The 548,990-nt window shown below is 38.4% G+C and overlaps 14 protein-coding genes and 1 long non-coding RNA gene across 57 annotated transcripts; 7 read left to right on the top strand and 8 right to left on the bottom strand.

The window, feature by feature from the left end:
• Positions 1-2,792: 2,792 nt before the first annotated feature.
• NDUFB3 (NADH:ubiquinone oxidoreductase subunit B3) lies at positions 2,793-11,474 on the bottom strand. Of its 2 annotated transcripts, none has more exons than XM_039354028.1 (3): positions 11,324-11,474; positions 6,486-6,605; positions 2,793-4,324 (listed from the first exon to the last, which is right to left on the bottom strand). In XM_039354028.1, exons 2-3 carry the CDS (start codon positions 6,599-6,601, stop codon positions 4,168-4,170), a joined length of 273 nt encoding a protein of 90 aa, XP_039209962.1. In that variant the 5' UTR covers positions 6,602-6,605; positions 11,324-11,474; the 3' UTR covers positions 2,793-4,167. The 2 variants fall into 2 exon arrangements, with proteins under 2 accessions (XP_039209962.1, XP_039209955.1); XM_039354021.1 differs by lacking the exon at positions 11,324-11,474 and adding an exon at positions 10,500-10,537.
• Positions 11,475-11,626: 152 nt separating this feature from the next.
• FAM126B (family with sequence similarity 126 member B) lies at positions 11,627-63,300 on the top strand. Of its 11 annotated transcripts, none has more exons than XM_039353967.1 (15): positions 11,632-11,796; positions 12,054-12,405; positions 16,608-16,667; positions 34,545-34,644; positions 37,319-37,397; positions 37,753-37,854; positions 42,168-42,347; positions 43,072-43,152; positions 43,357-43,472; positions 45,765-45,860; positions 51,235-51,351; positions 52,794-52,881; positions 56,260-56,419; positions 57,634-57,801; positions 62,527-63,300. In XM_039353967.1, exons 5-15 carry the CDS (start codon positions 37,341-37,343, stop codon positions 63,123-63,125), a joined length of 1,764 nt encoding a protein of 587 aa, XP_039209901.1. In that variant the 5' UTR covers positions 11,632-11,796; positions 12,054-12,405; positions 16,608-16,667; positions 34,545-34,644; positions 37,319-37,340; the 3' UTR covers positions 63,126-63,300. The 11 variants fall into 11 exon arrangements, 10 of the variants coding, with proteins under 10 accessions (XP_039209934.1, XP_039209901.1, XP_039209882.1 ...); XM_039353948.1 differs by lacking the exon at positions 16,608-16,667 and adding an exon at positions 13,346-13,443; XM_039353957.1 differs by lacking the exon at positions 16,608-16,667 and adding an exon at positions 13,330-13,443.
• An 11,502-nt stretch (positions 63,301-74,802) lies between these two features.
• On the top strand, positions 74,803-99,133 carry ORC2 (origin recognition complex subunit 2). Of its 10 annotated transcripts, none has more exons than XM_039353831.1 (19): positions 74,868-74,937; positions 75,423-75,499; positions 76,755-76,812; positions 78,036-78,136; positions 78,696-78,833; positions 79,075-79,161; positions 80,298-80,390; positions 81,637-81,665; positions 82,338-82,395; positions 83,318-83,490; positions 84,181-84,279; positions 86,039-86,148; positions 87,914-88,046; positions 89,163-89,259; positions 89,896-90,042; positions 94,176-94,347; positions 95,407-95,468; positions 97,241-97,359; positions 97,870-99,133. In XM_039353831.1, exons 4-19 carry the CDS (start codon positions 78,046-78,048, stop codon positions 97,951-97,953), a joined length of 1,692 nt encoding a protein of 563 aa, XP_039209765.1. In that variant the 5' UTR covers positions 74,868-74,937; positions 75,423-75,499; positions 76,755-76,812; positions 78,036-78,045; the 3' UTR covers positions 97,954-99,133. The 10 variants fall into 10 exon arrangements, with proteins under 10 accessions (XP_039209720.1, XP_039209710.1, XP_039209756.1 ...); XM_039353794.1 differs by having other exon boundaries at positions 74,869-74,937; positions 76,755-76,816; XM_039353786.1 differs by lacking the exon at positions 75,423-75,499 and having other exon boundaries at positions 74,803-74,937.
• On the bottom strand, positions 97,744-110,595 carry NIF3L1 (NGG1 interacting factor 3 like 1). 4 transcript variants are annotated; one of them, XM_039353911.1, is made up of 9 exons: positions 110,429-110,595; positions 109,076-109,140; positions 105,304-105,746; positions 104,230-104,395; positions 102,514-102,640; positions 100,725-100,863; positions 99,918-100,001; positions 99,232-99,440; positions 97,744-97,803 (listed from the first exon to the last, which is right to left on the bottom strand). In XM_039353911.1, exons 3-8 carry the CDS (start codon positions 105,737-105,739, stop codon positions 99,256-99,258), a joined length of 1,137 nt encoding a protein of 378 aa, XP_039209845.1. In that variant the 5' UTR covers positions 105,740-105,746; positions 109,076-109,140; positions 110,429-110,595; the 3' UTR covers positions 97,744-97,803; positions 99,232-99,255. The 4 variants fall into 4 exon arrangements, with proteins under 4 accessions (XP_039209845.1, XP_039209833.1, XP_039209816.1 ...); XM_039353899.1 differs by lacking the exon at positions 109,076-109,140 and adding an exon at positions 106,502-106,614; XM_039353882.1 differs by lacking the exon at positions 109,076-109,140 and having other exon boundaries at positions 110,429-110,594.
• Positions 110,596-110,747: 152 nt separating this feature from the next.
• PPIL3 (peptidylprolyl isomerase like 3) lies at positions 110,748-115,399 on the top strand. The gene is made up of 6 exons (XM_039353925.1): positions 110,748-111,001; positions 111,729-111,803; positions 112,502-112,595; positions 113,416-113,483; positions 114,132-114,250; positions 114,907-115,399. Exons 1-6 carry the CDS (start codon positions 110,999-111,001, stop codon positions 115,031-115,033), a joined length of 486 nt encoding a protein of 161 aa, XP_039209859.1. The 5' UTR covers positions 110,748-110,998; the 3' UTR covers positions 115,034-115,399.
• Positions 115,400-118,442: 3,043 nt separating this feature from the next.
• Positions 118,443-127,464, top strand: CLK1 (CDC like kinase 1). Of its 2 annotated transcripts, XM_039353866.1 has the most exons (13): positions 118,443-118,600; positions 120,732-120,877; positions 121,130-121,352; positions 122,365-122,455; positions 122,776-122,842; positions 123,517-123,633; positions 123,830-123,996; positions 124,424-124,518; positions 124,604-124,733; positions 125,395-125,477; positions 125,935-126,014; positions 126,884-126,974; positions 127,181-127,464. In XM_039353866.1, exons 2-13 carry the CDS (start codon positions 120,732-120,734, stop codon positions 127,334-127,336), a joined length of 1,446 nt encoding a protein of 481 aa, XP_039209800.1. In that variant the 5' UTR covers positions 118,443-118,600; the 3' UTR covers positions 127,337-127,464. The 2 variants fall into 2 exon arrangements, with proteins under 2 accessions (XP_039209800.1, XP_039209807.1); XM_039353873.1 differs by lacking the exons at positions 118,443-118,600; positions 120,732-120,877; positions 122,365-122,455 and having other exon boundaries at positions 121,300-121,352.
• Positions 127,465-132,473: 5,009 nt separating this feature from the next.
• BZW1 (basic leucine zipper and W2 domains 1) lies at positions 132,474-147,633 on the bottom strand. Of its 4 annotated transcripts, none has more exons than XM_039353729.1 (12): positions 147,495-147,633; positions 144,208-144,281; positions 142,700-142,876; positions 141,623-141,717; positions 141,187-141,252; positions 140,706-140,841; positions 139,566-139,675; positions 138,922-139,092; positions 137,037-137,183; positions 136,539-136,677; positions 133,007-133,129; positions 132,474-132,912 (listed from the first exon to the last, which is right to left on the bottom strand). In XM_039353729.1, the coding sequence occupies exons 2-12, from the start codon at positions 144,269-144,271 to the stop codon at positions 132,881-132,883; spliced, it is 1,260 nt and encodes a 419-aa protein (XP_039209663.1). In that variant the 5' UTR covers positions 144,272-144,281; positions 147,495-147,633; the 3' UTR covers positions 132,474-132,880. The 4 variants fall into 4 exon arrangements, with proteins under 4 accessions (XP_039209663.1, XP_039209689.1, XP_039209671.1 ...); XM_039353737.1 differs by having other exon boundaries at positions 132,881-132,912; positions 147,478-147,613; XM_039353746.1 differs by having other exon boundaries at positions 132,881-132,912; positions 147,499-147,590.
• Positions 147,634-147,666: 33 nt separating this feature from the next.
• Positions 147,667-151,895, top strand: LOC120312685. Its single transcript, XR_005557937.1, has 2 exons — positions 147,667-147,774; positions 151,624-151,895. It is a non-coding gene; the product is annotated as an uncharacterized LOC120312685 (long non-coding RNA).
• Positions 151,242-223,239, bottom strand: AOX1 (aldehyde oxidase 1). The gene is made up of 35 exons (XM_039353624.1): positions 223,105-223,239; positions 218,941-218,998; positions 217,373-217,469; positions 216,471-216,579; positions 214,499-214,625; positions 213,876-213,937; positions 213,544-213,645; positions 208,086-208,166; positions 206,347-206,491; positions 205,439-205,531; positions 204,074-204,225; positions 202,356-202,449; positions 201,417-201,526; positions 200,745-200,929; positions 198,430-198,592; positions 197,027-197,119; positions 196,207-196,376; positions 194,891-195,005; positions 192,830-192,949; positions 185,556-185,652; positions 185,029-185,153; positions 183,375-183,508; positions 182,517-182,604; positions 181,685-181,771; positions 178,558-178,749; positions 175,761-175,988; positions 174,669-174,764; positions 171,409-171,537; positions 168,708-168,782; positions 167,892-167,944; positions 164,425-164,539; positions 160,073-160,138; positions 157,811-157,999; positions 155,193-155,360; positions 151,242-152,434 (listed from the first exon to the last, which is right to left on the bottom strand). The coding sequence occupies exons 1-35, from the start codon at positions 223,156-223,158 to the stop codon at positions 152,381-152,383; spliced, it is 4,026 nt and encodes a 1,341-aa protein (XP_039209558.1). The 5' UTR covers positions 223,159-223,239; the 3' UTR covers positions 151,242-152,380.
• Positions 222,209-265,093, top strand: KCTD18 (potassium channel tetramerization domain containing 18). 8 transcript variants are annotated; one of them, XM_039353682.1, is made up of 8 exons: positions 222,209-222,348; positions 254,479-255,494; positions 258,672-258,873; positions 259,362-259,573; positions 260,235-260,428; positions 262,308-262,402; positions 263,513-263,615; positions 264,460-265,093. In XM_039353682.1, the coding sequence occupies exons 3-8, from the start codon at positions 258,717-258,719 to the stop codon at positions 264,962-264,964; spliced, it is 1,266 nt and encodes a 421-aa protein (XP_039209616.1). In that variant the 5' UTR covers positions 222,209-222,348; positions 254,479-255,494; positions 258,672-258,716; the 3' UTR covers positions 264,965-265,093. The 8 variants fall into 8 exon arrangements, with proteins under 8 accessions (XP_039209616.1, XP_039209623.1, XP_039209653.1 ...); XM_039353689.1 differs by lacking the exon at positions 222,209-222,348 and having other exon boundaries at positions 254,480-254,587; positions 255,363-255,494; XM_039353719.1 differs by lacking the exons at positions 222,209-222,348; positions 254,479-255,494 and adding an exon at positions 255,537-256,322 and having other exon boundaries at positions 264,432-264,566.
• Positions 239,516-256,029, bottom strand: SGO2 (shugoshin 2). Its single transcript, XM_039353637.1, has 9 exons — positions 255,901-256,029; positions 252,506-252,672; positions 250,362-250,537; positions 248,607-248,681; positions 246,578-246,660; positions 245,817-246,043; positions 243,044-244,585; positions 241,932-242,070; positions 239,516-239,650 (listed from the first exon to the last, which is right to left on the bottom strand). The coding sequence occupies exons 2-9, from the start codon at positions 252,633-252,635 to the stop codon at positions 239,545-239,547; spliced, it is 2,478 nt and encodes an 825-aa protein (XP_039209571.1). The 5' UTR covers positions 252,636-252,672; positions 255,901-256,029; the 3' UTR covers positions 239,516-239,544.
• A 1,712-nt stretch (positions 265,094-266,805) lies between the features above and the next one.
• SPATS2L (spermatogenesis associated serine rich 2 like) lies at positions 266,806-320,331 on the bottom strand. Of its 8 annotated transcripts, none has more exons than XM_039353553.1 (12): positions 319,745-320,331; positions 293,878-293,953; positions 290,205-290,313; positions 289,556-289,605; positions 287,104-287,347; positions 285,221-285,421; positions 283,240-283,375; positions 271,114-271,172; positions 269,989-270,098; positions 269,329-269,431; positions 268,941-269,164; positions 267,444-267,848 (listed from the first exon to the last, which is right to left on the bottom strand). In XM_039353553.1, exons 2-12 carry the CDS (start codon positions 293,914-293,916, stop codon positions 267,444-267,446), a joined length of 1,680 nt encoding a protein of 559 aa, XP_039209487.1. In that variant the 5' UTR covers positions 293,917-293,953; positions 319,745-320,331. The 8 variants fall into 8 exon arrangements, with proteins under 8 accessions (XP_039209508.1, XP_039209487.1, XP_039209476.1 ...); XM_039353542.1 differs by having other exon boundaries at positions 319,806-320,331; XM_039353564.1 differs by lacking the exon at positions 319,745-320,331 and adding an exon at positions 319,143-319,331.
• A 75,121-nt stretch (positions 320,332-395,452) lies between these two features.
• Positions 395,453-411,030, bottom strand: MAIP1 (matrix AAA peptidase interacting protein 1). Its single transcript, XM_039353514.1, has 5 exons — positions 410,545-411,030; positions 409,994-410,065; positions 408,201-408,327; positions 406,580-406,730; positions 395,453-403,922 (listed from the first exon to the last, which is right to left on the bottom strand). The coding sequence occupies exons 1-5, from the start codon at positions 410,872-410,874 to the stop codon at positions 403,844-403,846; spliced, it is 759 nt and encodes a 252-aa protein (XP_039209448.1). The 5' UTR covers positions 410,875-411,030; the 3' UTR covers positions 395,453-403,843.
• A 67-nt stretch (positions 411,031-411,097) lies between these two features.
• TYW5 (tRNA-yW synthesizing protein 5) lies at positions 411,098-427,923 on the top strand. The gene is made up of 8 exons (XM_039353501.1): positions 411,098-411,301; positions 412,836-412,990; positions 414,304-414,373; positions 414,535-414,579; positions 415,566-415,703; positions 421,913-422,000; positions 423,791-423,907; positions 427,079-427,923. The coding sequence occupies exons 1-8, from the start codon at positions 411,230-411,232 to the stop codon at positions 427,333-427,335; spliced, it is 942 nt and encodes a 313-aa protein (XP_039209435.1). The 5' UTR covers positions 411,098-411,229; the 3' UTR covers positions 427,336-427,923.
• Positions 427,439-437,138, bottom strand: CUNH2orf69 (chromosome unknown C2orf69 homolog). 2 transcript variants are annotated; one of them, XM_039353478.1, is made up of 2 exons: positions 433,716-437,138; positions 427,439-431,485 (listed from the first exon to the last, which is right to left on the bottom strand). In XM_039353478.1, the coding sequence occupies exons 1-2, from the start codon at positions 434,349-434,351 to the stop codon at positions 430,661-430,663; spliced, it is 1,461 nt and encodes a 486-aa protein (XP_039209412.1). In that variant the 5' UTR covers positions 434,352-437,138; the 3' UTR covers positions 427,439-430,660. The 2 variants fall into 2 exon arrangements, with proteins under 2 accessions (XP_039209412.1, XP_039209422.1); XM_039353488.1 differs by lacking the exon at positions 433,716-437,138 and adding an exon at positions 433,300-433,620.
• Between the last annotated feature and the right edge of the window lie 111,852 nt (positions 437,139-548,990).

Here is a 548,990-nt window from a genome sequence, read left to right as displayed (position 1 = left end):
AGCAGACTTGATCTCAGATGACAGCACATACTTCTGCTAATTAATACAATCCTGCAATACTATCAACCAGTCTGGTAGTGATGATGCCAAATGCCAAGTCTTAAAACTTGGAAGGAATTTGAAAAGAACTGAACAAAGATGATCCCTGTTTTTTAGAAAGAGATGTTAGAACAAGGATTTTTTTTCTTATTATCCAATTGTTGTATGTTTCATAATACTTTTACTATTTTACCCAGAACAATTAATAAAGCTGACTGGCCTATATCCTGTGTCCTCTTAAAGCTCTTTTTTAAAGTGAAATAGTTTTGGTTATTTTCCAATTTTGAGGCATAGATGTTAACCTTAAGAAAATCAGTGTTTTCATTAAGTTTGGTATATTTCACCTGATTTGTTCTCCCTTTTCCTGTTTGCCTTCAGCAGCTCCATTTTGCCAATGCCCCAATACAGGTAATCCCATCAGGGTGAGCAACTCTGTCACTAAGCATCACAGTCATAAAATGAAGTCACATGACTGTGCCTAACTTATGGTGTCATTTCTTCAGTTTCTGCTGTGGTTATTAAGCAAATCACTACAGGCCATTAAGTGCGATAGGTAGTAATAACTTCCTGTTGAGGACTGGGACATAAGTTTCCTTTTCAGTGTTTTCAGTAAGTGAGGACTATCTGTATTGTGGTCAAGGCTGGGAGGCCAAAGCTAAAGACCGAAGAATGAGTTTTTCAATAAAGTTGCTCCAACATTATTTCACCTTAAGAGTGTGAATTTTAGCAAGATAATGACACTTCTAAGGGAAGGATATTTGCATTAAATGGTAATTCCTTCTGACAAATAACCAAATATTTGTAGCAATCTCCTTCATTCTTACTTGGAGGAAAAGCCATTAATCTTAGCCATGAACAGTATTATGGATATTCCCACATCCAACTTTATTCTTTTCTTTGTCATACTTCAAATGACTCAAAATGCTTTACGGAATAACAGGAACAAAACTATCAAATAATTACAGAAGCACCAAAGGCCCTTGGGAACAATTTGTTCAAATGGTTTTGCAAAAGGCAAGCAAGTTGCAGAGTGCAACTATTTATGCTTTTTTTTTATTTTTGTTTTTGTATTTAATTTCATAATAAAAATTCCCCCCTTAACTACGCATTTTCTTTACTCTTCCCATATTTCCTATTTGTCCTGTCTCTGCCCTCCTCATCCTTGATCCTTCTATATTAGTAAAATATTCAAGCATTGGAAATTGATCATGATCAAATATTAATCAATCATAGTATAGCTAGAGTAAAAAACAAGGGATGCTTTTCAGTGGAAAATATTCTGGGCAGCAGCTTGACTTTCTAGGTTGCAATTACCCCGTTGTAATCCTAGTTAGCCATAGTGTATAAATGAATGATAATAGGATAGGACAACTTGGACCTAAACTAAAGGGTTTAACTGCACGATGCCCATGACTCAGCAACCAAGGTAACTATCAGGAAGTTTTCACATATGTTGGGTAAAAGAAGTCTAGGGTTGAAAGGAAAGCTAAATGTCGGTTTGGCAAAAGCACTGGGAATTCTTTTTCATGTTTAAAACTAGAGCAACGAACTCCCACCAGAAATGTGGACTTCTGTCAGCATTTTCCCCATCCCCCACCATGATCCCATTTTCTAATTAATACTCTTAAATCAGCAGACATGGCTTGAAGGCAAATAGTCCTCAAGTAAGATCAATGCTGGTTTGAATCTTTTAAGCCGAAAGGAAAGGATAGTTTAACACAGTAGTTCTCAACCTTTTTAATGCCGTGACCCCCAACCAGTCGTAAGTCGAGGACTACTCAACCGGTCGTAAGTCGAGGACTACTCAACTGGTGCAGCACCGTTTGCAGAATGGGACTTTTGGCGGGCTCAGCAGGGCAGAGACAGCCTGGACAATTCCTATTGGCTTTTGAAAGCCAATAGAATTAGACTCTATTTAAGAGAGTCTATTCTATTGGCTTTCAAAAGCCAATAGAATAAAAAGGAGTAGCACAGCTAAGGAAAAGGGGGGAAAAATGGCGGACTGTGTTGTTTGGCGACCCCCGTGAAATGGTCATTCGACCCCAAATGGGGTCCCGACCCACAGGTTGAGAACCACTGGTTTAACATAAAAAATACACTCAGACAATTTCTCTAATGATAAATGTAAAACAAAGCAATTAAACTTAAGACTTTGGTACAAACTGGAATTACCAGTTCACGTTTGTCCTGTTACTGTTGATAAACCCAGTCAAATGTTGGAATAATCTAATGTTTGCGTGCTATCTTGCAAACTCTATCTCTTGTTGCTGCTTATGTGATGCAAATGTAATGGATAGACACTGCGGTATCACAACACATTTCATTATATTTGTGTCACTGTTGGGCTGTTGGAATACCTGTGTTAGTAACAATCATGCTAAAAAATCTCACCTTTTTGCCCCCTCCTCATCCTAAGAAGACAAAATAAAAAGCATGTTTTCCCTGTCCAAATTCTGAAATGAGCATTTGGTTTTGGTTTTTTTACAGCAATTTATGTATCACCTTAATAGTGAGATTGGTAGCATATAAATTCAATAAATAAATACTTTCCTAAGTCCCTTACTCACACAAATTATAAAAATGGTCGTGTACTACTCAGTTAAGTCACAAGAGAAGAAAATCAATTCCTGCTCAGTTGGGTAAATGCTGTGTCTCTTCCCATTTTCCCATTCCCAATAGAAGCTAAGCCATCTTTTATCATACCAACCCAACACTTCTTTCTCCCACTCAATTTCTCTCTCCCCAATTAAAAATCTGAGCCACATTATTTTATTTTTCAAAAATAAGCTGAATCTTACAAGTTGTTTAAGTGCTCCATCCAACATATCTGAGAATATGCACGTTACATTTCTTCTTAATTGCAATTCCTCTGTAGTAGTAAGACCGAACGCTTGTCCTTTGCTATGGCAGATTTGAATTTGATTTTTTTAGTTCTCTTTTTCTGCTCTTTCCATAGTTATATCATTCAATCCATTGCTTCCCCTGTACTTTGAACTGTTTTATCTCTGCCACTGGGAACATTACATGTAACTACTGAATATCAAGGCAGTGTTTGATTACCTTGAATTCCATAACTGTTGCCTATTATTTAAAAGAGGTATTAGTATATTATTTTGGACTTACCAAAAACCTAAGCCTATTTGATAACCTATGGCATTGATGGTGTTGACAGAATTGTTTCTGAAGGTGACCATGGTTCTTAACAGGCAATTATCTCACATCATTGGTTGGTAAATTTGTCCATGTCCAACTAAATTGTTGAATATGAAGACAGCAGTTGGCTCTGTTGCTCCTAAACATTCTCTTTACTCCTTCAATGCCAAATCAGGCTGTTGGTTTCCAAGAGACAGAGAGTGATGATGGATGTCAACTGGAACACATGTAGGTTTGGAAGGATGTTATGATACGGCAATGCCCACTTGAACTTTGATGCAAAGCAGGGATTCATCCTTTGCAGTCAAGATGCTGGAGGGAGGGAGCTAAAACCTAACCCTGAGAGGCTCACTGTGAGAATTTTCATTCTTTTCAAACCAATCAATTGGATCCATCCTGACTGTATTCCAGCTACCTGGCCCATATCTATAGAGGTTGCTTAGCTACAAGTAGATTTTTATTGTGCTGGATTTGTGAATTAGCATGTCGGCATTTAAATCATACTTCTGGTTTGGATTAAAAGGCCCTCTCTCAATCTAACTTACTTTATAGTGGTATTTATGGGATAAAACTGAAAGAAGATGGATTTAGCCACATCCATATATTTCACTCTAAATATGCGGAGAAAAAAAAGATATGACACAAATGCAAATCTTAATAATAGTTACCATGTCCATTTGGAAAAAGGGATGAGAGGCATAGTGCTTGGAAATCATGTTTAACTTAGGCTTATAGGTGTTCTCCTAGCTGTCCTAACAGAACAGAAAGATATTTGGACAAAAATAAGCAAATGGCAGCCCTTCCATTTTGTTTAGTAATAATGGACTGTTTTGATATATATCTACATTTTTTTTCATAATTGTAGTGGAAAGAGAGACTGCACATACATTCTTCTTTGAGGAGCTTTAATGTGCTCCATTCCATGAGAAGTCAGACTATACAACGGACTCCAAGTTAGAAGACACAAACAAATCTTCAGTGATGTCCCTTATTCTTTTCTGGAGGGAAAAAGGTATATTCAACTGCAAGTGCCACGACAAAGGCGGCAAACCCCCATTTGAATCCTTTGGTCATTGCATCCAGGAAAGTGGCTGGTTTTGCAAAGCCACCTGAGAATCTCCATGCTTCATTGCTAGAGAAAAAAAAACAGACATAAGATGAAAAATTACACAATTTTGCAACTTTACCTTTTAGCCCACAGTTTAACGTACAATGCAGAATTTTCAATACAGAATTAAGTATCCCTAAAAATTAAAGAAGTTATTGGAATTTGATATACCCTTCTTGTATCTAGACTGACCATCACTTAGTGAAAAGGCCTCTCCAGATGTTTATTGTTTCCTGGGAAAACATGGGATGGAGTATATGCTGATATACGAGAGAGGAAGAATGGCCCCAAATAGACTTCCACCTTAGAATAAAATATATTCAAAGAATAACTATATTCCTATTTTTCCTCTAAGAACAATTATCTGTTATTTATTTAATTTATATTCCATTTTTATTATTTTTTATAAATAACTCATAGCACAAGCATACTCCCTCCTTCTATTTTCCTCCCAATAACAACCCTGTGAGGTGAGTTGGGCTGAAAGAGTGTGACTGGCCCAGTCATCTAGCCAATTTTTCATGTCTAAGGCAGGACTAGAATTCACCACCTCCCAGTTTCTAGCCTGACGTCTTCATCACTTAACCACATGTTCTCTAACACCTGGTGCTATTATTTAGAGCTTGGGGCCTCTAATCAGTATCCTCAAAGCTGTATTCACAAGCCTTCATATAATTTTCCATTACATCATGCTGTAATCACCAATCCACTTAATAGAGCTGTTTAATGAGGCAGCTGGGGGGGAGTGGAAGAACATGTTTTGAAGCTGCAGTGATTATCTTGCAATTTACTCCTTTACTAGAGATTTACTCCAAATGTTTTCAGTTGGAAATTAATTTTCACAGAACAGAGTTGCGTAAGAAATGGGATTTATGAAACCACCACTTATATAATTAGGCAATAACTAAAATTGTTATATTCAAACTACTATTACCTTCTTTCAAATGAGTACAGTTCTTCATTAGTTATGAAAATGATACAGGCAGTACATGACTTATAACCATTTGTTTAGTCATTGTTCCAAGTTACAATGGCACTGAAAAAAATGACGTATAACTGGTTCTCACGCTTACAACCGCTGCAGCAACTCTATGGTCATGTGATCAAAATTTGGGTGCGGGCAACTGGCATCTATTTATGATGGTTACACCATCGAGGTGATGTGATTGTCCTATATGACCTTCCCAGCCAGCTTCTGACAAGCAGAGACAATGCAGGAAGCCAGATTCATCGAACAACCGCACGATTCACTTAATACCTGCAGTGATTTGTTTAACCATAATGGCAAATAAGATCATAAATATTGGGCATGACTCACTTAACAACCCTCTTGCTTAGCGATGGAAATTCTGGTCCCCACTGTGGTTGTAAGTTAAGGACTATCTGTCCTGTCCTGAAAGATCATATGTGTAGGTAAAAGTATCTACACTCAAAAACAAATGCTTTTGAAGAGCACCTGGTGTCATCTGCACCTGTGTTGCATTGCATAAAGATACCAATGAAGAAAAACTATCTGAAAGCTAAAGTTCCAATTGACAAAATCTAATATTAGTATTAACAAGTACAAAAGATTGCAAAATAATGTGCAGCCAGAAAACCATTTAAAGGATAAATATCTTCTAGCAGAGCCTTAGCAACAACAAAATTTATGTTTAATTCAAATTGGATGTTATTCCAAGTATGCGCTACAATTTTAAAGAAACACTTTTTAAATTTAAGGATGCAAATTTTCTGAAGAACTGAATTGGCTTCATATAGGGCAGGCACGTCAAACTCACGACATCACGTGACATCGTGTGACATCACATGACTTTTCCCCCATTGTCGGCAATGGGGTGGACACGGTTTTGGTGTCATACATCTGGCTCACGGGCCAGGAGTTTGACATGCCTGATACAGGGAAATCAAGTTCTCTTGTGCAAGAATAGCCTCAAAAATCTTAATTATCAGCTTTTACATTTCTATTTTAAAATTTCAGAGTCAATCGACTTGGTATTTCCTAATATAGGACAAAAATGATTGGAAAACAAAGTGCTTAATGACCTATCTAGAACGGGAACTTTATTTTTTGTTTTGTCTCATAAAATGTGTTTATGAAACAAAACAAAAATAAAGTTCCCATTCTAGATAGGTGTTCCGTGGCTGACTTGAACAAATGAAGGATTACATATATGCCAACTCTTACCGAAGCCATGGATCCTTGAGACCAAGTTTAGCCAACCTTTCCTGGACATTTTGCAAGGGGGTGCCTTCTATTTTCCATTGCCTGTAATCAGGAAGCTCACCATTACCATGGCCCATAATCCTGAGAAAAGATTTGTAAAAGTAAAACTTACAAAATATATAGTGCTTGTTCATCTGGAATATTGCAAAATCAACATTGTGGAGTCCCTGATGCTCTTTCAGCTGTTTCCTTTTTCTAATTTTCTAGATGTCTTATTTTAACAGTGTTCTTACATAGTTTCTTTTGTGAGAGCTTGGGTTGTTACTTTGGTAATGGAGTACTTGTTTAGTGTGGGTTGCTTCTAATTTGCTATTTTTTTTCCTTTATTGATGGGGATAGTGTGTTGTTTCCTTCTTCCCTGTGAATACAGTTCCTGTGAAGATGATTGTTTTATGTGACTTCTCTAGTTGTTCCTTTTCATTATGATAAAGATGTCATCTACATATTAGATTCATATTTTTGGTTGAATGTGTAGAAATGCCATAATTTCTAGATGATGCATTACAGTCTCTGCTATGATTATGATGATCCCATGGATGTTCTTCTGGTTTGTTGGTATATCTGTCCATCAAAGTAGTTAGTGTGGCAGAGGCTGATGAGGTGCATGATTCTGGGAATTTTGTTCTTAAGTTTACCTGGCATATTAACACACATTCAAAAGATGTGTGTAAATGTTGTAAGCCACCCAGAGATGGGTGATAAATAAATTTAATAGATAAATGAAAATGGCAATAAAAAAGGAAAAAACAAAAAGACCACAATATATGCTCTCCACCAGCCAACACCCAGATAAGCAGGGATTAACACCAGACAAACTATCAAGCAGAAAATAATACTCTTATCAAGGAACTCCAAGGACAAAACTATACCTCCACCAACACTGGCAGAGCAAGCTACTATATATAAACAAGGAACAACCCCCACAGTCACTAGTACTGATAATAAAATGTATGCAAGCAAACAACCAAGCTCAGAGAGCACCAAGTTCAAACCTAAACTAAATATATACTCTTCTATTGAAAATCAAAATTTTCTATCATGTCCCTGCCTAACTTCCTATGACCCAGAAAAACTGCTGTGCCACATTAAAAAAATCATAATTATCTGTTGTAGTTATAACAATAAGGAATTATATCTAGCAGCATTTCAGAAAGATTGACAATTGATATATTATTTTATTTTACCCTAAGGAATAAAAGTAATGTTCTATTTGCATGCAATAATTTAATTCACTTAATAGCCTCCGAGAAGTGGCAGGCAAGGTAATGTTTCTGTTTCTATCGTTTTTGAGGCATAAGTGTTTTTATTCACATCATCTGATTAATTTGTCTGAGGTCCAACTGTCTTTTTCACTGAAAAAAAAAAGCATCAATTATATAGTTTGTTGTTTTTGGAAAATACTTTCCTCCAAAGCAATCAATCAAAATCTTGTTACAGTTACTGATCAGAATTTTATACAATTTTATGATAAGAATCACCAGACTTAAGGAGAAGTGAAATAAAAATTATTAAACAAATTCTATATTAAGATAAAACTAGCAAAATAAAAAATTTGGCACCACTACTGTAAGATTAAATATAAGAAGAATCTAAAATGGCTACTGAAACATTCACATTATAAAGGTGACTTTAAATAATTCATTGTTATATTATAAGCAATAAAGTTCAATTTTTTAGCTGAACAGAATCTTCTTCATGTGCCATTATGTAAGGAATCTTACTGTCTCAGTTTTATAGATGAAAAACCAGCATGTAGAATTAACATAGATTTTAAAAGAGCAATTTTATATGCTTGCAATGTCTTATCCTCAAAATGTGGCCTATGTCAAAACTGAGTACCATATTTTCCAGCATATAAGACGACTGGGAGTATAAGATGACCCCCAACTTTTGAGAAGATTTTCATGGTTTAGAAAGTCGTCTTATACGCCGGAAAATACGGTAGTTCAAGCAACCAGAATTTATCTCAGGAACTCTAGAAAGATTTTAAAAAATGCTTTTCATTATTTCCTCTCTTCTCTCTCTTCATAATTCCAAGATTCTGAAGGAACCGATAGATAGATATGATCTTAGGATTGCTAACTTTCAAAGATCCTGGAGCACCAAGGAACTACTACATCATTGGAAAAGGGCTGATGTAGTTCCCATCCTCAAAAAAGGGGAAAAAATGGATCTAGAAAACTACAGACCTATCAGCCTGACGTGAATACCTGGAAAGATTCTGGAAAAGATAATCAATGAATCTGTAAACACCTAGAGGCAAACAAAGTCATAACCAAAAGCCAAATGGGTTTGTCAAAAACAGATCATGCTAGACAAATCTTATTGCATTCGTTGACAATGTAACAAAATTAATAAGCCAGAGAAATACTGTGAATATAATTTACTTGGACTTCAGTAAAGTAGACCACAACCTACTATTTTATTAAAAAAAATGGATTAGACAGCATCACTACCAGATAGATTTGTAACTGGCTGACCAATCACATTCAGCATGTAGTCCCTAATGGAACTGCATCTACATGAAGGGAAGTATGAAGTGGGGAAGTATGCTCTTAGGCCCAATACTCTTCAATATCTACATCAGCGGTTCTCAACGTTTGTGTGACGGCGACCCCCGTCACACAAACGTTATGTGCATGCGCGGCGCGGCGCGCATGGGGGTGCCCCCCCGCGCGTGGCGCGCATGCCCCCCGCGTGGCGCGCATGCACGGCACGCATGCACGGCGCCGCCCCCACGCGTGGCACGCACGCGCGGCGCCCCCCCGGAGGCACGACGTCGCCCCCCATGCGTGGCGCGCATGCACGGCACCCCCCGGAGGAGTGCCAGCTCCCCACGTGCGGCGCGCATGCGCGGCAGCGCCCCCTGGAGGCGCGCTGCCGCCCCCATGCGCGGCGCGCATGCGTGGCGGCGCCCCCGGAGGGGACAAAATGGCGGATCGCCGCCTTTGGCGACCCCCGAAAAGAGGTCGATCGACCCCAAATGGGGTCGTGACCCATAGGTTGAGAACCGCTGATCTACATCAATGATTTAGACAAGGAACTCATCAAATTTGAAGACGACACCAAGCTGACAGGAATAGCCAGCACTCCAGAACATAGGCTTAAGATACAGAAAGATTTTGACAGACTTGAGCACTGGGCTCTATCTAACAAAATGAAATTCAATGGTGACAAAAGTTCTACATTTAGGCAAGAAAAAACACATGAACAGGTATAGAATAGGTGGTACCTGGCACAATAGTAGTAACTGTGAGAGGGATCTTGGAGTCCTAGTGGACAATCACTTATATATGATCCAGCAGTATGCTGCAGCTGACAAAAAAGGCAATACAGTCCTAGGCTGCATTAACAGAGGGATAGAATCAAGATCACACAGTGTTAATACCGCCTTATAATGCCTTGGTAAGACCACATTTGAAATATTGCATCCAATTTTGGTCACCATGATATGAAAAAGATGTTGAGACTCTAGAAGAAGTGCAGAGAAGAGCAACAAAGATGATTAGAGGATTGGAGGCTAAAACATATGAACAGCTGCAGAAATTGGGTATGTCTAGTTTAATGAAAAGAAGGACTAGGGTGACATGACAGCAGTATTCCAATATCCAAGGGGCTGCCACAAAGAAGATGTGGCACTTGAAAGCAGCAGCAATGGATGGAAGATAAATCTAAAACTAAAGAGAAATTTCCTGACAGAACAATTAATCAGTGGAATGACTTGCCTCAAGAAGATTTAGATGATTCAACACTGAAGGTTTTAAAGAAGAGATTGGATAACCATTTGTCTGAAATGTTATAGTTTCTCCTGTTTGAGCAAGGGGTTGGACTAGAAGACCTCCAAGTCCCTTCCAACTGTTATTCTGTTATTCTGTCTGTCACAATCTTCTTTGACACACGAGTTGTTTTTAAAGTGGCTACTGTGGAAGGAGATAGAAAACTAAACATTCCTCCCATGCCCTTTCACTAAATCACCTTTGGATCCATCTTTTCTCCATTTTTCCTCTTTTCTTATATGATAACAAATGTCATGCCACCCATTCCTCCACCATGGATGTTGAGAGCACTTGCACAGTGTTTTGTCTGGTCTCAGACTCCTGACTTGTCATCTTCAGCTATTGTTGCATCAAAATGGTTGAACCAATGTCATTGATATGCAAAGCTTATGAAGTATCACAGCAGTGCAATTTCTTCTCATCACCCAATTTTGTGATTTAAAAAAAAGCATTCCTGTAGCTTTGAATTCATTAATGGATGTTCCTGTAAGCATACTTGTTTCCAATGTCAATTAAAGTGTATATTTTCATTGCCATTTAAGAGATATTAAGTAAACAAATCCTGCATTAAAAACAGCATTTAAAACAATTCAGTAATCACTGCTACATTTGTCAATGTAAATTTATCTTAGATGCATACTTGTATACGATTTCTAAATCTTTAAAAGGCAGGCTAAATGTCAATATGTCCCGGTATAACTTTATGCCCCAGTACACGAATTACAGAGCACTATTATTTTGCCTTTCTTGCAAGGGTTAATCGTGGAGTCTTATCAATCTGTCTGATCATTCTGGAAAATAGGTTTATTAAAAGCGCAACAGGCCTATAGTAATCTATTTGCCTTCAACGATACAGTCAGTAGCTATTCAAGAAGAGAGGAAATTACTTCAAAGACATTATACCCACGACTCTCGCCTCTTAGATGAAACTTTTTTTCTAACAGAAGCAGATATTTATGGAAAGAAAAGATGGAAATTTGGGATTGAAAACAGAAAGGGACCTGCATCCAAAATAGCCCATACCTCGTATTCAGCGAGCCTTCTTCGCAATGTCAAGAAATCAAAGCGGAAACGGAAACTGGTACGGTTCGACGCCGCTAATCTACCCGGAAAAACGAATCCACTTAAGGGGGTTCCGTAGGAAAGTTCTTTCCGCCTTTTACTGACTCCGCCCCCTTCGCGGGGACTCCGACCGGCGACGCGATTCCCAGCCGGCCATAAGAGCTCTTTCCGTCCTTCCCCCTCCCCCACGTGTTTTCCCACGGGCGCGCGCAGTCGGTGGGGGGGGGGAAGGAAGCCAATGAAGGCTGTCATTGTTAGGGGCGGGCTGCTGTCCAATGGGCGGGCTCCTTCTTTCGTTGCTGTGCTTGCTGACGGGCCGGAGGCGGCTAGAGGGGGAGGGATTGAGGGTAGCGCCGGTACCAATGGTGGCGAGTGCTGCGGTGAAGAGACGCTCCTGAGTTAGCAGCGCCCGGCTTTCTGCGGTCGTGACGTTGGTAGGTAGTCGTCTCCCGCTCTCCCCGCGCTCTCGGTAGAAGGGACGGGGCAGCAGTTCCCAGGCACCTGGAACTCCGCCGCTTCTTCGCCGGACGCACTGCGAGCTGCAGTGACATCTGCCCTTTGCACCCTGGAAGCCCCCGATGGGCACTTGTCGCTTTTCCCTGGCCGGTTCGGGTTCCCCTCCTCGCCCTTCCTGCTTCCCTGATCCTCCTGAGCGGTCATTGAGCTGCCCTCCTTTTTCCTTCCACGCCAGAGCCAGCAGATTGCCACTCTCCTCTCCATCTCCTTCACGCACTCCTTGGATGTGACGAAGCTTTTCGCCCTCTTTCTTCTCCTCCTCCTCCTCCTCCTCCTCGGTCTTCTGCCAATGTTGGTTGCCTTCCTCTTTTCCGTATACGCCGGTAACAAAGTCCCGGTCCAGCTCCCGCCGATCCTGCCGCTTTTCCTCGGAGATTTCGTTTCCGGATAAATTACGACCGTCTCATAACCGTTTTCTGTTTTTAAAGTGACATTATATTTTCCTGAGAAGATGAGGCCTCTTTGCTTGTTTACAATTACAGCTTTTGCGAAGAAGTAGCAATGCACTTTTTTTCTTACTTCTCAAGGTAAAACGTAAGCCACCTTTCCAGCTACAGTTTGTTTTGATCTGGTCTGAACTCGTCCCTGAATTATTTAGTAGTCCCCGTTTCTAACCTTAAATGAGTCCCTTTAACTAACATTTCTTTCTACACTAATTGCTTCCCGGGATTTGTTGTCTTATAATTGTTATAATAAGATGAAGAATATAGTAGAATAGATATATGAATAAATGTGACAAAGAGATGTTATGTAACAGCTACAGTGCTTATACAAATATTCCTTTAGTACATTGACTCTTAAGTAAGCAAATAAACACCTACATGTAAAAACACCCTTCCCACAATATTTATTACTTCTGCTTCAATTTCAGAGATTATATAGATAAAGGAGAAAAACTATATATCCACATTACTGTATTTAGTTTCCATTAAATCTTTGGTTTGATTGGTAGACTTTAAAAATGTCAATTTCTTTTTCATGAGGAGCAGAAACTTCCATTCTATAAATCAGCAAGGGAAGTTAAGTGAATATCAGTGTTTAAGAAAGGGCATTAATTTATTATGTTTTTATGTCCTCAAGTTATTACATACAGCATTCAGAGTGTCTGCTAAGGAACATAGGATTTACAAGTCAAATTTGTAATGGCATTAAGCTGTCATGGTTATTGATGTATCTACAATATTTTGTGGATATATTATCTATAACCTTTTTGGTGGAAGCTACAAACATTTGAGTATATATATTTGCTTCCTGGTTCAGTTGAAACTAGAAAACATTGTTTATGTTATATTTGATTAATTTATATAACTCCCTGTATCCCTGTATCACATATGTGATTCTGGGTAACTTATAGAGCTAAACACACACACATATAGAGAGAGATAATCAAAATCATAACAAAAGACTGTTAAAATGATTTTAAAAAGAATAGTGTGGGGGATGTTTTGCAGTCCTGATGTTTTGCAGATTCTACATCACCATTACCAGATCCTCCTGCCAAATAGCAAATCATGTCTTCAGGTCCTTTCAGAAGGCCAGTAAATTTGGGATCAGTCTGACTTAAGGTGACTAATCCATATGTTTATGCATCTTGTTGAAAATTAGATTAATAATTAGTTATACGAGAAAAAATTTTCTCCCATCATTTTTGTGTTAAAATGTACAGAAGAATTTCAATTATGTCATTTTAATAAATTCTTAGAAATGGGAGGTTTATGATAATTAGAGATTAAAGAAAGAATAGTAAAACAGCAAGATTAAATAATACCATTTAGTTTTATTTTATTTTTTTCATATTTGATTGCTTGTTTAAAATAAGATTTGACAGATGGTTTACCTTTTCATTTCCTGGGATACGGCAACAAGATGAGAGTAAAATTGTTTTTACTCTCCAGATTTCCTTTCACATAAGATGAAAAGCCAATCAGTAGTATTTTCATGGACAAAAGGGGAGTTTCAGATATAAAATATTTCATTGAGCTTATTTATCTGTCGTATATATGGTGTTAGAGATACAGTTTAATGTTATGTTACATGTACGTACTATTTGCCCCCATTTCAGAAAAACCTTAGTTCTGCTTGGTAATAACTGATTTTAAGAGTTCTATTATTTAGTGTTTATTTTGATTTTAGTACTTCATCAATGGAAGATAGAACTATTATACAAGTTGGACTTGGGGAATGCAAATTATTTTTATTTCTTGAAATTGGACTGTTATGGTAATTAAGATATTGTACATCAGTTTGATTTGTCTCTGGACTCTAGTAAGATTGAGCAAAAGTATAGTTTTCTTAGCATGATAATCCTAAAGGACACATTATTTTTTTTACAAAGAAGATTTTACTATAAATCCCACTTGAATTTGTTTAAGTATACAGGTTTTAAGTGGAAAAGAAGCTACAATTCACTGACATTTTGACTTATTTTTTTACATGTAAAGTCATATCATAGGCGTTTTAGCTCCTTGCCTCTTTCCTGAGAACAATGCTTCAGACAAATGGACCTTGCATCTTCTAAAAACATTGTAAATAATGGACAGTATTAGATAAAAAAAGTAATGATAAATATAGAAAGCTGGCTGTGTGAGTCAGTCACTCTCTCTTAGCCCAGTCCACCTCACAGGGTGGTTGTTCTGGGAAAAATAGGCAGGAATATTACTGTAGGTATGTTTCCTGCCAAAAATATATTTTAAAGGAGGGATTAAAATATAACAACAACAACATCAACAATACTGGCAGAGTTTAAGTGCCTTGAAATGCTGTTTCTCTTCTAATATTTTCCTTTGTTTTTGTATTCCAAATTATTTTTGCTAATAATGCTATCAAAATTAAGTGTTATAAAGAAGTATCTACTGTGATAGATGAGCAGCTTGCTGGGTAGGTGACTGTGCCTTATAAGCTAGTGCATAACCTCTGCTAGACCTGTCTTTTGCCTGTCCATATTTCGGTAGCAGATGGGGGTTAGCATGTAAAAATTAGCATGGCGTATGCATTGAGAAGCTTGGATATAGGGGAAAATACATAAAACATAGTTGTACATGTTTAGTTGCATGTATCCTTTTGGATTATGAACTTTAGTCTAAAAACAATGAACTCTGTGTGCCCAAAGAGGCTTTAAACTTACTTGTCCTCAGATACTGCATATCACAAGATAATTTGTGAAATTCCTTCCAAGCCTGCAAATTAGATTGACTCTGTTCCATATGCATAGTTGAAGCAGAATGTTTCGTAACATGCTTTCTGCTCTTACGCCATGTGCTCACCATTTTAGTGTTCATATTTGTATATAAGGCCTTCTTGAAGAACAGAATTCATATTTAAACATTTTAATGATGAAAAGTCTGAATATCTTTGAAGATTAACTGTTATAGTTTCCAAAGACCTGCTAATAAGGGAACATTTTAGAGGAGAACAGTTTTATTTGTGTTATTATAACAGAATTGGAAGGGACTTTGAAGATCCTCTAGTCCAATCCCATGCTCAAGCAAGAGACTTTATACCAGGGGTCGCCAACCCCCCCGTCTGCGGACCAGTCCCAGGCTGCGGCATGCCAGCAACCAAACAAAGCCCCATCGTGAGATGCAGACAGCACACAAAGCCATACTCCCTCTGGTCCACATAAAAAAAACCTCTCCACGGAACCGGTCCCTAGGGCCGAAAAGGTTGGGGACTTTTGCTCTATACCATTTCAGACAGGTGGCTGGCCAGTCTCTTCTTAAAAGTCTCCAGTGATGGAGCACCCACAACTTTTGACAGCAAGCTATTCCACTGGTTGATTGTTCTCACTGTCAAGGAAATTTCTCCTTAGTTCTAGTTTGGATCTCTCTTTGACTAATTTCCATTCATTGTTTCTTTTCTTGCCTTTTGGTGCTTTGGAAAATAGGTTGACCCCCTCTTCTTTGTAGCAGCCCTTCAGATATTAGAACACTGCTATCATGTCACCTGGTCCTATTTTTCAATAAACTAGCCATACCCAATTCCTGCAACCGTTCTTCATATATTTTAGTCTTCAGGCCCCTAATAATCTTTGTTGCTCTTCTCTGCACTTTTTCCAAAGTCTCAACATCTTTTTTATAATGTGGTGACCAAAACTGGATGCAATTTGATTCTGCATAAAACCAACATAGAAAGGTTATAAATCTTCCTATGTTAGTTTTCAGTACTCCGCCTGATATCTAGTTCAACATATTGGCAGGTAATAGGCTAGATAAAAGTCCTCAAAATATCTGATAGAATTTATTTTGTTAAATCATATGCCTTTCTGAAAACGTACCTTTTACAGTATTGTTCTGCAAATGTATTAGTAAAACAGTTTTTGTTAGAAAGAAACACTGCAGTGTATGGATAAGAAAGTAACTATCTTATGCACATGGAGTAATTGAGGATACTCTTAAACTGCCATCTAGTTATAAATACAATGAGAGCGTATGTCCCGATAGAGCCCAATGTTGTATAATAGTCGTCTGGGAGGTGGCTCAATGTCCAAAAGACAAACAAACTCAATTGGAATTCTAAGAACAAAGTTTTATTTGAACAAAGCTTTTGCAAAAGCTGGTGGACTTAACTCAAACAGGAGAAAAAGCCACACCCACAATTTTAAAAAGCATATATTTATACCCTCTCACAAGCTTGTTCCCCCCATCACTATCGCATTCAACAGCCCACCTGCTCATCCCGATCAACTAATCTGAAGCACCTAAACAGAATATATTTCTTTTTCCCCTCCCAGGAAAAAGCCCTTTGCGTCTGTACCTGTTGTGTTAACCATGACCTACTTTTCAGAGAAAAGGTGAAATATAAATGCAGTAAAATTACGTATTGTTAAAGTTGCTGTTGTTTCTGTTTTTTATTTAATTGGATTTTATAGTTTAAAGCAGACTTTTCGTATACGGTGAAAACTGGATGCAATAAATGAAATCTCCATTGCATTTCATTTTATATCTTTTTATGTCATTTGCATAATGACATAACCATGGGTACCCTCTGATTTAAAGGACAGTATGGAACGTATGATACTTCTTCTGCCTCATTAGTTCGTTAAAATATGTTATTATGCAAAGTATTATATTTTGTTCTCAGACTTAATAGATCTTCACAAGCAAAGTTTTGTTTTCTCCATACATCTGATATTTAATTTGCTATATACTTGAAGATTCATAGAGACTCAATAATTTTGTGGTCCATTTGTTCCAACTGAGAAAAAGAATATTTCGGATCCTGAGAAAAAGATCTAAAGGAATTTATATCTATCTAGAAATATCTAGGAACTATGAAACAATGAAGTAATTTGCTTTCCTAGTATAGTTTTGGGATCAGTCTCTTAAATCAATAAACTTAAGTTTAAGCTATATTTTTTGCAAGAGATAGCTCAGATATTTGCATTTTGCATTGTTCTGTGCTTTTCTGCACACTGAGTTCCAGAATAAATAAATGACTCTTACTTTGTGCAAATAACAAAAATACATTTTGCCTAACTTCCAAATAGTGGTACAGTTACAAATATCCAGTAATTATAATTAGTTAATTCTAAAGTTGCAGTTTTATGCATACTCGTTATAGAAAATATTGTTATGATTTCCTGGGAGAGAAAAGTGGATATAATTGGACATGGTGATTGGAGAAAACAGACTTACAAATACGCAATTGGTAGGTACTCTTCAGATATTTTAGTCTACAGATTTCACAACCCTTTCCCGTACCTTATTTACATGTGCGCATTGTCACAGCGCAGAAGAATGGAGATTGTGTTGTAATTTAATGGTGCATGCTTTTTTCATTTAGGCATCATTGTGGTTAGAAATAAAGTGAACTATACCAGACACCGGTAGCTATATACAGGTAGTCGTTGACAATTGAGCCCAAAGTTTATGTTGCTAAGTGAGAAATTTGTGAGCTTTGCCTCATTTTACGACTTTTCTTGCCACATTTGTTAAGTGAATCACAGCCGTTGTTAAATGAACCTGGCTTCCCCATTGTCTTTGCTTGTCAGAAGGTTGCAAAAGGTGATCACATGCAACTGTCATAAATATGAACCAGTTGTCAGGCATCCAAATATAAATCACGTGACCATGGGGATGCTGCAGTGACCGTAAGTGTGAAAAATGGTCATAAGTCCCTTTTTTCAATGCTGTTGTAACTTCGAACGGTCACTAAATGAACTGTTATAAGACGAGGAGTACCTGTACATACAGACATAGCCATATGGGTGGAAGGAGAAATTGATAGGATGTATGAATCCATTGTTTGCTGGTTGGAGTTGGTGGGGTTTCTTAAAAGTAAAATAGATGTATTAAGCCTATTAAAGGCTTAACATACTGTATATTTTACTTCTTGTTTCTTTTTAAAAAGAATCTCATTTGCATTATAAATTCGGTCACTTTTGCAAAATGTTGTTGATGCAATTTGGGACCCCAGAAAAAGTACTGGAGGGCCACAACTGTCTTGCAGTGATGGTTTGGAGACAGTCTTCTTTACTAGTCTAAAACCCTGTCCCTGCTCTGGCACAGTTGGCAGTGGAACCTGGATTTCAAACTGAATTCAGTCCCCTATGCTGAATCCCCTATGCTGAATCCCTATGGAATTCTGCCATATCTGGAGGTCCTTCACAGCTTTCTATATTCTTTAATTGCCGGGGGGGGGGAATTATTTAATTTTTGGCAATAGAAGTAGTAGCAATTGTTTTCTATGCAGATGCTACACAAATCCTTACTGTGGCAGAATCTCCTTGAATTTATTTCTGGAGGTGGAATGTTCCTGCAATCAACTGCCAATGTTTGTCAGTCAGTAATATCTGCACCACTCATAATATGCAGGAATCGTTGATGTGAGGTTCAACTCCTCTCCCTAAATTAGGAAGCAGCTCATGAGAGAAAGAAGCAAGAATGACAAGTAGAGCAAAATTTCTGAGTTCCAGTCACTTGAACAAGAATCTTCAAAGATGAACGTCTTAATAAATAAATAACATTTTCATTAGTTGGCTCTTAATCTCATTATTTGTTACTGTTGCTGGAAGTTAGATAAGGACTGCTCTTCCTATAGTAGATGTTACTTCAGCCTTAGTTAATTCCACTCATCATTTGGATATATTTCTTGATTTGGGCTTAGTGGCAAAAACTGCTTCAGCCCCAGTTAGCTTTCTTATTCTTTTACTCCAGTGGTTCTCAACCTGTGGGTCGGGACCCCATTTGGGGTCGAATGACCATTTCACGGGGGTCGCCAAACAACGCAGTCCGCTATTTTTTCCCCCTTTTCCTTAGCTGTGCTACTCCCTTTTATTCTATTGGCTTTTGAAAGCCAATAGAATAGACTCTCTTGAATAGAGTCTAATTCTATTGGCTTTCAAAAGCCAATAGGAATTGTCCAGGCTGTCTCTGCCCTGCTGAGCCCACCAAAAGTCCCATTCTGCAAACGGTGCTGCACCAGTTGAGTAGTCCTCGACTTACGACCGGTTGAGTAGTCCTCGACTTACGACCGGTTGGGGGGTCGCGGCATTAAAAACAGTTGAGAACCACTGTTTTACTCTGATACAGTATTGTCAACAGTATTATTGAAATTGTTATGTTCTTTAAAATTACCACAGCTGGTAGGTGTAATTATCAGACACTGTATTACCAAACGCACGTATACCTTCCTCAAAAAAGATGCTTTGTTGCTTCTATTTTAATTGGACTCTGGTTCTTTGACAGAGTGGTTGCTAGGAATTAAGATATAACAAGTCAAGAGATACCGTTTTAAATGTACTGTTTAGGTTCTGTTTGAATAAATATTATGATAAAACCGAAGTAGTTTTCTCTGCTCAATCTAAGTGTAACTGCAGAATTAAGTTACATGACACACTTTGTTTTTGCATCCTTTGCTATGCCTTCCTGAGTTTATCATTTTTCCTCTTTACAGGTAGTCCTCACTTTATGATTGGTTGCTTAGTGACTGGTCAGAGTTATGATAGACCCACCAGGAGGTTTTATGACTCAATTCTGGAGCTCCGATAGCAACAGTAACCCCCCTCAGTCACATGTCTGCATTTTGGGTGCTTAGCAACTGATTCACTTTCATAGCCTGTTGCAGCAATCTGTGATCATGAGGCTTCAATTTACAATGTTTTTATATCACCCATAGGAATGAATAGATTTGCTTTAATACCACCACATTTCCTTTAAAACTGTTGTGTTGGCTTTATGACTGCTTCCCCAAAAAATTGCCATGAAATTGGGTCTGTCACCTGTGTGACTTGATTTACTATTGTCTTGACATATGACAGCAATTCCAAGCTCCATTATTGTTATAAGTCAGGAACAACCTGTACTCTTTTGCTGTCCTCTACCATCCTGTTTATATTTTATAGGGAAACTCTACCCTTGTATTTGCTTTTGTCTTTTATAGTAATTTATTTCAGTGTCTTTGTTGCTAGATGTGGGAATATATTCAATCTTGATTGAATTTAATGTGATGCAATCTTTATCTTATATATATTGGTGGATAGAAAATTTGGCAGGGATGTATCATAGTCAATCAAATTAATTTTTCAGATATGCTTTCAGCTAAACTAATGTTATGGCTGTACCTAGGCATCGCTCTAACTTATAATTTTTACTAATTGTAAGTAAAGTGCTTTTACATAAGATTCTTGGAACTATAATTTATTACTTGCCAAAATGTGACTCAACAGTATGATGTGGCTTTAAGAAAGGGCTGTATGTATTAGATTATATCAATAAAAACATATTTTCTAGGGCATAGGAAGTATTCATTGTAATAGTGCTCTGATTAATCCTACTTTGAGTATTCTGCCCAAATATGGAAATCATACTTTTAGGAGGATTTAGACAAACTGGAACAGGTTCAGAGACCTTGTTTAGACTAGAGGACTTAAAACTGACCTGTAAAGGGGATTGAGGAAACTGAATGGGCTTCATATTACGATGGGGATATGATAGCACTTATCAGATGCATGCACCAACTGCTCATTCATTAAGACTTGGTCACCACAGTAGATACATTGAAACAGTGACTGATTCTTAAACTGAATGAGAGTTGAATTCAGTGGCCTGTATTTTTAGGTCCTATATTACATTTTTGTGTTTCTATTCTAAAACTGACAGGAACTCCACTGCTAGTTTATAACCCCTGTTGAAATTCAGTAAGAGCTCTGAAAATGATAAAAAAAAAAGGGGGGGGGGAAGAGAGTTATAAAATGTCTATCTATCTTTTGTCATAGAAGAATCTGTTTCCTACTACTTTTACAAGCAGTGGACCTACAAATTTTAGCAGCCTTTTTGATTAGAGTAAATATCTGACTGCAAATGTTTAATCAGTCCTAGTATTTAAACCTTAGGATGTTAGCTATACCTATCCTGTAAGACTGAATTTGCGTGAAGCTGACATTCTTAGATTGGGATACTGTTTTTTAACATACATTTGCCTGGATTTATGTAATGGTTGTATCTACTGGTAGACAGTGAGGTGTCAGAGAGCTTCACATAATTTTTAACAACTTAAGTTGGCAGACAACACATTTGTGCTGTTATTTAATTAAGAATAAAAATAAGTTACAAGGTTTGGAAATCTAAAGTTATTCGTCAGCTTGCCATAGTGATTGTGCAACAATATTGAAAGTGATTGGTAAAGAGGGTTCACCATATCCAGCTGTAACATCTAGCTGATACATATTAGAGGGCAACAAAGAGGTTGAACATTATGGCTCTTTATTGCCATTCAGTGGGATTATCTGGGTTTTTGCAGCTCATGTAGGACAAAGTTAACTTTAACTAAGTGACATGACTGATGTTGTAAGGATGAAATTTATGCAATACCTACTGCTGCACCATGACCTTTTTGAGTTCAGATCTTTATTCTTTTCCCATACAAATATTTTAAGTTCCCTTTTCTCTAAAAAGAATAAAGCAGGATAGTATGCACAGAAATCAGTTAGTTGACACAGGGGGCAGGTGTATTTATTCCTCCCCGTTCCATTGGTGATTTCATTGTAGTGATGCATCATTGCTCCTACCCATTTGCTGCTTCCCGTCTCCTTGCTTCTTGTCTGTTCCACTTACTTGCAGTGGTTGTGTTTGAACAAAAGATTGATTACTTGCAAGGTGCAATAGTACAGAGATCCCCAACGTTTTGGGCACCAGGGACCCCTTTTGTGGAGAGAGGTTTTTCCACGGACCAGAGGGTGTGTGGTTTTGTGTGCTGCCTGCATCTCATGGATGGGGCTTTGCTTGTTTGTGGAGACTGGCTGCTGGCATGCTGCGGCCCCGTACCCCTGCAATAGTATACCCTATTCAATTTTTCTTCTGCATTTGTCCTTTGGAAGGAATTGTACCAAACCAATTGCTTTGGGATATTTTGAAGCTAGAGGTAAAGTCTACTGAGGTGACTGGATTTTCAAATGATAGTGTAATTGTTTTTATAAGTACATTTTTTAAAAAAAATTCAAAGTATGTGATTGAAAAAAAAATCAAGTCAAAATTCTTAGAAAATTGTAACATATTTTTCCTTTCTGGAGCAGTAACTAAAATATTTTGCAGTCTGTGGAGAATAGCATTAAAGAACAATGAGCTCTGTATGAATATATCAGATAATTTAATATTAAATCTATAATTTTAATTACAAGAGAAATGCCTGTTTACTGCTTGTGCTAGAGGGCTGATACGAGTACTGGAGTACCACACCAGCTTATTTATGTATGATATGTTTACATAAGTGCAAAGGTGGTGTTGATTTTTTATTTCCCTTTTTATTTTGTGCTTTGAGTCAGTCTTGACTGCTGAACAAGTCCCTGTAGTTTTCTTGGCAAGATTTCAGAAGTGATTTGCCAATGCCTGCTTCCTAGGGTTGAGACAGAGTGACTGATCCAAGATCACCCAGCTGGCTTTGTGTCTAAGGCAGAACTAGAACTCAGGGTCTGCTGGGTAGCAACCAGGAGCCTTAACATTAATGTTAAAAATAAAAAAAATGTATTTTTTTCAAATTAGCTAATAGAAGAAAAATTATTGTGAAGCAGGTCAGAAATTCTACTCTATAAAGGACTTTTTTGAAATAAGCAGCTTCGTTAAGGGTTGGTCATACTTCTTTTGTGGAGACTCTGGCTAATTTCTAAAGGACCAAGATAGGAGCACCAAAAGCAGTTGTTGTTGTTGATGATAAATAAATAAATAAATAAATAAATAATATAGACTGGCTACAAGCAGCAGCATGACAAAGTAGCAACAATGGTGCATTGGAAGATCTACAAGAAATATCATTTGCCTGTAAACAAGAACTAGTGGGATCATAAAATAGAGAAAGTCATAGAAAATGATAAAATTAAACTACTCTGGGACTTCAGAATTCAGACAAGCAACATAACACCCCGGACTTAACAATTGTTGATAAGAAAGACAAAAAAGTCTGGATAGTGGATGTGGCAGTGCCTGGAAATAGCAGAATAGACGAGAAAGAACTGGAGAAGATAACAAAATACAAAGATCTACAAATAGAAATAGAAAGACTGTGGCAAAGGCAAGCAAGGGTAGTACCAATAGTGATAGGCGCCTTGGGTGCAATCCCAAAACAACTGGAGCACCACTTGAACGCCATTGGCATTGACAAATTCGCCATTAGTCAATTGCAAAAGGCAGCCTTACTAGGAATTGCTTCCATCCTGCGACAATATCTATAATACCATCAAACATCCACATCTGCCTATCCCAGGTCCTGGGTAAGGACTCGATAGGTAAACAAAATGCCAAATCCAGTCTGAACATCTGGCTGACTGTACAATGATCCATAATAATAATAATAGAAACTATTCTCTTTGATTAATTTCCATCCATTGCTTCTTGTCCTGCCTTCAGGTTCTTTGGAGGATAGCTTGACTCCCTCTTCTTTGTGGCAACAGTTTTGCTAAACATTTTTCTTTTCACTCTTTCAACTGGGATGGGAAGGGATCACCAACTCTTCCTAGTTGAATTATCACCTACATCTTTATTCACGAGAGAGAAAGATGTCCTAGCATACCAGGTTTTGGGAGGCCCTGTGTATAAGCTAAGGCATTTGATCTTAGTGATGGGTATTTTTCAGGCTTCAGGATTTCTGGGCTGCAGAAATCCAAAGAAGCATTAGGTGGCAGCAAAAAAGGTACAGAAAATTCTAACTCATTTTTGCTACATATTGGTTGTCCAAAGCCCTAATCTTTTCCATGCAATTGTTCCAAGTTCAGTCCTTGGCAGCTTTAATTAATGAAAATTTGGATAGCATAAGTGGCAAATAAGGCCCTGAGCAAATGTTACTAGTCAAGTAACAATACTTAAGGTGATAGATAACAGAATGGCTTGAAGGACATGAGGTTGGGGAAATTGATGAAATGTATAAGGGAACTTTATACATTTCATCAATTTCCCCAACCTCATGTCCTTCATGTGATGATTTACAACTGCCATCGCTTGAAATAACAAGTTAGTAAGGCTATGACAAGCATTCTTACTTCCTTTATGTGCTGTGTAAGATAAAATTTTCTTTGAGGTAGCTAGGTTCTTACAGCAGCAGAAGGAAAGAGGCTTAAAATGCATTACGAACTAATTATTTTATGGTGACATAAGTGTTTGTGGGTTACAATCAAATGCTACTCCAAAAATGAGACTCTTGTGTGACGGGAAAAAAGTACTCTAGAGCAGAGCTCCCCGACCTTTCCAGATTGGTGGCCCGGAAGGAAAGGGAGGAGCAGGGAAATATCCACATGCACATGATGGCAGTGCATGCACACGTGGCAGTGCACTGGTGCATATTTGCATGCACGAACAGGCCTCTGGTGCCCACGTAAATGGACTACTGGCACCCGCACACATGAGAACATGGGCCACTAGTGCCCATGTGATGCTGGTGGCGATGCTAGCGCCCCTGTGCATACACAAATAGGGCTGCTAGTGCCCGTGTGGTAGCGCTACCATGAGTGGGAGAGCTCGCCAGCTGTTCCCGTGGCCTGGTGGCCAATAGGCCACAGCCCAGTACTGGGCCGCTGAGTATAGATTGGGGACCTCTGCTGTAGAATTTCACTTGGAATAAATAAGAGCCTTTCACTGTTCCTCTTGCTTGTGGCAGGAGTGTGACTTTTTTTTATTTGTAAAGTGAATCCTAAATCATCATTTTCATATGACCTACTTTACAACTGAGACCTAGATGAAATCTGTATTATAAATTGGTTAAGAGAGTGTTCAAACATTTCTACGAAGAAAAAATGGAATGTAGATTGTGCTTCTCTTTTGAACATGCAGTCAATGCTGTCTTTTTGAAAATATCTAAAGCCTGCTGTTGTGAATTCAAATGCCACTGTGAAAAGTTAGATATGTCCATAAATTCTTTAAAGAACTGCATGGGTTCTGTATAAAGAACTGAAGAATAAAAGGACATATATGTAGAACTTTTTTTTGAGAACCAGGATTTGCCGTGGCCAATGCGAATAGATTTTTAGGGCCTGTAACTAATGCAAATTGAAGAATGATAAATCTGTGGTCTGAAATACAGTGGAAAACTTTTATGGCTTTTGGTGCAAGCCAGGGAGAGGCTACAGAAGGGAGAGGCTACAGAAGGATAGTGAGGATTCAATAGGAAGAATAGCATGGCCTCTCTTTTCCCCATCCACAGCTATATGTGGCTTTAGGAGACCAACAAAGTACAGTATATGCTTTTAAGATATGAAACTGAGTGGCTGTAATTGGTTGTTTATATCAATATACATGTCTGAAAAAGAAACTGATGGGAAAATTGGAGAAAATTCATTTTTTAGGTCCTGTTTTAAAGGATTATCTCAACAGGCTTGATGTAACTGAGTAAATGAACTTGGGTGGATAAAAATCCTTCTATCTGCAAATAAGAATAAATCTTGGAAAATTATATGTATGAGAATTATAAAGCCTGCTGAGGCAATATTCAGTTTAATGTAACTAGAGCTGATTCTGTTCTAGGAGCTGACGAAAGATGGATTGGTAATTGGTCTTATTTTGCGTTGGTTGAGTTATCGCTTAGTAGATGAGAGTGCTTCAGGTTTAGTGTAGGGTGACTACATAATGTTGTTTCTAGGGAAACTGGTGGTGAGAACATCTAAAAAGGTAAAGAAATCTGTTCTGAAGAAAAACACTTAAAATGATTCTTGGATTGCATTGAGTTGATCTGTGAGTTGTTTCTTTTTTCTTTTTGTATATTGTTACACCATTGTACCTTATTTATTTTGTTCTGCTTCCCAGCATGACTATGCTTGTCAACATTGCTTATATTAAACCTGGATATTCAGTTTATATTAATTTATCTGTACCATAAGGATGGAAATAGTGCTTCATTTGAACGTTTCTATTTAACTTAATGTAGCTATATGAGGTCACTTTGCGTAGTGTTGGGGATAAGTAAATGGATTCATAACATAGAATTATAAAAGTATTTACATATCACCAGTGAATTCCATTTGTGAAAGAAGAGTACCTCAAAATGAAGTAGTGGCTTGTTATTTTGATACCATTATAGTATTATTAATCATGGGTTCATCAGAGATACAGTCCCATTTTATACAGTATATATAAAGCATGAGATATTTAGATGTTGTTGTATTTAATGTGCAATATGTTATTGCAAGGCAATAAATAGGATTTCCCTCCCTCCCATGCACTTTTTGTTTTTGTTTTTGGTATAGAACAGGTTTCTCCAACTTGGAGCCTTCCAAATGTTTTAGGTTGCAACTCCCATCATCCCTAGCAATAGGGTGGAGTTCAAGTTAGGAAAAACTGAAATAGATAATAATCAAACTGAAGCTCCTGTAATATTTATTATCTTATATGAACAAGGCATGATAGAATAGATATGCTAATTATGGATCTCTGTAGCTGTTTTAATTTCAATTACATTGTGGCATTTCCCTTCTGTCCAATAGCTGTTCAGATAGTTTTGATTTCTTAAAACAAAAATTTCTTGTTTTTATAAATGTTTTTCAATATAAAATTCTGTAGCTATCGGGATGCTGCTTACAATTACCATTATGTTTTATCATGCATTTTTTATAAGATAATATTCTATGTCTTGGCTGCATTTTGAATATACTTGCTAAAATAATAGTGACTGATGACACGACAGGCCCTATCATCTTCAGACATCTTTTCCTCTACATATTTTGTGACAATATTTAAATGACAAGGTAAGAAGGTCAATAATGACTATTTTAGCTGGACTTACTCACAGAGCTATATATATATATACATTGTTCCATATAGCTCCTGGCATAAATGAGAATGATGCTTTATCATATAGCTGTTCCTAAAATAGGATGTATTAGTACAACCTTCTCCAATTTAGTATCTTCCAGATGTTTTAAAACTTTCATAATCTCCTGATGAACATGTTGCCTGCTGTGTTGTATGAAGATGATAAAAGTTGGAGTCCAACACATCTGATTAGTTCTGATTGAGGAAATCAGCATTTTTTTCAATCTGTAGGACAAGGGTCCCCAGCCATCGGTCCGTGGATCAATACCGGGCCACAGCATGCCAACCGGGCCGCACAAACAAGCAAAGCCCCATCCACAAGATGCAGGCAGCACATAAAACCACACACCTGCCGGTCCACGGAAAAACCTCTCTCCACGGAGCCGGTCCCTGGTACCCAAAAGGTTGGGGACCTCTGCTGTAGGATACCAATAAAAATCAATAGATAACGAGAAGAAAAAGTCAACAGACCAGTTTTTTTTTTAAAGCTTAGCCTTAACCTCTGCATTCACATCTTGAATTATTGGTGGGAACCTGGTATAAGAAAGAAAAATTGGCATTCATGTACAACATGTATCCACATTGCTTTGGGCAGAATCCAGTAAATGAATGACTCTTATTATCTAGTTAGAGTATATTATTAACTAAATGTTTTGTGCACATTTTTTATATAGGCGGCAAATGAATGGGAACAATTTCAAACAGGTTCGGGCTTCCAAATTCATTGGCATTGTTCTCCATGCCACTGGCTCACGGAAGCCCCAATTTTAATCACTGGAAAAAGAAGGTCAAAAAAAGAGTATGTATTGCGCAGAATTAGACAAGATAACAAAAAACCTAAAAAAACAGGCAGAAACAGAATTTTATCGAATCTGGAATAAATTCTATAAATGGAGGGAAAAAAGAATGGGGTCAATAGAAGAGATGTATGTAGAGGTAGATACTAGGAATGTACAGCTGTATATAGATATATCATATATATTTAAATGTATAATATGGACGGACAAGACGGAGATGTATGTCAAAGACGATTTACCATGTTCAAATGTTTTTATTGTTTTCTTTTTCTTTTGTATTCAATAAAAACTTTAATTAAAAAAAAGAGTAGCCCCCATCCTAAGTTTTTTTAAAGATATAAGGTAATCATATCTGGTAAAGTAAAAGTATTTGAGGCTAGAATAATAGTACAGCTGTCTTATGGCTTCTAAATATGTGCATATAAGAATTTAGAATCATGAGAACCTGGAGAAGTCAAGCTTCTCAAGGAACTTGTTTTGGTTCCTTATTCTGTCTCTAATTAAAGTTAGAATGGTTCCAATTAAAATTAATGCTTAGATAGCCTATGTTGTTTACTGGCTCAAACTAATGCAAACTGTCTTGCGTTTTTTGACTCTTTAAAGTAAATGCCAGACGTTTTGATGGAAATTACTTGGTGACCATAAACCATTCTGGCTTTCAATGACATTTGATCAGACCTAAGTATCTTCAAGCAACGTACCTCACAAAATGATCTCAGCGAGGTGTGATTGTAGCTTATCCCAGTGAAGTCGGGAAAAAGTATTGTACCTGCTCATTATTTATATAATAGGTAATATATGCCCCTAAAAACACTAGGAAAGCTTTTACATTTGCCCATTGTAATGCCCTCTGTTATATCTTTTGGAAGAAAGATTCTGTAAGGTATCTAAAGAACTATTATGTCTTTGTGATGAGGCAGAAATTGAAACTTGTGTTTCTGCACTCCCTTTTTTATAGGGACCTACAAGACACTTATATTTCCCCATTGATAACATAATATCCAAACAGGTTTACCGTAGTGTCATCATGATGGCATTTTCTTTTGTAATTGTTAATATATCAACAGTAGAAACAGCTTCATTAATGTTATTTTCAGTTTAAATAACTATTATTCTTTAAGTGGGTAACCTGGGAATAGGGACATATTAGATTAAAGAGATCTTCATTTTTTCTCCAATAAAGAATATGTTGGACATTTTAAAAACTAAACTATTTCAAGTAAATAAAATGTATTGAGCTTTTAAGACAGTGATTATCAATGCTCCACACTTCTTTTAAGCTATGATATGTCCTGAGATATATTGTTCTACCTTGAATATTTCCTGAAAAAGCCTGTATAAAGCCCATAGGTGCAAATAATGCCCATTGAACACAGTAGAATTTATAATGAACATAAATTAAGCTTACGTTTGCTTTACGTCAGTTTACCTAATGTATCCTGGCATCATACTAAAACAAGGGTCCCCAACCTATGGCTGGCTGGTGCGTGCATGTGTGGGTGTGCATTTCCCCCACTTGTGCTAGCATCCCTGTTTGCACATGTGCCGCTAGCCCAGGTGGCTTGCACAACCTGTTCGCGCCTCCATGAACAAGCTTCTAGCTGCCACGGGGGTTGCATGGCTGTTTGCGCGTGCACACGGTGCCAGCGCATGTTGCATGTGTGAACGGGGCTGCTAATGCTGCACCAGTGTGCGTGGTCCCGTGCACACGTGTGTGCACCAATTTTGAAGCTGTTTGTTGTGATTCCGTGCCAGCCTGTGCTCCCAACAGCTGAGTCTGAGGAATCTGAGGAGGAGGTGGAGGAGGCATTTGAAGGGCCATCAGGGGCAGAGGGAGGCTCTGATGAATTACAGGACTCACGGTTTGATGCAGAGCCTGGGCCCTCCAGTTGTGTTCCTGATGAAGCTCAGCTGTGTGAGGAGAATGGGTCAGACTCAGAGGACTCACACCTGATGGACATGCTAATTGATGCTCGCACACGTCGTCAATTAGCGAGAGTAAATCAGCAGCAGTCAATACGGCAACTCCAGGGTAAAAGGAGAAGGCACTGAGAGGCAACGCCTTGGGACTGCTATATAAAAAGAGGAGGTGTGGGCGGTGCTGGTTGCTGAAGGCGACCGTTTGCAAAGTACTTTTTGGAATCCTGGTCTGTTCATCTTGCTTGGGACTACTCTTCTCTTTGCATCGTGTTTCCTGTGGACTATTTCCTTCATTTGGATTGAGTTTTGCTGTTTGTGTTTTGGACTATTTGGCAGGTTTGTCACCTATATTAAAAGGGGTTTGTTTTGTTTTAAAGTCTCCAGCCTATTTTATCAACAGGGGTTTGGTCCTTGTGCCTTTAACAAGGACGGCTATAGGCTGGGATAGAACACCATTCTCCTTCCCTCCGGTCCGTGAGACCGGAAAGGTTGGAGACCTCTGTACTAAAAGATCACTTGTTTGTATGCAGTTGTATTATATTCCATTGACAATCAGAAAGTATTTGTGATTGTGGCAGTGTCCTGGGATCGTGTGATCACCATGTGTGACTTTCCCAGCAGCTTCCAACAAGCAAAGTCGATGGGGGGGGGAGGCCAGATTCACTTAACAACTCTAGTAAATTTGCTTAATAACCATGGTAAAATTGGTCTTGACTCATTTAACCATCTTGTTAACCACAGAAATTCTAGTCCCAATTATGATCATAAGTTGAGAACTATCTGCCCATGCCAACTGGTATCTGCTTGTACTTTTATACAAACAGAGAAAAATATAAATGACAATTTGACTCATGTTAGAGTAGGAAGTCTAAAGGTTCAAATGCTCATATCTGGAATAAATTGCAAGTATATTGTCATGGAGCATTATTTATAGTGGCTAAGACACCAGGTTAGAAACCAGGAGACTATGAGTTCTAGTCCCACCTTAGGCATGAAAGCCAGCTGGGTGACCTTGGGCCAGTCACTGTCTCTCAGCCCAACCTACCTCACAGGGTTGTTGTGGGGAAAAATAGGAGGAAGAAAGAGCATTAGGTATGTTCACCAATTAGGTATAATCATGCCAAATGTTAATTTGTATAAAAGTTGTTTGATTGTCGAACGTTGCATAAGCTCCTTACAATTGATTGTAAAATGTCTTTTTTCCTCTGTGTTTGCAACAGGAAATTAAAATTTATTTCTTAGCTTTATGACAAATCAATATTCTCTGTAATCTTAGAAGTTCAGTAATACATGCTATACCAGGGTAGGGAGAACAACTGCCTTGGGCCTCTTGGCCCCCCTTGGATCAATGTCTCTTTCCCCTCACAGAACCTAAATTTGTAGATGAGGCCTTAACAGAGGCTGTAGAAAAGGAGTGGTGCAGAAAGAGGGAGCATGGGAGAAATAGGAATTCCTGTCCTATTACATACTTTGTCCTCCACTCCAAAGTCAGATGTTATTGCAACTAGGGACACTACCACCACTGTTTCTGCCAGCTACCTCTTCCTCTTCAAATTGGTCCAATGACCTGGAAGGTGGGCAGAGAGTGGGTGAAACACACCAGGCAGATAGATAGATAGATAGATAGCCTTTATTGTCATTTTTTTTAACTATGGGCACAATGGCACACATTAAAAATGAAATTTAGTTGCGTGCTCTCAAAGTTACACATACATAACACATATTTAAACGTACTATATACAACATATGCATATATCTACACCCTTACATATAAGTAACGTATAAATATTAATCACTGTCCATCTTGAATACATAACAGAAGGAGGAAGCTTTAAAGTTCACAAGGTTTATACTGTATGGAACAAAACTCTGACTGAATCTGGATGTTCTGCTTCGGATACCACGGAGCCTCCTCCCAGAAGGTAACAAGGAAAACAGGTTGTGAAGTGGATGGGTAGTGTCCCAGACAGTCTTCCGGAGCCTGCTCAAGCAACGCTTATGTGCTATGTCCTGGATTGAAGGGAGGGAACTGCCAATGATCTTTTGAGCCATCCTCATCACTCTCTGCACCGCCTTCCTGTCTGAAGCAGTGATGCTTCTAAACCACAGGTCGGCAATCTGCGGCTCCGGAGCCGCATGTGGCTCTTTGAGCCTTCTCCTGCGGCTTCCAGCCTCTTCTGCCATTTGCAGAGAGAGACAGAGAGAGGCACTTGCACGTCCCTTCTCTCTCTCTCTCTCTCTCTCTCTCTCTCTCTGTGTGTGTGTGTGTGTGTGTGTGTGTGTGTGTGTGTAAAAAGAGTGGCCTCACCCTGTTCACAAGCTGACAAGCTTATTGGGCAGGGGTCCTTCCTTTGCTGGGTCTCTACAGGAAGCTGGAAGGAGAGGAGAGAGCCAGCCTGTTCAGAACAGTTTGAAGCCAGCTTGCCAGGTGAGCAGAAAATCGGAGCGAGAGAGAGAAAGCAAAGAGAAAAAGAGGGAGAGGGAGAGAGAGAAAGAGAAAGAGAGGGAGGGACAGAGGGAGGGAGAGGGGGGAAGCACAAGTGCCTCTACACACACACACACACACACACACACACACACACACACACACACACAGTGGGGGAAGAGGACTGGCAGACCAAGGGCAGAAAGAGGGAGAGGGAGGGAAAGAGACACACACAGAGAGAGAAACCCTTTTGACATCTAAAATGACGATAACACTGCATATATCCTTTTTTACCTTTATGAGATACACACACACACACACACACACACACACACAGAGAGAGTTTTTTTCCGGTCAGACCGGTTTTTGGGTTGATGCACCTTGGTATTTTGACTGCTATACTGCAGTTCTACTGTTATAATCACTTTTGCCTTGCAGCCTAGTATGCAGGCTGCCCAGGTTCGAATCCCATAAAGGGTATGGCTAGTTGATGAGAGCAAAAGGAGCTCAAAATGGCCATCCTAGTCTCCCATTTAACTCTTTAATTCTTTGTCAACAAAAAAAAGAAAGAAAAAAAAAGAAATTCGAATACACACACACCCCTATAATAAAGGTAAAAAAGGATATATGCAGTATTATCTTCATTTTAGATATCAAAAGGGTTTTGCGGCTCCCAGTGTTTTGTTTTCGGTGGGAAATGGGTCCAATGCTCTTTGAGTATTTTGGGTTGCCTACCCCTGTTCTAAACCATACTGTGATGCTATGTGACAGGACACTCTTGATCATCTCTCTGTAGAAAGTGGTAAGGATAGGGGAAGGAAGATGTGCTTTTCTCATGTAATGCAGAAAATGCAGGTGCTGCTGTGCCTGCTTCACCAGTGTCTTGCTGTTGAGCGACCAAGCCAGCCTACTTGTTAGCTGCACACCTAGGAATTTGATGCTGGTAACCATCTCCACAGGAGAATCATTAATGCACAGAAAAGTGTGGCTGTGCCTGCCTTTTCTGAAATCGACAACGATCTCTTTGGTTTTTCCAGTATTTAAAACTAGGCTGTTTTCCTAGGTCTCTTCTCCAGTGCTTGCTATTGACCTTCTTTTTCTCTTTGTTGGACCAGCAGCAGGGAACAAGTAGATATGTGGCCCTCTTCTTTTTCTCTCCCTAATGCACTATTGGGAGATGCCATATGAGTGATTTGCCTTTGGGCTAGAGCAGCTATGTTCAACCTGCAGCCCATGGGCTGCATGTGGTACTGGATAGCTAGTAATGTGACTCCAGAGCATCATAAACTTTCAACATTATTATATAATTTATATACATTAATCATATGTTTTGTATTGAAGGGATTTTATTGTGCTTATGATTTTAGTATGTTTAAGTTTGACATTAGCATTTATTTTATGTATAGTAACCATTTTATATTGATACTTATAGTGTTATCATGTAATCATTGTTTTGTTATTTTGTAATCATTATTTTGTAGTTAATTGCTTGATCAGATGCTTTATATATATATTGGAAAAGTAAGGGCTTCATGCTTTAGGTATTGGTGATTGCTTATATGAAAAGAGCACAGTAAGGGGAGGGGGAAAGGAGTTACGGATGGAGCCTGGGTTGCTGTGTATGAGTCATCATCTAGGAATTGTTTTTTTGTGCCATCTTATGCCTAGTACCAAGACCTGATCTCTTTATTCTGAAAAGGTATAAAAGGTGGAAAACATCTTTTCTGGTTGTTGCCTTCATCTCTCTACCAGCCACGAAGAGAAATGGGGTCACCCAACTCTGTTTTGATCAAAATAAAAGTTGTTTGCTTGCTGAAACCTCGGCTCAGGAGTTTCTTTGGCTCTTTTAAATTCCCTGAGTAATGCTGGGGCAATTGTGAGGTTAAGTGGAAAACCTTACAGTATGTAGTGCAAGATAATTCCTTTTCACTCAGTGCAGCCAAGGCAAGCCAAATAGATGGACACCTATGGGCAAGAGCAGTGTTTCTCAAACTGTGGTCTGGGGAGCCCTGGGGCTCCGCAATGTCACAGGGGGTCCATGAAGACTTGAAGAAATAATATGATTTAAATCTTGAGTTAAGTCTTGATGGTCCACGGCCACAAAAGGTATTTAAAGGGAGTCCATGATGAAGAAAAGGTTGAGAACCACTACACTAGAGAGTTCTATTTTTATCCCTGTCTTTTTTTTTTTTTAATGTTATGGTATTTTATATGCTTGAACTTCAAGTCTATAGAATTTGAAAACCAAAAATAGCATAGTTTTCTTTATCTTTTGCTCATGTTTTTGTTTTTGACAGTTTCCATGATTTGATGAAGCACTATCAAATGTATTCCAGACTGGGAAATGGCAGCATTCATCCACCAGTTCAATTAGAAAACTAATTTATCCAAATAGAGGTAGACTGCAACATTTTTTTATTGTTAAAATGTATTTTAAAGAGGAGCTAAACAATGACAACTTAGTACCAATAGAAGAGAATATATATAGCCCAAGGTTGAATTGTGAACTCCTTGGTGCTCTCTGAGCTTGGGATTTTTTTTCCTGCAGACATTTCATTTCCCAACTAGGCAACATCTTCAGTACTAGAAGGAAGAAAAGTTTGTTCTCTGTTAATGTATGGTAGATTGCCCTTTCAATGTTAATGGGAATATTGTTTTCTTCTTGGTAGTTCCTTGATTAGGCTATTGTTCGTTGATTGATTGATTGTCTAATTTGGTAGGTCCTTGATTAAGGAATTGTTAATCCTGAGTATTAATACCAGACAAATAATCAGTCACTAAACAATATCCTAAATAACCAAGCTCAAGGAACGTTAAGGACTCCACAATCTCTTTATGATAAGGCAAATACGCTACAGCTTTCTTTTCTTAAAAATTATTCAAAACTAGGTGATCAAATGTTATCTGATTCCTCTTTCCTGGATTTAACTAGCCAACGACATTAGATGATTTCATTGATAGTATTTATGTTTTGCGTGTAATTTACGTTGTTGCCAAATGATGAGAGGTATGCATAAACATTTAATGGATTTAGGAAATTTGGGGGTAAGTTGGATTAGGGAAGTTTAGGAGAAAGGGAAATTTTTCAATAACATACACTGCCATCAGCATATAACAGATCTTCCTGTTACTCCCTACAGCCAACAATGTAGTCCAAACAACAAGGAAATGCCATGCACTCTCCCAGTTATTACCAACTGAGAAGCTTATTAACATTGAGAGAAGTTTACCCTATTTTGCTAAAACTTTATCTACTTGTGCAGCCTATTCCCTTAAAACTACCGTTGTTTGATACTCTAGCAAGCAGAATAAGTATGAAAAACACTGTTATTTTAAAAAGAAGAAGATTTGAGATAAAGATTAAATAGAATGTAAATACAGTAGTTTATCAGGACAAAGTTGAGCAGCCTTTTCCAGTCACATTTATAGATTCATGAACAGAATACCCAGCTGGGACAGCAGTCTTTGAGAATTGGTTCACATATCTGGAATTTGGCTGGATTGCAAACAGTATGTTCAGATTAACATGTTTTTCCTTCCACATATCAAGAAGCTGAAGAAATGGAATGATTCAGTACTAAATTTTGAACAAACCAGTAACTTGTAAAGTTGAAGAATTTACAGAAATTTTCTCTTTTAAATATATGTATTATACTGTAATTTTACATGAATGTACATATATGTTAAAGGCTAAGCCTTCTCTTGAAGTATTTATGGTTGCGGGCTAACATAATGTAATGGATCTTAACCCAAGGTTGTTTAAATCAGAATAATGTGCCATGAAAATCAGTTTTACAAATCCTGTTTTATCTTAGCTAATTCTATATTCTTGGTATATTGTTTCCTTTTGGTAAATTATTTTTTACTAAATTAGCAGATGTATGAGAATAGTATAAACAAATATAAACACAATATTATATCTCCTTCAACTGTAGTTGAAAAATAAATCAGGCTCTTGTAAATGTCATTTATATAAAACATTTATATCAAGAAAACAATAGCTTTAGCAATAATCTTGCTAAATTGAAGGTTTGTAAATTATTGAAGCTTTTTCTGAATTATTGATATGTGGATTTCCAATTAATTAACCTCTGTTTCTACTTTTAGTGCATATATATTATAGTCATTTCCCCAGTAATAACATACGGCATCTTTAAGAGTCATCCAACCACTATTTTGCCAAAATAATAGTGTTGAGAACAGACATGATCCCATTTAGTGATGGCTGGATATGAAGATGCTATAAGCCATTAGTGAGAAAATGCCCAAAAAGTGTTCTCTGATGTTAGTGCATTAATATTAGTCTTTAGCACTGCAGTCATTCTATTTTAACTTCTAGCAATTATTTCCCATTTACCTTAATGCTGAATTAATTTAGAGCCTCAGTTTTCCACAATTGTTCCACTTGTAATCTTTTAGACTCTAAGTGTAAGCTTACCTAACACTTACTTCTGCAAAAAGTCAGAGCACTTACATAGCATAATTGCAAAACTTTATAATTTGCTTCAATTTAAATATTGGATTGACTGTTGGTTAAGTATAAAAATAAAATAAACAATGGATTTGGGAAGTCAATATTATGACAGAACATTCTTTTATTTAGTTTCCTTTTTAGTCTTTCTACATGTATATTTTTCATGCTCGTAATTTATTTAATAGATGTTTTATAACTGCTCACCTGCAAATAAAGGTTCTTGAATTCAAATTTAAACTATATTTATGAAACCTTTGTACCATCTTTTGTATGAATCCGTTATACCATACCCAGATTTATTATTAGAAGATTTATTATTAGAAGATACCACATTTTTTTCCATGATACAATTCAGTTTTGTCTAACCAACTTTTCTTGGTACTGTATTTGGAAAGAGACTAACTATGGACTGCATTGTGAATACCTGTCGATACAGACACTCTTTTGCTCTTCCCCCTTTTTGCCCTAGCCCATTTAAAAGTGTGATGCCAGCTGAAATGTTGGGCAATGGGATGATGAATATATGGACTTTCAGAGATAAAATTACATAATTGAGACATTAAAGTTGATCCCTTTTATTATACCTCCTCTTCAAAGGTAATAAAAGAATAGAAGTCTTATGAAAATGCTTGGATCAGAACGTGGTGTGGTAGAGGAATGGCTATCAGAATTCAAGGTGAGAATTTTAAAAGGTGAATATGCTTTAATAACTTTTATGTTTGGCTGCTAGATCTGAAGAAATTTTGTGTGATATCACTGCCTCAATGACTCTCCCCCCATTTCTTCCTTTGCAATAGCTTGCTGAGGATTTATAGACAGGTTTTCTTTCCTAGCTTGCAGTGGTGGTCCAGAGTACATATAACACTAAGCCAAAATATGGATTGTTTGTTTTTGCTTTTTGCTTAGTGTGATGTATGAATCTCATCAACGTTAATTTAGGCCACTATAGCTTGTTCAATGAACCATGATAAGAAAATTCAAACCAATCTTGATATGAAACATGTTCTTCTTGCTTCTTTTTTTCCCCTTAGGCATTACCTGAAATGCAGATTTCCAATTATGCAGCAACACTTCATCGGAAGAAAATATTAGTGCCAGCTCTTTATAAAGTTATTCAAGATCCAAATAATGAGGTATGAAACAATCAAATCACTGTTTAAAAAGGCAACAATATGTACATTAATACAGTTCATATAGGAACTCTTTGTTTCTTTTTAACAAATTAGTGTAAATAACAGTTTGCTTCCATCTATTCTCTGTTGTTCTATTTCATTTGTCTTCACTAGGAGAATGTCTTCAAGTTAAACACTGTATATTTGAAATATTTAATTGCACTCAAATTTGCTGCTTGAATAAGATGGAGTAAAATATTAAACTTTGCATTGTAGAAAGTTTGTTGCAGATGGGACTATTGTGCTGGAGGTGATTATTAAATATTCTGGATCTTTGAGAGCAGAGCTGAGCAACAAATGCTTGACAGCTAACCGCATGACAATTGCAGTGGAGCCATCAGAGTTAGTAGTTGTTAAACATTTACCAGTTTGCTGCTGTCAGGAACAAAGACTTTACTTGTATGTCCAGGATAAATAAGAATGATTATCTTTGGTTTCTTAGTTGGTTATTTGAAAGAGAGCCTACGGGGTAAAGAGTTTAGGGTTGTGAAGTAGGATCAGAAAGTTCCAGATTTCTAATCCATGCTAAGCAATGGAAACTCACTGCATGTTTAGCTAGTTGCGCTCTCTCAACCCAAGCTATTCCAGAAGTGAGCTATGCCATCTTGAGCTCCTGGGGGAAAGGTAAGATAAAATAAGAAACTTGATAGGTAGATTATTAAAAGGAATATACTTTTGTGTTTGTAAGTGTTAAATAGAATATGAACCAAGAGTTTAAATATTCTTTCCAAGGGATGTTTGGAAATAAGAAAGAAAAATGATATGATTGGATGGAAATTTGTCATTAGATTATGGAACCTGCAAGAATATTATTTCAGAATAGCAGTGGAAAATATGCTCATGGTCTTTGGGCTGTTTTTAAAGGCAAAATGCAACTTCCCCTTCCTAATCATGTTTTTCTGATGCTTGGAAAAATAAAGTGTAATTCTCTTGGTCAAGGATTCTCAAAGAGTCAAGGATGACCTCTTGGGTGTTGTGGTACAACTTGGGAAGCAGGAGGTCTCATTCCTGTGCTGCCTGGATGCATGTAGTCCCGATTGAGCTTCTGGTCCCGGACCAGGCCATGTGCAGGATTCAGGTCCTGGGGCTCTGCTTTTGCTCCTAGCAGACTTAACCATCTATATGAAGTGTCCAAGGCAATCTGCCAATGATTGTCTAGCCTCTTCTTGCTGTTCTATTTCCAAGGCTGTTTCTTTCTGGATTTTTTCCCGGTGGGCATCACTGGGTCATTAGCATCCCAGATATCCTATTGGCGCATTGGCCTGTCTCCTTTCATAAAGCATTATCTTCCTGTGAGAAATAGAAGAGATGGAGTACCCAAGCTGCCTGGAGTAGGAATATAAATTATAAAATTACATGAGCCAAGTTCTTAAGAGTTCATGTGTTGCTCATAGGAATCCTTTACTCTAAGAAGTTAAACTTTTCTACAGCAGTCTTATGCCAATCTGCTCTTTGCTCCATTGCTTTTTGGTTGCATGGTTGACCCGACTTCTATGTTAAAACACTTTTGAACATGCGACTTTGAAAGCAGACTTTTAAAATCCCGTTTAGTTTTTAAAATGAACTTAGTGTTGTATTGTTCTGTTTTATTGTATTTCTTAAGAAATTAAATGTGTGTGTTGTAATCTGCTAGAATCTCTATAAGGTTGGAAGAAAGAAACACAATGTAAGTACAGTCAGAAATAAAAATAGATGTATTAGAAAAAATGGTTTTCAGTCTATTTCCTTTTTTATCAGGCTTTTTAAAGTGATTTTATAAAATAACCTGGTAAAAACAATTTAATGAACAATTTATTTGATAAAATACAAAATGTTAAGAAGTAATAAAGGGTCAAAATCTTTTCTGACAAAACTGTAGGCCAGGGATGACGAACCTATGACAAGGGTGCCAGAGGTGGCACTCGGAGTCCACTCTGTGGGCACACATGCCGTTGCCCCAGCCTCGCCTTCCCCCGTGACCCCCTCACCAGCAGCCCCCCTGAAGGAGAGTCGCCCCCAAGCGTGGCCCACGTGGAGCAGTGCAGCCAAGGACATGGCAGCCAGGCAGTGTAGACAAGACTCTGCCCTCATGCCCCATCACACATAGTTGATGCCTGGTGCTGGCAGAGGGCGTGGCTGCCATAGCAGTGCTGGGCTGCCTGGGCGATCTGTGGCGGGTCCTGGAGGCGGTGAGTGGCCCTTCAGGCAGGCGGGGGTGGGGGCGGAGCAGGGGTGGAGCAGGAGCGGGGCCAGTTTTGGGGCACTCGGTCTCTAAAAGGTTTGCCATCACTGCTGTAGGCTATGTGTTCTACTAGGCAATTGTGAAGAGTAGGACGAAGGGATACAATTGCATCTTGAGGCTGGTAACTAAATGATCAGGAAATACAATACTGTATCTGTTTTGAATGAGTCGGATAAATTGCATCTCAGAGTATAAAAGAAACTTGGTAGTGTTCCAGCTAAGTATCGTATATCGTCTTTGAGAAATTCTGGCAGATCAATAAAGTGCCAGACAACTGGAAGAGAACTTTTCCCTCCCTATTTTCTATTTTTTTGTCTATTTCAGGATTCCAGTTCTTACAAATTAGTTAATCAGACATTAACTAGTTGTCTAGTTAAGATGTTATAGTACATCTTTATGATGTACTATAGGAATATTCTATAGTACATCATAAAGCAATATATCTCTAAATACTTTGAAAACAATGCAGTTTTAATTGGAAGTCAGCAGATATTTTTTTTCAAAAAGTTCTATTAAATTAACACTTCATTTTTATTGGATAACTTCTTTACTAAATGGTGGGAATATATGGATATCTTAATTCCAGTTAATAATAATATATTAAAGTATCCCTTAACATTCAGATCAATAATCTAATTAAATTTAGGTTAAACATGGCATTAACAGTAAGCTAGCTCAAAAACATACATAACTAGTTCAAAAAGTGTATCCAAAAAAGGTTGATCAACACTTCTTCAGCAAACTAGGTGGGAAATATTAAATGAGATTCCTCAAAGTTTGCTGGGTTTGACACTCTTATTTTTTAACTTGACTAAAGAGGTGGAGAGAATGCTTATTGGGTTGGTTGATGACACAAAATTGGATGAGTTAGCTGAAAACAAGAACTTTTGTTTAGTTTTTTTTATTATATAATCATTGACAGTGTACAAGAAACAAAATTCAGACTACTTGTGATGATTCAGACAAGTAAGCTGAAGAGACTGAAATTTAACACAGACAGATGCAGAGTTCTTTAATCAATGGGGATACCTGGGTTGATAATGATAAACTATACTGGCAGAAGCAAACTATATAAAAGGTATAATCAGAGTCTGTCAGGTCCAAAGCCAAAAATGACACAGTGAAATCCAATCGAGTCAGTCCTTTATTACGTATATCTAATGGACAGAGTCTTGCCAAACTAAAGCTATAACCTGCTAAACCTACTAGATATATCCTGAGAGATTCTAAGGTATGGTTATCCTGAAAGTCTCCCCTCCTTCCCCATCCAATTGGGAATATGCAGTCTCTAATCTGGTCCTCTCTTTAATGATATTTACTCCCTTTTTCCTGGGAAAGCTCTATGTTGCCAAAACTCCTATTCACTGATCCTCCGTGTGCACATTGCATCACAGAGTCAGAGACTACAGTGTAGCATAGCTGTAAAAGAAAGGAAAATACAATTTTAGACCGCTTCAATAGAAGTATAGTTTCAAAAGCACTGAAAACAATGGTTCCATTGGCCAGATCTTGCTTTGATACTATGATCAGTCCTATCTACACTTTTAGGCATACTGGAAGAGGTCAGAAAAAGGGATGATGATGATAATGGACCAGAAATTAAGTCTTGTAAGTGAGATTGAGGGAAATGCTATGTTTAGCTTTGAGAAGACAAGACATGAGGTTATAGGATATATTAGAATAGTTCAGATACCTGAAAGAATGTATTGCAGTAGTTGTCAGAATCTGTCACTTCATAGTTGAAGACATCAAATGAAAGACTTCATAAAAGTTCGTTTGAGGTGAAAGTTTGGCAAAAACAAGCTCAGTATAAGAGCAGTTCAACAGTGGAATCACTTACTAAGATGGTTGGTAGACCATCTTTCATTAGATATGCTCAGGAGAAAACTACATGGCTCTCTATGTTGGGATGCTTTAATTTAGATTTCTGATGGTTCAATTTGATGTCCTAAATGATCATTTCCATCTCTATGATTCTTTTGGCAACGTGCCATTATTAACATTGATCAACATCAGTGAATAAACCACAACAATCATGATTTGTCTCCTCCAGTTTCTGGAACCTGTCTGCCACCAACTCTTTGAACTTTATCGTAGTTCTGAGGTTCGTCTCAAAAGGTTCACCTTACAGTTCTTGCCAGAACTCATCTGGGTTTATTTGCGTCTTACTGTCAGCAAAGATAGGCAGAGCAATGGTTGCATCGAAGCCCTACTTCTAGGAATTTACAACTTGGTAAGTAGGACTACAATGAAAATGCACTGACCTTCTGAACTGATGCAGCTCAAAATGTGGACAAGCCGTAGGCTAGTCAGCATAACTAAAATCACATACTCACTATTTGACAGCAGCCTACAAAATACAGAGTATAAATTCTTGTTGATTTTCAGCATTAAGCAAAACAGGAAGATGATTAGGCTAGGCTTCAGACTTTTCAGGAGTAAAATAAAACTGAACCTTCCTTCGAGCATTACCCCATGAAAATCCCAGGCCTTTCTTTGCATGATGTCTTCTTCAGAAAGGCCTATTTGTCTCTCTGTGATCATTTTTGATATCTCACGGACAGTTTTCTTTTCTGACTTGCCAGACTGGTTGTTCTGATGAGGTTCCAAAGAAACTGTTTGTTAACTTACCAATTTTTGCATGTGATTTGCATGTTAATTTTCCTGTAAGTTACCTTATTTATTTTTTTAAATATAAAGACAGAATAAAGTTCTTGAATAAATGAAATAACACAGAGTTTGCAAGGGTTTTGAGCAAAGGCAAAAAGGGTCTTGCCAATGAAGATGTGGAAAGCCCACTGCTCTACAAATTGTAGCCTGGTCTGTCGCTGAAACAAAATCTTCATCTTCCATTAAAAGATTATTCTCTTACTTTGTGAATGTTTATTTTGCTGGCTTTAAGATGACATAATTATATATATTAACTTACCTTTCCAAATGTTTTTATATTACTATAGGAAATTGCTGACAAAGATGGGAATAATAAAATTTTATCTTTTACTATCCCTTCCTTATCAAAACCTTCAATTTACCATGAGGTAAGAATACAATCATATTCTTAGACTTCTGATAAGAAAGTAGGTTGAGTGTAACAGTTGTTTCTAAGAGAAAGCTGTCAGCTGATATTAAATTGGACTTTCTAAACTGTGTACAATAATTAGACCTTCCTTCTTGTTAGACTTTATTTGTGGTGTCTTGAAATTATGCCTAAATAATATTGTCACTATTTTATAATCCCTAAGCCCTCTACAATTGGATCCATGGCTTTGACTGAGGGAGCCCTGTGTCAGCATGACCTCATCAGAGTCGTTTATAGTGACCTTCATCCTCAAAGAGAAACATTCACTGCACAAAACAGGTAAGCGACCGATAACAGTCCAAATATCTTAAAAGAAAAATGTTTCTTGACTTCGAAGTATGAGATAGTTGAATAGAGCAGGAAATATTTGCTTTGTCTATTGGGTAGAGTCTAACAGGTGCCTTCCAAACTCTTTAATAACCTGAATTTATAGGCACTTTTGAAATACAGATAGTCCTCGACTTACGAGGGCAGTTGAGCCCAACATTTCTGTTGTTCAGCAAGATATTTGTTAAATGAGTTTGCCCCATTTTACAACCTTCCTTGCCACAGTTATTAAGTGAATTACTGCAGTTGTTAAGTTAGTAGCAAGATTAATAAGTTAATCTGGCTTCTTCATTGACTTTGCTTGTCAGGCGGTCACAAAAGGTGATCACATGACCCTGGGACACTGACCATCATAGATATGAACCAGTTGCCAAGTGCCTGAATTTTGATCACATGATCACAGTGATGTTGCAAAGGTTGTAAGTGTGAAAAATGGTATCTGAATATTCAAATATTGTACAGGGTTTCGACTTGTTCTCAGTTGTTTTGGAAGATAAGACTACAATTAATGGCATGGAACTTTAACGATGTAGATTCAGATTAGACATCGTGAGAGTGAGAAGCTGTAAGTCAGTGGAATAGGTTAAAAAATGGAATGGTTTCTTCTCCTTCACTGGAGGTTTCAAACGGAGGTGGATGATATAGGGATGATACAGTGAATCCTGCAATGTACAGGGATTGACTTGATGCCATCTTAGGTCCCTTTCAATTCTATGGTTCTGTGTTAATAAAATAATTAGCTGGGAAACCCTGTGAGGTTATGCTTTCTCTGGTCTACCTCAGTGCTTTACTTCCAAGCTGAGAGAAAGTCATCCAAGATATTTTTATTTTGTCTTAGAGTAAGTGATGGTAAGTCTTTCCTCTCCACCAGATACCACCTGGGCCATGCACTTATCACTTGAGTTGTAGAGAGAATAGCTATTTCATCAGCATAGGCAAACTGAGATTAAATTATGCCCATTTTGGGCATAAGAAATTCAGTGAAATATACAGCTGTGCTTCCTTCTGTTTTGACAAAAAGAGACAATCAAAGTGCATCTGATTTGCATTAATGTTTTCATGTAATTTCATGAACAGAAGCAGTAATCTTTGATCAGTGAAGAACTCTGTCAGGTTCACCCAAAGTCTATGCCCAGAGATTGAATCAAATGAAGAAAGACGGTGTATAGAGCCCCTCTTGGCTGAGTCATTATTTTGTCATTAAGTGCTGCATCAGTATACAGTGATTGAATGTGGATTGTCCTAAACTATGTCCTGATTGTTTATCAGCCAAAGCCTACTTCTGGAACAACCAGTCCAGCAACTTCAAGTCCAGGTTGTGGACTTGAAGTCCACTTGTGTCTAGTGTCAAGCAAGAACATCTGATGTAAACAATGCCTCAAAGTTCTTTGAAGAGTTTCTTCCTTCGGAACCATGACATCCAGTTTGCTAACTATACCTAAGAGACTAAATGACTGACAGTTACTAGTTATAATCCTGATTTGGGGGGTTTGACAAGCATGATTGATATGACTGAATAAGGCAGTGTCAAGATTTATCTTTAATAGGCACCTATTCTAGACCAAGCAAACCAATAGAGATTAAGTTGCAGTAGTTTACTTCATGAAATTGGAAATTTAGCAGCATGGCAGTCCGCATATGTGGGGCACACTTACCTTCAAAGTCCACAAGCACACAGAAGCTTGCCTGCAATCATTCCAATTCCCAGATAGTGAGCAAATCACACTCTGCTATGTTCATAGGGAAGGTCTGAGGTCAAAATATTAGCATTTCAGAATGCAAGACTTTTGAGGCATAAGCACAAGGAGCCCAGGTTGGATTTGTTGCTCCCAATAGAGGTTTGCTAACTAGCAATCACTCTTATGTAACTTGGAATCCTCATTTTCTAATCATTACACAGCTGTTCCTGATGAGTGCCAGCAGAGCCTCAGATGTTTGTTTGCCAGTTCCCAGTGATAACATTTATTTGGCACATCTGGAGCAGACACCTTGCCAGTCTTCCAAGGCTGAGTCTACTGTGACTCTCAGTAGAGCTCCAATTCCATCCTGCTGCCTTCCTCGGTTGAAAATATTTTTGTGGTTGGATATTTAATTGTTCTGTTGTATCTTCCAAGACTACTGTATCAAATCCAAATGAAGTGAACTCAAAAGAGAACTACTTTGTTACTTTATTAAACCCGTCAGTAAGAATGGTTTTGCAATAGAATATTAACTATTTCAATCTGTTTCATTTTGTCTCTCTAGGTTTGAAGTGCTGAGCTTTCTTATGCTGTGCTATAATTCTGCTATTGTCTATATGCCTGCCTCTTCCTATCAGTCGCTTTGCAAGATGGGTTCTAGGTAAGAATGATGCACTTGGTGTGGTTGAGGGGAATGTTTTTCATTGGGTTTTTTTAAATGTTATGAAAAGAAAAAAGGTTTTATACACCCGTGAGACAATATTTGAATATTGATTATTTGCCATAATTTGTCCCTGCTTTTTTTATTTGCATATGTAAATGTAGTGATTTGCTTTATTACAGATGTAGAAACTTAGATTCTTCACATTGTCTCCATTAAATTAGATAAAGAAAAATTAAATTTTCCTAATTTACTGTAGGAAGAAAAAGGATCATGGCTTCTCCTGTGTGTGGAATGGAGCTGGGTTTTATGGAATGGAGCTGGGTTTTATGGATGTCATTGAGATGTAGTAGTGGAGGGTAACTTATAAAACATACTTTTCAAAACATGATGCCAAATAACAAAACATGGATCATGATCATGATGCAAGCTGTGTCCTTTTGTATTAGTGCCACAACAGTGCAGATACATATGTATAAGATAGTGTTTGTACTGCAACATCAAGATGCAGGTTTCATCAGTTAACCTTCCATTAGGGAAGGATTGAACCAACTTCCCTTATGGGGATTGAACCATATATGTTGTTCCATATCCCTTTTATTGTTGCTGTTTTCTGTGTGATGCTAAGATGAATTAAGATAAACGAGAAAAGTCCATGTCCCATTTGGAAAACTCAGTTTTAATGAAGATTATCCAAAACAGCATCCTTTTTTTTAAAAACCTGGTTAGCAATAGAAATAGCTAATATTTACTTTCTAAGCCAACCTCTAATGCAGGGGTTCCCAACCCTCAAGCTGTGGACCGTTACTGGTCTATGACCTGTTGGGAACCGGGCTGCTCAAGCAGTGGGCGAACATGCAGAGCTTTATTTGCACATGTGTTAGATTTTGTTGCGTGCACAAAACCATCTCCTCCCCCGCCGCTGGTCCGTGTAGCCAAAAAGGTTGGGGACCATTGCTTTAAAGGATCTAGATAAATTTATGACAAAAACAGAAGCAATATGAAAAGAGCCTATACACTCTTGATTGTCATTAGTTTATTTCCTGTTTCATTTCACTTTTTATATGTCTTTTCCCACAAAGATGAATCAACAACTATTTTCTAGTTCTGCAATATTTGTGCCAAGCATATACTGGATCCATGCCTTTAATGAATCCATTCTAAAAATCCAATGATAAGCTTGGGTTACAGGTGGAATATCCTTAGAGGAAAAAGACACTTTAGCGCCATGGTGCTGAAAATCCTTTTCAGAGGAAAATTGGTATTTAAAGACTCCAAGGCAAATCGGACAGGTCTGTGTGTAAGACAGATGACTTACGCTTGGACCTTTGTATCCTTAATGGTTCCACATGGGAAGACTACCCAGCAGACTATACGTATCGGGGAGCAGGAAGAACATCCACAGTTGATTATTGGATAATATCATACGACCTCCTGAAGTTCCTGCAGAAGATGGAGGTAGATTCGCGACTGGAAAGCGATCACAATCCACTAATCCTTACTTTTACATTACACAGAAACTGCTAAGGGCTGGCTCAACCTATCTACCCAGGTTAGAGAACCAAAATACCCAGATTAAAATTAAATGGACAGAGAAAAATGCAAAGGAAGTTACTAAATGGAGGTTAGCCCCTGAAACCATAGAACTACATACATCTCTATTAAGGAATAAGTTTGAAGGATCATACTTAGAGGGGTTTGAAAGTTTAATTTTAAATTTGAAATCGGTTCTCACTAACACAATACTAGCTCACCCCAAAAAGCCGGTTTTAAAGAATAAAAAATGGTTTGACAGGGATTGCGTGCAACTAAAAAAAAAACATATAACAAGGAATACAGAAAAAGTAAAAATGCCCCTTCTGAGGATTACACTCACTGCTTAAAGCAGTTGAAGGCACAATATAAGACTCTTCTAAAAGAAAAGAAAAGGGCGGCTCTGAAGGAGTCTTGGAATAGACTAACTGCATCAGTCAGGACAAAAAATACATCCCTTTTTTGGCACATCACCAGAGGGTTGGGGAAATCCCCCCTACCTCCAACTAAACAGGTACCAATCCATGCCTGGGAAGAATATTTTAGAGAGCTATATGCAGACCCCGACTATGTAACTAATGAGAGCCAAATTAATTTGGACCAAACCCGTTATTGGCCCCTTGTTACACCAGGCGAGATATCCTGATTGATTGGAGCCCTCAAGGCTAATAAGGCACCTGATGCTGACAATGTCCTGCCAGAAATAATAAAAAATAATCCCAATTGGTGGGCTCCACTTTTAACATCTCTGTTTACATTTATAGATAGAAAGGGCCATATGCCAAGAGACTGGGGATTAGCCATTATCATACCAATCTATAAAAAAGGTAGAAATGACCCAGGCAATTATAGACCCATTCGTCTTCTGAGTGTTATTAGTAAAATGTATACCAAACACCTAAACTATAAACTTCAGGATTGGCTAATTTTTTTTGGGGGGGGGGAATAATTAAAGATGAACAAGCCGGTTTTAGAGAAGGAAGATCAACGGTGGATGATATCTTGGTACCTCACCATCTAGTACAAAAATACACATATTAAAAAAATCCTCTCTTTTTGTGATTTTATCCTCTTCCTTGATTTTAAGCAGGCCTTCGACTCAATATCTAGGAACACCCTATGGGAGAAATTAAAAGGCACTACTATCAATAAATGCCTCCTTTTCCTCATACAAAAATTATACGCCAATTCCACCTTGAAAGTGAGGTATAATCCTCAAAGGACTTTAACCGGCTCAGTAAGGGTATAAAAAGGGGTACGGCAGGGTTGCATCCTGTCCCCCTCCCTTTTATATCAACCCCCTGATCGATCTCTTACAGAACCCTGATCTGCATCCGCCCAACCTAGCACATTGCAAAATCCCGATGCTTCTATATGCCGACGATGCGGTCATTATTTCACAAACTCCTGTAGGATTGAAGAGAGCAATTAGGACAACACTTGGCTACTGCAGACAGAACAAGTTGGTCCTTAACTTTGATAAATCAAAAAATTTAGTTTTTGTTAAAAGATCCAGTCAATACTCCTGGAAAATAGAAGGACATAGTTTGGAACAGGTTAGAACATTTAGATACCTTGGGGTGGTTTTCCACTTGCAAGGGACATGGAAGGCACACCTGGCTCATACATTGCAAGCAACAATAGGTCCTTAAATGCAATTAAACATTATTTTTACACAGGCGGAGGTCAATTAGTACCTGCTGCCTTAAATCTTTTTGAGGCCAAAACATTGGCGCAAATTCTATATGGGGCACAAACAGGAATCCTTGCAAAGAAAAACTTGCTTGAAACCATACAAACCAAATTAGCTGCACCCAAAGGAACCCCAAATGCCCAATTAAGAATTGAGACAGCCATGCTCCAAATTCAGGTAAGAGCCTGGAAGATGATGATCATTCACTGGCTTAAAATGCATTTTTTTTCAGAGGGACTATGTCTGTTAGTGCTGACTGACAACTTCCCTTCCCCCTGGAAGCAGGCGATTGATCATAAACTGGGCTCTTATGGGCTCTCTTCGGTATTCTTAATGTCCCTAGGCTTTGACCAAGCAAAGTAAGTAGTATCCAATAGAATAAAGGACATGGAGTTCCAAGAAGAACTAAATAGGTGTTGCCTCGCCACAGTAGGGATAGAATCAAACAGGGTGTGTGGGAATCAGCAAGATATCTGAATGATCTGACCTTCCCAAAACAAAGAATAGCTTTCCTCAGAGCGAGATTTAACATTCTTCCCTCAGCACTCCTCCAGGGCAGGTATAAGAGAACAATAGTAGAACGGGTATGTATATATGTTAAAGGAGAAGTCAAAGACATCTCACATGTTTTATTCTACTGTGAGTTATACCAAGTTTATAGGACAGCATATATTCTCCCCTTATTAGAGAGATTGCCAGGGAGGGCAGACAATTTTTATGTAGGCTTTCTCCTCCAAGACTCAAACCCTTATATCACACATGCAGTGGCAAAATACTGTGTTGCGACAATGTCCACAAGAAAAAAATTGGTTACAGATTTATAGCCATCAACTTGTGCCAATTTTTGGAGATATCTCTAATAATTTTTGGAACATTATATTTACTCACACACTTAACGGCTTTCCACTCACGTAAACTAGGGAATGACCCTAACATTTTGAGAACATGTATTTTCTTAATAGGGATGTTATTATTTACTATTAATGTCAGTAGTATTTTTTAATATATTGTAAAAAGTGACGTCTATTGCTGGTCTATGACCGTAATAAAGTTATTATTATTTCAGAGGAAAATTGGTATTTGAGTCTAAAGTGTGCGCTCTTACAGCTTTTCTCCCTTTAGAATCCTTTTGGTGGCCAAATTTTAATTTGTTTATTGTTAAAAGGATATTTGTGACTTAGGCTTTGGCTAGATTTCAGTTTTTTTCTTGCTGCAGGTAAATGTTAGGTGGACATTGAAGATTGTTAATTGGATACTTTTCATAATTGTGATTAGATGTAATTTGATTGCGATTGATACTGAACTGCAGAAATAATTGCTGAGAGATTTCAGTGGGAATAGATTGGCAGCTTCTAGAAAAATCAAGTTTGTGATGGTAGGATGTTTTCAGGCAAAATTTCGTAAAGTAGGAAATATTGTGAATGATAATAGTCACTTTCTACTATGTCATCCCCTGATATTGTAACCATCTTTCATTGTGGTTTTATATAGAGATAGGATTATTTTAGTGGCATGTCTTAATTAAGTGTTTATGTAGATATTACAAAATTAAATATATTAACAACTGTAATTGTGACCAGAATTTCTGTTGTTAAACAAGGTGGTTGTTATTGAATTGTGCTCAATTTTATGAACTTTTTGCCACAGTTGTTAAGCAAATTACTGCAGTTATTAAGTGAATCATGCAATCATTAAGTGAATTCGGCTTTTCGCATTGACTTTGCTTATCAGAAGCTGGCTGGAAAGATTGCAAAAAGCAATTATGTGACCCTGTAGCCATCATAAATACCTGCCACTTGCCAAACACCCAAATTTTGATCACCTGACTGTGGGAAGGCTGCATTGGTTGTCAGTGTGAGGACTGTTGTAAGTCACCATCCAACAATGAATGGTTGCTAAACAAGGACTACCCATATTTTGTTACATCTATCTTCAAATACTTTGATTTCTAATTTAAGTGAGTAATTTTCTCACAATAATATATACCATCCAGGACTATAAAAACACATACATAAACTAAAAATGAATATTATAATTGAAATATCTTGGTTTGTAGCTTAGAATTTTGTATACAACATTTAAAATACGAAAATGTACTTACTCAAAAGATAAAGATTTAATTTTTAGAACTGCTTTTATGTTTTTCAGGCTCTGTGTGAGTGGATTTCCACGACAAAATGAAAAATGCTGGAAGGAAGATGGCTGCAGAGTGGTACTGGATCCTGACTTCATGGTTCAGTTACTCACTGGAATCTATTATGCTGTGTATGTATCTAAACTTTGGATAAGGAACAGTTCTTTGTTTTGGAGCAAATTATTCATATTTTTACAGGAATAAAATGTAACATAATTTTTTATTAAAGTAATAACAGTGGACAGCAGAGTTCTATCAGGCAATTTTTCTGCCTTATTAGTTAGCTGTCTTTTGAAAATATTTCATTGGTCTAAATGCAAGTGAGTGTGCATACATTTGTCTAGTTTAAAAAACAGCAGTGAATGGAAAGGAACCACCTGAGTAACCCTCTAGCAGAGTACTTAACACCTTTTTTTCATTTTTTTTCTTTCTTATTATAATGGCAAAAGATAGCTCAGGACTGTATAGGTTGGAAACATGCAGATAAGGCCTTCGTCCTGCAATGGATAGACAGTGGCTAAAATGATGATAATAATTATAATATTTGTGCTATGTTTTGCTGTGAAAAATGGTAACTTACATTTGTTATGAAGTTGTTTAACTCTGGAAAACTTCTACTTGATTATTATAAGTTGCACCTTTCCTAGATTGAGGGGTCTTACTCATGGTCACTCCCGCCTTGGTCACCTCACTGTTGAACTACTGTAATGCGCTGTACATAAGATTGCCCTTGAAGAATATCCAGAAACTTCGGCTGGTGCAAAATGCAGCGAACACACATTATATCTCTGCTTCACAAGCTACATTAGTTACAAGTTTATTTCTAGGCCCAATTCAAGATGCTCATGTTAATCTTTAAAGCTTTCATGGTATGGGTATTTGTGGGATTGCAATAGCACTTAGACTTACATACCGCTTCACAATGCTTTACAGCCCTCTCTAAGCGGTTTACAGAGTCAGCATGTCGACCCCAACAATCTGGGTCCCATTTTACCGACCTCGGAAAGATGGAAGGCCAAGTCAACCTTGAGCCAGTGAGACTTGAACTGCTGAACTTCTGGCAGTCGGCAGTCAGCAGAATTCACCTACAGTACTGCATTCTAACTGCTGTGCTACCATGGCATGTTATGGGTTTCGTCATCTAGGGAGCTGCATTTGGTAGGCCCTAGGCATTGGGCCTTTTTTGTTGTGTGCTTATGTTGTGGAATATTCTCCCCCTGAGGTGACGTTGGCCACATCATTTCTGAACTTTTGAAGTCCTTTAAGACCTGGTTATGCCTACCGAACTGGGGATCCCAGGGGATGGGTGAACTTGTGAAGTGGCTCAGTTATTATTAACATCCCTTTGTTTCCTATGTCAAAAATGTTAGTAATGAAATTATTCTGACTGAAATGTACAGATAGAGCAAGGAAGAATTGTACCCAGGAGTCAGCTTTTTACATAAGATCTTACAGCTAGCACTAGCAAAATCAAAGCAGCAGAAAAGGGTCTATTTGGAAGTTAACTGATAGGGGGAAAGCTCATAATCATAAAAATAATGCACTGTGTTATTTCCTTTGCATCCATATATAGCTACAATGGACAATGGGAACTTGGTCAGGAAACGCTGGATGATATAATATATCGAGCTCAGCTTGAACTCTACTCTCAGCCACTGCTGGTAAGGGGATAGGCTGTAATCTGTTCATGAGGTTTAAATTGTGCATATAATTGTAATATTAATAGTGAACTCTGAATGACTTATGTAATATTCTGAAATCTTCCAAAGGAACCTTCAGCAGAATACTTTGTGCACCATTGTAACAAAATGTCATGATAAATTGTAAACTTTGATTTCATCCATTTGGCTATAATCCAGAGTTCCTCACTCTCTTATAAGGCAAAGGTTAGCAGAATATTGGTTAAAAAAGAGGAATAATTAGAGCTACATTACTTGCAACCATTGTTTGACTGCTACTTGCAGTGTGCTTTTTGAAAGTCCTCTTTTGTGAACCATGCAGATGTGCACTTATGTATTGTTCATGTATACAGTAATCCTGAACTTACAACGATTCGTTTAGGATGGTTTGAAGTCAGTGGCACTGAAAAAAGTGACTTATGACTGTTTTTCACACTTACAGTCATTGCAGCATCCTCATGGTCACGTGATCAAAATTCGGATTCTTAGCAACTGGGTCATGTTTATGATGGTTGCAGTGTCCCAGGGTCACGTGATCTCCTTTTGCGACCTTCTGACAAGCAAAGTCAGTGAGGAAGCCAATTCGCTTAACAACTGTGTTGCTAACTTAACAGCTGCAGTGATTCACTTAACAACTGTCTCAGTTGTTAAATGGGGCAGAACTCACTTAACAACTGTCTCGCTTAGCAGCAGAAATCATGGGCTGAACTGTGGTTGTAAGTTGAGGACTACCTGAATGCTTGTTTATCTGCATTTTGCATATCTGTTGGGAAGACTTACAGAATTACTTGACAAGCATACGTTTAGATGCTAACAGTCTAGTAATTATGGTACAACTTGAATTGGACCTCTCTCTGAACTTGAACAGCATGATAATTATTTCAAGAAGTGGCATAATCTTCCTTTTCCCCTCCAGCTTTTATGAACGTAGGTCGATTGCACTGGCCTTTTGCTAAATACATAAACAAGATCTTGGAAAAAGAAAATGTCCATTTTCCTATGTCATTTGTTTTTCTTTACTTACAATCATGCCCAGATTGGTTTCTGCCTGTTTAAAGAGACACTGAAAGGGCTAAAGTCTTCTCCTGGGAAGCCACATTGCCCCAGTAACCATCCTCTCTATGAACCCTCAATATACTGTAGCTTTCTCTTCTAGAATGGTGGTGGGTAGAGTAATTGGTCTTGAAATTACTAAGAACTGATCTTTGTAAGATAAAAAACAGAAGCTAAGTTCTGAACATACTTTACAAAAAGAAAACATAGGGATATGGACTTTTATACAATTTGGAAGAAAATGTGTGTGTGCTTTGCCCAGATTTAATTAAATGTTAACTTTTTTGCAAGGGAATTACCTTACCAAATGAGATTGGATTTTTTTAAATCTTTCCTTTAGATTAAGTTAAATGCTTGCTTGATGAATTGCTGGCTAGATTATAATATACTTCCGAAGACAACAATTTGAATGCTTATTTTGTTATTAAATGTTCCTTTAGTAAATAAATAAATGCACTACAAAATCGATTTTTAATAAAAAAATAAATTCTGCTGATAAGCTTCCTGTAATATATTTAAAAAGCCTAAAGGTAGATTGAATTTATTTGAATTCAGCTTTCATTTTTGACCAAAATTGAAAAAGCTGAGGCAAACACTAAACTGATGGAAAGTCTTTTTTGATTTGCTCATATTGTAATAATATACTAAGTATATTAATATTATTAATAATAAAAAATCCATCTTTTTACAAAATGTACTTCTCTCCATTCTATTCTGAATTTTTACTTTAAATGTTTCGCTTTCTTGGTCTCCTTTTTATTAAAAAAGAAAAGTAAGGTGCTTGCCTCCTTATAATTCAGTCTATATCCTAGCCTTAGTCGTAAAACAGGATGTCTGTCAGTGACCTTCAGCTTTCTGGATTATTATTTTTTTTAGTAAACCAAATTTCATATATTTTAAACCGCATATATGACTGAAAAGAATTCTACATGGTTTTAAGGTTGTATGCATGCTCTGGAGCTGAGAAGTTCCCACTTCCCCCATATGGCTCCCAGAAAATCAAAAGCATTCCCTTTCATTTTTATTGAACCCTACATAGTTTATTATGATGGACAAAGGGTGGTTGGTTTGCTTAGACAGATTCTATAAAGAAGCCTTTCCCATTTAATGTCCCTGGAAACAGCATTGCAGCTCAGAGAATTACCACCTAGCATGGCTATGAGATGTGCTTTTAATCAATCAAAAGAAAAAAAAAATTGTGAGCATTTGTGCTAGAACTGGTACAAAAATTGTTTTTTGAGTTAGCATCTCTAGACAAAGCATACTTCAGATTTTTCTACTCATTTGATTTGACCAATGGGCATGGGAGAGTAAAGAAAATAATATCCTGTTGCGAGGTTAACAAATCATGATTGACAGCAAGAAGGGTGCATGTAGAGGAAGTCTGGGGAAGTCTCCATGTCTAATTCTTGAGTTGTGGCACAGTAAGATTTTTCCCAAATAGTGAGAAAACTATACTGTTGATTTTCGGCAGTTATAACACTGAAAGTACAATCCAAGGAGACTTTGATAGTGGCTTCATATCTTCATCTAGAGTTTCACAGTAGCACAAAGATTAGTTAAATATGTTATAGCAAAATTAAAATGGTACATAATTTGTCAACTCCATAGGTAAAATTTGACAGAAGATAGAAGGGAGTACATATCCTGATATGGAACTGCAAAACTTAAAAAATGCAAAGATTTATGTTGAAATAATTACAAAGATAGTAGTTGTTTAACATAAATCCTAAAATTTGGTTATCACTGTTTTTTTCTCTAGTCCTTCTTTAATTTCTTTCTGATTGCCAACCTATTGTAGCAAAAAGAGTAGCAAAACCTGGGGATGGAGTTCAAAAAAGGTTCAGCCTAGAATCTGTACAGGGAGCTAAGTCCAACCCCTTTGAATTCTGTTGACCTTTTCTATTTATTTATTTATTTATGAGACTTATATACCGCTTTAAGTGCAAGCACTCTCTAAGCGGTAAACACCAGTAAGCAATGTATATATATATTTACATTACCCCCAACAATCTGGGTCCTCATTTTACCTACCCCGGAAGGATGGAAGGCCGAGTCAACCTTGAGCCGGTGAGATTTGAACCGCTGACCTGCTAAACACAGTCAGCTAAAGTGGCCTGCAGTACTGCACTCTAACTGCTGCGCCACTTCGGCTCTGTAGGTCTAACTCCTAGTAGGTGCTAACCATTAGCTGAAAATATTCCTGTGCATAGGCAGGAGCAGCAATAAATCAGTTTAATTGGACCTTCACGTATGGACCTGATCTTATGTTCCTGACACTTACACAGCATTTTACTGTTGTAATAGGTTGCAAATGCAATGAAGAATTCATTACCTTTTGATGCTCCTGATGCATCACAAGGAGGACAGAAGGTTTTGAAAGTAGAGGTTACTCCAACAGTGCCAAGAATTTCTCGGACAGCTATTACAACAGCTTCAATCCGCCGACATCGCTGGAGAAGAGAAGGTAATTTATAATGCAAAGTGAAGATGGTAATATGGTATCATTCCTCTCCACTGGCAAATATTAGCTTCTAAGCCTGAGTTTGATCATTAATTTCAGGTAAATAGACATTCAGAAAATAATTACCTATGTATATGTACAAATATGGAATCATGACTGCACACTATAATGAAGTAAGAATTCTTCCTATTTTATGTTTTGGGAAATCTAGAAAAGCTTAAGTGATTGAAGTGGTATATGATGGTATGGAAATTGAATGGTACTTTAAAATTTTTGTAATTACTTTCTACTTTCAGGGGGTTGGATCTTTCTGCTTTTTAAAAAATTGTTGAGAAGGTCATTATTTTGATGGTGTGTCGGTATTTACAATTCCTGAGCAAATCCAGCTAGATAGTATCTCTAAAAATTTAGAATTTTTGTTCTTTTTCAAACTATTTCACAGTGTACAATCTATATCTGGCCTGGGGATGTGTGTTGCTGTTTTTTTAAAAAATAATGGTATAGAGGTATGTGTAAAATTCCAAACTAGCAACAGAAGCTAGACAATATTGAAAATGTTATCTTTGTTTTTTCATTGATAAAATGGTAACTGGTATTATAATATTAATTCTTACTAATGTTTTCAGGAACTGTGCTCTGCAAACCTAATGATAAATCTCAAATATTTTGTGTGAGGGATAATTTAAGAACCTTTTAGTTTCCATAGGCAACAACTTCAAATCTTTTAAAGTCACTCTTGCCAGCAAAAAGAAAAACAAATGTTAAATTGGAAACATACCAATTTCTGTTAGAAGAGTTTGTCCTTTGTATGGTTTGATTATTTTTTATCAATTATATTGGTAAATATATAGTAGACTGCAAAAACATAAAATTTGAACTTTTATTAAACGTTAAATTCCTTGTTAGATATTTATTTATGTACACTACTTGCTGATTCTGCTTTTTGTTTTCATTCTGAATTCTTGATAATAAAAACAGTTAATCCCATTTTTACAAATCCTTCATCATGTACAGCCTTACTGCAGAAGTGTTGCATTTAATGTCTTCTTGCACGTGGTACATCATATCCATTTATTTTTATGATGCTGTTCAACTTTCTTTGAGAGAAGTGCAGGTGTGGTTTTGTGGGCTCAAGGTACACCTTCATTTCCCTTCCTGGGTTGTAATGATTAGGGAAAGAGTAGAAAGACACTAAAATATTATATGTTGAATCCCAGATGGCTTTGACTTCTCAAATGATGCTGACATGAGCATTCCTGGATCTCCGATCCTGCACGGCTCCACAGACCTAGGGATCAAACGCAAGCAAGAGTGGGACGTACTGATGCTCAGGACCCCTGAGCATGGCTCACCGGAGCCCAACTTGACACCAGCCACAAAAGAGGGTAGGACAGAGATAAGGTGGCATAAGTCAGTAAAGCCATTTCTTGGGGAAGATCCTGGCTCTTTCTTCCCAAGCAGAATTCACTTTTGCTTTAGAGTATGTTCCATTGACCACAGGTATACTTCCTTCTATTTCTTTCTTTCTGCACATATCCCTTTATGCCTAGTTTTAGGGCTAGAATTATTTATTCTAACATTTTGGACTTTGACTATCTGTATAATATCTAGCTTAGCATGGTAAATAATGTGATAACTTTGGGATCACTTTTATTGGAACATGTGGATGATCTTGTGGGATGAGGGAAAGATACTGCTTAGAGAACAATCACACAAGAGAGGGAGGAGACCACAGTCGTTTAATGCTCAAGAGGAAAAAAAAAAAACGTAGGAAAGACCCTAAGGCAGGAATTTTGTACCTTCAGATTTCAAGATGGATGTCAGTCCTTCTGGGTAAACCAGACAGGAAATCTGACTAGATGAGCAAAATCTACTTTATTTTAAGACTATCTTAACAGAATCTTGTAAGTCTGAATGTACAGACTTTCCGCTGCTACTTTTAACCATCTGATCAATTAGGGCAGGTCTTCCTAAGTTTCTTCCTCAGACAGTTAAACTCCTCTTGTCTGATAGTTCCATAGGCAATCTCTTTCTCTCATCCTCCAAGGTCATCTACTCATTCTATTACATCCTGGAACACCCTTTTAGTGAGCATGTTAAGTATGCTAAATGTATGTATGTATGTACATATATATATGCTGGAAAATTTGCATAAAAATACAACTCCTGGGCATGTCTATGGTATAAATAAAATACGAACACCAGGAGAGTATAAAGCTTGGCAGCTTTTAGTAAAGTATATTTTTATATTTATACTCTCCTGGTGTTCGTATTTTATTTGTACCATATATATATATATATACATATATATATACACACACACATACACACACACACAATAAAAAAAGTGTCAAATAAAACTATTGATGCCCTGGAATGCTTTACAGCATATACAATGATTTAACTATAATTTAGTATTAGAAGGGAAGGGGCAACATTTCTCTTAACTATTTTATACACCAAACTTCCAGTTCATTGAAATGTTTAATCACCTGCTCAGTGGACTGAAGTGGAATTAAATTGCCATTGTGCTATTTATAAGATTGGGTCTCAAGGTAGCATAGTATAAACTTGAAGAGAGAGAGAAAAAAATCTTAATAGCCCTGTATAGTGGTATTCTTCATATTAACTCTTTACTAAGAGATTCTCATTTTATTCGGTGCTTAATCTACTGTCCCCTTGGTCCTGGTGCAGACGTATTCAGATAGCAATGCATTCTAAGTTATAATTATAAATTTATACTTTGCTAATCTGCATATCTCCCTGATTTATTTCTGTAGTGCTTCTCTTCTGTCTTTAGTGTAGTCTTTTTGGCACTGCTGATATTTTAAGCCTTTATTAACATTTGCAAATTATGTGCTGTACATGCTTCACAGTTACTCCAAGGAAAGCTATATAGGAGATGACCAAGCTGAGCCCGAGGGAGGGGTCAAGCACGTCATCATCAATCTCGAGTCCCTTCGCAGCCACAAGAGATCTAAGTCCAGCCCACCTTGAATTCCGTTGACTCTTATCTACTGCCAATTTGCTTGGACTATTAGTAGTTCAGAGTCTTGTAGAAAACATGCATTAAACCTGTATTCATTTGAACCGCCTTGGCTCCTGATTTCCTGCGCCTGACAAGCTGACAGCAAAACAACAAGCAAACAAACCCTTTAGAATTAGCATTAGAATTAGGATTCTTTGTTTATTGCATCTGAATCCATCATGTGCAATCAGAAAGTTCACAGTGTCCAAAGAAGAGAGGCATTATTGGAAAACAATGGAAGCATGAAATACAGAATTTACTTCTAGAACTGAGTGAATCTGAGCATGGTCAGTAAATGAGCCCTAACCACAACTTTTCTCCCACTGGTTTTATTTTGTTGTACTAACTACACGTTGCATGTGCATGACCAGAAGAAGGTGCAGAAATTCCCAGACAAATTCTCAAATCTTCTTTTGAAAAAGAATTGCTTCGATGCCACAGTACTTCTTTCTTTAATATGTTAGATATATTTAGATTATGTATTGTTGCTTAAATGTTTTCTTGATAAATAAAGTGAACATAACATACATAAAAAAGTATTTTAAAAATCATATTTTTTGTGAACAATTTTTTTTTGTTTTTTTGTGATCTGAGATAGGAAAAGATTAGGGTTAGGGTTAGGGTTAGGGCATTGTCTTAATCATAAAAGGAAATCACAGTTTGTTAAATTACTCTTTTTTGGTGATCTTGCTGATTTTGCATGAAATTCATAAATATTCCTTCTTTTTAAAATTGTGTAAACAAAATGACACAACCTTATCTTTCTTATTATGCTGCTCTACGATCATAATAGAATTATTTTCATTTGAACTTTCTTATTTATTTATCCTTGATTTTGAATATTCCAGTCTTTATAGCAAAATGCTTGTAAATATTCTCTGTAAGTTAATAAAAAGTAGAATCATAATGCTGACAGGATTAGTGTGTGTATACTCCTCTTATACTGATTATGTAAGAGAAGCTTTGAATATGAATAATAACGTTGGGAGCATTGATTCAACTCTGTTGAAATATCTTTTTGAGTTTATGTTTCTCTGACAAGCTTTATTGTCTACAAAGACTTTGGTTCAGAGTATACTTGAACTTTTTTTTGTGTGAGAAAAATAAGCTTTTCCCCAAATGACTTTGTTCCCATTGAAGTCAAGGAGTATATTTATAGTCATTAGTAAATCTGTATATTGCCCAAATCGAAGTTCTGAATACGTGATGATGGCTTGTGAGATCCTCCCTTGCATGTTGTTTTCTTCATTTTTCACTTTCCAAGCACTGCTGAGCTGCCTTGGCCTCTGCATGGTGGTGGCATTTGGAAAATTTACGCCGAGCCTCTCTGACTCTTTTCTCTGAACGGAAGGGATAATTTTGCTAAATTATACTAAATAATAATGTTGCAAACATCATTGACAAACCACAATAGTGATAAATATTTCTTCCACTTTATGCTATTTTATCCTTGCAAAATGATTGTAAGGCTTAAATTGTATCCATGGAAATTGACTCGGAAACACCTCTGGTGATTGTGTTCTCTCCGTTAAAGTAAGGAGGGGCTAAGAGAGGCGGTGCTGGGAAGACGGCCACTGCTGCTGCTGCTGCTCAATCAAAGTCACCTTCACTTAGCTTTGCATGGTGGTCCAATAAAAGAGTCTAAAAGGCACATTTGCTTTCAGGACTTTCTTTTATTTCAGATGGCTTTTTAACTTTTTGTGTGAAGAATACCATATGCAAAGTGGCTTGTTTTTTTAAACATAATATTTTACAAGGCACAGTTTCTTTTTCTTTTAATCTAAGGGGCCTTCTTATTTTACAGGGCACTGTTAATGTTTGAAGTGTTAAACTGATGAAGTAAATGAGTCAGTATTGCTGAGAAAATAGAAAAAAAAATCCTTTCAGTCTGTAAAATGGGCATTCTCTCAGCTGTCAGATTTAATTCCATTTGTCAATATAACTACTTTGCAGAGGAGATTTTTGACATGGAGGAGAAGTGATGTATGTCAGGATAATTGTAAGCTGAGGATTACTGTACAAAATAGAACAGTATTGCTTAATTATGTATTAATTTAGAACAATGGTGTCCAAAGCATTAATTAGAAGATAGAATGATCTGAGAGCACTTGGTTAGCTAAAAATAAATAAAATTTTACAGACACAACATCAGCTATGGAGACTTGCTTTTGCTTTGTAAATAATCTGTTCTCTTGTTTATAATACATATTGTGCTAATTCCATGATAATGGGTCAGTATTTGTAACTGTCCAGAAATAAAAAAAATAAAAATATGTATATTTAATTAAATTTATATGCCACTCATCTTACCATCCAGTGCAACTCTGATAGGCAAAAACATTCTTACAAAACCCCACAGTGACACATGCACACACTATTAAATACAGACATATATAAACTAATACTCAGATGCTGACATTCAGGAATACTTGCATGCATCAAAATCTCCATTTCATAGAACCCCTACAAATACTGAAGTAGAACTGCCCCTTTGGTATTTAGGATAGGCAGAGGTACAATTTGAGTTAGAGTGGAAAAAATGAAATCAAATAAACTAAAAAGTGGCCAAAGAACTGATTATTCTCTATTTAAATGAATTCTGACTTAATTTTATGTACCAACACAGACATTCTAGGTTGAGCTTTAGCACTGAGAATGGCAGGAAGATAAGCATTCCTCAGAGGTAAACGTTCTCTCTATAGTATTTAATACACTTATTAATAAGTGCAGCTAGGATTATAGGCATATACAAATTTATTATTATAATTTACGTATTAATAGATGTATAGTAAAACATGAATGGTTTATGACTTTTTGAGAAAGGTTATTCTTATGGACACAGTCCTAGACACATTTTTTTTTTAAGAAAGCTAATCCATTTAAGCATTGTGTAACAAATTCATTCTGTTCCAGACTGCAGTATAAAAACAATTACAACAAAAACACTGGAACTTGAAGTTTTAAGTTTCTCCAAAATGTTTGCAACATGATTTTGCTTAAAAAAAAAAGTGCAATCCTACCCGTTTTTGAAATTGAATCATAGTATTGTAATTTTTTAATCTGGGGTCTTTGATATTTTCAGATACTGACGGAGTCAGTGGAAGAGAAGAGTCTGTGAACTTCAATGATGCTGACGAAGGGTTTTCCTCTGGGGCATCACTTAGCAGCCAGCCACCCGGGACCAAACCTTCATCCGCATCTCAGAGGGCCAGTTTAAGAAAAGGAGTTGCTGGGCTTTTGGCCAAGGATAAGGAGATCATCTTGCCTACCAAACCCACAGACAGCCCTCGAGAATCTGCCCATAAGCAGTACCTGTACCAGTCAATTGACCTCAGTACAGATGCAATTGAAATTACTCCCACAAAGAAACATTTGAATTTGCCTGCTGGGCAGGTGGTACCAAAAGCCAGCAGTGTAAGCCTGATACGAACTGCAAGTGCTTCTTCCAGTAAATCGTTTGACTATGTGAATGGTAGTCAGATGGGTTCCAATGTTGGTATTGGCGGTGATGGTGTTACTAACTTAGCAGCTGGCAACTCCAATCGTTTTTCAACCATTAGTCTACAAGAGGACCGGTTAAATCAAGCTGGAAATGGTAAAGATGCCCACTCACCAGGAGCTCCTCTGACTAAGCAGTCCCGATCCCCAAGTTTCAATATGCAACTAATATCTCAAGTTTAACTTGTTTATACCTTCCTATATTTTTTCCATCTGTCCAATTCTTTTTTGAGCAACATCCACAATCTTCATCCTATCATCTGAAAAATCCTGGCTTCTATGATCTTGTTCGATTCATTTATATACTATACTATATTTTGTACTGAAACAGCAATAAAACCTCATGTTTTCGCCCCCTCTCCCATAAATGTCATTGTGAAACAGTATAAAATATACTTTATGCCTTTTCCAAGCCTTTGGTTCTCCTTGGGTGATGTGCAATCCATTATAGGCAGATCAGTTCCCATTTCAACACTGTGAGTCTTGAGAAGATTAGAGGAAATGGAGAATATGATCCCTATCAAAATGAAGCTTTGGCTTTCCTGAGAAATAATAAACGGGTTAGTTTTCTCAGTCTAAAGTTCTGCAAAGACTAATGAATTGTGATGATTTTTTTTTTTTTTTTTTGTCTCTTGGAACCAAGAGTGCCTCAGAGATTCTAGTAGGACTTTGGACCTCTGAGTTAGTGCAATCAATTCTGGGCAGAGAAAAATTGTCACTGCTTCTGATGGTGGTTGAAATGCACTTTGTCATGAACTTTAGAGTAGTCTTCCTCTTCCATCGATCCACTCTTGCCCTCCCAAGCTTAATGTTCAACTGCTGAGACATGTATATATGACCAGGAAGTTGCTCCTTCAGAATGAATGGGCTGTAAGTAGACAGCATAGGTTGCAATGCAGTTGTAAGGCCCATGGAGCCATGTTTACATGTCTTCCCCACCCAGGAAACAGGGTTGTTTCTCTACATGTTAAAAATTTGAAAGATGAAGTACATTTAAAACAAGATTGAGAAAATGGGACATGGGCTTTTCCAAGTACGACTACTCAACAATGCTCCTTTTAAAGTTACTTTTGTAAGTTGATAATCTTTGGAACCTACAAGAACAATTGAAGTTTAGACGAGGGAGTTTTTCAGGGTGCTTGCTGTGTGGAATGACTAAATTTTGTCACTGAACAGACTCAGAAGCTTCAAAAAAGGACAAGTGTTCTCCAGCGGGAAATGCCAGGGACAGAGGCAATGGCTGCTGGAAATACTGAGGCATCAGTTTTCCTTAAAATCATTTCTCAAGCAGTGGGAGTTTTTTGGCAGCTTTCTCTTTCCAAAGGAAACAATTCACTGCCTATATTTTGATCAATTCATTGCAGTTATATTTGATATAGTTAATGTAATGCGGGTGTGTGGGGGGGAGCTAAAGATGTTATCTCCTCCACTTTAATCTGGGAATGCATCCTGTCGAATTTAACCTTGAATGCATGTGGTGTGTCAGCAATACGTGATATCTGTGCTGTAGATCACTGCTTTAAATTGCATTTCTTATTCTAAAGAAAGTGTTCATCATGTTTTGAAGAATAATGTATACATGAAAAGCAAAAGGGGGCTGTTTTGCCTTCTTATTTTTTTGCTGTACTTTGACCTGGAATTTTGTTGACAAGTTAATGAAAGGAACAGATATAAGTTATATTCTTCCCTCCCCAAAGTAACCTTTTGAATTAATTACAGGTTGAAGAGATTCAAACATTATACATTATTTTCAGAAGGGTCAAAGGTTAAAACGTTCAGATTACCAAGTGCCATTATTCTGCTAAAGAAAAATTTAAGTTTAGTTGATAGCTTCCAATTCTTCTACTCTTTTTTTTCCCTGACTTTTAGTTTGAATCTGGAGTTTGTTAGAGAATTGTAGCTAAAGTAATCCTCATTTTAAAGTATTACTATTACACTAAGTAATAGTTACTTTGTATAGGCACTCTTTAAAGCAAAGCTAATGTCAAATTTAATTCCAATATTATTGAAACTCAGGAATGTTTCCCAGTGATTCACTGTAATTATTGAATATTCAGAATAATTTTGAATAATATGTATAATGTAGGTTAGATTTCTTGAGCTCTAAAGCCATCCATTACAGACAACTTCAGAAAGTTTCTTTGTTCTGTAGAAAAAGTGAGAGGGGACCTAGCTGTATGTCTTTATTTTTCTAGAGAACTAATATGATTCCCATATAATTCAGCAGTCTTTTTTAATAATAGAAACTATGACCATTATACAAGCTGCATGAATAGTTTTTTAACTAGGAACTTTAGGCTTTCAAGTGTTAAGTAGCAGTTCATTGTGCAACATATTAAACTATGTTTGCATCCTTCTGATTTAATGGTGTGAAGATTACAGAAATGATTATGACCAAGGTGACAAGATTTTTTTTTTTAAAAAAAAAACCCTATTGGGATGACCAAGCCTGTGGTTTACACCTAAGTAGCTTTTTAAGATCCAGATCCATGTATTCTACATAGCAAAAGCCAAAAGTCTTAGTTAAAAAATAAATATTGTTGTACTTCAGACCAATTAATATATTTGTTCTTTTTGAAAGAAATTTAAGTCGCGTTAAGCTTGTTTTTTTTTTAAAAAAAAAATCTATGTGTAGTTTATGCACATAATATGCAGGAAGTCTAATTTACATACTGATGATTGGTAGCTTGCTATCAAACTGGAATGTGTTTAACTGTGCAAATCTTCATCTTAAAGAAGTTATAGTTTATTTTTTTAAATATTGAATAAAAATATATTGTATCTTTTCAACATTAAAATTACAATGTACATATGTTGGGGTGATATTTACATATAATTAGTAAAGTGTTTTCTTCTGTACAGTACCATTTTGTGTATTTAGTTCTTTTGCTTTTAGTATCATTTGACACATTATAACGTATGTTTTCAATTTTGGTTTATGTTTATTTTTCTTAAAAAGAGTAGGTACATTGTTCAGATTCTATTTCTATTTTAATATGCAATTTTCTCATACTATGGATTCAAGTACGAAGCTTACCTTGTTTTTATGTGTTTATGATGGAGGAAATACTGCTGAATATTTTTTCTTAAATGTCTGTGTCTTACTTGAGAATATTAATTAGTCCTCTTAATAGGTCATGCTCGTACTGCTTCAACATTTGTTGATGTATCTGCTGCTAAGCTGTCCCAAAGTTTCTGCTAAAAGCACTGTATTGATGTTTTGCATTTGAAGGTTCAGACTCAGTGGAGATGTAACTTCTCTCTTCATTTCTTTTTCATGGTTAAGATTGTTCCTTTCCTCTTAGCATTTTTGAGTTTGCTGAGTCATGCCCCCCTTCAGTTATATCTGGATTGAATTGCACACTAGCTTTTATAATGTTGACCATGAAATATCCAAAAGTCTGTAAACTTACCATGTATGCTTACCAAATATATATAGAGAGACTCAGTCACTACCTTTCATGTGTTACTCAGAAAATACACCGTGGTTCACAGTTCTTGTAATCTAGAGAGAGAGAGTTACAGTACTTAATTTGAAAAGGAAGAAGGGAAAGAATTAAAAAATGGTGGAGCCTGGGTGAAGATACAACTAACTAATCAATGCTCGGAATAGTTTGTAAAATTCATTGACATGGGCATGAAATAGAATTAGATTGGCACAGAAGTCAGAACTTTCAATTGAACCTTGTAATTTGCTATAACAAACTTTTTACTGGATTATAGGCAACAGTAATGCTCAGAAGAATATGACAGATATTTGCATTTAAATATTGTTATACGTATCTTGTTAAATAATAGCTTTTGTTAAGTAGAGACGGCAGTTCTTACAACAGTTTGTTCCAGCTGCACAATGGAAAAGAACAAAGCATCTTCATGCCTTATGGGTATATAGACCGAAAATCCCTGTATTTAAAAAAAAAATGAAAGTATGCTTACAAGAAAGATCTATGAACAAAACTGGGTAGGGCAATAGTCTGAAATAATATTTTTTACTTGCCTTCCTTACTAGAGGAATACCATATCTAAACATTTACCATATTGTAAAGAATATTCTGCCATTACTTTTGCTCTAGATTTACAGGTAAGAAGAGGAAAGGTAAGCACATAGTTACATGGTTATTACCAAATGTTTCATTATTTTAGATATGCCATTTGACCTGGCTTGCAGCTTTTTCATAATACAGACGATAATATGAGAATAAGATTAATCATCTCACTGATTACAAAACTATTTCAAACATTGCTAATGTGCAATTTACGGGCAGCTCTTTCAATGAATTCTTAATACGTCTTTCATGTAAAACTATGCATCATTCTATACCAGAATGGTATAGAATGATGAATTTGTATCACAGTGAGACATTGTTTAAATATAGTGTTTTTTCAAACATATACGGTAGTAGTATCTGATTCATAAACTGGGTGTCTTGTGTCTTGATGCTCTTTGTAGATTTAAAGTAGGCAAGTTCATATATTTTACAACTGAAATTAGGAAATCATAATAATTTCAGACTTTTCATTTGCACTATTTTGTGAAAAGTAGTTTTTTTTCCTGCTGGGGAATGGATATGTGCATATATATATGTATATATGTTTGTGTGTGTGTGTATGTATACCCCCTTCCCCCACACATATATATTATATATATAAATACATATACATATATACATGCACAAATGTGTATTATTTGTCAGTGGCTGACAATCAATTGCTCTGTTTGTAAGATGTAATTATAATCATAATGTAATATTCTTAAACATATATGTATATATGTATGTATATTTCCAAATATTTGTTTAATATTTTTTCATTATCAGTATTGATCTTCAGGGAATAGATTTTCATTATCTTGTTACAAATACATTTTGGAGGAGTAATTTGAGTGTCGATAGTACCACCCAAAAGCCACCGATTATTTTTAATTAGTACAAAAATTTCAACTTTTAACAAATAATGAGATGAAATTGACCATTTTTTTTAGATTTTAAAGAACATATGGGGAAAAAGACAAACAAATCTAAATACTATTTGCATAAATTATTTCAAATAATTTGTTTTATAAATTATTTCTGGATAATCACATACCATGCATTATAGTTTTATTACTTAAAATTAAACTTCATATTCAACCAATTTAAATTAATAATTGCCAAAGACTAGTAATATGATTCATTGCTTAATACTAAAAGCAATGCATGAATTCAATATTGGGACATTAGTACAATGGGGTATACATGCAAAACCACTTAAATGAATCAAAAATTGATTCATTCCAGCTGTTTAACACTAATTAACACAAACAATTAAACATGTCCATAAGAAAGAAGTGATTAACAACGGTTTTTACTCATGGTTCATTAGGAATTGAATTCATTTCCAATTACTAGTGTTTCTGCATTATACCACATTATAATTATTCACATTTGTTTATACTGTTAATCTTTTTAATATTGCACTTATTGGTTATGATCCAAAGATTCACTGAATCATTTGAATAAAACCTTTAATTTCTCTCTTTTTTAAATAAATATTTTTATTGAGTTTTATAAAGGTAATAAGGGGATAGGGTCAAAAAGGGTAAGACAATGGGAAACATACAAAAAGGTTAGACCAGGGAAAAGGGATAACACAAAAGTGGGATTAATCCCACAAAATAACATCGCTTCAGCAAGTCTACCAGTCCGGGTTTACATATTAAACCTTAATAATTACTCTGTTATTAAAAACCTTCCATATAATCACGTAAATAACAAATTAGTCAATAAATCCATATTATTTAAGGTCAGAAATATACAAAGAGGAAGAAGAAGAAGAAATAAGAACAAGTTCATACAAATAATCATTGAATATAAATACAAATTATCAATTATCTCTTTAAATTTCATAAGCTTTTCTCACTCTAGCGTGTTTCTAACCAATAATAAAAATTTCCCCATGTTTTAAAGTAAATTGTGTCTTCTTTCTCTTTCATTTCTAAAGTCAGTCTATCCATTTCTGCACATTCGAGTATTTTTGTTATCATAGCCTGGTCAGATGGTAAATTTTCATTTTTCCAAAATTGGGCAAATATTATTCTTGTGGCTGTCAGCACATGCAATATTAAATACTCATTCTCTTTTCCATAATTCAAACCTAATATTCCTAACAAACTGTATTTTAATCATCTCTTCTAGCCACATATGGATCTTAAACCAAATTTTTTTAACATTAGGACATATCCACCAGAGATAGTAATAAGTGCCTGGTTGTTATTTACATTTCCAACACATATTTGATACATTTTTAAACATTTTCTCTAATCTAACTGGTGTCATGTGCCATCTATAAAACATTTTATATAAGTTTTCCTTATATGCAATTGCTTTAGTAAATTTAATATTTCGGTCCCATAGTTTTTGCCAATCTTCTAAATCTATAGAATAACCAAAATTCTTTGCCCACACTATCATTGTTTCTTTCACTTGTTCTTCTTCCACCTTCCAGTTTAGCAGGAATTTATAAAGTTTCTTAATCAAATTTTCATCTATTTTCAAAAGTATTTTAGCTAGTGATGTCTGTTCTTTGTAAAATCCCATTACTTTTACATCTTTTTCATATCTTGTTTGAATTTGCAAGTATGACCACGTTAAATCAATGCCAGTTTGTTGAAGTTCTTGCCTACCTTTAAGTTTTCCTTTATCTAAAACAGTGGTTCTCAACCTGTGGGTCGGGACCCCATTTGGGGTCTAACGACCATTTCACGGGGGTCACCAAACAACGCAGTCTGGCTTTCCCCCCCCCTTTTCCTTAGCTGTGCTACTCCCTTTTATTCTATTGGCTTTTGAAAGCCAATAAAATAGACTCTCTTGAATAGAATCTAATTCTATTGGCTTTCAAAAGCCAATAGGAATTGTCCAGGCTGTCTCTGCCCTGCTGAGCCCGCCAAAAGTCCCATTCTGCAAACGGTGCTGCACCAGTTGAGTAGTCCTCGACTTACAACCGGTTGAATAGTCCTCGACTTACGACCGGTTGGGGGTCGTGGCATTAAAAAGGTTGAGAACCACTGATCTAAAATGTCTTTATAGGCCACAAGTTTGTCATAGTTAATTAAATTCGGATACACAAATGCTTCCATTGTGGAAAGCCACTCAGGTATTTTCATATAAATTTTGTTTTTAACTATCTCCCACTCTGAAAGTAATACATTCCTTATGGCATGAGTTTGGAAGTATTTATGTACTTTGTTTTTCTCGTATCAAAGGAAAGCATGCCAACCCAGTTGCAAATCATGTCCCTCTAAGTAAAGTAGTTGTTTATTTTTCAGTGTGATCCATTCTTTAAGCCACAACAAAATAGTGGCTTGGTAATAAAGTCTCCAGTCTGGGAGCCCAAAGCCCCCTCTGTCTTTTGATTCTTGTAGCAGTTTAATTTTAATTCTTGCTTTTTTCCCTTGCCATATAAATCTCATTATTGTTGCATTTAAGTCATCAAAAAATTTCTGGCTTAGTTTAACAGGAACTGTCTGAAATAAAAATAACAATTTGGGTAGAATATTCATCTTAATAGTCGCTATCCTTCCAAGTAATAATAATTGAAAGTTTTTCCACTTCTCCAAATCCATTTTTTTTGATTCAATAATCTTCCATAGTTATCTTCTTTTATTGTTATACATTTTGATGTTAAATAAATACCTAAGTATTTAACTTTTTTAACTATCTGGAGATTTGTTTTTTCTACATATTGAGCTTTCTGTTTTTCTGTTAAATTTCTTGTAAGTACTTTAGTCTTTTCCCTATTTATTTTCAACCCAGCCACTTCTCCAAATTCCTCTATTTTCTGCAATAATTTAGTGGCTGTTTCCAAAGGTTCCTCCAAAATAAAAAACCAAATCATCTGCAAAAGCTTGTAATTTATATTTCTGATCTTTTATCTCCAGTCCTTTGATCTCCCCATCTTGTCTAATGTTCCTGGCCAACACTTCCAGTGTAAGAATAAATAACAAGGGAGACAGTGGACATCCCTGTCTTGTACCCTTCCTAATCTCAAAATTATCTGTATAGTCTCCATTTATAAGTATCTTTGCTGATTGTTCCTTGTAAATTGCTTGAATTGCATTTACCGTATTTTCTGGCGTATAGGACGACTTTCTAAACCATGCAAATCTCCGAAGTCGGGGGTCGTCTTATATGCCAAGTCGTCTTATACGCCGGAAAATACCATATTTTCCGGCGTATAAAATTTTCACCGAAGTCCATCACTCGCAATTGATGAAACATAAATTGCCAGTTAAGATTATCAAAAGCTTTTTGTGCATCCAAAAATATCAATGCCATTTGTTTCCCTGGATGTTTTTCATAGTATTCTGACACATTTAAAATAATTCTTAAGTTATTCTTTATCTGTCTTTTAGGCAAAAAGCCATTAATTTCTCTTTAAAGGTTTGATTCTCTTTTCTTTAATTCTCTTTAAATAAATTATCTTTAATATTTCAAATATGCTTTAATAAAAAAATACTTGATACCACTATTACCCTGAGTGTCCATCTAACTTAGTTTTCTGCTGATTAGTACATCAAATAATATTTTGAATAAAAAATTAAAACCCTCACTTTATGTGCAGTAAGATTTTCAAAATATTTTGTACTTAAAACATACTTAAATTTTGTGGAAAATAATATATTCAAACTCAAATTCTCTCAAAAAGCAAGTGAGAATTTAAAAATTGGTTATTTGTATGTATTCAAATCCCTTTTTCCATTATATGCAAAATTTAAATATAATGAAATATACAAAAGGTACAAGTTACAACATCCTTTCTTAAATTACTGTCAGAATTGTCAATGCTGCAGTATAGAATTCCATAAACTACCATATGATTGGAGCATAACTTTTTTTAAAGCCCTTAAATTGTTTTTGTTAAATATATTCAAGCCTACAGTAAATATTGTAAATTTGAAAACTTATTCAAAACTAGCTTACTGCTCTTCCCAGAAATACGATTCCAAATGTATAGTCATTCCATGATTTGTAATAAGAAGCATCAGTTTTATGTTGAGACAATTTGCAAAGTAGACAAATATTAGTAAGTACAAAAGCATTTCTGTATAATTTTGCATTCTGCTCCTAATTTTAAAAGTTGATTACACTATTAGACAATTAAAATTGCAGCATCTGTTGGCACTAGAAAACAGAAACAGAATACTTTTGGTGTTTCACTTCAAATGGTACCAAGATTACTCCTATTCCAGCATTAATAATATAATATCAATTCATGCAGTTAATAATTTATCATGTTTAACCCAACCCAGTGTCTTTATTTTACATATAAAATACTTGAAATTAGTAGATAATGGGGAAAAGCCTATTTAATTTACACTGGCTTATCAATTTTGATTTTGTTTTCACTTGAATTTTTATTTATGATCAACATATATGGTTACTAATTTGAAATTTTTCTTTTTAAACAATTATCTGCAATTAGGTATTCTGAGGGATATATAAATGAATTAGTGTTTGAAATTTTACACAAGTTAGCTAGCCTTCATTTTGAAATTGCTTTTTACAGTATTCTCATTAGTATTTAGTATTTCTGAATGTGTTGCTTATGATTGGAAAGTAGATTGTAGAAACTTGAAATTAATCTCTTTATTGCAAGGTCATCTCAAAGACAAGATGATTCACTTAACTTGGTCACATTAAAACTTTACTCTTGGATTTGAATGATTTCTAACAAGCTACTGGTTGTGAAGGGAGGTATAAATTTTTTAACGTTTGTAAACAGATAACCTGACTTATAATGTTTGATTCTAGCTAGTTTGACAAGAGTTACATAAGCTCATCTTTCAAAATCATTTTCTTTTCTCTTCACACCTTCCATCTGACCAATTATTACCTGTTATACAAAGGTTTATTACTAAACCAAGATCTCTGAAGGATTTTTACTATTCTTGGCATTATGTAACCTATTTTACCTTATTTACAAAAAACATAGCTAACAAATATCCCACTTATTTTATAGAACATCTGTTTGACAAAAGAACTTGATTTATGATAATATTCCACCAGCAGGTTGGTATGATATTTGAAACAAATCAAAATTTGGTGCTGGTGAAATGTTAAACATGATGCGGTCTTTGTGGCATTGGGGCCCTAATTTAGGACCTGTGAAAAACTATTAACAGAGCTCAGATGACATGTTTTTGAAGATCATTATACTGGTGCATGTAAGCCATTATCGTAACTGTCTTACTGAATCTGGTTAATGTTGAACTGTGTTAGGTGTTGAATTTGTAAATAACTGCCAGAGATAGATAATATTTTGAATCATTGTAAATACAGGTGTATAAAATTAAAACTAATCTGCAATGCAGAATATATATGTATATATAAAAGTGTTTAAATAAATATTGTGCTGTTTCTGGAAAAATTGTCACATTGTCATATTTTCCCTAGTACACTTTTACATGAACAGCATATATTCCTCTCATAAAACATGCTTCTTTTGGGTAGGTATTTTATGTAACAATCCAGAATACTTGTTTTGCACTAAAAAATAATTGAATAATGGGCCTGATCTTTATTATCACCTGGCACAAAACATTAATAGGTTTACATGTTATAGGCTGCAGTATTTTAATCTGTGAAGCATTGGCAGGTTGTGTATTGGTTCTCTTCCAAATACTCCCATGTCTTGGGAATTTAATAGGCAAGAGGATTGTCAGTGCACACTACTGATGTAATTGTTAAAACAAGCATGTTGGCTTCTATTCCATTCCACTCCATTCCAATATGCAAACTCTTCAAAGGGTATTTAATATAAATATTTAAAGGGTTAAATAGTGGTTGAAATATTTACAGATTTAGAATCATCTAAAATGTCACAATACAGAAAGCCTTATTTCAAAAAGTGTAGGGTGAGCATTGAAGATGCTCTATAGATGCCCTATGATAACTTCTAATCTGCCAGTGACAGTGGCCAAATATTAACTCCATCCTAAACCATTTAGGAGTAAGAAAAATAACCTTTCAGATGTGGACCTACATCTATTTTCTCCTGAACAATAGCCATGCTGGATCTGAGGTCCAACATAGATGAAATAGTTCAAGTTCTTCATTCTTGATTTTAGTCTATTGTACTTTAAAAAGATTTATCTTTTTACTCTCATATTCTTCAGATACATTTCTTAGAATATTAGAAGGATTTATTACTGTACTAAATATTTACCAGGTTTTCAAGTTTTAATAAATTGGTTTTATAGGCCAGACTGAAGACAACCTAACCTCATCTATTTGGTTTTGCTGAAGCAATGGAGGTAAATGAAGTCAGCAATAATTTAATGAAAGACAGTGTCACTTTTGAAGAAATTCTTATACTAAATTGTCCAACTCTGTATTTTCATGCTGCTCTACAAGACATTTTCTATCTGTTCTTTATCAAGTTAAGATATTGTATACTTTATTCAAATTAATATTCTTCAGTGACTATAGCTAGTCGGGGCCTCCTACATCTTCATTTGTACAGGCGATTCAGTGTTTGTTTGTTTCTGGGTTTATAACAGCCCTTATATCCTATTTCTCTTTCAGGATGGATCTGGGATAATGCTAAAATAAAGAAGGAAATCCAGACTTGAGAAAGGTGAATAAGATTGCTACATAAGCTGCCCCCAGCTACTTTTATTTGTTGAATTTAGGTGGTTCAAACGCCAGGAATCTTCTTTCGCCCGCCTGCCCGCCCGCATCGAAGGCTTCCACATGCCTGCGCTCTCTATCTTCCCGCTGATACTGTAGAGCAGAGTTTGGGCTACGTCACCGCCGGCTAACTCGTCGCATTCCGGGGAGGAATCGTTCACCATTGGCTGTAGAGAGGACCAATCACGAATCCGCGGAAGGAAGCCAAAGTGCAACAGAAGACTAGCTAGTTCCGCCTCCTGGAGTGGTCCATGATATCCTGAGAAAGAGGGTGGGTCACAGTCCGGCAGCTGGCGGGAAACTCGCGTTTATTCCGGTACTGTGATCTGGTGAGCAGCGGGGGACTGGGTGGAGCGCGCAAGCAAGCCAGGGTCGAGGGGGGGCGACAATTCGGAGCTCGGCCGAGGGGAAAAGACGATTCAGTATTAAGGACGCGTGGTTGAGACTTCCGCGCACGAAGTGGCGGGGGGGGGGGGGAAAGCGCGAGCGAGAGCGCAACTGTCGGCCCCAAATTAACGTCCCGAAGGCATTGAGTGCCCACTCAATTGTTGCTCAGTAAAGAGGCGAGGTGAGATCGGTGAGATGTGCGCTTTGGGTACAAGGAGGCGGGGGTGCCAGGCTAAGGAAGGGCGCTTTTCTCCTGGTTTGTCAAGTGCCTGAGAGAATACTAAGCGGCCAAGTACCGGAGGAATTAAAAGGAGCCTCGTCCTGTTCTCTGTGGTTTGGTGGCAACGGACAAAACACGGGCTCTGCTAACCAACAAAAACTAAGAGTAGCCCAATCAAGGGAACTCTTTCTTCTTCCGACTCTGCAGCTGTACGTGAAGGTGTTTACGGTTAAGTCCACAAGCGGTGTAGCTTCAAGATCTTCCAGAAGCAACAACTCGCAACGGTGCGATCCGACACGACCCATAGTGGGGCATGTTGGGAATTGTAGTTCGAATACGCGGGTAGTTGCAGGCTGCTCGTGTGAATTCCACAGGAGATTGCTCTGAGATTGCCTTTCTTTTAAAGCCATTGGTATAATATCTTTATTCAGATTAAATTATTTTTATTTCTACTGGGGTTCATTTTTATGATGTCCTGTGATTGTGGGCTTCCTTAGTTGAACATGACTGCTGAAAAGTGGGATAACCACAATCCTGCTTTCTCTTATTGGAAGTAAGTCCCATGTAACACAGCAGGGCTTAATTTTGAACAGGTATATAAAGGAATGTATTATAGACAGTCCTCGACTTACAACCATTCGTTTAGTGACTGTTCAAAGTTACTGAAAAAAGTGGCTTAAGACCTGTTTTTACACTTGCAGCATCCCTATAGTCACGTGATCAAAATTCAGATATTTGCCAACTGGTATTTATGATGGGGGTTATGTGATCACCTTTTGCACCGTTCTGACAAGTGAAGCTGGATTCACTTAACAACTGCACGGATTCACATAACAACTGTGGCAAGAAAGGTTGTAAAATAGAGCAAAATTCACTTAACAGCTGTCTTGCTTAGCAGCAGAAATTTTGGACTTAGTTGTGATCCTAAGTGAGGACTACCTGTGCTATATTCTTATGATGGCTTTAGCATCATATTCTGTTTCTTTATTGAGAAATATAACTGCCTACCCTTGTTCCTTTCCAAGTAAATGTGCTTCAGTTGATGACATTAGTTTGCATTCTTTTTACATTGATGGTGAAAGCCAGTCAGAATTTTTGTATAACTTTTGAACAATTTATTAAGTATTGTAATACCAAAATCATTGCCATTTCATCTCCAAAGTAGCATATGGCAATTACATACCTTTCTCTTTAGTGGTAGGCTATAATGTCAGATTGTTTTAAGAATAGAATATGTTTACATATTCTGCATTTATCCTTAGCTGCCTCCATTTTGTAAGCATTTATTGTATACTGTTTGTGCAAAAACTTTAATTAGGTGGCAAAGAAGAATCATAAAAAAGCGTATATATAATTCATATTCTTTATTGATATCAAATTATTGGAATATACAGATAAAATATAACATAATTTTACAAGCTTTGCATACCTTAGTCAGATAAGGAAACTCAATCCCTACTTTCAGTGCTGTGACAAATCAACCTTTCTGATTATTTGATGATATCTATTAATTGTATTTTTTCCCCTTGTTTCTTCTAGATTACACAGGATGCCAAGTTGGGCCCTACCACCACAGGCTTACTTGGTCTTCCCATATGTTAGTGAGTCAAATAATTATTCATTCTACTACACAAATTGTTTTATTGTATTTTTGACTGCTCAAAGTTAACTAGTTTTGAGTTTTATATATTTTAATGTGCCAAATCTGAGTTTTGCCTTACTCCATTGGTATGTTATGAGGATATTATCTAGAATTCTACATGTGCCTTCTTGATTAATAGTTTAATAGTAGTAAAGTTGGAAGGGACCTTGGAGGTCATCTAGTCCAACCCCCTGCTCGGGCAGGAAACCCTACACCATTTCGGACAAATGGCTGTCCAGTCTCTTCTTAAAAACTTCCAGTGTTGGAGCATTTACTGCTTCTGGAGGCAAGCTGTTCCACTGATTAATTGTTCTCACTGTCAGGAAGTTTCTCCTTAGTTCTAGGTTGCTTCTCTCCTTGATTAGTTTCCACCCGTTGCTTCTTGTCCTGCCTTCAGGTGCTCTGGAAAATAGCTTAATTCCCTCTTCTTTATGGCAGCCCCTGAGGTATTGGAATACTGCTATCATGTCCCCCCTTGTCCTTCTCTTCGTTAAACTAGACATACCCAATTCTAGCAACCGTTCCTTATATGTTTTAGCCTCCAGTCCTCTAATCATCTTTGTTGCTCTTCTCTGTACTCTTTCTAGAGTCTCAACATCTTTTTTACATCGTGGTGACCAAAACTGGATTCAGTATTCCAAGTGTGGCCTTACCAAGGCATTGAAGAGTGGTATTAATACTTCACGTGATCTTGATTCTATCCCTATGTTAATGCAGCCTAGCACTGTGTTGGCCTTTTTGGCAGCTGCAGCACACTGCTGGCTCATATTTAAGTGATTGTCTACTAGGACTCCGAGGTCCCTCTCACAGTTACTGCTATTGAGCATGGTGCCACCTATGCTGTACTTGTGCATTTGGTTTTTCTTGCCTAGCAACATCCAGCAAGGAAATTATCCGATGTCTTATTTAAACATATACTTGTAAGCGTTTATAAAATTCAGTTTAATTTATTATTATGAATAGCACCTAAACTTCAATGCATATTAAGTCAGGAAAAATTATATATTATTATTATTACTAGTAGTAATTACTACTAGAGGTAGTAATAATAATAATATATAATTTTTCCTGACCTAATATGCATTGTAGGTTTAGATGCTATTCATAATAATAAATTAAACTTATATGAGACTTGTGCCTTGATAGGAATATATCAATTTACTTTCTTTTTGGCTTAGATACCTCGATATGAGTAATCGAAAGATAAAGGGGATTAATGCCCTAAATGTCAGATTTGTGGCTGATGAAGATGTTCTGAAACATATTTCTGAGGATGCAGGTATCTTTAGTTGCTTTACTTTATTATTATTAGAATAAGGTAATATTAATTCTGGAATTTCCAAAAATATGAATAATTTTTGTTGTGCTTAAATATTTAATTACATTATTTTAAAAGCAGTGGTTTTTTTCTGTACTTGGAGAAATTAATTACCACTTGATCCTCTAAAAATATACTGTAATGTGAGAGCAAGACAATGCTGCAGAACTATTTAGCAATCTTAACATAGTAAGTTAACTTTGGCATTAATGTCATCAATATGGGCAACTTTATAACAAAAATACAACTTCCCAACAGCACATTATCTTTAACTTAGATATATAAAGTTTTGTCTTCAGGAAGTTTTGCCAACTGACTCTTCTTGTAATGTCAACATTATAATGTTACTTCTTAAAGCAATTATTTTGTATTCTTTACATTCTATCAAAAATTTATCATCTAGCTTTATTTTTCTAGAATGTATAGCTTCCCTGAAAATGATCAGTTTTAACAGACCTATGAAAATTATTTATTGTAATCATTCATGTATTTTTCCTTAAGCATCTTATTGTATTTTCAGGTCTTAAAGTTCGTAAGTTAAGTGTTCCACATACACTTGATATTAAAAAATGGATGAAAAATCTGGAGACCAGCTCAGATGAGGAAACCCAGGATATTTTTAAAGAACAGGATTACGTGACTGCCCTAGATGTCCAAGGTACTTCAGGAAATAACAGCCAACATTATGTGGATTTTTACTTCATATTATGCATGAAAATATTCAATATTTTGTACATAATGCCACCAAGAAATAAGACATTCATATTCACTCTTAAAAAATAAATGCTTATATTGCTAATAAGATATAATCTGTTGTTGGGCACAGAACTGCTATAAAGCTTTTACCACTTCCCTCTAAAGTTTGCTTCTAAAGATTAATTGATAACGTATATTTTTAGAGTCAATGAGGAATGGTTCCAGCGCAAGTGGTGGTGATGTCTTTCCATTCCAAACTCCAAAACACTCTAATAAGATGGCAGAGAAAGGCATGTATTGTGTTTCATGTTCTGTTCCTTTTACATACAGTATATGGGTACTAGTACACATTTGTATGGCTTGCTTTCTCATGGATTCCTTTAAAAAAACAAAACCTAAATCTGCTCTGAACCCACAATCCATAGGTCTGTCAGTCCTGTGAGTAACAGATTCCATGGATATGTATAAAATACATGTAATTAGTTATTTTTGTTGGACTGATGAGACTTTACAGCTCTACTTCACAACACTAGTCTTTTGTTAGTTTATACTGAAGAGCAACCATTCCAGTCTGGAAGAGGGATCAATCAAGGAATTAGCACAGACTCTTTACATAAACACAAGAATGCCTTTCAATCTTACCTAGTCTTTCCCAGGCGAATCTACATGTCTGCGAAGAGTTCTGTAAAATTGGCATACAACAATAAAGCACCTAGTTTGAGCTCTACACATGCAGGTCTGGTCGTTTATTCCTGACAGTTTGACAGCTTGCTTCTAAAAGTTTGGAAAGTTCTAAATGCAGCACGTATCACAGCATAGTTAATATTGAAATGTTTTAAAATTAAAAGCTAAACCTAGTGCATGCTGGCTCTTTTTTTTTTAAACTGCCCAATAGCTAAAATGCTCTGGGTGATTTACAGTTTAAAAATGGGAAATTCAATCCAAGTTAAAACTTGTATGATAAAATCAAATAAAATACAAGATAACAGCATCATATAAACTAGGCAGCCACACAAGTTAAAGCCAATTAATAGTTTGTGAAAACGTCTCCATTTGATGTCAGAGTGATTTTAATGTGAACACTAATTCAGAGAAAAATCCATAAATGGGTGACACCCCAGAAGAAGTATTTGTAAAAGAGATATTTTGTTACTACTCCTAAAAAGTAAAGGACTGCTTAGGGAACCAAAGACTTTGAAAATCAAGATCAGTAAAATATATACAAATAAATACATAGGTAGGTAAATAGGTAGCTATATCCTTGTTGCCCTGCGTATTTCTTGTGTTAGAATCATATTATTTACTATTGCTAGTAACTTTAGATATTGAATACATTTGTACATGATACAGTGTCCATGCTCTCCTTTGAGTATTTATGTAATATTTGCATGCTGTTTTAATTAGATATTTCTTTTTTACTTTAAAGTTTCTGAGCTAATTCAGAACTCTGCAAAGAATGCAAAGCAAAACAATTTGAAGAAGTGTGAGGAGAAAACAAACACTCCAGAAATGAGCAGTAGTAAGTTCTGTTAGTAGTTTTTAAAATATTAGATACTTGATTAAACTAGGGAATTATAGAATTTGCTTTTTAAAAAAAGTCATTCTAATGAAATAAGGTAGACAAGAATATGTATTTTATATTGCATGTATTTGTTGCTTAGCTGTAAACGTACATTTTGGAAAATGCAGAATTTGTCTTACAATTGTTCTAAAATGGAAAATAAATTGAATGCTGAGTATAAAAGTACCGTCCCTTAATAAATGAATGCCAAAATAAGGGTGCCATTTCCATCTGATCATTTCTCATATAATCATTATCATTTATTAAACTTATATGCTGCCTGATTCTCAGCAGCTCTGGGTGTTGAGTAAAATACCCAGGCATTTCTAATTATTCATATAAATTCAGTTTTTGTTATCAAACCAGTATGATTTTGTGTTTATGAACATGGTCAAATTTTGCTACACTATCTAAAGCCAGAAACCCTTTTATTGCATTAATGATTTAATCATCAATTGTTTTATTTTGTTCCATCTGCTTTAGATGGTTGGATATAGTGGTCAATGACCATAATAAAGATATGTATGTATTTATGTGGGTGCCCCACTTCATTGTGAATATTTAACAAAAAATAGGAAAATTGTTCACAATAACTGCTTGAAAGGGCATTTGGGAATTCTGAATATATGATTATATACTTCCTACTATACTAATTATTATATATTACTGTATGATTATTTATATACAGATTCCAAGGACTTCAGTTTTTAGTCTTATTTCTATTACATAGTTTCCAGTTGCAGAGTGATAATAGATTGCAGTGTCCATAATTAGGTAACTATGGAACCAATGTTGAAGAAATGGCATAGGTTAATAGCTGCATCTCAAAAGAAGCTAATATCAGGTTCTACAGATTTGCTGATTCTTGTGCTCCCAAATTCCTTGTCTGAACCAGCAGCATATAAACCTAAATGTATTGAAATATTATTTATAAGGCTGGGTTATCTCTATAATTCAGATAAACTGTAAGTAGCATAGAATTTATATAGGGAGGACCTTGGCAATAGAGTTATCAAGGCAAAAAATTCCTGATAACAATTGTTACTTGGATAGAAAAATGTGTAGGAGCGTATATTAAATTAGGCTGAATCTCTGGTTTTAGCCAAAATGTACATTTAAACAATCCTGTGATACACTTGAAAATGTGCAAAAACCCATGATATTTATAGGTAATCTTGATCTGTGACTCAATTTTTAATTTCAGAATGTTCTTCAAGCAAAGACCAAGAAGATGTGAGTGAAATTTTTTGGCTGTTAAAAATATCAGTTGTGACTGATGTAAACTTGGAATTATTTTCTACTCTGCAGATATAAGTATATTTTCAAATATTTTAAGTATGTATTCAGTCTTAAGGTATCTTTCTGAAAATTATATACAATAGTTGAATTTGGATTTCCCATTTCCTCCTATTTAACTACATCTGCCAGGTTTGCATTGGAGAGCCCCCATCTCTCCAAAATACAGGTGAAGGTCTACTAAGGCAGGGGTCCCCAACTCCCTGTATCAAGATGCGGCCTGTTGGGAACCTAGCTGCTCAAGCGGTGGGTGAGCGCATGAAGCTCCATTTGCACAAGTGTTGGGTGCTTGTATGAAACCATCCGCTCTCCCCTCTGCCATTGCTTCCGTCTCCACTGCCGGTCTGCAGAGATGGAAAGGTTGAGGACCACAGTACCAAGGAAATCAGATACATGTGTGATTTCCATTTTGATTAACAGGTAGTGTTGTATATAAACACCATCCATATATTTGAAAATATTTGGTCTGTCTTTTAACTGAGATAGGAGACCTTACAATTAGAAATAAAATTTATTTTTTGCATTTAGATGGTTATTTTGTCAGGAAATAGAATAGTTAGACATGTTTTTTTTTAGAATGGGATCTAATATACTTGCTATTCCTAACAGACTAAAAGGAATGATTTATTATCAAAATTATCTTACCGGACTCGGAAAAGAATGACAGGTAAGAAATAGTAGTTCTAGCTAACACAATTTGGTGACATTATGAGATATTTTTCCTATAATTTGCTTTCCAGTTCCAGGTTGAGATTTTTAGTGAAGGAGCTTTCCACAGTCCTGGCTTAATGTTTTAATGTTAAATCTAAAATATGATTACCGTTGGTCTCATGAGGAAAATTAGTTTTGTATCCTACAATATCATACTTCAAGCCAATGCTGACTGTAACATGTTGACTGCCTATGACACTTACAGCTAAATGTAATTTACAACTGCATTGAGTTCCATGAAAACTAAGTCAAAAATAAATAAACTACAGCCACAAAATTCACATCTGAGGAGCAGAAGGAGAAACTCCTGAGAACATAAGAGCCCTGTTGACTCAAATTAAAAATCTATCTGGTCCAGCATTCTGTTCCTCATCCCCTTCCGCAAATTGATGGGAAATCAATAGCCTTATTGAACTCTTGTTTCTTAGCAAGTGCTACAGGTAGCCCATGGGTTACAACTACTTGTTAAGTGACTGTTCAAAGTTGCAGTAGTACTGAATGAGGAGAATGTATAACTGGCCCTCAAAGTTGTGGCCACTGTAATGTCCCCACAATAATGTGGTTATGAATTGGGTGCTTGGCAACTACCTTACTATTATGACAATTGCAGTGTCCTGTGATCATGTGATCAGCATTTGCAACCAGCCCACCAATAATTCTTGCCTATCAGCCTGGGACTGCTGCCTCTTCCCATGTCATAGTCATATAAAGTCCTCATTTAATGAGCCACGCAGTCTTGGGGTTATGATGGTAAGCTAAGCAATGTGGGTACATTATATCACACTTTACGACTGCATCACTTAGCCATGGAAATTCTGGTCCCAGTTCCATCCTAATCCAAGAACTACTTGTATCCTAAACTATTTTTTCCCTTTTAGCCTTAAACATGTGCTCTGATAGTGAAAGTGATTATTCTGCTTCAACCTCTGAAGAAGGGGATGATGCTTGCTCAGTATCTGCTGTTCTTCCAAAAATCCCTATCAGATCCCAAACCTCTTCTGTTCCATCTAACAAGGAAACATCTGCTAAGAAGCTGAAGAGATATATTTCTGTAAGTATGCTCAGAGATCAGTTTGTTTCCAAGGTACAATGAGTACAATATAATGTCTTTTAGAAGCAGTTTTCACTGTGTTCAAAAATAAGTCAAATACATTTTTCCTCTGAGTAGTTTTGGAAAAGTGTCCTGTTGCAGTTTAATTTATCTAGCTTTAATTCTCCTGACTAAATTCTGGAGACAAATTTACTAAATGCCCTCCACAAAGTTTCACTTAGTATGTAAGTTCTTAGTTTACTTTCCTAATTATATCTCTAAGTAAAATAAGTTGTATCCTTATAGCAAAGTATTTTCTACTATCTTTTCTATAGTATATATAAAATGTTTAACAAAAGCTAAAATTAAACACATGGGAAAACAATAAAGATGGAATGGAAAGGTTTTTTTTAATATTTCTGTAAGTGAAAATATAACATGCCAAATATTTATTTTTAATTACTGTATAAACTTGCAAATAAGCCAAGAATTTTAGGTTTCAAAATACATCCAAAAATTGGGTTTAGCTTACCTGCAGATGAACTTAGAGGAAATTTAGATTCATTTCAATATCCTGTTTTCTATAGTACAGTTTTGCACTTCATTAATCAGTTCTCTAGAATCTGGATTATGAAATCAAGCCGTCAATTTGTTCCTCAATTAATGTTGCCAGAAGATAATATTTATTCTTCTGTCTATATTTGTTATCAGAGCAATTTGGTAGAAGAGTATTTTGAAGCACACAGCAGTTCTAAAGTTTTAACTTCTGATCGAACACTGCAGAAGTTGGAGAAAAAAAAACTGGATCAGGTATAGTATGTATTGAGAAAGAGTTTTATCAGAATTGATACAATATCCCAAACCACTAGTTATAGTTTACATACTGCAGAATTTTGTATCTTCTGTGTAGTTAGCTGTCACTTTGTTTGAACTTGAAAAGCTAAACAGAATGGACTTGGTTAGTACTTGGATGGAAAAATTATGAGGAAATCCCAGAGCTGTAAACTAGATTTGAAATTAAAAAAAAGCATTCTAAAGAACTGGATGGGCAAATAACTTGCACGGAATTTGCCAGAGAAATACATATATTGTACTTACCTATGATGTCTATGGGAACTGAAAAAATTCCTTTTTTTAAAATCTATTACAAATTCTGGCTCATGAAATTTTTGAAAATATCTGTGTTGTAATCAAGCAGCCTTTTCTTGTTTTCTTTTCTCCCTCTGAGTTGATTTTGATGTGACAACTGACTGGATGAGTCCCTGCAGTTTTCTTGGCAATATTTTAAAAAGTGATTCACCATTACCTTCTTCTTAGGCTGAAAGAAAGTGACTAGCCATGAAAAGCCAGCTGGGTGACCTTGGGGTCAGTCACTCTGTCTCAGTCCAACTCACCTCACAGGGTTGCTCTGAGGAAAATAGGAGGAGGGAGGAATGTTGGCTATGTTTGCTACCTTAAGTTATTTGTAAAAATAATAAAAGGCAGGATACAAATAAATATCTCAAAGGCAAGACTAGAATTCACAGTCTCCCATTTTCTAATCTGATGCTTTAAACACTACCCCAAACTGGTTCTCAATCAAGCAGCTTACAGGCTCCTGATACAGTAAAACTTTTAAAAAAAAATCATAGTATTCCTTCAATTTTTTGTACCAACTTTCGCAGTCTTACTGCTCTCTCTATACTTGAATAGGATGTGCAGAATTCATCGATTGAATCCAGTCCCTTTATCATACCATTCCAGAATTCTCTGAGCCATGCTGTTCTAGAGCAGTTCAACAGACTCCAGAAGAAAATACTCTAGGTTATAGAGTATCTCAGACATTCTGTTCCCAAATCTATGAGTTTAGTCCAATACTACATGTAAACCAACTACTGGAATTCCTCGTTTGGCAATGGGATTGCTGAGGATTCAGAAAGTTGTGTTCATCCATCATAGATGGAGCTAGAATCACAGGAGTAATGTATGAGTCCAGGATGCAGCTTCTCTCTGCACACATGCCTGCATCTCATGTGAAACACCTTTATGCCTTTAAAAGGCTGTATCACATTTATATTCCGCTGCAGTGCTCCCAGCAAAAACAATAACAATGAAAAGTACAAGAACCAGTAGTCAAAAATAGACAAACACACATTTCAGAGAGCATCTGGCATCAATTCCCAAATGTGCTCCATTTTCAGAAATTTCCGGAAAGCAACTTGAGAAGGGCCCATTCAAGAGGAATGGTTTGATAACAAAAAAAATACTCTGAACCTTGGCCTCCCAAAATATGGAGCAATCATGCTTTTCCCAGCATGCTCAAAGTGGTTGAGCCAATTCTGGTGGAGGAATACAGTCCTAAAGGAAACTCGGCCTCAAATCATAGTTTCATAGTTAAAGCACTTTCAGTTGCATTCTATTAGTCCTTAGCTCTTTCTGAGCAGGGAGATGGAGAAGGAATGGGAAATGTCTGATAATGAAGATCATTCTGTTCAAAGCCTTTCCATTAATTAAGAACTTTTTCATTATATCATTAATTGGAAATGTACTGATGGGCCCTTTATTTCTGCAATGAATCTAAATGCTCTAGGAATCCCTACAAAATCTCTTGAATGACGTACCTGTTGCTTTTGCTGCTGAACGTGACAAGTTAATGACACAACATGAATCCCTCTTCTACAAATGGATGTTGCAACTGCAGTAAGTATCCCTTATATTTTAGTAGGAGTTTGTCTACAGAATAAATTGAAATAAATCACCCCAGCTATGCTTTGAAATCATCTTGTTGAATAAAACTGGATCATTGGATATAGTTAATATTTCATCATTGTGTATGATTAACATTTCCTAGAACTGCCTGCACAATTTCATGGATATTTGAAAAAGTATAAATACTTCTTTCAGCCATGACTTATGATAATGGTATTTATTTTTCTATTTGTGCACACCACTTTCAACTGGACTCTCAGTGGCTTACAACAAATATATATATATAGTAACAATACACTAAAATATCCATGGTAAAAATTAAAATTCATCAAATCAGATGAAAGCAGATATAAGCAAAATCCTCCAAAATCATCAGTCATTGTCATTAATTTAGTAGCGTCATCCTGAGCCTTCATAAACTTCCAGAGCAATTTTATTTTTAATAACTTTCATGGAGTCCTTGGTGCTCTCTGAGGTTGGTTGTTTGCTTGCAGGTTTCATCATCCTACAAGGTAGCCACACCAGTGTCAATGAGTTTAGGGTTTGCTTTCTATTTATAGGCATTAATGGAGGTTTGCCTACATGCAAATTTCTCCCATTTGTGTGCTTGCTGAAGAGTTTGATCTGTAATCTGATCTGATATTTCAACCCTGAGCTACGTATATTCTCTTCTATTGGAACCTCATAGGGCAACAAATGCTTTAGAAAGCTCACATATGGGAGAAATGTGCATGTAGGCAAACCTCTACCAAGGAATGACTATTCTTTCTGTACGAATGCTCATAAACAGGGAGCAAAATCTACACTTGCTCACACTGATGATGTTATCTAGTTAGGTGGCGAAACTTCTAATAGCAAACCAAACTCAGAGAGCATCAAGGACTTCACAGTTCAACCCTGAAGCTTATACAAAATAACTACAGGTAGTCCTCAACTCAAAACTAAATTCATTTAGTGACCGTTCAAAGTTACAACAGCATTCCCATGGTTACGTGACAAAAATTCAGACACTTGGCAACTGGCATATTATTTATGACAGTTGCAGGGTCCCAGCGTCATGTGATCGTCACCTTTTGTGAACTTCTGACAAGCAAAGTCAATGGGCAAGCCGGATTCACTTAACAATCATGTTATCAATTGCAGTAATTCACTTAACAACTGTGGCAAGAAAGGTCGTAAAATGGGGCAAAATTCACTTAAACAACTGTCTTGGTTAGCAGTGGAAATTTTGGGCTCAATTGTGGTGGTAAGTAGACGATGACCTGTAATGCTAAGAAGTTTAATATTCACTGAGAGACTTTTTCCAAAGTCAAAACAGTAAACAGAATGAAATAGATTCAATGCTGAGCAAACTCACCTCAACTTACTTGATTAAATGTAGAAAACATTAGATATTCAGAATACTGATCTTTTTTCCCTCCTATTTAAGGCAAGCTTTTGCTATTAAGAAAATGCGTAAGATAGAAAATCAGGATAGACAATTAGCAGAAAACTTGCTCATAGGTAAAGAATTGACAGTTTGTCTGATTAGAAAAAACTGGTATACTACTGATAAATTGAAATCCTGGACCTTTTTTTTAAAAAAATAAATCTTCAGTTGAGTAGTGCTCAGAAATAAAACAACAAATTTTGCACACACACACCCCATTTTTAGAACAAGACGTTCTTGTGATCAGCCTAAGCATTTTCAGTACATCATATTGCATTGCACTTTGTTTTGTCATATTCAAGGACTTTTTTTCTTTATTTCTTACAGCTTGGGGTTCAATATTGTGCTATATGGACTAGGTTCAAAAAGAGATCTGTTGGAAAAATTTCGTATTTCTCTTCTTCAGGATTCAGTACATCTTGTGATAAATGGATTCTTCCCGAACATCACCATAAAATCAGTAAGCAAAAACATATACGGCTAGCTTTGATCAGTTAACAAAAGCTTTACTACAAAATGCAGTAGTATAGATGGAACGATATTACAGGTAGTCAGCTGTACAGCCAGTTCTCATATTTATGACTTTCTCGGGTCTGTAAAGAAAAGGAAAGCTGAAATAAGATCGTAAGCATTGTTGCAGTTTCATTCAGCAACTGTTTCACTTAACGACTGAGTTGCTGCAGCCAATACTGATCGCTGAATGAAGACTAACTACATTTCTCAAATTGCTTATCTTTTCTGCACTTAATCCTAGAATATGATGGCTGGGTTCTGACAATACAAGTGCTAAATTACATTTTGCTGTTTGTAATTTAGAGTGCTTTGTCATCCAGTCAGTTGTGGTTTGTTTAGTAAACCACAGTTAAACCATGGTTTAGCATATTGTGTGATATAGCTAGCCAAAATCTGTTGTAGACTTATTTTGAATGCAACTTTTTATTTATAGATTCCACTTACAGGAAAAGTGAGCTCTTAGGAGCAAATTGGATTAATTTGAAACACAGGAATTACTTGTCTGTGGAGATTCTCAATCATCCAGGTCACAGTTGTCCCATAAGTGCTTTTCCAAAAAACAAGATTTTGTTGGTTTTTTTCCTTGGAAATGTTCCTTCAGAATCGAAGGAGCTTCTTGGATGAGAAGCAAAGCATTTTCAAGGAAAAAGCCGAGAAAGTCCAATTGCCTTTTGGAAAAGTACCTTTGGGATAGGAACTACTTGTTCTTATTGTCCATAGCGTCAGCCCTGACTCTTGATGATTTACAAGTCCCTGCACTTTTCTTGACAACATTTTTGGGCGTAGTTTTGCTAGAACCTTCTTCCCAGAACTCCAAATGGGCTGTCATAAAAGCTGCAGCTTATGAAGTCTTTTGCTTATTATTAAATGTTTATGTGAAAAGTATTTCTACATTTTGTGAGAGTTTCTACAATAATTTCACTTTCAGTACAGGAATGTTATAATTTATTCAAGTAGATATAATGGCCAAAGGTTTGTTTTCAGTTCGTATTTAATTCTTCTAAGAATCTTTTAAAAACAAAGTATTAAAAGAAGATGACGGCCTACCATTGTTCTGTGCCAGATTTTGAATTCTATAACAGAAGAGGTATTGAATCACATGGGTACCTTTCGTAGCCCCCAGGACCAGGTGGACTTCATCCTAAAAAGTTTTAAAGAAGGTAAACTATCTGGTCAGTCATTCTACAAGTTTATGTATTGTTGCCTTAAACATTCTTGATATATTGTGACTAATGATCCGAGGTGATTTAAATTGCATTTAATAGAGAAAAGTTAGAATTTGAGAGACTTGATCCAGTAGGTTTTGCAATAACGCTGAGCTTCCTGCTTTGGAAGGACAGATTGGCAATAGGTTTGGAATCCCCAAGCCCCTTGTCCCCCTCCTCCCCTACAATGGCAGAAATCAAGCAGCAAAGATCTTTACAGGATTTCTAGTATCGTTGGGTTTCTGTCTTGGTTCATCCCTGCTTTTCATCCCAATCAGTGGCCTTCCCCTTTTCAACTTGCCATCATGAAGCTCAATTGTTCAAGTACATTAAATGCATAGTATTGTTTAACTAAAGAAGGCTATTCATTTAAACAAGATTTAGTATGGATTATGTATTGTAAATTAAATTTCATTGTAATTTTAAAATGTCCGTAAGCTGTTCTGAAAAACTTTTATTTCAAAAAGGGGCATTTTTTTTTCACCTAAGCATCAAACATTCCAGACACCAATCCTGTAACCATTATTTATATATTCTATTTTTGATCTTTGACTATTGGTATTGCTTTCTTTTTTTTTTCTTGTTTGCCAGATGTTTCCTCAGAACTGTATCTTCTCATCCACAACCTGGACAGTAAGATGTTAAGAGGAGATAAAAGTCAGCAAATCCTAGGACAATTGTCTTCGCTTTCCAATGTCTACCTCATAGCATCCATTGATCATATTAATGCACCACTCAGTAGGTTACTGGGTTTTTCAAACTGTGTATGTTGTGTGTAAATTCATCATAAATACCAGATAGTAGTAATAGGTCTCATTGTACAAACGTAATTCATTCTAGGACTGTTTTTTATTCTGCATATTACCAATGATGGAATTATGATTATTTATATTTAGATTTCTTAAGAGACTATGATTTATTTTGTACAGGTAAAGCAGAATCTAAGAACAGTTCAACGGCAGTTTCAGATCAGTTTATTTTAGCAAGGGTGTTTTTATAAAGTCTTTTTACAAATAAGTGTTAAAGACATTACTTCCCTACAAGATGACAGTACTAAACTTATAAGTCTGCTGTAAGTTTGCAGAAATATTTGAACTTATTTAAGTAGTTTTAATCTATCCCTACCTAGTTGGTGTGCGGAGCATCCATAGAATGGGCTAATTCAGCCTGCCACCTCAACAGGGCAACAGTGAATGGATGGCCAGTTCAGTCTCATAAACTCTGTCAGCCAGCCAGTTCATTGTAGGCCTTCATCTAGGATAGTGGGGAGCTTCAGCAAATGATGGCTGCCTGGCAGGATGGCAAATACATTGTCAAGAGTTTGCAGTTCAGGATTTCCTGTCAGAAATGGATGGTATGACATTAATTTGCTAAAGCTTAGGGCAGCGCAAGTGGCTTTATAAAAACATTTTTCCACCAAATGAAACATGCTTATTTAACATCTTCAGACATGAATTATCAGACATCAAAATCCAATCCTTTCATAAGCAGGTGAGAAATCTTATTCACAACATACACAAAGAGCATAGAAGCAGATCCTGCTAACAGTGTCTTGCTATTTTCAGTCCTGCTTCCAAGATAGGTTAGGTTACTATCAGGGAGAGCCAAGGCAGTGAATATAGGGAGCTGTCCCATCGCCAAGCTTGCAATACACTTTATCCTGTATTTATTTCTCTGAGCCTGTTGGATGCTATGGAAAATTATGATGCAAAAGGCAATAGTAATTCCAGTGACTTTCTATTTACTTTGAAGACATTGATTTTCAAGGTTCTTCAGCTACTGAATAGAGATCCCCAATCATTTCAATCATTCCAGATGTACTCACACAGAGACATTTTCATCATAACATAGAAGGCAGACTGGTTCCCATTAGTTCTGTTGAAACCTATCAGAAAGCCAGAATGCTCTCATTTTGATCTCTGTAGATTTTGGAGAAGCACTATTACCTAGCCTTTTGATTGTTCATCTTTTCTCTCCTTAGAACCTTTCTCTGTAAGCACCAGACTGACTCTGAAAGTATAGACTTTCAAAACTCTTGATAGTAAATTTATTGTAGAAAATCTAATGGAGCCATTACAAGAGAATTTCAGCAACAGATGTATATCAAATGCAAGCCTTCTTTATAGTAAATATTGAAATGCTAGCTCCTTTCTAATTTGCATCATGTAATGGATGCGAAGCTATTCCCATATTTATTCAGATGGCATCTACGTTAGTTCTTTTTCAGTCATGCTCCTTTAATTAAGATTCATAAGACAGTGGTTTGGTCTTCCATTTTTCCATCAGTTAAATCTTCTGCATGTCTATGGAGATTCTCAGTCATCCAGGTCATGGCTGTCACAAAGGTGCTTTTTCAAAATGCAACTGGACTAGGTTTTTTTTCCTTGAGGAAGACGTTTCGCTTCTCATCCAAAAAGCTTCAGAATTGAGTCAGAACTGACGAAGCTTCTTGGATAAGGAACGTCTTCCTCAAGGAAAAAAAAAACATAGTCCAGTTGTCTTTTGAAAAAGCACCTTTGAGATTCTTCTGTATGGTTATCCTTGGATATTTTTCCTCCAATTTTGTGCTTTGTGCTTTTTCTATGGCTGTGTCATGGGAGAAATTGAGTGGACTAATACAGTGAGGGAAAAAAGTGTTTGATCTCCTGCTGATTGTGTATGTTTGCCCACTGACAAAGAAATGATCAGTCTATAATTTTAATGGTAGGTTTATTTTAATAGTGAGAGACAGAATAACAAAAAAATCCAGAAAAACACATTTCAAAAAAGTTTTAAATTGATTTGCATTTTAATGAGTGAAATAAGTATTTGATCCCTTGTCAATCAGCAAGATTTCTGGCTCCCAGGTTTCTTTTATACAGATAACGAGCTGAGGTTAGGAGCAGTCTCTTAAAAGGAGTGCTCCTAATCTCAGCTTGTTACCTGTATAAAAGACACCTGTCCACAGAAGCAATCAGTCAATGAGATTCCAAACTCTCCACCATGGCCAAGACTAAAGAGCTGTTCAAGGATGTCAGGGACAAGATTGTAGACCTACACAAGACTGGAATGGATACAAGATTATTGCCAAGCAGCTTGGTGAGAAGGTGACAACAGCTGGTGTGATTATTCTCAAATGGAAGAAATACAAAATAACTGTCAATCTCCTTCGGTCTGGGGCTCCATGCAAAATCTCACCTCATGGAGTTTCAATGATCATGAGAACAGTGAGGAATCAGCCCAGAACTACACGGGAGGATCTTGTCAATGATCTCAAAGCAGCTGGGACCTTAGTCACAAAGAAAACAATTGGTAACACACTATGCTGTGAAGAATTGAAATCTTGCAGTACCTGCAAGGTCCCCCTGCTTAAGAAAGCACATGTACAGGCTCGTCTGAAGTTTGTCAGTGAACATCTTAATGATTCAGAGGAGAACTGGGTGAAAGTGTTGTGGTCAGATGAAACCAAAATCAAGCTATTTGGCATCAACTCAACTCATCCTGTTTGTAGGAGGAGGAATGCTACCTATGATCCCCAAGAACATCTCCACCGGCAAACATCGAGGTGGAAACATTATGCTTGGGGGTGTTTTTCTGCTAAGGGGACAGGACAACTTCACCACATCAAAGGGATGATGGACAGGCCATGTACCATCAAATCTTGGGTGAGAACCTCCTTCCCTCAGCCAGGGCATTGAAAATGGGTTGTGGGTGGGTATTCCAGCATGACAGTGACTCAAAACACACAGCCAAGGCAACAAAGGAGTGGCTCAAGAAGAAGCACATTAAGGTTCTGGAGTGGCCTAACCAGTCCCCAGACTAATCCCATAGAAAATCTGTGGAGGGAGCTGAAGGTTTGAGCTGCCAAATGTTAGCCTCGAAACCTTAATGATTTGGAGAGGATCTGCAAAGAGGAGTGGGACAAAATCCCTCCTGAGATGTGTGCAAACCTGGTGGCCAACTACAAGAAGTGCCTGACCTCTGTGATTGCCAACAAGGGTTTTGCCACCAAGTACTAAGTCATGTTTTGCGAAGGGGTCAAATATTTATTTCACTCGTTAAAATGCAAATCAATTTATAACTTTTTTGAAATGCATTTTTCTGGGTTTTTTTGTTGTTATTCTGTCTCTCACTGTTAAAAATAAACCTACCATTAAAATTATAGACTGATCATTTCTTTGTCAGTGGGCAAACGTACAAAATCAGCAGGGGATCAAATGATTTTTTTTCCCTCACTATAGGTGGAGCCTACAAGACTTGGTCTAGTCAGAGTTCTTGTCCTAGACGTAGGATAGGTTAACACTCTCTTCATGCCTCTAACAGACATTTAGAAGGACCCTTCATAAAGAAAATCTAGGATCATTTCTTTAATAAAAAATAAGGGCTGGAAATAACTATTCAGCTGATGCTATAATTGATATTTATCAGAGATGTATGACTTGAGACTAGGCTTTCATGAATTCTATGAAAGCTTTGGTCACAGTTCCAGAAGGCTTTGAAACTGTGATAGAATAATGTGATGGAATAAGATTGTGTTAAATAATTTAATTATATTCATATTAAATTACATTTTGTTCTTTTTCTTCTTGTTTGGAATGCATCCCCCTGTTTGCCATCCAAAAGCCAAATGAGTCCCTTAAATACACCTCTTTATTAAAAATAAGGTCTAATTAGTATCAGGCCTTATTCAAACAGTAATCTGTCATAAAAAGAGTTTAGTTCAGGTAACAGTTTGGAATTACTTTCTCTGTCTGCATTTCTATGTTGGCATGTCACAAAAGCTGTTACGGAAAGCCATTTCCACAGTTAGAGTTCCCCAAGTTTTATGGAACATGTACTCTTAGGGCATTAATATTTTCTTTCTTTTTGATATTTGTCTTCTGCACTCATAGTGTGGGATCAAGCAAAACAAAGTATGTATAATTGGTTGTGGTATGAAACGACCACCTTTAGCCCTTATGCAGAAGAAACAGCCTATGAGAACTCACTCTTGGTACAGCATTCGGGGTCTTTGGCATTGAGCTCCCTCACACATGTTCTCTGCAGTCTTACTTCTAATGCAAGGTAAGAAAGTTTGCACGAAACGAGAGAGGAAAAAAACCCAGAAAAAAACCTCTAGCATATAAGACTAATACTAAAAATATAATTCTTTTATGCATTGCAATTGGGCATGGGAAAAAACCTGGTGTTTTCCCTGTGCAGGATAGGGTACTTGGAGCCTTTCAAATGTGCTGAATAACTGTCCCCCTCAGCAAGTTGAAGGATGTGAGATGCCCTGAGTTCCTGTGAAGCAATGTGTTCTAATTATGAAAAAAATATTCTAGTATTTTGCTTCACAGGAACTCAGGGCATCACACATCCTTCAAATTGCTGAGTGTGGGTCAGTTAGTAGCCGGCTATCTCATAGCTGAGATAGAACTCAAATCTTTGATTTTGCTTTATTGCATTTTTCTGCTTCCTTTAACCAATGAGGTATTTAAAAGTAGACAGCATTTCTATCTTATGTGCACATGCGCACAAATAAATGGTTAAATTTTGATAAATATAAAATAAATATATATTAAGTTTATATAAATATATAAATATAAAAAGGGTTTTTTCTTTGGGGAGAGTAAAACCAACTGATAAAAAAATGGCAGCTACGCTAATGCATGGAATAGCAAGAGTTACTCCAACGTTTAGTGGAACCAGTAAAGAAAATATAAAAGTAAGAATATATAAATTGTATGAGGAATATGGAGTTTTCTTAGAACAGTTTTCCTCAGTGATGATAAATACACTCATTCCTAGTTTACTGACCGAATTCTGTTCCACTGGCCAGGTTGTTAAGTGAAATCGTCACTATGTGAACATACAACTTTGACATTGTGAAGATCACTGGTTGCTGTCTCATTCAGATAAAAGTTTTCTTATATAGTTTTGCCATTGTTACTTTCACTTTGTTCTCTGTCAGGTGTACGCAATTTTGTCGTAAAAGCTCACATTAGTTGGAAAATGAATTTTTTATTACTGTCATATTTGCAAATGGATTCTAATTGACGTTAGTCACTAAACAAGGAGTGGATGTGGATAAATTGTTCTTGCTGTATTTAACTATATTAACCTGGTTGTCTCTCTTTTCAGGGGTATCTTTAGGCTCTTGGTAGAGTACCAATTGGAGAATAAGGACAATCCCTCCTATTTAGGTAACATGCATTTGTAATTTGTTTCTGGTGTTCAAATAGAGTATTGTTGTCAAAAAAAGAGTTTGGTAGAGAATTTTGACATTGAACATTACCTGTTAATAAACAGGTTGAGACTTTTAATGTTTTTTTTTTTTCTGGCTGGAATATGTATAGCTTTAAATTAAAGAGATCTGCAGGCTAGAGCAAGGGTTGGGAGCCATGGGGCTAGGGAATATAGTGGAAAATATTTAAGGGCAGTCTGAGGCTTTGTAGTCAAAACCAATTCTGGGCTTGGGCTAATGCAGAGGGCCCCAACCTTTTGGGCCCCAGGGACCGGTTCCGTGAAAAGAGGTTTTTCCACAGACTGGAGGGTGTGTGGTTTTGTGTGCTGCCTGCATCTTGCAGATGGGACTTTGTTTGTGCGGACTGGTTGCTGACATGTCGTGACCCAGTATTGGTCCACGGACCGGGGGTTGGGGACCCCTGGGCTAATGGATCTCATTATTTGTAGGTTGTAAGGTTTTTCTGAGCACATCCTCACAAGGAACACAATTTAAATGGTGAAGATGGCTATCTCTATCCAAAGTTCCCATTTAAATTTTGCTCTCATTAGCCCACTTAAATCGCTGTTTGGGAAGTGGTTGGAATATAGTTTTCTTCCTTTCATTATGTTCCACTTCCTCAATTCATCAAATAGCCAAATCACGCTCTCTTGGTTTTTATGGTCATCTAAGTCTTTGATCATATATTAGTATATAAATGTGGGAAAATTCAATGCTTTTTCTCATTGATAGGTTCTGGTGCACACTGTTTTTCTGTGTAAAAATAGTAAATTACTTTATTATAACCTTTTTGTCAAGTATCTACACATCTATGAAAATGAAGATCAAATAATGGCTGAGCTCATGCAAAATCCAAACTTTGTTGAACATTCATAAGGTTCAAATTTATAGATAATTCTAAAGCATGAATATGTTCCTATGTTGAGTTAAGCCAAGAACAAACTACAATATAGCTTAGAATAATTTGGGCAGCCAGCCACTGGATTAATGCAGGCTTAATCTTAAATTATGATGTAGCTTACAGTATTTTTCATACTTCTGACTGAGCAATAATTTCCATTATATCCAAATCAGAATATACAGAAAATGGGCTTTGCAATTCTTGTTTGTAAATTACTGACTACAAACCTTTGTTTGATGTGAGGGTAAAATCACAATATAAAAAAGCATGAGCATGTGCAAATTGACACTGTATATGCAGACAGATCAGAACAGAACGGGACAACTCACCACAGCCAACCCGCCATGGGACAACTCACGAAGGACAATTCAACAAATACAAAACTTAAATTTCAACAGAACCGTGGCCAATAACAGTAAAATAAAGTCAGTCCAGAAATATAGGAGTTACATACTTTCAACGAAAACGTGGTCACCAATAATAAAAGTAACTGAATGAAACTATTAATACAATGTTGTCTCGTGGTGAGTTGTCCTAGACCCGATCAGAACTGTATGTTGATATATATACTAAGTATACTCTGAGCTTGAACACTCTTGGCTTGCTTTCTTTTCTGCATTTTTTTACTGTAGTCTTAAACTAATTTCATGTTAATATGTGCATTTCTCATTGAAAGTTTTAGAAAACAATACCCTCAACAGTAGGAAGCGGATTCTACAGATGATTAGATTAGATTATGTTTTTTGGTGTTGAAATGAGAGTTGTCCATTTGAACAAGAGTTTATTTTTTATGCTTGGTATTAAGCCTCTTTTCCTTCTCTTTTAACTAGGTCTTTCGTTCCAAGATTTGTATCAACGCTGTCGGGAGGCTTTCTTGGTCAATAGTGACCTAACTCTTAGAGCTCAGCTCATAGAATTCAGGGATCACAAGCTAATTCGGACCAAGAGGGTAAGTGAGGAGAATCTTTGTGTTAGTTGTGAACTTACATCTTATTTAACCATGTCTGAGAAAGAATCCAGGTTGAATTATGATGGCTACATTGATAAAAGCCAGGAGAATATCACATTGGATATTCCTAATGAAGATAAAATGCCATATTTTTTGCAATTAGGCTATTGAAAGAAGTCAAATATTGCTCTCACTCAATTATAAAAATAAAACACAAGGATAAGTTTATTTTACTCCTGACAAAATATTGAACTATGTACTAAAGCAGAGGTCCCCAACGTTTTGGGCACCAGGAACCAGTTCTGTGGAGAGAGGTTTTTCCATGGACTGGAGAGTGCGTGGTTTTGTGTGCTGTCTGCGTCTCGCAGATGGGGCTTTGCTTGTTCGTGCTGGCATGCTGCAGACCGGTACTGGTCCATGGACCGGGGGTTGGAGACCCCTGCACTAGAGGGAATAAGTAAAAATATTACCATTTTTATATTTCTAAACTAATTCTCAATTTATTTTCAGGGTGCTGATGGAGTGGAATATTTATTAATTCCTGTGGATGCTGGAATATTGGCTGACTTTTTGCAAAAAGATAATGATGTTTGAAGGCTCATAAATTCAAGGGCAATTCTGTTAAGAACTGTTGGGATTTTATCCTACAGTTTAGCCATTTTGCAGATCTCAGGAGTCTAATCTACCTGTAATAATGGAATGTGATACTGTATAAACCAAGCCAATTTTTAGCTGCTCAGGTTTCTCCTTTGCCAGTCTATATCATTATAGACCAAGAAAATGTCATCCACTGATACTACTGTGCCTTCTGTTCACAAATCTTCTGGAAATAAGGATTGAACTGGAGAACTTGTGCTTGATAATACATGTGATTGGCATTAGCTTTTCGGCTATTAATTGGTGTATATTTAATACATTATAGGCAGACCATTATTGATCTTCAAATGTGTGTCATGTGAGATGGAAGGATTGGGTTAGGAAACTGGTTGGACTTGAGCAAAATAAACTATTGATACCAGAGATGTGGATATCATCGTTTATTCAATTTTTAGCCTTAATTGGGAACGAAAGATTCCCCCATATAAGCCATTTGAAAAGTATGACAACAGCTGTTATTTGTTTTTATCAATAAAAACTACTGCAAACATGCTCAGTTAACCTGTTTTTCTTACCTAATGATTGTTTAAAAGCTGTCTGAATAAAAACAAACATGAAATTGTATCTTTTTATATGGCTCTGTTATGCCATGTAACTATTACTGTCTTAGAGAAGAACTATTTTTGAAATACTGAGAGCTTTAACTGAAAATAAACTGTTTCTAGACTCTTCCAAAACATCTCTTTTCCCATATCACTCCTGAAGGTAACTTTGGCTTCAGAGGTTTATGTGTTATATTGATTTGGATGATATAGGAAAATATTGATTGCTGTTAGTGGATGACAAATGAATCCAAATCTGGTATAAAAAATGAATATACAGAAAGTACAGTTAGAAACTAGGGTAACAAATATTGATTTGCCTCAGAAGGGACCAGCAAAATTGATCTCGGAGAAGGAAAAGAGGACAAGGATACTGTATTGGGGAAAGTAAAATGACTCTGAGGCAGATTAAAAATGTATAGACAGAAAGAATATTCAGTGAGAGAATGCTGCTAATTAGAAACTGTACATAAGCTATCCTCCAATTTGATACTCTCAAAATGTAAAATAAAAATCTTGAGCATTCAAATGTAATTTTCTCAGCTACAATAAAGTCATTTTGCCTTTTTCAACCATTTACTCATTTCCAGACATGATATTGTTAAAACATTAGGAATCAAAGTATATTTTTGCCAATATTTTTTGTTAAAGTCTCTGAAGGATATACACTTACATTACTTCTCAACATTTGCTTCTTTTATGCAACTTGAAGAGGGTCTCTATCTCTTTCAGAAATGATGATATTGATCTTATTCATAAAATGCACAGCTAGCATTTGTTGCAGCTTTAACAGAAAGCCTCGTTCAGTGTTACTGTGCTCACACAAAATCACGGAAATCCCTCTGGAAACAGCATTTAGTACCTCGTGGTGGGACATCTCTCCTACAATGCAATAAGAAAGGTCTTTTGGGATGGGGGTTTATTTGTTTACAAGTCTTCCTTAAAACTATTCCGAGAACCTGCCTATCTGATGAAGTAGGTAAAACACTTCAAATGAATGACTTACATAGTTAAATATGCAAAAATATCTGAAAAACAGGAATATGCAGCAAAATACCTGAAAGGCTTTCAGAAAATTAAAGATTTTTCCAGATCCAGATCTCTGTGTGCACAGTGAGTACTGCAGCTAAGTTTATAAATTTGGATTACTTCCAGCAAACCAGGTTTTTTTTATATTTCATATAAATAGTCGATAAAAGGTATTGCAGAAAGGGGGATATTACTATTTTATTTAGACAAACTTAGCTAGTGAATAGTTCTCCAATGTTAACACGGAAAATATATCAACCACATGAGTTTGGTATTTCTGATCTATAAGAAAATAGCTGTTTCAAAATCCTGTTTTTAAAAGGTTCTTACCGGTAACATAGAGATCACTTTCTGTGTCTTGTAAAATACTTGCTCCTGAACCAGCACAAAGAGCAACTGCCTTCACTGAGGACTCTACAAAAAGAATCAATAGTGTAGTTTAGTGCTGCAGGTTTTGTGGTTACTTTTGGGTTTGTTGTTTTCCCTGAGATGATGCAGAGTGGGTGGGTAATGGATTAAAGATTGCAGGTTGGTACACAAGCCTGTGTGTTCCTTACAGACTCAAACAAGCAGGTTCATTCATCTTCAGTTAAAAAGAGAACTGATGGTCAGAGCAGTTAATTCTAATTGAGACAGGGCAGTGCTCTCTGAGTTATTGTTAGGCAAAAGTAGGCAGCATAAGCTAGCATCTTAGAGTACAATTGCAATACAATGTGATCAAATGAGACCTTGAAGTATAATGATGGATGTGGATTGCTTTCCCCCCCACACTATGAAAAGGAGCTCTTACTGTTTTTAGTCTAACTAAAGATGTCTTTTCCAAACATTTTAAATATGCTAAACTTTCAAATAATCTCCGCCTCCCCACAAATTATTTAAATGACTGGTCTGGCTGAACCAGACTAATTTTATTTAATTCCATAGCACAGCAATATTTTACCCTAAATCAGTCAGTGGGAAATACTGTGTTTTTATAAGTGGCTCCTCTGAGTGTATCAGTCAAACAAATCACTTAGAAATAGATGCATCTTGTTCTTGCCCTAATAAGCATCATCTCACAAAATAAAGAATAATGAATGTTTTAGGTAGCAAGTAGCAAAAGTCCACTGCCAACACAAAAAGAAAGTAAATATATACCCAAAGATTTCCCTGCTCCAAGAGCTAGACGAATATGAGACAGTTTTAAGTGACTTTTCAATCGTTCAATCAAGAGAGAAACAGAGGCCGGTTCATGCAATGTACATAAACGTCCCATTCCGGTATCGGCAAGCAGAGGCTGAAAAGAAGACAAAAATGAAATGATTACAATGAAGGTTCTCTGGCAGTTTCTTGCTGTAATAACAAAGACATATTTAAATAAACCTGTTTTCATAAATACAAGAAGATATACTAAAGCAGAGGTCCCCAACCTTTTGGGCACCAGGGACCGGCTATGTGGAGAGAGGTTTTTCCGCAGACCAGAGGGGGCGTGGTTTTGTGTGCTGCCTGCATCCTGTAGATGGGGCTTTGTACGGACCGGTTGCTGGCATGCCACGGCCTGATACCAGTCCACGGACCGGGGGTTGGGGACCTCTGTAGTAAAGCACCACAACTTATGTTCAATTTATCCTTAACATGTACCTATCAGTTGCACTAAAAACTATTGCATAAAGCTGTCAATCTTTTGCAAATTTAGTTGGGATCAAGCCCCTTTTGAAGGAAACTCAACATGTCTAGGATGGATTGTAACATGTACATGATACTAAATTTGAGAACATCAAGGTGAACTTGTGATTCACAACTATCCCATATGCACCACAAATTACTCAAATGATTATGCTTGTCCTATTTCCAGATCTGAGATACGACATACAAGTAGTCCTTGATTTATAACCATTTGTTTGGTGACTATTCAGAGTTACAATGGGACTGAAAAAAGTAACTTATGACTGGTTTTTTTCACACTTACAACTGTTGCATCATCCCCATAATCTCAGGATATAAATTTGGGCACTTGGCAAAGTCAATGGGGGAAGCCAGATTTGCTTAATGACCACATGGTTCACCTAACAACTGTAGTGATTCACTTAACTGTGGCAAAAAGGTTGTAAAATGAAGCAAAACTCATTTAACAACTGCCTTGCTTAGCAATCGAAATTTTGGGCTCAATTATGGTCATAAGTCAAAGACTATTTGTACTTTAATACCCAAAGTCTCAGAAAAGAGTGGGCAAGCTTATCAGCACTCCAGATGCTGCTTAAACAAATGGTAAAATAAAGAGGGGAGAATGGAATATTATATTTTTGAGCCATGTAACTTGTTTGGTTATACGCTTAAAGAAAAGATGGGAAGAGGATGCAAAAATTGAAGACGGCTCTATTAGATGTTGAGATCATTTGAGGTTATACCTTATATTCTATCATGAATGGCTAGGATGGAGAAATAAGGAGTGGCTGATCCCTGTTTTTCAAAATACAATATACAATTGATACAGCCGTAGACCTTTAGCAGTCTTTTCTTATTGGTACTTTCTTCAAAGACTTAGATACCACTTCACAGTGCTTCACAGCCCCCTTTAAGCGGTTTACAGAGTCAACATGTTGCCCCCAACAATCTGGGTCCTCATTTTACTGACCTCAGAAGGATGGAAGGCTGAGTCAACCTTGAGCCAGTGAGACTCGAACTGCTGAACTGCTGGCAGTCAGCAGAAGCAGCCTGCAGTATTGCATTCTAACTACTGAGCCACCAGAGCTCTTGCTAGGAAACTGCAGCTGTTATCTTTTATTTCTGCTAGAAACAGAACATCTCCTTGCGAAGTAATTTCTTTCGCTTCCTTGCTAAGACATAATCAACCTTCCTCTGTCACATTGCTACATCTTCGTTTATTCTTTTTGCAGCTTTGGACGCTCTATGAAAATAAACTTTGATTTGTTTATCTATGGTTTACCTTCTGTAGTGATACGATTTCAGTTGTTTGATACAGCAGGCTCTTCTGGGAAAGCAAGGCCACCACTTGCAACAAAGCTAGCTGAGAACAGTTCAAGCTGACACGTGTTTGTTCTTCTCCTTCAATTCTTGGAAATTTGGAACAGAAATATTAATTAAAAAAACCCTTACAATATGCTGTTGGTGAATAATATGTGTTACCTCCAGCTCTCTCACACGGATCACAAAATGTACTGCCTTTAATCATGTAATCATGCACAAACCATTCCCATCCCACCACCCTTAGTCATTCAAAACCTTTGGCAGGTAACTTTAAGCAGGACTTAATGCCGCCTGTCAAGTCATCTGGCAGCTATATGAAAATGCTGGTTAATGCCATTCATAGATTTGAACAAGGATAGAACACTAAGGCAGATAAACGCTGCTCTCATTTCCATCTATTTGTGGCTTCAGCTTACGTGGAGGGGGAAGAGTGGGTCACTTTTGCCAGGTAAAGGCCACGTTTTTGAAGATGAATGTGTGAGGAGTATGAGAGTGGGCCTAATTCACAAGCATGGTCCTTAGAGACTATGGAGCGCCTTCCTGGGTTCTGAGGTGTTTGGTGCATGTAGCCTTTGCTTATGTGTCCTGTTCCATTTTAGCAACAAGATCACAGATAGGGAACTGGACATTTTATCAGTGAGAGCCAGTTTGGTACACTGTTTAAAGAAGCAGGCTACAACTTAGGAGATTCCACGTTCTAGTGGTACTTTGGGCCACTCATTCTCTCTCACCCCTACCCACTTCATAGGGCTGTTGTTGTGGGGAAAATAGGAGGAGGAAGGAACATTATGTATGTTTTCCGCCTTGACTTATTTATAAAAAGAATAAAGACAGTATATAATTAATTAAAACTGTGACCCACCACCCAGAAACGTAGGACCAAAGCATATTATTGTGCTTTCAATAACTGTGGTTGCAAATTTAATGCTTGGTATTTTTGGCTAATTGTAAAGAGCCACTCCTACCAGATTACACCAGGGGTAGGCAACCTCGGCTCTTTTATGACGCATGGACTTCAACTCCCAGAATTCCTGAGTCAGCTATGCTGACTCAGGAATTCTGGGAATTGAAGTCCATGCGTCATAAAAGAGCTGAGGTTGCCTACCCCTGGATTAGACAATATTTGGCTAGAGAAATAAACAGTCTGGCATGGGAAGAGGTTGCTTCTTTGTTTATGGCATGCAGCAATAAGCTTATGCTTATAATTTATTATGCACCCTATTAGTCACAGTGGTCTTAAAAATGCTGGGAAATCCTAGCTCTCAATGAATTTATTTGACTTGAAATGTAATACAAAGTAGCACGTCTCATCAAATGTACATCTAATACTTGGAAAAACATGGTTTCTTTGAGTATGTTCTTAAAGTAAAAATCTGCTATTACATGGAAATCAAAACTTATTAGTTTGATAATATTTCTGAAATAGGCTAAAGTCACTGGATTAAGTTAGAATATTTTTGCAAGCTGTTTAAGCCATTATCACATATATTTTTTGTACAATCCAAAGTGGGAGGATTCAAAGTACAGTGCCTTTTAGCACAGTTAAATAATATGTATTATTTTCTTCCTATACATTTTCAAAAATATTATCTGGTCACAGATAAAGAACCTGCTCTTTTATCACATTGAAACTCATCAGTGAAAGAAAATAACCTAGGGTGGTCTCTAGCAATACCTGGCAGGTTGAGTTGCAATGAGTGACACCTCTGGCATCCGATGGACTTGGGATAAAACCATTTCCAGACTTTCAGCAGAGGATACACTGAATTCAACCCGGAAAGGCCCACCTACAGGGTAAGTGGAAGCTGTAGCCGGTTTCAGAGGAACAGAAGTACAAGCGCCTGAAAAAAAAAGCAAAGTAAATTAAATGATTTGCACAATACTCTTGTCCAGGTTTTACCTTGCCAACCATCAAATTACGTGCCTTCCATAACATTGTTCCCGGTATATTGTTGTTAACTTACTGAAAGTTGAGGTTTATTGCAATGTACCAATATTATCGTACTACATGAATATTTTAATTCTTCATAAGATTATAATGGGGGCTGAATATAAATACAGCAATTAGCTATTACGCTGAAACTATTGCAGAGCTGAAAAATTACTAAACTACAATTGTTTTTAAATCACGCTTGCAAGGAAATGGCAGAGGAGTGACAGGTATCTATAATTCCCGTAGCAACCTGCTACATTTTTGCTTAGAATTCCTGATCATCCATGTTTATGATTCACATAGACTCACATAATAGGTTCTGGACTTTTGGCCATTTATATATGCATACTATTTGTGCACAGAATATTGAGATGTAAGTACTCTCTTTGGATTGCCCTATTTAATGAATCTGAAGTAGTAGAATTAAAAGAGCTGTTTCACACCAGTCCTTTGAAAAGGTGTCAATTTTTTAGTGGGGCTGATAGCATGGTATTTCAAGATGGGGAGAGAGGAGCTCCCTACAAATAATAGTTGGATGTGAATATATACTTCAGTCTTGTATTTTTTCATTGTTTAAAATAATATCCATTCTGTGTTTACTTGCCTTTTTCCCTCCTAAACAGCAACAAAGATTTTATTTATCTAACATAGTCCTTCTGCTGACACATTTCAATAGAAACTATATAATGTAAAATGCTAGCAAGAGTACAAACATAACATTTTAAAACATATAACGTTATTATCTGCTTTGTGTTTGGCTTGTGCTCATAGATTCTTATTTTACGTCTAGTGTAATTACTGACAAAAATGCCTCACCCAGTCCTGTAGCAAGCCAGTCATTGACTCCATTAGGTATAGCATCATATGCTGTGTGAGGAGAATAAATGCCAACTCTGTTTTCCAAGGCTCGAATTACCAGACGCTCCTTCCATGTTTTCCACGTTATACGTTTCAGTGGGTGGAAAATGGGAGGGTGATAAGAAAGAATGAGATTTGCTTTCTTCTCTAGGGCTTCCTGCATCACATCTTCAGTTAAATCATTGGTGAGAAAAAGGGTATTGACAATATGAGGAGGACTTGGTTCAACCAAGAGCCCCACATTATCCCAACTTTCAGCCAGGGAAAGTGAAGCAAAATCATTTAAAGAAGTAACAAGGTCTTTCAGATCCATGATGAAGCGCAAAGGCTGAACAATCAAGGGTGGTGCTTGCAAAAAAGGTCGTGCAATCAGCTTCAAACAGGACAGAGGCATTCAGATGCTAGAAAACCCAAAAGCAAAAATATTACCAAAAGGAACAGAAAGTGCAATCTAATAAAAGAGAATATCAGTAGCTCAGGACTGAACTGTGGAGTTCTTTTGCTCTCTGAACTTGTTTGAGAGCAAAGACTCATTCAGTAACATTATCAGTGCAGAGTGAACATATTAATAAGAGCACAAATTTTTTTGGGGGAGGGGTAGTTTTCTCCTTAAGGGTTCCTTAGAGTATTGTTTTGCCTGTTGTCTAGTGTTGATCCCTGCTTACCTGAATGTAGGCTGCTGGAGCGGATGTATTCTTTTTCCTTCTTAGGTTTTTTATTATCACTTTTGAATGCTATGTAAATGTGGTTCATCTCTTTATTAATCTGAATGCCAAGCTTCCAGAAAATCCCTAGCAGGTTTGGATTTGGCTTGGTCTATCATGCTGTGAAATTAAGGAGCTTTTGACAAACAACACATGGACGGACTCAATCCCAGTTTCAGCTGTGAAACTATTAGCATCTTGAACCTTTGAAGGACACAAGAGTAGAACACGTCTTCTACAGCAGCCCACACACAGGTAAGCAGGGATCAACACCAGACAAGAAGAAACTATACCCCCCAAAAAACTGACAGTATCAGCTACAGCATATACATATACATTCTAGACAATTTTCAAGCACAGTTTATTCTTGGAAAATCTTACTTCTACAATAGGGAGAATGCATAATGTCTTTGATTTCTGGTGTTAAAAAAGAATGAAAAAATCCCACTCACATTTCTATTTTCCTCACATGACTAAGAGTGGCTCAATCTCGTGCACTGACTTCTTCTGCCTTCAGTGGTACTGTAAACTATTCAATCTTTTTTTTTTTAAATTTTCTTGAGTTCTTAAAAAATATATATATATAAACCATAGATAAGTCTAAATACATTACTTAAACTACTAATAGAATAATTAACAATAATATATATATATATATATAAAAAAGAGATAAATATTAAAGAAAAAAAGAAAAAGATACTTAAAAAAAAAGAAGAATAAAGAGAAAGAAAGAAGAAAAGAAATATAAGAAAGTAAAATAATAATAAAACATATAAAGAAAAAGAAAAAATAATACAATCTATTCAATCTTATCAGGCAGCAGAAACAGGAGTGAGCTCCCTAGGAAGGTGGGCCAAAAGTAGCTGCCAAGAAAATAATCAATGACACCAATTTACAAGTAGGCAAGCAAGGAGATTGTTCTCTTGAATCTCACGATGTTTCTTTACCATTCCCATCTCACCTTTTCCTTACTTTTTCTGTGCAGGTGAGCATCTTTCCCCAAAAAGTACCAGGAGGCAACCACTTACTTATTACCTAGCAATTACCCACAGAGGGCCTAGAGACATTTACTAAATAGAAATGTTGAGAATTTGCTTTTACAAAATGGTTGGTTTCCCAGTTAGTTTTCCTTTAAAATGTTTAAAATGGGGAGATAACAGTAGTTCCATGTAACTACCAGTAGGTTGCAGCATGTGCTCTGCAATTTCCTAAAATCTATCTATATCAGTGGTTCTCAACCTTCCTAATGCCACGACCCTTTAATACAGTTCCTCATGTTGTGGTGACCCCCAACCATACAAGTATTGTCGTTGCTACTTCATAACTGTAATTTTGCTACTGTTATGAATCGTAATGTAAATATCTGATATGCAGGATCAGACTGTAGACTCCAGAAGATAGAAGCATCCAACAAAAGGAATTCCACAACTACAGGTAGTCCTCAATTTACGACCACGACTGAGCCCAACATTTCCATTGCTAAGCAAGGCAGTTGTTAAGTGAGTTGCACCCATTTTACAACCTTTCTTGCTGCAGTTGTTAAATGAATCACTGCAGTTGTTAAATGAATCTGGCTTCCTCATTGACTTTGCTTATCAAAAGATTGCTAAAAATAATCACATGACCCTGGGACACTGCAACCGTCATAAATACAGGCCAGTTGCCAAGCATCCACATTTTGATCACATGACCAATTGAAGGAAAAGCAGCAAGAGAACGGAAGAAAGGAAAAGGGTTATAAATAAAAAATCAGAACCCCTTGTGGATGAAGCGAAGGGTTACATGACTACTTTTTCATGGAAGTTTCCCAAAACAGAAGAATACAACTTTACAGCTGTCCCAGATTCCAGCTATTGCATTCCTTCCTTCCAACATTTTCACCTTCCACTGAGCATACTTGATTCTCACCTAAATGTTTTCTGACGTCCCTCTCTCAATGCATTTCCTTTTTCCCAAAAATTTTTGGCAGTGGAGTATACACTTCCCCAATCGGAGCCTCGCCTTTGGATCCCGACCAAGCGGGAGGCAGAATAAAAGGAAGCCGTTTAAAGGCGGGAGGAGGGAAAATCCCGAGGTTGGCTTGCTCCCGATTCACGACGAAAAAGGCGAAGGGAAGCTTGCAATTTGGGCTGGCAGGCAGGCAGGCTGGCTTGCTAGCTTTCTCGCCCGCGCCAACTCCCTTCTCTTCACTTGCAGCCGGGCGATTCCGAGTTTAAGTGCAGCTCCTAGCAACCCTGAGGAAAATCCCACGGATGGGGGTGGGGAGACACAATTAAGGTGCTTGCAACCCCCCCCCACGCAAGGGCAGAGACCAACCCCAGATTTGTTTTCCCCCAGATCATAAAATATCCATTCCTCCCTCCAAAAGGGAGGGAATCAAAATACAAAAGGAACCCACCCCGTGGCAAAGCCCTCTGGCGTGCTGATTCCACAGCTAACAACCCTTCCTTCCCTCCCTCCCTCCTCCTGCTTCACCCCCCCTCAACTCCCTGCCAGCCCGTCTCCCCCCTTCCACAGAGGCACGAGCGACTGCACCCAAGCGCGATCTGGAGCAGCTCCGCCGGCTTCACAGATTCCCCGGGAAGATACGTTACGGACGCCAATGTCCGGGCCGTGGCTTCTGATTGGTGAAAAGGCTGGAAGAAGGCGGGCTGAGTCGTTGGCTTTTGCTAGCTCTACCTGAGAGGCGGGGAGTTGCTCCTTTGATGCTTTAAGCCTTACCATTCTCTGTGTTGTTTTTATCCACCTGGAGATGGATAGAGGAGTGGTGTCTCAGTTCCTAAGACCATCGGAAATATGTGTTTTCCGGTCTTAGGTGACCCCTGTGAAAGGGTCATTCGATCCCCAAAGGGGTCACGACCCACAGGTTGAGAACCGCTGATCTATATAAATAAAAATGTAAATGTTCGTTTGTTCAAAATCTTAAATCTCCGAAAGTTCTTCACCAACTGCTTTGAAATTTTGACACAACGTTGCATTTGAATACACGCGTGTTTTTATATACCTATATTATATAGATATCATACCTGTGACAGGTAAAAACATGCTTTTTTTGAAAAACAGTGCCATCTGTTGGACGTAATCTCTATATCTGCACACACAATGGAACAACAAAAAATATTGTATACCCACAAGCATTGTGAAATTAAACATATTACAAATGTGCGCTTTCTCTTTTCTTTCTTGAGCCACAGCAACGCGTGGCTGGGTACAGCTAGTGATAAATGAATTTGCATAACTTTCTCACAAGTCATGATTTCACTGGTTGGACAAGAAATATTTTATTAGTAGAATTAGTGGTTTATATCCCACCTTTACTTCATATAACTCGAGATGGGCATATATAATCCTTCTACCTCTTTTCCTACTTTTGATAATTAAATGTTCATATGCTTATCACCAGACTTTTAAAGTTTGATGAGCTTGTGTAGTTGAAGCAGGGACCAATTACTGGAGTGAGTTTTGACAACTCTGGAGAACTGCTGGATAAAGCCATAATGCAATTTGTTTGGCTTTGAGTTAATTTATCATGTGAACCTTGGTGTTTGCAAATCCTAACTGATGGCGTAGTGTTGTGAATGAATCCAGATGTGTCATCTTCAACAAAATAAACACAAAATTTCATTTTTGCTTTGCCCAAGAAAAAAACAGGGCTTTTAATCATATTACTGCAGTATTATCATACATTCAGAAAGAAAAATCCTACATACCCCAATGGAGCAGTATTGATTTCCGAAGAGCAAACTTTTTTAAACGATGACTAATAAAACAGGCTTTGAAAGGGAGAGTCCAGACTTATTTGGATCTTTCTAAACAATAATTATTGTTCATTTAAGATATAAATATCGGATCAGGAAAGCTGCAGTCAAATCCACCAGAATGATAGAAATATGAACATGCAGTTATTCGAGACAAGATCTGCTTTAAAGATGGTTATCTTGCCCAACAGAGAATCAACTCAAATGCAAACTTTTGCAAAATAAATATAACCATTATTCCTTCTGCCTTGCTTTCCCTCCCTTTTCAATATTCATCTATTATTGCCGATATACGTTGGTTTGTGTGGACGAATTCCTGAGATAAAACACAAGAAACGTCATAAAATACAAAGTAATTGTCCTCTTGCCCGGGCAACCAACCACGGGGAGAAAAGCAGAGAGGGGGGGGGGGGAAAAAACATTCTCAATTCCTTACTATATTAAACCCTGCCGTATGTTTTATTTCCTGGGAGAATTGCACGACTCCAACCATGGGGCATTCCTCCCAGGTAAGCTTTCCTAGTTTTAAGAGGTTTTTTTATTTCCAAATAAGGCACAATAAATTTACGATCGCCGCCTCGCGGCCCTCCACCCCAGCTGCATTTGCGGCTGCCTTCTTACCCAAACAGCCAAACTTTCCTCAGATTCGTGAAATGAATCGCTTCATTCTCCCCTTCCTGGAAAAACACCACTACGTGTGAACCACGTCCTCCAACTCCCGTGTTGCACGCGCGCATTTAGGCAAGCAGGCGGGCAGACAGAGTTACACGAGAACATCCTTCCCGTCAGCCGCCTGGCGGAGGCGGAACCCAGTGCTTCGCGAGAAAGGCCGAGCGCGGCAGATCCGTGGGCGGGGCTTGAATGCAGAAGATACTATTGGAAGGCACATGTGGGCTTGCGCGCCTTCCTCGCGGGCCTTGGAGACCTGTTGTGCAGAGGGGAGAGGCGGGCGGGGATTTCCTTGCTTTTGCCCCATCGCGGTGTCTCGCGAAAAGATCGCCTCTTCTTCTGCAGCCGCCTTACTGGAGCAGCGAGGAAATTCCCAAAGCCTTCAGCCTGAGAAACCGCTCCGCTCTCTCTGCCTGGGTTTTTTTTTTTTTTTTTTTGGGCATGTGCTGCTTTTCCGCTGGTTTCAACAGTGCTGCTTTTCGAGACACGGGTGCGTTGTTTTCCGCCCGCTAACCGGCGAAGATGGTGAGGCTTTGCGGCTTCAGGACTCTTCCATATCGCGTATAAGGTGTACCCGGACCTCTAGATCTCGCGGAACAGCTTCCCATTTAGCAATACCGTTGCTTCGCATCCATATACAATTTCACTATAGAGTCGACTTGGCATTCTTGGACGTGCGGGAATTGGCAATTTTGAAAGACACGGATCCCTTGGCCAGGTCTTGGGGGGAAAAGTTTTCCAGAGGCGTTTTTGACTAGACCTCATCAGCAATCCGGTATCCATGTTCTTTGGGCTGTTAACACCGAAACCTATCAATACCTGTGTAGAAAGATGAAACACCTACCTGTTAGAAGATCAGTATAAAACTTGATGGGTGTTCGATCTCCATTAGCCTTGCTGAGACGAGGATGATGAAAAATTATAATTGTAGTACTTGCTTGGATGATTTTAGTGATGCTACTCTAAACGTGACTTACAGCTGGGTCCAGCCTACATTCTGAGCCCAACATTTAAAATACAGAACACTGATGGCAGTATATTTATCTAAAAACTATGAACTGGTATTTAATTTAGCTTTCTCCAACAAGGTACTCATAAGAATTTGTTGGACTGGAACTCTGTTATCCCTTAGATCTTAATGAGAGGCACATATACACCGTATTTCCTTTTATAGTCGATTATTTTAATTGGATTGCTGTCTGACTGCTTTTGTCTGCTGCAAAAAAATAATACAGTTCAATTCCTCCTCCAGGCTGTCACATTGCACACTGATGTTGGTGATATTAAAATTGAGTTATTCTGTGAACGAACACCAAAAGCTTGTGAAGTAAGTCATGAAAATAAAAGATACCATTGAATTGAGGAACAATTCAGATTTTATAAACAAAATTCTCAGCATAAGAGAATGCATAAGACAACAAACTATGGAAGATATGCTTTGTTATCTTTGTTTATCTTCCGTAAGCCCATCCCAATCCTACATTTCTTTAATCTGATGCGTTTAAAATTAGAATTCTTAGGCCCAATTTATTGGCCATACTGCTTGGAAATTTTAGGAACTATAATTTCCAAAGATTTAGAAAGTACTAACCATTTTCAGGTCTTAATAGGCATTCTGCTATAATTTATAAAATTAATACTTTTACCTCTATACATTCAGTTTTGACAAAATAGATAAATACCAGATACACTATTTCTGACTTTTTACGGTTCTGCAGTGAACATTTTGATCCATTTTAGTTCATACCTTTTACTTGCATTCTGTTGTTAACTATTTTTTATTTAAATGACATAGCTTTCAAAATATATGTTTTAGAATGGAATTGTTTGACTTCTCACTAACACAATCAGTGATGGCTTAGCAGAAGAGAGAAGGAAACATGAAAGGCTTATTCAGATTTCACTGAGCCCTAATTAAGCATGGAGTTGGTCATGGCTGTTATGTCTACAGAAGTCTTTGGAATGAGTATAAAATGTTTTGTATCCTGGTTTGTTTCTTAACTGTCTTTCTGATTCTTTCCTCAGAATTTTCTGGCTCTCTGTGCTAGTAACTACTACAATGGCTGTACTTTTCATCGAAATATCAAAGGCTTTATGGTTCAGACGGGAGACCCAACTGGTAATTTTATTAAAGTTATATATATGATGCCATTCTCCTGAAGCAAGACTACTGTTAAGAAAATCATGTTATTGCAAAGATGAGAATAATTGTACTTTTATGAATTTGCTGTGTAAATTTTGCAAACTGATTTGCCAAACAGTAGTTTTTAACACCCAGATGAGCATAGATTAACATCAATATTAACATCAGACCACAATCAATAAGTAGGCAATACCCCAATCAAGGAAGTGCTAAACCAGCTAACAATAAACAGCCCAACCAAAGAACCAACACTAACAGAGGGAGACATTAGAATGTAAATTGAGAACAATCCCCACTTCCAGAGCAAACCCCACTGATGATATTGCCTAGTTTGGGTAATGAAACATTTGCAAGAAAACACTCAGGTTCAGAGAGCACCAAGGACCACTCTGTAGTTTTTTTAAACTTGAATTTAAAAAAGGTAAATAAAAGCCATCTATTGTATATTCAACAGATCTAAAAAAAAATAAAAATAAACCCACACAGACACATTAACATCACAAACCTCTGGGATTTAAGAGGTCATTTGAAGCTTGCCTGAGGTTTGAGCAGCTAGAGAACAGTAACCATTTATTATATTTTTTGGGAACCCCAGCTGAGAGAAAACCTCTCCATCTTATTTATTACTTTTTGGGGGGGTGGGATTGGGGGAGATAGAACTTTTGGGTTAGAGAGGAGGGTACCTAGATTTATGGACATATTTGTGTTGACTTTGTGCCTTGATTTTGGAGCCCACTTGATCCATGTGTCTGTTTCTTCCCCTTCTCCCTGATCCCATCTCTTTTGATTACATCAGGTTCTGGGAAAGGAGGAATCAGTATTTGGGGCAGAAAATTTGAAGACGAATACAGTGAATTCTTAAAGGTGATTTTTTTTTCTTTTTCTCATTGCAGTTCCTTGTTTAAGTTGTACATTTTGTAAAAAATTACCTGAGCATAAGGTAACTATGAACTTAACTATGGAAGAAGATCACGTTGGTCATTTGATTCCCATTCCCTTATATTATATTTGGAGATGATGAGTAAGTTTGGGGCATGAGTACAGCTAGGAGATAGGACTGGTAATGCTTTAGGTAGACCCAATAGAGTCTTTTCCCTAGTTGAGTCATAATGCAAAATCTAGGTTTGTTTTATGTAATCATAGCTTGCTTCAGGGTTTCCATCCATCCATCAACAGGATCCATACCTTCTACTTACCTGGGATGGCCAGAACAAAAGGAAACATTGTCAAAGTTATTGCAGAGACAGAGATTGTTCTTTTATATAGCTCCATGGATTTTTGGAATATGTGCGCTAACAAATTACTAGAGCATGTTGTAGTAGAAAACAGTAAAGAGCCTTATAGTCCCAAGTTTGGAAAAGGCGGAATTTAGCAAATCAGCCCAGAGATATGTCAAGCCTTTGTCTGTTTAGAGTTTTAGTCTGCAAGTTACCATGAGATAAAACAGGAAAGTTAGAAATAAAAAATATTTTACCAGAATACATATGTTCTAATTTCCTGATTCACTTTTAGCACAGTGTCCGTGGAGTTGTTTCCATGGCAAACAATGGTCCGAATACAAATGGATCTCAGTTCTTTATCACTTATGGCAAACAGCCACATCTCGACATGAAATATACTGTCTTTGGGAAGTAAGTAATCCAATGTTACTGAATAAAATACAAGGTTATATGCCACAGAGGTCTAATAGGATAGAGACTGCATGGTTTAGGGGGGGAAAATCATTTACCTCAGATATCTCATCTGCTACTTGTTAAGCAACCTGTCCCACCTTACCTTAGCTTTTTTTTAAATGTATTTTTAAAAATGGAAAGCTGGCATGCTGCAAATGCCCAAACCAAAAAACAACTTTCCCAAACTAGGGTATTTTCCAGATATACGTGCAACTCCCAGAAATCACAGCAATGGCCATGTTGACTGGGGGATTCTAGAAACTGAAGTCCACTATATAACAATTATTTACAATAATGCCTGCGTGTCACATAGACTTTCTAGAAAAATTAAAATCATGGGTGACTATATTCCAATGTTTTCCTTGAAAGTCTGTTTACTAAAAAGGTAACAGCTGAGTTAATAGAGAATTTCTTAGATAGTAGGAGAGCATGACAGAAAGTCATCTCACCATTCTGCCTTCTCTTCCATAGACTTTTTGTCACTAGCCACAGGCATCATGGCAGCCTATTTGTAAATAAGCATGTATCCCCATAACAGCTTTTAATAAAGATGAGAGAAGGCTCCTGCCTTTCTATGCAAGGAAATTCTCATTGTTTTTTATTTCTCTGTGCAGAGTAATCGATGGCTTGGATACACTTGATGAGCTGGAGAAGCTGCCCATAAATGAAAAGACATTCCGCCCCTTGAATGATGTTCATATTAAAGATGTGACAATTCATGCTAACCCTTTTGCTCAATAGTTACCATGGACCAACTTTTTTTAATTTGAACATTTCACAGGAGACAAATTCCAAACCTGTTTAAAATCAAACATTTTTCTGTTTGTCCTATGAGACAATGTACCTGGATTGACTACACTCTTCCCTTTTTGAACTTCACCTTTGTCAAGAGAACCACAGATTAATTGAAGGTTTCTTTTGGAAAAGCCGTAGAGAGGCTATTTAGATGCCAGGCATCATATTTTTTTATAATTCATCAAGAATCTGCAATATCAATAAACTGCAGAGTTGCTTGACAAAGAATGCTAGAAGAGAAATCTAGATTAACAAATATTCATTCAGGGAAATTGGATGAATAAAATAAAGATGTATGAATATTTATATAAATTCTGTGTTTTAATGTTAGTATTCCTGAAATTGTCATTTTTATTTATTGGATTTATATATTGCTGAAGCATATTGATTCATAGTGGCATACAACAAAGTCCAAAATTACAATAAATTTAGACAATATATATAGCAAAAAGCACACGCACACACAATTTTACTCCCACTCTTTCAAAAAATGTTCAGGATCTCTCTTTATTTTTGCAACTATCCTATATAGTAAATCAATGAATTTCATGATTTTCATCAGGACTCTAGGTATGCACAAAACCATTTGTGTACATGGTGCTTTGTGTGCACATAAGAATTGTTCAAATATTTCTGGGTCAAAATATTTTGAGTGCTCCCTTTTAATTTTAATTGTTCCTGGGAATTTTCTATCATAACTTTTTAAAGATATTTTTGAAATCTCTAGAGCAGGGGTAGGCAACCTCGGCTCTTTTATGACTCATGGACTTCAACTCCCAGAATTTCCGAGTCAGCTATGCTGACTCAGGAATTCTGGGAGTTGAAGTCCATGAGTCATAAAAGAGCCGAGGTTGCCTACCCCTGCTCTAGAGAGAGAGAGGGGTGTGATGGTGGTTACGGTGGTTAGAGAAACGGATTCCCCCATCAAATTTGTTTCTTAAATCAGCCGCTTTTGAGTTTAAAATGTTTCCTCCCTCCAAAGAAAACCTTTCCACTAAATAAGGTTTGCTTGCTTGTTTGGGGGCAGGGGATGAATTCTTCCAACTGTATGCGCATTTTATTGACAGCATTTCTGTTTGCTAAATACATGTGCACTCCCATTAAAAAGCCCCCCCCCTTTTTTTTTTTTTTTTTTTGCTTAAATTGGCTAGTTTCTCCTTCCTCTCCTGCTGACATAAAGAAGTCTTGCACCTTCAGAAAAAGCCAGGGAGGAAGAGCTAAGCCAGGTAAAGTGAGAATCTGAGATGCAGTGCCAAGGTTAATGAGTTAAGGGGGGGTGGAGAGAGTGAAGGCTGTTAGGAGATTTTAGTCCCACTGCTGCTCCTAAAACAGTAGTGGAGACATCAACTGGGCCCGGAGGAGAAACTCTTTGTGTGGCACAAGGGAGGCAGTGGTATGGATGCTCCTTAGCAACACAGGAACTCAGGGAGATCAGCAGGAGAAGGAGGAAGAACTGTCCCATTCTGAATCAAGAGTGACCCAGATGTATTTATTAAATTTAAACACCACCTGACTCCCAAAAACTCCGACTCACAAGTAAAAATATTGTTTTAAAATACAAGAACAAAAGTAAAAAATAGAATTTAGAAAATGACAAAAACCAAACAAGAATGAAATAAAAACCCTGCATAATCCCAAGGGGTTCCATGCACGTCACTAAAGGCCTGGGAGAAGAACTAGAGCGGGGAACATCCAGGTTTCAGGGGAACCTCATTCCAGAGTTGATTTATTGTATGACTTCTTGCTACTAAAGGATGGATGCTGTGGGCCTTACTGATGCTTGAAGATCAGTAATACGCTCTGCAACTATTGCAAGGTCCAGATTAGGTACAGGAAATGCACTGGGCAGTTATCTAGGCTTTGTCCTTGATTTATGACCAGTCGCTTAGCAATCAAAATTATATGTCCTGCATATAACAACCTGATTTTGAAGTTATGATGACTGCAACCCCCCTCCCCCTTTTACAAGATTGCATTTTAAGTGCTTGGCAACCAGCTCACCTTTACAGCAGTTTGCAGTGTCCTGCAGTCATGTGACTATGATTTGGCAAAAAACAATTCAATATGGATTTGCTTCACCACCACCACAAAAAATGCCAAAATATGGGTCTGATCACATGATGCCTCAACTTACTATTACAAAGACTTATAACCATAATTCTGGGCTCAATTATAGCTGCAATTCAAAGACTACCTGCATTTAGGCATCATCCAGATATCTTTCAATGTCTCTAAGCACTGATTCTGTTATCTAGCAGAGCAATATAGGGAAAACGAGGTGGTTCCAATGTATCCAATACGATACAACCTGTCACACAAAATTATGGCCTGAATATTCAGCCAGCCTCAGATATTTGGTCCAACTGAGGTACCGGTAGATGCATGTTTCTTTCTCTGGTGCACATAGAGTGACAATGTAGTGCTATGCTATAGTTTCAGCACTTCCAATTAAGTGGGGCAGGGGTACAAGATTGATGGCAAATGAGGTCCAGGCAGATTACCATGGCTTCAAAATCTAAGGGACTGGTTTGGACAAAACTCAGCAGCACTTTTCGTGCAGCTGCTGATAAAAACAGGATCAACATGACCGCCAACCTCCGATAACAGATATGGCACAAGAAGTACAAATGGATGCTGCTTCACGCTAATTAAAGTAGTGCGTACAGCAGATAATAGGGCCATCGCTACAACATGCAGCGTAAATCTCAACATGCCTTCAGTGATAATGGAGAAAGAACCCAACCTGCACCCTGTCAGGCAGTTTGTTGGCAACTGCTGCATGGCTCTAAACTGTATGATTGTGTGGGATGCTCAGTAATTAAAGGTACTTCCATGAAAGGCGGGTGTTTTTTTTGTGTGTGTGTTCTAGACCAGCATCAGATTGAGTTTTACCTACTCCCAAACCCTTAATCCCCAGGTTGTCTCCACCTGACAGAACTCGTTACCTATTGTTCAAGAGGTTCCTTGAACAGTAGTGAGGGCGCTGGAATGCACCCGCCCACGTGTGTTGAGAATGATTTAAGATCAAAAGCAGTTTTGCATTTGAGCGTTTCTTGATGAGAAACTTAATTAAGCGCGGATTCGTACTAGGAAGGTTCTACCCGTAATTCTTTTAGCAGTCCCCGGATGAGCTGCAAGATAAATTGTATAATGCAAACAGGAATAGCAGAACCATCAGCTCGAAGATCATAATCTATACTTTCGACAGCGAAACATTCCAGTACCCTCTGCTCCAACTGCAAGATCCCACGCCCCCAAACTACTCGCGCAGTATTGACTTGCGCACGCGCTGTGTTTTTTTTTTTTTAAAGCCTCTCGTTGATTGTTGGCTCGTGACGCAGAGGGCGGGTTTATGTTTGCGCATACGCGTTCTTTACAATCCCCTTTTTATCTAGAACATTCTTGCCTGGCGCCATTTTGTTACGGCGAGGATCTTGTAATGGCGGATAGGTATTGAAGCGCTGTAACGTGTTTATAGACGCCTGTGACCGGAGAGCGGTTCCGAAAGGAAAAGTAAGTTTGGGTGATACCAAAACACCAAAGTTAGGGGTATTCGGCATGAGATAATTTGTTCTCGTAATATTGGGATGGGCGGGGTCGTTTGTTGAACGGGCAGGAGTCGCGGGGACCTTGTTCGTTTTTTTCTTCGTGAGGATCTCATTAGTCTCTTGTGTGTGGAAGCCGAGCCGATTCACAGTGTCGGAAGCTTCTGCCTCTTCGTAAAGACTAAGTAAAGGACCCCGAGCTGTCGCAGTCCGACTGCGGCCTTGAAGGCCTGAGAGAAAAACAGTCCCGGTTGCAGTTACGTTTCGCCTTTAACGAAGGGGCAGACTTTTTATTTATTTTATATAGAGAGAGTGAGAGAGCGCTGTCACTGTAAAATGGATTTGGCTTTTTATTGCGTGCTGGCTACGCATTATACAATTACATAGTCTTTAAAAGGTTTTCTGATCCGAACCTACGCGGAAAACTGCATAATAATATTCTGTGTATGTGATGTAAGATTATTGTAATGTAAGCTGTAAGCGATATTGAGTATGAGGTAATGGACGAGTAGGAAATATTAACATGATTTAAAAGTAATCAGGAGAATATCTCGATGATGCCGTCCTTCTTGAAGATTCCGTGGCTGATAGTTTATGATGGAGGTGAGTTAAAGATACGAAATCAGGAAATACGGAAGAAGAAAGCTTTGAGTTTGGGTTTTTAAAATTTTTTATATACAAGATAATACAAGGTGACATGGAAATAGACACTAAAATTGTTACCGAAGCACGGGAACTAAGAATAGCAACAACAAAAGTAAAATGCAGTTGAAATTACAGGGGGAAAAAATGGCTGCTAGTAAAAGATTTTCAGTCTGAAAGAGGAAGAGATGGAGCCTGTTAAATCATTCCAGGGAGAATGATGCAGAGCTTTTACTGCCATGGCCAAATAAGTTCTGTTTTTAAATTTATTACCAATATTTCTTGCCATTCTGAGAGATTGATTTTAAGGGGCGGACTGTCTTATGCCAGTTGTTCGGTAACAACAATGTAACAACAATGTAGCTGGGTGATTTTGGAGTCATGATCTCTTTGAGAATAGTAACTACTATTGAGTGTTGTCTCTTAAGGAAAATTTTTTTGCTGATATCAGTGAAATGTTATCTCTGAGGAATTAAGAGTCCACATATCAGGCTTTTTTTTTTTTAACTGACTCTTCACATGAAATGTTTGAACTGTTCATTTTCTGGATTTTACCAGATATTAAATCATTAATGAAGGTAAGACTGAGTCCACATGTCAGTGTCAAAAAACTAACCAAAGTTCACACTGATGTAGCTAATTTAGCATGATGGTTTTATTTTATTGTTGCCCACATTGAAGATAGTGTTTTTACATTTATATTATTTCTTGTATAGAACAAAATAATGAGAGATACTTGGGACAAATGTATTCACGACTTTGCTTTTTATGTTGAGCTTGATACAGAAATTTTCAGTCCATGTGTTTTAAATATTTTAGAATCTGCTGCAAAATTGCTTCTTTCAAATTTGGTATTTCATTTCTTTTGTTGATTACATTATGGCCCTAACTTCTTCAACCAGGTTTATTAGAACTATTGGACTAGAAGTCCTATTGTTACATATATGATTATGATAATTATAGTCCTTTGTACCAAGAAGTCACCAAAATTCTGAAGTCTGATTTTGGTAACAGTAATGACACCCATATAACTTTCAATATTATGTAATACTGAATTAGATCTTAAATAATATATTACAGTGCATTATCAAATATATCAAAAGCAGATAAAATGGGTAATGTTAATTGGAGCTGGTATTAATTTTTCTCAAAGACTTGCATGTTATATTTATTTCATTTGCTATTTGGACCTTTTGAAAGAGCTCTTCTATCTGGTTTTTTTTTTATACATTCTGATTTATGAATGCTAAGAATCAGACTGATATGGAAATAAAGGTTTTCTTCATTGTGCATTTTGCTGAGTTCAATATTTTGTCAACTGAAAAGGAAGATCACATGAGCTTTTTTTATTTCTAAGAAAAATAGGGATGGGTTAATTAGAAAGTATTCCAAAACTTTTTTCTAAACCATATTGATATATGCGATAATATATGTGATATGTACTTAATCTATTTCAGATGAGGTATTCTAGACGAAGTCAATATGCTAACTGGGATGAAAAACAATGTTGGGATCCCCAAAACCAGCATAAAAGAAAAAGAGAATCTCATAGCACATATGAATACAAACGCTGCAAATATGATCAGACTCTAACGTGTGATAGGTAAGTTACTTTCTCAGTTCTCATTCAATGAAAATGTAGGTAATGTTAAATTTTATCAGGTGATTAATGATAATTTATAGGAGTTAAAATTCAAAATACAAGAACAATTCTTGATTTTCTGTATATGAAATCCTGGTTTTTAGTATTAAAATGACCTCATGTTTAATTATCAATTTGTGTTCTTAAAATTGGACATATCTGCAATGTACAGTTTTGCATTACAAGGAGTTTTATGAATTTTTTCCACTCTAGCACTTATAAAGATACCAACTCCTTCCATGAAAGAGGTGATCAGGAACGGTGCTACGTTGAAGAATACAGAAGCAACTGCAGTCACTTGTCTGAAACCAGGGACCATTGCAGGGTCCATGAGAATGATTATCACAACCATAGTAGCAAGTCATCTGGTCAGAGTGGCAGAAGCAGTTACAAAAGAAAATGCAAGGCTCATAATAAATCATATCATACAGACACGGTATGTATAATTTAAAACACCTGGAACATGGTTATAGGTATTCTTTTAAATAATCACAAATGAATGAGGATACATTCTAGCAAAATTGGTTTTTTTCTATTAGATGTGTTCCAAAATGGGAATACATTGTAGCAACTTGAAGACCTATTTTTTAAGGATGATTTGTTATCTTGTATAACATTTTACTGATCACCTTTTAAAATATCTGATTAATTTATATACTGAACTGGTGTTACATTGTGTTTTCCTGTAAGGATAATTGGTGAAGAGAAAACAATTCTTTACTATTCTAGGCCCTCTTAGGTTTCATTGGTGATGTTAAAATAGGTGCCTTTAGGCAGATCCGCCCCATTAGGCAAATTGATATTCAAAGATAAAATTTGCCTCTTTATTAATGGAACGATTGAGAGACTTGGTCTACATTGGTTTTTTTCCACTGCTTATCTGACATGCATCTGTCAAAGTAGATGTTGAACCTCTTGAATAATAATTACTGGATGGATAGAAATTAGGGTTCCTTAGAGCTCTTTAATTAGAAATAGTAGAGTTTTTTGTGATGAAATTTAATTGCCCTAATTAAGTGTAATATGCAAAATGTATTTTAACTTCTTGAGATTATTTACCCAAAAGGTTACTTTATAGGTCAGTACATGCCAACACTTGATGTATGACAACGTTAAACTGAAGAATATTTATTTGCAATTTTAAAATACTTAATTCTTCTAGTGAACCATATTTTAAAAGCATATATATATTATTTGTTGTTACCTTGCCACTTGAAGTACCTTATCTGAAAATCTGTTCCTTGCCATGTTTTTTTCCTGTAACCTAAACTATGTGCCCTGTGAAATTCTGGGGAATTTGAAATTGTTCCTGCCAACCGTTTGTGGCCTGGCGCGTATCTGAATGCCTGAATATCTCCCTGCTGAATGAATTTCGTATTCTGCCCTGAATTCACTCGGGTATATTGATTGGCTGGATGATGTTGGTGCCGCACACTTGCCGTTACCAGAGGAGTCACCGAAGGAAAAGATCGAGGAGTGTAGAGGATGATGAGGAGGGTCACCTGATCTGTCAGAGTGGAGACGTACTAAATGCAAGATGTATAGAATATTTTTCACAACTTACTTTCAAGATAGAATAATTTCTTTTAGATAAGTCAGGAATTTTTTTGCGTTTCTTTTGTTACGTGTTTTGTTTTTGTTTTTCTTTCGGGGGGTTCTTTTCATATAGAGTTAAACTTAATTGAAACTTCCTGTATAGTAAACAGCTGAACAAGATAAACATAACTGTCTTGAAGACTTGACCAATTAAATATTTAAAGTTGTCTAGTTATACTTTTTACATAGCGGCATAGCATGGTGTATTGAATAATGAAAATATGTCATTATTTATATAACTGATTGCCTCCCATCTGTTTTAGATGAAATTATCACTACTCTGGGTGAAGGTGCTTTTGGAAAAGTAGTAAAGTGTATTGACCACAAAATGTAAGTTTTTTAATGATGCTACTCAGAGTTTTCTAAATCTCAGATTATACATAATGTCATTTCTGCTTTCCCTTTTCTTGTGATTAGACGTTTTTCATGTGACAGCTGAAAAAAAATACTATTGATATTGAAAGCCTAAAATATATAAAGTCTAAATGTCTGAGGTACCAGCTTTTCTGTTAAGATTGTTAAGAAATGCCTTTTGAAAATGCCTCCTCCCCCTTATTAGAGGCCTTGTAATTCATAGTAGTGTGCATGTATGTGGGGGTTCTTCCATGAAAATACTTAGCATATCTGTAGTCAGTGGCTTTCCAGGAATCTGCAAACATTATGTAAACAGCAATGTAATAAAAATGGGTGAATTGCAGTTACTTTGAAGTACATAGATTTTTAAAAAAAAATAGTTTGTTTTTAACAATTCTGCCTGAAATGCACAATTTGTCATTTTACTTTGTTTTAAGAATCTCATTGACGTTCAGGAAATGTGCATATTTTAATATATATATATATATATATATATATATATAATGTTCTAAAATAATTAAAATCACTCTCTGGAGATATTTTTAAAACGTAATTTTTGCACAACTGTATTGTAAAACAATTGTCATTCATTGTGAGAAGACCTCATTTCTGTGATTATATTAGTGACACTTTAAAACTTTCTCTTTTAGGGGAGGTAAACATGTAGCTGTCAAAATTGTAAAAAACGTTGACAGATACTCAGAAGCAGCTCGGTCAGAAATACAAGTGTTGAAACACTTAAATGTGTCAGATCCTAATAACACATTGTAAGTATTTGATGCAGTTAAAATTGAACATGTGCATGTCTCCCTCCTCCCTTTCTCCGAAAGTGATTATATTCCCTTGTCTACTAGTTCCTCTGTAATCATTTACATTTTACTTTCAATTGAACATATAAATTTCTCAGCTGATTTTATGCTTTTATTTAATGATGCCTTCTGAGTAACCTTATTGCATTTACAGTCACTGTGTCCAGATGTTGGAGTGGTTTGATCATCATGGCCATATTTGCATTGTATTTGAACTGCTAGGACTCAGTACCTATGACTTCCTTAAAGAAAATCGTTTTCTGCCTTTCTGTCTGGACCATATCAGAAAAATATCTTATCAGATTTGCAAATCTGTAAATTGTAAGTATGTAAGCCAGGGGTCCCCAACCTGTGGGCTACAGCCCACTACCGGCCTGCGCATTCACCCCACTTGCACTAGTACCACGGCTGCATAGCAAAAACAGCTGCGCAGCCTAAACAGCGTCGCACGGTGAAAATGGGGCAGGGCTGGCGGGGGTCATGAGTGCTAGCATCACCCCGTTTGCATCACACGCGTTTTGCAACCCTGTTTGTGTGCGCCCGTGTAAAATGCTTCCCTCTCTCTTTCTCCTCCAGTCCGCCAACCAAGAAAGGTTGGGAATCTCTGTATTAATCTGTCTTTTTAGCAATCTCAAGGCAAATAAATGCAATATATTCTTTAATTAAAATATTTTTAGGCTGTAAACATTGATATTTAAAGATGTTTTAAGCTAAAATAGAACTACTTTCAAATTTGGATTCTTTACAGTTTTGCATTCAAACAAGCTGACCCATACAGATTTGAAGCCTGAAAACATATTATTTGTGAATTCTGAATATACAGAAGAATATAACCCTCAACTGGTAAATTTTATCTCTTAATATTTAATAATTGCTTTCATAACTGATTCTTATTGCTTGTGCCTAATAATCTTATGCTACATTTCAGAAACATGGTGAACGCACATTGAAACATCCAGACATCAAAGTTGTAGATTTTGGAAGTGCAACATATGATTATGAACATCATAGTACTCTTGTATCTACAAGGCATTACAGAGCTCCTGAAGTCATATTGGGTGAGATAACGTGCATATCCTAGTACAAAAATTTTCAATATTTATATTTTCATACGTCGGGTAGGTTGCAAACTTCGAAATTAATTTAGGATATACTCTAGACTTGCTAAAATCTCTCAGGTTGTTTGAGAGGGAGGAATCCGTGTCCAAACACACTATGGTCAGTGCAAGGAGTGAAACACCAGTCAAAACCCCTGTTTTGATCCAGCAGAAGTTCAGGGTTGAACATGTGAAAGATATCATCAAGGATGCTGGTAGAGTGCCAGTCAGTTGAGTACACTGTGTTGGGAGGGCAGCGGGAGATTTGAAAAGGGAGGCTTGGAGAATGCAGGTCTATGAGATTTGCTGTTCTCAGATAGCAGTAGCTGGAAAGAGGGAAAGACTGCGATGGTTGGGGGCAGGAGGGCAATATTGCCTTCTGGGCTAGGAGCTCTTGAGGTGAGAGGGGAATGACAAAAACATCTGTCACCTATGATTATTTTTTTTTTCAATCTAAAATCAAGAATAGCTGAAGCAGTTGCTGCCTCAAGTTTTGTCAGAAACTTCCCCATTTCAAGAAAACCCGTAATTCATTATCAGAAGTATTTATAATTTGAAAGTCTTTATAGTATTTGTAGTCTGCACAATTCATTTTATATATACGTATATATTTTTGCTGCAGCTTTGGGATGGTCACAACCATGTGATGTCTGGAGTATTGGCTGTATTCTTATTGAATATTACCTTGGATTTACAATATTTCCGGTACGTGACTACAGAGGCATATGTTGTAGAGGTAGTGATAATTATTAGGAAGTTTTTTTAAAGATTTACACTTCTAATTTAAAGTATTATGTGATTAGTAATTCAAAGTAGAATAAGAATTGAAATCAACGGAAGTGTGTAATTTCAATATAGATAAAGGCAATAGGGCTGTAATAGCACTATTTATGGGAGCCCAAGATGACACATCTAAAACTGGAGAACTTGTCTAGAAGACAAAATGTCGATTCCATCCTGGGGCTTCAGATGCCACACTTCTTTGAAATTCATTGCCTATAAAACACTTCAATAGGAGTATTTAAAAAATAATTTTAGGTTTTGTTGTTGTTGTTGTTTTTGGAAAAAAAAAACTTTGTCTCCCTTCCACACATATTTTGCAGTTTTGTATTCACTGTATGTTGTTCTGAAAATTTCAAGAATTGTTTTTTTTTTCCTTTAGACACATGACAGCAAAGAACATCTGGCTATGATGGAGAAGATACTAGGACCATTACCAACTCATATGGTTCAAAAGACCAGGTAAATGTTTAGGGTTTTTTTCCCTCAATATTTTTTCTTCCTCTTCTGAGTACTATCAGTATTTGTGTGTTTCTTCTTAATTGTTAGCTTACATTTTTTTTAAAAAAATAGTAATCTGAAGCAATAAAGGTATTTTAAATCTGGCACAGGTTCTCTTTAGTAGAAACCTTGAAGTAGTATGGCTCTGTGAGTATACATTGTAAAATCTAGAATTGTTTAAAATTAGCAGTTACAATGCTCTTTATGTTAATTACGGTACTATTTGCATTTTATCATATAATTACATGGCAGAATGTCTCATTGTGGCCCTAATTATAATAATTGTATACATCAGCTATTTGTCGTTTGATCATGTCTTAGAGCTTAGTGTTGGTGCTGATTTCATCTGCAAGATACTGTTCTGCCTTTAATTTTTTATAATGAAATAAAAACATTTTTATTGTGATAACTAATGGGAGAATATACTGGGATGGTGTACTACTGTTAATTTCAGAGGAAAATTAAACTTGTTTGTTTTATGTGGCTAGTGATATTGTGCAAAGCATTCAAGGTTTGTGTTGTACATTGTATTGGGAGTTGCTGGGGGAAACTGTCCATGCAAAGTAACAAGAGACAGCCTTTGAAACAACCATTGAAGCCTCCCAAAAGATGCTTTCAGCGTAGATGCTTCACTCGCACTAACATGTTTTTAAATGGTGCACACCATCTGATATGAATGTGTGGAATGTGTAAATAACCTTTAAAAAAATAAAAATATTTGATTTGTGATCAGAGTTATGTCAAAGCAGTTACAAGGAAGGCTTTATACTAGATTTGCCATTGCTAAAGCTGCCTTTAAGTAATTTCAGTCTTAATTTCATTTATAACAGAAAACGCAAATACTTCCGGCATGATAATTTGGATTGGGATGAATTCAGTTCTGCTGGCAGATATGTTTCAAGGCGTTGCAAGCCACTGAAGGTAAAATAATCTACTTGACTAAGCTTCCTCTGCTCCAGGCATGTCAAACTCGTGATGTTGCGTGACATCTTGACTTTTTCCCATTGTCGGCAATGGGGTGAGCGGGGTTTTGGTGTGACACATCTGGCCTGTGGGCCGGCAGTTTGACATGCCTGCTCTACTCCATTTTCTCTGAAATGCTAATTAGTTCTCTTTTCCACCCACAGGAATTTATGCAGTGTCACAATTCTGACCATGAGAATCTATTTGATCTTATTCAGAAAATGTTAGAATATGATCCTGCCAGACGAATCACACTTACTGACGCTTTGGAGCATCCTTTCTTTTTTCCATTAAGAAAGAAGATGAGAGGAGATTTTTAAAGATTCTGCCATTGAAAAGAAAAAAACATCTTTGAAATATTTATTTTGTAATTCTGTAAATTTATTTTTTGATATTGTCTTGCTTTTAGTCTATTAAGATAGCTCTTAAAATAAAACATTTGGCAACACTTGGTGTTCAAGTCATTTTCTTAATATTGCATGTAATCTGTGGTGACATGGGTGGTTAAAATTTCAATTTTCTTTTGGATCTAGGAAAGAAATATAAACTATAGGGACCTCCCCATCTCTCACAATTCAAAAATGTCTTCTGTATTTCCTGTCTCATAAAAGCAGCAAATCTGTGTATGATTTGTTAGTCTAATTAGATTTCAATAAGCTTGTTCCTGAAGATACTTCATATGCAGGGATTACATGAATTGGCTTGTTTACTTCTTTTTGAAAACCTTAGCTGCACTGACTCATGTATCATACTCTCTATACCAGTGATGGCAAATCTTTTAGAGACCTAGTGCCCAAACTGCAACCCCAAACCACTTATGTATCACCGGGTGGGTGTGCCCCACTCGGGTGCTACAGTGGGCTTGGCAGACTGGGTGGGCATGCCTGGGGTGGGTGTGGCCACCTTCATGTTGCTTATGGGGAGGGACACCTGTGGGAGCCAGGCAGGGGGAGATCCAGGGGATCTGTTAGGTGGGATGGTGGGCTCCCTAATGGCTCCAGACTGGCTGGCCTTAGGCCAGTGATGGAGACCACGTGTGCTGGAGTGATGGTGTGTGCCCACAGCGCTCTGCGTGCTGTCTCTGGCACGCGTGCCATAGGTTTGCCATCACTGCTGTATGCTGATTTTTTAAAAAAAATGAAAACTAAAAATGCAGAACAGGTGAACTACGTGCTACAAAGTGTTCTCTCATTTATGTTTCCAGCAAGGATGTGTTACATATCCTTAACTCAGAATGATCTGAGTATGAAATGTCCATTTTTGATATTCTGAATGTTGTCCCAGATAGGCTCAGTATGTTGTTTCCATTGTTTCCTGTAACAATTTTAAATATTTCCTCCATTTTTGTTGGAACATCAATCTTTAAGCACATTTAAGAACTCAGTGTGCTTTTTACAGACCAATGGTAACCTGTTCCAACCTAGACATTGTGATGTATTGGCAATTACAATTCTCAATAATAATCATGATGGGGAGTTGAAAGAAATAAATGAATAGGATTTTTATTATGAGAGCAGTGTTCTGCATAGTTAAAGAATTTTAAAAATGCATTTATCAATAGCATTTTTTGGCTGTTCCAAATTTAATGGAATGAATGACATTTCAGTTTTGTGCACAGCTCTATGTTCTATTTTGTACAGAGCCATAAAGAACTCCACTCTTAAAAATGGTGACTAGTTGCAATGAAGTCAAGGTTATTTTATGCTAGTAAAATGGAATATATATGAAATGAGAGAAGTATATATATTAGGGGACTGGAGGCTAAAACATATAAGGAACGGTTGTTAGAATTGGGTATGTCTAGTTTAACAAAGAGAAGGACAAGGGGGGACATGATAGCAGTATTCCAATATCTCAGGGGCTGCCATAAAGAAGAGGGAATCAAGCTATTTTCCAAAGCACCTGAAGGCAGGACAAGAAGCAACGGGTGGAAACTAATCAAGGAGAGAAGCAACCTAGAACTAAGGAGAAACTTCCTGACAGTGAGAACAATTAATCAGTGGAACAGCTTGCCTCCAGAAGCAGTAAATGCTCCAACACTGGAAGTTTTTAAGAAGAGACTGGACAGCCATTTGTCCGAAATGGTGTAGGGTTTCCTGCCCGAGCAGGGGGTTGGACTAGATGACCTCCAAGGTCCCTTCCAACTTTACTACTATTATTATTATTATAAAAGCAGGAATCTGCTTTAGGAACTATAATTTTGTCTTCAAAACAAAATATATTTTTATCTTGCAAAACATTAATTGATCTGATTTAGTACATTTCTTATGGAAACTATGTCAACATTCCCATGATTTTTATTAACCATCTTCCACTCTAAATATATAGAAACTCCGTTTCAGATTTTAAACCTTACCCAAATATCATGCATTCATATATTTGTAGTCTAGCAGGGATATCAAGAGGGTTAACAATGGCAAAAACGACTAGTAACTGAAGCTCCTGCCCCCTTTTGCATATCTGGGTTTGATTGCCTAAGCAAGGTAAGAGACAACTTCAATCTAAAGGGAAACCAGTTTTGATCACACCATTTTCCCATTGTTGAGATGATATATAGATATATATATATATATATATATATATATATATATATTATATATATATATATATATATATATATATATATATATATATATATATATATATATATATCTCACAAATATTTCCATGATCTATATATATCACAAATATTTCCATGATCTGAGTCACCTAGAGCTTGGTAATTTAATGTCAAAACTTTTTATTGCCACCTAATTCTGTGAAGGAATCCTTGATTAATGACCACTCATTCAGCAACCAGTTTCAACAGCGGTTAACAGGTTTCAGTCAACCCAGCAACTTGTTTGGTTAGATGACTGATCTGCACCCTTGGCATCCGGCTTGCATTCACAATGACTGTAGCAGTCACGATTGTAATTTGCAGCATTCCTTGATAGTTTGCCACAGGCAAAGTCAATGGGGAAGCCAGCAGGGAAGACCAAGTTGTTTGGGTAAGTGCTCTCCACCTGTATAACCCGTCTCTCTGACCTTGTGCCACATCTCTGGCTACTCATCCACCTGTAGCAAGGATATATGTTCCACAACAAAAAAGTTAACTAGAGGGCAATATATCAGTTTGTTAATTTGGGAGATATAACCCCCCAAAAATTCTAAATGTTAGATAAATAAAAATTAAAATAAGCAAGAAAATGGTAAGAGAACACCTGTCTGACCTTGATGAATATAAATCATAGGGACCTGACGGATTACATCCCAGAGTTCTGAAGGAGCTGGCAGATGTTACCTTGGAACCATTGCACCACATCTTTCATAAATCTTGGAGCACGGAAACTACCAGAAGGTTGGAAAAGAGCTAATGTAGTTTCCATCTTCAAAAAAGAAAAAAAGAAAACCCAGACCCAGGAAACTACAGATCAGTCAGCCTAACATCAATACCTGGGAAGATACTGGAAAAAATAATCAAAAAACAGATCTGTGAGCATCTAGAAACAAAGTCATAACTAGTAGCCACACGGGTTTGTTAAAAACAGTATCATGCCAAAACAATCTTATTTCATTCTTTGACAAAGTGACTGAATTAGTAGACCAGTGAAATGCTGTGGACATGGTATATTTAGACTTCAGCAAGGCATTCAACAAAGACCACAACCTACTTCTAGGCAAGGTAGAAAAATGTGGGATAGACAGCATCACCACCAGGTGGATTTGTAACGGGCTGACAAATTACTCAAAGAGTAGTCCTTACACCTACATGGAGGGAGATAAGTATTCTTCAATATCTTTCTTAATGACTTAGATGAGGGAATAGAAGGGGAACTCATCAAATTTGCAGATGACACTAAGTTGGAAGGAATAGTCAACACCCCAGAAGACAAGCTCCGGATCCAAAAAGATCTTGACAGACTTGAACAATGGACCCTATCCAACATGAAATTTAATGTGGAGAAAGAGGTTTTTCATCTGGGCAGGAAAAAACGAAAGATTAAATGAAACCTGGCTCAAAAACAGTAACTGTGAGAGGGACTTTGGAGTCCTAGTGGACGATCTCTTAAACATGAGCCAGCAGTGTGTGGCAGCAGCCAAAAAAGCTAATACAATCCTTGGTTGTATAAACAGAGGCACAGAATCAAAATCACGTGAAGTATTAGTACTTTATAAAGCCATAGTAAGACCATACCTGGAATACTGCATCCAGTTTTGGTCACATTATAAAAAAGATGTTGAGACTTTGGGGAAAAAGTGCAAAGAAGAGCAACTAAAATGAATAAAGGCCTGGAGACTAAAACATACAAAGAACGGTTGCAGGATTTGAGTTTGGCTAGAAAAGGACTAGGAGGGACATGATAGCAGTATTCCATATTTGAGAGGTTGCCACAAAAAGGAGGGGGTCAATTTATTTACCAGAGCACCAGAGGGTAGGACAAGAAACAATGGATGGAAACTAATCAAGGAGAGAAGCAACTTGGAATTAAGGAGAAACTTCCAAGCAGTTTGAGGACAATTAACCAGTGGAACAACTTGCTTTCAGATGTTGTGGGTGCTTCATCACTGGAGGTTTTTAAGAAGAGACTGGACAGTCACTTGTCTGAAATGGTATAGGACAGTGGTTCTCAACCTGTGGGTCGGGACCCCATTTGGAGTCAAACGACCATTTCACGGGGGTCGCCAAACAATGCAGTCCACCATTTCCCCCCCCCTTTTCCTTAGCTGTGCTACTTCCTTTTATTCTACTGGCTTTTGAAAGCCAATAGAATAGACTCTCTTGAATAGAGTCTAATTCTATTGGCTTTCAAAAGCCAATAGGAATTGTCCAGACTGTCTCTGCCCTGCTGACCCCGCCAAAAGTCCCATTCTGCAAACGGTGTTGCACCAGTTGAGTAGTCCTCGACTTACGACCCGTTGGGGGTCGCGGCATTAAAAAGGTTGAGAATGACTGGTATAGGACCTCCTGCTTAAGCAGAAGGCTGGACTAGAAGACCTCCAAGGGTCCTTCCACCTGTATTCTGATTCTGAGATTCTGAGTTTAAAATCCAAACTAGCTAGTAAATTTAGCAGCAAGCAAAATGCTCTGAACCAGTTTCAACTTTAAAATAACCTGTTTTGAATTTTTAAAGATTCCATTTAAACCACTGTACAATTTGCATATTATGAGCTGTATTATGAATTAAATCAATTTAATTTTTTAGCTAGAAAGGTCAAAATACTTTTTTTTCTCCTTGCCATAGCATTCTTAGTTGGTCACTGCAAATCATTTCTGAATAGTACTCAATTGCAAGATTTAATCTCAAATTATTTGTGTTTTCATTAACTCTTAATCGGTGAAGAGACATTTTAAGGGCTGTCTAAAAAGTGCAAGAGTATCAAAACCAAGAAGCTGAGAGGAAAGAAGGCAGTGGTGTAGGAGAACCCATTCTTAGTCTAGTTCTCTTTCAAACAAAATCAAACAAATATGGTTTCTAGATTTTGGATACGTGTACAGTTTAATCTGCAAACAGAATTTTATAACAAATTTCATTTTCCATGTCTACTGTAAACCTTTATAGAAAACCCAGGGATAAAATGAATTTAAGTTGTGGAAGGCCTTAAATTATGTTACAGTAGAAAATACAGGAGGTAGAATGTAACTGAAAGGATTAATGCAATGTTAGAATCAAATCTAGAGCTCCTGTAAGCTACTAACACATGGCTTTAAAAACCTAATTTCAGTGTTTTCTAAGGACCCTAGAAAACGCAAACATAAATTTGCTATGAGAGCCCTTATATCATGCTTGATAAAGGGAGGTAGGATGTAAGAATCAGAAGGACACAAAACATGACACTTTATCTACAGCTCCTGTTTGCTTTACTGTTGACATTTTGACAACTTAGTCACCTTCTTCAGTTTCAGACTCCGATTCTGAAAGACAAACAAAGTATTTCAGCTTGAGTATGTTTTATGATATTCAGGGTTATCTAGCAATTAATAGTTTCATAACAGTAGGATTACTTGCCTTCCTCTGCATTTTTGAGCCATTCTACAAACTTTTTCATTTGATCCAGAAAGACACTCTTTCCTTTGGCAAGGTGTGCATCTTTATACCATTTCAGGATGGGTTCTTCACTGAGTACCTCAGCTGTGGAAAACAAAACAACAGGGCTGTCAGGCAACACATCCCACAAACAATGAAGGGAGGACTAGTGTCTTTGCCTGCTTTCTGGATCAGGCAAGACTTTTTCTACAGCAATCCAGCATGTGACTCCTTGAGAGGGGAAAAAAACAGGTCATTTTCTTCCAAGACCCTCTCCCCCCAAAGATACCCATTGCAAATTCTGCATTAAAATGAAGTTCAGGAGATTCTTTCATAAGAGTTGCTAAAACAAACCCCATGCAGTTAAAACAAAGCAAATTAAGTGATGTACTCTTAAAAATATAATGGCTTTATGAATCATCTGCAAAATATTCTTATAATTTCAACAGTAGCTTATGGTATCTGATGGAAAAGAATCTTAATCTAAATCAGGAGGGATTTCTTTTATTTTCTGCTGGGTCTACAAGAAGCTCCACTGGAATGAATTATAGTGAGTGTAGGCCTTTCTCCCCCACATTTAAACAGTGTTCTTCAAATCCAATTACTTTATTTTCTCCAGTCCTCATAAAGTAGCTTTAGTTGCCTCACAGTTTTCTCCTTCAAAATACCTCTGAGTGTCATTTTGCACACTGCAAATCATTCCAAACATTCAGAAAGGTACCATTAGTCCAAAGTCATTCAATCATTGCATAGCAGAGTGCAAAACCTGACATCCTGGGCATGGAATAGTTAAGTATCTTTAAAATGTTTTAGTTTTCTCACCAAATGTTGCATTCTGGATTTCTAAAGCTGTTTCATTTCTGGAAATAAAATGGTTTTGTCTTGCTCCATGCACAGTCCAAGCAGCCCATTTCTGAGCCATTAATTTGAATTCTGATCTCCCATCAATTCCACCTACTCTTTGTGTTAACTATCCCCAATTAACTTCTCTAATGAAGCAAATTGAATACTTAATATAATGATTCTGATTTTTGTACTCTATTATGGTGATTCTATGACCAATTTAAATTTCTCCTAAGCTTTTATCACCAGCAAATTGTTTTTACTGGATGTTTATAATTATATTAAGGATACGTATGTTACATTTCTGTTATTTCATTTTAATTTTTTGTAAAAAAAAAATCAAGATTTTTCATTAAAATCAAGAATAATTCACCAGGTGTTTACAATGTTCCCCCATTTTGCTTCTGTAGAAAATGCAATTAATTTCACTAAGGAAACAAAACTGCTATCTTTTACATCTTCCATCCCCAAAGATTGGTAAACCTTTATTTAGGTTTAACAAACTAAAGACAAAAGAGTCCACCCCCTCTCTCCCAAACAGCTCCTTCTGAAAATTCTAATTCCAAACGCTTCTAAATGATCATACCCTTAAAAGCCCATCCCAGTTGATGCACAATACTGCCAGGATATATTTATCTACAGCAGGGGTTCTCAACCTTGGTAACTTTAAGACTTGTGGACTTCAATTCCCAGAATTCCTCAGCCAGCTTTGGGAATTGAAGTCCATAAGTCTTAAAGTTGCCACGGTTGAGAACCCCTGATCTACAGGCATGCCTTGGCTAACATCCATTCCTTTAGTGACTGTTCAAACCTATGGTAGTTCTGAAACAATGGATTTATGACTGGCCCTCCAGATTCCAGCCATCGCAGCATCCCGTCATGTGATTGCAATCTAAATGCTTAGCTCACAATCACAGTGTTGCAGCAAGCTGTGCTTCTCACAAGCAATGGGGAAGCTAGCAGGGAAGATCAAAAATCACCCCTGTAAGTTGCTCCCATCATCTTGTCCCTCAAGAAAATTGCTACAGAGATCCTATACTCAATATAACCCTGCTGCCTTCAGAAAACTGGCATCTGTGTAACTCCCGGGGCATTTTACCTGGGATTCCCACCATTTCCCACTTAAGACCCATATATCCTGGGATTAAGATGGTAACCAGGACTGTCAGTATTGCTGCCGCTAAGTAATGCAGTCATGTGACATCATGCTTTGTAAACAGAATGCTTTCCGACAGCAATCCCAGTCCTATCGTAATCGTACCTTGAGGACTATTTGTATTCTTAAAAATTCTTTCAAAGCCAGCAGTACATCAGAAAAAACGTATGTAAAGGGGCTCAGAAATGTATCCATCAATATAACCCCAAAGCTTGAACAGAACAGGACTCAACTGGGGTAGTGGGAAAGAAATAAAGTTCAAAATGGACTGAATCCAATTAAGTTTTATGGAGGAAAAAAAATTCTCAGTACACTCTACAGTAGGAGGCGCCTCCATTTTAAACCTTGCTCATGTCACTTGAAAGTGAGCTTCTATTAAGGAACTGGAAAGAATGTGAGAATGCAGGCTTTCTCAATCTTGTTTTAAACTGGAAAGAGGACCAGAAAGACCAAAAGCATAGTGGGAGGGGGGGTGTATTTTGCATCAGATTAACCCTTTCAGATTAATTGTAAAAGAAAGCGGGGACTTTAATTAATCTGGCAAGTGAGAATGGAACCTTTCATCAGCATCTAGATCAGAGGTCCCCAACCTTTTGGGCACCAGGGACCGGTTATGTGGAGAGAGGTTTTTCTGCAGACCGGAGGGGGCGTGGTTTTGTGTGCTGCCTGCATCCCGCGGATGGGGCTTTGTTTATGCGGCCCGGTTGCTGGCATGCGGCTGCCCAGTACTGGTCCACAGACCAGGGGTTGGGAACCCCTGATCTAGAGGGTCACAAGTTCACTACCTTTGTTTTATAAGATGCACTATAAAAATAGCCTATTTGTGAGTATAACCCAGGATGCCCCCCCTTCTACAAACAGAAGGATTTCTTTCAGAGGCACTTGCTGCATCAAGAGGAAAGCCTAGTGTCATTCTCTTCTTCTGAAGTCCCCCCCCCCCAAAAGGATTTCTGACCTCATGGAACAGTTTTTAGGAAAAAGGAGAAATAAAAAAACTGTGCTCTTTTTGCAACAGAAGTCTTAGGAGTGAAGATCTGCTCCCAGGAATTCTGGATTCATTCAGAATGAATATATATATTCTTTGGACATTGGACAGCGTGTGTGTGTGTGTGTGTGTGTGCACGTGTAAGAATGCCAGGCCACATGCTGATTACAGGCATTCTTTGAACATTGGACAATTGTGGGGAAGTGCTCTAAGGAAAAGTCACTTTCACAGAATTTTATTATTTATTTCACAGAGTCCCTGACTGAGTTTTGTTCCATGCAATAACTCTTAGCACAAACCATTAATCTCTAGAGAAAACAGAAATAATTGATAATTATCTTGCAATAAAAGATGCGGTACTGCTTATGAATTATTTAATGTCTACAGCTTTCCACAAACTTAAAAGATTTTACTGGAATAAAAGGCTCCAAATGTATTCCTGAATATAGACCTGGTTGATTAACACCAGAAACCGAGATTATACACTGACTTCTTTTGCTTTGAAAAGAGACTGATTTGTTATATATTACCTTTGTAGAAGAGCACCACTATTTTCGGGAAGGCTTTCATGAAATGGATGTTGTCGTAACAGTACTCTTGAATCTTTAGCAACAGAGTCAGTTCAGACTGACCTTGGGTTGTAAAGGCAGCAAGAAGAGGGCTGTATTGCTGAGAAGATAGGAGAGGCTTTGTCATAAATAATTTCCTAACTTGCATTTAAACATTTGCTTCATCTTAGCCATGGAGAATAGAGTTATTAAAAAACTAACATTTGCTTAAGTTGCTTTTTCTAATTCTTATAAAGAAAAAAATAATATTGTCAAGAAACACAGGGTATTTTAGAATCTTTGGAGTAGTTTCTTAATACCGTTAAGCCTACTTTTTTAAAAACAAGATTACTCTGAAAAAAAAAGTACTTCAGGAAAACCTCAGACAAAACATTCTGGAAAAGATAGATAAATGGATGATAGATATCTGCAACAGACTGAAAAAATATTTAAAAGCTAATCCTATAAATGAGCTTATACCTTCAAGTGCTTGATGGCTTGTTCTGCGACAAGTTCCTCTTTTTTGTTCCATTCCACAGTGCTCATTACACTAGACCAGATGATGCCAATTACGGTCTGCTCTGATATGTTGTTTTTCTTCATTTCTTCCTTCACATATGGTATGATCTAGGCAACCAGATTTGCACATTAGTCTTGTCCAGATATTTCTCTGGATATAAACAGGACTTTAACCAAATCTATGTATGAATCCAAATCAAGCAAGGTCTTGAACATCACTATACTCAAGTCCAAGTAAATCTGAATATAGCTTCCCCTTTGATCTGCCACCTGAAAGTATGAAAATGGGACAGAGGAATCTGACAATGTTTTGACCTTACATTGGTTTACCATACAAATATTGAAATGGCGGGCTTCTCATTATTCTTTATTCAAATTTAACTGTGTCAGAATAACAATTTTATTTAACAAACATATACAAACATTAGCAAATTTAGCAGTATGATCAATGTAGAAAACACCACTTATAACCTATTTTGAATTGCTATTGAACATCACAGTGAAATATCAGACTCAAGACTGAAAAGAGTGTTCTTTTTTCCTGAAACAAATTTTCTCTGCGCTGCTCAAGGCACGTTAACAGTAGGGAATAATTGTTAGATGTTGAAAGAAAGTTATTAGTCAAATGGCTTCCCTCCATTACCATAAAAGAATTGTTAAAACTGAACACCTCAAGAGTGGACAGCAATCATAGGCATACCGTTAACAATAGCCAAAAGAGCAGTGGAATGCTTTGGATTTGATTCCAAAAAATTGCTTTTAACTGCTAAACAAGGCAGTTGCTAAGTGAGTTACATCCCATTTTACAACCTTTTTTTGCCACAATTGTTAAATGAATCATTGCAGCCGTTAAGTGAATCATGCAGTTGTTAAGCGAATCCAGTTTCTCCCATTGGCTTTGCTTATTGGAAGCTGGTTAGGAAAGTTACAATTGTGATCTCATGACCCAGGGTACTGCAACCGTCATAAACACATGCCTGAATTTGGATCATGTGATCATGGGAATGCTACAACGGTCGTGTGAAAACCAGTCAAGTCACTTTTTTCAGCACTGTTGTAACTTTGAACGGCCACTAAATGAATAGTTAAGGACACTTGTACAATTATGCATAATATCATGCATACAAATAGTTATGAATTACTCTTTTAAGTTTCTAAAGTAAATGTTTGCAGAAGTAATATACTGATAGTGATCTTAAAAGGTATAAATCCCCTGGAGCTGTCCTCACATGCCTGTGACTATATCCATCCAGTTTTCTGAAAGCAGTTTGCCATTACCTTCTTTCAGGATATGTGTTCAATTCTTTCAGAGTATATGTTCAATTTCTCAGTCTAATTAATAGCCCCAAGATTTCTAGGTAGATCTTTGTCCAAAAACTAACCAAATCTCATACCAGTTACCGTATTTTCCGACGTATAAGGCGACCCGGCGTATAAGACGACCCCCGACTTCGGTGCCGAGTCGCATGCCTAGAAAGTCGACTTATACGCTGGAAATTACCGTTATTTCCGGCGTATAAGACGACTCGGCGTATAAGACGACTTCGGCGCCGATTTCAATGCTTTCAAAAGTCGTCTTATACGCCTGAAAGTACGGTAGCTTCTGAGATCACAGTCAATATAGCTAGGTTTTTCTTAGCACTTTTCAATAAAGCACTATGTTTTACACTGAAGAAAAATAAAATATTTGATGACTCTTAAGAATTTAACTTACCAAAATTATTATTGTGCTATTATATCTAATGTGTACTATTAGGGACTCAGTTAAAAAGGCTATTTCCATAATTCTGGTATTCCATTAAGATCTTACAGAATTCATCTATGTTTGCGTGCTAACCATACTTACATCCTTGAAGGGATCCCCTCGTGACATCTGCTCTTGAAGCTCTTTTTGTAATTCTTTACGAGCCCCGATGCATTGCTGGTTCCGAACATATTCAGAAAGTTCCTTCAATCCTGCCTCAGTGAAGTATTTTGTAAAATGTTCAAGACTTTGCTTGTTGGCTGGAAAAAGTTCCTAAAACACATATTTTTTGCAAATATTAAGGCACTATATATGCAAGTGCTTGGCACAAAGATTCATCCTTGTTTAATGCATGGAAATATTCAAAATAACATTAATTTTCCTGCTTTCCTATTTTCATGTAGATATGAGAAGTTTCATCTTACTTTCTATTACATTTTCCTATCAGGTTCCCTTGAGGACTATGTCAAAAATTGTACCAAATGTACAATTGTACCAATGTACCAAAGTGCCAAAACCAGAGTGAACTGTAAAGAAGACACCAAATTCAGATTTTTTTAAAAAAATTAAATATGCAATAGTGAATCAAACTATCAGATGTTCTTCAGGCATGAATCTACGAATACCAGACAATCATTGAGTAGTGGAAAGGGAATCTGGGTCCTCCTACAAGTTAAAAAACAATGTTCTATTCCCTGCCTGAGTAACAGATGTTTCATTTTGACTATAAAACCCTATCCACTTACCATCAGCCTATTATCCATATTGACTTTACGAAGGCTAGCAGCAACTGCATTGATATCTTTTTCATTTATCCATGATTTGAACAATTTTACTGCAAAGGCTGCTGAAACACCTGCATAGAAAATCACACAATTAGTTTTTAAGACTTCACAGTGGGAATGGGTATCATCCTTTCCTCCTACAGGCTTTCCACGTTTTATCTAGCCAACAATACATTTAGATCATGGAACTCCTTCATACACTATCACTTACAATAGACTTTCCAAGAGGAAAGTGTCAAAGTGAGTCTCAATAATGTTAACATCAGGATTATACCAAGCAATATTTTCAAGTTTTTGCTGCCCTATTACTGAAACACATGCTCACTGCAGTAGCTGAGGTTCTTAAAATCATTAGAAAAGTATGATTTATTTTATTTTTCACATTTTTGAACTGCCCATCTCCCTTAGAGAGGGGTTTGACAATTACCTAATACTATGTAACACAATGGAACTCAACACATTTCTATGATGACAAAGCAAATACAATGCTCCTTGGCCTCAAATGCTGTTTAATATTATTTTTATTTTGCCCTTGTCAGATTTCTGTAGCTTATGTTTCAACTTTAGAAGCAATTTTAGTTTTAAACCAAATACATAACGTCCCCAAACACACAGGTAATCCTTGATTTATAACTGTAACAAAGATTACCCATTTATGATCATAAGTCATGATGGCTGTAAAGCAGATCATCATTTGGTTACCTCAATTTTACTTTTTTGTGGTATTCACTAAGCAAATCACTTTAAGTGAATCCGCAGTTGAGAAAGTAAGCCCATTGTTTGCTTTAGATTTTTTCCAAAAACTGGAAATGCTGCTTTTCCACAAAAATATCATAAATTTGGTCACATGACCATGGGACAATGCAAATGGCCATAAATGTGGGCCAGTTGTTGAATGCCTGAAATGTGGTCATTTCAGTGGGGGGATAATCCATCAGAACCAGTCATAAGTATCTTTGGAGGGGTACATCAGCACTTTGAATGGTAGCTAAGCGACTGGTCATAAGACAAGGACTGCCTCCACTATGAAACAGCAGTTAAGTGAGGAAGTTGGTTCTTCTATGAAAGAAGCCATATCAGAGGCAAGATTTCTGTAATTACCTTCTTTAACAAGATTCTCATTATACAGGCTGTTGAGAATTGATGCATTAAGGTTCCCGTTGGCCAGAAGAATACCCGTCAGCATGGCCAGTTTGTTCCGCTCAGACTCTGAAAAACCTTTCAAGAAGAGCAGCAACTACAAGAGGAAATACAGTAACAAACATTTTGAAATAAATGAAATACTGAAGCCGTACTACAGCATTATAAAGGATTTTATATGACAGTGATCAAAAGACCATCACTTTTCCACGTTACACTGCTTAAGACATTTGTAATTACTTTCCTCTCTCAATGTGTATACACATGCATACGTGGCAACCAGAAAATAAAACCGTTATAAAGTGGATGAAACTTTTTCCCCCTTTTCCCCCAGCTTGAAAATGACTAGCAGAAGCAGACAGTCTAATGCTCCTTGTTTACTTACATATAATAAAATCCATTTCTGGGCAAGATAAGATAAAATCTAGTTTTCACTGAGTACCTTTTTAACTTCATCCTCAAAGCCTTTTTCCAGGTATTTGTATCGCCTGATCAACTTGTTAAAGACCTGTAAAATAGGTAAGAGAGCCAGTTTGGTGTAGTGGTTAAAGCAACAGGCTAGAAATCAGGAGAGTGTGAGTTCTAGTTTTGCCTTAGGTAAGAAAACTGATTGGATGACTTTGGGCTAGTCACTCTCTCAGCTCAACCTGCCTCACAGGGTTGCTCGGGTGGGGAAAACAGGAGAAGAAAGGAGTGTGCTCATTGCCTTGAGTTAGTTAATTATAACAATAATAAAGGTGAGATAAAAATAAATGAAAATGATCAGGCTTAAGAAATAAAATGCTCAATTACCAATCATTCACATAGTTTTATTATACTAATGTATTATACTACAGAAAGACAGGATCAAGGAAAATAATGCAAGAAAACACGCAAACCTGAGCAAATGCTTGCATTGTTTCTAGGTCTTCTTGTGCAGCAAATACACAGACGTCTGTGTGCATCATGTCATCTGCCAGGGTACCACCGGGGGCTGTTAAAAATTGATTATTTCAATTATAAGAAAAATAACTGTAAGAGAAGTTGTTCTGGTTTACCAGATCATCTTTGTTGAAACAGTCAAACTTCAAATAATACATAATATACTGGATTTGCTGCAAATGAAATTAAATTTTCTAGGATTGGGTAGGCCAGTGGTGGTGAAACTATGGCACGGGTGCCAGAGGTGGCACTCAGAGCCCTCTCTGTGGACACACGTGCCGTTGTCCCAGCCTTGCCTCCCCCTGCGACTCCCTCATCAACAGCCCCCCTGGAGGAGAGTTGCCCCTGAGCGTGGCCCACACAGAGCAGCGCAGCCAAGGACATGGCAGCCAGGCAGCATAGTCAAAGACTCTGCCCTCATGCCCCATCGTGCAGAGTTGATGCTGCGGGGCGCAGGCAGAAGGCGTGGCCACCATGGTGCTGCTGGGCTGCCCGAGCAATCTGCGGCGGGCCCTGGAGGTGGTGAGTGGCCCTGTGGGCAGGCGGGGTGGGGGCGGAGTAGGGGCGGGGCCAATTTTTGGGCACTCGGTCTCTAAAAGGTTCGCCATCACTGGGGTAAGCAAATGAACCTGATCCATATCTTACAGTATTTTTGAAGAATACCGAAAGCCAACTGACAGGTTTGTTCAGACCCAATTTGAGCCACGATTTTTCTTCCAACAGCTATCCTAAAATGATCACACTGCAGCATACATTGCCTCTATTTTATATTTTGCTTTGAATATTACTATCACTTTCAAGTTGTATATGTATACAAGCAATTCTGGGGGAAAAACCAATTAGAATTTTTCATAGTACATCCATGTGATCATAAACTGAGTAGTCAATAAAGATACTTGCTCTTTTTCCCCCCTCTACCCTACACTTTTATTTCTTCCCCTTTTCCTCCTCTATTTTACCTTTCATCTTTTATATTTTTGTATTTTATGCTTTGTTAAATTAATAAAAATTCTGATCAAAATAAAGATACTTGCCCAGCATTCCACCGGCCACCAGAATGTCAAAGAGTGTCTCTGCATAGCGGCGATAATCAAGTTTTGCTCCAGAAGCATCAAGGAATTTTGCTACTGCTTCCAAATCACTGCCAGTTTCATTTAAACCTTGAATAATGCAGTCCTGAAACTGAGTGGGGTCAAACCTCTCTTTTTCATCTGCAATAAAAAAAGAATACTGTAAATGTATTTGAAAAGAAAATCAAGGTAATTGGAATTATTCATTTCATGCTGAGAATCAGATAAGCCAAAAGGAAAGGTTCCCAGGGAAGCCACAACATCCTGACTTCAATGAGCGGTAGACCTGTGCTGTAAATCCAAAGCAACCATCTTTGAGTTTAAACAAACTCAAAAACACTGTGCAAATTGTGTTAATTCACCATGTGTCAGAAATCAACACAATTTTCGGTAGACAAGAGATAGCTTCCCTAATTCAATATGGGCTCACAAATTCAATTCACGAGTCTCTTTCACTCAGGTCCATATTTCTTTTAACTATGATCAAAATCAGGGTTGTTCACTTGTTCCAGAGCCCAAGCTCTCTCTCTTTCTCTCTTATCATATATGATAAAATTAATAAAATTAAGTATTATATGCTTTATTACTATAGTTAGCCTTCGACTTACAGGCATTCGTTTAGTAAGCATTCGAAGTCTGAAAAGTGCTGAAAAAAGTGACATGATCAGTTTACACACTTAGGACTGTTGCAGCATCCCCGTGGTCAAAATTCAGGCACTTGGCAACTGGCATGTATTTATGATAGTTGCACTGTCCCAGGCTCATATGATCACCATCTGTGACCTTCCCAACCAGCTTCCAACAAGCAAAGTCCATGGAGGAAGCCAGATTTGCTTAACAACTGCATGATTCACTTAACAACTGGGGTGATTCATGTATCTGTGGCAAAAAAGGTTGTAAAATGGGGTGCAACTCATTTAACTGCCTTGCATAGCAACAGAAATTTGGGGCTCCATTGTGGTCATAAATCAAGGACTATCTGTACCTGCAGCATAAAATGAAACAAATACAGTATGGCCCTGGTTAAACCTTTCCTCAGATTGCCCAATCATTCTATTTATTAGCAATCAACTTTTTTGAAGAAATGAAAATGCACATTTCCTCAAATATTGATTCCATTAACTCAACAGTCTTGTGTGAATTTAATACATGAAATACAATTGTCAGACTGAAGACTGATTAAATATCAGTGACTAGGAATAGGAAGCAGGACCCAATTCATGACTTTTAAGATTTTAGATGGAATATATTGATAATTATTTCAATCATTAGTAATACAGAAAAAAACAGATGTTGATCCTACATAAATATGTTTTCAATAGGTCTAACAGAATGGAAAGATAAATGGACAAACATTCAAAAAGATTCACTAATAAAACCATCAAAACTACATATAACAAATCAATCTTTACAGTGATATGGTAATTTGTAATTGATAAAAACTGATTAAACAGGCATATGAGTATGCTTACCTCTTTTCCTAGTTTTAAAACGCTGGCCTGATAGCGTTGGCTTTTGCTGCTTTTGATTATTCATAAAAGATACCCTGTGATAAGCAACAAATTGAAGATATTTTGATTAAGAAAATAATCCTTAAGGATTTAGAAAGATTTTGATCAAGACATTTACTACCTAAACACATCAGAATACATAGGTTTTCCCTGTTCCCAAAATTATCATGATTACAATGCCATTAAAAATGAGTCCTAAACCACATGTTTATATTTACAACTGGAATATTAATCAGATCAAGTTTGTTAACTGCAAACTACTGATTTACATAATACATAGTTACTAAGGTGGCAGGTTTATTATTGCATAACAAGTAAGAACAATCATCTGTAATTTTATCTCAAGTTAATAATTCCTATTGCATTTAAAGAGAACATTAGGAAGATCACATTTCTACTACAACTGAGGGGGGAAAGGCAACTTTTTTTTTTATAATGTGTTACTTTTCTGGAGACCTGCAATGTTCACAGCAAGAATTAAAAGTCATTCTTTGCATTGGTAGACTTCTGATTATGAAGAGTCTGTAAATATAACTTGAAAGCCAGCTTGCCTCCTATCTTGGAAGGCTTACTTGTAGCACAGTTCAGAACAGCTGTATCTTTTCTATTGTTATATTAAGGATATTAAGGCTTTATTGACAGAATATTCTAAGTATGCTTTTTAACTGCCCTGTCTTAAGACAACTTCCTCAAGTCTCCTTCACTGAGTCATCACCTAGGAAGATGTTTTAAAATTCACTTCTCTATTATAAACTGTTCTAGTTCAATCTGTTCTAATTAATTCTATTATTATAAATGTTATAAGTAGGAATAGGAACAAAAAGAATCAAGGCATTGTTGCCTTCTGTCACTGTTGCTGTACTAGTGAAGGGGGCTCTATCATCACTATGAGGACAGAAAACCTACCTAGTGATACCAGCACACAAATGTTATGACTTGTGTAATTGCAACAGGAAAATGTTGCTATTTTTCTTGTGAAGACCAGTAGGAGCATTTGCTCAGTGGATTATGGGATTATCTGTACCTCCCTGATTAAATATAGCAATTTTGAAATAAGTTCCCTTGCTGCCATTTTGTCAGTAAATCAAATTTTCCTTCTGTATAAGATATTTTTAGATTATAAAGCTGAAAGCAGGGAATAACGAATTTCTATCAATATGTAAATTGCTGTTTAAGGCTGATGGGCAATGAATAAATTGTTAAGCCAATTAATACTATAATGCAAGCTTTTCTTAACAGGTAACACTGTTCACACCCACTACAGTCAAAAAAATCATTGGTGACTCAACCTGATGGATGAATCAAACTTTATCCATCACGAATATACTTTACATGAAACTCCCTTCTCTCTTTTCAGATTACTTCTACCTACAGCTGTCCCAATTTCCAAGCTGTGACATAATTGGAGCAACTCTCAAAATCAAAACTGAAATCATGCTAGAAATTCAAATTCAGTAACACATGAACCAATAATTTAACAAATTTTACAAATTGAAGCCAGAACAATTATCTTTACTAAAGCCTCAAAATTATTTCAGGGATGAGTTTTACTTTAAAAAGAAAGGCTCTGTCTTTATGTGATTTTACCAGTGCTCTGTATCAATATAAAATAAGGACAAGCTGGATGTCAGTATTTAACTAAAACCAGTAATAGTAAGGCAGTTATTAATAACCTACAACAGTCTTTCAGAAACTAGTGCCCGTCATGTGTATTATGTCTATAATCCTGAATACAAATTCTGCAAAAACAATCTATATAAAAAGTAGCTAATTAGGAATGGAAAGACTGCAACACAGAATATCCTGTAAAAAGTATATCTCCTATGATCATCTACAAGTAAAAAAGGGAGCCTCAATTCAACTTACATTGTACACACACAGCTATATGCTAAATGTTCAACATTAATATGGGAGAGGAGATAATAACCACATGCAGCCAAAAATACAAAAAGAAACAAAAGAGCTCCACAACTTAGGGTGGACTTAAAATCACAAATTAGGATTCCTCAACAATGATGGGAAAAGGAAAGCAAAAAAAAAAAAAAAAAAAAAAAAAAAGGGTAGTGAAATTATCTGCCCCATTTCCATTATTCGTGGCAATGTTGGTTCCATAGGATGAATTTCAACATTTCTCCCATGCCTTCCTCTTGGCCTATAATAGGCATTGTATTTCTCCTTGAAATTGGAATGATGCTACATCATTGTAATCTTGAGAAAGCAAAATGATAGAACGGAGCAAAACCAGCATGATCACCCCTTCTACTTTAAAAATGGATAAAAACATTCCCATTCCCCCCCCCCAATATACGGGTATAAAATGTGCTGTGTGTGTGTGTGTGCATTTTAATACTTCATCCCAGTTTACTGAACATCCAGTAAAGAGTTTGGGAAACAAAGCCATTTCTTACAAGGCCCATTCTCAACTCTTTGGGGAAAATATTAAACGCAGTATTCGTCTTTCCCTGTCTTTTTTAAAGTCTATTATTAAAGAAAAAAATGTAATCATATACAGTTCGACCACTTAAAAAAAAAGAGTAATCTATTTAGAGGGCCACCTCTCATATATACACCCGGGGAAGAAAAGGCGGGTAATAATCGCGTGAACAGAGCGCAAATATTTATATTTCTCGCCTTCGCTGATCAAGTTACTACCAGGCTCCTCCTCCAGGTCCGCCCAGGGAGCCTCGGGAGCCCTGGCAATCTTCCTCCTCGCTACGTTTTTAGCCCGCACCACAAAAGAGCAGCACGGGCACACCGTGCGGCGCTTCTTCTTTTCCTTTTCTACCTAATGTAGCTGCTGCCTAGCGTAGAAGGGGAAAACACCTTTTCCCCTTCTCCCTCCTCCTCTCCTCTTCCATAGCGCCCCCTCGTTCTTTTCCTTCCTTCCCTTCCTTCTACCCACCGAGCCCTCCGGGCGGAGGCGGCCGCTGCTGCTGGAGGTGGAAGCGATGGCCGAGGGAAGGGGGAGGTCTCTTACAAGCGCCGCCACGGCTAGCTTAGAGTCCCGCGTGTTCCTCCCGGCCGCCGCCGCCGCCGCCGCCGCCACGGGTCTCTATCTCTCCCGCGACGGCGGCGGCGGCGTCACCAACCAACAGAGGCCGCCGCTTTGTTACCCGACAGGTCATGCCAGGCCGCGCCAGAGGACGTGGAGGGGGGGGGGGAAAGAGGGCCGACCGGCGCGGCCGTTACAACCCAGGCGCGTTCCGAAGCGCCCCACGCCCGCCTCCTCACCCCTTCTCGAGCCTCACCGACTTTTAAGGCAGGAAAGGAACGTCCACGGAGCACGAGCTTTACCAGCGACGCGAGGAGGACGGAGAGGTGGCTGAAGGCAGTAGAATCTTCAGTCTCCTCCCCCTCAACCTCTCGCGAGAAGCAGAGATGACGCGGGAACTTACGGAGAGGGCCCCCTCCCCGGGAAAAAAAACACACCACAATTCGTGCCTGCGTCATCTACGGCGGTAGCCGAGTGCGGTCTGTTCAGCTCAGCTGGCTCGGTAGTCGCGCCTGGTTTGTTCCTTTCCCGCCATGGTAAAGGACAAGGAGGGGGCCTACGGCAGATTTGTCGTTGTTGTTCGTTTTTTTCCTGACTCCGGCCGATTGCTGGACAAGTCCCTGCAGTTTTCTTGGCAAGGTTTCGGAGTGGCTTGCTCTTGGTTGCTTGCTAGAACTGGGGGGAGGGGGGGGAACTGGCCCGAGGTCACCCAGCTCGCTTCGTGCCTCAGACGGAAGCAGAATTCGCTGTCTCCCGGTATCTAGTCCGATGCTTTAAACTAGTATGTCAATCTTACTGTAGGAAATCCAGTTTGCTACAAAAGTGTCGCGGACAACAGTTCCCGGCCAACGTTGGAGACCGCCTGGTTGGGTAAGGCGATCTAATAACAACCAGGACGTAACTGAAGAGTCCAGTCTGTCCGCGGGGGCCTTCCTGCATCCTGGCACGCCCAGGGGCTATCTGAATCAGCTGCCCAGTGAAAAAAGTATCGGGCTGCTGCTTTCATCACCTCAGAGCTGCCTTTCATTCTCAGGCAAATGATCCGTTCACAAGTTTTCTGCGGAGAAGTGCACAATAGGAAATAACATCTTAGTTGCACGGCTGTCCTGGCAAGAAATGGTAGGGTTCAAGTCTATAAAAGTTGAGATCCACTCTGCAAACCCGCAGTGACCATGTTCTAATAAATGCTGTAAGAATGCTGCGATTTAGATTTTTTTGTATATTTTGCTCCCTTCCAAACTGTACTCAGAAGTAAAGTTAGCAGCGTATATGGCTACATAGTTGTAAACAAGTTCATGCAGGGGCACAATCATTACTAATAAAATATTAATGAAGTTCTTATTAACAAGAGGGGAAGTGTCAAGTTATGATCAGGATTCAGATTCTATGATTCATTATCTAGTGTTAAGGCTGTTCGTCCACTTTTGACTTAAACTGCACAATAGAAAAAATAAGAGTCAAAAATGGTGCATCAAGACTTTCAACCAAAAATAAACAGAAGGCAGATAGCTACAGTGCCAACTTGGCAGCTTTACTCTTTATGGTACAGGGAACAAATGTTAGAAACAATAAAAGAGGCAAATTTTTATCCCTGCTTTAAATGTTTCAAAATTTATAATAAAGTACCACCCCTCCACACACACACACACACCCTAGCTAGGGTTATCATGTCTGTATTACCAAAACCCCAAATCCATGAATTCTAGATGTCACTGGAGATACAGGAGAAACCAATTTTTTTTGCTACCACTTGGTGGCCATTTTCTACTTTTCTAACAAAAATAAGGCAATCCTGTTTTAAGTAACCTTACAACAAGGAAGATAAGGATGTATCTGTTTTAATATATGCAGTTTTTCCAGGTAAATAGCCAAAAATTCTTTTTCGGATGCCAACTCTGTTCACATTAATACTGAAGTACTGTATTTCACTGTCGTATTTCTTTTGCTGATATGGAAAGTCAGCCCCCCAGAGAAGGAAATATTAAAAGGGCAGAATATTATATGTCCTCAAAGGATCTTAAAGAGGCAGAAAAGCATGCCTCTTTAAGATCCTTAATAGCCCCAAGTCTCCCTCCCCCAAAGCAGAAACCAGCTCTGTAGAAATGCAGATGTGATAATCCATTCAGGAAGGTTGGAGGCCTCCAGCTAGAAGCTTAGGAAGATAAAGACCCTTAAAATCTATGTACCCCACCCAAACTCTAAAACAGGACATACTGTAATAGGATTAACCCACAGATGCCAAAGGGGTACACTCAGACTTAGGTCAAAGTACATGATACAGGAAATACAAAGCCTCAAACAGGAACAGGAAACAACCTCAAGAGCCCAGAGGGTATAAAACCCACTCTCTACTACATGTGGGCTCTCTTTTCTTCCAGAGCCATCTTTCTGTCTTCAATAAACTACAACTTTCTAAAGCAGTCACCATGTTATAACAATAACAACAACAACAACGATGATGATGATGATGGAAGGGACCTTGGAGGTCATCAAATCCAACCCCCTGCTCAGGCAAGTAACCCTATACCATTTCGGACAAATGGCTGTCCAGTTTCTTCTTAAAAACTTCCAGTGTTGGAGCATTCACCGCTTCTAGAGGCAGGTTGTTCCACCGGTTAATTGTTCTAACTTGTCAGGAAGTTTCTCCTTAGTTTTAGGTTGCTTCTCTCCTTGATTAGTTTCCATCTGTTGCTTCTTGTCCTGCCTTCAGGCGCTTTGGAGAATAGCTTCACTCCCTCTTCTTTGTGGCAGCCCCTGAGATATTGGAACACTGTTATCATGTCCCCCCTCGTCCTTCTCTTCATTAAACTAGACATACCCAATTCCATCAACCTTTCCTTATATATTTTAACCTCCAGTCCCCTAATCATCTTTGTTGCTCTTCTCTGTACTCCTTCTAGAGTCTCAACATCTTTTTTACATCATGGTGACCAAAACTTGTTCATTTCCTGCTTGGATTGAACCCTGATGAAGACTTTTCGTTCAACACTGATATAACTTGTCTTCCATTAGTTCACCCAAAAAACATTGTCTCTGTTTTATGTGATGTTGGTATGGCTGGTTTACAATAAAACTGTACAATAGTTGATCTGTATTTTCACATGTGTGCTGGCAGGGACTTTTATTTATTTATTTATTTTTAAAAGGAACATTTTTAAAAACTACAGCATAAAGAGAGAGAAAAAAAGATAAATGGTCATATCGTGAAGATTTTTTTTTTAAAGAAAACACCCTTACAGTTACTATTGATAATATAAAAGCAATCATTAAATTTAACATTAAATGTAGATCATATAGAAACATATGCTTCTTCTTCCTATTATTAGAGCAGACTTTTCAAAGATAAATAAGAAACTCATATCTTGCATCTTTTTCTTAACCCCAGGAGATAAATTTCCATTTGCATAAAATTATCCTCTTTGCTATGCACCTGGCTTAAAAAAGCCAAAACTCTTTATGAAATGACAAATTGTAGAACTTAATTTTTTTTTTACTGATTGCTTTTTGGTCCTGCACCTCAAAGTTACTGTTGTGTTCAGACCATATTGCTTGGTTAGCAGATATTTCAATTATATATATTGCCAAGCAAATGTAGATAAGTCATATTCAGCCTACAATGTCTCAAAGTCTTTAAAGCAATCACGTTTTATCAAAGTATTGACCCCTTGTACAGACATATTCTAGTTAAATATCTTCCCTGAATTTTCAAATTAGATTATTCCACAATGTTAACTTCTCATGTGATTTGGAATCAAAACCTCATTGCTTAGTTATTAATGGTAAGCTTTTAAGACTGGAAATGAAGATCACTGTTCAATCTATCAGAATGATCCTTTTCATAATGTCATCTCTCTAGTGCAGTAGGAATGGTGCTGAGATTGAACATAAAGGTTTTATAGCAATCCTAGTATTGCAATTTGGGAATTGGTTCTTAAAAGACCCTAAATTATAAGAATAACCATTAGATTAAGGCAGTGTTTTTAATAAAAGGCTGTCAAAAGTGCTGAGTTATTCAATCTTTATTCATTAAAGAATGCATAATGTGAGCACTAAAATTCCACATACTATATGTGTGGTTCCATGCAGACAGATAAGAGGACCATGTTTAATATATAACATTTCAAGGAATATGCAGTTATTTTTCAAATGCTTTTTTTTTACAATTGGAAAGTATCACATTTATGTTGAAAATAATCAGATTTCTTACAGACCAATATACCACTGGAAATCACCAGTGCCTTGCTTGTATCATTAATTGTGTTGATAGCTGCTTTTCATTTCTAATATATGATGCCCTTGATAAGCTTGCCTTAGTTGCCCACATGATAAAATTGTCCATGATGATATTTTACTCACACTCAGTTTTGTCTTTCCTTTTCCCACAGAAGCTGTACTGTTTTAATCTATTGTTGGTTACCTTATCCTGAACAGTTAGAGCCTTTTACAACCATAGCAACTCATTCAATTGATGAGATGAGGTATAATCTCATAAGCAATAGTTTATAGCATTAAAATATTTATAATATTTATTATAATATACATCTGTAGGTAAATTAATTTTATTTTGTTAAATTGAAATTACATTTATTTGCCATTTATCAAGGCAAATACTCTAGAGCTACTCTAGGTGGCTTATAATAATAAAAAGGAAGAAAAATGAAAAGATACATAAAATATCTTTCTTCACATCTCATTTAGAAGTTACAGTATTTTCCTTCAATCAGAAGCAATACGAAATGACTATATCAGAAAGAGAGAGGGGAGGAGGGAGGGGGGAGGGAGGGAGGGAGGGAGGGAGAGAGAGAGAGGGAGAGAGAAAGAGGGGCTGTTAAGATTATTGGTTTCATTCAGATAAAGTTCTCTCTTACAGCTTTACTCTCATGCTGGTATGTGTCTGGTGCACCAAATCTGGTCATAAATGATTGGAAAATTATTCTAAAGATCAAACTGTACATCTTTGGCCAACAGTATCCTAAACATGGTTCCAATATTACTGTCTCAACAGACATTGAAGGATGCCGTTCTATAAACATTTATTTGGAGAGTATGTCCCATTGAAAAGCGTATGATATATTTCTGAAAAGGTATGTACAACATTATGCGGTAAGAAAATAACAATTTCACTGAAAAACAAGTAGAAGATTAATCCACTTGGATAGCCCAAGGTTTATAGGTCCCAGGCATGTCTCTTGGAATCTAAACAAGAAAGGAACATGAACAATTATTTAACCATGAGATTGTTTAGTATGAACTAAAACATAATTATCATAGTGAACATTCTAGACTGCATATTTGCTTGATAAGATACAACACAACATACCAGGTCTCTACTGTGGGCTGCTTCAATTATGTGCAATGTTTACAGCCGATAAAATACTCTACACCAGTGGTTCTCAACCTGTGGGTCGGGACCCCATTTGGGGTTGAACGACCATTTCACGGGGGTCGCCAAACAACGCAGTCTGCCATTTTTTTCTCCTTTTCCTTAGCTGTGCTACTCCCTTTTATTCTATTGGCTTTTGAAAGCCAATAGAATAGACTCTCTTGAATAGAGTCTAATTCTATTGGCTTTCAAAAGCCAATAGGAATTGTCCAGGCTGTCTCTGCCGTGCTGAGCCCGCCAAAAGTCCCATTCTGCAAACGGTGCTGCACCAGTTGAGTAGTCCTTGACTTACAACCGGTTGAGTAGTCCTCGACTTACGACCAGTTGGGGGTCCCGGCATTAAAAAGTTTGAGAACCACTGCTCCCACGAAGCATTTTCCTCCAGTCTTGAGAGCCATTAAGGAAAAGTGGGGCAGAAGATGGAACACTCTGTACTGCTGCAATTTGAACCACATGGGAGTTTTCTACAACAGTGCATTCTGTCAGTAGGCTGGGAGTTGTTGAGGTTTTTTTTTTAGGCATAACAATACCATAAACGCTATTGTAACAAAATTATTTTATTTTGCTTTATTTTAGCTACTTTTTTGCAACGTTAATCTTAAATATTTCCAAAATATTTGGAAATTTGAAATTTGCTTTTGGTTAATGACTTACTCTATATATCTCCGTATATTTCCTGAACCTTTTGTAAAAGCTTGAATTGCTAGCTTTGTTCCATCATTTCATGAACACTGAACCTGATTGACTTGAGCAGAGTAACAAGTGAAGTTTTGTTTTGTTTCAAGCTGGAGGTCAGTGTTTTAAGAAGGCAACTATAAAGTTACAATTGCATACATACTAATTCATGGTGTACAATATTTATGCAACACCCTTCAAGCATCCAGATTATTTTGCTATGAAATGAACTTTCCACATTTAATGGGCAATAAAATAGCATGATATTTTTATTGCATTGCATAATAACACACCAAAATTAAACTTCACAGAAACTCTCATAACATTTGAGTTGGTCCTGGACAAACTCATAATATTAAAATTCAGAGTGCCTAACTCAGCTGAATGATAGAAAGCAAGAGTAGCAAAATACATTTTAGATTAGTGATATCAGTGAATTGGTGGCTCGTTCAATCAATCTTTATTACGGTCACAGACCAGCACCACAAACAAAAGCATTAAAAACAATAATAATAGTAAAAAAAACAAAAATAAAAGGCAGGCAAAATAATATATTGTGGTTGGTGGTGGATTATTAGTGGGCAGTTAAAATTTGCCTAATTTTACATACAGCATAGCAAAATTTGGCCACATTCAAAGAAACTATTTTGTACTGATCCAATAATAATAGTTGCACATAAAAAGATCAGTATTTCCCAGATATTTTATTAGGCAAGGTGTTATAAATTGAATCTGTGAGTCCTTATAGAAGATGCAGTATTATAGTTTCAATAGTGTCCATAGGGGCACAGTCTTAGCTCATATAGTATTTTTTTGATCAGCCCTCCAAAACTGCAGCGTGCTAAGGTTAGTGCCCTTCAGATTTTCGGGATGGTTATTTGACATAAATATCTTGTTGCTTTAAAAGGCGGCTGGGCGGGGTGTTGACTGCTGAAATAAACATTCTTGAGAAGAGCAGCCTGATCTTGCTGGATTTCCAGATGTTAAATACCATATATTGTTTAAGTGCAGTATGTGCACACTCATACCCCATCATTAAAAAAATTGGTGGTTCAGAAATGGGAGAAGCTTTGCAGCTTACACAGTAAATCACAATAAAATAATATAACAGAGTTTGAATCACATCAGGTAGTGGTATTAAATGTCTAACTGATTTTGGAAACGCAGAGGCGGAAGGAGAACCAGTCAGAAAAGATTATTTAGTTCAGGGCAGAGGGGGAATGTGAAAAAGAGATTCAAACTAACTCTGCTTAATTATGCTAGGTATCAGTGGACTGGAAGAATTCCTTTGGCAGACTTTCAAGCTTCTGTTAGATTTTCCTATGAGCAATCAAGATTGTTCCAGTAATCCAAGTGGTTCTTTTCTGAGTTTGCCAGCTCACAGGGCTTGATGGGGATGGGAAGGAGCTGGGAGAAAGGATTGTGTCTGTCTGTCTGTCTGTCTCTGTCTCTGTCTGTCTGTCTGTCTGTCTGTCTGTCTGTCTCTCTCTCTCTCTCTCTCTCTCTCTCTCTCTTTCTCTGTGTGTGTGTGTCTGTGATTCCTCTTCCATCTGCATTTCCTAATACCTTCTGAAAAGTTGCTGGACGAAGAGAAAGAAGATACTTAAGAGCAGCTTGAGAGGCAACGCTGCAAGAACAGGGATAATTGACAGTCTCCAAGCCCATTCCTCCTGTGGGAGCCTTTTCTGGCTACAATAAACTATCATTTACAGAGTAAATAATCTGGAACAACTATTCTGTTTTTTCTCCCTCAGCTTTAACTTTTCCTTACTTATCTTAACAGTATTGAGCATTTCAGACTCTGCCTTTATACTCTTTCATTTACAGTCTTTGCCTTGCTAGTTGAAGTAGAAATGAAGGTTAGATGCAAAAGAATATGACAGGGCAAAGTCTTACCATCTCTGTAAAGGAATCAGCACAGGCCATGCGAATCCTCTCTACATTCAATGGACTGTCCAGTGTGAAAACAGAGTTTAATCCTCTTTCCTTCCGTGCAGCGCTTATTGCGTCTCTTATAGCAAAAAATACGGAGGATGCGAGGAATACTCCAGATTCCCCCAATCCCTGGAGAAAAATAAAAATAACCAAAGGGAAGGAAAAAAATAATTGGTGCAATATTCTTGTACAATAGTATTTAAGCTATCTAGTACAATAATTTCACACAGTTTGATCCAGTCATCCTATTCTTATAACAGCATCCTAAAATTTTGAATATTTTCAGTGCACAAAAGACTAAGCCCCTTGTGAACCGGAAATACAGAAAATGTATCACAGTTTGCAGAATTTGCATCAATTTCTACACATTACACATGGCAGATACTGAAGCTCAATGTGGGAAGAATCCAGAGAAAGAAATATTTTGGGGAATATTAAAAAGGCAGAATATATTTCCCCAAAGGATCTTAAAGGCAGAAAAGCAAGCCCAGTTTTTCTTAATAGCCCCAAGCAGAAACTCAGCAGAAACCAGCTTTTAGAAATGCAGATGTAATAATCCATTCAGGAAAATTGGAGCCAGGAAGCTAGAAGAAACTGATGAGATTAGGAAGACAAAGATCCCTAAAATCTATATACCCCCACCCAAAGACAGGCAACATAATAGGATTAATCCACCAATATCAAAAAGGCACATTCAAACTCAGGTCAAAGTACATGACACAGGAAATACAAAGCCTCAAACAGGAACAGGAAACAACCTCAAAAGCCCAAGAAGGTATAAAAACCCACCACTCCCAGCAACATGTGGTCAGCTTTCCCAGAGCCATGTTACTGTTCGGCTTTGCTCTTCAATAAACTATAACCTTTCTAAAGCAACCTCCATTTTGTTTATTCCCAGCTTGGACTGGACCCTGATGAAGATTTTTCTTTCAACATCAAATACTTTGGCCATCAGATGAGAAGAAAGGACTCATTGGAAAAGTCCCTGATGTTGGGAAAGATTGAAGGCAAACAGAGAAGGGGATGGCAGAGGATAAGATGGTTTTAGATAGTATCATCAATGCAATAGGCATGAGTTTGGGCAGACTCCAGGAAACAGTGGGGGGAAAGGGGGCCTGGCATGCTACAATCCATGGGGTTATGAAGAGTCGGACAAGACTTAGTGACTGAACAACAACAACAAATGTAGTTAAAAGGATGTTACAAATTCAGTTTTCACAGAAAGCAACAGGGAAGTCTTTATGGAAACCTTGCATTTTAATTTACATATTAAGTAATTAGTAAGTATTATGCAAGCCCCTCTTTCATGGTCATCAATAAATGTTTTAACTGTAATTGCTTTATACAACAAAACTTCTTTTCAGGAAAATGTTTATTTTTACTTGTGATGCATAGTTTACAAATGATTTTGATTTCTTAAGCCTATTTTCCTACTTTTATAAAAATGTAAGATTTACTGCATATTGTCAGACTACTGAACCATCCAAATCTAATGTGTTTTCACTGAAGCCACGCCACTTTCAAAAGTCTATCAAAAATTGCCTCATCTATTAGACTGAAGCACTACACATTTCACTTCCATAGAGACCAGTGGTTAACAATTTCCTGTTTGATTAATACTGCTGTTCTTGCTTTCTAAATTAATATGTAGATCTTACTGTCCACATGTAGGGTTAACAGTCTAAAAATGTCCTGCCCAGATCATTTTGACTTGGAAAAAGTCCTTGATTTTTTTTATTTTTTTCATATGTGATTTTGGTCTTTTGTTTTTAATATTAATTTATGATACAGACTTTAACTGAAGGGTTGTTACTTGTGCTCTTATTTTTATTGTATCTTATTGACATAAACTACCTGGAGTTCTGTGTTTGGGCAAGTTCAAATTGTTACAATGAAATAAAATAACCATCATGCCTCCTGGAAAAGTGATTCATAAACCTGGAGCACTTTGCAAGCTGTTCTTTATCCTTTTGTGGAGAAAATAAATCTAGCAAAATGGAGGCTGCATCCTTCTTTCCACCCACCTCCATCTTTTGGACATGATCAGGGTCAAACCAAGTTCATATCTTTGCCTATCAGACTCAACCTGACCCTCTATGGCCCAAAACAAAGCCCCTTTGTAATCCCATCGTAACCAAACAATAGAAGTCTTCTCACCAGCTCATAATATAGCTCAAGGACAGCCCTAGGAACATAGTAACAACATACTGGTAGTAACAATCCTCAAAATTCTGTCCTCAATCAGCCTGATGACTCAACATTCCATTTTTTTAAAGCAGTGGACATCCTTGGCTCTGCTGCCTTCCTGAAAGGCCCATTTGCCTAATAATAAGTGCGTTGACAAAGTCCTGCCTAGCTTCCACAAGCTGGCATCCAAATCTGATCTATCGGATTTCCTGCTTTATAGCCCTTAACTTCAATTAAAATATTTGCTTGCCCACACTTTGAGATCTCCTCTTTCTTGTAAAGCAGGCACCCAGCAATCATTAAATAAACATTAAATAAATAAGCTGGCATTTTCTTCTTGGGATTGTGCCCCTCAATCAACAGTCCCAGGACAATCCATATTATTTGCTTACCCTGGAGGAGTAGATAGCAATTGGATTTCTTGAGTTTGGCAGCAAGTAGGTTCTAATGTCTTCTGGAATATCACAAAGACCCGGTATCTTATATGTGTCAGGACCCAATGTATACTGCTGTCCTTCTGGGGAGAATTTTATTTCTTCTGTTGTATACAATCCAAGTCCCTGAATAAAGCCACCTTCAACCTGAGAAAATAAAATAGACATTTTCTGTTTTTCATATATTTCTTCTAAGAAAATAACTTCTTAAGTTTGCAGTACTAAGCATACTTCTTTGGAAATTTGTTTCCCTTAATGTGAATAGGCTAGTGCTGTAGAAATAAGCTTTTTTGTTCTTCTGCAGAGCAGTAACTCTGACAATTTTCTTAAACCTGGAGATATCTAGTCATTGGACACATCTGTCGACTTGTGAGAATGCACTAAAATCAAGGGTAAGGTAGATGATATCCAGATGTGATAATTTCATGGTACAGCATATGCTGGTCTGCAGTTCTTGTTTAATGGTTCCATCCTATCTCAGGATTTTTTGGACCTATGAATCTTTCCACAAAATGTAGAAAATGCATATTGGCTTTCTATGTCTTAACTGCCATCCACTCTTAATTTACATTCACATAACAACTGTCTTGTTATTTATAATTTTCTTTTAAAAATGTATTTGTCAGTTAGGATTCTTTTATTACCCCATCATATTCCAACTCCATCACATAAGCAATATTTATGTAGAATTAAAAGAATAGTAAACATTGGCAAGGATTGCGTCCTTGGTCCCCTGCCATTCTGCACTTTTCCCTTCCAACAAGTCCATTACCATGTCCCATTTTATTCAATCACCATATTTCACTATTACTGAAGGAAGATGTATTTATTTATTTATTAAATTTATTTGCAGCCTATCCCATATTGAAATGATGTACAGGATACGTGAATAGTATGTTATATCGTAAAGAATAAAGAGAACTTCTTTCTCGAACATCCATTCTGAGAAGTCCATGGCTGTTTGAGATTCCGAACGCAATCTTTTTCAGCCACAGATCTCAATGAATCAGCTACTACTCTTTATTCTCCCAAGCACTGCTTCTGTTGCAAGTTTATTAGACATCCATGAATCCTTCTTGCTAATATTTCATTGCTATAATCTTAAGCCCTTTACCCTAATTACAACCCTCCTTCCCTCCATTCGTTTTTTTTCCCCAGAGGCAGATCACATATACCGTAGTTTGATTGGAAAGAGAAAGTAAAAAAAAAAAAAGATGCAAAAATAAGGTCTTGCAGTTAACACATCCTTGTATACTAATTGTGACATCATAGGACAGCAGCACTACTATAGCAATCTGGAAATAAAAATGCCAAGATAGACTAAAACTGAATGCAGATTTGCAGTGTTTCTCTCTACGATCAGGATGCTTGGAAGCTTCTTAATAGTCAAATGTGAAACAATACAAAAATAAAAAATTTAACAGTGTAGATTACCTAATATATAAGAATGCAATGTGATCAATAAGAGAAAACTGAATTCTGCAGCATGGATATACAAAAACATCACATTCTTGTTTAGTTATTACAGCCTATCTAATCCAGCCTAGGATTGATAAGAAAATGATATGGTGTCATTTAATTTATCTTTTCACTTACCACAACTTCTACCTATTTACTATTAAAACTCTCATTGTCATGACTTTTAACCAGGCAAAATGCTATAAGGCAGGGGTAGGCAACTTTGGCTCTTTTATGACTCGTGGACTTCAACTCCCAGAATTCCTGAGCCAGCCATGCTGAGGGGAAAGGGAGAGTCTTCCAAGCTGAGCCATGCTGGCTCAGGAATTCTGGAACTTGAAGTCCACGAGTCATAAAAGAGCCAAGGTTGCCTATTCCTGGTAAGGCAACAAGGTATCTCAAATGGGCTAATTTACATATTGTGTCCAAAATCCAGAACCCATGACACCTGAGGGAATGAAATTCGGGAAAGTGTTATTGGCTGCTGCACTGCAGGGCTGCTGCTGTTGCAGTCACATGATCTTTATTTTCAATATTGTGTGACTGTTTCCCAATCACTTACCTGCCTGCTGGAAGGGGGAAAGGAGGGAGGGAGAGAGGAAGGAAGGAAGGAAGGAAGGAAGGAAGGAAGGAAGGAAGGAAGGAAGGAAGGAAGGAAGGAAGGATCTAAACAATAACATGCAACTGGGATTCATTTCTTTGATCTTTCAGGATAGCTTGTTTGCTTGTAGTTGCAATAAGGTAGGAATTTAAAGTACATACCTGCCCTATGTCAATGCCTGGATTGATGCTGAAACTACCGTCTATGACAATGTCAGTTCGGAGGTTCTGTTGCACAGATAAATTATCATTAACACATTTTATAGCAGTTCAGGAAAAAAAATGAAAGGGTATGGACATTTAAGCCTATGATATTATAATGACAAATTATATTACTACCATAAAGTTTGGGAAAGTTTTTCCAGCAGGCATATTTGGGGGCTTTGGTCTGGAAGGGCATTGAACCTTTGAACTTCTCCTCCTAGACTAGAGCCTCTCAATATGGCTATATGTCAGCTACTTTAGTAAGAGGAATAGGCTATGGGAGAAAGGAGTACAAGCACAATATTTTTCTGCATTTGATAACTCTAAGACAGGGTGTCAAACTCAATTTCACTGAGGGTCGCATAAGCATTGCGGTTGCCCTCGGGGGGCTGGGTGGGTGTGGCCTACTGGGTGGGTGTGGCTTACTGGGTGGGTGTGGCCTACCAGGTAGGCGTGGATGGAGTGGGTGTGGCCTACTGAGTGGGCATGGCCAGCTCTACATCGTTTGCATCAAGGGTGCTTGTGGGGGCCTGGGCAGGAGTGGGACAGATCTGAGGGTCTCTGGCAGAAGAGGGTGGGACTGGGGCAAGTGCCAAGGCATGGTCCATTTCTTCAGTCCTCACAAAGGGTGACATCTCCCCAGCATGCACCCAGGGGGCGGGGCTGACAGCAGGGGCTGGTTCTTCACTGGTTCTAGACACCACAAAATTGTACATTGGCTCCCGGCCGGCCTGGGCCAGGGCCAAGGCAGCGGGGGCCATTCCCTCACTGTTTCCAGGATGGCTTCTCAGGCCACATGAAACCACTTTGCGGGCCACATCCGGTATGTCTGCTCTAAGAGGATCTGTTCTGTCCAAGAAAACGTCACCAAGCTGAGACCATAGAACAAATGCTATTCTTGGGCAGAGCCTCAGAAACCACTTGGGAGTTCATGACAACTCTGGTCCTGACCCAAGTAATTTCTGACTCAAAATCAACCCATTAGGCCTGGTTTGTACCTTGGGGCAGTGGCAATGTTATTTAGAGTTGGGGAATGTTACTATCAATTCCTTGTCATGGACGGATTTTCCTTGCTTTTTTTCCTTCTCGATTATTCTGGTCACAGGGAAGCAGAGCCAATTTGAACAGTCTGCCTCAAGTACCCAATAGATTCTAATGAGTTCCAAAGGCAACTTGTAGTGCTCCTGGGGTTGTGGTGCATGATTCAACTGAGTCTCTAAATGCTGCTTGGAATGAAGGCAATTTTGGCCTTGGATCAGATTGTGCCTATGCAGTTTCTCCAGACACATAGATCCTAGAAGGCCCCAGGCTTTCAGAGGAGCGTTGGTGATGAAATAGCCTAAGAAAGCTCTACAGTGTCCCTGGAGGAAAACGAACAGTGAACTTGACCAAACATGGGTAAAATCTTTCTTAAGGATTGGCAATAAAAACAGTGAAACAATTATTTCTCCATCCCTATTGCATCTGCAGAGAGGTGGCCAGTAACCTCTTCCCTCCTAAGTAAGAAGGAGCCACAGGAACTCTTACAGGGCTTCCATGAAAACAATTATAGTTAAATGTCAGACAAAGTTGCTTAGTTTGTCTCAGAATTGGAATTTGGCTCTTCAGATCCCAGGGAATTGCCTGACGCAATTGGTGATCTGGGAAGAGTTTGAACTAGTTAGTCCTGATGAGGTAGATGAGGCAGACAAAATCTTTAGAGCTGTGAATTATGTTCTGGATTCCTGTCCCTCCTGGTTGATTAAGGTTTCCTGGGAAGTGACAGGTGATTGAGTCCATGAGGCTCTAGTAAATGCTTCTCTGTGGGAGGGGATGGTTCCATCCACCTTGAAGAAGATGGTTGTCTGTATCCTTAAGAGATCATTGCTGAACACAAGTGAATCTGGATAACTTTTATTCAATGTTCAATCTTCCTTTTTTTAGGAAGGTCATTGAGAATTGGTTGGCTTAAACTCCAAAGATCTCTGGAAGATGTAGATGATTTGAACTCTTTTCAGTCAGGATTCAGGCCTGATTACAGTGCTAAAACAATATTGATTGTGCTTATTGATGATCTCTTGGAGGCTCAGTATGGAAAAGTGCATCCATCCTGGCCACCCTTGATCTCTCAATGGCATTTGGTCACAGATCATGGTGTCCTTCTATGCTGGTTTAGGGTATTGGAAGTCATCATAGTATGATGATTTTACTCCTTTCTTTATAGCTACTTCCAGTTGGTGTTAGGAGGGTGGGGAGAGTTAACACAAAGCTCTGCTTTGTGAAGTGCCTCAGGGCTCTGCATTCTCTCCACCCCTATTTAACATCTGCAGGAAGCTGGTATCATCCACGGGCATAGGGTGCCATATCATCAGTATGCTAATAATACCCCATTACAACCCCATCCTGAGCCAACCAAGCAATGTTGTCAAGATCCTTTCCTGATGCCTGGAGACTGTAAAGGTCTGGGTGGGGGTTTAGTTTTAAGTCCCCCCCTGCATTGTCAGTTCCCGATATTTTTCATCTTTAACTCTGTCAGAGGTGCACTTCCCCAATCAGTGTGCAATTTTGGATTCCTACTGGACTTGAAGTGCCTCTCAGAGCAGATAGCAGCTGTAACTAGGGGGACCTTTGCACAGTTTCATACATCAATTGCACTCATTTCTGGACTGAAAGGTCTTGCTCATAGTGACTCATATCTTAATTACTTTCTGTTTGGATTATTATCACTTGCTGTACATGGGGCTGCACTTGAACAGGATCTGGAAGCTGAGCTGCTCCAGGAAGCAGCAGTGTGGGATGTCTTTGGCATTTCTTGTTAAGCTGTACTGGATTCCAGTAGGCTTTCTGGTGTGATGCAAGGTGCTAATTATCATTCATAAAGCCCTACATGATATGAGGCCAGGCTCTCCCACTGTCTCTACTTGGCTGTCTCTGCTATGCCCATAGAACAGTGGTTCTCAACCTGTGGGTCGGGACCCCATTTGGGGTCGAATGACCATTTCACGGGGGTCGCCAAACCACGCTGTCCGCCATTTTTTTCCCTTTTCCCTAGCTGTCCTACTCCCTCTTATTGGTGGCCACACCCACTTGGGGGTCACCACAACATGGGGAACTGTATTATGGGGTCACGGCATTCGAAAGGTTGAGAACCACTGCCATAGAAGGTGTATGCTCTTATGATGTGATTGGGATCATTGTTAGCTTCAGATGGGGAGAGACCATTGTATGGTGTGCAGATGCAGGGCAGCACAGAGCTGCGGAATCCCTTTTTGCACTCTCTGAAGCTCTTTCTCACAGTGACAATCTTCCATTATCTTGTGATGGGACATATGGAAAACTGTGGCATAAGATCTATGCTAAATGTAGCAAACTTAAAAAATAACCATCTCCTCATGTTCATCCCAAATGTAGACCTCCCCTTCCCCTCTGAAAACTGCTCTTGTCTATGGACATCACCCTTTTCGCTATTGCATTAGCATTCCACCCAGTGAGGATCTTCATCCCCTGACCCATGTTATATACAGGCCCCCAGCCACCAAATCATTTCCTGTCTTCTGCTAAGAAACCACCTGAAAGGATGCCTTAGCTAGCACATTTGCCCATTTTGCCTAACATTGTCTCTGCCAAGGACTGAACTTGGAGCTTTCCACATACAGTTCCACATATACTCCCCTTCCAGGTTTATGGACCCTCTGGTGGCATTGTCTAATTCTACAAAGATTGTTTTAAAGTATTGACTACAAACAATATACCCTATAAAAGCTTTCCCCAACCAGACACAACCTGGATATTTCAAACTACTGCTTCCCCTGTAGGCGATGACCTGGCACTTAATAGTATCCAATCTAAATAGGTTCTGATTTGACTGAGACAATAGTTGCTAAAGTTTCCCAACTTGAGTGGTCAATTGTTTACACCTTTTAAATACTTGCTGATATATATATTACAATCTCTCTATGTTTATCCTTCAAAATGTTTGGTGGTTGAGCGTTGCTTCAGTGCAACAATTGCTCACCATCCAAATCTAAAAAGCAGGAGGGTCACTTAATCACCCCATAGGCCAGTGGTTCTCAACCTTTCTAATGCTGCGATCCCATAATACAGTTCCCCATGTTGTGGTGACCCCCAACCACTTATACATCACCGGGTGCCAGGGGCGTGGCCAAAGAAAAGGGGGAAAAATGGTGGACAGCCTTGTTTGGCGACCCCCGTGAAATGGTCGTTCGACCCCAAATGGGGTCCCGACCCACAGGTTGAGAACCACTGCCATAGGCTATCCCATGGTTGAGCAGAAAAGTGGAGAATATGGTCCACTTTTGGACTGGACATACCTTATGGTCACCAGTGAGGCAGTCAATCTCAACTTCAGAACATGATGCACCAAAAATAAAATACGGAAATGCGTGACCTTCTCCTTTCTCCCAGTCCATATTGACAACATATCCCCTGATGGAAAAGGGGAAAAAATGAGAGTGTTTTCTTTAGATGTCTTTTCAAATAGACATGCACAAAACATGTGAAAGAACCAAAGATATTCCGAAAGAAATTTAAAAAAGGATCTGTGGTGAGATGAAGAAGGTCCCCTGTTTTAGTAGAAAATAACAAAATGGAAATTGATTGCTAGAGAGAAAAACGAATGACAGTAGTCATTCCTGCTGTATCTAATTAAGGGGTTCAAATGATACCTAGAATTTGCTGGGGTAACTTCTGAACTACCTGAGTTTGTGACTCAAATAAATATTACTCACAGCTTTTGTCAAACATTCTGTTGCACTGTTCCAAAATGATAGTCTCTCTTTGAGTCTGTCAGTAACTTTTCCCAATCCCAATTCCAACATATTTTTTGAACTTCATCTGTTGGCTTATTGTAAAACATTCACATTGAAAAAGACAACACCAGAAAGAAATCCTTCCCTTATATTTCTCTGTACCTTTCCAGAAATTAAAGCACTATCAACTTTTCCTTAAGTGAGGATAAAATATATACAGGCATTACATTTTCTGACCTCATTATCACTCCCAATCATGGTCACTTGTGCATCACTGCCCAATGATTATTTTTGTAATTAATCTGATTATGCATGTGCAGGGTGTGGTAAGCAAGGTAATAGGTTGATTCATCGCTTCATCTTCAGCATGGATCTGTTCTGTCCATATTCATGTCATAAGCACCAGCAAAGCTAACTGAAGGGTGCTTCAGATTTGAAAGAATTTGCCAGTAAAAAGCCCAGGGGACACAACTGCCAAAAGTAATGCAATTTTGGGGGAGGTTCTTTTCATGATCCCATGGATCTGTAACTGGATTAAAGTTCTTAAGAGTTCTATTGGCTGATTATTCTAATGCTGTTGTGCAATTGAACGTTGTCTGAATATACTTGACCATCAACTCTTTTCACCTTCAGCAGAGAAGGTCAGATAGAAACATCTGTATGTCACATTGTATTGCACAGGTAGACATGAAGCAGGGCTGTTTGCATGCAAAAGAAGTGTGGTTGCTTGACAATGTAAAGAACAATGGATTTGTAACTGATTGACCAACTGCACTCAACGTGTAGTCCTTAATGAAACTGCATCTACATGGAGGGAAGTATGTAGTGGGGTACCCCAAGGCTCTATCTTAGGCCCGGTACTCTTCAATATCTTCACCAATGATTAATTTTAGATGGGGGGAAAGAAGGGGAATGAAGCAGAACTCATCAAATTTGCAGACGACACCAAGCTGGCAGGAATAGCCAATGCTCCAGAAGATAGGCTCAAGATACAGAAGATCTTGACAGATTTGAACATTGGACCCTATCTAACAAAATGAAATTCAATGGTGAGAAAAGCAAAGTTCTACATTTAGACAAGAAAAGACAAATGCTCAGGTATAGAATAGATGGAACCTGGCTCAATAGTAGTAACTGTGCAAAGGATCTTGGAGTCCTAGTGGACAATCATTTAAATATGAGCCAGCAATATGCTCCCCAAAAAGCCAACGTAGTCCTAGGCCGCATTAACAGGAGGATAGAATCAAGATCATGCAAAGTACCGTATATTCCGGCGTATAAGACGACTTTTGAGAACGATGAAACAGCCTCCGAACTCAGGGGTCGTCTTATACGCCGAGTCATAACATTTATTTATTTATTTATTATTTCCGGCGTATAAGATGACGTTCTAGGCATGCGACTCGGTGTCGATCATCTTATACGCCGGAAATGACGTCATTTCCGGCATATAAGATGATCGACACCAAGTCGCATGCCTAGAAAGTCATCTTATACGCCGGAAATAACGTTATAAACTACGTTTATTTCTGGCGTATAAGATGACTTTCTAGGCATGCGACTCGGTGTCGATCATCTTATACGCCGGAAATGACGTTATTTCCGGCGTATAAGATGATCGACACCGAGTCGCATGCCTAGAAAGTCATCTTATACGCCGGAAATAACGTTATAAACTACGTTTATTTCTGGCGTATAAGATGACTTTCTAGGCATGCAACTCGGTGTCGATCATCTTATACGCCGGAAATGACGTTATTTCCGGCGTATAAGATGATCGACACCGAGTCGCATGCCTAGAAAGTCATCTTATACGCCGGAAATGACGTCATTTCCGGCGTATAAGATGATCGATGCCGAGTCGCATGCCTAGAAAGTCGTCTTATATGCGACTCGGCGTCGATCGTCTTGCGACCCGGCGTCGAACTCGGGGGTCGTCTTATACGCCGGGTCGCCTAATACGCCGGAATATACGGTATTAATACCACTTTATAATGCCTTGGTAAGACTATACTTGGAATATTGCATCCAGTTTTGGTCACCGCAATATAAAAAAAGATGTTGAGACCCTAGAAAGAGTGCAGAGAAGAGCAACAAACATAATTAGGGGGCTGGAGGCTAAAACATATGAAGAACGGTTGCAGGTATGTCTGGTTTAATGAAAAGAAGGACTTAGTGACATGACAGCAGTGTTCCAATATCTAAGTGGCTGCCACAAAGAAGGTCAACTTATTTTCCAAAGCACCTGAAGGAAGGACAAGAAGCAATGGCTGGAAATTAATTAAGGAGAGAACCAACCTAGAACTAAAGAGAAATCACCTGACAGTGGAATGACTTGCCTCCAGAAGTTGTGGGTGCTCCAACACTGGAGATTTTAAAGAAGAAATTGGACAACTATTTATCTAAAATGATATAGGATTTTCTGCTTGAGTAGGGGGCTGGATTGGAAGACCTCCAAGGTCCCTTCCAATTCTGTTATTCTTTTATTCTGTTAACTTCCATGCAAAGAAATATACCTATACCATGCCTGTGCAAATTAGAAGGCTCACCAACACTGGAGTCTATGGTAGCTCTTCAGGAAGACAATAGCAGAATGGCAGCTAATAAAGGTGATTAGAGGGGATTTGAAAGATTATGCCCTGAAGTGGCCCATAAGTTCCTTTCTCATACTGAGTGGTGAAGAATGATACATTTTACATACCTTGTGGCTGTTGAGTATTATTAGTTTAAGGGAGGAAACATATGTTAGCACTGGTATAGCTAAGGGTTGCTTATGAATGCATTACTCGCTAAGAGGCTGGCATGAGATAAAAACAACTTCATATGGACCCAGCAGAAAAAAAATATGTGGCTTACATTCAAATGGAGGGAAGGGTCTTCCTAGTACTGGGCCTTTGAGAACAGTCACGTTGCTTTTGCCCTCCCAAGACCGCAATGATATTCAGCACGTGAAATTCCCATTAAGTCCCAACTTATCACTTTTGATATTGAAAATAAAGCCGTTTAGGAATTGGGAACAATTTGCTTACTTGAAGAAGCCAGTAGCAGAGAGGCTGATGCTTTCCTCGTGGGCAGCTTTAATCTGAAAATGGTAAATTGTTAAGTAACAATATTTGTAATACTGACAAAAATGCACTTTTGCACAAAACAAAACCAAAATGGGGGTCATTAAAGGTCAGCCTTCCTCCTCTGCGTAAGAGAGATGAGAAAAAGTCATGTTGAATTTGCTATTTGCTTGTTCATCTAGGATTACTTTCCCAGAAATATATCTTTGCTGACACTAAGCAACTTCACTGGTTCCACATCATGGAATTTTAGGACTGGACATTCTGTGTTTAGAAGATGCTTCTAGATAAATTTGCATGAAGCTGCCCCCTTGCCTCAAAGATTAATTTTAAGAGTGCTCCACACAGTTTCCACTTCTAATATTCTTGAATTTACTTATAGTTTCTTACTCTTTTTTATCTTGTCACAAAATGTTAATTAAAAAGAGAAAGGACTATCTCCAAAGGATGCTGAGTTGGTTATCTTATCTTATCCCAAGAGAGCCCATTGTGCACAGAGCACAATGTAAAGCTCAGATGTTACCAAAATGAGTTCATTGCTGAAATTAGATAACTTTATATATCCAAAGCTCAGTAGTACCAAGAAGCGCCATATATCAGCAATGCTCCCTGTTAGATAAATTTAGAATTGATGACTATTTTGACATAGTGTTCACTTTAACTAGTGTACTGCTTCTGTATTTATAGTTGAAGTTAATGTAACAGCTGTTCTCCTGAAGATGTGCTACTAGTAGGATTAAATTACAATTATTCTGTTTTAAAAATATAAATGATACCTACCCAGTCTTCCCACTTTCCTTTAGGATTTTTTTTAATGATTGGTTCAAGGCGCTTCCTTAGAATTTGACAAGCATTCTGTAGAAGATGATACCAAGAAAAAAAAAATTAGCCCCAAAGAATATACTTTATTGTTAAGACGTTATCCAGATTTAAAAGGCACATTTAATTATTGCATGATGGGATTGTCATTTTTTTTTTTGCAAGAGTTGGGGCATTTTTAATGTTCACGTTCGTGACATGAATAATCGAAGGACTGTTTCTTAACTGAAACTACAATTTTGTTCGAAATTCTTCTAGCATCACAGATGCTCATATGCCAAAATGCAATGTACAAGAATACAACACTGCCTCGCTAACTGCACATTATAACAGTAAATGTGAGTACTGTTATGAGGAAAGAAATAATAAGGCTGTATAATTATTTTTGAAAGCAAACGTAGCTGGTCTTCAATTGCTTTTCTGCAACTAGACAATAACACAGAGCAGCGGAATGAAGATGCTATTTTACACTGAGTCAGAATGAATTTCTCCGGCCCAGTATTGTCTATTACATTTTTCTCAAGCAGATCCCCAAGCAGATTCTTTCATTCCCAAACTTTTCTGTCAGCTTTCTGCAATCCGTAGCCCAGATTGTTTGGATATTGCAGGCATTATAGCTCAATCCCTTTGGAAAGGAGAAATATGCTCTATTTAGTGAAAACTACTCTATTTTGTTTATTAATAATGCTCTAGAATCTTAAATATTCGATCAGATAATATCTGATCCTTTTATTAAGACACTAAAGCAGTGTTTCTCAGCCTTGACAATTTTAAGGCATGTGGACTTCAACTCCCAGAATTCCACAGCCAGCATTGCTGGCTGTGGAATTCTGGGAATTGAAGTCCACATGCCTTAAAATTGTCAAGGTTGAGAAACACTGCACTAAAGCATGAATTTGAGACCTCCTGCACCCCAACTGGCTAAAAACAGGCAGTGGAAGCATGGAAATATATTTATTAAGTTCATATATTGCAGTAAGTCATCAATTGGTATGATCTATAAAATCACAATTACTTTTTTGTATTTGCAGTTCTATGTTGGTGATGTTTTGAATTAGCGCAAAAGAGACACTGGTTTTTGCTCATTCTTAGACATGGAAACTGACTGGGTAATTTTAGACCAAGCACTTTCAGCCCAACCTACTTCATAGACATAGAGCATTGTTACTGTAAAAAAAATAAAATAAAAGGGTGGAGCATTATGTGGCCACATAGATATCCTGAAGTAAAGATAGAATGTAAATCTAATAAACCTCTTCTCACCCTGTTCCCCTCTAGATACTGCCTGAGTTCACACGTGTCAAAATCAAATAAATCACTTATGCTTCAGTGTGATGTGTGAACTCAGTTTCTGTGTCAGGGCAGAAGAAACTTCCACTATGATTGTAATATAGCTGTTAAAACAGAAGGATCTTTTTTAGAAAAAGGTGGCAACTTCTGGCAGTGCCCATCTTTTAAAACCAAAGATGTAAACAATTTAATGGGACATCAAACTATTTCTTTTAAGACAAATGTTCTATATCAGGTTGGAACATTTTCCCATCTAGTTCATCACTGCCTACTCATACAGCAGGAAGCCTCTAGAGCAGGGGTGTCAAACTCAATTTCACTGATTCTTAAAGTAGCTTATCTGGCAGAAATGGCAAAGATTTCGGCTTTCTTAAAGCAACAAACGCAAGAGAAGTTTTTTGCTGTTTGGGATAAATGGATAAAATTTATACAATTTAGATTGGGTATACAAAAATATTATATAGTTTTTTCATAAGTTTTATTTTCATATATATTATAGATAATTTTTTTATATATATAAATATAAAGTTTTTAATTTAATTTTTATTTTTATTTTTTAAGCCTATATTCTGCTCTGGGAAGCTCGGGGGGGGGGAAGGGAGGGTTTTTTGTTTTTTTTTTGGGAGGGCTGGGGGATGGGGTTTTTTTTTTTTATTTAATATATGTATTGTTTAGTTTTATTTTTCTGTATATGTTGCCTCTTGTTTTGTATTATTTTTCCTTTTTTGTAAAATTTATAAAACTTTCAATTAAAAAAAAAAAAAAAAAAAACTCAATTTCACTGAGGGCCGCATCAGCATCGTGGTTGCCTGGGGCCGGGTGGGTGTGGCCAGAGTGGATGCAGCCTACTGGGTGGGCGTGGATGGAGTGGGTGTGGCCTATTGGGTGGGCGTGCCCAGTTCTACATCATTCGCATCAAGGGTGCCTATGGGGGCCTGGGCAGGAGTGGGACAGATCTGAGGGTCTCTGGTAGAATGGGGTGGGACCGGGGCAAGTGCCAAGATGGCCACCACAAAATTGTACATTGGCTCCTAGCTGGCCTGGGCCAGGGCCAAGGTAGCGGGGGCTGTTCCCTCACTGTTTCCAGGATGGCTTTGCGGGCCACATGAAACCACTTTGCGGGCTGCATCCGGCCCCCAGGCTTTGTGTTTGACATGTCTGCTCTAGAGGCATAAGTCTTTCCCTTCACTAACTGATCCTTTAACTGCAATGCTCTATCGCTGAGCATCTCCCTATCTTTCAAATCTAGCAACAGCTGGAAAAAAGAAAGGAAGGCTCTCATTCCCCAAAAGGTAGGTTTTAATGTCAGAAGCATTAAGTTCCATCACATTTCAAAATAATTGAAAAGAACACCACCAGTTATGCAACTAACCTGGACTGCTTTCCCATTGACATCTGCACCAATTGATCCCGCTGTAGCAATTGCATTCGGTATTGTGACTGTAGTTCTTTCATAATGGTGTATATAAGATAGTGGTATCTTTAATTCATGGCTAGCCACCTTTTGGTTTTAAAAAAGAAAAATACTAGCATTTGTCATCTCCCTGGAGTTACAACCCAAAATGCAATTACAATTACTACTACAGGGAAAGTTTTGTTTAAATAATGTATTATTATAAGACATAAGTACAGGCAGTCCTCATGACAGCAGTTGGGACTGGAATTTCAGTTGCTAAACATGTGGTCATAAAGTGTGACCTCTCATTGCTTAGCAATGGCAATCTTGGTAGTCCTCACTGCCATCCATTAGTGGCGAACCCTGCAGGTTGTTAAGAGAGAACCTCATGTGACTGTGACATGGGAAGAGGTCCTCAAAACCAAATCCCAGGCAAGCAAGATGACAGGGAAGAGCTACAGGTGGGTGCTATGGAGTACGAATGGGTGGATGCCATGGAGTTTAGCAAGCCATTGCCATGGACAGAAGTCACAGAGTGCAGGTGATTTGGAGGGGGCCATAGAATGTAAACGGGCCGCAGGGAGATGCTATGGAGTGCAGGCAGGCGAGTGCTATGGAGTATGAGATCTTTATGCCACCTGTGGGATCCTCTGAAAAAAAGGGTCAAGAGCAAAAGCAGCTTGCAGGGACAACTTGTGCCCTTCTGCCGCAGAGTGCAAAGAGATGTTGCAGACAGGCATTAAGGAGTGTGGCCTGGTGGGTGCTATGGATAGGTACAATATCCCCATGCCAGCTGCATGGGGGATTCTCTGGAAAAAAGGAGGCAGAAGCAGGAGGGCCTTATAAGACCAGCTTGTGGTCTCCTGTCAGCTTTCCCATTGATTTTGGTTGTGGGAAGCAGGCAGGGAAGGCCACCAATGGCGATCATGTGACCATGGGACACTGCAACCATTGCACTTTTGAGCCAGTTGCCAAACACCCAACTTGTAGTCATGTGACCATAAGGACACTGCAACAGTTGCAACTTAGAACACTGGTCATAAACTCCTCTAATTCAACACCTTTGTAACTTTGAATGGTCACCAAACAAACAGCCGTAACCTGAGAACCACCTGTAATACTTTATATTATTTCAGTACAACAACATCTATACAGCAATGACTAGAGATTATTGACACTCTAATGTTTAGATAACCTAAACATTTAAAGATAGAAAAAAAGAAAAATCATAGTGTTAACTATTATTTGAAATATGGATGTTAATAAGCGTAGGTTCCTTACATTTTACATCCATAGTAAATATAGCATTAAAAACAACTGCAAATTACATCAGATTTTTATTGTACAATAAAGGTTTCTGTCTTAAGCTAGATATTTAACACTGTTACTGTTAGTATTGTTACTTATGGTTTGTGCATGTTACAGGAAAAAACAGACAAAACAAAATAAATAGGAATAATGTTTTAAAATAGGAAAAAAAAATAAGGCTATTTGGTTTCTAATTTCTCTTTTTGTGCCTCTACAAATTTGCAGTGTTTATAACATTTAGCCCCTCTTAGAAGTCAAACTCTAAGAATTTACATTTGCCAAGCTGCATAATATATTCCGTGCAGGGCTTTTTTTCTCATAGAACGCCCAGAACGGAGTTCCGGCACCTTTTTTGGATGGAACCTTGTAGGGTAGCCAAGGCAGGTTGTATGATGTGTGTGTGTTCTGGAACCATTTTTTTTTTTTAGAAAAAAAGCACTGATTCTGTGTAAGGGAACCATTTTCGCTTAAGTTTAGTTAACCTTCTATTGTGAATATGTACTATTAATTTTGCCATTGCTGCATATTCCCCAACCTTGGAGACAATATTTGATTGTCTGATCTGACAACCAGATATTGTCAGAATTGAATCTTTCTTCCAGTGTTGAGCAAAATTTATTCTTACTGCTGTAAGCATGTACAGTATATCTCAGTAAATTATGATATTTCTTGTTAATGTTTTCTGGGGTTATTGTACACCCAGTAAGAAAAAATATAATGTGACTTCCAGTTCTGGTACACGGCGATGCCGGTCATGTCTAGAGACTTGTCTCCATACTGGCCGGTTTTCTTCACCGGTAGACTCCTTAGTGGGTCAAAAGTTGTCCTGGAGGGGCGACCACTGAGGAGGAGGCTTGCTGGTGACTATGGGAGGGTGGCAGCTTCTCTCGTGGCTCAATCTATCTCCTTGGGGCCGACGGAACAAAGATCGTCCTGCAAGTTGGCCGATTACCCTGCTGCACCAGCCGAAAGTCACAACTACATCTAAATGTAATAGACCCACCGTGGATGATCTGGGTGAGACCCCTTCTGCTCCTCTCTTCACCCTATTCTGTTGGGGTTTTTTTGCCTGTAAAAGCTTTGTTGGAATTATTTCCCTGTCTTGAAAAAGCAGCTTTTGTATGCGTGGGAAGAAAGGCGCTGAACAAAAGGATAGAACAAAAAATTTAAAGACTACACTTTATTCTCATTTACTTTGGGGTACAGAAAAAACTCTTTTTTAAGAGCTGTACTATTATTTTACACTGGAAGATTATTTCTTTTTCCATCTTTTCCTTTAAAAGATAGAAAAAAGGGGGGGAAATGGTGTCTGGAAAAGATTTTTTAATCTACTGAGGACATCTAGTGGCGAACAGTTAAATTGCAACTGCTGATTATTGTTTGGAGGTGAGATGGACTTGACCTTCAAACTACTCTTGAAGAGAAAAGATAAGCTGATGCAGTTTTCGGAATTGTGGGGGTGGATATTGCTTAACTTTTATTAATTACAGCCTCTACTAAAAGAAAAAAGGGATTCTCTTCAACTACTATTAAAATGGAGAAACCTTATTCACAATTAAACTGTAAACGTATATTGGAAAAGATTTATGAGGCTACTGAAGAAATATGTTCTGTGTTTGTGTTGTACCAAAGTAAGAATTTATATCTGTGCCCTAACAAACAGTATTGGTGGTGGTGAGGGCGGAAATGTTAGGTAATTTGATACAAACAAACAGTGGAACATTCATGCACATTTATTTCTGGACAATAAATATATTGTAAACCATATGCATTTATAGTCGCCACCCCCAGCTACTGCCTGTCAAATGAATTGGACATGCTGGAGAGAAATGATGGAGGTTGTAATTCAACACATGGAAAGGACACCCAATTTGGAAAGATGGCTTTATGCAAGTTATGAATATTAGATATTTTTAAATCTTAATTACCTGTAACATCTTGGTATAAAGTCCTTGTCCCATTTCAGATCCACCATGGGATAGTAGTACTGACCCATCTACATAAATATGAACCAGAGCAGCAGCCTACAAAAATAGAAAATTATTTATTTACTTATTTAACAAAAGTTAGTTTTACTCTTTTAAATTAAATTTTGTTATACAGAAATAATGTGGAGAATTGTCCTAGGAACAAAGTTTTCTTGATCATACCAGGTTTTTTAAAAAAAGGATAAAATGAGTGATAAAATCAGAGCATAATATTGTAGTATTGTATTACATGTTGCAAGTCTGTTTGGACATGGGAAACCATGAGTTCTAGTCCTCCCTTGAGTAAGAAAATCAGCTGGGTTGCTCTCTTTCAACCCTAGGTAGAAGGTGTTAGTAAACCATTTCCAAAATGTTGCCAAGAAAACTGCATAGATCTGTCCTTGTAGTTAACAGGAATCATGGCTGACTCTTAAGATGGTTAACAATAACAAAGATTAAAGAAAGAACTCTGTAAAATGATGAGATACAGATTGCACGTTGGTAGGTGAGGTCTGATGGAAAACCTCTGCTTTATTTGGACAGTGAAGTAAACATTGCTCTGCTTTGGATCTCCAGTAGATCAGTTTACTATTTGTCTATTTAATGTTATGACTTTGTTCAAAATTACAATGCAGGTAGTCTTCTACTTATGACTGTTTATTTAATGACAATTCAAAATTATTACAGTATCAGAAAAAGTGCCCACAGAGAGGATGAGGGTTGAAGCTGGAACCTGCTCTTTAAGTCACCAAAATGATTTCTATAAGATTTATCTTTCAATATGACATGGGACTGATCAATTATTCAAGATTTGTCAAATAATTAAAATTTCTGAATATTGAAAAATAATCCTTATTACAACTGTATAATGAAGGTAATATTGTTCCTAAACAAATGATAAGTTTATTACATACATACATACATACACACACACACACACATACAAGTTTATTACATACACACACACACACATATCCCTTCAAAACTGCTGTTCCCTTGCAGTTATTATTTTACTTTTTGGGAGGATCACATTCTGAAAAATGAACATCTTGCCTGGTGGTAAAATGTGACATTATATCCAACTGAAAACAACATGGGGATGATTGCAATTCCTTTCTTCTTCCAGTAACTTTGTTTATTAAATTCCTCAGCAGCTTCTTTTCTGATGTAGTAATCAGATTTCTTCAAGCATTCTTTCCAACATGTTAGCAGATTTCTGGCATCCACTTTTTCTTTGAAGGGCATTTCAGATACTGTTTTGTATAAATTCATCTCCCTGACCTTTAGCAGAGACACAGAAAATACTTTTAATTGCTTCATATGTTTAACAAATCATTTAAAACTTGGCATGTGTATTTATATATTCTGCATTAATAACAATTGCCATGCCTTTAGTATGCTAAAAAAAAAAAAAAAATCACTGCAGTCCAAAGATGCAGTCCAGAGCAGCCATCTGTTCTTTGAGCAGGAAATGAAAGTCCAGGAAGACCATCAGATTATGCCCCAGTTCCAAATGGGTCAATGCATAGTGCAAGCCCATTCAGGACCAGAGGGGATGTTTCCTGGAACTGGGCAATCCAAGAGTCACAGCCAGTCTTGCTAGTGCTCAGTTTGAGCCTGTCCTTTCCATCCAAACCTCCACTATCTCCAGGGATAGGAAAAGATCTTGACAGCATTGCTTGGTTGGCCAGGGTCCATATGTACAGCTGAATATAATCACTATACTGATGATTCCTACCCTAAACCTCTCTTGCTGTAGATATTAAACAAGAGCAGCAACAAGGTCAAACTCTGTGGCACCCCACAAATCAGGAGCTTTAGACTTGACTCTCCTCCCATCCCCACCTTATTATTATTCAGGCTCTTTTCTGTCTGTGTTCATGATACATTATTTTGAGTCTGAAATACTTCTGTTCAGAGTATTCTGTACAACAATAAGAATGCTATTTATTATGTTTCCTAAACATAATCATGTAAATCCCCCCCTTGACATTCGTGGCAAAGATAGGAGGAAAAGTACTGATGGTAAACAGCAAGGTTTGTATAAATTGAGCAGCATATTATAATAGAACATGCACATAATTTTCCTATGTATTCCTGTGGTAAATTTCCACCCTCCTCAAAGATACTAGCTATAGGGATGTCTCCAGTAGAAGTGACCATTGCCATGAAAATAGCAATAATTTTCATAACAGATTAATGGCCAACTTTGGAATGATCATTTAGTTAGAAAAATATAGTATGAAGAGAAATGTTAATGTATAGCATATTTCTTTCTCCCTTCACAGTTATGGTCAAGCAAACAAAATGTGTCCCACTGCCTCAATGCTTGGCCTATGTGGAGTGGGACAGAATAGTGCATGTACAGCGGTTCCTTTTCAGCTGATGATCTTCTCCTCCATTTTATTGGATTGGCATTAGTTCTAAATATGAGCTAGTATCCAAGTGCTCTGATAGAGCTGATGTTGTGCTGAATCTCTGAGTTTTTCACAATGCTTATGTCCCCAACTGAATATTTATCTGGGACACTGTGAGAAATGGAAATTGTTGCTATGGCAACATTTAGAGTACTGTCACATCAGCTGTTTTATAGCCATCCAAGTCCAATGACCAAAGAGGAGAGGCAGCAGAGACCACTTGCCCAAAGTCTCCACAAAGCAGAGACTGTCCTACAATCAGTGACTTAGAGTGATTAGTCTGTTCAAAAAGTCCCCAAAATTAGCACTCATGAGAGTGTTCTAGCAGCACTGCTTGAGGACAGTTAACCTTGTTAAGATACTGTAGACTGTTTCTTTATAGAAAGGTCACAGTTTGTTTCCACAATAAGTAACATAAACATCCTTTTGCTCTCAAAATGATGAATTATTCTAGAAGGAGTCTTAGTGGCTATAAACTAGAGAAAGCTAACTGTGCTTTAGATGCACAGAAGTATCTTTCTCAAGACCCATGTCAGAGATATCTGGAATGTTTTCTTGGGAAAATCCAAAATATAACTTAATGGAAGTTATATTGTGGCAACTCAGTTTTCACCATCAGGATGAGCATTTGTGTAAATACTTAAACTGGGACAGAAAGTCATCTCCCAAAGATGAACCATGGTATAGAAATAGTGCAATAATTAAAACAATAAATAAATCATGCAATTATTCAGCATGATTATTCAGCATGATGAGAGAAGTTTATTTTCAGTCTTATCTGATATTTGTTGTGACCTTGCACTGGGAAGTTGTGCTGTTTGAGATGGCATAGTGATGACAAAATGATACACTGAGATAAACAGTCAGTTCCCCTGTTGGTGCAAGGAAATTATCTCTGTGAGGTACAACAATAAAAATGTAGCTATCTAAATTTGAATCAAATATAAGGGAAACTTCCCCAGCGATATCAAAGAAGAGTCTGACAATGAAAGTTGTGGATTCTGGATCTTGGAGATTTTTAAGAAGAAGTTGGACAACCATCTCTCGTGGATGGTATAGGTGGTTAAACCAGAGGAACTTTGTGCTCCTTCCAATGCTATGAACCTTTGATTCTATGAAGTATTGTTTATCCAGGGCCTTAGAAGTTTTGCCCCTTCCAGCCAAGCTCTACAACTGGAAATAAATCTGGCTGGGAGAACAGGCTTAGGAGTATTTATTGGGGAAAATATTCTGGTTTCTCTTCAGATCTTATAAATCTTTTACCTTTTATTACCATAGAAGGGGTTCAGATCCTTCTCCTTTCTGTCAATTCTACTCTGCAAATGAAGACTGACATATCTTTGTAACATTTGCAAATGCCAAAGCAACATTGTGGCCTTACTCTAAATTACAGTAAAGGCTTCAACATGCCTTTTTTGCAATCCTTTATTTACCTTATCAGGTGGAAGATCAAAGCTGTCAGCCACAACTGCTATCCACATTTCCGCACTTAAGGCTGATTGTGCAAATCCAAACCCTCGAAATGCAGTATTTGATGGTAAATTTGTCTTGCAGGCCCATCCTTGACTTCGGAAGTTGGGGATATCATATGCATTACAACTTTTTAGTACCACATACTCTATTACCTAATGGATAAGAATAGATAATATACCTGTTAATTAACATATCTTATGGAATTACTCTCATATTTTAATTCTCAGGATGCTTGGGTTCCTGCTGTCACTATTTATCTTCTTTCTTTCTTTCTTTCTTTCTTTCTTTCTTTCTTTCTTTCTTTCTTTCTTTCTTTCTTTCTTTCTTTCTTTCTTTCTTTCTTTCTTTCTTTCTTTCTTTCTATCTTCTATCTTCCAAGAGGCTATCACCTGACATTCACCAGCTAACACCAGTGGGGAAAGAGAGTGGGCATTTATGCTATCATTTATCATATGGCACAGAGACATGATGACTACAGAATTCAGCCCACCCTCCCTTTTAAAAAAAACTTTAAGTATTAAAACATGGACATTCGATGTGAAAGGAACTGCAGTCATGGCAATACGACAGCTTCAACTATGATAAAAAAGAAAAATCTCAAATAATATAATATGCTGGCAGAACACAAAGTGAAGTTGGACTTCTACAAATGAAGAGCCTTCTCTATAAAACATAGATCACAGGATTATGTATACAAAATACATTCATAAATAGAGCACAAAATATGGATGAAGGTGGAAAATAAACACCCAGTTTATAATCAAATTCAAATCAGTTGTTATTGTGGTCATTAAGCAGCGGAAGGCAAATATAATCATGGATATAAAGTTGAAATGAAGAGTATCTAGCAGACCATAACCATGCAGGTTCAACTCCTTTTAGTTATTATATGCTTTATTTTATATACATAGTCCTTGACTTACAACCACAATTGGGTCCAGAATTTCCATTACTGAACAAGGAGGATGTTAAGTGAATTGCACCCAATTTTACAACCTTTTTTTGGCACAATTGGTAAGTGAATCACTGCAGTTAAGTGAATCACAGTTATTATGCGAATTTGTCTTCTTCCATTGACTTTGCTTATCAGAAGCAGGCTGGGTAGGTCGCAAATGGTGATCATGTGACCAAACAATGCTGTAATTGTTGTAAATAGATGCTGGTTGCCAAGTACCCAAATGTTGATCATGTGACCACGGGGATGCTGCGACACTTGTAATTGCAAGGAATGGTTGTAAATCACTTTTTTCAATGTCATTGTAACTTCAAATGGTCATTAAACAAATGGTTGTAAGATGAGAACAACTTATATGAAGCCATGCAGAACTTGGCTGCCTTAGCTATTATGTTGGGGCTGAGGTTAAATAGCAGGAATTGTGCAAACAGGTAGTCCTTGATTTCTGATCTTAATGGAACCCAGAATTTCTGTCATCAGGCATGACGGTCGTAAGTCAAGGCACCACTTGACCAACATGATTTTATAAGCTTATTTTATTGGAGTTGTAAAGCGAACACTACACTCCTAGGTCAATTCATTCCTATGTGCTGGAAACCAGCAAAAATAATAAATTGCTGTCACATGACCACGGAACCAGCTATAAAAGTGAGCCAGTTCCCAAGTGCCCAAAATGTGGTCCTGTGACTGCAGTGTATGTGTGATTGGAACTCTGAACTGGGTTAGAACTTCGAATGGTGGCTAAGCAACTGGTTGTTAAATGAGGACTATTTGTATTTTTGGGTAATAAATCCTCTAATACTATTCAGAAACAGAGCAGTTAGGGCTCTATTAAGTTCCTTGTAAAATTGGCAAATTTGCTGAATAAACCCTACCTACTTTGATTCACAGGGACATATTTGCCATGAGCAGGGTAATTTTTTTTGTATATACCTTCTGGTACTGCTCCCTGGAGGGCATTGCATTGAACTGGAGCATCTGAAAGCCCTTCTCTGGTTCAGGACATCCAAGTGCAATGAGATATACAGTTGGTACTATGATATTCTCACACTGTCAGTCAGAAAAAGATGGAAGCTATTGCCTGCATGAATTTGGCGTTTTAGATCAAACAGCTACTGCTTGAGCATCAGCGTTGCTTGAAATCCACTGATAGTAAATAAGAAGGTGAAGGCCCTAGATGTGATGGCTTGCTATAAACTGCTTGCCTTCCCGTAGTTTGAAATCTGTCCTCTAATATCAAGGGGACAAGACTGTGTTAATCTTAGCTAGCAATTTAATATGGTCTGCCATATTCTGGTGCCCCCTCTCACCATTCCAGGCTCCATGTATATGGATCCATCAGATACACAGCAGTGGACTTTGAAGATTGCTCTCAGGAATTTGGATTGAGTAAGTTCCAGTGGTACAAAGTTGGGAGATGGCCCTAGCTGCGCACTGTATGGTAGCTTTGCTACGAATTTGGGCTCAAGTTACAGAAAAAAAGGAGGGAAAAGAACCCAGTATAAATACTCCATGCATTTTCCTTTTTCAATAAAAACAAAAGGCTTCCTAGAGCAATCCTACTCCAATTTCGTGGACCTTTCCAACTTTTTTGAGATTCCAAATTTTCATCAAAGGCTGTAGTGAGTGATGGAAACTCAACTTTTTTTTCCAGTTTCTCACCATTTATTTTTTCTATTCCATTTTAAAAAATCATTTTTTTTCTGAAAGCAGCAGAGGAAAGGGCTGGGCAATCTGACCTTAACAAGGAAACTTCTCTATCCTGAGGAGATGTGGCTTGTGAATCTGAGTTTGTAGTCTGGAATGCATACCAGGTATCTTCCTTTTGTTCTTAAGAGCTTTCAATTTAAAGAATTCATTTCAACATTTACATCCATTTAATTCTTTTATAAGATTGAGAACTGCATGGTATGTCCTAAATAGCATTCCACTCATATTCAGTTTCTGTTGCTTTGTCTCTGGTGCAGAGAGCTTCTGCACCAGAGACAAATTCCTTGTGTGTCTAATCACACTTGGCCAAATAAATAAAGTATTCAAGTATTCTATCATCAGCAAATATAAGATTATTTTTCTCTCAGCTAGCACTAAATATATTGTTCCCACCTTTGAGTCTTCTGTTATAAGAAACCTACCATTTCACTTTCATCTGGTGAACATCCACCATTTATGAATAGTAGAAGGTCAACAGCTTCAATTTTGCCATCCTTCATGAATCCCACCTAAAATCAGAACAGTGTATCGTTAAAAACACATTACTTCTCTCCTTTCTTTGAATCCCCTGAAGTTTATTGGAATTTTCTCTGGGCAACAAAAGCACCAGCATTTATTATGTCTTTAATTTTTTCTTCAACAATTTTGATGGTGCTGAAATGACAATAAGCTGTGTGTCAGATAAGCTGTTTTGTTGAGGAGACCATTTGGCTGCTAATGTATCTCCACTTAGATCTTCTTGACAGCTACTCATCTCCTTTGCTTAGGTGGAGATCCTGGAGAGAAATGAGTTAAAGAAGGAAATATTTCAATGATAAATTGGCAGCTATTGCAGGTGAGGAAGTACTAACAAGATACAATTAAACTGCCCAATATTTGAACCTTTCCTAAAAACAGTCACACATAAAACAGGAAGGAAGGAAGGAAGGAAGGAAGGAAGGAAGGAAGGAAGGAAGGAAGGAAGGAAAGTTCTGAATGGGAGATTACCAGAGCATGTATGAAAGATATTGACCAAAATAACTCATAAAGATACTTTTTTGCCTTGGGTTAAACCTGTCCTATGTCTAGAAAATGCCTTCTTTCTGCATGCTTTCTGCACAGTCCAAGACATTGTGTACAGCAGCAGTGTAAGGGGACAGAATAGACCAGAAAGAGAAATTGTGTTTTTGCTGATGGACAAGGACAAAGTAAATCTGTGTGAGGTAATAATTTAGGTACATGAAAGTGCTGCCATTTAAAATCAAAATAGCTTACTTTATATTTTCCATAAAGCGGATGTCGGCCTCCAAATACTAGCATGTCATCTTGTCGCTCCAGGATAAAACGAACTGGACAACCCGTTCTACAAAATGTATGCAGCATTATGATGAGTTGCTAGGATACCAGAGAATATATGCCATGGTGCAGGGATTTCCAAGCCTTTGGGGTACTTTTGAAATTGTATCAACTTGTTATGGGCATAAAATATCTCATATGATAGATATGATAGTGATAAAATTGGCATTTATCAGTAGGCAAACAGATTCTTCTCACTTCAGTTCACATTGCTTTTCTCTCTCTCTCTCTCTCTCTCTCTTTCTTATATATGTTTTATACACAAGCAGTATAAATATCACAATTTCTGTATACAACAGCTCAACAGACATCAAGTTTCTACCTAAGTCCAAAGAAGGTGATGTGTGAGAACTGGAGTACATCAATGATTACTGTGTCAGATTATTAGGATCTTTAGCTATATTTCATTGATAACTTAATTGCAACATTCAAAAAAGCTGATGAAAGAAAGAGACATGCAGCCATCTAACTTATATGGAAGGTACATTATAGTCAATATTGTACTGTTGTTAAATGTGATGCAACTTCTAAAAACAGTTAAATTTTAAAGCAGCCACCTGTCTTCTTATACAACATAAGAAAGATGAGGCTGAGTATTCAGTATAGGTAGAGTCTCTGAGCCTCTATAGCTCGACACCTTAAATAAATAATTAATTTTCTTCATAGAAAATTGATGTCTATAATTTTAGAAAACCAGAGAAAATAAACAAGAAACCATTAAATATATGAACTGGGTTTCAGTTATTTGAGATGGTTGCACTTTAGTTTAGCACTTACTTCTTTGCAGCCACTGCTGCTGCTGCTGCAAAAAATGGAGGTTTAGTTGTTTTTCCGCCAAAAGCTCCTCCAATTCGTTTTGTATGGCACATGATCTTATTGCTCTGAACATCTAACACAGAAGCCACTAACTCCTATTAAAAAAGGAAAGCATTCCCAGGTTTGTATACACCTGTCAAGCAGCATATCCCCACTAAATTATTTATAACATGTATACCTAGGAACACGTATAATTCCAACTCTATGTATGTATGTATTTGGGGATTCTATCCTTAGGATTGTACATACTGTATATACACATTTCTTTAGAGCCACTGTTATGGTTAGTTACAGGTTCTTGAAATACTCCAGAACTCTAAAACCTTGTCTTGGGGAACTGATTTTGGAATTATGTTCACCGGAACTTCCCCAGTCCTACCTCAATCATTTTGCAAAAGGCCTTTTAGTTTCTGCTCACTGCGATGAATATAAATGGAAGAAGCATGCAGGAGCTGGGGTTAGAGGTTCCTGATGTATCCTATCACAAAGGATAGGTTCCTGTTTCAACACTAGTTCACCTTAAACTGAAAAGTAATCAGCAGTATCATTCTGAAACTTAGATTGTTTAAATAATAAAGAAGCAATATTGTGTTTTGATAGCCTTTACTGCAGGGTTGGTCAACCTTGGCTCTTTTATGACTCGTGGACTTCAACTCCCAGAATTCCTGAGCCAGCACAGCTGGCTCAGGAATTCTGGGAGTTGAAGTCCACGAGTCATAAAAGAGCCAAGATTGACTACCCCTGTTTTACTGCCTACCTTGTTGTTTTAAATCTGTATTTATTTATAAATCACATGTTATAACCCTAAATGTGCTTTTCAAAAGGCAACCAGACTTTCTTTGTTTGAAGACATTTTGCTTCTCATCCAAAGAGCTTCTTCAGTTTGGAACTGAAGAAGGTTCTTGTGTCAACGCTGTAACAATGGATGTTCCTGCTCTGACAGCTGATGGAAATTGCAACCATTTTCGTTTTGCTTTTAACATGCTTTTTCTTCTATTTAGAAGTCAGATGTAGAGAGGGGGTTGGGGCGAATGCTTGAGCTCAGCTAGCCATAATAATAATGTAGCTCCGTGGAAACTCAAGGACACAAACTGATAAAGTTTTGGCTTGCTGAGGAGCTGGGGAGAGAGCCTGGGCTTCAGGCTAATTGCAGAATGTGATTAAGGACTGCTTCATGGGGGTGGGAGTTGCAATGTATTACTTTGTATCTGGGGGAAGGTTCAGCTATGTAGTGCTGATACTTTGTTTCCTGAATAAAATGTTCTTTAAGGAAGAATTTTTGCCTTGAAGTTCTTTTGATGGGTTTCATCTATCGGAACCATGACATCTTGGATGAGAAGTGAAACAACTTCAAGGAAAAAAAAAAAAAGAAAGTCCAGTTGCCTTTTGAAAAGTACCTTTTGGGACAACCATGACCTGGATGACTGAGAATCCCAATAGACACCTGGTTATAAGTACAAAATAAATAGAGGCAATAAAATCAACTAATATTGATATTGTTATTAATGAATACAAAAACCAATACAATTTTAGAGCATATTTGGAAGAGTGGGTATGTGGCTTGTCTTGCCTCACAGTTGCTGATGAATCAATAGCAAAAACTCAGTTATTTCACCTGTACATGTGCAGCATCCTGAGTGGGCACATATATATCCATAGTATTATCTTCTTTTCTTGGAATGACACACACACAATTTGTTTCTAGGTAAAAATGTTCTTGACCCCCAATGTGGACTTCACCTATTAAAAACAATAGTGCCAGGGATATGATTAGTATCTGATTTCATTATTTACTTCAAGTCAGATTCTAACTTTGCCTTCCTAAGTCTGTATCTCTCTGGATGCATTGGATCAACTCTCAGACTTCCTTTGGCAATACAATTTGGGAATTCTTGAAAGATCATCAAATAACAGACCAAAACAATAAAAGCAGAATGATAAATAGCAAAGGAATATCAAAGCAGGGAATATTTCATGCCATTATCCTATGATAAATATTTCATTTTAGACAAACCTTCTGATACATAGATATTTTACGTACTGAGTTTAAGCAAAATGCCAATGAACTAACTGAATCTGCCCTATATAAATATATTGCTTATTACTGGGACTTCATGGTTATTCAGTATTGATACTTCTTACCTTCAATAATTTTGTCCACAGTCTGAAATGCTTTTTCCACATTTCCTCTTTCAATTTTTTTATCTTTCACTAAGAAGGATTTATGATTAATTGCTTCCTGGAATAGAGAAGGAATTTTTGAGATCAAGTTCTAGAACCCAGGAGATACTACAGAATTAATGTTTCACATTTTGTCTTGGTACAATTGCATTGACTTTACTCTAGTTAAGAAACTGTCTCATTGCAAATATGAACACAATTGGCTTCTTCCCAGTTCATGAAATATCTGATCATCAAAAATAAAATAAAATATCTGTCATGAAAAAAAAAAAAACAAAACATTTCCCAAACTGTATTCTTTCATACTGGCCAAAGGTAGGGACATTGCCTGTGTGCTGTGAGTAGCACTCAGCTCCTAATTCTTAATTTGTAAAAGAGTTTATTCAGCTTCATGTGTATAAGTGGGAAACATATTTCAGATAAGTATATCTGTGCTTATAAACATACTTGTGTGTATTTTTAAATTATAAAAACACAATAGAACAAACCGAATTACATATGTCAAAGTGAGGCAGGCTGGATATCATCATCATCAGAATAGACCTGGAAAGGACCTTGAAGGTCTTCTAGTCCAGCCCCCTGCTCAAGCAGGAATCCTATATCATTTCAGACAAATGGCTGTCCAGTCTCTTCTTTAAAACCTCCAGTGATGAAGAACCCACAATGTCTGAAAGTAAGCTGTTCTACTGGTTAATTGTCCTCACTGTTAGGAAGTTTCTCCTTAATTCCAGGTTGCTTCTCTCCTTGATTAGTCTCCATCCATTGTTTCTTGTCCTACCTTCTGGTGCTTTGGAAAATAAATTGACCCCCTCCTCCTTCTGGCAGCCTCTCAAATACTGGAATACTGCTATCATGTCCCCCTTAGTCTTTCGTTTCCTGCAACTGTTCTTCGTATGTTTTAGTCTCCAGGCCTTTAATCATCTTAGTTGCTCTTCTTTGCACTTTTTCCAAAGTCTCAACATCTTTTTTGTAATGTGGTGATCAAAACTGGATGCAGTATTCCAGATGTGGCCTTACTAAGGCTTTACAAAGTGGTACTAATACTTCACGTGATTTTGACTCTATGCCTATGGTTTATACGACCAAGGATTGTATCAGCTTTTTTGGCTGCTATGACACACTGCTGACTCATGTTTAAGTGATCGTCCACTAGGACTCAAAGGTCCCTCTCACAGTTACTGTTTTTGAGCCAGGTTTCGCCTGATCTGTACTTGCACTTTTGGTTGTTCCTGCCTGAATATAAAACCTTGCTTTTCTGCACATTAAATATCATTTTGTTTGATAGAGCCCATTGTTGAAGTCTGTCAAGATCTTCTTGGATTCTGAGCTTGTCTTCTGGGGTGTTGGCTATTCCTACCAGCTTAATCTCATCTGCAAATTTGATGAGATTCCCTTCTATTCCCTCATCTAAGTCATTTATGAAGATATTGAATACTGGGCCTAAGACAGAACCTTGTGATACCCTGCTGCTTCCTTCCTTCCATGTAGATGAAGTACCATTAAGGATTACTCGTTGAGTACAGTTTGTCAGCCAGTTACAAATCCAGATGTAAATGATCTGATTGTTTAATGTTTTGAGTTGAAAGGAGTCAATCAGCAGAGCAACTGCTGATTACAGATCAGAAATTTTCCACTTGGAAAAACCTTAAAATTAGAGAGATACAATTGGTATGTGAGAAAAGGGATGAAGCTTTCCTAAAACCCATTGATGGAAACCTACAGAGGATTCCTGTACCTGCTGTTGTTTGCACATAAAAAATGAGCCCCTGATGCATCAATTAAACAAGATCTAATTTAGGTTCACCTTGGCTTTACTGGGCAAATATACATCAAGAATAAAGGTGTCATAGAGCTCTTCTTCCTTACTTCTTTGTTCTTTTGCTAACAACTTGATACTTTACTGCATCAGACATTTCTCAAAATGCATAGAGAGACTTGCCAGAAAAAAAGAGCATTCCAAAAAATAGGAATAGCTTGCTATTAGAAAAGTCAAAAGCAATTTGGAGTTTTTACTTTTAAAAAACAAATTAATGGAAGAAGGGATGTCAGAATTAAATAGATGTTGTTTTCTGCTCTCACAACGCTCTATTCTTGTGCAGTTGATTAGCAGTAGCTTAAGGACTAATATACAAGCCAGGATTAATGTTGAAATTCACTTAGCAATCGTAGAGAAGGCCCACCTCCTAAGACCCGCCAAATGTAAATCCCTAGCAAAGGAGATCCAAAGCATGCCCTATCTGCCAGATCAGATAGGGTGAGCAGATGTAATCGAGGAGAGGCAATCTCTCAGATAACCGAACCCATGCCATGTACACCTTTAAAGATAAAAACCACAAGATTGAATTGGGCTCAGAAGCAGATTGGCAATCAATGCATCTAGCAGATCAGGGGTGTAACATGTGCTCTTCTGTACCAGCTGTACTCTTCAAGGGCAGCCCCACATAGAGTATATTACAGTACAGGTAATCCTCGACTTATGACCACAATTGGGACCAGAATTATGGTTATTCGTCAGTGCAGTCTTAAATTGAGATACCATTTGACCAGACCCAATTTTACAACCATTGCTAAGTGAATCACATGGTTGTTAGGTGAATCACATGGATGTTAAATGAATCCAGCTTCCCCAATGGATGTCCCCCCCATCTTTTGGCAGAAACCAGTAAACAGAAGACCAGCTAGAAACCAGCAAAAAAGTTTGCAAACCACAATCACATGATCGCGGGGCACTGCAACTGGTCATAAATGTGAGCAGATTGCCAAGCACCCAAATTGCAATCATGTGAGTCCAGAGATGGCACAATGATCTTAGATGTGAGTACAGGTCATAAAGCACTTTCTCCAAAGGCTGCTGTAACTTTGAACCCATTGTTAAACAGTTGTAAGTCGAGGACAATCTATAGTTCAATCTGGATGTGATTAGGACATAAGTAACTGTGAGAAGAGCCTTCCAGTCTAGGAACAGGCACAAATGGAACATAACACAAACTGTGCAAAGGACTTCCTAGTCACAATTGCCTCCTGCTTTTGAAGTCATGAGTCTGAGAGGTTCCCTGATTGTGCACTGGGTTTATCTGGGGACTGCAAACTGATCCAACACCAAAGATGGCAGAGTCCTAGAACCAGGAGGCCCCCAAACCCAAAGCCACTCAATCTTGCCAGTGTGCTGCGGAAGCTTGTGGTTCCCCATCCAGACCCTCACAGCCTGTAGACACTGGGATAAGATGTTCAGATCATTCCTCAGTTCACTGGGGCAGAGATACATAATTGGATATCATCAGTATATTAATGATACTTCAGCCCATGGTGACAGATGAGTTCACTCAACAGCTTCTTGTAGATGTTAACTAGGTGAGAAGAGAGCACCAAGCCCTGCAGCATCCCACATAGTAAGGGCAGGTGGCTAAACTCACAGTGTTAAGAACCTTGTCCATTTCCTCAAGTCAAACAAGTTCCAACAATTCCAAAATAACCAGGCAAGACTCCTACCAGGCATCTGCCCAGGACCTGTAACAAGGCTGATGTCCAAGTACAAGTGAATCCAAGTGACTTTGTATGTCAGATGCACAACAAATTTCTCCACGTGCCCTGCAAGAGTCTCCACTACCCAAGAGACCTTGTGTCACCCGAAACAAGACCATACAGCAGCTATCTGAGGGTGCAATAAGGGCAGAGAAATACCAGCACGTTACCACCCTCACTGCTATAAAGTTGGCCTTAATAGAGGCTCTAAAACAGTGGTTCTCAACGTTTGTGTGATGGCGACCCCCGTCACACAAACGTTCTGTGCATGCGCGGCGCCACCCCCATGCGCGGCACGCATGCGCGGCGCCGCCCCCTGGGGGAGAAAATGGCGGATCGCCTTCTTTGGCGACCCCCGAAAAATGGTCGATCGACCCCAAATGGGGTCGCGACCCATAGGTTGAGAACCGCTGCTCTAAAACATACTTGGTTGAGTTCATCATTTTCTGAGTGCCAGCAATGCTCTAAATATCACTTCTTTAGCTTAATTTCCTTAGCATCTCATTGAACCATGCATAGTGATGAGATCCCTGAGAAGGTGAGTTACATGGGCATAATCCAATTCAACTCTTCAGCTGTTCTCTTAAGCAGTGACCAAGTGGTAACCCATCCAGCTCCATTAGTCACTGGAGGGGGGAGGGTGGACCAATCTAATGGGTCCAGCCTCATTGCAGTGGATAGTAGCACTAAAACATCTCATGGAAATCAGGATATGATCTGACCATGATGAGAGTGATAGCAAGAGTTCCCCCAGTTTTAGAGCCATTGCTCCAACATGATCACCAGATCTGGAGTATGACCACTACTCCATGTCAGACTCTGGGTTATCTAGGACAGGGTTTTTCAACCAGTAGTACGGGTACCACCTGTGGTACATTGGCACCTGGCAGGTGGTACGTGACCATCCTAGAAAAATGGTAGCGGGGAAGGGGAATGAGCTGAAGCGGTGGCAGCACCGCATAAGCCTCAGCGAGAGATGGCTGGAGCTGCAGGGCTGTCAGGGCTCAGTGGAAGCGCCAGGATCAGTGCCAGTCTCCAGCTGGAGCTCGGCGCTGATCCTGCCACTTCTGCTGAGCCCTGAAGAAGCACCAATCAACTGGAAAGCAGCACTGATCCTGGCACTTCTGCTGAGCCCAGAAGAAGTGCCAATCAGCTGGAATGTTGCAGCATCTCCAGGGTCTTGTGATTTACATTCAAATGCTTGGCAACTGATTCACTTTTTTTTTTTGGTCATAAAGTTTTTCACACCTTGCTGGTGGTACTTGGATGTTGCCATATCCTAAAAGTGGTACAATGGATGAAAAGGTTGAAAAGCCCTGATCTAGGAAGGCTCATGGCTCTGAACTCCCAGTCCACCTCAGACCCCACTCCTAGAGAAGGCAGATTGAAGTCCCCCAGAATCATAAACCTGGGAACTCCGTTGCCAACCCAGAAATGGAATCAAAGAGTCCAGGCAGGGAGGTTGCTGTGCAGTAGGAAGACTGATACAACAGCAACAAAAGCCAAGGCTCAAAATGAACTAAGGCTTGCGACCAAAGTCAAAAATAACAAAAAAAGCTTCTTTCAACATGTAAAAAACAAGAAAAAAGTGAAGGAAACGATTGGTCCATTAGTGGGTGGAAGTGGCAAGAAGGTGACAAACAACAGGGAGAAAGCAGAACTATTTAACTCGTGTTTTGCATCTGTCTTTACACAAAGGGAAAAAACAGATCAACCTATTAAAAATAGTGCCATAAAAAACAAAACAGAAACACAAGTTAAGATAGGCAAGAAAATGGTTAGGGAGCACCTGTCCAGCCTAGATGAGTTCAAATCGCCAGGACCAGATGGATTACACCCCAGAGTTCTCAAGGAACTGGCAGATGTGATATCGGAGCCACTGAACTATATTTTTCAAAGATCCTGGAACACAGGGGAACTACCAGAGGACTGGACAAGAGCTGATGTAGTTCCCATCCTCAAAAAAGGAAAAAAAATGGATCCAGGAAATTACAGACCTATCAGCCTGACCTCAATACCTGGGAAGATCCTGGAAAAGATAATCAAACAACGAATCAACAAACACCTAAAGGCAAACAAAGTCATTACTAAAAGCCAACATGAGTTTGTCAAAAATCGATCATGCCAGACAAATCTTATTGCATTCTTTGACCAAGTGACAAAATTAGTGGATCAGAGGAATGCTGTGGACATAATTTACTTGGACTTCAGTAAGGCATTTGATAAAGTATATCACAACCTACTACTTGACAAGATAGAAAAATGTGGGGTAGACAGAACCACCACCAGATGGATCCGTAGCTGGCTGACCGGCCGTACTCAGCGAGTGGTCCTCAATGGACCTGCATCTAGATGGAGGGAAGTGTGTAGTGGGGTGCCCCAGGGCTCTGTTCTGGGCCCAGTACTCTTCAACATCTTCATCAATGACTTGGATGAAGGGATAGATTGGGAACTCATCAAATTTGCAGACGACACCAAGCTGGCAGGAATAGCCAACACTCCAGAAGACAGGATTCAGATACAGAAGGATCTGGACAGACTTGAACACTGGGCACTAACTAACAAAATGAAATTCAATGGTGAAAAAAGCAAGGTTCTACATTTAGGCAAGAAAAACCAATGCACAAGTACAGCATAGGTGGCACCATGCTCAATAGTAGTAACTGTGAGAGGGACCTCGGAGTCCTAGTAGACAATCACTTACATATGAGCCAGCAGTGTGCTGCAGCTGCCAAAAAGGCCAACACAGTGCTAGGCTGCATTAACAGAGGGATAGAATCAAGATCACGTGAAGTATTAATACCACTCCTTAATGCCTTGGTAAGGCCACACTTGGAATACTGCATCCAGTTTTGGTCACCACGATGTAAAAAAGATGTTGAGACTCTAGGAAGAGTACAGAGAAGAGCAACAAAAATGATTAGGGGACTGGAGGCTAAAACATATAAGGAACGGTTGCTAGAATTGGGTATGTCTATTTTAACGAAGAGAAGGACAAGGGGGGACATGATAGCAGTATTCCAATATCTCAGGGGCTGCCATAAAGAAGAGGGAATTAAGCTATTTTCCAAAGCACCTGAAGGCAGGACAAGAAGCAACGGGTGGAAACTAATCAAGGAGAGAAACAACCTAGAACTAAGGAGAAACTTCCTGACAGTTAGAACAATTAATCAGTGGAACAGCTTGCCTCCATAAGCAGTAAATGCTCCAACACTGGAAGTTTTTAAGAAGAGACTGGACAGCCATTTGTCCAAAATGGTGTAGGGTTTCCTGCCCGAGCAGGGGGTTGGACTAGATGACCTCCAAGGTCCCTTCCAACTTTACTACTACTATTATTATTATTATAACAAGCTCAATTTAATGAACATGGTTTCATTATGGCCCCTAAAAGCCGTAAGAGATCCTGGATGACAATCAGCACACCTCCACACATGCCTGGAGTCTTGACCAATGCCACACCTGAAACCCAGTTGGACATACCTCCAAAAGCATTACCCCTTTGTGGGCCTTGTAAGGTCTCAGTGATACAGCTAGGTTGGCCCTTTCATTGATGATTAAATCACCAGAGAGGGAGACCATATTCCAGACAGCTTGGCACTGAAAAGCAGCAGCCAAAAACCAGGGCCACTGAAGATTTGCCGACAGGGTATAATAGGGGCTATGATCTTAGTTAAACAGTTAAGGAAATAGTCACCAAAATGAAGAAAGTTTACCTCAATTGTCAGAATCACTTCCAGATCTTGATAGTCGATTTTCACTTTTTTTGCAGCTTGTTTTGCACACTCAAAAGATGTTGCGACGACACCACATATAATATGCCCAATGAATATTACCTGCATAAAACCCAAACCATAGAAACTGCATGACTTTTGATTACAGTACAGTAAAAACACGATTTGATTTATCTCTATAAATTTGTTATAAGGTTATTTGTCTTTTTTTAAACAAAGTTCAAGGTTAGAACAATTTTTTCTCTCCCCTTCCCATAGATTTTGTGCACCCCTAATCTTCTCCTGAAAAGTTGTGTGGAAACCTTTGACTATTCCTATAGTGGGGAGTGCTCAAATCAGTAGTTATTTCTCCTTGCCTGATGTGTTAGTTAGATGGTGATGATGATATTATCCATTCAGTCATGTCCGACTCTTGGCGATTCTATGGGCCAGGACTTTCCACATCTTCTGATCTTGCACACTGCTTCTTTGAGTTTTTGTATGCTCTGGCTGGGGTTATTTTTGATGGTTTCCAGCCATCGTGTTCTTTGGCAGCCTGGCTTTCTTTTACTGCTAACTCTTCCCAACATAGTTACTTTCTCCAGTGAATTCCCCTACATGACAAAATAAGTGAAACATAGTTTTGTGATTTTTCTTTCTAATGACATGTCGGGTGTTATGGGCTTCAGTACTTGCTTGCTGGTCACCTTTGCTGTCTAGGGAATACGCAGAAGTCTCCTCCAGCACCACAACTCAAATGGGTCAATTTTCTCCCTGTTTTGCTTACAGGTAGCTATGGGAAATACAAAAGGGTGGACTAACCAACATTTGGTTGCCAGGCTGATGTCCTTGCTTTTCCATATTCAGCTTATGTTCATCATTGCTATGCAACCCACGGCAATGCAACGTTTTATTTCTGGGCTGCACTCACTGCTTTGAGTGATTTGCGACCCTAGGAAAGTGAATTTTTCCACGCATTCTAGCTCCTCACCATCAAATTCTATTTTGACATTTCTAGTCTTGCAGTGGTCTTTTTGATGTTTACTTTCATTTCTTTGATTTTCTTGATCAGATGTTCCAGACCTTCTTGGGTTTTTTTATAGGAGACTTGTATTGTCAGCATATTGAAGATTGTCAATGTTTCTTCGTCCAATCTTTACCCCGATTATTGATTCTTCGAGATCTAGCTTCCTCACAATCATTTTGGAATACAGATTAAATAAGAAAGGGGAGAGAATGCAACCTTATCACTCCTTTATCTTAAACCAATCACAGTTTCCAAAGGCTGTTCTCACAGTGACTTCCTGATTTGTGTACAGTTTCACCAAGTTGATCAGCTGTGTTGGTAGCCTCAGGTCTTGTAGGGCTCTCCATAGCTTCCCATGACCAATACTATTGAAGACTTCCTTGTAGTCAATGATGCACATGTAAATGATATTTTGATAGTCACGAGATTTTTCCATGTTAGTTTCTTCCAACAAAAACCATAATTTCCATTATTCTAAAAGGTTGAGCAAGCAGGATACAGGAAGTCCTCAACTTATAACCATTTATTTAGTGACCATTCAAAGTAACAATACCACTGAAAAAAGTGATATATCACTAGTGTTCATACTTGCAAGTGTTGCAGCATCCCCATAGACATGTGATCAAAATTCAGATCCTTGGCAACTGGCATGTATTTAAGACAGTTGCACTGTCCTGGGATTATGTGATTACCATTTATAATCTTCTCAGCTGGCTTCTGACAAGCAAAGTCAATCGAGGAAGCCAGATTCACTTAACAACTGCATTATTCATTTAGCAACCGCAGTGATTTGCATAACAACTGTGGCAAAAAAGATCGTAAAACGAGACAAAACTCTCTTAACCACTGCCTTGCTTCATAATGGAAATTTTGAGCTCAATTGTAGTTGTAAACCGAGGACTAGCTATAATTGCAAATCTGTATCTTGGGTAAAGAAACCCTAGAACAAGAAGAAATTCCTATATTAACTAATATGGGTATAGGTTGTGCATAAAGCTTGACTGTTACATGGAAATAAAATATCAAATAAGAATTACTTCATCTTCTGCAAACACATCCTCTTTGCCATCACCATTTTTTCCTGGAATGTCTTGAGCTGTTACTATATCAACTACACCAGGTTCTTTCAAGGCTTCTGATATATCAATGGCTCTTGAAAAAAAAGAAGAAATATGTCCCATTTAGCTCAGCCCAAGGAATTAGACAAATTCTGTAATGTACAGTACATACCTGTTTCCTTTTTAAAAAAGTTTATTGATTTTTAATACAATTCAAAAGTACTTGTTCAACAAAGGTGTTGTCTGAGTTTATCATTCACTAATACAAATTGAGTTCCTAATCCCTCATTCTTTTCTCCAGCGATTGATAAAATAAGTCCCAAGTTTGAAAGTATTCTGTTTCTTCTTTTTCTTTCAATCTCAAAATAAGTCTGTCAATTTCCACACAATCTAATATTTTTTAAAATTATTTCTTCCTCTGGTGGTATTTCTTCATTTTCTCAATATTATGTGACTATGATTCTTGCTGCTGTTATCACATGTAAAATCAAGTATATACTTCATCTGTCAAGCTTTTCTGGAGTACATACCTTATTTCTAACTTCAAGTAAACATCAATGACAAAAATATATACTTTTCTTTATCTATCATTCCAAGCAATTTAAGACTTCACCACACAGTCTAGAAATTGTCTTCCGGCTCCAGTTTCTGATTTTACCTACTTAACTATAAACAAACAGTGGCCTAATTCAGACTGAGCCTGTTGTTCAAAGGAAAGAAATCATTAAAATGCATTCTTCCTAGAGCTAAGAGAGAGCAACTGGTCCGAAGTCACCCAGCTGGCATAGATGGTATCAGAGATTTTATTTTATACTTATTTATTCTTTTAAAATGAGACATTTATATACTGCTGAAAACTTCAAATATGCAATGTTTAGAAATTTTGTAACGTTTCTTCTTCTTCTATATTTAGCTTCTTATTGTTTCTTGTATTTTTTATTTCCCCTTTTTCTTTTTGTGTATCGTTTTGTAAAACTAATTATGAAATAAAATAAACAAACATTGGAAGTAGGGAAGGAAGACAAGGAAAACTGTGAAAAGTAAGAGTGGATTCCTTGTGAGAGGGATAAGGCAAACAAGAAAATCCAGCGCCTGCAAATTGTATTCTGCTCTTATTTTAAAGAATTGGATCCTGAACATCCCTCTTCTCCTTTACTTCTAATGTATAGCCTTCACTCTTGACCCTGGGCATTGCTGAACTTAAAATTTTAAAACAGATTTAAAGTGTGTTCTGAAACTATGGAAATATGGCCCCCAGCACATATTTCTCATGCTTCTTCTTTCATGTTACTTACAGAATTTTGGCATGGGCCCGTGTGCTGGTTACCACTGCCATGTACAGTTGCCCTTCTGCCGGTTCCATATCATCAACATAGACAGCTTCACCAGTGGCATGTTTAATACCAGACTCATGCTTGATGGGACGTCCCACAGGGTCCTGAGGAGGTTGTTGAGGATTTACACCCTGTCACATAATAGAAAGTCACTGAAACTATTGAGAAATGGCATTTACAAATCCCTTTCTACTTTTTCCTGAGCAAAAGGTTACATTTCCACTTATTTTAGGGTTCCTTATCTTTGTGAACAATCAATCACATATAAACTAGTGAGAATGTAAGTGCATTCTCACAAAATGATTAAAACATGGTCAGTCACAATACTCCCGTATACCAGAAGACCACTGGGCTGTAAATTCACCCCATTTTTTTTTCCTAAGAATGCCTCTGGGATCTAGGGCCTAAGAAGCATTGTTGTAAATGCAGATTACAACTGGGACTGCCCTTTGTTTTGCAATATTTTCATATCCTACTCATTTTTAAAAAACAGAAATATTTTTAAAAATAAAACTAAGGCAGATAAATTGATAGGCATCAATGTGTATGTTGGAAGGACTTTCAACGACCTCATTGGGCACCTATATCATATATTGTCTGATGATCATGTATATAACTTGAAAAATATTCCCAGTAATAGCAGAAAGTCCAGGTGTCTAGAGCAAAAGCAAAATGCCCTCACCTTTAGGAATTAGGTAGGTGATTAGCCAGGCCACAAATACCCCTTCCCATTTTTGTAGAATCATTTCTATTAACTCTCTTTAAAACTGACTTCACTGACCTGGTATGTTTGGATGCCCTTTGGTGGTATATCATAGAATTCGTCTAACGCACTCATGTATTCCTTCGGTAAATCAGGATACTTGTATGGAAACTGTAGGAAGTTAGGAATCGGTTTAATATATTATACCAATATTTCAAAACTGATTTTGCTAGGGGGAAATCCAAAGTTAAAAGAGTACAGTTATATTCATTGTAACATTAACAATCATTTAGCATTATAAGAATCAACTTACTTTATCTCTTCTAGCTTCACAAAATAGTCTTTTATTTGTGGTAAAGGAGTGAGAAGGAGTGTCTATTTATATTTTAGATTCAACACATTTACCATTAATCAAGTTTAAATTCTATAATGGAAGGAGTTGATACAATGCCATGTCATAAAGTATGATGTGAAATTAGTTTATATCCCAAATTCAAATTAAACACAATCTACCTAGAATTAAACAATAGTGCAAAATCAGAAGAGGTTCCAAATGTATTATAGTAGAATATTATGATTTTAAATTACAGTAGTGGCATTTAAGACTCTGGGAACTACTTTGGCTTAAAAATGATGCAACTAAAAGAAATCATCAATCAAATTTTAGTTTATTCCAATCTAGTTCTATTCAATTAACTATGTTAGCAAAAGATTTCTAAAAGATTTTTTTTATATGGATGTGTTTTAGAGTAGAAAACTGGAGTCAAAGGACAGATACATATGCTTATGAAAGTCTAGGTTTATTCTCATAACTACAATATGGTGTTTACATGTATAAGTAAACTGATGTCAGCATATGTGCAAGCATGATAAATAATTACTATGAGAAAGCATAGCATCTGCTGAGACATACAGTAAGTCTAATTTACACAGCTGTTCTTCATTAAGCTTCCTAGGATTACCATATCTGAGCTGTTCAAATTCAGACAATGACTAGATGGCAGTAGAGTTACAATTTTCTGTGTCTCCATTGTAGTCCTAAACTTTTCTATGTAAATTTAACTGATGAAGTGAAATGTTTATTGGTTACATTTCTATTCTTAGCCACTATGGGTATCTATATCATCAAATTGCTGATACTGCTTTGCTACTATATAGAAAATGCTGTTTTATCAAATTATTGATGTATTTTGATATTTGATAAACATTGATTATTTTGTTAAGAAGAAGCTAAATTAATTAACAGTTACTATAGACAGGCCCATCTGATTTTAATATTACAACAAGAAAGTTTAGTGGGAAAGATGGTAGTCCAAGCATACACCTATTACTGAGCTTGCTCATAAAGGAAAATGTGAGCAACAAGTCCCAGGCCACCAACTCACATACTTCATGTTGTCAGTGATCTACACAGAGCAATTTTATCCTCCAAATAGCTTTGGAAAAAAACTGTTTGGATATACAGAAAGTTTATTATTTACCATGTTTCTTAAATTGTGTAGTACTTTCAGATAGAATCGGAAGAAGAAACTGATAAGCATTGTGCGTCTGTATTCTACTTTTCCACCAGGTGCTGAGGGAGAGAGTGTGATTTCTTCAAGAATTAACTTGCAAGCTTCATTCAGCATCTGTTCATTCCAATTTCTGGGAGGGAAAAGTCATAAACCAAGCATGCTTTAAATGAAAAAAGTACAGAAGGAAAAATTTGAATGAACAGTGATAAACCCCTCCAAATACAGGTAATCCTCCTCATGGAATGGGACAATGTTTCACCAAAAGTTTGGGCTCAGTTGTGATTGTAAGTTGAGGACTACCTGTATATACACTATTACATCACTGCTTACAGCATTGTTGATAGTTGTAGTGGTACTATTGAATATTGCAATGACAAATTCAAGATTTACATAGTAAGCTTTTTAAGAATCCAGAGCTAATTCTGTGCTTTTATTTTTGGATAATTATTAGCATACATAAAGTTAGTAATATAACATTGTTCTCCTATGGAAATGTCTAGTTACTACTATATATCAGTGAATGTGGAGAGTCTTCTGGAACAGATTTGGCAAATGTACAGGAAACATCAGCCAAACGTTTAGACTGGATTTGGAATTTTTATTCACCTATCATGTCCTTCCCAAGGATCTGGGATAGGCAGATTTTGTTATTTGAATTATTATTATTATAAACAACAATGTGAAATTATAGCTTTAAACTTCATACGCATTGAATTCTTCCAAAGAAGCTAGAACCTATTTTAATATACAGTGTCGTATATATATGAATCCAAGGAATGTGGCTTTTTGTAATTGACAGGTGGAAATTTTGTTAATGCACAGATTTTCTAAGTGCTGTCCAAGATTTTTTGGTATGATACTCAGTATGCCACTAATCAGTGGGGCCACCATAGTTGGTTTATGCCATAATCTTTCAATTTTGATTTTCAGATTCTGATCTTCTCCAATTATTTGTTTTTTATTCTATTAATGTATTACTATTATTATATTTATTGGCCTCTTAACTCCAGAGTTTGAAATTGGGCAGCCAATATAATATAATATGTGTGATCCAGAGTCTGAGCAGCATGCAAACTAGAAAAATAATAAAAACAACTAAAAACATAAAATCAGACAGACTAAAATAATTTAATAAACAACACTATCTACAAAACAAAACAGGGGTTTTATAAATCAAAAATCAATTGGAACCAAAGCCAGGTTTTCAAAATGTTTGTGAACCTTAGGAGAGAGGGCATCATCCTTATATCTTTATGGGGTATTATGATATTTTACACATCTAATATTTATTTTTTAAGTGCAGAAGATACTGCCTCAGCCCTGACAACTAAATGAAATGACATACTGTATAGTCCTGTGATGCTTGGGTCAATATCACATTAAAAAAATCTTTCCCAGCAACTTGGCTATTTAAAAAACAAGAAAGCAAATGTACCTTTTACCTTGCAGTGCAGGTTCATAGAAAAGTTGAATTTCTCATTTCTCTTAATTCAGTTCAGCAAGAATATTTTAAAGAAGTACTTTTCTAAATATTCAAAATCCATTTTGAAACAGAAGTAATTCTACTTTTTTAAAAAATAAAGAAGTATTTATAGTACAACTTGTAGACTAATGCATTATATAGGTAGTCCTCGTCTTACAACCACAACTTAGCCCAAAATTTCCATTGCTAAGCAAGACAGTTATGTGAGTTTGCCCCATTTTACAACCCTTTTTGCCACAGTTGTTAAGCAAATCAGTGCAGTTGTTAAGTGAACCATGCATTGTTAAACAAATCTGGCTTCTCCTACTGATTTTGATTGTCAGAAGCCAGTTGGGAAGATTACAAATGGCAGTCATGTGCCTCTAGGAAAGGGCAACTGTCATAAATACAAGCCAGTTGTCATGTGCCTGAATTCTGATCATATGATCTTGGGGATGCTGCAACAGTCATAAGTGTTAAAACCAATCATTGGTCTCTTTTTTCAGTGCTGCGGTAACTTTGAAAGGTCACTAAATGAATGTTGTAAGTTGAGGACTACCTGTAATCAGTACTGTCTAACATTGCAGAAATTATTGGTTGTTCAAATTTACTCTTCTTGGAACTTCTTAAATCTGTCCCAAAAAGTTGAAAAACCCTCGGGAGAACCTTAGAGAGTTCAGAAGGAAGAAAACAAGGGGCCATCCTACTGGAGAAGAACATTTCTTTTCATGATATTAGATAGTGCTTAACCACAATTTCATTAACCTATGTTCTCTGATTGCCATCTATATAAATAGTAAATAGTACCATTGACTTATACCTTCCAATGAGCTCCTGGCAGGAATTCCTTGCACTCACAGTTGTACAATCAATACCTCCATATAAAATTGATAGGTCCTGAATGACATCTGTGCCTGATTCGAAAAGGACTTTCATTGCAGAATTTGTCACCGACAGTGCATTTCTTCTACGATCTGCCTGTCGGAAGGCTGATACAAATTCATTCTGGTAGATGGAAGAAAGAGAAATCTAACTGTTTCCTCTACATACTGAAATGTTCTCCATTTTTTAGTTCACATGTGAAAAAAATGCTTATTCTGAAAATATCTTCCTATGAAAGAAACAGAGCCAAGCGATATGTGGCATTATTCATGCTTTTAAAGAAGAAAATGCCATCAAGACATTAAATCAAACTAATATTGCAGTCCTATGAATAATGTTAGTTTAACTCACCTAATCCCCACTCTATCTCTCCAGAATTTCTCCTCCATCCAACCTTTGTATAATTTCAATTTCTACTCTGAATAATGGGAGGAACAGTTTTCTAAAATGTTTGGATCATGTATGCTAGTATAGTGGAAAGAAAAGAGAGAAAAATCTCAACCTGGGCTGGACAAAGTATACCACAATGCGTGATTAGTTCTCAACGCTGTGCATGCTAAACTTTCCACAGGCTATATGATCAGAGATGGAGACAAATGCATGGACTTACTTCCTTTGAGAATGGAATAAAAACAGAGACAATGACTTCATTTTCCAAAAGGTCTGCTTGAGGCATTCGTTCAAGGAATTCATCATTTAGTGGAATCTCCCGTGTACCACCTGATAGAGCAAGTAACAATTTTTAGAGGAAGTGCTCTGTCAGACAGGGGGCTTATCTACCACATGAAAGAGAAAAATACTCATATGCCCAAGAGAAGCATTTATGCAGGTAATGAATTATTTTATTATTTTGAATAATTCTTCACATTTATATGACTGCTGGCAACGAATAATTTTATTCTTTCCAGATTTGTTGGCTATGATCTCTGATTCCCACTGACACTGTACGCAGAGTTCTCTATGTTCCAATCTACTGTATATGCCTGCAGGAACGCAGATTCTTTTGGCAAAATTTGTTTGTTTATTATTTTAACCATGTGTTCTGCAATTTGGTCATTGTTCTACATTTTACCCTACTAGTGAAGAGAATATCACTCAGTTGATAACATAAAGAGAAGATTTCAAGGTTTTAAGAATAAAGTACATTTCTTAAGTGCAAAGTCTTTCCTTTCCTTTCCTCCTCTCCTCTCCTCTCCTCTCCTCTCCTCTCCTCCCCTCCCTCTCCTTTCCTCTTCTCTCCTTTCCTGTAAGGACTGAGACCAATAAGGACTGAGATCAATTAGGCATGCTTTAATTTATTTCTAGCATTTAAAATGTGAGAGATCACTAGTAACACTTTTAACATTTGTAATTGTAATATTTCCTCATAATTTTGTGAGAATATACCAGCCTTCCCATATATCAGGTGCCCTCTAGTTGTGCTGGGACTAGAATTTCAGAATTCACAGCTAGTATGTTGAGTTGGCTCAAAACAGATGGGGTGCACAAGATTAGGCAGTCTAGTTCGCACACTGCATAATTATAAAATATCAGGATGCTCTGTATTTACCTTCTGATGCCACATAGAGAATAGCTTTCCCAGCTGCCAGGACAGGGTTCAAATCCCATGTGGATCCTCTGCTTACAATGTGTCCTCCTAAGGACTAAGGAATAAGGATTATTTGCTTCTTGTTCACATCTCTATACAGATTTGAAATATAATGATCAGAAAGTAAAGGAGAATTTAAAAGATACTAATTGATTTAATAGTTAGGATCTAGATTTATAAGGGAAATAAAAAAATAGTTACTAGAATAATAGTCTTGGATTATAATATAGAAGTTGGATTGAGATGATAAAGGTTATCTTATTAGTAAGGGATGAGGTATTAGGATGAGAAATAGAATATGTTTGTGAAATAAAGTAAGAAGCTATCTGAGTAAATAATAAATGTATTTTAGATATGATAATTATTTTGTAATGAACTAAGGGAACTTTGGGTTATCCAAAATCTAAAGACTATGGATATTAAATTAACTGGAATACTATAACCGAAATTAGGTAAAATTCAAAACAGGATATGAAGGCGTATAAGTCAAAATATATTGATAAATGTCTTAAATGACTGAGTTATAACTAGCGATGTATTAATTTGAATGTGGTACAATAACTAAGGGAAATAGAGAGGAAATTTTTGATGATGTAACCTGTCATATGCATGAAAGAGCTTGTTATTTGATTATGGACTATCTAATCACCATGTTCTTCCTTAACACTTGGAGTTTTGTAAAATTGGAAAATTAATAAAACTTAAAAAGAAAGAAAGAAAGTAGAGGTCTTTTTTATTCATAGAGTATGAAGTTAGTGAAATAGCCCTATTCAACAATAAGAGCAATTTTAGCCTTGTTCAATAATAAAAGTAATTTTCAAATGTTGGCAGTAAAATCTTGTACATCTGTATTCAGAAGCCAACCCGCTGAATTCAGTGGGATCTATTAATATATATGTCTCCTAAATTATAGCTGAAAATTACTGCAACCAACATATTGAAACATATTCAATAAAAATTACCTCAGCTCTATTGTCTAAATTATTTTTATTCATATTGTAACTTTTCCCATTATCTTTATTTAAGTAAATACTTTATAACATTCTCTTGTATATAGATATTTATAGGAGAGGCTGCTGGGAGATGTAATGAAAACTGTGATAATGGAGTTTTCACCCTTTACATATATATTTCCATACAACATTGCAATGCAAAAATAAAAGGGCAGAAATTGTATTGTGTTGTCACAATGCACATTTTGTCATTTGAGGTTAGGAATAATTACACTCTTGTGTCACATGAATACTGAATTGGTTTGCATAACTTGCAGTCAATGAATCACTCAGAAGTCCTCTTTAATCCTTAAAAGAAAACAATTTTACCATTATAATCTCAACTGCTAGATTGGGGTTCTTGGTTGGGGCCAATAGGTGGACTTGTAAATCTGTAAGCTTGATATCAGAACAACTTGTGCATTGAATATGGGGGTGGGTACTGTCCTGCTAGTGGATTTTTCTCCATAAATTGGGGAAGAAAAATATTACATAGATATTCCTCCTCTCACAATTGGCCTGCCACCTTTTGACTGGTAGGCAGGAGTCCCTGCTAGAAATCAGGGAATCCTACTCTTATATTCTCTGGAGATAATGACAGGCTGTGGAATAGCTTGTAGAGACATGTAGAGCTAATGAGATGAAGTGATATGTATATTGGGATCAAAAATCATGTAGAAAACACACAGCCAGACTTCTGATCTGTTCTCCAGCCAGAGTCTTCAGTTGCTTCAAGAGGGTACAGTAAATCTTGGTCTTCTCTGTTGGGAGCTCTGAGACAATGCTTAATAGGAAGTCTCTCAACTGGGCAAAGCGGATTGCTGCTCCTATTAGTATGCCTGAAATCAAAGAATTTTCAAAAAACATGCTTACTGGAAAGATTAGAAACAATAATAATAACAATAACAATGCATAATGTCCACTGAACTCAGTGATACAGTACTTAGATGATAGATAGATAGATAGATAGATAGATAGATAGATAGATAGATAGACAAACAAATAAACAATCATATTTGTGTGCCATCATTACATCGGATGTGATGTGATATGCAGCCTTTACAACGGAATAACAAGTAAAGCCTACTCTGCTAAAGAATGTATATGAGAGAAAATGATGTTCATGTAGGCATGCAACTGCTCATATTGAGCCAGGCTGGGTACGCCTTGTCCACAGCAGAGGAAGATGTGCTCCATCGGTCTGCCACTAGGGGTGGCAGACCGATGGAGCACATAGAATATCAGGGGCATATGGGGCTTTGTGCTGCAGTGCTGGGGTAACTGGCCATGGGGTGAGATTTGAGGTGGCACTCCTCAGCAGTGCCAGGAACACTACAGCAGAAGTAGTGGCCAGGGGATGATCAAAGCCAGCTGAGACTGCAGAAGGCCCCAGGTCTTTACTTCAGACCCAGCACTACATGTGCTACCACCACCACTGAGGAGTGCCACTTTGCAAGGATGGTGGATGGGGGGGAAACAGGCAGGTGGGGTAATAAAAATGCCCCTGTGGTCATAAGTGCAAGTGGGCCAAGAATTTTGATTAAGTGACTACAGGGGAATTACAACAGCTGTAACTTTGGGGACCAGGCCATTCATTCAGCACCACCATAACTTTGAATGCCCACCGAATGAACAGTCATTAAGCAAAAACCACCTGTACATTCTAAATCTAAACCTTTCTTTATTTGAAGACCATCTGCAGTTCTTTGGCAAGGAGCTTGCTGATTATTGTAGTTTGTGCATGCTAGACACTGTTTAGTGACTGCCTCAATTAACAATAGTTCATAATTACAATGGTGATGAAAAAGTAACATAACCGATCCTCACATTTACAACCTTTGCAGGTCTGTAAAGTAAAAAAAAGCTGAAGTAAGATCATAAGCATAGTCATGGTTTCACCTACTCATGGTTTCACTTACTTAATGATCAAGTTAACAGTTCCAATTATGGTCACTAAATGAGGACTACTTGTGAAAATATATTTTGTTGTATCTTTCTCCAATCACTTTTGCCCCTAATTTAAAATGGACATGTCCCACAACAGAGACGTACCGTTGCCTTTAATGCTCGTGACATGCAGTTCTGGAACCCTTACAGGATGGAGGAAAAGGGGATGATAAACATCCAGAAGTTTCCTATCAAGTCCTAATGGGGAGAAAATTAGAATCAGAGGCCAGAAAGAGAAGGCAAAATCAAACCTTGGGCTAACAGAAGCAATCTACGCAAATGTTTGCTGTGCAGAGTAGCTGCCAGATGAAACTGGAATGAGTTCTGGAGACAACCAGAAGTAACATATAAGCTTTTGAGAAAAAAGTAGTGAGCATGTAAGTACAGTACATAATAGCGCTGAAGCCATTCAGGCTTTCCTTTTGTACTGCTGAGCTTGAAAACTGAACTGCCACCATCATGTCTATTTTAGACAGCTAGAGAAGGATAACTCAACCTATGTGGAAGCTGCTTTCACATTGATTTATCTTCTGGCAAAGTAAGGGAACCACATTTTTAACAATCTCCTTTGATTAAAAAGAATAGAAAATCGGATGTTTCTGTTGTAAAAACAATAAAAATCATAACTTTCTCCACGTGCCCATTTTCAGTTTGGAATTGGTTTTATAAATAAAAGCATATTCCAATTACGTTCTCACCTTGTTCCCTATTGTGATACAGGTTTTCTGTTACTTCATTCTCCTGCTTGTTTAAGTCTATACCTGGTAAATTCTCTGTAAAAAGGTAGCTTGTAACGTTTTGTATCACCAGTGAATAGCTCAACGTACCAGCAATTTCTGTTTTCTATTACTGCAAAAGTGTATCCATACCACCCACATATACATGTACAGGAAGGAAGGGTACCCAGAAGCTTCTTCTCGGTGAATGCATTCAATAGTTTGTTTTATGCTTCTTCCATCAGCTCACATTCCCTCATGTCTGACCATGTGACATGTGGGGCTCGATCTACTTACCTACAGATGTATTTCCTATAACAAGAGGTGCTTGTAGGTAGGTAGCTTTCAGCTGGAGAAGTTCTTTTAGAGATGCTGGAGAAATCCATGTTGTCCTGTTTCCATTGAAAACCAGAGTTTTCCTCCTGTTCTCTTCAGCCATTCTCTGTGAGGAAAGGCAACACTGATGGAGACCGTACACACGCTTTGTGTTACTTAATTAGTGGTCTTTTACAAAGAGCAGAATCTCCTCCAGAACATCTACTGTTTCTGTGTCTCTTCTGCGCCTGTGACATATCCAAATGAGTTGCTGCTTGATGGGCATGGATTAATGGACACAGCAGTAATTACTATATGTATAGCTCAGTCTAATATCATTCATCCCTGTCCATAGTCCTTACTGCAGGAGAGCCACATTTCTTTTGCATGATCATGGGAATCATGTGCCATAAGGAACCCATGCAATTATTGTTACAGGACAAGTGGCACTTTGTGAGGGAGTTTCAGGTTTGCTTTTCGAGAGGAATTTAAATAATATCTGTGCAATCCTGCACATTTGTTACTTTGCCTTGATGGTTTGGTCACCATGTGAGCCCAATCTTTTTCATTTCTGTTTGCATTCCATTAAAACTGCAGCTTTATACTATGTTTTGTTTTAAAAGGCTGATAAAAGCCACATATACTTCGGCAGCAGGGACAGAGATTTAAAAATAAACATTGGTCATTTTCAATGTGCACTTGTTTGGCTGCTCAATGACAAATATTCCCCATATTTTTTTTTTTTAAAAAAGAAGTCAGCTCTGAATGTCTTCTTTGCCAACTTCTGGCCTGCTCATAGTTAAAGGGAAAAAATTCAGGATAAATACTGCATTGAAAGTTCTACAGCAGACATGTCAAACACAAGGCCCAGAGGCCGGATGCAGCCCGCGAAGTGGTTTCATGTGGCCCGTGAAGCCATCCTGGGAACAGTGAGGGAATGGCCCCCACTGCCTTGGCCCTGGCCCACCCCCTTCTGCCAGAGACCCTCAAATCTGTCCCACTCCTGCCCAGGCCCCCATAGGCACCCTTGACACGAATGATGTAGAACTGGCCACGCCCACCCAGTAGGCCACACCCACTCCATCCATGCCACCCAGTAGGCTGCACCCACTCTGGCTACACCCACCTGCCTCCCCCCCAAGGGCAACCGCAATGCTGATGCGGCCCTCGGTGAAATTGAGTTTGACACCCCTATTTTACAGACTTAAAATTGCATTTAACAATTAGCCATACAATATTAGTAGTTATTAATGATTGAAAAAGACAAAATTTGGGAACATGGAGAAAGTAGCTGCCAAAAAAGATGCCATAAAAATGGAAAAGAAAAGCACTGAATTGAGGGAAGGCAATTATAATCAGGAGAATGGGCCAGAATCAGAAAAAAATGCTGCTGTATCATACCATGGAGTTCCACCTAGAGCAGTGGTTCTCAACCTGTGGGTCGGGACCCCATTTGGGGTCGAACGACCATTTCATGGGGGTCGCCAAACAAGGCTGTCCGCCATTTTTTTACCCCTTTTCTTTGGCCACACCCCTGGCACCCGGTGATGTATAAGTGGTTGGGGGTCACCACAACATGGGGAACTGTATTATGGGGTCGCGGCATTACAAAGGTTGAGAACCACTGACCTAGAGCATTTCAAGTCAATAGGCTACAATACAGGAAATCTTGTAAAAGATTGTAAGAACTTTACAAGCTGGATAAAAAATTAATCTCTTACCATTAGTTCAGGAGGAAATATGTAATCCTGGGTCGGATCCCTGGGATAGAATTTTTCTGGCTTACATAGACCTGAACACATCTAAAAGAAAATTATCCAATATGAGCCGGCAGGATTCAGAGAATGATAGTCAACAATAGACCATATTTTAGTACCCCACCATCTGGTACAAAACTACACTCATAAAGAGAACTCCTGCCTCTTCATGGCTTTTCTAGATTTTAAACATGCCTTTGTTTCAATTTCCAGGAATGCCCCTTGGCAAAAATAAAAAAATACAACTATTAACAAGTGCCTCCTCTTTCTATACAGATATTAAACCTCACCTTAAGAGTGAATGCAATACCCCAAGGATCCCTCTCAGGCACATGAAGTGTTCAGAAAGCCGTGAATAGATATGTACTCTTGCCCTCTTCTTTTCAACTTGGATGTCGGTTCAGTTGCAGACCTTCTTCATAATCCAGATTTCCACATGGATAACTAGCAGGGTACAATATCCCTATACTCCTCTATGCTGTTGCTGCTGCAATAATTTTATAAACCCCAATGGGGCTGAAAAGAGCAATAGTAGTAGTATTATGGTACCTCAGAGAAAGATCACCTGGTTCTTAATTTTGATAAATGTAAAATTTTGATCTTGCTAAAGAGCCACCCAGCAATCCTGAAGAATAGAAGTGCACAGGTTAGGGTGTGTTACTGCATTTAGGGTGGTTTTCCACTCTAAAAGCACCTGGAAATCACATCAGTATCACATAATGCAGTCAGCTCTTAGATCTACAATTGCTATTATGCGCTTCTTTTATACAAGAGGAGGAGAATTAATCCTGTGGCATTAAAACTTTTTGAGATCAAATCACTGGCCCAGATGCTTAATGGGGCACAAGTAGAAATTTATGTGAAGAAGGATGCACTGGGAACAGTGCAAATAACATTTTGGAGATCTATCCTTGCTGCACCCAATGGAACAACAAATGCTGAATAATGCTTGAGACTGGAATGCCTGCAATCTAGATAAGGGCTTGGAAGAGGAGAATAAACTACTGGCTGAAAATCTTTCCAGTTTGAATAGATAATTTTCCTTTTCCCTGGAAACAGGCCATAGGGGAGAAATTAGTATCATACAGATGTTCTGTTCTGTTCTTAATTTATTTATGATATGACCAAGCAAATATCTGCTCACTCAGAAAGTAAGGGATATAGAATTTCAGGTTAAACTTAATAGGTTGCCCCTAGATGATAGAAATTGGAAACAGTAAATAAGAGCACTTGGGAACCAGCAAGATATCTATACAATCTAACTTCCCCCCAGGGTGAGAACAACATTTTTCAAAGCTTACCACTACACTGCTGCAAGGCAGATATTCCATGAGCATACCTGCCCATGTGATGACAAAAGATCAAAACCATTTCATATACATTGCTAATTGTAAACTATATGGGGATATCTGATCTGCTTAAATTCTGTACCTACTATGTACATTTTCAGGAAAAACCAGACTGTTTCTAAGAGAATCTTATTCTAGAAATTCCTGTGCAGTAATCAAATTCTATTTTGCCACAATGAAAATAAAGTCTATGGAAATAATTGCTTCTGTATTATTTATCACTTTAGATTTAACACATACTAGCCAACTTACAGATTACGAATGAGACTTCGTTGAAACGTTGCCAAGACACTTCCAATTTTACGCGGGAGAAAACCCGAACAACCAAAGACCTACATACAAATACCCGCAAAAACCTCAGAAAACAAATATATATATATATATATATATATATATATATATGGGAATATTCATGGCAAAGAATAAAATGAACACCAGGGTAAAGATAAAACTATAAAAGTTTAATTAAAAAGCGCCAAGCTTTCGCCGTCACCTGCCGGCATCCTCAGGGCTAGTGCGCCAGGAAGTGTGAGAGTCTCTTTATAAGTGTGTCAAAGCCTGCGCACGGCTCTTCGACCTCGTCACCGGGCCGGATTGATTCAATTGCGTAGGACTGGTCTGTTCTTTCCTGTTCCTTTCAGTTACGTGTCTCTCTTCATCCATCCTGTTTTCCTTTAACTTTGGGGTGAATGGATAAAAGTCTCTATTATTTTGGTGGTCTCTATGCTTTAGTTCTTTCCCCCCGGGTGCGGGTAGCAGTACGTATTTCATGTTCTTTTCACAATCATCGTTTACCCAGTTGTTCCTTCTGCGGTAACTTCCTCCTTTGGTTTTAATGCTTTCACTTTCTACCCAGCTCTCATCCGGGTGGTCTTGTAAGTTGTTACAAGTTGGTTGTACCTTAATGATGGCCTGGGATTGGGAGGTGAGTTGTTTAATTGCGGGGGGTGGTGGTTTTCTAACTGCCGTTGTACTTAATTGTTTTGCGTAAGCCATACTGCGGGTAACTGGTCTGGGGGGTGGTGGTGGTAGCGTAATCGCATTCCCCTTGATTGCCCCAGCACTTTTCTCCCGTTTTCCTTCTCTCTCCTACATTGCCGATGTCTGCGCATGTCTCACGGAAATCCCCAGGACTCACATCACAAATCCCCCCCCTCCGTCCTCCCCCTCGCTCCAGTCTATTCCTTTCTTTCTCCCCAATGCCATTCACGGGTCCATTGCCAGTCACACTCCGCAATTCCCACTGTTTTGCACACGTCATGCTACGGGTAATCGGTCTGGGGGGGGCAGCAGCAGCGAGACTACATTCCCCTTGGTTGTTACAGCACTTTTCTCCCATTTTCCTTTTCTTTCCTACGTTGCTGGTGTTTACGTAAGTCTCACGGAGGTCTTCGGGATTCACAGATGGGGAGCGTGATGGTCCGATCTCCTGCGTTTTGTCGACTTCGCGAGTCTCCCCCCTCCGTCTTCCCCTCCGTTCCGATCTATTCTTTTCTTTCTCCCTAGTGGCATTTCAGCTGATGAGTTTTCACTTGGTTAGTAAAGCAAGCTAGTCTCCTCTTCTCTAAGAATTATATTATTAATATATATATATATATATATATATATATATATATATATATTATATATATATATATATGTTTTCTGAGGTTTTCGCGGGTGTTTGTATGTAGGTCTTTGGTTGTTCGGGTTTTCTCCCGCGTAAAATTTTACGCGGGAGAAAACCCGAACAACCAAAGACCTATATATAACCAAAGACCTATATATATATATATATATAATATATATATATATATATATATATATATATATATATATATATTAATACACTACTATAATAGTGTGTCACACTTTTATGTGCTGGTCACTGACCAAATAAATTATTATTATTCGTTGGAAATGAGGCTCTGATGGAAGTAGCTTATTATCTAAGATCACGGGATGGTGGCCATCTAGACAAGGCCAGTGAGAGGTCTTTCTGTGTTCCTTTGATCAGTATTGTTAGATAACAAAAAAACATGGTGATAGAATCCTGTACCAGTAATGTTAGAGTTCTTTAATTATGAATAGAAAATGTTCTCTGGCAAAGCACCTTCAGGTGCTTTGGAGAATAGCTTAATTCCCTCTTCTTTATGGCAGCCGCTGAGATATTGGAACACTGCTATCATGTCCCCCCTTGTCCTTCTCTTCGTTAAACTAGACATATCCAATTCTCACAACCGTTCCTTATATGTTTTAGCCTCCAGTCCCCTAATCATCTTTGTTGCTCTTCTCTGTACTCTTTCTAGAGTCTCAAGAGTACAGAGAAGAGCAACAAAGATGATTAGGGGACTGGAGGCTAAAACATATAAGGAACGGTTGCTAGAATTGGGTATGTCTAGTTTAACGAAGAGAAGGACAAGGGGGGACATGATAGCAGTGTTCCAATATCTCAGGGGCTGCCATAAAGAAGAGGGAATTAAGCTATTCTCCAAAGCACCTGAAGGCAGGACAAGAAGCACCGGGTGGAAACTAATCAAGGAGAGAAGCACCCTAGAACTAAGGAGAAACTTCCTGACAGTGAGAACAATTAATCAGTGGAACAGCTTGCCTCCAGAAGCAGTAAATGCTCCAACACTGGAAGTTTTTAAGAAGAGACTGGACAGCCACTTGTCCGAAATGGTGTAGGGTTTCCTGCCCGAGCAGGGGGTTGGACTAGATGACCTCCAAGGTCCCTTCCAACTTTACTACTACTACTATTATTATTATTATTATTATAACTTTTCTAAAGGAAGTGAGAAAACAACAACAGTTTTCGCTTCAATCTTTTCAAAGTACATTAATCCTAAAAAACAAGAAAGGGCTAACATTGTTCACAGACTAGAATTCTGTTGGCCACGCTCAATTTTCCTGTTCCAGATCAAGTATCAGAATCAAGAAACACCTGGATATTTATTCAGGTTTTAGGCAAAGATCGTCCTCTGCTGTATTATTGAAAGGTGTGGTGAACATTTTTAATTTCTGTGGAAACTCCCCCAGGACAATTTCATTTAAACATTGTTACATTTGAGTTCTGTCAAAGAGTTAATCAACAAGTTATATATATATATCACAATACCATCCTTGTCAGAACTTGTCTCAGCACAAAACAGGTTTGGAAGGCAAAATGTTTAGACAATCCATGGAAATCATTTCATTAAATTACTGTATTACAAAACCCCTACATCATGCATCTCTTCCAGCTGATGAGTTTTCACTTGATTAGTAAAGCAAGCTAGTCTCCTCTTCTCTAAGAATTATATTATTAATATTATTAGATTTCATCTAAAATTAAATTATATTACTTCTAAATTTAGGTAGAAAATTGCTATTCCAAATTCTGACATAGCAATTCATGGATATGGAAGTATATTAATTCTTGATTCTAAGACTGCAATGTTATGTCTATTTATGGGAAAATAAACTTCACTGAACACTTCTGATTCAACAGAATACTGTTGGATCAAAGATTTGGCAATTTCCAATCATTTTTCATGTTAACCATTGGTAAAGCTATGAGATCTAGATTACAAACATCCAGATGACCAATAAACGCCAGTAAATAAAAAAAATCTAATTGGTGGACATTTGGATGCTATAACACAGTCTTTGTGATTTATTTATGTCAGATATTGGGATGCAAGTACAAAGAGCTGTGATCATGCTAGTTCACAGATCAGCAGGGCAAAATCTAACAAGTTTAGTAAATGTCAAAACCTGAAAAGGGAAGGATATATTTTCCACTCCAAATAATGTAAATACTTTCAGACACTATGCACTTTATACATCTTTAGAGGCCAATTCAAAATCTAGTGTAATCATTAACAACTTTTTATGTTGTCTATTAATTAAGTAGGCTGTAATTTATGTAGTGGTTTTTGCCATACATGCATTACAAGCCTTTCCAAAGTAGATGATATCAGATAAAAGAGACCTCTTCATAAGATTGGGAATATAGATGTTCCTATAAGATTGATATATACCACCCAAAATAAACCCTTTGGGACTTGCATCATGAGTTAATTCATGAAAGTCATAAATGCTATATAGCATACCTTTCCTCTTCTTAACGATGGATCTTCTGCATAATTCTCTTTCTCATCACTCTTCTCTTTTTCCATGCAACATTTTCCACTTCCTGCCAATGGGCAGCATTCCTAAGCAAAGAATTCATTCCATGATATTCAGGAATATTATGATAATACTGGAAAGAAAGCTAGAGGGGGTTACTTATTATTGTTTTGAATAATTTTATTGCTGTATATTTCTTTGTGCTATTTACAAAATAATCACTTCTTTCATTCACTGTTCCAATAAAACAGCATTTCCTTCCATTAATGGGCACTTTCAGCAAAATGAATTCATTGATCATTCATTGTTTTCTTACCGAAGAAAAAGCACTAAAGCTGTCCATTATAGGTCTATATCCAGTGCAACGGCACAAATTACCTGGAAGAAATGATGACACCGAATAAATTTATTTCAGTGATCAGTATGCATTTTGTATCACCCTTTTAATGCACGTGCATCATTCGGGCAGACTAACAACAATTATAATTAGCATAAACTTTACATAATTTATAAAAGAAACAATCATTTTTATAAAAGAAAAACTACTTAGGAGCAAACCAAAGTAAGAAAAAAATATCTTCAAATAAACTTTTATTCAGTGCATAGAAAGAATGCAGGCATAATCCTCTGCAGGCATAGGATTGATTTCTATGGTGGAAGTGTTTCCTCTCTGGTCTAATCTTTGTTCCCTTCAACAAAATAAATGTATAGATGAAGACTGTTCCTATAAACAAATATAATGTTAAAGGGTACATGAAGTAGGTACCCTTAACCATACCTTAATCAAAACTTGATTACTTTATATATTTTAATTTATTACATTAAAATTATACATTATACAGTTATTACCTGTAAAAAATAGCTGCTTCTTGTGGTGTGTGTCTAAATTACTAACAAGCTTTGAAAGAAATATAATTTTTTTGGAGAAAGATAGCCTACCGTCCAAAGATGCAACAATCTGCTCCATGCTGGGTTCAGGATGATTTCTCAGAAGAGAATACATAGACATCACCATTCCAGGAGTACAGAAGCCACACTGAGAGCCAAAACACGTTGCCAGCCTTTCCTGGAATCAAAATATCTAAATTTATAATCCACAGGAAAACATTATCTTGTACATATATTTCTAACTGAAGACCTGGTTCTGCCAGCAGGCCTGGGGAATCCAGAGCAGGCTTGAGCCCATTAAATGGTTAGTTTGAATGTGAGTTGTCGCGGGGGTGGCGGTGGGTGGGGATTATTATTTTATTATTATTATTTGTTACTTTTATTCTTTTATAGATTGTTTTTATATCTGTGTAAGCCACTTTGAATCGCCATGTGCAAGGAGGCAGCAATATAAATTTTCTAAATAAAATAAATAAAATAACTATTTTTTTCACAGCGTGGACTTGAATTAATTGTTGCCATAATGATTTGTTTATGAATTGTTATCCTTATGACCTTATTATTCCAACTCTATACTGTATTTACAGGATTTTTTCCATTGATTATTATAAAAAACAATTACTTTTTAAAAAGAGAAAATGTTGTTGTATATACACTGTATGTCTAAAATAAGGCGACAGAAATTGTCACAAATGCTCTTTCTCCTCTGCTGCATACACTGCATGAATCTTGAGCAAAAACTGCATTGCAAGGGCTGATGCCTGTACAAACTTTCACCACACGCAGTACAGCCTCTATGCTACACTTTTTTTCTCACTGCCTTAAATTGTAGCCTGCAGTGCAAGACTTAAGAAGAAATCTTCCTAAATGTTTTATCTCTATATTACAAAGCTCCTACATGCCCACATTTTTGATGCAGAACCAATGCCCAACTTGACAATTTGTTATATATTCACTGACAAAATAAATGAAAATACTGCCAAAAATAGAGATCTCACCCTAAAAGGCCCCATGGGAACAGAGGTCAGACAAGTGCATTAACATTTCAAACTACCACATAAAAGTTTAGTTGTAATCCTTTAAAGAATCTGTCATAAACCTGATTCTACATTGCAAGGGGCAGTGCTTTTTTTTGTCATAGAACGCACCGGAACGGTGTTCCGGCACCTTTTTTTGAAGGGAAGAACCGGCTCCTTCTAAGCCACTAATGCGAGTTAAGCTCTGGCTCGGTGAAAGAAAGCTGCCTGGGGAAATCGGGGGCATCGACCCGGAAAATTTCCACGAACCTGAAAGCAGACCCTCTTCTCTGCCTTGGTTCACGGCGCTCCCCCCGCCGCTGTCAGCTTTCCTCAACCCTGTGTTGACTGCCAGGGACCAGGACTGGTTACTGGAGTGAATCTCTTCAAGGGACCAGGTGTGCTCCCAAAGCAGCAGCACTGCCACTGCCTTAGTCACTCTGGCTCCGGAGGAAGCTTCTGTGTCATCAGAGGCTCCGGAGGACGAGGTGGCAGAAGACAAACACCCTCTCAAAAGCTGTGACAATGTCATCTGTCAGCTGATGCTGCTCATGTGATCTGCCCCCGCTCCATAAAGGATGTGGTGTGCTAGAGGCTTCTATCAGTCCACCAGAGCTGTGCATGAGTTCCAGAACCTTTTTTTTTTTTTTTTTTACAAAAAAAGCACTGGCAAAGGGTGATAGGGGAGCCCTTCCGTTCTCTGGCAAATGTGGGTCACAGTTAGAGCAGCAATACATTCATCAAATACCTTGGCACATATATCAATGAATGGGAAGGAAGAAGGAATCTGTTATTGCAATCACAACAGCCAGATAAGGAGAACCATGAGAAAGAGGTATTTAGTGAGATGGGAGCTAAGGAAGTTGGGAACAGAAAATTGTTAAGAGTTATTCTTCAACTCAGATGGTATGAACCAGGCCTGAGAAAAAACTATAGATTCTAACTCTCAATTCAGTTTTGAAAAAAACAAATCTTAACTGGTATAACCGCTTATTTATTACTCTTACCTGTATAGGATTAAGTTTGGTCTTTGTGGTTCCCACTCCTTCTACAGTGGTTATTGCAGCACCATGGATGGAGCACAATGGAAGCAGACAAGAGTTGGCTGGATAATGACTTTGGGATGTAAAGGAGAGTATCCACATGCTTAACCATTAAATAGTTGCAAATGATCTCTACACCATCTAATCTGACATGTTGTCTGGGACCTCAGCATTTCATAGCCCTTCAGAGAGACCCTAATGTTGGGTCAGCACCTTGGAATAATATTTGCTATCACTTGAGTCAAAGTTGATGCAAATTTACATTAAATATCCATGTATTGATTTTCATTAGAGATGTAATAGAATTCAAAAATAATTCCTGTGATTTGAATTGAAATAAAAAGCTGTGAGAAGAGAACCTTTGTGCTTGATGGTCCCCTGCAAGACCCTTGCTTTCTTTTTTTACACCTTCTTACTTTGAAACCAGCCATCAGGAAGCATTAGAATATAGGACAAAGTACCAATAGGGTTGAATTAAAGGATATATTCCATCAATCACCAGTTATAACCTGTTCTTACTTTGGTAACGATTCAAAAGATTTGCAGCCAAGAGAAGTGCTACAGAGTTTCACAAGCATCCCACCAACTTATATAATAAAGGAAGTAAGGAGGGACAGTGAATATCTTCTTTTGAAGCTCTGTAGCTTGAACAGGTATTTATTATTTTAACCAAAGCTTGGCATCAGGCCTCTTAAATTCATGTGGGCCCACTAAGATTCCAACTGCTTCACCACTCTGTTTTTGGTTATTCTTGTCTGACAGAATTATTTTTTTGCTATCTGTATTTCCACAAGCTACATCAGAAAGTTTCCTTAACTTTGCATAATCTTTAGGCAGAATCCAACTTCCCTCCTTCTGAAGGATACTGTATTTTTTTGGTTTCAGGATTATAGGTTGATATCATCACAGTACAGGCCCCACAGCCTCCAATTCCACAGCCATATTTAGTTCCAGTCAGGTGGACTGATATAGCATATTGTTAAGGAAAGAAAAACTGATTTCCATTAAAGACTGTATATTTTGACAGAACCATTTCCCCATTACTTTAAATTTCCATAGGGAACAAGTGGGAAGAAAATAAATAAGGATAAATTTCCTTACAGTGAGGACAATCAATCTATGGAATAAATTGCCTTCAGAAGTTGTGGGAGCTTCATCATTGGAAGCTTTCAAAAAGAGACTGGACCATCATCTGTCAGACATGGTGTAGAGTCTCCTGCTTGGGCGGGGGGTTGGATGAGATGACCTACAAAGTCCCTTCCAACTCTGTTATCCTGTTAAAGTACATCCTGTTAAAGTATTCCTCGACTTACAGCCATAACTGGGACCAGAATTATAATTGCTAAGCAAGGCAGTTGTTAAGTAAGTCACGCCTGATTTTACAACCTTTTTTTGCCACAGTTATGAAACAAATCATTGCAATTGTTAAGAGAATTGTGTGGTTGTTAAGCGAATCTGGTTTTGACTTTGCTTGTCAGAAGCTGGCTGGGAAGGTTGCAAAGAGCAAGTACATGATCCCGGGATGCTGCAACTGTCATAAATACATGTTCAGTCTAAATATATTGTGTAAGTTTCTGAATATCCACAAAGCAGTTGAGCAGGAATAATCTTTGCACATATATCTATTGCAAGGTATATTTAGGATAAATTATATCCAGGAAATAAAAAAGGTTATTTTTTAAAAAAATACAGTAAACATCAAGTGGCACTGTAAATAATATCTTGAAGGCTTTTCTATTCTTGTAATTAAATTTGATACCAATATTTGTAAACTAAGAAAAACCCAAGTACAAACTTTTAGTAGCTGGTTTGAAGTTGCACTTTTGGGAGCCTGTCCCACAAAAATAGGGAAAGCAACATTTTCCGATTTTCCATTCCTGCACCCACAACTGAAATATAAAGTAATACTTCGATCTATCTATCAATGCTATTATTTTAGGAAAGGTGTTAATTTCTGAGAATCTACTTTGCATAATATGAATAAATAGGAACCAAAAGGCTTTGTTTTCGTAGGGAACTGAGGTTTACTTTGGTTACAGGAAAATTATCATGCATTTTGCATAATCAACAGAATTTATTATGAAACTGTCACTGTGTAAGAAATTTTATGAACTGGAATAGCCATAGCAACAAACCAGCCAATGAGAACTGTTTTTGATTAAGACACAGTATTGGCTGTGTGAGGCATGTGATCCAGCCTACATCTAGGCCTCTCTTAGTCTTCTCTGTGTCGTTTTTCTGATCTCTAAGTTAAGAGTTGTTGTGTTCCCCAGAGTTGAATGAAACTGTATGTATCATGTTTATATATATTTTATAGATAAAGTTTTTCTAAACTATGCTTCCTACTCATTTTGAATGTGTGCTTATTTTTGGGGCTTATTTTTGTGTGGAAAGCTGTACACTCTAACAGAAACACTGTAAAGAAAAAGGATACGCTCCTTTCTCAGGTAATTAAGCAAGTATTCTTCAGGATCGGGGTAGTTCTCTATCACCTGCATTGAAAGAAGATTTAACAGTTATAAAGATATAATGCACTTTTCCCCAATAGGTTTAATGTTGCTTTTAAGAGTGGAATTTAATACCGAATACTTCCCCCTCCTTCTTACTTAGGCTTAGCATTACAAGCTTACAAATCTCTTAGCACAGTGATGGCGAACCTTTTAGAGAGCGAGTGCCCAAACTGCAACCCAAAACACACTTATGTATTGTTGGGTGCTGGGTGGGTGTGGCCCATTGGGTGGGTGTGGCCTATTGAGTGGGTGTGGCTGCAGTGGTAACAGCAGACTGAGTGGGACTAAAAAGTTCAATCATTCAATTCCAACTTTGCGAGATGGCGACAGAGGCCTAAAGCAAAAAGTTTTTATAAAACCCCACTGATGGCATAGGACTGGGGTGACAGCGCGCAAGCCCACAGAAAGGGCTCTGCATGCCATCTGTGGCACCTGTGCCATAGGTTTGCCACCACGGTCTTAGCATGTTTGAGTTAATTCAACTGAGATTTGAGACATCTGTTAGTAGAGAAGGACAATGCAAAATTCTTTGGGCTGTGGACATTCAGATACAATAAAACCATTAGAATAAAGCCATAAGAAAGACCATAGCAAATCAAAAGACAAGAAATAGACCATCTTTCCGTCCACCCTCCCTCCCTTGGCAATATAGCTCCATTTACATTTTACTCTCTGTGCGATGCACGAAAAAATCCTTTAGGTATTGATATGTTGATGGGAACAAACCATCATAAAGTTCTACTAAAAGATTTCTACTCTCTCATAAGAAAACATCATAGTGACATTTGCTGGCTAAATTTGAGACTGTAACCTGCTATTCTTTAAGAAAGACTTGTTGATTGCCTTAAAAACAGATAAGATACAAAGTAACCTTGAAGCACCATCTGCAAGAAACTCAGCTCAGCTTTTTACTTGGTGGACTTTCTGATTGTAAGTTTTTTGTTTAGTTTAATATATGACAATAGAAGAAGAACAGGAATGGATTTCTCCCACAGAGGAAGTAGAGAAACAAATTCTTTATATGTTAAAAGCAATTATCCAAACTCTCTTTATGCAAGCTCAAACTATGACTTCAACTAAAGAATCATCTATACAGAATTCTATAGAGAAGGGGAAACAATCAAATGTTATGACAGAAGACTTAGATACTCAACAAATACAAACTGTGGAAAACACAGGAAGGAAACTGATAATAGAGAACAAGGAAAGGACTTTTCTAATAAACCAGAAGGAATTTGAAGACAAAAAAGAAAAACAGATGAAAGACAAGATAAATACTTTAGGACAACTGCATCGAACTGGAAAAATAAAGAGACAATCTGTTAAACCAGCTAGCCCTCTTAAGAAAACAGCAACTGAACGCCTTTATCAATATCAAACAATAGTTACAACAATACAAGGAGATCTTTTTGATGATTTAAAAGCGAAGATACAAAAGATGATTTGGCAGAGGAAAAAAGCTAGAATTAGACTGAAAGGGATTGGGGTTTTGATTTATATATGAGATCTAAAATAGAATATATTTAAATAGATAGAATATGTATTTTGAATATAAGATATTGTAATGATTTGAGATAAAAAATGGTTTTATAAAATATAGAAATATAAATATTGAAATAAGAATATTATATTGTCTTATTAGTTTGCTAAGATATATGATAGATTTTACATATAAGGTCTGTATTTTAAATATTAGATCATATGAGAAATTGTGATAAAGGAATTGTGTTTAATTAAAATTTGGAAAAAAGATAAATATTAAATGTTAAATTAAAATATTAAGGGAAAATCAATTACCAGGTTACTGATTTGCTAAAAGTTTGAATGTTTATAGATAACCAAGACTTGAATTTAAGATATTGTCATGAGTTGAGACACAGGTTAAATAAAACTTAGAAGTATAAATACTAATAATTAAATTTGTATATTAGCTTGTGGTATAAATGCTGATGGTTTATTTATTTATTTTTCTCTTTTTCTGGAAAGGAAGAAAGGAAAGAAGTAGAAAAAGGAAAAGAAAAGAAAAATTAGTAGCCCTAAATATGAGATAGGAGACTGAGAAATTGGGATCATTTAAAATCTGGAAATAATAAAGATTAAACGTTAAATTTAAATATTAATGCAAAATTAAAGTTAAGAAAAACTTATTAGGTTATTGTCTAAAAGATGGAATGTCAAATTAATTAAAATATGTATAGACTGAAGATTATTGATGAATATTAGAAAGGTATTTTTTGTTTGATTGATAGAATAAGAACTGTATTGATCTGAATATGATAGTAGCTCTTATGGGGGAAAGAGAGGGAATTTGTTGTTGTAATACTTTGAGATTTGTATTGATGATATTTAAATGTAATGGAAATACGATGCTCAACCGCCACGCTACTTTTCAAATATGTAAATGCAATATCGGAAAATTAATAAAAAACTTGGATATATAAAAAAAGAAAACATCACAGTATAGATAGGTTTATAGTTGTTTATGATATGAAAACTATTTTATTTTTTGCATCTCCTTACAGAGGCTTTTTGGAATATAGAGACTATTTGGAATACATTATAAACAATTGTAGTTCAAAGGGACCTCTGAAGGCAATGGTTCTTTTGTTTCTAATTAAAATATTCAGGGAGCAGTGGCGTTATTCACACCTCCTTCTGTTACTTATTTTATTACTCAAATGGCAAGTTAAGACTGGCTGAGCTGTGATTTTTATTAATTGATAAACTCTGGTAAAGCCCCAAGGCACCATGTTTACCTGACTAGGAATGAACTTGAGGCAACACCTTAAGTTCCTTCAGGTGTCCATTTACTTCTCTAAATTAAATCAGATGTTTCTTCCAAATATATATTGTCTCACCGTATCTCCAAATTAAAACTGTGTAAGGTGAAGAAAGAACCTGTGAGTAGTGTCAGAACAGTGATACAATTTAAAAAAAATATTATCAGCGACCCAATTCTAATGATCTTTTCTCTCTCTTCGTTGGATTTAGAAACAGTCTTCCAAGTTGTGGCAAACATTTCTTAACAAGATTATAGATGATTTTTGAAATGAAATTTGACTCTGTAGTTGCATTTTGGATTGCTGAGTACTAGATGATGTCACTTATGATTCCAGTTTGATTTATGATCTGAACAAATTATCTGTTCAATACTCAGAAGTCTAACAGCCTAGTTACTGAAGTTGGCACTATTAAGAATGATTGCTAAATGTAAACATGGAAAGACAATATCCCCTGACTGGAACATGTTCTAGTTATGGCATGTTTGCAGAAAAGAGAGCAAGGGAAAGAGTAAGAGAAGACTGCAAAATGTTAACAGGAATATGAATGAGGTAGGTTGTTTCCTGGGTATTTCTTTATATTTTAATACCCTGTTTTGTGCTTTTATTACACTGTACTAGAATTCTAAAATATAAAAAAGCAAAAATGTAATTCACTTCAGACCTAAGGGAAGGGGACATTTAAAGTTCCACATTTTAAACCTCTCCCTTCAAAATTTTCTAGTTGAAAATTTGTAAAATATATTTCTGGATGCCTTCTTGTTTTCTTTCATGTGTCATGCAAACTAAAGTGCCCCTTGAGAATATCAGTTTGTAGTAAATCTGGCAAAAAGCTACTTAACATATTTGTAAATTGATGCTATAATCATAAGACTACCTAATTACCAGTTTTAAATAGAAAAAAATGTTATCTGACTTAATTCTTAATCACTTTTCAGATTATTGTTTAGCAATGTCTTAATTAGCTTAGTCTTGGCAAACTCTTTATAATAATAATAATAATTACACAATATAACAAAATCATTTCTGTAACAGTTCAGTTCATTTAATGGATTTAAGATCACTGTATACCTGTTCTATTTAATAAGTTAATAAGTATGTCACAATTATGTAGTTTTATTTCTGGGTAAGCAATTACTAGTGCATATACACAGATCTCTCCCTTGTACTGTAAAGATATAATATATTGCAAATCAGAATGAATCACTGTACAGTGTCAGGAATAATATAGCATCATAGGGCATTCTTTACCTTCCTGATTTTTTAAAAAGAAGAATATATGTTCTGTTAGAGAAAAGCAATCCTTACCTTCCTTCCATTCACAAAAAATACAAGCTCATCTGATGGTTGAGGACAAGTCATTTTGCAACTGAAAAGCGCACTTTTAGAACTATCAGGAATGATGTGGTAAAGAATGAAGGATTTTTCAATGACAATCAATTTTTAGACACTAAGCAACAAATGAAATGAGGGAGGAGGAGCCTGAATAGAATTATTCAAAATCTCCTTGGAAGGTGGTTTTTCTTCATCTCCAAGCATAGATGGATTTATTTAGTTGGAAGAATTTAACACTATTTAGAGGTAAATCAAGTTACTTTAAGAATCACTGCACTAATTTAAGTCCAGAGTTCAAAAACTGGGAAGAGAACATCCTCTGGACTTTTCCCTTAGAGGAAAGCATATTCATTTATTCCTACTTCACTTGCAAGTGTTCTGGAAGGTAGGGAATTTTAGGAAGGGAAGCATCCAGGAAAATGATGGGAGAACAGGGGGCTGTGCAAAAAGTAAGACATGAAAAGCTCTTCCTCTCCTTTCTCAGCTGCTAGATTACAGCCCAGTGAAATGGCACTCATGACTGAAATGTTTAGTAAGCATGGCGCTTTCCTAGTCCTTTAACTGGGTGAAATGATGCATCACAGGGCAAAACCTTTTGAACCAAGGTACCTCAAATGGGCTAATTTACAGAAAGCATCCAAAATCCGAAATGCAGGACTCCCATAGAAGTGAAATTTGGCAAATTTTACAGAACTACGACATAAACGTTAACGTAAAATCCTTTGTGACATAACACAAAATGTCAGAAAACATTTCCTGTGCTGATGCTTGATTGTGCTGTATAGTTCAACATAAGCTATTTTCAAAGCAAATACATCTCTGAATGTATCCCTTTTCCAGTGAAGGCAATACATAAGAAGCTCTGTCACTGCTGAAGTCATTAAGGAATCTGGTAAGGAAATATCTTTGTAAAGATGACTCAATGGGTCACAGGTTTTCTAGTTCTTAGCTAAAAAACCTATTTCACATGGTACAAAGGACAATATTTATTTCATTCAGATATAGGATTACGGTATATGCTATCTGCTAACATGACCATGAAAAACCAAGGAACAATTTTACATTTTTTAATTTATAAAATGTTTAGACTATCTTAGTTTCAAAGGAGTCTAAGCAGTGTGCAATGCGAGAATATAAATAACTAATTTATAATTAGTTATAATTATAATACAAAACAGGCATAAATACCTTGGCTCCGAAAATCCCGTGATCAATTCCAAAAGCCAGTTTGCAAAAAAATGCTGTTATTAGTTGATTGAAAGCTGTGCAAATGCAAGCCACCATTGCTTGTAAGCAAGTTGTTCCAAAGGAAGGATACCTCAGTGAAACTGCTCAGTTTCATGTCCTCTTCCCGTTGTACCTTGAGATAAAAGGGAATTTTCAACAGGCACTCCTTTGTCACCGATTCTGCATGGGAAGAAGTTACTTGCAGGTTATCTATTAGATAGCTAGGCCTCTAGCTATACATGAATGTATAAATATTGAGCAGTACATGAATTACACTTTGCAATAACTGATAACCGATGCTGTTCCTGTGCCAATATTTGCAGTTTGTTAAGCTGCTTGGCTTAATAGGCTTTTTGGGCCAGTCAAAGTTTCCAATGGTCTACAAATGCAATCTGATACAGCAAAAATACAGGAATCCAGTTATGAGATAACAATGCATCCTGTTCCCAATAAACCTCTAATACACGGGTCCCCAACCCCTGGTCCGGTCCATGGCATGCCAGAAATCAGGCTGTGCAAACAAGTGAACCTCCATCTGCGGGATGCAGGTAGCACATGAAACCACGTCCCCTCTGGTCTGAGGAAAAACTCTCTCCATGGAACCGGTCCCTGGTGGTCAAAATGTTGGGGCTGCTGCTCTAATAAGTAGTCTAGGGTTGGGCCAGAGCTGCCTGGTCACAGATTCTACCTGTCCATTAGGAGTTGTGAGTCCAGAAGGTTGTGGCTTTTCTTTTTCTGGTGAAGAATAATCTAGCTGAGAATCAAAGTTGGTATTATTTTGGCGTCAGCAGCCATAAGAATTTTCAACCATCGAGGGGGTAACTAGAGGATTGAATTTGGACAGGATTTCTTATAAGAAATTACTTGATTTGGTAGGGAAGGATTGGCAATTAAAATCTTTAGCTGAGTTGAAGGAAGAAAATATTGTACACTCTTGGTTTCAATATAATCAATTGTTAGCTAGGTGGAGTTTAGATCAAAAGGTTGGCATTACTTTAGAGGGTGCGAATTTGATAAAACAGATTAAAGATCAAACTCTAGCTCATATAAAGAGAATTTATAATGTTTTAATAGAATTGGATTCTGAAACGGAATTAGTTAAAGATTGTATGGTAAAATGGGCACAAAATATTCAAGAGCCTATTCTATTGGATACATGGGAGACAATTTAGGTTAGAAACATAAAATTTACTCAAGCTCAAAATTTGAGAGAAAATTTTTATGAAATGTTTTATAGGTGGCATTTGGATCCCCAAAAGTTGTCTTGTATGTATCCTAACTTGCAGCCCAAATGTTGGAGATGTGGTAGTTTGGATGCAACTTATTTTCATATTTGGTGGACTTGTAGAAATGTAAAAGCTTTTTGGATTAAAATTTGGTGGATCATTCAGAATATTTTTAAAAGAAAGATAAAGTTTACTCCTCAATTATTTTTGTTGGGTATTATTGTAGATTTTGATGTTAAGGAAACTAATTTGATGTTGAATTTAATAACAGCAGCAAGGCTGTTGGTAGGGCAATATTGGAAGAAGGATTGTTTGCCTACTATAGAAGAATCGACGCTTAAAGTGTCAAATTTAGCAGAAATGGCTAAGATTTCTGCTTATTTGAAGGATTATTCACAAGAAAGATACATTTCGGTTTGGAGAAGATGGATAGATTATATTTTGTAATTTTTGTAAAACTTTTCAATTAAAAAAAAGAATTTTCAACCATCCATTTTGCTTGGGTTCCTTCCAATCCAAGTTTGGGCAATTTCCACACACTGGAACAACTTTTACTAGATCCCCCATTCAGCTCAGGGTGACATTATGAAGATGAATATCAGATGCATATTGATAATAGCTCCTCCTGAATAGATGAGTGAATTCTTCCAGCAGATTCATGTAGATGTTAAATAGGACTAGAGAAATGACCAAGAACTAGGACACATATTGATTTCTATGGGGAAATTTTATATTATATGATCCTCATAAACAGGTTGCACCAGATGAGGTTTCTGTATCATTAAAAACAAAAGTATATCTTGCACTCCATACCTGTGGTGGTTTCACCTCTTCTTGCGTGGGAGAATAGCAGTTATTCCCATGGATGTTTGTACAACCCATGATGAAGGACATTTGACACTATGATGCAAACCCTAACTTCCATGCTTCTTGTATCCTGATGTGGAATTCACTTGAACCTCCCCAGTGGACACTTATGACTACCATGGTCATAATTTTAAATTAAAAAAAATGTTTTCTGAAGAGGAAAAAATTAAGTTCTCACTTCTCCTCTCTTGATTTACTGTAGGTTTAGTAATCTCATTTTGTAAAAGATGGGAAGAACATAGTGAAACTCATTGGAGAAAATACCTGACTCTGCACCACATATATTTGACCTGAAGGAATTTCAGGGAATAGAAAAACCAGTTTCAATTGGTCCTACTTCTGATACTATGGGTGCCACATTGCTTATCGTTGGAATTATATATACACTTGCAAGACCTGTAAGATTTGTAATTTAATCTGAAAGAACAGTACATTTCCGTAACATATCTCAAAGCAAACAATCTTCATGATTATCATCAGGTGACACTGGAGAAAGTTTTTGCCTAGAAACATTTCTTGGGTTTCATTTCTTGGGTTCTTGGGATTTTGTTGGGTCTCAGTGAGGTGCTGACACCTACTATTTCCTTTAAGCACCCATTTTGAAAATTGTCTCTAATGTCAATGCTTAGAAACCTGATTTCTATTTATTATTTTTCTGGAAACTTGAAACTGTACTTTGTAGAAAACAGGCACTTCATTACTGAGATATTTCTTCTGTCCCATTCTTAAACGAGTTTTCTTCCTTATCTCATGTTCTATGTACAATAAAAGCATTTCTCTATCATTTCTACAGCTGGATTACTGATGCACGTGGTTATGTTGGCAGATAAAGAGGAAGGATGCATGATGGCACTGTTTCTAGTAGCATTCTTCACAATTATGTGGTGCACAGTAGATTCAGTCAAAAATATATCCTAGGGATGAGGAGCTTTCACAAGCTTCAGTGTGACATAGTATAACCAATTTCATTTCTAGTATTAGAGAGGTCCTTTTCATTTTGGGTAAGGGAGTTGAATAAGATGTTGATGGCCAATTTGTTCTAACAGTAATAGAAGCAACTATTTCAGGTATAAGGCCAGGATGTACAACTACATGTCATGATAAATTCCAGGTTGTGGCAATAAGTTCCAATTATTTCTGCTCCATAGCTATGAAAAGGAACAGGAATTTATGCTCTTAAAAGAAAGTACAATATACTACCAAAATTTGGTTCAGACTGCTTAAGTAGCTGATTAAATATGGGAGGCAGAATGTTCTTTGAGTTCACTTCTGATCTGAAGATTCACAATCATATGAATTGGGTCCTTTGATATTAATAACAGATTTCATTCATTTCATTCCATTCCATTTGATTTGGAAAAAGAAAATGATTTGGAACTTTACTGATCTTCTTTTGAACTGAATTGAATTCCTAAATCCAAATTTCATGCTGCCTGATATCTATTGCATTCAGAAAAACAGGTCAAAGGAAGTTCAAAGTGAGTGCACTCTAAAAATTTAAATTTTCTAAGTAAGCAGAACTTCTTTGGTATAAATAGAGTGAAGGACTTTTGAACTTCCTGATTCCATCTGATTTATAGAATAAACAGACTTACTTACCCAAAGTTAACTAATATCAATCACTTGGGGCAGACTTTATATTTATGAAACCCTCATTAATCTGAAAATAAGAATACTTGTAATTTATTAAATGCCTTTGCCCAAGCCTATGTTAATTTTAAGAGCCATTTTCTTGTTTGTTTTGAATTATATTTGGCTTAACAATAGCTTTTATTTGTTACAAGAATACACAGAAAGTTTTAAATGTGTACAACTGTAACATAGGAATGAGCATGTTTCAAAATTTATAATAATAACCATGACAAACTAGGAAATGTGCCATGTGCTTATATAAGATATACAATAAGTACTCAACTCATCAACTCCAGGTTTGTGTAGAAAGCAATTAATCCTATATATGCAAGTGCAGTCAGAATTTATATTTTATAATATAATACAACCTTAACAAAAGATTTTTAAAAAATGAAAATGAAAACAAGAATGCTATATAACTCTAGAGCTATTCAGCAAATTCTTCAACAGTGCTTCCAAGTTTAGCCTCCCTCCATTTCTTATGCTGAGAGTAATAGGGCAGGTTAAAAGCAGTAGTTATGTCTTGGCTCTAAAATAGTATGAAAACAATTTTTCCCATAGCAATTGGCATTGTTAAAATATTGAGATTAAAAATGTTATTTCTAGATGTATGTTTCCTCAATCAACAGCATTCCCTGGCCTGGCACTGGGCAGGTCTGCTCTTGTTAAGAAGCAGTGATGTTAATGAATAGAAAATCTGGAAGAAATCCAAAATTTTATCCATCTCACAAATATAATTTGTCTATTTTTCTGCAAGAGATAGGATAAAATAAGTGTTCTCAACTGTCCTCCTCAAATTTCTCAAGAGAAAGGTAGCCGCTATATATCTGCAGTAATCAAAACTATCCAAAGCCAAGCCAATAGCACTTTTTTATGGTGCCCAGCTGGGCCCTTCTCCAATTTGCACTATTAAAACTTGTTTTACTCAAATTTCTAAGACTGGCCCTTCAAGTTTCAAAATATTTCCCTAATGCCTCCCTGAGGCATAAAAGCCTCAGAAAGTAGAGGTTAGAGGGGGGGGAGGCCATAAACAAATGGCTGCATGACATAGCAAAATTCATGCATACATATATAAATGAAAACATGTATTTTATGCATAGAAAAACACATATCTAGATAAAATACCCACATTTTCTATAAATAAAGAGGCATTTACTAAGGAAAAATGTTCTTGTAATAAGCTAACACATTCCATTCTATTGATACAGTAATGATTTTTAAACTAAAGTTAGCAATAAAAGGGAATTGGAAAAAGCAGTGCTTTGCAGTCATTACCCAAAGTTATTTAGCAACTGAGTTGAATAAATATAATATCTTTGATCTCCACTGATTGTCTGGTGTGTTTTATTTCCAGCTTAGAATGAACCCAGAAAAGGTGTTTTAATCCTTCTGACAGAATAGAAGAAAGAAAAATAACTTTTTTACAGAAATATTTTCAAGATTGTCTAGGATATGGCTCAAGGTCCAAAAGACAAACAAACTCAACTGGAATTCCAAGAAGAAAATTTTATTTGGATAAAGCTTTTGCAAAAGCTGGTGGACTTAACTCATGCAGAAGAAAAAGCCACACCCACAATTTTAAAAAGCATACATTTATAACCTCTCATGAAGGTGGTTCCCCCCTCCCCTATCTCACTCAACAGCCCATTTGCTCATCCTGATCAACTAATCTGAAGCGCCTAAACAGAATACATTTCTCTTTCCCCTCCCAGGAAAAAGCCCCTTGCGTCTGTACCTGTTGTGTTAACCATGACCTACTTTTGCTAGCATAAGCTCTATCTTTATTTTTGTATTTCCTCTGCTTGCGGTTATGGCTGAGATCTAAACAACAACAATCTTGCACTTCTAAAAGCTCAATTAACTCCATTTTACAACTATTAGGCCATTAGGGTTAATTTTTTTTCATAAGATCATTAAACAATTTCTGATCTTATTATCCCTTACAAAGATGCTTCTGTTTTTGTGATGAAATGTTGTACTGCTGTTAGTTACTGCAGAGGTCCCTATGCACAATTGCCCGTGAGACTGGCAAGTGACATTTCTGCAGAAAATCCAGAGGCTTCAACACTTCTATCATAACACTACAATCTTCTTTTTCTGGAAAGCCAAAGATTTGTGTCATAAAAACATTCACTTTTCCAAAGTTGCAGTCTCAACACTCCTATTTAACATGATCAATACGAATTTCCCCCACCAATTCAGTAGATAAATTTAAGATTTTCTACAATTTGTAGCAAATATTATACAAAGAGACATTAATATTCTTTGTTTGCACACAAGTGTTCAGTTGGAATTCTAGCAGCAGGTATAGTCCTCGTATAAAAACATCAGCATAGAAGGAGTTGCTGAGGAGCACACAGATTCCTATTCAAATAAAAGCAGGAAAATTGATAATTTCAGGACTTGCAGGCATTTGGGATGCATGCCTTGCCCACATAAAAAATGGCTGTCTTGGTAGCTAGACACACAACATTTATTAGAAGGCAAACTGATGACTTTGCTCTCCATCATACCTTTTGACTATAATCTTCCACTACTTTAATTTTCTAAAAAAAATTGTGTGCCCTTATTAGTCATTTGTGTTTATGTGGCAACTCTTGGTTTCTTTTAATATAAAGGATCAAAAGAATAATTAAACCAAATGCAACATTTGCCTGTAAGGCATCAAGAGCAAATTAGTGTTGATGTGTATCAAGTTCCCCGATCCTGAATTCGAAAATGTATTGCTTACTTTACCTTTATGGCTATACTTACATCCATTCCAACAGATCCAAATGAACCACAGGGCATTAGGAAAGGTTGCGGTACTTTTTGCATAGAAGTGAACATTAGACATTGGAACCTTTAACTCTGTTAGCAATCTAGGATGAAAAATTAAAATTCACATTTGATTGAAAAATAATGATTTAGAACAGTGCTTCTCAACGTTTGTGTGACGGCGACCCCCGTCACACAAACGTTCTGTGCATGCGCGGTGCCGCGCATGCGTGACGGCCCCCATGCGCGACGTGTGTGCACGGGGCTGCCCCCATGCGTGGTGCGCGTGTGCGCCGCCGCGAAAAATGGCGGATCGCCACCTTTGGCGACCCCGAAAAATGGTCGATCAACCCCAAATGGGGTCGCAACCCATAGGTTGAGAACCGCTGATTTAGAACTTTATCCATAAAACAAGCTAAATGTGTTACATCTCAAAGTTTGCCTACGGAAAACCTTTTGAGTTTCAAAAGATTCAGATTTTAAATTCTAATAGAAGAGGAATATTGAAAAATAGACCCAAAATAAGGATGTGGAAAACATTGGAGCTAGAAAAACTGAGTAAATTTCCAACTCCTCAACAGTAGTCATCGCTGGTGCTCACAATGAAGTCAGGATGCATTTGCACATCTCAGAAGGGACATCATCCCACTTGAACCATCCTCTCCAATGATTATTGTCATTTGCAATTAAGATGGGTCTTCTCTGCTGCAGCTCCTGTGCTGTGGAATATTCTTCCTTCAAAGATTAGAATGGTCCCAATCCAGTTGGGTTTTTTTTTGTAAGGCTTTAAAATATAAATCTTAATAAATAAATGAATTGATGAATAAATAAGTAAATAAACTTAGCTGTGTACCTGGGCCTGCGGCTCTGAATATGTTAAGAGCCTATTTTTGGGCTCTACTGTTAATTCATTAATTATCTTGGCTGCTGTGTATATTCATTTTACAATTATTTTTATTGTTTTTAAATTTTTGTTTGAGAATTGTAAACTGCCCAGAGTCACTTGGTTGGGATGGGTAGTCCTAGAAATTAAATGAATGAATAAACAAAATCAATAAAACATAATGTTAAGATAAAATATGGCAACATGAAGAACCAAGGGGGGGGGCTCACTGTCCCTGATCAATGCCTGTGTAAGGGCCAGGTCTTCATGGCTCTTCTAAATAACAGTGGAATGGGGGCCAATTGGATCTTGGGGAAACCTTGTTCTACAGAGCAGACACTGCTACAAAGAAGGCATGCTTCCAATATCCTGAGAGATGACATTGTTTAACTGAAGGAATTCAGAATTCATCCCTAAAGAATTCATCCTTACAGGATTGAATTGGCTAGGCAGATGTTATGGGAGACAGGCAGTCCGTCAAATAATCACGCTTATGCCATTTAGGCTTGAATCCTGAAGAGGAAACCATCAATGAGCAGCCAGTTCCAGAGTTGCCAGATGAAGAATTGTCTGAGGAGCTTCACTGCCCAATGTCCTATCCCAGGCCAAGCATACACCAATATATAAAGAAGTAGTTGCTCAATTTACTAAATGAGGCTTGCAAACAGACACACTTGCAGTTTAGAGACAGGTTCTTCCTGATACATTAAAAATGTCTCATGGTGTGCTCAGAAAAATTGACGGCATGCTATCTCAATTTCCTACCTTTTGGGAGCAATGTAATTTTATATAAGCTAGAGCAATGATGGTGAACCTTCAAAAATTTGGAAAATGCCTAAGTTGACTTTGCTGGCACGTCTCTCTTTCACGCACACATCCTGAACAAAAGAGAAATAATTTTCTATCTCCTTCCCTATTTTCCCCACAACAACCTTATAAGATATGTTGGGTTGACAGAGAGCTACTGGCCCAAAGTCACCCAGTTGGCTTTCATCCCTAAGGCAGAACTACAATTCAGAATCCTGGTTTCTAGGTCGGTATCTTAACCACTACACCCAACTAGCTTAAGTTAATTTGTCAAGATTTAGCTTGGAACAAAACTGCTTTTAAATCAATTTCAGGATTGGCTAGAAATGAATGTTCAGGAACCTGAATTAATATAGCTGTGCTATCAGATTGATGGGTATTTACAGCAGAAGAAATCTGGATCTGAGTCAATAGACCTGTTGTCAATCCTGCAGTTTCCCTTGCAATACCTATCCATGAATTGACATCGCCAGATGAAGCCATTTGGGTTGAGGTGCTTGCCCTTGACTTACCAGAACAGAAAAGCCACAAAGGTGCAAAGAGGACCTATGGGGGCAAAGGACACCTAGCTGCTATATAACCTGCCAAATTTAGTTTCTTTGGGGAAATGGAGCCCACCTGGATTACAAGGGATAGTAAATTAGAGACAAATTTTTGCAAGTTAAGTAAACACATCATACCATCCTATTGAAGGACCTAGTATTTTCTGTTCTGCTGAAATTACAGGAAAGCCTGTCTTGCAAATCCAGGCCATGATGAATTCATGGACATTAACTTTGTTGAGAACCAGGGGATTCCCCAAAAGTGCCATGAACATGAATAATAAATGTTGTTCATTATTTTAAGCAAACTTGGCCTGTGCGAGAAGTCCACACACTTGTCTCGCCGGTAGTTAACAAAACATCTGAGATATTGTTTCAGAATCCCATTCTCTCATTCCATCTGCCCATCTGATTCTGGAAAAGAAATAGATCTGGACATGCAGACTTTTGAACATTTCTTGCCAAAACTTGGCAGTAAATTATGGACCATGGAAAACATGTTGTAAAAAGAGTTGAGCAGTATCTTTGGCTGTGTGCTCATCACTGGGTCTTTCCTCTGACCTCTCCAGCTTCCTCTGTTCCAGCTCAGATAAGCTCTTGCAGGAATTATTAGCAATTCATCAAATTTTCCAGGACCACTTATGAAGGACAAGGACAATTATGAACGCTTTGCCAATTGTCATCACCCGGCTGGGCATCCTTCAGCAGGGGGGGAATTAGTTGCAGTCTCATCACCTTATCTGATATCCATCAAAGAAACTGGCTCACTTGGGCTGTTGGTTTGATCTCTGAGCTGCAAACGTTTTGTCTCCATTTGGGGGGGACATCTTCAAAGTGCACTGAAGATGTCCCCACGAATGGTTTGTAGCCAAATGTCCAAACGAATTGTTTGCAGCCAAATTGCCAAGCTCGAAGATCAAACCAATAGCCCAACTACCAACCCAAGCTGCTAATATTCAAACACATTTCATGTTCACCCTGTATCCCATCTTTCCTTATTGGGCTCTGCTGCACCTCCAAATCCTCATTGTTTTATCTCAACAACCACACCACCCATTGTGGTAGAAGAGAAAGCTGAATATAAGGTAGGCCATATTTTGGACTTCCTTCTTCACTGGGAATGTCTCCAGAATTGTATGGACTGAAAAGGTTATAGACCAGAGAAGCATTCCTGAGAAGACATGGGTGGTATACATGCTCCAAGCCTCATATATTTTTTCTATCAGCAGTACCTAGATAAGCCTTTTCAAATTGCAGAAGAAGATCCTGAGGAGGGGATAGTGTCATAGCCAGCATTGACTCTGATGAGGAAACTGACACTGAGACAGTTTCAGTGTTGCAAGCAGAGGAGGCTGCACTGCCTAGTAACTTGGAAACACAGCTAATGCTGGTCTTGAAATTGAAAGATGAGGAGCTGCCACCTTCTCTCAGTACAAAGGCTTGCCACATAGAGAGGAAAGATGCCTTGCAAAGCTCCCTGTAAGAAAGGAACCCCCTCTTTCCATATGAGTAACACTGGAGTTACTTTTTTTAAGAAGAGCAGCAAACTCAAGCTTCTCCAATGGCAATAAATATTTGTTTGCCTAGATTTTATGTGCTTTGACTCCTAACTTGAAACCTTGTGACTATGACTCTGGACCTGATGACCTTTCTTAGACATTTGTCACTTGGATTTCACTTGACCCCTCTTGTGCCTGACTTTGGAATTGAAAGTCTCTCAAGGCAAACTTGCTGAGCTTTGGGCAACTTGATTTTTCTGGTATGTGTGCATATGCATTTGCATTCACACTTCCTTTGTTACTTATTCATTATTCATTTGCTTCATAAACTTCCTAATAAAGTTTGCAATCATGTTTCTGTATGTTCGTCAGTGCATGGCCTGAGACGTGACAGATAATAACTAGCATTGTGAATTACACCTGGAAGCAAACCACAACCAGTGCAGCTCACAAAACTGAGGGCTTACACAGGAACACTGAGACATGGCCATTACTATCTTCTGTACCATTTGAAATTTCCAGGTGGTCTTCACTGCAGCATGTCCAGGGCGATATGATCATAATCTAGGTGCTCAAGTGCATAGGTCATGATTATGACAATGCAGGGAGCCACAGCCACCATTTTTGATTTTCCCTTTCAGCTTCCCACAAGCAAAGTCAGTGGGGATGCCAGCTTTCGTGAAGAGCCGTGGTGCCACAGTGGTTAGAATGGATTCTTGCAGGCTGACTGCCCACTGTCAGGAGTTCAAGGTTGACTCAGCCTTCCATCCTTCTGAAGTTGGTAAAAAGAGGACCCAGATTGTTGGGAGCAATATATTGACTCTGTAAACTGCTTAGAGAGAGCAGTAAAGCACTGTGAAACAGTAATTAAGCCTAAGTGCTATTGCTGACTTCGGCAAAGGGAGAAAATGCCCATGGGACCATGTTCATATGCCATACCTATCCAGGCAAAAGGTGGGCACAGTGCAGGCACTTGGGGCTGGGGCTTGCAGAGGTGCTGGATGGGAGAACACACACTGTGGAGGGAGTTTGATTAAAATGCAGTGAGTAGTGGTAAATAATGGGAGGCATGAAGAGACTGTGGATAAAGATTGTTAGAGGAGATTGATTGGACTTGTGAAGCGTCAGGAAGCTTGTCTGGAGAGATGGTAGTCAACGGGTGCAGGTGCAGGGAGACAGCAGAAGAGGAGTTCAGAAACAGGAGAAAGAGTACATGGTAGCTTAACAGAGGTTGAGATGTAACCACAAACTCATAATATCTTGAAAATTACTGAGGGAAGAGCCAGAGATCTGATTAGGGATTAAGATAAGATCTTAATTGTTTGGAAAATGCTAGAGCTATGCAGCATTTGGATTTGAAATGGTAAAGCTGGTTTGGAGGGCATCATGTCATCCTGGCCAAACAAACATTTTGTTTAAAAAATTGCAAATGGGCTAAATGAACATTCATTCATACCCTCTCTGAAGCAGTTTTCCTTTGAATCCAAAATGCTGTACAGCCCTAAAATACCTTGTAAAATTTCCATGCCAAGTTAAACAAGTCTTTCTTCATAAAGACTGCATATTACCTCCGTCCTGAGGAAACAACTATTTGCTTTACCTACTTGATGACAGACAACTTTCCTGTACCTTTCCTGAAAATGACTTGAAGTAGAAATAGACAACAAACAGATTGGATGGCCATTTTGTGTTAAATATTTTCCTGTTTTGGTTAAAAGTGAGTACATTGTATCACAATTGGAGGTCTCTTTCAAGCAACCATAGCAGAATTGCATTTTTTTGGGGCAATCAAGGCAAATGCCTTGATTATGTGCCAACAAGTCATTTTCAGCTTAGTGTCTAGATAGATAAACCTTCTCCATGACAATCTATACCCAGCCTGTTCTTTCAAGTCTCTCAGCAGTGCATTCATCACCATCATAACTGAGTCACCCCTCCAGCTACTGATCTTCTTTTTTCTCCCACCTTTCCCAGCATTACAGTCTTTTCTAGACAGCTGGGTCTTTGCATCATGTGTTTGAGGTGGAATATTTGAGCCTGGTTATTTGTGTCTTAAGTGAGAATTCTGAGTTGACTTGCTCAATGGTACATTCATTTGCTTTCTTGAGTGTCTTATGTTATTCTAGGAGTCTTCTCCAAACACCAGAGGTCAAAGAAGTCAATACTGTAACTATCTTTAATGCCTCCCACTTAGCAATAGCAAGTGATTGTGTACTATTGCAACAGCAGTTATTTTTCTCTTTTTTGCTCTATTTGAAACAAATTTTCCTTTCCCATTTTTTCTCTTGCCTTCCTCTTTCCCTCTTTCCTCGTCTTTCTCTTTCCCCTCCTTTTTCATTCCTATCCTCTTTCCCTCCTCTCTTGCTTCAGTTATTCTACTTATTTCCAGAACATTGGAATAATGTGAGAAATGGATTGTCAACATCCTTCACGAACTTCATTTATTTATATTAGGATGACGCATGCACAATTACTTGGGAGTTAGTCCATGTCAAAATCAGCAGAATTTACTTCTGAGGATTGTTGCATTCCATATCACAACTGGAATTCCTGAATGCAGGTTTGAGACTTAATAGAAAATGTTCAGTGCAAAGACAATATGGGTGTTCTCACTGAAGAAAACCAGTTACCAGATATCTGAATAGACAAAGGAGGATATGAACAATTGGAAAGTAGGGCAATTGGGAAGAAAAGGAGAACATATTGTTTAATTTTCTGGCACTTGCAACAAACATTACAATGAAAAACTGAGGGGAAAATTCTATTTAGATCTACATGCATATGAAATTACTTTCTCCAATATCAACCAGAAAGACTGGTTTTTCAACTGCAGTATTTTTCCAGCATACCTTTATTTATTTATCTATAGACTGCAGTGATCATAGGCGGGCATTTGGTGTGGTGGTTAAGGCATTGGGCTAGAAACAAGGAGCCTCTGAAAACTAATTCCAAGGCACAAAGCAGCCAACTGAGGGACCTGGGTCAGTCTTTCTTTCTCAGTCTCTTCTGAAAAACTTTGCCAAGAAAACTGCGGGACTTGTCCGGGTAGTTGCCAGGAATCAACACTGATCTGAAGGCATGTGTGTGCTTGCTCACACATAAACACACAAACACAGAGTTATCATAGATTTAAAGCATCTGAATTGAAGACAATTGCTGGAATTAGGAAATAACTAAAATCTAGACATAAGTCTGACAACAAACTAGGTAAAAAAAGCAGACAATTTACAAGGTCACATGAACGTTTGTATGACTACTATGGTGATAATACAAAAGATACAGTAAAAAGATACTAAAAAAGCCAGATAATATTTAATTTTAGGCCACATCTGCCAGACACAGGAGGACAAAAAAGAGAACAACCCTCACTCCCTATTTCCAGCCCTTATTCTTCCTAGATTACAGAACTTCCAACCTCTTTAATAACTGAACAGTCTTATTCTATTCTTTATTTTCCTGCAAATAACATGCTTTCCCTGTTTAAGCACCCAGACACATGATGTTTATTTTAACTTTGATTAAAACTTCAGTGTTTATAAAAACTTATTGTGCATTCTTTGTCTCCTTATAGAAAAGTGTGTTCATATGATTAGATAATCCTTGATCAGTCATGGGCAGATTCCCAAACAGGTGCTTAATCTTAGAAGGTGGACAAAACTTTCTCCCTCCCAAAATGATCATAATACATTTGATTATACTGCCAAGACAACCCAAATTGAGGTGGCAAATCACTATCCCAATAAGTGTTATTCTGATATGGCAAGGTGAATAACAAAGGATTCATAATGACAAGGTATTCTGAAATACAATAGTTTTAAGTCCCAAAGATATTTAAAAAAATAATCTTCAGGTTTTGTTGTTGCTGGTTCTTTTCTAGAACTGTATACCTTTAATTGTAAGGTTTAATATACCTAGATCAACAAATAAAAAGTAGGTGAATATGGACAACATGTTGACCAAACTAGCTGATCACTATTCATCCTCATCCTTCTTGCTCTCTCAATGGCTTTTGATACCATTCAATCATTATAATTTTCTGCATCAATTTTCAAAGTTTGGAATGAGGGAAGGCATAGATTTGCACTGGTTTTCCTCCTTTCTCAGGTGATTTCCAATCAACATTAGTAGGAGAGAAGACATTTCTAGATTTTCATTGCTTCTATTTAATTTCTAAATGAAGTCACTGGGTAAGCTCATCCATTCACATGAAGTAAAGTATTATCACTTGCTGATGATATCTCAGCTATAATTCCAGTCCCTGGCTGAATAAGTGATGTCATTAAGGTCTTCCCAAGAATCTGGAGTCTATGGGGATCTAAATCAAGAGTGTCAAACTGCTGGCCCCCTGGCTGGTTGCATCATATGGAAGCCACGCCCACCCCAGCTCCAGCAATGTAAAAAAAGTCAAGATATGTCGCAACAGTTCATATGACATGGCGAGTGTGAACTCATGATCTAAATGGAGTAGAACAGGCTTCAGCTCAACTCTAACAAAACCATTGTTAAGCAACCCTAGCTTTATTTCTCAGAAATAAAGCTAAGAAAGCATGCTGCACAAATGTTTCCTGCTCTACTTGATCCATAGCTGCTATTTCTAAGAATAGATCTAGGGTGTGATTTTTATAATATCTGTAGGGATAGAAAAACCTCAAACTATGTAACATTGTTTTGAAACCGTATTTATTCACCTACAATAGCTAAAGTGATATAAAAATGTTCACGTTACTCATAATATATAACTTTTGAAATAATTTTAATTCAGAAAATACTATGTAATCTTTGAAAAGGTTAAATTTGTATTGATAACAAAATGTTTTCCAATACCTATTTATTTTGCTTATTTCATTCTGAAACTTGGTAAGAGATTAAAGTGAACAATTAAAGGAAAATAAGTGAAATCACTGAGAAAGAAATTATGAAATCTATTTAAAGGATGGTGTATTCATAAAATCATTGTTTTCTGTATATTTTCTTTAGATTAATCTGGATTTAGTCTTGAAATGTTGCTTATTTTTCACTTTGAAAACTGGAAAATTAAGAAATGTATCTTTTGTAGCATCCTCTCCTTTCCTCAGTTTGCTATAAAACAAAATGATTAAATCACTATTGGGTATAAAATTGAATATTCATACAGTATAGCTGAGATTAATAAATGCTACAATTAATAGAATATCTATCATTAGATGATTTGCATTTAATTCTTGACACTGTAGGCCTAGAGTTACCAGACATCTGGCAAAAAGAGACATGTCCTCCTTTTTGTCCTCATGTCCTCTGTCTGGCAAGCATAGACTAAAAATAATATATTGTCCATCTTTTTCAGTATTTAACAAGCTTTCTCTTCCTAGGCAGCTTTTTTTTTCATAGCACTGCACTTATCTAATACAGATAGTCCTCAACTTGCAACCATTATGGAGCCTATTATAGTCATAAATCATGACAGTTGTAAAGTGGGTCATCACATGATCAGACCCGATTTTACTACTTTTTTTGTGTTGCTTATTAAATGAACATGGTGATTGTAAAGTGAATACAGTGGTTGTTAAGCAAGCCCATTGTTCGCTATGGAGCAATGTTTTTGAAAACCTGAAGTAAACACTGGTTTTTGGCAAAAACATTGTAAATCATAATCACTAGACTAGACTGAGGGATGCCGCAAATGGCAGGAATGCAGGCTGGTTCCCAAATGCCCAAAATATAATCAGGCAACTGGGGGGGGGGGCGCTGGCATCAGAATTTTGGAACTGGGACCTTTTAAGGCGAGCTGTCATAACTTTGGTTGCTAAGCAACTGATCGTAAGTCAAATTCTACCTCTAAGAGCTAACTGCAAGTTAGTTATTCTGTGATCTTAATTAATTAATTAGTTTTCTCTAGATTGCTTGCTGTGCTGTCTGAAATTGATAAGACCTTATTCAGCTACATGTTGGTGGCTTTTTCTCCTAACCATTCTACCACATTCCTGCTATTGAAAAACCAGGCTTTCTGATATTAGGAAAGTAGGTTTATATGCATGTGGGCCTAACTTTTTTTTTTTGACAATTTTTCACTGTAATATTATTTACAGATGCCAAGAAAGCTAAATAATGTGTCCTCCTTTTCCCTCCATTTGCCTTCCTTTCCAATTGTCTGTCTTCCTTTACCTGATCTGATATCTGGTAACACTCCTGTGACTAAAGACTAGCAGTGCTCTTAATGTTATCAAATGAGTCCTTCTGAAATTTTCTATGATAACAAAAAGGTCAAAGGTTTAAGAAGATAAACATTTTACAAGTTAGGATGCTGGATCTGGATAAGAGAGGATCTTGATTCAAGTCCTCAGAGGACAAGAAGCACACTGAGAAAGTTTGGGCAAGTCATTCTCTTCGCCCAGGGGTGTCAAACTCGCAACGTTATGTGACGTGTTGCAATGTATCTTGACTTTTTTTCCATTGCCAGCAATGGGGTGGGCGCAGTTTTGCCATGACTCATCTAGCCCAAATAACTCACTTGGCAATCACACAGATTGTTTTTTCTCTGCCTCTTTGGCTGCACCCTCACAGAACATTGTTATGTGCACCATTACTCAAACAGTAAGATAATGTGTATTCAGGAGGATTAGAAAGGGACAGGTAGGGAGAAATCTCACTAATTTTACCTTCTAATAAATGGGGGATTTAAAATCTTTCAAAAGTCTAAAAAATTGAGAGGTCTGAAATGTTCAGCCAACCCATCTAGCTATGAGTTCAGGTATCAAATCAGTAGCCAAGAGGAAGTGCAGTCTCTAGACTGAAAAAAAAATGCATATTTCTAGCATAAAAAGGTAATGCAGCACATGAAGTAATTGTAACAGCTGCACTGAGGTAAGCCAATCAGTGATATTTTTTTTCAGAAAATGTTGACTGAACATGTTTAACCTCTTGCTACTATATCTATTGCTCATGCCTGAAACGCCTTGGAAATTTTAACCAGTGAACCTCCTTTATTTATTTTGTTAGAATTATACAGATCTATAATGAGAATTCTGCTCAATGTGAGAATAAAAATAAAAGGATGGGAAGAAGTACAAGGAAAGATATCTGCATAGAAAAGATTATCCAGTTCCAAAAAAGATAAGCCCAACCTCCTTCAAATTTGGGTGAAGAGGAAAATTAAAAGCTGAAATAAATAAAACTTTCATTTTATGGACTTTAAAAGGGTTGGTGTACTAAATATGCAATTCATCATAAATATCTACTCAATAGTAATTGTAGAAACCAAATTGTTGATTAAAAAACCACTCTAACTTTAATATATCTGCAATTATCAGAAATCAGATTTAACAAATGAAGAATTTTACTTTTCCAAAAACAGAAGAGCTTAGGGAAGAAAATATATTCTAACCTTTGGATACTGGGCTCTTTGTAGCAAACTGTTGCTCGCCTGCGTCTAACAGATTGTACAGAATGTTCTTCTATATCTTTCTTGGATTTGGGATTTGAATTTATACCAATATTTGTCAATTCCTGAAGAGGCTTGTTCCCTAGGAATTCAATTAACATTTAAGTCACTAATTAGAAATATTTTTGGATTTTTAAAAAATCACTTGTTTTATTCAAAAATACGTGTTATCTTAACATAGGAGTTGTTTGATAGTGAAATGGACTACATAAAATTTATAAATAAATGAAATAAATCAGTTCTGCATGCATATGTATGTTTGGATTACACAGGTCTTTAAAGCATCTTTGATATGGGTTTAGAATATTACTATTCATAAATTTATCTCTCTACTCTGGCCAAATTCATTGGAGAAAAAATGTTGCCCACTGTGTTATAGAACACAAGAAGACCTAAAATTATCTTTCTTAGGTTTTCATTAGATCAAACAAGGACCTTATAATCAACTAATTTATATCACTTCATGTCCATGACTAGATCAAACAAAGTTTTGTGATTATTTTGAAACATTTAAGGATTTATTGTGCATATGCTTTCATGAGGACTAGCTCCTGTATATTATTTTCATTTGTCAGATACACTGATTATAGAATAATAAATTGACACCTAAGATAAAGGCCCTGGAATACAAGCAAGAGTTGCAATGTCTGACATGTAAGGGGTGGCATTGTATAGCGTTGGTAGTGAATGTCCCTCACATGTGTGCAGAGATCCCTCTTACCATCAAGAAACCCAAAACAACAATGTTAGCGATAAGGGAACCCCTATACCTAACTCCATGCTTCTAGGTATTATACTGAACATGTATCTACCACCTGAAGCAAAAATCTGCAACAACTGTGCTTGTCCTATTTTCTTTGATGGGCATTTTTGATGGAGTCTATTGTATCAGGCATTCTTAGAATTGTAATGCCATTAAGAAAATGAAAGTATAAATAAGTAAATAAGATGCTAACATTCCTTTTTTGTATAACAAAAACTTAGTTTTATGAAGGTTTTTTTAGTTTTCAACCAGAGTAAGTCTTTAACTGCATCTCAATGAAGATTACACATACCAGAATCTTGCACTGGCTTTCTGTTGCACGATTCTTCATAAGTTATGTCTGCTTTCTTTGTAAAAACACTATCATTTTCTTCCTGATAATACCTTTCAGATTTATTTATAGCAGGGATATTCTCCTTTTTATTTTGATCATGTCTACATGATGTGGAACCTTGTTTTTCATTTATTGCTTCTATAGAAATTTCAGCATCTTTTAGGGAACATGAAGTTACTCTCTGAACACTGAAAGTTTTTCCTTCCTCTTTAGATGCCTTATGAGGAATATTTTCATCATATAATTTTTCACTGTTTAATTTCTGTTTCACATACATTTTTCTCTCATTAAGAGAGTCTGGATATATAATATATGTCTTCCGGCTAGCTTTTGCAAAAATTCTTCTTTTGTCATTTTGCAAAATCTTTGAAACATGTAAAGCATCTGTAGATCCTTCTGCTGTTATATTGTATTTGCAAGTAACTTCTTTGCTGCTGCATCCACTTTTTACATTGGTTCTTTGATAATGTTTTGTTTGGCAATCGTACCTGCATTCCTTTGATCCAAATCTTTCCAAATTTCTTAAATGCTGCATATTTTCCATTTCATAATAGTTTGATTTGTTGATTTTGGAAGTATCAGGATAACTCTCATTTATGGTTAAATTTTCTTGTTTATCCATTATGGGGCTTGCCATTGATAGCAAATTTCCAATATTACTATCTTGTAATAATGAATCCGAATTTTCTCCTGCATTCTGCCTAATTACTCCCTCTACGGTTTCAGAAATTGTTTTTTCCTCTTTTTCTGACTGTAAAATATTAGTAGTTTGCAGTTGACAGTTGATATCTATTAAATGCAGGTGCTTGTAATTTTTGTTACTGTCTTTATTATTTTCCTCAACATCTTGTTCATTGGTATTTTCCCGTTCCATTTCCCAGGATGTTATCTTTTTAAACAATTCTACTTTGAGTGGTAATTTTTTCTTTGATTTAATGGTGTGGATGGGTTTTGGAACATTTTCATTACTTTTTGGGGGGTTTATTGCTATATTTTTTTTAATGTGCTTTTTTGTACTTGCAAATGTTACTTTTCTTAGATTTTCTGAAATTTTGTCAGCTTTAACCTTATTAAATTTCTTATCTCTAGATTTAATTATAACTATTTCACCCAATTCACTCGCAGTTAATTCCATATCGGTATCATATATAGTTTCCTCTGATTTTTGACTTTTTATTAAATCTTCTTTGTTCATGTGAACAAGCTTACTACTAGGTTGGGAAGTCAATTTAATATGTGAAACACCATTTGGGTCTCTCTGATTACCAATATCAATATTGCAATTGCTGGCTGTGCAAAAATGTAGTATACAGTTACTATCTTTTTTTGTACCAAAATTGTTTACAAGAGGGTGAATACTTGAAATGCACATTTCTTTCTTTCTTTCACTTATATATCGATGCATTGGAAAAGGATTATTATGTCCTTTTAACTGACTTTCATATTCATTTGCAGATGATGCATAATCTAGAGAAGTTTTAAAGATATTAGATAGCTTTTCTGAAAAGCAAAATTAAGAAAATTATTTAAAATGTACAAGTTTTATTTTAATATGTATAACATTGGTTTTATATTGCTATTAAACAAATGAAATCTTTTTTCAATACTAATCACAATGCAATATTTGACTGGCTTGTAGATCTTTGCAGAAGTATTCATTAAGACTATGTATACTTTAAAAATGACTATGAAGAAGTGCTCTGGATATTGTGCTGGCACATTATCGCTCTGGTATTCATTTTTCTTGTTCAGTTATTTTTAATGAAAAAGTATTTTTTTCATTAAAAAAACCTCAAGCAATTTGAAACAAGAATTTGCAGTTAATTTAAACATTGCATTAACTTAAACGAGTCAATTCCTAACATTTTTTCCAATGATTTTTCTGTCTAAAAAATTTTAATACATTTGTTAAAAATGCCAATGAAATGAATCATATTATCAAGGCTTCTCTGAAGATTACATTTAAATTAGTATTCTCTTATATAATTTCCTTTTCACCAATTATCAATTGTTTTCCTTATGTAATGATTTTTATTTCCTTTCCCTTTAACATTTCTGTTTTTTGGCTTCTGAATTAGCTAGCTGACAAAATAAATTTCAAATGTTGAATTATTCTATAGCAGTGGTGGCAAACCTATGGCACAGGTGCCAGAGGCTGCACTCAGAGTCCTCTCTGTGGGCACACGCGCCGTCGCCCTAGTCCTAGGCCTTCAGGTTATAAAACCTTTTCGCTTTAGGCCTCCACTGCCATGTACACACACACAAAAAAGGTTCTATCAATCAGTCAATTTCAACTTCTCATGGGAAAAAAAGTTCTTGCAAAGTTGGAATTGATTGATTGAACTTTTTAGTCCCACCCAGTCTGCCGTTACCACCGCAGCCACGCCCATCCAATGGGCCACACCCACCCAATGGGCCATGCCCACCTTATGCCCACGATGCATAAGTGGGTTTTGGGTTTCAGTTTGGGCACTCAGTCTTTAAAGTTTCGCCATCACTGTTCTATAGCATTATTATCTTTCATTATTGTCTTTGTTCTGAGTTCTTGAGATGAAGTTTGCTTTCTCCCCAAACATTGGAGCATTGAGAATTTTAATTCTGTTTATCAATTGTGCAGTCTCTCTCAGAAAATCACATTTGAGTTGTGTGATGATAATTTGGGACGAATTAGTATCTCTCTCTATATATTAATTATATTCTTCTCCACTATATAAAAATTAATATAGTATACCTTCTGGAAATGTATTTGTGGCAAATTCTGTTTCCATTTTATTTAATTCACTTGGTTTTGGCATTTGCTTAGGGTCTAATATCTGTATGTTCATTTGATCTGCTGTAATTTCTTTTGAGAGTACAGATATCTGCTCAAAAGGACCATCTGTGTCACATACAAACAAGTTCTCTTTTTTCCCATCACTTTCTACAATATGAGGAGTGATCAAATATTGTTCAGTAGGTCTGAAAGAAAAAAGAAAAGGAGAGAATTATTGAGAGTGAATAATATTCATATAAACATTTTAAAAACAAAATGAATTTTGATTATATGATAAACTGTGTTTACACCTCTAAAAAGGAACAAAACAAAGGCTCATAATTTAAATAGCACTGAAAGATGATTTGAGCCAGAGTAAAAAGTATTCCATTAACAGTATATCATATTATGGAAACATGCCCACATACAAGGCAGAGAAAATACTAACTAGACTTTAATATTTCATTTAAAATCAATTGGATATGCTATATAGTCACAAAAACCAACAATATAAATTGTAGCTTGTGCTAGCAAAATAAAAACAAATGATAATTTCATAAATTTTCTGATGTGAAGATAACTTATATATTGGTTATGCATATTTTGGATTTGAGAGTGCAGATATTTTTTCTGAGTAAAAATAATCTCTGAAACTGTTTCCGAAGTAGCTCTTCACAGTTGGTTGAATTGGCAGATTTTCCTCTTTTCATTTTTATCTAATATTTAAACTCAAACATTACCTTATTTGATTTTTTGAAAGCTTGGATTCATGACCAGAATTGCTGCACTGAGCATCATCCATTGTTACAGGTTTTGGAATACACTATTTGAAGGAAAAATATGTTAGCATACTCCTGATATTCCAAGATTTTCATGGCTTGGAATTCTGAAACTTGTGGCTGCTCTTGCAAAGTAGAACATCTGCTCCTCATATCTGCTCCCTATTACTCCAACTTATCTTTTGCCATTTTTATGGTTAAGTGGGGACACAAAACTGCAGTTACCCCTTCATTCTCTAAGAAAATAGCATTTCGATCAAAGAACCATGGACAAACAGATGGCTGCCATTTTTCTTCATTTGGAATTGGCTTTTAATTTTTTTAAACTAAAATGTTTTAATTTTTAACATGAAAAGTCAAAAAATGCAAGAAGCCCTGCAGCCTGTGAGCATATTTATACTTATAGTGTTTAGATTGTGAGGATTTTCTGCAAGGCAATATTAATCAGTAACTTACACTTAGTAATTTTGTAATGTACATTAGAAATCATTATGAAATATAGATTAAATGTGGAACACTGGTCATTTTAGAATATTATTTACACTAGACTAGGTGTGATTCAATGTTTTTAACTTTTTGAAAATTTATGCAGTTTGTTCTGGGCCTACTCAGCCTCCATCCTTCCAAGATCACTAAAATGAGGCCCCAGATTGTTAGGGGTAACATGCTGACTCTAAACCCCTTAGAAAGGGCTGTAAAGTACTATGGAGTGGTATACAAATCTAAGTGCTATTGCTATAAGATTCAAATGTTTGCAGCTATTTGCTAGGACAACGGTGCCCAACCTTTTGGGCACCAGGAATTGGTTCTGTAGAGAGAGGTTTTTCTGCAGGCCGGAGGGGATGTGGTTTCGTATGTTGCCTACATCCCGCAGATGGGGTTTCACTTGTTTGCCCAGCCCAGTTTCTGGTATGATGTGGACCAGTGTTGGTCCATGGAAGAGAGGTTGGGGACTCCTGCTCTAGTCTGTTTCATAAGGCTGTTCTGCTGTATAGGGCAGCAGTCCCCAACCTTTGTGGCTTGGGGGCCTGGCTGGGGGGGAAGAGGGGGACTGGGCCACACAAGGGGCAGGCCAGCGCACATGTGCAGCTTGACTCATGTAAGCGGCAGCCTGGTGCAGGCCCACTATTTGCATGAGTAGAGCTGTGCACGCTTGTGTGCGCCGGCCCCCCGCTCATGTGAGTTGAGCTGCATGCACGTGTGCGCCAGTCCGCAGTCTGGTTGCAAATAGGCCACAGTCTGGTAGTGGGCTGCGGCTTAGGGATTGGGGCCCTGGCTAGGAAATATAAAGCACACAACATACTCATATATACAGTGCTTATCTATAAAAATGCTTATTTTACTAGATCCCAGATCAAAATAAAGGTCAACAGAAACTTACAACAGAAACTTCATTTTGAAATATTAAAATATTTAATTTATATTATTTTATCAATAATTTTATATTAAATTAATAGGAGTAAAATATATTAAAACAAACTATTTTGCACTACTGCATAACCCCCCCCCCCCGAAATAAGAATGGCACCATCTCTCCCAGAGTTCTGGAAAGCTTTGAAAACCTGGCTTCAATCCCAGGCCTGGGGTTGATTTTTGTTTTAATGGCCCTTGTTTTATTATGTGGATTTTACTACTAGAGCATATTAATCTGGGCTGTTTCTGTTGATTTAATATTTTTAGTTGTTTTAGGTCTCTTTTATTTTTCTGCACTGTCCAAGTCCACTAGAGATGGAGAATCGATGAATTTAATTAAATCATAAATAATATATGTAGATCTGAACTGATGTCTATATACATATTTCAGGTGAATAGAATGCTGGTTATTTTTTATTCACTACTTTTTTCTTGTAATTTCACCATATGTCAGAGTAATATCTGAAAATATTTGAAAAAACAAATTAAAACTAAGATTTGTAATGATAAGTTACAAATACAGATGTAATAGCAATCCTGCTTAGGTTTATGATAAAGTCATTCAGCTGGTACATACCTCAGAAAAGGTGCTTAATTCAATTGCAGTTAAAATATTATTCATGAATGCTTGAATTTCTTTTAGAGTTTTGTTCTGTGTATTAAAAATAAATATATATGATACATTTTTATTTATACCGCCAAAGTAAGAAAAAAAGTTTGGTTTTTTTAAATGCTCAATGTTAGGACAAAGAAAGAGGCAGTGTTGAAACATACTTGATCTAGGGAAGCATAATAAATATATATTCACATTATTCTGAGACTGAAGAAATGTCACAGCTACTGTACATCAGCAAAACGTCTGTTATGTCCAGTATCAATTCAGAATGGGATTAAAAAAACCATAAAAATTGTACACATGATATAAAAATCTACTGATGAACCAAAACCTTGGGAAACATTTCATCCAATTTACCCCTTCCAATTTCCCTCATCCTTTCAAACCAGATAGTATAGAAGGAGACATGGCAACCTGCAGTTTTTATAATATTATGGGGGATAGTGCTGTCAGTCTGTATATGTCTTATATACTGTTGGATCTGCCAATGATACATGAAACATTCAATTGATGAATCTGCCATGGTACAACATGGTATTTTGTCATCAGAGAAAATTTCTGATAAATCTCATAGTGTCTCAATTATTAGACTGAGCATAAGATTTTACCTAAGCAGATTTCTTAAACGATTATTTTAAAAATCTAGGAAAGAGGTAATAAAAAGAAGAAAATACCAAAATTATTAACTTACTGATTTGAATTTTCCATAATGTGAAGGCTAAAACAGCCTTCCAACAACCAAAATGATGCACAGACATCACCAGATGATGTGCACAGAAATCAATTTCTTATGTAATACAGTATTTCATGTAAGATTAATATTTACCAATTAATAGAATTCCAAAGTGTGGTGGACAATAAGGGCACTATGTATGACAAGTTAGAAAATTGACAGAAATCCCTATTTTCTGTTTGTGAACAAGAGAGAGGCATTCCTTCTTGGAAATGTTGGCTGGTGAAATTAGTAATTGATAAAATGGATTATTTATGCACACTGCTAATGGCTATGCATGCTTATAAGCAGGATAAAGACAAATAGATATCACCACATTTCCATGAATTCTAGAAAGAGAGATAGGGATACTTATTTTATAAATATTTAGATATTATTTTTTATTGGAATGAAACTATTTATTGCAGTTTAGACCTCCAATTGTTTAGTAGGGAATTTTCATCATTCTCTGCAGGAGTTCTTAATCAGAGATAGCCAGCAAGGTGTAGAGTTGGATTAAGAAAAGTTTTTATTATGGAAAAAAAGAAATAGCACGGTTCAGGGAAAAGAGAAGGCATGTGAAAGAAATTCAGAATAACCTTCCTCTGATTCTATTTGATATAAGAAGAGATAGAGGGAAATGCTGGAAGGCTTTGAAAATTCTGTTATTACAACCTAAAACAATTAAATAGCTTTCCTATAATTCTTGCATTGCGTAACCCTGACCTAAGCTATCTTGAATGACTGACAGAATGAATATGATGTATGTCACCTTCAGCTTCTAAACAAAAGGCAGAATATAAATCTAATAATTAAATAAATCCAACATCAGATACTGAGGACATTCAAGGAATTGCAAAGAAAAATAAAATTGGCCCCTGAACATTTTACTGATATAAGCTCTTCCATTAATAGGAAGGAATAATTGGATATTTTCTGTTATTTTAATTTTCCTAAGTCGTGAATTAAATATTAGATCCCACCATTTATTTTTTAGACTGTACCAGGTAACTTAGCTTTTGGCGAAGTAAGATATTTTGCAAGTTCAGCCCATCCAATTCTTTTTGTAATAACAGCTTTTCATTTTCCAGCCGCCGAGAATTTTCTTTCTCTGTACAAAGGGCCATGGCCAGTGCCTTATTATTACTTTTCAAAGAATTTTTAAAAAGTGAAGAGTTGTCTGAATAAAATGAAAAGAAAAAATTAGGGCATGTTCATATTGCTACTACTACTGATCCATAAATCCTCAAAAGTAATTTGAGTAATAATGACATAACTATATTTTATTTTCTAAACTTACTATCCTGTCATATTGCTAGAGAGTAGAATACCAAAGTGGGAAATATTAAATAGTCGGACTTTACAGCCTAGGAAACCAAAATGAAGCCAGAGAATCACTTATCAATTTCTGCAATTAAATTACTTTTTCACTGCTCAAACAGCCTTCCAACAACCAAAATTATGCGTGGATTTCACCAGATGATGTGCATAGAAATCAAACTGACTGCAATATATTATTGGTAGAAGTAAATGGAAGAACCCAGTTATACTAGCAATGATATAGCCAGGGACGGACTGTGGAATAGATCTCAAACTACTCATATGAGTACAAGTCAAGTCAAGAACAGAGATCCCCAACCCCCAAGCCATGGACCAGTACAGGTCTGTGGCCTGTTAGGAACTGCAGGTACCTTGCAAGCGAAGCACCTCCCAGGTACCTTGCAAGCAAGAGAACTTCATCTGCGCATGCATGGGATCTAGGTTGCGTGCAACCCCCCCCCCCCGATACATGGAAAAATTGTCTTCCACAAAACCAGTCCCTGGTGCCAGAAAGGGTGGGGACTGCTGCCTTAGAAAGTATTCCCTATTTACAAGAATCTCTAGTATTAGAAGATGAAGTTAAGTCAATACTTTGGCCATTGCTAAGTCAGAAGGCTACAGATCTTGATGATGTATCTATAGAAATGTGGCTATTATAAAAAGAAGAATCTATAATGTTTCTAACAAAACTATGCCAACAAATCTGGAGACCCACACAGTAGCCAGCAAGTTAGAAGATATAGTCTATATATCGTTATCAAATAGAAGAGACTTAACATATAGTGCAGACAATTGCACAATATCCTTAATTTCACATACTAGCAAATAAGGTAACTGAATACAGATTAGAATTCTACATGCAAAGAGAAAGTCCACATATTCAAGCTGGCTTTAGAAAAGGATGCAGAATTACATATCTTACTGCTGATGTCAATAATGCCAAAAAGGAGTAAATATATGCTCCATTAATTATAGAAAATCCTCTGATTGTATAAATCATGTCAAACTATGATGTACTTAGGAACATGGAAATCCCAAAGCATCTCATTGTCCTAATGCAAAATACACGGTTCAGGAAGCAGTTTAGATGGAACATGGTGAAACAGACTGCTTGCAAATCAATAAAGGAATGAGACAAGGCTGTGCATTTATTTATTTTTTTCAACTTATATGATGAATATATATTGAGGGAAGTTAGATTGGAAGATGATGAGTGTGATTTAAGATGAGTGTGTAAGAAAAATCAATGACCTGTGTTATGCTGATGTCACTATTCTGATAGCTGAAAATGAGGATTATTTGAGACTTCTAATATTGAAAGAAACAGAGTACAATAACAAACTAATGACAAGTACAGCAACCAACCTTAGAACTGATGGTATGGACTAGAAGACCTCCAAGGTCCCTTCCAGCTCTATTCTGATTGAATTGATTGAAATGACTATGCTCACATTACCATATTTTGGACACATTTTATAAATATTTCACGCTCTGGAGAAGTCAGTAATATTGAGAAAAAGTGAAAAGAAAGGGAAAAATGGAAATCAGAAGCAAGATGGGTAGACCCAATTACAGTGGCAAAGGGAGCACTGATGGAAGACTTGAAGAGCAAAAAGTTATGGACAGATCTTGGAGAAAATCTATATGGTTGCTAACAGTCAACACCGACTTGATGGCACATAATCAGGACAATGTGATAGGTCCAACATTCTATTAGTTCTTTACCTTTTGTTGTTTTTATTTTATTTGGTAACTATATACAGGTATGCTGCAGAAATTTATTTTTGCAAGTATGAGTCTGATTACTTATAATTTAATTAGCACTTACTAATTATCTTGGTTTTGATTTTAAATGCAAGAAAAGCATTCAGCTTTGTAACTTTTAGAGGTCTATTCTTCTTCTCCATCACATGTTTTTTCATACCTCCAACGGTAAAAAGGGAAGATACTTCAGGCATTACATCAATTTCTATCTTTGGTTTACTTCTCTGAAGACTTAATAATGGATAACATGAAAAATATATATTAAAGTTTGCATTTAAAAATATTCTGAATTGTGTAGTATGAGTTAGGTAACAAATTCCTTGTATGTCTAATCACACTTGGCCATATAAAGTATTTTATTCTATTTATTTCTATTATTCAGCCTAAATATATTCTTGTTTCTAAATATAATGATATTTAGAATATGATAAGATCACTTTAACAATTCAGTCATCAAATTAAAATGCACAACTGTACTGAAAAAGTGATAGATTTTCTATTTTTAAAAAGATCATTATTTTCAAATCTCTCTATAGCTCAGAGCAGAAGTTCACAGAAATTATTTATGATGTTTACACGACATTTTTGTGTCCTTTCAGTTTAAATTTACATTGGCTTCAGGACATTCTGGCAAACTAGTATTCTCTCTTAATCACGTCATTAGCATTACCCGAACAATCGTTTCGTCTAAAATTTAAATTATTTTAAGCTAGTTCCTGAAAATAGTAGTTTTTCTTATTTAAGCCAACAAGATCCCAAGACACTGTTCACACATTGTACATGGTTATTAGCAGGTACGTTATACCAGCCATTTTAGTGAACAGACTTTGACCATTTTTTTTTACCTTGAAAATCCCAACAGAAGACTTCTTGTGCAGTGGTGGGATTCAAAAATGTGAACAAACAGTTCTCTGTGTGGATGCCGCTTCTGGAAGTCCATTCTAGGCCTGGGCAAAAAAAATTAGCTACCAGTTCCGCTGAACTGGCTGAATTCCACCATTGTTCTTGTGCCTATGCAAGTGGGATGGACCAATCCCAAAGGAACAAGACGGTGCCTCAGATAACTTGATCCCATGCCATGAAGGGCTTTAAGGGTGAAAACCAATACCGTATATGCCAGCGTATTAGGCGACCCGGCGTATAAAACGACCCCATCTTTATCGCCGAGCCGCATTCCTAGAACGTCGTCTTATGCGCCGGAAACTACCAGTATTTCCGGCGTATAAGACGACTCAGCGTATAAGACGACCCCTGTCTTTGGGGCCGAGTTTAGCACTTCCGGAAGTTGTCTTATACGCCGGCATATACGGTACCTTGAATTGGGTCTGGAAGCAAACTTGCAATCAAGGCAGCTTATGTAAGGGTAGTGCTATATGTACCAATTTAGGGGCCTCCAGAACTGTCTGTACCACTGCATTCTGTATCAGCTATAGCTTCCAATTACTCTTCAAGGGTAGCCCCATCTAGAGCATTGTAGTAATCCAATTGGGAGATGACTAGGGCATAAGTGACTGAGCACAGAGTTTCAAGATCCAGAGAAGAACGCAACTGGCAAATATATACAGGTAATCTTTGACTTACAAGAATTCGTTTAGTGACTTTTCAAAGTTACAACAGCACTGAAAAAAGACTTAGGACTGTTTTTCACTTATGACCATTGTAGCATCCCTGTGGTCATGTGATCAAAATTCAGATGCTTGGCAACTGACTCATATTCATGACATTTGCAGTGTCCGAGGATCATGTAATCCCCTTTTGCAATTTTTTGACAAGCAAAGTCAATGGGGGAGTCAGATTCACTTAACAATGGTGTTACTAACTTAACAACTGCAGTGAGTCACTTAACGTGGCAAGCAATGTAGTAAAATGAGGCAAAATTCATTTAACAATTGTCTCAGCAACGTAAATTTTGGGCTCAGTTGTGGTCATAAGTTGAGGACTACCTATACTCTTGTTATAGTCTACAAAGATATCTTCAGCATGTCAGGGTTGCTGAAGCATGCTGCAGCCCTTGTCATTTTCACTGTTCTTTGGCAGGTGGTGGGAGAGCAGCTGGCTTGCTACCTGCTGCATTCTGATTGGCAGAAGAACCATACTCTCTCTGGAGGGCATCTCAGAGGCTTTGTCTGCATTAACAAGGGCTCAGGTAATCCAAATTAAATTACACAGACTCTCTTCCCATCACTGCCACCGCTTGCAGCAGCTATGTGCTACTCATATGAGGATAGCAAATCTATAAGCATCTTCTCAAGTGCAATAAAAGGCTCCTATAGGGGCAGCCAAATATTACAATTTATTTTCCTTCCAACTTCAGGACAGGAGAAAAGCACAAGGATCTATGCAGTTAAGCTCTTATTCTGGTTTCATTAAGAAGGAACTAGCCTCTTCACTTACTTATCCTGTGTAGCACCATAACACAAACTTATTTCAGTGGTTATTATTTATGTCTTTTATTCAAGAGCTCAAGGCAAAGTACATAAAGCTCCTTCCTCCAGTTTTTCCCCACAAAAGTGACTGGAGTTTGAAAGGGAAATCTCTGCATTAGAGAGGAGTTTTGAGCTGCTCTGAATTGTCCATGCTTTCAGAGGACTCTTAGTTTCCTAGCTTAATGGCTTTTTTTTCTGAGAAAAAAAAATCTTGAAAAATTGCAAATGGGAGGCACACGTGCTTGGACTTATGAATGATAAAAGCCACTGCTGGAAACATTGTTATCATTTGCATTCTTCTTCCACATGAGAATTAATTTCTACTTCTGAACTTTAACATTCAGATCAGAATCTACCTGTGGAAGTTCCTCTTATTTATCAGAAACCACAAAGAATGGGGATCATCTAAACCTTCAAACCCAATCCTTATTCAAGCAAATGAAATAACTGCAATATGTGCAGTGGATAAATTATGTTTAATATTCTGAATTCTAGAAAAAAATATGCTGTGGGGTGCGCCTATGTGCACAAACCTCATCAGGGAGCAGTGGAAAAAACAACTTTCATGTTAAGAAGAGGAAGAAAGTCATTCCAACACTTGACGGAGAAAAAAAAGACCATAATAAGGTAGAATAATATAATGTGAAATAATAATAATAATGAAAAATCATTAAAATAATGATGTGTCTGCATAATTACTGGAATAAAGCTGTGTTAGCAATCTGTGACTAACCAAATGCGCATTGCACTTGGAAACAATGTATGTAGCAGATTCTCCATTGTATGCCCGTGAGAAATGAATCTAATACGTGAGAAATGAATCTGATGTATTACAATGTAGATTTCTATGTGTGCTCCTTTGTTCCTGAGAAAGGGAAAGTATAAAACTGTAGTTTAAACCCGCCCTCAGTGTTCAGAATTGCTTGTCTTCACTGCTTCTGAACCTTGCGCAATAAATCTCTCTGCTACACCCTCTGGAATTCGTAAAAGTCTCTTTCGTTTTCTACAAGAATAACATGTCATAATTTCTCACCCGGAACACTTCAATGAACTATGCTTGTGACATAACTCCGTCACTCTCCAATTTAAGAGAAAGGGATATGGCACTCAACCCCAGAACCGTTTAACTGCGGCCACGCAACAGCGCACGAGCGTTGCGGTGCCTCAGGCAGGCGTTGGCGTTCAGCGCTTGGACACTAGCGCGCAGACGGAATTTGGACCCCCTCTCGATTAGAAAGCATGGTGGGAGAGCGATCGGTGGGCAGCTGGGGCTCTAGGGAGACTCGCTTGGCTAGTTGTCTTCGTGACTGAGAGCCTTTTTGGCTTTCTAGCCGGCCCTATTCTTGCCCGCTTATCCTCCTCATGCTCGCTTAGCCGCGCGAGGAGCTTCAGGCAGCTTGGATAATTCGGAGCGAGATCCGTCGAGGGAGGAGCAGTTTTTTCAAAATGGTTTCTGTACGTCCTGTTTTGTTGTCCTGTTGCGTCCATAGGTTGTTGTTCCGGCGCTTTGCGTTTCTTTCTTTCTTTCTTTCTTTCTTTCTTTCTTTCTTTCTTTCTTTCTTTCTTTCTTTCTTTCTTTCTTTCTTTCTTTCTTTCTTTCTTTCTTTCTTTCTTTCTTTCTTTCTTTCTTTCTTTCTTTCTTTCTTTCTTTATTTCTTTCTTTCTTTCTTTCTTTCTTTCTTTATTTCTTTCTTTCTTTCTTTCTTTCTTTCTTTCTTTCTTTCTTTCTTTCTTTCTTTCTTTCTTTCTTTCTTTCTTTCTTTCTTTCTTTCTTTCTTTCTTTCTTTCTTTTCAAATCCAACCCGGGCCTGACTCCTCTTCCGCCTCCGTCCTTTCCGCCGGATTTGGAAATGGAAGCGGTAGAGGGTAGCGCGAAAGAAGGCGGGGTTTCGCGTGCCTCTTCCGAAATTTCTGGGCGGAACCTCGGACTAGGAAGGTAACGGACCGCAGCAGCGGAGTGTTTCCTGGGGCTTCCTCCTTGACCTCGCCTCCTTCTGATCCCTTTGTGCTCCCGGGTTCCTCTTTCTCCTCCTCCTCCTCCTCCTCCTCCAGCCGCTGCTATTTTCTGGCTGTAGAAGAAGGAAGGGACTGGTTTGGGTTTCCTTCCTCCCTCCTGCCGGATGCTGCGTGTTCTTCCCTGCCCTTGGAAACGTACATAAAAGAGGAAAAGGAGACAGCTTGACTGACTTAGCAGGGGAGCCTTCAAATAAGATTGCAAAAATCCAGCCAACCACCAGATGGCAGCTAAGAGGCAAAAAATTATAACTCCTTGCTGGCTTTCCGGAGCTGTCCGCATTTTTGTCTGATAGCTTTGTTCCTAGGGATAGCTGGATGTTCCTAGGGATAGCATATGTGATGGTGATACTTAGCAGGTTTCTAAGGAATCTTGGCTGCCGATCTATAAACTGTCTGGATTCTTCCCAATGTAGAAAAGCTGATGTCCTCCAACTGTTTAATACAACAGCTCTGTACTCTTTGACTATTGGACATGGTTAAGGTAAAGAATCCAGCTTGCCTGGCCAAAATCCATACTTCAAATTGTACAGCATGGTCGTTTGTCATTGTTTGTTCCAAATTCCCTCTTGGATTTTAGAACTTTAGAAGGGAGAGAAACGCTATCGCTGGATCTAGCAAAGAACTCTGCTGTTTAATTTGGACCTAATTTGTATCAGAAACATTAATGACATGGCAAAGCTCTCTAGGAGGCCTATCTCATTTGGACAATTTCATTGGACCTAGACATTCTTTTCCATTTCTAGTCCCCTCGTGTTTTCTCATGGCACAATATATTTGGAAGAAGAGGAATAGGAGCCCATATATTGAAGTACTCATGAAGATGTTTTGTTATTATTTGCTAAACAAGTTTATAAACCAGGCTGTTTTTATGGATAGCAGGCTATTATTCAATGTATTTGTCTAGAAAAGTCATAGAGCATGCACATTTATTTGATTCATAAATCACACTTGCACAGCAGCTCAAGGTGGTGTACAAAGTGCTGGCCTCTATTTCCCCCCCACAATGGCAATCCTACAAGGGCTCCCTAGCTTGTGTGATCTCTTCTGAAAGGAGGTCCTAATAAAAACATATGTAGCTCTTGGCATTTAGCATTTTGATGAAAACTATGCTATGGTTCACAATCTTACTATGCCTCTTTTATTCAGGTAAGCAAATATTCATGGCATTTCAGTCTGAAATTGTAGCTGCTCAGTATTTAGAATTGCACATTACTTCACAAGTTTCTCCCCAGAGCATATTGGATAAAGGAAGAAATGCCTGAGGAACATGGTCTGTCCTGACTCCAAATAGGTCTTTCCAAGTGTAGGAACATTACTTTCCTAACATACAGTAGTTCTATTAATGTAACTCAAGTTTCTTAGGATTAAAATTAAATAAGAATAGTTGGGTTTTCTGTTATGAATACAGTTTGCTTTCATTGTAGTGGTTGAGAAAAAGTTACCTAGGAATAAGGCATTACTAGTAGTGTGATTCCCCCCCCCCCCAGATGTGTTGGAACTACAATTCACAACATTCCAGCCACCATGACTGAAGAATGAGAATTATAGCAATTGAATCCCCAACAATTTTAAGAATGCTGTGTTAGAAGTGTGACCTGCATGTGCATTCTCATGATGGTATGCATCTTCAGCATTTAAGAGATTTCTACTAATTGTCCAAAGGATTGAAGTGAAACATCTGCACAAAATTTAAGTCATTTAACTATTATTTTTGAGTGATGGTGCTACTGAAATGCTAATTTTCTTACTTAATCTCCTAAATTCAGTTTTATATAAAATTTATTTCAGGTATCAAAATACATAATCTAATCAACAATATTAACTGCAGAAGTGATGGATGACAGCAAGTCTGAAAAGATGGTAGATATTATTCGACTTAATGTTGGAGGCTTTATGTACACAGCTAGATGTGAATCTTTATGCCGTTTTAAGGATTCAATGTTAGCAGCTATGTTCAGTGGAAGGTTTCCTTTAAAAATGGATAATTCAGGTAAAAAGCTTCTTAAATTGTAAATAGCCTTTGAAAAGGCGAACAAATGCATTTCAACATTTATCACAAGATAACTTGGTTGTGGGCTGTTTTGCATTATTTTTCCTGTGAGCTTGACTACCACCTCTTGATTTTTTCCATTTGCATCAGTTCATTCTTATGCCTTTATTCTGCAGATGTGCAGTCTGTACTATTTCATTCTATAGAGAAACAAATGTCCTGAGTTAAAGCCCAATGCACAGTTTGGGGGTGTGATTAGATATTGTCCCAGTATATTCTGAGTTCTGCAATAAGGTAATCCTGCTTGATTTGGCTTCTGTTAATCTAGTACAATGTGTTGAACTATGTCCAACTTGTCTAATAGAAATTAAACTTTAATTAAACTTTAATTACTCCCTTTTTTGTTAACACAGATTTACTGGACAATATAATATACTACAGTAATGGCAGTACAAAATGTAGTGTACATTTTTTGTTTCTGTTTCCAGGAGCATGCTTTATTGATCGTGATGGCAATCTTTTTAAATATCTCTTAAATTATCTTCATGGAGAAGTTTGGATTCCTGAAAATGAAGAAACACGAATTGCATTACAAGAAGAAGCTGATTACTTTGGCATTCCTTACCCTTACAGTCTTGTTGACCATCTAGCTAATGAAATGGAGACATATTGTTTAAAAACAAATGTAGAACTTAAGAAGGTCAGAATTTTCCTATGTTCTTTAATTGTTTTGCGATATGTACTCAGCATTTGATAAAGGACAAGTAATGCATATTTCTCAGCTGGAAAATAACTTTTACCCTTTTATTAGGGCTTATTCCACAAACTACTTTGTCTAGGATGGGCTGGCAGGGAACAAGTTAAAAAAAAAAGTTAGCCATATATAGAGATTATTACTGATAGAACTAAAGAAAATATCTGCAGTTGTAATACCAATCCTCACAATCCAATTATAACAGACACTTTTCATACACTTGTATGCATGTTTTTATGCATATATTAAAACACAGTCCATCACTAATAGTAAATACAATTCAGTAATCCATTTCAGTATTACTGTATTTTCTCTTAACACATTTCTAATAAAAATCTAATATTTTGTCTGCATATTTAGCAAATTACATTGACTACATAGAATAACTACTTAAAGTATCGTTAAGCTATTTTTAAGAGTAGAAACGGTAAGACTGCAGATATCTGTGTTTTTACCAGTGGCAAAATGCCATGAACTCAGTAGGATTACATTGACAGAAGTAGGCTGCAGATATTTTGGATACTTTTTAATAACTCAAATTATGTGAAATATATTAAATAGCCAGATTGTTTGATTGAATATATATGTTGGTATACTCCTTTTCTAGGCACTCGTAGGTTTTTGTGACTCTTATGGCTTAATATGCACTAAACCAACAGTTTGGGTCTTGCATTACCTCAATACTTCTGGTGCCAGCTGTGAGAGTAGAGTAATTGGAATATATGCCACAAAAGCTGATGGAACAACTGCAATTGAAAAGGAACTAGGAGGACGAATAAATAGTAAAAATATCTACAAAAGGTGAGAAGTTTCTCAGCTAGGTGACTATAAATTAACATAAGATTATAAATGAATTTATATAACTCATTATGCAATTTCTGTTTAGAGAAAAAATGGCAGATATTCTCCAGATGCTTTAGTTTTCAATACTAATTCCCTGCATTGTGAACAGTGTCATATCATCATGGGACTTGTTCCTCAACAATTACCAGGAAATTAAGTTCCTACTATTGTGGTCAACAATAGTGGCAGTTTTCTAAAAATAAGCAAATCTTTCCCAGTGTCATTCTTTTTGAAATTTGCTTATTTATACAAATTGGCTAAGATTGCAGTCTTATATCTAATCACAATGATGTAGTCCCGTTAAATGTAACACAACAGAAGTTACTTTTGGATAGAAGAATATACTGTATAATTATTACTTAAATTAACATGAAAGATTTAATATTAAGCACTCTTCAATTATGTTTCTATATTGGTGTGCTAACATCTGCTAGAAAATGCCTACATACTCAGTAAATCTTCTTTGGAATATTTGAGAACATCTGATACAGGTTTGAGGAATATATAGGAAAAGGAGATCAAGAGAAAGTCCAGTTATATAACTAGGTTTCTACTTCTGTAATGTCTGTGTAGTAAGTACTCTGTATCTTAACTGTTGTTAATAAAACTAAGCCTGGAATATTTAAACATATATTGCTCAGAAAATACAGTGGCTTAAACAGTAATTCACTCAAATGTAATTGTGTGATTTTGAGGTAGAACTAAATGTTAGTCTTGCTGTCTTTTCAGTTTGTTTGCATAAGGTATATCTATTTATCTGGATAGCTAGATGAAATTATTATATAAAAATAATTAAACAAGTAAGAATGCTACATTTAGTCCTACAAATTGTGTTATCAAAATTCAGCAATGAAGACAATGTAATCTAGTCCTGGTACTTGGATGAATAAAATAGTTCACTTAAACACTTGTTGTTAGTTGCGAAGTCGTGTCCAACCCATCGCAACCCCATGGACAACGTTCCTCTACCATCTTCTGGAGTCCATTTACGCTCACGCCTACTGCTTCAGTGACTCCATCCAGCCACCTCATTCTCTGTCGTCCCCTTCTTCTATTGCCCTCAATCTTTCCCAGCATTAGGCTCTTCTCCAGTGAGTCCTTCCTTCTCATTAGGTGGCCAAAGTACTTGAGTTTCAACTTCAGGATCTGGCCTTCTAAAGAGCAGTCAGGGTTGATCTCCTCTACGACTGACCAGTTTGATCACCTTGCAGTCCAGGGGACTCGCAGGAGTCTTCTCCAGCACCATAATTCAAAGGCCTCAATTCTTTGGCACTCAGCCTTTCTTATGGTCCAACTTTCACAGCCATACATTGCAACTGGGAAAACCATGGCCTTGACTATACATACTTTTGTTGGCAGGGTGATGTCTCTGCTTTTTAGTATGCTGTCTACATTTGCCATAGCTTTCAACCATAGTTTCTGGAATATACCACAATCTCTGGGTTCAGATATCATATGTTTCAACACAATATGGAGTCATCAATTGCAATGTATAAATTGTGCTTTATAGTCCATTATGATGTATGAGCTCAGCCATTATAACTTCTTTTTCATACCATAATGAAAATTAATGATGGTTTAATGTGAGAATCCAATTCAGGGACCAAATGAGATTAATCCTAATATCCTTCCATTTTCTGTTGTAGAATATTTTATGAATTGTTGCTACTTCTTTTGTTAAAGAGAAATTTCAACAATGTGGTTATCTTAAATGTTTAGGTCATAGGAATGAATGTTCAAATGGTTATGATTCTTCGGTATGAAAAAGTAACTTTAGCAAAGTTTTTTCTTTCATTTAGTAAAACAATTTGTTTTTTTTTTCTACTTTTTTTACTAGAGAGGCTGGAAACAACATCCAGTACATTTGGAGTTACTATTCAGTAACAGAATTGAAGAAGATAATGGATGCATTTGAGGCTTGGGAAGGAAGAGGTAAGTCTTTGTGTGTGTGTTTCTATATTTGAAGATGGCATTTTTAAAAAGAATATTAAGTATTTATGGTTGGGAATCGGCTGTTGAAGGTTAACCAGGGTATTTTTTCATTTATTTTTCATTCATTTTATTCATTCAGAATCATAAGAAAAAGAGAATAACTGGCTCTTAATGTAACAAAACCAGTATCTTGGGCACTATTATCACTTAGGCTCAAACAATCAACTAACTATTATTTCAGTATAGTAAAAATGTAATCAATTGTGAAATAGAAGAAATACCATTTCAAATATCATGTATTGAGTTCTTTATATCATGTATTGGCATGACAGTGTAATATTCATTTCTGCCAGAACAAATATTGTGAATTTTGAAAACATGCACATACTTGCCTAAAGGAGTCAGTTAAGTATAATAGCCATTATTCTGTTCTCTTTTTAGAAACATATTACTACTTCAGGCAATTGCCTGAAATTGAGAAAGAAATTTTAAAAAGTATAAATTAAATAACTGATAATAAGATAAAAAATATTATAAATTAAAAAAATAGGAGTTGCATCCTGCAACATCTCCCTCCCTCCACATACAATCAGAACTACTACAACAGATTGAAAATATTCCAAAATTGAGAGCCGTGTAGTAAAATCAGGGGTCCCCAACCTTCGGTCTTCAAATTGCTCCTGGTCTACAGCCTGTTGGGAACTGGATCGTGCAAGTGGCAAGTGAGCATGCAAAGCTCCATTAGTGCATGCTCGGGATTAGGTTGTATGGATGAAACCATCCCCTTTCCCGCTGTCGCCGCTTCCTGTTGGTCCACAGAACGAGAAAGGTTTGGGATCGCTGAGTAAAAATGAAGAAAAGGAAAAAGATTTCATGTTTTTATGTCAGCAACTTCGCTTACGTAATTCTGGATGTAGTTCAATTCTGTACATAGAAAAAGATATTCAAAATATTGCTCTTCAATTATGGGAACACAAAGAGAAACTGTTGTAATAAAGGTATGTTTCCAGTTGCATTAACATTCCTTATTGCATATCAGTGAATTTCAGGTAGAAATTACCAAATTTATGGATCTTGAATATTGTGAAATGATATGTTTGAAATTACAAGGTGCCAGCTACTGGCGAGTACCACAGGAGCTGATAGAGTGTTGGACTCTTGAGGAGCATTCTTTGAAAGGAAGCCTTCAGAATATGTCTCCAGTACGTAAACGGTAGGTATTGTGATTCCTTTGCCTGTTGTAGCCTTTAAGTGGAATAAAAGTTATATTTGCACTTGATTTTTTTGTATTCAGTATCTTCTGATAGAAGAATCGTGTGTTACCAAGTGATATGTAGTTAGTGTGTTAGAGAAGGATCAGTAAATCCTCCTGCATTGAATATGTTAAACAATACATTACAAAACACTGTTTTGAAAGTTTTTAGGAAGAAATGTTTTAGACTTTGTGTGAGGGCAGCTGTGCTTTCATTAAAATAGTGCAACTTTTTTCCGATCTTCATTCAAGCCTAAAATAAAGTGCTTTTGTTTTAAGAGTCACATAAAACTAATTAATTCAATTTGAATAGTCCATCTCAACAAGTGATTCTTGGCAGTGAATAATCTTAAATCAATCTTCAATGAAGGCATTTCTTAAAGCAGCAGTAATGTTTTTTCAGACTCATGTAAAAACTTCTTTAATGAGTAATGGAGAGATGCTACACTCAAGCTGCTTCTCCTTCTCCTCTCACAAAAATCCATATTATTCTCTTTGCTATAAAATGCAAGCCCATTTTGTAATATTCAATAATGAACATAAGAAAAATATACTTGGAAACATGCTGAAATTATATTTGGTATTAAATAAGAATGTATCTTTTCTATTGTTTGTGCCAAATACAGATGATTATCAGTATAAATATGTTGTCCTAATTCCTTATACATTGATGATTGAAATGTCTGATATATGTGTATGTGCCATTTTATGCAGATATCGGAGTAAAAATAATTTTTGCATATGCTGAATATTATACTTATCCTCTGTCTTTACTAGATTCAGTGGACAATGATTTTTTTTACAGACGAATAATTGATTCTCCTGGTGAGGAAGAAAGACAACTGAATAGCAGAACAGCTCGAAAGCCAGTTCAATTCTCTGGCCCCTCTACAAGTACCTGTATCAAAGTTAAGAACTCGGCTTCTTTAAAGATAGCAGCATCTTCACATCCCCAAACGGCTCTTAAGTGTCCTAGCAACAATACTTCTTTAATAAGCAAAAACATTTCGAGAACTCTTTATGCAAGGACTGTCCCATTGACTAAAAATTATCAGGCCTCTCTTAGAAACCCTGACCATGGGGGAGCTGGCCAAATGATCCCAAAGTCTCCCTCATCTAGAAAGTTTGCAACCGGTCGGGTGATAAAACTGAAGCGGACTCCACTCTGTAATGATTCAGTTGTGAAGAAAGTTAAACAGCAATTTCCATCTACTGCAATTGCCGCTACTTCTACAGGTCACTCAGACTGTGAGCATTCGGCCCTTTCCCTGAGGTGCAGTACTAACAGAAATGGTCTCCAGACTAGCTAGCTGAGTGGTATGTGTAAGACTGATCTCTTTAAGATCGTTATTTTTTAACAACAAAACCTTTTACCTCTTGAGAGGTAAAACAATCCCAGGTTCCACAGAAATATTCTAATAAAATCCTCTAAGATGGTGGATGGTAGTCAGTTGGTGTTCATTTTTGTAATGTACATTATAAATAATTACAAAGTATAATTAAATGTGGAACATTGGTTATTTTAGAATATTATTTATACTAGATTAGGTGTGTTTCAAGGCTTTTAATTTAATTTTAATTAAAAACTTGTGCAGTTTTTCTGAGTTTTTCCGAGCCTAATTAGCCTTCCATCCTTCCGAGATCGATAAAATGAGAACCCAGATTGTTAGTGGGAATATGCTGACTCTATAAACCGCTTAGAGAGGGTTGTAAAGCACTATGAAGTGGTATATAAGTCTAAGTGATATTGCTATAGAGAACAGTAATAGTAATGTGCAGTGCTTTTTTTGTAAAAACAAAAGGTGCCGGAACTCACACGTCATACAACCCGCCTTGGCTACCCTACAAGGTTCCATCCAAAAAAGATGCCGGAACTCCGTTCTGGGGGTTCTATGACAAAAAAAGCCCTGGTAATGTGAACAGATGGGCTGGTCAGGTTTGTATAGAACAGTGATTCTCAACCTTTTTAATGCCGCGACCCCCCAACCGGTCGTAAGTTGAGGACTACCCAACCGGTCGTAAGTCAAGGACTTTCCCTGCCCGGGAGCATCGTGCATGTGTGGTGCCGCCCCCTGTGCCGGCCGAGGTGTAGCTGGCAAGCGGCAGAGAAGGCGCAGGCCAACCACTGGCTGGGCCACCAACTGGCCTAGCCCAAGGGAGGTAAGGCACCCGCCGGCCTCCCACCTCCCACCCCTGGCCCTCTTTTACTTACATTTTTAGTAGTTGCTCAGCAGGGAGGGGTGGAAACTTCCAGACAGCTCACCTTCGCTGCAGACAACTTGCAGCACTGTTTGCAGAATGGGACTTTTGGTGGGCTCAGCAGGGCAGAGACAGCCTGGACAATTCCTATTGGCTTTTGAAAGCCAATAGAATTAGACTCTATTCAAGAGAGTCTATTCTATTGGCTTTCAAAAGGCAATAGAATAAAAGGGAGTAGCACAGCTAAGGAAAAGGGGAAAAAAATGGCAGACTGCGTTGTTTGGCGACCCCCATGAAATGGTCGTTCGACCCCAAATGGGGTCCTGACCCACACGTTGAGAACTGCTGGTATAGAATATGCAACAGTGTTCTTAGCATTCATTCAAAGGGACTTTTGAGAGATTTAGGCTTTCCTTAATCTTAATGGATGGCTTTCGTGTTCTCCTGGACCAAGGCAGGCCTATGTAAACGGAGGCACTTGACTATCAATAAATGAAACTTCCTAAAACGAAATATTTCTTTTAAGCTCAGAGATGTATGATTTGTATTTAATTTTGCTTTTGAAGACACTGAATGGGAGCAGTGTCTTCCTTTTGAAGACATTGCATAGAAGCTAGCTATAAAAATCCTAAAAAAAAACTAAATTCCCCAGCTTTGTCATTTTTGGCAGTGTGAGAAATGTGTTATCAACGAAAGAAAAGGTAGTATTATATAGTGGTTAAAATCTTTGACAAGGATTAGTGAGACTCCTTATGTTTAAGGAGACAGTATAACTAATGGGAAGAAAGATGAATTTGCCCCATTCCCCCCTCCCAGCAAAGATGGTCACAGTAATTGGATCAGAGAAATAGCCTGTTGCAATAGTATTAATGGGAATGTTAAGTTTGCCCTCTTGAACTCCCCAAATAAGTGTAGGAATAACTCCCCTCCCGAAGAAAAAAGAATCTCAGACTGAAACACATTCAATTTTTAATCCACAAAAATAATCAGTCATTAAAAAGAACTGAAAGGCTTGGAAAAACTGTTCTGTGTAAGCTATATAAATTTAAAAAGGAAAAAACATATTTTACAAATATTATAGCACGGAACAATTAATATATAGTTTTTCTACTCTTATGATTGATCTTGAATATTTTTCTGGATATGACATTAGGTCACAGAACTATGAGATTTGTTATGTACAATTGTTTAATTTTAATATGGGAAGAGTGAAAAATGTTACGTATTTACATAACAATCCAATTCTACAGATGCCAGTATTTTAGCTCTTTAATACTGAATGATTGAAAACAAACTGGGCTATAATAAACATTATCTGTAATGACATCCTCTTACAGTTTATTTTTCAATATCAGTCTAATAGATCTGTAAGTACTGCTGGCTAAAGCTGCATTCTTATGAAAAAATAATCTTGAGTATATTGAGCAAAGCTTTCCGTGTAGAAAACAAGATAAAGTTAAGACAATTTCAGCAAGTTTGGCTTACCACAATTGTGATATTTTTCTCAAGCTATTTTGTCAGTATTTATGGAGTACACAATAAGGGAGGGGAGAAGCACCTTTAGTGAAAAAACTAAGATGATTACTGTTATCATGCCACCAAAGTCACAGCTGGCACTGTGACTGAAAGGGCAGGTGTTTCTCCAGAAGTCTCTAATTTTGGAGGATATAAATTACAGGGAGAACCCCTTGCTATATTGCTGCACAAAGGACTGGCCTCTGGAGGGCCTGGAATAGAATGCTTTTGCTGTGTTTTTTCTGGGTATGCTCCCTTTTCTAGATTTTTTATGGGTGTTGGTTTCTCTTGAGTTTTTACCATGCCTCTGTTTTTCGGCTTAAAGCTGTGATGGTACTGCCGTCGGTATTCATGTCGGGAGTGACTCTTTGGGTTGCTCTGATCAGATTCATCACTAGGACTTTGGGGCTTGAGAGAACCATTGATTCGAATGCCATGGTAGTGCGCATGAAATCTTCGTCTTGGACCTGAAGGCACATTCTGTCCAGGAAGAAAAAAGAACACCAGGACTCATTTCAGTGAAAACCTGCATCCAGTTCAGTTTGATAAAAGTTGGACAGTATTATTATTATTATGTGTACCAAAGCCTATCTATTACAGTATATTACGCATGTCAGCATCATAGTCATTGAGGCTGTTCTAATGACCCCATCAACTTGCTGCCTCTACTGACTGGAAATATAAAATCATATCTTTCCCCAGTTCCTTTTTGGAGAAACTGAGGGCAGGTGGGGAGATAACAGAAAAATAAGCTAATAATTGGCAATTTGCTTGAATTGCTACTACTGTAATTACATTCCTCTGACACTAAGACAAAATGGCACTGGGCCTGGCTTAGCTCAACTACCATGTTTTGGAAAATGAAACATTTTCAGTGTTCAATATTTTTTAATCCACAAATGGGTGCAACACTGGTCCAGGAATGGGCGCAATTGGCACACAAGATAAATTTGTGCAAAGGACCCTTAGCTAATGGTTGCCACCTGCTCTTTTAATAGGAACCATTGTTTCCAAGAGAACCCCAAACTGATTAGTCATGAAGATAGATTTATAGCCATCATTGAATAAACCTGGACATAACACTTAGGCCTATTCCAAAACAAACTGTTTCTGGAACAATAGATTGTTTTGCAAAAGAATGAAGTAACACATCATCCATCCATCCATTCTTCTGGAGACATTTCATTTAGCTGGATTGAGTTGGTATAAGTGAAAGACAGAAGAGAGTTTATATATGATTATGATATTAAGCCACCATTGTGATCTTTTCAATTCATTTATCAATGCAGCTCATTTTGGACTGAAAAAGAGCATATATTCTACTCATGTTAATTTTTAAGAACATAGGAATTAGCTGAAAGGTGTCTTAAAGTCACATACATAAATCCAAAGGTGTTGCAGAATTTAGAATCTTTTAATAATACAGCATTTGAAAGAATTTCTGAATCTGGGAAGAAATTGACTCAGTAATCTCAACAATGTGTCTGTATAATGTTTCTCATACAGTTGTAAATTTTTAACTTTATAATGTTTATGTTGATTCACAAACAAAATCTTTTCCTTGACCTTTACCTGTTTATTTGTTGAAGTTACATGAGAAGAGGATTCTGTAACTGGGAGAACTTGGCTGGAACCTTTAGTTGTTGCTGTTTTGTGATCAGAAGTCTTGGCAGAGGTCTGATTAGAATATTTTTGGCTATATGTATTTTGCGTGCTGGCCATTGATTTTGAAATTTCTGACTGAAGGAACATACTGGATGGTGTTCTTGAGGAGTAATTGTTTTTTGGATGGAAAACTACAAAGAAAAATGCAAATTTTATCATATAATATATTGAGATGAATTCCAGAAAAATTAAACAAAAGGCAGTGTATACATTATATTTACTAGCTATGAAAATAGTTCTAACAAGTGTTTTAAAGAGCAATTAATGAAGAAGCTGAGACTTTACTACAACTTACTTTCTCCACAGTGTAATATCTGTGTTTTTAACTGTTCAGTGTCACAGGAAAAGCGGGCAGCTCTACCCAATTCTTCATCGTATTTACGTTCACTTACAAAGTGCTACAATGAAGGGAAAAGTAACTGTTATAAATAGCCTCACATGTTTAAATAATTAGAAGATCACACTGAAGTCTAACTTGTTGAACAAAAGCTTTTTAAGGAGATAAGTGTTCCAATCTTAGAAAGTTTGGATATTTTTTATATTTTGTAAAATGCTATTGTAAAATCTGATTCAGAATCAGTAATACAATACCCTATCCTCACATTTGATGGAAGGAGTATTTGTCACTGGAAAAAATAACTACAATTATACAAGGGAATTAAAGCACAAGGCTCAAAAGAAAATAAAAAGAATTCTGCAATTTTAATACAACTGGAAATAAAAGCAGGAATATTACTATGCTTATATGAATCTGAATACTGTATTACTTTTCAAAAATCTTACTACAAAATACAAGGGAGATAGCACAGTTAAGTAAGATGACATTATAAAAAAACTAGATTTATATTTTGCTTGAGCCCTTGTGAGAACCCATGGTTCTAAATGCTGAAATAGAGATACATGACTTGTATATAGCTATGCTTATTTTTAAGAGAAATATCCTTTTAATGATGACCTTAATTTCAGCTCGCAATTCAGCCAGCTGAATCTCAGCCATCTGACTTGCCAAATCTGTTAGTCTCTTCAATTCTTCAGCTTTTTTCTGACGCGCAGTCAAAATATCCACTGTCAAAGAAAAAAAAGATAATGCAAAATGTTAAATGTTCATGTGGAAGAGATAACCACTATGAAAAATTAAGTGATCCATAAATGTATGATTTCTTTCTTTGTTTACTTATGCTACGTTATCTGAATCTTGCCTTTCTCTAAAAAGCTTCAAGTGGGATTACTATGTTAATATGCTATGTTAACAGTTTTCTATTCACCCTGGGAAAATTCTAGACTTTCCCAAGAAAAGTGAATGATTGAAAAGAGAGGCAGGAATCATCCCAAATCTGTTGGTGCAGTATTGGAAACCAACTTAAAACCCCAAGTAACTCTTTTATCAACCCTCTACAAAGACGTTATAGCCCTGAGCCCGAGTAATCTTTTAATTTCAGGGTGTTTTTTTTCTTTTCTTTCTGCCACTGCTTGAACATATTTAGCAAGCATTACTCAATTTTTTTTTATTTCTAGTAGGAAAAATATGGAGCAACATCATACACTGGATTTATATTTTTATCTTATTAATTTAGCCCACACTGTCTAGTAAGATTCGTAATAGTAGACCTGTACACCCTATCATGCATGCAAATTCATTGGCAAAGTCAATGATGATAGGAATGGTTAGTGAAACAAGAAGGCAAGCAAAGAACACACTGGCTTGATACCATCAAAACTTATAGAAAGATGAATATCCAACAATTGAAAGAAACTGTGCTGAACAGGGTAGCATGGAGAGCACTTGCGTATAAAATTGCCAAGAATTAAACACGACTGAATGGTTAAAACAACAACACTTTTGCCAATTAAATAAAAAAGCGAGAAGAAAGGACCTATCTTCACTGACAGAAATATTTCATTATTCACTCTCCAGTCAATGGTAAGTTCCAAACACTTAACTGTTGAACGTATAGCAACCAAATTATTCTTCAATCTCTGCGATATTGGCTGGGGAAATTTATGGCCAAATTGAAATGTATACAATATTCAAAGTTACGTTTGAAATAAACTTTGCATTTTAATTTTAATTTCTACTTACTGGCTTCTTGTTTAACCTTGTCGACTTCTGCCATTAAAGCCACTTCCTTGTCGATGATGCTGAAAATGGAAACAATTTAATTTAGGACAATATTAATGAGAGACTTGATTAATTATATCCTTCGAAACGGTTTTCAAACAGAATTTATGGTAAGAGCTATGAAAAATATTGCTTTCTGGAGAAAATTAATTTAAATAAAAATGTAAGAAATCAGCTTTCTTTTTGCTTCAGATTCGAACATATTACTTCATTAAAACATATATTCAGTTATTTATATTAGTGTTACATTCTTATATATGATCCTTAAACTCACTAGATGTGGACTTAAACCAAATCTTATATATATATCTTAGTTTGAAATTGTGGAGTACGTCAAATGCAATCACAATCAAAGGTTTCTATAATGGTTAATTTCTATAATGTTCATGAGACACTGTTTATTTTATTTATTTATTTATTTATTAGTAAAATTTATATGCCACCCAATCCCTAGGGACTCAGGGCGGCGTACAGAATTAAAACAACAAGTATAACAATTAAAAATGAATACATTCACACATGTCCCAATCGAATCTCGCCCCCCCCCCGGGGACATCAACCCCAGGCCTGTCGGAACAGGAGAGTTTTAATAGCTTTGTTGAAGGCCGGCAAGGTGGGAGTAGTTCGAATCTTGGGGGGAAGTTGATTCCACCATGTCAGAGCCACCACAGAAAAGGCCCTTCCCCGAGGGCCCACCAGCCAACATTGTCTGGCCGACGGGACCTGAAGGAGGCCCAATCTGTGGGACCTCACCGGTCTCTGGGAACTATGCGGCAGTATGCGGTCCTGTAAGTAACCTGGTCCTAAGCCATGAAGGGCTTTAAAGGTGACAACCAACACCTTGAATTGTGTCCGGAGACCCACAGGAAGCCAGTGCAGCTTGCGGAGGATAGGTGACACGTGGGTGTACCTTGGTGCACCCACAATCGCTCTCACGGCTGCATTCTGAACCAACTGCAGCCTCCGAACACTCTTCAAGGGTAGCCCCATGTAGAGCGCATTACAGTAGTCCAGTCTTGAGGTGACAAGGGCATGAGTAACCGTGAGTAGAGCCTCCCAGTCCAAATAAGGCCGCAGCTGGTGCACCAGGCGAACCTGGGCAAAGGTCCCCCTGGCCACAGCCGATAGATGTTGTTCCAAATTTAGCTGTGAGTCCAGGAGGACACCCAAGTTGCGTGCCTGCACTGAGGGAGGTAATTTCCCCCCCCAGGACTAATGATGGACCATCAGAATGACCCTTGGGGGGCAAGACCCAGAGCCACTTGGTCTTGTCCGGGTTGAGTCTAAGCCTGTTCACCCCCATCCAGACCCTCACATCTTCCAGGCACTGGCACATCACGTCAACTGCTTCACTGAAAGGACATGGGGTGGAGATATATAATTGGGTATCATCCGCATACTGCTACCTCACCCCGTGTCGCTGAATGATCTCGCCCAGCGGTTTCATGTAGATGTTAAAAAGGAGGGGGGACAGGACCGAGCCCTGAGGCACCTCATAATCGAGGTGCCTAGGGGTCGATCCCTGTCCGCCCGCCAGCACCGACTGCGACTTGTCAGAGAGATAGGAGGAGAACCACCGCAATATGGTGCCGCCCACCCCCACCTCTCCGAGACGATGCAGAAAGATACCAGATTGATGGTATCGAAAGCCGCTGAGAGGTCAGGAAGCATCTAGATGAATGACCCCTATCCCGGGCTCGCCAGAGGTCATCGGTCAGTGCGACCAAAGCAGTCTCAGTGCTGCAGCCAGGCCTGAAGCCAGATTGAAAAGGGTCCAGATAATTTGTTTCATCCAAGGATCACAAGAGTTGGGACGTCACCACCTTCTCTACAACCTTCCCCACAAAGGGGAGGTTGGAGACAGAACGAAAGTTCTTCAAAACAGCTGGGTCCAGGGAAGGCTTCTTGAGGAGGGGCCTCACCACCGCTTCCTTCAAAGACTGCGGGAAAGACCCCTCCATCAAAGAGGCATTGATTATCGCCTGGAGCCAGCCTTGTGTCACCTCCCTGCTGGCAAAAACCAGCCAGGAGGGGCACGGGTCCAATAAACGGGTGGCGGCATTCATCGCCCTCACGGCCTTGTCCACTGTTATAGCTAGACTGATATCACAATATAATTTATTTTTTAAATTTAATAAACATAATAGTATATTTTCTACCAACCGAACAAGATTTTATCTTCTCTGCTGATGTTCTTTTGGTTCATTTAACCTGCTGAATGGGATTTTAAAAACTTCAAAATTAGCCCCTTCTAATTCTGTTATTTTGTATTCTAAAAAACTATCTTAATGTGAAGAAATATGGAAAGTAGTAACACATGGGACATTTATTGATCTAAGTAATATATTTTGCTGCTGTACAATTCCACATCCAATCTATGTTAAAAGGAAAATACTATATATAAACTCATTATGGCTTGCCAGTCTATACACACAATAAAATTTTCCTATTACTGTATTGCTGTATATTGCTAAAGACTCAGAAAAATGCCACATTGATGCATCTTTTTCTGCACTATAACTCAAGAGAATAGGAAAAGGGATAAAAGATGTTTTGAGAGGTGTACAAAACAGTTTGATCAAATGTATCCCAGGATCCTCTGGGCTTTGGCGAAATGTTTCTTCCTCTGATGCTGCTTCAGTTTGTAAAAAACGTTTTGTGCTTTGGGACATTGATTGTGTTTCATTAAATTACTCCCTTTGCTCTTTAGAACATTTTGTTTTATGGATGGAATTGACTTAAATATGCGGCTTAAGAAACAACTTACACAACTGTCATTGTCTTCCTGTAGATGGCACTCTATGCATATTCAGTAGCATGATATTGTACCAAGATCATGCACACAATTATTGCATTAGCAGCAGTGGGCAACTGGTACCCTTCTCCAGTACCCACTCCTTTTAAGAAACATTTAAAATGTTAATAAGTCTCTCTCTTTATAACGTAGAATTCACCAGGCAGGCATGGAAGTTTTGTAGATAGATTTTGTAGAGGGCAAAAGAAGGTTACAGGTCAACAGAGCGTTATACCTTTGGCTGCATGGCTCTTGATCCCACGTTTAACTACAGAACACTGTCTTCTTCCCCTATTTAATACAGGTTAATGAGATTTGAGTAACAGTTGTAGAGCATCATAATTTATCATTAGGGGTATAGCTCTTTCTGCAAGATAAAAAGCACTGTATTCAGGCTCCCACACTTGCTTTAGAATTAAGCCCTTTAAATGATTGTTTTATCTCAAGGTGTAGCTTCCAAATTTTCACTGTGATGCTGATGGCTGAAATACTTTGTCAAGGCCAATATTTGTCTTGGTTGCTCTTTCCTTCCAGGTAGAGATAAATGAAAATGCTTATTTTGGTCCATTTTGCTAATTGGAATTGGATGATCCAGAACTGACTTTTAGCTGATGGGAAATGCTTCCTTCCTGTGCATGTGATAGGCCACTTAGTGGCTCACCTAGCTTCTCCTGGTTGGAGACTTTCTGGACTCCTACTGTTTCCCTGAAAATAAGACCTGATCTTTTTTTTTCCTCCAAAAGAGGCACCAGGTCTTATTTTTTGGGGGGTGTCTTTTTCACTCACCTCACGGCAGCGGCATAGACAGCCCTGCCCAGCCGGCCCACTTCTGCGGCCGAAAGAGCAGCTTCATTTTGGAGCTGAGAATGGAGTGCCAGCCTGCATTTCACCATCAGAGGCCTTTCCGAAAGGCCTCTGCAGCTGAGAACTGAGCTACGGATTGAATCTGCTCCTTCAGCTGCAGAAGAAGTGGGCTGGTGAGGCAAGTGTCAATCCATGGAAGGCATGGCTGCAATGATAAGCTCCCACCCCCCCATCCCTGCCCTTGCTTAATTTTTAGGCATGCAGCTCACCCCAAAACTAGGGCTTATTTTGGGGGTAGGACTTATATTGAGCCCACCCCCAAAAATCAAGCTAGGACTTATTTTCAGGTTAGGTCTTACTTTTGGGGAAACACGGTATGAGTTATGGCAAGGAGAACTGGAATAGCTGCAGAGATGTGTGGAAATTGGATACAGGTAGTCCTCACTTAACGCTTAATCACTTAGTGAATGTTCAGAATTACAACACACTCCCCCAAAAATACTTATGACCTGGATTTGAAATTCCAATGGACGCCTCCCCTGCATCACATGATTTCATATTATACACTCAGCAACTGGCCCACATTTATAGCCTTATGTACTGTCCCGTGGTCATGTGAGCATAATTAATCTTTTTTTTTTTTTGCCAGAAACCGGCATTTACTTCCAAATTATTTGCTAATTACTACTGCCCTCACTTATCTCCCAAAGACACCTCATGTGCACTTCCCCTAATTCTGGTCTGTGAAAGCAAGAGGGCTCCCGCAATCTACTTGTTTTTTGTTTCCTTAGAATTGGGAAGTGTTGGGGTATTTGACTGTGCCTAGGAACCAAAGACATCATTCCCTCCTATGTGGGAAAGGAGATCTTTCCCTTTTGAAACTTAGATGCTGGCTGGCCCAACTGTTAAGAAATGTGGGGCACCGTTTGGCAATTAGCATTTCCTTCTGTCCTCACAAATTGCACTTCTTGCAGAATGTGAAATGTGAAATACTTGTAGATAGAGACAGAATTCTTAGCATGTCAATAAAGTTCAGAAATTTAAAAAATCTTGTAAACTTGACTACATGATTCTATTCAATACAAGATGCTTAAAGCAGTTATAATTGGATAATGTATTAAATACCTATAATCAGACATAATAAGGAATCAAACATGAGATGGAAGCTAGGAAGTATAACAGATTTTGAAGAACTAAAGAAAGTTTTTAAAAGTATGAAAACAAATAAAGATTCTGGACCACATAGCAATAGAGTAAAATTGTATAAATGCTATAAATTTTTTTTATCATCATTGCTTCATACTAGTAATAATATAAGGATAAATATGTACCAGACCTTATAGACTTAAGACTGGATGATGTTGGAATAAAGCAGAAAATGTTTCTTAAATACTTAGCAGAGCTAAGAAATCTTACTCCACTCATGGGCTGTGGACAAGATAAAGGGGAAAGAATGGTGTTCTAACTGCAAAAAAGAGATATTGTCGGGGCATTTGGGGGCTGTGGGGAAAGGCCGTTAAAGAACCCTAGAGAAGTTTGGAAGCATGGTGTTAATTTAATACATAATACTTGGAAATTGAAACTTTTAACACTTTTTTTTGTCACCCTAGGAAAAAAGTAAAAAAGTAAATGTGGCTCAAATAATCAAAACCTTCAAAAACATAAACTTTGCATCTTTTCAACAGAATATACCTAATAAAGGACAAGAATTATTTGAGTGCTTAATGCAAATATATGTATGACTGCAGATATAGAAAAGTGATTAGAAGCTCTGTCGAATAAGTGATGAATAGAAATGCTGCCTGGCTAGGAAAAAAATGAGCACACCTTTTATTCAGCTATGATTCTGGAGGATAGATGTTACATTATGTATTTTTGCAATGGTTTGGAATATAGCACTGTTCCATTATTATATCAACTGAATTCTACTGGCACAATGCTCAAGATCTGCATAGTAAACCTCATTCTTATTCTGGCTGCAAAAAGGAATTTTAATAAAAGACTCAAGCATGGAAAAATTATCCTAGCAAATGGAGTTCAATGTTCTTAAGGTTAGGTAAGTGCAAAATTCACAGTCTAATTTCTTATTTCCAACCTTTCTTATTTTACTGAAACTGGGCCCTTGTTAACACACACACACACACACACACACACACACACACACACACGTAAAATAGTTTTTCTGTCCAAGGAGCTCTTGTCTCTAAGCTGGGATCAACGGCCCGGTGAGTCGGCCAAAGAATTCATCGCCGCATTACGGAAGGCCGCCAAGCACTGCGAGTTCAAAGACCTCGAAGAACGACTGAGGGACCGATTCGTGTGCGGGTTAAGGCATCGAGATCTACAACAGAGACTTTTCGCTAAAGAAGAATTGTCCTACCAAGATGCCTTAAGGGAAGTCACCGCAGAAGAAGCAGCAGGCGGCGCTGTCAAGAACATGCGGCCGATCAGAAACAGTCCAGAGGTTGCATCCGTGCACCAGGAAGACGTCCAAAGAAACTCCGAGGAGGATCCGGACGAGGAAGTCAACCGTCTCCACCCCACGAAGGAAGAAAAACAGAAGGGAAGCTCTTCAGCTCCGCTCAAGTGCATCGGCTGTGGAAGTCGCCACAGGAGAACCGACTGCAAGTTCCGCTCCGCTACCTGCCGGGCATGCGGCAAACAAGGACACATTGCAGCTGTGTGTCTGGGCCGACGAAAGGTACAACCTCAGGAAGAACTGCGCCTGAAAGGTACCAGATTCCCCAGCCAGAATAGGGTAGGGTTTTGCGCTTCGCGAAGAAGCATCCTTAGGACAGGCACACACAAGCCCATTAAGAAAAAGCTGTCACTCAAGGTGAAGCTACAAGGGGTTCCATTATCTATGGAACTAGACACAGGGTCTGCCTTTTCAATTATCTCCTTGCATACATTTAGGAAGATTTGTTCCGGTAGTGGAACTCAGGCCAAGTTAAGGCCTTCTGACATTGTGTTAACAGATTTTCAAAATTCAAGAGTGTGTGTTAAGGGGGAGGCCACCCTTAACGTGCAATACAAGAGTTTTGAAGGTCCACTAGACTTATTAGTAGTAGGGGGTGAACGAACGAGTCTCATAGGACTCGATTGGTTTGAGGCCCTGGGGATACACGTCACAGGACTCAACAGTTTACAAACACTCGACCTACAGGAAGTCTGCAAAGAATTTGCAGATGTTTTCAGCCCCCAGCTGGGCACATTCAAAGGACCCCCTGTGTCCTTAAAGCTAGACCCCCATTGTCACGCCTCTAAAGGCAAATGGGGACATTCGCATTTGTGCTGACTACAAATGCACTCTGAATAAGGCATTGCAGCAACATGCCTATCCTGTTCCTGTGGTCAGTCATATTCTGGCCTCCCTCAAGGGGGGGCGCGTTTTTGCAAAGCTTGACCTAGCTCAAGCGTATCAACAGCTGCCTGTTGATGCTGCTGCTGCTATAGCTCAGACTATTGTGACCCACAGGGGAGCCTTTAAGGTAAAAAGGCTGCAGTTTGGAGTGAATGTCGCTCCTGGGATTTTCCAAAGCGTAATGGAAAACACACTGCGGGGCATACCGGGGGTTTGCCCCTACTTTGATGATGTCTTAATTGCAGGAGACTCCACACACATTCTAGCTGAAAGGCTAAGAGCTGTTCTGTTAAGATTCAGGAAATCAGGCCTCAAGCTCAAAAAAGACAAATGCATGATTGGGGTGCCTTCTACTGAATTTCTGGGGTTCAAAATTGATGCTGCTGGGATTCACCCTGCTGAATCCAAACTGACTGCTATTTTAGAAGCACCTAGGCCAAAGTCCAAGGCCGAACTTCAGGCCTTCCTGGGCCTCCTGAATTTCTACAATTCTTTTCTTCCACAAAAAGCTAGTGTAGCTGAGCCTCTTCACAGGCTACTAGACAAGCAAGCAGTGTGGCAGTGGTCACAAACGCATGAGGGTTGTTTTAACAAAGTCAAGGCTTTGCTCACTTCTAACAGTGTACTTGCACATTTCAACGAGTCCCTTCCTGTGTGCATCGCTTGTGATGCGTCCCCTTACGGGGTTGGAGCTGTCCTGAGCCACCTCAGGTCTGATGGAACTCAGGTTCCTGTTGCATATTACTCCAGAACATTGTCTTCTGCTGAGCGCAACTACGCTCAGATAGACAGGGAGGCTCTGGCTGTTGTTGCTGGAATTAAAAAATTCCATGACTTTCTATATGGCAGGCACTTCACGGTCTTCACTGACCATAAGCCTCTGCTGGGACTGTTTACCACACGTAAGCAGACTCCCCAAATCATTTCCCCTAGAATGCTTAGGTGGTCTATTTTTTTGTCTGCATATGATTTTTCTTTACTCCACAAGCCTGGAAAAGAAATGGGCCATGCTGATGGCCTCAGTAGATTGCCTCTGCCAGTAGTAGAAGCTGACCCTGCGCCAGCTGTCAACATTCTATCAATCCAAGCCTTGCCCGAGCTCCCTCTTAGTGCCAGGGATGTTGCCGCTGAATCAGGTACAGATCACACACTTTCACGTGTCCGTTCCTGGGTTTTGTCTGGTTGGCCTGAGCACTGCCCTAGTCCTGAGTTTCAGAGTTTCTGGTCAAAAAGGAACGAGCTGTCCCTTTCTCAGGGTTGTCTGCTTTGGGGAAACAGAGTTGTCATTCCCACCTCAATGAGGACTAGGGTCTTAGAATCCCTCCACGAGGGTCATCCTGGCATTGTTCGTATGAAGGCTCTTGCGCGCAGCCACTTGTGGTGGCCTGGTTTAGATAAAGATATTGAGGCTAAGGTGCATGCATGCCACCTGTGCCAATGATCTCGCCCAGAGATGCCCCAAGCTCCCGTGCATAGATGGGAGGATACACAGTCCCCATGGTCTAGGGTGCACATTGACTACGCTGGGCCCTTTCAGGGCCAGTTCTTCTTGGTCCTTGTTGACAGCCATTCAAAATGGCTTGAGGTTGTACCTGTCTCATCCACCACCACTGCAAAGACTATTCAGGTACTGAGGGGGATTTTTGCTGCACACGGGCTGCCAGATGTCATTGTGTCCGACAACGGCCCTCAATTCACTTCCTCCGAATTCCAAGCTTTCTTACAGGCAAACATGATTCGTCATGCCACGTCTGCACCCTTCCACCCGTCCACCAACGATATGGCTGAACGTATGGTGCGCATCACAAAGGACGCATTGAAAAGACTCACCTACGGGGACTGGCATCACAGGTTGGCTGACTTTCTCCTTTCTTATCGCACCACACCGTCCACTTCTACAGGGAGAAGCCCAGCTGAACTTCGTTGGGGGCGTCAACTTACTACTAAACTTGACCGGTTGCATCCGGACAGACTGCCTTCATCTACTTCACATCCTAGGGCACCTAGACAACTACTTGTGGGTGCCCCGGTTTGGGCTCGCAATTACGGGCCTGGTCATACATGGGTCCCCGCTTCTATTTCCAGGGTCACAGGTCCTCTCTCCTATGAGGTAGCCCTGGACAACGGTCGTGTCCTGCGTCGGCACATCGACCAACTCCGCCCTCGGCGGGACTTTTCAGATGAGACTCCTGGGTCTTTTCCAGGGGGGGAGGGGGACCCTTTGGAGCAAAGGGAAGGGCACGAGCTGCTGCCCATCTCCACTGATGGAGCTACAAACGGCCCATCCCAGGGTTCCGCGAGAGCTCCGAACAAGAATTCTATGAGCCTACCTAATTACCAGGCATCCACGCCTACTCCAGCCAGGGAGTCACCTCGGGGGCATACTCACTTTCCACACACATCACACAGCACTCCAGTCACGGAGGATACCCGGGGGCATCCCAACAAATCATTCCCCGCAAGAGAGCTGGCACACAATTCCCAAGGTTGGCCTGACCTTACCCCAAATCCTACAGGGGGTCAAACATACAGGGAGGTGGTCGAGGAACCAAGTCCCGACTACAACACCTCTAGCCCAAATCAGGGAGTAACTGAGTTTTGGGAAAGTACAGAAACCCACACAAGCCCGGACACAGAACGGGGTTCAGGGAATGGACAGCCTCCTGACAGGTCTTGGATGGACCTAGGAGGTTCAACAGAGACGCCCAGCAGTGGCTATCACTTCAAGGGGCCCGAGGGTCTACAGCTAGGCAGGTCAACCAGGTCACAAAGTGACAGAAGCCCTGGCCTGACGAGCCCGGTGGGCGAGCAAGCAGGCCAGGCAGCGGGGCACAGTCCTTGGAAGGCACCAAGGCAAAATAAGGAGAACAGGCTCACATCTCCCTCCAGTCAGGGAACTCATGCTAGTAACCCAGAGCTGAGAAGGTCACAGAGAGCAAAGAAGTCTCCTAAATACTTAGAGGATTACATAACATTGCTGGCTAAACAAAAGCCAGGTAACGATAGGAGCATTGAGAAGCAGAACACTGCATAAAATAAATGATTATATGTTGGTAGTAGTTTTAGCCCGGGGGAAAGGGGTGTTATGTCCCGAGCCTTGCAAATGGCCCGGGCGTTTGCAGGCAGTCCCGGGCAGGTGCAAAGCTGCCCGGGACCAGACAGGCTGTCGCCAGCGCCGTGCGCATGCGCGGGTGCTGGCGTGGGAAAAGTATCGCATTTACCCGGGAAATGTCTATATAAGAAGTTGGGAGGTTTTGGGAGCTGCTGAAGCCATCTACTTGTAAGCTGAATGCAGAATAAAGAAAACTGAGAACTTCAACTGCTTCTCGTGTCTGCTTCCCGCCACGGACTCAACAGTACTTATGACTGGTCCTTGAGGTTCCAGCCATCCCAGACCTCCATGGTCATGTGATCATGACATAGGCCTTGGTAACTGGCTTTCACTTATGATAGGCATGGTATCTTGTTGCTGCATGATTTCCATTTTAGACCTTCCCTGATAATTTCTCATAACAAAGTCAATGGGAAGCTGGCAAGGAAGATTGTAAGTTGCTCCAATACGTTGTTCACACCCTCCTTCTTCCAGCAGCAGCCACCCTTGGTCCTGCTATGCTTCTGCTGAGCTTCATGGGATCCTTGCACTCTCTCTCCTGCCTAGCAGCAGCCACTTTACCTGCCTGCTGGCCTAATAGCAAGCCATCTAGAACTTGCTTAATAACCCATGATTCTTACCTAACAATGCTGGTATTGCTGTCACTAAGTGAGGCAGTCACATGACACATGCTTTATATGGCATTACTTAAATGATGGAAATTCTGGTCCCAATTACTATCACTAACTGAAAACTACTTGTAAAGTGTAAGTTCCTCTCACTTAGACATGCTTTTCCTCTAATATGAGATCAATCACCATCTGCTAGCAATGCCCTTATTCTACTTCAGACAAAAGACCACACTTTGGGCAAATGGACATAAGTTTAACACCAGGTCTGAAGATAAGGACAATGTAATATTAAAGCATTTCAGCCTCCCTGGATTTTACTGATCTCAAAGTAGCAGTTTTGAAACAAAGGAACTACCCATGCACAATTGAGCACGAGACAGCTAAGCCTACAATCAATTGGTTTCAAGTTATCTCAAAGGTCAAAACAATAGATTTTTAAGCCATTGCAATTGTTAATGGATAATATACCTATAATATGTGCCCTATGGAATCTCCCTGTGCAAAACCATCCTGTCATTCCCTCCCCTCCCAAATATTTAAATCTTACCTCAGTTTAGCTACTCTACACATTTGATGGAGTGACCTGTTGCTTATGAAAGCTTCTCCCTTACAATAAAATATAGTAGTCATGAAACGTGCAGCCAGACTCTTTTTTGACATCTGTTCTTTATGGAAACAAAACCTGCAGAGTGTTAAGCTAATGTATGATCAAGTTTCTGATTTTTTACCATTTTAGAAGCAAGCATTGCAGTTCTCAGCTCATAAAGAATGATTTTGACTGTAATGTTTACTGTAAAAGTGAGAGTTTTTAATATTAAATGACACCTTAGATTTCAACTGTTTAGACTGCTAATATATACTGTTATGTGCTAGAGAATGACTAGTATATCACAGTAATGTATTAGACTAGACAAATGTACATGCCTCTGATACTTTAAAAATTAGGTGCCTGTGATCAATAACACATGCCATTATGGTATTCCCTTCGGGGGTAAGCAATGTCATGCAATGTCATGCAAAGGTAAATAATTGGAGAAGAGAGAAAGGATAAAAAATATCTAAATCTAGTCTACAACAATGCCATTCACTACACCTCTCCATCCCTTTTTATGTGGAAAACATTCTTGCTTCAATACCACATGTCTGATTTCTGATTTTTGTGATAGTCCCACAAAACCTGAAGCTGGTGAGAAGTGGCTCAAATAAAGAAAAAGCTGGGAAACATCAGGTCAGATAGCAGCTGTTCCATGCTCCCACATATAGACTGCTCCTAATTAATTAGAATGAAGGTGCGGGAATATCAAACTGAGGGGGTCAATTGAAGCAGCAAAAAAAGTCTTCCTTACAGAGTGAGAGCACAGTGACATCTTTTGTAAAATAACCACTAAACCATTCTGCTTACCAGTTATGTAATTCAGAAAAAGCAGCTTTAATTTTCTTTACTGAATTATCCACCTCCTCTTTGACCATCATGCGATATCGAGTCAGTGAAACCGTGCAGCGCTGAAGATCTTTAACAGATTTCTCAATATTTAGGCCTATAAGAAGAAACAGCCATCATCCTTAGTTAGTACGGTACACTCCCCTCTTCCAATTTTACCTCGACATCAGGGACACTGTGATTGGACTGAGGAAGAGGAAGGATGAGCCAAAGCCACCCACAGAGCTTTCCTGTCGATAATGACCTCCCTGTTCTTGATTCAAAACTTCAAGCACTAGAACACATTACCTCATCAATTACTATTTCACTAACAACCTTGATTTTTTTTAAAAAAGATCAATTATCTATGAAGCGAATATGCAAACGGTTATATAATACTCATTATAGATATATTAAAAAATTCTTTTGTAATTATACAGGATATGTTTTAAAAGTACAATAGTTTTAGAAAATAATTGAAAACAATCTATAAGAAAACAGATTTTTTTTTAAAAAAAATTAAACACCATACACACTGCATCTCTAAATTAGCTTGGCAATTTATATTATAAAGTTATAAAGAAAAAATCACAAAGAATGTTCTGTGGGAACAAATGGACTTTTTACAGTACAGAAGAAAATAGTTACTGTCCACCAGTATGTTAATTTTTGTCTTTCTTTCAGTTTTTTTCAAACTAAATATTTGATACAAGAACCATTTTAGCATGTTTCCCTTTTGGATATATATCCTTCAGAAGTAAAATTACTTGCTTCTGATTGAAAAAGATTAAATTGCTTCCTATTTTCCAATATCTTATTTGCAATTTAAAAATCATGCTGAATATTCCAATATTTATTTTACCTAAAACAAATTCACTACCCTTATATCAGCCCAGGGTTTCATTTAATTAATTCTAGCAATGAATGGCTCTTCCTCTCATGCATGTTTGCTTGCCCTTAGTCTCTGGGGATTTTTCTTCTGTCTTTCCTCTTTGCCCTTATCGGGCATTAATTTCACTTAGCATTAACCTCATTCAGCTTATTCTTCTAATCTTCTCTGTGTTGAGAGGGACCAAGAAATTCTGGAGGTTAAGGAGAAAGAGGCTACAAATACACCATCCTGATGTGACTCCAGAAGCTGCAGGAAGAGTCTAATTATAATAATTATATAGAATCCAATCTGAGTTAGTCACCAGGACAGAGGTTTAGTCTTCCAACCTTTGGGACTCGTGCTGGAGTCCATCCTCAGGGAACTTCTCTCTAGCAGAGTGCGTGCTTTGGGCTATTCTGTATGTACAACAAGTACTTGTACAAGTACTTAGGAGGTGAGAGCTTGGCAGCCCAAGGAAACAAGGGGGGCTTGGCAGCACAAGGAAGCAATAGCCTATGACTTAATAGCCAAGCATCAACACCTCAATCAACATCTATAAAGCCACACACAACAGGCACCATATAAACATCCCACACAGAATAGCCGAAGCACGCACCCTGCTAGAGAAAAGTTCCCTGAAGATAGGGGCTCCAGCACTAGTGTGAAAGCTCGGAAGACTAAACCTCTGGTCCCAGGTGACTGACCCTGATTGGATCTTGCAACATTATCCTGGGACACGTTTATTCACCTTCATTCATAATAATTATACTATAATATCTAATAAACTAATAAGGTGATTTTGTGACTCAAGGCAGATGCTCCCAGAACTGTTTGTCTATAGATGAGAAGTACCGTATTTCCCGGCGTATAAAGCGACTGGGCGTATAAGACGACCCCTGGCTTCGGCGCCAATTTCCATGCCTAGAAAGTCATCTTATACACCGGAAAATACGGTACATTTGTTTTTACAGGATAGGCAAAATATATTTACATTCACTTCTGAAATGAATGGTGATGTTGCATTTACAGTAATATTAACTGGGAACAGTAACAAACATTTATCCAGCTGAATTGAATCATGATCTGGGTTACCTCTTTTTTGCACTGAATCTTCTGCTTTCACTTCAAGATGAGATGCAGGGACATGCAATGATTTATTGATGGTAGCTGGTACTTTTGATTTTGTTCTACCAACATTGCACTGAAGTGGTGGTGAATATTGGAAAGGAACAGGAAGCTGTCTGCTATTTTGTTCTGGCTCTACAGACACTTTCGTGGATTCTTCTTTTTTGTCTAGAAAAACAAATAAATAAAACAATAGAAATGACATACAAGGAAGATCAGAAAAAGCCTTGTGGCAAGATGGGCAGCAAATAAATTTAATAAATAATAATATTAATCTTGGATGGTAAACAGAAAGGAATATCGAAATAAGGCAGAAACTATTTGAATAGGATTTATTTGCAGAACTGCCTTCTTCAGATTGCCTGAAGAGAGATTGCTATGCTTCAGATGTCATCAATCAAGAAGTGTCATGTTATGTGACTAAAAAGGCATGTTTCTCAATAAAAGTTTAATTAAAACCTTTTTAAATAATTCCAGCCAGCAATATTATATTCCATCTACTTTGCTGATTAGGACAAGTGACAAAAATGCCCAAAGCAAAGAAGGAAGCAACTAAAATGGTACCAGAGGACAGAATAGCAGCAGCAGCCAATCGTGCGAAGAAAAAGATATATGTGCCAAGATGAGGCAGATGTTCTGCATTATGAAATACTGTACAGAAAATAGTTAAGAAAACCACTTCTAAGCAGACTAAAAAGAAGAAAAGAAAGAAGCAAAAGCTGTGAGACTAACCATATAAGATAGGATGGTTTAGTTCAGGGCTTTTCAACCAGTAGTATGAGTACTACCTGTGGTACATTGGCATCTGGCAGGTGGTATGCGACCATCCTAGAAAAGTGGTAGCGGGAGAGGGGAATGAGCTGAACCGGTGGCAGCACCGCACAAGCCTGAGCGAGAGATGGCTGGAGCAGCAGGGCTGTCAGGGCTCAGTGGAAGCGCCAGGATCAGTGCCGCTTTCCAGCTGATTGGCGCTTCTTCGGGGCTGTCAGGGCTCAGCGGAAGCGCCAGGATCAGTGCCAGGCTCCAGCTGGAGCTCTGGTGCTTCTGCTGATCCTGGTGCTTCTGCTGAGCCCTGAAGAAGCACCAATCAGCTGGAATGTTGCAGCATCTCCAGGGTCTTGTGATTTACATTCAGATGCTTGGCAACTGATTCATATTTATGACGGTCACAGTGTCCCAGGGTCATGTGAAGTGACCAAAACCTGCTGCAACCACCCAGCAGACGAGGGGAATAAAAACCAAACACACTCCACCCCACCCCTATTGCCAATCCTCAACAGAAATGCTCACAACAATGAAAACCTTGGACAGGAAGAAGAGTGCCACCGGGCGGGCAGGCAGGTGTCTTGTTCGGCTGTGGCTTGGGGGGTACTTTTTTCAGTGCCATTATAACTTCAAATAGTCACTAAGCGAACTGTTGTAAGTTGAGGACTACCTGTACTTTATCACTTTTTTCCTTTTTTTTTTTTTTTTGGTCATCAAGTTTTTGACACCTTGCTAGGCGATTGGTGGTACTCGGATATTGCCATATCCTAAAAGTGGTGCAATGGGTGAAAAGGTTGAAAAGCCCTGGTTTAGTCCACACATGAATGCCAATTCACATTTTCAAATCAATATGGAAGCTGAAACTAAACACAGAAACTTACAATTTTTAAAATGTAGACATACATCTATGCATATATATTAAATACCTTAACATTCTTTACAATGTTCTGACATATATTCAATGAATATTAAAGAAGATGTGCACAAAAGTTTCATTTAACGGTGAACAAATATATTGAAGTACTTTAATCCTGGCTGAATGAAAATGATGGAAATCAAGCTGATCCTAACATACACACACTAACCTGCTGTTTCTGGTCCTGCCTCTCTTCTGTCCTTGTATTCACAGCTCTTTTCTTCATGTTCATGAAGATTTTTTGATTTTTCACTGGCATATTTGCCAGGGAAAGTATCTTTTGCACAGCCGTTCAGCTGGCAGTCATTTAGTTCTTGGGATTCCAGAGACACCTTTTCTGCCCCATCCTCTCTATCCTTTATATCTTTGTTGCGGTGATATTGTTTTGATTTGCTTCTTTTCCTTTTGCTGTTCTGTATTAAATAAGGTTAGCAATATTACTCCACATGGGTTAAACTGCAATAAGAAAAACAAATCCACCCACATTTCTTTCTTTCAATTGCAAATTATATTCAATATACTAAATGCATTTTTATTATCATGTTTTATTATTTTATTATTTTTATTTTATTATTATTTTATTATTCATGTTCCTTAAAATAAACATGAAGTAAAGAAAACAAGGTAATAAAATAATTACAAATAATTACAACTGACCATTGGCTATTTAAATAAAAATTATTTTTTAAAAAAAATATAGCCTATTTAATGCTCCTAAAAATTTTTTTTCTGTTTTATTCAGTCACTGGTAAATAAAAGGAGAAAGGTTTTTTTTTTTGAAGAACATAATTATCTGTTATATTTTGCAGTTGTTGAAGTAATTGTAATAACTCTCCATGCCCCATAGAGTCTACTCAATAATCAAAGTTAAAATTGTATAAATAAAAGTGAGAAGCACTAGCTAGAATCTGTGATCTAAAGCAAGGGTCCCCAACCCCCTGTCCATGGGCTGGTACCGGGCCGCAGCATGCCAGCAACCGGTCTGCACAAACAAGCAAAGCGCCATCCATGGGATGCAGGCAGCACACAAAATCACACCCCCTCTGGTCCACAGAAAAACCTCTCACCACAGAACTAGTCCCTAGTGCCCCAAAGGTTGGGGACCTCTGATCTAAAGAGAGCCATCAGAGTTCTCTTGCTTGTTGAAAGTAACTTTTATATATGTGCGCACAAGGATTTTTAAAGGGTATGGTAAAAGAAATTAAGATGATGGCAACAATGGATCAATCAAAGCTCTTGTTATGTGTGACAAATGAGTGAAATTGTGATCCTACCATAGTAGCTTTCATTTTGACTATACCTTGCATAAATTCACTCTGTGTCTTTATGTATACCTCTATAAAATGCCCCCCCCAACACACAAACACATAAGAGTGAAGAGCTCCAAACTGGGTCCAATTTAAAGTATTAGTTTGAATAGAACAGGATTATAGCAACAACAACAACAAAAAAGAGTTTCTTAGCACCACGTGGGGTATATATGGCATAGTAAGAACATATTGGGCTACTGTCAAGTTATTTTCATTAGTTTGTTTGGCTTTAGCTTGGTAGCCATCTTTATATAATTGCTATAGGAGGTTATAAGGCTTATTATGCTTACTATAAATAAATACTTTTTTAATTATTCAAAGATCAGTTAACAGTGAAGAACTGTTTATTTTTAAAAAATAAATATTCAAAGATTTCAATAGAGCGGGCTACTTCAATTGTTTTGCTTTTCTGTCAAATTATCCAGGACAATCTGCAAGTACATTAAGGGCAACTGCAAGGAATAATTAAAACTAAAAGGGCCCATCGATTATGAAGCCTCTTGTGTGCAGATGTGGAATGGTGCTCACTAAAAAAACGAAACAAATGGCAAAAAACTATGACGACAAATCAGTTGCTCTGATCTGTCTGTCTGTCTGTCTGTCTGTCTGTCTGTCTATCTATCTATCTATCTATCTATCTATCTATCTATCTATCTATCTATCTATCTATCTATCTATCTATCTATCTATCTAACCTCCTGCCTTTGAGGATGCTATAGCTTGGTGTTGAGCTTACCAGTTGGCAGCCCAGGTTCAAGACCCAAGCACTGCACAACAGGATAAGCTCCTGGCATTTGCCCCAGCTCCTGTCCATCTAGCAGTTTGAAAACATGCAAATGCAAGTAGATAAATAGGTACCACTTCAGTGGAAAGGTAACAATGTTCCATGTTTCTCAGCATATAGTAATGCTGATCATATGACCACAGAAGCTCTTCAGACAACCCTAGCTCCCTCTACTAAAAAACGGAGATAAGTACTGTTCCCTAGAGTTGAATAAAACTGGATAGGGAAAACCATTAGCATTACCATTATCCTGCCCTTATTATTTTTACAAACAACTTAAAATGGAGAACAGTTCCAATACACCTTCCTCCTCTTATTTTCCCTACACCAGTAACCCTATGCGTCGAGTTGGGCTGACAGGGGGTGAGTGGCCCAAAGTCACCCAGGTGGCTTTCACGGCTAAGGCAGGACTAGAACTCACTGATTCCCCATTTTCTACTGTAGTGCTTTAACCACTAGACCAAACTGGATCTCAAATTTATGCAGATATGAGTTTAAACAGTTAACTCAGCTTTGGAATTGTCTACCTTTTTTTTCCCAGTCATATTCCATTCTTTTAGAAATTGAAGTGCGCTACCTGAAGAGAAGAGAAGGAATGATGAATATACAATAAGCAATAACAGTAGCTCAGAATAGTTTCCCATTTTAGAATGCTACTGATGGTTTAAAACTCTGGAAAGTGTCCAAATTTTTAAGAGCTGTTCTTGCAGTTCTGAGATGCATCAAGAATATTTCTCTATAGTTAGAGACAGGTTTGGTTTCTGTGGCTGACAGAGTCTGGTACTATCTCATATATTTCTGATTAAAATTATTTTTTCCCTCAGTGGGTCTGCCTTAGTGACTTTTCTAAATTGTCAGCAAAGCAGTGTAAAGTTAAGTCAACTTTATGGCATCCCCCCTACCCCCATTCGCCCCAAATATTCTTTCTTGGATTTTCTTGGATCTGGAGATTACTATTAAGAAGATGAAAATTTGCTAATAATTTCTAGATGGGGCTTATTGGTGAGGCTTATAAATGCCTTCTCAGGTTACAAAACAAGAATAGTCTCCTTTCAAGAAATGTTGAAGATTGCCTTTTAATAGGGCACACAGCCTTTATTTCACCTTGCAAAGAAAAATATTTAGCAATTAATGCTTGTTTCTAAAGATGCAGTGAAATTCAAAAACTATACAGACCATCCATAAAAGCTTGTACTGCCTTGTTTACATTGTTATCAAACTGTTGTAAGACCAACACTATCTCATTGTTGCTTTTGTTGGGAACAACTGAACGCACTGCATTGATCTGCAAGTAAGAGAGAAAAAACATTTTGAAACAAGGAAAGGGCTACTAATGCAACACAAAATACAAATAAAAAGACAAATTTGTGTTGCATTTGCTTGCAATAGACTATTTGTATAGAATAATCAGCATCTCTTAGTGCTAGTGATATGAAAGAAAGAACATGTGAAAATTGGTTCCCTCCTTTTTGTTATATGTTTGATAAATTCCTATGTTGCAGTTAAGCTACAGCTGCATCCCCCTTTCTTGGCAGTAACTTTTTCCTCTTCCCACCTGAAAATTAGCACTGACATTTCTGTTTATTTGCACCCTGCAGCTTGTTTGTTAAATTTTGAACAGCTTTTCAGATAATGGTACACAAGGGCAGCTGTCATATGCCAGCTGAGATAGGCTTTTGACATTTCAAATTTGATGAATAGCATTTTCATGCTGTAAATTTTTAACAAAACTAAATGTCCCACAAGCCCTGTGTCTGCTTTCATCTGGCTATCCAACTGGTCTAATCATTATGCCTCTTCCAGGATAATACATGATATGCAAGATGGAAATTTTCAGAGATGCGCTTTCTATTTAGGCCAGGTCATTGCAGAAGTCTGCCTATACCACTGAAGATGGGCAAAGAATAGAGGATGATAAAAACATCTGTGTCCCATTATTTGGATGGCATGCGTATTTAACTTATAATAAAAAGGTGGACAGGGTTTTTAAATCCCATGTTTTAAGAATTGCTTTATTGCGTGTCTGGAAGAAATATTATAGATTAAATTCTAGAATACCATTGTAGGGAATTCCTGGGCACGCTATAGAAGGGATAAGGAAAGGAGTGAAAATGGATAGGATTTCTTATAAGCAATTACTTAAGTGGGAAGGGAATAAGTGGCAATTAAAATCGATGGAGGAATTAATGCAAGAAGATATTATCTATTCTTGGTTTCAGTATAGGCAGTTATTAGAAAGATGGAGTATAGATCAAAAAGTGGGTTTTATTATGGAAGAGGTGAATTTAGTGAAACAAATTAAAAACCAAAATCGAGCCCATATAAAAAGAGTTTATAATGTTTTAGTGGAATTGGATTCAGAAACAGAATTAGTTAAGGATTGTATGGTTAAGTGGGCTCAAAATTTTGAAGAGCCAATGCCATTAGATACATGGGAGATAATTTGGGTGAGAAATGTTAAGTTTACCAAGCTCAAAATTTGCGAGAAAATTTTTATAAAATGCTTTATAGATGGCACCTTGACCCACAAAAGACGTCTCGTATATATCCTAATTTACAGCCCAAATGTTGGAGATATGGTAGTTTGGATGCAACGTATTACCATATTTGGTGGTCATGTAGAAATATAAAGGCTTTTTGGATTAAGATTTGGTGGAACATTCAAAAAATTTTTAATAGAAGGATAAAATTTACACCATAATTATTTTTGTTAGGTATTATTGAAGATTGTGATACTAAAGAGATTATTTTAATGTTGAATTTTATCACGGCGGCAAGGTTATTGATTGGGCAATATTGGAAGAAAGATTCCTTGCCTACCTTAGAGGAATGGTTTCTTAAAGTTTCTTATTTATCAGAAATGGCTAAAATTTCGGCTTATCTGAAAGACCAGTCACAAGAGAGATATAATTCTGTATGGAAAAGATGGGTAAATTTTGTTCAGAATAAATATGGGATTAGAAAGTATTATTTAGCTTTTGAATAATTTATAGTGTAAAGTTGTTATGGTTAGATTTGCTGATTTTATTGTATTGGAGTTAAAGTGTTTTCTTAATTTTTTAAGATTTATGTATAGTTGATTGATGTTTATTTAATTTTTATGTTTTTTTTTCTTTTTCTTCTGTTTTTTTTTTTTTAGCTCTGTATTCAGCTCTGGGAAGGGGGGAGGGTTAAGGGGGGAGGGGGGAGAGAAGAGGGGAGGGATTTTATTGTAAAAAGTTTATAAAATTTTCAATTAAAAAAAAACAAAACATCTGTGTCCCATACTTCCAACACATTATGTAAGACCTCATTCTCTAGAAAGGATTCTAATGTTGGGGAAAAGTGGAATGAATCATGACCAGCGGCAAGATGGAAGGACACAGTTACAGCGGCAATAGGTGCAATATTGGAAGACCCGAAGGGCAGATCATTAAAGAAAAAAATCTATACGATCACTAAGAGCCATACTGACTTTTGATGGCACATAATCAGTCAATCAACTTGCTAATAAAAATATCCCACCAGCTACATGTATAATGTTGCTTAACTCTCCAACCATCAATACCTCTCCAAATGTTTTTAAAATGTCACTGATTTGTGTTAAAGCTTTGATAGCTTAATGAAAGCTGGGTTTTGCCAATAAATAAATACAGTAAATAAAATGTAAAAGAAAAAGAAAAAAAGAAAGTTGCCTTTTGCTCTAACTTGATTTTGGCATTTTTAATTCTCTTAATTCTTATTTTTGTTTAACAGCTGCAAAAGTTTTGTTCCTCATAGGTCTTAAATATGTAGAATAGAATAGAATAGAATAGAATAGAATAGAATAGAATAGAATAGAATAGAATAGAATAGAATAGGAATATCTTTATTGACATTGAGTAACTCACAACGAAATTAAGAACCTCGTGCATCAATTAATAACTAGTAAAACTGAGGATTTCAGTGGGTCTAACTTGCATGTTAAATTATATCTGCTGACATTCTGTTATGTCAAAATTTTATAAAGATTCCTTTGTCCTGTCATCTCCTGTATCTAACCGTACAGGAGAAGCAAATGCATGATAAGGACAAGACAGACAATTAATTAATAGGGAAAAGTATCCTGGAGAAAATGGAAGAAGTTTTAGGATGCAAAGTTAAGACATGCCCTAAAAGAAAGTGGGCTTGACATCTATGAAAATACAATATAAATATAAATGTAATTAAATTAGGAGGAAGATGATGAATGAAGGAATAATACTGATTATATAAAACCAGAAAAGGTATTAAAATGGCATGTCTGAAAAAGTCCTAGCTATTGACAAAAAAAATACTTCGGTAATAAGACACCATGTATCAACTGATATAATTTGCAATGCTGGACTGTGAAAAGAAAAACCCAGGTTCAAATTCCCAATCAAACATTGAGTTCATTAGATGTCCAACCCACCTGATGGTGTTGTTGCAAGGACTAAATAACGGATGATATAATGTACATCACTTTGATCTCATTAAAAGAAAGTGTGTGTGTGTGTGTGTGTGTGTGTGTGTGTGTGTAATAGATAAGATGATATTAAGATAAAGCACATATGCAAGTTAGGATTTCCTTTTCATATAATCCAGACAACCAGAGATTGACGTTGAGCTCCAAACACAAAAGGGGCACAAAAGGGGATTGTTATACGTATAGCAACAACTGAGATTCATTCTTGTTATCAAGAAGCAGAATTTAAATGTCCTTGGTCGAAGCAAGAATGCAGGGCAGCTAGCTCAAGGACATCCATCGAGCATGGGAACATCGACTAATTCTTTCATCTTCTATGGAAAGCAGGAGTGTGCATTGTTTAAGGTTTAAGGTGCTGCATGATGTGATCATTAAAAATTGTACCTTTTCCTTGATGTTTGCTGGTGAGCTGATTTCTGCCATCTCCTACTTGAAAGTGCTGCAATAAATTAGCTGCAAGCTGTAAGAAAAAAAAATACATACAATCGAGTTATGCATAGAAGTCTGAATACTTTAATTTTCAATGACCTACCCATTCAAGAATAAGACTGATAATGTTTTAAATAGACCCTAAGTTTTTCTGCTGCTTTAGTCTAACAATCTGAATGTCATGCAGAAGGCCTGGAAACGGCTCACTGGCTGATTTTTATAGATCAAATTTCTGTTAAGAACACATGCCATTTTTTTTCTCTGGTGGGCCGATATTTAAAGGGAAAAAAAAACAGATTCTGGGGATGAAACTGTTGAGACATTACCTGTTCATCAACAAATGTTTTTATTGGAGGAAAATTACTTCTTGAAGCTCAAACCTAAAAAATTGCTAAAATTCTTGCTTTGGGTTTACTACGGCAAGACCATATAATACTAGGTCTTAGTCTGGCCAAACAAAAGCTGTGGGAAGGAAGAGGAAAGATGCAAGATTCAATACTACTAGGAGTAAAAATTAATATCTGAAGTTGCAGAAGGCAGATTCCATTTTAAAACTTCAGACCACACAAGCTCAGCATTGAAAGAACTATTTAAAGAAGAGGTAGCTATACAATTCAGGGATGAATATATTTCAGGAACAGTGATGTTATTTTTCATTAATTATTTCAATATACTGTATTATTATAGGTGGTCCTCGACATGTGACCATAACTGAGCCCAAAATTTCCATTGCTAAGCAAGACAGTTGTTAACTTTTTTCCATTTTATGACCTTTCTTGCAACAATTGTTAAGTGAATCACTGCAGTTGTTAAATTAGTAACATGATTGTTAAGTGAATCTGGCTTCCTCATTGACTGCTAGTCAGAAGGTCACAAAAGGTGATCATATGACCCCAGGACATTGCAACCATTGTAAATTTGCCAATCGTCTAAATTTTGATCATATGACCATGGGGAAGCTGCAATGGTCGTAGGCATGAAAAATGATCATAAGTCACTTTTTTCCTAGGATGTAACTTTGAATGGTTTTCTAAACGAAGTTTAGGACTGCTTGTATATAACAGGACTTCATAGAGTTTAAGTCTACAGGATTTATTTTGTTTTGTACTAGAATACTGGATGCCACCAAGTATGGCAGTTACCAAAAATATTCCCATCAACTGGAACACTTCAGAATGATATACGACTGTTATTCTCAGCAGCTTCAACCACCATTGCCATTAGTGAGAGGTGCCAGAAGTCACTGATCACCAGCTTCTGAAATTTATTTATGTCTGATCTACTCGGTCATTAAGAAAAGTGACTGTCCAAGGACTCTCAACCAGAACTCTCTATAGGCATTCCTTGGGCAGGCAGACTTTATTTGGAGCACACTATCCGAAATATAGCCAATGTCCAATCCAACATAGAACTCTTAAAAGTGATTACAGGCATCATGAATAGTATCTGGAAACTGGTGACCAATGCAGCTGCCGCAATATTGATGTTATACAACAAAACAGTTAATAAGCAGACTATTGTATTTTGCATTTCTTATGTCAAGAACAGTCCCAATGAAAATAGTCTAACTGTTAAGTGACAAGGACGCAAGTGACCATATAAAACTGTGCCTTATATATTACAGGAATAGTTGGAACTACTAACCAGCTAAAGATGAGCACAGAACCTCCAGGACCCAACTTCTACATACTTTTCCAGGAGTTGAGAGTTCAGGAATATCCCCAGAATGCCTAACAGCTCTTTCTGGGGGAGCCCAACCCCATCCAGAGCTAAAGTTGGTATTGTAGTAGAACTAATGCAAAACTAAAGTCACTCAGTTTGCTAGGATTGAGTCTCAGCCTGATTCTCTCCATCCAGACCCTTACTTCTTCAGAGTCAAGAATTCCATGGCGTCTCCCAGACGTTCCCATATAGAAACATATAACTGATGTTAGCCTAATGAGGTAGACCAGAGAGGAAATATGAACAGATGAGCTAATTCTATATTATTGTAAGATTATTACATGAACATAATCTTGCAAGACTGGAAGTACTGTATATCCCTCCCTCTGTCCCCTTTGCAGCCCAAGAATCTAGGGAAGGTCTTTTCTGAATTTCTTGGTCCACCTATATTCTCATTGTGGGCTAAGCTGCCTTTTATCTGACCCTTGGCTATATCTCTACATCCTGTCTCTCACGGTCATTCCCACATTTTATTACAATTATATTTAGTCTCATTTCCTTCAGAGGTTGTAGCATTAATCAACCCCAGAACCACCAGAAAATGATCTGTCCACTAAGCTTCTGCATATTGGAGTAAGCACTAATAGGAATATTTGGCATTTGGGGTGGATTAAATTAGCTTAGTCCCAACTTTTATCTCACATTTTATCTCAATCCATTTTTATAATAAGAAAATAACAAAGTCAAATAATCCTGAACCGAAGAAGTTTTTTTGAGTACCAAAACATAACAAAACTTGAGTTTCTTCATTCTACAATTCCCAGCTATCCAAAATTTATTTACTTTAGCAGTACTGTGTCATTTAAGGTGATTGCTCATTTATCTTGCATTTAAAACTGAGCACAAAACAGGTATTACAATGAAAGATCTTAGCTCAAGATTTGCTTTTTCCTTTCAGATTCTGAATATTAAATATTAAGAATTTAGTATATATGTGGAAAGTCTTTTAAGAAAAGGCTGAAAGTCAGCTTCAATACTTTTTTCTTTCTTTCTTCTTTCTTTCTTTCTTTCTTTCTTTCTTTCTTTCTTTCTTTCTTTCTTTCTTTCTTTCTTTCTTTCCCTCCCTCTCCTTCCTCCCTCCCTTTCTTCCTGACACTTTATAACAGTGGTTCTCAACCTTTTTAATACTGCAACCCCCAACTGATCGTAAGTCGAGGACTACTCAACTGGTGCAGCACCGTTTGCAGACTGGGGCTTTTGGTGGGCTCAGCAGGGCAGAGACAGCCTGGACAATTCCTATTGGCTTTTGAAAGCCAATAGAATTAGACTCTATTCAAGAGAGTCTATTCTATTGGCTTTCAAAAGCCAATAGAATAAAAGGGAGTAGCACAGCTAAGGAAAAGGGGAAAAAAATGGCGGACTGCGTTGTTTGGCGACCCCCGTGAAATGGTTGTTCAATTCCAAATGGGGTCCCGGCCCACAGGTTGAGAACCACTGCTTTATAAACTGTCTTAAGTGTAGGAAGAGGTAAAAAAATGCTTTCTTATCTCTTACATGCAGGGGGGGGGGGAAGGGAGGAGATAAGAGGCTGTAAACTGATAAATATTATGTATTTATTCCAAGGCTTGGCTCTCATCTTGTAAAGTAACAATGTTTCTTTCAATATAATAGCCATATATTGGAAAAAGCTAAACAAAAAAGCTTCCCATTTCACATAATTTCTCTCTCATGTATAAAAGAGTTTTTAACACATAAAAACATCTTATAGAAACTGCCAATGCAACACCAACAGGGTATGGAAATAAAATATATAAAGATTTATATGTTAATTTAAAAATTGAGAAAAGAAAGAGAATAGCAAGCAATACACATTTTAAAGAAAACTTGTTTAAACATAAGAATGCCTATGCTTCTGTTCTTACGTTTATAAGCTATTTTGGGCACTTATCAGAAATGGATATGCAAATTTGCTATTACTACAACTACTACTACTACTACTACTACTACTACTACTACTACTACTAATAATAATAACAACTGAAATTAGTATATCAGGAAGGCTTATTGACTACTGGAGAGACCAAGCTGGCCTACAAGAAAGACCAAATGAAGAACAGAAGCATGGGAAGACAAAGCACTACATGGCCAATACATTAAAAAAATAGCTGGGAAAGCAGATAACAACAAGACCTGGCAATGGCTAAGAGCAGGAAAATTGAAGAAAGAGACCGAGGGACTAATTCTGGCTGCACAAGACCAAGCCTTAAGGACAAATGCATAAAAAGTCAAAATTGAGAAGACAGCAACAGACAGTAAGTGCCGCCTATGCAAAGAAGCTGAAGAAACAGTGGACCACCTGGGAAGCTGTTGCAAGAAGATTGCACAGACTGACTACAAGCAGCGGCATGACAAAGTAGCAACAATGGTGCATTGGAAGATCTGCAAAAAATATCATTTGCCTGTAAGCAAAACTGGTGGGATCATAAAATAGAGAAAGTCATAGAAAATGATAAATTAAACTGCTCTGGGACTTCAGAATTCAAACAGACAAGCACCTGCAACATAACACCCCAGACTTAACAATTGTCGATAAGAAAGACAAAAAAGTCTGGATAGTGGGCGTGGCAGTGCCTGGAGATAGCAGAATAGAAGAGAAAGAACTGGAGAAGATAACAAAATACAAAGACCTACAAATAGAAATAGAAGACTGTGGCAAAAGCAAGCAAGGGTAGTACCAATAGTCATAGGCTCCTTGGGTGCAATCCCAAAACAACTGGAGCACCACTTGAACACCATTGGCATTGACAAATTTGCTATTAGTCAATTGCAAAAGGCGGCCTTACTAGGAACTGCTTCCATCCTGCGACGATACCTGTAATACCACCAAACATCCACATCTGCCTATCCCAGGTCCTGGGTAAGGACTCGATAGGTAGACAAAATGCCAAATCCAGTCTGAACATCTGGCTGACTGTGCAATGATCCATAATAATGATAAATAGTACCGATAATGATAGGAGCCTTGAGTGCAATCCCAAAACATCTGGAACACCACCATCAACATTGACAAAATCACCACCATTCAATTGCAAAAACCAGCTTTACTTGAAACAGCTTACATCTTTAACACTCTCAAACAACATAAATAATAAAATATGAACGTTTCCCCAGTGATCTAAGCAAATAAATGACAAATCCATCAACAGCAGTTCAATAATTCTTAAATCATTATTTTAGTTCCGCAAGACACATCCATATTGTTCCATCTCATTATCCCTGGAGTGACACTCAAGGCTAAGCCAGAGATTGGACCTAAAGAAAAGGAGATTAAAATGGGGTGTGCAGTTTTTGCACTATTTGGCTCAGCCTTTCTGTCAGAAGCAAAGAGTTAAAAAGTACAGAGACAAAAAGTTCCTCAAGTGTTAGGCTGATTTTTAAAAATACTGTCAATGCATATTGTTATCTTTTAAACCTGTAAATGTGTAAACAATCTAATGCTTGCAGCAATAACGGGAACACTATGGTAGATTCTTTCCTCTGATGCTGCTGACACTGCAGGAAGTAGTTTACTTTTCCAATTGCTGGAGCACAAAAGAGGAAAGGTAAAACGAAGCAAAACAAACAGATGCAGCTACTACAGCTAGCTCAGGAATTTTGGGAGTTAAAAGTCCAAACATCTTCAAGCTGCCAAAGTTGAGAAGCACTGCCCCACACTAAGCCAGGGCCTAGACCAGTGGTTCTCAACCTTTTTAATGCCGTGACCCCCAACTGGTCGTAAGTTGAGGACTACCCAACCGGTTGTAAGTCGAGGACTTTCCCTGCCCGGGAGCGCATGCATGGTGCTGCCCCCTGTGCCGGCCGAGGCGTAGCTGGCAAGGGGCAGAGACGGAGCAAACCAACCACTGGCTTGGCCACCAGCTGGCCCAGCCCAAGGGAGGTAAGGAACCCGCCGGGTCCCACGCGCGCCAGCAACCTCCCTGCGCCCGCCGGCCTCCCACCTCCCACCCCTGGCCCTCTTTTACTTACATTTTTAGTAGTTGCTCAGCAGGGAGGGGTGGAAACTTCCAGACAGCTCGCCTTCGCTGCAGACAACTTGCAGCACCGTTTGCAGAATGGGACTTTTGGCGGGCTCAGCAGGGCAGAGACAGCCTGGACAATTCCTATTGGCTTTTGAAAGCCAATAGAATTAGACTCTATTCAAGAGAGTCTATTCTATTGGCTTTCAAAAGCCAATAGAATAAAAGGGAGTAGCACAGCTAAGGAAAAGGGGGAAAAATGGCAGACTGCGTTGTTTGGCGACCCCCGTGAAATGGTCGTTTGACCCCAAATGGGGTCCCGACCCACAGGTTGAGAACCGCTGGCCTAGACAGAGGATTCATTTTAAGGATTCATTTTAAAAAAAAAAAAAGGGAGGGGGAGAACCATCTAATTTACAGGTTTAGGTAGCAGTACAAAGAGCAGCAGGATGGACAGTGATATGCAAATTGCTTGTCTGAAGAGAAGCACTTGCTGTGGCACTATTGCTTCCACCAGCTTATGTTCCCTAGAAAAATTATGATCTGGGGCCAGAGACATTTTGGATAATTTCAATTGCAAGGGCTAAAGTTCAGGCACCCGTTGCTTGTCTTTAGAGAGTCAAGTCAACATTTGTTTAATTAAAAGGAAACCAGAGTACCAACCTGCCTTCTGCTGTCTGTTAACCATCAGGCACCATCACTGAGGATATCACTTTGTTGCCAGGATTTTATTTCTCTTTCAAACAGAAATGAAAAACCAAACATGGGAAATTCTACAAGCTGCCACTTTATGCATTTTCAGCTTGTCAGGCAGCTGAGTCACTCCAAAAGAATCCTTGCTGGGGCTGACAAGTGTTTGCCAAAATCCAACTTTGCTTTAGTTGTACTTAATCATTTTTTTAAAGATTGAAAATTGATTCCAGTTTATGAATGTACTGCCAGACTGTCAAGTGTTCTCTTTCTTTCCCCATCAGTTTCTTATTGCAATCAATACAGTGCTGTAATCGTCACCCAAACATGCATTCCTCCATGCATCCGTACACATAGGCAAAATATAATATTTATCTATTAAAACATCAATTAAAGACAAGTCACTGACCAATAGCATCTCAATGTGTAAGTGTAAATTACAATTCTGTCAGGATGCTTGTCTTACAGGACACCCTACCCTCCACCAGATACAGACAGCCCCTATCCTCTTGACCTTCTGGAAGACATGAAAACCTAGGCCTGTTAATAAAATGGATAATTCTTTCAGGATGCTCAAGTTTTAGTTCTTTGTAAATTTGATTTGTTTTCATCTTATTTGCCTCCCAAAGTTCCTCTGATAGATTGTTGAATGACTGATGGTGCTGTTCCAGAAGTGTGTGTGGATTGTGAGAATTTTGGCTGCTTCCAAAATGGCACCTGCTTCCAGGATGGCACCATGCAACTTCTTTATAGGAAGACTGCACAGATCAGCTGGTTTCTCTGGGGAAAATGATCTTTGAAAAAATAAGTAAATGTGGTGTGTTGGGGGAGAGGAAGCCCAAGGGTGTTGGACCCAGCAGGGCAGGAAGCAGGCCAAGGCCTAGAATACACAACCAGGTGAGAAGTAGGCCTAAGGACCCATCGAGATGGAATGGGGATAGGCAGACAGGCAGGTTGGGGCAATTGTATTGCCAAGCACTCAAAATTTAATTGAAGTGATTGCAAATATCAGTACAGTATAGCATAATTTAAAAATATATTTTTATACTGCATAAAAACATTTACTCTTTAATCTCAGGGCTCCTGACTTTAATATTTCTTTTTTCCTTCGTATATACTTAACCTAATAATAATAGTAATAATAAAAGTTGGAAGTCCAACCCCCTGCTCAGGCAGGAAACCCTACACCATTTCGGACAAATGGCTGTCCAGTATCTTCTTAAAAACTTCCAGTGTTGGAGCATTCACCGCTTCTGGAGGCAGGTTGTTCCACTGATTAATTGTTCTAACTGTCAGGAAATTTCTTCTTAGTTCTAGGTTGCTTCTCTCCTTGATTAGTTTCCATCCATTGCTTCTTGTCCTGCCTTCAAGCGCCTTGGAGAATTGCTTGACTCCCTCTTCTTTGTGGCAGCCCCTGAGATATTGGAACACTGCTATCATGTCCCCCCTCGTCCTTCTCTTCGTTAAACTAGACATACCCAATTCCAGTAACCATTCCTTATATGTTTAGCCTCCAGTCCCCTAATCATCTTTGTTGCTCTTCTCTGTACTCTTTCCCATTACTTGCTGGGCTCTTGCTAAACACTAGACCCTAGTATTTAATTTGTATTGTCATTTCATAAGAAACTACAATAGATTATATATGCATTCACACACACACACACAAATGTACATAAACAAATAATAAAAAGCATACAAATAAAATAATTTTTTCCATTTTGGCACAGTATTTTGCTCTAGCAAAAGTAATAATCAACTTCACCTTACACTGGTTCATTTTTTTTCACTTTGTATTGTTAGCGATTGTCATTTATAATTTCCATATTTCCAGTGTTTCAATTCTCAATAATGAAAAGTTTTGTCTACCAATACAATCTTTTTTTAATAACCCATGTGTAAATGGATTTGGAACACTGCCATGCCAGTATATTTGTTAAACCTGCCAAAGAGCACTTGCAATGAAAAACATCATTACAAAGAATCACAGGTGATCTTTGTTTATGGCATTTTTACAGCATAATTAAAATTTATCTGGCTTATTTAATCACTGAAAGAAATGATATGATGGCAAATATGCAGTGAAGAAAAAGTTGGATGTGATTTATTAAAACACGATTGAAACAGTGAGACTGGAAACACATGTGATTTTAATCCACAGAAACATTTTGAAAGACATGAATAATTTTAAAAGAGAAAGGATTATAAATTAAATTGCAAATTTAGTATTACAAGACAAAGTACATAATAGAAGCAAACTATATTTAGAATTTCTGAAATAAACACAGTAAACATCTTGCTTATGAATATTTCTAACAAATATCCCTCTGGGTTTTTATTAATTTTATTATTTTTTTAAAAATATTTAAAGTGCTATTCAATAGTTTTATTGACTTCATTCAAAACTGATGAGGGTAGAAAGCAAAGAAAGAAGCTTGAATCTTATTTGCATATATAATTTATTCAAGCCAAAAGTTTCCATTGGGTAGCTATTCATTCTCTAGTAAGATTCACACATCATACTAAACCAGACATGTCAAACTTGCGACGTCACGTGACATTGTGCAACATATCGGGACAGTTTTGCCATTGCTGGCAATGGGGTGGGTGTGGCTTCCGGATGACGCGTCCGGCCTACGAGCCAGCAGTTTGACACCCCTGTACTAAACCATATTTAACTACATCTTATTGAAGGAACCACTGTTTGCCAACGTATTTATTTTCTTCAATGATTAAATGACACTATGTCTTAATATGATGTGTGAATCAGATTTTTTTCAACAATTTCTGTCCTGTCGAGAAACCTTGCTTAATTACATAATCATGCCTGTGATGGTCCAAACAAGATTTCTGCTTTACCCTTGTTCTTCTCAATAGTTGAAAAATAGATTCTTTAAAATCTATCTATCTATCCAGTATATAGGTCACACATGTGTTTTTATACACATATGTGTATAAATAGATAATATATTATCATCATCATTATACATACACACACATACAAATTCTATTAACAGCAATAGACATGCTTTCCTCAAAGTTATATAAATACTGCTCTAAAATAATTTTGGCTTTAGGAACTAACTAAACCCCTCCCAAATCTTTTGCTTGATCTAATTTATTTTCTATTGATCTGAACAGCTGGCATATTTCTGTCTTCCCTAAAACAGGAAAACATAGGTGCTAAATGCAACTATTTTCTTTATCACAAGCACTGTAGCAAAGAGCATTCATTTTCCACCTCATTAAAAGGCAACTAGTGCCATGGTGGAACTAATAGATAAACTAAGTCAACAAAGAAAATGCAGAGACAGAGAGAGGGAGCGGGGTAGATGTAAAAAACTTACCCAAACTGGTTGCTTGGCAGCAGTTAATAGGTAAATGAAATCTGATGTGTGTTCATGATTGCATTTGGCTGAGTCCTAAAGAATGCTTGCAAAACAAATTATCATGACAGACATTTTTGTATTGCTGTGAATCAAGCAAAACCAATCCTGGGATACAAGGCATCCCATCTAGAAGTCTGTAAGAGGATTCAAAGCATTCTTCACTTAGTTCTAAATTTTTTGCAAGTGGACAAAGGACTTGTTGGTTTTAGACCTACAAATCATTCCAGCTGGTGTCCAAAAACAAGATAACTTAGTTAAAAACATTTTTCTTTAGAAGCCTTTTAAAATCTTTGTTGCCTTAACCTTGTTTGGTAATTTTTAACCCTACTTGTCTTATTTTTGTTTCTAATTTTTACTGATAGGTTTAATTAGAGCTTTACCAAACTGATGTATTATTTGCTTCATATTTTACTTTTCAATTTAATTTTATAGCTGCATTGTAAGCATGTGTTGGAAATCAGTAAGCATTATGCTGTTTTTTTTTAAAATAACAAGATTATGCCTTCAGCGAAACATTTCCTTTTCTAGCGAACCATTTGAAAATCACAAATTCAGGGCATTAATATTCTACAAAATAAATTACCAGAATGTTAAGACAGAGCTAATTACACAAATGTTTATTCACATAACATACTATGTCATGAATACAAATTTCTATCTATCTGTCTGTCTGTCTGTCTGTCTGTCTACCTCTCTCTCTCTCTCTCTCTCTCTCTCTCTCTCTCCTGTATAATAGCTGAGTAATCTTTAATTGTGAATTGACTTCTAAAACCTTACAGAATTTGCACCTATCCTAGTGGAGCAGGGATACATTTCACAATATGACATAATAGATTTAAAAAAATGACATGAAGCCCAGCATTGCTATTTTCTGACACTGCACTGATTATAGGATGTCATTGTCCAGTTTCTTAGGGTCAGCAATATTGGGCCATATTAACTACTGCATCACCATCCTTCCTTTTTTTGGCACACATAACGCGTGGAACCCGGCAAATTCCCAAACCTGTTTGACTTTCCAAGATTTGTGACAAAAAAAACGGCGTACAATTTTTTTTTCAGAATGCCAATCAGAATATTTTAAAGCTATTTTTGAGTAATTACAGTTATGAAAAAACATGTAGTATATTCAAAAGCATTTCACTTCTGTTAAGTAGAAGAAAGTGGACCTCAAAAGGACAATGAGTTATTTTTATGAGATCTGGCCACCTTTTTGGATAAGCCTACAAGTTGAAAGCAGTGGGCCACTGGAAAATGTGTGAAAGTCATGACCCATGTTTGGAGGCTGTCAGGGTTTAGATGGAGAAAAACAGGTTTAGACTCAAGCCAAATAAAGTGGAATGGCTGTTGATGAGTCTGAACGATTCCAAGACTCCTCCAGGAACAGAAGGCTCATCATCTGGGAGTCCTCCTGGAATCATGATTCCTGCTCAAGAGCAGTAGAGACTATGGCCAGAAGAGCTTTTGCATAGCTTCAGTTGCTGCATCAGCACTGCGGCCCTACCTGAGATAGGAAGAAGTGAAGATAGTCATATTGTTTGTCTCTCAATTGCATGACCATAATTCACTTTATATAAGGCTGTTGTTGAATATCACCAAGAAGCTGCAACTATTTCAGAATGTAGAAATATGCATATTTAATTGTGAATGGTAGAATTGCCAAGCTGCATGAGTGCACTGGTTATCAGTAGGTTTCTGAATACAATTCTAGATGATGATCACTATAAAGTCCTACATAGCTTGAGATGTTGGCATTTTGGACATTGCTTTTACCAGATAGTTTACGCCTGTCCTACACAGATGATCAGAGAATATCTGCTAAGACCTATCTGTGACACAACATACACATATACACACATTTCTAGTTATTATTTCAATTATTTCATCCTGATTTTTACCCTTTTTAATATATAAATTATGTATTGTAAGCTGCTTAGTGTCCAGTTGCTTTCAGGTTAGATATACTGAATAAACAAATAAATAAAATTTCAGAGAAAATTCAATTTCTGATTCAAAATAAGAATTGTCAATATTTCTCAACAGGAACTCAAATATCTATGATACAGTTTCTGTCCTGTTTGGACACAATAAAGATTAAAGTATTTTTTTTTTTACATAAGAGTGAGAAAGAATGGATTACATTATTGGTCTTTTATATTATTTGTTCTTATAGTAAGGATAATCATCTATGAAATCACAACTTTAAATCACTCCATATTTTCCATTTGCAATTAATAGAAATAACAAGTCTTCTGCTAAATAACTTTAAACTGTGAAAAACAATAATAAACCATTTTGACCAAAGCAACTTACATGCATGTTTTTCAGTTTCCTCAAAAGTTGTAAGAATAAACAAACATTTTTTATTAGCTAAAGAGGTGGGCAGCCTCCAATGTCACTTGATAAATCACATTACTTTTGTTTAAGAATAATCTGGACATTCCAAACACAGCAAACCATTTTCTGAGGTGTACAATTTATTTCCAAAAAAATGCTGTACCCCTCCTAGAACAAGATTTGCACAATCTTCCCTATAACATGCCTTCTTCAGAGATTAGCTTTTCCACTACAATTATTGACTTAAGCTGACAAGACAGGGAAAGGGAGTATTGACAAGCTTGCAACATTTCTTCTGAGCATCCTTTGTTTTGGAGGGGTCATCAAACTCAGGGTCATTTTCCTTTTCAGGAAATATAGTACTATCCACACAGTGAATAAAAAGAATGAGTTCTGGAAAATAAAATTCTCATATCTGAACCTCTGTTAAATGACAAGAAGACACTCTATATTTTATTTATGTTGTAGTTCATTCATAAGCAGAAATATAGCATGACTGATATTTATATTTATTTAATTTAGCATGCTACTTGTCTAGTATAATCTAATTTGAGGAATAAATTGCAGTGCAGAGTATAAAATATATACAATTTGCCTATGTGTGCATGTGAATTTGCATAAGCAGCATAGATGACATGGTTCTGTATTGTACAGTAACACAGAGCTTTATTCTCCATATCCATTATCAATTCTCTCAAATTTTTCAGTGTCAATCAGGAGGAATGCAGTTAATTTTATTTAATAAAGTCATGGGAAGGTACAATGTAAATACTGCAACTGCTAAGGTGATTCATGTAGAGGAACTTGGACAGAACTCAATCACAATCTGGGTCTAAATACAGTAGCAGAAAGCATCTATTAGAAATTGAAAGCTAGCATGTACTTTCAAATATGTCATTTTACTAAATGGCATGTATCAAAAGGGCTATTTTAAGGTTGTTTATATTGCACAAAGAACAACCCACAAAATTATAGACATTGCAGAGCAAAGTATTATGTGGACACAGCAGTGGTTTTCCACTAAAATGTTTTGCATTAAAATCTCAGATTGGATATATGCGGTCTATCTCTAACATTCACAGGATTTTTTAAAAAATAGCTTAAATGTTCTCTGTTTTACATTGATTTTTTAATGGTATGTTGGACAGCAGATTTCAAATCATCAAAAATATTTGTAGTCTATTGTAAATATTTTTAAAAATGTGTGACAGATGACTTGAGATTTTTCTCCTGCTCTATCTTTTTATATATTGTTTCTGAAGCTTCATGGCAACTGGTTCTATGGAGCTGCTGATATTTTGAACTAAACAACGTATTTATTATTCCATGCTTACTATCAAATAGCTGTTTTGTGAGATTAGCTGGGGTAATAAAAGTCAAGATGGTGAGCACAGCCATCTGATCAACGTTCCACTTTTTTTAATGTGTGTTTATTGACTTATCTGATACTACTGGAAATTACTGACATGAAATTTATGCGTTTGTGGGTATGCTTGTGTATCTTTTTTTACTGGAGTCACAAATTAAAGAAAAAACGTGATGCCAATAAAAAAAGAATGGACAATGTTTTTTCCATGTTTGTCTATAGTTTTTTTCTGTATAATTTTATGACATGACCTATCTTTTTAAAAGATTTCCCACCATCCTCTCCACTACCTAGCAAGCTCTCTTCTGGCTCGTTATGGGGAAAAATGAAAAAGAGGGCCTCTGTCACCTAGAACAGGGGTCTCCAACCTGTGGGCCTCGGACTGTGGGATAGCCTGCCCAGTGCGTACACACATGTGCGCACACTTACCCCCACTTGCACTAGTGCCACACGGAGACAATGGGGCGCCGTGTAGTGAAAATGGAGCGCCGCTAGAGCCCACGTGGCAAAAACAGGGTGGTGCTAGCAAGTGTCATGCAGGCACTAACACCGCCCCATTTGTGTTGCCATGCATGCGGCCCCGTTTGTGTGTGTGCGCGTGTGCATAAAATGCTTCCCCCTCCCTTTCCCTCCAGTCCGCCAACCGAGAAAAATTGGAAGACCTCTGGCCTAGAACTCCTAGAATGAAAGGCAGAATAAGCATCTTAAAAATAAATCCCATCTCAGCCCCATTTTATTCCCATTAAACCCTATCTGGCTTACTTCACTGGTCTTCCCATTGCAACACTCCATCTCTTCAAAAATGAAGATGCTTACTACTTTTGTAAGTAAATGGTGAGAAAGAAGAAAGATCTAATTTCTAATTGGGAAATCTTTTTTTGTTTAATTATACTAACAATAGCACTGTATAACCAGTGGAACAACCTGCCTCCAGAAGTTGTGAATGCTCCAACACTGGAAGTTTTTAAGAAGATATTGGACAAACATTTGTCTGAAATGGTATAGGGTTTCCTGCCTGAGCAGGGGGTTGGACCAGATGACCTCCAAGGTTCCTTCCAACTCTGCTATCCTATCCTATCCTATCCTATCCTATCCTATCCTATCCTATCCTATCCTATCCTATCCTATCCTATCCTATCCAGGGTATTCCTTAGTAGAGTTAATTAAATATATGCTTATAGAAAGCAATTTTATTATTTTTCAGTAAAACTCTTTCTATCCTGTCATTAGGGACAAACAAAATCACTTCTGTGTGAACTGCATAAATTATTTCACCACTATGGTCATCTATGGCAGGCATAAAATTGATTTACCTCATTTCTCTAATGAGATAGAACAATTACCCATTTTATAATTAGTGTGATCAATGAGAGTTGGAGTATCTAATATTTTCTTTTTAAATACTATCAAGAGTCTTTAGGATTGTTGGCTCTGTCTTTAAATATTTAAAGTTTCTGAACTGAGGCAGCCAAAGTAATTCTGTTACATTTTCATTCAACTAAGTTTGCCTATGTTTTAATGAAAGGACTATCTGCATTTCTATCAACAATTCCTTCATGTTTATTAAATAAACACCCACCCACCCACCCACACACACACACACAAACACACACACATTGAGGTCAGATTATTCATTTTATACTATCCTTGGAAGACTTGAAGACTGATGAATCAATTGCTAATGGACTGTGCAAAAAGTAGGAAGAAGAGCTAACTCAACAAGGAGGCACCTTGCAGATTATGCCGTGGGTGCAGAGTCTAAGCCAGTGATGGCAAACCTTTTAGAGACCAAGTGCCCAAAACCTGCCCCCATCCCGCTCCTGCTCCGTCCCCACCCCGCCCACCCACAGGGCTACTCACCGCCTCCACGGCCCACCACAGATCGCCCAGGCGGCCCAGCAGCACCATGATGGCCACACCCTCTGCCCGCACCCTGCATCAACTACGTGCGATGGTGCATGATGGCAGAATCTTGTCCCCGCTGCCCAGCTGCCATGATGTTGGCTATGTTGCTCTACATGGGCTGTGCTCGGGGGCGACTCTCCTCAAGGGGGGCTGCTGGTGAGGAGAGGGCCATGGGGGGAAGGCGGGGCTGGGGCAATGGCGCAAGTGCCCACAGAGAGGGCTCTGAGTGACGCCTCTGGCATGCGTGCCATAGGTTCGCTACCACTGGTCTACGCCAAGCACATATAAGTCTCTGCATAAGTGCATCTGAAAGCATAAATCAAACTAGGCTAGAATGTATTAGGCTTCTATGGATGATGTTAAAAGAATCTGGCTGAAATAAAGACTTATCAGTCTTTTATTGACAGCAATGGGTTTCATTGCTTCTTTGTGCTTTTCAGGAAAGATCAAAAACTAGAACAATGCTGTGAATAAGAAATTCAAGGAAACTCTTTCAAAGAAGCAAACAAAAGTAAAAGTACACATAGTCCTTGACCTACGACCACAATGGAGCCCTAAATTTCCACTGTTAAAGGAGACAGTTACGTAAGTTTTGCCCCATTTTATAACTTTTCTTGCCACCACTGTTGCAGTTAGTCATAAGGTTGTTAAATGAATCTGGCTTCCCCATTGACTTTGCTTGCCAGAAGGCCACAAAAAGTGGAACACTGCAAGTCATAAATACTTGCCAGTTGCCAGTCTGTATTTTGATCACACGACCACAGGGATGCTACAATGGCTGTTTACGTGTGAAAAATGATCAGTCACTTTTTTCAGTGCCGTTGTTAACTTCAAACAGTCACTAAATGAATGGTTTTAAGTCGAGGAATATCTCTAAAGCAATGTCCAAGTTTGCTTACTGAACTGATAGCATTTTGAAAAGGGTATTGTTTGCACTAAAAAGTATACAAAGAATTAGACCTTTCATGTTCAAATTCTGGAGAAGCAAAACAAGGAGGAGAAAAAGGAAAAACAAATCACCAGTGAGAGTCATTGAAATTAGTCATGACGATAGGAAGGAAGAAAAATCAATTTTATGCAATCATCAGTTGACACAAATCCTCCATCCTGTGAAATAATAATTTATATGTCAAAACAATAATTTCACAAAGATTATTTACATACTTAAACCACAATTTTTCTTGATACTAATGTCACCAAAATCGTAGTAAGATCCTGTAAAGTTAATATTATTATGCTAGAGAAGAAATACTCTATTCTGAAATAACACTTTTCTTCTTAACAGGAATCCTCCAAAGGACTTTTCTCTGGCTGAAGAAAAATGATGAATTTCTAGAAATATATCCTTATAACTTGTAATATGAAAAGTTTCATGTTCTATTCCAATCTGTTGTAGGTAGTTCTCTTATGATGCGTTGTTTAATGGTCTTTTCAAAGTACAATGGTCTCAGATGGTCCCAGAAAGGGTCTTTATGACCTGAAAAGCACTTGTGGCCATTGTAAATCATTGCACCCCTCCCCCATAGTCACATGATTATGATCTGGGTGCTGGGGAGGGGAATAAAATGTTTCATCCTCTTCATGTTTTCTTGGAAGTCATGAGTTTAACATTTCACTGAAAACAACTGAAGTCATGGGATTAATTTTTCAGAGAAATCTCCATTAGAATATATTTTAAGCACTCAATCCTATGCCCTTCTAAGGTTAAAGTTGTGCATATAACTGGCCCTCTTTTTTCTGTTATTTCGAATATAAATACAGTGCCCCTTTCATGCACTGTCAAGTTTTTTTTTTTTTCTTTTAAAAAACCTGCTGATTGCATAAGGGGAAAGCTGAAACATAGATAATGTATTTTCTCTCTGTTTGCCCACAAAAATCTGCTGAGCCAGCACCATTATTTCAGATACATTCGTTTTTCAGTATTCGCTGCACAATCCAGACAGAAATAAGAACAATCTTAACACCCCCCCCCCCCAGCTCAAGCATTTGAGCTTGATAGGCTATGACTATATTTGCAGCCAAATTCTGGATTCCAAGTCCTAAAAAATACGGAATCTACGAAGACAGAGTTTTAAATTATAAGTAACAATGATTTACTTTGCAAATGTTGCAATTAGTTTTACCCCTTAGCAACAAGAGATATTATTCCAGGGTATTTATAGTGAGTAATGCTCAAAATATCAAAGAATTTGTGCCTAACTTTGAGCACGTCCCTATTTTGGGCTTAGTTTTATTTCAACTGGACTTTGAAGAATTAGGATAGGAAGAATATTGGTGCTTTGGGGATTGGAGATGCCTTATGACAATACAATGGACAGTCAAGAAAATAAACGAATGAATCATCAAACAAATCAAACTGGACTTCTCAGTTGAGCCACAAATGTTTAGGCTCAGATTATCCTACTTCAGACACCTTATGCAAAGACCTAGCTCTCTTGGAACAGTACTGGAATAGGCGAAAGGAAAGAGAAGAAAAGGATTAACAGCAGCAAGGTGGATGGACTCAGTTACAGTGGCAATCGATGAACGATTGGAAACCTGAAGGATTAGATTAGGGACCGCTCGTCATGCAGATCATAGTCACTAAGATTCAACACTGATTTGATGGCACATCATCAACCAATCCATCAAATGAATGAACTTCTTTCAACAAGTGCTAATAATGATTATCCTTACAACAAAAGTGCACAGGGAGTGTAATAATCTTTTTAATAATTTTTATTGCCAATATATTACAGAATTTACATATATTAACATCTTAGCAGACTTGATAACATTCAACTGATGGACTACCTTGCTGAAGTTTTATCTCTAATCTTGTAGCCTTTAAAAACAAAAACTTTTTTCTCAGACTAATACCTGCACTAAAACAGGAATATCCAATGAAAAAGTACTTTGGTATTTTTCTGTTCTGATATTTTTTTTCCATTCAGTACCAGCTCAAAAACATGCAGAATACCACAATGTTGTTAAGGGCTATTATTTAACTTAGCATGTCATTTCAAGCAAAATACCAAGTGGTTAAGATATCAAAACATTCCTTGAGAACTCTTCCTTATAGCTGGTGCTTCCTTTTCATATTGCATTTCTCTCTCTATAAAGTATATATTTCCGTAACTTGAATGTATGTCATCCAAGTGTCTAATAATATCCCGATTTAAAGGCTGTCCTTTTCAAGATCAATGTAAAGATAAATCTCCCCATTCTGTTGACTATGATGTATTTTAAAAAAAAGTTGTTACTTATTTCCTACAAGTGCATTTAAGTGTAAAAATCAGCACTGCAAATCTACATCTACTTTTTAATCATGTTTTCCTTTTTCTTAATAAATGAGAGGCCAACCTGTCTTATATAGCTGCCCAGGATATCTCACTTCCCAGCTGTTTACTCTATATTGAAATCTGGAACACCTCCCCCCAACGATTGGAGGATTAAGCTGATTTGCCTTTGCTTTAGTTGCAGGGTAAATGAAAGCAATAAAGAGCTAGTTTGGGGATTCTGTTTCAAGGTTTTTATGATGCTGTGCCTTATAGCTTCTTTCAGCTCCTGAACCTTAATTCTTGGGAAAAATAATGCCAGAAAAAAGCTTCACAGTTCCCCCTCAGTAGCTCAGACAAAATCACAATGGATGGAAGTAAAAAATTATTTTGTCAATTTCCCTCTGCAACACTGGGCCAGCTGGAGGGAAAAAAAAAAAAAAAAAGATTTCCCTCACTTTTGTGAAATGAAGTTGTGAGGGTTTTTTAAGCTGGAGCAATCGCTTTCACTCTTCAGCTTTTCAAGTCTGCTGATGTGAAGAAAAACAACAGGACACCTTCCACTTTCTTCTGAGATTATAAGTAGTTGAGTAACACAGTGGTTGGAAAAATCTTGGAAAAGATACTCAATTTCCCCCTCATCCCCAGGTTTGAAAAGAAATAATAAATGGTTGGAAAATATTGTGACAATATTTATGGCCAAGCTATATTTGACTAATATTGCTAAAAATATTGCACCAGTGTTGGGATCTGTGAATTGAAATAAATTTCCCTTTTACAATGGAAAAAATATTAATGGAAGAAAAATATTTTTAGAATTAACACACAAACATCAGCCTAAGCCTGCCAATTTGGTGTTGGCTAAACTTCTTGTGTTCTGAAACTGTACAATAATTCAAAATGAAAATTGGATGAATGCTATTATCCTGGTCATGCTGTACTCTCCCCCCTCCTTCTCTTATCAAACATACATACAATACCTTAATAAGGAACATTTTATAAGAAGGGTAAGCCAATGTGTTTCATTATACTTTGTGCAAAACGCCTATTTTGCATTTTAAATATTGTGTATAAAAGATGGTTCCAATTAACTTAATGAGGAGAAATTTTGTCCCATAAAGGAAAATTGTTACGCCAGCATGTGTCTGTGTTTATTTATCTATTTCCTTGGTTGAACCTTTAGTGAAGGGGTGTCAAACTGCCGGCCCGTGGGCTGGACGCGTCACCAGGAAACTGCGCCCAGCCCATTGCCGGCAATGGAGAAAAAGTGATGTCGCAAGTTTGACATGTCTGCTCTAGTGGTTATCAGTCTTAAATATTGGGGCTTTTGACTTTGCCTTAAAATGTAATTATTCCTTTTCATCAAGAAATATTGGCCTCATTGACTCATCAAGCTTAATTAAGACTGTGTAAATCAGTGAAAATCCTGCCTGTTTTACTTTCTATATTAATTTGGCAATATTTTGTTTTCTCTACTCCTATTCAATAACCATACGAGGCCAAAATGCAGCCACGCAGGAAGTTATGTATGGTTCTAAAACAGCATATTATGCCTCTACTTTGCAATCTGTTCTGTTTGCCACTCCAGGTCCAAGTCAGGGTGACTTTTAAAAGCCATGAGGCCTTAAACAAACAAAGAAATTAATTAATCATCAATTTATCAAAACAGCCCTCACTGAAAATAATATTAAAAGAGATTTATTATTTACATATTTAGGGGGAGTTCTAAAAATACTGTCTCAAAAATTAGCATGGAAAGAAGCACTGTTCAAGTCCCGCCTTAGCCATGAAAACCAGCTGGGTAACTTTGGGCCAAGTCACTCTCTCAACCCAACCCACCTCATAGCTATGGGGAAAATAGGAGGAAGGAATATTGGACCTATTAGCTGCCTTGAGTTATTTGCAAAAATAATAAAGGAGGGATATAAACAAACCAACCAGTCCCGAGGTGGAATATTCAAAAAACCAACAGAAAACACCAGATTATAAAGAACTGGTGAGTTCTATTTTACAGTTAAGATATATGCTGTTGGTGCAAATTCCCTAAAGCTGAAATGGAATAAGAGGGATCTCCCCTTTTGCTTCATTTCTTTTTAAATATAGAAGCCAGAAGTTAATGTCTGAGGGCTGAGCTTCCTACAAGTAGTTTAGTATATTTGGATATGTGGTTTTTGGTTTGGTTCTTTTCCGATTTAGTAAGGCTGCTCTTTTGTTACTACAAAATAAAACAGGGTAGTTACTTAAGCAAATGCTGTATCTGGAACCCCATTCTTTTCAGTGATAATTTTATCTAAGAACCAAAAAACCAGCACTAATTGTTACAGAATATTTCAAACCATGATACCCTTAAATATTTTCAAATTATTCATGTACGGTACCTTTAAATATCTTGGGGGAAAGATATGTTTTCCCACATATAATGGGCACTTTCCTATTACCACCTTTTTCACCCTCTAAGCCCTCAAAAGAATTTTGAAAGTGATCTGCGATATTCATAATTTCTGTAGATTTATAAACTGGATAGAAATCGCCGCAGCAACCAAACTACTACAGATCCTGCACCAATAAATTTCTTTTTGCACAATATAGGGAAACAAGAGAAAAAGCAATAGGTTGGTTTTGCACACTGGTTGTTTCCATACTAAAAAGGGGGGAACAAAAACAAAGCATTTCTAACTTTCACCAGCCATTGAAAGGGGATTTTTGGGTGGAATTATTAAGGGAAAGCTAGTAAGCCCTGAAAGTAGCAGTTTCCTTACAAGAAGTATAGGAATTTTGAGATGTGAAACAAGAGGTCTCTAATGGATAAAAGCTGCAGCATTGTCTTTAAAATGCCCATCCAACTAAACCCAAATTAGCTCCTAATGCAGCTGATCTATTTGAAAAAAATAAGCTCAGATCTACAATATAACTATATTGATATCATGGGAACACAGAAGTCTAGAACTGCTTTTAAGTGGGCACAGAATTCTTGTGTGGAAGAGTGCAATGCTTAATATACCTCTAAAATGCCAGGAAACCAACAAAGCTGGGATTCCTCAAGACTCAAACTCAAAGTACTTAAACCCCAACTGAAGAAAGCATTCCTAATGGTTTATATTAATTATAAATATTCTTGTAGATTATTAATATCTCATCAGAAACTTACAGCAAACACTGCATCATTGTCTACCATTCTAGGGAAAATGCATACTTTTGGAGTCTTTCAAACACAAATTCTATTCTAAGATTATATCTGATTTTTGGTTCTTAGCATATTTTCATATGGTTGTTTCTATTTTGTTTTCACTTTACAATCCCTTTACAACATATTTGAAGGAAACCTTTTGTGCCAGTTTCAAAATATTAATCATTTTTCAAACCCCTGGAGCTGCCACAGCTCTATGCGTAACAAAAACACCCTTGCCCCATTCCACACAAAACAAGATAAATTATTTGCCAGCAAATTCTCCTCCTCCGTGTTTTTAACACATGGGTACATTTTTCTGACTATGTGCAAATAGACACAAACAGATATATTATAAAAGGTAGCCATACTGCTGTGACAATACAAACTTTTCTATTAAGAAGTCTCTGCTAGCTACAATGATGGAATGGTAACATGGCAGTATTTTTACAACTGCATTATTTGCACAATTGTGCTAATCTGATTTCTAGAGCCTCTAGGGCGGAAGTCCCCAACCTTTTGGGCATCAGGGACTGGTTATGTGGAGAGACGTTTTTCTGTAGACTGGAGGGGATGTGATTTTGTGTGCTACCTGCATCCTGTGGATGGGTCTTTGCTTGTTTGTGTAGACAGGTTGCTGGCATGCTGCTGGGCACCCCTGCTCTAGGGTTATGACTGAGAAAGAGCGAATTAACAGCTCACTTAAACCAGAGGGGGTGAGAATGAGGTTGAGGCAAGAGAACCCTTCCTGCTTTTTCCACAAACAGGGAAAATCAACCTTTAATCAATTGTGTTTATCAGTCATGAGAAGAGTTCAGAACACGATCACTTAGAACAGTGATTCTCACTCAACCTGTGGTCCACGGACCCCTGGGGAGTCCACAATGCCATCACAGAAGGTCTGTGAAGGCTTGAAGAAATGTTATGATTTAAATCTTGAGTTAAGTCTTGGAGGTCCATGGCCACAAAAGGAATTAAAGGGGGTCCATGGTGAAGAAAACCACTGACTTAGAAGGTTGCTTCCATCCCTTCCTTAGTGAAAGCTACAGTGAAGACTGATGATGGACAAAGGAATTAGGATGCATGGCAAAACAAGAGCAGGACCAACAAAGTCAAACAAAAGAAACAAACGAGAAAGCTTTACTCAATTTTAGTTATACTGGAAGGAAGCCAGAACATATTCTGATTTATTCCTTCTAACAACTCAAAAGAGTTTGGAATAGGCAGGTCTGAACAAGAAGTGGCAGGAGGGCCCACAGTCTATTATGGACATATTTATGGGACATTTACGAGGAAACATTCTAAGGAAAAGTCCATTTCAGTCTATAAATATAAATCATATAACATAGATACAGAGTAGGTTTATTTATACATATTCATTCAAAATAATTCTGGACTCTTACAATGTACTCACATAGCTAAGGTTATCTATATGGGGCTTGGAAACTTCAACTGAAGGTTGTCAATAGATTGGGAATAGGTTTGTCTACAGCAGTGTTTCTCAACCTTGACAATTTTAAGGCATGTGGACTTCAACTCCCAGAATTCCACAGCCAGCATTGCTGGCTGTGGAATTCTGGGAGTTGAAGTCCACATGCCTTAAAATTGTCAAGGTTGAGAAACACTGGTCTACATGGAGCATGGAATTCCTTGCTTTGAAATTTTTAACTGATGAAGAGTCTGGTTCAAATTCAGTTCAAGTACTGGTTATAATCTGGAAAAGCCTGTTGAGAAGACTACCTTCTCCCTTAGCAGCCTGTCCTGGTATTCATATCTTCAACAGAGGAGGCAATTTAAGAGATGACATTCTCATTCAGGCTTTTGAGCACCTTAGCAAAAAAAAAATAAAAAAAAATCAAACTAATAAAAAGCGTTTTTCAAGTAGGCTGTGGCTGATCAAGTTAGAAGTGATTTTCTAGTTTTTTTTCCCTAGTGTGTGTGCTAATGATGTTTTAGTTGTATTTTTAATGTTATGATTTAACATTATTGGTTGGCTGCCATGACCACCATCTGTTAGTGGAGAAACAGGATATAACTCAAATAAATCTCTTATATTACCATCCATTGCTTAATGGAATTAACTGAACAATTCTAAGTAATTTGGGATTTTAGCTGAAATGGAGGAAGGTCTTGTAGACGGCCTTATATAAGTATCTACTGAAAAAGTAGATTCTCTGTATTCAACCTAACATATTTAACGCAGCAAATACCTGAATTAAGAGATTTAGTAAAAATGTCATGTTTTTGCCTTAATTATGTTTCTAGGGTCAGGGTCAGAGAAACAGCGTTAGAACCAGGGCTAGATTACAACTCCTCACTGAATGTTTCTATAATATTAGCAAGGCAGGACATATATTAGGAAGTATCCAGTTGTTGGGAATAAGTCTATTATTTTAAGTCAGTATCACATTTTTTTACATTTGACAGTGTTATTGGTTTTGATTTATTATTTATTCCATTGCACTCTCCTTTCCATAATGCTTCAGGGGTGTATGAGTATAATTAATTACTTCTCAAGCAACCCAATTCCTGCTTCTGACACTACATTTTTTCCTTCTCTAGAACCCTGTTCTCTCTCCCCAAATAAATAGTTAAAAGACCTTACAGACCATGAAGTTGCCCTCTCCTAAAGCATGATGAAAAGCCCCAAATACCACAAGGAAGCTCCAAAGTTTAAATTAGCGGCCTTCTGCCTTTCTGTCAAAGATTAAATTAAAGACTCATAGGGTTATTGTATCTCTCTAGCAACATTTTTGGATGTGCAGCTGTGGATTAAATAAAATTATATGAGAATACATAGAAATAACACTGGCTCATGTTGGTATCCTGTAGTGAGTGGATACTATTGAAATACAAAACACTTTTTTTGAAGGCACATAATCCGAAGACATATCAACTTGGCATGCCATGGTATTTGCATTTGTAATAGCATGTGAACAAACAAGTTCTCCTCCTATATCAACAGAGGATCCAGCAATGGTAGCTGAGTTACAAACCTAAGCAAAAAAATTCTAAATAAAATGTCTGTGCATTTTGAAAGTAGGGAAGAAATGAAATCCTCCTGTTGCTCTCAGTAAAGAGTTAACAAATCAAGGCTAAGGCAGTAAAAAATGTAATGTAAAGAAGGACGAGGAATGTGAACAGCTCCTGAAACCATCGTCTAAAAAAGCCAGAATCTTGATGGAAGTCAGAGAAATCGTTCACTCACCATTCCGTTTGCCTTTTAACTTTAGCACAATTCAGCAGTTACAATTTTGAGCAGCTCCACTTAAAAAAATATAACAACCTTTCCTGAAAAATATTGCAGCTTTGCTGCCCTGATACCTGGCTGCAGTTTTCGGAAGCTACCCAATCACTTAATTACGTTTTCAAGCCACGTCGACTCAAATATTTCACAATACAAATCAATAATAATATATATACTTTATAAAGTACCTTATTCGGGGGAAGGGGCAGTTACCACAAGGGAGTTGAAAATAACAAGAATATGTAGATGCCTCGTCAGATTCCTGTTTGCAGAGCATTAATACTGTACAGCGCTGTAGTGCAAAACGAACCTCAGAAACAAAATAGGGTTAACAGTTCCTGCCTAGTTAGTTAATAAGCACACACTCTTATCTCTGGGCTTCCCACGCACACTCCGATAGGATCCAAGACTGCCTCCAGCATCACGCCCCTTTATTGCTTTTCAGGGATCACTGCGATCACCCCGGCTCTTGAAAGAATATAAGAGACTAACAATGCAGAAAGTGTGTGTTTGTGCGTGTGTGGGGGGGGGGGAGAGGGAGAGAGAAGTGGGCCACTTTATACCCAAATAATTTCCCGTTCTACAATTAAACTAGATTCTGTTTTCTGTCTTCACCCCGCTCCTCCCAGCGCCACCCATTTAATTACAGTTCGCTTTGACTTAGACAACCAGAGCTGGTCTGGAGGGCTCGGAAGGGCGAACCCGCAATTATTTCCCTCCACCGGTAATGCTGGATTCCAGCTCTTCGATCCGTTTCCCCGAAGGGCAGAATTCATTTGGCACCCTTTACCTTCGGAGGGGCAGCAAAGCAGAAAGGCACACAGGTCGGGGCGCTTGCCGCGGTGCCTTACCTCGCGGTCTGGTCCCGCCTGAGCGACGCGGCCCGGGCAAGGAGAGACGGGTCTCTCCTACGAGCAGCAACAGGGCAGCGAAAGGCGAGTTGCGAAGTAGCAGGGAGATACCAAAGAGGCGGCGTCTTCCTTGGTTTTCGTTTCCCTGTAGCTCGACGCGGGCGGGAGAGCGCCGTCCTTTCCGTTCAGCTGGGCTTCTACAGCGATTCAGTTCCCTCCGCTCGTCACTCAAGCCCTGATGAGCCCTCCTCAGTCACTCCCATCTCACAGGGTTTCCCCCTCCCTTCCTCTATACTTACACACACACATACCCTCTCCTCGCTATCTAACAGATTGGGAGGGGGGGGGAGGGAGTCTCACTTCCTCTTCAAATGCATTCTCTTAATTGCCTCCCCCCGCTCCTTATGAAATGACCTCTCAGTCCCCGCAGACCCTTTCCCCATCACATGCCAAAATAAATGCAAAGCGCGGCTTCCTACAGCATTGCATTTTTGTTATGTTGTTTGTTGCCTGCTTGCTGGGATCTCTGCACAAGTGAGTGAGCCTGGTCGTGCACGCGCGCGGGGGCGCGCGTGCAGTAATGACAGTTCCGTGGGATGCAGCCAACATATTTTCTAGCTGAGGCATTTTGGACGGGCTAAAAAAAAAAAAAAAAAAAAGTAACGAGGAGTTTCTCACAGCCGGGCGCGTCTAATCCGTCTCTTCTTCTTCTTCTTCTTTTTTTTTTAACAGGACAAGAGGTTAAACCGTTTTAGAGCAGCTTTTCCGTGGTCAGATGTAATGCACCCCGGGGTTGCGCTTCTTTTCTCCTCAAATATTCGGGAATTGTGAGACTTGCTTTTCAGACGCTTGGGACATGTTACTGCTGATATTTATGAGCAAACCAAGCTCTCTTTTTTACTTGGTAAATCCCTTCGAAGATAAATAGTATACTTGTGGCAAAAACAGTCTTATCTCCTTAAACAACAGTCTCTCCATAAGTATCATCAAGCCACCCTAAAATTCAAAAGTATATCTGACTGAATACTTATTGATTAAAGAAGTGTATAGTCTCAACTACACCATCTGTAGTGGTAGTTCATTTATTTAAATAAATCAGAACTGTTTTTCACCTTGTAGAGGAGATAGGCAGCACAAAAATTTACTAAATAAATAAACCTACTTTTCTGAGTAATGCCTGTATTTATTTATCTAAATATTGGTTTAAAAAATGACTATAAACAAGCAGTCCTACTTATTTTTACTCACAGGAAAATCTCTCAGGTACCGTAACACCCAGATTTTAGAGAGGTTTGCTTGCACCTATTGAAAGAAAAATCTTCATCAGGGTCCAGTCCAAGCTGGGAATAAACAAAATGGAGACTGCTTTAGAAAGAAGGTTGTAGTTAATTGAAGAGCCCAGCCAATCAGAAATGTGCTCTGGGAAAGCTGACTATATGGAGCAGGGAGTGGTGGGTTTTTATACTGTCTTGGGCTTTTGTATTTGGAGTTGTTCCTGTGGCATGAACTTTGACCTGAGGTTCAGTGTGCCCTTCTAGTATTCTGATGGTGGTGAGTTAATCCTATTATGTCCTAAAGGTCATGTCTTTAGAGTTTGGGTGGGGTATGTAGATTTTAGGAGTCCTTGTCTTTCTAATCTCATCAGTTTCTAGCTTCCTGGCTCCAATCTTTCTGAATAGGATTATCAAATCTGCATTTCTACAGACCTGGCCTCTACCTGTGTGTGTGTGTGGGGGGGCTGAAGCTGGTTTCTGGGGGCTGGTTACTGACTTTTAAGATTTTCTTTCTCTATTACTGTATTCCTTTGGAAAATATATTCTGCTTTTTAATTTTTCCCATTTTTCCCTTTTTAATTTCTTTCTCTGGGGGGGCAGGTGTGCTGTCCTCCTACAGACCCAATATTTCATATTATAGGCCTGTGTAAGGTTTTTCAGCTCAGAATCCTAATAAATTCCAATGAGACTCTGAACACCAGGCTACTTCAAAATAAACAGCTTTATTCTTTGATCAGAGCCAAAACTGGGTGTAATAATAATAATAATAATAATAATAATAATAATAATAATAATAATAAAGTTGGAAGGGACCTTGGAGGTCATCGAGTCCAACCCCCTGCTCAGGCAGGAAACCCTACACCATTTCGGACAAATGGCTGTCCAGTCTCTTCTTAAAAACTTCCAATGTTGGAGCATTCACCGTTTCTGGAGGCAGGTTGTTCCATTGGTTAATTGTTCTAACTGTCAGGGAGTTTCTCCTTAGTTCTAGGTTGCTTCTCTCCTTGATTAGTTTCCATCCATTGCTTCTTGTCCTGCCTTCAGGAGCTTTGGAGAATAGCTTGACTCCCTCTTCTTTGTGGCAGCCCCTGAGATATTGGAACACTGCTATCATGTCCCCCCTCGTTCTTCTCTTCGTTAAACTAGACATACCCAATTCCAGCAACCGTTCCTTATATGCTTTAGCCTCCAATCCCCTAATTATCTTTGTTGTTCTTCTCTGTACTCTTTCTAGAGTCTCCGCATCTTTTTTACATCGTGGTGACCAAAACTGGATGCAGTATTCCAAGTGTGGCCTTACCAAGGCATTTTCTTGTCTCTAACGCAGAGAGACGGGGAGAAAAGACAGGCACACTAATAACATTTTCCCCTTTTATAGCTAAGGCATTTTCTCAGACTAAAAGATTTCTTTTTTGTCTGAATACCTGTTTTCTTTATCTATCAAGTTAGTTCAGTTACAGCTTGTTACAAGGCTTATGCTTCGAATACACAATTGCTGGCAGGCAGCCAGAAACTTTCTCCTTGAGTGGATACATTTGCAACCATACATTTCAGTCTATAGTGAATACATTTAAAGTTACAACTAAGCTTTTTCTTTCTCCTTGGTCAGCTTTTAAGTTATCTTTGAGCAAAGTGTAGAGTGCAAACAAGAAAGAATTGACAATGGTTGGGTTATACATAAAAGATTATATTTTGATTCCTTCACCTGCATACCAGTTCAGTGGGATTTTCTCCCATATAAATGTGTAGTGAACTGCATTCATGGAACAGTGCTCTAGTAATGTGATGATAGTTTGAAACCACATTACTGATTCTTCATTTTTTGGCCTCCAAACTTGCATTTCTGGTTTATTAAAATCAGTGATAGTTTTGTTATTACTTAGAAAATAACATTCTCATCTGATTATTGTTTTTTTATACAAATATTTTTTTGCATTTGCAGTCTGCTGAATATTATTTCTAACTATTCTGTATATAGGAGCAATCAAAATTAATATCTTGGAACATTTGAATGTTTTGCATTTATGTATTTTTAATACACTGTATTTTGATTCTAAGTTCTTTTCTAATTACAGAGCTCCAGCATTCGTTTTGTATTAGGTGGCTTAGTGAACATTTGGAGAATTAGTGGAAACTCTTCTGGAACACAACTGCCATTTTGAAACCAGCTGTGAAAAATAACATTTACAAAAGACTTGGACAGTAGTGTTAAAACATTTGAAGTATAAGATAAAAGCTTTAAAAAGCATTAAAATTATTTTGGATGTCAGAAGTGTAAAGAAAAATATGGAAAGAGAGCAAAAATAAAATAAATCCATCTGTATAGTTCATGTTTAAAATATATGCATTCAGCCAAAAGTCAGTCATTTTATTTTTCCATTTCATAGAGTGCCTAAGAATTTAAATATGCTCATATAATATGTGTTACTCCATTAGGAAAAGTACTTACTGAATTATAACAGTTATTGCCCAGCAGTTTACATACCACTGGTATTTAAAATGTTTAAGTTATATGTTGAAATTTTTCATCTTCAGATATACTTCCATAATTGGATATTTTAGTAATTTGAGCTTAAGTGACAGGAAACATGTTTTTTTATAAGTCTGAGGTAGTCTTTTCTTTGCTGCCAGGAAAGTCCAAATATTGAAAGATACCAAAGCCTCATAAAATGGTAACATTTGCTCCCTCTTTTTGCATTACACTTGAACTTATATTTAAATGGAGATAATAGTATCCCAGTCAAAACAATTGTGGTAGAGAAGGACTTTGAAATGAAGGAATAGAAAGCACAGGTCCCTTTTTTCCCTGGTAATTTCTCCATTCAAAATCTCCTCACATTCTATTTCTCTTGATACTTAGCTATGGCAATAAACCCACATTTGCAACCTTGTTTGCAGGGAGGAAGTGGAATGATTAGTACAGAATCAGTTTTGATAAAAGTATGTGGGGGGGGGACCTCATGAGGAGTAAGAATCTTCCCATTCACATCAATGGTTTGTCCTATCTTTCAAAATCTGTTCTGCTGATTATATTAAAACTTCCCCACCTGGTAATTTTGCCATTTGAAATTGATCCCTCAGGTCCTTTTTTCTTACAAGATTTTAGATTTGCCTTTAGATTGGCATAAGAAAGAATTTGGGAGAGAATTTTCAATGCAAGAACAGCTGTGGGAGGTACAAGGGGCTCAGGACCCACCATTTTGATCAAAAAGATAAAAGCAGTGTTACAATATTGTGATGCATCTTCTGCCCCTTTTGACCATTGCGTGTATGAAAGAGGCAGAGTACAGTATCACAACACTGCTTCAACCATCTGCCCTTCTTGATACCTCTAGCAACGTCCTCAGACCCCGGACTCTCCAAACATTCCAAGGGAGATATGCCATCCCCGTCGGACAGTCCCAGTTCTTCCTCCTCCTTCGCAATGACACTACCAGAGGAATGGAAAAGAACTGATGTGGTTCCAATCTTCAAAATGGGAAAAAAATAGATCCAAGAGACTACAGATCAATCAGCCTGGGAAAATTCTGGAAAAGATAAGCAACACTTGTGAGCACCTAGAAACTAGAAGCCAACATGGGTTTGTTAAAAACAGATCATAACCAGGGAAATGTTACTGCCTTCTTTGACAAAGGATTGGAGAAATGCTATGGACATAGTTTACTTAGACCTCATTTGACAAAGTAGACTACAGCCTACTTTTTGGAAAGATAAAAAAAAATGCATGTAGGAAAAGACCAGGCTAAGCCTGAGGGAGGAGTCAAACACATCATCAGTTTAGAGTTCTTTCACACCCACAAGAGATCTAAGTCTTGCCCTCCTTGAATTCCATTGACCCTTATCTACCACCAATTTGCCTTGACTGTTAGTAGTTCAGATTTTTGTTTTGAAGTAGCATGAAATAAACTTGTATTCATTTTGGACCTAACCTTGGCACCCTATTTCTTGTGCCTGACAATGTGGGATAGCTTCAACATCAGATGGATTCACAACTGGCTGACCAACTGCACTCAACGTAGTCCGCAATGGAACTATATCTACATGGAGGGAAGCATGCAGTGGGGTACCTCAAGGCACTTTGTTAGGCCCAGTACTCTTCAATATCTTTATACATAATTTAGACCAGGGGATAGAAAGGGAACTAATCAAATTTGCAGATGACACCAAGCTGGGGAATTTCCAACACATTAAAAGACATACTCAAGAGTCAAAAGGATCTTGACAGACTTGAGCATTGGGCCCTATCCAACAAGATGTGGTTCAGTGTTGAAAACGTAAGGCCCTACACCTAGGCAGGAAAAATCAAAAGTGATGGTATAGAATAGTACCTGACTCAACAGTAGTAACCGTGATAGGGATCTAATGCACCACCACTTAAATATGAGCCAGGAGTATGTGCAGCTGCCAAAAAAGCCAATGCAGTCCTAAGATGCATCAACAGAAGAATAGCTTCAAAATCATGAGAAGTAACAGTACCACCCCATAGTGCACTAGGTGAGGCTGCACTTGGAATACTGCATCCAGTTCTTGCCACCACGATACAAAAAAGATACCGAAGCCCGAGATAGCAGGCAGAAAAGAGCAACAAAGATGATAAGGGATCTAGAGGCTAAACTGTATGATGAACAGTTGAGAGAGCTAGGTATGTCTAGCCTATAAAAGAGAAGGATTAGGGGAAACACGATAGCTGTGTTCCAGTACTTAAGGGGCTGTTACAGAGAAGAGGAGGTCAACCTATTCTCCAAAGCAGCTGAAGGCAGGACAAGAAGTAACAGGTGGAAGATCATTAAAGACAAATACAGTCTAGAACTAGAGAAAAAATTCCTGACAGTGGGAAGAATTAAATAATAGAATGGCTTGCTTCCAGTGGTTGTGGGTGCTCCATCACTGGAAGTTTTCAATAAGTTTTCACTGGACAACCATTTGTCTGGAATGCTTTAGGGTCTCCTGTTTCAGTAGGGAGCTGGACTAGATCTAGAAGACCTCCAAGGTCATTTCCAACCCTGTTATTTTATTTCTATGTTCTAAGAATTCATAAATGGTTACTCAAGAAAAGGAAAAGAACCCCAACGATAAAATTGATTCAGAGATCCGTTTCCCATACTTTAAATGTATGGAATGTACTGCTGTAGTTTCCCATTGCAATGGCTTATATTGCCCTTTTATGGGACAACGGCAACAAAATCATATTTTTATGGCTGAATGTTTTTCCTCTAAGACAGTGGTTCTCAACCTGTGGGTCGGGACCCCATTTGGGGTCGAACGACCATTTCACGGGGGTCGCCAAACAAGGTGTCCGCCATTTTTTCCCCCTTTTCTTTGGCCACACCCCTGGCAACTGGTGATATATAAGTGGTTGGGGTCACCACAACATGGGAAACTGTATTATGGGGTCGCGGCGTTAGAAAGGTTGAGAACCACTGCTCTAAGAAGCCATTTTAGAGGATTCAATTGTTTGGCTACTGTATAAAGCTACTGTATCTCGACTTCCGGTGGATCTGCGCGCTCGATGGCGGCTACTTTGTAGCCGTCCTCCTGGGTAAGTGTTTGAATCGCTATGAACAGCAGCCATCAGCTGTTCAACGGTTCAAAATCCCCCTCCCGAGCAAAGGGGGGGGAAGAGGGTTGTCTGAATAGTGGTAGAGCCACTCTCATGCACCCCCAAGGCTTTTTTGGGGGGTGAGAGGAGTGCTCCCACGGAGTTCAGACTGTCTCCGCTTCCCAGCTGCTTTTGTCCCTAGGGACAAAACAAGCCGCTGCAACCACCTCCGCGATTAAAGTGATCTGGTGAGTTTTTTTTAGAGGCGGACAGAGCTGAGTAGAGGATTTAGCTTTTGCTTTCTTTGATTTTATTTGGATTTTAAGTTTAAAGATTTACTTTTACTTTTATATTCCCTCTTTTTATTTTTTTCCTTTTGTTGAAAGGGAAAGTAAAATGGCGATCGGCAAGCCTTTCAGTTTTTTGGGGGGGGGGAAGGTAGAATGGCGATCGGCAGGCTTTTTGGTGTTTTTTTTATCCTTTTCCTTTTTTTTAATGATTGGAACGGAATGTGGATTTGATTTTGATGTTGGGTTTGGATTTTAGAAGCATTATTATTTTTGTTTAACTTCTTTGTTTTGCTTTTTGTACTTTTAAAAAAATGGAATGGATTTTTTCTATTTAATTATTTTTTTCTTCTTCCCTTTTCTTTTTTTAACTCCTTTCTTTTTATTATAATGATCTCCTTTTGAAGGATTTTTTGATTTTTGGAGTTAATCTCTCTTTTTCTTTTGTTTAATTTTTGTAACTTTTAAGAAGGAGTAAAGATTTTTCTAAGATGGCTCCAAAGTGTTCAGTATTTTTTTGTTATAATGATCTCCTTTTGAAGGATTTTTTGAATTTTTTTGGACTTAATCTCTCTTTTTCTTTTGCTTAATTTTTGTAATTTTTAAGAAGGAGTAAAGATTTTTTTAAGATGGCTCCAAAGCGTCCAGTAATTCCTACAGCTCCTAAGGTGGTTTCTTCTTCGGTGTTATCATCAGTGCAACAACCTAAATCAATAGCTTCACCCTCTTCCTTGGTACAGCCAATAATTGTGAAGGATTTGCAAGATATGATGGGAAATGTTATATCTCAAATTAGGGCAGAAATGAAAGAGATTTTAGAGGAAAATAATAAGATTTTGAGGCAAGAGATAGTTTTGGCTCTAAAAGGAGTTGCCTCTGTTCTTGAAAAGCTGAACTCTCGTGTAGAAGAGGTACCAGAAAAAGTGGAAATGATGGAGGGAAAATTTGAAAGCATGGAAAAAGAAATGGAAAATGAGATTCTTATGCTTCAATATAGACAAATGGAATATGCCTTAAGAATCAGAGGTTTGGGAGAGTCTGTGCAAGGAGATCTGAGAGAGATGGTTGCAAAGGACTTTGCTGTGATTTTGAATAAAGAAAAAGAGGAAATACTTAGTGAAATTGAAAAATTATTTAGAGTTAACTCTGTGGTGGCAGTGCAAAAGAATTTGCCAAGAGATGTGGTAATTTACTTTGGGAAAAGATCCCTGCGCAACGAAATTATACAAGCTTTTTATAGGAAGAGATTTCAAATTGCTTCACAAGATGTTATAATTCTAAAGGAGATCCCATCTGAAATTTTAAGAAGAAGAAAGGAGTTTGCTTTTTTAGCAGATGAACTTAAAAAGAGACGAATCTTGTTCAGATGGGATGTTCTGATTGGAATGGTGGTGAATTACCTGGGGATATGTTATAGACTTAATACTGTTTCTCAAGCAAAAGACTTTTATACTTCGGTCCTGGGGGTATGTTCATCGCCATCTATTAAGTTTAAAGCTTTGGAAGAAAAGAAGGTAGAATTGCAGTCTGAAGAGCCATATACTTATGAAAATTGGGAAACCTCAGTTTGAGGGGCCTCAACAAGTTGAGATGGAGGAGCAGAGGATAACCTGTGCAACATATAACTGTAAAGAAAAGGAGCAACAGAAGAAGGTTAAGGAAGCCTCACAACTATTGGTTTCTGAATCTGCGGGAGAAGTAGGATTTATAAATTTTTTGGAGCAACCTTTAAGGGTAGAATTGCAGTCTGAAGAGCCTATATTAATGAAAAATGGGAAATCTCAGTTTGAGGGGCCTCAACAAGTCAAGATGAAGGAGCAGAGGACAACTCGTGCAACATATAATCGTAAAGAAAAAGAGCAACAGAAGAAGGAGTTTAAGGAAGCCTCACAAGTATTGGCTCCTGAGTCTGTGGGAGAAGCAGGATTTATAAACTTTTTGGAGCTACCTTTAAGGGCAGATTTCAAAGCACTTCTTTCGAGATTTATGGATAAGAGAGACTGACAAAGATGGAGATCGAATGAAAATTCTAGATATGAAGTTTAAGTTTAAGTACTTAGTTTAAGTATTCAAAAGAGTACTGAGTCTGTGGGAGAAGTAAGATTTACAAACTTTTTGGAGTTAGCTTTAAGGGCAGTTTTCAAAGCACTTCTTTTGAGGTTTATGGACAAGAGAGACTGATAAGGAATGTGTTTATTGTGGATGGAATTTGTTATTGGTAAAGATTTAAATGTGTATAAGGGAATTTTAATGTTTATGGACAAGAGAGACTGATAAGGAATGTGTTTATTGTGGATGGAATTTGTTATTGGTAAAGATTTAAATGTGTATAAGGGAATTCTAATGTTTTAAGTAATGTTCAAATTTGTGTTTGGGAGGGAGTTTATAAAGAATGATGGATAATAACATAAGTATGATATGAAAAGGTTCAGAGTATATTATAATGTGTTTAATGATTGGGTTTTTTATTATTATTATTATTATTTTTAAGAGAAGATAACTTGTTTAATTAAATGTACCTAGATTTGTTTAGGATTTATATGTCTTTTAAGTTTTTTTTTGATAGGAGAGAAGATTATGGATGAAGGTTTATATGTTTATTTTAGTGTTCTAGGATAAAGAAAGAGGGAGAGATTAGATTTTATATTGTAGGTATAGATATTCAAAGAAAGTAATGTTTAAATTTGTGTTTTGGAGGGAGTTTATACAGAATGATGGATAATAATATAAGTATGATACTAGAAAATGTTTAGAGTATATTATAATGTGTTTAATGATTGCAATTATTATTTTTTAGAGAAGATAACCTATTTAATTTAATGTATTTAGATTTGTTTAGGATTTATATGTGTTTTAAGTTTTTCTTTTCTTTTTCTGAAAAATTTTAATTAAGCCTGTACTCAGCTCTGGGAAGGTTGGGGGAGGGTTTGGGAGGTTTGGAGAGGTGGGGGAGGGTATGGGAGGGTGGGGGGGTTTGGGGAGGGGATTTGTTTTGTAAAATTTAAAAAACTTTCAATTAAAAAAAAAGCTACTGTATCTCATTGGAACTTGATACATTTGAAAAAAGGTTGGAGAACTGTTCTAGTGTACCTGTACAGAGAAGCCCATGTGAATGACTGTTGTATCCATGATTTTTTAAAAAAATATCTGAATCCCCTTCTCCCTGCATCAAGTTCACTTTTGACTCAAGATTTCCAAATACTTAACTGACTTGATCCTCAAACCTTGTAGCAGTACAAGTCTAAGATTACATCGGTTGCTGATATTTAATCCTCTTTTGGCCTATGAAGGTTACACAGAGAAAACAAAGCATCAATGAATTCATTGTACATAGCTGGAAGGATCTAGCTTTAAATCAACATGAAACTAATCTGAAACGTAGTACAATTATTTTAGAAGAAAGGTGACATGTCCCAACCCAAATAGGTTATCAGAGAGGAATCTGGCAACTGGTATTGTAGGTTTCAGATCCTGTTTGAAAAATGCAATCAGGAGAACCAGAAATAGCTTGAACAAATGTTTACACTGATTGCTGTTTTATTAATTCATTTGCTGTTGCTTCAGACTAAATCACTGTACAGTACATTTCTCTTCAAATGTCCTTGCTTCAAGACATTGCTCAAAACAGCAATCTTCAATCATTTATAAATATATCATTTATGCATTAATTACCCACTGAAGTCCCCTAGGTAATCTGTAAAAATATGTTAAAACATATAAAAGAAATTGATATAAAATAATAAAAACTGCCTCCTCCTCATCGTACATTAGGAAGCTGAAAAAAAAAACCTCTCAGAAATAGCATGGTAAACTACTTCAGTATCATTGCCAAGAAGACTGCATGGACATCCCAACTCAGGTCTCAAGCCCTTTTCAAACACAGCCAGATGCATAATTTGTAATAATCCAAATCTGTCATTATCAGATTGTAAATGTGGTACAACTAATTCAGTCTAGCTCAGTGGTTCTCAACCTTTTTAATGCCGCGACCCCCAACCGGTCGTAAGTCAAGGACTACTCAACTTGTGCAGCACTGTTTGCAGAATGGGACTTTTGACGGGCTCAGCAGGGCAGAGACAGCCTGGACAATTCCTATTGGCTTTTGAAAGCCAATAGAATTAGACTCTATTCAAGAGAGTCTATTCTATTGGCTTTCAAAAGCCAATAGAATAAAAGGGAGTAGCACAGCTAAGGAAAAGGGAAAAAATGGCGGACTGAGTTGTTTGGTGACCCCCGTGAAATGGTCGTTCGACCCCAAATGGGGTCCCGACCCACAGGTTGAGAACCACTGGTCTAGATGAATATGATAAAAGGCACATGATATTTGGCAAATGATAAAAGGCACTCCAAAACACTTCCTTGAATGAGATATATTTGAATATCCCACTATCCCTCATGTCTGTCCACGAAGACTCAGAAGGACACAAGTTTGATCTAACTGAGACCACAGTTGTAACCCAAGTGAAATCAAGGGGAGAAAGAGAATTCTTCAAAGCCTGGTTCTCCACCAATGTCAATAAACAGACACATTGACATCGACCCAATCTACCAATCACTGAGAATGAAAGAATTACTTCAACCACAATCAAGAAGGCAACATTTAAAACAAACAAACAGGTACCCCATGACACAGCAACAAAAGTCACAATCCCCCACAAAAAAATGGACCACATCTTAACAACAGCAGCCAAACAACCCGAAACCAGACCATGACCCAGAGACAACTAAATGAACAAACACCATTTGCATCACATAGACCAGGGGTGTCAAACTCGATTTCATTGAGGGCCACATCAGGGTTGTAGTTGACCCTGTAGGGCCGGGGTGGGCATAGTGGGGGTAGGCGTGGTCAGGGTGGGCGTGGCCAGCTCAACGTTGCTTGTGATGGCCCAGGCAGGGCTGGGGTGGCAACCATTGTCTCCAGCTGAGGAAGGCAAGACCAGGGCGAGATCAGGCCATGCAGAGGACACCCAGTGATTCAGGCTGCCCAGAGCACTGGGCAGTGGAGGGCAAGTGCCCAGTCCAGCCTTTCCCAAGGGGGCGCCTGGCTGCGCTTATCTTCTCCTCAAGGCTGCTGCTGATTGGCTTGCTCTCCTTAGCCAAGTTGCTCATGGTGTGTGTAGGAGGGCAAAATGTGTGGGTCAGAGGGAGGCCCACTCCCTCTCCCTGTGAGGAGATCAAAGCATCCTCAGCAATAGGTCAGGAGGAGGGGACAAGGGGATGGCGAAAGGGCAGCAGGGCTGCTCGTAACCAAGTGCTAAGGCAGGACTTCCCTCAGACCCTTCCTCCCTCTCATTATAATCTTCCTTCCTTCCTTCCTTCCTTCCTTCCTTCCTTCCTTCCTTCCTTCCTCCAGTGAGCAGGCCATGGAGGTACTAGTGGGAGAAGAGGTGGCGCTGATCAACAACGAGGTTGCATCCATCAAAACCAGAATGCGCTCAGCCTTAGATCCATGGGGTAGCCCTGGAATCAGCAAGGGGCTACCCCCATCACCTCTGCCCCACCCCCTGGGTGTGAGCACAGGAGATGACCAGCACCGGCATCCTGGGTGAAGTCAGCCTGTGGGGCAAGACAGCCAGCAGGGACGCCAATCTCTGCCTGCTCACCGCCAGGGGGTGGATTGGGGGAGCCCATCGCTGGTTCCAGGGCTGCCCCGTGGATCTATGGCTGAGCATGTTTGGGATTTGATGGTTGGCACCAGATTGTAGATCAGTGCCTGGTCAGCCTGGGCTGGGCCGAGGTGCTGGGACCAGTTTTTCGCTGTTTCCAGAGAAAGGTCCCTGGTCCAGATGGAACCACATGGTGGGCTGGATCCGGCCCATGGGCCTTGTGTTTGACATGTCTGACATAGACAATACTTAAACAACAAAGACTATGGCCCAGCAACAACAACCAGCCAATCAAACAGCTTGAAACCAGACCATGACTCAGAAACATCCAGACAAATAGCACCCATATCAATTTACATCACACAAAAAGGTATTTAAAGACCATTGCTCTGACAGATGAGCACTATTCAAAGTGCACTGAAGATGTCCCCCCGAATGGAGATAAAACATTTGCAGCCAAATCACCAAGCTCAGAGATCAAACCAACAGCCCAACTTCCTTGAATCTCTGGTCCAGGAATATCTCCAGACTGAGAAGCTGATTCTATAGGGTGGCAACCTCCTCTCAAACACCATATAATCAAACAGATCAACTACCTACAGATAATATCTCAGCCTTTTCTAGAAGCTCACTTTCTAGACTGAGATTTCAGTTCTGTTACACTATTGAAATATTCATACCAAATATCAACTACATCAACTGTGTTGGGTGAAAAAACAGAAGATGTCATTCTTAGCAGTTACAGTTCAGCTTTATCTCCTAATTGGTAGTCTCTCCCATGTAGATGTAACAAAAGAAAAAAAGAAAAGAAAAAAAGAGTGCCAAGGGTTTTTTTCAGAACCATAGCTGGAAACTTGAATATATTTTAGAGGGGGGGGGGGAATCAAAAGACCTTCCTAATTTCTGAGTAATAGGTTAACACAGGAATTCAATAAACAATTATATTCCATAAAGTATAATTTTTAAATAATTTTAATGTCAACATAGAATATGTGAAGAAAAAAATATATGTGGTACTATTTTTAGAAAGCAACAGTAATGGAAATAAAGGTTCTCAAGACACCTTTAGACTTCCGGAGGGTTCCAGATTTGTTTTAATATGTGCATATGGTTCCTATTATGTACTTAGTGTTTTATATGAGGCCAGTCTGAACAAAGGACATTGCAGCAATCAAGAAACAGAATGGGAGCTGCATGGAGGGCATGGCTTCCTCAACAGCCTATTGAAGATTTTGTATGGTAATCAAGAATCAACAATTAGAACAGAATATGGAATCCTAAATTTGTTCAAAACTGATACAAGAATTATGTATCGCCTTATCTATTTAACACATGTAGAATATACAGTATAATGAGAATATTAAAAAATATTTTCTTAGTCTCAAAAATTATTTATGATTTATGGTGAATATTACCATGAAATGTAAACTTCTTTATTTGAGAAAAAAGATTGGTGAATCTAGAAAAAAAGTATAGTGGCATCACATCACTTAAAGTTCATATCATTTCGTAATATGTAAGCCAAGGATTCCCCAAATGTAGCATATGACTGTGAAAGTTGGGTCGTGAGAAAGGTTGAAAAACTGATATCTTTGAATTATGGAGAAAATTGTTGGAAATATCTTAGAATGAAGAACAACAGGCTGAATACCAGATGAAATAAAGCTGGACAGTTAAATGAAAGGATAAATAATAGTTAAAACTTAAATAATTTGGATACATAATGAGAAAGCAAGAATCATTGGAGAAATCCCTGATGTTTGAAAATTTTTAAGGCAATTGAAAAAGATTGAGTTAGAAGACAAATGCAGACATAATCATAAGCTTACAAGAACTCAAAGAAGCAGTTGCTGATAGACAAGCCTGGTAAAATTATGTGAGGCTCAGAAGAGTCAGAGGTCACTGAACAACAAAAATTAAGGACATGACATGGATCATAACTCTAAACAATTGCACTGTTGCTTTTATGGTGTGATATTCAAGTCCAAATTTCATTATGAAAGGATTCATTCCACAGCTAGATATGAGATATCTGTGAGATATAATTATATCTCCTTTATTAAATATGATTTTACTTCTTTATTTCTAAGGCATTACAATTCCAAACATTTATTTCCTGTTATACTGTATTTAGGTGGCAGAGAACACATCATTTCAGATGAAAACATCCTCAAATCTTGAATTAGACTGTATATTGCAGTGGTGGCGAACCTATTTCACGGGTGCCAGAGGCGGCACTCAGAACCCTCTCTGTGGGCACATGTGCTGTTGCCCCAGTCCTAGGCCTTCAGCTGGGTTTTATAAAACCTTTTTGCTTTAGGCCTCCGCTGCCGTGTACAAAAAAAAAAGGTTCAATCAATCAGTCAATTTCAACTTCTCGCGGGAAAAAAAATATTTTGCAAAGTTGAAATTGATCGAAATTTTTAGTCCCACCCAGTCTGCTACTACCACCGCAGCCATGCCCACCCAATGGGCCACACCCTCCAATGGGCCACACCCACCCAACGGCCACACCCATCCAATGGGCCACACCCACCCAGCACCCAACGATGCATAAGTGGGTTTTGGGTTGCAGTTTGGGCACTCGGTTTCTAAAAGGTTCGCCATCACTGGTATATTGCTTTACTATTTAAAAATTACATGAGAGTAACCTAATATTTTTAAAAGGTCAATTGATGAAGGAAAAAAACATTAATACTAATCCCTTTATTTCTGGATCAAGAGCAGTTGTGAAGTTCTGTATTACAAACAGAGTTCAGGAAGACTTCAGTCTACTGGAGAAGACAGATGGATAGTTGACTTCCTTAGTAAGAATTTATTAAAAATACCTTTGTTGCCTTGTTTATGCATAATGCAAAATGTTTTAACCTTTGTTTAATAATAGGCAGGTTAGCAAATCAAGCTAATCAAAAAACACACTATAATTTAGCATAATGTGTGAACCAGTCCAATATTTCTCGGCATAAGTTTTTCCAACATATAATTCTAACAATAAGACAGTAAGTTTTCTGATTCAGTTTCAATCCAGAAATGGTTGAGTGTTTATTTACTAACATTAGCCGTAACTGATCCTCATGAAAAACTATGCATAACTCCTAGTGCATCATAGTATATAATTAGTGAATTTGTCACTTATGTTTACAGACCACATATCAACTAACACTGTGTCTTATTTCATGTTAACAGAATAAATAACAGAATAACAAAGTTGAAAGGGACCTTGGAGGTCTTCTGGTCCAACCCCCTGATCAGGCAGGAACCCCTACCATTTCAGAGAAATCGTTGTTCAGTCTCTTTAAAAACTCCAGTGTTGGAGCACCCACAACCTCTAAAGGCAAGTCATTTCATTGATTAATTGTTCTGTCAGGAAATTTCTCCTTAGTTCTAGGTTGGTTCTCCCTTGAATATGTGAGTAACATTACTATTAATATACTGTATTTTACAAGCTTAAAAATTATTTATTGCAGTAATCTATTCCATATTTGACCTCAAAACTCTGAGAGGTTTATATGTTTGGCAATTCGGAGGCTGCAGTGACCGTGGATGAATATTCTCTATAGTAGTTTCAAGAATAAAGGCCTCATGTGGACTGGGGCTGTGTTGAGTAGGCTGAGGGTAAGCGTTTGCTTACCACCTGAGGGTAAGCAGCATGTGGCAGATCCTTGGGTTCACACACATGATTGAACTATATTCTTATATATATATATATTGGATGTATATGCTCGGCATCTCATTTAAATATGTAAGATGTTTCTCTTTTCTTCAGGATATGCCTGTGCATGTATGACATGTGAGCAAAGTCAAATTATGCAGTTTCTGAATTTTGGACACATCAAGGCCAAAAGGTTCACCATGATAAATCTCCTCTGTCTTGCAGCTCATTCAAACTGGGGGTGGGGTGGGAGCTCCAAAGGTCATATGGGTGTGGCCATGCCTGCAGCAACCTCAAGTAGTGGGTAGCAGTGGACAGATGCCCCTCCAAGCCTCTCAACAATCCCATTGTTAATGAAATATGCTAGATTGTACCTACAACCCAAACTAAAGAAAATGGAAAGAAAAGATCACGGAAACTACTATTTTAAAACTAACTTACTAGCTGTGGACTGGGGATGAGGTAAAGGCAATGCCACAAGGCCATGTGTAAAAACTTTAGTGGGGTATGTGGCATTTTGCTGCCATGTGAGGAGAATATAAGGATGAGCCACAGTGGCACTCTTGCATCAATGAGTCAGCAAAAAATAACACTGGTGTGAAATTTGCCTTCCTGATTTTTATTAATATCTGCCTTTATTGTATTTATTTTCTATCTTGCCTTAATTACATTTATTCCCAATTGCTGTCATTACCTGACTTTTCTTCAGAGATTAGTAGTGAAGCATAATAAATTACATCTACCTTAAGGCTGCCTTGGAATAATGGGAAGATATTCTTTTAACACTGGTGCAGTTAAGGATGACTTAAGCTTGTCTAGCCTGTCAATGCAATGAGGTTATTGCAAAAAATAAAACCTTGCAAAAGTATATTTGTGCTGTGGTTAAGTGGAAGTAGGCTAAGCCTCTTGGTTTATTAGCTCATATTAAAATTGTTCCTGCAATATTTCTTTGCTTTCTCTTTCAGTTATAGCATTTTCTTCTAATGTTGTATCTGGGCAGGAGTTTCCTCCCTTTTTCCAATAGTGTTGGTATGAGAGACATGCAAAGTACATAATACATTATTGCATTTTAATCCTCTGCAGATGGTGCAGTAGACACATGTTTATAAATTCTTTTCCTATTCAAAATGGTCTTTGTGGTGCACTGCTTGATCAAGATGAGGAATGCAACTTGTCTTGAAAATTGGATGAAACTTTTATGACATTCTACACAAATATCTTGAAATGTCAGATATTAATTGAAAAGACTGTAATTCCCGACCAGCAGCTCTTTTTAGTTTCTGCAGTTATCCAACAAAAAATAATCGCTTCAGTTAGATCTTTATTGTGTAAGATAAATAGAATTTGCGCACAAACATATACAGACATGTACATTGAGGAAATACTGACTGCTTTAAGTTAAACCATGGTTTTTGTACTGTTTAAACCAAAACTGGCTGGGTTTAGATAGCATAAACCATGGTCTAGAAATCACAATTGGTAGGTTTTTACAAAATACTATGTCAAACATATGATGCTTTATGCAGTATAGGAAACTGGTTAAGTACACATCGGTAGATAGATAGATAGATAGATAGATAGATAGATAGATAGATAGATAGATAGATAGATAGATTCTGGATTGCCACATTGGATCTTTAAATCATTCCACAGAGTAATTAATAGCTGACTGGGAATTACTTTCATGTGTATTATCTTGTAGCTCATGCCTAGGAAGGGTGATATAAACCTTTTAAAATATGCCACAGGTCAATGGTGGCGAACCTATGGCACATATGCCAGAGGCGGCACTCAGAGCCCTCTCTGTGGGCAAGCACACCATGCCCTGGAGATGGCAACTGCCCCTCTTCAACCAGCCGCCTGCTAACTCGCTGAAGTCCCACGTGACCAGATGCATCCCGGCACAGCTGGTTTCCCTCCCTCCCGTCCCATCCCTCCTGGTCTCGCATGCTCTCCTTTTCCCGGGCACGACCCACTGCATCGCCTCCTCAGCTGTTGGCCAGCCATCCAGCTCAGAGGTGGCTTCTCTGAACTGCTGGCAACAGGCTGCGGAGCCCCAGAGTGTGCCGGTCGAGGGGCTGGCAGACTGTGGCTGCCGATGGACACCATTGGCCCCAATGCACTCGCTGGCATCTGTGTGCGGGGGCTGATGGTGTCAGGCAGCAGCCACCCCAGCCCTTGCGTTGCCCCATGGCAATGGCACCCTTGCCCTGCCTTGCTTCAACCCACAGGATGAGCCTCCTGCCTACTGCCCCACCTGCCAGAGACCCCCTGGATCTCCCCCAACCCTGAGCACCCGCCACAGGTGTCCCTCCCCACAAGCAACATTGAGGTGACCATGCCCACCTTGGCCTTCTTCTTGTGTCATATCTGTTATCAGACGTTGGCGATCATGTTGGCGATCCTGTTTTTATCAGCAGCCGCACGAAAAAGTGCTGCTGAGTTTTGTCCAAACCAGTCCCTTAGATTTTGAAGCCATGATGTTCTTCTTCTGCCTGGACCTCATTTACCTTCAATCTTTCCCTGGAGGATTAAATGGAGTATGCCGTATTTTTCTGGGTGTCACATCACATGTCTGAAATATTCTAATTTTCGTTTTTTAATTGTTTTGATGATTTCCTTTGGCTTTCCCAGGCCGCTTATCACCTTCTCATTTCTGATCTTGTCAATCCAGTTTATACTTAACATCTGCCTGTAAACCCACATTTCAAATGCTTCTAGTCTTTTCAGATGGCCTTCTGTCAGAGACCAACTCTCTACTCCATAGAGCAGGATAGAAAAAATATAGCATTGACAAGCCTGATTTTCAGTCTTAGGCTTATGTTTTGACTGCAGAGGATCTTTTTCATTTTGAAGAATGCTGTTCGAGCTTTTTCTATCCTTGTCTTTATTTCAACAGTCATGTCCTTGGCAACACTCACCCAATCTGCCATGACCACCATAGCCACACCCACCCAGTGGGCCATGCCCACCTGGCACCCAGCGATAAATAAGTGGGTTTTGGGTTGCAGTTTGGGCACTCGGTCTCTAAAAGGTTTGCCATCACTGCCATAGGTTAAACTATTACCTTTGATGTGATGGTAAAATGTAAATTGGTCTTTTATAGTACATGTTGATGCTCCAGTATTTTTCTTAATTGGCTAAGCTCACAATGACAAAATTTGGAAATTGGCTATAGTGACAAAAGTTGGAGGTCTCAAATCTAATCTCCCAGAAGCCACCTAGTCAAGATACCTTAGCTGTGTCTCCTGTCTTGGTGGATGGCTTGAAAGTACTTGCTGCCATTTCCTACTTCCTAATGTTCTGTAATAAATGATTGTAGCCCTGTGAACAAAAGGAAGGCTTTGACACAGGTATAGAGTCCAAAAGAAAAGAATTATTTCTTGTCTTAGAATAGAATAGAGCTGGAAGGGACATTGGAGGTTTTCTAGTCCAGCCCCCTGCTCAAGCAGGTGAACCTATACCATCTCAGACAAGTGATTGTTTAGTCTCTTCTTAAAAATCTCCAGTGATGGAGCGTCCACGATTTCTGGAGGCAAGCTGTTCACTGGTTAATTGTCCTCACTGTGGAGGAAGTTTCTCCTTAATTCCAGGTTGCTTCTCTCTTTGATCAGTTTCCAACCATTGTTTCTCGTCTTTCTCTCTGATGCTCTGGTGAACAATGTGACCCCCCTCTTCCTTGTAGCAGCCCCTCAGATACTGGAATACTGCTATCATGTCTCCCCTATTTCTTCTTTTCTTTAGACTAACCAAACCCAAGTCTCACAGCCGTTCTTCTTAAGTTTTAGTCTCCAGGCCTTTGATCATCTTAGTTGCTCTTCTCTGAATTTTTTCCAAACTCTCGACATCTTCTTTGTGATATGGTGCCCAAAATTGGCTGTAGTATTCCGGGTGACTTTCCTCTCCTTCATCTCTATCTTTTGTCTCTATCAAGTAGACTGCAGAAAAAACATCATTTTTTGCCTAAACAACATGAAACTGAATGTCAATACATTTCATAAATAAACTTTATTCCAAGGGATGACCACCTAAGAGTGTAAAATTAAGCCACTTGTTAGCACTACCCTCCACCTAAACACTTCCCTTGAGGTTTCAATAAATCTCCAAAAAATGTCCAAATGTGTATTTGTAGTTCTACAACTGTGGTGCTGAGGCTGAAAACCATTAAAAATGGTTTTTACCAGTCTGACAAGACAAAATAATTCTTTGGGAAAAGCTGACTGATAATGAAAAGGTTTCAAGCAAAAGGTTACATTCCTTTCTTTGACATCAATCCTTTGGAAGATAGTGCCATCCAGATAGACTTCATTGTAACGATACAAGGAAAATAATCTAACAACTATCAGAAAATGTCTCTGCCTTGCCCTGATATATTCCAGTGCCATATGTATTCTTGAAAAAAAAGATTTGATTAATTATCATGTTGAGAGAGAACAGGAGGGAGAGAAAGAGATGAACAGTATAAAAGCCTTAAAACCTGATTCCATGAGCTAAATGTCATTAAAGCACAAATGAACAATTCCAGTTATATAGTTATAATTAGATAATGAGGTGGCTGATTGCTAGCAAGAGAATTATGATATACCAAATGTGCAAATATGTTTATGTGTGCACAACACACACACACACACACACACACACACACTCAACACATTCACATGGTTAATGTGCCAGGAAAGGAAATGAATTCCACTGAAAGGTTATTGTGTTCAAAAAGTTGAGAGAAACAGATTAAGAAAGCTTTCAAACTGCCACGAAGCAGAGAGGTAGCACATCTGTTTCACCCTTTTCCTGGAACTGACACTCTCAAAGGAACCCAGGCCATAAGATTTGATATCTAAGATTTCATCTCAATGAAATGCCTTCCAGCTATTAATGTAGGTCATTCACATTTGGCATCCAATGATTTCCAGCTGTTTACTGTTGAATGTGAAAAAAGAAGGAATGTATTTCAGTTACCAAGGACAAAGAATGCATTTTGAATTAATTTCATAACGTTAGTTTCTATAACCAACAATAACAAATATGAATTGAAAGCCTTCCTCAAATTCAGACTCTCCAAATGTATTTGTAACGATTCCCAGCCTGCCCAGTTAGGATGGAAATTCACTGTTATGTATGAGTTCATATGAATTACAATCAAATGTATCAGAAATTTACAAGATTTGGAAAGGTTGAATTCATTTTTTATTATTTTCAGTACATGAGAATATGTACTTACCATGATTTTATGGAACATTCTCCAGAATTTTAAAACAGAGAATTAAGAATTTTACCTCAATTAAGCAATATATTTTTAGTTCTCATGGTTGTGCATACACACACACTTTTATAATCCAACCTCCTGTTCAAGCAGGAGACTCTGTACCAGGGGTAGGGAACCTTGGCTCTTTTATGACTTGTGGACTTCAACTCCCAGAATTCCTGAATTAGCATGGCTGGTTCAGGAATTCTGGGTATTGAAGTCCACAAGTCATAAAAGAGCCAAGGTTCCCTACCCCTGCATACCAATTCAGAGAAATAGCTGTCCAATCTCTTCTTAAAAACCTCTAGTGATGGAGCACCCACAACTTCGGAAGGCAAATGGTTCCACTGATTAATTGTTCTACCTGTTAGGAAATTTATCCTTATTTCTCAGCTGGTTCTGTAATTAGTTTCCATCCATTACTTCTTGTCCTGCCTTCAGGTTCTTTGGAAAATAGGTTGACCTCCTCTTCTTTGTAGCAACCCCTCAAATATTAGAAGACGGCTATCATGTCATCCCTAGTCCATTTCATTAAGCTAGACATATCCAGTTACTGCAACCGTTCTTCATTGTTTAGCTTCCAGTCTCTTATCGTCTTTGTTGTTCTTCTCTGCACTCTTTCTACAGTCTCAATATCTTTTTGAGAATGACCTTGGGAGTCAGGAGGGAGCGCTGCGGACTAGACAACCATCATGCAAAAGCTATCTCAGGCCCATACCTGGAAGGGCTACCAATGCGCTATCAAGGTGATAGACCAGGAGGAAGGGAACATTTGGGGACTGTTATGAGCACTTGGAGAGGTTGATAATTCCCATCTTTCCCTACCATTATCACCTAAGGCACAGTATGGAACATCAGTCTAAAAAACAAGTATTTCAAGTGTCATATATAGAATATGGAGAGCATGTAGTGGGTACTTTTGCAAAATGGATGCTAAAAGACATGGTTGTCTTGAGAGACATATTAGAACAGAGGTCCCCAACCTTTTGGCACCAGGGACTGGTTCCATGGAGAGAGTTTTTTCCACGGACCGGAGGGTGTATGGTTTTGTGTGCTGCTTGCATCCTGCGGCTTTGCTTGTTTTTGTGGACAAGTTGTTGGTATGCTGTGGCCTGGTACTGGTCCATGGACCAGAGGTTGGGGACCTCTGTATTAGAATGTTCCCTGTCATCCCTCTCCTTCCATAGAACAATTCCTTCCGATTTCTGCCTTTTTTATAGGAAGGTGGGCAGAGTTCCAAACAAATACCAAATTGCAGCTATTCATCATTTTATTATGTGAAAATCTTACGAGGGATCTTTGGGATCAAGGAATTTCTGGAAATAAAGCTTCTCCTGAAAATCTATACACTGTTCTACAATTTAAAAAATCAAGAGGGCAGAAAATCTGGGTCAAGGAAGGTATGTGCAGGATATAATAATTTTAAATAGTGAGGTTTGTTGAATTTAACAAACAATTTTAGAGGATATAAATAATTTTGTTGTGTACATTCATTATTGAATGAAAAGTCAAATTTGAGTTAGAGGTTAGTGAAAATAAACTTATAATTTTTTGCCAAGTTCAGAGACCTCCTGAAAGCTATCTATGAACTATGGATCCCTGTGGTATAGATTTTTATATTATCTGTATATTGTTAAACTATTGTTTTCAAATATCCAGTGAATAATACATAAATTAATTATGCAGGTTTTGCAAAAGGGTTTAACATTAATTATAATTATCAGTTCATGATTTCAGAGACCCTTTTTGTTTTTTTCTTATTTTTAAATTTAAAAGGTGAATAAAACGATAATGCTAAAAAAAATAATGCTTCTAATAGTATGCAACTTGATTAGCTTATACTGTGAGACCAAGAAATACCAAGACTAAAAATTGCAAAGTATAACAGGAAATGCAGATAAGCTCTCAGCTGACATAATGAAGCCAAATGAACAATTTAATATTCAAATCAAAGAATTTCTTAATTGTAATCTCTGAGAGCTGAGAGAGAGAAGAAGCATAGAAATAAATATATGATTATTGATTTGCATTTTTAGCAACTGGCATAATTTTAACAGTCATCAACTATCTAAGTAGGAATTGGTATGAATGAGATCTGCAAGATGCAGGAGGGCTCCTGTTTGGTCTACAATTTGGCAAATAGGTTGAATCTTCAAGTATGGTTGTGGCTGAAGGAATGGCACTTCAGCCATTCAGAAGAAAGCTAAGAGGCAAGTGGTCATGGTTCCGATAGATGAAACTCATCAAAAGAACTTCAAGGCAAGAATTCTTCCTCAAAGAACATTTTATTCAGGAAAAAAAGTATCAGCACTACATAGTTGAACCCAAAACTACATTCCCTTCCCCCAGATACAAAGCAGCAAATTTCAATTCCCTCCCCCATGAAGCAGTCATTAATCACATTCTCCAATTAGCCTGAAGCGTGGGCTTTCTCCCCAGCTATTTGTGTCCTTGAATTCCCATGGAGCAGCATTATTATTATGGCTAGCTGAACTCAAGCATTCACTCCAACCCCACTCCTACACCTGATTTCTAAATAGACAAAAAAGCATGTTAAAAGCAAAGCAAAAATGGTTGCAATTTCCATCAGCTGTCAGAGCAGGAACAACCATTGTTACAGCATTGACACAAGCTCTGTTAAGTGAAATGGATTCTACAAAAACAGGAGAACATATTATTGAAAAAAAACTCTTCATCAGGTTCCAGTCCAAGCTGGGAATAAACAAAATGGAGACTGCTTTAGAAAGAAGGTTGTAGTTTATTGAAGAGCAAAGCCAGACAGAAGCATGGTTCTGGGAAAGCTGATCACATGTCGCTGGGAGTGGTGGGTTTTTATATCTTCTGGGGCTCTTGAAGTTGTTTCCTGTTCCTGTTTGAGGCTTTGTATTTCCTGTGTCATGTACTTTGACCTGAGTTTTAATGTGCCCTTTTGGTATTGGTGGGTTAATCCTATTATGTCCCCAAAGGTCATATCTTTTAGAGTTTGGGTGGGGTATGTAGATTTTAGAGGTCTTTGTCTTCCTAATCTCATAGCTTCTAGCTTCCTGGCCCCAATCTTCCTGAATGGATTATTGACTTTGCATTTCTAAAAGCTGGTCTCTGCCTAGTTTCTGCTTGAGGCTATTAAGAAAACTGGGCTTGCTTTTTTGCCTTTAGGATCTTCTCGATAATTCCTTTGGATGAATATATTCTTTTTAATATTTCCCAAAATATTTCTTTCTCTGGATTCTTCCCACAGTATCTTGTGCAGCATTCTGTTCCCATAGGTCTAAGTGGATGGCTATTAGCCAATGTTTTGGCAACTTTTAGAAGTGCGGACTTCAACTCCCAGAATTCCCCAGTCAGTTGGGCAAGGACTGAACAGCATGGATATTTATGTGCTAATCCAACCATGAGTTCTATGGAAAAATAAACAACTCCTTTTTCCCTAAAAGAATATGAAACAACAACAAATTAGCCCAAAATAACTAACACAGATATGTAAGAAGTTCATAGAAAAGTGACTTGCAGTGTAAACTTTTCGTTTATAAAAATAAAAGCTTTATTTCTATAAGATCTATATATTAATGTATATGGAACTAGAAAGGAACCAGTTCCATTTTTTAGAATCTTGGAATCTGCTAGCAAGAGGAGCTTGAGTCTGTTTGGGGGAAGAGAGTAGTAGAAGGTTGCAATTAGGTCACTGAAGGGGTGATTCAATGCATATTCCTCTTTCCAGGTATATTTCAATTTCTTGTCATCCTTATTCCAAGAATGAAAATTACTTTTGTTCAGTCTACTCATTAACTGATGCCCAGGGTTCTTAGAGATACTTGCAGAATAAGATTATGATCCACATCAACCCTTTTGGCTTGAGGGAGCACACCCTACAGTAATTTGTGCTGCAAAGGAGATATGCTGAGTGAAAGGCCACATTGTGGAAGCATAAGATTTTCACGGAAAATTTTAAAAGGAAGCTATGTGGATGTACAACTTCCATTATTTAGATCTAGACCACCCATTGAATGTACCAACTATAAATAATGGGAAATATAGGCCAACAATTTTGGGAGGGACCAAATATAGGAATGCTGGTTTAGACAATAAGTTTCAACATCAACTGGAAAATAAGTTCTTGCTTATAGCAATTGTGGAAATATGATGCATTTTCTCTACTGTTTAAACATTTTGAACACCAGAGTACAAACTCTACAAGGTCATTCTCTGTATACACTATTCATTCACTTTCCCCCCATGCAATTATGTTTTCATGAAACAGACACTTCTCAATGTGGCAGTTCCTTGTGCAGAAATGAGTTCTGTGACCCTGAATTGAGAATGGTGTTTACATATGAGGTTTATAGAAGTGACTTGAGTGACTCTTCCTGACACGGAGCTGGCCCCTAAAAGCTGGCAGCAGTCCATTTAACATGCTTGTAATATATTTGGAATGGCCATTGATTTTTACTTTAGGACTTAATATCTGACAGTATGTTATCTTAGGAAAACCTGCAAAAAGCAATCCAAAGTGCAGATGACAGAAAGGAGATAACCGTTAAGCCATTTTACATTCTATGAAGCTGTTCTGCTGATTTGCTCTAAATAACATACTCAGTTTCTTTACGTATTTGAAATAGAGGAAAAATCTGTTTTTAGCTAGGTGATTTCCTTCCTTCCTCCCTCCCTGCCTGGCTGTTCCTTTCCTTCAAAGCGCTTCGGATAGTACATTTAACTTCAATAATACTACGACCTATGCCAAACTTAAGGACAGATAATGTGTTATCTCACTGTGTAGAAAAGACCAGAAAATTAGCTCCAAATGAAGACTAGAAACTGTACTTTATTGAGATAGGCAATAATAATAAAATCCTGCAAGCTTGGTTGTGCTTTATTTTCCATCCTTCTTATACTTTAATGAATCTTGCCTGAGCTGCTTCTGAATACCATCATACTTCCTGGGACTTAAAGAATGTTATTGCAATCCAGGCCATCTATCAGAATTTGATACTTCTCACCCTGAGTGCTAGAGCTCCTACCTGGCTCGAGTAGAGAATTACTTTTGAGTAAACAAGATCCAAGAAGATGGCCTTAAAGCTGTTACATTGCTATGTGTCTGTGGGCAAGAGACTTTCGATATTGCAGAGAATCTTGTAGCCCCAGCACCACTGGAATCAATTGTGTATGCTGACTTAAAGAGGATGCTGCGAGAGCACTTCGAAACCAAGCTCTCAGTAATTGCATGGAGGCACGCCTTCGAGCAGAGGGATCAGAGGCCTGGTGAGTCTGCTGCGGACTTTGTTGCTGCCTTAAGACAAGCAGCTAGGCATTGCAGCAGCATGCCTACCCGGTGCCTATGGTGAGCCACATTCTGGCCTCACTCAAGGGGGAGCAAATCTTTGCAAAGCTTGATTTGGCTCAGGCCTATCAACAGCTACCTATTGATGAGGCACCGGCTGAGGCCCAAACAATTGTGACGCACTGGGGAGCCTTTAAGGTAAAAAGGCTGCAGTTTGGGGTTAATGTGGCCCCTGGAATATTCCAGAGTGTGATGGAGCGAACGCTCCGTGGTATTCCTGGGTCTGTCCCTACTTTGATGATGTCCTCATTGCTGGGGAGTCATCTGTGAACTTAGCTGAAAGGTTGAGGGCTGTCTTGCTGCATTTCCACCAAGCAGGGCTGAAGCTGAAGCAAGACAAATGTAAGATTGGAGTTACCTCCACTGAATTTCTGGGGTTCCGTATTGATGCTGAAGGCATCCATCCTGCTGAATCCAAGCTCAAAGCAATTCAGCAGGCCCCAAGTCCCAAGTCCAAAAGCAAACTTCAGGCTTTTCGGGACTGTTAAACTTTTACCATGTATTTCTTCCTCACAAGGCCGCAGTGGCTGAGCTGTTACACCGGCTCTTGGATAAACAGGCTCCTTGGCAGTGGACACAAGTCCATGAAAAGAGCTTTTCAGAGGTCAAGGCCTTGCTTTCCTCAAATGCTGTGTTAGCTCATTTCAATGAGCAATTGCCTGTATGCATAGCCTGTGATGCATCCCCTTATGGGGTTGAGGCTGTGCTGAGCCACCTAAAGGCTGATGGGACACAAGTCCCTGTGGCCTACTACTCCAGAACTCTCTCATCTGCAGAGCGTAATTACGCGCAGATTGACCGAGAAGCCTTGGCAATAGTGGCTGGCATAAAGAATTTCCATGATTTCTTATATGGCTGCCATTTCATGGTCTACACAGACCATAAGCCTCTGCTGGGTTTGTTTACTACAAACAAACAAACCCCTCATATAATATCCCCTAGAATGCTGAGATGGTCAATTTTCCTGTCAGCATATGACTATACTCTGGTTCACAAACCAGATAAAGAAATGGGCCATGCAGATGGCCTCAGCAGATTACCTCTACCGCAGGTAAAGCAGATCCTGCTCCTGCTCTTCACATTCTCTCTATTCAGGAATTGCCTGAATTTCCCCTCAATGCTAGGGACGTGGCTGAAGAAACTGCCACTGATCACACGCTTACACGCGTGCTGACATGGGTGTTGTCAGGGTGGCCTGACATGTGTCCAGGCTCAGAATTCCAGAGTTTCTGGCAGAGGAAACATGAGCTTTCCACTTTCAGGGGATGTGTCCTATGGGGAAGCAGGGTAGTCATCCCAGCCTCATTGAAGACTAGAGTCTTGCAATCTTTACATGAAGGTCATCCTGGAATTGTCCAGATGAAGGTGCTTGCACGTAGCCATCTATGGTGGCCTGGGCTCAATAAAGAGATTGAGACCCAGGTTCATGGGTGCCAAGTGTGCCAACGGTCAAGGCCTGAAATGCCTCAGGCCCCTGTACATAGGTGGGAGGAGACACATACTCCATGGTCGAGGATACACATCGACTACGCTGGGCCCTTTCAGGGGCAATTCTTCCTTCTCGTGGACAGCCATTCCAAGTGGCTAGAGGTTGTTCCTGTCTCCTTCACTACTACTGCTAGGACCATCCAGGTACTGAGAGGAATCTTTGTCTCACATGGTCTTCCAGACGTCCTTGTCTCCGACAACGGACCCCAATTCACATCTGCTGAGTTTCAGGCTTTTCTTCAAGCCAACATGATCTGGCATGCCACATCTGCGCCTTCCATCCAGCTTCCAATGGCCAGGCTGAGCATATGGTGCATACTACCAAAGATGTTTTAAAGAGAATCACTCACGGCAATTGGCATCACAGGTCAGCTGACTTTCTTCTTTGCCACCGCACCACACCTTGTACTGCCACTGGGAAGAGCCCAACTGAACTCCGCTGGGGTTGCAGACTCATTACCAAACTGGACAGGTTGCACCCAGACCAGGTGGCATCACAGGTGTCACAGCCGCGGGCACCTAGGAGACTACAGATAGGCGATCCGGTCTGGGCAAGGAACTATGGACCTGGACATCTCTGGGTGACCGCAGTGGTATGCAAGGTCTCTGGGCCACTGTCATACGAAGTGGCCTTGGATGATGGTCATGTGTTAAGGTGGCACATCGATCCACTACTCTGGAGGCTTCCCAGCAACACTTCTGCTCCTGGCTCTGCTCTCGGGGGGAGGAAGGAAGACCACGATTACGATCGTGGACCACAGTCTCTCCATGAAAGTGGGGATACACTGGCTCCAGAAGGGGGTTCTGCTTATGAGGCGGCTCCTGATTCGGGCACTGGATCTATGGATTTGGCCAGTCAACCGGCACTACAGGCTTCTCCATCTGCTGGTCTTGGGCTCATGGGACAGTGCTCCCAAGAGAGGTCCATTGTGGACTCGGGGAATTCCACCCCACCAAGGAACTCTGGTCTGGGATTATAGGCTCTGGGCAGTCAGTACGATGGAGGGTTGCGGGATTCAAGGGGGCATCTACATCCTGGTCTGCCAAGCCTGGCAGGTGAGCTCGCAGGCCAGGCACCCATTACAGCTCTAAGAAGATCAGAACGAGCAAGGGGTCCCCCCAAGCATTTACAAGACTATGTAAGGTTCTTGTCAATTCCAGGACAGGCCTAATAGTCTTGTGAAAAAATAGAATGTATGTAAGGGCACACTCAGAGTTGGGGTGGTTTTTTTGATAGTATTAAACAATATGAGGTATTCTTGTAAATATGAGAAATGTCATGACTGGGTCTGCCTGCGTGCCGGCATCACTGTGTTAGAAATAACAACATGCTTAATTGAACATATGTATATGTATGCTGCTATAAAAATAGTAAGTATTCACTTATTGTTTTATCCAAGGGGGAGGGGTGTTATGTCCTGAACTTGCTGAATGACTCAGCAGGCTCAGGAGGCTGCAGAAGGCCTGGGCAGACCATGTGGTTGCCTGGGACCAGACAGGCTGTCTCCAGCCTTGTGAGCATGTGCAAGATGGGAGACTAGCCTTGCATTGATAGGCTGATGCTGTCCCTGCAAAGAGAATATAAAAGGGCCAGCACCATTTTGTTTGCTGTTCTGTTCTGTTTGTGATCTCAATAAAGAAGTCATGTTTATTACTCCTGCCTCGCTTCGATGTCTCTGATTCTAAAACAGAACAGTATCTATTAGGCACTTTTAAGGTTTGGTAAAGATTTCCCCTGCCCAGTCGTGTCTGACTCTAGGGGGGCAATGCTCATCTACATTTCCTAACCATTGTCCACTTCCTAAGCGTTGTCTGAGGACACTTCTATGATCATGTGGCTGACATAATTATATGCCACGGTACACGGAATACTGTTACCTTCCCACCAAAATGGTACCTATTTATGTGTTTGCATTTGCATGCTTTTGAACTGCTAGGTTGCCAGATTGCCTTGTATAAATCTTCAAAGGCACAAATTAGGGGACCCAACCAGAGATAGATAATTTCCTATATCTAATTCCAGAACAGCACAAGAAATTATAATATAAGATGGGTGATATGCCTCCATCAAACACATTGCTTATTTTGCTGCTGTTCTGGCTATATAAATCTATTGATTAATTTTCTAGAAGTATAGAATCCATCACAGATCTAGTGCTAGAGACACAGCTAGGGAGGAATATTAGCCATAATTAGGAATCTTTGTGGAATTTATCTCCTTATGAATTGATCAGAAAAATCACCCAGAAGATTGTAGTACTTTAAAATACTCTAATGTGCGCATGCACGCATGCACACACAAACACACATTTTGTGAACTATTGCTTTTAAATCTATTGGAATTTTTGTGCAGATTTTATAAAATTAAAAATTTAGGCAGAAATGAGAAGACAATATATGTTTGGGAATAAATATATCTAAAATAAATTGATATCAAATATAAAATAATGTATTAATCCCCAGTTATTATGTAATAGTACAAGAAAAATACACAAAAACATCTGCAGTTAATAAAACAATGAATAGCCATGTATCACTTGTGAAATAAAGTTGATTTTCTTTAAATAACTTAGTTTTAATATGACACTATATTATTTTTATTTTGCTGCAAAAGTTTGACTATTACTCTGAAAGTCAAATTTTTGTAATGGCTTAATGTGCTGAAAATTAGCATAACATTTTCTTGGGATCCTAACTGGAAACAAATGGTTTTCAGGCTTAAGGTGATTCCCATACGTAGGAAACACATATTTGCACTGGAACTCATCTTGATGTTTTTCTTTTGTTTAACCATGATGTAAGTAATTAGGCTCTTTCCAGGTCAGGATCTTTCCAGAAAAAAAAAAACCTCCTAAGTTTTCCATTGCAGTGCATGGTTTCCAGAATTTTTTTTTTCTAGAATCTTGCCAGAAAGGCCTGGGAAAGAAAATGATAAGTGGCAAGCGGAAGCAGAGTAGACAAAAAGAAGACCTCTTCCAGCACAGTGAATAAACAAGACAATATACAGAAATATATTTTCAAGCTCCCAATATTGCATATAAACATTCATATACATGTTTGTTTCAGTACATATAATGGGCACCCTGGTTCTTGATAATATAAATGAATGAACATGTAATGAACATGAATACGAATGTAGAAATATGTAGAGCATGTGATGATTTATGAACGTGAATAGAAAAATATGTAGAGTTTGTTGACGATATCCAATACAGCTTCTTTGAATACGAAGATGGAAGCTTCACATGAACATAACCCTACAAATACTTGGTAGGGACAGCCGAGAAGATCATAGGAAGCTCACTTCCTGGTAGTCAGGATGCTGCTTATAAGCACTATGTGCTTAGAGTTCAAAGCATTGTTAGAGACCCCACACACCCACTTTATGGTCTGTTTCTGTTGCTCCCCTCTGAGAGGAGGTTTCGAAGTATTTCTAGCAGGACTACCTGATTCTGTAATAGCTTTGTTCCCTATGCCATCTGTCTGGTAAATTCGTAAACTTCGTTTTTCTCGCCATGCACATGTATACATAGTCCAAAAACATTGTAGATGTTGTATTGTATTGTATTGTATTGTATTGTAGATTGTATTGTTTCTCTGTTTCTTAAAATATATGTGGGTATATGCATAATTCTGTATTTATTTATTTATTTGTCATATTTATGTAGTGTATATTGGAGGTGGTGACCCTTTGACAGCTGTATGCAACAAAATTTCATTTTAATGTATGCCGATTAGCGTACATTCAAAGTGACAATAAAGTTATTATCCTATCCCAGTGATGGCGAACCTTTTAGAGACTGAGTGCCCAAATTGCAACCCAAAACCCACTTATGCATCATAGGGTGCCGGGTAGGTGTGGCCCCTTGGCTGGGTGTGGTCAATTGGGGGTGTGTGGCCAATTGGGGGGAGGCTGTGGCCCATTGGGTGGACATGGCTGCGGTGGTAACGGCAGACTGGGTGGGACTAAAAAGTTCAATCAATCAATTCCAACTTTGCAAGATCTTTTTTTTCCCACAAGAAGTTGAAATTGACTGATTGATTGAACCTTTTTTTTTTTTTGCACACGGCAGCGGAGGCCTAAAGTGAAAAGATTTTATAAAACCCAGTTGAAGGCCTAGGACTGGGGCGACGGCGCGTGTGCCCACAGAGAGGGCTCTGAGTGCCATCTCTGGCACCCGTGCCATAGGTTCGCCACCACTGTCCTATCCTATCCTATCCTATCCTATCCTATCCTATCCTATCCTATCCTATCCTATCCTATCCTATCCTATCCTATCCTACTTCTTTAGGCAATGCATTTCTTTCCCAATATTGTTTCTTCCTGATGAACATGAAAGTAAGTGCTTTCTAGTGCGTTATCTTCAGTACAAGGGGAATGAAATATTTTAGATACAATGGTTAGAGATTCCAAAATGACATCCATGTAAAAAACAAGAATGTCTGGGTGCATATTCCTAATCAAGATCAACAGCAAATCAGGAGCAAAACCAAGGGGTGGGGAGGGGAAATATCTCATATACTATATTACTGTGAGAATTTGTCTTCTGCTAAAGAATAGAACCAAATGGAATAAGTAAAATAAAGGTGGAAAAAGAAGAATTTGGACTAGTAGGAATCCATGTCTGAGCTACAATCTGCTTTTACAACCAAATGTGATCTTAATTCCAGAAATGTTTTCTGTTTGGCTTAGGCAAAGGGATTCAGCCTTAGTTTGTTTTCCTAGTAAATATTTCCAGTAAGGGCTTCCTATATTTAAACTAAATTTAATATGTCATAAAGGATAACTGCCAGTTTAGATGGCCTATATTGCAGCAATTAAAACTTTTTAAAGCCCAAAGGGTTAAATGTTTTTTTGGGGGGTATGATGCACAAAGGTATGCTTACAAGGGCACCCATGCCTCATAAGTTATACAATCAAAACTTCTGAGATCCTTACTCCAAATTTTGCTTTGTGGCTAATGTGCTTTTCTGCCTAGAACTCAGCTTTATTTCAGTTGAGAGTTGATTATGACTCTGCAGTAGAGGGTTTGGTTTCAACAAATTTGGGGAAGTGAATCACTAGACCAGCTAATTCTGACAGACTGATGCCAATCTTTTAGGAAGAAACAAATACTGGATGTCCTGGTTTATTATGGGCTTACCCCCAATTTGTACCTGTGTTAGGCTTGGATGAAGCCTGGAGACATCTCAAACTGAGATTTTTAGGTCTTGATTTACCAAGAGGCAGAACCAATGCTTCTCAACTCTAATAAACAAGCTGAAATACTCTCCTTTTAAAATTTCCCAGTATGTATATCTGTATGCATTTCTAGGTATATTTTGTGCAGACATGAATATATTTTTTATTTTTTAATTGACATCAAATATATTCTTATGCATATTTGGTCTACGAACATATATTTTAGTAAACTAAATTAAATAGGTGGTATAGAATATATAAAGTAGGCCTCCCAAGTTCCTCCAAAATTTCTTTAATGTTATAAAGCTTAAAGTGGTTCAAAAATGGAAAATTCATAAAAAGTAATCATATTCAATTAGTATGAATTTATAATCAGTGAAATTTTGGATTTGATTCTTCTGAATGTCAGCTTATTTCTGTGTAGAAGATAAAAAAGTGGAACACATTGCCAAAGAATGTCACTGACACTCTTATTGATATCTTGCTGCCTTTGTTTTTTCTGAACATCCAGTGCTAGATAAAGTGGGAAACACAGGGGTAAAAGAGACACTGGGATAGGGGACTCATTGGATAAAGAATATATTCTTTTTGTCCTAATTTGGAATATATTAGGCTAACAATATTAGAGAAAACAGATCAGTAATTAGAATACTGTCATTATTTTCTTTGAAGTGATTTAATCAAAATTAAAGGTATTTACACTAGAACTGTGTATAAACTCTTAATAACAAAGAAACCATGTCCTTGAATCTTCTATATAACAGAAATAATAGAATTCTTTACCAGATAAATGGTTTAAACATGAAGAACTGGAACATGACCTTATTGTTGTATTCTCTGTTCCCGTGCGAATGATGAAGACACATGGTGACAAGTAACAAACACTTTATTCTCTTTCTCCAACACCCAAACAAGGAACAAAAGGCACACAGGCCTTTTATAGGGCCAGAGACCCAGACAGTATTAACCAATAGGAATTTAGCTGTTCACGCCTTGCGCATGCGCACAAGGCTGGCGCCGCTCTGTCTGGTCCCGGGCAGCTTTTGGAATGCCCGGGACCAATTGCAACATTTCTGGGCCTGCTGAGTTTCCTCATCAGGCCCAGGACACAACATCCCTCCCCCCTAGATAGAACACACACACTTCCAATTCTTTTACAATCATAATAATAAAATAATATATATATATATAAAAAATAATATTCCTGCTCACATGCAGGCAACATTCTTATAAAATAATAAGATTCTCTAAACAACCCACCCTTTAATGTGGACTTACTGTATCTATCTTCTACCTCACATAGGTCCAACTTCTAACCTAGACTGGTAAGGTTTCCTTGTGCTGAAAGGAACTTCACATATTCACCTAGGAAGGTGCTTAGGAGAGGCCTTAGCCCTTTATGACCTACGCAATGTCAGGGAGGGTGCCTGGCCTGTCAGCTCACCTGCCTGGCTAGGTAGACCAGGACTTATACTTAAGGGCGCCTGGCCTACCGGCCCGTCTGGTGGGCTCGCTAGACCAGGACTTTTATGCACAGATTTTGCAGGTGACCCCTGGTAAGGCGTGCTGGCAAAGTTGCCAGGGCTCTTCCCAGGCTCCGTTAGAGAAGCTGAAATTCCCCAACCCTCTGAAGTGGCTGAGGATTCCCCAACTACCCTGGATGGCTCCAGGGAATTTAGTCCCTGGAGCCCGTGACCAGTCTTTTGGAATGCCCGGGACCAATTGCAACATTTCTGGGCCTGCTGAGTTTCCTCATCAGGCCCAGGACACAACACTTATGACTTCTGTGATTTTTCTAAATGATTCATTGGAATTTATACTTGCCTACTATTAAGACAAACTATGAGTTTCAATCCATTAGGGAGTAAAATAGGGTTTCTTCAGACTTTGCTCAGCCTTAAAGTTCTATGCTGGAGCGATAGCTCTATTTAATCAAAGCCTTCCTTAGCTGAAAAAATAAAGCTGTATTTAATCTCTCTCTCCTCACCCTACTAATTATGCACTTCCTTCAATACAATTGCAGCAATGTAGCTTTTATCCCATTTGTGCATCCAGCTTGGGTGAGCATTTAGATATTTTCACAGAAATGTGGCATTTGGAATTCACCCAAGAGATTGCAACAGATTGGTTTTCTATTGTCTGTATGTTTTGCAGGCTTGCTGTAAGGCAATGGACTAATATATTGGAATGGGATGGATACAGTGATTTTCTATGCCAAATTAAATACTACAGCTTCTTTCAGGCCAAGTTGACATCATTTCTACACGACAACAGGCAGGGATCTGCTCTGCATCTGGCAGGCATCCTCACTGAACTTTGTCTCTTGTGTTTCACTTCAAATTTCAATGGCATGCAAATGAGCTCCATATGGACAAATCAAATGCAAATGAACTACACGGTGAATGGAGGATGCAAAGCTTTAATTTCATTCTTAGAGCTCTGAAAGAACAAGGCAGTCTGGGTAAAGGTTTATAGCCAAGGATTAAAAAAAAAATAGAGCTATGCACGGGTTGGGGTGGGGTGTTGGGTGTACCAGATTTGAAACTGTATTTCGATGTTTGGTCTTGTTAAAAGAGTGGGTGAATCTCCATAATAAGAGGCTACTTGATTTAGAAGGTTATTTATGGTATGACAAGATTAAAGTCAATGTTGATTTCAACAATCACTTTGTTAGATGTGCCATTTTAAGAGTTTGGAATAATAAGGTGACCAACCGTCCTCCTTTAGGGAGGACAGTCCTCCTTTTGTGATTCTATCCTCCCTCGAAAAGTGTCCTCCTACATGTCCTCCTTTTTGATATTTGAAGACTATCTGCAGGGTTTTTTTCCCCTCATAGAACGCTCAGAACGGCGTTCCGGCACCTTTTTTTGATGGTTTTTTTCAACTTTTGCATGAGTTGTGCTACTCCCCCTTTCGAAAGCCAATAGGAATTGCTGCTGAGCGTGCCAAAACACCCGTCTGGCAAACTTTGCACATGCAAGTTATCTGCAGCGAAGGCAAATTGGCAGGAACTTAGCACCCCTCCTGCTACCCAACTATACCATCTCCTAGTTAGTTCCGAAGATACCTGGAGAAGACTGGAGCGGTGAGTTTCTCTTGATCTTCAGCTCTGCTAGGGCAATAATGGCTGCAGGTGCAAGAGGCAGGGGCAGCGGGGGTGCTGCGGGTGGGGGTGTGAGGGGTGGCAGCAGCCGGCTGCCCCCTGTGCTGTGGGAGCTGCGGGGCCCTCTCTACACGGGGCTGTGCAGGGTGGGCGGTGGTGCTGGCGGGACAGCTGCAGGTGGGATGTGTCGGCAGGCTGCCCCCCGGGGCGGGAGCCGGAGCAGCTGGTGCTTTGGGAACCACAGGGCCCGCTCTACACAGCAGGGCAGTGGTGCTGGTGGGGTGGCTGTGGGTGGGGGCACGGCGGACAGTTGACCTTCCATGGGCCGAGCCAGCTTTTACAATATTTTTTTCTTCTATTTATTTGTGTCCTCCTTTTCATTGTGAAAAAGTTGGTCACCTTAGGAATAAATATAAAAACAAAGTTTTCTGTGAAGATGTCTCTTGGGTGTGCACCCAGGAATTTTTTTTCAGAAAAGAAATGGTGGCAAAACCAGACTGGTGGACTTATGGTAAAATAATATGTTTTAATTTTGGTGATCTTATCCTCAAGTCTAAGGAAGATCTAGATAGAATCAGAAGGACATGTCTGCCACTGGTTTATATATTTACAACTGAAAGAAAGATTTAAATTAGACAAAAAGAGCTATGGGTTTGACTCTGTTAAAAATGAATTGGAAATCCTACTGTATGGTAGTGGTGAACATATCATTGCTAAGGTCCATAAAATGTTTTTGAATTTGAATTTGGAAAGTGGATATGTAAAGCGTTGTATGATTCAGTGGGCAAGGAACTTTGGATATAATGTAAAGCTTGAACAATGGGAGAATATATGGATGAAAGATTTAAAATTTACATTAAATTATAATTCAAAAGAAAAATTTTATAAGATGATGTATGGTTGGTATTTAACACCAAATAAGTTATCAAGAATTATAAAGGTGTTTCAAATGAGTGTTGGAAATGTAAATATAAAGAAGGGACTTTTTATCATTTATGTGATAAAGCAAAGAAATATTGGAATAACATTGATATTCTAATACAGAAGATTCTTAAAGCGAATATAAAGATACCAGAAACTTTTCTTTTGGGCTTAATGAAAAAAGACTTGGAAAAAAAATGGGAACTTTGATGTTATATATGTTGACGGCAGCAAGATTACTTTATGCACAAAAACGGAAGGATACTCTAATCCCCACTATGGATGAATGGCTGCAAAAGCTGATGGAGTTAGCAGAGATGGCTAAATTGACTGTTTTAATAAAAGAAAAAAACCCAATTACTTTTGTTTCTACTTGGAAACTGCTTCTGGATTTTGTGCTTGAGGTGGAAAAAAATGAAACTTTGATTTTGGGTTTGACTGATCAGATTGTTTTTATAGAAACGGCTAGTTTATACTGTCATATAGAATAAAAAGTTGAGATTTGATGTTACTATCTTATTCTACTGCATCAAAGGGAGTCGGAAGTCAATGCCTTTTTTTTTTGTTTCCTTCTTTTCTACACTTTTCCCTTTTCCCTCACCTGTTTTTCCTATTATTTACTTTTGTATTTTTGCATTTTATATTTTAAACTTTAAAAGAAAATAAAGCCATGCATGGATCATTAAAGGATAGATCCTGAAATTTTCCAAATGAGCCACAATAAAGAGAAAATGGATTGTCAAATACTTTTGTTGAGTTATGGCTACTAATAGGATTATGACTGTTGCTAAGCTGCTCTTATCAATAGAACAGAATAGTATGCTGGTAGAGTGATTAGTATGACTATATTCTGAACAAGACACTTTCAGGAGGCTAAAGGCTAAAAAGTAGGCAGAGCTGAGAACAGCACCCTCTTGTTTCAGCTACAAATAGGTGGCCTCACTGAAAGCGCTCTTACTCAAGGCAGAAGCCACTTCTCACTCACAGCCAGGTCAGATTAGGTTTGAGACCATTTCAATACAGATCTGGAAACAGTACAAAGATAAGGCATCCCTACCTGTAAAACAGAGCCAGGTTTGACTCTTTCTCTGATGGCCCTGGAGATTAAACCTCTGACAGGCTACATATCAAAGAGGTGATAAGGACGGCAGCAGTACAATTCTAGTCTCTTGCTCCTGTATGGCTACTAAAACAGCAGTTCTTTATGTTCTACTACCATATCTATTCCAGTAAGGAGAGCTGTTTAATTCAAGTGAAAGCCCTGATTGCCAGAAAAGACAATCTGAACAAAGTCTTCATAGGCATCATTATCTCTTGAAATATTTTGGAAGAAAGTATTGAGAAGTATTGATCCAACTGGTTGTGCAGCAAACACTGCAATAAATGCTGCCTGCTTTTAAATAATTGTGGAGTTTGTTTCACATATTTTCATGTACCTGTGTCCACTTTTTGATGTCAGTCCAAAGCTCTAGCTCAGTGGTGGTGAACCTATGGCACGGGTGACAGAGGCGGCACTCGGAGCCCTCTCTGTGGGCACACATGCTGTTGCCTCAGCCTTACCTCCCCCCATGACCCCCTCCTCTCCAGCAGCCCCCCTGAAGGAGAGTCGCCCCTGACCATGGCCCACACGGAGCAGCACAGCCAAGGACATGGCAGCCAGGCAGCGTAGATAAGACTCTGCCCTCACACCCCATCATGCAGTTGATGCTGCAGGGCGCGGACAGAGGGTGTGGCTGCCATAGTGCTACTGGGCTGCCTAGGTGATCTGCGGCGGGCCCTGGAGACGGTGAGTGTCCTGTGGGCAGGCGGGGGCAGGGCAGGGGGGTGGAGTGGGGGACGGGGCCAGTTTTTGTGCACTAGGTCTCTAAAAGGTTCGCCATCACTGCTCTAGCTTGTGAGTACTCTTTCTTCTTGTTCATATCCCAACTGAGCAACTCAGAGCATATCCTGTGTTGGAAGAATTGACAGCTATTTCTTCCTCAGTAACAGTTCAGGCCACAGCCCCTGTGGTAGATTTAGGCCTAGACCCTCCCCCCTTTCTGATCAGGGATGGGCAGGCTGCTTTTTCAAATGCAAGTTAACAAGGCAGGGTTGACTACCACTTTGAAGAAGAGAGGTAGACACAGGCAGTAAAGAGAGAAAGACAATCAAATCCCTCCCTCCCCAAATATTTTTGATTTATAAGAGTCATTGTTTCCCTACCTGTAGGAGTCTGATGACATTTGTTGACTTGGTAATCAAGTTAAGAATGGGGCTCAGATTGAGGGAGGATGTGCTCTGTTTACATGCATGAGTATTCTACTATTTCAAATTAACTATAATGTTTGTATTCGTTTGCATATAGAAAGAAAAATCTATTCCGTGTATTAAGAGGGTGTGTATTTTTTTAAAAAATCTCCCAACTGCATGGAAGGAAATAACTGAATGCTTGAAATCAATCAAGTGGAAAAAAAACATTTGGAATCTCTTTTACTTTAAGCATTTCAATAGCCCTCAAAACTAGCCTTATATAACTTGGTTTCTTTAAGGCAGAGCGAGAAGGAAGAGAAAGAGTAGACTAGGGTGGGGTGGGGGAAGGAGGTTGTCTTTGATTCAGCTCCATTTCAAAAATAACTAATTGCTGCAAAGAATATTTGTGGGTGTGTTTGCTTCAGCTGTGCTCTCTGTTGTCAACTAGGCAGAAGATGAGAAAATATCAATTTAGAGAATTTTCAAGGTTAGATTCTAAGAGATTGGATACAGGAGATGATGAAAAATATGCCAGGCTTTTCATAACTGCTATCTCCTTTTTATTCTATTTGAATTGTCTTGGTATAAGTTACCTCTAAGGATGATTCCCCCCACATGCAGCCTTTAAGAGTGTTTCTCAGAAAATCTGGAAAACATCTTCCCCGAGCGCATGGGTGTCAAACTTGCCGTGTCATGTGATGTGTTGTGACTTATTGTGATTTTTTTGCATTGCCGAAGCTGGGGTGGGCGCAGCCTTCGTATGATGCAACAGGCCTACGGGCTGGCAGTTTGACACCCCTGCCCTAGTAGAAGGAAGGAAGGAAAGAAGGTGACTAGAGAGGGGGCAGGAAAGATTATACTTTTTAATAAAAGTACCTATTTCCCCCCACAGATTTTAGGATAGAAAAGCACGTTTGAACAATTCGGATATTCTTATCACAATAAAGATAGATAAAATGACCCATTTTGGAAATAATTCTAATGTTCCATTCTCCTAGAAGGATAGAAGCTCCCTTAAAACATTGAGAATGATTTCCTATGTAAATATTTATAATATTGTACTGCAAATCACATTTATTTATCAGAAAGCTCATAATACTGAACACCATCAAAATAGATATATCCTTCCTATTGCTCTTTAAGGAAGAATGGATCTCCAGTTCTAAACTGGACAGGCTCTAACTGAAAGCTATCCAGAGAGGTTGGATTACTATTCCCATCACCCAATCAGCATGACGTTATTGCGAGTTCTTACATCTGAGGTGATAATAGCTATAAACCATTATTTCTGGGAGTCCCCAGGTTAAAACTCAGTTTAATAAAAGGCAAAGGAACTTACACCAACCTAAATCTCATAAATACATCTTCATCCCATTCCTGACAAATGTGCTTCCGGTTAGAAGGAAACTCTTCTATGGAACTTAAAATTAACTTATGGGCGAGCATATAACTTTTCAAGAAATCTGAGACAAGGGAAATAAAGATTTACAAATCATAAGCAGGAATTGAATTATAGAATACAAGTAGTCCTCGGCTTATAACCATTCATTCAGTGGTCACTCACCACAGTGCTGAAAAAAATGGGCACATGCCCTATGCCTGAAGTTACAGCCATTGCAGCACCCCAGTAGTTGTGATCAAAATTCTGCATACTGACTGCACTTACAGCTGCAGAGGCCCTGCAGCTCCCCCCATTTACCCATCTCCTCCCTGCTACACAGTGGCACTAGTCAGTGGCAAGGCTGGGGTTAAGATAGAGCCCTGGGGCCTTCAGTGGTTTCAGTGGCTGCTGCCACTGCTTCAGTCTCAGGGCCACCACTGCCACTGAGAAATACTGTCTCAAGTACCACACCGTGGCCAGCCACGCAAGCACCATTGCACAAAATCCCAGTTATCCCTGCAGCCCTATGCTTCACAGGCTGTGCTGCACCCCATTGCCTCATGCCATTCTCCAAACTGGCATCTTGTTCATTCTTCAAGCTGGTGTCCCAATCACACTATTTGGAAAAGGAATGGCATGTAAAATTTGAAGAGAACCAGGGTTCCTGTCATTCCTGTGTACTGTGGCACCTGAATTTCTGGACTTCAGTCCATTTGAAAGAAGAGTTTTCTTTCCAGGTTCTGCTAATCACTATGGCAGATGGCAAGCCATGAAATCTCTCAATAAAGTGCCCCAAAAATCAGGAATCTGGTAGCACCCTTTCCAACTAACAAATGTTATTAAAAGGCATGTTTTTGGTGAATTGCAGTATTACATTCAATTTCAATGTACATTACATTCAGTTTCTCATCTAATAAGATTGTTGGCCGAGCAGGTACAAAGATAGCCAGGGAAATGGTTGAAGTCTGGCAAACGGGCCCCTTGTCAGACAACAGAAGTGTTGATTTACCACCAGCTTATCAGATACTTATGACCGAAGACATGGCAGCACAAGGAAACAACAGCTAATGACTTAATAGCCATCCATCAACACCCCGATCAACCAATAAAAAGCCACATCCAAACAGGTACCATATAAATACTATGCACAGAATAGCCAAAGCACACATTCTGGTAGAGAAAAGTTCGCTGAGAATGGGCTCCAGCATGAGTTTGAAAGCTGGGAAGACTAATCTTCTGGTCCCAGAGACCAACCCAGTTTGGATCCTGCGAAAGAATTAGGATATGAATGTTTGAGGGGAGAGGTTGCCTCAGATTCTGCACTGTCATAAGAAAACAGCCGCCTATCCTTCTAATCTGCTTTGAACATCCAAAATACCTCCAGCAACAAAATAACCATGAATCAGATGCGAATCAGATCAAATTACTTTTTGGGAGGAATGATCAAAAATAGAATTTTAATTATTTTGCATCCAAAGTAGGAATTACACACATTTTAGGTCAAATTGTCATTATTTGTGTAACACTTTGTCCTTAACACCTACGGTTACTGCCTCTCTCTCCACACAACTTTTGGTTCTTCACTGACATTAATAAGCAGAGGGGAAACTGAGCACATCATTTTATCCACTGAATCTCCTGTAGAAGTGACAGCCATGCATGATGAACATGCATGAATTAGAAGTTTATTAGCATTCCATCAGGCTTGAGGAATTAAAAAAATATTTCCTTAAAATCTTGGGTAATGCTATGCATATTTTTCCAATAATTTGGGTTGTTTTTTTTTACATGTTCATCCATACGGTAGCCTGTTCCTTCTGTTTTGTCTTATTTTCAGCATTTATTGCTGTTTGTCTATTTTGTCAATTATTGCCAGAGTTGTATACTATCAGTAAAATATGATATACCAGTTCTCTTTCAAGTCATAGCTAAGAGAGACCCAGGGGGCATTTGTGTTCACAATGATTCATCCTCCATGTGTGCCTGTCTGAGAGACAGGCACCACAAGTTCCAGGAATTTATTTTAACTGTGGGAATTAATTGTGCTGACCAGATGCGGTACAGGAGAGAGTATCTGCCCACCAGGTTTTCCTTTATCCACCACCATCTTGTCAACCCACTTACTTTTAAGATTCTGAACAAATGCTCTATGGTGGGTTGTTCCAGAAGTTCTCTCAGCCCATACCAGTGATGGCGAACCTTTTAGAGACCGAGTGCCCAAACTGCAACCCAAAACCCACTTACGTATCGTCGGGTGCCGGTGGGTGTGGCCCATTGGGTGGACGTGGCCCATTGGGTGGGCATGTCTGGTGGTAACAGCAGACTGGGTGGGACTAAAAAGTTCAATCAATCAATTCCAACTTTGCGAGATCTTTTTCCCTCCCCAAGAAGTTGAAATTGATTGATTGATTGAACCTTTTTTTTTTTGCACACGGCGGCAGAGGCCTAAAGTGAAAAGGTTTTATAAAACCCAGCTGAAGACCTAGGACTGGGGCGACGGCGCATGTGCCCACAGAGAGGGCTCGGAGTGCCGCCTCTGGCACCCGTGCCATAGGTTCGCCACCACTGGCCTATACTTAATATTTTTGAATCTTACATTTAAGCATCTGAACATTTTAAAGATGAATAAATCAATATGGAATTCTAGCTATTGAGATAATATCCTTCTCTTTAAAGTGGGCCTGTGTATGAAGATGAAGCTCTACTTATTTCCCTCCTAGGCTTCTCCTGACTTATCCGGAGATCATGGCTACAGCGTTGAAGATGAAATGCAAACTACCATTCAAGGGAACAGAAGCAAAATCTACAGGTATTCTTTCCAAGGGATATCTACCAGACAATAAATGAGCTTAGTAAGATTACCAAGATATATGAAGAAGTGAAGTTTTGGGCTCTGTAAGCTAGCAACATGTTAAGATATTAACAGTTTCCCTAGACATCTGATATGAAAATAATGTACTTTTGAAGTCTGTTTTTATGTTAACATGTGAGGCTCTACTTATACATTTATAAATGCCTTTGTTTTGCAAAATATCAATAAACTTTCCATGAATAAAATAAATCTTAATCCGAATAATCATTGCATCCTTGTAACTTCTCAACATTAAGGAGAATGGATGACTGGTACGACATACTGTATAATTTGGGAGATATCTCTTATAGAGAAATGGTAATATTGGAATGTATTATTCAATATTCTTGCAGTGCATTTATAAATATGATGGTTTTTATGGCTTTTCAGTTATAAGAATTACAGGAAATGTACATTCCAAATGAAACAGAAGATCCTTTATAGGCATATTTCAACAAGGGACTTTACTCGTAGTTGCCAGAGAGGGTCCTAAAGCAACTGCAGGAAAGATTATGAGTTTTTCATATATAACTGCAGGCAAGAAGATGGAGCAGAATTCCAGAAAAATCAGGAAAGGAGTCCATTGTTCTTCAGACATGGAAACACTTGGGGCTTTAGGATTTCTTGTAAGAATATACGCTCAGACTTTTGAAGTATGTTCAAAACCCATTTCCTAAGCTTAATAAAAAAATGTTTCTCTGTTACTATTTATCTATTCTAGGAGATATAGATACAGAAGATAATAAAAGAACACCAGGAAATGATTTTTAAAAATGCTTGCTAAATTAAATTAAAATATAAGAAAGTTTAATATATGTATGTTTGTCAGTGTATCTATAGAGGAAGGAGCTTGTTTTTTTTTAAAAAAATGTTTTCTATCTATCCATGCCAGTTATGCTATAATTAAATGTTATAATGCTAATACACAGTGGTGGGATTCAAATATGTGAACAACCGGTTCTCTATGTGGATGCCGTTTCTAGAAGTTCATTCTGGGCCTGGGCAACAAAAAATTAGCTACCGGTTCTGCTGAAGTGGTGCAAACTGGCTGAATCCCACCACTAATACATAATACATAACATCTCCAGGAGCAGCCCTATACTACATAATTCATATAGGCTACACCTATAACTTTTTTTGGCTAGTTATAGAGAGTGCAGTTTATGTTCACTTTCTCCTTTCAAATTTTTAGAGCTTCACTAAGCAATATCATATTTTCAGATCTGCTGATATCAGCAAGAAAATGTGGGAAAGACTATGAAAATGGATATTATCAGACTCCTGAATTTGCCTAGAAAGTAAATATATCCATCAATGTACTGAAATATATATAACAGTTTCTATTTTTTTCCTCTGTAGAACCTACAGTCACTTCAACAATGAAATGGATGGCATATAAATTTAATAGGTAAATATGCTATTTCTCCCTCCAGCTGGCTTAAAAATACAGTAAAAAAATAACAATAATCTACAGTTAATAACAGTAAACAATAAATATGCATGCTTTTTCTGGAAATATCATTGGAATCAATAAATTTTAGAGCACAAAATTAAAAAATATTAAATAAAATATTAAAAATCTACTAAGCACATTGTACTCAGAGCCAAAGCTAGTACAACATGTACTGATGATATCATAATGTTTGTTTTAATCTGGTGGCTGAGCATCTGTTACTTATTTATAATCATTTCAAATGGCACAACAATGCAGGAATGAGACAGCCTGGGGATGATGGATCTAAAAATGTATTATAGAACTGTAAGATGCAGAATAAATAAGAACCCCCCCTCTCCAAATGAATGTACAGTGTATTTATAAATGTGAAGACAAAAACATGTCATAGAATGGATCTCAAGTCATGTGGCACATGACTTCTAGCAGACATTACTTGTATCTTTTTATACGGGAGGGTCTACCTCAATGAAAGCTATTTGGAAGTTGTATGAACTTAAATAATTAATTAGTTAATTCATAGAAGAAAAGTTATTGTTACCTCTCTTGAATTCCTGAAAGTTCTCCAAAAGTTGCTAGGAGAGGAGGATCCATGAAATCTGGCAGAGTTACATCCTATATTGAACAATCTTCCCCTCCTATTACATATCCTCAAACTGCATCCCACAATGTCCAGGAGAGACAAATGACCTTAAGAATCAAATTAACTTGTATCTTTCTATTAACCCTCTTAACTTAACTGTTCATACAAAATGTTACGTTAGGATATTAAAACCATAGCTTGCTGGAAACATTATAGCAGCTTGATTCACACATTACACTAAGCACAAATAAAAACTTTATGGCTTACTGTGATGTGTCAGTGAGTTTATATTTATCTACTGTATATATTCCTAGGATATGCTCTAGATATTTTTTCCTGTGTGCAAAGTCATATTCTGGTGCTACCTATGGTTGGTTGATCTTCTGATTTTGTCAAAAATTTCAAAAAGGGCCCCTCTTGGGTGTTTTTTTGTTGTTGTGAGCTTTACACTTAAGATTTTTTACTAGGCCTCATTGGGTCTCCCTCACACCTGAAATATCCCATGCTTTGCTTTTAAGACCCACATGTTCATTTAACAACTGCATCAAGAAGAGCAAGAAGTGGGAGTTGTTAAATGAAGCTGTTTCACTTAACGGCAGGCTCCATTACGGTTGTAGATCAAGGACTACCTGTAGTGATCCAGGACTTAAATGCCATGGGCAATATGCAATAACAGGGACCTGAAAAGTGTCTGGCCAATATTATTGATTGATATGATGATACAGCGCCTATTGAGTCCTCGAATCAATGGCGAATGAATACAGCACATTCTGAAGTTCCAACAGCTCTTTATTGAAGTCTTTTCCACTCTGTCACAGCTCTGAGGCTTGCAGGCCTCTCAGACTCCTTTTTAACAACGTCCCCGGGCAGAATGGTAACAATTAGGCGTGCTCCGCGCCTCGCGCATGCGCGCGAAGCCGGTGCCAGCCAGTCTGGTCCCAGGCAGCTTGCAACTGCCCGGGACCATTGCAACGTCCCAAGCCTGCCCCTGCAGGCCCAGGACACAACAGCGCCCATCTCACACAAGTGACTTTTGTGGTTTTACAATGTTAAAAGAAACCCTCCAAACATAACCCCCCCACCCCATGTCCAAGGGTAAGCTATCAACCTCATTTATCATCAATCGTAGCAGAGCTCATCTCTGCCCTCACTGACCCAAATGCCTGGGGAAAGAGCAGGTCTTCAGTGCATTGCCAAAGACTAACAGTTGGGGGCATCCAAATCCCCAGGCAGGTGTTGCTTCATGGGCTTGGGCTGCCACTGAAAAGGCAAGACTTCAGGGTCCCACAAGATGTGTCAATGTCATCTTGTTTTTGTCCATCCCTACTCATCTGATGGGATGGACAGAAACAATAGGAGAAAGGCAGTCCTGCAAGTAGCCTGACCCTATTCTAAGAAGGGCTTATTATGAAGTTATTATTTTCTCTGTGCAGAATCTAAGATGCCATTTCCTCTGGCAGATAGAAATGATGAAAGTGGTAGATAACCTTTAGCTTGGTTTCTGCATGTAGCATCAGCAACCTTTTTTTTTTTTTGGCCTCCCCCTTCCCCACAACTTGGAGTGAAAGAGGCCAACTTTTTTGAGCACTTTTGGCATTTATAAGACAAAATGGGTGGCTTTAGGTTTCCCTGAGTATCATAAGTTTAATTCTGCAAAATGGATGTTTTGTGGATCCCATAATATGGTTAAGCTGGGAATATTCAGGTATTTTCATTTTATAAGAGCTTCTCATTTTAATAACTGTTCTTATTAAATTTTCTGGCCAAATTAAATGACATTGCTGCGACTGCTGAAGAATGGAGTACAGTACTCAATCTCTTTGTATCCATGTTGCAAATATAAATAAAAGGATGCCACTATTTCATTCCTAGGACAATCTCACTTCATTAAATAGAATTTGATAGTGTTTTATGCCTCTTTCTAAAAATGCCCAGGCAGTTCTGTTTTCTTGCATATACATTGCCTGCATAATATACATTACAGTAGCTATGTAATTCATTTAACATACAATGATATTTGAAGAGAAGAAGATGGACCCTATTGCAGAAAGAATAATGTCCAAATGGTTGTTTGTTGTCCAGCAGCTGCCCAATTAGCCAATCAGGATTAGGAAAACTCCTGAAAAATATTCTGTAATTGCAAACCTGTGGTTACATTTGAGCACACATGGTGCCACACTGGCATACAGGTGGAATAAAGGATCCCTTGTGCAGAGTAGCCTATGTATATTGAACATCGCCAACTGTAGTACAATTATCCAGGTTTATGTAGTCAGATCAGGCAAGTGCAAAAAGCAAAAGTTTCTGCCACTGATTTTTAGGTTTCAAAACTTCCTCCAATTGCTATGAATTGTTCATTTTCAGCTTCTCACAAAATCAAAAAGAGTGAGGATTTACCATTCTCTTGGGTTTTCCTGCTTAGAATGAATGTTACCTGCACCATTTTTGATGAGTCCAGAACCATGGCTCAGACAAGGCAGGATTGCTCAGGCTTTCTGTCTCTAGGAAACTCCTCCTAGAACTACCTGGCCTCCAAAGGAAACTTTCTGGGAGATGTTGTAGGGAAGGAAGAGGAGGACCCAGAATAAATATGTGTATGTGTGTGTGTGTGTGGGGGGGAATGTATCTACCCTGAGTTTAATTATAGAGACTATCAAAATCTACTGCCTGGAGCCTGGAACCAAATCATGTCTCAATTGGCGAGCTGGATCAAATTGCCTTTGACTGTCCAGATTCCTGGGTTTTGTTTTAAATGCAAGAGCTGAGAATTTAGCGTCTTACCATATTTGGACCAAAATTTGTGAAAGAACAAGGCCAAGTATTTCACAACATGTGTACAATATCAGAAAGCAATCTGGCTCCTGCTTTTTACATTAGATATAACTCTAATTGTCTTCAAGATAATTCCGTTGTCCAGGAAACATCCACCACATGTTCACTATTAATTTTATCTTTTTTCTACTTAATTCATGCTTTCAGGCAGAGATCCCTGCCAAAGTGCAGCAACCTCTTGTTCTGCAAATGCAGTGCATTCAGAAAGTACCCAGACTGTAAATTTATTTTAAAAAACCTTAAATATCACATAAGCATAACTTGTATTCAGATCCTTTGCAACAACACATGAAATTTAGCTCCAGAGCCTCCTAGTTCTCTTGATCATTGCTGACACGTTTCTACACCTTGATTGGAGTCAGCCTGTGGTAAATTAAATTGATTGGACATGATTTGGAAAGGCACACACCTCTCTATAGAAGGCCTCAGAGCTGACAATGCAGACTGTAAGCAGAGCAAAAGCCATGAGGTCAAAGGAACTGCCTGCAGAGCTCAGAGACAAGATTATTGCAAGGCACAGATCTAGGGAAGGCTACAATAAAATTTCTGCTGCACTGAAGGTTCCTAAGTGCACAGTGGCCGCCATAATTCTCAAAACCAGCACTCTACCAAGAGTCAAACTTCTTAGCCCGGTCAAACTGAGCAATCAGGGGGGCCTTAGTAAGAGAGGTGACCAAGAACCCAATGGTTATTTTGACTGAGTTCCAGAGATCCTGTGTAGAGATGGACAGCAGCAGAGACTGGGGGACTGGTCAGGGTTGAGGAAAAGCTGAATGGAGCAAAGTATAGGGATATCCTCAAGGAAAACCTGTTCTGCAGTGATCAGGAACTCAAACTGAGCTGAAGGTTTACTTTCCAACATAACAATGATCCTAAGCACACAGCCAAGACAACACAGGAGAGGCTTAGGCACAACTCTGTAAATGTCCTAGAGTGGCCCAGCCAGAGCACTGACTTGAACCCTATGGAACATCTCTAGAGGGACCTGAAAATGGCTGTCCATCGACAGTTGCCATCCAACCTGACTGAGCTTGAGAGGATTTGCAAGGAACAATGGCAAAAAAATCCTCCAATCCAGATGTGCAAAGCTTATTGCATCACACTCAAAAAGACTCAAGGCTGTAATTGCTGCCAAAGGTGCTTCAACAGAGTACTGAGTGAAGGGTTTGAACACTTGTGCCAATGTGATATTTCAGGTTTTTTTTAAAATAAATTTACAGACATTTCTAAAATTCTGTTTTCACTTTGTCATTATGGTAGTAGATTAATGAGAAAAAAAATGAATTTCAACAATTGTGGAATCAGGCTACAGCATAACAAAATTGACAAAAGTGAAGAGGGTCTGAATACTTCCTGAAAGGACTGCAAGTGTGAAATACTGGATGTGGTTTCGAATGAATATTCTCTAATAATTTGCCCAGCTTGAATAATTAGCAAATTCCTTCTGACAACAGAAAAAATGTATTAACTAAAGCTCTTCACAATAACTACTTAAATCTGTTTAACACTGGAATCAGTGTGAAATTTAATCCTTTTTGGACCCCAGTGCACAGGTACATCTACAAAATCTGAGTCACATTTTAGGGTTATATTCCCAGAGTTCCTATTTAGAGTCATATGGAAGTATGCTAACAAATTTGAACAAAACCTGCTTCTCAAAATAAATACAATACTCAAGCCAATTAGTACACTTCTTTTTTAAAAACCCTGTCAGAAAATGAGATTTTCTGTATGGGATTATTTGGAATATGAATTTGGAATTTAAGTAGGGGAAAATCACCACAGATTTTTATGGTGTGGCTGTTTCTGGTAACAAAAAGTGCAGATATGCCCTTATTCAAAAGTATAAGGCCACTTCAAGGTCACAATGATTACCAGGGAGGCTAAAGGACCATTGCGACATCATAACCTCCAGCAGCTTAACCTCTCAGCAACTCATGTCAAATTGGCAGCAGTCCTCAGGCATTTCTCTCCTAGCTTGTTGGTTTCTGAGCTGAAGGAAAAGAAAGAAAAGGGAAAATCATGTAAGTAAGATTTCACAGCAAAGTCTTCATTCTCCAAGCAGGCTCTCTGCCAACTCAATGCAGGAAGGGGTATCTTAATACTCTTTCTCTCTCATTTTGGAAGAACTTTGCTAGTCAACTGAGAATGAAAGGAGGCTCATAATTAAACCTGAGGGAACAGTTGGTGGAAATTACTTTCATTTTCCCTACCATCTGCAGGGAAACCACCCTTCTGAACACACTTTGGTCCCCTTCATAATCATGCATCCACGTGGTTGGCCAAGTGAAGATAGTGTGTGTGGGAGGGAGAGAATTCGGCAGTGCATACTTAGGTCACACTCATGGGTCCCTCAACCTGGTTATGCCAGCAAGTCTGGGGATACTAGTGAGTAATGGTTCCATTACTATTAACATCTGTTTGGAAAGTGGCTCAAAACCCCCAAACAAACAAACTCACTTGGAATTCCAGCAACAAAGTTTTATTTTAAAAGAAGGGTTTGCAAAGGCTTGGTGGACTGAAACAAACACAGGAGTTCAGCCACACCTTAAAGAGCTGTTTGACACATTTTTATATCCTACCTCCGACGCAGATTCCCCCCTCCCCTATCGCACTCAACGCCCCTTCCCTAATCATCCGATAAACTTTCTGGGTACCCTAAAACCACTGTCCCTCCCATGTTCCAGGAAGCCCCTTTGCCCATGTCCTATCTTTCACCATCGTTAGCACAGTTCGTCTCCTATAGTTATTTCAATATTTCCTCTGCTTGCAATTTCAGTTAGCTAGCAACTTCTGGTTTTCTTATTTGTCTGTAATTTACTTGTCTGATTCTATGACTTTCAGGTGACTTCTTCTATCAACCTTCATCAGAAATTTCTGAATAATACTTTATTCCTTTCACATCCCTTGCCATTTCTTTGTTTTAGCTAACTAAACTGCTTCTGTCTGAAAGAGACTGATGCTTGTCTCTTGACCCGTTCTGGAAAAGTCTCAACTCAGAATTCTGGGAGTCTCTGAATTCTGGAAGATTTCCTTTCTGGGGAATTAATAAACACAAGCTGGTTAATGTTGGCAGAGAGGGTTTAAGATGATTGGAGGCTTGCATTAGCATTCCAAAAAGATGTGATGATTCCGGCCTTCCTCCCTCCTGTTTAGCAAAGTGGAGTGCAAGGAAAATTAGAGCAACAGCAACACTCATTTCTTCAGAGCCTCATTACCAACAAAGATAGGCTTGTTTCCCAAGAAAGGGAGAAAGTAGAACTCCATCACATTATGTCCTTGAAAAGTCTGTGTGATTTACTTATTCCTATGCAGTTGTTTTGGTCTTTCAGGATATCCCATTCACTGCACTTTGATCTGTATTTGTTTTTCAGCCTTAATATCATTCCTTCCAGGGAAAAGGTGGGCAACTTATAGCCAATAGACTTCATGTTGGTCTAGTACCTCCTCTGGATACTGCAATGGGTGGACCATATATTCCATCCCCTTTCTGCTTGATATATTGTGAGGTGAGGGTTGTGATGCCCATAACTTACTGTCACAATTTCAGATTCCCAGGCTTCCAACTGTTTTGAGGATGCAAGAGAAAATATGGCACTGTTTAGGACAGTGGTTCCCAATCTTGTCTATACCCTGCACCCCTAGAACGCTTCTGATATATTCTTGCACCCCTTACAAAAGTTTGAAATAACAGCAACAAATTATGCAAGTACAGTATAATTTTGATAACCCAAGTTTTTGCACCCCCTGGAATATCATCTTGCATGCCCAGGGGGTGTGAACACCCCTGGTTGGGAACCCCTGGTTTAGGATAAGCAACCATCCTCCTCCCTTCTTACTTTTCCCAAATAAAAACAAACTGTTGGCTCAGCCATCAAGCACTGAAATATAAGAAGGTAAATCCCAGTTTACACAATTTTGTAGAGAAGGACAATATCCCTGTTAGGTTCCCTTAACTTTTTAAAACTTTACTGAGAAACAAAATTTCCTGCATTGATTCTGATACATCCTGAGAGCACTAGTTTCTTTTCCTCTACTACATGACTAAAAAAAAAAAAAGGAGAAAAAAGAGAAGTTAAACAAATGTGTTTTCCCTGGACACAAAGTTGCCTAACCTTTCATGGGACAAAATTGGCTGTCTTACAGGTGTCAAAGCAGGTTCTTTTCGAACTGTAATACTAATACATACCCATAAAACCATACTCTAAAGGAAAGTGGCATAGAAACTATGTGGATACTCACTGTCACAGAGAAACTAATGATGGAATCTACTTTCTCTTCCATCAGATTATGCAGTGCTGGAGGATCTAAAAAATCTGGAGATGGTGACCTCTGGAGAAGAAAGGGCAAAGTGAAGATGGGTCCACTAAAAGTGGAGCTGATGACCATAGCAGAATGAAGAACTGGCAAGTAGACCAACTCTTTGTCTTTCTTCTCTCCACAAGGAAAATATTTGAGATCACCACAGTGCTTCATACAGCTGCTCCTTGCAAGGAGACCACAAGTCAGCAGTCTTCAGTGGGTTTAGAATTCTCAAGTGACAAGGGAATAACTATCTTTTTACTCAAACTTAATAGGCACCTTCAAAAGGACACTGGGTTTGCATACAGTATTTTCTTTTGTAATCAGTTTCAGTATTTTGTAACCAATATTATTCCATTCTATATTATATTGAAGATTAAATATTTAACTGCATTTGGACAAAATCAGCATGTGTGGGCATGTGTAAGTTATTGTGATAAGCTAAACCACTGCAAGCCTTCTCATACTTCTTATCTTTGTTAAATTCTTTCAGGAACTGATTTCCAGTTTGAAAGTAATGACCATAATGTAGGACAGAGATGGACGAAAATGAACGTTTGTGGGTGACCAATCTAGTTTGGCTTTAAATACAAAGTCCCTAGTCTGCCAACTAGAGTTGTGTACTCAGCAATGTTTCAGGAAACACACACTGAAACGGTCTTTGAACAGTTGCTGAGGACTGTTTGCTCTAAATTCAGGATCTCAGTCTCTTCATAGAAACATCCATTCCTCATTTTCCTCAAGATTTCCTTTTCCACAGACCCTGGTGCATTTTATTCAGCTCTTCACATCAAGGCACCAACAACCCATTGGAGGCCCTGGAGGATAACACAGGACAACCTGTGTGAGCCAGATCTATTGAATCTTTGTCATTCAAGAAGTAATGTATATTTATGCATTTGGTCCATCCTTTTCTGACCTAAGGCATATATGTTAGCACATCTTGGGACAAGAAATGTTATATTTCCATGGTTGGAATGCTATTATTTGGAGTTCTTTTGTGAGCACATTTTATAGCTGTAGTAACATTTATGGCCATACTGGACATACATTAAAATTACAAGCTGTTATGATGGCAATTGGAATTGCCATTGATAAGTGATGTAGTCATAAAGCATAACATCATATGATCGCATTGCTTAGTGATAGGAATTCCACCACTTGCTTGCTATCACTATTTCTTTAGTTTCAATGTTCTTATCTCTTTAAAGATAAGGTCACCTACATACATAATACACCTATTCAGTGTAGTAGTCCTTAGTGCTATAGCAATGGGTGAGTTTTTTCAGGCCACTGTCAATCACACCAGAGAGTTCTATTGGGGGAGAGCAAGAGAACTGGATCCCCTGCAGCTACTCCTTCATCAACTCTTATTGCTTCAGTGTAAGAGGAAAAAGTATCTTTATCACCTGATCTATTTTTGCCTTTCATTGACCACAATGGGCAGCTCTCAGAACCATTTATTCTTCTTCTTCTTGTTGTTGTTACTATTATTATTATGAACACTTATTTATTTGTACTATTCCAGTGGAGTAACTAAAGGAGTAATCCTTTAGGTTGGATTCACAAAAGAATGTTTCACCTAGAGATGAACGGGAAGTAAATGGGAAGGCTCTTTGAGAATGTACGTGAAACATACAAGGATGTTCAAGGGAAACAAATTACAACAAATATAATTGGATATCTTATTGGCTGTTTACTTATCCAAATTTCTAAGTACTAAGATTATCATGTCTGTGAATGAAGTGAAGGAACAGGCCAGGAAAAAGGAATGAGAAACTAAGGACGAAGCTGGAATTCCTTTTTAAATGCATACTTGGTTTTATTGGAATTGGATGATATCAACTAACCCTTAATATTTAAGAAAGTTTTTAAAAATAAGGTGGTGAAATGGTGAGCTTGGAAAGAAGTACTGATAATCTCTTCTGTATGTTGATATAAGAAAAATGTTAAGCACAGTTTTCCTCTGAGGAAAAAAAAAATAGTCTCAACAGAGTCATACAGTCCTTGACTGCTGCCTTTCAATTCTATCAGTTTTTTTTTCAGAGCACTATTTACCTCCTGTTTATCAAAGTAGGTTGAACATACCGTATATTCCGGCGTATAAGGCAACTGGGCATATAAGACAACCCCCAACTTTTGAGAAGATTTTCAGGGTTTAGAAAGTCGTCTTATACGCCAGAAAATACAGTACAATATTGAATTTCTGTTTATAGATGAGCACAATAGGAGCTCCATTCCTTTGCTGCTAGAAAGCGAGTATTGCCCACCACTGCTTCCCTAATGCTTCCTGAACTCAGCTGGTATTTTTTCCCCATATATTTTATTGATTTTTTAAAACATAAATCACTTAATAGTTGATAAACAGTGTGTTTGCTGGGTTTACATTTGTAAAGAAAAATCATTAACAATTGGTTTCTATAATCTATAATCCACATAGTATATTTAGTAGATTTCCCATTTTCCCTAAAATGTCTTCTTTGCAAACCTTGAAATAATATAGTTCTTATTATTTTGATAAAATATATTTAATCTTTAAATATTCCATTTAATGTGCCTAGTCATCTAATCCTTTAGGTCTTATTCAAAACATTTTTTCTTTTTTATACATTATTATTTCCCTAAATTCAGACACATTTAATTATCTAAAACATTTCCTTCATCTAGGCCATTTCAGCAGTATTATATTACTTATATCAAGAAATAAAATAAAAGGGGGGGGGAAACATACAGTATTATTTAAGGAATTCATCTCTCTTAGAATGACATATGTATTCAGAATCTTTTCTGTTTCTTTCCCATCATCTATTTTCTTAATTTTCACTTTGATCTTTTTCCTTTGACCAGTATCTTTCTTAATCAATGTGATTTGCTGAATCAAAAAGTTTTTCCATATATTCATGACTGCTGCTATAGGTATAAGAAGTAAATCAAGTGTTTCTTTTTTTGTAGATGTAATGTCCTTAAGTTATATAGCTTACTGTTTTCTACTATTTAATTACTTTTCCTGAAAAAAGAATAAAGTGATGGGCGATGTAGAAAAATGCATGCTTTGTCCTTTAGTGCTTATTTCTGTAAAAAAAAAAATAGGGCTGGCCACTAGGGGGCAGATTGGTTTTAAATTCAGAGAACAGCTACCTGTATATTCCAGCGTATAAGACGACCCCCGACTTTTGAGAAGATTTTCAGGGTTTAGAAAGTTGTCTTATACGCCGGAAAATACGGTATATTTCAATGTAGGAATATTTCAAAGCAGTGTCTTCAAAACAGGGAGAGGGCAAGAGACCATTCAGGTAGTCCTCAACATATGACTGTAATGCCCATTATGGCAATATGTTGTAAATGTTATAAAATATCAGCCATGTGACCCAATTTTACAACATTTTGTTGCAGTGGTCATTAAACAAACCAATGGTTCACTATGGGTATGGTTTTGTTAAAAACCAAAAATTCCAGTTTTCAGCAAAACTTGTAAAACATAGTCATGTGACCATGGAATGTTGTAAAAGGCTGTACGTGTAGCTGTGTTGCCAAGTGTCCAAAATTTAGTCATGTGACTGCAGAGGGGGTCTGAGCATTGGAACTTTGAATTTGAATTCTAAGCTGCTTTTTTGGGTTGGTATAACTTTGGTTGCTAAGCAAGCAGTTGTAAATCAAAGACTAAGTTTAACAATCTTAAGGCAAGAGAGCCTTCAACTGAAAGGCAGCTCATCTTGTAAATGTATTAAACATTTAACCATACTGTACATATAGTACAATGCCATGAAAGAAAAATAAGCAACTTGCTATCAGCTTCATTTTGTTCTTTGACATATATATGTATAAATACAGTGCATTTGTGTTCTGGTTTTCATGAACATATGCTTTTGTAAAACTTTTTTCAAATATATTTTTAAAAGTATGCGATGACTTTCAGAGGATAACTATATTTGGTATGTTCAAAACTGCCAAATCAGATAAATTCACCTTTAAATGTCAACTAAATAAAATTATCTCTCATCCCTAATCTATAGTAGGTTCTTTGCAATTCTGAACTGATGTAAGCTTCAACATGATTGACAATCATGTTCACTTGTATTTTGGGTATAAATGTGACAAATAACACATTCATTCACAGTATGAAAGAGGAAATGCTTGAAGATCTATGCCAATTAAATGTCATCTTGCAAAGCTGTTCATTTTAAAATAGCAAAATATGAATTGCGTCTTGATTTATCCCACAGACTTTTTTTGTAGCTTTCTCAAAGCATTAAAATCCTTGCAAATCCTATTTGAAGGATGCTGCTGACTTGGTGACATGGAACCTTTATCAGTGAGGATGTTATTTGACAAGACTCTAAAAAGCTGTTGTAACGATATATCTCCGTCTAACCTTAATCAGTAGCCAAGACAAGTAAATAGCAGAGAGAGAGAGAGCCAAGTTAATGTCATGCAATGATTCTTGGGTTATGACACATTGCAAAGTATCTTGGAATTAATTATAGCACATCTTACAGATAATGTATGGTCTTATTGGAATTAAAGCAGTATCAGTACAAACACAAACGATGAGGGATGCATGCATCCAAGTTATTGTAAATCCCTTGCCAATAACCTGGATTTTAAGATAGTGAATGGTATATGTGCTTAAAAGATGTATAATATAGCTCTTTTACCTCAGTATAGCAAAGCATTAAAACTGACTGAAGATGGAAAAACTATTATACTGAGTGCTGGATGAAAAACGAACAGGGAAATAAATTACTGAAGCAAATGTCTATTATGAATGAAGGGGGGGTTGAAAGAAGGCAGGAGGGGGAGAATAATATTGTTAAAATATCACAATTTCCTGCTCAAATAATTTCTCAAGAGACACACAACAGTTTATGAGGTACCAAAATGCTCTTTAAAGCATAGCCAGTCAACCATGTTAAAATACTTTCTTCTAGTCCCTGGACCAGTTGAAGATTATGCTTGCCTAAACCATGTTAACCCAATTGATAACTTTATTCAGCCTCAGTGACAAGGCTAGGGACTGATTGCTATCCTTATTGCTTTAGTGCAGGACAAATTAGGGAAAGTAATTGATGAATTCTGCTTTCATTTCCCCTCTGACCAAGTATCAACTGCTTGTGGAAAAACCAATCACTTCCTAAAATTTGGTCGGAAAAACATGAATAATTGTGTAGGATCAGAATGGCTGGTTTAGACACCTGTTACCATTTCTCAAGGTAGGATTATTTCAAAACGTGGATCTAGTGCTCTTTTGAAACAGTGCTAGGCCCATTAACAAAATTAGCCCATCTGGCAAGATATTCACCTGAGGGCCGAATGAGGTGCTTTTTGCTAGCTGGAGTAATCTGAGAAACATTCATAGCTGCTTTTGATGAGGATAAGGGGTAATCATCTCCCCAAAGGATGCAAGATTCTGGCCTCTATTTGCACTCCTTTGCTGATTTTATTACATTGCATTGCCTATGGGTATTTCCAGTCTATATTACATGTTGCAATTAACATTATTCTTTTGATATGCTTTGCTTATAAATCCTTTCAGCTGTTTATCTTGTCTGTTTTATGGCTTTTGCATTCAAAAACCCGTTTATATTTTAATGAGGCAAAGCACCATGTTGAGTGAATGCATCAGTTAGCTCTCCTACAGACTTGCTCTTTTTCAAACAACTACCTTAGGCAGTTTTATTCTCTAATCCACATTTTCCACTGTCTGGCACTGCTCAGGCAAATCAGTCAGTGCAAAGGAAACAGGAAGAAAAAGGTAAAGGCAAAGGGGAATGAGCAGGCTTGTGTCAAACTGAATTGCAAAAATGGGCCATCAAGAGAATGGAAAGGCAAGAGACGGTGATGACTAATGAGATCATTCCTAGCCCTCCTACAAAATGCCTGATCCAGTCAGCCATTCATCTAGTTAGCTTTCCTTAAGTGTAAAAAGCTAGCTGTGTCACATGTCATCAGGTAAGAGTTTCTCCCTCTGGAATCAGAAAGGTCCTAGCATCCCATGAACTTTTCAGCAAAAGCTTTCAGGACATTACTGCTTGTTTCAGCTCAGCAGTGCCAGCAACAATGGAAGAGGAATAGCTGGCAAAAGAGAGACAAAATGGAGGGGCGAAAAAATAATGCCCCAGGCAACAAAAACTCAAATGCTAATCCCAACCACATTTTATCTTCTTCCAGAGTTGTGCTATAATCTAGAAATGACCGCTAGGTGGTGGCAAATACTCTTTTGAGTTGTACAGCTTTCTAGCCCTTGCTCATTTCCTATCTTTTCAAAGGCCCTCCATTCAAGCCTCTGCCATTCCCATTCATATCCCTCAACTTTGCCCAGCACTATCCCTAATGCAATTCCAATCAGGCCAGGGCACTAAGAACATATAACTTCAAGCTTTTAACAAAAAGCAAAGCGAGGAAGGTTGTGGAGAGTGGCAGCTTAGATTACAATAACTATGGCAAATGTAAGGGAACCCAAGAGAATTTAAAAGTTGACTAAAAAGAGCACTGGCAAATAAGTTATGGCACAGAGAACCAAGAGCTGATATGAACTCACTTCCTTGTCTAGCACTCTTAACCCATGCAGTATCATTTAGTAACACATTCCTGGCTTTTCATGGAGAAGATCACATCCAGAGTTAAATCTACCAATGCCAAAGAATACAGTTCCATCTCTTGCTCAGAGTTTCTTAATCTTTGCCATTTTAAGATGTGTGGTCTTCAACTCCGTACTGGAATTGGTGGGTAGCACAACATGCTGGCTGGGGAATTGAAGTACACGCATCTTAAAATGACTAAGGTTGAGAAACACTGCTCTTCTCATCTGAGATCATCTGGCATTTGTCCACATGTATAATTCTTCCTTTTCTTCCCTCTCAAACTTGGATTCTTCAATGGCAATCCACTGCCCAGCTCAAGTTGGCCATGGTTTATAGATAGGATAAGCTGAGCCATTAAAGCAGGATCCCACTGCCAGCCATATATTCCTGGATAACATCTCTCCATTCCCAAAAATGGGATACCCCCTTTTTTTTAATTACCCAAGGATGATCTCTTTAAGCAGTTTCTTTATGTCTTTCTTGTTGTCTACGTGATGTTGGAAGGTACAATAAAAGCTTCCCTCATTAGTTTTTTTCCTTCAATTTTTTTTTAATTTACCTCCTGCACTTGTTCACTGGTCAGGAGTTCTGACAGGATAGATAGTATTTGTGCTATTTATTTATATTTTATTTGGCAATTTTATATGGCTACCCATCTCACACAGAGAGACTCTGGATAGCATGCAGCAGAACTATCGGATTCGTTCCCAGTTTCTTTGATGCCATGGATAGTAAGGAGTCTTTGGTGGACCCTGGGTCTGAGGATTGGGTATCCTGACCTGACATTGTGCATATTGGGGCTAGCAGTCCTTTATAGCCAGTTGCTTGCTCCAAATGAGGCTAGTGTGTTTGTGTGTGTAGATCCTAGAGATAGGGGAATTCTATGTAAACTGACTGAATTATGCTGACTGATATTTTGATATTCCTACAACAAGAGTTAGTTTAAAACTTAGCATGACTGAGTTTGAATTAGGATAAATTTTACCTCCCCTTTTCCAGGTTAGATCTCTGAGTTAATTAGTCCACTTTTTTTGTATACTCATGACACACTAATACCTCCCCCGAATTAAGCATGCATGGGAAAGGATCAGACACTTGCAATTAGGACATCTATTGTTGGCAGAGCTTTCTGAGGCACACAGAAATTCTTGGATTTCTATAAGAAAAGAAACTAATTTTATAGATGCAAAGAGATGTGCAATTAGAACAGATAGAAGCAGATGTAACTCTAGTATATATTGACAGATCCTTTTAGAATATTGTTTCTGCATACCTGAATCTGTATTCAGGCAGATTCTTTGACAATATAATCTATGGTTAGCTATCAATCAGATTTTAGAAATAGCATTAGCTTCTGGGTATAACACAGTCCCCAATAATTTAATTCACACAATGTACTAAAGCAGTGGTTCTCAACCTTTCTAATACTGCGACCCCTTAATACAGTTCCTCATGTTGTGGTGACCCTGAACCATAAAATTATTTTCGTTGCTATTTCATAACTGTAATTTTGCTACTGTTATGAATCGCAATGTAAATATCTGATATGCAGGATGTATTTTCATTGTTAAAAATTGAACATAATTAAAGCATAGTGATTATGCTTTCCTCTCTCCCTCTCTTTCCTCTCCCTCTCTCCTCTCTTTCTCTCTTTCCTCTCCCTCTTTCTTTCCTTTCCCTCTCTCTTTCTTTCTTTCTCTTTCCTCTCCCTCTTTCTCTCTTCCCTCTTTCTTTTTATCTTTCATCTCTCACTCATTCTCTTTCCTCTCCCTCTCTTTCCCTCTTCCCTTTCTTTCTCTTTCTATCTTTCCTCTCCCTCTCACCCTTTCTCTTTCCTCTCTTCTCTTTCCCTCTTTCTCTTTCCTCTCTCCTCTTCCTTTCTCCCTCTCTCCTCTTCCTCTTCCCTTTCTCTTTCCTCTTTCTTTCCTCTCCCTCTTTCTCTTTCCTCTCCCTCTTTCTCTTTCCTCTTTCTATCTTTCCTCTCTCTTTTTCTTTCCTCTCCCTCTTTCTCTTCCCTCTTCCCTCTCTCCTCTCCCTCTTTCCTCTTCCTCTTTCTCTTTCCTCTCTCTGTCTCTTTCCTTCTCTCTTTCCTCTCTCTCTCCTTTCTTTCTTTCTTTCTTTCTTTCTTTCTTTCTTTCTTTCTTTCTTTCTTTCTTTCTTTCTTTCTTTCTTTCTTTTCTCCCTCTCTCTCTCTCTCTCTCTCTCTCCTCTCCCCTCAATATCTCTGGTTTATCCTTTCAGTGACTCTGGGCAGGTTAGAGTTCAAAGATGTATTACAATTAAAAATACTAAAAACTTTTTAAAAGAGTAATGACAGCAAAACCAATAAAAACAACAGAAGCATCCATAATTGGGCCCATAATTGGGCCATGAGGCGCAACTTCCCCCCAGGAGGCAGAAAGAATTCAGGCAAGCGGCATTTTGGAGCCGCGCAAATCAGCCCAGGGCTCGGTCGGGCCCTCCCGGACACAATTAGGGGCGGCTTCACGGAGTCCCAGGTGCCTGACTCACGGAGGAAGCTGGCCGGGAGCTCACAATTAGTGGGCCTGCCAGAAGGCGGCTGACGTGGACATCCCCACGGCAGTCAGGTGGCCCCTGAGCCGGACGAGATTCCTGGCCAGCCGGCCACGGGGTGGGAATAGCTCCCTCACCGGGGCTGCTCAGCCTTCCTGGCTGGCCAGCTGGTTGGGCCTTTCCAGGGCCAAATCCTGCCGAGCTCTGCCTGCTGCAGGAGGGTGAGCCGGGCCAGGCTGGGCAGTGGGAAAGGAGGCGCGCTGCAATTTGCATAACCCCAGTCCCGGTGCAGAGGAGTGCCCCCGCCCCAGTGAATGGGGGGCTGGGAGGGGGAAGCCCCTTCCCATGCCCAGAAAGCAGCACTTCCTCTCCTGCTCCGGGCATGGGAAAATGGGTGGAGGTCCTGGGAAGGCCAAGCGTGGGGGGGCAGGAGGCAGCAGAAGGCCCCCCCACAGATGGCGCAGAGCTTGCAGTTGCCGAGCCAGACGCCAGTGCGGGGTGGCAGGAGGGTGCGGATGGCAGGCAGGCCCAGGCGGCAGCAGGCGTTGCGGGCCAGGTGCTCCAGGGAGGCCATGTAGGCACAGGATGAGGCAGCAGTGGCGCAGGTCCAGCACTGGCTAGGCCACCAGCTGGCCCGGCCCAAGGAAGGTCAGCCATCCGCTGCGCCCCACGCGCGCCATCTTCGCACCCAGTGCCTGCCGCTGCCCTGCCAGCACCTCCACCACCGCCTATCTCGCGCAGCCCCGCTGTGTCAAGCAGGCCCCGCAGCTCCCACAGCAGCCGCCGCAATGCACACCAATGGCACACGAGGTGAGCATGAGGCAGGAGTGCACATGGACTGCGCTTTTTCGGCAGGGCAGAGTTAAGTGCTGCTCCCCATTTCCCACCCCTGGTCCTCTTTTACTTATAAGTAGTAGAAGATGGCGTACTGTAGTTGCTCAGCAGGTAGGGGTGGAAAGTTCCTGCAAACTCGCCTTTGCTGCAGACAACTTGCAGCAACGTTTGCCGGCTGGGACTTTTGGCGCACTCAGCAGTGCAGAGACAGCTGTTAACGACCAGGTCTGGACAATTCCTATTGGCTTTCGAAAGCCAATAGAATAGAGCCTATTCTATTGGCGTTCGAAAGCCAATAGATTAAGAGTCTATTCAAATAGAGTCTATTCTATTGGCTTTCAAAAGCCAATAGAATAGAGGGAGTAGCACAGCTCATGGAAAAGTTGAAAAAATCCATCAAAAAAAGATGCTGGAATGCCATTCTGAGCGTTCTATAAAGAAAAAAAGCCCTGGTCTTAGGCGACCCCTGTGAAACGGTTGTTCGACCCCCAAAGGGGTCGCGACCCACAGGTTGAAAACCGCTGTACTAAAGCCTAATGTGGCTTTTTTTTTGCAGTATGGCTGAGCAAAAGTATGGGTTATTTAACAATTTAAGGTTAGATCAGTGGTTCTCAACCTTTTTAATGCCGTGACCCCCAACCAGTCGTAAGTCAAGGACTACCCAACCGGTCGTAAGTCGAGGACTGCCCAACTGGTCATAAGTCGAGGACTTTCCCTGCCCAGGAGTGCCGCGCATGCATGGTGCTGCCCCCTGCGCCGACTGAGGCGTAGCTGGCAAGCGGCAGAGACAGCGCAGGCCGACCACTGGCTGGGCCACCAGCTGGCCCAGCCCAAGGGAGGTAAGGCACCCGCCGGGCCCCACACACGCCAGCAACCCTCCCTGCGCCTGCTGGTCTCCCACCTCCCACCCCTGGCCCTCTTTTATTTACATTTTTAGTAATTGCTCAGCAGGGAGGGGTGGAAACTTCCAGACAGCTCGCCTTCGCTGCAGACAACTTGCAGCACCGTTTGCAGAATGGGACTTTTGGAGGGCTCAGCAGGGCAGAGACAGCCTGGACAATTCCTATTGGCTTTTGAAAGCCAATAGAATTAGATTCTATTCAAGAGAGTCTATTCTATTGGCTTTCAAAAGCCAATAGAATAAAAAGGAGTAGCACAGCTAAGGAAAAGGGGGAAAAAATGGCAGACTGCGTTGTTTGGCGACCCCCGTGAAATGGTCGTTCGACCCCAAATGGGGTCGCGACCCACAGGTTGAGAACCGCTGGGTTAGATAAATGTAGATTAGGAAGATACTTAAATCTGGACTGTCTTCAATTGCTTTTGTAGCTAGTACTGCAAATTAATGGAAAGTGTATAATATTAAGTGCTTTAACTGGGGGAAAAAGCTATATATATATAAAACCAAGATGGAAGCAGTGCTTTGCATTACTTATCTCAAAAACCAGGCTTTCTCCCCACTCCTTTAAACAGATTGGGAAGAAAATCAGATAATATTATATACATGGAAAAGAAAAGGAAGAAAACAGTCTTGTCTCTTTTTGCTCTTTCCTCAATTAAAAAAAAACAACCACCTGAGTATTCCTGCTGCAATGCTGAAACAGGAATGCTTGGAAATACTTAACAAAACCAATCATTTTAACTGCACGTCTAGAGGAGATCCCGTCCCCAGGTATCAGTGGTACCACAGACACTACTGAAGATGTTCATGAGAGCTGCAATCATCTGTTGCAGTCAAGATGGGGCAGAGAATTGGTTTTCACTAGGAATGCAAACATATCCTTTAGATCAGGGCTTTTCAACCTTTTCATCCATTGTACCACTTTTAGGATATGGCAACATCCGAGTATCACCAGCAAGGTGTGAAAAACTTTATAACCCCCCCCCCCAAAAGTGAATCAGTTGCCAGGCATTTGAATGTAAATCACAAGACCCTGGAGATGCTGCAACATTCCAGCTGATTGGCACTTCTTCTGGGCTCAGCAGAAGTGCCAGGATCAGTGCTGCTTTCCAGCTGATTGGGGCTTCTTCAGGGCTCAGCAGAAGTGCCAGGATCAGCACCGAACTCCAGCTGGAGACTGGCACTGATCCTGGCGCTTCCATTGAGCCCTGACAGCCCTGCAGCTCCAGCCATCTCTCGCTGAGGCTTGTGCGGTTCAGCTCATTCCCCTTCCCCGCTACCACTTTTCTAGGATGGTCGCGTACCACCTGCCAGGTGCCAATGTACCACAGGTGGTACCTGTACCACTGATTGAAAAGCCCTGCTTTAGATGCACACCAAGGGTACATAACTGAATGCAAGGATGTTTTTAAACTCCCCTACAACAAAACTGCCCATGTGTTATACCTGTTGGAAAAGACAAAAATGTTGATGCTCAGCTGCAAACCACAAATCTCATGCCCTTAAGAAGTAAGCATCAATGGAGGAACTGAATTCTATTACAGAACAGAAGCAAGTAGCAAAAGGAGGTGAAGAAAGAACACTCCCCTTTTGCACCTCACTGGAAATTCACTGCAACGTACAATTTCCAGGATGGGGGAAAACAAGTAAGTTGTCTTCATCATTTTACTTCCAGGAAAGATAAAACACTCTTGCATGAAGCTCCTGGAAAGATTTATTTCTTAACCCATGGGACAATTAAAAAAGAGTTTTAACTTTCTAATGTAATAAACACAATTACATTTTAATGAGGCAAAGCACCATGTTGAGTGAATTTGCCTCAGTTAGCTCTCCTACAGAAAACTCTTACTACTGAAATACCCAAAGAGATCTTTGCCACCATTTGGTTGTCAAATATATTATACTGTTAACCCTACTTTTTCACAAACCGTTAGCAAACTGCACATTCTTACTACCTTCTTTCATTTCCCTTCTGTTGGCTCCCTTTTCCATCTTTCTCTGAATATCTGGAGGGGTGGAATTAAAGAACAGGAAAACATTTCAAGAATGGGTTAACAAAATACAAATAGTCCTTGACTCAAAACCATTTGTTTAGTGACAGTTTGAAGTTAAGGCACTGAAAAAAGTGACCTATCTCATTTTGTTGCAGCAACCCCATGGTCACATGATCAAAATTCAAGCACTTGACCCATGGCATGTATTTATGACAGTTGCTCTGTCCTGGGGGTCATGTGATTGCCATTTGTAAACCTTCCCAGCTAGTTTCTAATGAGCAAAGTCAATGGGGGAAGCCAGATTCACTTAACAACTGCATTGATTCTTTAATAATTGTGACAAAAAAGGTCATAAAATGGGGCACAACTCAATTAACAACCACCTTGCTTAGCATTGAAAATTTTGGATTCTATTGTAGTTGTAAGAAGAAAAGTACTTGTAATCAATGGAACCTGGAGAAATATTGAAGCCTGTTGGCTATGGGCTTCTGCTGCCTCCTGCTACTGGGGACTCCAGCCATTCCATTTTTTTTTTATTACTCCCCCCCCCATATCTTATATAGCCAAAACTGTTCCCAGATTAGATTACAGATAGAAGTGGTAAGATAGCCTTGCCCTCAAGATTACAATCTGGAAGCGACAATGGTGGAAACTGATGAGGGGAGCTTTTTTTCCTGTTGTCTATCTACTTTTAACGAATTGGTAGAGCAAATATTTCAGGTAGCCTAATAAAGTGGCTGTTGTGTCAGAATAGACAATGGTATTTATTAACACACAAACCCACACTGCATTTTCTATTTATTTGCACATGTACTTATCTGACTGCATATGCCACTTCAATAAGTTAAAATAACTAAACATTATTTCAAAACGAAAATAATAGTGAAAAGAATTTCAGAGAAAATGAGGTCACCAAGGGCATAATAAAGGATCTTTATTACGAAACTAAGTTTTTTTTCTCCAACTCTCAACCAACATTCCTTGGTAATACTTTTGTCTTCACTCCTCAGCCTTAGGCTGCAACCCTAAAATCATTTACCTGGGAAAATTTCCATGGAACTCAGAGAGATTCACTTTTGAGCAGATGAGGACATGACAAGGATAAACTCTTTCAGGCTTTTAACTGACTACAGCAGATTTTTCTTTTGTAGGGAAAAAAAAAATATTCCAACGGGGAATGAATGCAGTAAGAATCCAATAGACTAAAAGCCTAAATCTGAATTGAAACGGGCAGTTCTGTCTTCACATTTTCCAGTAATGCACATGAGTTCTCGGCCTCATATATGTCAAACTCTTAAAAAACTACCGTGCTTTTTTAGCTGAATGTTAGCAGAACAAAAAGTCTCATGAAAGCTATTTGCCCTGGCAATAATTCATTTTTGTCAGCCTGAACCAATCCTGTGTGCCACTGTTGTAAGATTTTCTCAGATGTGAATCTGAACGGCAGGAATCAAATCTATGCAGATTCATCAGCTTGTGCTATTCCATTGAGACAGCAGCTTCAAAAATTACCTCTTCTTGACATCTAGGTGCACCAAAGCAATGTTAATTTTAGGTGGTTAATACCTGAAGGGATTATTGTGACATGGCAAGAGAAGAGGTTCAGATTAGATACAGTTGAGAAAGCGGAAGATTTTTATCGGCAATATTGTACCTCAGAGGAAGACTTGAGAGATTCTGGAGAAGGAAAAGTTATGGATGTAAAAAGAAGAGAGGTTGAAGAAACATTGGAGAAAAGAGGGATAGAACAGAGTAGGGAAGAAATAAACGGGTAACAGTCAAGATAGGTTGGAACTGGGAGAAGTTTAGTTGAAGCGAAAGAAATAAGAATTACCAGAAGTACAAAGGCACGGCAGAAACTGAATAATGGGAGAGGAGTATAAGATTTGGTCAATAAATATTAGAGGGTTGAATGCTCCAGCAAAACGTAGGAAGGTTTTTAGTAATCTTCTTAAATTGAATGTGGATATCATAGCTTTACAGGAAGTTCATATAAAACTTGGCCAGGAATTTCTATTAGAAAGACCTAAATTAGGTCGACTATATGTTTCACTTGATCGGAAAAAAAAGAGAGGTGCGGCTTTGTATGTTAACCAGAAGATAGTTTCGAAACAAATTTATAATGATAAAGAGGGTAGAGTTTTGATTGTTGAAGTTAAGCTTAACAAAAAAAATATAATTTTTGTTGTAATATATGCTCCAAATGACACTCAAGTATCCTTTTTTAAAAACTTATACAGCAGGCTGAGAGATATGGAGGGAGATGGTTTCTGTATAATCGGAGATTTCAATGCAATTGTAGATCAAACTAAGGACCATAAATGTACAGAGGTAAGGAAAGTACATAAAAAAACATACTTCCAAAATTTTTTTTCGAGATGTGTACAGATTTTAGCTTACAGGATGTTTGGAGGGAGAGGAATTTGGAAAAGAGGTAATATACGTATTATTCTGGCAGACACAGATCATGGACTAGGATAGATATGCTTTGGTGCTCTAAAGAATTAGCCTCAGAAATACACGAAATAGATATAGAACCTAATCTTTGGGCCGATCATAATCCGATAAGTTTTAGCTTGGAAGGCCAAAGATATAGACCAAGGTGGACTTTCCAAAGAGGGATTCTTAAAGACAAAGAATTTAGAGAAAGCATAGAGAAAGAAATGTTTTTGTTCTTCCAATTGAATGATAATGAGGATACATCCATGCAGAACTTTGGGACACGGCTAAGGCATATCTAAGGGGGGTTGTTATTTCGTATACGGCTAAGAGAAATAAAGAGAAACAGCAATATAAGATGAGACTCGAGACAAATTATAAACAGGCTGAAAGATTGCTTCAGAGAGACCCTGGAAATAAAAGATTGAAAATAAAAATGGATTTAATTAAACATAAACTTAATCTAGAAGAATTGGAGAAATATGCACAAAAATTACAAGCAGCAAATCAAAATTACTTTGAGCATGCAAACAAATCGGGACAGTGGTTAGCATACAAATTAAGAAAAAAGAAAGAGAAGGGGCGTTGTCTTACCTGAACGCCTTTTCTCAGCAGGATGATGTAGAGTCCAATGGTTGGGTTCTATGACAGCCTTCCTGCCCGGCAGACTGGGTAAAAACTTTGGCCACACCCTTCCCTTGGGCGTGACCCCAGTTTTGACTTAGGCGAGAATTGTTTGTTGAATTCGATACGGTAGCTCCTTGTCCAATACCTGCCTAGACCTAATACCTGGGTGGACTCTACATCATCCTGCTGAGAAAAGGCGTTCAGGTAAGACAACGCCCCTTCTCCAGCAGGATGGCTGTAGAGTCCAATGGTTGGGACATACCAAAGCCCTCATGTCCCCCTGGGAGGGAGTGTCTAGGCCCCTGCTTCCTGAGCAGATACAATTTGCTGTAGCACTCTTCTACCAAAGGCAGCATCTGCTGCTGCAAAGGAGTCTAAACGGTAATGCCTAATGAATACGGAGGGAGAAGACCAAGTTGCGGCCTTGCAAATCTCTTCCCCCCATGCTTGTGTGGACCACGCGGCCGAGGTGGCTGCGCTGCGTGTTGAATAGGCAGTCACGTGCGGGGGCACTGGTAGTGTCTACGAGATGTAGGCTTGGCTATACAGGTTCTGATCCACCTACCTATGGTAGAAGATGACACCTTCTTCCCCATAGTTGATGGTTGGAAGGAAACAAATAATGCTTCCGTCTTACGGGAGGACGAAGTGCGCTTTACGTAGAAACACAATGCTCTACTTACATTCAGCTTGTGCCATCTCTGTTCTAGTCTATGTCTGGGTTTTGGGCAGAAATCAGGAAGAATCAGTTCCTGAGATCTGTGGAAGATGCTGTTTACCTTTGGAATGAATGCAGGGTCTGGTCTTAAGAACGACCTTGTCTTTGAAGAAGGTGCAGAGATCCTTCCTCACTGACAGTGCTGCTAGTTCCGAGATTCTTCTCGCTGAAGTAATAGCCACTAGAAAGGCTACCTTTAATGATAGGTGATACAGAGAACATGAGTCAAGAGGCTCAAAGGGTGCTGATGTCAAGCTTGAAGAACTTTGGGCAAATTCCATGACGGGTACCTGTGTATAACAGGAGGTTTAGTATTGGCCGCACTCTTCAAAAAGGCGCTAATCGCTGGATGTTGCGCCAGAGAGGTTAAGTTGTCCCAGGAAAGTACAGTTGAGAGGGCCGATACCTGTCTACGAATAGTGTTGACTGACCGGCCCTTATTAAGTCCTTCCAATAGGTAATCTAGAATATTGGGAATAGATACTGAGGTTGGATCTAGGTGAGGTAGGACGCACTACCTGCAAAAACCTTTCCATGTAGCATCGTAGATCCTGTTTGTCGAAGGTCATCTTGATGCTTGTATGATCAATATCACCCCTGAGGAATGGGATTGCTTGGCTAAACCTTTGCCGCTCAAATGCCAAGCGGCTAGTTGTAGCCACTGAGTGTCTGGATGTAAAGGTTTGCCCTAACTGAGTATTACTCGGTCCGGGTGAATCTTCCATGGGGGTGATATTGAGAGACCCACAAGGTCGGCAAACCATGGACGCTGTGGCCAATGTGATGCAATCAAGATTACTTATGCACCTTCCAGGATCAACTGCGTATGGTTACCAGTATTAATGGCAGCGGTAGGAAGGCGTACAGGAGTTGCGTCGCCACCGACACCTGAGAGCGTCCTTCCCTTCCGACCCTGGAGTTGGGAATCTGGAGAAGAACCTGGGTAGTTGTGTGTTCTTTGGAGTGGCAAATAAGTCCAGATGTGATTGTCTGAACCTCCTGGAGATCTCCTCAAACAGAGCCGGATCCAGACGCCCTTGCGACTGATCCACCTTGGCTCTGCTCAGGGAGTCTCCCTGGAGATTTGTCTCCCCTGAGGTGTGTTCTGCTCTGATGGAACTCACATTTGTTTCTGCCCACCGAGCCATAGCTGATGCCTCCTGCATTAGTTCTGCGGATCGTGTTCCTCCCTCCTTGTTGACATGGGCCTTGGTCGCTATGTTGTCTGTTAGAACGAGAATGTGTCTTCTCGTTACTAGGTGGGAGAATTGCCGTAGAGCCAGGTGAATGGCCCGAAGCTCCAGCCAATTGATGTTGTGAGTAAGGTAATCCTGATTCCACTGGCCCTGCACTATCTGAGTTCCCAGATGGGCTCCCCATCCGAATAGGCCCGCGTCTGTCGTGAGCGTGATCCGGTTCGGTTCCCTGCATATACTCCCCCTGAGCATCATGGGGGATATCCACCAATTCAGTGATTTCAGTACATGTTTTGGTACCAAGACCCTCCTGATGGAGGTACTGAGGCTCCTCCTCTGATAGGAGAGGAGGAACCACTGCAACTCCCTTGAGAGAAGTCTTGCCCATGGGACAATGCCCATGCAAGATATCATCTTTCCCAGAAGCTTCGAGAGATGTATCAAAGGTACTCTCTTGTCCTTCTGAATTTGATGAGCCAGCTTGGAGATGCTGCTTCGACGTTCCTGGGAAAGATATACCCTGCACTGGGACAAGTCTATCACATCTCCTAGGTGCTGTAGCTTCCTTGAGGGAGTGAGGTGGCTCTTTTCTACATTGACTGAGAATCCGTGTTCCTGTAGACCGCGGATTGTGGTCTGGAGGTCTAATTTTGCTTGCCCCCGTGAGCTGGATTGGATCAAAATGTCGTCCAGATAAAACTGTACACGCACCGGCATCAGCCTGAGGTGGGCCGCTATTACTGCTAGAATTTTGGTAAATACCCTTGGGGCTGAGGATAGACCGAAGGGTAGTGCCCTGTATTGGTAATGCCGGTGTGCGTAGGTAAATCTGCGGAATTTTCAGTATTTGGGGTGGATGGGAATATGCAGGTACGCCTCTGTGAGATCTATTGAGGACAGGAGGTCGCCCTTCCTGACACTGGCTAAGATGTATTTCAGGGACTGCATTTTGAACCTCCTGCAAGTTCCATAACGATTCAGGCCCTTCGGGTCCAATATTGCTCTACACCCTCCTGATGTCTTTGGGATCACAAAGAGGATGGAATAAAATCCTCTTCCTTCCTCTCCCTGGTACCATTTCTATGGTCTGAATTGACAGGAGGTGTGCTATGGCCGAGGTAATCAACCTTGCCTTGTGTGTCCTTTTTGGAGATGGGACATCTGATGAATCGGTTTGGCGAGGAAGAACAAAAGTCTAAGGTCAGGCCATGCCTGATTGTCTCCAAGACCCAGGCGTCGGTAGTGGTCTGCTCCCAGACCTCGATGAACCTGGTTAACCGACCTCCTATGGGAGTGTTCTGTCTGGCGTCACTTGAAGCGTTTGAAGGGTTGGTCTCCCAATCCTCTAAAGGAACGCCTGGACTGAAAACTGGCCTCTGGCTCCCATGTTTGGGGGATCCTGGGAACGATCCTGTCTTGAATAGAAGGATCGTGAGCCTCTAGACCAGTCCCAGGATTGCCCTGATCGAAAGGGCTGTCTCCAGTCCCAGGAGTTACCTGGGCAGAAACTTTGCCTCCGGAATTCCTGACTGCCTCTCCTGTCTAATTTCTTTGATGGATGGACTAGGATTTTCCTCTTATCCCTACTCTCGCTTACATGTGGATCCGGAATGGATCCAAACAAAAATGACCCATTGTACTTGGACGTCGAAAGACGCCACTTGGCCTTCAGATCTGACTTCCGATTTTTAAGCCACAGTAGTCTGCGAGAGGCCACTGTGGCCGCAATGGATCTTGCCGCATACTTGGTTGCATGAAGTGTAGGCGTCAGCCCTAAATTGTGAGGCCGCCAGTATCTTGGCCAAAGTTTGGTGCGCTCTGACCTGATCTGGAGGTACAGTGGTTTGTAGCTCGCGAAGCCACCTTATGCACGCCCTGTTGAAGAATGATGTTGTTGCCGCCTTAGCCGCCCAGGCTGCGGCCATGTGGTAACGACAGAGGGAGTGCTCAAATTCCTTTTCCTCTGGTTTCAAGGCCTCCGCCATGTCCCCTGGAATCGCAGAAGTAGAAAATAATGAGATCAAGGGATTATCTATTGCGGGGACATCTAACATGCCCGCAAAGGAGGGGGAAACATTGAATAGTTTCCTTTCCACGCTATTATGTGCTGGTAGTATTGCTAGGGAAACCCATTGCTAGGGAAACCCATTGTTCCTCTACCGACGTGCGGAAAAACTCAGGACAAGGAATGTACTTGTCCTATGGAACTTTCTTGGCAAAGAGAGGGTTTGCCTCTTTGCTAGTAGAAAGATCTTCCTCCTGAACTGAGGTCAAATTGACCGTAGAGACTGCCTTTATCAGAAGTGATTTTAGAAGAGCTGGATCAAAGAGGCCAGAGCTTGTTGCCCGCTCATGAGCGGTGCCCTCATCCTCCGAGAGGGACCTATCAGACATGTCTAGGTCTAGTAAATCTCCCTCTCCAATTTGAGAGGAAGTCTCAAATTGTTTGTAGTCGGAGCCCTGCTTCGTCCCTTAAGGGATGGCTGAAAGGCTACTTGGCCCTTAGAAGCCATGAACTGGGAAAAGGCATCCTGCATGAATGCCTGAAATTGTGCAGACCATATGTCCTCCTGAGCTCTGTCCGTGGACGCAGCCACAATGGGAGTATGGTCTGGAGACTAGTTAGGTAAAGAAGAGTGGGAGGAGTCCAACTGTTCGGTTTCCCCCAGAGGAGACCAAGTTCTGAGAACCTCCTGGGGTTAGGTACTACGATAGGGGCCACCAATGGGGCAGGGGAAACCATGCTTGCCCCATTGGAACTGGTTTTCTGGGCCCTGGCAAATTGTCTCTCAAAGCCAAATGTCTCCTCGAGGCCTCTCGCTCAGCTGTTTTAGATGGGCCCCTTTGAGTCAGGGCTTTGTTTTAGCCTTCTTCTCCCCCCCCCACCTCAGATTCTGAGGATCTGCGTTTTTTGTTGTTGTTGTGGGGGGGGCGATTGGGGGCCCTGCGTAGCTGAATACGAGACATGTCTGCCATTGTGGCCAGGTATCCTGAGTAGGCAATACCTGGGGTGGGGAATGAATAGTACGCAGATCGGTTGCAGATAATTAAGACCTAGAAGGCCTATTCTGCCCAGAAGAAACAATGGCCGGACAGACAGGTCCTTTTGCAAGGAAGGATCCTGTGGGCCGGTGACTAAAGGTCACCTTGAAGAACAGTGGAACAGTTCAAACTTTTCTCCCCTCCCTTCACCAGGGTTGATTGCAATGGCACTAATATAAGGCCAAAGGTTTGCTAGTGCTGTGAGTATGAATTCCCCAATCTGTGGCTGTAAAGACAGTCCACCGGGTATGCTTATAAATGTCCTTCTACCTTTCCCTCTGCCTCTCTATCCCACACTCCTGTGGAAAACCTTCAAGTATATGAGCCCTTAATGGAGGCTATAAGAATACACCCAAAATGGAGGCTAAAGGAGGTGCACTCAAAATGGCGTCTGGGTGAAGGCCACACCCTCCTATTAACTACCAAAGAGATCCACGAGTCTCAAATGGCGGACTTGTCTCCAATGGTCACTCCGTTGGCTGAGGAGGCTTCTTTTTTGTGGGGGGGGGAGCAGAAGCTAGGTACTGGTGCCTTAACGATCCCCCCGAAACGGGCCGCGTTTTGCCAGGTAATCCGGTGAAACAAGGGTTAAATTAAAGCCAGCCGTTAAGGACTGGGCGAGTTGTTGTGCTGGCAAACCTCCAAAAACCCTGAATGCCGCTGTTCTGACTGGCCCTGTTCCAATTTCGCGCACCCCAGCTGGTCCGGGAGATAAGGGCAGCCGACGCTCCCTGTATCTCCGCTGCCTCTCGCAGGCTCTCTCGGCAAATTTTTATGTTATTTTTTAAAACGATACTCTCACCACCTCCTCACGCGACGCCTGTGGGAACAGCGATCTGCCGGCTGCTCGGAGCCTCGAGCCAAGGCTGAAAGGAAAAAAGCCTCCCTGTGAGTTTCTAATTGAATTGTAAATTTAGCAGAGGGTTTTAGGTCTAATTGTCAATCTTTGTCAGGAGCTAATTTGCTAGCTGCTAACGGGCTTCGAGACTGAGTCAAAACTGGGGTCACGCCCAAGGGAAGGGTGTGGCCAAAGTTTTTACCCAGTCTGCCGGGCAGGAAGGCTGTCATAGAACCCAACCATTGGACTCTACAGCCATCCTGCTGGAGAAATCATGGATTACAAACTTGGTAGATGAAAATGGAGAAATTCAGGGGGAGGAGACCATACAAAGGGGTATCGCTCAAAGATACTATGAAAATTTATATAAAAGTAATGAGGGAAAAAGCACGGAACAGATAATAGAATATTTAGCAAAGGCAGAGTTGCCAAAGATACCGGAGGAAATAAAATCTAAGCTAAATGAGGAAATAAGCATGCTTGAATTAACTAAGGCTATAAATAGACAAAAGATTAATAAGGCGACAGGTCCAGATGGAATACCTGCAGAATTATATAAAGAGTTACAAAATGTGTTTAATCAATACCTGTTAGAGATCTTTAATGCAATACTTACCGAAGCTAAAATACCTAAATCTTGGTTAGAAGCAAATATAATACTGATCCCCAAGGCAGATGCGGAAAAAATATGGATACAAAATTATAGACCCATATCTTTATTGAATTTGGATTATAAAATTTTTGCTTCAATAATGGCGGAGAGATTCAAAAAGTATCTAATTGATTTTATACACCCAGATCAAAACGGCTTTTTACCAAACAGGCAAATTAAACAGAATATGAGAACAATCTTAGATATCTTTGAATTTTATGAATTTCACAACGATCGGCAAGTGGCACTACTGTTCCTTGATGCACAGAAGGCTTTTAATAACGTTAATTGGCAATTTATGATACAACAATTAAAAATAATGGAAGCCAGAGGGAATTTTTTAAATGTAATAAATGCAATATATTTCGAACAACACGCGCAGATTATAGTGAACGGGGTGGCCACTGATAGATTTAATATACAGTAAGGTACTAGACAGGGATGTCCCCTCTCGCCATTGCTGTTTATTTATACTCTAGAAATTCTTGCTAGAGCGGTAAGGCAAGAAGAACAGATTAGAGGATTTAAGATTAAGAGAGAAACATATAAACTTCAGGTTTATGCAGATGATATAGTATTTATTATGGCAGACCCAGAATATTCCGGGCAGAAATTATTTGAAATTTTGGAAGTTTATGGAGAATATGCAGGTTTAAAAATAAATAAAAATAAAACAAAGATTATTACTAAAAATATGACTAATATACAAAAAGGATCTCTCGAGAATAAATTAGTTATACAAAGTTTCTAAATTTAAATATTTAGGGATAGTTATTTCTGCACGTTGCTCTTCAGTCAAAGAAGATAATTATGTTAAATTAATACAAAAAATTAAAGTTGATTTAGAGCATTGGAGAAATTTACATCTTTCATTACTGGGGAGAATTGCTGCTATAAAAATGAATATTCTACCTAAACTGATATTTTTGTTCCAGAATATTTCAATTTATTTGGATAAGAAATTTTTTAAAGAGTTAACTAAAATAACTTTAGAATTTGTATGGTCTGGTCAGAAGGCTAGAATAAAATTGAAGGCACTACAAGATGCTAAGGAAAGGGGAGGTCTAGGCTTCCCTGACTGGGAATTATATTACCTAGCTGCGGCCTTATCTTGGACTAGCGATTGGATAACTTTAGAGAATCATAGATGTATACAGCTAGAGGGTTTTGATCTTCAACAGGGATGGCATGCTCATATGTGGAAGGAGCAAAGCAGAAACTATCAATATTTTTTAAAGCACAAAAGTGCGGCAAGGGTTAATTAAAAGTTGGAATACAGTTAAATCACAATACTATGCAAAGATCCCGATTTGGTTTTCTCCATCGGAGGCAGTTATACACCCCAACTTGCTTAGGAAAGATAAGGTTATTAGATACAAAGATATTTTGACGGAAGAGGGTCTTTTAAAATCTAGACAAGAGTTAAGACAACAAGGAATAGAGATAGAGTGGTGGTCTTATCTCCAGATCCAAGCAAGATATTCGAAAGATAAACATGATTGGGGTATTTATAGACAAGATACGGGACTAGATAAAATTTTGCTTGGTCCGAAGAAAAAACAAATAAAGAATATTTATAAACATTTATTGGAACATAAGTTATTTGAAGAACAAGTTAAAGAAACAATGGTGACATGGGCGACGGATTTAGGACATATTAATTTGGATCAGTGGCAACAGGTATGGATGCGAAACAATAAAATTACATTGGCGTCATCCTATAAAGAAAATTCGTATAAGATGATTTATAGATGGCATCTCCCTCCAGCAAGACTAGCCAAAATGTATAAAGGATACTCAGCCTTATGTTGGAAATGTAAAAAAGAAAGGGGCACTTTTTTTCATGTGTGGTGGTCATGTAAGGAAACACAGGGGTATTGACGTATGGTTTGGAAATGGGTAACAGAAATGAGCATACAAAATATTCAATATAAGCCTGAGACATTTTTGTTAGGAATTGTTGAAGAAAATGTTAGTAAAGAGGATATGTATTTATTTATTCACGTGGTTACAGCGGCAAAATAGTATTCGCTCAGAATTGGAAAAATACAGCTGTACCTAGTGAGGAAATTTTAATTTGTAAAATTATGCATTGCGCAGAATTAGATAAGTTAACTAAAAGACTCAAAAATCAGGATGTTATGGATTTTTACCAAATATGGAATAAATTTTATAAATGGTGGGGGAAAAAATTTGGAGGTCACTGTGATGGGATAAGTTAAGATTGAGTTTAGAGTGATGTTTTTGTATAGAATTTAATTAATTATGAATAGGAATGAACTGAGATGTTGGTCAAGTCTGATTTACCATGTTCAATGTTTTTAAACTTTTTCTTTTTTTATTTAATAAAAATTTTTTTAAAAGAGACAGCAGCTTCAAAATCTATGTAATTATTGAAAAGTTGCAAACTCACATGTATGGATTTCTGAACTGTGCAATGCTTTCTAATCTTGATCTTTTGCTAGTTTTGATTTTAATGCATTAAAAAGTTCAGTTTGTAACTGTACTTAATGATGAAGGATCTACATCTTATATGGCTTTACTACAACTGTGAGAAACACTAAGTACTGTATAACATTCAATTGGGTGCAGTGAATGATCTAGCTCAGGGCTGAGCAACCAGTTTTTAGCTTGGAGACATTTTTTCAAGGGAAGATTAACTAAGCAATTCATCAATTGTAAGAAAATCCATCAATTGTTAGAATTTCATTAACCCTTCCCACAAAATTTAAGTGAAATATATAATGGCAAACTAAAAAAAGAGAGAACTTAATTTGTAAAGTTAGAGTAGCAACAACCTTTTAACTTGAATTAGCTCAAATGTTGGCTTATTATAATATGATTGTATTAGGCATGCTGCAGACAAAATCATATTTTAACAAACCAATGAATAGTTAAAAAAAAATCCTTATTCCAAGCATTATGCTGGTTTCAAACCAGAGAAATATTCCCTGTCTACAACAGGGAAGAAGTCATTATAGGTACTTACTGACATTATACCTATCTATAGATATAAGCCTTGACTGAGAGCAACAGAATGTTTTGGCTGTGATAAAATACTCCCACCTAATGTACACAGATGAGAAATGCAAGAAAAAGCTACTAAGCGGTTCTCAGACATATGTGTTTATCTAATTCCAACCCCCCCCCCCATTCTGCCTAAAGAATAGCAATTCCTTCCCATGATCAACTAGGGCATTCCTAATATTTGTCACCACAAAATGGAGTTCCCAAGGAAGAGATAATTTCAACTGCTTTTACTTAAAGCATCCTAGTCAATTTCTCCCAACAATGTGTACAGGATTTCAGGAGAAATGAACTTTTCTTCAAGTTGCAAGCAAATTCGACCACGAGGTAGGTTCATGCTAGCCAATTCTTTCAGGGTATTTATTTATCAAAATTATATAGTCACCCATCTCACAAGAAGCATCTCTGGGAAGCTTGCAACAAAGATCTAAAATAATTAAACATGTTAAAATAATCATTATTAAAAATGTTTTAAAAGCATATGGCACAAATGAAGTTAGACTAGCAAGGGAACCACCAAAAGATCTCAGTAGTCCCTAGTCCCCCAGCTTTGATGACAAAGCTAGGTCTTTAAAGACCACTGGAAAGTAAGTAAGGATGGAGCTGATCTCATTTTGGGAGGGAGGGGGAAGAGGAGAATATTCTATAAGGTAGGTACCAATCAGAAGGCCCACCTCCTGGGATCTGCCAAATATAATTCTCTAATAGACGGGACCTGCGGCGTGGCTCTTCTGCTGGATCTGATGGGATGAGGTGGTGTAATTAGGGAAAGGCGATCCCTCAGATAACCCAGCCCCTATGTCATGAAAGGCTTTAAAGGTCAAAAACAGCATCTTGAATTGGACCCGGAAACAGATTGGCAACGAATGCAGCTCGCGGAGCAGACATCTTACATGAGCTGTTCTAGAAGCACCATCCTGTTGCATTTTGCATCTGCTGAAGCTTCCAGATATTTTTCAACGACATCCCCACATTATAGTAATCCAATCAGGAGGTAACTGGGGCATGAGTGACTGTGAGGAGAGCCCTCTGATCCAGGAATAGGTGCAGCTGACACCTAACATTGAACTGTGCAAAGCCCTCCCTTACCCATGACCACCACTGCTCATTGAGCAGGAGTCATGAGATCAGGAGGCCCCTTAGATTGCTCATTGGGTCTGTTTGGAGCAATGAAAGCCAATCCAGCACCAAAGATAGTATTTTATTCATTAGACTTTTATCCCGTCTTTATTACTTTATAAGTAACTCAAGGCGGAGAACGCTATGAAGATTCTCAGTCATCCGGGTCATGGTTGTCAAAAAGCCATCCGGGTCATGGTTGTCAAAAAGCATCTTTGGGACATACATACTACTCTTTCCTTCTATTTTTCTCACAATAGCAGTCCTATGAGATGGTGGGGCTGAGAGAATGACTGGCCCAAAGTCACCCAGTTCTGGAATCGGCAGACCACAAAACCTGCTATTCAGTCATTTCCAGGGCTCAATTGAAACCTGTTGTTCCCATTCAGAGCCTTACAGCTTCCAGACATCAGGGCAAACATTCACAGCATCGCTTAAGTCATTAAGGAAAGAGATATAGAATTGATAAATATATATGATCAGTATGCTGAAGATACCTCATTCTATGGGAATGGATGAGATTGCCCAGCAGCCTCATATAGGTATTGAACAGGAACGGAGACCGGGCCTAACCATGCGGCACCCAACATACAATAATAGGGGCTGAGGGTGGGATCTCTCTTTCCCAATAATCACCAGTTGGAATCGACCTTGAAACAGGCAAACCAGTACAACAGGGCTGCTCATGCTCAATCCTGCTCACCCAAAAGCCATTTTCAACCCATACTCAGGTCTGAATTCTGACCAAAAAGAATCCTGATAATCCACTTCATCGAGTTTGGAAGTTCTCAACCAACTTCTCAACCACTTTCATCAGAACATGGAAGTTATCCTGGGTAAAAGTTATCCAGTATTCTGGAGTCCAGCAATGGCTTCTTAAAGAGGGGGTAAACCAAGGCCTCTTTTAGAATAGGAACCTCTCACTCCAGCAAGAATTCACCACAAGAATCCACTCACACGATGCTCGCCCTCCCCAAGCTTTCCTAACAAGCCAGGAGAGACACCGATCTAAGGAGCAGGTGGCTGAATTCACAATCCCAGACACCCTGTGCACTTCCTCAGATCCAAGAGGTTTAAAGCATTTCCAGATAATTAGGCAAGATTTCTCCCTAGGCCTCTCCTCCAAACCTGCAACAACGCTGGCATCGAACCCCAAGCAAATTCAAGTGACTTTCTTCAATAGATGCTGAAAAAAATTCCTTTGCACAGCCTTGCAGGTCATTCTCCAACCACCCTATATATAAGAAGGCACATGTCACCTGAAACAGAGCCAACTTTCCACAGATAGGGTGGCAAAGTAGATGTTTTGCCACTCTTACTGCCACAAGGTAGGCCTTGATAATGGCTCTAAACCATATTTGGTTAAGTTCACCTTTTGTGAGCATCTAGATCAGGGGTCTCCAACTCCCAGTCCCTGCACTGGCACTGGGCTGCGGCATGCCAGCAACCGGGCCATGCAAACAAGTGAAGCCCCATCCGCGGGATGCAGGCAGCACACAAAACCACGCCCTCTCCGGTCCATGGAAAAATCTCTCTCCACATAATTGGTCCCTGGTGCCCAAAAGGTTGGGGGCCTCTGCTCTAGATGTCTCTTTTTCAAATTCTTCAACTCTGCGAATGGGAGACATTGCATGGATGTGATCCGATCTAAAGATCAGCTGCACCCCATTCCAGGCAGTGACCAAGGCTTCAGATGGACTGTGCAGCAGGCCAACAGGAACAGCCCCCAACTCCTTCTGAAACTCATCCAGGCTCATCAGTCACCAGGGATGGATGAATCAAATGGGTCAAAAGCCTCCCTGCAGTGGACAGTGGTGCTAGAGAACTCCATGGTCACTAGGGGTTGATTTGATCCTGACAAGGGAGATTCCAAAAACTCCCCCAATTTCAGAACATATAGCCACTGCTCCGATAGGATCACCAGATCCAGTGTGTGCGGCCACTGACATTTACATTCGACCCTCATCCAATTCAGCTAGTATTTTTCTTCCTGATATTTTCCAATCTACAACTTTAGGCACTGGTTCCCAACAACAAATAATTATATACAATATAAAGAATCAAAAGTATCACTGCATATACTGAACTGTTTAAAATACCAATTAAATTAATTCAAATGGATCAATCGATGGGAACGTCAAGAAGAAAAAAATCAGAAAGCTGAGATTGAACACGATTCTTTAGCTTGTTAAAATTCATTTTAAAATTGACATTCTCTTGTACTTCTTTCATATGATAGAAGAACATAGCTACTGGAGAATGCATATTCAATCCAAGTTATTACTTTCATGCAAGAATCAATCAATCCCCAAATGCATAATTGTAGGCATGAAGGAGTATAGTTGCTGCTTGCCTCACGTTCTGCATGTGCATTCTCTTTCTAACCCTTCAACAACTCTTCTGATGTGTTTGTACACATAACTGTACACACCAGAGATAAAATACTTTTATACTCCAGGCATCTGATAAAGTGGGCTGTGATCCAGAAAAGATGAGCAGTCATAGATGTGTTTGCTTTTCAAGTGCCACAAGTCTGTTATTTCTGTTGCATTCTACCAGAAACTGCATTACAATAGTTTTCAAAAGTAAAAGATACAGTAAAATAATGCAGCAAAAAATAGGAGAAAGAAGTCAGTGTCTTAAAGACAATTTCTAAAATACAGGTGAGGTTCAATAATTATATCTTATACTAGAGCAGACATGTCAAACTCGTTGTCTGCTTGTCTGCAGACATGTCAAACTCGTTGACGTCGCACAACCTACCGGGGCAGATGTGTTCGGCCCATGGGCCGGCAGTTTGACATCCCTGTACTAGAGTACTTATCCAGGCTGCTCATTATTGCTATTTTGATTCACAGTAGCTCTTCAAGGTTTCAGAGATCTTTCCCCTTATTTCCTATTATTTTTTTTCTTTAGTTGAGAAGCCAGATAATAAACTTGGGGTCTTCTGCATGCAAATCAGGTATTCTATCCAGAGTCATTTTAATAGCACCATTAAGGCTGTAAATGTAGATACCCTATGGTGATATAGCCCAGATACCCTGCATTAGTATGTCTTCCAAAATGAATGCATTCAGATTGGCGGCTTATCTGTCAGAACAGGGTAGTAAATGATGACATCTACTTCAGCACATCATCTAGTGTGATCTGAATGTCCAAGAGGATCAATATGTATGTCTCATGGAAAGCAGCTCATGATATCCAGGCACTATGCCTAATGTTTATACAAGAAGTACAGTGATCCCTGTGGAAGTGGCTAACGGGATGGTCAATTGGCTGTTCTGCTATTCTTTCATTAACTGAGACATTCCTACGTACATTTTCTTCAGTGTCCTGCTTTTCCAGTAAAATGCACAAACAGGAGAGTTAAAATACCTCAAAATATTTTGCAATCTCAGATAATCAATTCAAATCATCTATGCTAACAAGTTTTAAATCATTTTAAATGTATAATACTCAGATTGGTGATTTTAGCCACTTAATAGATGTCAATTTAGTCCTATATATTTTACATTATGAAGACTTACATTTAAGCTCTGGCAGTGTCACAAATCTGCCTCACATTGAAATTAAGTTCACCATACCGTACCATACCATACCCCATACCATACCATTCCACACCACTATACCATACCATACCCACCCCAACACCACATCGTATCACTATACCATATTTTGGATCTCAGCTAAAAGTTGCACATGGCTATTATAATTTTTACTTTCATTACCAAATATACAGAAAAAAAGCACCAAAGTAAAAACAGTACAAAACTTGATTCTGGTATAAATATGAGGTCTATTGAAACAGCTTTACTTTCATTGCTGAATTATCCAGATAATATGTCCACTGAAAAGTAATTTAAGTATTCTAGTGTACTTGATCATTAAATCAAGACCTTGGCTGTTAAGTACTGTGTATCAATGGAGTCAGGTAAAAGTCTGATATTTGGAACGTCACTTCTTTCTTTTTCTCATTTTTTTGAGACCACCCATTTCACTGTCTGAAGATGGCTGAAGAAAAAGGATGCAATGTTCAGTTACCAACTATGAATTATCTTCTTCCAGAGCACATCAAGATGTTTGTCATACAAACCTAACACGTTCCCCATTACATTGGTCCAAACTGTGCTTTCAGCTCTGATGGGAAAGATATTATTTATATTATTCAGAGCAAGATGGTATTCAAGCAAAACTCACAGAATTAGTCCACTGTGTATTGTGGCATTCAAATCTTGAGATGTCTGTTGATATGTCAAAATATTACTAGTATATGACAGTCTCTTTTCTGTGAACTTATTCCAATAGGTTTGGGTGTTCAATCCAAGTAATCATCCAGTCTGGCTTCACACCCTGTGTGAATTCTCTTCGAAACCTTTAGAGAAAACAAAGTAAAATAAAGAAGAGACAGTTGCATAAGTCAAGCAACAAACCCTTTGTGAGTGGCCTTTATATTACAATTACAAATGTAATATTAAGTGGTGAACAAACATAATATTAAAAATAGTTTTAGACTTGGCTGCCAAATCTCTCAGATAAGACTGAAATCTGACTTAAATTGACAAAGCAAGTAACATAGCAGAAGATTTCAAGAACATCTTAATAGTTGCATCTATTAATACTTCTATTTATAAATGAACATTAACGAAATCTGGAGGTTCATGCAAGTCATATAATTAGATTGAAGGCAGAAGGCATATTGAGCATACATATGAACTAGAAGCCCTTAGGCTCTTCCAGTAATTAATGTTGGAAGCTTTATTATGTTGACATAGAAAATGCTATGCAAATGGAACAACTAATTATCCAAAGTACTTGTTCTCATTGTCAACACTCATAACTGATTTTTTTATTTATTGCATCCCTTAATATAATAATTTAAAAAAGCAGAGATGACTAGATTAGACCCAAACATTCAATTGGAATCAGAAAAAAACTATAGGAATGAACCAAAATATTTCTGTCATTCTGACATTTCTTTAGTACTTGTATACACTTACTGTACATTGTCCTTCAAGAACTGTTTTCTGCTAGAGTGTCTTTTAATTTTAGAATCACCTGAGGGTTTATCTCTTTTGGCTTTGATTGTTCTATGCAAAGTCCCTTATATTTTCAAAATTGTCTCCAAAAACCATAAGAAAACATGATAACTTGAAACCTTGAGCTTAAAAAATGGAAGCTAATATAACTAAGCACATTAATGCAAAAAAATAAACAACCCACCCAATTGTGATCACTACAAAAAATTACAAGAGAATATTTTTAAATGATACAAGATTCTGAAGTTTATGTGTTTTAACCATAACCAACAGAAAATTATTGGGGAAAAATGGAAATGACATAGACCCCTATTCATTTTCATTTTTCAGTTCATAGATCTGAAAATCTACATAATCTTCTGCTTAAGAACCATCCTCTCTAAACATCTGCTTCCCATTTACTAGCAGCTAAGGAGAACAGTATTCTTAACTGCCTTATTAAAAGCCACCCTCATATTAGGATTTATGTGTTTGAATGCTGCTCTAGCTTCCATCTCTCTTGAATAGGCACCTCAGCCACATGTTCTGCAGATGTGTTGGACATTAATTCCCATAAATTATGCAAGAAAGAGAATGTAAGAGAGAATCTCACAAAGTATAACTAGAGCCAGTGTAGAGCTACACCAATACAGTCCTCCAATATACATGCTTATTTTGTTCTCTAATATATGAATGAAAAAATGTGAAGAAAATGTTTTGCAGTTGGAAATCTTATATGGTAAAACTAGATACAAAGTGGTATGTTTTTTCTTGAAAAGCATCTCGACAAATGTCTACATTTGATCCACCAAAATGGCTTTTAGCCTCTCATGCACTCCCCAAACTTGCTTCAAAGAGTCTTTGCTCCACAAATATGCAAATATCTTTAGGAAGAAGCAGAAATCTTGCCCGCACAGCCTCTCTTCTGGTGGTGGATGAAAACAGTCAGACAAGATTGATTCTTGCAAGACTAACTTCTATTATTTTTACAATAGAAGAGTGGAAAAATATTTTGGACATTATTTTAAAAGCAGTAAAAGTAATAGAAATGTGGCAATGTATTTATTTATTAAAATATTGTTATCCTGCTGCCCAATCAAATATTCTGGGTGGACTACAAACAATATAAAAGAGGTATCCTATAATCACTCCATTCAAAACTCTTTATTATATATTATCTTGTTACAGTATTAACTCTTTTTTCATTTTATAAACCAATTCCATTTGTTTAGATACCTATCTTTCAGGCTAAAATAAACTTATCAGACAGAAAAATTGTCTAATAAGCTGATTAATATATATATAAATTCTCCTTTATAAGCTGATTATAAACCTTTGCCTTTCTGAAAGACCAACTTAATAGCTATCGTTGGCTTCCTAGGTCATTTTGTTCATACTGTACTGCTTATGTTCTTTATTCCCTTCAACACTGACCTTCCAATAAATCCATTTTTTCCCCTTTAAGTTACAGGCAGGCATATTGCTTAAGACAGTGGTGGCGAACCTATGGCATGGGTGCCAGAGGCGGCACTCAGAGCCCTCTCTGTGGGCATGCGCATCGTCGCCCCAGTCCTAGGCCTTCAGCTGGGGTTTTATAAAAGCTTTTCATTTTAGGCCTCCGCCGCCACGTACAAAAAAAAAAAAAGGTTCAATCAATCAGGCAATTTCAACTTCTCGTGGGAAAAAAAAAAAAGATCTTGCAAATTTGGAATTGATTGATTGAACTTTTTAGTCCCACCCAGTCTGCTGTTACCACCACAGCGACGCCCACCCAATGGGCCACACCCACCCAATGGGCCACACCCACCCTGCACCTGACGATGCATAAGTGGGTTTTGGGTTGCAGTTTGGGCACTCGGTCTCTAAAAGGTTCGCCATCACTGGCTTAAGATGTAACAACATCACTTATATACTACAGAACTAACTTTTTTTAAAAGTACACTGATTCAACTGAAGTTTCGCCATACCCAAAAAACAAAACCACAGTCAGATAGAAAACCAATGACTGACTTACTCGTAGTTTGCTAATAAAAGATGTCTTCTTTTTGGTGTGCTTTCACCTCTAAGCGCAATCTGGAATACTTTGGCTCCTTCTGGAGTCTTATCAGGGATATCAGCACTGCTCAGATACCAGAAGGACATCAGGATACTAACAAACTTCCTGCCTGTTTGTGGGGCAAGATAGATTTGGAAATAGAAAAAGACATTTTATATGAAGAAACACAAAAGAACATATCTCTCTCTCTCTAACACACACACACACACACACACACACACAAAACTATTGTGGAAAAACTATTTGTGAGGATAGCAGTGGCTCCAAAGCTTCTTTCAGAGACAAAGCATGAATTACCATATACTTAGTTTATGTATCAGTCAAATTCAAAATTTACTTGTCCACAGTTTCCTGAATATATAACAACATACATGACAAGCAGAATGCAGACTAACAATATTATAAGCTAACACAATGCAAAAAAACAGGCAGAATTCTGTGGGGGTTTTTGTATGAGATTCTTCAGCCATTACCTACTCATAGTTTTTTTTTTGTAATATATTTTATTGATTTTTTAAAACATAAATCACTTAATTGGTGAACAGTGTGTTGTCTGGGTTACATTTGTAAAACAATCATAGTCTCCATCCACCACTAGGTGTCAGCAACTATTTGTTTTTCAATTTCCAAAATGAACAATTATCTTTAGAATGAGAGTCTGAACCATTCAAACAATTTTAGATTTATCCAGATTTAAGTTTTACATTTCAGGTTTTATATTTATTTCACTTCCATAAAAAGATTAATTCGTCACTTCCGTTAGTATAAAGGTGGGGTGGAAATCCCTCTCCTTCCCTTTGCTTCTTGGGGATCTTTTCCAGGAAATTAAATGTAGAATAGAAAAGAGAAGATCGAATTTCTCACTCAGTTTGAAGCACGCTGTTCAGTTGTGCTGGTTAGTGCTTTTGGACTATGGTTGCAAGTAGCTTGGGCTGGTTGATGCAATACGGCCAGCCTTTCTCCTGTCGGGTTAGAAGGTTTTCCCCAAGTTGAACAGAACGGCCGCTGCGGTTCCAGAATCGCTGGAGCACCCTTCTTTCTTTGTCTCTCTGGGGTGACTTAGACCCATTTAGGGTACCCAGGCAGGGCGAAATTAGCCACGGGGGTGCGGAAAATCCGCAAGCCCACAACCGGTCTCTACCGCGCAGTACTGGAAGTCCTACCTGCTCATAGTTAAGCTGGTTCTCAAATATCTCAGGATCCCTTTACATTTTAAAAAATGATTGAGGTTTGTGTGGGTTATGTCTACCATTAGTTACTGTAGTAGAAATTAAAACTGAAAATTCTAAAAAAAATATTTGACTTCATGGGCTCTCTGAAAGGGTCTCAGGAACCTCCAGGGATTCCTAGATCACATTTTCAGTGCCATTTAAAAAATAATAACTACTTGATTTTACTTTGGTGCAAAAGATTGCCGGCACAATAAAATATATATAAAACCAGAAACAAGTAAAAGTAGCAGACAGGTGCTCAACATGAACTCTATAATTAAACAGAAAAGAAAATTTAAGCACTATTTTAAAAGACTGAGGATTGCTTCTGTGTTTTATAAGGAATGTGAAATAGAATGGAGACATACCACTGTCATCATAGTAAATGCCCACATCTCCTGCTGCTGTGAACATAATTTCATCCATCTCCGCAGCCAGAGCTTTTCTGTGGTTTTCAGACAATGAAGAAATCTTCTCTTTTAACACCTGAATCATCTGGATTGGAAATGGAATTGTTAACATTAGTACATTAATTTCCTTACACTAATTCACTTAATCAGCCATATAATAGTTATATAAGATAGTTATTGAAAACTATGCTGCCATTTCTCCCTGCCACTTCAAAAGTCAAGTATTTTTTAAACATCAGTTTAATTATTACATATTCTGCTTATGGTTGCTCTCCTTTGTGTGAATTCTAAGACTCCCATTTAATATAGAAACAAGTAATTGGGGAATGGAGCAATGAGTGGCTGTTGTAGACATTACTTAATGAGGGGAATAGTCTTTTATACAGGTAGTCCTCCACTTACAAGTATTTGTTTAGTGACCATTCTAAGTTATAATGGCACTGAAAAAAGTTATTTATGACTGGTTTCTACACTTACGTTGCAGTATCCCCATTTTCATGTGATCAGAATTTGGGCACTTGGTAACTGGCATCTTTTTATAGCAGTTGCACTATCCCAGGGTCACGCAATCACCTTTTGTGACCTTCTGACAAGCAAAATCAATGGGGAAGCCAGTTTCACTTAATATGTTACTAACTTAACAATTCATTTAACTCGTGGCAAAAAGAGATTGTAAAATGGGACACGACTTACTTAAAAACTGTTTTGGTTAGCAACAGAAATTCTGGGCACAACTGTAGTTGTAAGTCAAGGATTACCTGTGTATCCTTAAAGGCACCGTTATAAAACATTTAAGAGTTTTATTAGACTTAGTCTTCTTTCTGAAAGCCGTTCAAAGCTGATGATGTGGAAAACCGACGCCAGTAAGATCTGCTAAGCCAGGGGTCCCCAACCCCGGTCTGTGGACCGGTACCGGGCCGCAGCATGGCAGCAATCGGTCTGCACAAACACGCAAAGCCCCATCTGTGGGATGCAGGCAGCACACAAAATCATGCATTCTCCAGTCCATGGAAAAACCTCTCTCCACAGAACTCGTCCCTGGTGCTCAAAAGGTTGAGGACCTTTGTGCTAAGCATTCCACCACTGAGAGAAACTCATGCCCACACTCTTTTGGAAAGCCTTGGATATTCAGACCATCCCTTCCTTACTAAAAGTTATTATATTACTAAAAGTTATTATATTAAAACTAGAGGGAATTCTGTTTCTGGAAATAAAGTGGCATGAATGTTGTTAATAATAAATTCTTTAAATAAACTAAACTTCTAGAAATGACAACATAGCTGAAATAGCTAAATTATGAGAAAAACCAAGTTAAAATAAAGAAAATAAACAGTTACTGTGGTTAAATTACATTGAAGCCATAACGGGAAGACAGAACCTAATTGTTGCCTTTTTTAGAAAGTCAAATGTGAATTGTCAGAGTTTTTGGGAATGAAAAGTTATCAGTTTAGATGCAATCTGCTTACTCTACTTTAGGAACAGAATATAAGTATAAATCCAAATTGTTTCTTCCACTTTTAATTAACTTAAGGCAATGTTCTCCATTCTCATGGTCTCCAAATACACTGAACTTCAGTGCTTAAAATTTCTAACCAACATGGCCAAATGTAGGAGCTGACATCTAACAAATCCAGGAGCACTATGTTGTGAAAAACTGGCTAATGCTGTCCTCTGTAAAAAAGAAATGTTCAGTTCAAGGAATAGCGAGGAGAATCTTGTTTTTCGCATATGAGAGATATTAAATATTTTACCTCTTTTGATACAAGCTCTTCCAATACATCGTATTTACACTGAGAAATTAACCTTGAAACAACAGTAAAGGCCTAGAAAAAAGAGAAGAACTCTACTTTAATTAAGACTTTGCAGGTCAACTACATTAATGTACTTATAATGAAAACATTCTTTTTAGCCTTTCAACTGATAAAGTATTCTCAATATGAAATGCAGAATCCGATAAAGATGCAGATTGTATTGCCTAGAACGCAATGCAGTGCTGTCTTTGTGCATATTTAAAAAGTAAATAGTTTAGGTTCAATTAATGCGAAATACAGAAGGGCAGGACCTTGTGATTTTATTAAACTAAAATTGATGGAGTAGAAAGAAGACGATCCACAGGCAGAGCAAGAGGACAAGAGCGCTCCGCTATTGTACAGCCATAAAACACCATCTCATTAAGCAGCCATTGCTAAACTAACCCCAAAGCTTCCTCGGAGAGGTCTTAAAAAACTAATGAAAGGAGAGGGAAAAAACCCGCCCTTCTTTTTTATACATAACAACCCGAAATGCTCAACAAACGACTCACGTGCTTCGCCCCTTGCATGAACTCCTGAATGCTGAAGTCGCGGTCAAAGTAGGTGCGGATGAGGAAGAAGTAGAGGCGAGTGCGGAGCCACCTCAAGGGGTTGGGGAACCCCAAGAACACCGCCCGCTCCTCCGACCTGGAGTCACCGGGGCCGCTGCTATAAAAGCGCGCGGAGGGCAGCAGCAGAAACGGACAGCGGCCAGAGGGAGCCAAGAGTTGCCCGACCCCTCCGCGCCGGGCGGTTGAAGCGGAGGAGGTTCTCGGGAGGGCGGGGAGCCCCCGCAGCTGCCAGCAGCAGCGCCTGCAGAGGACTCCCCGGGTCAGCCCCATAACTCCCCGCCTCGGCACTCCCCTCGTGCCGCGGCGACGGAAGAGATGCGGGGGGATCGGAAGGCTGCGGACAGGTTTCCTTTGAGGCGAAGGAATGGGCCTCTCGAGGAGGGTCTCGGGCCTGCAGGAGGGCGGGGGGGGGCGTCTCGCTCCGCCCTTAAGTTAGAGCAGGAGCGAAACTCTCCTCGCGGTCTCTCCCCCCCCCAACCCCCCACCCCTCGGCGGTGCTGGGCGTCCTCAAAGCATGATTGGCGTCTTTTGGTTTTGCGAGGCCTCGTTTCCAGCGGAGGGAAGTCGCCGCCGGACCCAAAGGAGGAAGTGACCGAGCGGCGGTTGCTTAGATTTGAGCGGAGACATGGAGAGGCAGCGAGTCCCGCAATACACCGGAGTGACTCGGGAGCGGTTTTTGCAGGACATCTATCCCTTGGTGGGTGAAACCCGGAGGTTCAAACGCTCCCTCCCTTTTAAAAAAAATAATAATAACGTGGCAAAGAAAGGCATGGTACAGAGAACCAGTGTGGTGTAGTAAGGTGCTGGCCTAAAAAACGGGGCTGTTCTAGGGAGGTCTCTCTTAGCGCAATCCACTTCATAGGGTGGTTGTTATGGGAAAAATAGGCAGGAATAATTGGTATAAGTAAAAATTAAAAGGGACGAAAAATTATTAATAAAAACAATTCTGTATACAGTACTCAGATGGGTCCTTTGTTTCTTGGACTTCAGCAAAAAAATAACGTTCTAATTAATCCTGCGTTTAATTCAGTACTTGCTGTGCTTGATGTGGTTAGTATTTACATCCTAAACCAGTACCAGGTGCACATAAGGCAAGACATATTTTCTTTCTCCAGATAAAATAGGAGATGGACATAATTAACCCTTTCTTTGTTAATTGTCATGTTTGGAATGTTGATTGCAGGTTAATTTTGGTAGCTTATTAAATGCACTTTCAGAAAGTATCTGCCATAGTAGATGTGTTCAGATACAACGTGCCAATTTACCACAAATGAATATTTCCCGGCAGTTTGGCCTCCCAGAATGCTCCTTATCTTATTTTTCTGAGTTTTGTTTCCTGATAACAAGCACACTCCAAGATTCAATTATAGCCAATCAATCACTCTTTTATTTATAAAAAAAAAACTTATGTGTGTAGCACTCAGAACCATTGTTAGAAATTCTGATTATGTTTGATGTTGCTTTATTTTTCAATCTTATGCCTTCTAGAGATGTGCAGAATATTACAGATTTCAACCATGTTGAAGTGACCTGTTTTGAATTTAAAATATTCTGGTTCAAGTATGAAATAAGGCGGGTCAAGCATCATGAATGTGTTTTGAATGTGAAACACTTTCAAACTTAACAATTTTTCAAAGACTTGAAAAGCCCAGGATATATTTCATTCCATCAACTTTGTCTTTTAATATATTGAAGTAATATATATGCATTTTAAATAGTCGTTTTGAGTTTTGCCTTTAATATTTAGATTTGCTGCTATGTTCTTTTAAGTATTTTGTTTCCTGTCTCTTACAGATTTATTGAAAAGCAAAATCTAAAGTATTGACTTGAACCTATAAGGTTCAGTGAACTGTGTCTAGATATATTATTTAGAAATCAGTTACAATTTGTGGGACTTGCTTCAAAGTAGTTGTGCGAAGAATTAGACTGCAAAGCTTTATAAAATGTAGATTAATCCAGTACTGTGTTGTAGAGTGTTCATTACAGTACTGCTTATCCTGCCATTAGAATAAAGATTAATATGATGTATTTCACTAAAGCATACTCTGTTAGAAAAATAATAAAAGTTAGAAATACAGATGATCTTTGTATTGGTTACACAATTTTCAAAGAAAAGATATGATTTTCTTAGGTTTGGATAGTTGGGAGTAATAGATATCATACCCTTTTGTTTGTTTGTTTCTAATAGCAAAATGATGACATGTTATTCAATAACTTTTTTTCATTCTCAGAGAAAGCCTGCAGTACTGAAAGGAATAAATCTGGGCCCTTGTGTGACCAAATGGACAGTAGATTACCTTTGCCAAGCATCAGGAAAAAAAGAAGTAAAGGTTCACGTTTCTGCTGTGCCACAGATGAACTTCCTTAGTAAGAACTTTATATATAGGTATTCTGTTCCAAGCTTTACTCTGTTTCTGTAAGTGGGAAGTGATAGCAACTCAGATGTTGCTGTTCTGGTTAGATGTAGACTTGTCTCATGCCATGCTTAGCTCAAAACAAACTAGAGATGTGCTGAAGAAGAACCAGCAGCTATAGAACTATTTGCATTAATAAATCTTATGGCTCACTTAGCTTTTCCAGACCTAGATAGTCAAGATTTCCGTACTGACTTTATGCTGTCAATCCAGCTACATGTTTTCATGATGGCTATGGTTGACAGGCTTTGTGTATATATGTGAATTGTTGAATCTTTTTTCTAAGATCAAATTTTCATATTCTCCCACCTGACTCTTATACAAACTTGTTTTTTCATCACAGTAAATAATTGTAGTGCCTTAACTAATGAACCAAATAAGGTGATGTAATCTTAAAATTCAGTTAATCCAATTATTATTTGTTTATAAAATTCCTACACTGTTTTCTATAGCTGCCTTCTTTGTGCCTCAGTTAGTTACCCATTGCAACTACAATCAGGTCATAGTGTACTCTAGCTTACAGTCAGATTTATCCTCATTAAAAAATGAAAGCAACTCTGTATACTACCACAACTGTAAACGGAAATCATAAGGTGATTTTGGATCAAATAGTTTGGTGGGAGCCTATGTCTGTATGAGAAAATAATTGGAAACAAAGTCATTAGTTTCAACATGAAATGTATTTTACTGAGATTACTCTGATAGTTTTCTGTCATGTGGAAGCAGGGATCCAGCTGTCTCTTCACATATTAGGAATTGTTCTGTTCTAGAAATTTCCAACTATTAAGCTGTGGAAGGGTAAATTATTTTCCCTAGTTCCCGATTTCTCCCCCCCCCCCACGCCCTTAGCATCACCACCTGAATTTTTTGGGAGGTCCACCAATCTTCTAGAAAGCATTTTGAGAGGCAGAGTAGTAGACAGAACAGGGAATTGTTGAAGATTCTATTCCTAATTCTGCTAGAGGACATGCTTCACTAGATAAAAAACCCTTAATTGATTAGAAGAATTGAATCCATTTATATGGCAACCAACATAAATTTACCAGTAATTGACCTGCAGAAAGTTTCAAGCTGATCCAGTAACTGACCTGCAGAAAGTTTCAAGCTGGAAGTCCATTGATGCCCATGGCATTTAAATTCTAGTAAGGATATTAGGTATCAGTGTTAAACAGCTGTTCTTAATTGTACCTTTTTTCTTTTTCAAAGAAGATGTTTTGAGATAGTTATTATTAAAAGTTAGTACCATCTGTTTAAAACATTTTGATAATTTTATTTTGAATTTCAGAACACTGCCTTTTGATGTATTTGTAAAGAGAGCAGCTGAAATCAAGCATTCAGATTATTTTCTTTCTGAGGTAATGTATTATTTGCTTACTAATAGTTTAGTTTGGCTGATTTTTTTTGTGTAGGTTCTTTTTCAGTTATCAAATTACATGGCACTTGATAAGTTAAGTGAATTAAATATTAATGTGCTTATTCTTTGCAATTTATTTTCCATGTGTTTGTATTTTTAAAGGATGAAAAGTATTATTTACGATCGCTAGGAGATGATCCTCGAAAGGTGAGTACATTGTATAAGAAAAAAACTCATCCTAAAAATAGTTCTCCTCTGAGCTATTTTGGATAGCCTTTATATAAATTTTGTCCTTAGTTTGTGCTTTTTTTACTGTGTTTATTTAAAACAGAGAGAGTGGAGAATCATAAAGCTAATAGAGCAAAGGATTGATTAGTGTTATCACTGTTATTTTGCAAATTGTTTGCAAAAAGAATTTTATCCTACCCTACAACTCCCTGACTCATGATTTGGAAAAAGATTTGAAAAAACAGCATTTCATTGTCCTGTTCACTGAAGTTCTGAGCCAAATGTTATCTTGTTTACCCATGTTAACTTCAGCAATTCAGTATTAAAACTGCTCCTAACGTATTCATATCTGTTCTATTTCTTTATGAAATGTATGCCCCAATTTCTTCAGAATCTGGACATGAATGTAGGATTTAAAGTATTTAAAATGAAGCCAAAATATCTGTGCTTATTGTGTATTATTTGAACTTGCTCAGTCCAAATATGGAGAAATTCGATGGCTGGCCTGGAAATGGGCTTGTTCTAAATGTCTTATTAGTAGCCCAAGCTAATCAACATCTCTTGAATAGAAGAGATTTTGCAGTTCATGAGAGAGGAAATTTTAGCATGCTTATGGATCCTTTTGTCTTTCTGTAACATCCTAACAATCATTTTCCTCTTCCAGGGGTTTCAGATGAAATTGGATTCCTACATTGCACTAAGCCAGTGTTTCCCAAACTTGACAATTTTAAGGCATGAGGACTTCAACTCCCAGAATTCCACAGCCAGCAACGCTGGCTGGAATTCTGGGAGTTGAAGTCCACATGCCTTAAAATTGTCAAGTTTGGGAAACACTGCACTAAGCCATAGCATGGTTTGCTTTTGGGTTTATATGCTACGTGAACCTTGCTGTTATGATTTCTAAATGCTGCTTTATAACTTAGCATAATATGTAACTCTAGTCAAGATCAATATTTTTGTTTCAGGATATTGCAGATCTGAGAAAGCAGTTTCCTTTATTGGCAGATGACATTCAAATTCCAGAATACTTTGATAAGGAACAGTTTTTCTCTACTGTCTTCCGAATAAGTTCAGAAGGTCTACAACTTTGGACACACTATGATGTAAATAATACATTCCTAAACACTTATTAATGAAAAATATGCTAAACTCATTTTGACCTTTATGCAAAGAGGGGTTTGTGTTGTTTTCTTGAAAAATATTTAAAAGGAATGCTGTAGGTGTTAAACTAAGTCAGGACTTTTTTTTAATTTTATTCAAATACAAATACTACAAACATAAAACATATACATTTAAATAAAAACAAGTATAAAAAAATACAAATACTACAGTGCATCCACCCCCCTGGAGACCATTTTTATTACCTATATTTCTTCTCATATAACAACAATATACAATATATTTCAATATTGCCCTTATCCCCTCCAAAACAGCATATATTCTTGAGCAGGTTTATTCCCTTTGCTTTCCACCAAGACTGTTTTTATAAAATCATCCCATATTTCATAATTATTTACTTTAATCGTCCTTTTTAAAAATTTAAATTTCTGTTAATTTATCATTTATTGCCATATTCCATATTTCATTATACCACTCATTTCTTTGAATAACCCAATTCCGTCTCCAATATTTAACCATCACTAATCTAGCTGTCATTATCAAATTTACAATCAATTCCTTTTTTGCTTCATTTATATCTTGTTTTTCCATTAGTAACAGTAATGCAATCCCCAGTGATATATCTAAATTTACCTTCAAAGGTTCTCTAATTTCCCTAAACACCATGTCCCATATCTTTTGTGCGCTATCACAATCCCACCACATATATTTATATGTTCCAATCTTTTTCTCGCATCTCCAGCAAATATTTGTATATTTAACATCTATTTGATTTAATTTATGTGGTGTTAGGTACCACCTCCATATCACTTTATATCCATTTTCCTTAACTCTAACTGACATATTCTTATATGCTCTTCTGTTCCATATATTTTAATTTATATTTTTCTTTCAATACGTCCATTTCTTCTTTACTATGGTTATATAACACCATTTCTGATTTTTCCCAGTTTATTTGCAATCCAGTATATTTCCCAAATTCATTCAAATATGAATATACCCTCTCTATAGTAGCTATGGGATTTTGAAATGTTAGTAATGTATCATCTGCAAATAAATTTATTTTAGTTTTCTTATATACACCAATTCCTTCAATCAATATATTAGGTCAGACATGTCAAACACAAGGCCCAGGGGCCGGATGTGGCCTGCGAAGTGGTTTCATGTGGACCGTGAAGCCATCCTGGAAACAGTGAGGGAACGGCTCCTGCTGCCTTGGCCCTGGCCCAGGCCGTCTGGGAGCCAATGTACAATTTTGTGGTGGCCATCTGTGCTGAAACGCATTCAGTCTTAGCTCCACAAGGCCATCTGGAAACAGCGAGGAACCAGCCCCTGCTGTGTCGGCCCCGCCCCCTGGGAGCATGTTGGGAGGTGTCACCCTTTGTGAGGAATGAAGAAATGGACCATGCCTTGGCGCTTGCCCCGGTCCCACCCCCTTCTGCCAGAGACCCTCAGATCTGTGCCACTCCTGCCCAGGATTCCTTGACGCGAACGATGTAGAGCTAGCCATGCCCACCCAGTAGGCCACACCCACTCCATCCACACCCACCCAGTAGGCCACACCTACCCTGGCCGCACCCACCTGGCCCCCTGAGGGCAACCGCAATGCTGATGTGCCCCTCAATGAATTTTATTTATTTATTTTATTTATTTTTAAAATTTATAAGCCGCCCCACTCCCAAAGGACTCTGGGCGGCTAACAATAAAAAACACATAAAACATAACAAAACAAACAATGCAAAGACAGTCATCCAGGGGTCAGGTTTTATAAACCCCAGGCCTGCCAGAAAAGCCAGGTCTTAAGTAGCTTACGGAAGACCAACAGGGTGGGAGCGGTCCTAATCTCCGGGGGGAGCTGGTTCCAAAGCGTGGGCGCCATCACAGAGAAGGCCCTCCTCCGCGGCCCTGCCAAATGGCACTGCTTGGCCGACGGGGCCTGAAGGAGGCCCAGCCTGTGGGATCTAACCGGACGTAGGGAACTATGAGGTAGTAGGCGGTCTCGCAAATAGCCTGGCCCTTAGCCATATAGGGCTTTAAAGGTAATGACCAACACCTTGAATTGGACCCGAAGACCAATAGGCAACCAGTGCAGCTCACGGAGGATAGGTGTAACGTGGGTGCATCGAGGAGCACCCACTATCACTCGCGCGGCTGCATTCTGGACCAACTGTAGTCTCCGAATACTTTTCAAGGGTAGCCCCATGTAGAGCGCGTTGCAGTAGTCCAGAAATTAAGTTTGACACTCCTGTATTAGGTGCATACAAATTTGCTACAGTGACCTCTTGTTCATAAATCAAGCCTTGAATTATAAGAAATCTTCCCATATCATCCCTTTTTATGGCTTTTATCTTAAATTCACATCTTTTAGCTACCATGATTTCTACCCCTCTTGCTTTTGATATACATTGGCCCAATATAACCTAAGTTCTTTCACCCCTTCTTTCTTTTGATGTGTTTCTTGTAAAAATACAAAATCTATTTTCTCTTTGTTAATGGATTTTTGAATTCTTGCTCAGTTATATTTCCCCCCCAAGCCATGTACATTCTGTGTAGCTACCTTCAACAAATGAAAGAATTGTGACAGAATTTCTCTTATATCTGATTTAATTAGACATTTGGATTGATAGATAAAATGACACCATATCTGCTCTTGAAACTGTACTAGTGCTATCTATGAAACTACACACATTTAGGACAACTTTCTAGTTTCTTGTTTCTTAGCATGACCAAGCTTGTTGGAAGTATGTTTTGGATTGGATTATGAAAATAATAATAATATAATAATAATAATAATCATCATCATCATCATCTGGAGAAGATAATAAAATACAAAGACCTACAAATAGAAATAGAAAGACTGTGGCAAAAGCAAGCAAGGGTAGTACCAATAGTAATAGGTGCCTTGGGTGCAATCCCAAAACAACTGGAGCACCACTTGAACACTATTGGCATTGACAAATTTGCTATTAGTCAATTGCAAAAGGCTGCCTTACTAGGAACTGCTTCCATCCTGCAACGATATCTGTAATACCATCAAACATCCACATCTGCCTATCCCAAGTCCTGGATAAGGACTCGATAGGTAGATAAAATGCCAAATCCAGTCTGAACATCTGGTTGACAGTGCGATGATCCATAATAATAGTAGTAGTAGTAGTAGTAGTAGTAGCAGCAAAGTTGGAAGGAACCTCGGAGGTCATCGGGTCCAACCCCCTGCTCAGGCAAGAAACCCTACACCATTTCGGACAGATGGCTGTCCAGTCTCTTCTTAAAAACTTCCAGTGGTGGAGCATTCACCGCTTCTGGAGGCAGGTAGTTCCATTGGTTAATTGTTCTAATAGTCAGGAAGTTTCTCCTTAGCTCTAGGTTGCTTCTCTCCTTGATTAGTTTCCATCCGTTGCTTGTCCTGCCCTCAGGCGCTTTGGAGAATAGCTTGACTCCCTCTTCTTTGTGGCAGCCCCTGAGACATTGGAACACTGCTATCATGTCCCCCCTCGTCCTTCTCTTCGTTAAACTAGACATACCCAATTCCAGCAACCATTCCTCATATGTTTTAGCCTCCAGTCCCCTAATCATCTTTGTTGCTCTTCTCTGTACTCTTTCTAGAGTCTCAACATGTTTTTTACATCATGGTGACTAAAACTGGATGCAGTATTCCAAGTGTGGCCTTACCAAGGCATTGTAAAGTGGTATTAATACTTCACATGATCTTGATTCTATCCCTGTTAATGCAGCCCAGCACTGAGTTGGCTTTTTTGGCAACTGCAGCACACTGCTGACTCCTATTTAAGTGATTGTCCACCTAGCTAACTGCTTTTTTAAAAAGATACTGTATAGCCCCATCAGCTGTTTTATGAGTTTCCCTCAATGTATGAAGTCTAGTCAGGCATATTGTGCTTCTCCAAATGGGGTACAGGTAGTCTTCGTTTACTGACCATTGTTCAGCAACCATTTGAAGTTACAATGACACTGAAGTTCTAGCTGTCCTAGCATCTCTGTAATTCTGTGATTGCAGTCAGGTGTTTGGCAACTGGCTCACACTTAAGTGAGAGTTGCAGCATCAGGTGGTCTCACGATTACCATTTGCAACCTTCCCCGCTGGCTTCCCACAAACAAGCTCAATGGGGAAGCCAGCAGGGAGGCCACAGGTCACTCCAGCAAGTCTCTTGCATCCTCTCCACCTGATAGTAGCCATCCCCAGCTGCATTCCTATTGTGCCTTGTAGATTACTCGCCCCCTTCTCTTTGCCTGGCAACAGCTACCCCTGGCCTTATGGCACATGTGTCATGCAGCCTATCTTACCACCCTGGTGGTCTGCTTGTGAGCTGCCTAGGACTTGCTTAATGACCTGAGGTCCTCACTTAACAATGGCAGTGGGCATTGCCAGGATTGCCATCCCTAAATCATGCAGTCCCTGACATTACACTCTACAGTCACATCACAGTGATGGAAAGTCTGATCCCAATTACAGTTGTTGACTCAGTGCTGCACATGGAATATATTAATTTGCTTGAATTCTGTTTTTTTCCTTGCAAATATGTAAATATTTCTTTCCTCATTTCTCTACTATGGATCCTGCTTCTCTGACTGGTTACAAAGCCACTGAAAGGAGCATGGTAATCTATTAGTTCTCCAGGACAGATTTCTTTTAGTAATATATCCTCTTCAATAATATATCTTATTATAAATGTTTTATAGGTGGCATTTGGATCCTCAAAAGCTGTCCTGTATGTATACTAATTTACAGCCCAAATGTTGGAGATGTGGAAGCTTAGATGCAACTTATTTTCATATTTGGTGGACTTGTAGAAATATAAAAGCTTTTTGGATTAAAATTTGGTGGAACATTCAAAAGATTTTTAAGAGAAAGATAAAGTTTATGCCACAATTATTTTTGTTGGGTGTTATTGTAGATTTTGATGTTAAAGAAATTAATTTGATGTTGAATCTTACAACAGTTGCAAGATTATTGGTGGGGCAATATTGGAAGAAAGATTCTTTGCCTACTATGGAAGAATGGATACTCAAGGTGTCTAATTTAGCAGAAATGGCAAAAATCTTCGCTTATTTGAAGGACTATTCACAAGAAAGATATATTTCGGTTTGGAGAACATGGATAGATTATATTCAGAATAAATATGAGACTAAAAAGTATTATCTAGTTTATGAGTAAATTTTAGATTATTATTAATGGTTTAATATGGTTGAATTTATATTATTTTTAGTATTATGGTTTAATTATATTATTATTTTTAATTTGTTAATATTTATCTTGAAAAGGAGTTAAAGTATGTTATGAATTTGATTGTTAGTTTAGTTGGGTAATGTTAGTTAGATTATGATTGTTTATTTGTAACCCTGTAATCATCTCTGGGAAGTGGGTGAGGGGTGGGAGGGGTGGGAGGGATTTGGGATATATATTGTATAAAATCTTTAAAACTTTTAATAATAATAATAAAATAATATATCTTATTATTCTCTACCTGTGATGTATAATTAACAACTAGAAAAAGGCTTTCTGTATTTTTGGAGATATGCCCAAAGATTTTGACTGAGTACCAGTATCTTTCAATCTATCTAAACAACAGCACGATCTGTACTTGGAGTATATTGTGGATTAGACGAATGAGCGGGACATTAACATTTTTGTTTGAACGTCTCCAGTGAGGCAGGGAGGACAGGAAATAATGCAATATTTTGCTGGTAATACTACAATCATTGTTAGTGTTTCTATATAATCTGTGTGTGTTTGTACACAGAGGTAAAGATGTAAAGACAGACAATGAGAGATGATTTTTTTACCCTTATGTGAAAATTTGTCTTAATGCTAAGTGTTTTGTACATGCCTTTTATTAACAGAGGATCTCCTATTTATCCACATAAGGCAGTGCTTCCCAAACTTGACAATTTTAAGGCATGTGGACTTCAACTCCCAGAATTCTATAGCCAGCAACGCTGGCTGTGGAATTCTGGGAGTTGAAGTCCTCATGCTTTAAAATTGTCAAGTTTGGGAAACACTGACATAAGGAAAGGGCAAGAGACTAAAGGTTCATGATCTGACATACTTTTCAGAGTCACTGTAAATGACTATGGTATTACTGCTAATATATCTCTAATTTAATATAGCTGCAGCAGTATTGAAAGTCTCATCTGATCACATGCTCAGTAATATTTGCTATTTTTATATTCGTAGATAATGGATAACTTCTTAATTCAGGTGACGGGAAAGAAACAAGTTGTACTGTTCAGCCCCCGTGATGCACCATATTTATATTTATCAGGTGTGTTCGTGTGGTTACTTAGCTTAAAAGCAGACACTACATAAAGAGTGAAGAACATTCCTGGCTTCATCAGATCACATTTCCATTATTTGTAATGTTCCAGTTTCCACTTTGGTTGCCCAGATATTTCTAGGATCCCTTGGAATAAGTGTCTCGTGTTCTTTGATCCAAAGTGACAGACAAGCTCAACTTTGTATTGCTTTTGAAACCTGGATCATTTTTAGTAGCTGTCAGTAGACTACCTTTCATACATTTGGCGTAGTCCCTTTTTATAACTATTTAAGGTAGTTATCTTCTATATCAGAGTTCTTCAACCTTTCCAGCTTTGTGGGTTGGCGGGGTAGCAAGTAGCTCACCTGCTACTTGCGCGCATTCTGAACTTTCATAGTTCCAAATGGCTCAAGGCCTGGTAGTGGGCCACAGCCTGCTGACTCAGGAATTCTGGGAATTGAAGTCCACAAGTCATAAAAGAGCCAAGGTTGCCTACCCCTGTTCTATACACTTTACTTTGCATTGTGTATAATATATTTTTTTAATCTTTAATTATTAATAACAGTAGATGATTCAAAATTCCGTTGAGTATTTTGTCGCTTTTATTTGTTATGATTTTAAAGAATCCTTTATTGAGCTTTTTTCCCCGAATCTGTCATTTTTCCCATTTGTAAACTTTACAGTTTTTCATAATCTTGGATATGCTTTTGTTCGTTCTCCAGAATAACCTTGATTTTTGACCAGGGTACAGACATGATAACTTTGTAAACAGGCATTAAATTCTTGAAACTTTTAATACTACCAGGGTCTCTCCCACCCTGAGGTACCCCATCCTCCATTTAACGACCCACACATTTGCACTGGGGAGAGCAGAGGTGGAGGGTTATAAAATGAGGTGCTTCACTTAGTGGTGTCCTGACTTCTGACTGTAATGGGCAGGTTCCACTACAGTTGTAACTCAAAGGGATATTTGTATTCTTTTTAAATAAAGCCATCCTTTGGTGTTGCCTATAAACTTTAAATAAACATAAAAGAAAAAGAAAAAAGCAAATAAAACAACACAGCCCCTTTCACCCACTAAAATAGCTAACTAGAATAAGCAGTTGCTAATGAGATGCAAATCACTAAAAAACAGTTTTCAGTTGCTTTGTGCAACACCATGTGCTTTCTAGATGAGACTGAAGAGCAACATGCTGTTTGCTTAACTAGAGGTCCCCAACCTTTTGGGCACCAGGGACCAGTTCCGTGGAGAGAGGTTTTTCCGCGGACTGGAGTGTGTGGTTTTGTGTGTTGCCTGCATCTCGCAGATGGAGCTTTGCTTGTTTGTGTGGACCGGTTGCTGGCATGCCGCGGCCCGGTACTGGTTTACGAATCGGGGGTTGGGGACCTCTGGCTTAAACCACATATATTTCCATAGTTAGCATTCACTGAATAAAGGAGAACTACTCTGGAATGAAATACTGTGATTAATTGATCAGTTAAACAGTAGTTTTTCTGAGATTGCAAGGAAAGGATGTCCCATTTGGTCTAATAAAGACTTAAGACTTAAATTGCACCATACTGTAGTTAAAATTGATTTAATAGGATCTGACAGCTTAAAAGAGCTAGAGAAATGGAAAATCATCATTTTGGCAGCCCAATACTCAACCTGAGGCACATACACATACAGTATACATAGTCTTCCTCTCCTGTAGGTTTTATTCCCAAATGAGGGGCCTAAATATTATGCTGGTAGCATTAAGAGTAATACAGTTTAATAGAAGCATTGTCATTGATTGTTCATTGAAATCTTCCATCAGGCACAAAGTCTGAGGTACTAGATGTGGATAAACCAAACATGAAGAAATATCCTCTCTTTATCAAGGCTAGACGTTATGAATGTCAGCTGGATGCTGGAGATGTCTTATTCATTCCTGGTAAGAAAACCAACAAATTCAGCTGTTTTTTTTTTAAACTGTAGAAGGCTGTCTCCTCTTTGGTCTGATTCAGCTTAGAATTTAGTCAGTCAGTCACAGGAGACTATTTTTTATGACTGCATGTTTATGTGCAGCAAATTGTATTTAAAACCACAGGAAAAAGACAATTCTATCTTAGCCATGAATTATAGTGATCTGACTCATATGTCATGATAAAGCCATGGGTTTTGACATGGTTTTTGTCCTTAACATGTCTCCATGTTTGCATATCATGCTAAGCCACAGTTCAAAAAAATATTCTTATTTGTGAGAACCTATGTAACGAAATACTTAATACAAACTCTAATAAAAAGTCTAATTTTTAAAAATTGTATTTTTTAATAAGTTACTGATGAAAAAAACTAGAGAAAATAAATGTGGTCTTTAAATTTTGAACAGCACAATATTACATGGTCTTAATCTATATCCAGTGCAAAATTCACTTATGGTATCTATAACAAGCAAGTTAATTCTTTTTCAATATACTTCAGGAGGGGAAAAGTGCAAGACAATAAGGAAAGGGGGGAGAAAATAAGTAAACTGTAACTTTCAACTTTCTTAGATACAGTTACAAATATAAAAAATATTTCACCTTTTGATCTAAAATTCAATAATAGACAATGGAATTGTTTTAAACAATTATAATGTTAAATCCCAAAATTAATATGTTTCTTTCGGTTTCAAGCAAAAAGTCCAAAAGTGGGTTCCATATTGAAGCAAAGCTATAAAAAAATCTTTTCTTTAATCAAAGTAGTTAATTTCCCCATCTCAGCCATCCATTAATTTTACTATTCATTAATTGTGGCAATCTATACAGTCCTCAAATTAAGACAATTGAGAGCAAAATTTCCATTCCTAAAAAAATTAGGTGAGTTTTGCCCCGTTTTACAATCTTTCTTGCCACAGTTAAGTCAATCACTGCAGTTGTTAAGGTAGTAACATGATTGTTAAGTGAATCTGGCTTCCCCATAGCCAAAATCATGGGCCAATAGCTTATGCCTTTTAATACATGTGTTAGTCTGAAGTGTTAGTCTGAAGAGAAGCTGCTCCTCATTTTTACTCTGCACATTTAATTTAGATTTAGATCCAAAAGAGACTGCAACAGTTTATTACATCCATTTTATTTATTAAAATCTTCCAAATAATGTGAGAATTTGGAATACTTCCAAGGCTGTTCTTCCATCTGAAGCTATTTTTAGCGTATTGGCTTGTGTACTACATGCACCAGCTGGATTGGCCTGTGGTCCTTTGGAGAGCAGATGTAACCTTTTCCTTATCAAATTTAGATTCTATTAGGTTGGAGTGATGATCACTATAATTAAGCGGAATGCTCTTTGAACTAGAATAAAGTGCCTCATGCATAAAAAAATAACACTTCATTGTAGCTGTCTGCTGATTTGAAAGCTCTTGGTCAATTTTTAATTCTTTCAAAATTCAAGGAATCCATATCTGAACAGTTTGAACCCCAATGAGATGTGTGCCTCTAGTATAGCTAATAATGATGTTTAGTTACTAGGTAAGTATCCTTAGAAGTATAAGTCTCTTTAGACCTCAAACTGGTAAGCATACATGAAAGAAAGAAAAGGGAAGACAAAAACACAATGTAGATTTTTGAAGCTGTACTCTGGATCTCACTTCAATCCAAATTAGTTTGTTGGGTGAAATGGGAGTGGTGATTTTCATGGATTATCCTTGCTTTCTCAGCCCCTCCTCCCAATTGTTTTTAACTACAGATTGTCCTCCACTTACGACCACAGTTGAGCCTGGAATTTCAGTTGTTGAACGAAGCAGTTATTAAGTGATGATGCCATATGATCATTTCGTTCAACAGTTGTGATCCCAACTCTTTCTGTTATCGTCATTAAATGGAGTGCTAGAGGGAAGGCTGAGTCCTCTTGGACATGGTGGAATGAGGAGAGGGCCAGGGCTTCCCAGCACATCTGGGAAATTTGAGCCCTTACTTTACCAGGAAGAAAATTTGTAAGAACAATGGCATTCTGTAGTGTTTTGCCAGATTTGAAGTCGGTTCCTTCAGTGTATCAAGAGATTTCCCCTCTGGAGAGATTTGCCTTCGGAAAACCCTTAGTGCACTGGAGAAACATATCTCAAATCTGTTAAAAAAGCTAGCGAATGCAATAATTCAGGGAGGCTCAGAACACTGATATTTGTTAGTATTTGCCTCTTTCCTTTGGACAGGAAAATACTAGCAAACACCAGCTTTCTGAAAGGCTCAGAAGGCTGGCATTTGCTAGTGTTTTTGCCAGATTTGAGGACTGTTTCTCCAGTGTGCGGGAGGATTTCCCCTTCCTGTATGGGAGAGAGATTCCATGGTGTGCTTGGGGAATGGATCTCAAATCCAGCATTCCCCTTGCTTGCAATCTTTCCTGCTGGCTTCCCCACTGACTTTCTGGGAAAGCCAGCAGAGACGATTGCAAATGGTGATCACAGGGCACTTGGCAAACAGTTGTAAATGCAGACAGGTTGCCAAATGCCTGAAATGCGACCCGGGGGGGGGGGGGTGTCAACATTTTTTGATTGCCAGAAATACCTTACAGTCTTTAAAGACCGATTTTGAGGCTGTCATAACTGCGAACAGTAGTAGTCCTAAATCAGTGTTTCTCAATCTTGACAATTTTAAGGCATGTGGACTTCAACTCCCAGAATTCCACAGCCAGCATTGCTGGCTGTGGAATTCTGGGAGTTGAAGTCCACATGCCTTAAAATTGTCAAGGTTGAGAAACACTGTCCTAAATCAAGGTTACAAGGTACTTTCAGAAGAGTTTTGGATGTGCAGCTGAAGAATCAGCAAAAAATAGTTCAACTTCATTCACTGGGATTTCTGGTTAGTATTTGCCCAGCTACAATTCACTTCTACAAATTTCTTAGATTTATTGGTCTAAATCTAACCTAAAGAATCTATAGTCCCAAGTATATTTTCAGAACAATTTTCAAATCTTCAAATTATAGAAACATTGTATATTTAGAGTTAATAAGTTTGCAAGGCTGAAGCATCTTCCTGTAAAGCTGTCACTGTAAAACAATTTCTGATTGATAACTAGAAATTAAATATGTTTTCAGTATATATAATAATATGTGTAAAATATATTTCACAACTCCCTCCCCCCTCTCCAGCCTTGTGGTTCCATAATGTGACTTCTAAGGAATTTGGAGTTGGAGTCAATGTTTTCTGGAAGCAGCTTCCTTCTGAATACTATGATAAAACAGATACGTATGGAAACAAAGATCTCACTGCAGCCTCAAGAGCAATGCAAATTTTGGATAGAGCACTAAAAAACCTGGAAGAACTTCCTGAGGAATACAGAGACTTCTATGGTAGGAGAATGGCATTACGCATCCAAGAAAAAACTTACAGCAGTAATTATGAATAAAAGACATTTTTGAATACTTAACAGTTGTTCTGAGAAATATATATATTAAACTCTTTCTTGTGAACCAATTAATAGGATGGCGATTGGTTTATATACCATTTAAGCCAGAGTACACAAGGCAGTGTTTTGAACAGACACATACTGCTAAAATGTTGTATTATTTATGAATATAATATACGTGTATGCTAAGGAGATAAACAGTAAGACTGCATCAATCTGGATTTGAAGAGATAATGTGCATATCTAATGAGTTGGCACATCCTTAAATGTGTTTTCCAAGAAGCTCAGAAAAGGCACAATTTTTAAGGATTTGTAGACATTTCTAATGTTTGGAGTTAATAAACTGTGAAGGTAGTACAACAATCTCTTCAGTGTTTATTTTTTAAAATTTACTCTGTAATACCTTGAGCGGGTATAAAAATCTTGTAAGAAATGTTTCTTGCAGAAATTGCAACGTATGGTTTTCGCTACTTTGCAACGTATTGCCTTTCAGTAGAATAAGTATTTTAGTTTGCAAAGAGTTGTTCTTTCATCTGACACTCCTGTATCATAAATATGTAACAATCCAATAAAAAAAAACAGATTGTGTATTTTGGATGTAAAATGGTGTAGGGTTTCATGCCTGAGCAGGGGGTTGGACTCAATGACCTCCAAGGTTCCTTCCAACTTTACTACTACTACTACTACTACTACTACTACTACTACTACTATCTTCCAATTCTCTGTAGAAACAAAAGTATTCTTAGCTCCATTCAGGAAAATAAAGTTCAATTTATGTCAGTATCTACTGTAAGAAAAACATAGTGCTTATTTATAAAAGCAGCCTTCAAAAGTAAACAAAGTATGTCACATTGAAAATATTTATTAGTACAGAAATTTCAGTATCTTTATATTGTGACAGAGTTAATAAGCTGTACTGAAGGCATGCAATATACTATTTCCCTCTTACTTCAGCTCCAAATCTTACTCAATTCTTGAGCAAATTTGGGAAACAACTCACTTGACTGCTAGACATCATTTCAGTAAATAGATATATCCTAACTGTAGATGGAATTAATTTTTTCCAGAATACTGTAAGACTCACCTAGTCTTCTGGCTTCTAACTTTTATTGTGAAGTAATATGTGAATAGTGTCTATTAAAAGCTGGATATTGTAATAGTTGTAAACTATTAATTTGAAGATGACTAAACTTTAAGCATTTTATTACTTTAAAAGTATGAATTAAGAAGCAAAGACTTCAAAATATATTTTAAAGTGCAACAATAACAAAAATCTCATTGGAATGTGTGAAAAGCAAAAATCCCTGCATTTTGGCTGCAGAAACATTATGAGATTTGACCTACTTAACATCCTGGCTTTCCCTCTTCCATGCGCACATCCCTTGGAAACACTGAAGTGAGGGGAACAATACCTCAAGTGCCCATAGTGAATTATTGGATCAGAACAAATAGCTATTTCACATTTATACTGATGTGACAAACCTACATCATCTTTACATAGTATGAGATGGCATCAAAGTCTATGCTAAAGGCCTACTGCTAATAAAACAATTTTCTTATCCTCACAGCTCTCTCATGACAGTCAAATCTGCTGCAGAGGGTTTAGAGACCACTAGAGGAGGAAAAGTGGCTTCCACGGAACAAGCATATGATTAAACTCCACCCATTATAACCAAACATTAATTTCATAGCTTACTCATGCTCAAAAGCTGTGTGGCTTATACACTGGATAGTAAGCAGGCAGTGCTCACTCTCTTGCAAACAAGGATCTCCATTTGTATTGATTCCTCTACCTTAACTTTCTATCCCATTTTTAAAAACTACTCTTGAAAAAAGTGCCCTTCTTGCAAAACACAGAATGGAATAATGACATAGAGAAATATTATGGAGGAAATTCTATGAAAATCAGATTATCAAACCGTTTGTTATAGCAAAAACAATTTGGACATAGCCTTCAACTTTTAACATAAGTTTTTTTTGTAGCAATATTTCCAGTTTATTATCTTTCAACAGTAAGGTTTAAGGCAGGAATCCCCAACTCTTGGGCCACAGCCCACTATCGGGCCTTGAGCCATTTGGAATTGGGCCATGGAAGTGGTAGGCAAGTGCGCACGCACATCCCCACTTGCACAAGCAGCAGGTAAGTGCATGCACGCCCCATCTGTGTGGAACCACCCCGTCCCCTGGCTGCAAAGCTGGAAAGGTTGAGGAATTCTGTTTTAAGAGGTCCTATTGTGTCACAAATCCTTTAAAATTCAGAGGAACTTTATATTCTCCAAATTCTATTTTCAGATAGTGTTCCGGTTTCTAGTTTTCAAACAATGTATAAAAATTGCACTGATTCATTAATGATACTTTAATGTTTAACTATGGAAACATCAAAATGTTTTACACTGTAGTGATCCTTCTCTCACATAATTGCTGTTTTACAGAGAATGCTACTTGGTGTTCCTGTGTTATAAATAACAACTGTATATATGCGACTACCATTTTCCCATAACTTAACAGTATTAATATAATGTAATTAGATGGCTTCATATTCAGCAAAGTAATAATTACAGTTGTTACAAAAGTTCTAACAGTCTCAAGTTACAAAAGCTCAAAATTGTATTGAGAGCTAGTTAAGCTTCACCATTAATATGGAATGTTGAACCGTGTGAGAGTATACTTTTTTTTGGTCTCACAATGCTTAATTCTCTTCCAATGCCCCCCCCCCAAGGAAAACAAAAATACAACATCTGTAGATGCTTGCAGTGGTTAGAAACTGCGGGGCGCCTCTGGCACAACAGTACAGTAGTTATTATTCAGCTTATTCCCAAGGTTAACATATACTTATTGCAATGAAGATAAATACTGTCAAAATAACCAATTTACTGCATTGCTTGTGCTAAAAGTACTAAATAATGTTAAGAGTAGCTTTGACATTCTAATAATTATCCCATCTAAATAACAGGATTTTATTCAAAAACAAACCTTCAATTTCATCAAATTAGAAGAATTTGAAGATGATCTTTTTTATATCTAGGCTTGAAAGTTTTGGTCATTATAATTCTAGACAATTACACAAACCCTTCCTTTAACATTAATCTGAATTAGGGTTTTTTTCCCCCCTCTTAAATTGGTTTTCCTCATGGATAATGCTGCCTTGCTCAGATCAAAAAGCTGTAACTTTCTGGTGACTTAGGTTACAAGCAGTAGACTTGTAACATCAACATTCATCTTAGAAAGCATATACAATATTTCCTCTCCCAAGTGTTAAGAAAACACATTATTAAACTGGAAGTTTAAGATCTATTTTGCAGATAACACTGGCATCATTAACATATCAAAATACTTCATGCACTTTGAAGTGATTGTCCAAAGAAGGTGCTTCATCAGCAAAATGAAGTTGGCTATTTATATTTGCACCAAACTCCTCAAGAAGTTGTACAAATCTCTTGTGCTCTTTTCCAATCCATGTTCTCATTGTATCAAATACCTGGTACGGTGTGACATGAGCATTAACTGAAATTCCAGTCTGTGAAAAGTATTTCAGCACATGAGGGAATGTTACCCAAGTATTACTTCCTCCAGAATGACCACCATCCAGCCAGTACATAGCTTTTATATTTTGTATAAAAGCATCTATATCCTTGTCCTTTTTTGCTTCTTTCAGTTCGTGAAGTAATTGATTCAAGACAACACAACCTTTACTGAATCCTATTAATGTGAATGAAGCTCTGTGAATAGCAGAAGGCTCATTAAAGCTCACAGACTTGCTAACAAGCTCACAGTGTTTCTCTGCTGCTGGGCAACCATTACTAGCAGCAAAAGTAGGTAATTCACAAAAAACTGCCTTTGTATTGTCGCTAAAATCGTACATGCTTTTCTGAGACACCAAAAAATTTTGAGCAAGTTTAAATGCATTAGTTAGCAGGGCATGAAGGTGTCTGAAGGCTCCAAAGTCAGTACTATGTTCAGGTGCTCCAAACAAATTGCTTGCCACAAAATTATCGTAGCAGCTGAACTTGTGCAAATGCATACGGGAACATTTTATAATCCAAATGTAACTGCCTGGAAAACGATGACCAAGAATAATTGCAACATTTTCTAAACACCATTGTTTCCACGGGAAGTTCTCTGGATGGCAAGCCATAATTTCATGATAGTTCTGAAATGAAATAAAGAGGCATTATTTTAGAGGAAACTGTTGGAAAAAATGCAGGTCACATGCTTATTAACAGTAGAAATAATATATTAATAACATTTGAGGAATGCATGCATTTGAAATGAATACAGCTGTCCCTTTTAAGATTTTCCAGCCTACTGTAACTTAACGTGATTTTCCTGAATATGCATGTACGCATTCATTCAATTTCTAGAGCCACCCATCTCATGATGACTCTGGGCGGTTTACAAGTAAAAACAAAATATTACAATTAAAACACTGAAGTATTTTAAAACAATCATATAATAAAAAATATACATAGCAGCCGAGATGCTTGGTGAGTTTAGCAGTAAAGCCAGGAAATATACCCCTTGACATCTTCCGCATCCCAGGCTTCGGAACATAGCCAGGTTTTTAGGGTCTTACAAAAGGCTAGCAGGGTTGAGGTCATTCTAATCTTCAAAGGGAGGATGTTCCATAGAGCAGGGGCCACTGCAGAAAAAGCTTATCATCTAGTCATCATCAGCTGACATTCTTTGGCGATGGGATCTCTGCAGCATGTCCATTCTGCTAGATCGAGTTGGGTGGGTAGAGACTCTTGGAAAAAGATGATCCCTCAGGTAATCTGGTCCCAAGCCACGTAGATCTTTAAAAGTGACGACCAGCACTCTGAATTGCACCCAGAAACATACTGGTAAGCAATGCAGCTCATACAGAAGTGAGGTTATAGGTACTATAAATCTTGTGCCATTTACCACCCGCATTCTAGACCAGTTGAAGTTTCCAAATTCCCTTCAAGAACAGCCCCACATACAGCATGTTGCACTAGTCTAAATGAGAGGTTACGAAGGTGTGAAGGCAGAGTCTTCTGGCCAAGAATGGGTGCACCTGGTGCACCTGGTTTACCACCTGAAGGTATGCAAAGGCTCTCTTAGCCATGACTGCCACTTGCTCTTTAAGCAGGAGCTGTGAGTCTAGCAGGATTTCCAGATTGCACAGTGGGTCTGTCTGGGGTAGTATAATCCCATCCAGAACTAAAGATGGTCAAGAGCCTTGTCTCTGGAAGGTCCAAATACTCACAAGCCACTTCATCTTGCTAGGATTGAGTTACAGCCCATTGATGTTAATGCCATCAACCCCTTTAAAGCTAAAATGACTTCCAACACTTCAATTTGTTACAAAATACCCTGGAATTTGGGTAGATACACAGCATCTTGCCTCAACACCAACTTAAAAAATGGGAATATCTTCTATTTCAATTTTCATCTTAGAAAGCTGAAACTCTCAATTTCTCTACAATGATAGATATAAAGATCCTTAGATCTTCCATTATGTTTTAACCTTTTCTGAACTAGGTATTATATGTTTTTAATTTCAGTTGGCTTAAATAATTTTGCTGGGCTGTAACTATAATAATGGTATGTTTTTTTTCTCCTTGCCATCAATTTATTCACAGGGAAAAAATCCCACAATAAGGACAGAGACAACAGCCTCATTTCTTTTACTATGGAATAAGAATAAATAATGGCCACCACAGGAAAACTTTGAAAATGATACAAACAAGCTGGATCAACTCAAAAGTCAGTTAAGATCCCTGGTGCTTTCAGATCCACTTCTGTTAATATAAGATTTGTGCAAGATATCTACAGACTCCGTTAGAAAAAAAACCGACATAGATCCAACATATTTCTTAAAAAGTTTTGACTTGATTTCAGGAGCATCTACAATGATATACCCATAAAACTGTGAAATGGCAGATTTTTAAGTGCCAATCATGGCCTACAAAAGAGGTCATCGTTTCTTCTGATGACACCCACCGATTTAATACCGGCCAACGTATTCATAAATCCCTCTTCCTTTCAGTTTTAATTCCAAGACCTGAATTTTGCCAGCAAAGCACAAGTCACGCTAGAACGGAAGTCCTAAGGGAGAAAGCCCGCGTCTGTATACCCAAATGTATTTCTCGGGTTGCCTCACTCCGCATCTTCGCCCGGAACCAGGCGACGCCGTTGAACCTTTCAGGGACTGCGGCGTTCACTCGCCGTTCACCGAGCCCTGGTTTACTTCCACCCACCCCCGTGGTCTGCGTTCGCACATGCGGCTGAGCCCCACGGCCGGTCTCCCAACCCACGAACGCGCGTTGTCACCCCCTCCCCCTCCACGCGTTGCGTTTCCTGGCATGCTTTGCGTATCCGAAACCGCTCGCAGACCGCTGGCGGCGCCCGCCTCCTACCTGCACGTCCCCCGGGAAGTAGACGACGTGATGCTGAGACTGCCCCGTTGCGGGGGCAGAAAGGGGCAGGTGCAGCAGCACGTCATTGGCTTTGAAGGGCTCGGCGCCCGGCACCTCCGACAGCCGCAGCAGCCTCGGCCGCGGCGATGAGGTCGAGGGCAGGAAGAAGGCGCTCCCTCCGCTCCCTCCTTCGTCGGAGCCCGCCCTGCTGCTCCCCGCGGCCCCCGACAGGTAGGCAGCCGGTGTTCCACGGAGGCTCATGGTCCGGGTCAGGCAGAAAAAAACGGAACCGAGAAGTCCTCTCACGACCGAGGCTACAGGTGGACAACACCTGCTCATGGAGGCTCTAACGTTCTGGCCCCGCGTGACCAGCCAGGCCTCCAAGGTCTCCCAAACACACGTGCCAACCGATCGACGGCCCCGGCCTGCACACACCTCCGAGGCGGCGTAGGGACGAGTGCGCACGCGCCTATGGGAGGCGAGAGGAGGCGCTGTCCCTGGCGGAGGGACGAAAGAGAGCCCTGATTGGTCGTTCGGAGTCGTTTCCGCTGGTTGGCTGCAAAAAGGAGAGCGGGAAATTGAAAGAGAAGAGGCGGAGCTGAAGGAGAGGAGGGGATCCTCGGAATAGAGGAGCATGAATAAAAATGTTTCAGGAGGTCAATTATACAGTATCAGTGTGGTTGAGTAATGCCTTATAAAAAAGCAAGGTTTTCCAAAATGATCAGTAATTAACTTTCAAAGGTGGATGTTATCATCATTTGTAGTACTATTAAAGTAGGATTTTTTTTCATATAATATTTGTTGATTGGTGAACAATCTGAAATTTCATGAATGAATTGATGAACTAAAGCAGGAGCGTCAAACTGCCTGTCCGCGGGCCAGTTTCATCATACCGGAGCTGCGCCCACCCCATTGCCTGCAATGCAAAAAGAGTCATGATATGTCACAACACGTCATGTGATGAGTTTGACACCCATGAACTAAAGAGTTTAGGGATCCCTGCCCTAAATGTATAAGAACCATATTTGCTAATCAATTTGTAATTGTCACTTGGTTTATAAATGATTGTTTTTCATTTTGCCATTCAGATCCTAAAATGGCTTACACATTTTATCAATCCATCATAAGTAAAACCTAAATTGCCATCATGAACCCCATTCCAGGTGTCTTCTGAGCAAAAGTGGTCTTTAATAAGAAGAGACTCATTCCTCTGATATTTAACTGAAAAGATAAACATCAACAGCTAAGTACTTAAAACAGGCTATTGAAAAAGACAAAGCTGCCTACTAAAACCCATGCGTATAAGGTATCATAAAAAAATCTGAAGGGCGTAAGCTAATGCATCAAAATAATGCATTGGGAAATAACACAGTAGGCCCCAAAGCCACAGAAAATTGGATGTTCATTTTATAAATTGGGGATGGAAGGAAAGGATATATCCTAGAGGGAATAGCTATCTGAAATATAGATAATTCTTGACTTATGACCACAATTGGAATGGGAATATCTGTTGCCTGCAAGGCAGTTATTGAATGAGTTGTATCCAATTGTATGACCTTTTTTGCCATAGTTGTTAACAGAATCACTGCAGTTAAGTGAATCACATGATCATTAAGTACATCTGGCTTTCCCTATTGGCTTTACTTGTTGAAAGTTGGCTGAGAAGGTCCCAAATGGTGATCACATGACCCTGGGACACTGCAACCATCATAAATACATGCCAGCAGCCACCAAGCATCTGAATTTTGATCATGTGACTGTGAGGATGTTGCAATGGTCATAAGTGTGGAGACCAATTGTAAGTCATTGTTTTTTTGATTGTTGCTGTAAGTTCCAATAGTCACTTGAAGGGTCGTAAGTGGAGGGCTACTTGTACAGAATGGGAGCTACTTGTACAGAATGGGAGCTGATGTGAAAATAGAGTGTAACATTTTGTTGCAGTTCTTATTTCTCTCTTCCAGAACAACTTCAACCCCGCCATTTTTTCCCTTTATGATATTTATTTATTTATTTATTCATTCCCCACCTTTATTATTTTTATAAACTCAAGGAGGTGAACATCTAATACTCCTTCCTCTTCCTATTTTCTTCACAACAATAGCAATATTCTGTTGAAATTAGCATGCTATTTCTTTTGCTGGTGCAATGAAGCTGAAATAGAATCCTTACTTAACTGACAAAAAGTATTAATTCTTACTATGAAAAGGTAATATATTTGACTGGAATTTCTAATTCTGTAATAAACTGATCACCACAAGATGGTGCTGTAATTCTAGGTTGACTGACAAATTCGCTACTTATGGTTTGGCTACTTAACAGAACAGAATAAACAGAGTTGGAAGGGTCCTTAGAGGTCTTCTAGTCCAACTCCCCGCTCAGGCAGAGAATCCTATACCATTTCAGACAAATGGTTATCCAATATCTTCTTAAAATTTTATATTTAAGTTTCATATTTTATATTTTATTTGGCAACAGTATTTTCTGTGTTAGCTCCATTTTAAGATTTCAAGGTTAGTTCTTCAAAAAGTTTCACGATAAATATACCTATGAGATGCAGAAGAGGTTCGTGGAGAAAGGAGAATTGATTCTCCTAGGACAAAATGTACTGAGATCTGGTTTGATACATAAAATAGCATGAATACATTTTGCAGTGTTGTAGGAATTCATTTGCAGACATATTGCAGATATCTATCCAAAACAAAGCTAGTAGCCCCAGAATCCATTTTCAGCTCCAGTTTTAAGACTATAATCATATTTATCCAAGGAAGAAGAATATATTTTGTTTGTGTTTATAATATTTATATTTTATCAGTCTTAGAATACATAGAATTAATACTTGAAATGCCTGAAGCTTGACTAGAAAGAGTCCAGATAATCTGCTTTCTTCAGGACCCTTTGAAGCTGTGAAACAACCATTCTAAAAAGAGAAGGATGGAGATTGGAAAAAAATCATTCTGAACTGTTGGATCCAAGGATGGCCTCTTAGGAAGGGGACAGACAACCCCCTCTTTAAATGCAAATATCTCACCCTGCAAAGAGGAGTTCACCATATCTTGTATCCAAGCATGCATCACTTCCCAAGAGACTTCCACCAGCCAGGAGAGACGTGGCTCTAAAGCACAGGTGGCAGAAATCACAATCCCAAGAATGCTGCCCACTTCCTAGGACCAAACAGATGAAACTCTTGCCAATAATCAACCATGCCTCAAGTCAGTTCCTAAGACCTGCCCAGCCAGCCCAGTTCTAATGGATCAGCCAGTCTGGATCTGATCAACTTTATCAATAGATGCTTACAGTAGTCCTAGTGTTCCTGCCCCAGTCCCTCTCTACCAAGAAGAGACATAGCCAGTTATGAGGGTTGCTGGATGCCAGCTGGATGCCACATGTGAGAATGATAAGAATGAAGAAATAACCTGTTTTGCCATTCTTATTGACACATGATAAAGCTTAATAAAGGCTTTTAACCCGTGCTTGATCAAATTTGCTTTTTGTTTTGCTCCTGTGGTGCTGTGGACATCTTCTGTCTAATGCAGAGGTAGGCAACCTTGGCTCTTTTATGACTCGTGGACTTCAACTCCCAGAATTCCTGAGCCAGCATGGCTGGCTCAGGAATTCTGAGAGTTGAAGTCCACGAGTCATAAAAGAGCCAAGGTTGCCTACTCCTGATCTAGTGTCATTTCATTTTGCAGAATTCCTCTGACAGCTAGAGGGCCCTCTAGGATCACAAAGAGGCTGCACAGGCATGATTCACTTCGCTATTCTTGAAGAGCTTTTCTACCTTATTTTTTATTCTTATTCACATGTCCTTAGGAGCATATTCTATTAGAAAAATGCTGGTTAGAACCTTAATGAATTTATGTCTGTCATTGGATCAGATCATGCATCAGAATCTCTATATAATTCAGTAAAGAAATACAATTTATATATCCTTTTAGGCTTCATATTACCTTAAAGCAAACATAAGTAACTTTAATCATGATAAGTAATAGCACATGTATAATGATAATATTATTGACAACAGTGGAAGGGTAACTTTGTCTCAGAGGTTAAGGAAGGGGATAATTTTTGTATCCTTGATACAAACAGTGTGAAAAATCAACATCTTGCCATTTGAACACAACTTTATTAAGTTAAATTTTCAAGTACAGGGTGTAGTTAATTTGATCAGGAACTGCATTCTGCACATTCTTGGTAGTATTTGTATGTTGTGTATTCCACCATGGTGCTGGAAACCAATTCTGGAGACCTGAGCCATCATGAAATTACCAATTACTGTAATAAACTGAGGACTACCAGTATTCTACTTGTGGCTATCTGCTATTGCATTTTGTCCCATATTTAAGCTATAGCCATGTGATCCTAGACAAAGATGGAGCTGCTTTAAGTAGATGCAGAGAGATGCTACATTCGAAGTAGCAATAGCACTTCGACTTATATACCTCTTCACAGTGCTTTACAGTCCTCTTTAAGCAGTTTACCCTATTCAGCCTATTGCCCCCCAACAATCTGGGTCCTCATTTTACTGACCTCAAAAGGAGGGAAGACTGAGCCGGTGAGAATTGAACTGCTGGCAATCAGCAGAATTAGCCTGCAGTACTTGCATTCTAACCACTGTGCCACCACAGCTCTTTTCCATGGTACCTTTTTCCTCCAAAATATTGCACATCCCCAATTACCAGCAGTTGATCTCTGAGGAGGACCCAAAAGAGAGAAGGAAGGCAATTACTTACTGCTTTAAAACCTTCAGATAAGTTCTCTCTTCACACCATAGAGTAATCTTCCTTATGAGAAGGACAATACCCCCCCCTCTCTCACTCTGTATTTAGCTGTGATTTTATTGACAAGTGTTGGTGCTACCTAGTCCTTTATATTAGGAAAGTAAGAGAGAAATAATTGTAATCAACACATACCCTGCACACCAAATGATTTCTCTGCCTATAAGAAGTGTAGGATCTGGCTTACCAGATGTTTCTGAATTAGAACTCTTGGCAGCTCCAGCCAACATGGCCAATAGTGAGGGTGTCTGAGAGTTGTATTTCAACAGCATCTGGAGGACCTCAGATTCCCCACCCTTGAAATAAATGATACCCTATGTCCCTATCCAGCTCTCTGATTTTATGTTAGCTATATTTTTATCAGCAGTTTTGTGCTGTGTGCTTGTGAAGTTGCACCAAATTGCAGCCTTTCAGTTTGGGGAGAATTTTTGAATGTGGTTTGAATGATCTGTTACACAAGTGAAAGCCATTAATCTGTGAGTCACTAACTAGCATGTTTTAATACTTCAAGGCAGCAGTGGTGTCTATATATTTTTCCCCTAGTATTTTTGTGAGGTTGGATTTGAAGTTCAGTATGTAAGAAAAAAAAAATTTTTTTTTGTAAAAAGGAAGTCCTGAAGCCTTTGAGCTTTATGAGTTCCTCTCTGGGCCCCATTTATGTTGGTGTGAACTTAAATGAAAGACCAGCAATACTTTTATTAGTTTCTTAGATAGAAGCTATACATCATAAAACAATGGCATTCTCTTAAAGACTGATGCTGCAAAATCCCAGTTCTTGGTGTACTTGTTCTTTTTGCTAGATTTTCAATAAATAAAATCTATTTTATCTTTGTGCTCATGGAGAACTATATGTCCCAGTAAGAAGAGCACCAATATCTTGCCTGCCAGGCTAAGAGTCACAAAGATTTATGTATGTCTGCTGAGTAAGAGATGGCTATGTACTGTTTGTAAGTCCTCCATTGCATGTCCTCTTAAAAGGAGAGTATGTCAGCATTTCCATGTCCATAATTCTCCACCCCAATACTGAATTTCTGACCACCTTTTTGTTTTAGAAAATATCTTTTTTAAAGACTATCATGACAAAGGTTCTCTTGGTTGAGCCATATAAATGTGTTTATATATATATAAATCACAAATACACATACACACACACAAATACACACACACACATATATTTGTAGTTTGCATTAGAATTAGCTCCATTAAAAATCCTTTTGGTAAACTTGACAATAGCTTTTATTTTAAATTATGTATTATATTAATTATTTTATTGAGTGCATTTATATTTCACCATCCTTCCACCATGGAACTCATGATGATGCACATGTGGGGTTTCCCACTCAGTTTCTACTCCTGATTAGATTCAAGCCTGCTTACCTTCAAGCAGACCATGCCTTTCAAAATTTAAGCAAAGGCTTATCAAAGCTCACTCACAAATCTGTAACATCCATGATCAAAGAATTTATTCTAACTCAAGTTGTGCAGAAACCTGAACTACCTAGAAAATCTCAGGACCATTTGTACTGCTACAAAATTTATTTCACATATTTAACAGAAATAGCAGAATAATAGAGTTGGAAGGGACCTTGGAAGTCTTCTAGTCCATCCCCTGCTCAGGCAGGAAAGTATTTACAATACCTTTAACTATATATCCTAAAAAATATTTTTTTTATGTTGCTTAACTTGTCCTTGTAGTTTTCTATAATGAATTGTGAAAATTGTGAGATTTACCTAACATTTTTCTTTGCCTGTGAACTATACTGATACAAGGAAATGTTTGCTAACCAGCTTTAAGTCCTATTTCTAACTAATTTTACCTGAACTAAATTGAATTGAATTCAATATAATTTATTTCTGAATAAAGACAGTATTACTACATATCTTTACAGTGTAGTTATACCATAAATTTATACACTATACTTACAGGATTCAACAATACTTCATTTTTCATAACATAAACTTAGAGAATGTCTTCAACTAAATTATGTTTCTTATGCTTCTTTGATGGGAGTTTTATTAGCCTCAAGATAATTTATTTCAAAATTAAGACCAAGCATAACTCTTCAACATTTACCTATCCAGTTTAAGCTGGATGTTTTTACTTGGCATCTGAACTAGAAAACCACAACATTACAGAATACAGAATAACAGAATTGGAATGGTTCAGCCCCCTGCCCAAGCAGGAGACCTATACTATTCTGGACAAATAGCTATCCAATCTCTTCTTAAAAACCTCCAGTGATGGAAAACCCACAACTTCTAAAGCAGTGGTTCTCAACCTTTTTAATGCCGCGACCCCCAACCGGTCGTAAGTCGAGGACTACTCAACCGGTCGTAAGTCGAGGACTACTCAACCGGTCGTAAGTCGAGGACTACTCAACTGGTGCAGCACCGTTTGCAGAATGGGACTTTTGGAGGGCTCAGCAGGTCAGAGACAGCCTGGACAATTCCTATTGGCTTTTGAAAGCCAATAGATTAGACTCTATTCAAGAGAGTCTATTCTATTGGCTTTCAAAAGCCAATAGAATAAAAGGGAGTAGCACAGCTAAGGAAAAGGGGGAAAAATGGCGGACTGCGTTGTTTGGCGACCCCCGTGAAATGGTCGTTCGATCCCAAATGGGGTCCCGACCCACAGGTTGAGAACCACTGTTCTAAAGGCAAACTGTTCCACTGATTAATTGTTCTCACTGTTCGGAAATTTCTCCTTCTAGATTAGATCTCTCAATAAGTTTCTTTGTTTGTAAAATTATTTGTTTGTAAAATTTATTAGCCTCCCACCTTACCACACAGTAACACTGGGCAACTTACAATATTAAAAGATATAACTGTATAAAATCTAATGATGTAAATAAAATACTATAAAAACCAACCTAGCTAAAAAGAAGGGAAGGGAGGGAGTATGATGAGAAGGGGAGGGGGTGGGATCTGTTATTAATCTATTAATCAATCCCAATGTGAAAACCCTCTTTTGGAGCCCTTAGCCAACTGGCAGAACCAGGTCTTTAAACTCTTATGGCAGATAAGGAGGGTTAGAGACAACCTCACTTGGGGTGTGTGGGTGTGTGTAAGATGTTTCCAAGGGCAGACGCAACAGTAGAGAGGTCTCTTTTTCTGGACCTCACCAGCCAAAACACCCTGGCCAATGGGGCCTGCAGTATGCCTCCTCTGCTGGCATAGATGGGGTGTGCCAATCCCAGTAGATTAGGATCTTACCATTTTCTTGCCTATTTTGACTTGTATTCCCAGTCTGTCTTTTATGGATCTGCTTTTGGTAGGTTGGGCTATTTTGTCCTTTTCCATGAAGACAGATGCAAAGAATGAATTAAGCGGTTCGCTTTCTCTCTGCTGCCCATCACTTCCTTGCCATCTTCTCCCATTATTGGACTAATCATTTCCTTGACTTTTTTCTTGCTTTTTACATGTTGAAAGTAATTATTTTTGACATTTTGTTGCAGGTCTTAATTCGTTCTGACCCTTAGCTTTCCCGATTTCATATTTGCAGATTTGTGCTATATGCTGTACTATGCCTTAGCCTCTTTCCATTTTTTATACATGTCCTTTTTGTCTTTCAATTTAACAGACAGTCCTTTATACACCTATGCAGGTTTCTTCTTGGATCTCTTATTTTTCTTTTCAGTGATATTGTGCTAGACCAGGGGTGTCAAACTCGCAATGTCATGTGACATGTCATGACGTATCTGGGCGCGGTTTCGCTATGATGCATCTGGCCCGCGGGCTGGCAGTTTGACACTCCTGTGCTAGACTGTGCTTTTATAATCTCATTTTTCAGAGTTTCTCAAGTTTCTTGAGTTGTTTTCCCCTTTAAGATTTTCATCCATGAATCCTCCCCAATCTCCCTCTAAGTTTATTGAAGTCAGCTCTCTTAAAGTCTAAGACACTAGTTTGATTTTGTTCTATTACTTGTTAGCATTATATTGAATTTCAATATGGCATGGTCACTCTCCCTCAAAGTTCCTGTAACTCCTATCATTTCATCTCTGTTGGTAAGAATTAAGTCCAGTATAGCTGACCCTCTAGTTCCCTTCTCTACCTTTTCTAGTCTTTTTCTCCCTCTAGGTCAGCGGTTCTCAACCTGTGGGTCGGGACCCCATTTGGGGTCGAACGACCATTTCATGGTGGTCATCAAACAACGCAGTCCGCCATTTTTTCCCCCTTTTCCTTAGCTGTGCTACTTCCTTTTATTCTATTGGCTTTTGAAAGCCAATAGAATAGACTCTCTTGAATAGAGTCTAATTCTATTGGCTTTCAAAAGCCAATAGGAATTGTCCAGGCTGTCTCTGCCCTGCTGAGCCCGCCAAAAGTCCCATTCTGCAAATGGTGCTGCAAGTTGTCTGCAGTGAAGGTGAGCTGTGGTCGGCCTGCACCGTTTCTGCTGCTTGCCAGCTACGCCTCGGCCGGCGCAGGGGGCGGCACCACGCATGTGCGGCGCTCCCGGGCAGGGAAAGTCCTCGACTTATGATCAGTTGGGTAGTTCTCGACTTACGACCGGTTGGGTAGTCCTCGACTTACAACCCGTTGGGGGTCGCGGCATTAAAAAGGTTGAGAACCACTGCTCTAGGTATTGAAGTGCTTAGAGAGTTATGGCTGAGTAGTCTGATGCGACTATGTAGTATTACTTCATCCACGTCTTTAAGGAGGCAAAAGCAAAATGGTGATAGACAAGTTGGGTAGCCTGAACAGCCAATAAGTGAATCTTTGATTTCAGCTACTAGTAGTCACTGACCACTGCCAACCTACTTGGAGGGATTAGTATAACAAATGTTGCATATCAGGAGAGGATTCTTGTAGGCCAGGGGTGTCAAACAGGCAGCCCGCGGATTGGATATGTCACGTGCAGACCACGCCCACCCCAGCTCCTCAAAGGCAAAAAATGTTGCGATACGTCACATGACAGGATTGAGTTTGACACCCATGTTGCAGGCTGTCACCTTAACAGGAACTACAACCTCATTGGAAATTAAGCAGGTTTGGGACTGGTGAGTGCTTGATTGGAAGACCACTATTATTAATGAACACTCTCAAAGAAGGCAGTGACATACCACTTTTCTATTGTTACTGAGAAAAGTAAATTGATATGTACACAAAGTTTCCATTTTCAACTAAATTGAGAGTTTCATATCTTTTTAATACATTGTGCAAATTATTTATGAAGATCTGTGTTTTCCTTTCAGATTTAGGAAGCATATTATTCCTTTTTTGTTAGAAAACTATAATATATTATTGCTATCTATAAAAGGATGTTTTGCCTCTATGAATATGCTTGCAGAATCCATTCCTGCTTGGGTCTGGGGTCCATTCTCCTCTGATTGATGTTGATTTAGAAGAATATGGAACAACTGCTTAAAATAAGCAGATTTTTGAACATCCAAATTTTCACCCATCACTCAAGACTGTCAACCTATGGTCATTTCAATGTTATGTATTTATTAGATATTTTAATCCTGCCTTTATTACTTTTCATAAATAACAAGGCAATGAATATACCTAAATATGCCTCCTCCCCCTACTTTCCCCCAAACAACAATCCCATGAGGTGAATTGGGCTGAGAGAAAGTTACTGACCCAAAGTCAGCCAGCCAGCCAGCTTTCATGCTTGCTGAATTACAGCTTGCAGCAGCTGCAGGAAGCTGCAGGAAGCTGTGATTTCAATAGTGCATGTGCTAAAAATCTTTCAGGCATATATTATAATGTGTAACTGCAAAATAATATAATAATAAAAGCAAATGCTGTTTGCATTAACAGAATAATGACAGAGTGACAGTCTGGAGTAGTAATTGTTCTGTTCCAATCTGCATTAGTCAAACGACACCAGAATATTGTCTCCAATTCTTAGCACTGCCTATAGGAAGAAGTTAGATTAATGTGAGCATGTTCAGCAGACAGCAATCAATATGATAAAAGAGTTTTGGAAGGAAAAGCCTTTGAAGAATGATTGGGTATCTTTAACCTGATGAAGAACAGACCACAGTGTGATACAATAACTGTCTTTAAGGATTTTGAATTCTCTTCTGTAAAAAGTGGGGGAAAGTTATTCCGAAATGTTTCAGAAAAAAGAGCAAGAAACAGTGGATTGAAATTAAAAGAAGCCAGTTTAGCTTGGACTGCGGAGAAAAACATTTTAAAAATAGGAATTACTATTCAACAATAGACCAGACACCCTTGGAAGATGTAGACTCTCCTTTGCTGGAGGTGTTTAAATTTTAGGTGATCTGTCAGGAAAGTAAGAATGGATTCCTGCCCTGCACAGAAGGTTGAATTTGGTGACCTCTAAGGTTCCTTCCATCTCTAATATACTGTGATTCTTTCTTCAGCCGTAGAGAGTGCTTGTTTCTTTCTGCCCCTGGATTTAGACAGTTTCTTTGGGATCAGGCTGACCGACCAGGGAAAGAAAGTCTTGTTCAAAAAAACAACAGAGCTGGGATGTTTTAACCGAACAGTTTTCAAAGCAGCGAATATTATATCTGATGTGGGATTGGCAGTATCTTCAGGTATGGCTTAGCAAGTTTGAAATGCAACCATGGATGATGATAATACTTATTGGATTGTTGCTGTTGTATGTATGAGTTTTAATGCTCTGCACTGGAATTGTATTTAATGGGTTATAGTCTTTTTGTTTGGCTTAATTTGTACATTGTTTAGTGAGTTGACCTACAGTATCTCTCTCTCTCTCTCTCTCTCTCTCTCTCTCTCTCTGTCTCTCTCTCTCTCTATGTATATGTATATACATAAATACATATATACGTACACACACAGAAACGTATGTATGTATGTATGTATGTATGTATGTATGTATGTATGTATAAAAAACTGCAGCAGTATTTTCAGGTCTGATCCTTTGTCCTTTGCTTAAGAATAGTATTCCCAAATTGGAACCATTCTGCATAAAACAAAACTGTCTGCATATTTCTGTTTAATAAAAATACTTATTTAAATCCATTTTTAAATTCCTCTTGCTATAGGCATAAACCTGCCACAAAAATTCTTTAACCAAGGCTTAACAATGCAGTTCATAGTAATTTCTTGAAGCGCTGTCACATATATTCTGCATTTGCACTTGCAAAAAAAGGAATAAATGCCAGATGTTAATTAATACATTTGTTTTACTTTGCTTCTACCTCAGTAACCTGGCCTTTAAGAGCTCCAATTATTTTCTCTTCACTCTCTTTGTTTCTCTCCAAGGTCTGGGTCATGAACCATAACGACAATGAGTCAGAATTTCAAGGATGAGGGAATAAAACCTTGAAGCCATAGAATAGTATTAAATGTTTTCAACTAACTTTGAGTGAGCTGGCTATATAATCAGTTTTCTACATTGATAGGAACCAAGCTGTATTTGCCATCTTACTTCCATCACTTTGGAAATTACAAAATAAATATGAATATAAAGCTGTCTGGAAGCTGAGTTCAAGTCATTGAATCAATGGACGCATTTGTATTATATGTTTACCATTTGCCTTGTGGGATGGTTTTTGATTTCTCACTCTAGCCTTGAATTTCCTCTGATTTCCCATCATCAAGCATCAGGGCCACAATTTAAACTAACATATATCCAAACAACAGCATTATAAGTCAGCAGATACTATTTGAACAATAATGCCAATTATCATAAAGAACAGAAGGAAGCTTTTCCTCTTTAATAATTTGGCTCACCCAAATAGTCACTTGACAACTGAGCTTTTTCTTGTCTTACTGTCATCCACTAGGCAACCAAAGGCAGTGGTGGGATTCAAATATGTGAACAACCGGTTCTCTGTGTGGATGCCGCTTCCGGAAGTCCATTCTGGTCCTAAGCAACAAAAAATTAGCTACCGGTTCTGCCAAACTGGTGCGAACCAGCTGAATCCCACCACTGAACCAAAGGGCATATTTTACTACTTGCCATGAAGAAGTGAAGTCACATGTAAGCAGGTGGAAAGAGTTGATCAATCCGAGTCTCCCACCATGCAACACAGTTTTCCTAATATTTCCTAGATGTGCTGAACTTAATACATGGACCACTAGGAAGCACAATGTAGCCAGTTTTGTCCTCTTTGGGAGTCCTCAGATGTGGGTAACCAGGTGTTATTCTATGGGGTCCAAACCCTCTACTGTGAATTGAACTCATTCATCTTTGTATTTTAAATTACTATTTATGCTGCAGTAACTTTAGGAATTATGAAGTTTCTATTGCCCAGTTATTACAGGAAGGGATATATAGAAGCTCTGAGAATGATATGTGCAGTCCACCTTTCCTTAAACTTCAGAGAGACAGATATGGAGAATGAAATAACATCTGTATCTTTGCTGTGAGAACATAAGATAAAGGATTGTACATACCATTCTGAGAGCTTCTGTAATTCTAGGCAACCTTTTTGATATGAACAAGAATAGAGTTATATTCAAAAAGATCTGCAACATTGGCTTTCAAATTTGTGTAATGAATCTATGGCAGACTTAGCATTTTAACTTAGACCAGTGTTTCTCAACCTTGACAATTTTAAGGCATGTGGACTTCAACTCCCAGAATTCCACAGCCAGCATTGCTGGCTGTGGAATTCTGGGAGTTGAAGTCCACATGCCTTAAAATTGTCAAGGTTGAGAAACACTGACTTAGACCATCACATTAGTTAATGCTTTCTGTCAGGAATGTAAGTTCTCATTTTTCAGACCATTTTTTCTAATGTTCAACATGAACTAAGCTTCAGCCAATCCAAGATAAAGTGGCTATGAATTTTGGGCCCTTCTGATTCCAGGATGGGAGATGTTCTATCCCTGGCTCTTTGGGGTAGAAGGTGGCAAGTACACAATTTGGGGGTTCTGCTGGCTGCTGTGGCCAGGAAAGCTTTGTACAGCTTTGCCTTGTGTGCTAATTACACCTATTCTGAGACCAAGAGGCTCTGTTTACTGTCACTCATATCTTGGTCGCCATCAACTGATTGGAATACTGCAATGTGCTGTACAGTACATGGAACTGTCCTTAGAGGCCATTAGAAATTACAATTGGATCAGGATGCAATGATATGGGTAGTTATGACTGTACCTTTGTGTGTCTGTGTAACACCACTCCTCTACAAGTTACATTGGCTCCAGATAGATTTCCTAGTACAATTCAACCAGCTGGTTATTACCTATTGGACCTTATATGTCACCCAGCACCAGGTTCTTGTAGGACCATTCTGCCCAAATGTATCTTCCTGTCCTACTCATTCTAACAGGGAGAGCATCTGATTGGGACCAAGGGGACATCCCTTCTTCATTGTGATATTTGTTCTCTGGAATGATCTCCCCCTCCTTCTAACATATGTTTGACTCTCATCCTGCTGCTTTAGAAAGGAATTAAAAATCTCACTTTTTTGTCAGCTACTGGGGCTAGAAAATGGGAGTTGCTGTATGGAGAAGGATAATAATTGCAAGTTCCTGATCACCTAAGTTTTATTTGGGGAATGAATAAAATAGGGGAGGCAGAGTGTCTTTTAAATGGCAATTTGATTCTATAAAGCAGTTGGAAAGGCTTTGCACCCTAAAGCATGATATAAATAATTATTCACCTTTTTGGGAAAACTTTTTGAAAGAGAAAACATTAAAGCTTACATATGCTTTCATTTTCAACTTGTTTGTTTGTTTTGGTTATCAGCAAGCAGAGAATGCCTAGAACCCATTAACTTCCATCTTTCAATGCATCTTATACCTTCAAATTCAACATTATCTATACTGTATATGTATGTTTCTTCGCATCATTACTTGTAGAGATTGTGATAGCAGTTCTAGCAATAACCACTGGCTTGCATGATTAGAAATTTGTGGAGAACAAGATTTAACAACAGCTGTAAGCTACAGAGGCAAACTCTATGGGCAGGTTTTTAAGTGACATGGTCCAGGTCTATGACAAAGGTTAGTCTCCATCTAGCTTGTTGGTAGAGGACGTACCACAAATGCCTGGATCAGTCTTCCTCCATCTAGGCCCTCCAGATATGTTGGTTCATAATCCTCATCTTAGAGGATACTTAGGGGTATTCTAAGGAAAGCAACCTTGATAGCTTTTGGTTCGTAGTTGATTATGGATCACGGTGAAATACATGGGAAATCCCACTGCCAATGAAAATGAATAAGGATTAGGGTTAGGTCTACTTGGAATCATGGCCAAGTTGATCAAATCCACAGACCTCTGGGTTCATACTATAAATCTTTGATGAGTGGTTGAAAGATAAAGGCAGAAAAAAACAAAAGGATCTAAATCAGGAGATTAAATAATTCATAGGATATCATTGATCACCTAAGTAAATCTTTGATCACCTAAGCATATCTTTCTTTTGTCTTTGGAGAGGACTCATTCATTGGTTGTACACAATATTTCCTTGTTTATACATATATACATATACATTTTGTGTGCGTGTGTGTATACACATACAGATACATACACACACACACACACAAATATAATGCCAACCTGATTGGAAATTTTATTGAACACCACTGTGAATTTTGCATCTTTAATACTTTTGGCAGCCTGAATCTTTACTATGACAAATAAATGATACACTTTTATGTGAAAATGACATTGATTTATGTCCATGTGTATATCCATCTAGCATTTCATAACTTTCTGCCTAGTCATAAGAACACAGAGCAATGAGTTTGCCTCTTCTAAACAAGACTCTTATAAAACACATATGTAAAGGGCTTGGCATCATGTGCATATTATGATACTGTTTGTTGAAGATAATACATCAAAATTAAACATGCATAGCAGAATATACAGTAATGGCCAGAATTGTGGAAACCTTTTGGGAAAAGTGTATTTTTGAGGTTTGATGGCTAATAATACCACTTTTTGGGAGTAGTACCATAAAATTATATATCAATGGAAAGATAATTTAATCAATAATGTAATGCAACAAAGTTTGTTCAATTATCTGTACTGTATTCTATGAAAAGTTACAGCCAAACAACCAGAAAAAGGAAGCACAACTTGCTTAGGTTGATCTCAGGTAGCTTTCCTTCACCTGATTGTAGCCAATGAGCATGAGTGTTTAGAGAGCCAATCGAGTGTCATTTGTTTTGGCAATGAACCAATCAGATCACAGGAGGATCCGGTTATTGATGTCATGTATTGAAGCTGAGAGGAGGACATTTGTCAGGATGTTATGTGATCGCTATCAAGTTGGTTGGGGTTTTTTTGTGTTATTTCATTTAGTGAGCTTGTTAAATGTAATAAAATTAAAGTAACCATGCAAAGAGTTGACTGGTTGCCCAGAAAGCGATGTAAAATAGTATTATTAAATGAACAAGGCTACGGTTACAAAGAAAGTAGAAGAAAAATGGGTGGAAACTTAACCAAAGGTGGCATTTCTACTGCACACTTTTCCCAAAAGGTTTCCACAATTTTGGCCACTGCTGTAGGTAAAAGGTTCCTTAAGATGCAGTTTGTAATCTGTTGCATGGGGGGGGGGGAACTGGATGCTTTCTGCCATAACTGGGGGCTGCAGGAATTGTGATTGGTAATTTTATAAATAATATTAATTGGGCTAGCTTCCGAACAGCTCCCACCTTTGGAAATGGATTGGAGTTCTAGGATTTTCAAAGGGTTTTTTTTTTTTTTAGAATACTTTCATGTTTTAAAAACACCTCACCCCCATGAAAGAAAAAAAAAATCAAGAAAGTTGTATCTGGCATAAACAAATGGAGAGCTGGTGTGTCAAATGCAGTCCACATCCCCACCCTGTTTTAATTTACTCTGTGTCCCGTTGCAAGTTCAGTGTTCCAGATAATTCTATTGACTGCTTGATTGCAACTAGTTTAAAGAGTCATGTGTTGCTGATCGTAGAAGAGGCAGTGCACTTCCTTTTCTTCCTTCTAGGAAAAAAGAATCTTGCAATAGTTTTACAGGGGTAGTCAACCTTGGCTCTTTTATGACTCGTGGACTTCAATTCCCAAAATTCCTGAGCCAGCTTAGCTGGCTCAGGAATTCTGGGAGTTGAAGTTCACGAGTCATAAAAGAGCCAAGGTTGACTACCCCTGGTTTAGAACAACCTGAGAAGTGTTCTGTTACTATCCCTCTGTGACCGTAAGTAATGCTTTCCTTGCAATGTCTTTGAACATGATCACTACTGCTGAGTTGATCTTCATTTCGGTTCCTCCTCCCGGTTTATGAAGGAATGATGGAGTAAATCAGGCAAGGGTGGAAGGGAAAGAACTAACCATGAAGGCATGTGCTATTGGTTAAAATCACATAGTGCACCTCATTCATTCATCATTTGTTTATCCACCTTAATTTCTGGATTTACAGAGCAAATGGAACCATAAACGAACCAAATTCACTGAGTTTGCTAAAGCACCCAAACCAAGATTAATCCAACCAAATCTAACAGGTTTTCAAAATTTTGTTATTAAGCAACAATAGAGTGTTAGAGTCTATCTGGAATCAGTTTCCTGATCTAGCCTGTGTCGAAGGGCTGACATCAATCTTGAAAGCCTCAAGATTGATTCTTTCTTCCCTCTCCTATACTCACTCTTATACCAGGTGAGGCGATCATGAATTTCTTTCATGCCCCATCTTTAATGACTGGCTGATGTTTATGTAACTGGCCATGCATTCTTTCTTCAAGGCTATCTCCTACTCTATAGTGTGCAAAATTAGTTTACTCCATTGTTTTTATTATTCTTCCTTATTTCAACACTCAGTTCATGTCTTAACCCTCAACAAAACAAAACATTGGTAATGGGACAGTGGCAAATACTTGTCTCAAAGATAAAACCTCACTTGTATAGAGAACCTGAAAGCCTCATTAAATGCATAACAGCTCCTTTGTCTATGGAGATATTCTATGGAGATCCAGGTCACAGTTATCCCAAAAGTGCTTTTTTCCAAAAGCCAGCTGGACTTACTTTTTTTCTTGAAGACGTTTCGCTTCTTCAGCTGAAGAAGCTTCTTGGATGAGAAGTGAAACGTCTTCATGGAAAAAACAAAGTCCAGTTGCCTTTGGTAAAATTTGCACTTTTGGAACAACAGCTCCTTTGGTTGCACCCATCAAAATGAAAAGGGCCCCAAAACAATATTTACTAGTGTAGGAACAATCTTTTTAAGTCCAAACGAAAAAAACCCATCCAATTAATGAATAAGTTAATTGGATATGCAGTAGTACTTCAAAATCAAAATTGTCTGCCATTTAAAAGCAATGTTTTGTTCTGAAAAGTCAAGTGCCTGCCATTTAAAACAGTTGCTATGAAATCAAACTACACATCCATTTCTACAGCATAAAACCACTTAAATCCACCCAGACCATAGACTGCTTCTTCAGACAGCATCAGTGGGGTGCTTTTTCCAGATACTACAACTGAGGATCACTGTTCTCTTCCTTATAACAACACTGTATACCATACCATTATGGCTTTTCCTCAAATCCTGACTGAAAGTCACTATGATGCAAACAAAGTCTGGCCAGGAAAAACCTGCCACGTGGTAATCCTAGCTTAACTGCAAACCAAATGGAGCTTTTGATGCATTAAATTAAGCATTTCACATCCAATTTAGAAAAGCATTTTTATAAATATTCCTTTAGCTATTAAATATCTACTGTTGCATCTCACAGTTTAGGTAGTTTAGGCAGTTACAACTAATATTCTCTGGATGCTGCATTTGTGATGCATTTTTCAATTGTGAGGTGCTGTAACCTTTTGAATCATTCTTATGGAAAGATGTTTGTATCAGTAGAACAAACAAAGCAGGGTGGTAACATAAATAAGGAACACAAATATGTTTGAACTCTTATGGTTGATGGATTCCCAATCGATCAGGTTTTGGCACTGGGATATGTGGGAAGTGTGCCAATTAATTATGTTAAGAGTGTGACTGAAAATTATCAATTGATTGACTGGGTCATTGGCTCAAAAGGATGCCTGTGTCAGTATGTAGTTGAAAGCCAGAATTGGAGGTCATTTTTTTGTTGAAGGCTTGTGCTGTAAGTCATCCATGGTATAAATGAGGAAAGTCAGAGATAAGGTCAGTTTGTGTACAAATGGAAGGAAACCATTTTTGATATCTAAAATTAGTGCGGCCATGCTGTTGTATTTTCAGTTCCACTAATTGCATGTCATAGCTGATGCTGGGTCATCTTTTTCTTCATGACTTAAGCCCTACTCAAGAGTTTGGGAATCATGAAGCTCACGTTACATATGAGATGCTCAAGAGTGATGTTGCTTGTGGTTGAGCTGTTACAAGTGGTTCCAGGTTTAGGCAAAATCTAAAATCTTTTTGTGCCCTGATGCAATTGCAGATGTGCCCCAATAGCAATTGGTTCCATGGCTGTTGATTTCTTATAAATGTCTTCGATTTGTATTTGCAAATCTCAGCATTTTGACAACCTTTCTGTATGAATATAATTTTATTAAGAATTTTAATTACAATACTAAAACCTAATCCAAACCAAACTTGGAGAAAGAGAAGAGAATGGAAAGAAAGAATAACATATGCAGGAAAAAGAAAAACAAAGAAAAAGAAAAGAACACAATAAAGAAAAATAAAAATATTTACAGTGATTCCCAACCTTCATCACAAGTATAAGCCAATTTAATAACTCTTCACTTCCTATAAGTTTAAACAGACATCTCTTCTTCCTATATCCTACCCTTTATCTATAAGCAAATCCATAAAACATGAACTTTTAAATCCTATAGTCAACAAAAAGTCCATAAAGGATTGCAGAAAATTGAAAAAAAAAGTCTTATTTTAAGCTTGACCAGTAAAACAGCCTTATATTCCTTGCTTTTATTTTTAAGTCTTAATCTTTAATATAATCAAATATTGTCGTTGGATTGATTTTTTTTTCTTCAATTCATCTTTATCCCATCACACAAATTTCTTTAAGGCTTTAAAGAAGAATTGTCGCTGTCCCTAACCTAATCCAAGGGCTGCTTTTGTGAGGAAAAACAGCAGGGAGCCTTATGTATGTCATTTTGATCTCCTACAAAAAAAAGGTAGGATACAAATTTAATAAACAAACAGCCAGGAAGCTCATATGCAAAAAGCTATGGTTACCTGCACTTCTGAGATAGTTCAAGATGAGAGCCCTTTTTGAAGCTGTTGAGGATCATAGCATTTCCTTGCTTAGAGCAGTGTTTCTCAACCTTGACAATTTTAAGGCATGTGGACTTCAACTCCCAGAATTCCACAGCCAGCAATGCTGGCTGTGGAATTCTGGGAGTTGAAGTCCACATGCCTTAAAATTGTCAAGGTTGAGAAACACTGGCTTAGAGCAATAGCAATAGTTCTTAGACTTATAGAGAGAAAGGGGAGGGGGTCCTATTACTTATTAAAACAAGTTTCGGAGTCCAAAGGGATAGCCCGAGCTCTTGCCTTTTTTCTTTTACTTTATTGTTCTTTGCTTTTTGAAGTATAAGCCCACTCAGAGTCATCTGAAGTCTGGTGGCCTCTAAATTTGATTAGATGGAGAAAATCTATCGTGTGGTGGCTAAGAGTTGACAATGACTTAATGGCACATAATCAATCAGTCATTAATAAATTATTTATTTAATAGCTGAATGCTTTTTACTGCATCGGCATAATTTTATATTGGTCTACTCAGATATCAGCATGTACTAAGTTGAATGCGTAGAATGATTGCCTACTTGGTAAAAAAAGTGGACTAAAGTCTTCCTGGGGAAAAAAAACACCCACAATCTTGGCCTCGGTGGCGATCTGCTTGATTTCAACAGAACCACAACAAGGTTTCCAATGCTAAGGTCAGAAACAAACTGACTCAGAGGCCCATTTTAGAGGAATGGAAATCATTTAAGAGAAGACATTCATGAAATTAACTTTTTGAGAGTAACATTTCTTTGTGATAACAGGAAACAATTCATTAACATTAAAGTATCAGCTACCAGCTCTTCCAATGCTTTAAGTATAATTTTCCATCATTTTCTATTATTATTCTCACCGTGTGAGTGGAGGAAAGTTAGGGAGGCAATGAGATTTGCTTTGATGCTTTTTGTCATTGAAAAGATTTCCAAATGAGCTGTATACTAGAGTATATGTATGCAGGATTTGAATCCAAAGCACCTTTGTCACTTTGAACCTGCATACTGCACACCTCTTCTGTGCTTGTTTTCAGAACAGTTCAGTAAAGGATCTTGCATGAATGGAGTTCTGGTCATGAAGCAGCACCCTCTCTTCAAGCCTCTTCCTGAGTCCAGAAAAGCAATATGGCTGCTTTAATGAAGAGCAGAGAGGTTCTGTGTTTGTGCAAGGTAGAATCATAGAATTGTAGATCTGGAAGGAACCACAGGGATTGTCTAGAGTCGCTTCGAATTGTGAGATGGGTGGCAAATAAATTTGATGATGATGATGACAATAACAATAACAACAACAACAAAATAACAATAACAACAACAACAATAATAATAACAATAATAATAATAGTATAGTCTACCACTCTGTAAAGTGCAAGGAAACCATTTAGGTCAGGACAAGCTCTTATTCAAATACTCCAGATATAGAAAACCCTCCATAGATTATCATGAAGAATTTTTTCCTTAATCAACATCTAGTTTTGTTGCAATTTATGCCCCTTATTTCTAGTTCCTTGTTTCTATGGCCATGAAAAATAGTTTTTGACTACTTTTTCTTTATAATACTTGAACATGGTTGTCATGTCTCCCCTTAATTTTCTTTTCTCCAGGCTGGTCTGAAGCACTTTTTCCAAATCGTTTTCCAAGTATATATTGCATAGCCTTCATTTTCTTCTTTTTCCTCAGACTTTATGAATGGGTTGACCTATCAACCGGAATGGTTTTCCCTCTCTTAGATTTCAGGATTTCTTGAGTTATTTAGTCGATTAAAAAAAGAGGCTAGAAAATGCAAACAAACAAACAAACCGTAGTATAGAGTAATAGGTGTACTTCAAAACCTACTTCCAGTTCAGCTTGATGTGAAAAGATCTTTTTGTGCCTTTCCTCTGAAGTGGAAGTGACCTTAATCCACAAGCAGTATACTTCCAGGTTGCGGCCTGGAATGAGGCGCCGTCCCGGGCCCTGGATCGAATTGCGCCTTTGCGACCTCTCTGTGGTGGTGGTCCCCGGAGGGCGCCTTGGTTTACTGAGGAGCTCTGGGAGATGAAGCGCCACAAGAGACGTCTAGAGCGACGTTGGAGGGCCAGTAACTCTGAATCTGACCGATCACTATTAAAAGCCTATCTTAGGACTTATTTAGTGGTGATAAGAGCGGCAAAGCGTGTTCACTTTTCCGCACTTATTGCATCCGCAGAATCTCGCCCGGCCGCCTTGTTTAGGGTGACCCGCTCCCTTCTTAAAGTGGAGGAGGCAGAGGAACCCTTGCAGGGGAGAGCTGAGGAGTTTGTTCAGTTTCTTTTGGACAAAATTGCTCAGATTCAGAGGGACCTGGACTCTGACTGGGCAGTGCCAGCCGAGTTGCCAGGGGCTGGTCTTAGTCATATTATCTGGAGCGAGTTTGAGCCTGTGACCCCTGATGAAGTGGACAAGGCCGTGAGGGCAATGAATGCCGCCACCTGTTTATTGGACCCGTGCCCCTCCTGGCTGGTTTCTGCCAGTAGGGAGGTGACACGAGGCTGGCTCCAGGCGATAATCAATGCTTCCTTGATGGAGGGGTCTTTCCCGCAACCTTTAAAGGAAGCGGTGGTGAGGCCCCTCCTCAAGAAGCCTTCCCTGGACCCAGCTGTTTTGAAGAACTTTCGTCCCTTCTCCAACCTCCCCTTTGTGGGGAAGGTTGTAGAGAAGGTGGTGGCATCTCAACTCTTGCGATCCTTGAATGAAACCAATTATCTGGACCCTTTTCAATCTGGTTTCAGGCCTGGCTACAGCACTGAGACTGCTTTGGTCGCACTGACTGATGACCTCTGGCGAGCCCGGGATAGGGGTCATTCCTCTATCCTGGTGCTTCTTGACCTCTCAGCGGCTTTCGATACCATCGACCATGGTATCCTTCTGCGTCGTCTCGGAGAGGTGGGGGTGGGCGGCACCGTATTGCGGTGGTTCTCCTCCTACCTCTCTGACAGGTCGCAGTCGATGTTGGCGGGCAGACAGAGATCGACCCCTAGGCGCCTCAATCATGGGGTGCCTCAGGGCTTGGTCCTGTCCCCCCTCCTTTTTAACATCTACATGAAACCGCTGGGTGAGATCATTCAGCGACACGGGGTGAGGTATCATCAGTACGCGGATGATACCCAATTATATATCTCCACCCCGTGTCGTTTCAGTGAAGCAGTCGATGTGATGTGCTGGTGCCTGGAAGATGTGAGGGTCTGGATGGGGGTGAACAGGCTTAGACTCAACCCTGACAAGACTGAGTGGTTCTGGGTCTTGCCTCCCAAAGGCCAACTGGATGGTCCATCTTTAGTCCTGGGGGGGGCAAATTTACCTCCCTCAGTGCAGACACGCAACTTGGGTGTCCTCCTGGACTCACAGCTAAATCTGGAACAACATCTATCGGCTGTGGCCAGGGGGACCTTTGCACAGGTTCGCCTAGTGCACCAGTTGCGGCTTTATTTGGACCGGGAGGCTTTATTCACAGTCACTCATGCCCTTGTCACCTCAAGACTGGATTACTGTAACGCGCTCTACATGGGGCTACCCTTGAAGAGCGTTCAGAGGCTGCAGTTGGTTCAGAACGCAGCCGCGAGAGCGATTGTGGGCGCGCCAAGGTACGGCCACGTGTCACCTATCCTCCGTGAGCTGCACTGGCTTCCTGTGGGTCTCCGGACACAATTCAAGTTGTTGGTTATCACCTTTAAAGCCCTTCATGGCATAGGGCCAGGTTACTTACAGGACCGCATTCTGCCGCACAGCTCCCAGAGACCGGTGAGGTCCCATAGATTGGGCCTCCTTCAGGTCCCGTCGGCCAGACAATGTCGGCTGGCGGGCCCTCGGGGAAGGGCCTTTTCTGTGGTGGCTCCGACCTGGTGGAATCAACTTCCCCCCGAGGTTCGAACTACTCCCACCCTGCCGGCCTTTAAGAAGGCCGTTAAAACCCTCCTGTTCTGGCAGGCCTGGGGCTGATGTCCCCGGGGGGCCGGGATATGATCGGACTCGCAGTATGACTGCTTTATTTTATTGTTTTATCATTGTTTTAACTTTGTACGCCGCCCTGAGTCCTTTGGGATTGGGCGGCATATAAGCACTGAAAATAAATAAATAAATAATAATAAATACAAGCAAAGATTTACAATGCCTAATGATGTAAATGTGTATGATAGCTGCTCTGAGTACCATCTAGGAATACCATAGCAATGGTTTTGTGAAGAACTTTAAACTGGCTTTTCAAGCTATTTCAAGGGCTTACGTTATGAACAAACTTATCTGTAACATGTGTCTTAGCAGGTCCAATCTGTTTTCCCAGGCTTTTTCTGGGATGGGATTAGCCAGTGATGGGATTCTGGAGCTGATAGCATAGAAGAATCTTTTTTTTTTGGAGGAGAATCAGTTGTAAATGTTTTTGTTCTATCTTTTTCCAAAATGTGAAACATATGCAAAAAGTTTAGTGATTAATGTTGCTTCAAATATATTTAATTATACGTGCTGATCTAGACGTCTGGCACCAATTATCTAACTAATGACAAAGCAATACAAGATAGACTAATTGGCCAGCATCTTTGGTTCAAAACAATGCAATATTAATTGTGCAGCATTGGGTTCAAAATCATAAGATATTCCTGTCAAAGATGTTTCACTCACAGAATTACGATTTTTCCAACAGCCAAAGCACTAGGTACCTTTCCAAGTCATCTTGGAAATAAAAGAGAAATCAGCAGTAGGCCTGATGACTGAATTCGAAAAGAGGGGAAGGAGTTAACCAAGGTTTATCTTGGTACAAATGAGAACCTGCATACAAGATGGCCATGGTTGCTCTCTCAATGACAGAATGAAGGTGATCATGTCACTACCTCTATCACTCTTGAAGGATCCAACATATATATCATGTAGAACAGGCATGTCAAACTCGCGACGTCACGTGATGTCACACGACATATTGTGACTTTTTCCCCATTGCCGGCAATGGGGTGGGCACAGTTTCGGTGTGATGCATCTGGCCCGTGGGCCAGCAGTTTGACATGCCTGATGTAGAACTCCAATGTATTTGAAATGAGTATGGTTCTTAGGAGGATATTTGTTCAAATTCACAGAGGGTATTGTTCAGGTCCTTTCAGAACTTCCTAGAAAATACAGACTTTGAGTTCACATTTCAGAAAAGATGAAATTGTTCTACAACCATAGAGCAAATCTGAGGGATATGCTCAATGTTTAGAGAAGGAAAGAAAACAAGGAGAAATCCCATTATGTGGTTGTGTCATGGGTCAGGACTCAGATGCAGACTCTGACTTTGAAGAAGAGACTCCAGCAGAACCTGTGGAATGTCAGCCTCAGAAGACACAAAGTCAAGAGTCATCTGTGGTTGATAAACATAGGCACCACCTGAACAGCTGGAGCAGTCAGATGATGATGATGTAAGGCAGGGGTGTCAAACTACTGGCCCGCGGGCCGGGCACATCATGAAGAAATCATGCCCACCCCATTGCTGGCAATGGGGAAAAAGCTCCAATACGTCGTGCGACGTCACGTGACATTACGAGTTTGACATGTCTGATGTAAGGCCTTCAAGCCTCTGCACCCAGTGAGTACAGCAGAAAGCAGAACAAAGATATTCTATGAGGCTCCTTGCCAAGTGAGGGAGTAAACTTTTGATTAAAGACAACTCACTATAGTCTGATTTAAAAGGCAATCTGGAACTATGATTCTTCATTGATATCAACAGTCTAATTTTGTGCTCTTGTCTTGCAAGAGCAAGAGATTAGACTCCCAAATAAAGGGGATAGAATCTTCACATAGCTGTAAACCTGTGAAAACCCAGAGTCAACATGCCATCCAGTCAAGGTCAGGTCTTGCAATCTCATGACCATAGCAGGGCCATAAAGTCATAATACCAAGTTTTGATAAAAATCTTGGAGTTGTTATTTCTTGGGAGCTACTGCATAGAACCTAGCATTGGGTACTGTGGAAACTGGCTACCCTTGGTATATCTCTGCTGTTGATATTAAGGAATTCCTGACAGCTTGTAAGTGATTTGAGTATTGTCTTGCTTGCTATGTATGCTTTTTATGCTATGCTTTTAGATGTTTGCTTGCATTAATAATAAAGATGAAAATCTCTTTATTCGCTGAAGTGCTTGCTGTCTCTGGATCCAAAAGAACCAATTGTCTGCGCACTTAATCACTGCCCTCATACTTGATAAAACAGTATGTGAGTATATAATTGAAACCAGAGGCAAGGCAGGTTAGATGTATCCTCATGCTGGAATGCTGAATGAAGCCCCATGTAATTAGGTATATATATGCTGTTGGAGAGTGTGAAGTCTGGGTACTTCTCAATTCTTTAGGATTTTAAAAAAATGAAGCATGAAATTCAATGGAAGATATTACGGGTGATTTGGCAGCATTTGTAAGTCAATAGGAAATATACCTGGCTATTTGTACTGAATAATGATACATTGTCAATATCCGAACTATGCAATGGAAATATACCTTGCACCGGTTAGTAAATCTGACTAGTCTAAGACTTTTACTGTGTCTGTTGATTGATTATCCAAATGCAGCTATATCTTTTTCAATTAGTATTTGCCAAAGATAGATCCATACATAGAATGTTATGCATATTTCTGCTTGTAGAGCTACTGTGCTTAAAAGTGCAGATAAATGAACATCAACGATAGGGACTGCTTGTTGGGTTCTTCAGCAGAGACTATTACATGGAAGACATTTGGAGACACCATTGAAAACCAGGGGTCTGGAGGGCAAAATAATTGAAATATTCTAACACTAGAAATAATTCAGAATAACATTCTGAATAGGAATGTCCAGCACTGCTCGTTCTGTGCATTTAAAAGCACATACTAGCTGGGCAACTTCTAGCTGTGCCTGGAAAGTGCAAAGTGCAACTCAGGTGGGGGGAAATGCTAAAGAGCCAAAGTTTGGGATAGGCAGTTGAAGGTGGCTTGGCTGCTCCTAAGCTGTCAAAGTCAAGTATCTGTAAACAAGATAGACAAATGTGCTCCTAAGCCATTTTGACATAGGATTATTCACTTTTGACATGTTATGAACATTACAGGAAATTTAGTGTCCATCTGGACAGCTGGCTTTTGCCAAATGCCACAACTACCAGCTGCAAAATATACAAGCTAGAAGCCATCCAGCTGCCACATGCTTAGCCGGTGCCAAGAAGGAGCAATCTGCCAACACTTCCTTGCTTAGTGTGCAGCCAGCACTGAGAGAGCTGTTCCGTAAAAAGAAATTGGCAAGAGCCTGGGATGCCCCAAAAGGTCCTTAATTCATCCTGCTCCTTGTATCTTGACCCCTTTCAATGACATGGACCGGACAAGCAAAAGGGAGAGAAGCATGACATTAGGGAGAAAGGACATCATGAGACAACCACGAATAGGAAACTGGGAGCGTGATGGGAATGGCAGGGAGCATCTTGAACTTTGAACATCTTCACAAGTATTGGGTATGTCTAGTTTAATGAAGAGAAGGATGGGGGGAGGGGGGACATGATAACTGTGTTCCAATATCTCAGGGGCTACCACAAAGAAGAGGGAGTCAAGCTATTCTCCAAAGTACCTGAAGGCAAGACAAGAAGCAACCGGTGGAAACTAATCAAGGAGAGAAGCAACCTAGAACTAAGGAGAAACTTCCTGACAGTTAGAACAATTAACTAGTGGAACAACCTGCCTCCAGAAGCAGTGAATGCTCCAACACTGGAAGCTTTTAAGAAGAGACTGGACAGCCATTTGTCCGAAATGGTATAGGGTTTCCTGTTTGAGCAGGGGGTTGGATTAGATGACCTCCAAGGTCCCTTCCAACTTTATTATTGTTGTTGTTGTTATTATTATTATTAGATCTTATTTGGAGTGACTTTCATTAGTCAACTGCATTGGAGATGGACTGATGTGTGTATGTGTGAATGTGTACATGTAGATATGATGTAGACCCAGGAATATGTTGACATACATGTAGTTACACATGAAATTGTTGTTGGCCATGTTCTTTCTGGGACTGCATAACCTTTCAGATTCAGATTCCAGAAAGTGCTTCAAAACATATTGGAACAGAAAGTAGCACCTGTCTGTAACACCTTGAAGCAGCTGTTTTTTTCCTGAGAAAGTACAGCTGCTTGAATGTGTTGCAGACAGGTGCTGTGTTCACACTTCTGCACATTCCAAAGTAGGTTTTGGCGATAGGTCCAAACACTGCACTGTCCTAATTCTTTAAACGGAGACTAAGCTATGCTCTCCAATGTCATTTTTTAAAAAGCCCCTGACCACTTTTTGTGGCTATCAGAGCTCACTAAAATTGCATTGCCAAAATTCAGAGATTAACTGCAAACAATGTTTTTTTGAAATAACAAAAAAAGTAAGTAAGTCGAAGGAAGGAAGGAAGGAAGGAAGGAAGGAAGGAAGGAAGGAAGGAAGGAAGGAAGGAAGGAAGGAGTTAATTAGTGGACCTTATTACCATCAGTGGCCAATTAAGAAAAAAGGTACCTTTCTCAACATATTAAAGTATTGTCCATTTCTATTTTAAATGCATATTATGGAAGGAAGGAAGTCTTAAAAAATATATTGCGTGGACATCACTCCGGCATTTGGGCATTGATAAGAGACTCATATGAGATCAGGGTCGTGATAATTGTATGCTAGCTGATTGCTTTAATGGAAAGTGAAGTTCATTATCTCATCTAAAAATAAATAGGAAAAATCTTCAGGAACATAGAAAAACAACGAGATGTCTATAAAGGAGAATATTTGTAGCTTAGGGTTGAAATGAGGGGTCCTTGGTGCTCTCTGAGCTTGGTTGTTTTCTTACAGATTTTTATTACCCAAACTAGGTAACATCATCAGTTCTGATGAGGTTATGATATTCAGATCCCTGAACAGTTGTGTGTTTCTGACCTCTAAGTGGTGAAGAGGTTGTTCTTTTTAATGTGTCTGCAGGGTCATTTAACCTGATTCAAAATACAACACCCAAGCTTGGACAGAGAGTGCACAGTTGAAGCCTCATGCCCTTTAGTTCAATTGCCAGAGCAATGCGAGATGAATGGGAGCCCATTAAGTGGCTGTTCAGGTTTCTCAATCATACTTTTCTTTCCTGCCTGGCCAGAGTAAAAGGGTCATTGGGAAGGAGTAGCACACACCAAAGCTGAGAAAGAGAGGGACTGGCAGGAATTAGGACTCTGTGAAAGATGCTGAGAGAAGGAATGGGACTAAGGAGGGTTTTTTCCCCTTGTGGTTTTGTTTTCCTTTCATAGCTTTGTAAGAGAAGCATCTTTTTTTTAAAAAAAATGCTTATTAATAATTTTTACACAGAATGCACTAAAAGACTAATCAAAAGAAAGAAGGAAAGAAAGAAAGAAAGAATGGGAGGAAGGAAGAAGAAAGTACAAGAGATTAAAAAAAAGAAATAACCCTAAAGTTTAGAAATATATGAAAGTCTTTTGATCTTTTTTCAACAGATCTTACAATCTTTTTTGCCCTTCTCCCTCTTCAGTGTTATACAAATCCCTTCAGTTCTTCATTTAATCCGCATCGTTCTTAGTCTTTCAATCCAGAAATCACCGTTTCATTTGTTTAATCTTTCGGCAAAAAGTCCATATAAGGTCTCCAGTCTTTCAGAAAAGTTTTTGATGTTTTTTTCTCTGACCAGATAAATTTGTTTTTCTACTTCTTCAAATTCTGACATGTCCACAATCCGTTCCCCTACTGTGAGAATTTCATTACTGAAAATTGGTAAAGAATCTCTTGAAGGTAGAATAGAGCCGTGAGCTGTGGTCCAGTGGTAGAAAGAGGAAAGAGAAGATGCATTAAATACACACAGGCTCCCTGTATGAGTGGTAGGCTTTTTACTCTCAGCAGAACATTGGAGGTTGGCGAGGAGGGGGGTTAAATTCAATGGCCCAGGATCCCCCATTTGACAAAGAGCCCTGGATCTTGAATGTATTCAGTTAATGCTTCTGCTAATATAGCCACTTGTCTTGCAGGGAAAGTAAATATTGGGTGGTTTGAGCATGGAATTCTCTAGAGTCTCTTTATGTTGCTTGCAATATGCTTGAGCCTATGAAACAGATTAAACTCTGGATATTGCCTTGCACATCTCACTTCCCTAGTGGCAGGAAATACTAGAACAGGCTTACAAGCCTGTTTCCTTGGAAGAGGAGCTCAGTGGAGATATGAGATGTGCCGGTGATTTTTTTTTCCTTAACATTTGCATTTATATGGAATAAGAGGAAAACGTCTGAGGTCAAGGATGATGATTTCTCAAGCAACCTCAGCAACCTACAAAACCTCCATCCCCTCCATTACTTATTACCACCCAATTCTCCAAATCGAACTTTCCATCTCTATAACTCTAATCATTTATCACTATCACAACTAAGGACAGGAGGGAAAAGACAATGGATAGAAATAGCCACAAAAGAAAAGAGGACAGAAATTAGATGGAAAATAAATACCTTGATTATTATCCAAATTGTTCTATTTTATGTAAATAAAGCTCCAATATTGATTAGTGCCCCTTCCCCCTCAAAATTAGGAACCTTAGCCTGAGTGTTCATCTTTTCACAGGGAAAATACATCGTTAACAGATTATGATCAAAAGTTAGACTAATGGAGAAATCCCAGTACATATGTACTATCCTGGAATTGGGATGGAGACTTGAAGAGGGGCTCTTTGGCCAGTGAAGGGATTGAAAACTCTGTTGCCTCACAGGCAAAAGTTGTTCCCTCAAAGGGTTTTTCATGGGAACAAACTTGCTAATAAACAGATTTTTTTTCATTTTTGAGGCTTTCATTAGAGAAGAGCCAGGATTCTCTGAGGCCTTGGGTTGGGAAACAAGATTCCATTTTGCCTGGAATCCCAGTGGGAGATTTGCCAGAAGACCTGCTCTTGTCCAACAGCTGGATTGGTTACCCTATGTTATCAGGACTTTGGAGGATGTGATATTAAGGTGAATGTGTGGCTACCATTCAAATTGGACTAGTAGTAGGGGGCCTGCACAGGCATATACCAATTGCAAAGAAATGGCTGAGTTACCTGCAAAGAACCTCCAGCTCTCGTTCAAAACATCTCTGGGGGAACAACAGCCAGTTTGGAAATAAAGCCTATGATCTAGATAGCTGCTGCAATTCTAGGCTTTTGCACTACTCAGGTGACCCTGAGGACACAGATAAGCCTCCAGGTAGCACTAACGCCTTGTTAAAAGAATGCAGATGACCAGCTGTCTGCAAGGAGTATAAATCTTTCCATTCCCCACCATCCAGTCAGAGCTGAAGAAGCTTCTTGGATGAAAAGCAAAATGTCTTCAAAGAAAAAACAGGAAAGTCCAGTTGCCTTGTGGAAAAATGTACCCTTGGGATACTGCCCTGAAAATTCCTTTGTCTTGTAATCTGAACTATCCAGCGTTAGTGCTGGCATTTCAATGTGTCCTTTGGGCTCCAAACTGTATCCAACAGTCACAGACACAGCCTAGTCTTCATAGAGCCCTCAACCAGATATGACGAAATCTCTTCCTTGCTGAGGGCCTTTGGTTCATTAATCACCGCAGAGCAATTACTCTATTGAGTGGTTCTTTTTATGTCTCCATGGGTGGTCGTGCACCCTGATCTTGGGGGAGATGTCAACAGCAGGCCTCTCCTCGTTCTAAGTGGTACTCTAATAACCAGACAACCAAACACATTTCTTATCTTGTGGATATCCTCTTCTCTTGGGAAAGCAGTTTCTTGGCAAGATTCTACCTCAATCAATGCTTCAGGGCTTAAATATTAAGTGCTTTCATCCAGACAGCCCTCCCCCCCCCCTCTGCTTGCTTGCTCTCTCTCTCTCTCTCTCTCTCTCTCTCTCTCTCTCTCTCTCTCTCTCTCTCTCTCTCTCTCTCTCTCTTGCTGTCAGCCAGCACCTTCACCCCTCTCCAGCATGACTGCTACGCTCTGATTAAGTGCCCATTAGCATCACGGTGGGCTTTCTAGGACTGTGTCAATTAGAATGATAGACACCATGATTAATTTACATCCTGGAGGAAGTAGATAATGCCTTTTAAAAAGTGACTTTTAATTAGGAAAAAATAAATACCAAAATGGGCCGTAATGGCTTATTTTGAGAATAACGGAGCTGTAACTTGGCCAGCTGTGAGACTTTGTTCTTGTAAGCCAAAGAGGAAGTCTGATGGATTACAAGTGGAGGGCAAAGGAATCTGACCCCGATGGGCTTCAGGGCTCCAACTGCCTTCAGCGTCCTGACTCCAGAGAAAGTTTTTAATCACCAGCTCCTGGAAACGGGAGGAGCCCAGACAATTAAGATAATTTGCAGTGCTTTCGCTATTCTTTTATCCTTGACCCTGTCGCCATGTTACTCAATCATGTTTCATCTTTTAATGTGTTGTTGCAGTTTTCCTTGGGAGGGGTAACTCTGTAAGGCAGGTAATAATAACAAAATGGAAATTGAAATTGCAAGAGAAAAAAAGAAATTCTGTTTCCCTTCCCAATTCCTGACCAAATTATAAATACACTGTTCCCCCCCCCCCCCGCCAAACCAACCAACCACTAATAACATTTCACAATTAACCTATAGGTCATAATTACCTTGGACAGAGAAAATATCTCTTGAATTTCTAGTTCTTACTTCGGATGGCATCATTTCAATTTGTAAACATACGGAGTTTAACCAAAATTCTTCAGCTCAGTGAAATGCCACGTTTCACTTTTAATTAAAAATGTAAAGAACCTTGTAAGAGGGTATCAATTAATTTTGGTGGTACAAAGCAGAGCTTTTCAAAGTAAAAGACGCCTCAGCTTGGTTCTTTTTCCTGTTCTCTGATCTGTTCATTTATTTAATCCATGTTTACAGACATCCTGCTTGACACACAAATGCGTAAGTCATATGATCTCCATTACAGTCGACTGGCACAGGCAACAATATTTGTGGAAACTTTTGTTTTTGCCACATTCTATTGCTTGTCGATTACATGGTACTTTATCATGAGAAAATAATCCCGCCTTGGGAGAAAAAAACAAACATCTTTTAAAGATGCTCTGCCTTCCTCATTCTCAACACTTAAATCAATGAAAATCTTTACAAATGAATAGTCTAGACTGAACCAGGTCTATTGTCCAGGTCAAGTTCATCGTCAGGAAAAAGGAGGTTTTTTCTACTCCATGTCAACACACATTTATAAAGCAGTGACACTATTTGCATTATAGATGCAAAGATTCCTTCTGTATCTAATAGTAAATTGTTAGGAGGTGATCTTTGGGCGTGTGATTTGGGAGGGATTGTGTTGTATGTGGTATTAACATTGTTGCAGTTCCTTCAACCAAGAAATATCCAGTATGGGACTACAATATCCAGAATGTTCGGAAGGGGGCAGCATTACACCTCAAATTAAACCAGGTGTCCCTTTTTATTAGGCTGATAAGAGTAGAAAGAATAGTCTTCCATCTAGGCAGGAAAGACTTCAAAACGCTTTGCTAAATAACATTTCCTGAACACAAATCTTACGGTTTGGGGTTGTTAAAACCAGAATTTATCCTCAATCTTGACATAGTAAATCCATAATCTGGAATTACAGCTGTTTTCATGGTGTCATGTAATATTATCTTCAGGCCACGCACGGCAAACTTCAGCTAGGCTCCGTATTCCAAATTGGTGGGGTTAGTGACTTCAGGACTGCAGTAACACCAACCTTAGTGGGCTGGGATTAAACAGAGTGCCTGGTTTAAAATCGAAATAGAAATCATATTGAACTAAAGCTGGTAAAAATTAGTTTGGTTCAAACCTGACTTTTCTTAGCCAGTGTTCCAGTTTCCGCCTCTAAAAACCTGACTCCACTGCTGCCATCAGAGGAAATCTCTGTTGATAGCCAGTCACAAGGCGAGTTCAGTGATTGAAGCACTGGATCAGAATTGCAAAGACTTTTCTTGCACCGTGGCACACTAATTCTGTAGGAGCATTGAGGGCAGGGCTTAAACAAAGCTGCTTGTTGCTCCAGGTAGCAGGAGAACTGCCAAATTTAGTTGAGGCCATTGTTTCAATTGTTTTGTTCAAGGGGAGTGGGGAAGAGAAATTTGTGACCACCCACCTTTAATTAATGCTTGCTTCTCTTGCTGTTTATCAACGACCTACACATATCCCAGAATTGGCCCAGACATAGCTCATATTTGTCTAATTAGTAAAAGCAGAGCCAGCCAAGAGGCTGTGTAACTCCCCCCCCCCCAATCTCTATGTTATATATCTTATGACTGCCAAAATGTTTGTTTTTACTTTTATCCATACTGAGCTCCATCATGTGTCACAGACTGGAATGTTAGGCAGGATTGAGCCATTTGAAGAAGAGTTTCTAGTCCTTATGACTGGCATGCTCAACATTTTGTGGCTGAGAAATGTATGTGTTTTTTTAATTGGCTACCAGATTCTGTTTTCTCAAAGGTGGTGGGTAATTGGATTTCAAATTAACTGTAATCTGATTGGTAAAGGGGCGCAGCATTTGAGATTCAAGCACAGAAGGCTTCTTCAGAGCAAGGGGGCTTGTGTGGCAGCCCCTTGCAATTGCCTCAGGAACCCAAGAACAAATGCAGCTGCTTAAAAACCTGAGATGAGAGATGCCATGTTCATGCTGTTCAATGTTCAATCTCCAAAACGTTTTTTTGCCTTTGAATCCAAAGCGCTGCAAAATTTAAGGATTGCTCCTTTGTGTATGTAATGACTTCTCCTGTCTGTCATATTCAATACTTCAAATACTTCAAGTACACAGACTCACAGGAGTCTGAATTGTACACTGCTCTTCGGTGAACAAAAAGTGTTCCAGAGTCTTAGGATCCTCATGATATGCCTGCATTTACCAGCTTTCCCAGGGTGTATTTGGGCACACAAGCAGGCAACAGGCAATTTGTATGAGTGCAGCTTCTATTACACACCACCTCTAGGAAAACCATGGCCTCCTTCAACTGCAGTGGTGGTCCTGCTGTCTTCTGAGGTGGACTTCATGTTGTGCTCTTCCAACTTGCTCTTTAAAAATACCAAGTGCCCCTCAAACTATTTCTTGACTGGAAATCCTGTTCCCAACAGTCCTTGAAGAGATGGAATCTTTTCTCCTCATTGTTTCTCTGCCACAAAAGATGTGAATGCTTCTAAAGCAAGCAGAAATTCTCCTGCACGTGTTTTCTTTTTTCCTGATCCTTACACTTACACTCCAGGAAAAGTTTCTTCTTCATCTGGGCACCTTGTGGTGAAACATAGAGTTTGCCAGAAGGTGGACTCTTATTGATCTGTGCATTTTAATGAAAAAATATGAGAGAACACAATGGGAATGGCAAGGAACCAACTAGATTTATAAGAGAGGCGCTAAAGGGCAAATGCCAGTGGGGTTTGTGGAATGTCACTGTGTGGTGTCTGAAGCTGAGGTCTCAGAGCTTAGCCTGATGCTCCTCAGCTTCATTCAGAAGCAAATCCATTTAAATCTCTGCCTACAACAATCTATTCCCGATCTTACCAGCCCACAAGTAAAAGCAGCAGAGTCTTTTATTCCTCTCATAGATTTACACTAACTTAAAACAATTTGCTCTTATAGAACTGGCGCCTCAGCGACTTTCAAAGGGCATCCTTAAAGAAAAGGGATAGTTTCATTTGCTCAAAACTGTGTAAATTAAGGGAAATATACATTAATCCAAATGATATTCAGAGGGGCATCATTTTAGAAATGTGTACTGTATACCAGGAAAATTATGAATGAAAACACGCAACTTAGAAATGCGTGCAGAAAGGTGATAAGAGAGAATGTGCCGCAAACCAATGTGGAAATGGTTTGAAATTAATTTTTAGAACCTGATCAAAAGGGAAGTTGTGGAGAAGATGAAATGGGGAGCAGGAGAGATCCAGAGGTCTGACAGAAAGCAAGGAGGAAGGAAATTCTTCCTTCCCCTCCCCAATGTGGATCTAGCACCATCATCCTAGAACTAAGGAGAAACTTCCTGACAGTTAGAACAATTAACCAGTGGAACAACCTGCCTCCAAAAGCGGTGAATGCTCCAACACTGGAGGTTTTTAAGAAGAGACTGGACAGCCATTTGTCTGAAATGGTATAGGGTTTCCTGCCTGAGCAGGGGGTTGGACTAGATGACCTCCAAGGTCCCTTCCAACTTTACTATTATTATTATCCCTCACCAGTCCCTTGCTCTCCTGGCAGAGGCCCTGGGCTACTGGAGCCTCCATTTCTAGATAGAGAGAAAGACCGCTCCCTTTCAGAGACCCCCCCCCAATAAGCTCAATTTTAAGTAAATACATAATAATAATAAATGTTCTTTTAAAAAAGAAAAGGATGGGTTTTTTTTTCTACCGCTAGCAAAATATTACATTTATGAAGTACCTTATGATTTCTCTGAGGCCAAAACTCATATAGGTTATAGGTTTTTGCTTGAGCTTTACCCACCTTTTCAACCAGGAACATTAGTTTCCATGCACAGAAAAAGACAGCCAAGACGCCTAGTTTTGCATATTGCTTTATAACATCTTAAAATAAATCTGTACTGTTTTGTACTATATCCTTAAATAATATGAAACAATGTCTTTTAAAGATATTTCTGCTGTATTTGTTATCATGCTTTCCCCCCATAAGATTGTGTAACATTCAAATCTCCCCCCCTCCACAGAAATGTCCATTCACTGGATAAAATACATTACTACATTTAAGAATGGCTAATCTTGTACTGTAAGGAAACTGGTTTGGTTATATATTTAAAATAATAGCAGTCAGAGTGGTATTTATTTTCTAGAATGAAATCTGATATCAACCATTAACAGGAAAAATACTAATAACATTTCAAGTGGAGAAAGGAGAAAATACATCAAATTCTGCAATAGAAGTTAATTTCTAACTGTACATACTTTACATACTTACTTAAAAACAAGAGCTCACATAGCGATGTTAGATCAGTTCCAGACACATATTTGGGCCACTCTTAATACTGTATAATGGCCTTGTGACCTTCATAGGCATCATGAATGCTTTCACATGACCAAAAAAATCTGGATGAGCCCAGCCTGCATGTCTATACTTGCATTAGCAGTGCCAGATTTCACTGCCTACCATTCCTGCGTAAAGAAAAGATTTCAATGCTGATCCAGTCAGCAATTATAGATAGAAAAGGCAGTGACAGACTTCTAAAATGTTAATGAGGAACTATTTCAAATTGGCAATCTTGGATCTCCTGCAACATGCCAGGGATGCATCCACCTGGCAGTTCCATCCATCTTGGAAAACAGAGCCGATTAACCCCCTAAGTCAATCAGCTTGTCTCCTGCCAAGGGCCTTTTGCATTTGGTGCTCCCCCACTGGCTGGAGCATTGATTCATGTCAAACTCTCGACGTCACGTGATGTCATGCAACATATCGGGATGGTTTTGCCATTGCTGGCAATGGGGTGGGTGTGGCTTCCAGATGACGCATCCGGCCCGTGGGCCGCCAGTTTGACACCCCTAATATTAGAGCAAAAAGGGGAAGGTGGGTGTGGCCAGTGAACATAACTGTGCAGTGCAAAACAGTGGATGGGAGAAATGGGGTGCCTTTCAAAACAATATTGAAATGAGAATATCTTTCAACAGGCTAACCAGATCTTGAATCTTCCCAACCCAGGAATTGCTGATTACAATCCAGTTCATTAATTATAAGAACTTAGGAGTTCTTATTCCATTTATTGATTTATTTATTTGCTGATTGGATTTTTTCTTGGAAGTAAACCAGCTCGAAGCACTTTACAGCTGAAACAAAAGTATACACATGGGACAAAAATAGATGAGAGGCAGTTTGGTGTAATGGTTTATGGCAACCAGGCTAGCAACTGGGAGACTCTGAATTTTAGTCCTGCCTTAGGCACGAAGCCAGCTGAGTGACTTTGGGCTAGTCCCATTCATTCAGCCTAGGAAACAGGCAATGGCAAGCCATTTCTGTAAACTTTTTTCAAAAAAACTGCAGGCAGTCCAGGCAGTCACCAGGAGTCAATATTATTGAAGGGACGGAGGAGGAGAGGAAAGGAAATAGAAGAAATAGTGGAAATTCTTGCTCTTGAAAGGGTGGTAAAAGGGAGCCTTGCAGATTGAGCTTCCGGTACGGGGCGACGGCGACGGCGGCTAATTCTTAGCCGTCCAGCTGGGAAGGTGTCGGAATCGCGGAGCCCAGCGCATATCAGCTGGCCCGCAGTTCGCAAATCCCTTCCCGGGCAAAGGGAAGGGATAGAGAACGCAGGGGTAGAGGTAGAACCCCTTCACCCCCTCTGGATTTATTCCTAGAGGGGGTGAAAGGAGTGTTCCCTTGGAGCTCCTGCTGATCTCCGCCTCCCAGCTGTTTTTGCTTCCTTTGAAGCAAAAGAAACCGCCGCCTCTATCTCCATGAGTATAGCGTCTTGGTGAGTAACTTTTAAAACGGACGGAGCGGATTAAAGGATTCTTTTTTTATAATTTAGGGTTTTATTTTTTTGTTCTTTTAGTTAGTTTTGGTTAGTTTTGGTTATTTCTCCTTTGTTCTTTTTTTTTTTGGTACGGAGAGAGGAATTAAGATGGCGTTTTGAAAGTGTCGGAGTTTTTCTTTTCCCTCTTTAGTTTTTCTTTATTTTTAAAGGACTGGATTTTAATGATTTTGCTTTTGATATTTTTGCTCTTGGTACTGGATTTTTCTTTTGATTTTTTTCTTTTTTTCTTCTTTGGATTTTTTTAAGGACTATGTTGGTGCTGTTTTTTTGAAAAAAATCTTTTCCTCCTCCCCCTTCTTTGGGGAGAAGGGAAGTGAGAACAGTGTCACATAAAATGGCTTCAAAGAGACAGCTGCCTTCGACAACACCTAAGGTGGTTTCTTCTCCTACAGCTCTTGCTGCACAACCACAACAACAACCTAAACATGTACCACCAGCTCAGCCACCACCTTCTCCTCCTCTGCCAGGCCTGTCAGCACAAGAGGTTAAAGGGATAATGGGGGATGCTATGTCTCAAATGAGAGATGAAATGAAGCAATTTGTTATGCAGATTAAATCTGATATTAAATCTGACATTAAAGAAGAGATAAGTGGGATAAAGGGCTTATTAGAAGCTAATAATACCATTTTGCGACAAGATATAGTTGCAGCAGTATCAGGCTTGGCTACGGTGGTAGTGAAACTGGATGCAAGATTGGAGGAAGTGGAAGATAAAGTTGACTCTTTTGATGACAAAATTCAAGATGTGGAAAGGAAGGTGGAGACTTCACAAGAAGATATGCTTATGTTTCAGTATAGACAGATGGAGTATGCCTTGAGGATTAGAGGCCTCAAGGAAGATATGAATCAAGATTTGATGGAGATGGTGCTTACTGACTTAGCTGTTGCTCTGAATATGGATAAAGGAGAGTTACGCAGAGAAGTTGAAAAAATTTATAGAGTCAATTCTTGGATTGCGAAGCAGAAGAATTTGCCCAGAGATGTGGTGATTTATTTTACAAAGAAGTCTCTGCATAATGAAATTGTACAAACTTTTTATAATAAGAGATTCCAGATTGCTACTCAAGATATTATTATCTTAAAGGAAATCCCATCAAAGATCTTAAGAAACAGGAAAGATTTTTCTTTTCTGGCTAATGAGCTTAAAACCAGATTGATACCATTCAGATGGGAAATCCCGATGGGTATTGTTCTGAGCCATGCGGGGACACGTTACAGATTGAATACGGTTGACAAAGCCAGAGAGTTTTACAATACGGTCCTGGGTGCAGGCTCAGCTCCACCTGTTCAGAAGTCTTTGAGTGGCAAAGAGTCGGAGCAGCAATCTGAGGCATTAGGTTTGGTCTCTGCTGGGATGCTGCAAGCTGAATGGCAACGTCAAACGGAGGTTAAAGAGCAGAGAATGACCCGTGCAGCTTATAGACGCAAAGAGAAGGAGCAACGTAAGAAAGAGGCTAAAGAAGCTTCTTCTGAAAGTGCATCATTGCCGGTGGGAGGAGCAAGACCCAAGAGCTATGCAACACATGTAGCAATGGCAGATCTCCAAGGTGTCTTCTCCGGGCTCCTGGCTAAGGGAGATGGCAAAGTTTCTGACCTGGAATGTTAACGGATTGAATTCTCCTCAGAAAAGGAAAAAAATCTTCTATTATTTGAAGCAACATAACAATGATGTTATTTGTTTACAGGAAACTCATATTTTACTTAAGGATCAGAAATATTTAGTTAATGCTCGTTTGGGATCTCATTTTGTATCTTCTGCTCCGGGGAAAAAGGGGGGAGTTGTTATCTACGTGAAGCAAAATCTACCAGCTTGTCTGGTAGAATCGGATCCCCAAGGAAGATATGTGATGATTGAACTTGGCTTATATGGTAAGAAAGTACTTATAGTGGGACTTTATGCACCAAATCAGCAACAGGAACAATTTTACAGGTTGTTACATCAAAAAATAACTTTGCTGGACTATAGATCCGTGGTATTAATGGGTGATTGGAATGGTGTCTTAGACACACAAAGGGACAAGAAAGGTTCTTCTCCCTTTTTTAAACATGCAAAATTACCTAAAGCCTTTTTTGACATGAAAGAGGACTGGGAACTAAGGGACTATTGGCGGGAATGTAATCAAGAGGAGAGAGATTTCACCTTTTTCTCAGATAGACACCAATCCTTCTCAAGAATTGACTTTTTTTTTATTACATCGGACTTATATAATAGAGTAAAGAATGTAAAGATTTTTCCTAGGTCGCTGACGGATCATAGCCCAGTTTGGATGGAGCTGATTCAAGAAAAAGAGGAGAGAAGATCTTGGAGAGTGAATGAAAATTTATTTAGACAAGAAAAGAATGTTCAAAAGTTAAAGGAGTGTTTAAAGGATTATTTTGCTTTAAATATGTATAAGGGGACTTCAATGTCAATGGTATGGGATGCAGGTAAAGCATTTATGCGTGGTATTTTGATAAAAATGAACAATTATCATAAGCGAAAGCAGACTCAGAAACGTAAAGAATTGGAAGATGAAATTAAATTAAAAGAAAAGTCTTTGATTTTAAATCCTTCTGATGAAAATATTAAAGAATCTGTAAAGTTATTAAGGACACAATTTAATATGTTGTTAGCAGATCAAGCTGCAACCAACTTATTGTTTATGAAACAAAATACATTTTGTAATGCTAACAAGCCAGGGAGATGGCTGGCTTATCAGCTAAGAAAGAAACAGAGACAGAGAATAATAGATAAAATAAATTATCAGGGTAAATTAGTTTCTCAGAAGGAATTGATTAAGAAATCTTTTTTGGAGTATTACCAAAAATTATATAAATCTACCAATGTTCAAATTTTAGATATAAATAAATATTTAAACGAGGCTAGTTTTCCTAAATTGACAGAGGATCAGAAGCAGGAAATTAATGGCTTAATTACTAAGGAGGAAATTACGTTAGCAATTCAGCAATTGAAACCAGGGAAAGCACCGGGTACGGATGGGTTAACAGCTGTTTATTATAAAGTTTTAATGGAGGAGATGATTCAGCCATTAGGTAATCTTTTTAATGATATTTTACAGGGTCTAGAGATTCCTCCTTCATGGCGTAGTGCTTTTATATCACTGATTCCAAAAGAGGATCAAGATCTTACTTTACCAAAGAATTATAGGCCTATATCTCTTTTAAATGTGGATTATAAGATATTTGTAAAAATTTTAGTAAATAGGCTTATGAGGGTTGTGCATCATCTTGTGCATAAAGATCAATCTGGGTTTATAACTGGAAGGTATATGAAAAATAATGTTAGACAAATTATTAACTTATTAGAATATTTAGACAAGAACAACCAAGTCCCTGCAGGGTTGATATTTTTAGATGCTGAAAAGGCTTTTGATCAATTGAATTGGCATTTTATGTTAAGAGTAATGGAGGAGATGAATTTTGGTGAAAAGATAGTACAAGCTCTTACGGTAATATATCAAAAACAAACAGCACAACTTATTGTTAATGGAGGGTTGTCAGAGGTTTTCACAATAGAGAAAGGTACCAGGCAGGGATGTCCACTATCACCGTTGCTGTTTGTTTTAACATTGGAAATATTGTTAATTAAAATTCGAGAGTCGCAGGAAATTAAAGGAATAGAAGTCAATAAAAAAGAATATAAGTTAAGAGCTTTTGCGGATGACTTGGTGGTCACTTTGTCGCAACCTACTCATTCTGTAGTAAAGTTATTACAATTGATTCATTATTATGGTTTGGTCTCGGGCTTTAAGATTAATGTTAACAAGACTAAAATTTTATCTAAAAATATGACTAGCCAGGAGAAGCAGACCTTGGTTAATTTGACGGGTTTTGAAATTGTTAATAAGGTAAAATATCTGGGGGTGATGTTATCTATTTCTAATGCAAAATTATTTAAAAATAACTATGAAAGGTTGTGGGCTAGGGTACAGAAAGACTTGAAGAATTGGGAGAAGTTGCAATTATCCCTTATGGGAAGAATTGCAGTGATAAAAATGAATATTCTACCCAAGTTTCTCTTTTTGTTTCAAATGCTACCGATTTTGAAGAATGAGATTAATTTAAGTGAATGGCAGAAAGGCCTTAACAAATTTATTTGGGCAGGGAAAAAGCCAAGGGTTAAGTTTAAAATTATGCAAGACTTCCGTGAGAGGGGTGGACTCAAGGCACCGAATTTGAAATTATATTATGATGCGGTGGTTTTAACACTAATCAGTGACTGGGTAAATTTGACAAATCCTGAGATACTCCATCTTGAGGGATGGGACTTACTTTTTGGGTGGCATGCCTATTTAATATTTAATAAAAAAATGGATTGGGTTTTTAAAGCTCATATTTTAAGAATTTCTTTACTTAGGACTTGGAGAAAATATTATAAAAGTGATTTTAAAGTACCATTATGGGCTATACCTTGGCATGCGATAGAAGGAATAAAAAGGGGTGCTAAAATGGATATGGTGTCTTATAGACAGTTACTTAGATGGGATGGACAAAACTGGCAGTTAAAATCACGGGAAGAGTTAGCACAAGAAAATATTATTTATTCTTGGTTCCAATATAGGCAATTAGTAGATAGATGGAAGGTGGATTGTAAGGTGGGTATTCTTAGAGAAGATGAAAATCTTATTAAGCAAGTAAAGGATCAAAGACAAACCCACATTAAGAGGATTTATGGGATTTTAGTTGAATTGGATTCAGAAACGGAACTAATTAAAGATTGTATGATCAGATGGGCGCAGAACTTTGGTGAGCCAGTTTCATTGGACACCTGGGAAACCATCTGGGTCAGAAATGTCAAATTTACACAAGCACAGAATTTAAGGGAGAATTTTTATAAAATGTTTTATAGATGGCACCTTGATCCACAAAAAATGTCTTTTATGTATCCTGACTTACAACCTAAATGTTGGAGATGTGGTTGCATGGATGCTACTTATTATCACATTTGGTGGTCGTGCAGAGAGATAAAAGCATTTTGGATTAAGATATGGTGGAATATCCAGAGAATTTTTAGAAGGAGGGTAAAATTTACTCCGCAATTATTTTTGTTGGGTATAGTTACTGATTGTGATACAAAGGAGGTTATATTGATGTTAAATTTGATTACAGCTGCGAGGCTGTTAGTAGGACAATTTTGGAAGAAGGAATCTTTGCCTACATTGCAGGAGTGGTTTCTTAAAGTGTCTCATTTGGCGGAAATGGCAAAGATTTCGGCTTTTTTAAAGGAACAAACGCAAGAGAAATTTCTTGCTGTTTGGGATAAGTGGATAAAATTTATACAATTTAAACTGGATATAAAAAAATATTATATAGCCTTTTCATAATCTTCATTTTTATATATATATATGTTTTAATGTTATATTTTCTTTTTTTATAAATATAATTTTTTTAATTGTTTTTTAATTAAGCCTATATTCTGCTCTGGGAAGCTCTGGGGGGGGGAAGGGGGGATGTTTGGGTGGGGGGTGGGGAAAGGGGGTTTTGTTATGTAATGTTTAGTTTTTTTTGTATATGTTGTTTTTTGTCTTTGTATGGTTTTGTTTTTTTTGTAAAACTTATAAAACTTTTTAATAAAAAAAAAAAAGGGGGAGCCTTGCAGTTTTTGTAAATGCTGAGCAAGTGGGGCCCAAGGAAGTGGGACACTCCACAGGGAGAGTCACCAGTGCTTAGGAGTAATGCAGGAGAAGCCCATTTTGGTGCATCAGAAAAGCCTGTGAGTATTAATGCATTTTGGAAGGGCAGCTTGTGCAAATGTTAGCAGTGGGACTGGATTAAAGCTGCAGAGGCAGCCCCTCCAGCTGTTTAGGGCTTTAAAGGTTAATATCAGCACCTTAATTTATGCTCGGAAAGCAATTGGCAATTTTAGGGTTACATATTGTATATTTCCTTGCATTTATTTGATTATATGATGGAATGCTACATGTGGTGAGTCATGGCCTTTGGCTTTTATCATAAAAGTAACCCACAGAATAAAACACAGCTTATTCTAGTTAGGTGCCATTCTATCTTCAGTTTCTATCAGATGGTTCTAAAGTCACTTTTCAAGCCTTCAAATCCTCTAACGATTTTGTTGATTTCACCCGTTAAGTCAGTGCTTCATTGCTCTGGTATTATGAGTTGTGAACAATTAAGGAGAGAAAGAAATTCCTATATGCCACCCCCCCACCCCCAATTCTGCATTCATTGTGAATATGGCAGATGGTTCTTATTATACCAATTGAGAGAGAAAGCAGCTGAGGAAGAGGTCGGCTCAAGGGGTTAATCTAATGTGGTGGTTAAAAGACTGGCCTTGGCTGAAGCAGAAAGTTGTCCCTGCTTTAAATCACACCTAAGTCATGAAACCACACACACACAAACAAAGAGAGAGAGAGAGAGACAGACAGACAGACAGACAGACAGACAGACAGACAGACAGAAAATGAGGCTGCTCTTTGCTTAAGGAGCAAGGTCTCCTTCTGTCCATGATGTATGGTCTCATGGATAGGATGTTTTTTTTCCTGGGACATTAGATTGCTAGGAAAAAAGTTCTCCTTCTGTTGTCCCTATATTATTTTCATTTCTTTTAAAAAGCCAAGCCAGGCAAATGCATTTGTGCCACTGATAATAGCAAGAAGCATCATATTTGATTAGACCTTAAATCAGTGGTTCTCAACCTGTGGGTCAGGACCCCATTTGGGGTTGAACGACCATTTCACAGGGGTCACCAAACAACGCAGTCCGCCATTTTCCCCCCTTTTCCTTAGCTGTGCTACTCCCTTTTATTCTATTGGCTTTTGAAAGCCAATAGAATAGATTCTCTTGAATAGAGTCTAATTCTATTGGCTTTCAAAAGCCAATAGGAATTGTCCAGGCTGTCTCTGACCTGCTGAGCCCTCCAAAAGTCCCATTCTGCAAACGGTGCTGCACCAGTTGAGTAGTTCTCGACTTATGACTGGTTGAGTAGTCCTCAACTTACGACCGGTTGGGGGTCGCGGCATTAAAAAGGTTGAGAACCACTGCCTTAGATGATGTTTACAAAATTCATGAATATTTGGAATGGCTGAATAAATGTTTGGTAGTATTATATGTTTATTGCAGTGTGTGAAAGGAATGTCCTATAATCCCTTTACTAGTTTCCCATAATGCTATTAACTCCCCTAATGATATTGCTCTTTCTATACAATCTGGGGTTAATCTACCTCTAAATATTGTAAATCTGAGCCTCCACTTCTGGGTCATTTTTGAATCATAAGGCAGTATATAGTGAGGATGAGCATATTAAGGATCCAATCCATCCATTGCATAGAGTCTTACTTGCTCAACCTGATGCCTTCCAAGCAAGATGTTCTTTTAGTTACAATATTATCCCAGAAGAATTGGGATGAGGCCTAAATGTTTTTAAGGTTTAAAGTTCCTGTGAAGAATTGTAACACATATGGCAAGTTTCCAGTGAAATTAGGCAGCACTATACAGTTTTTTTAAAATGTTGCTAAACCTCACTTGGGTGAGATTCTTGCTTGACAATCCCTCCTCTGCAGCATAGTAAATAGGTATTCTTCAGTGTTTCAAAAATATCTAATAAAATTGTCTATTCCTCCTCATCCCCCATTCAATAATATTTGACAAAAAGACCCAATTTTTCAAAACTGACATTGAGTAAAAGGAGCTAGAGCACTAAAATGTTTTGATTTTGCAGATCTCAAGGTGGATAATTTCACCTTGAATTATATATCAAAATCCCCTGTTTCAGCATAAAAGCTGCCTATGTGCACATTTAATGAATGAGATCCTTTATGCCTTGCAGAGAGAAGCTAGATTTATACATCCCATTAAACACGATCTTCACAGGCCAATTAGTGAGTAATTTCACCCTGACTTGTAATATAGCCTAGTTTATGGTCAATAATAGAAACATGTATGTAAACCATGCTTTTAAGTAATAAACATTATGTGCTTCTGGATTCTCAATAATGCAATGGATGGCACTTCCCCGACTGACTGGTTAAAACTGAACAAAATTGGGGATGTCAGTGAAATGTTTTGATGTGAAACTGAGCACAACCTGACCGTTTCTGCATATCCTCTGTTCTTTTAATATTTTATATGGCTACTGCTTTCAAAAAAGGCAGACAGGCTGGTCTTAGGATTTGTTTTTCTGTGTAAGATACTGCCCCATTTCTGCATCAACTGGCCATTTGTCCTACTGGTGAAGAAGTAGATTAACATCCATGCATCCTCATCAACATGCAACAAGTTGAGTTCCACCAATATATTTGTTCCTCTCTAGATTTCTTATGAAAAATTTTTGGATCACTGAAACTAAATGCAAGGCACATGAGTGTGAATATATATTGTGGGAACATGCTTTCACACAAACCTTTATGTAGAAAGAACATTTGACTGTGAATGTGTGTACTGGCATCCTTAGAGCTTTCATTAAGTACCCCTGAAGGCTGATTCTTTCCAGATGCCTTGGATTACTGATTCCAACACCTCATCCATGCATTGTTAGGTATGATATATTTCAGCAACAAATCTTGAGCACAAAAGGAAGAGGGCTGATCTAGACAGAAAGGCAAATTAGATGATATAGTAAGTGGTATGTATGTTTTCTTTTTTCTTCTTGCCTTCTGGCCTACTTTTCTATCTCTGTAGCTGCTGCTTGTTTGTTCTGTGAAACTGGGAAGTTATTATGACAGCAAACCAGCTTTAAAAGAGGCTGCACAAATGCTTCAGTGTACAAAGCATCTCTCTTTCATTTATTAAAACAAGCTGTTGCTCCAGGCTTACATGATTGCCTCTGCATGTGTGTATGCACCACCACTGTATGTCAAGCATGCACTGCACGGAAACAGCAGGAATATTTACAAAGCAGCTTCATGGAGAAAGATGGAGGCTGTTTGAAGAGAAATGCAATACATCTCTTTCAAAACATTTTTTGTGTTTGCTTGTTTGTGCCTTCAAACAGTGTTGATTTCTGCTGGCTGCCTGAACTAGTTCTGACAATATTCTGGCAACATTTTTGGAAGTGGTTTGCCCTTGTCTTCTTCCCTGATAATGTGTGTGCTGTCACCCAGCTGGGTGGGACTAGAATTCACAGTCTCTTGGTTGCCAGCCTTAAACCAGGGGTTCCCAATCCCCGGTCCGTGGACTGGTACCGAGCTGTAGCATGCCAGCAACCGGTCTGCACAAACAACCAAAGCCCCATTCGCAGGATGCAGGCAGGACACAAAACCACACAGTCTCTGGTCCATGAAAAAAACTCTCTCCACGGAACCGGTCCCTGGTGCCCAAAAGACTGGGCACCTCTGCCTTAAATTATTGCACTATATTGGATAATGGCATCTGGCCAACTTTTGCTAAGCAGGATGGAATTTGGTTGCTCCTTGAACGGAGTTCTTGAGGAAATCCCACAGCTATAGTTTAGTATGTGAATTTGAAAATATTTACTAGAATAAGGTAAAGGTATTTCCCTACCATTTTTTCTTGTCCCTCTTGACAAGAAAACATCTCCATGGAATTATTAGGAGCGAAACATGACACAAGGGAGATTTTACTTTTCTTTGGTAGGAAATTAGGTCAGAATTTGTTACACTCTGGAAATTGTAAGATTTAATTAAATCATTTTATATGATTATATAATAAATCATGTATTATATATATATATATAATTAGTAAACTTAGTTCTGCACTAGAAATCAACAGTGTAAGACATATCATTTACAGTGATTTGCAAGGATTTTTGTTTTGTTGTATATAGGACAGAGCTATGTCCACAGTTATTGCTTTAAAAAGAAAAAAATAAATAAAAAGAAGCATATTGCATGGAAGCTGTTCTATAGTGGCATATATTTAAATGTAAACCATTAAGAAATTTCTCTCTTAAGAGATGACAGCAGGTAAAAGTAATACATCTCAAACTATGCAAGAAAGTCCTGAATAAATACTGTCTTTTTTCATTTTTTGTGACCTGGAAGCCAAAAGCCTTCCTACCCTCATATGCAGTTGCCTTTTCATTTAAGAAGGAAATGGCACCATTATGCTGCATACATGGGTTCTCTGATTTCTTTTACATTTCTAGAAAACATGACCCAAAAAAAGAAATTCAATTATCTACCAGGTTGAAACAAGGCATTGCTTTTACCATAGCTGTATAATTAACTTATGTCTAATTGTTGAAGTCTTCAGAAGAGTTGGAGTTTTTATTGTCTTGCTTGCCACACAATGGGCTGGGCAAGTGGAAGGGTTCTAAGTTTTCAAAGGCGAGAGTTTTTGAGTGTCTGCCAGCACAGATCTATTTTAACAAACAAGCTGCAGGGTACTTATTAGTTGGCTGTGGTTTGCAAGCCATGAAGCCTCTGGAGTCAGGTCCCCTGATCAAATAGTGGATTTCTGTATATCACTGAGGGCATTAGATGAAAAGTGAAGCAAACTGCATATAAATATGGGTTTTGGTTATGCTGTTGTAAATGACTTTCTGCTTGGAACTCTAGCAGACAAAATATTAAACATTAGTCAGACCAATGCTTGTTTCAGATTGCTTCATTTCAGATTTCCTGGTGGGGTGTATAGTGCCTTACAACTTCATGATCAAGTGCAAAATAGCTGAAGTGTTACAGTATCACAGATAATAGGCTCGTGATTCTCAACTTGGAATAATTACACAATATTTGCTCTGTAAATAATGAAGACACTCTTGATACATATACATCAATGCATGCAACTGTAAACATTTCAAAGTGGTTCCAGAACATGTAGTGGGTACAGGGACCTGCCGAATACTATTTGAGCAATCTGATCCACATGTTTCTGCTTTCTCTTGCAATGACAGCCAAGAGCAGGGGTCTCCAACCCCTGGTCCATGGGCCAGCACCAGTCCACTGGATGCCAGAAATTGGGCCATGCAAACAAACAAAATCCTATCCACAGGATGCAGGCAGCACACGAAACCATGCTCCCTCTTTTTCAATGAACTGGTCCCTGGTGTCCCAAAGGTTGTGGGGCACTGACCTAAAGCATGTAAAGGGGAGGAAAACATTGTGAGTGGCAACTCTGCTGTGATCCAGGATCTGCTCTGCTTGTGATTCTAAATGCTCTTACTGGATCCTAGTAATAGTCAACAATCCATCAATGTCCTTTTCAACATTCAGGTTTGTAGAAATGCTTGGAATTTTCTAGAAGGCCTAGGAATTACTTTATTCTGGGCCCAGTTTCTTCTTAAAGGTGAATTTTCAAATCTCTTACCTGTTTCCTTCAAATTTCAGACTGGTGAGAATTCCTAACAACATAGTCTCTCAAAGTATAAGCCACGTTTGGTTGAAAAAACTAATTAGATCTTAGAGTGCTGGAGCATCAGGATCAGTTCTAATATTGGACAGAGTGAGGAGGCTACTTCAAAAGTGACCCAAGGCAAGGAAAAGGGGTTGGGAATAGTTTGGGAAGGGCCACACTATTAATGATTTCTTGCATCCCTTACCCCCCCCCCCAAGATAGTTAATGCACACCCACTCCTAGTGCTCAAATAAGATTAAAGCCTGATTTGTGTCAGACAGGAGAATGTGTTGGGCAAGCTCTGGCCCCATGATGTGTTTCAAAACCATATCATAAAGTAACCAAGCGTGCAGAAACTTAACATAACTGAATCCTTTTAACAATAGGGGATATTGCCATGTAATTCTACATCTGCCCTGAGCTGCACAGTGGAGGAAAAGTGTAGTACAAATACCATAGTTAAAAGATCTGGGCATGCTTTCAAAATGATTTGGAAGAAATGGCTAGGATCTTGTGGAAGTATTTCTGCTATTCCTTAAAGCAGCCACATGCTTTTTCAGACACACAAGGAACCCCAAATAGCGACATAGCTGCTTTAAAAAGTAGCAGGAAAGTATGAGGTCTGAAGCATTTCCCCCAGATCATTTTTGTGGTATTCAATAATTGAATTGAATTGAATTTACCATCCAGTTTCAAAAGGAGTGGCTCACAATATGAGAAAGAGAATAAAATGACAATTCAAAAAGGCAACACCAAAAGGAAGAAATAGGAAAAGGACAAGATAAAGAACAAAATCCAGCCAACATCCCTCCCCTCCCCATATATGTATCAACAAAAGTCATAGAGAATTCAGAGGCTGGGAGAGCAGCCATAATTTCTCTTACCTGCTTTGCCAGTTGATATAGATCAGTGGTTCTTAACCTGGCGATATCGCCCCCCCAGGGGGCGATTTTGTTTTTCAGGGGGGCAATGGAGCGAAAAGGGGGCGATATGGGGGTGATGGAGCGAGAAGTTTTGGGGACACTTTTGAGACTATTTCGTACAGTGAATTGCTGCATATCTGTCGTACAAAAACATCAGATCACTCGCTATTAGTGGATTGAATTATGTTTTCAAATGTTCCTCCAGCTAGCATCAGTACAGAACGCCGTACATATGTGAATATGCATCGCTTATCTTCATGCGCGTTGCGCAGCAGCCTCTACCCTTTTTATATTTCTTTTTGCGTTTTCAATTTCACTTGTAATTCAATCATTAAATGTTACTGTTTTTCTTTTCAGGCATTTCACTTTCTTGCAACTGAATTTTGTTTTCAGTGGTCATTACATTTAAGTGTCTTGAATAAATAAGATAATAATGAAATACATGTATCATGAAGTTTGGGAATAAAGTGACGGGTGGCACCAAAATTTTTCAAACAGTTGAGATATGGGAAAAAGACTGGAAATAAATTATTTGCTTTGATATGTCCTGATGACAGTTTTAAAGAAAACAAAAAAAGTGTTTGCATAATTTGAAGAATTATTTCCTATGTTGTGATTGAGAGGTTATGTTGGGGGAGGGGGCGATGACAACTTCCTCATTGGCTCAAGGGAGTGATTCGTTCAAAAAGATTAAGAACCACTGATATAGATGACTTTTCCCTTAACTCTATGTCAGTGGCTAGCCTGACAGAAGGAACATAGGAACTGTAGATCAGTACATTTAGAAAGCATAAGATTGGGGAAAAGATTATATAGATTTCCATATTATTCCATGGCCAGTTCTAGAGCTTATGCTTTTCTCTTTTCATCTACTTACTTATCAACTTTCCTTCTGCACCAACATGGGTTCAAGAGTTTAAAAGCAAGTATCAGTCTTAACCTTTGGCTGCAAAGCGAAGCTCTTAGCCTAGATGTTCACATAGTGTATGGTTACTAGAGCTGTAAAAATAATTAAATAGGAAGATATCACTTCACTGCTGTTAAAGCAGCATTTTCGGTTTCTTAAGTGCTTTAAAGTATCCACTCATTAAAATGACTGTAACTGTTTAAAACCATGGCTTTATTTTACCAGGCTGGTGCAAAAGCCTGGGGGGGGAAAAAAAAAAAATCAGTGAATTGCTGGGAGCTGCTCTATTAGCTCCTGTGGTCCAAAAAAAGTTGTCTAAATAATTTCAGAAGTATGCATAAGTAAAATAGTTATTATAACACTGCATTATTTAATTACTCACTTTATTAATGCAAATCTAGCTTTTGCAACCCAGTTCCTCTTGTAAAGGTTTAAGGCAGTGCAATGACGGGGAGAAGAATGGGGTGGAGTTCATTCCCATGCTTAGTACACAGTCTGACCATCAGAACAGAGTTACTGCATATCCAAAGGGATTTCTCCATGCAGCCAGAACTCAGTCTTTTTTTTTTATGGCATTCAAAGATATGGAGCGGACATCTGGAGCCTTTTCTTTACTCTGATATCCATTCCATTGCCCCATTTGGTAGATAGCTTGAATATCTATAAATGGTTCAGTGTTGTTACCCTTATCTCGAGAGCCATCCCCAAAGGTCTGCAAACAGTTCTCTCCAAATAAATTTGATGTATCCTAGCATGCATTTAATTCAATATACTTTTAGCTGATTTCTCTTCCTGGGTTATCCGTTCATACTCAGACATCAGTTGTTACTAATTAGCTCATGACTCAAAAATCCTTTGACAAATTGTTTATAGGACTGAATTTCATGCTTTGAGTTGCTCAGAGATAACTCACTGTGACTACTGCTACAAGTGTTTGTTATTTGTGGTAAATGGCTGGTTTCAAAAAGAAAAAGAAAAAAAATTATGGTGTTTTTTTTTTTTTGCCAACCATAGATTCAATATAGTTGATAGGATTTGGGAGATGCTTGAATGGCTTGTATGCTTTCCAAAGAATTGATGAACAAAATTATCCTCATAATTTATAAATTACAGGACATGAACATGTTTGAAGGTCAATTGCTACTGATAATTCTCTGTGTGGCCTACCTTATTACAGCGTTTTAGAGTACAAAAGACAGACTCTAAGCATTTTCAGAATAAGGAAAATGCAAGTCACTGCTTTTACTATTGTTATAAATATTGGAAATAATTTCTTGAGCCCAAGGATGAATTCGTGGGATTGGATTTCTAACTTTTGGTGTTCCCATTTTGTTCTGTTCTTTAGTTTTAAAATGCAAATTCATGAAAAAAAGAAGGAAAGAAAGATTAACAAATACTATTGTTTCAGTGTGTATGAACTGAAAAGAAACATTTTAATTTGCATACACAAGAAAGATGCATTAAATAGTTCTATTTAGATGACAAGTGATGGAAATGACGTATAAAAGACCAATGTTTTAATAGAACACTTCCAGAGGGAATCCTAGAAGGGAGGATTATTAAGATCAACCCCAGCAACTTCAGAGTGATTCCAGAGCTTATTAGGGGCACAAAGACCTGCCAGATGCTACTCTGGATTTTAGTTTGGGGCTACGGGTGAGCAGCCTGTAGCTCCCGATATGCCCTGTCAGGTGGCATTATGTGGCAAGGTTACCTATCATTTTTAGGCAGGGAGAAATAAAACTATTAACTTTGATTAAAAAAAACAAAAGGGAAAAAAATACCCTTCTCCTAATTCCTTGATCTTATACATCTTTGTTTGGCTGCCCTCCAAAGCATGGTTCCAGGACAGGTTTACTTCAAGTAACCCAGTACGTACATTTCCATTCTCGGAAATCAGAGCGTTCACATCTCATTTCAGTTAGGTATTTAAGCATCTTCTTGGGAAAGAGATGAAATTTTCCTGAGGAAATTAAATGCTACGACTCCATTGCTATTATGGAAGCAAAGTTCACTTTCAACGTGACTCAGTTTCTCAGGTGATCTCATAAAAGCATAATTAACCTTACGATGCTGGAGAATGGAGATTTAAATTTAGACTGTTCTCTATGGAGGACTCTTTCAACCCATGACCTGGGTAATAGGGGAGGGCACATTAAAGCAGTTTGAAGCCAGCTTCCTAGTGGCAGTTATGCTTTTATGATCCAAAGACAGCATCACACAGTAGTAGAAAGTTGAAGCGACTTGATCAAAATACCCTTCCTACATCTTCCCAGAGCTGTAATGCATTTTCTAGTTCATATCCTGGAAGTAGAAAATCTAGGATTTAAAACTACTGGGGAAAAAAGGGTTAATACTAATATGAAAAAGCACAGAGTTTTTTTTCAGGTTCAGGAGGTGGGTCTTGCAATCTACCCTCTGTAGCTCTCTTCCAAAATCAGTAGCACTGATAGGGAGTTATGAGCCATCATTGCATGTTCCCTACAAACTCGTGGGCTGAAAATGGCTGCTCAGAGGCCTCTAGCATAGATGGTCCAGGACACAGCATGGAAACCACAGACCTTGGCAGAAGCCCTGGAGAAATCAGGGGCAAAATGGTTTTTGAAGCTTTCGTTTGATCGTATTTCCCCTTATAATGTCTCTTAGAACCAATTTTTCCTCAATATTCGGACACTTTCAGAAGAAAGCAACAATGTAAATGCACTCACTATAGGAGATGCTCCAGCCCATCCTTAGTTCCCTTCCTCATGCATCAAGGATTGAGTGTGATGTTGGCTGCACAAACTAAAATTCCATCCTGGGATGGAGGGGGTGATATTCACTTGAACTATGATATTCACTATGCTTTATTAGACATCCAGAACTTAGATAATGTTCTTTTTGTGAAAGAAAAATCTATTTTATTTGGAGTCATCAGGGAAATCACATGGAATAAAATAATGTTTTAGCGCAATGTGGTTGGAACTCAAAACATATTTCTCCTTAGAGCATCCGCGTGTGGGTGGGGTGAGGAGATGGCATTTCAATACTCTGTTTATGGGAGAAATTTCATCCACGGCTCTATTAAACCAGAGAAACCATTGGTGCCCCAGAAGTCAGAAGAGCTACTTAAATAGTGTATTGTCAGGGAATAATACCGTATCATATGAAATATTTATTGCATGGTGGATATTCAAAACATCCCAGAGAGATGGTTTCCCTGGGATATTCACCAAGAGATATTTCTAAATTCCTTCCATTAACAGAAAAATATTCACTTCCTTGGAGGCAGGGAATGTGTTTTTCTATCAAAAAAAACCTCCAGTTGCTGGCTTTTATTAATGGTATGATTCTCCCTGGATTCCCTTGTTAATTATGATGAATATTTTAATTAATTTTATGAATACTACACATTGCTTCATATATCCGTATTCAGGTGCTTTGATCTTTTTGCAAGAAATTTCAATCAATTAGCTTTGGGTGGTGTAGCACTACCTCAGACAAACCTGGTTCACAACTTGGGGGCTCTCCTGGACACAACTCCTGCTCAGAGCAGATGGCAGTTGTGGCTAGGAGAGCCTTTGCACAACTTTGGGTTGTGTGCCAGTTGCAGCCTTTTCTGGATCAGGAGCTCAGTCATTCATGCCCTGGGCATCTCACGGTTGGACTACCTCAATGCGCTCTACATGGGGTTACCCTTGAAGAACATTTGGAAGCTTCGACTGGTGCTGAGTGCCATAGCCCGAGCAGTCTGTGGGACCCCTAGAATGGCCCATGACACACCGCTGTTCTGCAAGTTGCAGTGGCTGCTAGTTTACTTCTGGATGCAATTCAAGGTGTTGGTTATTACCTATAAAATCCTGCATGCCATGGATCCAGGTAACTTGAAGAACTGTCTCACTCCTTTGGGACGGGCCTGCCCACCCCTGCTGGCAGATGAGGCATGCTGCAGGTCCCATCAGGGTCCAGGAGAAGAGCCTTCTCTGCCATGTCCCTGGTTCTTTGGAACATCTAGCCCCCTGTGGCGAGATTGTTCCCACGCTCCTAACTTTCTGCAGGAGCCTTGCCAGTTAGGTTGGGACCCCAATGGGGGAGGACACATTGGAGGTGATTGAGTAACTCATAGCAGCTTCTGTCCCCCCTCTGTACATTCTGTTCCTTTCTTCCCCATCTATTCATTTTAGTTATAATTTGTGTTTTTATTATGTTTTTATTTATTTTTTTCATTTGTATATATATTTGTGGTTTGGTTTTGTTGTTGTAAGTTGACCAGAGACACCTTGCCGTAAGATGGGTGGCAAACAAATTTAATAAATAATTTAATAAATAGAATAAAATCAAGAAATGGAGTAGAGATTTCTTGGGGAAAAGTTACGTTTGTCATACTTATTTATTTAACTGACAGTATTTACGGTCCAGCCTGTGGTTAGCTAAGAAACCAAGTTAATGTAGTGGAAACTTATATATAATTTTATATATTTTATCTATAATAATATATAAATAATAATATAATAATCCTAAGAAAAAGGAACAAACAAAAAATATATGAGCCGAAACCATTCTGACAGCAATCCATAATCTATGGGAACCCAAGCTCTGCTGGAACAGTATCGGTTTCACTGGTTTTCTAAACAGAAGTGGTACAGGGACTGGGTGGGCATCGGCAGAGAGAGTAATCCAGAGGGTGGGGGCTGCCACTGAGAAATGTTATCCCTCAGTCCCAGCCAAGGCACCTCTCAGAGAGAAGCCTCCTTAGATGTTTCTACAGGATGTCAAATTCCATTCTGATGCAACATTATCTGATAGATTCTGGTGCTGCATCATATGGGGATTTTAGATAATAACCAGCATTTTGAATTGAATTATGCCTATCAGTATTTATTCTTTTTTTCCCCATTTATTGTATTTATGTTCTGCCTGTCTTCAAAAGGGCTTCCTATAGAGACCTGTTGGTGACAGAGTCTAGATTCATGTTACTTATTTTAAACAACAGCAACAGGCAGATGTTGTGATGCTGCCATGCTATTCAGCTAAAAAATTATTACAGTTTAGTAACAAAGAGACCGGCACGTGGGGAAAAAAAGGCACTTCATCAACAAGATTAAGGTGGACGGTGGATTGTAAAGTGGAGATTGTGAAGTCTAAAATGGTGGTAGTCTTGTCAGCACCCTCACAGGGGTATCTGGGTGAGCTGATGTTAGCTGAATGTAGAAGAAACCTCACAGCTCAAATTAAGAACAGTGCTGTAAACTTTTAAAAAACCTAATTGAAGTAAATATGTTGAAATGATTAAAAGGCACACACCATTTTTCAAGATAAAAGTTTATTATAGTTTTAAAAGGAAGCTCTTTAATTTGAAATGGAAAGTTTATGAAGCTACAGGATAAACCTCAGCTAGAAAAAAATAACAGTTTTCAGATGTTGCAAATAGCAGTTGTTAACCCCAAATGATCCTGCCACAACACTATTTTATTCTGCCCATAACATGGGAAGGTTGAACACCCGCTGTGCCTTATGAAAGTGGCAGGGATGGCCCTGCCTATCAGTGTCATCTGTTAAATAATCCTTTGCCTGATCTGTCAGTCAGAAGTAGAAGGTTTAATCAAAGGAAATCTTGTCTGCACTGTGATATGTGTGACTATCTTGAAGCTGACCATCTACTTCAGCCTCTCTTTTTTTTGAAAGGGCTGTTCTGAGGAGAGATTCAAAAATTATGGAATATAGGAATCGCCACCATTTGGAAGTGGGGAAAGGGTTAACAGTAAGTTAACAAAAGTGCAGGTACCATTGAGTTGGGAGGGGGGAATTTCTCCTCTTGGTTTCCATGCCATTTTCCCCAATTAAAATTACCCAAAAGCTGCTGTTTACCACAGAAAAGAAAATGTATCAGCCCACGATTTACCAGTGGGCTGAGACATCTTTGAGGCTGGGATGATTTTCCGCAGAGGTGCTTCGTGACTGATATTCTAGACTGAATCTTTTCATAAATGTCTCTCTCAGTTCAGCTGTACCAATTCTTAGAACAATGATCAAGACGTCCTACTAATTCAAAATTTCTTCTCAAAAGAGTTAATTATGAATGTTTGAATTCCTTGAGATTGGGACAGAAGGCCGATGAGTTAGGGCTCCACATTTTGCTAACTTATCAAAACGAGCATAAACTAGGAATTCACCATGTCAAAGATTATTCAAAATTTTATAAAAAATGTGATACAAATTTCAAAAGATTGTACAGTGGTACTTATCACACATATGGAAGGGGATACTTATTTCAATATAGTCCTATAAAAACACCTTTCTATATGTGCTAAAACAATGAGTCTCAGACATTTTAGTTCTAGGACCATTTTACATCCTTAAAAATGATTAAGAATCTCAAAGAGCTTTGGTTTAGATGGGTTATATCTATTAATATGCACTGTTTTAGAAATTAAATCTAAGAAAATATTTAGTTTATATTTTTATATTTATTTGTCTTCCTGGATCCTTTGAAAGGGCCTCAGGGCCTCCCAGACTACACTTTGAGAAATGCTATAAGACAGTCAAGACAACATTTCCAGACATTTTACAAAATATAGAGGTTGCTGACATTTCTAGAAATAATTATGGTAACACCATTGTTTCTCTTTTGACTGCAGTTAAGGGAGTTACATGTTTAAATATTGCCCCACCCTCAAAAAAATGAAAATTTCCAAAAAATGTAGGGAAGGTGGTAGGTTTAGGATGGGTAGGTAGAAAAACATGTGGGACTAGGATGTGGAATGAGGGATTGGCTTGTTTGCTTTCAAATGCTCAGTTTCCCAGTAGCAATCTGAAATGTTTATTCCATCTTCTGAATATGCTGGCCCCCTGTCCATGTATATTGTATGTGCATTTTCATCTGTTTAACAAACTGGAAATTTATCTCCATTGTTGGTGTACTCTTCTGTTAAAATATCAATAGCAAAAAAATTCTGCATATCCCCAGAGGAATGAATGGATCCCACATGGAATGAATGAATGGCTGAGCCATAGAAAGGTGTTTCTGGTGACAGGTAATGCAGGAGTTGTTGTGCAGTAATTGAAGTCTGGCTTCCCAAGCCCAACTGGATTGGCAGAGACTTTACAAACAAACACACTTGTGTGAACAAATGGGACCATGCATCATGTCTTCTCTTCATTTAACATACGAACTAGCTGTATTTGGATGAATTGCCACTGAATTGTAATGATACTGACTGGTTCTGCCTGCTTGTGTGGCCAAGGCTATCAATGAAAATTTAGGGAAGCCTAGAAGAATGTGCTTTTGTTCACAATCACAACCGCAATGAACAGAATGGCAATCCTTCATGTTTATTCCCATCAGCGCAATCTGATAGCATTGAATCAAAATGGTCTAAACAAAGAGCCATTGAACCCTTTACAATAGAGTCAACGTGGCTCTGATAAAGCCCAACATGGATTCCTCGGTGCAGACAACATGTCGCGACCCTTAATTTGTTTGTCAGATCCCAAATGTGAAATTTTCAACAATGGCAATTTTCCCTCATGGCAGAATAAAAGCAGAAGTACTGTAGTCTTACGTTAACATTTAATCTAGAAATTGTGTTTGGTTCCCTCTCCAATTAAAGCAGTGATTTGAGGTATTTTGACTGAGCCACACATTAGTCAGGACTTTCAGAAGCTGAGGGATCAGCCTGGCCAGGAGGGGCCAGCTCTAGTTGTCCTCCAACAGAACACCCACCAGCTGCTCCTTGCACTTCCCTGGCCTTTGAAGAAGTCTGCAAAACTCAAGAGATTTGGAGTTTGCTTGGCTATCCTGCTGGTTGGTCTGATGAGCAAACTCTCCCTCTCCCTCCCTCCCTCCCTCCCTCCCTCCCTCCCTCCCTCCCTCTGTGTGTGTATGTGTGTGTGTGTGTGTGTGTGTTTGGCAAAGTTTCCCCTTGCAAATAATAGCCAGTCTTTAGAAAATATTAATAATGTTTTATCAGGAATATTAACATTCCAAACATATCCAAGTTTTCAAAAAGCAGAAAGAGTGGTTGATTACCCCCAGGGTGGAACGACCCTCTTGCCTTCCAGGTTCAAAAGATCTGAAGTGGCTAGGGAAATTGCTTGTTTAGGACAGCCTCGCTCCAATATTTAAGAACCCTTAACATAAAGAAAACTCAGGCAATGTCAGCAAAAAAGTAGATTTGTTTTCTGTACTGAAGCGAACAGCAGCATTCTGCTGATATCATTGTAAGACCTGAGTTCAAATCCCAGCGCAGCCAAGAAACTCTTAGAATAGCCTACATGATTGGTTGTGATAACTTCTACATGGATAATTTACCAAAACACTTTTTCCTTGGTAGTGCCCCTTCTGTGTTCTACATAAGAGCACCACCTCCTCCTTACTGAGTTTCCTAAAAGAGAAACTCTTTCAGCTTTGAAAGAGATTATGTGGAGAATGTTAGGTTTTTAAACATTTATTATTATTGTTGGTTGCCCAGTCAGCCATATCTTTAGACTGGATTTGGTATTTTTGTCCACCTATTGAGTCCTTGTCAAGGACCTGAGATTGTTGTTGATTAGTGGTATTAAAGGTATCATTGCAGGATGTAAGCTGGTTCAAATAAAGCTGCCTTTTGCAATTGAGTGAGGAGAAATTTGTCAATGCCGATGGTGTTCAAGTGGTTCTCCAATCATTTTGGGATTGCACCCAAGGCATCCATTACTATTGGTACAACCTTTGCTTTCTTTTACCACAGTCGTGCTGCTTCTATGCAGGTCTCTGTATTTTGTTATCTTCTTCAATATCTTCTGTTCTGTTCTATTGTCTCTAGGGACTGCCACATCTTCCATCCAAACATTTTTGTCTTTCTTTTTTGTTAAGTCTGGGGTGTTATGTGGCAGGTGCTTGTCTGTTTGAATTCTAAAGTTCCAGAGCACATTAACTTCTTCATTTTCTATTATTTGGTCTATTTTGTGGTCTGACCAGTTCTTGCTTGCAGGCAAATGGTATTTCTTGCAGATTCTTCCAATCCACCATTGTTGCTACTTTGTTATGCTATTGTTTATAGCCCATTTCTGTGATCATCTTGCAACAGCTAACTAGGTGGTCCACAGTTTCTTCATCTTTTTGCAAAGGCAGCATTTGCTGTCTGTTGCTGTCTTCTCAGTTCTGGCTTTGAATGCATTTGCTTTTCAGGTTTAACCTCTCTGTTTCTTTCTTCAACTTTCTGCTTTTAACATTGCCAGTTGTTGTTATCTGTTTCACCTGTAATATTTTGTCTTGACACATCTCTTTTATATTCTTCATTTGTTCTTACTTTTACGCCAGTTTAGTATATCCAGTACTTATTAAGTCTTTTGGTATATTAGATTCAGTGTATCTTCTTCACTGTCCTTCAGATATTCTTCCAATGCCCCTTTTTCTTCTTCAAATGTACTTGCAACATTCCACATCCACCTATTTTCCTTGGTAAGTAGAACCTGTCAGTATTGCTGCGTAAATGAAGGACATGATTCATTGTAATTATTGTTCTGGTCTTCCTATCCAGGGCTTTTAGTTTTGCTTGAGTCCAGTCTATTATTCCAGCTGTGTAGCTAATGAATGGACTTGCCCAGGTCTTCATTGCTTTGATGGGATTGTCTCCACTGAGTTTGGAACTTTTAAGACGTTCTTCACTCTCATGATGCATTCACTTCAAACTTCTAAGTTTGCTTGATGTTGTTAGCTTGCCCAGTTCTTTGTAGTCATCGTCTTTATCCAGACTCTTGATGTTATTTCCATACAGCATCTTGATTCCTTCAGTTTTCACTGTATTTCCCCTGTTGATTTTATGTCACTGAGTGGTGTTTTGGAGTGGAGTGGCATAGAAATTTGATAGATAGAAAAATAAATAAATGCATGCGTCCAGGTTATTTGAGCCCTCCCCCTTTCCCCAGTTACATCTACCCAACCCAGCAGGACAGGGAGGCAGTGCATGTTGAGGATGCCATCTGTTAGGGAAATGTATCTGGTGGGGCCAAGAAAAAGGCCCTTCTCAGTAGTAACTACCTATGGAATACCATTCCCCTTGTTACTTTTCCAGAAGACTCTGGAGACATGGTTGTGTCTGCAGGCCTGGGAACTCCAAGCTGATATGGAACCAATCAAGTGGTTGGTTGATATGATTGTATGTGTGGTTGCCATGGGTGTGTGGGGAGGGGAGAGGAGGGATTGTATAGGTTTTATGATTTGGCTTTTTTTTTAAAGTGTTGTAAGCTACCTGGACTCCTGGGTGTGAGCTAGGAGGATGTATAAAGTGGTTTAATAAATAAATAAAATACATAGAGTTGTTCCTTGTACTCTATAGAAAATCTGTGCCTTTGGTACATTATTGGACTTTAACTTCCACATCAGCTTTAGCCCATAGTCCAGAATGGAGAGGAGCTATATTCCAACTGTATCTGAAGAAGTATAGGGCCACCCTTCCTAGAGAGCCAATGTGGTCTAGTGGTTACAGTGCTGGACAAAAGTGGGGAGACCATAGGTTCTAGTCCTCCTTTAAGACCGGAAGTCTTGAGCCAGTCACTGTCTCTCAAACGAAAACTGCCATGGAGCGCTATGACAAGTAGACTGAAGCACAAACCCCTTGTTGAGTAATTCTTTGATCATTTTGCCCTATGAACTAAACAAATGCAGAGCAAACGAGTGGACTCTGCAATCAAGTATGACAAATGGAAGGGGGAAAAAAAGCCCTCTCTCAGCTTGTCGTTCTCTGGTAGAACCCTGATATGCTCTTGATGGATAAATACACTTTTCCCTAAGGCAACACAGGAAGATTGTTTTGCTATTATATGGGTGTACAAGCAGACCATGAGAACTTCTCTGGTGAAGACTACATGCAGACAAAGATGGTTGAATGGATGAATCCGTGTCCTGACCAACAATGTTAGAATCAGAAGGATAGAGTTAGTTGATCTTGCTCCTTTCATCACAGTTCTATGGCAGGGCAAATAGGCACAGTCTTGTTTTCCCACCAAACTTGTGAGTAAATTCCAAAACAGATCAAGAGGTCTTGGCAAACACATACATGTGTGTGTGTACATGTGGGCGCATATGCTCTCTCTCTCTCTCTCTCTCTCTCACACACACACACACACACACACACACACACACACACACACACACACACTGATCCTTGGCAGAAAACATGTGGATTTTCTACCTACCATACATAATCAGAACTATAATCTCATTAAGAAATCATTGGCTACATAGATGGAGAAATTTGAGATGTAAAGAAACATTGGATATGAAAAGACTTCAGGCTTTTGTGTTGGAAGATTTTTGTGTTTCTAACTTACATGATGAGCATGAATGATTTTGATTAACTGTACGAGAGAGAGAGAGAGAGAGAGAGAGAGAGAGAGAGAGAGAGAGAGAGAGAGAGAGAGAGAGAGAGAGAGAGAGAGAGAGAGAGAGAGAGAGAGAATCACAGCCTGGTTAGCATATTCTCAGTCTGAGCAGCTTTTCCTGAGTTGCCTAATGCAATTTTCTGTGCATGTAATTTTATATAATCTGATCATTCTGCATACTTTTCAGAAACACCGCTGACATGGAGGTTGCTGCGTTAATGTTGGAAGAAAGTCCTGGTCTGCTACATATTAGAGTGTTTGACTGAAACAATGCTACTGATAGTGTACGATTATTTTGCAACAGGCTTCCTTTACAACAATTAATTCCTAGCTATAAATTGAAAACACGGTAAAGAAAAATCTCAGTTAAATGATTTGGGATGGGTAGGGTAAGATATTTTTTATTTGAAAGGAGAACATAGTATTCTAGATATAGTTTTGTTAACAATTAGGGTAAAGAATAGTTTATAAAAAAAATGGGGAAGGGGAGTTGGAAGAAGCTGTTGCTTTCCTTTGTTGAATTCCCTCCTCCTGTTCTACACTAAGTTTCAAACCATGTTGGTGTGGTGACATCATCCCATGCATTATGGCTTGACCCTGCCAGCAGAAGACAGCCAAGAATGTTGAACAGAGAGTAAACGGGGAGCGTAGAATACAACCATCTGGCTCAGTAATGCTTTCCAGGGCTTGCCTCCATCATCCACACCTTGCTGGCTCTGGCCTCCTATCTCTACACATTAGTTAAAACCAAAGCGCCCAGGGAAACTATTCAATCTGAATAAGTTATTTCCTCCTATGTATGAGGTACATATCACCGTTTCCTCTGGGCATCCTGGGGAGCCTGACTGAAATGAAACCTTCAAAAATAGAGATTGCCCAACCTCCTTTAGTTAGAACCACAATATGTAAACAATCTGGCAAAACAGAATGCCAGATACACCAATGATCTAAACTAATCCCCACAGCTCAAACCCAAAATCTTTTGTTCAAAGAAGGATATGCAGCTCTTGCTTTCAGTTTTACAATCTGTCTGTCCATGTTTTCTTCTAATTCCTCAAGATGCTAGATAGTCCCATGGCTTCTCTGCGGCCAATTCAGTTCCAAGTAATGGGACAATAATAGCAATTGCTAAACTGGAACACACATATGTTTCTTTGACTTAACTTCTAAATGTTCTATAGCTTAGTAACCTTCAGCTTTCCAGGACATATTCTTTGCACAGCACAAATGGTAGAACCAGTGCTTTTTTTATTAAAAAAAAAAAAAGGTGCCAGACCTCACACATGTCATACAACCCGCCTTGCCTACCCTACAAGGTTCCATCCAAAAAAGGTGCCGGAACTCCGTTCTGGGTGTTCTATGACAAAAAAAAGCCCTGGGTGGAACCATAGAGCAAATGGTCTAGGGCAGAGGTAGGCAACCTTGGCTCTTTTGTGACTCGTGGACTTCAACTCTCAGAATTCCTGAGCCAGCTGTGCTCGCTCAGGAATTCTGGGAGTTGAAGTCCACGAGTTATAAAAGAGCCGAGGTTGCCTACCCCTGGTCTAGGGTCTCCTGCTTGAGCTGAGGGTTGGACTAGAAGACCTCCAAAGTCCCTTCCAACCCTATGATTCTGTGTTATTTTTCACCTTTGAGTTTTTCTTGGATGGTGACTCTGTCCTCACAGAGCTAAGCCAAGCAGTTCACATATGCCACAGTAACTTTATCCCTTCAGTACCTAACTTGTAATGTTGAGTGGCAGAGTCTGGAGTAGAACTCTTCCTATGTGTACAGCAGTAGTCATAGATTGGGGAGAACTTCCAAGCCATACACCCCAACTGTTTATCTAAACTTTATTTTGAAAAAAAATTGGATAGAGTAGGGATCTGAAGGTGTCAAAAGAAATATCTGTAAATACACGGATGCTCATTCCAAAAACTTCAGTTGAAGTGTAATGATGAATGATAACTTTATACATTTATCCCAGTGATGACAGAGGTCCTTGGAGAAGTCAAATTTGCTTAATATACTTGTAAATGTGTTTGTAGTGTGGGATGGATGGGAATGTCTTATACCTGATAGTAAAATTTTGAATCAATTGTACATTCCTTTGAAGTAGCCCCCCCCCCGCCCGCTGAAATCTAGAATGGACAATGGGAACTAGTTTTCTTCAATGTTTAATGAAAAGAGGGATTTCTTTGTTGAGTCATTCTTTACTACTGAATTAAAGTGTTCTCCATCCATCCCTGAATCTTTAGAAAACCAAAATGGCATAAAGTTTGACATCCCATTTGTTAGTCCCAATCCGGCCTCTAGGGCTTCCATTTTCAGCTGTTGCATTCACTAAATATGTCAAATGGGTTTTATATGGTTGAGTCTGCTCTTGGATTATGTTGGAATAAGGACAGAATTGCTCCATTAATGCAGATAAAGCCAAGGAAAGCAAGTCTGTCCTACTCATGGAGACAAAAGGAGGACAACCACATGAGGTCAACTTGTGGTCCATAACGAGGGGCAAGTGAGAACATGGCTTAAGGAAAAGTTGCTATTCAAAGACACTGAAGGGAAGCTCTCACAGATGCATCTGTGCACAACAGGTAAAATCCAATTCCCCATATATTCATTTTTATGCCGCAAAGGCCAGTTGTGTTCATAAAACCCAGCAGCTCAGATTAGAGCAGAAATAAAACTGTTAATTGTAAATCCTCACATATTAATGTATTGCATGCAAAGTTTAGTATTTGCATAATACTTTCAAGTGCTTAAAATACTTAAAGACACATTACCTCACTAATCCATTTTCTTCTCTGTGGAAATTCTCTTTTTGTTTAACATTTTACAGTTTTTATTACTTTATAATATAAAATGTTGTTGTTAATTGCGAAGTCGTATCCGACCCATCGCGACCCCATGGACAACATTCCTCCAGGTCTTCCTGTCCTCTACCATCTTCTGGAGTCCATTTAAATTCACACCTACTGCTTCAGTGACTCCATCCAGCCATCTCATTCTCTGTCGTCCCCTTCTTCTATTGCCCTCAATCTTTCCCAGCATTAGGCTCTTCTCCAGTGAATCCTTCCTTCTCATTAGGTGGCCAAATATAAAATACAAAAAATCAAAAGCAAAATAGTAGGGAAAATAAGGGAGGGAAAGGGGAAAGGAGAAGTGTAGAAGAGAAGGGATAAAAGAAAAAAAAGTGTTGATTTCTGACTCCCTCCGATGCATTAGAATAAAACTGTAACATCAAACCTCAACTTTTTACTTTAACATAATAGTATGAACTAGCCATTTCTATAACAAATCTATCTAAGCAGCAAAACTCAATCTATGGAGATCCTCAATAGTGCTTTTAGGTACTGTTTCAAAAGGCAACTGGACTTTCTTTGTTTTTGCTTGAAGTCATTTCACTTCTCATCCAAGAAGCGTCTTAAATTCTGATTGAATGGTGGAGAATGGAAGGATTTATATTCCTCGCAGACATCATTAGAGTGCTAAAGATCAGATGACTGCAAGGGATAGGAATCCTTCCATTCTCTACTATTCATTCAGAACTGAAGAAGCTTCTTGGATGAGAAGTGAAATGTCTTCAAGCAAAAACGAAGTCCAGTTGCCTTTTGAAAAAGCAACTTTGGGAAAATCCATTTTCTTGTAGCCCTGTGAATTTGGATATAATTGTCCAACTCGGAATGCAATTCAGATGCAAGATGAGAGTGAGGACTGAGAAAAAGAAAGTAATATTGGTGGCTGAGAAATTTCCACTTGGCAACCTGTGCATGTATCACTATAGTATTCCCTCGTTAGGCACAGCTTCTCTTCTCTGTGGCCTCCAGCAAGAAGAAAGCCAAAATAGCTCATTCATTCCAGATAGTTCTTCCCTTTCACAGTGGACCTGCAGAATTCCTCTGATCTAATTGAACCGCTCTTCTCCTGATGCCAGTTCCTTGCTTCCCCTACCTGAATGAACTTTGTATCAGGCTGCAAGATGGGCAACAATTTCTGGCTTTTTTTTTTTTATTGTTAATCTCACCCCTTTTTAAATACTTTTGGCAGCTGACAAGGGTAATGTGAAGAGTGCCCATGATCCTTTCTGGCATGCTTGGCTGAGCTGAACATGTTTAGGAATCGGAACAGAAATAAACAATTTGGCGGGACACAGGCTTCCTATGAGACTTTTGGCCAAAATCAGACTTAGGCTGTATTATGTCAGCATGACAGGATCCTTCTCTCAAGCCTAGATGCCGTTTGACTTGTTTTGAAAGTTTGAAAGCTATCTGTGCTTTGAGTTAGAAAGCCTGAGATTGGGGCTATACAGACTTTGGGAAAGATTGGGAAGAAGGGCTTCTAATCTGGTACAAGGGTGGTGCTTTGGTGGAAGCCTGAAAAAAAGGGGCCCTACAACATGGAATAACCTCTCTCTCCCGCCATTTTGTTTTGTTTTGTTTTGCTAATTATTTTCAATTCTAAAGAGGAAAGGGGCCCAAGCTATATTCTGAAAAAGTCCTCTTCCACTGAAAAAAGCCTTGCCTTTGTTTCTCAATTATATTCCATCCTTTCTGTAACGGAGCCACTCAACAGCTGCTATTACTATCTTTTTTCAAAGAGCGATTTCCTTAAGTTGCAACCAAATTTTGGGGCTGTAGTCCACTTAATGTTGTTTGAGCTCTGAAATAAAAGAGAATTAATGCCTCACACTGTCTAGAAGAAAATTTTATTTAGGTTTCCAAATAGTCACTGAAACAACACTGTTGCTTTCTTACAGCACAGCGCCCCCCACCCCAGACACACAGTATCTGGTTTAGCTTAACTAGATCACTGTTCTTCAAATTTTCCACCTCCACAGAATCCTTGCTACCTGTAGGACCTACAGGAAATATAAAAAACATGTTTCTTGATACACCTTTGGATCATAAACTGTACCACATTATAATCTTGTTGGAATGAACAACTGCCCCGCGTATGCTGAAAACACATTTGGTAGTCTTTCGTAGCTGCTCTCATTGCTGAGAATTATCTACTCCTTGTAGATGTCACAACTGTAGCCTTCAAGAACTACTTGAAGTGAAATGATAGTTGAGTCCTTCCAATCTATCTATTTCTTGTTGTCTACACTACAGAAAGAGCCTGATGTTGGGGATGGAAATGTTGAATTGTTACTTATTTGTTGAATGACTTTCTTCTTCAGTAAGTCTTTAATTGATTATGAATATTTCTCATATGTAGGTGTGCAGTTCAACCAGAATTCCCAGCCCAGATGGGACACCAAGAGATATAGAGTTAGGTATACACACACACACACACACACACACACACACACACACACACAGAGTTACACAAAGATAGTCAGGGACAGAGAGACAGAGAAAGAGAGCTGTAAAAGAAAAAGAGAGGGACAGAGAGGGAAAGATAGATATTCATGCATACACATTTCACAAGGAGCTGCAGCCAATTCCTGCTGTTTAATCTTGTATATATATATATATGTATGCTGTATATGTACAAAAATCAGTAAGGATATAAACAAACAGTATATGAAATTGCTTCAGGCCAACCAATGCCACAGCCAATGGGAATGACCTGTCCACCCTGAAAAGCTGGGCTTGCCAGAATGCCCGAGGGAAACTTACATAAATAGAAATGTTGAAATGTCAAAGGAGGAAATGAAGGCCCTTTTGCTAGTGTGTGTCGATCAGCTCTTTACCTTGCTCCTTTAAAAAAAAAAAAAAAGCTTTAAAACTGATACTCCAAATGTGATTAACTTTGTGCGCTTGAGACGTTGAGAAGCCAACAAGGCTTTCAAGTGGCTTTTCTGTTAACATAATGATCCACATAAGCAGCTGCCTTGGCTAAGTTTTTCTCTGTGGAGGCTTTTGTGAAAAAAGGACCAGATTCCATCAGGTCCCTCTTTTCTTTTCTAGGTTTATACGTTCAGGCATAAAATGATGTGCAAACGGTGAAGGATTAATTTTACAGCTGGTAACTAGATTAACATTGCTCGTGATAATGAGCGCTGTTTCAATATATACACATTCACACACACACACATACAAACACACTAATTGTAACCAAGTTCTGGAAAGGTTCAGCTTCTTCATTAAGAGACTGAAAACAACAACGTTTCAAGTTTCATTAAAATCAGATGTAAATGCCTGTGTTCCAAGATCACTTGGAAAGAAACAGGGACGTTTAAGCTGTAGAATGTTAGCTGAGAAAGAGTTGGGCTAATAGGCACTGAATTGATACTGAAAGCATCCAACCTTAATATCATTTGCCTTTCAACGTAACTTTTCTCAGTTATTGTACAAGTTGGTCAGAGGGAGGAGGAGCTGCTCCTCAGCTACTTGATGTCATGAGTGTCAGGATGCCACACAGCATGGTTGAAATGCCATACTGTGTTATGCTTTTGAGCAGAGGCATTAAGGAAATGTGGGAGGTATTCTCTGGAAGGTATCTTCACCCCTGAAACCCACCTCAAATCTGAAAGATCACTCAACGTGAAGGACAAACATTTGGCCAGTTTGAGCATTATAATCTTAAGATGCTGAGGGGCCACAAATGAGGCACCAGGCAGCCTTCCCTCTATTAAGATAATAACTGGTGGCCATGTCTACTGAAAATAGCTCTATTCTCATTCAGTGGTTTGTCTGAGGCACAATGGAACTTTAAAGTACTTAATATAGGCTGGATCTGGATATTGGATGAATTGTCCCAAATTTTCAAAAAACCTAAGTTTTAATAAAGATTGAATTTACGATTACCCTAAGGCAAGTGGTAACTGACTGTCTACACCAGCGGTTCTCAACCTATGGGTCGCGACCCCATTTGGGGTCGATCGACCTCTTTTGTGGGGTCGCCAAACGCGGCGATCCGCCATTTTGTTCCCTCCGGGGGCGCGCCGCGCCTCCGGGGGCGGCGCCGCGCACGCGTGCCGCGCGTGGGGGCGGCGCCGCGCCTCCCGGGGGCGCCACCGCGCATGCGCGCCGCGCATGGGAGCGGTGGCGCGCCTCCCAGGGGCGCCACCGTGCATGCGCGCCGCACGTGGGGGCGGTGGCGCGCCTCCGGGGGTGGTGCTGCGCATGCGCGCCGCGCGCAGGGCCCCCGCCCCCATGCACGCCGCGCGCGGGGGGGGGTGCCGTGCATGCGCGCTGCGCGCGGGGCCCCGCCCCATGCGCGGCCACGCCGCGCATGCGCATAATGTTTGTGTGACGGGGGTCGCCGTCACACAAACGTTGAGAACCGCTGGTCTACACTGAACCACAAACCTATTTTAGTCCAGTCTGTGTGGATAATTTACACCTCAGGGTGTTGCATGATCCCAGAAAATTGGGTTAACTTGTAAAGCAGATTAAGATAAACTTGGAAAAGTGTGTTGTGCAAATAAGCTACTATCTCTACAACCAAGGTCTTTTGAGTTGCTATTTTATTGTCCATCCCATCCCATCAAACTTCATCTCCAGCAGACATTGCCCCCAGATACATAAAGGGAGGTACAAGCAAGGGTAGGAATACAGTTGTGGAATCTTCATAGTTTTGGTAATTCTGAACATAGCCTTATTTGGAAAGCTATTGTATAAGCAAGAAGACAAGCAATAACTCTGTTAGATGTGCTGAAGTGATGCCTCTTATGCACTGATGGAGTAACTTAACAATTCCATCTAATTTAAGCTTTGAACCCACATCCACACCATCTGGAACCACTAAGTTTATGTTTACATAATGTTGGGAACACTCATGGTTTACTTTCTGGAACCCTTCTAATTAATGTGTATTTTCTTTGAGGAGCTGAACTGATTATGGGCTGGGTGTGTTTGCTGACCCTAGCATTCAAGAGAGACTACCTGATTGCTTGTTATTTGCTACTGTCCTATGTGGTAGACAGTTGGCAGACAAAAGAAGAGATTGGAGCTACAATTTGAAGAACACCTGGTTTATGTGAAAATAGTCAAGAATCCATAAATGCTAGTACTGTAGCATCTCCTTTTTCCTCCCTTCCTTTTTCCCAGGAGTTTTTGTACTAGTGAGATGGACAAAAATTGTACATGGAAATAGAGTATTTTAGAAGACGCCTATTCAAACAATGAACAAGACAGTAGGCAATTCGCCCTTTTCTAGGCTGTTCACAATACCTACCAACTTGATTTCTCTCCCTTGAAGAGATTACTGTAAAGATGGATGTTCCTGTTATGAAAAAAAATCATAGTGAAAGTTATAGGTTTCCCAAGATTAGTGTATTGGAATGCAATACTGGAGAGTGTGAAGCATTTATCAGAATAATGAATAATCATTATCTATCTATCTATCTATCCATCCATTTGTCATCTGTCTGTCTATCTATCTATCTATCTATCTATCTATCTATCTATCTATCTATCTATCATCATCACCATCTATCAATATTATTTATGAATAACATGGGGAAAGGGGAGAAATGCACAAAACAATATTCATCAGAAAAAAGAAATGAAGTGGCAGTGCAGAGAGAACTACTGCTATGAAAACTTACATTTGTCATTTACTTTGCTGCACACTCCTTTCCACAGCCTCCTTTTCCTCAGTCGCCCTCTGCCCTGCTTCTTCTACATACCATCCACATTGTCTATTGTTGCCCAGCATCTCTTCCTGGGCCGCCAAGGGCAGAAGATAAGCTTCCAGGAACACTTAGAAGCCCATCCTCCCCAACCATCAGATCAACCTTCCCAAGAAGCCTATGTGAAGAAAATGACCTGGCTGCCCAGTTATTGCCTATTTTGCATCTAGTAGATGATTCCCTGATCCAACCACCCCCCCCCCCCAACTGTTGGGCAAACAATTGGGAGGCAGTCATTATCCTCTTCTGTTCTGGCAAATTTCATTTGGAAACATGGCGTGTGTGTCAGGCATGTATACAGGAATACAGTTGTACTGGGAAGATTCTGCTGACCTGCGTTCCAAGATCTGCTGGTCCCGGCTGTGTGCCCTGAATATCAGGACTGTGCCCTGATTTCCTTGTGCACGTTTCCCTCCTGGCTCTTCTGCTCCATTACTTAGTGCCCCTCAGGTGTTGTGTTATAAGTGCATTTTCCTTTTCCCTTCATTAAAGTATTGGCTTCCTTGCGAGGAGTGTGAGGACATTCTCTGTATTAAAGAAGATGTGCACGGGTTATTGCTGCCCAGAGTTGTTTCGTAACAAGATGGGTGGCAAATAAATTCAATAAATACATAATAAATAAATTACTCAGATTGTAATTCCATATAGGCAGCAAATTCCCTGCATTGCCTTTAACTGTAATTACAAATTGGAAAGAACTTGCTGCCTTTGCCATCGATGGAGAAAACAAAATGTACTTCTGAAAAAGTGTTTGATTATGTTACATGAAACACACTTCCCATTTGAAAAACTTTAGCAGTATAACTAGTGGTGGGGTGCATCTGCCAAAAGTTGCTGCGCAGAAGGATGTGTGGCTCTCTTAAGCTTCAATGTTTCCATTTAGTTTTTGTGGAAAAACTGCGTGCATATTTGCCGGGAACAAGAATGGTGATATTCATTTAAATTTCATGTATTAATTACATCAAAAGTAACATGTAGGAGTAGCACCTAGGAATAGATGCTAGTTCTAAGCATCCTTGAAAGAGCTGGAAGCAGGATATGGAAATATTCATTATTACAGTGAAATGTTTCCTAGCAGAATGAGGAAAAACATGAAGCAGTTCTGTACATTAGGGAAAGAAGTACAAATATTCATGGAGATAGTGAATGAAATCGGGTAACACCTGAGTGCACAAACCAGTTGTGTTATCTTCCATTCCTAGTAGAAAGCATGGGCTATCTTTTAGAGCAAATCTCTGCTGCAAGCCTAGCCTTGGAGATTTTCCTTGGTACTTTCAAATGGAAGAATGTTTGAAACTAAGTTATGATTATGGCAACACAATTGGAAAATGGGAATGCTTCCTATTTCCCATACCTTCAGCAATAGCAGGAACCTAAGTCAATGGGCTGTTCAGCTCTGGTCCAGCACTTTGGCAAGACATTCTGTGCAAGAAATGCAAGAAATAATTTAATTCTTTTTCAATGCTTTTTAGCGTAAAATGGAGACTTCCCCTAAAAAAAATTAACTTGATTCAAAATAATATTGAACTGAAGGCAAAATACAAAACAGTGATAATTCTGGAGCTCCACAGTTTGCAAATGAGGAAGAATTTCAGAGATATTGTAGATAATTCTGTTTGGAATTATCTACTGCTGTTCTTCACAAACTTGCTAAGAGCCATTGACAACCTGACCGAGGATAACTCAGCTTGATGGCCAAAAATTACTCTATCTTCAGTCTCCCACAGCCACTGGAAAAGATTACTCTGACCACCATATTGGAGATGATTATGTGGGCTTCCTTTCTTTATTTTGACTATGTTCGCTCTGACTTTAGCTCCACTCACATTGAGCGACTGTTCCTGAGACCAACTCTAGATAGGAAATCAGTCTTTGACCTGGAAAAATATCCCCACTGATGACCCTAAGCTGAGTTCTCTTCACTGCAGGGAAAGAATGCATCCCAAAATGTCATTGTTTTAGAACCTCAAATAGTATGGAGAATTATTGAAAAAATAAGATTAGATTTTGCTCCGAAGATTGATTGCATAAGACCAATGGTATTTCTTAGCTGCCTTAAGATAATAGTCTTCTTAAGATGGTTTACACCACAATGAAATGCAATTCAAATTAGGATACTTTACAGAAACATCTATGGGGTTTTCTTGGCAGCTACATGGGAGTGTTTTCCCATTGTTTTCTTTCTTCAACTTCTCAGTCTCAACTAGCTTTCATTGGGAGCCAAATTTTAGGTTAAGGACTAGGTCCAAGTTCTACTAAGTTTGACTAAGCAAGCTAATTTGCTTAGCTTCAGAATCCAAGGAGATCAAGTGGGTACTGCTACCTGCTGATCGGCAAGATCCGCTTTTCAATGTTAAGCTTGAATGCATCCATTTTTTTGGGCAATAAATGGATACGGTTTGCCATTACTTTCTTCAGAGTTAATCATTTATAAAAGCGCTTTAAATCTATTTTAAGTAAAATAAAATGGAATAATATTCAGAAGCACATCAGATATCACAAAATATGTTCAATTAAACAGCAAGAAGAAGAAAATGTTAATGTCCCTTTTAAAGCAATCCCAGATGGAAACAGCTATGTATCTCTTGGGGCTCGGTCACCAATCAGAAGACTATCCCTCTGTTGTGATGGACAAGTGCGTAAGATCACTTCAGACTGAAATATTGGTTGTAGCTCCCCTTTCAAAAAAAAAAAAAAAAACTAGCTTCAAAGTGGAGAATCTACTTTGGCCTGTAGGTTGAACATGAAGCCAGGCAAATGGATTAGATTCAGCCATGTGGCCAGTCTGCAGCATGGTTTCCCACAGTTACATATACCTATCCATACACAAAATACATATGCACATTTACCTCACTTTCTGAAACGTATTTCCCTCGCCCACACATTCATACATACAATACCTTTACATATGTACTCCTACACAAACCTGTCAAAATCCAGCACATCTTTCTGTATGACTTTTTTCTACTCCAGTGATAGTGAACCTATCCACAACTTTTTGGGTGACGTGCCAGCATTCACCAATATCTGACAACAACTAATCTTGAAGGCACACCCCATTCTTGTGAATTTTGTGAAGGTTGTGGAGGCTACATAATAAGGAGGCATGCTTTCACCCAGCCTCTGGACCCTCAAGAGGTTGGACAAGAGGACTGTGCTCTTGTGCAGCCTCTGGAGCCTTTGAAAATTGCACAAGAACAGGGAGTGCTTTTGTGTGGTTTTTGGAGGCTGTGGAGGAACGTTCTCCAAAGCTGCTTCAAGAATGAGAGCTTCATGTATTCTAGAGCTGCCTCAATTTATCTGTTTTTTTTAAAAAAAATAAATAAATGAATATGTTAACAAAATTCTCTTTTGTTCAAGGACGGGGTGACAGAGTCAAGTTAGGCGTTTTCTGAATTTTGGACATATTGAACCCAAAGGTTCATTATCACTGTCTTAATCCCAGTCCAAATAGGCTTTAAACAAACAAACAAACAAACAAAACATGCATCTCATTACAAGACATTGAAAATGTATTTTTTATCCATCTTTGATCAGAGAAATATTTCAGTCTGGTACTCGGATGGAGGATCCATTATATTTAGATTAATCATCAAAAGATAATTCTAGTTCTCATTTGGATTTTATAGTGCACTGTCTCAATAACACCTATTTAAACAGCAACAGCAGCACAAAATCTTTGTTGCTATTAGAAATACTCAGCCTGGATATTTTAGGAAGCAATTCATCACTTCTCAATTCTGTTAAAAGAGAAGCAGGGACTTTTGATTTTGTTTTTGTTTTTCTGCAGCCAATTAGACACATCTACACACATCAAAGGAACGAGCCTTCCGAGAGTGAGAGTGAGTTAATGGGCTTTGCAGTCAGGCAAGTGCAAGCCTGAAAGGCAGTTGAGATATTAATACAAACATTTTTGCTTACATGGTCTGGTAATGGTGACCTCTCCTGTTTTTGCAATTTTATTCCTGCTCCCCCCAAAAAGTACCATTTGTAATAACTTTATAAGGATTCATTGATTAAAAATATATTCAGCCTAACCTTCAATTGTTTGTTGGAAAGAATCCTGAGTTGGTTTAGAAGTTATTTTCACCTCCACCCCATCACCCAACACACTCCCTTCTCCTCCCTAAAGACATATTAACAATCGTGGTGGAGAGCTGAGCAAAGACTACATAACTTGCATAAATGGATCAGGATTAGCGTATCATCGTTATGAAATTATTATGCTTCACCCATCATTAGAAGCTCCAGATGCTGGGCTTTATCGTGTGTAGCCGGTTTGATTTGAAACTGTTTTAAGGGGTTCTTCTTTTTGCCCTCTTATTTACTATTATTTGCTTTAGCTCAAGAGATAGTGTAGTGAAATGTAAATTAAAAATAACTCTGAGCATGTTCAGTATGATATTTTCTGTTATTTTCTGTAGGTTTGTATGTTTTTGTTGGTAAGTTAGTTCATGGTAGCACTAATAAAATGAGACAAAAATATGATTGAGGGAAAATAGATGATTATGTGTTTCCGAAAATGTGATTAGCTAAAATTTCCTAAGCATCTAATATCAGAGAAACAAATCATTATTACTGATGTCCTGTTTAATACCCAGCAGTAAGAACTGAACTAAGAGTCTCTTAGTTTGCTCATTCAAAGCATTTTTTTGAATGGTCAGAGTTCAGGCTGACTCACTGGAGAAGGGCCTAATGCTGGGAAAGATTGAGGGCAATAGAAGAAAGGGACGACAGAGAATGAGGTGGCTGGATGGAGTCACTGAAGCAGTAGGCGTGAACTTAAAGGGACTCCAGAAGATGGTAGAGGACAGGAAGGCCTGGAGGAACGTTGTCCATGTGGTCATGATGGGTCGGACACGACTTCGCAACTAACAACAACAAGAGTCAAATAAAATAATAGGAGAAAAGATCCTAATGGTAGAAGCAGATCGAGAGTGGCCAGGGAGGGGCAAACTCCTCTGTGCTGGGTAGGTTCAAGCAAAGCTATCTTTCTGTTGGAATGCAAGCATGGTTAAGATCACCAGCGCTCTCAGCTGACACCTTGTAGGTGCACTGTTAAAGGATTTCTACAACCTTTATGGCACAAGGGACATTAAGTGGATGGGGACAATTGCTGGTATACTGTACAGCAGTGCTTTTTTTGTTAAAAAAAAAAAAGGTGTCGGAACGCACACACGTCATACAACCCACCTTGCCTACCCTACAAGGTTCCATCCAAAAAAGGTGCTGGAACTCCATTCTGAGCATTCTATGACAAAAAAAAAGCCCTGCTGTACAGTATGTTTTTATGTTGGGAAGGGAACAGAAATAGGCTCCCTTGAAATTTCATTGGGATGCTTCTTTTCGTGGGGACCATCCATAATAGAGACTGTCATTTCCAGACAATAAATATTTGGGTCTTTGCAAAAGGAGAGCTTTATAATAAAAATAGATATAAAGAGAAATAAAACAAGACATATTAAATTGAACTGATATAAATATATGGTCATTTGTGTGTTTCATGCCTCATAGAATTTATAGTAAAACTGTGTAGACCCAGGCTATGCTGTAGTTTTTTCTAAGAGTTTCTCTCTCCTTTTTTTTTCCAAGAGTGGTTCAACCCTTGCGTGCATTTATAAAAATGTTTGGTGGATTCTACTTTGGGGCAATTAATTCCACCCTTATTATCTCACTCAGAAGGCAGAAGCCAAGGAATGCTGTGTTATAGCACTGAAAATGTTCCCCATCACTTTTTCCTGGATACCCACAGTAACTTTTTGAAAGGCACTGATAGGCTACTTGCTTCCCAATACAGACTTTTCTCATACTCTCTTTTCCCTAGATGCCTCTAATCTTTCAAACAAAGAATGAGGACTCTTCGGAGCAATTATAAATTCTTGGGGTGGAGCCAGAAAGGAGCAGACATCAGACTGCCTCAAAAAGCTCAAGGCTCAAGTAGGTCCCAGCATCTCCTATGGGGTTTGGTTCTCCTATGGGTAGTAATGAGTTATTTGCCAATTTCCTTCCAGAAAGTTCTCCCATCTGGTGATAGCGTCTCTTACTGTTGTTCTCTCCTTCTCTGTCTCTCTCTTTCTACTTCAACACATCTGCTTCAGGGATGATGTATTCAAATGTCTGACTCATGTAGAGAAGTTGCCGCCAGTACACATGGCAAGCGGTGACGTCGGGCTTTCCCTTACAGGGGCAGAAAGACAGACATGCTTCTGAATGGACACCAGAGGGAGTCTGGGAAGCTAAAAGAAATAAAAAGAGCTGGAGTGAAGAGCTAGACAATTTTTCATTTCAGTTCACTGCCCTGTTAGCTGCTCCTCCAGAGCAATGCAGGCATAGCATCGAACAGTCATTGTGATCTGTCTTCTAAATCTTTCTGTTTTGGAAAATCGATTTAGAACTGAAGTCTCTCTGTTCCTCTCTGCCTTCCCCCTTGGTATCAGGCTGCCATGTACACACATGTACATATTGCCATACCTAGACCACATCTTTCCTTCTTGGGAAGCATGTTCAGTGTCAGATTAAATGTTCGTGACAGCTCACTGCAAGTTCATGCACATGATTTTGTTGCCATGTTGCAAAGTCTACGGAGGCCAGGACAGACTTCCAGACAAACGGTTGGATTCATTGCTGTTCAGTACAAAGAGGCATTCAGAAGGGGAGGCAATTGGAGGCCTCAGCTGAACATGATTTCCTTTCTCTTATTTCCTTAAAATTTTTCGACCTAGGTGCAATTCATGCTTTATCCCTGACCTCTTCCCATCTGGCTCTCCACAGCAGATCCCTTCTGCTCAGCTGCAACGTTTTAAAGATATTAATCCTTGGGAGAAAGGGCTGTGGGAAATCGAGTTAGCAGAAGCTTAGGAAAGTGATATCAAAAGTAAATTTGTTTGACAAATTAAGATTCAGGATGTTGGACTTAGTTTGATAAAACTCCATTTTTTTTTCATTTTTAATGGCCACAAATGATGAGATTTATGTGCTTGTTTGTTTATTTGGATTCATACTCTGTTTTTCCTTCCTTCTAGAGCACAAGGTGATCTATGATGGTCCCTCTTCCTATTTTTCCCAACAACAGCCTGTGAAGCAGATCTGGCTACTTTTGCTATAGTGGCTGTGACTCTTCAGGGGAAAGAATACTTTCCTGTATGAAAAAGGTAAAGATTGTTCTAAAAACACACCTGTAACTTCAGTGGGACTTAATTCTATGAAATCATGGTCCAGTTTTCACAAATACAAAATGTGATCAAAAGTAAGTACAGGACAAATGTAGGCAAATGATGAATAATTTGCAATTACAGAATTATCTTTTCCCATCTTTTGAAGTAAGTAAGTAGTAAGACTGTTATCTGTTTGATGGAAATGCTTCCTCCATTTTTCCTGGTTGCCTTGATAACAATATCAGATGCATCTTCACTAGTTTAAAGCAGAAGGGCAACCTGTTCATCATATTAATGGACAAATTAAAAAAAATACCCACATAAAAGAGGAAGAAATATGTTCTGCTTTTCAAACTTTATCTATTATTTCTTGTATTCTCGATGGAAGCTGGAAATTATGAACACAGGATTTTGTCAGATCCATCCCTGAAAATAGATTGCAGCAGGCATTCCCTCAAAGACTTCTAGTGTTGTTCTTAAGATACAGGATGGACACAGAGAAATCAATTTAACTCCCTATTCCACAAAGGAACTCATATCGGGGCAGCTACTGCTTTCAATGCCACCTGTCCCACAGAATTGCGATGATAAAATATGGAGAATCCTATCTTGTGCAGCACTCTGAACATCACTCCCTAATGAAAAACAACCTTTGGAAATATAAAATCCAACGATTTTTACGACTTGCTTCCATTCTTTGTGGAAAGTGAAAAGCAGAGAGAAAATATAGGCTGCCTTTATATTATAAAATTCCGATTCAATTAAAATGTCTTTATTTCAGCTTTGGTCAAAGTTGGAAAGTGGTTAAAGACCATAGATATCTTTCAGTATACTCTGAAAGTAGCCCCTTCTTGGAGATAGCTAAGCTAATCTTGTGATCTGCTTCCAGGTGTGTGTATGTGTGTGGAGGGGAGAGGTTAGGAAGTTTGCTGTTAGAGAGTGTGACCATCTAGAGTCACTGGCCCACCCCAGAATAGGCTAATTTGCTGAAAATAATTCGGAGGGACTATCCAGCTAATTTATTTCATATTGACGGATTAGGGACTGCTGTTTACACCAAATCCCACCCACCCACCCCCGTCTCCCCAAAAGATAATTTATAACAGGAAAGAACACTGGAGAAAGTCTTGCTATGCCACCGGATGGGTCCTTTGATTTTCTTTTTTTTTTTTCCCTTAAGGTGGCAAAGGCGGGAGTCATTTGAATGCCAGTGAAGGGATTCTGAATGAATAGAAAAGAGCAGACGGCTCCACTTATTCCTGAAATTAGATGCAATCATATCTGTGAATCACAGAGCAGCAAATCACAGTAATTGACATTACAATGCATTATCCCATTGCACTACCTAACTGCAATGTACCACCCCAGCAGAACCACTCCTCTGTGACCTGGACTGTTATTTACCTAAGGCTCCAAGCCAGACCAAAGCGATAAAAGTACAAAAAGAAATGCTTTCTGCTGCAGAATAAGAGCACATTAGAATTGGAGTCAAGCCCCAGCTAATGCAAGACTAGCATCTTCTTTCTCACCGTCTGCCTAATTAGAGTTCATGGATGGTTTTGTTATTGTGCTAAAAATACATTGGCTTTGTTTAAATCAGCTATTTCATTATCAGCATGACTTTTGCAGGAGCATTAGCAAGGAAGAAGGGGCAGTTTAAAGAGAGGCTGCATCCTTTAGTTAATGCTTAAAAGTAAATTCAATTTTCCCCCTGCTGTGCACTGGCCCACTTAATGTTGATCTACTGAGGCACTTGAGGCAATTTGAAAAGACCCTGGACTGCTATCTACCCTGTGGTGTTAATAAACGATACGGAGTTCCTTCTCTTCTCAAAGCAATGGGGTGTACACGAAAGGCTTTCTGTGGCTATTTCCCCCCCTCCCACACCCAGGAAGAACAGCCCTGAGGTTTTATAGTTTCTTCGTGCAAATTGCTTTAATTGATCACTTAGAAGTTGAGAAGGAATAGATAAGGGTAGGAGGCAGACAGGGACAATTTAATGAAGAATCAGGTTGGAACTGATCTCAAGACAGTCAGAGCTACTCGGGTGCCTTTGCTCAGTCTCTACTTCCAGCCCCTAAACTGGAAATAAAAAAAACAGTGGAATGTATTTTATAAATAAAAAGTCCCAAATTCAGATCTGGAATGTCTTGTTGCAAAATTCTCTGAAAGAGATGACCAGATCTAACCATATTGGTTTTGCTGTGGTGCCCAGATAGAGGTCTGTTTTATTCTGTTATCATGTGTGCCTGTAATTTAATCCCTCCCAAATCCCTATGTTTCTTTGATTAATTGATTGATTACGTGCCATCAGTCATTCCCATTTTTCAGAGCACTTTCCACAGCTTGATGTGATCAGCATAATCAAAGGGCTTTCCTACTTTTCAATAATACAATGAGGTGTTTTATGTGCTTTCCCCAAATAAGCTCCTTTAATAAATACAGTTTTGTAAGCTGTTTTGTTCTTATGAAGCTTTACAAAACTCTGCACAGTGTGGGGTTCTTGTATAGCAAATGTGGGCAACATCTGATAGCTGATGATCACATCAGATTTCATTGTCTGGAGTTGGTGGAGTTTGTGGAGTTTGTGACCTTTTTTTGCTGATTTCCAACAAAAGACTCCCACTGGGGAGTCTGGATTTGCTTAATATGATGATGACAACTAAATGATCCAAGGCCTGGAGACTAAAACATACAAAGAATGGCTGCAGGACTTGGGTTTGGCTAGTCTAAAGAAAAGAAGAAATAGGGGTGACATGATAGCAGCATTCCAGTATTTGAGGGGCTGCCACAAAGAAGAGGGTGTCAAACTATTCTCCAAAGCACCAGAGGGCAACATAAGAAACAATGGTTGGAAATTGACCAAAGAGAGAAGCAACCTGAAATCAAGGAGAAACTTCCTAACAGTGGAACAGCTTGCCCTTAGAAATTGTGGGCACTCCATCACTGGAGGTTTTTAAGAAGAGACTGGACAGTCAATTGTTTGAAATGGTATATGTTTTCCTGCTCAAGCAAAGGGCTGGACTAGAAGACCTCCAAGATCCTTTCCTATTCTATTCTATTCTATTCTATTCTATTCTATTCTATTCTATTCTATTCTATTCTATTCTATTCTATTCTATTCTATTCTATTCTATTCTAAATAACTATGTGATTCGCATAACAACCGCCATAAAAATGGTCATTTCTCCTAAATGGAGATTGAGAAATGTATAAGAGAACTCAGTCTAAGAGGCATTAGGGAAGGTTTTATTATCACTTCCCTTTTCCAATTATCATTGACAAATGCCACCCACACACATCGTATTCATGTTAATCAGCAGGCAAATTTGTGAACATAATTTGTAAATATGCATAACAAACAGATACTTTTAGATATATATTTGAAATTGTACAAAATACATAAGATTTTCCATCCGCTGGGGTTCATGGCCATCATGGGGTTGTTGTTGTTTTTTTGCAAATTTTAGTTCCTAATTCCATTTGAGTTATGTTAATTGCAATATTTTCTATAAAAAGAAGAATGGAATGTGTATACCACACATATCAGTTTTAGTACTAATCAAATTACGTCTTTTTAGAATGAATTGCATTTGCTCTTGTTTTTGCTTCAGCTTACTAGCACCACCCAAAAGCATGGAAGAACATCCTCCAAATGGCAGTGCAGTGCTGTTCTGGAGAACCGTACCGTTTCATCTTTTCATCCTCTGCCCAATTGCTCAGTAGTGCATACAACTGTTGTTTCAAATAGGTAGCCAATCATTAGATAGAAAGCAATTGGGTTACTCAGGATCTGTAGAATGGTGATTGAGGCATAAAAGGCTGAGATTAAGCAAACCAGAGTTTGGACACTCCCTTTGTGGGAACCTATTTTCAAACCCTAGACAACTTGTGATTAGTGATGGAAGAATAACAGGATGCACTTGTACTAAAGAAATGAAACCCCTGTAAGAAGTACCCATAAACTAGTTTCAACACAAAATAAGGCTACAACTGCAGCAATGTGTAAATGCTGTGTCCTTCCTTTCCAATGATAAAAAGCAGGCAAAAAACAGTACTTCACCAAACGCTTTTTCTTTTAGATCAGTGGTTCTCAACCTTTCTAATGCCGCGACCCCATAATACAGTTCCCCATGTTGTGGTGACCCCCAACCACTTATACATCACCGGGTGCCAGGGGCGTGGCCAAAGAAAAGGGGGGAAAATGGTGGACAGCCTTGTTTGGCGACCCCCGTGAAATGGTCATTCGACCCCAAATGGGGTCCCGACCCACAGGTTGAGAACCACTGTTTTAGATAATGATCTCCAAACACACCCATGTCATGAGGTACTTTTGTCCAGTCTGTGGATGGCATGATTTCGCTGTGAGTTTTGTTCCAGGCAGCATTAGCTCTAAAATCCAAGAATATTGTAGTTTGGGACGCTTAGTGCCACTGCATTGTTGTGGCCAATGTGTAATAGAAGAAGCTAGTGAATGGGTTCATGGCTTCAACAGCAAATCTAAAAGGGAGATTTAAAAAAAATTGTATTTGTAATAAGTAGCCACAGATAATCTTGTTTATTGCTGTCAGCCCAGGAATGGTACTGAGCTGTAATCTGTCAAAGTGTGCAGATTAGGTGAGACTTCTGGATTGGAAGTCACTTTCTAATTCTGACTTCTGATATGATGAAATGGTCTAATTTATGAAAATAAACTAGTCCAAAATGCATCCTGGACAAAGGATACTTTAGCTGAGTTCCCAACTGTGCCTGATAAGCATACTACGTTGTTTTTTATGTTGTTACATGTTGTTTTTTTATGCTGTCACTGCTGTACAGTATTCCATCCTGCCATTGAGCGAGTCAGTACATCCTCCAGTTCTCTCCCTCTCCTCTCCTCTGTCATCCCTCCCTCTCTCTCCTTCATTTTGGGAACTAAATGCCATTTTTTCATGTGACTTACAGCAACTTCTAAAGATATCCAACCATTGTGCCAAAATACAGAAATGAGAACAGGTTTTGGTATGACCTCAAAAACAGTTAGATGATGCCAAATGATTGTACATGTCTACTGAAAAAATGGCCTTTGGAACCTCATTACCACACCAGCTTCTTTCTTTCTCTCAGAATACATATTGCAAATCTAAGCTGACAATAGATATAATACCTCAGATGTCAATAAGAAAGACAAAAAACTCTGGATAGTAGATGTGGCAGTATCTAGAGACAGCAGAATAGAAGAGAAAAAACTGGAGTAAATCACAAAATACAAAGACTTGCAAATAGAAATAGAATGACTGTGGCAAAAGAAAGCCATGTTACTACCAATAGTAATAGACACCTTGGGTGCAATCCCAAAACAACTGGAGCACTACTTGAATATCATCCTCACTGACAAAATCATCATCAGTTAATGAAAAGGCAGCTTTAGTTGGAACAGCTTACATCCCATGACAATACCTTTAACACCATCAAACAAGAACATCTGCCTATCTCAGGTCCTTGGGAAGGACTCAATTGGTGAACAAAAAATCCAGTCTAAACATCTGGATAACTGTGCAACAAACCATGAATTCTGAACAGATTTTAAAAATTAAAATTTAAAAATTAATTTTAAACATTTTAAAAATTACCAACTAAGTCTTTGTTGTAGAACCACAGTATCATCTTCTCATAACTTGTTTTAAAAGGGTTTCTCTTAGTTAAAGAAAATATATATTGTATCTGATTTTTAGGAGATAGTGTAAAGCATATATTAGAAGCTTAGAATCCCAGGTTAATTAGACTCCTGGATGATACACATGAATTTTCAGTATTAGTATCACTGAGTATGAAAGAAAGCAGTCAATATGGTTCAAATTAAGTGTTCAGTTCGTATGTTGCTTATGGAATTTATTTCTTGGATTATAATTTATTATTTTAAACCTTCTGCTTATGTAATTATTAAAGGGCTTATTTTACCAGTAATTAAGCTGCAACATGGGACTTGTCAAATATGTCCTTTACTGCCTTTTGTTTTTAATTTAGTGTTGGACCCCAGCATGTCTGGATTTCCTAAAAAATCAAAGGAATTTATTTAACTGAGGTTGCCCAATCAATAGTTTCAAATTTTAAGGATAGTTAGATATGTTTCTTATGATAGTTCAGCAAAAGGTTGGTTCTCGTCTTTTTTATATTGGGGAATGTAATAAATTTCAAGGAATTTAGATGTGATACCTAAGCAATGATGTTATTACAATGATGGATCAGGTTATTAAAGGTAGCAAAATATTGTAATGTTTTGTTTTGTTGTCAGCTGAAAAACCTGCAATCCTACAATCTATGAAGAACATTGACTGTATTGAATTTGGATTATTTTTTTAAAAAATGGGAGCATGTGTTCCTGAGAGAATGCTGGTGACCAAGCCTTTAAATGTTGCCTTAACAAAATTCCCAGCTGTCAGCTTTTAAAAGAGAGGCAAGACTAGACAATATGATTCCATATGACTTAGCTTTAATTCATTGTTTACAAAATATATCAGAGCTTTTATAAGAAAATTATATGATGTATTAACCTGAGATGATAGATAGATAGATAGATAGATAGATAGATAGATAGATAGATAGATAGATAGATAGATAGAGAAATGGAGAGATGGAGAGATTTTTAAAAAGAAATATATTTTTTTTAAAAATGATAATTACAATGTTTCTGAAGTTTAATAAAACTAAGATTCTTCTACAGCCAGAAACCTCTTAGCAACTTAAGAACATGCACATGCCTGCATTTGTTATGCTTATCAAATACTTAGCAAATGTATTATGACAGTATAGGATATGACAGCACAGTGCACAAAGCTCCTTTAGAGACAGCTGTCCTGTTCCTGCTGTAGTGCCATGACTGGTGAATGTTCTTCTTACTGGTTGATGATCTGCTGAAAAGAGAGAGAGAGAGAGAGAGAGAGAGAGAGAGAGAGAGAGAGAGAGAGAGAGAGAGAGCAGCAAAGCCAGAGGGTACAACAGCCACTGGGCCTATCCTATACTGCACTTGTATATCCAGCATGACTCCATTCAGTTACTTGGAACAGGCAGGACAGAGGCAACCTAGGCAACAGCAATGGAAACAACCCATTTCATGCTGGTGTAGCTTTCTAATCGCTCTCGAGAATTGGTTGGTAGCACTTGAACTCAGTAGAATGAACCCTCATTTGATATGGACCAATGTCTGAGACCGAGAGGGTGACAATTACTCCCCAGGACAATTACTCCCCAGTTAAATTCAGCACAGTGGCTGTACTGCAAATACTGTAAGGGTCTCACTATAGAAAAGTTTTGCACAGTTAAGAAGCAGCTCTGGGCTATGGTGACTACATGACATTTGCTGATCTTAAGAGATGAGCTGCATCTCTTCTGTCTCTTGCTGTGGTTAACTTGGAGCCAGAGCAAAGCTGGTTTTTCCCTTCTATGGGGCCAAGCCTTTGTTGAGCTTGCAAACACTTTCTTTCCATTCTGGTGAAAATGTTTGCCTTGCCCTGCTTTCTGGTTCAAGGCAATCGTTCCTCTGAACCCTCTCTGAGGTTGTTTGGAAACATTACCTGGAATGTATCTCAGCTACTCTATCCACTGCAGTATAACATGCAGCCACAATTAAAAATACTAGGGGAAAAAAGACTGGTTACAAAAAAAACATAACAATAGAGATGTCTGCAAGCAGCAAGGATTGCATGTTGCAAACTCCATCCCTTTTGAACTTATGTCATGACACTGCACAGTTATGTCAGGGGCAGAGCTGCTTTGTGAACTACATTCTATCATTTTGACAAACTCTGCTTGCCAGGAATGGTCTTGTGTAACATATTTTTCTTTTCACAAGAGGTTTTTTTAAATGCAGCAGAAATTGTGCCTTTGCTGCCAGCTTTCTCTTATAGGTTTTTCATTTTTAATTTTACAGTGGATCAAAAAAAGACACAGGTGATGAATGGGAAGGGTTGTCAGCCATTTGTTCTGTTTGCTTTTTGTGTGGAGTGGGATTGAAGAAAGTTTTGTTGTTGCAGAACTTGCAGTTGAGCGTGAGACATTGGGATCTTTATACTTTCTGACTAATCAGATGAAAATTGAGCATTCATTGAATCATGGTGTTCTCAGTCTTTGAAGGTCAACCTAAATAAAGACCATCACAGATCATCAATTATGTTGCTGTGTGAAAAGCATAAGGGGTGAAAATAGCTTTCTTCACAGTCAGCATCCTAGATTGAAAAGTTAATTCCAGCAATTCCAATCCAGGGAATCCAATTCTGGTGCATATAACTCTTGATCACACAACACTTAAGATCTACTTCTACAATATATGGTGTTTCGTATCTCAGTTACAGGTAGACCTTGACTTACGATCAAAATTGGTACCTGAATGTGATATTGATACTATCCCTCTGTTGATGCAGCCTATGACTACATTGGCTTTTTTGGCAGCTGCAGCACACTGCTGGCTCATACTTAAGTGGTGGTCCACTTGGACACCTAGATCCCTCTCACAGTTACTATTGTTGAGCCAGGTACTGCCTATTCTATACATTTGGTTTTTCCTGCCTAAGTGCAGGATCTTACCTTTCTCACCACTGAACTTCATCTTTGTTGACTAGGGCCCAGTGCTCAAATCTGTCAAGATCCTTCTGAATCTTGAGTCTATCTTCCCATATGGTAGCAATTCCCCCCTCCCCCCCCCAGCTTGGTGTCATCTTCAAATTTAATGAGTTCCCCTTCTATCTCCTCATCTGTATCATTTATGAAGACGTTGAAGAATACTGGGCCCAAGTCCGAAGCCAGAGGTTCTCCACTGCATGGTTCCCTCCATGTAGATGTAGTTCTACTGAGGACTATCCTCCGAGTGTGGCTGGTCAGCCAAATGTGAGTCCATCTGGTGGTGGTACTATTTATTCTATATTGTGTGTTACCAAAAACTAGGTTGTGGTCTACTTTGTCAAATGCTATGCTGAAATCCAAATATACCATGTCCACAGCATTTCGCTGATCCACTAATTTAGTTACTATATCAAAGAATGCATCATATTTTAAAAACAGAAATATTTTTCACTTAGCGAACTAGAATTTCGAGACAGCTTTAGAAAAATGACTTTTCTGTTATACTGAAAAAATAACAGAATCTTAATATCTATAGTGATTCTCAGTCGTCCAAATTATGATTTCCCAGAGGTGCTTTCTTTCAAAAGCAACTGGACTTTCTTGTTTTGCTAGAAGACATTTCACAGAACTGAAGAAGCTTCTTGGATGAGAAGCGAAACATCTTCTAGCAAAACAAGAAAGTCCAGTTGGCTTTTGAAAGAAAACACCTTTGCAACAACAGAATCTTAAGTAAACCAGATGAAAAAGTGTTCAGTGCCACACTTTAGTTAGAGAACCCATGGAACGAATGGAGCAATAGGCAGGCATAGGTAGAATCAGACACTTCTAGTAATCATGGATGAATATGGATTGGGAATTTTTGAGGTTTATGGTCCCAACACATCTGGGGGGCATCCGGCTGAGGAAAATTTTACTACCAAGATAACAATACCGTGGCACCCCCTATTTGGATATTCTAGGCAATCCCATGCATTTCTGCTCTTTAAATTAAGCAGCCACTTATCAGAAATGCTTTCTGTGCTGTCAGTAACTTCCCTCCATTGAACTCCTAACCTCTAAGTGAAAGGTGATCCCCACAAATTATTCTGCCATTCTCATTACAGTATTGTTGGTACAGTTTCCCTTTTGTTGATGTCTATCAAACATTATAGAAATCTTTGGCATAATTGATTACTGAGTTTTATATATATAATAGGGAAGTAAAGTTTTCCCTTTTCTCTATAAATGAAAGCAATTTGCTTAATGTCTGAGGATTACGTAGTGTAATACGGTATTTCACTTTTTACTGATATCACCAGAAATGGAAGGGCTTTCTTTTAATCTGAGCAGTTTCACAGGGATTCAACTATCTGGGCTGTGGAAATCAGCACCTGTCTTTACTATCAGTGGACTCTGTAATTTTAGTTTTCCCTTTTTCTTTTTCTTAAAGAACATTTGGGAGAAGAGATTGCCCAATATCACCAAACCTGCAAACAATAATAAACCCCAGTAGTCACTGCTACCTGAAGTCTATGCCCTGTGTAATAAGTTAATAGAGCAATAATAGCTGATGAAGTGGAAGAGTGTGGGGGAAGGTGGGGGGGAAAGAAGCGCTGATGCTCAGAATGCAATGAGATGCCCTGATCATGTTATATTATCTCATTAAAGGACAAAGCTGCTTGCCCTGTCTTTTTCATCCCATCTAGGTGGGGGAAGAAGGGCTGGAGTGGGGATTGTGGAATTCTGTCGCTCACTGCAACTCTCAGAAAATTATACACATTAGCTTAATTTGCAATAAACCCAGTCCTTAAATCCTTAAAACAACCTAAGCTGGAAAGGCAGTTTTAGACATATATGATAATAGTGGAGTTCAGAAATTTCAGAGTGGGGATTACTTTAACCATTGTCACAAAGGTCCAACTTCTTTCTCACACACACACATGAATTTGGCCATGGATTTCTGGCCTGAACATGGCATTTCTAGGAACTACATGCCTTCTGCTCTTCTCAGCTTCCACGTGTAGAAGATGTTATCAACAATAGAGAGCTTCCTAACCACCATCCAAATAGAGGTTTACAAACAAATGAGGACATTGATGTCTTAAAACTAGCAAACAAGAATTAAGCTTGCTTTTCTTGTTTAATATCAGAGTGAGAATTAAAATTGAAATATTTTAAAAAGAAATAATTCAAATTCTGAAATATTGCCTAGTTGTCCTACTTTTACATGCTGTTTGCTTCTCTGCGATGTTGGTTATAAATAGTCCCTTTTTCTTTTCTCTGGACAGAAATTAGGATAGATAGGTGTTTTATTTTTCAAAGGAAAATTAGTTCAGAAGTTACCATCCTGCAACAGACTGAGTAGAGATTATATTATCATAATCTTCCAACAAATCATACTGAGCCATTGAAAGGACCTCATCCATCAACAGAAGATACCTCTCCATTTCCCAATCTCCTCTGCATCCTCAAATTTGCTCTGAATAGGAGCAAACTTGAGGAGTGTACAAACATACTGGAAAGCAGAGTGATATATCTTCTTGCATTAGTGAATAATCCATTCCTGTAATACTTGATGGAGTTCTACAGCAAAATGTATAGTGTTCTTTATTTAAATATTAGACATTATTTCTGAATTGCATACAGTATTTTATGTGCCAAATTTGGGCAAATTGTGTCCTGTTATGGGGTGAGTAATTTCCTCTTCTTGGGTGATATACATAGATGGCCTCTCTAACTGATATAAAGGAAAGAATGGCTCTGTGAACTCAATGGGGGTCCAGTGCCTCCTGGAGCCTCTTGTCATTCAACAATAAATACTATTTACAGCAAGAAGAAGCATATAAGAACAACTGTTTCCTTCCAAATCCCATCCCTCTTTTGTATTAAAAAAACTATAACATCAGTTTAACAATATCAGATGAACACAACCAATAGACAATATTTTTAAAAAATAACTGATGATGAAAAATGTAATAAATGTGGAATGGTTTTGATGCACTGATCTCAGATTTTTGGAGAGGAATTGGTGTAATGCAGAATATGCTGTTGATTGTACAGTAATACATCACTGTGGTCAATGAACAAGATACAGTAAGACATGCCTGCTGATTTCAGCTCTAACATTAGGCAGAAAGAGACATCTGCCTTAGGAAGATTATCTTGATGATTGAAGAAAACAGCAAGTTGTTATTGTTGAAGGGAGGTCTTCTGTAAGGGAGACTTACTATGTGAGGATTTTCCTTTTTTTTAGATGTTACAACAGCTGGATCAGCCTTGATATCCTGCACTTTGCTAGGATAGAGATGGCATCTGCCATTCCATGTTTAGTAGGAGAAAGTGGCTGGTCATGAACAAGTTCCTGAAAGAAATTAGAAAAAGTCTTTCCTATACAAAGAACGTGTTGGAGAAAACTTAGACCATCTTACTGGTAATCATGGAAAAATGAACTCAACATGAGTTATCTACAATATTAGGCTGCTACAATTTGCTATTAGCTTCTTGACATTTCTAAATGATACAGAATGGTAGATGGAAATGACCTTGGGAAACAGGGGAAGAGATGTAGCCAGGGGAATGGTCAGAGAAGTAGCCGAACCCACAGCAGAAATGTAGATGTGGCAAACATCTCAGAAGGGATCCTCCCTAGTTTTTTGGGGGGGATGTAAAGGTGACAGGGGAGAAATGTACTTTCAGACTTGCAAAAATCTGTTAATTTAACCTTACAATAAAGTAGAATTACAATAGTTCATCTGGGCATGCTTTCTCTCTGGACTATCTCAGAAGACTGACAAGAATTCACAAATAGTATTCCTATAGGAGAAGAACAGGCAGAGCTGGGAAGGGGAGGAGTTAAATGCATCATCAATTTAGAGTCCTTGTGTTGCCACAAAAGATCCAAGTCCAGCCCTCCCCTTGAATTCCATTGACCTTTATCTAGCTCCAATTGAACTTTAGTTGACCAGATTCTTGGGTACAGGCTTGAATAAATCTTCTATGCTGCAACCTTATGGATGGGCCTGATTTTTTGCACCTGACAGTTCCATAGAAAAGATGTTTACTGATCCCTACAATTGTAAGTGCAGTGTGTGATGTCATATGGATATTTTCTAGGAGAGGTAAATAGAAATTGCCTTTTCTAAAGGGCACCTTTTTCATGTATGGGGGACATATAGGGAAGCACAGGTGTACTGGCGTGTGGTCTGGGAATGGGCAATAGAAATGACTAGTCACTAGGCAAAACATTCAATACAAACCTGAGACATTATTATTAGGAATACTAGAGAAAAATGTAAATAAAGAGGACACGTATTTAATTATTCACGTGGTTACGGTGGCAAGGATACTATTTGCTCAAAAGTGGAAAGCAATGGAAGTACCAAGTGGAGAAATACTAATAAAGAAAATTATGCATTGTGCAGAACTAGACAGGATAACTAAAAGATTAAAAAATCAGGAAGAAACAGAATTTTATCGAATATGGAATAAATTTTATAGATGGAGGGAAAAAAATGGAGGTCACAGTAAAGAGGTAAGTTGAGATAGAGACCAGAAATGTATAGTTGTATATAGATATATTATATGTAATTAATGTACAATATGGACTGAGATGTCAGTCAAAGACAATTTACCATGTTCAATGTTTTTAATCCTTTTTTTTTTCTTTTTACTCAATACAAACTTATAAAAATTTTAGAAAAAGAAATTGCCTTTTCTAAGAGGAAAGAAGAGTTGCTGTTCCATAGATGTTTGAGCTCTAAGCGTAGAAGAGAGGCAGAACTGGGGGGTAGAGTTAAGTGCATCATCAGCTTAGAATCATTATGTTCTCATAGATGGTCCATGTCCAGCCCCTCTTGAAGTATGTTGACCCTTATCTGGTGCCAATTTAGTACTGAACTTTAGTTGACTAGATTCTTGCATATAGGTTGAGCAATAAATCTTTTGAACTGCAACTTAACATAAGGACCTCATCCTTTGCACCTGACACTAAGATTATAATTCCCTGCACAGATAAAAGTCAATGGCCCTTATTTTCATGGAAGATATTTCTAAGTCTCTCTGTGATCTTTCCTTATTTGCACTAACCATGACAAAAGCATGCTTTGGCTACATCATTTTTCTGCCATATTGCCATTCTGTTCCTTTCATCTCCAGCACAGGCTGAAGCCATCCTTGGACGTTCTGCAGTTACATTAGCCCCTCCTTATTTTGACAGTGTCTAAGGATAGCCTCAAGGTGACTGACGGTGATAGAGATAATTTCATGTTGCATTGTTTCTGCCAATTCAAAGATGGGTATAGAGGACCAACTTAGTCATAGGGAAAGCCCTGTGTAAAGAGCTTAGATGAGGATGTTAGGTAAGAGACATTGGGAATCAGGCAGCATGCAAATTTAATCAATTAATACAATAAAATCATAAAATAAAATATATTTGAATAGTTTATGATAGAGATTCTACACGATTATCCATATATTCATACTTTGTACAAATTTATGAACACAGGTGCAAAGCAAACTACTTGGGGAATCATAGTGAATGCTTGGAAGAAGAAATTTCATCTACTTGGGCAAAAAATAGTGATCTGCTTCACTAGGTAATGCACATCTCACTTGCTTCATGGCCTTTTCCCCATGGAAAGCATTACACAACATATTTCCACAAGAAATTTGTGCATAAAGTAGATAACAATGGTTTCTTTTTCTTTTTCATGAGGGTGGATGGGTGGTGGTATCAAAAAATGCTCACCAAGTATGACAGCATGATTCTCCTGAAATATGCAGATTCTCCTTTGACTGTCTTTTGAATGGGCTGTTATCTTGGTGCAGCTCTATCTTCGCAATGAAAAATATCTCCTTCTAAAGTATATAATTACCCTTTGTCACTTGTAAATTTCCTCTGGTTTCAGAGCTCATTTAATAATGCCAAAGAGAAGTTAACAATAACGGATTCCTGCCAATTTAGCACCTTGTACATAATGTACCTATAATGATAGTTTGATTGCCTGTGCCTATTATTTCCAGCTTCTGTCTATTTTCTATTACTACACAGAGAGCCATTCTGCTTGCTGGAAGATGAATACAAGAGATGAATACAGATGTTAGCCTATAGAAATTGTTACCCACAAAATGGCGTTCACATTAGTCTGAATCTTGATTTCAGTTGGGGCTAATAAACACAAAGTTCTCCATCTCAAAGTCATCATGGCAAATCAGAAGCATGTTCTGAATAAGAGCTAACCAAGCTCTTCATTCTTGACTGTGCCTTTGAAGTATCCTGTTGGGATGGTCCATCTTGGAGCTGAAATAGTACCTCTGGAGAGGTGTGGGGGGGAATAGATGTTCCAGTCCACAATATCTAACATCTGGATTTCAGCCTTGTTGGTTGAATCAGCCATCGTTTGTTGATCCGAATAACAGAAACTAACAAGAATCCTGTGCTGGAAACTCCAGCAGTGTGGACTGGGAAATCCCAGGAAAAAAAAGATATTTTACTAAAAGAAAGGCATGCTTGTATATAGTGTCCAATGCCCACTGACTGAATAGTAGCCATACTTCTTAGCAAAACCTATCTTTGTAATGCCAAGTAACCTGGTGTTCTTCGAAATGTGTGGATAAATTTCTGCTAACAATTCATGTTTTGGTCCAGTTCAGTCTTTTCTGCCAGACATAGCTGATTATACTTACTTGTATATCTGATTTTGTAATCTAAAGTTCTTTGGGTTTCAATCTGCTTCTTTTTTTTCACTCAGGGTTGCCATTGCTCAAGCTAAAGTTTGCAAGAATATGTAGATAAAGTCTGTACTAACACCCTTCCCCATCTCTCTCTCTCTCTCTCTCTCTCTCTCTCACACACACACACACACACACACACACACATGCACACGCACATGCACGCACACACACATACATACACACATTAAAAATAGAACGTTGTAGACTATTCCTGCAATGACAGAATTTAACAATGTAGAAAAAAGATGCTCCTTTGAGAGCCTATGAAATTCCTGTACCATTGTTTATTCTATTCTATTCTATTCTATTCTATTCTATTCTATTCTATTCTATTCTATTCTATTCTATTCTATTCTATTCCATTCCATTCCATTCCATTCTATTCATTATTTCTGAAGAGGTCAGAATAAAGCTGTTTGAAATGTTTATGCTGAAAAATATCATAGTTTAGGACAATCCCTTTAATTGCAAGCGGGATTTTTCCTTTCTTTTTGTGTGTGCCTTTAATTCAGTTTGGCTCTTGACAACTACCTGGAGAAGTTCCTGCAATTTTCTAGCCCAGATTTCAGAAGTAGTTGGCCTGGATCTGTTTCCCAGGGCTGAAAGTGGCCCAAGGTCATCCCCTGGCTTTGTGCTTAACTTATGATTTTTACTTTTTAACTATGCCCTTGAGAACTGGCTAGAATCATTGCCTGGAGTCTTGCAAACTGATGGTATGTATTTAAAGATAAAACATTTAAAGAAATCGAATTAGCTAGTCTATACACACCTACATAAAGTAATTAATTTTTAGGCAACATTTTGAGAAGCATTGCTTATGTTCTCCTATTTTATTGCACATTGTTGTGAGTGAGCACAATACAGATTAGATAAAACATTGCCTTTGCATTTCTTATAACCAGTTTGAAATCTTTTTCTGATTAATTAAAAAAAATACTACAACAACCGCACAATGTCTAGAATGTTTTTTTAAATGTCATACTAGAGAACAATTGTATCATAGCTGACAAAGAATGGCCAAACTGGCAAACATTGTAAATATGATATGATTTGCACGTAGATTGAGGACTAAAAGATGTCAGTCTTGGTTATCTCAATTATGAATTAGAAACAAGCCAAGACAAAGCAGAAAAGACCAAGTCAGAATTACCATAGTACTATGGTACGAGAAAGATGACGCACCATTATAAAAAACAAGAACTTCATTGTGGAAGAATTTACTCATATATTTGGTGGAATGATAATATACGTTTGACTGGACCTATGTAAACATTGTATCATTTGTTAAACCATTTGTACTTTTTCAGATTATCTTGAACATTTGCCAGAAAAAAAAATATATCTATTTTTGTAGAAGTGACCTTTGGAGAAAAAGAAGCTGAGATAAGAGCTTCTCTTTGCCCTGATATCCTCTTGAATTTTTGAAAAAAAAAATTGCTAAACTTTGTCATGTTATTAACTATATTTGTTACAATCTCAAAATTGTGTGCTAATTCTGGTTGGATTAAATCATTGAATGGATGATGTTGAGGTTGGATTTAGCAACTGACTTGAGACTTTTAGAAACGGAAGAATTTTTCTGACATCACTAATGGAAAAAAATATATACTGGGGTGACCTATAGCACAGCAGAACTGATTCGTGCTTGTTAGAGCTGAATGTGTTCATTTCCTTTGCTCCCAGAATTCATACAAGAGCCGTCTACTAAATTGATTGCATCCTCAAATTAATTATAAGATTTCCTCCTGACCCTATGCAGACCAGGAATGGAGGTAGGGAGCTTTAGACCTTAAAATATCTTTCTGGCTTTGTGGTTTCCATGAACTGTAATAGAGATCAATGGAAGAAAATAGAAACAAAATTTTGCCATTTGCTGATCTGAATAAACAATAATTCAGTTTGTCTGTATCTTAGACATCTGTCTGAAAGGGACATAGATTGGTACTCAGGCCTCCAGACTGGTGTTCTAGCTGATCTGTGATAATTATTTTCCCTAAAATAATTACATAATTAAAGTAAAATAAAAAAAGTATAACTATTCAAATCAGAACTCAGTATCCAAAGAAAATAACCAGTTAGACACTGAACTTGGTTCCAAGTATAAACTTAAGATTTTCCATTGGATTTCAGTACGATAAGGGCCTAAACATATGTATTTATACACATACACACTTTCATACATTTATATCCTAACAAAAATCTCCATTTTCCGAGAATAAACCCTGATGTGGCCAAATTGATATTGTTCAGACACAAAGAAATTGGTATTGGCAGACAAGAGGAATTCTGAGGATTTCAAAAAAAGCAAAATACATTGAAGGGGGAAAACACCTCAGAGAATCAGTCCATCCTTATCCCCTCTGAAATAACCCAAGCCCATGAGACCTGAACATACTGAGCAGCTAGGAATGCTGAGTGACTATTAGTGGTGAAAAACAGACAATAATAGAAAGGAGAACAGAAGAGAGTATTTAGAGAGTATGGCTGGTTGCCTAGAATTCTGAACAGGAGCTTCCCAAATTGAACAATTCTGTGGCAAAGCCTACTTGTATAAAAATATAATCTGTTCCCTTGAAGATGCAGTTTAGGGCTACCAGATCTGAACAACTGTTAGACAGCAGCAAGGAGATATAGAAAACTCATAATTCCTTGCTGCAATTTAGTGGTTGTTCAGATCTGATGGTCCTTGTGCAAAATTTGGACTCCTAATCAAACTCCATCTATGTGGCATACATTCTTCCTGCCTTTGCTTCTAACATATTGTCAAAATAGCCTTCAGTTTCACCCATTAAATACCTTACATAACTAATTAGTGTTACCATAACTAATAAACAATAAACTAAAACTAATAAAAAGTATAAAAATATCATCAAAATATTTCAGGTCATCCAGATTTTTAAAAGTTGTAAAAGTAGGATAAGAGAAATATCTCAGAATGCCTCCCAGATGAACCTCTCTAGAGCAGGGGTGTCAAACTCGCAACGTCATGTGATGTATCGTGACTTTTTTGCCATTGCCGGCAATGGGGTAGGTGTGGTTTCACTATGATGCATCCGGCCCACGGGCTGGCAGTTTGACACCCGTGTTCTAGAGAATGTGTTCCAAATGTGGGTGTTACCACTGAGAAGGCCCTCATCTCATTAAGCACCTGCTATGTTCTATTCTGCTGATAATTTGAGTTGGTTTAAATTACAACTTCAGGCATAAGCAGAAAACTAAACAGAAGAGGTGTCATTTCATTTTTTTCTTTTATGTTTTGTTCAAAATGACACCCACATATCTCTAGGACATATCTTCAAATTGAATCAATCAAATCTTTATTATGATCATAGACTAGCATAAGAAGGCAGGGATACAAACAAACAATTAATATCAAATGTGCTTCTCTTCCTATAGAAAAACAGGAGAAAGTCAAAGTTATTTATTTATTTATTAGACTCATATGTGCCCATCTCATCTACAGGTGATGTTGTAGTTAGTGTTACACCCACTTTTCAATTTAATTCTGGACTTTGCTTTTAACTCCTCTCTCCTCATGCTGCTCTTTGCACATTTTCTCCAAATTCAGGTGATAGAGATTAGCTGTGTTAGCACATTACACTTTCTATGTTATTAAGGTAACCATGGCTATTAATGTAATTATATTGAAACATATATAATCATTTAGATAATATTATATATTATAATAGTTACTTATATTAATATCATAGCAGTTTTCTCTGTTAACTTTCTGGATTTGCACAACACATAGAGACACAGACTAACTTCCTGGCTTGGGATTTTGGCAACATATACATAGTTGGCTGTCTTGTGTTTCCATATCACACATGACACAGGTATTGTAAATCCAAGCAAAGAAAGCTAATAATATACTGCACATTTATAGGGCTGTGTTGAGCTCCTTCAGAATGTATGCTATTTGTAAAGCAGCTGCATAAAACTATAAAAAAATTATAGCAGCTTCAGTAAGCTGAAAAGCGGTGCCTTCTGTATGCCCCTGCTCATGACACAACCTTATCATTTTATATATGTCTGCTCAAGAGTTCAAAGGGACTCCCAGGTAAGTGACTGCAGTTTCGGATTACAACATGATTTGTGTGTAAGATTCACTGGAAACAGATAGCAGTGTAAATGCTGAGCTCCCATTGATGTCACTAAAATTTTAATTCACTCCTGATTACATCTGCTAATAGCAATAAGGCACATTCAACCCAGTCCTATCAACATTTGCTCAGAAGTCATCTCATTAAGGATCAATATCGTTTCACTTCCTGATGTGTCATTAAGAATTAAAGACATTGTAACTTTTTTTTTTTTGCTAAAGCTCTTTATGTATCTTGAGAGAATTATGCTATGCTACTGGGCTGGTTCCCCCAACATGGACTTCTATTGATACTTTAGAATATACACCCATCTCCCAAACAGCAAGACATGCTGTTTCAGGATAATGGACGGTGTAGATCAGAAAGGCTGTTACTGTAGTGTATTGCTCTCTTTAGGGAACAGTAGTGTTCAGTTGAGTAGCATGATGGGAAGAAGTCACTTGTTCTGACAGTCTTTAAAGGTGTGAATGATTTAGCTTTTTGCTGCATCATTTGCCTTTCATATAATTTTTCATAATATTCCTTCATACAATTACTAATTTTCCCAGGCTACTGGTGTTTAAACAAAGGGCTTGTTCAATGCCAGTCATCTTCAATTTTAGTCTGATTCTGTGTTGACAATGATCATAAATGAGTAGCAATTATGATTTTATTTGCTGTTGGAAGGGCTGAGAGTTAAACATTCAACTTCACAGAGAGCAAAGGGAAAACAAAGGAGTTCACCAGCATATAAGCTCCTCTCCATAGCTATACCTTCTAAAGACTTACCCCATCTTAGTTAGTCTTCCAACTTATACTTGGCTATTTCCAAGAGTTCAATGCAGATGGAAGTAGAGAAATCCTGCTGGTCGAACAGAGGTGGCTATGATCTTTGCAAAGTCCCCCTGGAATCTCCTAAAATTTTGAAAGAAAGAAATGCATTTCTCCAGAATAACAGAGAAAAGATGCTGAGAATTGTGGATGGAGGGAATCAGCTTTTCCTGCCTCTCTCCCCTTTCCACTATTGGGAATGGACTGAGCAGAATTCTATTGGGGTTCAGCTTATCAGTAAAATTCTAATTTGATACACCTTTTTTTACTTTTACATCTAATCAACTGATTTATTAGGAAACCTGGTTAATTGATGGAGAACTTTGGTTAAAATAAGTTTTATCATAGACCATTGATTAATTTCCTGTCTTGTTAGGACTGAGGAGGTCAGGTGTACTGGAGAATGGAGTTCAAGAATGAGAAGTACTTTGAGTTCCTCCATGGCTCCAGGTTAAAATGAACTGAAGGGGATGCCCATCCTTTGTCCCCTGGTAAGGCCATTCACATATCCTCCTTGCTCTGGCTCAAAAATCTCCATGTCAAAGACATATCTGCACAATGATGTCTGTGTGTTATAGCCAGCTGGTTGCTGAGGTGAACTGAAGCTGAAATGAGGTGTTCTAGCCTGAAAGTAACTTTTCCCTTGGAAATCATAAGAATGAAACAAAATTCAAATCAATCTATACTCCTAATTATCTTTGCTGAATAAGGAGAAGAGAATATATATCAGATGTGTGTTTGTGTGTACAGGTAAATGTTTTTTATTCATTATATATTATTGTCCATCTCTGAACCCAGAACTCATCAGAAGTATAGCAATAAAATATCTTAACATAGCAAAGGTTCCAGACTAGTATGTCTATCACTGGTATCCAATGAGGTCTGTTGAGGTGTTCCATAGAAAAGTTCCAGAATAGTTTAAGTATCTGTATTTTCACAAGTAGTTGAGGTGGATAATACTGAATTCATCTAGTATCTTTATCGTACACGGGGATGTGGTTATTGATTTCCCCCCTGAAAAATAATTAGATAAATGGCTCTTTAAAGTGGTTGTGTAGTTCATATTTCAGTATTAGATTTGATAGCAGTTTGGAAACTGAAGGTTTTTTTCCTTCCTCCTTTCTAGATGATGCAAGATTTCCCACTTTTATCTCCCTCCAGTGCAAATACCCCCCCCCCAAAAGACCAAATTTTAACTCTTTTTACAAAACTTTGATCACAAAATGCTGGTACATTCTGTTCTAAAGAAAGACAAGATTCACAGTACATGGAATAAAACATCAGTTCAGTCTGTACTTTGATTTGATTTTAATAACAGAAATAGGGTGTTGAGCTCTAGTTGTCTAAGCTGGAGAGGGAAGAAGACTGAGAATTATTTCATACTTTGAACTTGGCTTCCCAACCAAATGTGTTTCAATTGCAACTCCCAGAAATCTCAGCTGGTGTGGTCTTCCCTTTTCCTACCTTCTTTCCAAATTCTATTTTTAACCTAGGATCTGGCAGCAGAGAGGGAAAAAATTAAAACAGTGCAGCAATACCAAAGTTATGGTACAAAAATCAAGATGGCAGCCAAAAGATACAGAACTCTAATTCTTGCCGACTTCTAGTGGCCACCAGGATTTTTGCTACATAGATCTTTAGCCCTATACAAGAGTGTATAGTCCTATACTTACACTGTCTTTTTGGCTAACAACTTGGAAATCCTGGATACTGCCACTGTAGCATAGTCAAAAAACTTCATACTAGAGAAGGAAATCATTTCATTTTCATTTTATCCTGCAGTTCTTAAGAGTTACACCAGTGGGTGCCATTCCTTTTCAGTTACAAGATGGAGCCTTATGTTTGTTCATTAGAGGTCATCATTGCAGCTTACAAAGTAAGCAGAATAAAACCCAAAGGATTACCTTTGGCTCACATGGCTTGTGTAAACAAGGCAAAATAAAGTACTAACTATAAGCTAAAGAATTGAATGTATGCTTTAATAGGCTTAAAAGAGGCAATAAAGTGTTCAATCGATTTAAGGATTGGCTAGGTTTATATTGATCTCCCCTCTCCAGAGAGAGAATAAAAGTAGACTTCAGAAGGAGGGTGAGTAAGGTGGAGGAAATGGAACTGACATCATTCCCAGTCTGTTTTTCCCTCTAAATCATTAAGATCTGTTTGTTTGCCTTATTCTTCCTCAATAGACAAGAACCTATGACCCAAACACCTGCCAAATATAATCAACAAAAGCTGTACATAGGACCAAAATGCAGGGTACTCATCTGTGTCGGTGCATGTCTGTTGGAAATCACCCTTGGAGTATCTGCTTCTGGTTTAGTGATTAAAAGCACAGGAACACTGAGAGAATAAAGGAAGGAAGAACTGGCAAGCCATCGATAAATAGGTCCAACAAGTCTATTGGACAATCTTTGCAAATCTCTTTTTGTCTTGTCCTTTCCATTTCAGTGTGAATATGCTTACTTTTCTTCTATCCTGAAAATAAGTCCTCAACTGGCCAGCAAGGACTTTTCAACACTGCATATTTATTATGTTTGGAACCCATTTCATGACTTCACTGGACATTTCATATGCGTAACTTATTTCTCTCCTATAAAATGATCATGTGCACTTACAATCAATGTTATTTATTGAATCAGCCCCCAAATCCCTACAAATGCAAAATGAAGCAAAATATAATGTTCATCAATCATATCTAAAAGAAGGTAAAAGTGGATACAAGTAATGCTGGAAGACTTTTATAATTAGGCTTTAAATTATATTAATATGCTATAATGCACAATTTATTTGTAGTTTGCCTTTGCCTGTTTCCTAGGACTGAGAGAGGGGGACTGGCTCAAGGTCACCTAGATGGCTTTATCCCCAAGCCAGGACTAGCGCTCACGGTCTCCCAGTTTCTAGCCTAATGCCTTCGCCACCAATCTGGGTCTCTAACATAATGTATACTGTAGCTTAATGTAATGTAATTATAATTGCACATCTACAAGTGAAATAATTTTGTTTAAAATGTATAAGAAGTTTATAACTTCTTATATACAAAGTGTATAACTTCTTATACACTTGGCTCAAAAGGCAGCCTGGCTGAGAAATTTAATATGGATTATTGGGCAGGAACTCCTGTCCAGAAGGATCTCCCCATGGTCTGCAACAGGAATCAATCCAACAGCATCTTCCTATGACCTCCAAGAGCTCCTATTAATGCTATCTTATGCCTTGGGATTTCAGCCCCAGTAGGATTTCTATATACAATTGTTTCAGAGATCTGAGTCCTGAAACTGCAACCCCATTTTTCTGGCACACTTCTAGATCTGTGAGGGTAGAAACTAATGTTTAAAAAATACTCAAATACAAGGAAGGTTGCTACTTAGGCTACCTCAATGCGTGTGTCCTTATACAGCTTTCCCCCAACCAGGGACTTGCATGCTGGCTGGGGACTGGGAAAATTTTAGTCCCATGCATCTAAGAGCTTTCTAGGCTATGGAAAGTGGTGAAATTAAGTTGTGTTGTAGAGGAATCCTCATCTAGACATGCAGTGGAAACCAAATATGTTTTTAATATCTCTTTCAAAAAGTATCACTTTTTGGTGTAAATCTCTGTCAGCTGAAGTCACGTTTTGAGTCTATCCCAGCTACAGATCAAAACCCAATTTTGAAAAGAAAGCCAGCCCACACTGATTTGAGGCCATATTTTTAAGTAACGCACTTGGCCTATTTCTATGCAATAAAAATTACTCATTTGGACTGTCAAATACACATACCTAACTAAATAAACCCTGGAAAATATCCTTTGAATAGTGCTAGCCACTTGCTTTAAACTGATATCACACCCTGCAATGGCAGAATTCCTGGACTTCTAATACAAAATCTGGATTTTGAATGAATTAAATGTTTTCCTCCTTCCAACACACCCACCCTAGGCAATGTATGAGCATCTCTGTAGCTGTCTGCAATCTGGTGCCATATAAACTCTTGTACTTCCATCATCCATAGCCAACATGGCTGAGGCCTGGGGTGGGTAAAAATAACCAGAGCCAAGTCCAGCATCAGGATGTGAGAGGCTGCCTTTTCTTGAGAATAATCCCCACTGCCTTTCTTCTTGACTCAAAATGTGTGGATTTTCCAAGCTGCTTTCATAAATGTCCCCCAAGTCCAGTCATCTTTCACCCGAAGTAGTTATGTTTATGACAGCATTCACAGCCATGAAAAAGGAGGTCTAGATCTAGGTTTTCACTGTTTCTGCTCCTAAGTCTTTAACACAGCAGGACACACAAAAATGTAGCAGATAAACAAAGTTTTCTGTGCCTGAAAGCGAGGAAAACATCACACTGAGAAGACAACAAAGCTCTGGCCAAATCCTTTCCTCCTGCAGCTTCCTTCTCTTGATCACAAGCTGCAGCAAGCTTTGCATGCATGTGCATACACATACACTCTGCGGCACAGAACAAACTGACTGAGTTCATTCTGAGGGCCTGTAGCTAGTTTCACTTCAATCAAATTGTAGAAGTGATCGAAACCTGAATTTAATCTCACCATAGAATTGATTCATCGGCTCCTTGAAAGAGTGCCAATTGCTGTTTCACAGAACTTCCCGATAGCCAGGAAAGAGGGCTCTGTGACTGAGATCCAGGCGGCAATGGCATGCTGCCTGAATCTCCAATTTTTTATTTCCATACCTGAAGATTTTATTTGATTTCTACACTTGAGGACACTTTGGCAAATGCCCTGATCTGATGCCCTCAATCATCGCAGAAGCATCTTCCTATTTGTTAGTCTCATTCTTTCTTGCTGTTGCTTCACTACAAATCATTAAAAAACTAACAATTGAGAAATACCAAAATAAAAATATGAGGATAGTTCTGGGTTTCTTTCCAGGGCTGGCTTCATTTCATTCCTCCCTCCTCCCTACTTCCTTTCTGTGTTTTACCTTCTGTTAACAGTCATGACTTTGGGATCACTGAATATGCCTAGTCTTCCTGGGACAGAATTTGGGGATATTTTTACTTGTTTAACAATGTTTTCTTAAATCTATCTGCTACTAATGCAAAACAGGTGATTCCTCTCAGCTGATCCCTCCGTGCAGTTGCTTACAGGCTCTGTTTTGGTTACAGCGCTATTGACACTGATCCATGGAGTCTGAGATTGGAAGGAATTGTCCCACTGCTATAAGAACCAGGTGCCACCAGATGCTGCCTGGTAACTGACCAGTATGACTCATATGTGCTGGATCCAATATGAAGGCTAGTTTGACGCTGGTTGCCTAAATGGGAGAAAAATGCTTGAGAGGCACATTGGAAGTCCATTATAATCCCAAGAACTTCTGGTTGGATTGCTATGTATAAATAAAAATATGTTTGAATATTAAAAGGGTAAAAGGCAGATTTTCATTGTGTACTCCCTGGATTTTAAAAATGTGCAAACTTCAAAAATATGAACAACTTCAGATCCAAAGCTGACTACCAACAGCACAAACCTGGAAGATTTGTGGACTCTTTTTTTTCTTTCCAGGTAAGTAAATCTGAATTTAAACATTGATTCTGTTTCTGTGGGCAAGAATGCTAGGATCTTGTTTTGTGTGTGCTGTGCTGGTTAATGACTGCAACAAAGTTATCCAATTTGTATGTGTGTTATTAGGAGAAATATTTTGCCTTATTTGCTGGCAAGACTATCTAAACCCAGTGATGCAGATGGAGAAAATTGGTATAACAAGATATATTTCACTCCTTTGAAACGGATATTTCCTAAATTGGCCCCGGGCCAAAATAGGAGGCATCTTATAAATGCCTTCATAAATAGGGGTGAAATGTGATGGGTGGCAAAAACATTTAATAATCAAAATAAATAAATGTCATTTTGTTTGTTTGGGTTTTTAAAATAACTAAATAGGAAGTTAGGAAGAAGCTGAATACTCTATTATTTATTTCAGCTTATTACCTGCGCAACTCCAATGAACCTGAGTCAGACTAATGACCTATCTGGATCTGTGTTACTAACACTGGCTTTAAAGGTGCAGTGTTTCCTGCTTTATCTGGAGACATCAAATATTGAATCTGGGGCCTTTGGCATACAAAAGCCAGAGGTTTGGCACTGAGCTATAGCTCCCTCCTTCCGCTGGACCAAATCAAATAACAATTTTCTCTCCTTTGTACAGATTTTTATATACCCACTGCCTGCCCATGAAAGATAGGCACTTGCTTAACTTTTATTCTAAACAATGCTTTGAACATCTGTAGGACTGCTAGGATCAGAAATATGTTTTCTATTTACAAAAACTGAGTAGGAGCATAAGCACCTACCTACACACCCACCTTCTTTCTTATAGGGGCAAATGGAACTAAACTGATTTTGCTACAAATCTGACCACGTCTATCCTAAAGCATATACTTTCTCACCTTTACCAACCATGATGATGTTGATGATATTGTTATATACCCTCTATAGAACTTATTTTACTATTTACGGAAAAGATGCTTGCCTTTAAAGGCTAAGCCTGCATTTTCTACATTCATGAAACAGTACTGTGGTTTTTTTTTCAGGAACACTTGCAATATTGCTAGTTTTGGCCACCTCAACATTATACCAAAAATACTGCAGATGGGCAGGCTGTTTCTTCTAGAAGTTGCCAAACACATTCATGTATGCATGAAGGGCACCCTATTCTGAATTTTTCAAAAATGTAAGTATCCTGTAGCCTTTTGGAATCAGGACCACTTCAAAAGAAATATGGACACAGCTTCTGGCTGAACTTTTGCCTGGTCCATTTGTCCATATGAGCAATCCATTTAAACTGGATCCAGCAATCCAGTTTAAAAGCCTGCCCTCATTGCATGTGCCCTTCCAAGGACATTAGTCAAATATTGATGGCTTTTGTTTATGTGATGCAGTTAGGCAAATAACCTCTGGCTTGAATAGGAATATTAACATATGATCTCCCATATTGATATCAGAAATGGAAATAGCTGCAGATGGGATAAAATATACCTTTTGGCAAATGGATCAGGCCTAGACAAAAAACCAATAAAAACTTGTAGTCTTTTCATTTTTTTTTTCTACTTCCTATTTTCTTTCTATTGTGGTGCCATAGGAAGAAAGGTTTGAAATTTCTAGCTGGAGTCTATTGCACCTATAAAGATAGAACATGTTGAGTGCCTTTATATGTTTATGGCACAGATAATATTTTATCTCCTAGATTTTCTGGTTCACATTGCACATATATTATCTTATATATTGTAAAGTAATTAATGAATCTCAGATTTTGCTGAAGTCAGAAGGATGAGACCGAAAGTAACTCCACACTACCAGTACTTCCATCCTCCAGTTTAAAAAACAACCCATAAACATTTTCAGTTCTTCCAACCTCAACATGCAGAGAACACCAACAGCCAATCTGTGCCCCCCTTCTTAAGTTCCTGTTGACCAAACTAAAATCTTCTTATTTCTACTACACATAACAACGCTCAGTTGCCGATGTTTTTGGTACATTTAGTTCTATATATTTGTTTGGAGTTTATTCTATGATGAAAAGCTATACAATTATCAGGGAGGGCTGACTGCAAAAAATGTAAACAAAAACATTGAAAGCCTTCAGAGGCTTCCCAGATGCCTTGTTACATTTACAATGGCCTGTGAGCTGTAAAGATGAATTGATAGCATTCTGACTATTTTGCAGTTGTGGTTGCATGTTGCTCAAGCAGTTGAATTGAGAGAGGGAGAAGAAAAGTTCTGATTTTTTGGGGGGGGGAGGGAAGGAACTAGTCAACTAAGTTGCCCCAAACAAGGTTATGTAAAAGGTTTGGATTTTGAATGGGGTAACAACAGGGGTATCAGCCACCTTATATACAGCCACCCAGTGAATATTTATCTAATGGTATCAGGAAGTCCACTGTCCATCCAGTATCATCTCCCTCCTGCCATTTCAGTTAGTAAACTGGGCTTTGGTTTTGTTTTTTTTGTTTTTTAAAGCAACATAGTCCAGGGCTTTTTTTTTAGAATTGCCTTTTGAGAGAAAGATTCAGTGTCTTAAAAAACTGTCCAATATAAAAAAACAAAACATGTTCTGCAGTGATTAAATTCAATCACTTAAATGAAGAAGCATGCAAACACGATACCATCTCCTGCCTGCAATCTAGATGCACAAGAATTCTGTCTCAGGTTCTCTGTCAACCGCAGGTCTTCCAGACAGTGGTTCAAAAAGGTCTTGGGAACTATTTGGCCCTGACCAATTATCAGACTGCATTGTTGTAAGTGGAGGTGGGCATTCACTTCCAGAGGAAAGCTGGGGATCGTTATTGCGCCTGATATGGTCTTATCCACCACTTACCCACCTCCCTGCCATTCTAGAAGCTAGAAAGGATTGTACAGAATGCTGCAAAAAAGATAGATATTAGGAGAAATTAGCCTCCTCTCAAAGCCAGAAGAAGAACAGACTGGAAATTACAATTACAGACAGACAAGGAAAGCTTTACATGAATTCAGAATAATAACAATATGGGAAATGTGTTTCTACCCATTGACTATGTAATTACTTCTTTGAGGGCATCTGAGAGGCATTTTGTCAGTCAGCTGTAAACAGAGGCAGTCTTTGAAATGCAAAGTTCTGCTTAAGATGTTTGTCTTTCCTCTGATTTCTCCTTCTCGTCTCCATTCACAGTTTTTGCCACTGTGCTGCTTAGGGAGTTTAAGAAAAAGTCTCTCCTCCCTCCCTTTTAAATGAAACTACATTTTAAAAAGTCTCTACAGTGAAACAAGAAACTTAAGACTATCTTCCAGCAGCTAAACCAACCACTTTTTCTGATTCAAGAAAGTAAATAAAGGAAAGGACATGGTGGAAAGCTTAATAATTACATACAGGCGCAGGCTTGTCATGGCTGTTACTAAGGCATGGAGAAGCCCTGACCGGATACAACCTCTTGGGACAATCACCCCCTTTTTGGCAAGCTCATACTGTATCAATAAGTGCACATTGTCCATATTTGGCATCTGTTCCCCAGCATTTAAGGCCAGGAAGTAGTTAGTCACATATGTAATTTCAGATTGGGCTCAACACCTAGGGATTATAAGGACAAATGCTCGGTTTCTTGACCTGTCTGTACCTGTAGTATTAACCCATTGCTCTTTCAAGAATATTCAAGTTATCTCTTTGATTTTTTTTTCCATTTGCCTTCTCTGCTGTCTTCCACTTCATTTACCTTGCCAAAGTTTACCCAAAGCATGTGAGTTTATGCTTGCTAATAATAACCCCAGGGGAGCCATCAATCTTTATTTGGTCTAAGACTGATTGATTGGTTCTTATAGACCTTGGCACTTTCAGGAACTTATCTCCAAAGTCATAATTTGGAGGCATCTGTCTTCTTTCTCTCACTGTTTCTCAGTATCCCACTTTAATAGCCATATATTAACTGACAACATTATTTAATTACCCCAATCTTTGTTGTCAGTACAGTGTGTTTATTTATGATCTCGCCTATACTGTCATTCACTTCCTCCTTTACATCTCCAGAATGCTGCTTATTTTTAACTCGTCACAGCTGAAGGAAACAAAACTATAATTTTCTTCTTCATTGTTAGTATATCCAGCATGTACTGTAGGTTAGCATTACTTTTCTATTTAATTTTAGCCTGTATTTTTCATTTTCTCTCTTTCACTCACAAACATTTTTTTTTTTAAAAAAGAAAGATTATATTGGAAACTAATACAAAAATGAGGGAAAAAGAAATAAATTTGCAAAGTTTGGAAGCTATTTTTTTGATATCTTTTTTTCTTTCCTTTCCATTTTTCTTTTATTTTTTCCCTTGCATTTTTTATTTTCTTCTGTTCATTTGGAAAATATATTTTTAAAAGTATCAAGAAATATCAACATGCAGTGCCTTTCCTATCAGAAAACATTAAGTATATAAGCTATTTTTCCCAAGACTAGAAAGTTGATGACTAAAGGGAGATGTAGTAAAGATTCACAATAGGAAGGCTAGAGCAGTTAGGGTCCCAGAATTAGAATTAAGGAAATCTACACTTACTCCACACACAGTCATGGAAGCTCAGAAGCTGACTTGAGCTGGTCTGTATTGTTCTATGTAGGCATTAAAAAATTACAGAGTGATAAGTATTCATTTTGTAAGCATTTTTGATTGACCCCATCTCCCAGCAATGTCATTCAAATAACATTAGACATCCTCAGACATCCATAAATTCAGCATGGATGCCTGCAGGAAGAAAGTCTTGTTGACTTGAAGGGTTGATTGACAAGCTACATCTGATTACAGCTTACTGTGTTGTCTAATGCACTACCTATTCATAAGTATCTGATTCATGGCTAACACCAGACTCAGACACAAAGGTTTACAGTATCAGTCAATCATGTCACACGAGGGGTACAAAAGTGTAGTGAGGAGAAAAAGCTTTCTTTTTCATTTCCATTGCTAAAATAAAGATATTCACGAAATATTAGTACTGTAAGCTCATGAAATATTTTAACCCAAGCTTACAGAATTCACTGATATAAAGAACAGTGATAAGTGTTAGCTTTAAAAAGGGCTCAACACATTCTTGGCAGGCAGATCCTAGAATGACTGCTAAGAGGCAGTTCATATTCAGAGCCAGTGTGCCATAAATGGGTGGTGGCCATCTCTGTGCTCACTGTTGAAAACTGAAAGTTAGCTAGACTGTCATCCAGCAGGGCCTTGTCTTGCCATACATAATGAGTGCATAAATTACCTATAAAGGTTAGTTCATGACCAACCAAACGAAGAGCAAAAAAAACCCTGTGAATTTGCTACAAGTTGATTATAATGCACAGAGGTAATTTCAAATCTAAATTATTGCTGAACTGTTTATTAGAGGTTCCAAGGGATCTCCCTATGTTGCTCAGAGTAGGGCACTCTATGCTGCAACTCTATCATAAGAAACTCCTCCAACCTTGAACCTTTCAGATGTGTTGGGATGACAACGGTTAGGCATTTCAACCAAGGCTCCTATTGAAAGATTATGGACTGGGGAAGCTGAGGCAGACAGATTGTCTCAGAAAGAGATGCACAATGTGAGTCCTGCTCCTTCTCTTCTCTATAAATATAGGGGAGGGGAAGAGGAGGGAGAGAAGATGAACAGCAAGAGGAAGCCAGAAGCAGCCATCTTCAGGGACCTGCTCTGATCAACTGCCAAAGCAGAATTGGAGAAACTGTTTGCAGCAGCACCATGGCTTGTCTTCTATGGACAAGAGGGGTATGTGACCAACCTCGGGAATTCTGTTGGGCCTCCCTAGCCAATGACAGGCTCTCCTATGGGTAACTAGCCCATTTTCCCCTGAAGTTACGTTTCTTAGAGAATTGTTTCCTTCTATAAATGAAAGCAACCTGTGGCCTGGAATTTGCCTGACGATGTTCCATGTCTTATTTTCCCCTGCCTTGCCTTTAGTTTTTTCATTAGCTGTTGTTTCTAATTTCTTTTAAACAGATCAGGAAGCTCAGTTTGGCTGCAGTAAGTAAACTGTCTTTGCAAGAAATAAGGAAATTGTTAGAAAGGAGTAGCTGCCACATTGTGTGGGATACTTAATTTTCTTAATTGAAAATATATGAACAGAAATAGACCTCAGACTTCCTTTCCTTTCCTTCCGTTTTCCCCTTAACTGAAAAAACATCCAAGGCTATAATAAAACCAATTGATGTTTTATATAATGGGAGAAGGAAGGGAAGAAGGGCTGGTGGGTAACTTATTATTTGAGGATTTCTGCATTCCCCTTGCTAGATTATAATTATAATTATAATAATATTCATTCATGCAGTCTACAACAATGGCACTCTCTGCCCCAAGGTTACTATTTTTGTAGTCTCCTCTGAATGTGATTGCTCTGAAAATAGCATTGTTTCAAACAGAAGCAACTACTTGATATGTTTACTTTATGGGAGTGAACAGGGTTTGGAAGTTCATGGAAATTTTACTGTGTGAATTCTTCAGAAGCATTGTCAATAGAGATGTATTATACAGACACAATATAGACCAATTCATAAAATAGGCCTATATAATCAACCTCAAAATTTATGTATAGGGTTTTTGTTGTTGTTAGAAGTATTTCTTTACTTAAACAGAAAAACAGAACAACCAAGGATGTAAAGGTAATGGGAGTGGGAGTGACTTCCAACTTCTTGCTGGCTTTCCCATTGAGTTTCCTTGTGTGCATATGGTAGGGAGCATTGGAAATCTCCCTTCCCCTTTTCCTTCCCTTCCCTTCAGGCAGGTAAGTGGCTGCTGCCTGATGGGGGAGAGAGTGAGGGATTGCAAGACTGGTTGGAAACTGTCATGGGACATTGAAAATGATGATCATGTGATCCCAGCAGCAGTCCCACAGCATAGCAGCAGTCAGTGGCACAGAAGAAGCCATAACTTCCCCAAATTTCACTCCATTGGAAATCATGGGTCCTAGACTTTGGATGCATTCACTTAGTTAGCCCATGATGTACCATTTCACTCGTTAAAGGTCACAACAACAAGCATTTTAATAGTATATAAATATTATTTCCATGACATGTTAAACCACAAACTAATCAAAAACATTTTGGCTGCCATTTTAAGTAAACCAACCTGCTTATTGTTCTCTGGAATGTGCAGTCCCAGGCAACTGGATTGAAAAAAATGCTATTTATATTAACTGTGGCTAACTACTGTATGTTAATCTCTAGTCAAACTTGCAAAAATGTAGTTTTTCTCTGTATGTAAACAGCTGTTCTTGCTTTGTAATCTCTGAATCAAAAGAGTGGTACTCACTAAAAAGGAAGGGATCGGGACAAAATGGATGTACAAAGTAGTTACCAAAACTCCCTTGCAATAAGCTTCCAATTACCTTGAGTCACCCCATCAAATAAAGCAGTTGTGCTTCTGCAGACAGCAGCTACTAAATAACACCCTGCTATAACAGGGCGTTTTAAAGATACTTTCACCCCTGTGGTTCAGCCAAACTGATGGAAGAGATGGGAGAAGAAAGAAGAGGAAGTCTGTGGTCTGTTTTTATATGCTTGCATCTGGATGACAATTTATTTATATGTGCTAGAGCAAGACAAGACTGGGTTCTTGAACCCAACCTCCATTCCTGTGGTACTGATGGCAGGAAATAGGACATTTTGGCAGATAGCTGTTGGGGAGGGGGGCAGGTGTGAGGTGAGAGGGAGTGGAAAAAGAAAAATTGGAAAATAAATTGTGAAGATTGTTACCTTCAGAAATATCCCTAAAAGTAATGTCTTGCTTAAGAGGAGGAAAAGAGAATGAGGATTTTAATGCAAAAAATGCAAAAGTATAAAGTATGTAAGTCAAAGACCTTTTCCTCATTAGTGTTTTACTTCACCCCTCACCCCCCTGCTGCAATGTTGAACATAACTCCTGCCTTAAATTGGATTGTCTGGAGTTTGCTCTCTGTTTTCTTTTCATGCACTTTTCTAAACTAGCCCATTGCCCTCTTGGACTGAGAGCGAATATTTTCTGATTACAAATTGGTCACTTTTATGGTAGGAAGAATACATCAGCTACTGATCCAAAGAAGGAGTCTAAATGTATCTTCTCTTATGCCCAAGATGTACCTCAGGTTGCCTCCCTAAAAGGGTAGTGGGAGCTATATAACATTTTCAAACTTGTTTCTCTTTTGGCCCCTGTCAGTGTCAGAGAGAGAGAGAGAGAGAGAGAGAGAGGGAGAGGGAGAGGGAGAGAGAGAGAGAGAGAGAGAGAGAGAGAGAGAGATTGGACACAAGCTCAAGGCAGTATCACATGATCAAGGTGGAGCAATAAAGTCCTGCACCAACATTAGGGTCAAGTAGGCAAAGCAGGAATGAAAATGTTGTATCACTGATTGTAAAAAGGGAAGGAATTCTAGGAATGCCATGTTAGAATATAAACCTAGAATAGCAACTGCATTAGAAACTGTGGTTTAATATTGCTCATTTCAAGCAAATGTCCTTGTTTATGCACTCCAGTCTACTCTGAATTATGTTACAACAAAAATTGGACAGAACATAGTGCAGAATAGGAGAAAACTGCCAGTACTAAATGCAAAAACAGGAGTGGACGTCATCAAGAGTTTGAACCATTAGAGTGGGTTTTGCAAGAAAACAAAAGAGAAAAAAAAAAATTAAGCAACCTCATTTATTTAAAGCAGAATAACCTGTGTGTTTTCCCTTCACACGTGTTCACTATTTTCTTCCACAATAAAACCCAAATGCTTCTCTATGATATTATTTATTGCCATTTTTGAGGCCTATACACGTAGCTTTTAAATACTTTTTAGTCACAGACACAGAGCCTTCCAGCACTGTTTCTAGATGTTTCTGGATAATTGGAACAAGACATATTCCCATAAGGGATGATTACTCTTAACATTTTGTATTTCTTCATTTTTTTCTAGTCTCCTGACCTGGTCATTGATTAGGCAATGCAGAGAGAACAATTGGAGGCACTCAAGAAGAGAAGAAGCAGGTTTCATTCAAACTACACTCAGAAAGGTTTACAAGAAGTCCTAAGAATGCTGTGGAAATGATTTTAGCAAATGGTTGCTACAGAGAAAGATCCCCAAATATAGATATGCAGTAGAACACAATTCAGGTTGACCTCTGTGATTATGTTAAATTAACATAACTGGGGGCAACTAAGTTTAGAAATGACAAAGTAATCCTTTTGCAGACAAACCAGGATAGAGTGTGTAATGTATACCTGCGATCATTCATTTTTCTTACATATAACTGTTTTCAATCTGATCTTCTTTCATTCTCCCTGCCAAGCCACCTCAATATAGCTCATGTTTATATTCAGTCCAAATTCATTCAGCATCCCTTCATTCTTAATCTGATGTTATCTTATTTTACCATGCATACTTACTTGATAGACCATTCCCACTACATTCAACTTACTTTTATTCTTAATGACATACCCAACTCCCACCTTCATAAATCAAAGTTCACAGAAGGATGGTCTTATACATAGTCATTTTTGCTTCTTTGGGAAAATATGGCACTATGCTTCAACCGGCATTTCAGTAAAGTTCTACCTGATATAAGAATTGAGGCTGATGAGCAAGAACTAGTAGTAGCCACGCTAGAGATGGCCTTAATGTAAATATACCACAACTGCCCAACTTCAAGGCCAACAACTGTTGCCCTAAGTAACTCAATTTACAAGGGAAGAAGGAAAAAGCTCTGAGTTTCAATCTCTGAGGATATAAACCTCTTCACTCCTCACACTATAGTAAGCTATCAACTGTTCTATATAATTCTTATCTGCAATAAATTCTTCCCTAGCCAAGCCAATTCTATGAGATGTCTGCCAAATGGAGCCAAGAAGTTAAGCTAAAGGTAAAGTAACAGATGTATGAGCTCTTGAGCTCCCACCCCAGAAACCTTGTGGATCTTTATGCCCTGGATCTGCCTCTAGATTTGGGATATTAGCTTATTAGTTCCTGCTGCTGTCACCTATCTTCCAAGGAGATGCCTCATTTGGCATACTCCCTCTAATCCTGATATGTATGCCAGATAGAATTCTCATGCCCTGTGCTGCCTTTCTGACAATTAAAAAAAATAAATACAAAACTTGAAATTATTTTTATAATACTGCTTCTTGGGATCTATTATATCTTTTTGGATATGCCCCCCATATGCGTAAGTGCTGAAGTTACACACAGTTCCTTAACTTGTATTGAGTAATAAAGAATATTTAGGTCTTAGCCCATTAAAAAACATAAAACCTAACATAGATTCCTGGTTAAAACCTATTACCTATTTTTATGAGATTCAAACATTCTTGTAATAAAGATCTTTTGTTCTCTTCTACCAGATCTTTCCTTTTTCCTGGAGCGCTAATCTTGAATTAAATGTTGGGGGGGGGGAAGATGAATATTTTTTATTATAGTTCTTCTTTATTTCCTATTTTACAACTTTAGGTGTTGAGAGAGATTTTTATTATAGTTACTGACCAGCATTACAAACAAAGCCCATTAAAAATAAAATAAAAGCAAAGCAGGATAAAATATTTCAATTGGCAGTGGGTTCGTCAGTGGATAATAAAAGTCTGATTTTAGAGGCCATATAACAAAATCATACTGATCTGATAACAGCAATTCTACATAAAAAAGATCAGAATTTCCCAGGTAAGGAGTTATAAAGTGGATCTTTGAGTCTGTATAGAAGGTGCAGAATAGGAGGAAATGAAAGTAGTCTCAACAGCCCCGTATCTACAGGGTTATAGTCTCAGCTCATAGGGGACTTCTTTATATTAATCCTCCAAAACCACGGTGAGGAGAACATTGAAGCGTGCTAGAATTATTGCTCTTTGGATTGTGGGGGGAGATAGTAAATGACACTTTTTGTAACCCCCAAGAAGCAAAAATCCCCTAATTTTCAGGAAGGTATTTTTTTATTATTATTTATTATTTCTAGCAAAGGAATGGTATGGAGTACTCTGGACTGTGTAAATCAGGGGTCCCCAATCCCCGGGCTGTGCAACTCCACTTGCACAAGCAGTGGGTGAATACACATGTGTGCATGCATGCACGCAGCTTCATTTGTACGAGTGGCAGGTGTGCGCCCACTGATTGCGCAAATGGAGCTGTACGCACACGCTTGTCTGCCATTCACACAGAACCATCCCCTCT

The sequence above is a fragment of the Crotalus tigris genome, unplaced genomic scaffold (genome assembly GCF_016545835.1).
Source record: "Crotalus tigris isolate CLP2741 ecotype Arizona unplaced genomic scaffold, ASM1654583v1 scf7180000017568.12009008, whole genome shotgun sequence".
Taxonomy (NCBI): domain Eukaryota; kingdom Metazoa; phylum Chordata; class Lepidosauria; order Squamata; family Viperidae; genus Crotalus; species Crotalus tigris.
This window is presented reverse-complemented; position numbering and strand designations above follow the sequence as displayed.

Excerpts from the sequence above, each read along its gene's own strand:
- SGO2 (XM_039353637.1), bottom strand. The coding sequence starts at position 252,635 with ATGCCTGAAGTATCTTCCCTTTTTACCGTTGGAGGTATGAAAAAACAT. Across the intron at positions 250,538-252,505 it reads AATCAAAACCAAGATAATTA|ACAACTCTTCACTTTTTAAA; the intron begins GTAAGTGCTAAT and ends CATTTTATTCAG. Across the intron at positions 244,586-245,816 it reads CACAAATACATTTCCAGAAG|AAAAGCTATCTAATATCTTT; the intron begins GTATACTATATT and ends TTTGCTTTTCAG.
- TYW5 (XM_039353501.1), top strand. The coding sequence starts at position 411,230 with ATGGAGAGGCAGCGAGTCCCGCAATACACCGGAGTGACTCGGGAGCGG. Across the intron at positions 411,302-412,835 it reads TGCAGGACATCTATCCCTTG|AGAAAGCCTGCAGTACTGAA; the intron begins GTGGGTGAAACC and ends TTTCATTCTCAG. Across the intron at positions 414,374-414,534 it reads CAGATTATTTTCTTTCTGAG|GATGAAAAGTATTATTTACG; the intron begins GTAATGTATTAT and ends GTATTTTTAAAG.
- SPATS2L (XM_039353553.1), bottom strand. The coding sequence starts at position 293,916 with ATGGCAGAAATCAGCTCACCAGCAAACATCAAGGAAAAG. Across the intron at positions 269,432-269,988 it reads AATTGCGAGCTGAAATTAAG|CACTTTGTAAGTGAACGTAA; the intron begins GTCATCATTAAA and ends CCTTCATTGTAG. Across the intron at positions 267,849-268,940 it reads TAACTTCAACAAATAAACAG|AATGTGCCTTCAGGTCCAAG; the intron begins GTAAAGGTCAAG and ends CTTCCTGGACAG.
- AOX1 (XM_039353624.1), bottom strand. The coding sequence starts at position 223,158 with ATGACTTGTCCTCAACCATCAGATGAGCTTGTATTTTTTGTGAATGGA. Across the intron at positions 168,783-171,408 it reads TCAATGGGAAAGCAGTCCAG|AATGCTTGTCAAATTCTAAG; the intron begins GTTAGTTGCATA and ends CATCTTCTACAG. Across the intron at positions 164,540-167,891 it reads TCTGCTACTGGCTTCTTCAA|GGGATATGTTGTCAATATGG; the intron begins GTAAGCAAATTG and ends CTTTTCCATCAG.
- FAM126B (XM_039354000.1), top strand. The coding sequence starts at position 37,341 with ATGAAAATGCTTGGATCAGAACGTGGTGTGGTAGAGGAATGGCTATCA. Across the intron at positions 37,398-37,752 it reads AATGGCTATCAGAATTCAAG|GCATTACCTGAAATGCAGAT; the intron begins GTGAGAATTTTA and ends TTTTCCCCTTAG. Across the intron at positions 52,882-56,259 it reads TCTACTCTCAGCCACTGCTG|GTTGCAAATGCAATGAAGAA; the intron begins GTAAGGGGATAG and ends CTGTTGTAATAG.
- PPIL3 (XM_039353925.1), top strand. Across the intron at positions 111,804-112,501 it reads GAACACCAAAAGCTTGTGAA|AATTTTCTGGCTCTCTGTGC; the intron begins GTAAGTCATGAA and ends TTCTTTCCTCAG. Across the intron at positions 113,484-114,131 it reads AATACAGTGAATTCTTAAAG|CACAGTGTCCGTGGAGTTGT; the intron begins GTGATTTTTTTT and ends ATTCACTTTTAG.
- ORC2 (XM_039353786.1), top strand. The coding sequence starts at position 78,046 with ATGAGTAATCGAAAGATAAAGGGGATTAATGCCCTAAATGTCAGATTT. Across the intron at positions 78,137-78,695 it reads ACATATTTCTGAGGATGCAG|GTCTTAAAGTTCGTAAGTTA; the intron begins GTATCTTTAGTT and ends TTGTATTTTCAG. Across the intron at positions 80,391-81,636 it reads CACTCCAGAAATGAGCAGTA|AATGTTCTTCAAGCAAAGAC; the intron begins GTAAGTTCTGTT and ends TTTTAATTTCAG.
- NIF3L1 (XM_039353911.1), bottom strand. The coding sequence starts at position 105,739 with ATGCCTCTGTCCTGTTTGAAGCTGATTGCACGACCTTTTTTGCAAGCA. Across the intron at positions 104,396-105,303 it reads CTGGCTTGCTACAGGACTGG|GCGCTTGTACTTCTGTTCCT; the intron begins GTGAGGCATTTT and ends TTTTTTTTTCAG. Across the intron at positions 100,002-100,724 it reads TGGAGCAGGGAAATCTTTGG|AGTCCTCAGTGAAGGCAGTT; the intron begins GTATATATTTAC and ends TTCTTTTTGTAG.
- BZW1 (XM_039353729.1), bottom strand. The coding sequence starts at position 144,271 with ATGAATAATCAAAAGCAGCAAAAGCCAACGCTATCAGGCCAGCGTTTT. Across the intron at positions 139,676-140,705 it reads TGAGAATCTTGTTAAAGAAG|GTGTTTCAGCAGCCTTTGCA; the intron begins GTAATTACAGAA and ends TTTTCTATGCAG. Across the intron at positions 137,184-138,921 it reads GAGGGGATCCCTTCAAGGAT|ATCATACCATATGTGAAGGA; the intron begins GTAAGTATGGTT and ends CTGGTTGCCTAG.
- CLK1 (XM_039353866.1), top strand. The coding sequence starts at position 120,732 with ATGAGGTATTCTAGACGAAGTCAATATGCTAACTGGGATGAAAAACAA. Across the intron at positions 124,734-125,394 it reads AGCTCCTGAAGTCATATTGG|CTTTGGGATGGTCACAACCA; the intron begins GTGAGATAACGT and ends TTTTTGCTGCAG. Across the intron at positions 126,975-127,180 it reads GGCGTTGCAAGCCACTGAAG|GAATTTATGCAGTGTCACAA; the intron begins GTAAAATAATCT and ends TTCCACCCACAG.
- KCTD18 (XM_039353682.1), top strand. The coding sequence starts at position 258,717 with ATGGATGACAGCAAGTCTGAAAAGATGGTAGATATTATTCGACTTAAT. Across the intron at positions 260,429-262,307 it reads AGTAAAAATATCTACAAAAG|AGAGGCTGGAAACAACATCC; the intron begins GTGAGAAGTTTC and ends TTTTTTTACTAG. Across the intron at positions 262,403-263,512 it reads TGAGGCTTGGGAAGGAAGAG|GTGCCAGCTACTGGCGAGTA; the intron begins GTAAGTCTTTGT and ends TGAAATTACAAG.
- NDUFB3 (XM_039354021.1), bottom strand. The coding sequence starts at position 10,522 with ATGGAGAAAAGATGGATCCAAAG. Across the intron at positions 6,606-10,499 it reads GAGAAAAGATGGATCCAAAG|GATTATGGGCCATGGTAATG; the intron begins GTGATTTAGTGA and ends ATCTTTTCTCAG. Across the intron at positions 4,325-6,485 it reads CTCAAGGATCCATGGCTTCG|CAATGAAGCATGGAGATTCT; the intron begins GTAAGAGTTGGC and ends TTTTTTCTCTAG.
- MAIP1 (XM_039353514.1), bottom strand. The coding sequence starts at position 410,874 with ATGGGGCTGACCCGGGGAGTCCTCTGCAGGCGCTGCTGCTGGCAGCTG. Across the intron at positions 410,066-410,544 it reads TCATGCAAGGGGCGAAGCAC|GCCTTTACTGTTGTTTCAAG; the intron begins GTGAGTCGTTTG and ends TCTTTTTTCTAG. Across the intron at positions 408,328-409,993 it reads AAGAGCTTGTATCAAAAGAG|ATGATTCAGGTGTTAAAAGA; the intron begins GTAAAATATTTA and ends TTTCCAATCCAG.
- CUNH2orf69 (XM_039353478.1), bottom strand. The coding sequence starts at position 434,351 with ATGCTCCTCTATTCCGAGGATCCCCTCCTCTCCTTCAGCTCCGCCTCT. Across the intron at positions 431,486-433,715 it reads ACTTCCCGGGGGACGTGCAG|AACTATCATGAAATTATGGC; the intron begins GTAGGAGGCGGG and ends ATTTCATTTCAG.